This window comes from Cydia fagiglandana, chromosome 19 (genome assembly GCF_963556715.1).
Source record: "Cydia fagiglandana chromosome 19, ilCydFagi1.1, whole genome shotgun sequence".
Classification (NCBI taxonomy): domain Eukaryota; kingdom Metazoa; phylum Arthropoda; class Insecta; order Lepidoptera; family Tortricidae; genus Cydia; species Cydia fagiglandana.
Genome location: NC_085950.1, coordinates 8,874,224 through 9,371,783, shown reverse-complemented (window position 1 = coordinate 9,371,783; position 497,560 = coordinate 8,874,224). Strand labels below are relative to the sequence as shown.

General features: G+C 38.9%; 18 protein-coding genes and 2 long non-coding RNA genes across 23 annotated transcripts; 9 read left to right on the top strand and 11 right to left on the bottom strand.

The window, feature by feature from the left end:
* Positions 1-1,763: 1,763 nt before the first annotated feature.
* Positions 1,764-30,524, bottom strand: LOC134673743 (facilitated trehalose transporter Tret1-like). The gene is made up of 9 exons (XM_063531759.1): positions 30,440-30,524; positions 16,764-16,990; positions 15,596-15,662; positions 14,816-15,072; positions 14,032-14,164; positions 8,543-8,676; positions 6,762-6,857; positions 5,414-5,593; positions 1,764-3,034 (listed from the first exon to the last, which is right to left on the bottom strand). Exons 1-9 carry the CDS (start codon positions 30,510-30,512, stop codon positions 2,747-2,749), a joined length of 1,455 nt encoding a protein of 484 aa, XP_063387829.1. The 5' UTR covers positions 30,513-30,524; the 3' UTR covers positions 1,764-2,746.
* A 7,646-nt stretch (positions 30,525-38,170) lies between these two features.
* Positions 38,171-47,959, bottom strand: LOC134673751 (mannose-1-phosphate guanyltransferase alpha-A). Its single transcript, XM_063531769.1, has 9 exons — positions 47,792-47,959; positions 46,559-46,757; positions 45,312-45,480; positions 43,528-43,739; positions 43,238-43,334; positions 42,300-42,458; positions 40,397-40,517; positions 39,194-39,337; positions 38,171-38,739 (listed from the first exon to the last, which is right to left on the bottom strand). Exons 1-9 carry the CDS (start codon positions 47,859-47,861, stop codon positions 38,639-38,641), a joined length of 1,272 nt encoding a protein of 423 aa, XP_063387839.1. The 5' UTR covers positions 47,862-47,959; the 3' UTR covers positions 38,171-38,638.
* Positions 47,960-60,370: 12,411 nt separating this feature from the next.
* Positions 60,371-93,176, top strand: LOC134673794 (facilitated trehalose transporter Tret1-like). Its single transcript, XM_063531822.1, has 10 exons — positions 60,371-60,500; positions 66,669-66,812; positions 68,435-68,520; positions 81,493-81,662; positions 82,577-82,730; positions 84,440-84,572; positions 85,730-85,884; positions 87,343-87,417; positions 88,417-88,611; positions 92,000-93,176. The coding sequence occupies exons 1-10, from the start codon at positions 60,428-60,430 to the stop codon at positions 92,252-92,254; spliced, it is 1,440 nt and encodes a 479-aa protein (XP_063387892.1). The 5' UTR covers positions 60,371-60,427; the 3' UTR covers positions 92,255-93,176.
* Positions 93,177-105,125: 11,949 nt separating this feature from the next.
* LOC134674017 (uncharacterized) lies at positions 105,126-106,287 on the bottom strand. The gene is made up of 2 exons (XR_010099552.1): positions 105,634-106,287; positions 105,126-105,317 (listed from the first exon to the last, which is right to left on the bottom strand). It is a non-coding gene; the product is annotated as an uncharacterized LOC134674017 (long non-coding RNA).
* A 4,997-nt stretch (positions 106,288-111,284) lies between these two features.
* On the top strand, positions 111,285-172,589 carry LOC134673740 (solute carrier family 2, facilitated glucose transporter member 8-like). Its single transcript, XM_063531756.1, has 9 exons — positions 111,285-111,658; positions 127,799-127,924; positions 143,591-143,820; positions 152,993-153,109; positions 154,549-154,755; positions 164,114-164,246; positions 167,267-167,496; positions 169,058-169,252; positions 169,852-172,589. Exons 2-9 carry the CDS (start codon positions 127,846-127,848, stop codon positions 170,125-170,127), a joined length of 1,467 nt encoding a protein of 488 aa, XP_063387826.1. The 5' UTR covers positions 111,285-111,658; positions 127,799-127,845; the 3' UTR covers positions 170,128-172,589.
* A 501-nt stretch (positions 172,590-173,090) lies between these two features.
* On the top strand, positions 173,091-185,768 carry LOC134673750 (trypsin 3A1-like). Of its 2 annotated transcripts, XM_063531768.1 has the most exons (9): positions 173,091-173,219; positions 174,623-174,703; positions 174,746-174,937; positions 175,442-175,676; positions 177,260-177,441; positions 178,081-178,178; positions 178,740-178,907; positions 183,653-183,768; positions 185,586-185,768. In XM_063531768.1, the coding sequence occupies exons 1-9, from the start codon at positions 173,150-173,152 to the stop codon at positions 185,698-185,700; spliced, it is 1,257 nt and encodes a 418-aa protein (XP_063387838.1). In that variant the 5' UTR covers positions 173,091-173,149; the 3' UTR covers positions 185,701-185,768. The 2 variants fall into 2 exon arrangements, with proteins under 2 accessions (XP_063387838.1, XP_063387837.1); XM_063531767.1 differs by having other exon boundaries at positions 174,623-174,937.
* On the top strand, positions 179,461-181,631 carry LOC134674026 (uncharacterized). The gene is made up of 3 exons (XR_010099553.1): positions 179,461-180,108; positions 181,345-181,510; positions 181,596-181,631. It is a non-coding gene; the product is annotated as an uncharacterized LOC134674026 (long non-coding RNA).
* A 12,489-nt stretch (positions 185,769-198,257) lies between the features above and the next one.
* Positions 198,258-239,964, bottom strand: LOC134674218 (uncharacterized). The gene is made up of 11 exons (XM_063532276.1): positions 239,815-239,964; positions 239,474-239,622; positions 239,148-239,289; positions 214,032-214,132; positions 213,318-213,406; positions 212,320-212,382; positions 210,786-210,881; positions 204,557-204,613; positions 202,078-202,160; positions 200,426-200,483; positions 198,258-199,457 (listed from the first exon to the last, which is right to left on the bottom strand). The coding sequence occupies exons 1-10, from the start codon at positions 239,962-239,964 to the stop codon at positions 200,451-200,453; spliced, it is 963 nt and encodes a 320-aa protein (XP_063388346.1). The 3' UTR covers positions 198,258-199,457; positions 200,426-200,450.
* On the top strand, positions 224,334-230,096 carry LOC134673934 (uncharacterized). Its single transcript, XM_063531975.1, has 3 exons — positions 224,334-224,379; positions 229,009-229,354; positions 229,785-230,096. Exons 2-3 carry the CDS (start codon positions 229,021-229,023, stop codon positions 229,916-229,918), a joined length of 468 nt encoding a protein of 155 aa, XP_063388045.1. The 5' UTR covers positions 224,334-224,379; positions 229,009-229,020; the 3' UTR covers positions 229,919-230,096.
* A 7-nt stretch (positions 239,965-239,971) lies between the features above and the next one.
* On the bottom strand, positions 239,972-256,893 carry LOC134674217 (dystrobrevin beta-like). Its single transcript, XM_063532275.1, has 14 exons — positions 256,565-256,893; positions 255,877-256,053; positions 254,955-255,171; positions 252,994-253,079; positions 251,411-251,562; positions 250,075-250,183; positions 247,409-247,575; positions 246,047-246,174; positions 245,704-245,807; positions 244,680-244,771; positions 243,870-243,908; positions 242,812-242,924; positions 240,148-240,322; positions 239,972-240,091 (listed from the first exon to the last, which is right to left on the bottom strand). Exons 2-14 carry the CDS (start codon positions 256,043-256,045, stop codon positions 239,972-239,974), a joined length of 1,671 nt encoding a protein of 556 aa, XP_063388345.1. The 5' UTR covers positions 256,046-256,053; positions 256,565-256,893.
* A 2,901-nt stretch (positions 256,894-259,794) lies between these two features.
* On the bottom strand, positions 259,795-300,228 carry LOC134674103 (sodium-dependent noradrenaline transporter-like). Its single transcript, XM_063532159.1, has 20 exons — positions 300,164-300,228; positions 299,093-299,154; positions 297,731-297,829; positions 296,856-297,015; positions 287,091-287,138; positions 286,495-286,575; positions 284,612-284,734; positions 282,865-282,996; positions 280,127-280,189; positions 275,074-275,251; positions 274,247-274,380; positions 273,751-273,890; positions 272,675-272,778; positions 271,828-271,952; positions 271,037-271,149; positions 265,619-265,756; positions 262,207-262,306; positions 261,381-261,481; positions 260,800-260,967; positions 259,795-260,058 (listed from the first exon to the last, which is right to left on the bottom strand). The coding sequence occupies exons 1-20, from the start codon at positions 300,213-300,215 to the stop codon at positions 259,960-259,962; spliced, it is 2,220 nt and encodes a 739-aa protein (XP_063388229.1). The 5' UTR covers positions 300,216-300,228; the 3' UTR covers positions 259,795-259,959.
* Positions 300,229-358,471: 58,243 nt separating this feature from the next.
* LOC134674021 (cilia- and flagella-associated protein 144-like) lies at positions 358,472-363,489 on the top strand. The gene is made up of 4 exons (XM_063532067.1): positions 358,472-358,579; positions 360,474-360,602; positions 361,660-361,819; positions 363,325-363,489. The coding sequence occupies exons 2-4, from the start codon at positions 360,479-360,481 to the stop codon at positions 363,452-363,454; spliced, it is 414 nt and encodes a 137-aa protein (XP_063388137.1). The 5' UTR covers positions 358,472-358,579; positions 360,474-360,478; the 3' UTR covers positions 363,455-363,489.
* Positions 363,490-366,535: 3,046 nt separating this feature from the next.
* Positions 366,536-369,226, bottom strand: LOC134673778 (coiled-coil domain-containing protein 103). Its single transcript, XM_063531804.1, has 2 exons — positions 369,079-369,226; positions 366,536-366,663 (listed from the first exon to the last, which is right to left on the bottom strand). The coding sequence occupies exons 1-2, from the start codon at positions 369,219-369,221 to the stop codon at positions 366,552-366,554; spliced, it is 255 nt and encodes an 84-aa protein (XP_063387874.1). The 5' UTR covers positions 369,222-369,226; the 3' UTR covers positions 366,536-366,551.
* Positions 369,227-385,301: 16,075 nt separating this feature from the next.
* On the bottom strand, positions 385,302-386,520 carry LOC134673714 (uncharacterized). Its single transcript, XM_063531714.1, has one exon. It carries the CDS (start codon positions 386,480-386,482, stop codon positions 385,313-385,315), a length of 1,170 nt encoding a protein of 389 aa, XP_063387784.1. The 5' UTR covers positions 386,483-386,520; the 3' UTR covers positions 385,302-385,312.
* Positions 386,521-388,442: 1,922 nt separating this feature from the next.
* On the bottom strand, positions 388,443-390,971 carry LOC134674215 (uncharacterized). Its single transcript, XM_063532274.1, has 2 exons — positions 390,021-390,971; positions 388,443-388,664 (listed from the first exon to the last, which is right to left on the bottom strand). The coding sequence occupies exons 1-2, from the start codon at positions 390,969-390,971 to the stop codon at positions 388,443-388,445; spliced, it is 1,173 nt and encodes a 390-aa protein (XP_063388344.1).
* Positions 390,972-409,206: 18,235 nt separating this feature from the next.
* LOC134674214 (uncharacterized) lies at positions 409,207-414,931 on the top strand. The gene is made up of 5 exons (XM_063532273.1): positions 409,207-409,332; positions 412,257-412,448; positions 413,482-413,646; positions 414,196-414,335; positions 414,554-414,931. The coding sequence occupies exons 1-5, from the start codon at positions 409,207-409,209 to the stop codon at positions 414,678-414,680; spliced, it is 750 nt and encodes a 249-aa protein (XP_063388343.1). The 3' UTR covers positions 414,681-414,931.
* Positions 414,932-417,584: 2,653 nt separating this feature from the next.
* On the bottom strand, positions 417,585-419,242 carry LOC134673833 (protein SREK1IP1-like). The gene is made up of 3 exons (XM_063531862.1): positions 419,067-419,242; positions 418,249-418,424; positions 417,585-417,776 (listed from the first exon to the last, which is right to left on the bottom strand). Exons 1-3 carry the CDS (start codon positions 419,175-419,177, stop codon positions 417,620-417,622), a joined length of 444 nt encoding a protein of 147 aa, XP_063387932.1. The 5' UTR covers positions 419,178-419,242; the 3' UTR covers positions 417,585-417,619.
* Positions 419,243-419,609: 367 nt separating this feature from the next.
* Positions 419,610-435,571, top strand: LOC134673786 (uncharacterized). The gene is made up of 14 exons (XM_063531813.1): positions 419,610-419,783; positions 420,990-421,164; positions 423,004-423,123; positions 425,464-425,612; positions 426,875-426,965; positions 427,513-427,676; positions 428,234-428,379; positions 429,092-429,180; positions 429,482-429,560; positions 430,033-430,153; positions 432,165-432,946; positions 433,477-433,573; positions 434,758-434,857; positions 435,359-435,571. The coding sequence occupies exons 1-14, from the start codon at positions 419,610-419,612 to the stop codon at positions 435,493-435,495; spliced, it is 2,424 nt and encodes an 807-aa protein (XP_063387883.1). The 3' UTR covers positions 435,496-435,571.
* A 942-nt stretch (positions 435,572-436,513) lies between these two features.
* Positions 436,514-477,081, bottom strand: LOC134673733 (protein DEK). Of its 3 annotated transcripts, XR_010099507.1 has the most exons (17): positions 476,952-477,081; positions 475,118-475,286; positions 471,303-471,406; positions 470,236-470,334; positions 453,868-453,974; positions 449,164-449,299; positions 448,564-448,692; positions 447,217-447,379; positions 446,672-446,836; positions 445,948-446,033; positions 442,765-442,929; positions 441,671-441,787; positions 441,481-441,589; positions 440,897-441,072; positions 440,176-440,328; positions 439,335-439,486; positions 436,514-439,004 (listed from the first exon to the last, which is right to left on the bottom strand). XR_010099507.1 is itself a non-coding variant. In XM_063531744.1 (16 exons), exons 1-16 carry the CDS (start codon positions 476,991-476,993, stop codon positions 438,990-438,992), a joined length of 1,935 nt encoding a protein of 644 aa, XP_063387814.1. In that variant the 5' UTR covers positions 476,994-477,081; the 3' UTR covers positions 436,514-438,989. The 3 variants fall into 3 exon arrangements, 2 of the variants coding, with proteins under 2 accessions (XP_063387814.1, XP_063387815.1); XM_063531744.1 differs by lacking the exon at positions 439,335-439,486; XM_063531745.1 differs by lacking the exon at positions 439,335-439,486 and having other exon boundaries at positions 475,217-475,286.
* A 796-nt stretch (positions 477,082-477,877) lies between these two features.
* On the top strand, positions 477,878-497,237 carry LOC134673788 (far upstream element-binding protein 3). Its single transcript, XM_063531815.1, has 17 exons — positions 477,878-478,079; positions 478,421-478,539; positions 479,265-479,422; positions 481,787-481,925; positions 482,521-482,666; positions 482,903-483,027; positions 483,457-483,636; positions 484,188-484,318; positions 485,407-485,482; positions 488,227-488,377; positions 488,940-489,100; positions 490,030-490,191; positions 490,727-490,859; positions 490,997-491,023; positions 492,249-492,415; positions 493,032-493,210; positions 496,105-497,237. The coding sequence occupies exons 1-16, from the start codon at positions 477,996-477,998 to the stop codon at positions 493,206-493,208; spliced, it is 2,136 nt and encodes a 711-aa protein (XP_063387885.1). The 5' UTR covers positions 477,878-477,995; the 3' UTR covers positions 493,209-493,210; positions 496,105-497,237.
* Positions 497,238-497,560: the final 323 nt, after the last annotated feature.

Genomic DNA, 497,560 nt, shown 5'->3' with positions numbered 1-497,560 from the left:
TGAGCAGATGGCAAATGACTCAACCTATCTGCCGTTTTAATTTGGCAAACGATGTACCAAACACCCTGTATAACGTTTGAAGTAATGATACTATACGCCCCAAAAGTACGTAGGGTCATTGCGCTAGTTTTTGTCCATACTCTAGTTTTCGTCCTAGCTAGCTCATAGCTAATCATTTTCCGGGAAACGAACACCGAGAACAATTGAACATTCTAGTAAGACGTTACCCGAAAATGACTCATGCACGGAATATGATATAAAAGGTACATACCAAAACTAGATTACGTGGAATCAATTTAGAATAGCGGTTTTCCCGTAGGCCTTAAAATAATATCGCGAAGTACAATGATGAGTCACAGGGAATAGATTAATCGCAACTTGCAATGAATAAGCGAAAAGCAATTCGGTTTTCTGTGTCCAATTTTAATAGATAATTATCAGAATGTGGTCAGAATGGCCACAGAACAATTTATTTTCGTCTGTCTATCCATATGTCATTGCCATTTTGTATAAAAACTTCGACAAAACAAGGCAAGATATACGAAAATAATTGAGTTCTGACTATTCGATATGGATAAAGTAGGTACCAAAAATATGTACACACTACCTGCCTTAATATATGGACAGTAAGGTTAATTGAGTATACATATTTTTAGCATTTTGCTCGTGTCGATATTTAATACCTTACCTACAGCTGACTGATGACTGAGGCCAATACGGACGCCTGTACAAACCAGCTGCGCAATTGACTCTCCCATAGAAAATTTCAATGCTAGACCAGCAAAATGTATAAAAAAACCGGGCAAGTGCGAGTCGGACTCGTGCACGAAGGGTTCCGTACCATAATGCAAAAAAAAAACAAAAAAAAAGCAAAAAAAGAAAACGGTCACCCATCCAAGTACTGACCACTCCCGACGTTGCTTAACTTTGGTCAAAAATCACATTTGTTGTATGGGAGCCCTATTTAAAGCTTTATTTTATTCTGTTTTTAGTATTTGTTGTTATAGCGGCAACAGAAATACATCATCTGTGAAAATTTCAACTGTCTAGCTATCACGGTTCGTGAAATACAGCCTGGTGACAGACGGACGGACGGACGGACGGACCGACAGCGGAGTCTTAGTAATAGGGTCCCGTTTTACCCTTTGGGTACGGAACCCTAAAAAACATTTTTTTCCGCGTTTTCGGGGCCGGTGCCATAGTAAAAGTTGCTCAGTGTGATCCATTCATTAACGGGCTTGAGTAAATGGTTTTAGTAAGTTTACATACTGTATTATGTAACTGTAAATGTGAGCGAGATGTGTAGAAAGTAAGTTGCGCACACGCTAGCTAATATGGCAGAGGTTCGCTCGTAATAATGGCCTAAATAAAAACTCACTTTGTTCCTGGTTCAATCTTGCAATCCCTCGTTTTCTTGGCCTTCTGTGAAATAATTTACGGTGGTACCTATATGTAACTAATACCTACGTAATGGATGGAAGAAAAATCAACACACATTTTGAGTATTTTCTATTTTTAGCCAAACAACTTGTAACTATTTACAATGATGCTGCAATCGTTGATATAATCTACAGAACGTTGTATCTGTATACATAATTATATTCTAAACTTAACAAAATAGTTGAAATACCTACCTAGTAATTCGTCGCTCGAAATCTACATCTGACTGGTCGATTTTTCGCGATCATTGAGTTGATCTCATAGTACAATTTTTGAGTTACAGTTTAAATATTCAACTTGTAAAATATAGTTACTAAAATAAAAAGAAGACACTTTCCAGATAGATTTTCGTACATTGACCCTCCTGTAGCTATCTCTATTGCACGAGCATAATTACATTGCTGTCAAGCTCGCACAGTGACATTGACAACCGGCATCATGGGCGGGACAGCAATATAATTTAAAGAGATAGCAAGAGGCGGGTCAATGTACGAAAATCTATCTGGAAAGCGTCTCTGCTTTACTGTGGCTGAATACTGAAAATAATTACCGTATAGGTTGTTTTTGATTGATTTTACATCTCATATTATACAACTCTTCTTTCACTCGACTACAAACTGAAATCACATCTCATTCACTACAGATATATATTTCGGTAATTTAATTACCAAAGTCCACAACTACTTATCTAAACCAACAATAAATAATAACCTAAAACCTAAAAAAAAAACCTAAACCTAAAAAATAGTACATTATTGTCGAGGCTCGGAAGTAGCTACTTGCAGGCTGAGGATTCGTTTTAAACGGACGACCTTGGGAGTCCGTTTAATTGAATCCGAAGCCAGCAAGTAGCCTTCCAGCCGAGTCATATATAGTGCTTTTCTCAAAAATGGTGCAAGAAATATAAATATCATAGAAATATTTTACAAAAGCAACGTTGTTACATATATATTTTCACAGAAGAAAGCCCTTGCCGCCTTTTTGTTTTTTTAATAAAAAAATAGAAGTGTATTTTTCTGCCGAAAATACGCCAACCTATTTGAGACAACTAAATAGTCGCGGTACTAATCATCTGTTTGGCTGTTTAATGGGCCTGTGCCTTCAATTGATATGGCCATTTCAACTTTTAAAAAGTTTGGAACTCGACAAATAATGGGATTTGTATGCAACATTGCAGTCCCAAAATCGAGACTGCAATGTTTTTAACTTTTTAATTTTTGACTGACCATAAACTAAGCGCTTCGCGACTTATGTTTTAGACGGCAAAGTCGACTTTGCCGTCCATTTTTGAGAAAAAAAACTTAACCTACAACCGCGTTACGTCAGGCGCTTCGCATCCCCGCTTCGCGCCATCTTGCTTTCGGCCATCTTGAATTTTCCCGCCAATCCTAGCGTAGATCTCGTCGATGGTCTTCATCTTTGTCTCTGGCACGCAGATGACGATGTAGACGGTGCTGACGAGGCAAACGCCGGCGAATAGGAAGAAGACTGTGTGGAGACCTGCCAGCTCGGAGAGGGGGTGGAAGAAGCGAAGTTCGATCGAGACGAGAGCGCAGGCGAAGGCTATGACTAGGGATGTAACGGTGCCGCGGAGCTGGAAAATAATGGGAATTATGAGTTCAGTATTGGCAATGAAAGACTATATTAATGCGACCACAGACACATCAGACGAATCTGAGACACAAGGATGTCTCTGAGGCTTCTGATCCCCAGATTTAAGAAGTTTTTATAATGAAATAAAACTATTGAAACGGATTATATCGCGTATATTAAATTCATACTACATCTATCTATCTATCTCTATCTTATCTTTACTTGAAAATAGTAGTAATGTAGATCTAGCCTTATGAACCAATTATGCATGTATAACTGGCCTTAAAATTTATAATTTATGATGGTTCATTATTTTGTAAGTGGGTATAGTTCTTGCACAATGTAGTTTTTCCTCAGTCACCCGTTGACCACGAACGCTGTAAAGGGTTCGAAACGTCGGGATATAGTATGAATTCAATATGTTACGCGATATAATCCGTTTCAATAGTTTTATTTCATGAGTAACTATCGCGGTAACTGAAGACAATATTAAGTTTTGATAAAGTGACGTTTTAATAAAGCCTAAAAATTACACTGGAGTGTTGGTCGATATAAATGTCTCAACCACAAATTAGGCCCCATGCAGTGTCTTTAGAGGTACATTACAGGCTTAAAATTTTGACATCAAGTTGCTGTTTACTTGCTTACTTACTGTTAGCCGTCCGCTGCCGTCGATAGCGAAGCACGTGCCCAGGAGACACATGGTCACGCCGGAGACGCAAACCTCAAATTATTACGTTATAACCTATGATATTTTATATGTAGATAAGCCATAAACTAACATATCAAGCGAAAAAAATGATGCCAACCAATGCTGCCAACGACACGGCAGCATTAGTTACAATTTGTTTACAACTTCATACGCAAATCCGTAAAAGAGACGGCACAATTAAAATAATACCTAAGTAAAAAAGAGACGGCTAGTGTTTGTCACTTGCGCGTGAATTTAGTAAATCAGTGATACCACCATAACACGACGGCAAACAGTGAATATGGCGCGAAGCGTAAAACTTATTAAGAAAAAAAAATATCAAAGACTAAGATGTTTGACAGAAGGTGCAAATCATTTTAATGCAGTTTTATGTATAGATGGTCAAGCTAATCTTGTCAGTAGAAAAAGGCGCGAAATTTCAAATTTTCTATGAGACGATATCCCTTCGCGCCTACATTTTTCAAATTTGCCGCCTTTTTCTACTGACAAGATCTGCTTGACCAAGTATAGTAATGTACTCGCTACCGAAGTAAAAAGTTTTCATATTTAGTTATGTAAATAAAAGATATTATATTATAATCTTTATTCATAATTTTTCTTATACTATAGAAACATTTTGACAAAAAGCAAACTCAATAACAACAAAATCCTTTATTTTACTAACAATTTTATGTTATTAATAATTGTTACTGTGTGAGAAAATGAAATGCCTGACAATAAATACTAATTTTGTAGTAATCTTTGTATAAACAGCAATATACCTATTTACTTAATTGACGCGACCCGGACAATAATATGGCCAATAATAATCTTTAATTTGCCAATTGTTGTACTTAAATACAAGAAAAAATGCGTTCAAGTAAAAAACTTCAATATTAAAGTTGAAATTTAAGTATATTTCTTTTATTTGTACGACAAGCACCAAACAATGAATGCAACTTACCATGACGCGTCTGCTATGATAATCTATGTACGCAGTTGGTGCGTCCTTGTCATTCTCACTGATGAGAACATAAACTTATCTCGTTCTGTCAGCCGGCGAAAATGGCGGCTGGGTTTATTTAATTCAAGATTAAACCGAAGAAAAACGGGTTATTTCAGCTTTTACTTACCAATGATATGTGACGCCGTCAATTTTTTTGCGCTTCCGCGGATAATTTGAGCATTTCAAAATAACGCAGGTCGGCATTTTGTTGCTTATTACACGTTATTTGTGGAAAAGTATTAACCGGTGTACACTTCGCGCTTGCGTCAGGCAGACTGAGACAAACTCGTACACATGACACGAGGTGAGTGCTTCAATTTTGGAACGTGTATAACACATCTACATATAAAATATCATAGGTTATAACGTTGGAAGTCTTAATAACTTACTTGGAAGGAGAACATTTCGGTCATGACGACACAGCGCCGCCACGGGCAGCCAGCCGCCGCCGCCCGTAGCGAACCAGCCGGCCTAGCCAAGGTTACAATCGCTATCGCTTCGACAACGAAAACCATTATGTCTCTCTATCACACTTCCGTATTAGTGCGACAGTGACAGTTGCGTTTCGATCGCTACGGAGCGTAAGCGATCGGCATCTTGGCTACGCGGCCAGGCGCCCAGGAGACACATGGCCACGCCGGAGACGCAAACCTCAAGTTATTACGTTGGAAGTAATAACTTACTTGGAAGGAGAACATCTCTGTCATCACCACGAACGGCACAGGCTGCAGCCCGGCCGCGTCGCAGTAGATGCAGAGACACAGCGCCGCCACGGGCAGCCAGCCGCCGCCGCCCGTGGCGAACCAGGCGCCCAGGAGACACATGGCCACGCCGGAGACGAAACATGTCACGCCCAAGAGCGGCTGAGGATAAAGATGTATAGTAAAGTGTCATTCTATGGAACTTATTGCGCCCGGACGAGTTAAAGTCTCTCGAGATCAAAAAGATCCTGCAGCTGTTTGAAGTTGCAGGTTTGGATCGAGAGTTTTAGTAGGTGGCGATCACAATAGATCAGGGATGGTCGCAGTGATACATAGGCTTTGGAGCCTTATATAGCCCCTAACAAAAGTCACTAGTACATTCATTATTCAATTGACAATTTCAATATGGCGGTTTGTTTACATAGTTAGCATGTTCCATAGAATGACACTTTAAGTTTTATCATTCATTTGTTATTTTCTTCTCGGGGTTGTGGCGTAGGTTTTTTTTAAACCGTTTTTGATATTCATAAGTTCAGTGCCTGCTCACTGTTAAGCGATGTCTAAACAAGACAATCAAATTTAAAAAATATATCAGAAAAAAATTGGCGTCAATCTCATCTAGCGTCCACACAATTCAATCACCAATTTTAGATATATAGTCGGCTCGATTCGGGAAATGAATTAGAGATTAACTAGATACGATATAGTAGAGATATGTGACGTTCCACGGCAAAAGGTACCTTATGGCGGCTTACGTCGCATAGCGCCGCATCGCAATAATATTGCAGCGGCGTTAATAATAGCGTAAGCGCTAACCGCCATAACGTACCTGTACCCGTGGAACGTCACATATCTTTATTATATTGTATCTAGTTAATCTATAATTCATTTGCGGAATCGCGCCGAGTGACAGTCGAGCGGCCTTTTTGACTCTCGCATTTATCCGAGGACCCAATCATTCGGGAGGAAATGAGCAATTAAGAAGTTGTAAGTTGTTGTGATGTTAGTTGTTAGTTTAGGTTAAGACATTTGTAATTTTTGGATTTGTATTGTATTGTAGATTGTAAGATTTGTATTGTTTTGTATTTAAACTTTGACATCATAATAATTAAATAAAGTTACTACTTCTATTCCTACGCGGCGCTAGCAAGCGCAGCGTAGGACGTCCACCCACAAGATGGACGGACGACCTTGTTAAGGCCGCTGGAAGACCCTGGATGCGGGTCGCTTCCAACCGGTACGAATGGAGGTCCAAGGGGGAGGCCTATGTTCAGCAGTGGACGTCTTATGGCTGAGATGATGACTACCTCTATTGATTAAAAAGTATTACCTTCCTTCCAGTCCTCTCCACCAAGGTGGAAGCAGTGACGGAGCCGAACAGCTGCACGGCGCCCAGCACCGCCGCCTGCTGGTTGGCGGTCAGCACCTGCAACGGTAACAAGCGTCTCCGTGTAAGCTTGCAGCTTGGGCAAAAACCGGGCAAGTGCGAGTCGGACTCGCGCACGAAGGGTTCCGTACCATAATGCAAAAAAAGGCAAAAAAAAACCGGGGAAGTGCGAGTCGGACTCGCGCACGAAGGGTTCCGTACCATAAAGCAAAAAAAAACGGAAAAAAATGCAAAAAGAAAACGGTCACCCATCCAAGTACCGACCACGCCCGACGTTGCTTAACTTCGGTCAAAAATCACGTTTGTTGTATGGGAGCCCCACTTAAATCTTTATATTATTCTGTTTTTAGTATTTGTTGTTATAGCGGCAACAGAAATACATCATCTGTGGAAATTTCAACTGTCTAGCTATCACGGTTCGTGAGATACAGCCTGGTGACAGACGGACGGACGGACGGACGGATGGACTAGCTAGATGAACCCGTGCATGAACTATAGAACACACAGGAAAGCATTTTTAGGGTTCCGTACCCAAAGGGTAAAACGGGACCCTATTACTAAGACTTCGCTGTCCGTCCGTCCGTCCGTCCGTCCGTCTGTCACCAGGCTGTATCTCACGAACCGTGATAGCTAGACAGTTGAAATTTTCACAGATGATGTATTTCTGTTGCCGCTATAACAACAAATACTAAAAACAGAATAAAATAAAGATTTAAATGGGGCTCCCGTACAACAAACGTGATTTTTGATCAAAGTTAAGCAACGTCGGGAGGGGTCAGTACTTGGATGGGTGACCGTTTTCTTTTTGCTTTTTTTGTTTTTTTTTTTGCATTATGGTACGGAACCCTTCGTGCGCGAGTCCGACTCGCACTTGCCCGGTTTTTTAAATATAGTTGGTTTAGCAGATCTTGTCAGTAGAAAAAGGCGGCAAATTTGAAAAATGTAGGCGCGAAGGGGTATCATCTCAAACAAAATTTGAATTTCGCGCCTTGTTCTACTGACAAGATTTGCTTGTCCATCTATACATATCTTTCGTTAAATTTAAATAATCACCTACATCAAATTGTGTCAAAATATTTTCCAGGATTTCAATATCCAGGGAGGAATATGAAGAGTACGTTTTTATGAAGTAGTGATCGCCCCCTCCTCTTAAGTTTTTGGATTTTTAGGGTTCCGTACCCAAAAGGTAAAACGGGACCCTATTACTAAGACTTCGCTGTCCGTCCGTCCATCCGTCCGTCCGTCCGTCCGTCCGTCCGTCCGTCCGTCTGTCTGTCACCAGGCTGTATCTCACGAACCGTGATAGCTAGACAGTTGAAATTTTCACAGATGTTGTATTTCTGTTGCCGCTATAACAACAAATACTAAAAACAGAATAAAATAAAGATTTAAATGGGGCTCCCATACAATAAACGTGATTTTTGACCAAAGTTAAGCAACGTCGGGCGTGGTCAGTACTTGGATGGGTGACCGTTTTTTTTTTTGCTTTTTCCGTTTTTTTTTTCATTATGGTACGGAACCCTTCGTGCGCGAGTGCGACTCGCACTTGCCCGGTTTTTTTAAATAGGTTTATTGGACTTCTTGAAATCAGGTCAATGATGTGTCAAGGGTCTTGTGTGGGGTCAAATATGTCAGTAGATAGGTTAATAAGAGGGGTAATGTCGTATGAGGGCTCAGAGAGTGTAGAAGCAGAGGTAAGTACGTCTAAAGAGAGTGGTACACACCCAGCTGCCGCTGTGGTTGGCCTCGCTGAAGATCTTAGAGGCGAAGTGGAGGACGGCCAGGCACCCACAGAGTTCTCTGGCCAGGGTTATGGTGAGGACTATGCGGAAGGCGCGGAAGGCGATGCGGTCTGATGCTGCGAAAATAGAAGGATAACTATATTTAGCACATAATACATTATATGTATATATAGTAGATACCAGTGGCGGCGCTAACTCAACTCTGCTCAAACGTCCAAAAACAGGCAAGCCGGTGGGAATCGGCTTTTATGGACGCGCCGCCACTGAGTAGATAATATGTAGATACTTAAGTGCTGAATTGAGATGGTGAGTCACGCGGCTTTCAAACTCGTGCGCGTGTTTAAATTGTTCGAATTTCGTACCGAGGATGGCAAGAATTTTTTTGGAAAAAAATCCTTTGATATAACGAAGATAACGAAGTTCAAAATTCTCACTTAATCGACTCCACACATTCTGTTGTCAGCCGTTTAAAGCCTACGTTAAAACAATTCACATAACTACCGAAGGTATAAGCGTCAGGCGAATTCACACAAAGGGTTGTTTTTCGTGGCCTTCATGTAACACGGTCAATCGCTGCTCGTATCATTCGCTGTTACGACGAAAGGTAACAAGGTCATATATTCCGATTGACTACGATATAATTTCTCTAAGTCTCCAGAATAAGCTGATCTCAGGATCAGTAGCATATATGTATAATAGGAGAGCGTATTATACTGGTTACCGCTAAGAGTCATATCATATAGGTACCTGTGAATGTTACCAATTTAATGATAAACATTGTTATCACTAATTGTTTGCTCGATTCGCGGTGTCAATAGAAATTGGGATTTTGGTAGTCACGTGCTTTTGGTATTTATTTACTGTCAATAATGTTGATTTTGGCACTGGTGGATTTCGGAAATTACGTACGAAATATCGTTTCATATTTGGGTCAAGCAGTAAATTGTGTTACGTCTTTCCTGTAGACATACACAAGAGTTAAGGGCTATAAAGGTTAATTTTCTTATTTAACCCTTATCCACGTGCAAAGGTCCTCCTTTTATTTAGAGAACTATGATAAAATCATTACTTACATGCCCACAAGCTGCTAACTATTGCCCACAGGAGAGAAATGGGCAATAGTTAACAGCTTGTGGCATGTAAGTAATGCCCACAAGCTGTTAACTATTGCCCACAGGAGAGAAATGGGCAATAGTTAACAGCTTGTGGCATGTAAGTAATGCCCACAAGCTGTTAACTATTGCCCACAGGAGAGAAATGGGCAATAGTTAACAGCTTGTGGCATGTAAGTAATGCCCACAAGCTGTTAACTATTGCCCACAAGAGAGAAATGGGCAATAGTTAACAGCTTGTGGGCATGTAAGTAATGATTTTATCATAGTTCTCTAAATAAAAGGAGGACCTTTTCACGTGGATAAGGGTTAAATAAGAAAATTAACTTTTATAGCCCTTAACTCTTGTGTATGTATACAGGAAAGACGTAACACAGTTTTCTGTCTGACCCATTTACCAGTTGTTTTTCGGTGAAGGGAAACATCGTGAGGCAACCGGACTAATCCCAATATCCTTCCCCTCTGGTGGTAGTCGCTTTCATAAAAACTAGTGTCTACGTCAATTCTTGGGATTAGCTGTCAAGCGGACCCCAGGCCCCATGAGCCGTGGCAAAATGACGGGATAACGCGGGAAAGACGAAGAAGTTGATTTTGGTAATCGCACACGTGATCGTCACGTGTTTTGTTAAGTCCCTCAAGCAGTACCGTCTTTACCATAAGGGCACACGGGGCCCGTGCCCAGGGCCCCCATCCTCAGGGGGCCCCGAAGGACAGACAGTAACAGTATATTTGATTACCTATAATAAATAGAAGATCATAGTAGAAAAATGTTAGTTTAAATAATTCGCTTTCTTTACTTAAATTCGTATTGATTATTATTAGTGTTAAATAGATTCCATAATTATTATTTACTATGATGAAACTAACTAATTTAGCAATACGTGTAATATGTTTTGTAAGGTAACTTTAAGTATTTAGCTATTAAGGTTAACTTGCCATACCCTATGCAGGGTCCATGTTGTACAATTCAATTTAAAATACCATCTGTAAATACCATGGAATGCAATAAATGAATGAAATAAATACTTTCCAAAAGGGCCCCAAATTCTTATGTGCCCAGGGGCCCCAGCATAGTTTAAGACGTCCCTGCCTTCAAGGCTTCGGTGGCTCGATCAGCCACGTAGAGCAAATGGAAGGCTATAGGGCGATTAAAAGAGGTTTGAGGGAAAACCGACACGACAGTTCATCGCCAACTATATAGGCGGGCCGCCGCGTGGTGTGGAATGGCCTAACAGGGTGAAACGTCGGTGAGTTTAGTGGGTAGGGTCAAGCTCTCCCCCTTTCCCCAGGAGAGGGGAAAGGAGCGGCGAGTCCCACACAACCCCGCACGAAAAGCCTTGCCGCGGCTGCGGGGACGGTGCGTAAGTCCATTCCCACTCCGTCAAAATAAAGTACCTATACCTACCTATATTATGTTAAGCCCAATTTTTCATACTATTTGAAATGGGTATGTCAACTGTCTAAAACAAAATGTCTAACAGCCGCCAGGCGAGCGCCACTGTCGCATACTTACTCAGTCGTAGTAAGCTATTGGAAAAGTACCCCAAGTCAAGGACTCATTTCACTAAATAAATAAAATGTTGTTTGCAATTTCTAGTCTACGGAATATAATGGAAGGTTTTTGATTTGATTTGGACTGTAACCAGGAGACTGTGAAAAATATAAATTGAATGTAAACAATGAAATAAGAGGCATTTTATTACTTAAGCCTGTCTAACAGATCTTCGCCAGACATTGATATCGATTTTTTCTACTCGTCGACTGTAATTCTTGAATTAAGATTTGGTATACCAAACTGCAATTGGGTACTTTTTAATGTATGGCCTCCCAACTCAACTAAAATATCCATTTCGAAACAGTTTAGGCAACTATAATGAAATTGACCAATCACAGAGCTCGCCGCGGTCAAGAGGACGAAACAAAACCATACCTCAACTTAATTATTTATATTAGGTTGTAGTAGAAACAATTCTTCATAAGTTAAAAACGCGTATGTGACACCCTTAATATAGCAACATCCATAAAAAAAATGAAAATGAAAAAAAAAAATGAAAAAATATTTATTGGTTTTGTATAAGTATTGCTACAATATAGGTTGGGATCTTCTTTTAAGCAACAGATATGCTTGTGACAGAAAACCCCGCTCTTCCACAAATGCAGGGTTTAAACCAATATGTTTGTGTAGGTATATAAATCTAATACTTAGGACTTAAAACTAAAACTAACACTAAAACTAAATACTTCTTTTATACTAAAAAGTAGTACTAGCAGGATAATTACAATTTATAACTAATACTTATTAATTACTAACACTAAGAATTCCTAATTTTATATTTAGAGCCTGAGTGGTGCACGCAAGTGTGTGTGTGTGTGTGTGTGTGTGTGTGTGTGTGTGTGTGTGTGTGTCATTCATGTTATTAATAAGTTGTGGCCAGACTATGTGATGCAGGTAAGTAGCGCCTCAGTATTTGCATATGTTTGTGTTTTTAACCAGTCTATGGTTGCAGTTTTGCAATCAAATAGTTGTAGCGGATATATATTAATGAGTTTATTGATAGTATTGTATAAATAGGCAGATTGTGCAGCGAATTGTCTCTGAGCAAATTTAGATTTAGTTAGAGGTCTAGGGGCCACATTGTTTCGCCTCCGACGTCCCGCAGTGGTAGGGTTATAATTCAGAGTCTTGTGCACTTTTACAATAGCGCTAACTATATACAGTTTGCGCATTGAGAGAAGACCGCATTCTTTGTATAATTCAGCAGTAGGATGCCTGTACGGCTTCGAAAGCATGACTTTAATGAGACATCTTTGTGCTCTTTCGACTTCTATGAATTTAGTTTTAATGCTGCCCCCCCAAACTGGGATACAATAGCTCATTATGGATTGGGCCAATGCAGTGTAAATTTGCTTTAGTAGAGAAGGTGAGGCTATGTGTTTTAAGGTTTTAAAGATCCAGATGAGCTTGCGTATTCTACCATTTAGATATTCAATGTGAAAGTTCCAAGAGAGCCTTTGGTCCAGGATTATACCAAGGTATTTAACAGTAGGTACTTTTTCAATTGTAATACAATTACAATTTGCAGTTGTAGTTAGGTCACACTTGTGTATTATTAGTTTGAGGTGAGGTGGGGGCTGTGTGCTCTCATACTTTGAAAAACACATGTAATTGGTCTTGGCAGTATTTAGAGTAAGGAGGTTAAGTTGTAGCCATTGGTTAACCTTGAGTAGACCCTGTTGCGCCTTGTTATATACGGCCTCCCAAGAGCGATCTTTAAAGACAATTGCAGTGTCGTCCGCATATGAGAACACACGGCCTCCCTCGACGGGGAGATTAGTCAGGTCGTTGATATAGGTTAAAAAGAGCGTAGGCCCCAGAACGCTTCCTTGAGGGACCCCATAAGATATGGATCTTACACTGCTTATTTCGCTACCAATCCTAACGGATTGAGTGCGACCAGAAAGGTAGCTTGTCAATAACTCAAGAATCCATAGACTACGAAAACCACTTAGCATTGCTTGTTACTCTCCAATGTCTCCATAGGCTACGGTGGCCAAAAAAGTGAAAAAAACTGTCTAAAAATTGAATTTAGCAAGGAGCAAGTACCAGGGCCTCATGAGTATATCCATTCTGACTGATAAAAATGAGAACGCTATAGATCTTGCAACAAATTGCATACGATTTTTTCAATATAGGTACCTACATTACAGTTTAAGTTGGTGCAACGAATACGTCGATCGATCAAAGGCCGCAATGCAGCAAGTCCAAATTGTAGCAAGCCCTATGGAGCTCTTTACTTAGGATCCCAACAGGATTCCGTGCGTCAAGTAAAGAGTATCAAAGTGCCACGATCAAGATCAAGAGTGCGAACTCTGGTTTATAACCGCGAAAATCGAAGTTCGCAAATTGCGGGCTTCTTTCTCTGTTGCTCTAACTACGCCTTCATTGGAGTAAAAGAGAAGGTGCAATTTGCGAATGACGATTTTGGCGGTAGCCCCTCTGAGCGGAGTCAAGTAATAACAGACTCACCAAGAGTTTTGATGGCATATTTGAACTGATTGCTAGTTCTGTTCTAGAGCTCTGGCATCACCAGCCCAGCTCCCAAACTTACAGTAGAACTACAAAGAGTTTTGATGGCATATCTGAACTACCTACCAAGAGTTTTGGTGGCATATCTGAACTTGTTGGTCTTGTTCTGGTCTAGTTCTGTTCTAGAGCTCTGACACCACCAGCCCAGCTCCCAAACTTACAGTAGACCTACCAAGAGTTTTGACGGCGTATCTGAACTACCTACCAAGAGTTTAGATTGCATATCTGAACTACCTACCAAGAGTTTTGATTGCATATTCTGAACTACCTACCAAGAGTTTTGATGGCATATCTGAACTGGTTGGTCTTGTTCTGCTCTAGTTCTATGAGGAGCATCTTCAGCTCGCTGTCCACCGCCTCTGGGCTCTGGCGACAGCGCAACCATCCCAGGGCTTCTCTAGCTTCCTGCACAAATAATACGAGTGCTGTCAAAAATAAAACACGAGCATAATTAACCAACCAAATACAAAACCACCTGGATCTGTCACTGAACGACCTGACTTTAACCTTCATTATTTGACCATGTAGGTAATGTTTTCATGATTTTAATCTATCCTCAACTGGCTCAAGAAGCCATTTGAGGGTAGATTTTGTTTACTCTTTTTTTAATAACTAAAGATGTATCTTCTTCTAAGACTATAAGTATGACCTATTAACTTAAATTAACAGTAACACTCCTAATACGCCCATTGGTCGACTTTATATCTTTGGATAAGGTTTACAAATCGTTTGTTAATACCTAGTGTGTGTGTGATATTCATCGCGCACTAGATGGCTTAGGGGTCAAAAACTTCCTTTTTATAGAAAGCTAGCTAGCCGTAGTCTGCAAGGTAAATGTTCTAAACAATTTTTGCTATGGGGCTGAACCAATCCTAAAGTCCCAGAGAATGGCGAAATCTGATCAATCTAGACATACGAAACAGCTAATGTTTTGGCAGCTGGGATTCAGTTCATCTATTTTAGTCCACATTCTAGGCAGTTAGTTAGACTAATATCTCACTTGACCGTCAAAGTACTAAGACAAATATGTTTAATAATAATATCAAAACATCTCACCTCAACCTTCCCACACTTTAGCAAATACGATGGAGTTTCTGGCATCGTGGCAAACACCAACAAGTGCACCAGCGGCACCGCCAGGCAGATCCACAGGACCGCGTGGTAACTCAAATATTCCCCCATGATGTACACCAGCAGGTTGCCCAGGTTCTGACTGAGCACGACCAGGCTTCCGAGGGTCCCCCGGATGGAGTCTTCGCTGATTTCCTTGATGTAGAGTGGGGTGACCACGTAGGAGCCACTGACGCCCAGGCCTGTCAAAAATAGCAACAAACTGTTGGCAGCAGCCCTGCAGTTTGGCAGAAGAAAAACGTTTGTAAAATAGGGTTTATTTCATCTGTTTTTTTTTTTAATAAAGGTAAGAAAATTTGAAGGTGTTTGATGTTTCCCGCTTTGGAATTGCCCAAATCATTTTGAGAGATTTGCCGAGACATGTCAGAAACAAATGAGAATACCAGTTGAAGGAAGATTTAAGGGTGTAAGTAATAGGTATTATGTATGATGTTCCCTACCGCATTATGACTGTCCAAATCCTTTTGTGAGAAGCCTATGCCATAGTGCGACGAACATAAAATTTATCAGATGATAATGGTTTCAAAGTACCTACCTACCAAGTTATTGTACCAACGAGAAGTTTCCGAGCTAGTCAAATTTCTAAACAAAATTTAATTATTAAAATGTCTCTTCCTGTCTTATTAAAATGTCTCTTCCTGTCTTATTAAAATGTCTCTTCCTGTCTTATTAAAATGTAATAGGACAACAACAAACAGTAAGCACCTATAATAGCTCGCGCGGTGATGAGGGCCCATGTAGATGTGGAGTAGAGTTTCAGACCCCAACATGCCTGGAAAGATATTTAAAATTAAGTACATACAGCCATGATACGGGGAAAATGTTTGAAGTGGGGTCGTCAAGTCATCGGGTACAAAGAAGATACCTACAGAGAAACTTTCTTAGATTGAGAACTACTTGAGAACCATCAGTCCATCACCATCAGTAGAATTTAGATTAAAGAAGAAGACTATTAAAGTAAAGACTATTGTGGTAAAGGGTTAAAAAAAATGTATAAATGTAGTATATTTACATATGTAAGTACAATTAACCTAGTTTATAAGCAACAGACTAACAAATGTGGACTGTATTTGTCTGAATAAAGAAATTATTTATTATTATTATTTATTATTTATTAAGATGTACCCAATCACTTCCGTGTAGACACAGACACGGCCGCTTTTGACGACTTTCATCGTTGGTGAGCCGTGGATCCGTGGGTAACAGCCAGAATTTTTTTAAACTAAAGATAAGAAAATATGACATTTCAACTTTTGGAGCCCCGAGACTGTGTTTCGGTAGCTACTTTCTTCTTAATTTCGCACGATCATAACCATCCTGTATTTTGAGACGAGTACCTACCTTATAAACTATTTAATACACCTTCATTTAAACTACCACAGGGTTTTTCCTGGCAGGCGACTGAGATGTTTTCTTTCATGGTATAGGAGGCAAACGAGCAAGCGAATCGCCTGGTGGTAAGCCATTACCGTCCCCCATGGACGCCTGCATCACAAGAGGGTTACGAGTACTTGGAGTGTGTGGTTTATTTATTAGGTATATAAAAAATCAAATTTAAAAGGTATTTGTTAGTTTTCATGGCCTTCCGTTCTTCTGATTGTATTTGTTATGTAGAGAAAAATGAACCTTATCAGTAAACCTTTCAATCTGCATCATAAAATACGGCAAGTTATTTTTTGTCACATTTGACCGGTTCGAGTCCCGACTGAGGCAAGCGATTTTTCATAAATCCTTAAATGCAGAATTTATTGTTTTTAAAAACAAAGGAAAGTCTCCTTTACACAAAATGTGCTATTTACAATATTTAAGGTAGTTGCCATCCATGTGGCACTCGATTTTTCCACACTGTATATATGTCAGTGGAGATACTCACAGCCATAGAGAAAGAAGTGAACATGAGCGCCCTCTTCCTCCCATAGTTATCCACGATATATCCGAAGAGGAACACGGATGGCGTGCCCACCAGGTACACGACGGACGCCATCCACGACACCACGTCTGTGGACACGGACGCGGACAGGCTCGGGTCGTTGATGAGACGCGGACCCATCGGGGACAGCCAGCCGACCGCCATGCCGTACGAGAATACGGGGAGGACCACTGGAAAACAAATGAAGGTGAAAACCTACAACTGTGTGGACGCTCGAAGGCAAGGCCCCCAACAGGAAGAACGGCCCGGGACGGAACGGAACGGGAACGGGAACGGAAAGAGGTACCCCCAACTTGCATTTTATTGCCACTCAGAATCACGAACTCTTTCGATAGGAATACTAGAAAAAAAAGTGTCCTTGAAATTTCATAGTTTTTAGGGTTCCGTACCCAAAGGGTAAAACGGGACCCTATTACTAACCCAGCAAACATTTTTGGTCGATATTCCGAAAAAGGCACCTATTTTAGGTCGCACAATTTAGGAGACCAAAATGAGGCACGTCGAATCGACGTCGTGGGCACGTGCCGGCGACATAAATGGGGAAAAAACGCACGTGCCGGCGACGTATTTATTGACGGTAAATTAGTGATTACAACCATTAGGTCAACGCTAGGTCATGTTTCCGACGTGGATTCGACGTCGCTACGACGTGCCGCGTAGTTGAAATGTACTAATTTGGTAATCTTTACCACCTTTAGACGTGATGGTGACATATTTTTATCCATATAATTTGCGAGGCAATATTTAGATGAGACGCGATGAAGAGAAAAAGAGACACAAACATTACGCTTATATATTCTTTTCACTCAGAAACAAAATGTCTAACAAGAAAACAACTTTAAGTTGTGCAATGATAATGGCGGCCACTAAGTCATGTAAAATAATTTAGGCCGATTACGCAGATGCAGAACGGTGAAATCTAGTGCGCAGAAAATTTTTTCGTGCAGTACGTTAGGTTTACATACAAAACTATCGATGGGCTTTTGAAATATTAAAGTTTTCAGCATTGTCTAAAATCAAAATGCATATATTTGCTTGTAATTGAGTGTTGTAATTGAATATTTGTGTGTGTGAGTGTATTGACTCGATCAAAAATATTGTTTTATTTTGAATATTAGCACAATGAAGTACCGTGTGATGGCACCATACAAGATATAAAACAACTTAAATTATGCAATTTATATTTAGCATCTCGTTATAATGAAAGAAAATGGCGGCACAACCTTATGGTGTTGATAGTAATTTACAAGTGTTTTTAACTATATGGTCGCAATTTGTGGTCTATTTTAAGTAACATTTACCTAAAATTAGTAGCTAAATCGACACAAAATCGACGACCTAAAGGTCTCCGTATAAGAAATAATTACGTCGCAAATACACTTAAAATGTCTTATTAGTACATTTGACCTATTGTTCAAACTTTGAAGTTAATTTTACCTAATATTTTGACTTATTTTCAACCATTAAGTCCCTGACTTCATGGTACCCGTATAAGAAATAATTACGTCGCATATACACCTAAAATGCCTTATTAGTACATTTGACCTACTGGTCAGGGTTCGAAGTTAATTTTACCTAATATTTCGACCAATTTTCAACCAATAAGTCCCTGACTTTATGGTCTCCGTATAAGAAATAATTACGTCGCATATACACCTAAAATGCCTTATTAGTACATATGGCCTATTGGTCAGGGTTCGAAGTTAATTTTACCTAATAATTCGACTTATTTTCAACCATTAAGTCCGTGACTTTATAGTCCCCGTATAAGAAATAATTACGTCGCAAATACACCTAAAATGCCTTATTAGTAGATTTGACCTATTGGTCAGGGTTCAAGGTTAATTTTACCTGATATTTCACCTTATTTTCGACCCATAAGTCCCTGACTTCATGGTGTATTTATGAAGTGAAATTTACGTTTTATTGTCCCTATATTTTGACTTGAAAGTAAAAGTGTACAATACGTAAAATTATTGGTGACTTAGGACGTAATTTTTACTTAAATTGGTAAAATCTTCTTCGAGCCTAGGATTCTTAGGAAAAAATACTTAAAATGTTTGCTGGGAAGACTTCGCTGTCCGTCCGTCCGTCTGTCACCAGGCTGTATCTCACGAACCGTGATAGCTAGACAGTTGAAATTTTCACAGATGATGTATTTCTGTTGCCGCTATAACAACAAATACTAAAAACAGAATAAAATATAGATTTAAATGGGGCTCCCATACAACAAACGTGATTTTTGACCAAAGTTAAGCAATGTCGGGAGTGGTCAGTACCTACTTGGATGGGTGACCGTTTTTTTTTGCTTTTTTTTTGTTTTTTTTTTGCATTATGGTACGGAACCCTTCGTGTGCGAGTCCGACTCGCACTTGCCCGGTTTTTTTTGGTTAATCTGTTTTATCACGGTCTGAATAGGAATATTGAAAATGTAACCAAATAGACCGAAAAATAAGTAGGGGACATTTTTTTCTTGGTAGGGAAAATGATTGAAGCACTATAGTAAACATACCCAAATCCATTAACTCACATTTATATAGACGGGTTGATCGTTAGACCCTAACGCGAAATTTATTCAATTACCTTTATTTACCGACGTTTCGACACAGGTTTCACTGGTCGTGGTCGCGGATAACTGATGTCCCAGCAAAATGTCAAAACAGCCCATATTACCCAACCCAAATCTTTCATAGGTATAATATTTTTCACAGGAAAGACACCTGTTTTCAGAAACGTTTATGACCTGAATCGTGGTACGTATAACATTTCGACCGTCCAATTAAAATCCATCCTCAAGATCTTCCCAAAACTTGTTTACAAACAAATATTAATGTCAATAACAATAGACAAGCATCAATAACCATCAATTGCCTAACCTCATAAAAGCCACTTGTCTCCCTACGGGAAAACAACGTTAATTAAATCTGGTCGGGAACAAATTCCAATGCTACATTGTCCCATTCACAAAGTTTAATTATAGCAACGTGCGAGGAATCACTGATGAATGGAGGTTTAGGGCTAAGTGCTTGGACTATTAGGAATTCAATGAGCACAAGTTTTAAAAACCGGGCAAGTGCGAGTCGGACTCGCGCACGAAGGGTTCCGTACCATAATGCAAAAAAAAAAACGGTCACCCATCCAAGTACTGACCACTCCCGACGTTGCTTAACTTTGGTCAAAAATCACGTTTGTTGTATGGGAGCCCCATTTAAATCTTTATTTTATTCTGTTTTTAGTATTTGTTGTTATAGCGGCAACAGAAATACATCATCTGTAAAAATTTCAACTGTCTAGCTATCACGGTTCGTGAGATACAGCCTGGTGACAGACGGACGGACGGACGGACGGACGGACGGACAGCGAAGTCTTAGTAATAGGGTCCCGTTTTACCCTTTGGGTACGGAACCCTAAAAATGAAATAAAAGAAAAGGTTCAGGTCGTGTCATACCAGAAGGTTAAGGAGTTGGCAGAGGACCGGATGAGTTGGATATTGCTCCACCGACAAGAGCACAGCTCTTAAATATAAAGAAGAAGAAGAAGATGTTTTGAAAGTTTAGCAAAAAGATCCGATCCAAACTGAAATTGGCGTTGTATTTGAGAATGACTAAGATTACAAAACTCCTAACACTTCGACAAGTGTCGCATTGTGAAACGATGCCGTGCCGTTCCTACTTGGAGTTGAACATATCAACATGGACATAAGCATTTTCTTTTTTTGATGATAACTTTTTATTTAATTGTCCTAGCGAAAATCTATAAATTTTAGTAAGGATCTTGGGAATCTGTTCAGGATTATCCCTCCCAAGTTTTGCGATTCTTTGTAAACATAAAAAGACAGAACGTTCTCATGTCCAACCCCAAGTACTGTGGTCGTTCCATAGTGGACCGCCATGACCAGGGTGGCTTGCTTGAGGGATACGGCGTCAGCCGCGAAAGCTGAAAATGCGAGCTCAGACTTGAGCACTGTATGTCTTGGTTCCTTTTTCTTCCATTATATTTAATTAATTTGCCTTGTTGTACGCTTAGGGTTGCCAGATCGAAAGGCGCTATTATCGGGAAACAATATCAATTTTTCGGGATTTTGGGACTTCAGTCGGGAAAATAAATACATTCAAACTAAAGTAATTGTATTAAAAACAACAATATTTTACGTTATTGGCACTACGTCAGCTCGCTCGCTTGACGACAGTTCGGAACTTGAAATTATTGTTTTATAACGTGAAGCTGTTTTTCGGGACAGTTTACACTTTGTCGGGAATCGGGAACACATGCTAAAAATCGGGAGAATCCCGCCAAATCCCGACCATCTGGCAATACGCTACGCTAGGTACCAGCTTATCGGACCTTTAGAAGTTTCATTGACAGGAAAATAATCTTTGAAAAAATCGCTCATGTCAACCCTATTCCTGAACAACACGTGCATAAACAAACCAAGACCCACGTGACCCTTACGTTTAATAACTTATTAAGGAAGTAACGAAGGAGCTAGTTCAGTTTAGACTGGTTCTTTAATAGGCAGATCAATTGGGCAGTGCAAATGTTGCAAGCAACTTAATATCTGCAGTTGTTTCGCGGTTGCGTCGGTACATTTTGTGCCGAGCTGTTGTTTGGCGAGGTGTATTGGTTATGTTTGTGTATGCATGACGTTTTCTCGAAGGCTCGGCGGCTGGAATCAGGACATTTCTAGATGAATCAGAGTTAATATTCTCTTTCAGCGTCTCGTTAACCTCTAACGACTGCCACACTATAATTATTTCATTGATTTTAAAAACAAAACAATGACACTACTCGGTACTATAGTCTGTATCTTTTGGTATTAAGAGCCCTTCAACGTGCACACTAGCGCCACAGCTAAATAATCGTGATTATTTAAATTTAACGAAAGATATTGAAAAAAGGGGGCCGCTACGTACTGTATTGTGTATTTACGTACCTTTTGAATACATCAAACTAGTTTTTATGTTGCTGGTCTCGTCGATCTAGGAACTTAAAACAAAAACGGCCGTTTTAACTTTGGACGCATAGATTGACAAATCCAGCAACATAAAAACTAGTCTGATGTATTCAAAAGGTACTTAAACACACATTACAGTCCGGCCCCAGTAGCGGCCCCCTTTTTTCAATATCTTTCGTTAAATTTAAATAATCACGATTATTTAGCTGTGGCGCTAGTGTGCACGTTGAAGGGCTCTTAAAATAAAAGTAAACAAAATCTACCCTCAAATCTCCTTAAGCCAGTTGAAGGTAGATGGAAACATTACATTATCAACAGTGGCGGATTTGCCCTAAGGCACAGTAGGCCCAGGCCTAGGGCGGCAAGATATTTAGGGGCGGCAAATTGTGACAAAAAATTCGCTGATGGTAACAAGAAATAACTCGAAATGTAGTCAATATGATGGGCGCTGGGATAGGGGCGGCTACAGGGCCTGGGCCTAGGGTGGCAAAGACTGCGAATCCGCCACTGATTATCAAATAATTAAGGTTAAAGTCAGGTCGTTCAGTGACAGATCCTGGTGGGTTTGTGTTTGGTTGGTTAATCAATAAATTTTAGAATTACGAAAATGTACAAATTATTTGTTCTCTTTTATTTAAATACCTAAAGATATAGAGTAGGTATAGTCAACTTTTTTATTTAGTTATCTATTATACCTAATTACGAAATAATTGCTTGGGTACACTCGGTACATTCATATCAACGATTATAGTTCGTTTTTTTTAGCATTAGAAAGAACTTGAAAGAAGGTAAGCGATCTTGACAAGTCTTTTAATTGAAAAACGCTTTTTAAAAATCCATAACTATTACTTATGAAAGCAGAAGAATATAAATGATCGTATTAGATTCATAATTGTTACATATTTGCCGTAACTTATTTTTAAAATGTGTTTTTCAATTAAAAGACACATCAAGATTGTTTACCTAATTTCTAATGCTAAAAAAAAACGAAGTATAGGTACAGTCACCTGCAATAATATGTTCCACAATGAAGGCCGCAAAAATATCTGACACGATCTTATTTGTAGAGCTATAAGAGCGTGTCACATATTTTTGCGGCCTTCGAAGAGTAACATATTATTGCAGGTGACTGTACGTTTAAAATGGTGTATGAAGAAGGTGCAAATATTTGAAATATTCGTTGCAGACGGGTAGGTAGGTACTTAAATCTCGGTAGCTCAGTTTGTGGAGCGGCGGCCACAGGACAGCATATAACGAAATTTCTATTTCCAATTTCCAATGTCAAGAATATAAAGACGACATTTCCATAAACCTTCAAATCAAGAGTGAACAGGCACCTTCTGGGCGAGCTCGCTGCATCGTAGGCCACGTCTACGCCTCGGCTAGTCTGTGGCCATGAGTAAGCCCATTCATAATAAAAAAAAAAACATTGAGAAGGATATTAATATGTATGTGTTTTAATGTAAATGTGTGACTAACCTACCTCAATTACTCTTAGGCATATTATAACAGATGTTACACAATTAATTGGAAAATAATAAGACTAGAATATTAATTAATATTGTCTTCGGTTATAGAATATTAATTTCCAAATAGTCATATGCCTTATGGGAATATAGTTCAGAGCCGGAAACCGCTACCAACTTTTAGTATCTTGTTGGGCATGGCATTGGGTCTCCAAAACTGCCGGGAGACAGCGGCGCCGGCCATCTACTTCAGCGGAATGACGTCATCAAAATGACTCCCGTTTCGTTGCGAATATTGCATATTGTACCCAAACTATGCATGGCACATAATTGTGTGGGGTATTGAATGAAAGCCAGTTAAATATGCTATATTTCATTTATACAGTGTGTATCAAAATATTCAGCCGTTTAAGAGCCATTTGCAAAAGAATCAAAATTATGTAAAATAATATTCAATTATTTGGGTTTTACAACCAAACCAAAAGTCGGACGTTAAAGCAATGTACTACAAAATTAAAGACGACGTCTGACGCCATACGTTGATATCAATCAAGTCAAAATTGGGCCAAATTTGTGGAAATTATGCATCAAAATGTAGATATTTGCCCATACAAATGCATTAAAGTTAAAAAAATCCAAATTGGTCATTTTCAGGATAATCCGCGTAAGCTTCTAGTATGTTATTAGCAATATGACCTGGGTCCTAAAACTGCCGGGAGACCATCTTTATTGTCCCCCAGTCACGAATAATGACGTCATACAAATAATCACCGCCGAATTTCGTAAAATGTAAATTATAGCTATACTATGAGTCACACATACATGTGTATTACATGTAATGAAAGGTTATTAAATTTAGTATGATTCACCTAAACATTGTTTGTAAAAAAAATGTACAGTCAGCAGCAGATATACCTGAGCGGGCAAGGTGTCCAAGAAAACATATACACTTCAATCGTCACAAAAATAAGGACATCTAAGATGTCATTTTCACGTAGGCTTCCAGTTCGTCACAAATACCTAAACTTCTGAGTTTTTCTTTAACACATACACCCTTATTTAATCACAATGACAATAACGGTTAAAAAGTCAGTGGTAACTAAGCAATCAAATTCAAGCTGCTGTCATTAATACCTACACGCACTGCCAATCACGTACGTCAGCAGCCAGGGTGCCACCAGTTGCTAAGCAGTTGTTATTTCAATGGTAACTAAGCATCAACATTTTATCTCTTTAACTTTAAAATAAATACTGTAGCACTACGAATTGACACCTCCTTTCTTAAAGAAGTATTTTATCGTTAAGTGTCAAACTTATACCATAAATAAGTAGGTTCTACTAGAATGATCGGTTTTTTTATTTTAACTGTCATATGCAGCTGTTCTTCCAAACCGTTGATCATATTATATACCTATGTTAATATATTTATTTAGCCCACTTATTGTAGTAAAATATACTATACAGGATGGCCCATTTAGATCGGCCAGTATGGGAAAATCTGATACTATACGATATACACCGATCTCTTCTTAGGACTAAGTTAGGAATGATGTCATCGATTTTAGTAACACGAAAAACTGCATTCATACATTAGAAAAAATGTGTACTCAGCTCGGGAATCGAACCCCGAACGTTTTGAAAAATAAAACTAAGACTATTTCTATTTAGATATCGATTGTGTAGGTCTTAAGCAATAAATGTTACTATGAAACATGATGTCTGAAATTAATAAAATGCATTGTTTTCATATCCTTTAATTTAATTTAGTCAGTTTTCGAAGAGACCAGCATTTTTAGGGTTCCGTACCCAAAGGGTAAAACGGGACCCTATTACTAAGACTCTGCTGTCCGTCCGTCTGTCCATCGACATCCGTCCGTCCGTCCGTCTGTCACCAGGCTGTATCTCAGGAACCGTGATAGCTAGACAGTTCAAATTTTCACAAATGATGTATTTCTGTTGACGCTATTATAAGTAACAAGAAATACTAAAAACAGAATAAAATAAAGATTTAAGTGGGGCTCCCATACTTACAACAAACGTGATTTTTGAGTAGTAAATATCAAATGGCATTCCGCACAGGAGTAATCTAAGTAACGCCCACTGCGGGTTCAAACCTACAACGTCCTGATAGAAAGTCGTACATGTATACGCTACATGTGACATTATCTTCAAAAATTATATAAACTAATGCGAAATTAACATAAAACCAGAAGACACAAATTAATAATAGAAATGAAAAAAAAAAACAAAAAGCTGTAATCTCTAGGTGCGTACGACTGAGATTTGAACCCGCGGTCTCTGCTTTGAAAAGCAAACGCCTGTTACTGAGACCACGACGTGCCTTGACAATTGGCTCTAAATTCGGCATCAGTTAAGGTCGCCTCCAGAAACTCGCGAACTAAATTGACATGAGTTTGACAAATAAAATGATACCAGGAATAGCAAAGAAAAAATAGTCACGGGTATATGTCGATAAAATGATATCGATAAGTAGGTGATTGTACTTACTACCCATGTTATAATTATAAATGGGTCAGAAACGATTTCGATTTATATGAATGTGACGAGAAAAGTGGTTGATTGGATTGTAAGATTGTAACGTTGCCGATCAAATCAGGAGGTGCCGATGCGAAACTGACAAATTTCAATGTTAGTATGCAGGTTTGGGGGCAAGTTGTATATTTCAAGAGCTCGGTTGTCGCCATAAATCTAAAATTGGTGATTTAATTTTATACATGTGGCCGGTAGATGACACAAATTAAATGAGAAATTAATCACATTGTACGAAAAATTTCCCCGTTTGGACCGGCCTTTTCTTTGTAGGTATTTTGAGCCAAAATCACTGTTTCTATGTTATCACCTAACTTGTTACTCTAACTGTAAGTTTTCGTAACAAATAAAACAAAATAAAATATTTATTTAATTACAATATGTTTAAGTACATTACAATTACAAAATTGCACAATTTTCGAAATACCAAGTAACATTTGTAAAATAACTTAAACATACATTTTAACCGACCGCGCAACAGTATCGCCACTAGCGGTGAATTATCGCGATATTCTCTAATTCAAACTTTATGAAAATATCGATATGAACAGCACTGGCCAAACTGTGGTATCATTTGTGCACATTGACCTGTCAATTTAGTTCGCGAGATTCTGGAGGCAACTGTAGCTTTTGCTATGTGTCATTCGTCTTGACGATTCTGTTAAAAGAAATAGTTTGCAGTAAGTTGACCGAGAGGCTCCTGTCAAATGGTTGAAGGGCAAAACGTGAGATAGATGTATGTGATGACAAGACTGTACTGCTTTCGATGATTGTCAAAACGCTTTACCTGAAATTAGCATGGCTATCTTTTATTCAATATTCGACCATACTTGTATGCTTTAAAGTCTATTTTTCCATATTGTTCAGATATATTTGACACGTTGACCGCTTAGATACCATTGGTTTTTTGACAGCTAAGGTATCAATGACTTGTTGTAAGTGTAGAAATTAATGAATAGCGACTGTTAACATATTTGTGACACGTTGAGCGCTCACAAGTAAATACTACCATGACAGTCAACAACTTTTTGACAGTTTAAACGTTTACCTCTCTTTGAGCACCTGGAGTGTATAGCGACTTCTGCTGCTGACTGTACGGTTTAAGAGCTAGAAACAAAGAAATACCACTTTTTATGGAATAAGTAGATATGTATCAATTTTATAGCTAAACTAAAATCGTCAATAAAATGTTGCGTATAATATTTAAAAAACCAGTTATTCAACTATATATCACAATTTAAATTTTACATTTCCGACAAAAACTGTGGAAGTTCTGGAAAAAAAACTAAAGCGCCCCAACAATTCTACCTTAATGCGCTCATATTATGCAAAGAATAGTTCTAATCATCGAGTATTAAATGAATGAACGTTACATAAAATACATGAAAACGACATTTTCGAATGGAACCATAATTAAAAAATAATAATTTACTTGATAAGTAGAGTCTGGCTACTGAAATTTTACCTAAATTATTGGCGGGAAATTCAAAAAATCTTGGGCTGGTCACACTTTGTGTAGTAGGAATTATAGTTTTGATACTAGACAATATCTTTGATATTCTGTGCACAAATAAGGTACCTAAGGAAATAAGCTAAATAAACGTTTAAGTGCACTCAAAGTCAGCTCACATAATTTCTACCACTATTTAAAGTACAGTCAACGACAAACACACATGTTTACGTTCCAATATTTAGATTTTATAGATATTTTTCAGAACTTTTAATTTATCCGTTTCTTTATACACTTGTCCTATTTATGCGATTCAGGCATTAATAAATTCACGTACTTAATCAAAGTAATCGGCAAATGTTAGAACTAGTACTTAAAGTATCAAAATATTTATAGAGCACCAACCTCGTATTTTGTTTACATTTGGTTAGAAGTTGTAAACATTGCACTTTTTCATTATACAACGCTACACGTCGACTTCGCACATTGTCGTAATTATTTACGAGCTTAAATAATAGTTTGTGAACCTCACTCAGCATAGAAATTATTAATATTATTTAAAATAAACCCCATAAAAACCGCAAACAATTTGAATGAATGACATAAATCGACAACTGACTTTTAGCTTTTTTTCAAATCATAGACAATTGGTGATACAACAACGAAATATCTGTCAACAATTTTTGGCTAGCCAGACTCTAAGCAAAATACTGTTTCTTTAAGTACCTAATCTCCTCCTTTCAAAGTCGGTTAAAATGTGGCTTTTGTGACCTGGGCTACAAAGACAAATAAATTGACACCTCATTTATCAAAATCAGTTCAGTTGTTTCATGTAAAAAATACATAATTATATATTTAAGCCTCGATTAGCCTTATACATACATACATACGTACATCACTGGCTCAGTGACCCAAAGAGGATCTTGACCTCTGACACAAAAGAGCGTCACTCTGCCCTATTCTGCGCCACTTCGCGCCAGTTGGGTATTCTTATAAAAGTGGAATCTTGAGTGGTGCAAGGGTTTCAAGGCTGAGCTGAGAAGGCTGGCAGAATTTTCCCTCTGATCCTCCGAAATACAGGTCACCCCTCTGGTCTGCTAACATCTACGGCCTGAGGGTTTCATCGTTAGATGCCAAGCCACGCCAGGCCATAATAGTAAAGGTCTAATTATTGAATTTTAATTTTTTGTCCGACTACGGCAGAATTTGCTATCTATGCGTGCATGTGTAGGTACCGTTTGCATGAAACTACTGAACTGATTTTGATAAAATAGGTGTCAATTTATTTGTATTTGTAGCCCAGGTCACAAAAGCTACATTTTAACCGACTTTGAAAGGAGGAGATTAGGTACTTAAAGAAACAGTATTTTGCTTACTTATCTAGTAAATTATTATTTTTTTAATTATGGTTCCATTCGAAAATGTCGTTTTCATGTATTTTATGTAATGTTCATCCATTCAATACTCGATAATTAGAACTATTCTTTGCATAATATGAGCGCATTAAGGTAGAATTGTTGGGGCGCTTTAGTTTTTTTTCCAGAACTTCCACAGTTTTTGTCGGAAATGTAAAATTTAAATTGTGATATATAGTTGAATAACTGGTTTTTCAAATATTATACGCAAATTTTTTTTGACGATTTTAGTTTAGCTATAAAATTGATACATATCTACTTTTTCCATAAAAAGTGGTATTTCGTTGTTTCTAGCTCTGAAACCGTACATTTTTTTTACAAACAATGTTTAGGTGAATCATAATACATTTAATAACCTTTCATTACATGTAACACATGTGTATGTGAGACTCGTGGTATAGCTATAATTTACATTTTGCGAAATTCGGCAGTGATTATTTATATGACGTCATTATTTGTAACTGAGGAACAACAGAGATGGTCTCCCGGCAGTTTTAGAATCCAGGTCATATTGCTAATAACATACTAGAAGCTTATGCGGATTATCCTGAAAATGACCAATTTGGATTTTTTTAACTTTTATGCATTTGTATGGGCAAATATCTACATTTTGATGCATAATTTCCACATATTTGGTCCAATTTTGATTTTATTGATATCAGTGTATGGCTTGAGACGTCATCTTTAATGTTGTAGTACATTGCTTTATCGTCCGACTTTTGGTTTGGTTGTAAAACCCAAATAATCGAATATTTTTTTACGTAATTTTTATTTATTTGTAAATTTCTCTTAAACTGTTGCATATTTTGGTACACTTTGTATAAATAAAATAAAGTTTATTTAATTGGCTTTCATTTAATATCCCACACGTGTATGTGCTATGCATAGTTTGGGTGCAGTATCCAATATTCGCAACGAAGCGGGAGTCATTTTGATGACGTCATTCCGCTGAAGTAGATGGCCGGCGCCGCCGTCTCCCGGCAGTTTTGGAGACCCAATGCCATGCCCAACAACATACTAAAAGTTGGTAGCGGTTTCCGGCTCTGAACTATCTCTGAGACCGTTTCCCATAAGGCATGGCACTAAAAGCAGGTCATCTCGATTTCATTAATTTATTATTTACCTACCTACTAGATACCTATAGGTACATAAATTACAGCTTAAAAATGTGGTGTGTGTATTTTAAGCGGATGTAGCTGTAAACGTTCAGCCGTGCGAATTTCTACCCTGAGGTCGAGGGTTCAAATTTCTACCCTGAGGTCGAGGGTTCGAATTTCGACCCTGAGGTCGAGAGTTCAAATCCTGACTGGTAGGTACCAAAGACTAGGCTTTATTTTTCAGAAGTAAGGTACGAAAAATCGGAGCTAATCATTACAACGAACCCTTTTTTTTCTCAAGGAAAGGACTTGGTCATGGTAAATAGTTCTCGCAAAAATACCTTTGCTAAATCCTGGGATTAGAGAGCCCAGCAGACTCCAGGCTCTATAGGATGCAATTGGTGCGGGCCAAGATGAAAACACTCAAACCTTATTATAGGTTTCCGTACTCGAAGGGCGACAGTCTGAGATCTATTTCAAACCTTACGGTGTCCGTCTGTCTGCCTGCGGGCTATCTCAAGAACACTTACGAAGCTCGGGCGAAGCCGGTGCCAAGCGGACCCCGGGCTCCTATGAGCTGTGGCAAAAAGCCGGGATAACACGATGATGATTTCGTATTTCGGTGAACAATTGTATTTGCGATAATGTTTTTTTCCTAAAGTAAGAAGACAATATCAAAAAACTTACTTAAAGAAGCCATAATCACTTGATTAATCCTGCTCCCTTCAGAACAATATTTCTTCACCGTATACTTTAACATTTTAATTTTTTTATATACACTTAAATTTAATAACTTATAAGAACTGGCCGCACGCAAAACGCAAATTTAAAAAAAAATGTGTTCGAATTTCGAACAATTGCCGCGCGCGGCCGCTACTGGATTCCGTACGCGAGTGAGAGCGTTATGGCGGGACAAGCTTTTGCCACAATAAAGCTAAGCTAGAGTTAAAGGTAGTTACCTACATAATAAAATTTCAAAATAGATTTTGGAATATGCACAAAAAAATTTAGGTACGCAGTGACTTAGGAGGTTAAGTTGGGTCATTTAATTACTGTACTATCCAATAGTCCTACCTACTAAATCAATGTCTGATTTGCTTACATTATATTGTTAAACAGACAAACTGCCATATCCCTGTTATTACACGGTAAGTTCCTTTCTTACGACGGTGTTTACGTGTGTCGTTCTCACGCAAAAGGCACCAGTATCAGTTTAATATATTTTAGCTACTTGTGACTGTTTTTTAGGGTTCCGTATCCAAAGGGTAAAACGGGACCCTATTACTAAGACTTCGCTGTCCGTCCGTCCGTCTGTCCGTCTGTCTGTCACCAGGCTGTATCTCACGAACCGTGAACAGTTGAAATTTTCACAGATGATGTATTTCTGTTGCCGCTATAACAACAAATACTAAAAACAGAATAAAATAAAGATTTAAGTGGGGCTCCCATACAGCAAACGTGATTTTTGACCAAAGTTAAGCAACGTCGGGCGTGGTCAGTACTTGGATGAGTGACCGTTTTCTTTTTGCATTTTTTTCCGTTTTTTTTTGCTTTATGGTACGGAACCCTTCGTGCGCGAGTCCGACTCGCACTTGCCCGGTTTTTTACCCTGTATTTCACCCTCCAATGTTCTCACTGCTGAGGTGAAAAGTTGTATGCGCCACAAAATTCCGACCGGTCTGGCCTATAGTTCGTTTTTTTTAGCATTAGAAAGAACTCCACAGAAGGAAGCGTGCAATTTTTATCAGGCTCGTTAATTGTTAATAATTATTGAATTATCTAATGTAGCATGGTCAATACATATAATTTACTTCAAATAGTTACCGCTAAAAGTGCCAGATTTAAAACCACAAGCGAACTTCTGCGAAGTTCTTTCTAATGCTAAAAAAAACGGACTATAGTGGGTAGCGACTCTGCCTATGAAGCCGATGGTCCCGGTTTCGAATCCTATACAGATTTATTTGTTCCTAGAATCGAACGTTAAAAAATGGATCTTGAGCATTTGCAAATTTAGCAAGCCTAGGAAATTTGCATTTACACAGGACAACTCGGTTCCATCATTTACTATATTATTATATAGCGTATCCGTTATACGATTTACATAATACTTGGCTGAGATCGTCACATTACTCCTAGGAAACGATTAAGATACGGAACGTGAGGTATTATCGGAGGTACACAAATAGTACCTTTTGCATTCTAGTTGGCTATTACTATTAATAGATAGGGTAAATGACCCACGATCCCAGTTGTGAATGAATAAAGTACTTAGGTACGAGTAATGAATGAACAGACATCGTACATTTTCCAGCATTTTTGGTGCAGCGGTGTGTTAACGTAATTAACGCTAATTAATCATTGGGGTTGAAATTATTTATACCCAATTCCGTTAACACCACTCCGCTGTACCAAAAATGATGGAAAATGTACGATCATTGTTAATGAATAATATCATGAAAGAAAATTCTCGAAATCGGAATCTTCATGACATATATTCACGAAGATTTCCAAATTTCCGTTTTGGAAATTAAGTTTCATTCCCCATACAAATTAATGATAATTTTCCGAATTCCATGTGGAAATTTCGCAACTTTGGAGCCTCCCGACGCCACATCAATCAGTAATCAGGATCATTGAACACTAGCCTTTGATCATTGATCACTAGCGGTAGCCGCGCTAATAAGGCCTACCGCGAATATCGATTTTTCAAACACCACCAAAACTGGTGTGGGACGGATGTACTTTTAGCTACCTGTTGCAAAACAACGAAATCGCGGAGTGACGCCTGTCTGAACTGAATTTATTGTCGGGTTTGTTAAATAAAAGTTTAGAGTTATTGCACATATTTCATATATTTAACGGATTATAAAATAACACAACTTAGTTACAGTAGAAATTATTTGCATCAAATAATATATTATTGTAGTTTATTTTTGGATCCCTTAGCCATATTTTGCGAGGTGAATGTATCTATTAATTATGGGACCAATACCGAATTCGCGAAAGAAAATGGCTATTTCATATTTCTTGGCTGATCATGTCGCCGTTTTTTTGTGGAAGACCCAACATTTTTTCGCGATTTCTCGGATAGTCCCATAGTAAAAGTTGCTTTGTATAACTGTTATATTCCCTTCGTATAATTTGACTAAGACTTGAAAGAACACTCTATACAGTGAGCGTGCGTAACAGTAGGGGCAGCACAGAACAGTATTAGTGTGTAGCTTTCAAATAGAGCTCGACGACTAATCCTATTGTCTATTGTTAAGTAAAACTGCACGTGCTACTTACCTGCAAAAAAGGGTCTTCATTATTTTATGTGCCTAAAAAAACGCAAAGGCCTTGTTCTTTTAGATACACTTATCCTGATTGGTATAGCGCTGATGTTATTCGTGAAATAAAGTCTAAAGCGGCCCTTCATAAAAAATATAAAGTTGAAAAATCCTCTGAAACTTATAACGCGTTTGCAAAGTGTAGGGCACGGGTAAAATATTTGATTAAAATGGCTTACGTACAATATCAGGAACGGGTCCAAGCTCATCTGAAGGAGGACCCAAGGGCTTTTTGGAACTATGTGAAGTCTAAGACCACGCATGGTAGCACTCAGAAGATTTTTAAGGACGGAATGGCTCTCCACGAGAACGAGTGTGCTAAAGAATTTGCAGAGTTCTTTCAATCTGTGTATAGCACCGTTCCAGCGGAGCTGGACGTGAACGCAGCCGTCGCGGAGGCAGAATGCGTGTCAAGCTCCTTGCGAATACACTTTGAAATGCTGCATTTGGCTGATGTGATGAGAGCTCTGAAGAACCTTAAACCAAAGCGCTCGGCCGGACCTGATGGCATCCCGGCTTTTTTATTTAGAGACTGCCGGTTTGTGTTAAGTCAACCGCTTCTACATATTTATAACACTTGTTTGCGCGATGAAGTGTTCCCAGAGTTATGGAAAACAACTCGTGTAGTCCCGGTTCCTAAAGGGGGAGGTGGCACGGGGGTTGATGGATATAGGCCGGTTGCAGTGTTGTCCACGCCCGCAAAAGCTTTTGAGTCAGCGCTACAAAATATGATTTATAAACAGATACAGAGCCAGCTTTCGGACGCGCAACACGGGTTTCGGCCGGGTTGTAGTACAACTACTAACTTGCTCAGCTACGTGTCCCAGATTATGCCAGTGGTGGACAGTGGGGGCCAGGTTGACGCCGCCTATTTTGATTTTAAAAAAGCGTTCGACGTCGTCGATAATGACATCCTGCTAAGAAAGTTGGCTGGCGTAGGCTTGACTCCTCACTTATTGAAATTCTTTGCGAGTTACATGACTGACAGGCGGCAGTATGTGGAGTACGCCGGACACAGGTCGGATCCTTATGTTGTGAGGTCTGGAGTAAGTCAAGGAAGCAACCTTGGTCCTTTAGAATTTATTATAATGGTAAATGACTTGCCCCAGATTATCAGACATGCAGGATGCTTACTGTTTGCGGATGATTTAAAGTTATTTTTACCCATAAATAGTGCTGCAGATTGCGTCAAATTCCAGAGCGATATAGACAGGGTCGTTTTATGGAGTGAAAGTAACAAGTTATATTTTAACTCATCCAAGTGCGTGACTATTACTTTTTCTCGTGCGCACACCCCTATCTATCACGACTACTATATCCAAGCCGAAAATTTAAAAAAAGTGACAGAGGTTAAAGATTTAGGTTTAAAATTTACATCTGATTTGAGATTTCGGGATCATATTAAAAATATTTGTAAAAAAGCTTACAGGATGCTTGGTTTTGTACTGCGTCGGTCTCACAGCTTTACGAACATTGGAGCAGTTGCGGCTTTATATAATGCTCTCGTCCGCAGCAATCTCGAATGTAATGCAGTAATCTGGGCTCCGCATGAGGCGAAATACCAGTTAATGATCGAACGTATACAAAATAAATTTATTCGTTTTCTGTATTTACGACAATATGGAGTATATCCTTTTTACCCTCTTATGTATCCCACGTTGTTTGTCCTGGGCATGGTGGGATACAACGAGTTGCAGGTGCGCAGAGAGCTGTGGCTGGCGACATACTTGTTCCGATTGCTGCGGGGGAAAGCCTACAACAGTGTTGTGTTGAGCTGTGTGAGCCTGTACGTGCCCGACAGGTACGTGTGGCGGCGGCTCCGGCCGCGGCTGCTGGCCGAGCGGCGCGGGCGCACCAACCTGCTCGGGAAGGCGCCGCTGACGCGCGCGGTGCGGACCCTTAACCTAGTCGCCGAGAACATTGATTTGTTTTGGTGTTCTCTGACTGAATTCACTAAGTCCACATTGTTCATATTATGTTATATGCGACATAACATCAATTAGAGATATACATATGTTAGATAGATATATAATTATATATGTTAATAGTTGCACTATTGTCTTAGGTTTAGCACCTGTAAAGATAGTTGTAAGTGTGGAAATAAATAAATAAATAAATAAATTTATTTGGCACCTGAGCGCAGGCTAGTCCAACGCTCAAAAAACCAGTGTAGGTGCGCTCTCCGATAACGCGCCTTTGTTACGCATCTCGATGACACATTTTAGACTTGTTCTGTAGCGTTCGATTCGCCGGCACTCAGTAACCGAAGTACGTATTTTTTATGCAGGTGGTTGTGGCACGTGGCACTAACGGTTTAACTTAACAATAGACAATAGGATTAGCCGTCGAGCTCTATTTGAAAGCTACACACTATACCACGACTGCCATAGCAGTGTCAAACTGACATATTCGCTAACGTCTGCACCCCAAGCACATGACTGGCGCGACAGTATCTCGCTGCGAGGTAGACTACCCGTCTTTTACTAACTATGTTAACAAAAGAGGGACGGGTAGTCTATGTCGCCGCGAGATACTGTCGCGCCAATCATGTGCTAGCCCGGCTGCGTAACTTACTTTCTTTACATCTCGCTTGTACTAAAGGGGCCCACTGATTACCTGTTCTCCGGACAATATGAGCCTGTCAGTTAAAAGCAAAATTTGACATCTCCGAACAACTGCACCTCTAGCATAACTTACCGCGACAGGCGCGAGAAGAGACAATTCGGCGCGACTTGAGGCCTTGTCGCGTGTTGGCAGCCCAACTCACGCGCGAGAGCCGCGACAAACTCGCGATCCTGATAGGGTGATATCGTCCGGCGAACTGGTAATCTGTGGGCCCCTTAATATGCGAGTACGAGCGGGATTCATAGAAAGTATCTGGTGGTAGCTACTTAGAGGATATAACCAATGGAGACGCCATGTTTAAAATTTTCCGTACAAAATAGTCTGCCGTTTTTTGCGGGGGAGGGGCACATCAAATGTATAGGTACGTCATGTCAGATAAACGTCAGTCCATACATATGGTTGACATGAGGTTGACCATTGGCCGCCTATTTTCGACAGAGGGGAACTCCTGTTAATGGCGGCTCCATTGTTAATTACTCCGAGGGTAGCTACTTAGGTGGTAGGTACTTGTGTCAATATCATGTTTCCGAGTTAGGATACCCTATACCCATATCCCATATAGGTACAGGTATAGATTTTCGATTTATAAAAAAACAGACGCGCGATTCTTTTGCGTACGCCAAAGTCGTAGTTATAGTTTGTAGGTTTCTCATAGAGCCCGACGGCTAATCCTATTGTCTATTGTTAAGTAAAACCGCTCGTGCCACGTGCCACTACCACCTGCATAAAAAATACGTACTTCGGTTACTGAGTGCCGGCGAATCGAACACTACAGAACCAGTCTAAAATGTGTCATCGAGATGCGTAACAAAGGCGCGTTATCGGAGAGCGCACCTACACTGGTTTTTTGAGCGTTGGACTAGCCCGCGCTCAGGTGCCAAATAGAATAAATAAGACCCTTTTTTGCAGGTAAGTAGCACGTGCGGTTTTACTTAACAATAGACAATAGAATTAGCCGTCGGGCTCTATTAAAAACCTACAAACTATACCTACCTACCTATAGTTCGAAACTGAAAACATACGTTGAAAATAAACTACTACACGAATTATATAAAATTATATTTTACACAAATAAGTACACTTAAATATTCGTAATTTATCTAGGTAAGTATTTATATTTAAAGATATTTTTGTGCAAATAAATGTAAATAGTTATAAATATATGAGAAAGACTATCGTAACTAACATTGAACACTATGTGGAAAAAGTTTTGGAAATTGAATAATTATTAATTATGAATTTATTAAAATACAATAAGTTTCTTTACAGACGATAGATACACTTATATTAACTATCTAATTAAGGTAAATTCATATCTTTCAGTACTTTGTAAGTTTATTATACCTTTAAAAGGATTTTCTACATCAAGATATATACATAAAGAACTATATTAACCAATCAGTTGGCAAGTGAGAAATATACAAATATATCAATCAGTAGGTAGTGCAATCGAAAAATGTGATTTCTAATGGGGTTGGCTATAGTTCGTTTTTTTAGCATTAGAAAGAACTTGCAAGAAGGTAAGCGATCTTGACACGTCTTTTAATTGAAAAAGGCTTTTTTAAAATCAGTAACTATTACTTATGAAAGCAGAAGCATATAAATGATCGTATTACATTCATAATTGTAACATATTTGCCGTAACTTATTTTAAAATGTGTTTTTCAATTAAAAGACACATCAAGATTTTTCTACCTTATTTCTAATGCTAAAAAAAAACGAACTATAGTCGCAGAATTTTACAGCCTGGCAAAAAAGAGTAGAAATTAAAAAGTGGCAACACTGTAGTGTCGTCCCGCTCTCTTATATATATTGATTTGAAAGGGACGACACTACAGTGTTGCCACTTTTTAATTTCTACTCTTTTTTTGCCAGGCTGTACAGATTGCGCCAGCATAGGTTTTAGGAATATTGTCAAAGGCCTTTAAGAGCCCATCAACGTGCACACTAGCGCCACTGCTAAACAATCGTGATTATTTAAATTCTACGAAAGATATTTAAAAAAGGGGGCCGCCACGTACTCTATTGTGTAAATTACCTTTTGAATACATCAAACTAGTTTTTATGTTGCTGGTTTCGTCGATCTAGGAACTTAAAACAAAAACGGCCGTTTTAACTTTGGACGCATAGATTGACAAACTAGTCTGAGCCCCCCTTTGTTCAATATCTTTCGTCAAAAAATAATCACGATTCTGTATTTAAATACCTTTTGAATACATCAAACTAGTTTTTATGTTGCTGGATTAGTCAATCTATGCGTTCAAAGATAAAACGGCTGTTTTTGTTTTGCGTTCATAGATCTTAATTGTTGAAGTTTTCGATTCAGGTCAGGAGATGGCGGAGGTGGTCCTTATAAAAACAATGTTTAGAAGATGATCTGTGGACTATACCAGAGATATATATAACTCCGTATAAGATAAATAAAGTCTCAAGAAAAAAGCGTGCCTCAGTGAAAGAACATGGGTCAGTATGGAACAATAAAAATTAAATATAATTTATCCGTAAACATATTTTGATTAATTTATACATTTTCAATTTTATTTTAAGTTTTAATCGTGTGGCGATAGATGGCAGTAAATGTACCGTGATTACAAAATTTACTTTGGCAATAGCCCCAGTGGCGTAGCTAGGGGGGGCGGCGGGGGCGGTCCGCCCCGGGTGTCACCCATTTAGGGGTGACACCCGACCGTGAACATCACATCCAGTAGTGCTACCTACTATAAATATTCGTAAAATGAAAGCGATGGAGTAAATCCTGAGCTATTTAACAAACATTACAATTACTCTTTTTAAATATATTTTACAATTTTGATTGAATTTTAGGGTGACACCCACAATTTCCGCACCGGGTGCCACCCATGCTAGCTACGCCACTGATTAGCCCTCTATACTATCTATTCTCTTTGATTGTACTAACAGATGGGCGGCGTGTTTACAGGATGATTTCGTGCTTGAAGCTCCGGGTTAGATGCTTGTGGGGCAGCACTATCGTGTTCAAGAGGATCGTCTCCGCTGGCACCACCACGCTGGCACCTAGGGAAATACATAATAGTAAGTATTAGAAATAAATTAGAAGGTATACTTTATTAGTGGCAGTACTAATAAAGTATACCTAAGATAGTAATGGAGGGGTTGAGTCGTCTGTTCGCGTTGAAAAGGGCCTGATTCTCCATCTTGGCGAACGGCTTGTTGGGGTCTGGGTCTGAAGGGCCCTATCCGGGGTTTTGGGGCACTTACCTAAGATAGTAATGGAGGGGTTGAGCCGTCCGTCCGCGTTGAAAAGGGCCCGATTCTCCATCTTAGCGAATGGCTTGTTGTGGTCTGGGTCTGAAGGGCCCTCTCCGGGGGTTTGGGGCACTTACCTAAGATAGTAATGGAGGGGTTGAGTCGTCCGTCCGTGTTGAAAAGAGCCTGGTTCTCTATCTTGGCGAGCGGCTTGTTGGGGTCTGGGTCCGAAGGGCCCTCTCCGGGGTTTTGGGACACTTACCTAAGATAGTAATGGAGGGGTTGAGCCGTCCGTCCGCGTTGAAAAGGGCCTGGTTCTCCATCTTGGCGAACGGCTTGTTGGGATCCGGATCCGAAGGGGTCCCTTCTATTCGAGACCACTCGCCGACACTTGCGTTTTGACCCACTGCAAATAATAGGTACGTGTATAAAGAAACGAGGAAACGTGTAGGCATAGCTCATATTATATCTGGACCGGATTTACCGGATTTATTTTACCGGATTTTGGTAAATTTTGTAATATGATGACATATATTTCAGTTTATAATTTGGATGGAAATCATTTTGGACAATTTCTCTCAATTTTGATTCGGTTTTAAGCACTTATGATTTGATTAGAGAAGATAATAAAATTATACTGTTTCAATAATAACTAGGGTTGCCAACTTTTTTTTGGTGGAATATAGTATTTTCCAGAATAAGGCATCTAAAATATAGTACATTTAAAAAAATATAGTACTTTTAGATAAAATACTAAACATGAGTGTAATATATGTTTAATCGGATATATAGTATTTTAGTGTACTATATATTTTTCCAAAAATATATAGTACAGAGAGCCAAAATATAGTACAATACTATATAATATAGTACGGTTGGCAACCCTAATAATAACAGTGGCTCGCAGCCTTTTTGTTTCTATACCCTCTTGAAAAATATTTATCTGCTGGAGATTGTAAGTAAGTACGTCGGGTCTTAAAGACAGTAAAAGCATAGAATAATTAATAGTACTTGCCGTACAGAAAGGAAACTTCCTACAAAAACGAAGTTTGACAGCGGTTCAGGGTCGAATCATGATATCCCTTTCTAATATTATGGCACTATCCCTTTCGGCTATTTAGGGTTGTTAAAATTCAAACCATTATCTTATCTGTGGTCGTGTACGCAAAGGGACGTCAAGTTGTGCTAACCCTAATAATTGCTCGGAGCAATGCTGAGCCGAGCGGAGCCGAGTTTGGCCGAAGTCAGGAGTTTCGCACCCCTGGTAACATACATACATATAATCACGCCTATTTCCCGGAGGGATAGGCAGAGACCACGGATTTCCACTTGCTACGATTCTGACATACCTCTTTCGCTTCCTTCACATTCATAACATTCCTCATACACGCTCGCCGGTTTAGGGTGCTCTTGACCTGGCCTTTCTTCAGGGTTTCCCGATCTGGTAAAAGTGAGTAAAACTTACCGACAGAGTACATGACGAGCGAATGTTCGCTGATGGTCGCGTTGTTCAGTATAATTGACTCCTTGATCCTTACGCCCGCTTTTATGGTACACCCGGCTCCGATGGATACATTTGGCCCGATCTGTGATACAAAACATTTGAAACTATACTCTGAGAACACGAACCTACAGGGCCTTAACTATAGTCTGTATCTTTAGGTATTTAAATAAAAGTAAACAAAATATACCCTCAAATGGCTCATGGATTTGAGGGTAGATCAAAACATTACATGATCAAATAATGTAGGTTAAAGTCAGGTCGTTCAGTGACTGACCCAGGCGGTTTTGTATTTGGTTGGTTAATCAATAAATGTTATAACTACCCGAAAATGTACAAATTATTTGTTTACTTTTTTTTAAATACCTAAAGATACAGACTATAGTTAAGAGCCAACAGGAGTGGTCATTTCTCCATACAAACGTACTCCTCGTTTTCCTCCGTGGTTTTTGAAGCTTGAGCAATGATTTTTTCAACACAGATTAATATTGTCAATATCTGTGTCGGACCGTTTTGCTTTTTTTGATATTTTTGTTTTTTAAGGCGCTAGAGCCCTTCAAAAATGGCCAAAATGGCCTAATTGACTATGCCGCAATGAGAGGCGTGGTATTCAAAACTGATATCAATTAGCCAAAAAAGCAAAACGGTCCGCAAGGATAATTTCATAATCATTTAGATTTCCAAATTTGGTTACGATTGGTTAAGTTTTGGAGGAGGAAACAGAGGAGTACGAAACCTCGATTTTTGAGATTTTGACGCAGGATTTTTCGCCTTGTCCTTATCGCACTACTTTTAGGTGCCGCTTCCGTTAGCGAGACAGGTATATTTACCTAAAATATTTAAAACTCAGCTCCTGTTTCGTCTTAAGGCCCCGTAGGTTCGTGTTGTTCTCTCGCTCTCACTGAGCGTAAGCCTGAACGACGTGGCTGTGCGTGCTCCGGACCGCGGATTACATTTTTTTGAATTTTAATTTGTTGTAAGTTTTAACAAAAAAAAAATTGATAAGTCCCCTCAATAAATCCTCAAGATTGTTAATAACATTTTTGGCAACCGTATTGTGATCTAAAAAAGCGGTACGATTTATCAAAAACTCCGTCCTCTGAACCTATGGCACCTAGTATATTTATTATTTGAATTTTCATCGTTAGGAGAGGAATGCATGTCAGAATTCAGTAGCGAGGGATAAACTGTTATTCAGTCAGAGCCAAGTGAGTGTTTCAAGTAGAGATGCCACGAATATCCGGCAACTATTCGGTATTCGGCCTATTCGACAAGTTTGTCGAATATTCGGTATTCGGCCGAATGTTACCAACTATTCGGCCGAATACCGAATATCTCTTACACCTTCCTAAAATGATAAATTACACAATAAAAATATCCTAATTGTAGATCAATCCGCATACCACTAAATTTAATGTAAAAAATATTCTCTTGGAAAGTTTTTAAATACGAAGAGTATTTTTTTGAGCCTTTGTTGGTTACTAATAATTTTATTTTTAACACGGATTCGATTTTATTGACTCTAACTACATTCACTAGTTCTGAGCAATAAAAATTTACTAAAAATTTTTTAGTTTACATATAGGAAACTATAAGTCAATTACTAGAAGAATGTTACTCTATATACTTATCTGTTTTATAAGACTGTTTGTTTCTTAATTAAAAAAAAAATAAAAAATCTTGGCAAACGTGCTTTGTTGGCGTACAATTTTCATAATAAATATGACTTAAAATGTACTAAATGTTATGCCTCGAATAGTGGTTTTGGCCGAATACTGAATATTCGGCGCTTCGGCCGAGAGAGGGGCCGAATATTCGGTATTCGGCCAAAACCACTATTCGAGGCATCTCTAGTTTCAAGTATTACCACAGCAGAGTCGTCAACGCACGCGGTGGGATGCACAAACACATCCGGCAGTATGTTGTTGTTGTGTGTGTCACTCTGCGTTCTGTGGAGTTCCAGATAGTGACGGTTGGCGTATATGGCGGAACCGGGTGTTTTCACTTGCGACCACCAGTTTGTTATCTGAAAAGTAACAAAAATGATTTTAGAGAGAATATATCCTCCAAGCTCTATATTCGTTAAACTTTATTTTATTGACAATTCCATTGAAATTTTCTTGATGCGAACAATTACCCTAAATGCGTACTTTTACCCAAAAGCTTGCGGAATTTTACCCGCACGGTGGTGGAGTGAGTGCCAACCCTTTGCATTTCAATAAAATTTCACCACTGATAACGGGGTCTGATTTTTTAGAATAGCACCACCCCATCTCGTCCCGTGGGTGTCGTATAAGGCGACTAAGGGAAAACTGGCGACAGATATGCATATGAGCAAGGCTCGCCCGTATCCTTAGCGGGGTCCTTGCTCACAAGCGCTGTGCGCGCGCCACATCGAAAAAAAAAACCGGGCAAGTGCGAGTTGGACTCGCGCACGAAGGGTTCCGTACCATAATGCAAAAAAAAACAAAAAGAAGCAAAAAAAAAAACGGTCACCCATCCAAGTACTGACCCCTCCCGACGTTGCTTAACCTTTGGTCAAAAATCACGTTTGTTGTATGGGAGCCCCATTTAAATCATTATTTTATTCTTTTTTTAGTATTTGTTGTTATAGCGGCAACAGAAATACATCATCTGTGAAAATTTCAACTGTCTAGCTATCACGGTTCGTGAGATACAGCCTGGTGACAGACGGACGGACGGACGGACGGACGGACGGATGGACGGACAGCGAAGTCTTAGTAATAGGGTCCCGTTTTACCCTTTGGGTACGGAACCCTAAAAAAAGGGGTCTATCGTTATTACCTGCATGGCATAAAGCGTGTTGGTGCCAGCCAGCGGTGCCAGCACGTCCTGTTCCCATGACATGTAGCCAGGGTTTGGGGTGCTCTGATTGTTGCCACTGGAACAATACAATTACCATAAGCTTTCGTCAAAAAAAAAACTATGAAACGTAGGCAACATTTTTAACCGACTTTTACGTAGCAGCAGTTCTTTATCACCAAAAACCGTACTTGGGTACAAGTTTTACAATCGTTTTGTTTTTTCTGGTATTATTTTAGCTACGGAACTCTAAAAACTAAATAGGCACCAACCTATAGTAGTCTGCCTCTTTCCTTTCCAAAGCCTTCGCCATAGTCTGAAACACCCTCGGCGCGCAAACGTAAACGCCACAATTGATAAGTGCCGAAACGTACGAGGTAGGCTTCTCTACATAATGCGATACTGCTTTTGTACTGGACTCGCGTACCATGCAGCCATAGTGGATGGATTGCTGACGGGTCGCTTCTGTGCCCATGATTGTAACCTAGAACAAAAAAACATTAACATTGCCTGCCTCGTTGTACTTGACGACCTGGTTTACGTTCGGCCGTCTAAGAACTCCACGGAAAACAATTTTTCTCTTGCCCCAGTTTTCACAGTACCTAATGATAGCCAATGGACTGCTTTTGTACTCATAAATGTAATTAATTGGTAGATTTCGTGTCTGGAGTTTATGTACGTTTACGTACGTTATGTACCATTGACCGGGGTGACTTTCAAATGCAGGGGCGACTTTAAAATTCTAGTTTTTAAGCCATAATATATATTTATACGAGATTTATTACAGTAGGTGAATATGATTATACAGTAATCTAACTAGTTGCAGGGACATTTTCAGTAACTAAGGTCGCCTCCATAAACTCGCGAACTAAATTGACATGAGTTTGACAAATAAAATGATACCAGGAATAGCAAAGAAAAAATAGTCACGGGTATATGTCGATAAAATGATATCGATAAGTAAAATATTGCACTTACTACCCATGTCAAAATTATAAAGGGGTCACAAACGATTTCGATTAATAATATATGAATGTGACGAGAAAAGTGGTTAATTCGATTGTAAGATTGTGTCGTTACCAATCAAATCAGGAGGTGCGGATGAGAAACTGACAAATTTCAGTGTCATGTTATATTAGTGTGCAACAACTTGCCGTTCTTTATTTCAAGAGCTCGGTTGTCGCCATAAATCTAAAATTGGTGATTTAATTTTATACATGTGGCCGGTAGATGAGATTGATCCATAATTATTTATACTTGGTCAAGCAGATCTTGTCAGTAAAAAAGGCGGCATATTTGAAAAATAAAGGCGCGATGGGATATCGTCTCAAAGTAAATTTGAATTTCGCGCCTTTGTCTACTGACAAGATTTGCTTGATCTTGACCTAATTGTCAACTTAAACGTCCAGTTTAGGGACTGGTCTTCACAATCGAAGCCATAGGGATACCGAGGCGATTTAATTTTTGCGTCCACACCACTCGAATTAAATGAGAAATTAATCACATTATACGAAATATTTCCCCGTCTGGGCCGGCCTTTTTTGTATTTTGAGCCAAAATCACTTTTTCTATGTTATCACCTACAACTTAATTGTTACTCTAGCTGTAAGTTTTCCTAACAAATAAAACAAAATAAATATAATAAAATATTTATTTAATTACAATATGTTTATTCAATATCCTTGTCTCTATTAGGTACTATAAAATTACACATGGAAATACCGACATTCTCTAATTCAAACTTTTTTGAAAATATCGATATGAACAACACTGGCCAAACTGTGGTATCATTTGTGCACATTGTCCTGTCAATTTAGTTCGCGAGTTTCTGGAGGCAACTGTAATGGATAATGGTAATTCTATAGCCGTTTTAAATCTATCAAAGTAACCCTAAATTTTCCAAAGTCACCCTGGTCTACGGTACGGTACATAATGTTTTGTGATTTTATAGAATATAGATGAAGGCAGTTCTATGGTTTACTTAGTGTTATAGAAAGTTCCATGTACTGTGACCCACTTTCAACATATGTACTTACAACGTATTTTATCAACGTACCAGTGAGTTAGGCCTCTCCATATGGAACTCCCAGAGCTGTTTAAGCGGGAAGTCTGCGCACACATCCCCATTGAGTAGAAAGAAGGCTGCCGGGTTCCCCGCTCGGATCTGGTCACGGAAGTGATATAGCCCTCCACCAGTGCCTAGGGGAGTAAATTCTTGCAGGTATCTAGAAGAAAAGACAGTAAAACTATAGAAATATGCATGTGCCAGTAATGTTTACAGGCTTCCATTACCAGAACACATTTCTGATGAGAAAAAGCTTGAAAGCATCATGAAAGCTCAAATGACAAAAAGAAACTTGTAAATTGATGAATATATTTTTGTCTTGTTTATAGTTTATTAGTTAATTATTAGGACGGCCTATTAACCCTTAAATAGTAAGTAAAATTTAATGAAATAAGGTTCTAATGTACTATTACTTCCTTCACATTGCAGATACCTGACTGAGTAGCTGTAAACTGCAACATCAAACATCAACATTTATTCAGCAAATAGGCCACAAGGGCACTTTTACACGTCAACATTGAATTTACATAAAAGCAAAAATAATAACATCAACAATTTTTTAAAATAAACTAACAATTCAATCTAACGTATTACAATTACTAAGAGATGTATATGGTCTCTTAATGTCGAATTACATACAAAATACAGATAAAAAAAACACAAATCACTATAATATTTAGAGGTGTAAATGTCTCTAGGTGTCAGAACTATAGAATTATATAGTTTATCAAGTTATCCTTAGAGATGTATAGGGTCTCCAAGAGTCAATATCCTGTATAATTAATACATTCATTAAGAGAAAAGAAACATACGAGAGCAGAATGAGGCGTCTCACTGTAATTAATTAATAAAAATTAAGTTACTAAGTATAATAGCTCGTGTTAGCTTAAACAGACTAGTCTCCACAAACAGCACCCGTTCACGAGTATGACGCGTATCTCAGCCATCGCCTCCCTCAACCTTCATTCGGGAAAGTGGCGACCTGTATGTCTTATATTTAAACTAGATAAAGGAGCATTCCACGGGCTGTCCCGTACAAACGCATTTTATTTCCTGTGTTGCGACTTTTTTTCGGCATTTGAAGCAGGCGATTATTTTTCTGTGCATATTTTTGACCATTTGTTATAGAAAAGGAAACGCTTGTATACCTGCATCTCTTCAGAAAATTCGCATTTGTACGGGACAAACGGTAGACAATTTCATGGAATGCTCCCAAAGCACTTTTATTGAAAACCAACCTAATCGCAACAGAATATTCTCTATGCATGTCTCCCACAAACTGAGCCATGGTTGCAGCCGTGTAAGAGCCAATGATGAGGATCTCCCGGACTTGAGGAAGCTTTACACAGGCTGCGATGTGGTGCTGAATCAATGGTACTCCGGCTATTGGGAATAGGGGCTTTGGAGTGTCGAGAGACAGCGGCCGGAAGCGGGTACCTGAAATTATAAGCTTAGGTTAAGAATTGCTATCGGCTGATGCAGAACCACATTCAGAATGACATGGAAATCAATGAACAAGTCTGCCAGTGGACGAGGAATTGAGAAGAAAAGTTATACCTTAGGGTTTAATAATGGTTGATTGCCAATTCATTTTGATTTAAATATTATATGTATCAATTATAGTTCGTTTTTTTAGCATTATACTTCGTTTTTTTTAGCATTAGAAATAAGGTAAACGATCTTGATGTGTCTTTTTATTGAAATAAGATGTACAAATGGATGAGTGTACTCATTTATTTTGTTTTCTTGTTAGAAATAACTCAAATTAAACTCAAAACTATTTATTGCAAGCAAATCACATGAATATAGATACTACTACGGCAGTTTATACTATATTGGATCTGTGTGTAGCCACGTAAAATAGTTAAACAAAAGGCCTTTATATTTCAGAATACATAAGTTTGTTTAAATTACAATAATTAAGCGTTAATAGTTGAAGATTAAGGTTTCATCATAAAAACATATTAAACACATTAAAGTTACATCTTCAGTATCATTGCTGATTGATTTGATACTCGTACATGCTATTAGCATCATCTATTAGCCTATAATTTTAATCATCTTTGGCCTTTACGTCTATTGCAGACGATTTATGGTGTAACATACATTACACCGCCTGGGACGGAATTAAGGAAACGCAGGGATGCCCAGCACCTGCATTACCCTCTCGGCTTCACTGACTTATGCCACAGGAAAGGCGAGCCAATACGTGTGGAGACAGGTCAGCTGCAGGAATCTGCCGCATATTTCAGGTTGGACCCTACTCGCGCCTTACGGAAACTCCATTCCGGGTTTTATTTTGGAGTATCCTTCTCCTAGATGGATTGCAAAACAATGCTAAGAGGACCATCTCCCCTGTGACGAAATAGCTTCTTATTTCTTAACTTATAATTTTAATACCTCTTAAATATACCAGCTTTCATCCTTCTTATCAATTACAAGCCGGTGATAAAGTGATAATTTTTTTTTACCTTTTTGCGGTCCCCCTATAAGTATTACAGCTTTTAACATAGTAGAATTATCGTACAGCGGTTTATCCATTGTGATTTCACGATTAATGAATATTAGCAGGAAATATTATCGCGTTTCAATATTTTTTCAATGTTTACAATACACACGTCACACAAAAAAACGTCAATGTCAAATCGGATGAGTGTGTAGGTGGTGTGTAGTGTACGTTCGAAAACTACTTTTTATTTTTATTTTATGGCCTGGTTATGAGACCTTTAAGCATAGACATAATATATATATAGACGGTGTCTCAGCGAGCTGTCACTGTTGCCACTTTTGTTTAGTGTACGATTAACAATGAGGCCCACGTTGCTGTAGCCATGTCGATAAAGTCATATCGATAAACTATCGACATTTCTTGCAATTTTAATTTTACTTCAAAAGCTTAACGATACCTAAAATGACCAAAAACGCTTTTATTCATTATTGTGGTTATCAGATCACAATTTTATAGTCACGCCCCAGCAGGGAACCAAGGGAAAGTTCAGATATTTAATTAAAATACATAAATACCTCCTAAAATAGGTGTTCCGCAATAATTGAATTATATTATTATATTATAATATATTCATTATCCATTAGCATTTCAATTATGTTTATGTTTAACGAAGATATTGAAGCTTCAATTAATCGCTATTTCGTTCCGCTGTGTAGCGTTTATCGATATATAACATGATTAAAATCGACTTTTCACATCCCTAAAAGAGCACACATAATACGCTTTTACGCACACATAGACAGCCTGGGCGCATCAAGAAAGGCAACACTTGATTTGAAGTCCACCTTGTCAACAGTATAGTTGTCCTTTTTTGACAAACGGCATTTTAAAAGAGCGAGGAGAGAGAAATGATACTAGTTGCTGCGTCGTGAAAGAGAACAGAAAAGGTTGGGCCCTTGCCTTTAAGCCAAAGACTACTTAAACTACTGACTGTAAGTCAACTGTAAGTATAGTTGGTCAAGCAGATCTTGTCAGTAGAAAAAGGCGGCAAATTTGAAAAATGTAGGCGCGAAGGGATATCGTCCCATAGAAAATTTGAATTTCGCGCCTTCTTTTACTGACAAGATTTGCTTGACCAGCTATACCTTCTATGCGATTTTCAGAGGGGCTACCGCGAAAACCGAAATTCGCAAATTGCGGGGATCTTTCTCTTTTACTCCAATGAAGGCGTATTGAGAATTTGGCATAAAAGTGTAAATAAGGTTTACTCGGGTAATTCCGAATGTCTAAAACTGTCGGATAATTCCGAAAAGAGACTTTATCGCTTGGGCCCCTCCCTTCCGACGTGTCGGAAGCCGGTGTTGCTCAAAGATTACGATGGAATTAAGGGTGATTTTCTTCTGAATTTCGGAATTATCCGACATTCGGTATTACCCGAATACACCTTATAATGTTTTTTTATTTTTTCCATGCGTTTATGCCCTTTTTTGGTACAAATTTGTTGTTTTTATTTTTCTTCCATACAAACTTTCTCCTGCCCAGCTATAAATTCCATAGTAGCAAAATCGTAAAACTCAGCTGAACCCGGTGATCTGGTGTTCGAGGCAGGAGAGAGGATCGAGGTCATGCGGCGAGACGGCGATAGGTGGACCGGACGTATTGGCAACAGGTATCATATGCCGCGGCCATAAGGTTTTCTTTTACATAGCAGGCTTGGGAGACCGGACGTATTGGCAATAGGTACCTTATGTCGTGGCAGTAGTGTTGATTGTTACATAGCTGCGTCATATAACTCAGCTGAATCTGCTGACCTAATGTTCGGAGCAGGAGAGAAGATCGAAGTCATGCGGCGAGACGGCGACTGGTGGACCGGACGTATTGGCAACAGGTACAGTCAGCTGCAGAGAAAAGGTATGGCGCTTTACAGGGCCATTTACTTCAGCTCTCAACTTTGCAGCCACCATATATTCCTCTCTTCTTCTTCAACCTAGCGTTTTCCCGGCCTAACGCCAGGGTCCGCTTTCCTGCTCAATCTTCTCTAATTTGCGTCATCTTTGGTCTTCGGCATCCTTAGGTGTGAGATTGTTCTCTTCCATGTCCGCTGTCACGACGTCCAGCCAGCGCTTCTTCCTCTCTTCATTCCTTTAAAATATTATAGTATTATAGTATTTGTAGTATTATATTATAGTTTGCAATTGCTTACTAATTTTGGCATCGTTATTATTTCAGGACATACCCGGACCGGATATATGGACCCGGGTATGTCCTTAAACCACGTCCAAGACCACCGGTGGACGGGCAGCAGCGTCCCTCAAATTCGGTGTACTCGACTGCGATCGCCAACCCGCCTGCCAAGCGTGGCGATTATGGCATTCACCCCCCAAAAAAGGGGGAGGCCTATGTTCAGCAGTGGACGTCTTATGGCTGAGATGATGATGATGATTATTTCAGAACCGGTATCTTCCCGTCCAAGTACATGACAAAAGACGCTACGATGACCTCGGAGCCGATCGCGCCCATACTGGAGGCGGTGGAACCGGAACCGGAATCCGCGCCACCGCCTGCGGCGGTCACACCGGTGCTGCCTACCGAGCCCGTACAGATAGGGCTTTATAGTCCGTGTTTTTTAGCATTAGAAAGAACTTGGCAGAAGTAAGCTTGTGGTTCCAAATCCGGCACTTTTAGCGGTAATAATTTGAAGTAAATTATAATTATGTATTGCCCATGCTACATTAGATAATTTAATAATTATTAACAACTAGCTGACCCGGTGAACTTCGTATCACCTATCTATACTATGTCTCCTTTTGGCACGTCACGGATTAGCCTGGCCGCACACGCTCGGAATTTTATGTAGGTACTGATTGACATGGTGTGTAAGCGAGACAGCACCATGCATTTGTAGAGCGACGTCCCGTTCCCACCTGTCATTCCGTACGGAAACATAATGAACATTCCGAACGCCTGCAGCCAGGCCTGAAAAAAATTGTTATCGATTAGTCCCTCTACTATAGTCCGTTTTTTTTAGCATTAGAAAGAACTTCGCAGAAGTTCGCTTGTGGTTCTAAATCTGGCACTTTTAGCGGTAATAATTTGAAGTAAATTATATGTATTGACCATGCTACATTAGATAATTCAATAATTATTAACAGTTAACGAGCCTGATAAAAACTGCACGCTTGCTTCTGCGGAGTTCTTTCTAATGCTAAAAAAAACGAACTATATATAGGGTGACTTCAAATTGGTAATACAAAATGAATGTTTTACATATATCTTCCCTTCATTAAGCCCCTCAATTAAGTCTCATGCTTTTAAAATAATTAAAAGTATTTTTTTTTGTTTCATCCAATTTTTTTAGGCTTCACATGGTTATCCTAACATAATAATTAACGAAGAAGGTTAAATAATTTCAAATGAACAATTGAACACTTTCCTCTTTGGTTATCAATCACCTGTCACAGTATTTATGAAGTAAACGTGTTTTGATCAGTAATTGTCACTTGTCAATTGAATATTAGATTTTCCGCAAAATTTGATTTTACAATAAATTTTTAAATAAAACAATACCTGAGAAACGTGTTTTCTACAAAAGGTGCAGGAGCAAAATTTGGAGAACCTCCATTTCCAGCAAGATTGTGCACCAGCACAGTTAACTCTAAGTGTGCGATATTATTTAGACCAAGAGTTCCCTGGCAGATGGATTGGACGCAACGGCCCAGTCGCATAGCCGCCTCGAAGTCCCGATCTTCGCACGGGAATTAAAAAGCTAATTGAGGTGTTCAATTCTGTGAAACCAATGAATTTATTCTTGGCAGACTAAATAATCTCAAGAGTATTCATAAGAATCAGAGTTATGTGTCCAGAAAAGCGGTGGTCATTTTCAATACATATTAAAATACGTTTCGTTAAAGTAGGTGCACACTGATCTACTTATTGAAAGTGTTGAAACGTAGGTATTTTAAGATTGTGTTACATTCGGTAGATTACGTATATTAATAAATGATTTCATTTAAATTAATTCGCTTATTATTTACCATAAATTGTATCAGGGTACTTAAAACTAAACCGCTTAACTTAATGCCAGTCCAGACGGGAATAGTTTTACTCCAATCTGATTAAATTGTTTGATCAAATCAGGTGGTGTGGTGTGGTTGCAAACTCCATTTTGCTCGCTGATTCCCTTTTATTCGATTGTAAGATTATGACCGATAAAATGGAGGTGCTAACTTCAAAATCTGTTCTTATTTCTTGTACACATTACAAATGTAACCTGTAATGGTGTACTGATGTCAACTTTCTAGCATTAATTGTAGTTTCGGCTCTGCGTGATGATGATGAGTCAGTCAGTCAGTCATCCAGAAACGTAAATTTAACGCTGTTTTTTAGGGTTCCGTACCCGAAGGGTAAAAACGGGACCCTATTACTAAGACTTCGCTGTCCGTCTGTCTGTCTGTCACCTGGCTGTATCATCTCATGAACCGTGATAGCTAGACAGCTGAGATTTTCACAGATGATGTATTTCTGTTGCTGCTATGACAACAAACAGAATAACATAAATTATGTAAGTAAGGTCCTATACAACAAACGTGATTTTTTATGGTTTTTGCGTATTGGAACGGAACCCTTCGTGCGCGAGTCCGACTCGCACTTGGCTGGTTTTTTTTAATCCTGTTGGCACCTCAGACAGTGGCGAGACACTCCTGACTTCGGCCAAACTCGGCTCCGTTCGGCTCAGCATTGCTGCGAGCAGTTATAAGGGTTGCTACCATTTGACGTCCTTTTGCATGCACGACCACAGATAAGATAATGACTTGAATTTTGACAACCCTAAATAGCCGAACGGGATAGTACCATACATTAAAAAGGGATAGCAAGATTCATCCCTGAATCGCTGTCAAACTTCGGTTTTGTAGGAAGTGTCCATTATGGTACTTACGGTAGTACCAAAGAGTAAGGTACTATTATCACAGAATAAATAATAGTACTACCGTACAGAAAGGAAGCTTCCTACAAAACCGAAGTTTGACAGCGGTTCAGGGTCGAATCATGCTATCCCTTTCTAATACATGGCACTATCCCTTTCGGCTAATTAGGGTTGTCAAAATTCAAGTGATTATCTTATCTGTGGTCGTGCACGCAAAAGGAAGTCAAGTGGTGCCAACCCTAATAATTGCTCGGAGCAATGCTGAGCCGAGCGGAGCCGAGTTTGGCCGAAGTCAGGAGCTTCGCACCCCTGCTATTATTTAGTATGTATGTATTTGTTGGTTGTCATTTTGTTTATGGGTGCGTTCAAAACTGTTTGCATATTGCTGGCTTTAACAGACTACCGCACCGGACCGCGAACTTTGTGTGTCCCGGCGTACTTTCAATCGTGTGTCAGAGGGCCTAGAGTCTGTGCGGAAAGAGAAGAGTCGTGGGATTTGAGGGCGCGCCAGTGCTATTTTATGGTTTTTGCTATGCTGACAACACTGGTCACGTGATTATAATACGACACTAAAGGTCATGGTACTTGAATCCCTTTTGTTCCGGTTTTTTACCACGGCTTACTAAACGGAGCCTGATGGTGGTGTCGGCTCGTCAACTCAATCCTCTGATTTAGCGCAGGCACTAGTTTTCTTTTTAAAACACACTTGTTTTTATGTCTCAGATAAGTACTAAAAAGTGACTGCGATTGACAAAACTGCTAAAACTAGTTAAGAATCTGCCCAATACAACTGTAATTTTAGTACCAAACAAGATAGAGTCTCATTTATGTACTGCCTAATCTGTGCAGTCCAACAGTTATTAAAACCGGGTAGATCGGGTAGAAATTGGGCAATAGAACTGTAATTTTATCTGGGATATATTTCACCCATTGTAAACTTGACTTGTAATGTATGTGTACTTTATTAATAATAAATATGAATATGAATAAAAATAGTGCATAAGAAGGTACGCCTTATTGGGATATGTCCGGTTCTCTCATCTCACGATATTTTACTTCGCCGAAAAGTCACTGCTAAATATGAAATATAACTTCGTAACTAACAGAACCTACAAATAAAGAAATATTTTATTAGAAAAAGTTTCATTCTTTGTAATCGAAGTCTGAATTAAAATATTCAATGTCACTTATGTTTGAGCTAGCTTCAAAACAACCAGGGACACTCATAGAACTATCTTCATCTCAACTGGATGTGCTTGAATCCGGCACGTAGATTACGAATTCTTGCATTATCACCTACTTAGCGGTCTTTTATTCGAGATACCGTAGGTACTTTTACACAATCCAGAAAAAGAAATTCCATATAAATATGCATAAAATGGCAAGTATCAAGACTATTTGTCAGTTATTTTAAAGATCATGAATGACCTGCATATTTATGAAAATTAATATATTTTGAATGAATATACTTACCAATTATGTACCGGAGACAAGTCACTTAGGGGGCTTATTAAATAGGTAATTATTTAATATTAAATACAACATCAATACCCGTGAATAGCGGAAACACGTTCCGCGACTTTTTGTAAGTCGATAGTCGGCTTTTAGCCGTTTTCTTCCCGCTGAAAAAACCGAACAATGTTAAATATAATTTTTCTTGTGGTTTTATGTACGGTTTCATCGTGTTTTGAAAATATTTTATACATAAAACTTGCGGTTTTTGTTAATAAAAATATACAATGACAGAAGTTTGTTTACTTTTTACAAGACAGGTGTCAAAGGTTTGATTGCCATATAAAATTTAAAATGTTAGTTCCCGTTTCTGCCACGACTCTTCTCTTTCCGCACAGACTCTACCGCGAACAACGTAGTTCGCAAATTTTACTCCTATTCGCGTTAGACCCGCAGTACGTTCGTTAAAACCATACCGCCGGGCGCGGTGCGGTAGTCTGTTACGGCTTCATGACATCGGGCAGTTATATTCTGTTTCTGAACGCATCTATAAAGCTTGACAACCAACAATGACAATCTTTTGTGACAGGGACACTATTTGGTGTCATTTATGTGTCATTGCTCGCAATAATGTGGACATGACTCCAAATTTGATTAAATAATTAATCATTTAATTATTTTTTTACCTGAGATTTGATTTTGTTCTCTAGTCAATAAATAGCACTGAAATATATTTTTGATATAAAAAAATGAGTACCTACAAAAAATTTGAAAAACATACTGATATTTTAAAAATAAATTTGCATTATAAGAAATCTTTGTGTTATTTATTGATTAAAAATCAAAATTAAACCTCAGGTAAGAAATTAATTAAATGATTAATTATTTAATCAAGTTTGGAGTCATGTCCAAATTATGCTAGCAATGACGCCAATCTGTCCGATTTCTGTTATTTATTGCTTGCATTGTTAAAATCTAAATACGCGATAATTCGAATGTTGTGGATCTATGTTATCGACTCAAAACCCTTGATTTAATATAATCTTCAATTTGCGGAACTCCAGTGTACCGTACCGACAGGACAGCTATCATGTTTGACAGGTACGTTGGTAGGAACATTTTGTATGGGAATGATCATTCTTTCATTATTTTGTTTTCGTAAATTTTTTCAATGTTTTTAATAGTTATTCTGCTATTCTAGGCCGAGACTAATCCAACAAATCAAAAACCATGAAAATCGGTCCAGCCGTTCTCGAGTTATGGATGCTGGAACAAACACGACTTTGTTTTATATATATAGATTAATAGATTAAAGAGCCTGATAAAAACTGCACGCTTGCTTCTGTGGAGTTCTTTCTAATGCTAAAAAAACCGGGCAAGTGCGAGTCGGACTCGCGCACGAAGGGTTCCGTACCATAATGCAAAAAAAAGCAAAAAAAAAACGGTCACCCATCCGGTATCGTCTAGGGTCGTCCCATTCGTTTTTTGCCACGTTCTTAAATTAGTCCTATTCTGCTTTCGTCACCCATTCTACATTCGTCACGTTCGTCGGTGGGCTTTATCATCTTTGGTCATATTTGTTGTTTGCCTTTCTCTTATTCCGACCCATTCCGGTATTCGTCATTATCTTGTTTGGGCATGTTCGATGTTAGTCTATCTCGTTTTCAGTCTCATTCATTATTCGTTATTTTTTCATCGACACGTTCGTTGTTGGTCCCATTCGGTTATTGACAAGTTCTTAATTTGTCTTATTCTGTATTCTGTCATATTCTTCATTCGTCACTTTCGCTGGTAGTCTTTGTCATCTTTGGCCATATTTGTTGATTGTCTTTTTCCCAGTGTGGTTATCAATTTCATCATCCCTTCCCTCTCGTGAGTGTCATAGAAGTCACCCTGAAGAAGGTTGATAGCAGTTACCAACGCTTTAATCAGTCTGAAACTATCTAAGTAGCCATACTACTGTGCCCTGGTTTAAGACCAGGCACGGCACGACGGAGTAAGCCCCGTGTCCCCGTTTTGGACTAATCCCCCCTACATGTGTATTGTTTAGGATACATTTAATTAATATTTTAAGTATAAGGATTATTGTTTATGGAATCAAAACAAAAAACGAGACAAATAGTGAATGGAACGAATATCGAATGGGACGAATATCCAACGGGACGAATATTTAACGGGACAAATGGAGAATGTGTCCAAATTTCAAAAGAGCCTAAATAAGAAAAATACGAAATTAGAATAAGTCCAAAGACGATAGGACGAATAACGAATGAGACTTAAAAAAGAAATTGACTAACATCGAACATGCCCAAAGAAGATGATGACGAACACCGGAATAAGCCGAAATAAGAAAAAGGCAAACAACCAAATATAACCAAATATGAAAAAGACCACCGATGAACTTGACGAATATAGAATGGGTGACGAAAGCAGAATAGGACTAATTTAAGAACGTGGCAAAAAACGAATGGGACGACCCTAGACGATACCACCCATCCAAGTACTGACCACTCCCGACGTTGCTTAACTTTGGTCAAAAATCACGTTTGTTGTATGGGAGCCCCATTTAAATCTTTATTTTATTCTGTTTTTAGTATTTGTTGTTACTTATAGCGGCAACAGAAATACATCATCTGTGAAAATTTCAACTGTCTAGCTATCACGGTTCGTGAGATACAGCCTGGTGACAGACGGACAGACGGACGGACGGACGGACGGACGGACAGCGAAGTCTTAGTAATAGGGTCCCGTTTTACCCTTTGGGTACGGAACCCTAAAAAACGAACTATAGATACCCACCCAACTACCATACATACATATAATCACGCCTATTTCCTGGAGGGGTGGGCAGAGACCACGGATTTCCACTTGCTACTATCCTGACATACCTCTTTCGCTTCCTTCTTTCTTGACATTCTTTATACATGCCCGGTTTAGGGTGCTTTTGACCTGGCCTTTCTTTGGATTTCCCCGATCTGATCAAACAATGTCCGCCGAGCCTACCCCTTCCACAATAACAAGTTATACCAAAATATACTGAGACACACATAAGTACTAGTGGCTCTGTGAGCTGTAGACCTCACGATGTAGACCGCATGGCTCCGCCATTTTGAATATTTACGGAAAACCGAATTGACAAAAATCTAACCCTCATTCATAAAACTTTACGAACCTGATTTATCCCTTTCGAGCTTTCTTACAAATACATACAGTAAAGGGCCAAAAAGAATGCACATCGGCAATCATCGCATTTCCGAATACAAACGAATGCTCATTTCCATGTACATCAATTATTAGGTTAGTCGTTTATCAGAATTTGAATTTAGAACTAAGTACTTTATTGTTGTTTTGTTTTGATTTCACGTGAAATATATAGAGCTGTAAAACACGATGTAACTATTTTTAATTATTGCTATATTCTTGTTAGGGAAAAATAATCTTCATTAATATATATTTTATATAAGATCGACAAAAAGTGTAATATTGTAATGACAAATCTCTGTTGAACCTTCTTAAAATAATTACTTACATTAACATCCTCATGTTTTTTAAATTGGTTGGCTTCAGATAAAAAATATTTATAAACATTGTGGATAATTTCGCGTGACTGGTAGAGTAACGGCTTACCTTTTTTCCCTATAGATGACATAGTACAAATTTAATTTTATAGGGGTTTTAGCAGCTCTATATATATATTGACTTAGGTAGGCGACTGCACTCTCTCGCATTTGAACCATGACTGACAAAACAAACGTCATGGTGTGTGCGACACAGATATCGCTATACGAAGTCGAAATTAGCCGATTGCCTCTTTCTAAAGCTCGATGTGCATTCTTTTTGGCCCTTTACTGTAAGTTAAAATGACAGATAGGTAATGGCAGGGGCACGAAAATTTTGTCGGCGGCGGCGGCGCGCCGGCGCGGCGCTCATATCTGATGTCAATGAGAGCCTTTTCTCGGAAACGTACGAACGTGTCTTGCTATTTCATTCAGTCTCGGTACAAAAAGTACTGAGGTTGACTGAACTAGCATGACAAATACGAACGTTTCCGAGAAAGTACGAAGGAAAACAATGGAACTCGCATCGTCTATATGAGCCGTTATATTTATTGTTCCCGCGGGAATTAAAGATTGTAAATGAACCTATAACTCACTAAGGAGTTCTAACTCCGGGGGTAAGAATATTGCAAACTCGAGTCTTTAATTCACTCCAGGCTAACTTAACCCCTTTGTTGAACAATGTACTATTGTTTGTTTGTATTGTTTGTCTATATTTAAAGAAATTACTTCGTGTTTAGTAAAGCTTGGTTGATTCATAACAATACTTCATTTAACATTATCAAGTCAAGTGACAAAATACATGTAAGTAAACAATATTGCTCAGGCTACTAGGTACAACCAAGAATCAGCTAAGCAAACAAGTTGGTATGTAAAGGTGTTAACATATTATATTATCTTCACATCTACAATCATTGACTTGGTATTACTTCGTAGAGTACTCATGTTAGACCGGGCCGGAGCTTCCGGAGCTTACTTTTCTATGACATGACATGACAGGTGATCACGTGATGCTTTCCATAGAAAACGATGCGCCGGAAGCTCCGGCCTGGACTCGGCCCGGTCTAACGTGAGTCATCCTTAAGAATGGTGCCAGTATGTATATACATCGGTGTTACGCACGAATTCGAGCCAATCGTGTAGTCGAACGCAACTAGTTGCGACTTGCGACCAATCGCGCATCATATCGACCAATCGTATGGGGTTAGACTGCACGATTGGCTCGAATTCGTGCGTGACACCGCTGTACTGGCACCATTCTTAGTGCCCGTAAGCAGGCGTGTCTCACTCCGCGATTTCGTCGCTTTGCTACAGGTAGCTAAAAGTACATCTGTTCGGCCCCAATTTTGGGGTTTGCCATAAGCCGCGCGTGGCGCTGTCGCCACCTAGCGGCCATATCTGTGCTGATCGTAACAGACGCGTTTTGTTAGAGAGTGAGTCTTCTGTACGTAGTACTATTATTTATTCTGTGCCGTAAGGCCCGTCCTTACGAAGTAATATATAAGTCAATACCCACAATATTTTTTTAAATTGCTTCAGAGTGAAGTCCCCATTTTCCTCCCTGATATTAGCATTATGGAAAATATTTTGACACAATTTATTAATTTATAAACCATAGATATAATGCCCCTTATAATAATTATTTGATCTCTTTCCTATCACGGAACAATGGTGTAACGGACCTTTGGGAATGGTGCGCGGAGCCGAAGCCAACACATAGAGGCGTTTTTGACACTTTAATGAAATGTAAGGGGTACACTAGGGTTGCCAACCGTACTATATTATATAGTATTGTACTATATTTTGGCTCTCTGTACTATATATTTTTGGAAAAGTATATAGTACGCTAAAATAATATATTTTCGATTAAACGTAAATTACACCCATGTAATAATGTTTTCCTCGGGGAAATAGGCGTGATTATATGTATGTATCTATGTTACACCCATGTTTAGTATTTTATCTAAAAGTACTGTATTTTTTTGAAATGTACTATATTTTTGATGCCTTATTCTGGAAAATACTATATTCCACCAAAAAAAGTTGGCAACCCTAGGGTACACCGAGCGGGTCATGGGATGCATGCATAGGCAGCATCCGCCAAGGTATAAGGACTATTGTGAGTTGATGGAATCTAAAATGAACTAGGGTATTGTGTGAAAGCGATGGTTTAAGTAAAGCTATGAGATAAAAAACCGGACGCCTGCCTAATAAAACGGTATCCAATTTTATTTCCGGCAGACGGTGACTCGCTCACAAGATGGGCCCCCACAAAAAGCGACATCTAGGATGGCTCAAGGGCAACACCGGTGTGAGAATTAAATTGTTGTAAGAATTAAGAGCGAAAAACTAATTCCATACAAATGTTTAAAAGCTCTTATAATAAGAATAAAAAAAACAAACTACCCCTTCGTTTGATTTTTTTCTTGATGTAATTTATATACATGTGTAAAAAATCTAGGTACAATGTTAATATCCGGAGGGGAAAATGTGGACTACGTTTGTATGGAGACCTCTAAACCATTTTCCAGGACCATCTGTAGGTAAGTCTAAAGTGTAAACGCTATCTAAAAGACGCTTAGTGTAAACTCGCTCTTATAAGTCGTAAAAAAAATTCGCATCGAATGCCGAATGCAGTGAGGTATCTTCCAATAGTCTGTGTTATTCAGCCAGAACGCACGCGCCTCCGCAGTGTTTTAAATTGAAAAAAAAAACAAAAATAACAATGATCATAGTGCGGAGGTTTTTCGCTTGGAGAAATGGATCGAGGTTCAATCAGTACTTGATGGCTGTTATATGTAAGTTTTTTTTGGCTAAATGCGTATCTACCGTCGTTTAGAACAACTAGTGGTTTAGTGCAGTGGTGGGCAAACTTTCTTCATGGGGGGCCAGAAAGTTTAGGAAATTTAAGTGGAGGGCCAGAATTGTAGCCAAATTTTGTTTTGATTTGTGATAATCGTGGGCCAATGCCATATAGCCCATATACTAATTATTTCATAGGACCGGCGGCAGGCCGGATAAAATCCATTCGCGGGCCGCAGATGGCCCGCGGGCCGTACTTTGCCCACCACTGGTTTAGTGGGTAGGGAAAAATAAGTAAAAAATAACATAACTATCTATTGTAAATATGGGCCACAGTCTTACGAATTACTTAGGGGCACTTGCACCATCCCACTAACCTGTGGTTAAGCGGTTAAACCATTAACCTAGTGTCAAATTGTACTGGTAACCATGGTAACTCCAGGTTTAACCGGTTTACCCCGGGTTAGTGGAATAGTGCAAGTGGGCCTTAGTGGGCAATTGAATTATAGATACTGGAGATTTTGTATATGTATGACATAATAAGTTTTTTGAATTATTAAGATTAATGACGGACCGGTAATACCGGTATGGAATATGTTTACCCAATTAATACTCGTATTTACAAATATTATCCTGCTCGTTTTTTTGGTGTCTGTAATCAACATGGAACCTTAAAAAAATCGCTGTATTCGTCTGTCTGTCAGAGGCCTATTTTATAAAGCTACAAGTTACAATTTACAAGCGGAAGTCTCTTTCTAACTCTATGTGTTAGAACGAGACTTCCGCTTGTAAATTGTAACTTGTAGCTTTATAAAATAGGCCACAGGCTGAGACACATATGTGTTACATTTTATTGAAAGTTAGGGCCGATTTATACAATGATTAGTGTTAAATGCGTGTTTATACATTGTGTATGTATGTTTGTATGTATGTTGTTATTTCAGCGATAATTGTGATTAAATGTGAACCGATTTCAACATTTATTTTTATTTGAAAGAAGGTGTTTTAAGCGAAATCTCAAAAATATTTGAGGAATTATAAACATATAAACCACGAAAAAGAGGTTAAATTACGAACAATTTGGATTTTTTTTTATAAAAAGAAATATTATCATTTGTGATTATATTTTTCCTATAAGCAATAGTATTTTTATTTTTCTTCATAAATAAAGTTTTTTCACTGTACATACCTATTCCAACTTTCAAATAGATAGGGTGTGTACCAAATTCCTAGAGGTATTTTATTTAGCGATGTGAGAGATAAACGAGCAGAGTTGGCATAAGTCCCACCACCATTCAGTAATTCGATCCATTATTTTTTTTTACGTTTCTGGTACGAAACCCTAAAAACCGGGCAAGTGCGAGTCGGACTCGCGCACGAAGGGTTCCGTACCATAAAGCAAAAAAAAACGGAAAAAAATGCAAAAAGAAAACGGTCACCCATCCAAGTACTGACCACGCCCTACGTTGCTTAACTTTGGTCAAAAATCACGTTTGCTGTATGGGAGCCCCACTTAAATCTTTATTTTATTCTGTTTTTAGTATTTGTTGTTATAGCGGCAACAAAAATACATCACCTGTGAAAATTTCAACTGTATCACGGTTCGTGAGATACAGCCTGGTGTCAGACAGACGGACAGACGGACGGACAGCGAAGTCTAGTAATAGGGTCCCGTTTTACCCTTTGGGTACGGAACCCTAAAAACAGGTCCTGTATGCATTAGGCACATTTTTATATTGTTGTCCTTAATAAAGTTTCTCATCAAGAAATTTTGTGGGCCGATTCGAGATTGTTTTTTTTTGTCGATTTACTTTTTGTGTTTATGAGGGTATGCGAGGACTACATTACTTATTTAGTTTTTTATCCGCTCACTTGGTTGACATGTAGTACAAGTATACCTTATTGGAATATTTTATCTTATTTATATTATTCGCATTCGCTCGTGTTTTAAGATATTGACGTTCGTTTGGAAATTTTGGAATGTCGTCTACCAAAAATTAATTGTAGGTTATAGGAATAAAAAGTGTAGTCTAAAATAAATTGACAGCTGAAGTAAATGGCACCGTCCGCATTATGTATGGAGCTCCACAGCGCCATCTAGTAGTCAAATTCGAAGCTCGAACTTGACTTTAAAGATCTTATACAATCAACGAATCTTTATTTAGGTACCGCATTATATTGTCGAAAAACTAAGGTATTTAAAAAAAATGCATTTATTTCAGATAAACATATAAAATGCATTTATTTCAGATAAACATTTGAAAATGTCATTCTAGACGGTTCCACAAGTGAAAACATATGTTGACGTTTGTGCTAATAAATTATTTAAAACTAAATTCCTCGCTAAATTTAGAGGAACCGGAAAGTAAACATGCGTTACAACACATACATAATATTAACAAACTGTAGATTATCAGATATATCTATAGCCAATTGCATGTTGACTAACTACTGTAGATGACTCACCCTACCTAAATACCTAACTACCTAGTGGCTCTGTGAACTGAGAACCTCCGCCATTTTGGAAAATTTCCAAAAACTGAATCGGCAAATGAAACATCGAACCTGCTTTCGCGGAAATTTCGCGGAAATCAGTTAAGAATTGCGACTTCTAGAGGAGAACATCCGGACATATATGAAGGTATTTTTGCCCAAGCTGAAAAGCAGATCTTTGCTAACGCTCGGTCAAATATTGTGATTTACTCGGGGTCCGCCATTATTTTTACCGTAGATGATTTTGATGAATGATATGTTTTTAGGGTTCCGTACCTCAAAAGGAAAAAACGAAAACCTTATAGGATCACTCGTGCGTCTGTCTTTCTGTCCGACCATTCCCTCCCCCCCCCCCTTATCTCTGAAACTACTGGGCCTAAAATTATGAAAAAAATACACAAAATAGTACTTTACCTATAGTCAGATGTAGGGTTGCCAGATCGAAATGCGCTATTATCGGGAAAAAATATCAATTTTTCGGGATTTTGGGACTTAAGTCGGGAAATAAAAACCGGCCAAGTGCGAGTCGGACTCGCGTTCCCAGGATTCCGTACATTACACAATTTTTAAAAATGTATTTTTTTATGTGAAACGTGAGTGAAATCTCTTAAAAAAATCCGTAGGGGTCGGATCAAAAACTAAGTAATTAAGTCCGACTCACGCTTGACTATACATTTCTAATAGGTTTTCCTGTCATCTAAAGGTTTACCTACACGACGTACTTTTTTCAGAATTTTAGACCCAGTAGTTTCGGAGATAAAGGGGGGGGGGGGGGGAATGGTAATTCATTTGCCTATTCTCTTGAATTACTTCTAAACTGTTTATTCAAAAATTATAAAAAATATATATATTTGAGATCCTTACAATAGCTCTTTCATTTGATATGTAACATGATATAGTTTGAAAAGCTTTATTTTTTAATTTTCTCATTTACCCCCCAAAAGTGGCCCTCATGTTTAAAATTCATTTGTTTACGTTACATGTCCGTATTTGGGTCACAAACTTACATATGTGTACCAAATCTCAACTTAATTGGTCCAGTAGTTCCGGAGAAAATCGGATGTGACAGACGGACAGACAGACAGACAGACAGACAGACGCACGAGTGATCCTATAAGGGTTCCGTTTTTTCCTTTTGAGGTACGGAACCCTAAAAAACATTCAAATTAAAGTAATTGTATTAAAAACAACGATATTTTACATTACAGGCCGCGTAGCCAAGATGCCAATCGCTCACGCTCCGTAGCGATCGAAACGCAACTGTCACTGTCGCGTTAATATGGAAAAGTGATAGAGAGACATAAAGCTTTTCGCTGTCGAAGCGATAGCGACTGTAACCCTGGCTAGGCCGGCTGGTATAACGCTCGACGCGGGTCATTCGCTCGTGCGACGACAGTTCGGGACTTGAAATTATTGTTTTATAACGTGAAGCTGTTTTTCGGGACAATTTTCAGTTGGTTGGGAATCGGGAACACATGCTAAAAACCGCCAAATCCCGACCATCTGGCAACCCTAGTCAGATGACAGGAAAACCTATTACAAATGTGCAGTCAAGCGTGAGTCGGACTTATGTACGGAATCCTTAGAATGCGAGTCCGACTCGCACTTGACCGGTTTTTTTTATGTGGCCTGCATATTACAAACAAACACACATTGCAAGTTAATTAAATTATTTGAAAGTGTTACAGTTATTTTGACAATGTACATTTTAACACTTACCAGCGTTCTTGTCTTGACGAGTTGGGCGAAACTTATGATGCCTATACTTAAGTTTTATACGTAACAAATATAAAAGCCTCGGTAGAGAGTACCATTTTGTACCATTTGGAGTTGAAACTCTAGGTCCATGGGGTCCCAGCGCGCGTAAGTTGTTCGCAGAAATCGCGAAGCGTCTGGTTGACGTAACTGGTTACCGAAGAGCTGGCGGCTACCTCGCACAACGTATCAGTATTGCGATACAGCGGGGAAATGCCGCCAGCATCCTTGGTACAATGCCTCAGGGGCCTATTTTAGATTTAAGCTAGTTATTAATTTCGTTTAGTTGTACCACTGTATATATATTGTTTGTAAATAAATGATTTTAGAAGTTTTACTTTAGTGGTTATACCTAAGTTATAAATATAGCATGTCTATAATGGAATATCTAATTACTAGCAAAACGGTCTGTAAACGATACCGGATACTATTATAACTCAATGGGTGCATTAACTTAATCTGTCATTACTGTTAATTTGATTATTCCGTGTGTGTATTCATTATTAGGCTTATACGACTTCAAAAAAAATTCAAACCGTGGAGCATAGCAACTGTAGTACCTATACATCACATTGCGTAAAATGACTATCCAGAGACGAAAATTTATACTGTAGTATGTAGAATTGTAGAAGCAGTCATCCATTTTCCTCAAACTAAACCCATTAGGCTATGAATTTAGGAGATACATAACATAAGTATATAATATATTCAAGTGTCCTAGACCCATAACCTAATAGGTTTTATGTAAATCAAATGAGTACATGGAATTCATAATAGAATTATATATAACTGGTTTGTGATTGCGGTTATTTTATACCTTTACACTTAGTAAAAGCATAATCTATCCAATGATATTATCGACCGAGCGAAGCGATGTTCTCAACTTTACAGGTCGCATTAGTTCTCAACCGCTTTTCGTGAAAATTTCAAACCAGCGGGCGCAGCATGGTTCAATTTTTATCGCCTGTCACTTTCGCACTTACATACTTGTTAGAACGTGACAGGCATGGTGACATCGTATGTTTCTTTTCTCTTAATGAATGTATTAATTATACAGTATATTGACTCTTGGAGACCCTATTCATCTCTAAGGATAACTTGATAAACTATATAATCTTATAGTTCTGACACCTAGAGACATTTACACCTCTAAATATTATAGATTTTTATTGTGTGTTTTTTTAATCTGTATTTTGTATGTACTTCAACATTAAGAGACCATATACATCTCTTAGTAATTGTAATACGTTAGATTGAATTGTTAGTTTTATTTAATAAAATTGTTGATGTTATTATTTTTGCTTTTATGTAAATTCAATGTTGACGTGTAAAAGTGCCCTTGCAGCCTTGTGGCCTATTTGCTGAATAAATGTTGATGTTTGATGTGATGTTTGACATGCAATAAAAATGCGACCGTGCTAACCCTGCAGACCACTTACTACATCTACTCTTTGGAGCGGACCCCGTAGACGACATGCCGATTCGATTTCGAAGCGCAAGCGATTGTCACCTTACCTTTGCTGCCAGGTTCGGACCAAGAAAAGTCTGCAGCGGATTTGATAGCCCACGCAGTGTAAGTGTTATTTATACGAGTACGTCATAATTTCATAGAAGTTTGACGTTCAAAATAACACGTGCACTGCGTGGGCTATCAAATCCGCTGCAGACTTTTCTTGGTCTGACTCTAGCAACATTCATGAAAAATGTTTCTAATTGACTTAAGGGGCCCACTGATTAACAGTCCGCCGGACGGTATCAGCCTGTCAGTTGTTCGGAACTGTCAAAATTTTGTTCTAACTGACAGGCCGTTAACGTCCGGCCTCGGAGCGTCCGGCGGACTGTTAATCAGTGGGCCCCTTTAACTATAAATTATGTTACTTACTTATAAAATTCAACTTGTCCATTTCGTTTTCCAGTATCGATCCCTCTCCTTTGCTTCGGCATGATCCAGGGTTGGCTGTCTCCGATGAGGAGGATCCTAGAGTCTTCAGAGAACCCGATAGACCACCCGTATACCAAGGATGAGTATTCCTGGGCGGCATCCGTTACGTATATCACAGGTAAACCATCATTCTTTATTCTTTAAGTAAATACAGGTATAAGTTTACAGCTCTAGATATGCTAAACATCCCTCCTCCTATTAGGAACCTGCAAAGCATTCACAGTTTTAAATCAACTTTAAAAAAGTTTATGCTCGAACACCAATTAAACGAAGAGTGCCTCAAACTTGAGACTAGCTACATTTAAGCACCCTTGACGCATTCCTAGTATTACTGCTTTCCGTCTCTTCTACAACCGCCACTCATTTTAACTGTCATATTAACTATAATTTTAGTTTTATTATATAATATTGTAGTCATAATGTGTTCTCTTATAATTTAGACGTAATAGTCCATGGCCCCGACGGAAGACCAGCGCTAACCTTTAGGCTAGCACCTGCTGAGTCGGGACCATTTCGTGACCATGGTAGTATTACCTGTTGTTTTATCTATAAGTTTTGTCACGAATAAAAACATTCTATTCTATTCTATTCTAAAACACTTCTACTCTTAATACATAGTCATAGTCAAGAAGCTAACGGCTAAGCTTCAGTCTTTGGCCCATCGGCGGAAAGTCGCCAGCCTGTCGGTATTCTACAGGTTGCACTTCGGGGAGTGTGCCCAAGAGCTACACGAGCTTATTCCACCGTCCCCATTCTACCATCGGACTTTTAGACGCACGGCCGGTCCTTACTTGGTAGATATTCCACCAATTCGCACGAAGCGCTTTGCTTCTACTTTCCTTATGCGCACTGCCAAGGAATGGAATTCCTTGCCGGCGTCTATATTTCCGTGTTCTTATAACCCGGCAACCTTCAAATCAAGAGTGAACAGGCACCTTCTGGGCGAGCTCGCTCCATCGTAGGCCACGTCTACGCCTCGGCTAGTCTGTGGCCATGTAGGTCTCTAGGTCTCCATTTTCAAGCACTTACTGTACAGCTTATGCTGACCGAGCTTACCAATCGGGGGTGATCTTGCGTTGTCTTTGTATGCCCGGAGTATGGGGGGTAAACTTAGTTTTTTTTTTGCTTTTTTAATGTATCATCCCTGATGTCTCGATAATGGCTGGACTAATTCCTACCAAGGAAAGGGTTCTAATTGGGTTCCATTGTCATTCGTGTGATCTCTTCACAACTTTAAGGCTAGATTCACACGGGATAATTTTTTCCCGTATACAGTATACGGGATTTTATCGCATACCGTAGTAACAGCAAAATTTGTATAGAGACGTTCAAAATCGTTCAGACGGCTAGACGGCTTTCCCGTATAGACGCCATGTGAACGACTTTGACCGTTCCCTTACAAATTTGGCTGTCACTATGGTATTCGATAAAATCCCGTATACGGTATACGGGAAAAAATTACACCGTCTGAACCTAGCCTAATTATTTGAATATTTTTTATCGCAAAGCATCATTTCATAAAGGATGACTCACGTTAGACCGGACCGGAGCTTCCGGGGCATCGTTTTCTATGGAAAGCATCACGTGACCGCCTGTCATGTCATAGAAAAGTAAGCGCCGGAAGCCGGCCCGGACACAGTCCGGTCTAACCTGAGTCATCCTTAACCTAATAAAAAAAATGAAAACTTATAGGTACCTATATTCTTCCGTATAAAAAAGTAAATGTTTCATTTCCAACAGCAATCATACTCGGACTTCCCCTGGGTTACTTCATGGACAGATTTGGTCGAAAATTCATGAGTCTGGTCACTATATCGACAATAATGGTAAGTAATCTGACCAAGTCACTCGGTATATATGTCGGCGGCCGATCGTAAGATCAGGCATATCATGAAATTCTTAGGCGTATCGTGAAACGTGAAAATGTTTGACTCGATCCCTGAGTCGACGGAGCCCCGCTACGCGGGGCTCCTATTTCCTGGCAGTTTGCCCTTCGGGCATCTGAAGCAACCTAACGAACCTATCCTACCTATATATCTATCGGTTTAATGTGACTATCGTCAAAACATTACATCGGCCGCCGACATAGAAATTACGTTAGGTTCATTCTAATCTCATTCCCCTGGCTATAGGTACATATTCGAAAATTCCGAAGAGATACTTAGGTCATACTGAAAATTCCTCGACTGGCCACTTAGAAAAAATAAGAGTTCTCATACATCAGAATCAAATGGACCCGGGTATGTCCTTAAACTGCGTCCAGGACCCGGGTATGTCCTTAAACCACGTCCAAGACCACCGGTGGACGGGCAGCAGCGTCCCTCAAATTCGGTGTACTCGACTGCGATCGCCAACGCGCCTGCCAAGCGTGGCGATTATGGCATTCATCCCCCAAAAAAGGGGGAGGCCTATGTTCAGCAGTGGACGTCTTATGGCTGAGATGATGATGATGATGATGATACATCAGAATCCAGAAATTTTCGGTATGCCCCACGTACTAATAAAGCGGAATTTCTTGGGAATTTGCGAATAGGTATGACTAGGAGAAAATGATTTTTGTAGAATGACCCTTTAATTGATTACATAATCTTAAGTAGGTAAACATTTTCATTTAAATTATAAATATTATAATAAATAGGTAATTCAAGTATATACAGGGTATCGAGGTATTAAGCATACTTTTTTTTTCTTGATCGAGGGGCTTATTTAAACCCTAAATTTTTCGCCTTAATATTTATTATGTGTTACTTTTAATTGGAATATCCTTCAATCCCCTAATCAAATAATTAGTATTTTTTAACACACCAGAGTTATTTACGATACAAGTGCGAAAAAACAGGAAATTCGCAACGCGTGGTGATAAATTAAAACACGACCGAAGGGAGTATTTTTAATCGACACAAGTTGCAAATTACCTATTCGCACGCGTATAGCACTACGTATTACAGTACATGGCCCTGTGAATTTCTGACGTAAGCACGGAAAGTGATTATTCCAGCACTAGTGCGGGAAAGTAGCACCATAATGTATACCTACTTACTGTAAATATACAGGCAAGGGCCACTTGCACCATTCCACTAACCCGGGGTTAACCGCTTAAACCTGGAGTTACAGTGGTTACCAGTACCTACAATTTGACACTGGGTAAATGGTTTAACCGCTTAACCCCGGGTTAGTGGGATGGTGCAAGTGGGCCTGTGTTCTGTAAAAAAACACATTTCGACGTCTTCGAAACCTTCCTTACAACATACACTCGCTGACGAATTGTAATTTGAATAATATGTATTTAAACTTAAATACTGCTTTTGTTTTAATGATTAAATTTCACGGAAACCGAAGATAATAACAGATTATAACAACAAAAAGTTTTTTTACACCGACTGTTACGGCTTTTAGACACGGTAGATGAATGAAAGAAACGTGCATACAATGACGTCTATAATAGACATTAGTTGACACTGACGTTTAGGTAGATCCTGCGTAAACTATCTAAAGGATGACTCACGCTAGACCGGGCTGTGCCCGGGCCGACGTGGTGCTTTCCATAGAAAATAAAGCTCCTGAAGCTCCGGCCCTGGCCCGGCCCGGTCTAGCGTGAGTCATCCTTAACTCACCCTTCATCTCCCTCGTACTGACAATGGTGCAAGTGTAGAAATGTGAGAAAGTTATTACCTATAAGTACATAAATTAAAATATGTTTCTAAACTAAATTATGTCGAAATCTGACACTACTCTCCAGATACTTACTCTTAACAAAAATAACAATACAAATTGCGTTTTTTTTAATACATTCAAAGATCTCACGTGAGATTTGGGGCAGGTATATCTCACGACATCTTCCCGATGGGAAGGGGCTTAAAAAATCCCCAAAAACACCTCACATAATTAATGAAAAACACAACCCTCCTAACTCGGAACTCGGGTAAAAACAGCTTACTATCACCAACAACGGAAAAGGCCATTGGCCTAAGTTTCCGTACGTTTTTAGTGTTTTTACTAACATCAGCGCAAAACAAGATAAAAACAGTTCCTCGTTTTTACATCACAATAGCGAAGTCACCCGTAAAGATGGTAACAATGGCTATTAGACTCGATATAGCATTTCTTTAGTTAGTTTTAATTAAGTTTCTTAGTTTTTCCGGATCACACTATACGGTAAGGTAAACGTATTACTGCTCGTCACGGTCCCAGTACATGTCATCTTTAAACTTAAGTCATTGTCAATAGAGGCGATAGCAGCATGTCGAGCACTAGTACGTTTATCTTAGGTACTTAAAAGTTTTATTTAGACATTTTGTTTGACTCATAAAAAGCGCCTAGCTGCCTAACCGGGTAGCCTAAGTGGCAAGAACGTGCGCCTTTAAGCCGGAGTAGGTCGCATTTGATATTTACCAGCAGTTTTTCGGTAAAGGAAAACATCGCAAGGAAACCGGACTAATAAGGCCTGTAATATAAGGTCTTTTTTTATAAATTTTTTACCAAAAAAATAAAACAATATTTAGTACCTTAATCTAATGTTTCTCCAAATTGTCCAACAGTTTGTTGGCGGTGCGCTGTAAAATAATCTGAAGCTAAATAGGCACAGGTACATTAATAATTAGGTAACAAGTTAAATTAGCATTAAATTTAAACACACAAAAAGCACATATAAATTTACTTATACATGTATCTTGGGTTGGAATTCGTATTAACTAGTGTCTACGCCAATTCTTGGGATTAGTTGCCAAGCGGGGACCCTAGGCTCCCATGAGCCGCGGCAATAGCCGGGATAACGCGAGGAAGATGATTTTGTTTCACTCTAGTGTCTATACTGTCAAGTAATTTATTATTGGAAATTAAACGAACTTACCTGTAAGTGAAGTTCTATTTCAATTATATTAGCTGCACAAACTTCGAAATGATAAATATTAACTGTGTAGTACGCGCTTATCATTCAACCTATTCCACATGAAAGTTACAGAGGTAAAACCAAAATTAAAAATATGTATGATTTATGAACGCAACTCCAACGCTGAACGGTTCCCGCGCCGTCATCTGTCACGTCATTTAGTTTAGAGTAACAAGCCAAGACATAACACTTTCACTGCCAGTAGCCCGCTAGAGTTCTCTATTCTTAGGTACTTATCGCTACAAAGCGGAAAAAAAACATATGGTATCCGCTATACTTGTAGCTCACGCTGGCAGTGAATATGCCAATAGATGGAACAACTTGGCCTCCAATTCAGCAAAGCCAATATTACCATAACTTTGACAGGGATTATAGGTACACGAATCCCTGGTTGTCTCAGGACAACGTGGGTACTGGGTGGGATGGGTTATCATTTCGAAGTTTGTGCAGCTAATATAATTGAAATAGAACTTCACTTACAGGTAAGTTCGTTTAATTTCCAATTATTATTACGCTGCACAAACTTCTTCAATGATAAATATTAACTGTGTAGATGTTTAGAGATAAGTACTTATTCAAAGTTTTTTTTTTGGCTTTGTATTGCAACAATGAAATCATTGATTAACAATGATTATGATTTCATTTTAAATTAGGTACCTTTTTAGTTATCATTAACTATTTTCAAAATATATGTATATTTAGTTTATAACATTATTTAGAGATCTAGTGATATCATTTCATCAACTGTCTATCGTCAGTATAGATAGTTGAAACAAAAATAATTTAATCCTTATTAATAGATGTATTTCATTTATACCACCAAATACCACATATAAACTTAATTATTATAGGAATATCAAAGAAATCAAAGGATAGCATGAGATGCAATTATTAACGAATACAACAACTACAGTAAGCAACTCTTGACAGTGTGTTGCAGGTTACAACTTTTAGTAACAGTTATTTTCTCATTTATCATAGTAAGGATTTACTAAAATTATTGGATAGAACCATGACTATGAAATTGAGAAAATCGTTATAATTAAGAATCACTCCACCTTGATGTTTTTCTTCCACCAATATTAACTCCTAAACGATTTACAGTTGACACCAACACAAAACAGGCTAAATAGGTGGTGAAAATAAAAATATACTTATCAATACAAGTCTTTAAGAGTTGACTTAGTCCCTCTACAAATCATTAGGGAAGTGATTTTTTCATGATTTTGAGGGCAATAAATAATCACTAACAAGTTAATAACTACCATCACGAATATTATTGTTTGTTATTTATATAGGTACAGGTAATCAATGTTTTACACCTCATCCAATTTAAAATTAGTGTTTTCCCTGAAAAAATAATAATAATACTATGGATAGCAAGGGTTGCTGAAATTTATCAATCAGAATAACAGTAAAGTTTGATATTTTTTCAAGGACAGGGTTTGCACGTTGTGTACAATCACAACAGCTAATAAAAGTGATTTAATCCTGTAATGAATGATTTTCATTAGTTGGTGACATTATTAATAAATAATTTAAGACCGATTAAGGGTACCTAGGTCACACTTTAAGGTTGAGTTTGGTGTAATCGAAAAAACGTTCTTCATAAAATGTTCAATTCTGTCATTTTGAGGAGAGCTTATTCCCCAATAAAAGCACACGAGCAGATTTACAATTATTTACACATCTATACCTAGCTCCCTCATTACATAAGTAATGCTATTAAAACGGCAAGCACTTCTGGAACAGATGCCATAAAGTAATGAATGTAATTATTTTTACATAACATACACTAGTATTTCAAGTGTGTGTATGTGTGTGTGCTTGACGGTGTTGGGCGCAAGGGATTACACCGCACTGTACTCCTTTCTCCCCTTCCTCTTCTCCTTCAGTGATGGCTGATGGCACTTCCTGGATAACACTGGGGTAACCAGGATAATACGCTGTTGAAACTTGAAACCAGTTAATAAAATATGTTATTATAAATGAGAGCTGGGGCGCAAATCTATACAATTATATGTACATATGCATATAAATATTTTGTAAACTGGGCAATTCCAATGACCGTGCCTAGATGCTTTCTACTTTTCCTAAAACTTTAAGACCTTAGATTTCGTTTCAATTGGAAGGAAAACATAGATAAAATATTTTATGCAAAAGCATCTACTTATGTAGAAAAAACATCTGGGTTACTTCACCAGGATATTTGTATAATAACCAATAACTCGGTAGGTACTATATAGATTTCTAAAATGTTGTAAGAAATTTCAAATTTAATTTGGGTTAAATCTGAAATCTTACACTATTTTCATTCAATCAGCTTATGACACAGCACATATATCATTTAAGTAAAATATTGTAATGTTTCTTTTCACACCACTGCTTAATGTTCCTAGACATAAAAATACTGTATTTCATTTCACCAGTTTTTAAATAAACTATGTATGAAATGTAATTGCGATAGCTGTGTTGGCTTCTCTCAGATGTATCTCAGTCTGGTAAACCGGAAATGAGGGTCTTCAAACATAAACAAGACCACCATAAGCTGAACAAAATTAATGTAATGCATTCTATTAGGCTCATTTCATAATTTCCACACGGGTGTAAGTATTACTCAAAGTGATTAACATTCTGCAAAAAAATTTATATTTATAACCCTTTATTTTAATTAGCCACCAAATTATGTCACACTAGGTGATATATTGGAATTGTATTTCTTTAAAATATACGATATTCAGTATAGGTAAGTACTTTTATCTTTTCAGCTCTTTAAATACACACATAATCATATTCATTAGCCAAACTTGTAGGTATCGGTACAAACAACCCATTTATATGAGCAGAGTTCATTAAAAATAATGACAATGAGACCAATAAGTATATAAAGGACTTGTTCTGTTTTATTTAAGTTTGTATTTTTTCTTATCGGCTAAAGAAATAATTCTAGTATTACCCAGCTCTCTAAGGTAAGTACTAAGGAACTAGTTTCATTTGATTATAGCTCCATATAGGTAATGGTATCAAGACTAATTAAGTGTATCTTGTATAGGTATGCACCTACATTGTATGAAAACATTTAATAATGAGCTTCAACAATTGATATATAATCTAAACAATTGCTCATTGTGTTACCTCTAGATCTTAGACACTTCATGGAAGGTCTGACACATATAGACACCTAGTCTAATAAATGGACTTATGTCATTAGGTACTTCATTAGTTTCATAACAGTTCCAATTCCCTGTTGACTTAAATTGCTTAGTTGCAATAAATTTACTTGTCTTAAATATATAGGTACCTGTATTTATTTCTCTTAGGATTTGGTACAGAAAATATTTAAGTCAATATTAAACTGTATAAAGTTTACCTACATTATTATATAAGAACATCATAGGCATATACACACAGTATATATCACAGTCACCTAGTTTTCTAGTATTTGACTATCAATTTCACAGAAGTGATCATATTTCGGGATACCTGCAGGTATTGGCACAGACAAAAAAATTAATTTTGTATGACGAAATCCTTGTAAATATGATGTCACTGCAATTAAAGAAGTGTATTTAAATAAACCACAGCTTATGAGAATTTGTTCTAAATGGACACAGGCTGTTGTAATGTCACTTGAGTGCGACCACATTACGACTGCAGAGAAGAAAGTGCTGCTTTTTGACCAGGGTTTTTGTCTGTTGTAATGTTAAATTAATACTTAATTATATGAAACAAATACAAGTAACAGCAAAACATACATTGAAAAATATGATTGATAATTGAGGCCTTGAAGTTGAAGTACCGGGCCCTAAGCCATTAGTTTTTCTGTTAGATTTTCTTATATCACTTGTTGACAGCATATTTTAAAAAATCTCTAATGCCATTTATTGTGCTTTAGTATTTAAAGGACTGCTGCCTTAGCAAAGATTCTCAAAGAAAAGAAAGTCAGTCACTTGAAAGCGACACCAGGTTGTCATAGCCGGTTGCAGCACAAAATTGATTGAGAGCTAAATCATCACAGTTAGCAACCAGGAAACTTTATTTTGTTTCATTTCAATACTTAGCCTTGTTCCTTACTGACAAGAATCTCACCAGCGGCAGTTTAAGTTGGTGGGTTCATCTTCAGAGCACCAATAAAATTTTACAGCGCAGATTATTTTTGCATAATCTTGTTTAGGTCATACTTGTTTTGTAATGTTTTTAATTATACATCTGAAAACAAACAACGAGGTTGTCCTATTAGGATTTTTCCATATCCAAATTTCTGGTGCCTCCGTCCCACGATGTCAAGATTTACTCGCTTAATTCTTTGCTTGCTGAAATAAGAATAAATGTTTTAATTCACCTACTTGAGGATGAGTATATATGAAGAGATGGCCTATTTGGCATACCACATTGATTAACTCATGGGGTTAAGAGCTGTGTCTAGTCTAACACGCCACAAAACCCAGTTCTAGCAAGACTTGTGGCCTTAAGTCCACTGCCATTGGCAGGTAGGACATGAGCAATATCTCAGTGCTGTTAGTAAGGAATATGACAACACCACAATGTCCCAAGGATACTGGCAGTGAACGCACCTAGTATTAGTATGTGAAGAATTGCCAAGTGCAAATATCATCAGAGATACCTAGGTTAGTACTCCAAAAAACTTAGCATAGCCATTTTGCAAACAGATGCACCTAAATTAGTGCTCCAAAATGCAGTGCACAGCTCAGTCACCAAGTGCAGTTAGCAGACAGACACACCTAGTATAGTGGCCCAGAATGCACAGTGCACGGCACAACCACCGTGTGCAGTTAGCAGACAGATGCACCTATCATAGTGCTCCAGAATGCAGTGCACAGCTCAGTCACCATGTGCAGTTAGCAGACAGACACACCTAATATAGTGGCCCAGAATGCACAACTGGCACGGCCCAACCACCGTTTGCAGTTAGCAGACAGATGCACCTAGCTAGAATAGTCGAAAATCATGAACGAATAAGCACTTGATATTTCTCCACTATATTTCTTACCTTTTTCTTTCCCTTTCAGAATTTTAGATATGTATTAAACATTCGGTCGCTGGCGAGCGAGGAGGGCATAGATTGCTTTTTATACGCCACGCGAAAAATCGCTTTTTTCTCTACGCCGCTGGCGGAGATGGAGATGATAATGCAGACCTAAAATAAAAAGTAGGTACGTCCATGGCCTGCTAGATTCTTATTTTGATATCCGGGCATGGATGGCTATCCATGCTATATGAATTATATGATGCTATCCACGAAACGACGCCGCCTTTGACCTTGATCGCGAAAGTAGCATTTCCTTCTTCAATCTTCTTGTATTTTCTTCCAATTTTGTAATTGGTCGGACTGTCGTACACTAACATTTAATTTTTTCACATGTTAATTATGTATTTACTATTATTTTCTGATAAATATGTTATATTTTATCAAGCTCTAATGGTTTAGGTTGACATGAATAAACACAATGACGTGACAGATGACGGCGCGGGAACCGTTCAGCGTTGGAGTTGCGTTCATAAATCATACATATTTTTAATTTTGGTTTTACCTCTGTAACTTTCATGTGGAATAGGTTGAATGATAAGCGCGTACTACACAGTTAATATTTATCATTGAAGAAGTTTGTGCAGCGTAATAATAATGTGTGTAGATTGTACACAACTTACAAGAGGAGTTTTACCTAAGTTTTTTATCTAAAGCGTTTGGAATTTTTTGTGTTCATAGGTAATATTCTCGTGACCACTCGTGACAACGATAACTCACTAGACTAGTACATACACATAGACAATCATTACTTATTTAATGAAAGCCATGTTAAAAATCAAGGTTTCCTACGACGGACGGCTGTTATTCATTGCTGAAAACCTTTTGTTCCTTATATTCTTCCTTTTGTACTTTTTAGGGTTCCGTACCCAAAAGGTAAAACGGGACCCTATTACTAAGACTTCGCTGTCCGTCCGTCCGTCCGTCCGTCCGTCCGTCTGTCTGTCACCAGGCTGTATCTCACGAACCGTGATAGCTAGACAGTTGAAATTTTCACAGATGATGTAGTTCCGCTATAACAACAAATACTAAAAACAGGATAAAATAAAGATTTAAATGGGGCTCCCATACAACAAACGTGATTTTTGACCAAAGTTAAGCAACGTCGGGCGTGGTCAGTACTTGGATGGGTGACCGTTTTCTTTTTGCATTTTTTTCCTTTTTTATTTTTTGCTTTATGGTACGGAACCCTTCGTGCGCGAGTCCGAAAACTTATCGTACAAAAAGCGGACTGCGAAAAGCATTACTTATCTATTCTTGTAATAAATCCCTCTTATGTACAATAGAAGGTGATTAAACTATGAATATTTAAAGTGATTCATCATTAGTATTTTGTTCTTAATAGTTTTATCTCTTAAATATTTAAATGAATCCCCTTTGACAGGCATATTAACCAGGAGGGCTATGATGGTTATGTCACCATATCATTAATCATTTAATGCATGATATGACATCTGATAAATGACATAATTCGGACGTATTGCAATACAACTTACTTAATATCTTACTAATAATTGCCTGTTTAACCGTTTATAACGACAAAATATAAAAACCGGTTGATTATCTTGACATCACAATCGAATAAGTTGCAAATGGAGTATATAATTAACATACTTATTTTAAATGTTTTGTGCGATCGCTATTCAGCGCTTTTATACTTTAACTACATGATTAGTCCACTGCAACAATACGATTTTCACATCACCTATTCGAAAATAGTAGTTTGTGTTACAAGGGATCAAAATGATATATTTCCGTCAAGGGCGTACATTGAATCCTGAATGAAGCGATGGATTCTACAATAGAATCCCGAACGTAGTGAGGGAATCTAAAGTAGAATCCTGAGCGTAATGAGGGATTCAAGTGTTAATGCCCAAGACGAAATAATTTTGATACCGTGTGACACATACTGCTTTTCACATCAACTATGAGGAAAATAAATAAATCTTAGTGTTGACACTACAGTGTTGCCACTTTTTAAATTCTACTCTTTTTTGCCAGCCTGTACATACGATGTTCATAGTTAATTATATTAATATTTTATACTGGCAATGAAAAGTCGTTGAACAGAAAAGTGCCACTTTGATCCCTCCTAGCAGGGACGAAAAATCCATTTTCCGATTAGGTGATGTGAAAGGGCTTTTTCTTCCCCGCTAGGAGGGATCAAAGTGGCACTTTTATTCCCTGCTAGGAGGGATCAAAGTTGTACTTTTCTGTTCTAGGACACGATTTTTTCTTTCTTGCATACTATTTTTTTTTGTTAAATAATACATATTTTGGAACATAACAATTTCCTCATAGTTGATGTGAAAAGCAGTATGTGTCACACGGTATATAAATTATTTCGTCTGGGGCGTTAACACTTGAATCCCTCATTACGCTCAGGATTCTATTATAGAATCCATCGCTTCATTCAGGATTCAATGTACGCCCTTGACGGAAATATATCATTTTGATCCCTTGTAACACAAACTACTATTTCATCACACTCACTCAGTAAATGTGGAATTGCACGCAAGTTTAGCGGGAGTTATAGAAAAAGCGTTCTCCCTAGGGAGTTATGAAGTTTCTAGTGCCATAATTATTATTTTTTGTCTTTATACTTATTTTTTGTATCGCAAGTGTGATGAAAAACATTGTGTGTAACTCGGGGCGTAATAATATTGCAAACTCGAGTCTATAAATCGCTCCGGCAAGCCGTCGCGATTTAACTTACTCTCGTTTGCAATATTCAACTTACGCCCCATGTTGCACAATGTACTAATTGTAGTCCCAAAGAGACCTTAAGGGCGTCCGCTGGCTGGTGCAGGCGGCGTAGCACGGTGGCGTTTTTATCCTTTGTCACCATATCTGTCACGTTCTAACAAGTATGTAAGTGCGAAAGGGACGCACATAGTGATAGTCGATAAAAATGGAACCGTGCTGCGCCCGCAGGTGCACCGGAGCAGGCGCATGCGCGCCGGTGCCATTCTATGATTCTAGGTAAAGAATTAAGAGCCCGATTCGGATTTTGAAATAGACATCTATTAGACATCACCAAGATACGTTAACGATATGTTTAAGATCTAACCGGTCACATTTGACATTTGCGCGATTCTGGAGATACTGTTGAACGATTTCCACAGGATATGACTTAGAGATCCAATTCACATCTTATAGATATCTTACCTTCATACTTATCTAACGTAAAAGTGACATTGGTTGCCCGAATTGCGCTGCAAAAGAGAACTAGTTGATATCTAAACTATAACGTATCTAGAATGGATCTAGTACCTACGTGTCGTCTCTTGTGAATAGCAATGCACGCACGAGAACTTTCCAAAGTTGCGAAACTTTCCACATGAGAAATTCTCGGTAACTTCTGAGAATGTTCTCGAGAACGAGAATTTATTTATTTATCGTTGTTTATACCATGAATATTCACGATAGTTTAGGTGTAGTCCTTACCCCCAGAAAATTCCGACTTTTGGTCGTCCGCTTCCGGTCAGAAAAATGTATGACGGCCCGGCCAAACGGTCAGACTTAGCTGGGGGGTGCTCGACCAAATGTCATAGAGGGACCCTGGCAGTTTTTGACGCTGCCATTTTTTTTCAATATGGCCGACATTTTTTTTAAACTTTTTTAATTTTGTCCTAGCGCGCTGAAATTTTGGTCACGGAATCTCGGGGTCCCCTAGACACCTATGAAATTTTTTTTTTTGAAAAATGCTACAATTGTGGGAAAACAGGCCACTTTTATTTTGTATGGCAACTTTTAAACGGTGCGTGATAGGTGGGGGGTGCTCGACCAAATGTCATAGAGGGCCCCGAGACAAAACAATCTGCATTAAAAAAAAATCAAAATGGCCGACTATTTTTTAATTTTTTTCAAGTTGGTCCGAGCGCGCTGAGATTTGGCATGGCGGGAGATAGAGGCCTCTAGATTCTAATTAAACAAAAAAAAATTTTTGGAAAATATTGTCGAAAGTCGAAATGTTCTCTGATATACAGTGAGAATTTAAGCAACTTATTGGTAAATTTATCACATGAACAAAATAGCTAACTGTAATAGACAATAATATATGCATAAGAACATTTAGTTTTAAGTTATGCCTATTTAAACTTTATTTCAAGTATATTCTCTTGTTTAAACAATAATTTCCATGTTGCAGGAATGTTCTGAGAACATTCTCAAGAACGTTTCCGCTTTTTGGGAATGTTCTGCAATTTGTACATTGCTACTTGTGAATATCTTGAAGTTCGAATACGGCAGTAAATGTCCAAACAAAACAAATCCACCGCACGCGGCCGCGTCAGCTAGGGTGGTATTCCATCTATCCAATATCATTGCGTCTCACTCTCTCATTAAGAAAAATGTGAGACAAAATACACATTGGACAAAGAAATTGGACACCCATCCTTAGCGTTGCTTATACTATTTTTCGTTAACCCGCTCACCCGCTCCGTGCACCCGCGCCAGCTAGCGGATGCCCTAAATGCAGTTGTTTTTAGGCTGCGGACTGGACGCACTCCGTGCGAAAATTAGATTAGGCCAGATATATTGACTTTGACTGTTGACTTTGGGTGTCCACAGGAGAGACGTCAATCTATACTCTGTATCTTTAGGTATTTAAATAAATGTAAACAAAATCTACCCTCAAATGGCTCTTAAGCCATTTGAGGGTAGTATAGATGAAAACATTACACGATCAAATAATGAGTCAGGTCGTTCAGTGACTGAATCAGGCGGTTTTGTATTTGTTGGTTAACCAATAAATGTTATAACTACCCGAAAATGTACAAATTGTTTGTTTACTTTTATTTAAATACCTAAAGATACAGACTATAGTTGCTGTATATTATCCATTCACATTCTCGATTTCAGGCATATTGGCTGATAAAAATAATAAGCCTAGAGCCTTCGTCGTTCATAATCGCCCGCGCCGTGGCAGGATTCCCCTGCTCGGCCGTCTACATCATCATGCCTTGCTACATCAAGGAGATCAGCGACATTGACCTTCGGAGTGCCTTTGGCTCACTCTACATACTGATCAGGTACGTGTTAAATATGGGTCTCTATTATTTCCCAAAGAGTTTTAAGTCATAATGTATTGTTTGTCCGAATTTTCGTTAGTCATATTTGGTTTTTCTCAGAAACGCGTAACTTTTCAGGATTGCCATAAAACCACAGAGTGCATAAAACAAACCCAACCTAACCTATCTATAGAATAACCTTATGAAAATCCTGAAATGTTAACGGTTTCAGTTTTATGACTAACTATAATATGACAAACAATACATTATGACTTAAAACTTTATCGGAAACAAAGGGACCCCGTTAAATATGGCCATATCCCCTATCCTACTTTTTATCCTCTTTTCCTGTTCCTTTTCCCTCTCTTTGTTTGCCTTGGGTTGGATTATGTTACGAGGGCCTGCCAGTTAAGTTTGTATACTAAAAGCAGCAAAAATATAGCTACCAGAGCTGATCTTGATCTACTCTGCATTTGCAACGATAATCCATGGTTCAATGGGAAAGGCCACGTCATCATTGTATTCATAGGCCCGCAGTTGCCCCATGGATCACTTTCCCAACTGAATCAGGCGTAGCTCACTCCGCGATTTCGTCGCTTTGCAACAAGTACATCCGTCCCACACCAATTTTGGTGGTTAGCCATAAGGACCACCCCACATTTAGCGTCTTTCGAGCGTTGGCGTCTACAACTCTGTGGCCGCTGCTCGACGCAATGTCGACGCAACTGCGCAGCGACGTCATTTTCCATAGCGCTGATCAGACGCCGACGCTCGAAAGACGCTAAATGTGGGGTAGCCCTAAGCCGCACGTGGTGCTGTCGCCACCTAGCGGTCATATCTGTCCTAATCATAACATACGCGTTTTGTTAGAGAGTGAATCAGTATCTAGTACAATTATTTATTCTGTGACTGAATGTTAAATCTTCCCATTCCAGAAACGTCGGTTACCTGACAAGCTACGTGCTCGCAGATCTGCTGAGCGTTTACGCCATGCTGTGGGTAGGCTTCGGAGTGGCAGCTGTTATATTTCTACTGTTCCTATTGCTGCCAGAGACGCCTGAATATCTTATCAAGACGGGGAAGGTTGACGTAAGAGAATTTATACCCTTTACGCTGCGTCTTACGTAAGCGAACTACTCGCGAACGCGACTTGGCGCGGCGCGGCGCGACGGGCCCAAGGCGTTCGCGTTCGCAACGAGTTCGCCCACGTAGGACACTTCTATAGGTATCAACAGATTGATTCACCCCGCGCCGCATCGCTTCGCTTCGCGGTCGCGTATTGTTCGCCTACGTAGTACCTACGCTGCGTTACACTTAGCTCATGCTCCTGTCGCTGCCGGAATATTTCCGAGAATGTAGCTGAAAAGTCATGCCACGGTTGCATGACATAGTGAGTATTTACACAATACAATGCAATGCAATGCAACGTAATGCAATACAATGCAATGCAACGTAATGCAATGCAATACAATTCAATGCAACGTAATGCAATGCAATACAATTCAATGCAACGTAATGCAATGCCATGCAATGCAACGTAATGCAATGCAATGCAATGCAATGCAACGTAATGCAATGCAATACAATTCAATGCAACGTAATGCAATGCAATGCAATGCAATGCAACGCAATGCAATGCAATGCAATGCAACGTAATGCAATGCAATACAATTCAATGCAACGTAATGCAATGCAATACAATTCAATGCAACGTAATGCAACGTAATGCAATGCAATGCAATGCAATACAATGCAATGCAACGTAATTAGGGAATGCAATACCGGGATACCAGGATCCCGAAATACCGGGATCCCGCATGCAATTTGCGGGATTAATCCCGCACGTAAATTAAGCGGGATCCCGCGGGATTTGCGGGATCGAAGAGCGTTCTTACGTGGTGGTAGTGGTTTTTACGTGTTACTACAAGGAACACAGGCTCGGGCACGTGCCTACTGGCGAAAATTCTTCACGGAGCCTAAATGCATCTATGGTGGAAAGGGGTAATGACATGGAAGAGCATTTTGCCCGAATTTGTCTATTTATTTCATCACACTTGCTCGTAAAAGGTGTTATTTTACGTAGGCGACGCGGTAGGTTAAATCTTAAATTTGTACCCAGGGAATTTTGTTATGTAGGTACGTCCGAAATTAGGCATTTTTTTTATTGTTTTCCCTCTTTTTTCCTCACAGCTGTGATGAAAAACATTGTATGTGCCACGAGTGGTACAGGACTTACGAAATCGCGTTAATTAAGCCTTTACACACGTTCTTAAATTCTTGATTACTGTCATTATACCGTATTCTTTTAATACAAAATGTACTATTTCTAATTTTAGTTTACTTTTTGTTTTCAACCTTCAAATTTAGTACTAATTCGTAAAATTGTATACTAATTTGCGGGATCCCGCAAATACCGGGATCCCGCGGGACTTAAAATGCAATCCCGCGGAATACCGGGATTGAGTTCCTCATGCGGGATTGCATTCCCTAAACGTAATGCAATGCAATGCAATGCAATGCAACGTAATGCAATGCAATACAATTCAATGCAACGTAATGCAATGCAACGTAATGCAATGCAATGCAATGCAATGCAATGCAACGTAATGCAATGCAATACAATTCAATGCAACGTAATGCAATGCAATGCAACGTAATGCAATGCAATACAATTCAATGCAACGTAAGGCAATGCAATGCAATGCAATGCAACGTAATGCAATGCAAAACTGCCACGAGAATTCCGTCCTCCGATAATATCTAGGTACCTGTCGTTCTAAATTGAACTCTATTCGCAGGAGGCTAAGGAAGTGATGGCCTGGCTCCGCGGCGTCAGCGTGACGGACGACCGGCTGGTCCGCGATATTGACACAATCGTCTACCGGGACAAGCAGACCACTATGGAAGCCAAGTCTACGTGGGGCACTATTTGTAAGTTTCTGGCGTAAATAAAGTTGAACCCGGGACCCGGACATCTCGAGACATATAATATTTAAAACTTAATAATATTTAGTTAAAAAACCGGGCAAGTGCGAGTCGGACTCGCGCACGAAGGGTTCCGTACCATAATGCAAAAAAGGCAAAAAAACACGGTCACCCATCCAAGTACTGACTCCGCCCGACGTTGCTTTTTAGTATTTGTTGTTATAGCGGTAACAGAAATACATCATCTGTAAAAAAATTTCAACTGTCTAGCTATCACGGTTCGTGAGATACAGCCTGGTGACAGACGGACGGACGGACGGACGGACGGACAGCAGAGTCTTCGTAATAGGGCCCCTTTTACCCTTTGGGTACGGAACCCTAAAAAAGTACTTATATACCTACCAATAATATGAACAATTTATTACCTAATCAGATGGCATGTACAAGTTTAGATGAAGTTTTTACACACACATATTTCTTGCACAAGAAAATGATTGGTTGCACGAAAATGTCGAGTTCTTGTCACTGGTCTGACTGCCTCAACTTTTTTTTACATAAGATTAAGTAGGTACCTTTCATATAGGGTCGCCACTTTCCCGAATGAAGGTTGAGGGAGGCGATGGCTGAGATACGCGTCATACTCGTGAACGGGTGCTGTTTGTGGAGACTGGTCTGTTAAGCTAACACGAGCTATTATACTTAGTAACTTTTATTAATTAATTACAGTGAGACGCCTCATTCTGTTCTCGTATGTTTCTTTTCTTTTAATGAATGTATTAATTATACAGGATATTGACTCTTGGAGACCCTATACATCTCTAAGGATAACTTGATAAACTATATAATCTTATAGTTCTGACACTTCTGACACCTAGAGACATTTATATACACCTCTAAATATTATAGATTTTTTGTGTGTGTTTTTTTATCTGTATTTTGTATGTAATTCGACATTAAGAGACCATATACATACATCTCTTAGTAATTGTAATACGTTAGATTGAATTGTTAGTTTTAATTTATAAAATTGTTGATGTTATTATTTTTGCTTTTATGTAAATTCAATGTTGACGTGTAAAAGTGCCCTTGTGGCCTATTTGCTGAATAAATGTTGATATTTGATATTTGATATTTGATATAATGTTTCAACTTATTTCTTTCAGTCCACGATGCGACCACCAGAAAAGCGTTCATAATATCGTGGGTCATCAAAGTGGCGCAGCAGTTCGACGGGTACCTGATCGTGCTCATCTACGCCAGCTCCATCTTCGACGTGGCGGCAGACTCCGTCAACTTCAAGCTGTCTGCCAATCAACAGGTTATTTATTTATTTTTTGAGTAAACGAATGCTTATTGATAAAATCGTGGGTCATCAAAGTGGCCCAGCAGTTCGACGGCTACCTGATCGTGCTCATCTACGCCAGCTCCATCTTCGACGTGGCGGCAGACTCCGTCAACTTCAAGCTGTCTGCCAATCAGCAGGTTATTTACTTATTTTTTGAGTAGGTAAACTGCATACAATGCTTTGTCCAGAAAACAATTCACAATAACCTTGCCAAATTGTGACGTTTTCAAGATGTGTTCATAAAAATGCAACTCAAGTTAACCCAAACCCATTACAAGCTTTTATTTAGCTTCACCTGTCCGTTGTCTGTCTGTCTGTAATCAAATCTTGCAAGTTAAATTTGAGATCCATTTCCCGGTTTCCGATTGAGCTGAAAATTTGAATGCAATGTATAAATCGGATGACAATGCAATATCATGGTACCATCGAGCTGATCTGATGATGGAGACAGGAGGTGGCCATAGGAACTCTGTGATGAAACAACGCAACCTAATAGTGCTAGGGGTTTTTAGAATTGTCTCGATAAGTATTAGTTGTCTGTCGTAAGAAAAGTACAGTCAGCTATAAAAGCTTGTACCAAAAATGAAATTTTTGACAAAAACTTATTTTACTAATAACATGTTTTTCATGGTAAGTATAGGAGTACCTGACTCCTCGAGAACAGCATATCTAGATCTACTCGTACCTACCATTGGTGATCTTGATTACTTGTGTTTTGTCACGTTTTGAGTTTAAACTTGTACACTGTGCCACTTCAACATTGAGTTGTTGTTGTTAAAAAAAACCGGACAAATGCGAGTCGGACTCGCCCACCGAGGGTTCCGTACTTTTTAGTATTTGTTGTTATAGCGGCAACAGAAATACATCATCTGTGAAAATTTCAACTGTCTAGCTATCACGGTTCGTGAGATACAGCCTGGTGACAGACAGACGGACGGACGGACAGACGGTCAGTGGAGTCATAGTAATAGGTTCCCGTTTTTACACTTTGGGTACGGAACCTAAAAAGGAGCTTCTCATAATCTGTTATATGTGTGTGGTGGTAAAAATTTGTGGGTATTAAAACATCGCTGTGCTATTCAAACAATCGTTCTCGTAAAAATGCAAAAAGATGACAAAAAATTCGAGCAGGGGGGACTTTGAATTCCCACCACTAGAATTCGTGTATTTCGTTAAATAATATCTCCACTACCAGGCATTTAAATTCTACCTATATAATTGAAATCGAGTGGTCAATAACACTAGATTCCAAATTTCGATCGCTCGTACTTCAAAAATTAGCATTTCGGCGTTTTGTCACCGATTTTCGAGTGACGAAATCGAGCGATCGGAATCCAAAAATCGGCCCCCAGGATCCTTATCATAAACCAGCAATTGGTACTCATTTTATTCGAGATTTTTGCCGCTATAACATGTTGACATTGTTTATAGGTTATGGTGGTGGGGGCAGTTCAGCTGGTGGGCTCCATGTCTGCCACGGCGCTCGTCGAGAAAACAGGGACGAAGGTAAAAACTAGCTAACGTGTTAGGGTATCTCCAGTACGACTAAGGTCACAAGCGTGAACGGCGAATTGTTATCTCCCTGAAATTTGGAGAAATACGTTATTTAGAAGATCAGGAGCCTTGATAACATAGATAATTAAACGCATTTGCACCATTCCACTAACCTGGGGTTAACTGGTTAAACCTGGAGTTACCATGATTACCAGTACAATTTGACACTGGGTTAACGGTTTAACCGCTTAGCCTCGGGTTATTGAGATGGTGTAAGTGGGCCTTACTCTGTACTCGTATGTTCCGATGGTAATCTGTAATGCGAGGCGCAATCCTAAAAGTCAGAATTTTGAACTATGACAAAATAAAAAATATCACTTTTTGTCAAAAATTCGGTTATAAAAATATGTTTGGTTTCCGATGAAGATATTCCGAAGTTACTTATCTGAATCGAAGGAAAATAAAGTAGGTACAGTTTAGTTTTATTCGGTTCTATGGTTGACTGGTAGATAGGCTTTACGTCCTAATATTTGTACTAATGATTTGTCCAATATAGTTTAAAACCGGGACCGGAACCGGTTTTTTGCAAAATTCGAATCGAATTATTTTACACTCGAAATGTACAACAAAAAACAAGACAACTGTACTCAGTTATGTATTTAGGCAGGCGTGGCTCACTCCGCGATTTCGTCGCTTTGCTACAGGTAGCTAAAAGTACATCTGTTCCACCCCAATTTTGGGGAAAGCCATAAGCCACGCGCGGCGCTGTCGCCACCTAGCGGCCATATCTGTGTTGATCGTAACAGACGCGTTTTGTTAGAGAGTGAGTCTTCTGTACCTAGTACTATTATTTATTCTGTGATTTAGGTAACGACTTCGTATTAGATTGCCCAATTAGAAATGAAATAATTAACAAAGACCGAAAAAATACCGTTTTCATTCCCATACAAAAATTACCGGTATCCGATCCCTGGTTTAAAATAAATAACACTTTTAAATCGTATATTTCAGAAACTGCTAGTCGGCACATCATTCACAATGGGCGTGGGCATGGGCATACTATCCATCTGGTTCTACCTGACGGCATCAGGCTGGAGCCTGCCTGGCTGGATCCCGGTGCTGGCTCTGTGTCTCGCCATCGTCTCTGACGCGGCTGGCTTCCAGCCCGTCTCCTACATTGTTATCACTGACATGTTTACTTTCCATGTAAGTGTTGGGGTAACATATTCCATAAACTGCTAGTCGGTACGTCATTCACAATGGGTGTGGGCATGGGCATACTATCCATCTGGTTCTACTTCTACCTGACGGCATCAGGCTGGAGCCTGCCTGGCTGGATCCCGGTGCTGGCGCTGTGTCTCGCCATCGTCTCTGACGCGGCTGGCTTCCAGCCCGTCTCCTACATTGTTATCACTGACATGTTCACCTTCCATGTAAGTATTTAGCATCAGGCTGGAGCCTGCCTGGCTGGATCCCGGTGCTGGCGCTGTGTCTCGCCATCATCTCTGACGCGGCTGGCTTCCAGCCCGTCTCCTACATTGTTATCACTGACATGTTCTCCTTCCATGTAAGTATTTAGCATCAGGCTGGAGCCTGCCTGGCTGGATCCCGGTGCTGGCGCTGTGTCTCGCCATCATCTCTGACGCGGCTGGCTTCCAGCCCGTCTCCTACATTGTTATCACTGACATGTTTACCTTCCATGTAAGTATTTAGCATCAGGCTGGAGCCTGCCTGGCTGGATCCCGGTGCTGGCGCTGTGTCTCGCCATCATCTCTGACGCGGCTGGCTTCCAGCCCGTCTCCTACATTGTTATCACTGACATGTTTACCTTCCATGTAAGTATTTAGCATCAGGCTGGAGCCTGCCTAGCTGGATCCTGGTGCTGGCGCTGTGTCTCGCCATCATCTCTGACGCGGCTGGCTTCCAGCCCGTCTCCTACATTGTTATCACTGACATGTTTACCTTCCATGTAAGTATTTAGCATCAGGCTGGAGCCTGCCTGGCTGGATCCCGGTGCTGGCGCTGTGTCTCGCCATCATCTCTGACGCGGCTGGCTTCCAGCCCGTCTCCTACATTGTTATCACTGACATGTTTACCTTCCATGTAAGTATTTAGCATCAGGCTGGAGCCTGCCTGGCTGGATCCTGGTGCTGGCGCTGTGTCTCGCCATCATCTCTGACGCGGCTGGCTTCCAGCCCGTCTCCTACATTGTTATCATAGACATTATGTTTACCTTCCATGTAAGTATTTAGCATCAGGCTGGAGCCTGCCTGGCTGGATCCCGGTGCTGGCGCTGTGTCTCGCCATCATCTCTGACGCGGCTGGCTTCCAGCCCGTCTCCTACATTGTTATCACTGACATGTTCACCTTCCATGTAAGTATTTAGCATCAGGCTGGAGCCTGCCTGGCTGGATCCCGGTGCTGGCGCTGTGTCTCGCCATCATCTCTGACGCGGCTGGCTTCCAGCCCGTCTCCTACATTGTTATCACTGACATGTTCACCTTCCATGTAAGTATTTAGCCTCAGACTGGAGCCTGCCTGGCTGGATCCCGGTGCTGGCACTGTGTCTCGCCATCATCTCTGACGCGGCTGGCTTCCAGCCCGTCTCCTACATTGTTATCACTGACATGTTCACCTTCCATGTAAGTATTTAGCCTCAGGCTGGAGCCTGCCTGGCTGGATCCCGGTGCTGGCACTGTGTCTCGCCATCGTCTCTGACGCGGCTGGCTTCCAGCCCGTCTCCTACATTGTTATCACTGACATGTTCACCTTCCATGTAAGTATTTAGCCTCAGGCTGGAGCCTGCCTGGCTGGATCCCGGTGCTGGCACTGTGTCTCGCCATCGTCTCTGACGCGGCTGGCTTCCAGCCCGTCTCCTACATTGTTATCACTGACATGTTCATCTTCCATGTAAGTATTTAGCCTCAGGCTGGAGCCTGCCTGGCTGGATCCCGGTGCTGGCACTGTGTCTCGCCATCGTCTCTGACGTGGCTGGCTTCCAGCCCGTCTCCTACATTGTTATCACTGACATGTTCACCTTCCATGTAAGTATTTAGCCTCAGGCTGGAGCCTGCCTGGCTGGATCCCGGTGCTGGCACTGTGTCTCGCCATCGTCTCTGACGCGGCTGGCTTCCAGCCCGTCTCCTACATTGTTATCACTGACATGTTCACCTTCCATGTAAGTATTTAGCCTCAGGCTGGAGCCTGCTTGGCTGGATCCCGGTGCTGGCCCTGTGTCTCGCCATCGTCTCTGACGTGGCTGGCTTCCAGCCCGTCTCCTACATTGTTATCACTGACATGTTCACCTTCCATGTAAGTATTTAGCCTCAGGCTGGAGCCTGCTTGGCTGGATCCCGGTGCTGGCCCTGTGTCTCGCCATCGTCTCTGACGTGGCTGGCTTCCAGCCCGTCTCCTACATTGTTATCACTGACATGTTCACCTTCCATGTAAGTATTTAGCCTCAGGCTGGAGCCTGCTTGGCTGGATCCCGGTGCTGGCCCTGTGTCTCGCCATCGTCTCTGACGTGGCTGGCTTCCAGCCCGTCTCCTACATTGTTATCACTGACATGTTCACCTTCCATGTAAGTATTTAGCCTCAGGCTGGAGCCTGCTTGGCTGGATCCCGGTGCTGGCCCTGTGTCTCGCCATCGTCTCTGACGTGGCTGGCTTCCAGCCCGTCTCCTACATTGTTATCACTGACATGTTCACCTTCCATGTAAGTATTTAGCCTCAGGCTGGAGCCTGCCTGGCTGGATCCCGGTGCTGGCTCTGTGTCTCGCCATCGTCTCTGACGCGGCTGGCTTCCAGCCCGTCTCCTACATTGTTATCACTGACATGTTTACTTTCCATGTAAGTATTAAGGTTTCTGGAATGAGCCCAAAATTACATTTAGCATTTAGATTAGAGAGATTTTTAAATTAGAATATGGTCAACCATTTTAACCATCAATTTAGCTACGACCCTAAGGGCCACTTGCACCATTCACTAACCCGGGGTTAACCGGTTAAATCGTCGAATTACCATGGTTACCAGTACAATTGGACACTGGGTTAACGGTTTAACCGATTAACTCCAGGTTAGTGGAATGGTGGAAGTGGGCCTAACTGGTGTAACAATCGCGGAGCGTGATCGTACATAGATATAGCAAGACAACGGCGTATTTGTTATTAATATTTCATTATAAACGCATGTAAATAAAGTGGTCATGCAATTTTGTAGCTCGGTTCACAACTTAACACCCATTTACAACACAAGCAAAACACCCTCAAAATAATTTTGCCAGTATTTACTAAGGCCCACTTGCGCCATCCCACTAACCCGGGGTTATGCGGTTAAACTGTTTACTCAGTGTCAAATTGTACTGGTAACCATGGTAACTCCAGGTTTAACTGGTTAACCCCGGGTTAGTGGAATGGTGCAAGTGGGCCTTAGGCGCTTATTATGTACTGTAGACTGTAGACAAGTTTACATAACTCTTAAGTACCTAATATCTGAGAGAGATGGCTAAAAGTGCTCTCGATTGCAACGTGTCAAATTCTAATATAAAAACTACAATTTTGCGTGAGCCACCTCTTAAACATTGTCTTTTTGTCCAGCTCCGTGGTCAAGTCTCCTCCTTCATCAACGTGTGCGGGAAAGGCGCCAACTTCATCCAAATCAAGGGCTTCCACGCCCTCAACCAAGCCATAGGCATCCAGTTCACCTTCCTAATCTTCGCGCTCATCTGCTTCGGATCCTGTCTGTTCTCCATCATCTTCTTCCCTGAGACCAGGGGACGGTCCATCGATGAGATATATAAGGAGCTTGCTGGGAAACATAAGAAGGACGATAGTCAAAATCAACAAGTCTGAGCATAGACTAGGAATCCTCTAGGCTGAGTTTAGAGCAATTATTTCATGAAACCGATGATGCCAAAAATACGGAGGTGAGCGAAGGTGAGCGAAGTTCCGTGCCGTGATTTGTCCGTTCAAAGACACGGACGTCACACAAAGACACTTTCGAATCGAACATGGAGTAAATTTACCGTATGCGTGGCAGAGGGGGTAGCGCGACTATGCTCAGTCTGGAGGATGTTTTGTCTGTGGGTCTGAGTTTAACTCAGGGCTCGGAAACCGTTTTATTTTTCAAACCGGTTTCGTTCATTCACCCGGGAACGGAAAGGATTTCGTTTCCGTTTGCGGTTACCGGTTGAAGAACAGTTCTCATGAGATACTGATTTATGCCAAATTCGCTCGCCTTCCGTTTTTGTGGAACGAAATTAACCGGTTAATTGAAAATATCGAAGCGAGATAGAACGAGGAAGTATTGCTATCTCTTTAACGAATAACAACGAGTTTAACCGAGAGTCTTCAAAAGCCAAGAGTAACTGGTATTATGTCGTTCTCTGCGAACCATAAAATTCCGTTCTCTCTTGTTACCGGTTAGGAGAGGATGTAATTTTTTAGTTCGCGTTCCGTCAACTAACCGGTTTTTCTATGAAATAATGAAACGGTTTTGGAACGTTATTAACAGGTATTTTAATACCGGTTCCGAGCCCTGGTTTAGCTAGTCTAAAAATAAGTCGATTTTGCTGAGTGTACCAAGGAGTGACAAGCTACTTAGATGTGTGGTACTATATTTCCTAAACTAGTAAACCAAAGAGGAAATGTTGATTTAAGAGCATTGCAATACATTGAGCATAAATGAACCCTTTTCAAGGCCGCAACAATCTACAGTCGCCATCAGATATATCGGAGCGGCCAAGGTGTTCACAAATATCTGAACACGCCTCTATCGTCAAGGCGTTAGAGTGCGCGTTCAGATATTGTGAACACCTTGGCCGCTCCGATATATCTGATGGCGACTGTACAAGGTTTTCCGAAAAAATCCAAATATATTCCAATGAATCAAGCTTTGATAACTCTTTTGAAGATAAGTCGTATTTTTAGGTTCAAATCTAATTTGAGCCTTAATTCGGATTGCTAAGGTTGAAATTCTATTGGCGTGTATGTGGTCGATAAATCTACTATGCCTAGAAAAGGGTTAGACATATGGGGCATTATCTATGAAAAGGGACCTTATTGTCGATGGTGCTTACGCCGCACAGCGTCGCGCGGCATTGTATTTATATCGGAGCATCATTAATAATGGCGTAAGCACCATCGACAATAAGGTCCCTTTTCATAGATAATGTCACATATGGAGGTAATCACAGCTCTATACGTAAGGGCTGAGTACAAACTAATCTGTAAATCACGACACAGAACTGTTTAGTCATATTAGGCGAATAGAAGAAATACCCTGTAGGGCTAGTAGGTAGTTACCTAAGTTGTACGCTACGCAAAAGAACCGACCAGGGGGCCAATTTTTGAATTTCGATCGCTCGATTTCGTCCCTCGAAAATCGGTGGAAAACGGCGAAATGCTAATTTTTGAAATACGAGCGATCGAAATTTGGAATCTAGTGGTATTGACCACTCGATTTCAATTCTATTAGTAGAATTTAAACGCCTGGTAGTGGAGATATCATTTAACGAAATACACAAAATAGAGTGGTAGAATTTCAAAAATCGGCCCCCAGTATGAAATGAGTAGGTTACTGAGTAACCATAATAATTGTATTGGAAAATAATTTATTGCGGCTATTTTACGTTTAAGGATACTGTGTAATACAAAAATATGTGATTTACCCGGCCAATATTCTATTGAAACTAGTGATCCAAAGGACTCGAGCCTTTTAGCTCTTTTTTTAGGGCTCGCCTCATCTCTTGACGCCTAAAAGGCTAAAAGTCTATTTAGCTCTTTAGCCCCCGAGCCTAGTTCTATTTAAGATCCTAGACTCTTGGGGCTAATAACCTTATTAAGCCCCAAGAGTCTAGGCTTTTAAATAGAACTAGGCTCGGGGGCTAAAGAGCTAAATAGGCTTTGTTTTAGGGACTTAATAAGGTTATTAGCCCTAAGAGTCGAATCTAGGCTCTTAAATATAACTAGGCTCGGGGGATAAAGAGCTTAATAGGCTTTTAGCCTTTTAGGCGTCAAGAGATGAGGCGAGCCCTAAAAAAAGAGCTCTAAAGGCTCGAGTCTTTTGGATCACTAATTGAAACATGGCTGCATAGAACTTACGAGTGTTTAACTCTACATAAAAATAGGAACTTCTTTTTTTTTCATTTTAAATAGGATGTGTGCTTGACAATGATGCTGCTTGGGCAACAATAATTATATTCAACAAAGTCTTTGGAATTCTCATTTTCTGTGTAACTATTTTTCAAAATATTACAATTTACCTCATTTAAGGGGGAGCAGTGTACAGTTAGAAGTTTGAAAAGATTTCCAAATTATAGGAAGAGCTTTTTGGACACTTACTTTTTAGTAAACGTGGGAAAACGTTTCACCTTAGAATGAGATCTAATTATTTATTATTATTTCGTATTGGATAAAGTCAATTAATTTAAAATCCATAATTTAATTTCTGGTTTTCACCTTACCCCTATTGTATCCGAATAGTCAGTATTTCAGTGATATACATAATCAATCAATTTGATTATAAAAAATAGTTTTCTTATTTTTAATTGAATCCGTGTTGGAGAAAATTGGCATGAATTTAGTATGTTTGAGAAAACAATTAAACTAAAGAAATGCTTCTTTATTTATTTTATGAAAGATTCTAATTGAAGCGTAATGTACTTTGTAATGCACTTCAGGCCTTACGAGAATAGTAAAAATGTACCCAATTAAATAATATCATCAGTTTATAATGATATTCATCCAAGTGATAGTTACATTATACGTTACAATAAATATAAATATATTTTAGTGCCTTAAGAATTTCTATTAGCAAGACGTTTGTAAAGGTATTGGCACCGAACTCAACAGTGGTAAGATAGTCTGTACATAATAATATATGTATGTATGTATTTATTTTTGTATGTACATATTATGTTTGTGTCAAATATTCCACCGTAGCATCGAAACAACGGCGCCGATTGTGATGGTGCATGCGTTTTAACCGACTTCCAAAACATACTCCACACGACAGAAATCCATATTTTGGATTTGTTTTTTTAAAGTTTTATCTCGTAAACAAATTTATATTATTTCGCGTTAAACATTTTTGGCGCCTTCTTGATGATGTAAGGCAAAAGCCATAAGCATAACAAAAATGTTATCTGATTATGATTATATTATTTTACAAGACTAAATGAGTTGCTTCACGGTGCTGTCACAAATCAAACAATGAATTCGTTATTATATCTCAATAATATGTTATATGATTGTAAAGTGAACAAATATGCGGTTTTGCACACTTCAAACAGATGAACCGAACCGAATGTCGAGTCGATTTACTTAGGGTGTCGTTCCTAATAAAAAAGTTGTTTTCATTCTCTTAATTACTCAAATTCTGACGAAAAAGTTGTATTTTACTCACAAGAGTGGCAAAGGAACTTGATGCATATTTCGAGTTGTTTTCTTATGTTGGCTGGTAGAATTGACTTTTAAATTGAATGATGGTTTTGAATGATAATTAAATATTTAATCACGTCTATTTGGAATTGATTTTGATTGATTACAGCTAGTATTTTCCTCGCGTTAGTGTGGTGAAAAATGTTGTGTTTTATTCGCTCTTGCGGATAAAATGCAACTTTGTCATTAGTTTTTGAAGAATAAAGAGAGGCTTTTTTACGACTTGCTGTGGTTATAATAATGATATTCTGCAATCAACAAAAAATACAAGAAATCTAAGTTCATACCGTTACATAAAATGCTCCACGTACGTATGTAAATTAAATATCGATTTTCCCATATTATTTTATGAAATTAAATGAATTCAAATATTATTTATTTGATGTGCTTATTATATGTCATAGATATGTATTGATTTAGGTATAAATAAGTAAATTGAAAAAGTGATCTAAGTATCTGATCAACATTACTATAATAAAGGATAGATCCTAGTGTTAGTCCCCTAAAAAGTTTGTGGTCAAAAAATTTTTGGTTAAATTATATTTTGGTAGACAGAGAAGCATGGCGTTCCTTAGTGTCAGAGGCCAAGATCCACTTCGGGTCGCTGCGCCACGGCAGTAAGCAAGTAAGTAAGTATATTTTGGTATAAATAAGTACCTAATAATCATTGGAACTATGTGATAAAAAAATGTAAATACTATTATAATTAAGATCTATAAGTATGCCATTTTAAGATTTTTCGTATAAGGCCAATAATACGAATATTTATGTGTAGAAATGCCATAGTTATTAAAGTAAATAAATTAAATTATATCAAATTGGGATATTTTATTAGGTACATTGTAACCCTTATGTTTCCGGTGTAACCTGCTTGTTGTTTTGCTTTTGTGATTATTAGGGTTCCGTACCTCAAAAGGAAAAAACGGAACCCTTATAGAATCGCTCGTGCGTCTGTCTGTCTCTCCGTCTGTCAAAGCCTATTTTATTTTCTCGGAAACTACTGGACCAATTAAGTTGAAATTTGGTACACATATATAAATTAGTGACCCAAAGATGGACATATTTTTTTTAATAGATTTATTCAGTATGATTTAACGTATTTATGATTTTAATATGCATATTTACGTGTCTCTCATTGAAAGAAATATTTTCAACTCCATTTTAACTCCCTTTTGTGGGGTGAATTTTTGAAAACGCATTATTTTTCTAAATAGTTTGAAGTTACTCAATCGAAAAAAAAAATCGTACTCGATAAAAACATTCACTTCTTTTTAACCTCTTTGGGAATACTTAAAAAATCCGGTCAAGTGCGAGTATGATTCGCAATTCAAGGGTTCCGTATATCATATAATTAAAAAAAACCGGCCAAGTGCGAGTAGGACTCGCGTTTCTAGGGTTCCGTACATAAGTCCGACTCACGCTTGTCTGCACATTTCTAATAGGTTTTACTGCCATCTATAGGTACTTAAAGAACTATTTTGAGTATTTTTTTCAAAATTTTAGACCCAGTAGTTTCGGAGGTAAAGGGGGGGGGGGGGTGGTAATTTTTTGGCGATTTTCTTAAATAACTTCGAACCTATGTCTTTTAAAATTATAAAAAAATATGTCCATCTTTGGGTCACTAATTTACATATGTGTACCAAATTTCAACTTAATTGGTCCAGTAGTTTCCGAGAAAATAGGCTGCGATAGACGGACAGACAGACAGACAGACGCACGAGTGATCCTATAAGGGTTCCGTTATTTTCCTTTTGAGGTACGGAACTCTAAAAATTGTGTGTGTGTTGGAAAACCCGAATAGGTCGTATCAAAAACCAGATGTAAAGGAAATGTTTGCTCATGCTGAAACGGAGACCTTCCTCCTGACTGTACCTTAATGATTACATGATTAACTTACATTACTAAGGTTAATACCTCATCATAGGCCTTTTCGTTTATATCAGACGATTTATGGTGTAACAGCGTTTTTGATGGCCGAATAGACCGATGCGAGATCGACATGGTCTACCACAGGTCTGAGTCTGACAAGAGCAGTTTGCGGAAACCGGTACTGAGACACCTTGTCGTCGTCTTTGCCTCTTGTCAGCAAGTGCGGCGAACAGGGGGCCGATTTTTGAATTTGGGTCGCTCGATTTCGTCACTCGAAAATCTGTGGAAAACGACGAGATGCTGATTTTTGAAATACGAGCGATCAAAATTTGGAATCTATTGGTATTGACCACTCGATTTCAATTCTATTAGTAGAATTTAAATGCCTAGTGGTGGAGATATTATTTAACAAAATACACGAAATCGAGTGGTCGAATTTCAAAAATCGGCCTCCAGGTCTCATCACAAAACTTGCGACCCTCCACACGTTTGCGCCATTCCGTCCGCTGCTCTGCGAGCCTCTCCCAGTCTTGGTGGTCGATATGGAAGACAATCATGTCCCTCTTTGCGCAATCTTTAATGGCTTCTCTACACGATGGGCCAGCGCCGGCCACTCGAAGGGATGCAGCTATGCGGTAGAATGAGATAGCAACATCACTTGCTCCCTCTAACGCATCAATGCGGCCCTTGGAGTGGCCGGCGCTGGCCCATCGTGTACAGGAGCCATAAAGCGAAGCAATGGCCTCTCAACGTTACGTTTTGCATTCGCAACCGCACCAAGAAGAACAGCCGGCCTAGCCAAGGTTACAATCGCTATCGCTTCGACAACGAAAAGCATTATGTCTCTCTATCACTCTTCCATATTAGTGTGACAGTGACAGTTGCGTTTCGATCGCTACGAAGCGTAAGCGATTGGCATCTTGGCTACGCGGCCAGGACGAGGTAGTCGAGAGGGTTCCATCCTGTGCACATGCCATGGTTAATACCTACGGCAATTAATTGCTATGCAATTCACGATCCTTGCGTGGGTAGTTCCTAAATTATTGAAGTGCGATATGTTAATTATACAGTAGTTATACAATTATGATCTGTGAAAAATAAATAAAGATTATGTTGAGTTTTTTATTTATTTGCTATAGGTATTTGTCTATACCGCGACTTTGAAAATCATGTCTCGCTTAACCGCTGGAGGGTTATACGCTGTAATCGTACTTATGCTTAAATAAAGAAACTTAATGTCATCATCATCATCATCATTTCAGCCTAAGTATATACGTCCCACTGCTGAGCACAGACCTCCTCTCGTGCGCGAGACTTAATGTCCATCCATTAAATTAAAAGAAAAGTGTAGGTACGTTTAAATAATATATACCTACGTAAAATAAATAAAATATACGTTTTTGCACTAAAACATTTTACTTTCCAAGTAAGATTTTTTTACGATAATCAATTTAAATATGATTTTAAATGGATTTTTATAGAATTTTCATTTTGATATTTAACTCCTCATTCCACAAAAAACAATAGTTTTACCTAAATTGAATTCCTTATGGCATTAAGTCCGCCTTTTGTACTATAAGATTTTTCTTTTGTGCAATAAAGATTAAATAAATAAATAATAAAATAAATAAATTGTTAATTGAAGGTACCCTCAAGAAACACTATAAAAATTATGCATTTAAATTTCCTCATAATACTCGAAATGAAAAGTACCTAAATCCTATTTTTTATTCCGTAGATCAAAATGACATTTCCTAGTATGAACATAAAATTTCATTTTATAGTATGAAATGTCATTTTAGTCTACCGAATAAAAAAATAGACTTTAGAGTGTTTAATTCGAGTGAAAGGCATCATTTCATCCCTTGGTTATAACAGTCTACTATTTAATCTCCTGTTGAGCTCAAACACGGAAAATCCCAAAATAATAAATCATCGAATCTAGTCACGTCAGGTAAATAATATAAAACTTTATTTACCTTCAAAAGCCAGAAGCATAAGATTGGTTTGGTTTGTTCATATTTTATGAGATCAGTCAATAGTTTGAACAAATTTTATTTATGAGCAATAAAACTCTTTTAAAATTACTGCAGTTTGTTAAAAAACCGGGCCAGTGCGAGTCGGACTCGCGCACGAAGGGTTCCGTACCATAATGCAAAAAAAAGCAGAAAAAAAACGGTCACCCATCCAAGTACTCACCACTCCCGACGTTGCTTAACTTTGGTCAAAAATCACGTTTGTTGTATGGGAGCCCCATTTAAATCTTTATTTTATTATGTTTTTAGTATTTGTTGTTATAGCGGCAACAGATATACATCATCTGTGAAAATTTCAACTGTCTAGCTATCACGGTTCGTGAGATACAGCCTGGTGACAGACGGACGGACGGACGGACGGACGGACGGACGGACGGACGGACGGACGGACGGACAGCGAAGTCTTAGTAATAGGGTCCCGTTTTACCCTTTGGGTACGGAACCCTAAAAATGTGTGTTTTCGTAAATATTGCAATCTAAATGATTTTCGCTAGGGGTTATTAATCTACACACATGTAAAGTCTCCGATTGCAAGTAAGTCCCAAGGAAAATAAATCATGGCCGTAGATCTATTAGGTACTTCCATTACTGATTTTGTGAAATTGTCTTGTCTTGTTTGGTTTCCTCTCATTCGATATGAAAAGTAGAGTGTTTAACTCGGGTGAAGGCACCATTTCTGTCTCGGACGCAGTGAGAGCGCCAAACTACCTCGACAGAAATGGGTGCCTTTCAACCCTTGGTTAACAATCTACTATTTTTTTACTAGGTGTTAAGATATTAGGTTTCATTGAGCTGTCGAGTGAATTTGATAGTCTACTGCAGCGGTTGGCAACAGGCGGCCCGTCTCACTTGCGGCCCGCGAGCCTCCCTGGTTAATATTTAATGTCAGATAGCCATTAAATATTAACAAAGTGCGGCCCGCATCAACTTCGTTAACTACTATGTGGCCCTTGGCTGCTAAAAGGGCGCCGACCGCTAGTACTGGATAGAGAGCTTGTCAGTCCAGTACCGTGTTCAGGCCACAAAACTTGCTGAGTGGCCTAATGAAGGTACGAAATTGAAAAGCTCGATTATATCACTAATGTATACAATACTTTTTCTACGAGTCATCTAGAATAATATTTTTTCTACTTTAAAAACTAAATAATTAAGAGCCCACCAACGTGCACACTAGCGCCACAGCTAAATAATCCTGAAAAAATGTATACATAGGTATTTATGAACTCGACTGTAGCTACCAAGGTTGACACTTACATACTGATGAAGTCAGTGTTTTTCAAAGTGTGGGTCGCGACCCCCAGGGGAGTCGCGGCACATGTCCAGAGGGGTCGCGAAACTCAGTCCTGAAAGAAACTTATGGAAAGCAGATTTCATTTTTTTAACTTAAAAATAATCCAATCCTTTAAAATTTAACGGTCGTTAACGTACAGTATAACGTATCAATAAAACAAAACATTATTAGATAGGTAAACTTTATTTTTTAAACAGTTAAATAAGTTAAGATCTGTTAGACCAGTCAAATTAGATTTTTTCCAGGAATTAATTACCAGCAAGCTGGAAATCGTCTAAATACCTTCATTTGGTTCTAAATTAGTGTAATCCGAGTTTGCTCCATTCCAGGAGTTGCGGAGAAATTTCTGCTCTTTTTTCAGTTTTTTGCTTGTAGTTCGAAAATCGTACGTCCGACGGAAAATTGGCTCTAATTGTGGTAAAAATCGATATCTGAAATCGTGAATTAGTACCTAGTTAAACATTGTAAAAAGTGGTTGCCACTTTGAATTTGTTTTTTTTTTGGTAAAATCTTGTTAAATCCGAAATATTTTACCAGTGTCTGATCTCCAACAACCTTGCTGTTAGTTTGCTGTTAGTGACATTAATTTTGACGGTGGGTTCCTCTATTTCGAGTGGTTTTGTCAATCCAAGGTAAAATGTCAAGGCTTTCAAAATTTATCCACACCTCCTGGGATGGAGCAAACTTAGATTATTCGCATTTAGGACCAAATGAAGGTATTAAAATGATGTGGAGCTTGCTGGGAATTAATTTCACAAAACGCTTTTTTGGATCTCATGAACCGTGATAGATGATTTTCACAGATGATGAATTTTGATTTTTTTGCCAGTCCGACTCGCACTTGGCCGGTTTTTTTTTATTTTGATATCGACCATTGATGGACTGTGAGAAAAGAGGTCGTAGAATGTATGGGACCCCATACATTTCATTTCATTGATTTTTGAATTTCATGGAAAACGGCGAAATATACTGGGTCAAGCAAATCTTGTCAGTAGCAAACGGCGGCAAATTTGAAAAATCGCGGGTTAGCAACACTGTGTTCTAATAATTCGAAAATCGCGTGTCATCTGTGTTTTATCTGTGGAATGTGGATCGCGAATGACAGCCATCATCTTGTTTGTTTACAAATGGTTTACAATGTTTACATTCTGAATCGATTCTATTTCAAGAGATATTTCTGCTGTCACACCATTAAATACCAATATATTAAATAAGACTGTGCTTAATTAAAGCTAAGGTGCCTACAATGCCTACAGTGCCAACTGAGAAATCTAATAAAATATGAAAATCCAGTATGACATCTACCTGCTGAAGCAATGCTTTTATTCATACATTCTTGTTTAACGGCATAGTCCACTTACAATTTTATTTTGAGATCTTCAAATTAGTTAATCATTTTTATCAACATCACACACTGCTTTTAAATCGTCCGTCCATACGTATTAATAACAATTTCAAACATTTTCAATAGAGAATCCGCGAGTGACAATTTGAATTGACGTACGTGACAAGGCGCGCTCAGCGGAAAAAAAGTTTTGTTTCGATGTACATTGTACATTGCTGCTTTTCTTAGGGCAATACTACTCTTTGAGTGTTGCCCTACTTTAGTTTGCTTTACATTGCTACTGACAAGATTTGCTTGACGCATAATAATTATATAATTTTTAAAATATGAGCGATAGAAATTGGGAATCTAGTGGTATTGGCCACTCTTTTTCAATTCTATTAGTAGAATTTAAATGCCTAGTAGTGGAAATATTATTGCGCGAAATACACGAAATCGAGCGGTCGAATTTCAAAAATCGGCCCCGTGTTTTCTTTCCGCACAGACTCTATATAGATATAAAAACGTAGGTCATAAAGGGCCGTGACACCATATAGTTTGAAAAACACTGGATTAAGTCAATATGACTAGAGGGTATTACTGCGATGTTCTTTTTTTTAAATATTTTTTTTAATATTAATAAATATACTTGGTCAAGCAGATCTTGTCAGTAGAAAAAGGCGGCAAATTTGAAAAATGTAGGCGCGAAGGGATATCGTCCCATAGAAAATTTGAATTTCGCGCCTTTTTTTACTGACAAGATTTGCTTGACCAGCTATAAATAAATATTATTTATAGGACATTCTTACACAGATTGACCAAGCCCCACAGTAAGCTCAAGAAGGCTTGTGTTGTGGGTACTCAGACAAAGATATATATAATATATAAATACTTAAATACATATAGAAAACAACCATGACTCAGGAACAAATATCTGTGTCATCACACAAATAAATGCCCTTACTGGGATTCGAACCCAGGACCATCGGCTTTACAGGCAGGGTCACTACCCACTAGGCCGGCCAGACCGGTCGTCAAAATGTTCTGCCGCCAGAGTGCAGCACTAGCGCCTCTAGTAAACCATTTTTCGGCAAGTTTAAACAGACAATAAAAAAATATGACATTGATGCATCAAGGCGGTTTGTTAACAAGAGCCTACCGGAAACGCAAAATCAAATCTTAGTTATCTGCCCCTTTATTGCTCGAATATGCAAGAGTGATAGAGAGGTTTGATAACGATATTTCGATTTTCCTGTTTCGCGGTAGACCCCCGATTGGGATGGATTATGATTGTGGCGCCCCCTACGCAGAGTTTCGCGTAATATTCCCTATTATCTCCATGTCTATGTATGACGCAAATTTGTAATTATTTAATAACATTTTCCAAGAAATTGATGGAATGCCACATGACATTCTCTGGGGAAAATGGAATGTCTTGACACATGACATCCTTTGTGGAAAAACCCGCTGCACCTCTAGCACAACTGGCCGCGACAGGCGTGAGAAGTGACAGATCGGCGCGACTTGGCGGCTTGTCGCGTGTTGGCAGCACAACTCACGCGCGAGAGCCGCGACAAACTCGCGATCAGGTGTCACTGTCAGAAAATGACAACGATCGCGACTTTGAACTAAAATCCGTAGCACAACTGGCTATTTTGAGACAAAATATTCTCTCGTCTTTATGTCAATCCGCGAGTCGAAGTCTACGCGACTTTATAACGCGACTCGCTCTCGCGGGTGGTTTGCTTGTACTTTTGTAACTAAACTCATGATAATTATAACTTAAAACAAGTTTCATATATTATGTAATAATATAATTTGTATAATTACTTATTGCCCTAAGGAATAAGGAAGTATGGAACAATCACTAAATGCGCTTTACGCACTCTTATATTGATTATGCACGGTGATACCTACAAGTACCACAACACACCCATCATGTTTACAACTTTAATTTCAAACAGCTAGTTTGTAGGTACTCAATTAAGTAATTAGGTACATATGTAGGATTTTTAAATTTCAATTCAGGTTCGTAAGTTTGTAAAAGTAATCCTAAGACTTCCTTACACAAAACTTTCATCAACCTAACAACGGAGCCCGCTTGCTTGTACATAAATGAAGCCGATGAGGTGGGTAGGTACAAATGTTCAAAACAAACTATCCAACTTATTAAGTAAGCCATAGTCTTAGTAGTAATATTTAGGATCACGGTTAGATGTCTAATTTCAACAATCTCTTACTATTTAGGTACCGTTTGGAACCTTCCTCGACTTCAACAAAACATACCTACATGTGGCCTGTGCCCGCTGCATCGTACTGTAACAGAATGATGTAATACGTGGCTATAACAGGATCATGTCCGGCTCAAAATCATGCTTTGTATGAAATATTATCAGTCATCACCCACTAAACCATTCCGTCCCCTGCCATCACCATACCGTGACGTGACTGGACCGAGCCGACCAACAACATTTTGAAGGAGTTATTACGCTCATGTCATAGTCTGCGTAGGTAGCATAGGTACGGTTATCATATGGTCTACCATATTGAAACTCCTCTAGATCAAACCCGTGTTCTAGATGTTTCACTTCATGTTTGACAGGGCCTGATACGATCATGCTATGATACGTTGCTGTCAGCATTAGGTATGAAGTGGGCCTTGGGGAGCTAATTAATCATGGCTTCTAGGAGTTCTAGGTACTTACCTACCTACTTTATTTTTGTTTCTTTTCAGGTAAAAATACAGGAGAGAAAAAAAAACAATATTTAAATTAATAGTATATTGCTTTGCCTTATATATTCTTGCAATATTCGACTTCTTATTATTAAACCTAATATATATTAACATCTAGAACCACTATAGAGAAATTGTAAGAATCTTCTTTATTACCCTTGAAAAGTATTTTCTCTCTTCCTTTTTCTTCGACATGCGGCGTAGGACAATTAAATATCACCCTGGAAAGAAAATTGGTTTATAAACAAGACAGTAAAATATGGTCATGACTTCATCGAGGACTATGAAATAAGCTTCTCATATCAATTTGTCAAATCATAAACAGTTAGGTACACAGTACACACACATGCCATCCATTATTGGCACAAGAAAAACTATATGAAACTTATTTGAGAGTTACTGTGGCAGCTTAGTGTACGCCATAACCAATAGGGTTATTATTAATAGTTCACTTCGTCGGTGGTGTTCTTAAAGCTAAAGCGCTTCTCACATCTTAGTTAATTTAGAAAAGGGGACAGCTCCGCGTTTGAAACCTACAAGCTTGCCTAGTGTGTTTATTTTCCTGAATCTCCACTTCGGGTCCCGTTGGCACGTTCCTGTTAATAATATTTTCCTTTGGGTGCTGGGATATCAATCGTGTCTAGGATAATGCTGAACTAATTCTGAAAAAAAAAACACAATTTACAACAGGAATATGAGAACAAACCCAATAATAGCAATTCCATTATTATAGTTAAGTACTTACAAAAATATTTTATTTAAAAGGTTTATTAAACAGAAATTTTTAAACAATATATATTTTAAGGAATATTATCAATATTAATTATATAAGGCTCTATTACTTACATTTTTTCATATTTTTCCCGTAATTAAATGTTGACAAAATTTGAAAGTTCCTTGACTTTGACAAGAAAAACTTAACCATCGACAAAAAACTAGATTTTTTACCACCAAAGAACGAATGATTTAGCGCATCCCTGGTTTCCGATTCAGTGTTGCCACTTGCAAATATCGATTTGTTTAGACTTTGATTTCGCCGGGTAACACTGACGAGTCGCGCCGCGACTTTGAGTTCTCTACGCGGCTGTTGCAGTCGCGGGTACAAGTTATGCTACGGAAATCGACAGATTTGACAGCCGCGGGAATGGCGACTCGAGTCGCGGTCTAAGTCGCGGATGCAAGATGTGCTAGAGGTGCAGGTAAGATATCTCGTCACATAAAATCCGACTGCGTAGGGGCAGGAAAATTTAGCACTTTCATTCCTAATTGGTACCTGATGGGCATTTCCCTGTGGTTTGTAAATTTTAGAGTAGGGACCTACTTTAGAGAATAGTGAAATAAGTAGAGGATAGAGTACCATTAGACTTAAAGCAGACCACTGACGAGCCTTCCAAATGGATGCCGTTACAATGGATTCATCCAAATGGACGGCATCCTAATATTAAACATTGTACGTTTTTGACATTCACGGACCGATTTCGGATTGCAGCCACGCTATTTGGACTGTTGGAAGGCTCGTCAGTGGCCACCTTTAGGGCATAGAGAAACAAGTAAGGATAGAGTACTAACTCCATACATTAGTTTTCTTACCAAAACCAGTGGGGAGACACTCCTGACTTCGGTCGAACTCGGCTCCGTTCGGCTCAGCATTGCTCCGAGCAATTATTAGGGTTGCCACCACTTGACTTCCTTTTGCGTGCACGACCACAGATACGAAAATCACTTGAATTTTGACAACCCTAAATAGCCGAAAGGGATATTGCCATATATTAGAAAGGGATAGCATGATTCGACCCTGAACTGCTGTCAAACTTCGGGTTTGTAGGAAGTGTCCTTTCTGTACGGTAGTACTATTATTTCTTCTCTGCCAAAACGCGGGTTACTTCGTAGTCGACATATAGTTTCAAGTAGTGGGCTTATCAGTAGGTATCTTCCGCTCATGACATCAGATGACCCAAGTCAAATCCTGGGGCCTTACCATGATGTTCTTATTGCGATTCTGTTTAGGACCTAAACTGAATTGGTAAGGGATGGAGTTATGCGATTTATATAGCTCCGTCCTTTAGCAATTCAGCTTAGGTCCTAAACAGATTCGCAATAAGGACATCATGGTTAGGGCCCCTGAACTTTAATTACATCCCAAGCGAACTAGAACTTGGCACCCATATAGATCAAAATTTTTTTTTTCACGTCACCAATTCGAAAAAGGGCTTTTCCTTCCCTGCTAGGAGGGATCAAAGTGGCACTTTTCTTCCCTGCTAGGAGGGATCAAAGTAACACTTTTCTGTTCTAGCACACTATTGTAACATTATTTTTTACATTATTTTTTTAGCTTAAATAATCTGTTTAAGCATCATAATTCCCTCATGGGAGATGTGAAAAGCAATACGTGTCACACTTGAATCCCTCCTCATTAGGGCCCCCCCACATCTGGCGTCTTTCGAGCGTCGGCGTCTACAATTCTATGGCCGACGTCGACGCAACGTCGACGCAGCGTCGACGCAACTGCGCAGCGACGTCATTTTCCATAGCGCTGGACCGACGCCGACAGACGCCGACGCTCGAAAGACGCCAGATGTGGGGGGGCCCTTACGATCAGGATTCTACTTTAGAATCCATTTGACGAAAATATATGTGACGTCCCACGGGTAAAGGTACCTTATGGCGGTTGGTGCTTACGCTATTATTAACGCCGCTCCAATATTATTGCGGCGCTATGTGACGTAAGCGCCAGCCGCCATAAGGTACCTTTTTCCGTGGAACGTCACATATCATTTTGATCCCTTGTAACACAAACTACTATTCCGGTGAAGTCAACAACGACGCATATTCTTAAGACGAAACAGGAGCTGAGTTTTAAATATTTTAGGTAAATATACCCGTCTCGCTAACGGAAGCGGCACCTAAAAGTAGTGCGATAAGGACAAGGCGAAAAATCCTGCGTAAAAATCTCAAAAATCGAGGTTTCGTACTCCTCTGTTTCCTCCTCCAAAACTTAACCAATCGTAACCAAATTTGGAAATCTAAATGATTATGAAATTATCTGTGTCGGACCGTTTTGCTTTTTTGGCTAATTGATATCAGTATTTAATGCCACGCCTCTCATTGCGGCATAGTCAATTAGGCCATTTTCGCCATTTTTGAGGGGCTCTAGCGCCTTAAAAAACAAAAATATCAAAATAAGCAAAACGGTCCGACACAGAAATTGACAATATTAATCTGTGTTGAAAAAATCATTGCTCTAGCTTCAAAAACCACGGAGGAAAACGAGGAGTACGTTTGTATGGAGAAATGACCACTCCTGCACCTCTAGCACAACTGGCCGCGACAGGCGTGAGAAGTGACAGATCGGCGCGACTTGGCGGCTTGTCGCGTGTTGGCAGCACAACTCACGCGCGAGAGCCGCGACAAACTCGCGATCAGGTGTCACTGTCAGAAAATGACAACGATCGCGACTTTGAACTAAAATCCGTAGCACAACTGCCTATTTTGAGACAAAATATTCTCTCGTCTTTATGTCAATCCGCGAGTCGAAGTCTACGCGACTTTATAACGCGACTCGCTCTCGCGGGTGGTTTGCTTGTACTTTTTTAACTAAACTCATGATAATTATAACTTAAAAACAAGTTTCATATATTATGTAATAATATAATTTGTATAATTACTTATTACCCTAAGGAATAAGGAAGTATGGAACAATCACTAAATGCGTTTTACGCACTCTTATATTGATTATGCACGGTGATACCTACAAGTACCACAACACACCCATCATGTTTACAACTTTAATTTCAAACAGCTAGTTTGTAGGTACTCAATTAAGTAATTAGGTACATATGTAGGATTTTTAAATTTCAATTCAGGTTCGTAAGTTTGTAAAAGTAATCCTAAGACTTCCTTACACAAAACTTTCATCAACCTAACAACGGAGCCCGCTTGCTTGTACATAAATGAAGCCGATGAGGTGGGTTGGTACAAATGTCCAAAACAAACTATCCAACTTATTAAGTAAGCCATAGTCTTAGTAGTAATATTTAGGATCACGGTTAGATGTCTAATTTCAACAATCTCTTACTATTTAGGTACCGTTTGGAACCTTCCTCGACTTCAACAAAACATACCTACATGTGGCCTGTGCCCGCTGCATCGTACTGTAACAGAATGATGTATTACGTGGCTATAACAGGATCATGTCCGGCTCAAAATCATGCATTCATCATTTGTATGAAATATTATCAGTCAACACCCACTAAACCATTCCGTCCCCTGCCAACACCATACTGTGACGTGACTGGACCAAGCCGACCAACAATATTTTGAAGGAGTCGTTACGCTCATGTCATAGTCTGCGTAGGTAGCATAGGTACGGTTATCATATGGTCTACCATATTGAAACTCCTCTTCCCGTGTTCTAGATGTTTCACTTCATGTTTGACAGGGCCTGATACGATCATGCTATGATACGTTGCTGTCAGCATTAGGTATGAAGTGGGCCTTGGGGAGCTAATTAATCATGGCTTCTAGGAGTTCTAGGTACTTACCTACCTACTTTATTTTTGTTTCTTTTCAGGTAAAAATACAGGAGAGAAAAAAAAACAATATTTAAATTAATAGTATATTGCTTTGCCTTATATATTCTTGCAATATTCGACTTCTTATTATTAAACCTAATATATATTTAACATCTAGAACCACTATAGAGAAATTGTAAGAATTTTCTTTATTACCCTTGAAAAGTATTTTCTCTCTTCCTTTTTCTTCGACATGCGGCGTAGGACAATTAAATATCACCCTGGAAAGAAAATTGATTTATAAACAAGACAATAAAATATGGTCATGACTTCATCGAGGACTATGAAATAAGCTTCTCATATCAATTTGTCAAATCATAAACAGTTAGATACACAGTACACACACATGCCATCCATTATTGGCACAAAAACTATATGAAACTTATTTGAGAGTGGCAGCTTAGATAGGTACGCCATAACCATTAGGGTTATTATTAATAGTTCACTTCGTCGTCGGTGGTGTTCTTAAAGCTAAAGCGCTTCTCACATCTTAGTTAATTTAGAAAAGGGGACAGCTCCGCGTTTGAAACCTACAAGCTTGCCTAGTGTGTTTCTTTTCCTGAATCTCTACTTCGGGTCCCGTTGGCACGTTCCTGTTAATAATATTTTCCTTTGGGTGCTGGGATATCAATCGTGTCTAGGATAATGCTGAACTTATTCTGAAAAAAAAAACACTATTTACAACAGGAATATGAGAACAAACCCAATAATAGCAATTCCATTATTATAGTTTTTAAACAATATATATTTTAAGGAATATTATCAATATTAATTATATAAAGCTCTATTACTTACATTTTTTCATATTTTTTCCCGTAATTAAATGTTGACAAAATTTGAAAGTTCCTTGACTTTGACAGGAAAAACTTAACCATCGACAAAAAACTAGATTTTTTACCACCAAAGAACGAATGATTTAGCGCATCCCTGGTTTCCGATTCAGTGTTGCCACTTGCAAATACATCGATTTGTTTAGACTTTGATTTCGCCGGGTAACACTGACGAATCGCGCCGCGACTTTGAGTTCTCTACGCGGCTGTTGCAGTCGCGGGTACAAGTTATGCTACGGAAATCGACAGATTTGACAGCCGCGGGAATGGCGACTCGAGTCGCGGTCTAAGTCGCGGATGCAAGATGTGCTAGAGGTGCTGTTGGCTCTTAATATTGAACTTGGCTCTCATTGCACATTAATAAATAAATAATTAAATATTATACATGATTTCACAAATTGACTAAGCCCCACGCTAAGCTCAAGAAGGCTTGTGTTGTGGGTACTCAGACAACGATATATATAATATATAAATATAAATACTTAAATACATAGAAAACAACCATGACTCGGGAACAAATATCTGTATCATCATACAAATAAATGCCCTTACCAGGATTCGAACCCGGGACCATCGGCTACATAGGCAGGGTCACTACCCACTAGGCCAGACCGGTCGTCAAGTTCATTCATACATTCAATCATACATTCATGTTCTTGATGGGATTATTCTTTCTTCGATCGAACAAAAGAGCGTGTACGCACAGCTGTTGCGTTCAACCGCGAACTGTTTTTTTTCTTAAGCGCCGCGCGCGCAGTTAGTGAATGGACGTCGCTCGGCGCAAGCGCACGACCGTTTTCTTCATTCTCGAATTTGACGCGCGATCTTCGTTACGAGTAACGATCTATTTCGCTAATTTAAAAGTATTTTTTGACTCACTTTATTGTAAAATTTTAAAGTGCATTTTTTTTGTAAAACTGTATATCAATACAGTTAAAATTATTAAGTTATTTAATACGATTTTAATTATAAAAACTATAAGTGAAATACTGTGATATAACTGTGATAAGTGCAATTGTGACACAAATTAGTAAAAGTGCAATATATACTGTGCATTCGTTTAGTTTTTATTATTGGTCATTAAAAACCGGTAACGGAATAATCATAACAAATCGACCAGTTCGCTAAATTCTGCGCTTATACGACGAAACCTGTTGAAAAGTAAGTTTTTTTTTATATTAATTGTCAATTCCGTGTATGAATGCTGGAAAAAACAGTGTCAGGAGCGAATGGAAAAAGGGCCTTTGCCCAGCTGTGGGACATTAAAATAAGATTACCTATAGGTTAACAAAAATATGTGTGTGAGCAATTTTATTGAACATTATTTTAAAGCCCATAAATAGTAGGTAGGTAATTGGTTACCTAGCAGAAAATATTGGATATTAATTGAAATGGCATTAAAAATTAATTAGCATACAACAGGTATGCTAATAACAATTTTAGTACCTACCTAGTAGGTAGGTCTGACTAATGATTAGCTCTTAGATAAGACTTAGTTTAATAATAACCCGCCAAATGCGTATCAGTCAGATCGTGGGGTTTCGTTGTCCAGTGGACATTTTTTCGACTTTCGGAGCGATGATTTCAGAAAATATTTACTCAATATTTTTGTGTTCAACTGTCGTTTTGTTATCTGCATTACGAAAACAGATATGTACGAGTATTATACCCGAACACTATTAAATTACAACCAATTTTGAAGATTTCAAGTTTTGAATAAATGTAAATGTTCTATCACATTTTACTAACATGATTATTATAGTACATTACCCATTATACAGGGTGGCCAACTTGGAGGTATACAACTTTTTTTTGCCGCCATTTTGTTTTGGCGGCAAATATGACAGTTGTTGCATGAAAATTACTTTGTGTAGATACGGCAAATTTGTTATGGAGCGTTTACAAGACGGGGACACGTGTCACGCGCCACGAGCCACAATAGAAATATTAAAAATAACGTTTCCCGGTCGATTAATTTCGTGAAACGGTGACATTGACTGGCCCCCAAGATCGCCTGATTTAACAGCTCCGGACTTTTTTCTGTGGGGCTATCTAAAGGGACGTGTCTATGCTAATAGGCCAACGAACCTTCAGCAATTAAAACAAAATATTCGAAACACTGTCGCTGAAATAACGCCAGAAATGTGTGAAAAAGTGATAAAAAACGCGATGAAAAGGGTTCGCATCTGCCATGCTGCTAGAGGTGAACATTTGTCTGACATTATTTTCCATGTGTAATTGCTGACCCTACATATTATATTTAACAAGGAATACTTAATATTTTTTATGTTTTATAGAATAAAATTTCAAAAATAAAGTGTATACCTCTTATTTGGCCACCCTATATAAACGGCTTATAAATTTATTAAATTCAAATTTAAATAGGTAAGTACCATAAAATAAGGGTTATATTAATATTAATATAACCCTTATAAAAAATATATATATAGTTAGATTGTATGTTACGTACTTAATTTGCAGTGCCCTCACAAGGTTTTAGCTTTTCACCATTCTAATGTAGGTACCTTAGACCTAATTGTACCTATGAAAGCAATTAATTACTGATTACTGATTAATAGTGATAGCGGTACAACCTGAAATTTGGAAATTAGCTGCAAATGGTGCTAAAGTTATGAAAATCGGCACGATTAATCTTTAGGATATTTGAATCAAAAAGTGTTGTCCAGGGGAACGTAACCATGGCAACGGGTGACACTAAACAGTTGATTCACCCGTGGACGTATCCGGTGCAATGGATGTGACGTCAGCACTCAATTTTGAAGTGCGTTAAATAGTTATTGTATAGGCCACTTTAATCATGATCAGCATTAATAATAATGTTGAAGTACTTTGTTTTAGAAATTATGTGTATTCAACTTTTCAATAGGAATTGAGAAAGTGGTTGATAGTCCACAACGTGACCCATAAGAGGCAAATGTGACAAAGAAATATCCACTTAGAATTAGATAGGAAACATCTAATAAGTACCCACTAAGAAATATTATAGTAGTTAGGTGCAACTCACTGTTGTTTTTTTGGTATCACATCGGTGGTAAACAAGCATACAGCCCCCCTTTTTCAATCGTCGACGTCGACTACGAAAAATACGAAAATAATAGGTAGTCGTTTTGGTAGGCAACAAAACTGATGTATACTGCCGTATTCGAACTTCAAGATATTCACAAGAGACGACACGTAATACTAGATCCATTCTAGATACGTTATAGTTTAGATAACAACTAGTTCTTTTTTGCAGCGCAATTCGGGCAACCAATGTCACTTTTACGTTAGATAGAGATCTATTAGATATGAATTGGATCTCTAAATTCTCTAAGTCATATCCTGTGGAAATCGCGCAAATATCAAATTTGACAGGTTAGAACTTAAACATATCGTTATCGTATCTTGGTGATGTCTAAAAGATGTCTATTTCAAAATCCGCATCGGGCCCATAGAGTAAGCACTCCAAGCTTAAATATTTCTCTATGGTCATGGGATGTGCACAGCTGATAATAATGTATATTTATTTATAAGAAGCACCAAAAACATTCAAGATGGCGTTTTGCGCAACCGTCTTATTTACACACATGGTTTCACAAAATACCGGTTTTGCATTTATAGCAACATAATGAGATGAACCGTAACCCGATGTTAACCCCTCGTGAACTAAATTGAGATTGCGGACTTTGAACTGTTTATATTAAGTAATGAAATAAACTTTAAGGATTAAAATAGACTTAAAAGGGGTCCTGATTAAAAGTCCGCCGGACGGTAACGGCCTGCCAGTTGTTCGGAACTGTCAAAATTTTGTTCTAACTGACAGGCCGATACCTCCGGCGGACTGTTAATCAGTGGGCCCCCTTATAGACGCAACGGGTGACCGGAAGGCTGGAGCTTACCTCGCATCGGCGTTGCCGTACAGCGTGGTAACGCCACCAGCCTTCTGGGCACCCTACCGGAGGGCACGGACCTGGGGCCATTTTTTTATTTATAGGTTTTCTACTTTTTAGGTAGTTTTAGTTAATTAGTTTAATTATTTTTTTTTGTCTATATTATTTTGCTTATATTTATATTTAAGTTTAGTTTTTAATCAGTTTTATGTTTAGATTATGTAGTGTATTTTTAACGGTTTGCCTAATAAATTACCATTTTAAATAGACAGCGAATCCCAGCATGAATTAATATAAAAACTTATTTACAAATCTGTATCAATATTCATCGACCTTATTTTATTTCCGTAAATTAATTTATATAACATAAATACTTAGAGTCGGACCAAAAGAAGCCTGCAGCGGATTTGATAGCCCACGCAGTGCAAGTGTCATTCATACCGCATAATTTCATAGAAGTTTGACGTTTAAAATGAACACTTGCACTGCGTGGGCTATCAAATCCGCTGCAGACTATTCTTGGTCTGACTCTATAAACTACATTATTTACTAAAACTACAAATAAAAACAGCCCAATACATTAATTAGTCATACATTAATTAGCAATAAATAGTTAAGACCCAAAAATTCTCAAATATTCCAAATTTCATTTTTTTACTTAGAAAAAAAAAGGATTATTATAGCAATTATTTAGAATACCTATGCCCTATTGATGGTTCAAATAGGGGCTAGCTTAAATAGGGTCTTTATTGTGTCGTAATTGGCTTTGCGTAAAAGGATGGTACTGCCCCGTGCTTCATACGTCAATGTCTAATAAAATTTTATTAGTATTGTGTTATAAATTTATTATACCGAGTGTCGCCTGTAACACGAGCAAATAATTAAAACATATATTGTACTCCTCAAACGATGACACCTATGTTCAAGAATTTAAAAAATATATATTTTAATTATTTAGAGTCTCTATTTTTCATACAAAATAAATATTATCTTCAAATACGCCATCGCCACACCATATCATTGTGATTTACGTTGCTTGTCACGCCTTAAACATAACAAAATTCGCAATACATTGTGTCTTAGAATAAACTTTGAAGTTTATTAAAAATCAAACCAAAAGTAATTTTTAAAAGTTGCTATTGTTCAGTATGAGGAGTACAGCCTACAGTAAAATTTTTTGCTCGTATTACAGGCCACATACTGCATAATACGTTAGTAATTATTCAATGACTCAGTGCTGCTGTACCTACTTGATGTTTTACAATAGTTCATTAATTATTGGTGTATTACTTAATTACTTATAACCTTAACATATGTATATGTACATGTCACTAGCTTATAAATCAAATAACGTTTATTAGAGTACCTATCTCTAACTTATACACGGTTGCCAAAAAATTGCTGCACACCCGTTGCGAGGGGGATTTTGGGATTATACTGAGTAACTTTTACTATGACACCAATCCCGAAATCGCGAAAAAGAAATTGACTGTTTCTGTTTCATACATTTTGGCTGGTCCATTTTCTATGGGAGAGTAAATGTTTTTTCTCGATTTCTGGGTTTATCCGGTAGTAAAAGTTGCTCAGTATAAATTATAATCCCAAATCCTCCCTGGCAACGGGAATGCACTTATTTTTTGCCACCCGGTATACTAAACTCGCTCTTACATATTCGAGCGATAGAGGCAGATAACGATTTTCGATTTTTCAATGTTCGCGGTAGGTCCTCAGCGGGCGCAGCATGGTTACATTTTATCGCTTGTCACTATGCCCGTCACTTTCGCACTCACATACTTATTAGAACGTGACAGGCATGGCGACAAGCGATAAAAATGCGATCTCTTATAGGTGGTCTTTTAAATTTACTATATATAAATACCTACTTCTAAAATCAAAGCTTTCGGATTTGCCAGAATCAGGTAAAAAGAAAGCTTGAGACATCGGTAAACAAATAAATCCTTTCGTTATGTTCCTTTTACCCTTCATTATGGACCGACATTCCAGAACACAGATCACTTAACTAACAGATGGTATATGTTATCCTATTATTCATAAAAATTAGCGAACCTTTTTTAAATATTGTCTCTTTCTAATAAACACAAATGTTTAAATAACAGATAAGGGCAAATTATTAAGGGTTTGTTAAACTTGATAGGCGCTTATGAATAACACCATAAGTCTTGTCTTAGTCATGGTCACACATTTGCCCTCCTACATTAGTTTAGTACCTAAGTATGACAGTGCATATACTAGTACTATACTAAACTATACTTACAGTTTCACTCTGACATCTCGAATTATGCTGTCCCTCCTTAACGTATGACATGGCATGTTCTCCGTCTCTCTTAAACAATTCCTGTAGTCGTGAAGCGATTGAGATACCCATTAAATATGCGGACGCAAAAGCTCATTTTAGTTGCATCTGAAAAATAGAATCGAATACGAGTTAGATTATAGTAAATAAGAAACATGAGTTGTTGTACGATACCCATAAGATAAGTAGATATAAGAATGGTGGTGGGAGGATACAATATTTACTCTAACAGCGTTACACAAACCTATAAATGAGTAAATTTGATTGTATGGCGGCGATTAGTTTCGTGTGACTCTTAATATACGGAATCTGTGTGGAAAATAATCTATGTTTCACAAGAAACGTTAAGTGTAGCAAACTTGGATATATAACTTGTTTCTAACGACCATAGACCACATTCCAAAGATTCCGCACTATCCAACGCTTACAACAGAGATTGTGATTTGCAGTTACCACGCATAGAAGTTCGGTTACTTGTAAAGCAGGCAAGAGATATCCAAACGCGCATTGTAACTTATCTAATGCGTTCTTCATAATGCCTTTCGAGGGAAGTTTTTGAAAATATAGCGTTCGGTTAAATTAAATACAAAATTCATTTCAAACATGGGTCTTAAGTTGACTTTTTAGTGGCGGGCTATTTAATTTAATGCTAAAGTTGGTATGTACGGAGTTACTGACGTACGTGCATACATATTCTGTCTGAGAGCTTTACCTCGAACATCGGAAATCTAAATTCTGATTATCATTGTTCTTATATATTCGAGCGATAGAGAGAAAGATAGGGTTCGTCTAAGCTAACTATGCACCGATTTGAATAGAACAAAGTGAGGGAGTGTCATTATTAAATATTTTCATAGAAATTAGACATTAATAAAGATACTACCACACTTTGTCATTCGCAAATCGCAAATGCCGCGGACTTAAGGTGACAGTCCATTTCCAACGACAGCTGCACTAATGTTCATTTTACTATGGAAATTGACAATGACAGCGACGCGTTCAGCACCGGGAGTGCAGCTGCGGTTAGAAATGGAATGTCACCATTACGCTACGTCTTACGTAGGCGAACAACACGCGAAAGCGGCGCGGCGCGGCGCGGTGCGGCTAAATCAATCCTTTGATGCCCATAGAAGTGTCCTACGTAAGCGATCTCGTTGCGAACACGGCGCGGCGAGATTTGCACGCGAATGTCGAGCGGCGCGGCGCGGCGCGGCGCGGCGGCGGCGCGGCGAGACGCGGCGAGACGCGGCACGGAAAAAACAAACCGTTGTTGCATATGGAAGTGTCCTAGGTGAGCGATTTTAACGCGATGGCGAAGCGGCGCGGCGGCGGCGCGGCGCGGCGCGGATCTGGCGCGATCAATCCATTTGATTTTTAGACGCGAGTATGACGCGGCTAGAGGCGTGGCGTATATAGAATTTACGGCTTTGATTTGATTAATCAACTCCCGTTTGATTTCTTTATAGGTTTTTCCTGTATTCTATAGGCACAAAACTAAAAAATATTCAAATTCGCGGAAATTGGCATAAAAGACTTAACTCCAGTAGCGTCTATGGCACTTACGACTATTCTGAGTTCGCTGTAATAGAGATTCGGCAAAGTAATTATTTTAATTTTTTTTAAGCTAATTGCGAAGTCTACAGCTCACAGAAAAGAGCAACTACTTTTGTTTTTAACCGCCTTAAAAAAAGGAGGTTCTCAGTTTGACCTGTATGTATGTATGTTTGTCCGTGTTTTTGATGCGGTTTTCAGTGGGATTTAGAGTGGGAGAGGGAGTGGGAGTGCGAGTGCGAGTGGGTGGGAGTGGGAGTGTGTCCCTATATTACGTGCGCGCAGCAAGATCAACCGATCGTCACAATGAAACAAAAATAAATAAAACGAAATAAAAAAGTAAAAAAATAAATAAATGAATTTAAATAAACAAACATAAAAGCAAAATAACTTAATATAATTTCTTTAAAAAAACCGGCTAACTGCGAGTCAGACTCGCGTTTCTAGGGTTCCGTACATAATTCCGACTCATGCTTGACTTCACATTTTTAATAGGTTTTCCTGACATCTATAGGTAAAGAACTATTTTGTATATTTTTTTTTTCAAAATTTAGACCTAGTAGTTTTGGAGATAAAGAGGGGGAATGGTCATTATTTGGCTATTATCTTAAATATCTTCGAACCTATGTATTTTAAAATTATAAAAAACATGTCTATCTTTAGGTTACTAATGTACATATGTGTACCAAATTTCAACTTAATTGGTCCAGTAGTTTCCGACAAAATAGGCTGTGACAGATGGACAGACAGACAGACGCACGAGTGATCCTATAAGGGTTCCGTTTTTCCTTTTGAGGTACTTTCAAAAACCCAACCCGCTGAAAAGCACAAAATATTTTTTTATATACCCAGATCCCACCCCTATCCTTTTCCAGTCCCTATCCCGTCGTAAAGCCAATTTCTGCCAAAACGTAATTAATACCTAATAATAAGCAAATTAATAACCACCGGGGTAATTGTGCACTTAGTTTTTGAAGGCGGTGCCAAATCAAAATGCCAGTAAACCAAAATTTCAGACAACGAAGAACGCTGCACTTACTTGCATAAAAAGACATAGTTTACTCATAATTTAAATACGAATTTTCTAATAAACCGTGTCTGTGTGCGGCCAAGGCGGTCGGGAGTGTCTCCCTAGCCGGACAAGGCCGCCGCGCCGCGCCGCTTCGCTGTGCGAGTAGGACACACCTATACGTATCAACGTTTTGTTTCTTCCTCACCGCGCCGCGCCGCGCCGCTTCGCTGTGTGAGTAGGACACACCTATACGTATCAACTTTTGTTTCTTCCTCGCCTCGCCGCGCCGCGCCGCGCCGCTTCGCTGTGTGAATAGGACACACCTATACGTATCAACGTTTTGTTTCTTCCTCGCCGCGCCGCGCCGCGCCGCGCCGCGCCGCCGCCGCGCCGCACCGCGCCGCGTTCGCGCGTTGTTCGCCTACGTAAGACGCTGCGTTAATTTGATTCGAGTCTAGACGAGCGAACAAAGTGTTTCGTGGTTTTGATGGGTAAGTGATCTGTAGTAATGCTAATCACTTCTAGAGAAACAGGCCCAGTAAGTGTCGGTGCCCTTGTAGGGTTCCGCACTCAATGAGGGCTACCGTTTTTGTGCACCAGTTGGCGCCACTGTTGATTAAAGTCCTAAGTACAACTCTGTCAAAGTCGTTATTGTTATTATGGGCGCGATAAAAATTTTAATAACAATCATATTTAATACATAATATAATACTTAGGTACCGTAAAAAACCGGGCAAGTGCGAGTCGGACTCGCGCACGAAGGGTTCCGTACCATAATGCAAAAAAAAAACAAAAAAAGCAAAAAGAAAATGGTCACCCATCCAAGTACTGACCCCTCCCGACGTTGCTTAACTTTGGTCAAAAATCACGTTTGTTGTATGGGAGCCCCATTTAAATCTTTATTTTATTCTGTTTTTAGTATTTGTTGTTATAGCGGCAACAGAAATACATCATCTGTGAAAATTTCAACTGTCTAGCTATCACGGTTCGTGAGATACAGCCTGGTGACAGACGGACGGACGGACGGACGGACGGACGGACGGGTTTTAGGGTTCCGGACCCTTTGGGTACGGAACCCTAAAAAACTAACCTAAGTTGCTCCTTCGACCCCATTCGTTTTTTAGGGTTCCGTACCCAAAGGGTAAAACGGGACCCTATTACTAAGACTTCGCTGTCCGTCAAATTTTCACAGATGATGTATTTCTGTTGCCGCTATAAGAACAAATACTAAAAACAGAATAAAATAAAGATTTAAATGGGGCTCCCATACAACAAACGTGATTTTTGACCAAAGTTAAGCAACGTCGGGAGTGATCAGTAGTTGGATGGGTGACCGTTTTTTTTTTTGCTTTTTTGTTTTTTTTTTGCATTATGGTACGGAACCCTTCGTGCGCGAGTCCGACTCGCACTTGCCCGGTTTTTGTTATTATGGGCGCGATTAAATTTTTAATTACATGAAGGCCTAGCGGTGAGAGCGTGCGACTTGCAATCTGGAGGTCGCGGGTTCAAACCCCGCCTCGTACCAAGGAGTTTTTCGGAACTATAATGTACGAAATATCATTTGATATTTACCAGTCGCTTTTCGGTGAAGGAAAACATCGTGAGGAAACCGGACGAATCCCAATAAGGCCTAGTTTACCCTCTGGGTTGGAAGGTCAGATGGCAGTCGCTTTCGTAAAAACTAGTGCCTACGTCAAACCATAGGATTAGTTGTCAAGCGGACCCCAGGCTCTCATGAGCCGTGGCGAAATGCCGGGATAACGCGAGGAAGAAGAAGAATATAATACTTAGGTACCGTAAAAAAACTAACCTTAATACTTAAGTTGCTCCTTCGACCCCATTCGTTTTTTTTACTTTTAAAGTACCTACTGACACTTATTGAGTTGTATGTTATAGAGAATACCATTTATACCCAGACGCTTATGAAGAAGGAAAACAACGAGGAATAGTCCAATTACGCACTGTGTATGGGATCTGGTCTTGATATACATATTGATATAGTGTATTAGCTTCCGGATCAACTTTCCTTTTTATTGGTACCACTGCCTTCGAGCTATGTGGCTCGAATGCCGGTCACTGGTCCAGTCTGTCATAAATAAACAATGTGTCAACTTATGAGTAGCCTAAAGGTTCCACCACATTATGTTGACGCGGAATCGGCAAAATCCGATAGGAAAAAGCTTTATGTCCGCTCAATAAGATCGAGAAAGTCGTTCGGCTCGGCTCGCATCGGCCGGCGCCTGGCATGGCTTATCGGATTTTGCCAAATGCGCGTCAATATATCTGGGGAGATGTTAAAATGAAAAATATCGCAATTTACAAGCGACACAAACTTATTGACTGTATGAGTGACATTCCATTTCCAACTGCAGCTGCAATACTGTTCATTTTACTATGGAAACGCGTCGCTGTCATTGTCAATTTCCATAGAAAATGAACAGTATTGCAGCTGCAGTTGGAAATGGAATGTCACTTTAAGTCATTTACTAGCCATGACCGCTCCGTTCCGGCTGCCGCCGCGGTTTGATTGCCCGTGTCATCGCATGATACACTTCGATTCCGCTCGAGACACTAAATCAATTGATGCACAATGGATTGTTGTGAGTCTGTTGTTGTCTTTTTAAAACGCAATGACTTTGTTGACTGCAAGTAGGGTTTGCACGACGGATCCGAAATGTATGGGAAGATCCGCGGATCCGGATCCAGATGCGGATAATTTCATACATTTCGGATCCGGATTGCAAACCCTAACTGCAAGTGTTGCGTCTAGACTAGCAATGCACCGAGGAGAAGTTTCTCAAGTTGCGAAACCTCTATGAAGAATATTCTCTGGAACTTAAATTTAATAAACAATCTAATAGTGTCAAGACCGACGTAGACACGTGCCATTTTAAATATTTCGCCTGCCCGCTTTACTGTTATGTGGCGTGTAATATATTACACAAAACGTTAAAGTTCTCAAGGGAACATTCTCACAGAGAACTTTCTAAGTTTCTTTCATGTAATTTCTCTGAAATTTCCGAGAACATTTTTGTACATTGCTAGTCTAGACATAACGAGAGACCGAAGCCCTCTTACGCGTACCTAAACGCATAACGCATCTGGCCAACTCTGTTTTCTATAACACCTGCAGAAGAGTTTTTAAGACCAAGTTCAGCCTGGCGAGCCTCATAACTACCCTGGCCCATTAACAGGCGTAATCCGTAATTGCTGAGGTCGCCGTCATAGAAATCGATGAGGACTCTCGTTCACCGAACAAAGACAAAATGTGACGTCCCACAGGTAAAGGTACCTTATGGCGGTTGGCGCTTATGCTATTATTAACGCCGCTCCAATACTATTGCGGCGCTATGCGACGTAAGTGCCAGCCGCCATAAGGTACCTTTTGCCGTGGAACGTCACAAATAATAGTGAACTTTACAAGCACACTGAAAACTGAAAAGGATCATTACGGCTACCCATCAGTTTGGCATTGACAAAAACGCTATCGTGAACATAATTTACTTTCTATATCTCTTTCGCACTAATATGTCAGTACGAGCGAGATGCATTATAGAAAGTAAATCTTTAAGCGTATGTCACGCACTGCTGCGGCGAGGCCATCGAGAGGAACGGTGAAGCGCTTGCTGTTTCACTGGACATCTCGAAGGCCTTTGACAGGGTTTGGCACGCAAGTCTCCTTAGCAAGCTTCCTGCTTACGGCATCCCTGCTGATTTTTGTAGCTGGCTATCTGATTTCTTGAGTGAACGGTCGATCAGAGTAGTTATTGATGGCTGCTCTTCGGACCTCATGGCCATTGACGCCGGTGTTCCTCAGGGGTCTGTTCTCTCCGCAACCCTTTTCCTGCTCCACATTAACGACATGCTGCAACCCAGCATTGTAGGTTATGCAGATGACAGTACGGTTGTTTAGCGATGTGACGAGTCCACTTTTTTTCGATTCGAATCATTCGAATCGATTCGGCCACTGATCCGAGTCGAAATTCGAACTGACTCGACTCGACGGTTTGCGACTGCGTGGTTCGCGACAAGGTCACGGGCCGCGGAGCCGCAAACGAGTCAAGCGGCAGTTGTTGCAAACAGAACCTTCAGGACACCGAATTAAGGTTTATTTTTCAATGGCCATACTACCAGTGAACTCGACTCGGGATGGCGAATCAAGCGGCAGTTGTTGTAAAAAGAACCTTCGGGCTACTGAATTAAGGTTTATTTTTGAATGGTCATAGTACCAGTCAACTCGGATTGAAACGCCGAATCAAGCGGCAGTTGTTGTAAAAAGAATCTTCGGGCTATCGAATTAAGGTTTATTTTTGAATGGCCTTAGCGTAGCGTTGACTCGGCTCGGAGAGTTGGTGAATTGGCGATTCATTCGCCGAGTCAGCGGATCGGATACCAAGTTACCAGTCAGTTTAGTGGCCGAGTTGATTCGGATTGCCAATAGTCTTGATTCGAATCAACTCATCTGTAGGTTGATTCGGATTATTCGAATCAGATAACTCGACTCGCCCATCGCTACGGTTGTTGAGAGATATTTGGCTAGTGCAGGGGACAGCAGGGAGGATATACGTTCACAGAGAGAGGTCATGGTTGAGCGAATGAACTTGACCCTTAGTCTCGTTTCCCAGTGGGGTGATGACAATCTGGTCACGTTCAATGCCTCCAAAACGCAGGCGTGTCTATTTTCCGCTAAACGGAGTCCATTCGACCTGACTCCTTCTTTCCGGGGTGCATCTGTACCTATTACCGACAGCCTGGAACTCCTCGGCATGGAGCTGAGTTCAGTCCTCGGCTTCGCCAGCTTCATTGAGTCTAAAGCACAAACTGCGGCCAGAAAGCTGGGCGTCCTAAATAAGGTGAAGCGATACTTCACACCCGGACAGCTTCTAACACTTTACAAAGCTCAAGTCCGGTCGTGTATGGAGTATTGCAGCCACCTGTGGGATGGCTCAGCTAAATACCAACTCGCCGCTTTGGACTCAGTGGAGCGCAGAGCCAGGAGGATGATTGGCGACAAGAAGCTAACGGCTAAGCTTCAGTCTTTGGCCCATCGGCGGAAAGTCGCCAGCCTGTCGGTATTCTACAGGTTGCACTTCGGGGAGTGTGCCCAAGAGCTACACGAGCTCATTCCACCGTCCCCATTCTACCATCGGACTTTTAGACGCACGGCCGGTTTCCATCCTTACTTGGTAGATATTCCGCCAATTCGCACTAAGCGCTTTGCTTCTACTTTCCTTATGCGCACTGCCAAGGAATGGAATTCCTTGCCGGCGTCTATATTTCCGTGCTCTTATAACCCGGCAACCTTCAAATCAAGAGTGAACAGGCACCTTCTGGGCGAGCTCGCTCCATCGTAGGCCACGTCTACGCCTCGGCTAGTCTGTGGCCATGAGTAAACCCATGCATAATAAAAAAAAAAAAATGACGTTCACGATTGCGTTTATGTCAATGCCAAACTGATGGTAGCCGTACATATATGTACCTACAAATGTAATATATACAATACAAATCCTCTTTATTGCATCTCCTAAAAAATAATTTTCAAGGATTCGTAAGTAATACATAGAGACAGAGGTAAACGACAGGCAGCCTTATCGCTAAAGAGCAATTCTTCCAGACAATCTTTAAGTAGTGGAGAAATGAAACTAATAAGGAGTTGTTAAAACTATATTGAAAACTAAAAAGCTGTGAAGAAAATCATATAACATACAATACATACTACTTACATACCTATACAACATACATATAAACATCTACCTATACATACAATACTATAATTGTTGCCAAAAGTGATATATGTTATATTATCCAATAACGCGAACAGTCACTCAGGAAGTTCATCATATAATCATCATATCTATAAATTTTAAATCGACTGAACAGTCAAATGGCCGTCATATTAAACGTCAGATATGGTCATATACTCTAATCTTATATATAAATAGAACCTAATACATGCACGTTATACAATCTATTGCATGCAATATTCATGTTTAATTGATGACATTGCTGTAATTGACCTATTTATGATAATCTTTTAAATACGTATCTCAGAACCTGTATATCTTATCTGCCATGGTTATATGACCATAATTGTGTTCATCTTAAATAGCACATGTGACAAATCGTTTCTGATATATAGTCATTACTAGCAATATCCTATATGCAATTGACTTTGATGTTCCTAAACAGATGATTTGTTATGACGTCAATATAGGTACATTACCATAATATTGCATAATACTTTAGACAGAACCGTAATCATTATATAATGAGTACCGTAAAACGGCGTGAGTAGGTTTCGCGGGTTGGGTTATGAATGGGGAGAGAAGGTTTGAGAGGGGGGTGAGAAGGGATTTAAGGCTACTGCTACAAAAATAATGTATTCGAATTTAAAATGGAGCTATAGTAATACGCATAATAAAAAAATCGATCCAACAATCTTCCAAAATCACCTTTGCATGAAAAACCCTCTCATCCCAAATACGAGGCACTACGGGGTGAGGTGGGTTTTCCTCTTTATCGTCAAAGTTATGAAATAGAACTACCCAAAATAAAATACAAACTAAAATACAAACGTCCGACCCACTTATTTATATACACGGTGTAACATGAGGAAACCGAATAATTTTAACCACGCATTTCTGAGGTCAAAAGAAGTAAAAAATGTAATATGAGTTTAGGTCAATTTCGCCAAAAAAAAATTTTTTTTTTGTTTTGTTTTTTCGAGTTTTTGAATGTATTTGTACATAAAAAATAAATGTTATTGGTAAACTTGTCACTTAAAATTGATTTTTACATTTTTTTTTGTAGAACCTACTTTTTGCAAAGTGTTACTTGTCACTTTTTGACATCTATCAATAAGGATATTTAGACTACGTCCCATAGCAGCAACATCACTATCAAAAAGGCCTTTTACACTATGTAACAATAAAAACTTGTTTTTTTTTTAATAAATAATTATATCTGAAACTAGGCGGATTTCAAAAAAGTTTATAGGACATTTTTGTCTCTAAATATGATCAGGAATACGCTGTTAAAATTATTCGGTTTTCTCATGTTACACCGTGTATACACCATTCAGTTTTCACATGTAAAAATAAAATTTTATCGTGGTTTGAAAGTCAAATTTCACCCAACTCACCCCATTTTACGGTACTTACTTACAATAACTAACTCATTGTCGTCATTCAATAAAGAATGATAGATCTATCGACTTACGTATGACTCGCGCTAAAACACGACAGACACGCGCCGTGTCCGTCTGATTCTCTGAAATATAATTTAACTAAATTAGTACATATCTGTTAATCATATAATCATCGGACCTATTACATAACCATTAATTTGACTTTCTTATTAGGTTTTTACGAGCTGCGGTTAGCGGTAGCTACATATAAATCATAATCATAGGTCAGATCATCGTAAAACTAACGCAATAGTTCTAACTTCTAACTTAGTAACTTTTAGTACCTAATTACATACATAATTTGGTATGGCGTAGCGCACTTAAAACACACTTAAAATTTCGCAGACACTAAATATGGACCACTAAATAAACCACTCCATAAAAAAACTACCGCCAAAATATACGCTAATCGAATACAAATAATACACTAACCGTATACAATCGATTGAAAAATCAATCAGTAATAGTAGTAAAATAAGTGGGACCTCCGATCATACATAATTATTACGAACCCAGGGGTCTAGTTATGCTAGACGCAATTTTACGATCGCCGTGACATACTATATACCTACTAGCGGCCCGCCGCGGCTTCGCACGGGTTACACAAAACCTTAACAAATATACACAAACCTTTCTCAAAAATCACTCTATTGATAGGTGAAAACCGCATGAAAATACGTTCAGTAGTTTTTGAGTTTATCGTGAACAAACATACATACAGACAGACGCGGTGGGGGACTTTGTTTTATGATGTAGTCATAGAGATGATTGTAGGTAGGTATATTATATTAGGTACTTATTGTAGTCATGGAAAAGAGAACTAACCTTCCACTTTATATCTCAGACGGCTGGTAAAGAAGTTGCGTTGCGCTGTGATTTTCCAGTAGCTATAGCATAACTGCAGCTTAAAAGCTCCATAGATGTCACCGATAATTGCATGCTATTTGCAATACATTACCGGCTGTGATCGATCAAATGCCGCCATGAAGTCGTAGAGGCCCTTAGGCAGGCGTGGCTCACACAGTACATCCGTTCCTCACCAATTTTGGTAGCTAGCCATAAGCCGCGCGTGGCGCTGTCGCCACCTAGCGGCCATATCTGTCCATCGTAACAGACGCGATGCAGACGCGTTTTGTTAAAGTGACATTCCATTTCCAACTGCAGCTGCAATACTGTTCAGTTTCTATGGAAATTGACAATGACAGCGACGCGTTTCCATAGTAAAATGAATAGTATTGCAGCTGCAGTTGGAAATGGAATGTCACTCTTAGAGAGCGTGTCTTCAGTACCTAGTACTATTATTTATTCTGTGCCTTAGCCCAACTAATGATATGATTTATTATTTCAGGTACGATGTGCCATTGAGACTGGCAAACGGAACCGGAAGCGAGCGCCATGCTTGCCGTACTGCCGCGCTGGATAGCGCGGCTCCAAGATGGAGGTCTCCTGAATCAGCTGCTTATGGCTGTGATGGGTATGGTGCATTTTAAACTTATTTTTACATCTATTGTAGACCAATATCTTTAAATTGTCTTTCTACTAGGTGCCTTCGGGGCACATACGACTCATACTTATGCGTTAGATCGGACAGAAGATGAGAAAAATATAGTCACAATTCCTGTTTCATTTTGGCTACCTTTTTAATCACTAAAGGGCTAGAATATAAGTATAGGTACATATAGGTAAATATAATATACGTAGTATTAACGAATTTTACTTTTTAGGTCCCCCCCACATCTGGCGTCTTTCGAGCGTCGGCGTCTACAATTCTATGGCCGACGTCGGCGCAACGTCGACGCAACTGCGCAGCGACGTCATTTTCCATAGCGCTGGACCGATGCCGACAGACGCCGACGCTCGAAAGACGCCAGATGTGGGGGAGGCCTAAAAGGCGATCGAATACAAGAAATCAAGTGTGTAGCGGGCATTGCCCATTGGGGGATTGTCAGTTACATAATTATGGGCTTGTGACAATGCCCATTGCGTTCTTGCTTTCATAACCACAATGTTATTGCCTTTGCTTATTAAGCAATCGCCTCAATTTAGCTGTCCCGGCAATTTGCCATAGCTTTCTAAGGGCTAAAAAACTTAACCTCCTGAGACCCAATGACAGTTGTTTTGGTTTTAACCGACATCCAAATCTCAAAAGGAGGAGGTTATCAATTCGATTGTGTTCTTTTTTTTATTGTTGTTACTCCATATCTCCGTCATTACTGGACCGATTTTGAAAAATCTTTTTTTGATTGTATGTGTATGCATACAGATTGGTCTCGTTTTTGTCAAAACCCAGATCTGATGATGGGATCCATGAGGAATCGAGAGAACTCCCCAAATCTTAAAGGCAAATCTTAAATCTTAAAGTTATTTTTGTGTTTTTATCAACAAATGAAGCATATATGTACATTCAAAAAAGTGACACTTGATGAAGTGGAACTGCTGATGATGATCAAAACGGAACTCTTCAACAACGCATTTTAACATAGGAAACGAATGCATTTTTGTCCAAGTTGAAACCGAAACGCGGCACTCACCGGCTCACGGTTGATCAATAAGGGGCTGTTCATAAATGAAGTCATCTATTTTTGACGATTTTTGCCCCCCCCCCCCTTAAAATCATCCAGAAATCATGCTTCGAATGACCCCGTTTCCTCCTACGTCATGGTACCTACTGTCATCCGATGTCCCCCCCTTAAGTAATTTGTGAATAGCACCTAAGGATAAATTTTTCAAACACAAAGACGGAATCTCTTACAATGTAACATGTAAATGTAAAGCATGGTAGAGCATTCTGGTACCTTTCTTGTGTTAGCTTAAGGTCAACCCATAGACCACCTTCCAATAGACTCTTCATTGTAAAGCGTACCTAACCTACCTATACGAAGAGAGGACTTACAGTAATCAAAGGCGCTCTTTTATTTGTAAAATTCTATGCCGTTGTTCTGTAGTATACCTATACACCATTTTTATACTACAACTGTTCATGTTTATTCGTATTGCTTAACTATAGTCAGACCGTAAAAAGTCTGCAGCGATTTTGATAGCCCACGCAGTGCAAGTGTCATTTTAAACGTCAAACTTCTATGAAATTATGACGTATACGTAATAACACTTTTACACTGCGTGGGCTATCAAATCCGCTGCAGACATTGTTTGGTGCGACTATACGTACTAATTAAATCGCTCTTGATATGCATACTGTACTTATGACTGTGTTTTGTTGTCTTGATGACGATGTGACGAAACGTCACTTTATGACACTGCTCGACCGTGTTTTATCCCTTCATTATCACTTCGATAACCATAATATATATACATATCTAATCCTACACTTGATACGTAATCTACCATAATGTGAGCTTCCACTTTCATAGAAAAATCGCTGTAAATATAAAAAAAAACCGACCTCACAAAATTTCATGCGAATCGGTTGAGATTTTCGGCTTAAATAACTATAGGAATAACTCCGTCTTACTTACTTATTCCTCTGGCGCAGCGACCCAAAGTGTGTCTTGGCCTCCAACACGACTGCTCGCTACTGATCCCGGTCCTGTGCCGTGTCTCGCCAGTTCTCAACCCGGAGCTCGCGCAGATCAGCGTCCACCACATCCGCCCATCGATACCTAGGTCGACCGACCGGGCGGCGTCCTATCGGTTTTCCCTCAAACGCTCTTTTCACCGCCCGATCACCTCCCATTCGCTCAAGATGGCCGAGCCACCGAAGCCTTTGCGCCTTTGTTACACCAATGATGTTTGGTTCAGCAGCTAGTTCCTCACTCCGTCTAATAGGTAGAAATCTGTGGCCTTTCTTCCTCGGTGCTAGCGTAAGGTCAACACTTGCCATGCAATTACATTTTACTGCATATGAAAACAGTATGAATGACCTTATGCTAACTAACACTGGCACAGCGAAAGCTCATACCAGAGCCTTGTCTTAAGACGGGATAAATCCACAGAGGTAATATCACTAGAGTTAGACCAAGAAAAGTCTGCAGCGATTTTGATAGCCCACGCAGTGAAACAAACTTCTATGAAATTATGACGTATAAATAGCACTTGCACTGCGTCAAAATCGCTGCAGACTTTTCTTGGTCTAACTCTATTTACGTACAGAAGTCTCACTGTCTGACAAAACAGAATTTGATGAAGACAGACAAACAGAATTTCTCTCCCCCCTCTGTCTCGCTCACTAAACTGTGTCGCGTGGTTCATTAACAAAGCAAAATCAGAGTGTAATTTTACTTTACATTAGTATAAAAATAACCGGCCAATTGCGAGTCGGACTCGTACACGAAGGGTTCTGTATCATTACGCACAAACGGCAAATAATCACGTTTGTTGTATGGGAGCCCCACTTTAATATTTATTTTATTCTATTTTTTGTATTTGTTGTTATATCGGCAACAGAAATACATATGAAACTTTCAACTGCCTAGCTATCACGGTTCCTGAGATTACAGCCTGGGGGCTACCGTGAAAACCGAAATTCGCAAATTGCGGGGATCTTTCTCTTTTACTCCAATGAAGGCGTAATAAGTGTGACAGAAAAATGCCCGCAATTTGCGAACTTCGATTTTCGCGGTTATAGCCCTGGTGACAGACAGACGGCCAGCGGAGTCGTAGTAATAGGGCATTTAGTGATTGGTGAAGTCGAGGTACTGTTGCTCATGTTTTCTGTGGTGAAGCTAACAGTAAAGTGCAGTTACTGCGCTCAGGTTTCCTAGGTTAACTAGGCATTCAGTTTTCCACATTGTTTAGCTTGACTAGATCAAGCTATTAAGTTAACGACAGACTTTGAAGGGACAAACTGTGAACGTGCCACTGGAGGAATTAAAACTAGAGATGCAACGGATAGTTGTTTGGCCGGATACCGGATACCGGATATTCGGCCTGACCATCGGCCTCCTTCTATGAAATTGAAGACGGTTCAAAACCGGGCATGTGGGTGTCGGGCATTTTGCCATTTTGGCTACGGAACCCTAATAACGAACTGTCGCATGGCCAACCATCATATACATAGTTTTTTGACAAAATGACGTTATAAATGAGTCGATCAACTATTTCTTGTTGTTATTCTGTCCCATCAGCCAGGAGACAATAGTAGCATAGTTTGTAAGAAGACCTGCTGTACCATGTTCTACAAACGTGCTTAGTAGATGTCCCATTATGGAAAGGCCTTAAACTACCAAAAAAATCATGTTTGGATCATTTAAATACGAAAAAAATAGTATTTAAGAGTGACCCAGGAGACCGTAACCACCGTAACCATGGCAACTAGTGACAAGAAAAAGTTGATTCACTCAATAATGCGTTGTCTGGTCGGTAATCTGTGATTGTAATGAAGTGTTATCCTACATTTCACCGTTTCCTGAGTTTACAAACATGCACGACGTTTCCTACGACGCTTTTAATTGCAAAATGACGCAACCGCCATCATTTTCATAGCGACATACACTCTTTTAACAACATGACATCTAACATAACAGGAAATTGTACCAAGGCCTGGTGAATAGCTTATAGTTCGTTTTTTTTAGCATTAGAAAGAACTCCACAGAGGTAAGCGTACAGTTTTTATCAGGCTCTTTTATTGTTAATTATTATTGAATTATCTAATGTAGCACGGTCAATACATATAATTTACTTCAAATTATTACTGCTAAAAGTGCCGGATTTGGAACCACAAGCTTACTTCTGCGAAGTTCTTTCTAATGCTAAAAAAAACGAACTATAGAGACGGACCGAGCTAACTTTGCATGGTATTTGCAATGATAGAGTCTGTGCGGAAACTGCGGAAAGAGAATAAGAGTCGTGGAATGTATTAAGCCCCATACATTCCACGACTCTTCTCTTTCCGCACAGACTAGAGTGTGGAGATGTCATCATTAATGTCAAAATTCTAGATAATTACACTCCCACACTTCGTTTATATTACGTTAAAGATCCACATAGTTAGATCGTAGGAGTCTTAAACAAACCTCACGTTAGACCGGGCCATGTCCGGGCCGGAGCTTACTTTTCTATGACATGACAGGCGATCACGCGATGCTTTCCATAGAAAACGATGCGCCGGAAGCTCCGGCTCGGACACGGCCCGGTCTAACGTGTGTCATCCTTAATAGGGCAAAGCACGACACGACAGGTCGTTGAGAAGATCCATTGTCCAGCAGTGGATAATACCTTCCAGCCCGCCATACTCAGTTTAAGCCATTGAGATTTAAACCAAATTATTCGGAGAGTTGATTTTCCTTTGGATCACGTTTTACTTAAAATAATTTTTTCGCAAAAATTCAATTTTTGGTACAAGCTTTTATCGCTGACTGTACTTTTCTTACGACAGACAACTAATAGGTAAGGTTTACTCGGGTAATTCCGAATGTCGAAAACTGTCGGTTAGTTCCGAAAAGAGACTTTTATTATGATGGAATTTAGGGTGATTTTCATCTGAATTTCGGAATTATCCGACATTCGGTATTACCCGAATACACCTTACTCATCGAGACAATTCTAAAAACCCCAAACACAATTAGGTTGCGTTGTTTCATCACAGAGTTCCTATGGCCACCTCCTGTCTCCATCATCAGATCAGCTCGGTGGTACCATAATATTGCATTGTCATCCAATTTATACATGCATGCAAAATTTCAGCTCAATCGGAAACCGGGAAGTGGATCAAATTTAACTTGCAAGATTTGATTACACACAGACAGACAGACAAACAACGGTCGGGAGGCCGATTTTTGAATTTCGACCGCTTTCGCGATTTCGTTCAATAATATCTCCACTACTAGGCATTTAAATTCTACTAATAGAATTGAAAACGAGTGGTCAATACTACTAGATTCCGAAGTTCTATCGCTCGTATTTAAAAAAATTGCATTTCTCCGTTTTCCACCGATTTACGAGTGCCGAAATCGAGCGATCGGAATTCAAAAATCGGCCCCCAGGTGAAACTAAATAAAAGCTTGTAAAAAAAAAGAATTTTCAGTGTAACCTCAACCTATCCAGGCGTTTTAAGGCTCCTCTTCACGTTGGGCCAACGCCAACGCCAACGAGGGACGCATTTATGCGTTAGAGGGAGCAAGTGATATTGCTATCTCATTCTACCGCATGGTTGCGTCCCTCGTTGGCGTTGGCGTTGGCCCAACGTGAAGAGGAGCCTTTATTCATAACTTGCTAAAAATGGAATATGTCCAATAAAAATCACATTGGGCATGACAAGGCTGTGCTGTGTTTCTTTGCTCGTCGTTATAATCATTAGTCCTTTACAAAACCTTGCCCTCTCCGTCCGATGACTCATCGCAATGTTACTTAATTCACACTTGCATTAGACCAGTCAATGCAGTTTGTGACCACATACTTGCACACAGTGGCGTAGCTAGCATGGGTGGCACCCGGTGCGGAAATTGTGGGTGTCACCCCAAAATTCAATCCACACTTTAGGTACCTACATAATTTTATATAGTAAGTTTAAAGAAATAAAAGTAGGTAGGTATATTTAAAATACGACAAAATAACATTCTCAACCACAGAATAAATAATACTCGTAGTATTAGTTGGTACTCTCTATTAACAAAAGGCGTCTGTTACGATCAGCAAAGATATGGCCGCTAGGTGGCGACAGCGCCACGCGCGGCTTATGGTAGTGATGGGCCAAATCGAAAAATTTTCAAACCGAATAAGTCGACTCCGATTTAAACCCAAATCGGTTTGCAAACCGATTTGGCGAAGTCGATTTAACTTCTACTTTTTAAGTATCAGTAGTTCAAACCGCTCCCGTAGTCTTTGGGTTGATGAAATTGAATTGTCAATTTTACGCTTTGTTCGATCCGATCGACAGCAAAAATTTTGACTTATAAGTTTTGTAATATTTTTTTAGTTTTGTTGCGCGGTAAATCCCAATTTTATAATTTCTAAAGCTAAAACGGGAAAGCACTATACGAGCAAGCAGGAAAGAGCGTGCGGTCTCGTGGGATTTCGTGTCATTGCCGCGAATCGTTGTGTTAGCAAATCGACGCGGCGCAAAACTGCCAAACCGATCCAAGTATACCGCCAAATCAATCGCTTTAAGCCCATGCGAAATTGAACCTTACAACATAAACAATAAGTTTCATTTTACTTTACCTGTAGATACCAAGTTTCGACTCGACTCAATAATGGCGGCAATGTGCATGGCAACATTTTTCTTCGTGGTTTGAAATCGATTTGCGTACATTTTAATCCTCAATATGTCAAATGAAAGTGACGCACCAAAAAATATGAAAGGATGCGTTTAGAGCGGGTGAACGTATCTTAAGTCGATTTACGGAACACTCACGTCGATTTAGTCGACTTCAGACCTAAATCGGTTTGAACCGATTTGTGAAGTCGAATCGTAACATCACTAGCTTATGGCTTTCCCCAAAATTGGGGCGGAACGAAGTACTTTTAGCTACCTGTAGCAAAGCGACGAAATCGCGGAGTGAGCCACTCCGCTTTTTTTTAGGTACCTCATTTCTTGTATACTCTACCTATTCATAATTCTGGATAAAAATATTACAGTTAAAGATACTATGTTGATCGGGATAAATGAAGTTGGTATGAGTCAGAGACGAGAAATGCAAAGATTACAGGCAGGTATACAAGAGGAATGATACACAAAACGTGCCAAGCACGAGCTGTGCACTCGTGTCAGGTTACGTCACATTTACGTGGGAATGCTCTGCATTACTTAGGCCCACTTGCACCATTCTACTAACCCGAGGTTAACTGGTTAAACCTAGAGTTACCATGGTTACCAGTACAATTTGACACTAGGTTAACGGTTTAATCGCTTAACCCCGGGTTAGTGAGATGGTGCAAGTGGGCCTTATATAATCCGATGAACGGGACATGAGCATAACGTTACCAAGTAGGTTAGTAGTGCCTAAGCCCACTTGCACCATCCCACTAACTCGGGGTTAACCCGGTAAACCGCTAACCCATTGTCAAATTGTACTAGTAACCATGGTAACTCCAGGTTTAACCGGTTAACCCCGGGTTAGTCGGATGGTGCAAGTGGCGCTTATAAATAAAAACAAAAATTTACTCAGTGCGGGGTATTGTGTGGGAGTACTTCACTTTGGGGCCTTTTTACACATTGAGTCTATTTCCAATCAATACATTTGCCACTAAACGCAGGTAAGAACTCGCAATAAATACTAATCAATGTGTCAACAGGTCCCAAAGTGAAGGCCATTAGCCACACTTACCCGGATTGACCTTACGGAAAGCAAAGATTAAGAAGCCTAATATCTTTCGGTGCCGCGACATAGACTTCCTGTTCTAGCTTTTGTACCCCAGGTCCGATAGGTATTACCCATATGAGCCATATTGAAAAAAACATAGCCACAACCGAATACAAAACCTCCTCCTTCTATGAAATTGAAGTCGGTTAAAAATTGTCAGTGTGCGAACGAGATATAATTGATGATATAAATTGGTAATAATTTTGTTCAAAATTGTAGAAAAATTAGGTTTCTTAGAGCGAAAAATTAATCTACGGGACCCTTAGGTAATAATTTTGTTCAAAATTGTAGAAAAATTAGGTTTCTTAGAGCGAAAAATTAATCTACGGGACCCTAAGAAGCGGTTAGAAACGCGGTCAGGCAACAAACACCACCTGACACGTACCCCAGGGCGCCTTACATCCTGTACCTGCATCCTCAGTATGCATATATATCCACACAAACTGTTGACTCACTCGTACTGTAACACTGCGATGGTAATGAGTAAAATCCAAATGGTGAGGGAACACCATCTTAGAAACTACGATTGCGGTTTTGCAGATTAATAATACCAACCTAATAGTTACCAACATAACAACACATGGATACCTACAAAAAAAGCCATTAGGTAAGTACTGTGAAGGCTTGCAACCTTTACAGCCTTTTTAGGGTTCCGTACCCAAAGGGTAAAACGGGACCCTATTACTAAGACTTCGCTGTCCGTCCCATCGTCCGTCCGTCCGTCCGTCCGTCCGTCCGTCCGTCCGTCTGTCACCAGGTTGTATCTTACGAACCGTGATAGCTAGACAGTTGAAATTTTCACAGATGATGTATTCCTGTTGCCGCTATAACAACAAATAGTAAAAACAGAATAAAATAAAGATTTAAATGGGGCTCCCATACAACAAACGTGATTTTTAGGGTTCCGTACCCAAAGGGTAAAACGGGACCCTATTACTAAGACTTCGCTGTCCGTCCGTCCGTCCGTCCGTCCGTCCGTCCGTCCGTCTGTCACCAGGCTGTATCTCACGAACCGTGATAGCTAGACAGTTGAAATTTTCACAGATGATGTATTTCTGTTGCCGCTATAACAACAAATACTAAAAACAGAATAAAATAAAGATTTAAATGGGGCTCCCATACAACAAACGTGATTTTTGACCAAAGTTAAGCAATGTCGGGAGGGGTCAGTACTTGGATGGGTGACCGTTTTCTTTTTGCTTTTTTTCGTTTTTTTTTTGCATTATGGTACGGAACCCTTCGTGCGCGAGTCCGACTCGCACTTGCCCGGTTTTTTGACCAAAGTTAAGCAACGTCGGGAGTGGTTAGTACTTGGATGGGTGACCGTTTTTTTTGCTTTTTTTTTTGTTTTTTTTTTTGCATTATGGTACGGAACCCTTCGTGCGCGAGTCCGACTCGCACTTGCCCGGTTTTTTATCGGTGACTGGCTATAAGTAGTCACTGTTTGAATTTAGAATCTGATCTCGTTGTTAGGCTAAAGAGGCAGCCTTCAAGAGTAGTTGACTACGTGACGTATTAGCTAAATCACAATATATATGTGATTTAGCTAATACGGTTGAAAAAAATATGCATAAGACCTTATTGATGGATATTTATGCCTTCCACATCCTGCCTGATAGGCCGTACCTCTTTACAGTACACAATAATCATCCTGTAACCATATGATGGTGGCACTTTGTGTTGTGACCATGTTAGGCCCGCTTAGGGTTACCAGATGACAGGAATTTTCCTGACATGTCAGGAATTTTGGCCTTTTGTCAGGAATGGGGACGGAACACGAAAATGTCAGGATTTTTTTGAATTGATAGACTTTTTATAAAGTACCTTTTTAGTCACTTAAATGAATCCAAAAACGTAAAAAAATAATGAATGAATGAATTAACAAATCTTTACTCAAGCATACATACAACATAAATGTTTTAGGAATCGAAATCATGTCTACTAACGGCTAGACACTCCAACCCAACCCGTTCCCCCCCCCCACTTGAGCGTCGTCAAAATATGAATGTCAGGAAAAATAATTGCAAATCAGGAATTTTGTCAGGAAATTCTCAATTTGTATCTGGAAACCTTAGGCCCGCTGGCCTTGTTCTCTTGAGAGGACGGTCCGTTATTACTTTGACAAATTGTATGTTTGACAAATTACAGCTCCCAAAACTAATTTTCCTCTTCTCAAACGTGTGTAGTTATGTAATTTTGTGTTTATAATGTACCCATGTCATTATATCATTATCATTACCATTGTTCGTAACAAAAACAAAGATTTGAGTGCACATATTTTCCCCCTTAGTACCATCTAGGCTATCTAGTAGTTAGTGTCAGCGATTATTCTAGAAAAAAAAACTTTAACATTTTATAATTTTCAATCCTAACTTTTAAAGCAACTGTTTAAAAGTTTTCCGACCCTCTATACACGGGACTATGTTACTTTTATTCAGTATAATCCCAAAACCTCCCTGGCAACGGGAATGCACTTATTTTTTGGCCAGCCTGTAAGTATATTGCACTTATTTTTTGGCCATCCTGTATATTTCTATATGGTTAATCTCTATTCAAAATGTATTACTTGGTAGCTTGGTCGGACTCGAAGTCATTTTAAAGCATTAAATGTGAAAGTATCAAAGTCGGAGATATGTAGGTACCTTGGGGAAATCCCAAGTTAAGGCTTCTCGATCAACTTAATATCTCGTTTTGCATATTTTTCAACCCGGTAAAATTATAAGGAAAATACACCTTTTAAACGATTGCAATCTGATATTGGATTATCGTTAAATGATAATATATGGGGTCATTTTTGGACCGTTAGCAAAGCGTTAGCGTTAGAAAGAATGTTATAGGAATGAATAATGTTGATGGACGGAGAGCGTATGGTAGACCCAAAAAAACGATGGATGGAATGTGTGAAAGAGGATAATATGAGAAAGAAAGGAGTGAGTGCTGAGGACACGAAAGACAGGAGAATGGAAGAGAAAAACATGTTATGCCTACCCCACATAACGTGGGATAAGGTGTGACATTTAACGTCACATGTAGATAGAGATAGATAGGTTAGAAATGTAAGTTCAATTTAGAAAAGGAATTTAATATTAATTAAAAATTACAAGACGTTAGCTAGGGTCGTGAGTCCGTAAAACTGAGCTGACACAGAAATAGAAATATAGAAACAAGTCCTTAAAAGGCGGCACTTTCCTGAGGCTCTACATCGTAGGCGGGCCGTTGTAGATGGCTCCGCGGTACAGTTCAGGAGTCCCAGTTGGTCCTGAGTAGACTAGGATGGCTTCCCGCTGTGGTTCAGGATCCTCAGCTCGGAACGGAAACCTTCCGGGATACAGAGCTTGCGCATAGCGCAACCCGGGGTAGTGCAGGATAGAGGGTTTTCAGGCAGGGTGCAGGCAATTTCAACCCAAGACTTGATCCCTAGTAATATTGGGCATATTAGAACATGCACTCAATAATGACTGCTACATCCGGCCCACAAGGAAAGAAATATCAGGAAAGTTAACCTTTCAGCATTATTTTAGTGTTCACGGATGAAGCAGTCAGAAAATAACAAATTAGTTAACAGCATGTTAACAGTATAAAAGAATACAACGTAAAAATATTCCTAGTAGTAACTTAAATGAAATATTCACAACACTTACCCGATCCGGGGAAATGTACACAGCATAATACCAATAAGGCACGATCTAGATAGATTAAGTTAGGTAAGTTATATTATTTTAGAGATATTTAGTATCTTATTTGCAAGAAATTGTCGTAAATGTTCATCAATTTTCTTCAAGTGACAGATCCCAGAAAACTATTTAAAAATGTTTTTAATTTTTTTTTACAACCGGCCAGTACAAAACGCTTAGCTCAAACGAGGTTTTAAGCAAACCGTTACAAAGGGCAGAGGAAAGAAGAAGGAGATCCGAGCCATATTGTGCGAGGTGATTAGGTAGGCCGTACTGAACAACTTTTTCTATGGGACCAACTCTGAAATCACAAAAATTACTTATAAATAATGTATGAAAATGATCATGTTTTCGTTCACAGTGCCAACCCAATTTTTTATTGCCGTTTGTCGCACGATTGTCATCTTGGCTACCGGGTGGTTATGGTTATTAAGGCGTTGTCACGACACGACACGACCATGTACGTTACGCACGAGGTAGTGCGTGCTTCGTTTACTAAACGCTGTGATGTAACACTATTACCAAATCCATATCATTGAAGTCTCAAGAGATTTATAAACAAAAAATGCATTGCGGCATTAATATGAGGCATCATCTATGAAAAGGGACCTTATTGTCGATGGCGCTTACGCCACACAGCGTCGCGTGGCATTGTATTTATATCGGAGCATCGTTTATAATGGCGTAAGCGCCATCGACAATAAGGTCCCTTTTCATATATAACGCCAAATAACTGCGAACTCTTAACTTAAAGGTAATGTTTCGAATTTCAAAGTTCTACCTTTAACGAGGCCCACAGATTATCAGTTCGCCGGACGATATCGGCCTGTCAGTTAAACGCAAAAGGTGACAGTTCCGAACAACTTAAGGGGCCCACTGATTAACAGTCCGCCGGACGGTATCAGCCTGAGAGTTAGAACAAAATTTTGACAGTTCCGACGGATGATATAGACCTGTTAGTTAAACGCAAAATTTGACAGCTCCGAACAACTGACAGGCCGATACCGTCCGGCGGGCTGTTAATCAGTGGGCCTCTTAAGACTGTGCGTTGTCTATCACTATCAGTAATGAATGTAAGACGGAACTATTTACTATATATTATGTTATAAAAGATATAAAACAAGGCAATTAATCAGTTCTTTATCTCGGAAGCTGTATCTGTAGGTATCTGTTATCAGTTAAACCTTGATACACATAATTACTCATGCGCACACATAATCTCGGCTTATCTCCACCGTTCATGACTGTCGCTCGTGCTTGACATTTCTACACCATTTCACACAATAACGTTACTTGTGGAATGTTATTGTTACATTACTACATTCCGCCCTGCGGGCCCTGCGGCTTTTATGGGGCCCACTGATTAATTGTCCGCCGGACGGCATCGGCCTGTCAGAACAAAATTTTGACAGTTCCGAACAACTGACAGGTGGATACCGCCTGGCGGACTGTTAATCAGTGGGCTCCACTCCACACTAGTGTCCGACCGAAATCGAATCCACCAAAACCGAAACCCAAATCGAACCGAAATCTAAAGCTCCAAATTCGGGCCGAAACTGACCCTTTAGTTAGACCAAAAATAACATTTCGGCGCGGCCGAAAGATTCAGCAGTTTTTTGACCAAAACTGAACCTGCGGCCGAAACAGTATGAGTTTTATACCGAAACCGAAACCGAAAATTCATTCCGATACAGGGAAAAGAAAACCCATTTCTAACTAACTATACTTATTAATTAATTATATCTACACGGTGTAACATGAGGAAACCGAATAATTTTAACCACGCATTTCTGAGGTCAAAAGAAGGAAAAAATGTAATATGAGTTTAGGTCAATTTCGCCAAAAAAAAATTTTTTTTGTTTTGTTTTTTCAATTTTTTGAATGTATTTGTTCATAAAAAATAAATGTTATTAGTAAACTTGTTACTTAAAATTGATTTTTACAGTTTTTTTTCGTAAAACCTTCTTTTTGCAAAGTGTTACTTGTCACTTTTTGACATCTATCAATAAGGATATTTAGACTACGTCCCATAGCAGCAACATCACCATCAAAAAAGCCTTTTACATTATGTAACAACAAAAACTTGTTTAGTTTTAAATTAATATTATCTCTGAAACTAGGCGTTTTTTTTTAAAGTTTATACGACATTTTTGTCTCTAAATATGATCAGGAATACGCGGTTAAAATTATTCGGTTTACTCATGTTACACCGTGTATAAGCTTTATAATTATGGTTGCTAATGCCATACTACTACGATGATGTATGAAAATGATCAAGTTCCGTTGATCAAGTAATTCAAACATATTGCGCTAGTTATAGGCTAACCCCCTATACATTAAACGTTTACTAAAGTTGACAAGCCGATAATAATCGTTTGTCCCTTTCCTATGGTATGATGAAAAGGGACAAACGATTATTATCAGCTTGTCAATTTTAGTAAACATTTAAGAATAAGGGGGTAAAAAACCGGGCAAGTGCGAGTCGGACTCGCGCACGAAGGGTTCCGTACCATAATGCAAAAAAAAAACAAAAAAGCAAAAAAGAACGGTCACCCATCCAAGTACTGACCACTCCCGACGTTGCTTAACTTTGGTCAAAAATCACGTTTGTAGTATGGGAGCCCCATTTAAATCTATATTTTATTCTGTTTTTAGTATTTGTTGTTATAGCGGCAACAGAAATACATCATCTGTGAAAATTTCAACTGTCTAGCTATCACGGTTCGTGAGATACAGCCTGGTGACAGACGGACGGACGGACGGACGGACGGACGGACAGCGAAGTCTTAGTAATAGGGTCCCGTTTTACCCTTTGGGTACGGAACCCTAAAAAGACACGAAATGCTAAATAAAGGATCCTGAATGGTGTTTTAACGCATGATGAACTAAAATTAAAAACAAATGTAATAAAAAGCGCCAGAAACATTAAACCAACCACTAAACTTTCTAAATTCCAAAACAAATGCAAACAAATATACAGTATCGATTAAATCTCAATAGCATATCAGACAAGGAATTCATTAAACGTATTGTATAATTACTACCTACATGCGTTTGCGCAGTTCTATTTTAATGGCAAATTTGCCCGCAACGAACCAGCATAGTGTGATCTCTTATATCGTATAGTTCTTATGAAAGTCGAGGTCAGGATATACTATACCTATTACGATTTTTCTTGTTAATTGTAGCTGATAAGCGAATGAAATTAGGTACGTATGTGTGCTTTAATGGAAGTTTAAAATGTCTCGAGTGACGCTTTAAACACTGCTTTTAGCCCTTTTTGAGAAAGTTTTACAGAAATCTGTCTCAGTAATTGAGTAGGTACATGGTAGGGGAGACCGAGGTGAGTTTTGACAGAGGAGAGTTGGAACGTTGTCGATTTTTTGGAATCTATTAATTAGAAACTAGGTCGCAACAGTGTGCGTTTGTTACCTAGCTCGTAACTTGAACTAACAAACGCGCGCTATTTGCGATCTAGTTTCTAGTTAATAGATTCCAAAAAATCAACGATGTTCCAACTCTCCTCTGTCACAACTCAACTCGGTCTCCCCTACCTCTACATAGTCTACACGGTACTAATTAATATTTAAAATATGAAAAAATAACCTTAAGAGCCAACATCAGGAGTGGTCATTCCTCCATACAAACGTACTCCTCGTTTTCCTCCGTGGTATTTGAAGCTAGAGCAATGATTTTTTCAACACAGATTAATATTGTCAATATCTGTGTCGGACCGTTTTGCTTTTTTTGATATTTTTGTTTTTTAAGGCACTAGAGCCCTTCAAAAATGGCCAAAATGGCCTAATTGACTATGGCGCAATGAAATATGACTTTTGGCTATTTAGGGTTGTCAAAATTCAAGCTATTATCTTATTTGTGGTCGTGCACGCAATAGGGACGTCAACTAGTGTCAACCCTAATAATTGCTCGGAGCAATGCTGAGCCGAGTTTGGCCGAAGTCTGGAGTTTCGCACCCCTGCTTAAACCTGTTTTAAATCTAATTTACTATAATAGTAACAAAATAATAGTATATGTTATGTATTACCACTAGCGCCATCTGTGTAAGATATGTAGTAACGTTTTTAAATAAAACGTCAGTTCATTTGCAACCCAACTTGAAGTTTCATTAGGTTATGGGCCCAGCACGCTTCCACTGCGCCACTCTGCTCAATAATTAATAACTTCTAACCTCACTATCTTTTCCAGTGACCATCCCAGTCCTCAACTTCGGCATGCTAATGGGCTGGCAGTCGCCCATGACGCCGCTCCTCCAGTCACCCGACGGTCCGGCGCCGGAACCGATATCGGACGACACCATATCGTGGATGGCGTCCGTCACATTCCTACCGCCAGTGTTCTGTGGGTGCCTGGTGGGGGATCTGGCCGACAGGTGGGGGAGGAAGGTTACTACTATGATGACGTCACTCATGCTTGTGGTGAGTACCTTTTTTTAAAGAGTTACTTTACTATAGTGGTGTCATCAGCGCGGTGCTTTTCGGGAATATGTCAGATGAACGTTGCTCCTAGAGTCAGACCATGAAAAGTCTGCAGCGGATTTGATAGCCCACGCAGTGTAAGTGTTATTTATACGTCATAATTTCATAGAAGTTTGACGTTTAAAATGACACTTGCATTGCGTGGGCTATCATTGCTATCAAAATCGCTGCAGACTTTTAACGGTCTGACTCTATAGATAATTTATTATGATGCTATTCTCAAATTTATGTTCTTTTTTGTGTTCCATACCCAAAGGGTAAAAACGCGACCCTATTACTAAGACTCCGCTGTTTGTCTGTACGTCTGTCTGTTTGTCTGTCACTCATGATCCGTGATAACCAGACAGTGGAAATTTTTACAGATGATGTATTTCTCTTGCGGCTAATACTAAAAACCGGGCAAGTGCGAGTCGGACTCGCGCACGAAGGGTTCCGTACCATAATGCAAAAAAGAAAAAAAAAAGAAAAAGAAAAACGGTCACCCATCCAAGTACTGACCACTCCCGACGTTGCTTAACTTTGGTCAAAAATCACGTTTGTTGTATGGGAGCCCCATTTAAATCTTTATTTTATTCTGTTTTTAGTATTTGTTGTTATAGCGGCAACAGAAATACATCATCTGTGAAAATTTCAACTGTCTAGCTATCACGGTTCGTGAGATACAGCCTGGTGACAGACGGACGGACGGACGGACGGACAGCGAAGTCTTAGTAATAGGGTCCCGTTTTACCCTTTGGGTACGGAACCCTAAAAACGAAATAAAATAAATATATAAGGTGTGCTTCCATACAACAAACGTGATTTTTGTGCCTTTTTTGCGCTATTGTAGTCGGACTCGCACTTGACCTATAATACCTATATAAAACGTTTTTATAAAACTAATATAATGGTACCTACGTACCTATGTAGGTAGGTACAGTAAAGTATGTACTTTTGACGCGTAGTTTCATCTGCTACTATAGATGTTGACTGTACGTTAAATTGTTCTTTTTTGTGAGACCCAAACGACACTGTCTCATATAGGTATAGATTAAGTATTAAACGTGTCATAAAATAAGACAAAAGACTTTGTTAACACAAAAACACGTTCAAATAGATTGATAGAGTGTCAATGTTATTGTGACATGTGTACAGTTCCTAATGACATCATCATAACTTCATAGTTGTCATTTTTGACGCATTCCCCAATTGTTATTCGACAGCGTGTGACATATATCATGTAGCCGCCCCATTAAAATACAATGAATACACATATAAATGATGACTCTCGTTAAACCGGGCCGTGTCCAGGCCGGACCTTCCGGGGCTTACTATTCTATGACATGACAGGTGATCACGTGATGCTTTCCATAGAAAACGATGCGCCAGAAGCTCCGGCCCGAACACGGCCCGGTCTAACGTGAGTCATCCTTAATGGGCCATTTATTAAAAAAAAATACTACACTTTTTTTACAAATTTACGATTTTTTATGTTATTGTACTCGGAATCACGAGTTCCTTCGGTCCTAATAGGTAAAAAGTGATCCTAATCCATAACTCCATGCAGCTGGGTAATCAATTCATGAATTCTTTGCCTAATCTGTCCACGACATTTAAATTAAAATCGATAATTTTGCTTAAAAATTATAATGTATGTACATATACCATATTACTTTTATGTCATTTCATGTTATAAGTTAAAATCAAAATTAAGCTCGCAGCATTTCCATGTTGTATTACTATTTACAACTGGACAGCCTTTGCACCAATTTCTAGCGCAATTACAAGCATTAATTTATGCTCTCTGCTCTTATAGACCTAAAATTTAAACAAATATTAAATAGTAAATGTGATTTCTTGGTAACTTCAGAGACATTTTTGGTAACGCCAGAGACGTGACAAGTGTCTTTCTAAGATATTTGTGTCAAAATATTGCAATTACATATTTACACTCCATATTCTTTATGATTCCACATACGCTATCTAACATATAAGTTTATTTTATTCATGGCAATAATGAGATCTAAGTACTTAATTCATTACAAACAGTTATTTTTAGATAGGGCACGATTTTGTCACATCAATATGAACGTCATTTGTTTTATCTTAATTTAGTTTATCAGTTGAGCAACTGTTTCAAATGTTTGCTCGTGTGTGCATGTATAGTAGCCGGTTGTATCTCGAATACAACCGTCTAGAAAGATCCCGTTTTATATACCGGGTGTGGCCTGTAACACGAGCAAATAATTAAAACATAGATTGTACTCCTCAAACGGTGACACTTTTGTTCAACAACTTTTAAAAATTATGAAGTATTTAGACTCCCTATTTTTCATACAAAATGAATATTATCTTGAATGGACGCCATCGCCACGCCATATCATTGTGATTGACGTTGCTTGTCACGCCTTAAACATTTACATTGCGTCTTAGAATTAACTTTAGAGTGTATTAAAAATCAAAACACAAGTTATTTTTAAAAGTCGCTGAACAAATGTTGGTCAGTATGAGGAGTACAGCCTACAGTTAAATTTTTTGCTCATATTACAGGCAACACCCGGTATATGTTACTGTAAAAGCCCGAAGTACGGCAAAACCTAGGATTTACCGGTAAAATCTAGATTTTACCGATGCCGATCGGATAAAGCCCGAAATGTTAAGAAATCTTACTAGTTTACTTCGGGCTTTTACCAACACCGATATGGTAAATATACAACGGGTGTTTGTTGGGATTCGATAACTTCAAGGAGAAATTAGTGCCTAAAAACTCTAGAAGGGACAGACACTGACTGTGAATGACCTTTTTGGTCATTGGATCTCACCTAGATTATTGTTAGAGTTAGACCAAGAAAAGTCTGCAGCGATTTTGATAGCCCACGCATTGCAAGTGTTATTCATTCGTCATAATTGCATAGATGTTTGACGTTTCAAATAACACTTGCTCTGCGTGGGCTATCTAAGTCGCTGCAGACTTTTCTTGGTCTAACTCTAGCCCTATTTCCTTTAACCCTTGTGACGACAACTATGAATATCCACATTTTTGTACTATGGCAAGCTTGACTTGATTAATTTTTCGTAAGTATTACTAGATTCTTATAACAAACATTTTTACAAGCTTTTATTTACTTTCACCTGACCGTTGTCTGTCTGTCTGTCTGTCTGTAATCAAATCTTGCAAGTTAAATTTGATCCACTTCCCGGTTTTCGATTGAGCTGAAATTTTGCATGCCATCGAGTTGATCTGATGATGGAGACAGTAGGTGGCCATAGGAACTCTGTGATAAAACAAGGAAACCTAATTGTGTTTGGGGTTCTTAGAATTGTCTCGATGAGTATTAGTTGCCTGTGGAAAAAAAAGTACAGTCGGCGATAAAAGCTTGTACCAAAAATTTTTTTTTTGCCAAAAACTTATTTGTACCCAATTTAATCTCCAGGAAATAAAACTCCAATTGCGTTAATTATTGACGTGATAACGTCTTAACACCGGTAGCATGCACGAAAAAGTGTCACGTTGTGGACGGATCTCCATGGTAACGGCGTGGACAGATCTCCATGGTAACGTTACGGCCACGTTTTCTTATATGACGTTGTCACGCAAAATTATCGTCCGTAAACTGACTTTACAGACAATTATATTTTTTTATACTTGTAGATTTGCCCACACGCAGTATACGCATATTCCTAGTAACTGTCAAACCAACGTAAACCAGTTAAAGATAAGACACTAGGAAATCCAGACACGTGATTCATAGTTACGAGTATACGATAGCCTATTGACATTTGTAGGAGATTATCGTTATAATGGGACCTTTTCACGCCAAACTGGCATGCTGTTTAGGTACTCGTACCTCGTGGTGAGTTGAAATTGAAATAGAAGTTGAAGTAGAATCTCTGTTTAGGGTTCCGTAGCCTAATGGCAAAAAACGGAATCCTTATGGATTCGTCATGTCTGTCTGTCCGTCCGTATGTCACAGCCACTTTTTTCCGAAACTATAAGAAGTATACTGTTGAAACTTAGTAAGTAGGTGTATTCTGTGAACCGCATTAAGATTTTCACACAAAAATAGAAAAAAAAAAATTTTTGAGGGTTCCCCATACTGAAACTGAAACTAAAACTCAAAATTTTTTTTCATCAAACCGATACGTGTGGGGTAGTATCTATGGATAGGACTTCAAAAATGATATTGAGGTTTCTATATCATTTTTTTCTAAACTGAATAGTTTGCGCGAAGACACTTCCAAATTGGTAAAATGTGTGTAGATTACTAGTACCTATAGCTACACATGTCTTCAAGATTATCTCTTCTGTTATTACAATAAATGTATATCAATTCATGATAACTTAAATTATTTCGTGGCAATTCTTGAAGTCCTCTCTTTTAAGACTCGAGAGTCAGTTCAGACTTTAGTCATTTCAGTACTTACACATCATTACAAAATGTCTTATTTCAGTTATTTCCTTCGTGTTCATATATGTAGATAAAGTCTACAACATTTCTGACGAAGTCTTTATCCGAAGGCTTGTAGCGCTTAAATGACTCAATATTAGATTCGATACGAGACATAAAAGACTCGGAAGTTTTGTGCAGTCACGTAAAAATGAGTCCAGTTGTTCAAAATTTAGACTCAAAAAACTCAACATTCTACCCACATTATCAACCCTCCCTTCTTCCTCGCGTTATCCCGGCATTCTGCCACGGCTCATGGGAGCCTGGGGTCCGCTTGACAACTAATCCCACGACTTGACGTAGGCACTAGTTTTACGAAAGCGACTGCCATTTGACTTTCCAACCCAGAGGGTAAACTAGGCCTTATTGGGATTAGTCCGGTTTCCTCACGATGTTTTCCTTCACCGAAAAGCGACTGGTAAATATCAAATGATATTTCGTACATAAGTTCCGAAAAACTCATTGGTATAATACGAGCCGGGGTTTGAACCCGCGACCTCACGCGATTGCAAGTCGCACGCTCTTACCGCTAGGCCACCAGCGCTTTTTTTACCAACACACACCAACCTCACCTACATTTAAAATTGTGAAAAGATACGAGACTGTATAATAATGAAAATCAACATCAAATCCATCACTAACATGGCCCACTCCGCCCGGACACGCAACGTTGGATAATAATGGTCACTGCCAATAATTGTACTATTGTCCGGGTTGATTAGCTACCAGTAATTACTCTCGGCACCGGTCATGAGATTGAGCGGAAATTAAAGTTATTAAGGCAAACTGTTATTTGTGATTATGAACAATACGCATTTCCCTATTGACAGTATTTACCTATACCACAGATTATATAATAGTTCTTACGAACAGATACTTTTCTCTCAAACAAAACGCAAATAGTAGGTTTTGCGTTTTGATACCTACACAAAAATACAATGGAGTGACCTTCAACGCGCCGCTCCCCGCACCGCGCGCACCGGCACAACGCTAGGGTTGCTGACGCTTAGAAATGATAAATAAATACCTACTTAAACAGCGGAGTGAAATCAAAAGGAAAGCTAAATCTTAAATTATACCTAATATTCCGATTATGCGTGTTTGCGAAATAGTCATTTTAAAAGGTCATATGTCCCTGCAGTAACCGCAGTGTTTACGCCGTTTTATAAACCGCGCAATAATCCCAGCAAGAATTATTTTAAAACTTCGTGTAATTTAAAACCAGATAGAGATTAATGTTACACAATAAAGAAAAATAATATAAACCAGAGCAAAAATGAGTAGGCACTTTCCGGTGTAAAGTTAACTTACTGTCGTTAAACTAAACATTTACCAAAATAAATTAAAAATATGCTACCTATTTCAAATAGATAGATATCTAAAACTATACATTTGTCATACATAATAAACATTACATTTTTAATTAAAGAAATTCAATAGTAGGTAGGTACCTACTACGTAGCTTGTAACTATCGTAAAAAATGACAGTGCGGCGCGCGGTGACGTGCGTACGTGAGCGCGTGTGGCAACTGGCTTGCTTTTCTACCGTGAACGGGAGCGGATTCGTAGGTATTAAACCGAGATCGCGCGGAGAGTTCCATAGGCCTGCCTATACCTACACTAGGTAAGCTATTATCTAGGTAATTTAATTATCGTAAGTAATACTAACACTAAGGCTATAGGCGCGTACTCGCAGCTATAGTTAACGGATAGTCATGGACTGCTAGTGCTTAAAAATGGAGACCTACTCGTATGCTCTCCGAAACATGTTGCGCGAGTGACTAAAATACGTGAATTAAACCGTATAATTTAACCGTTTAAATTTTAAATTCGATTATACTGAGGTACTTGTACAAGGTTAGTAAAAAGTGAGATTTAATTATGTAAATGTGCCACTGTTTTTGCTAATAACGTTACAAATACTATGTATTTAAACAATTATCCTCAAACTATCCGTCATTATAAAAATATCGTTTAAAAAACATATAGTGTCTGTAGGTACCTATATATTTACTTACCTATTTTCCTGTTCTTACAAAAACGGAAGTTTATATAATATTGAGTTGGATGCCTAGGTTTTATTCTGTTATTACCTGTTAAACCTGAGTGTATTTTTTATCTCAAGATTATAACAAAAAAGTTATGTTTAACCTTTAAGTATGTTGAAAGTGTTAACCAAAGTCGACAGGTCAATATACCAAGTTCTAAGAAATACATTTTTTTGAAATGACGCTTATCCGTGACAGCTTTTATATTTTAATAAACTTTATTGATTTTCAAAAAAACTGTTGTAATTTTGAAAATAAGTAACTAGTTAAATATTTACTTTCAGAAAACACCATTTGGTGAAATAAAACTGTAGGTAGTAATGGACACCATTAACTTCCTGAGGCCCAAGGTCCTACCTATAGTACTTATTCGGTTCGATGAAATTTAAATCATATTCAATTGGAACAGAGTCGCATTTGTTTTGTTTCGTTCAATTTTCAAACAAAACCAAAATCAACTCTAAGATTCGCTGCTTGTGTGTAATTCAAATTTTAGTGGAAAATTCTGGATTTTTCATTTGTACATATATATGGCTGGGGCCTTAGGAGGTTAAAAAAACTGGCCAAGTGCGAGTCGGACTCACGCTTCTACGTTCCGTACATAAGTCTTGACTGCACATTTCTAATAGGTTTTCCTGTCATCTATAGGTAAAGAACTAATTTGAGTATTTTTTTCAAAATTTTAGACCCAGTAGTTTCAAAGATAAAGGGGGGGGGGGCATGGTAATTTTTTGGATATTTTCTTGAATAACTTCGATCTTATGTATTTTAATATTATAAAAAAAACATGTCCATCTTTGGGTCACTAATTTACATATACTGTGTACCAAATTTCAACTTAATTGGTTCAGTAGTTTCCGAGAAAATAGGCTGTCTGTGACAGACGGATGAGTGATCCTAATAAGGGTTCCGTTTTTTCCTTTTGAGGTACGGAACCCTAAAAAGTATTTTTTTTAAATATTAAGTACTTATTGATTCCTCTGTACGTTTCTGACTTGAGCCCTTATTTCCCTACGCAAATAGCAGCTGCGTACCATCGATTGTTTATCTGCTGAAGTGGTACAGTCACCTACAATAATATGTTACACGACGAAGGCCGCATAAATATCTGACACGATCTTATTTGTAGAGCCATACTGCCGTATTCGAACTTCAAGATATTCACAAGAGACGACACGTACTAGATCCATTCAAGATACGTTATAGTTTAGATATCAACTAGTTCTCTTTTGCAGGGCCATTCGGGCAACCAATGTCACTTTTACGTTAGATAGAGTATGATATCTATTAGACGTGAATTGGATCTCTAAGTCATATCCTGTGGAAATCGTTCAAGAGTATCTCCAGAATCGCGCAAATGTCTGACAGGTTAGATCTTAAACATATCGTTAATAGATGTCTATTTCATAATCCGAATCGGGCCCGAAGGCCGCGAAAATATCTGACACGATCTTATTTGTAGAGCCATAAGAGAGTGTCACATATTATTGCGGCCTTCGAAGAGTAACATATTATAGACTACGACTACCGCTCTAGGTCACCGTTTTAGGCTTTCTTAGAACTAATATAATATACATACATGCATAGTAGTTTGTTGCAGACCTAGTATTTAATATGTACATAATATACCTATAAGATAATATCTTACATTTAAAAAACACTTGAAAATGTAATCCACTACTTATCACGAATCTGAAACATTATTTTTTGTTACATACTCGTATTTTTATACGCATGTACAGTTTTATAGCTTTTAAGTTAAATAATAAAACTGTACTAATCAACCATAATAAGATACTAACCTAACTACCCAAGATTAGTAGTACCGATGGGTAAATTCTAGTTCACTCTCGATTATCTCGGTTTATTGGCACTAATTATGGTGTAGCTATCAATTAAGGAGTTGGATTGATGTGGATAGCATTAGAATTATCTGCTTTTGATATCAACAAGGATTTTTATTTATGAACATATTAGCCTCTGATCGGGACTTCGCGTATAAGTCGTTAAACTGTTATGTCGGCTATAAACACTAGTCGAAAGCTCCTCGTCGGTAAAAAACCGACACAATCTGGGCCACCCCACACTTTATCTCAGGTTAGATAACTACCAAAACAATTATATATAATTATATACCTATTCAATTCTCAATCGCCGATTCATCAGGCGAATAAACATTTATAATTATAGCAATGTCATTATGTTAGATATAGTTTGAATTTATTTTATTATAATTAATAGTACCTAAATATGTATGTAGACACTTCAAGGTTTTCCTAATGAATGAGCTAAAAACTGTCTGTAAATTGAGATTAGGTAGGTTAAAAGCGCTAGGCTAAAATGTTTGTTTTAAGCCACTTTTGATCACGTGTTTTAGGCATTTTTATTGCCTAACTACATAGTAACATTTACGACTGTTTTCTGTAATTGGTCGCGGGTGTTTTAATTACTCCCCGGCAGTTGTTTTGATTACATAATATTAGTTTGAGGAAAACTATGTATAGGTTATTGGTAAAACTAAAACTTCATTTATAAAATAACAAAACGAATTTTCCCGAGTCCCTCATATTTTTAAATGTAAGTATGTAATAATAATCTTTCAGAACACAATTTAACACAAAATGTCTGTTGTTTCAGATCAGCTGGGCCATAACTATGTTCTCTCTAGCCCCTTGGGCGTTAATAACGTCGCGCGCCGTCGCCGGCCTGGCCTGCGCTGGATGCTATGTGGTCACGCCACTGTACCTGAAAGAGGTTAGTATTATATTATACCAGTGGGCGGACACTCCTGACTTCGGGCAAACTCGGTTCCGTTCGGCTCAGCATTGCTCCGAGCAATTATTAGGGTTGACACAACTTGACGTCCCTTTGCGTGCACGACCACAGATAAGATAATTACTTGAATTTTGACAACCCTAAATAGTCGAAAGGGATAGTGCTAGTTAGAAAGGGATATCATGATTCGATCCTGAATCGCTGTCAAACTTCGGTTTTGTAGGAAGTGTACTTTCTGTACGGTAGTACTATTACTTATTCTGTTATTATACTAGCGACTCTGAGAGCTGTAGAGCTCACGGGCCCCCCATGGTTTTGCCATTCGAGAAGTAAGACCTGTGGACAAGAATGGCCTGAATAGGTACCTAATGAAAGCTGAACCTGAAAAAACGCGTCAATTTCAAAAACTCGGTAGCAGGCGGCTGTTTGATTACAAGGATTGCATATTTTTTATGATTTCTATAATATTAAAATCATAAAGAGTGTAATAATTATTACCAGTTGCCAGTATCACACTGCTAAAGGTAAGTCTAGCCGATATCAGATCAAGTCAGGCTGCGAAATTCTTAACGGCTTCAAAACATTCATATTATCAACAATACATGGTTATGGAAACGTCGGCATACTGTGTCAAACACGTGAATTATGTAATAGAATTCTAAACATTCCTTCCAATCGATATGTTATGCATTACAGACGTCTGATAGGTATAATATTGTAAGTCTTGTCTTGGGACATTTATACTCAATAAACGTTGTACATATTGCCAACATAAAGACACTAATACGTAGTTCATTTAAACTTTTAGATTTTCGAACATTAAAGAATTAACTTATGTACAACATACAGGGACTTAGTTACTTTACTGATGTTTTGAATGTGATGATATTTTCTTGGTGGCAGGAAGTCCAACTTAATAAATAAATAAATATTATAAGACAATTTTACACATATCGGCCTAGTCCCACGGTAAGCTCAATGTGTGTTGTGGTTACTAGACGACGATATATATAATATACACATATATATAAATACGTTATATTATATAGATAGAAAACATCCATAACTCAGGAAGAAATATTTGTGATGAATAAACAAATTAATAACATAATAAGTATTAAACTTAATATTGAACTTTTGCTCTCATTTCACATTTATGACGGGATATTTAAATAAAAAAATAAAAATTAAAAAGATATTTATTTACCGACACAAAATAAAAATACAACGATTTGCAAGTACAATAAAAAAACAGGTAGAATTTACAAAAATTTGTGCAGTAAAATGGATGAGACTCAGCGAGACCGCTGATTTTCAGTCCCCAACCAGAAAAAACCTAAAGCTAATTCTTAACTAAGTTCTTAAATCTAACCTAACTAACTTACTAACTAACCAGACGAATATTTCTTGCTCAACAGATCGCATCAGACAATGTCCGCGGCGCTCTCGGCTCCCTCTTCATCCTATCCCAAAACCTGGGCTACCTGGTGGTCTACGTGGCCGGGGACCTCCTGTCCTTCGGCAGCGTGCTGTGGCTGTGCACGGCAGTTCCAGTGCTGCATCTGGTCGCGTTCCTGGCGATGCCCGAGACGCCTGTGTTCCTGGTGAAACAGGGGAAGATTCAGGTCAGTCTATGTCCCAAATCCTGAGCTACCTGGTGGTCTACGTGGCCGGGGACCTCCTGTCCTTTGGCAGCGTGCTGTGGTTGTGCACGGCAGTTCCTGTGCTGCATCTGGTCGCGTTCCTGGCGATGCCAGAAACTCCTGTGTTCTTGGTGAAACAGGGGAAGATACAGGTCAGTTTATCTCCCAAAACCTGTGAAACCTGGTGGTCTACGTGCCCGGAGAACTCCTGACCTTCGGCAGCGTGCTGTGGCTGTGCACAGCAGTGCCGGTGCTGCATCTAGTAGCGTTCCTGGTGATGCCCGAGACGCCTGTGTTCCTGGTCAAACAATGGAAGATTCAGGTCAGTTTATGTCCCAAAACGTGGGCTACCTGGTGGTCTACGTGTCCGGGGACCTCTTGTCCTTCGGCAGCGTGCTGTGGCTGTGCACGGCAGTTCCAGTGCTGCATCTGGTAGCGTTCTTAGCGTCCCGAGACGCCTGTGTTCCTGGTCAAACAGGGAAAGATTCAGGTCAGTTTATGTCCCAAAACCTGGGCTACCTGGTGGTCTACGTGGCCGGGGACCTCCCGTCCTTCGGCAGCATGCTGTGGCTGTGCACGGCAGTTCCTGTGCTGCATCTGGTCGCGTTCCTGGCGATGCCAGAAACTCCTGTGTTCCTGGTGAAACAGGGGAAGATTCAGGTCAGTGTATGTCCCAAAACCTGGGCTATCTGGTCTTTTATTATATTTATTACTGACAGCAGCACATATCACGATCCATATCACGATCAACAGATACAATTATGTCTTCTCCAAGACCACGAGGACAACGCCGTCCTCGAAACGTCGGAGGTAAATCTTAAAAATTTTGTACCCGATTAAGTCCCGTTGTGCAATTTAACAAGGTTCAATTATGGACATGCATATTCATATTATAAAACCCTTAATACTTGGCATTAGGCACTATTATTTGATATCTATTAAAAATAATAGGTTGTCTGGACGGGATCGCTTTAAGAATGACTCACGCTAGAATAGTCCGGGTCCGGGCGGAGGCGTCCAACAGTTTTGTTTTCTATAGAAAGCATCACGTGACCACCGAGGCTTTCTATGAACTTTCAACTTATTAATTAAATTTTAATGAAGGTGAACTTTCAAGACTAAAGTAAATTAAAGCGATGACAGGTGAAAGTCACAAAAAATAATCTCCTTGTAAAAGAGCTGCTTGTGTACATAAATATATGTGAATAAGAAATTCTTTGCGATAAGATAAGTTTTCTAAACAAGTAGAGACGGTGATCATTTGACAAAATCTCATAGTATGTTTAAGATAATAAAATTGTCTAGACAAAATTATACATTGGTAACAATTGCCAACTGAATTGTTTTCTTTTGTGTGTCGACCTCTTGTCTTTCTCTGTCTCTTTCTATCTCTGTGTGTGTGTGTGTGTGTGTGTGTGTGTGTGTGTGTGTGTGTGTGTGTGGTGTGTGTGTGTGTGTGTGTGTGTGTGTGTGTGTGTGTGTGTGTGTGTGTGTTTCCTCTGGTGACATTTGGATGTCAACGGCACATCTGCAACTGCATTAAAGTATTAGTAGTAGTATTATTTTAAGTAGTAGTATTAGTTGCCTGAAATAAAGATTTTCATTTCATTTCATTTCATTATTACTGTCGCGAGAGTACGACGCGGCCTTGATGCCTAAAAATATTTCTTTAAATTTGAACTTTAATGGCTGTTAATACAGTTCAATATTGCCTATAACTGCCATCTATGGTAAAGGGTTCAGTGCTAGTCCTAGAATCCGGACACCTAGAATCTAAGTCTAGAGTCCGTCTACCTTCGCATCAATTCAATTCAATATCTTTAATGTCAAAAACACATGTCAAAACATCGACAACAAAGTGTCATTATTAAGTGTCATATTTTCATAGAATGCAGTATACGAGTATGTATGCAGAGTTTGCTACGTCCAACGGCCCAACTCTATCTGGTCTTGACGTTTCGTAAATATTAGCGTAAGTAATTAGTATTAGGAAGCGCTGGTGGCCTAGCGGTAAGAGCGTGCGACTTGCAATCTGGAGGTCGCGGGTTCAAACCCCGGCTCGTACCAATGAGTTTTTCGGAACTTATGTACGAAATATCATTTGATATTTGCCAGTCGCTTTTCGGTGAAGGAAAACATCGTGAGGAAACCGGCCTAATCCCAATAAGGCCTAGTTTACCCTCTGGGTTGGAAGGTCAGATGGCAGTCGCTTTCGTAAAACTAGTGCCTACGTCAAATCATGGGATTAGTTGTCAAGCGGACCCCAGGCTCCCATGAGCCGTGGCAGAATGCCGGGATAACGCGGGGAAGAAGAAGCGTAAGTAATTAGTATTATTAGTATAGTGACTTGTTAGTAAAACAGCCTATAGTTCAGTTACACCTTAATCGTCTACCGGCGCGTTTCGGGAAATGAATTAGAGATGCACTAGATATGAAATAGTAAAGATATGTGACGTTCCACGGGAAAAGGTACCTTGTGGCGGTTGCCGCTTACGCTATTATTAACGCCGCTACAATATTCAGCCGGGGCAATGGTACCTTTTGTCGTGGAACGTCACATATCTTTACTATTTCATATCTAGTGAATGTTTTATTCATTTCCCGAATCGCGCCGTACGTCAAGATCAGTTAAAGCATGCGCATACGCAAGACGAAAGTGGTTTTAGCGAAGGACTCGACAGTAATGTATGGCTTGTAAATGTGTGATGTTTATTTATGCCTTTTATGGTAATATGACAACACATGTAGAAATCTGCGATCGCGGAATTAATTTGATAGAAATTAAAAGGCAGCTAATTTATTTTTGTTATATAGGTAGCTATATTTATAATTTATAGTTAAAATAGGCATTAATTTTTATTTATATTGGTCGGTTTACAGGTTATTTTAGGAAAACCGTTATACTTTCGGAAATATATTTTTTGTCAGATTTTTCCTTTACTTTGCTTAGTAGTCAGATGACTCATTTAAAATTATGTAGATATCTTAGTTAACTATTTTTCGTCTTTAGCAGCAATAAGTTACAATTGTCATCGTAATCATTAAAATCGTTTGTCAGAACCGATTTTCAAAATGATAATACATTAATAGAGGATAAAATAATGCCAAACCGATTAAACTAAATAAACAAAACATACGTATTATACACATCGTACAAAATAACTCTTAACCTTATCATCGCTAGACTCTAGACTTAAATATATAGTGAAATCGGAAACCGCACATTTAACTCAAGCCTTACTTCTATGTTGCAAAGCTTTAATAACCCTAACGGCTCTGGTTGAGCTAAAATTAGAATCTAACTATACTGGTTAGCTTAATTAAAGTACTAGCTAGGTACGATATGAACGCACGTCCAAATGCATGAATGAAATGGACCCAAGAACTTAGCAAAATGACAATCGTAGAAAACGCCAATCGGAACTGGAATTATATGGAAACGGTCACGTGACTTCCGTTGGGATTTGTTATATCGATACATTTTTAGGGTTCCGTGCCTCAAAAGGATAAAACGGATCTCTTAATAGGATTACTCGTGCGTCTGTCACAGCTTATTTGCTCCGAAACTACTGGATTAATTAAGTTGAAATTTGGTACACCTTATGTAATTTTGTAACCCAATGACAGACGTAATAAAATAAATGAATTTATAGGTACATAGGGGCCACTTTTGGGGAGTAAACAAGACAATTTAAGAACAAAGTTTAACAAACTATATCGTGTTATAATATATCAAATTTAAGGGTTCATTGTGAGAACCTTGAGTAAGATAAAAGTGTAAAAGTTATTAATAAAAATAATTTATCATGAATTTACTGACTCTAAAAGTACCATTTGTGCCAATTATTGTTCTACTTCGTTGTGCAAAATATTAGGTAAGTAGGTACAATTGACTAGATGTATAAACGATGATCTCAAGTTACAAAGTATTCAAAACTCGACTAAACGAAATGCGAATAGAAATAAGCAACAGCACCCATTGATAGTTTTTTAGCGTTATCTATTGAGGTGGCAAACTATGAGGAAGCAATTAGTATGCGCCCAAAGTATACGGAAATTGGGGGACAACTCACGGATAGGTTTTTTGTATGACTTGTCGACTACGACGAAGTGAAATAGGGTAATGTGGTAACCCTTTAATGTTAAAATTGACAGTTGATAATAGACTTTGCACCCATGTGATTAATTACTTAATAAGTATCTCACACACCAGACCTGCTAGCATGAGTTGCGTTCTCGCGCGCGACTCCATAGGTACATCAAACGCGTCTTCAAGTATGGACTCGCGCGCGAGAACGCAACTTATGCTAGACCTCCAGATCTACAATATAATAGATTGCCTGTCAAGTATAGCCTGTCCACTTTTCTAAAATCAAGTTCGCCATAGTAAGACGTTGTGTTTTGGACTGTATGGTGTCCGTATATCCATCTTCCGTCTCTCGTCAAAGTAGAAGTAGAAATTCAAAACACAGTGGCAATGCCTTTTTTATAGGTCGGCTAGAAAATATATAATGTAAAAGAGCGCCATCTAAGTACATAGGTATTTTTTAACCCGTGGAGCGTCCTAGCGAGTATCACCCGTATGATACTAACTCAATTTGGGTCGAAGCGACTCAGTATCAGACGTACGTCAAACGTGGGTCCTTTGCATCAATTAGTTATATGATGGTCGTTAAACAGGTTAATATTAGCTTTTGCCGAATTAAATGATGTGTGAAGTATGCTCTATGCAAACATACCTTCTTTCAGAAGTCTAACCTCGTTGCCATGGTAGCAACATCCTCATGAAAAAATAACATTCGTGTCAAAGATTTGAATATACTTCAAACAACATATGCATTGTACTAAGACGTAATAATTAAATATAATTAATTAAAAATGCTTCAGCTTTCTTGTTCTTCTAAACGTGACTTCTTCTCATAAATCTTGAGAACTTCACATGGTAGCAGAGGTGAAACTGTAAGTACGAGTACCAAGTCGAAATGTCGAACATAAAAATTGATCCACTCACAAAGGATAATTACGACACTTGGGTAATTCAAGCCGAAGCCGTCCTAGTACGACATAAATTATTTAAATATGTTGAAACAGCCTTGGCTGTTGATGCAACTGCCGACACAAAAGAAAAGGATCGATTAGCGAAATGTGAACTCGTCCTGATTATCGCTCCATCCGAGCTTAAACAAATTAAAAACTGCGGCACTGCGAAAGAAGTATGGGACAAATTAAAGAACACATATGCCAGTAAGGGACCTGCGCGTAAAGCCACCCTACTTAAACAGCTGATCCTAACTAAATTAGACAATCAAGATGTACGAGCACACTTGAACAAATTTATGGACACAGTTGACAAGCTGGCTGATATGGATGTTACTATAAACGAAGACTTGTTAACCATCATGATGTTATACAGTCTCTCTCCCGAATATGAGAATTTCAGGGTTGCAATTGAAACGCGGGACACTCTACCTAAGCCTGATGAGCTTAAAACGAAAATTCTGGAAGAGTTTGAAGCCCGGCATAACAATAACGTGACCAATGATGACGTACCTGGATCCTCATATGAAGAAGAAGCATTATACGCGTCCTGTAAAATTTGCAAAAGAAAAGGCAACATTTTTAAACGCAGAACGCACAAAATTTGTACAAGCTGCTGGAATAAAAAGAATGAGAAACCAGAACAACAAAAACAAAAATCTACATCTCATCGAAACCACATCGCTTCGCAGCAATGTCTTCTAACAAAAAATAAGAAGCTCGAAGACAGTAAATGGATTGTGGACAGCGGCTGTACCTCTCACATGACGTTTCAAAGAGACCTGTTTAAGAAAATTGAAAAAACTTCCAGTCAACTAAACTTCGCAACTGAAGACTTTACTGCAGAAATTGAAGGGAAAGGTACAGTGTCTTTTATTACAAAAAATGGCAGCGGTGATGCACTCACACACCTGAAAGACACACTATATGTACCTAGCCTATGCACCAACCTAATGTCTGTCAGTAAGATAACGGACGCTGGGTGTACAGTTCTATTCACAAAAAAACAAGGCAATAGTAAACAATCCAAAAGATAAGATTATTCTCACTGCCTACAAAGAAAACGGTCTCTATTATATTAAACCAAGCAAGCATGAGTGCTACAACCTGGCCACTGATGATGATGAAACACCTACAATTACCACAAAAATTGAATCATCTAGCATCGAAGATTGTCATAAGAAATTGGGACACATGAACACCAAAGACATGAAATTAGCACTTCAAAATCAAAACATAATTGGCTTGCAATTTAATCCTAAAGAGACATTACCGGAATGTGAAGCGTGCATTCAAGCAAAAATGCATCGAGTACCGGCTCCTCGCGAGAAAACAACTCAAAGAACGACTGAACGCTTACAAATAGTTCACTCTGACGTTTGTGGACCTATACGAACTCCCACAATAAGCGGTAACAAGTACTTCGTCACATTCATCGACGATTACTCCCGATACAGCCGAGTTTACCTGCTGAAATGCAAGAGCGAAGTCTTAGAAAAATTTAAAGAGTTCAAAGAGTTAACAGAAACGCACACGGGGAACAAACTCAAGGTATTACAATCCGATAATGGCACCGAATATATCAACAGGGACTTCGACGCTTATCTGAAACGCTGCGGGATACAGAGAAGACTTAGTGCCCCGCACACACTGCACCAAAATGGATTAGCAGAAAGAAAAAACCGTACCCTGATTGAAAAAGCTAGAGCCTTAATGATCGACGCAAACGCGCCACTAAAATGCTGGGGTGAAGCAATCATGACAGCGAACTATTTGTCTAACAGGAACTTAAACAGTGCTATAGAAAACAAAACACCATTTGAACTATGGGTTGGTAGAAAACCAATTATTCACCACCTGTATATATTTGGCTCTAAAACTTTTGTTCTCATTAAAGGCACCAATGGTCACAAATTTGCACCAAAAGCAATTCCTGGCATGTTCGTTGGCTACTCTGAAACATCAAAAGCATTCAAGATTCTTCTACCATCCAAAAACAAAGTGGTAATATCGAAGGACATCCGTGTGATGAAATCCATGTTTTACGACGACACAAACAAAAACGACATCACCAATATCTTCAACAATGATTGTTCCTTCGAATCTCCAGAACCTTCAAAACCGTCAAGATTACCACGTAAGCAAGTAACAATACAGCTTGACGACAATGAAGATGGAGACGTCACACCTGTAAACGACTCGGAAGACGAAGATCTCGATGATACGTTGCAACCAAACTCGGTCAACAGCACTGAAGAAGTTCAACAATTGGAACCACAAAACTATGAAAGCGAGTACGAATCTCTTTCCGGTTCTCACAACTTCATCGATGATGACGAACCTTCTGATATTGAGGATGTAGAAGATCTAAATGAAACATTTGATCCACATGCTTCAACTTCAACTCCACCTCGAACTTTGAGAGACAGGTCTACCATCGCAGCTCCAAAAAGGTACGACGATTTTATTTTGGCAGCAGCTGAAGAAGTTGAAAATCTTCATAAACCGAAGGAACCTGAAACTTTCAAAGAGGCTATGGAATCGCCAGACAGCGAAAAATGGCAAGAAGCAATGAAGAGTGAAATTCTCTCATTGAAAGAAAACCAAACTTGGGATCTGGTCGAGCTACCCAAAGGACGCAAAGCCCTGCCATGCAAATGGGTATTTAAGTTAAAAATGAACCCCGATGGTTCCGTCGAGAGGTACAAGGCCAGAATGGTCATCAAAGGCTATTCCCAGATACCTGGAGTGGACTACGACAGAACGTTCAGCCCAGTGGTTCGTCTGAGCACTGTGCGTTCACTGCTTGCTGTCGCTACTCGTGAAAACCTGAAACTGACACAGTTCGACGTGACGACCGCCTTCCTAAACGGCGAAGTTAAGGAAGAACTATATATGAAACAGCCCGAAGGTTATCGTGATGGAACTAAAAGAGTCTGTAAATTAAAACGCAGCCTTTACGGATTGAAGCAAGCGCCACGCTGCTGGAATACCTGCATAGCAGAGTTTTTACTGAAAACTGGATTCAAGCAGAGTGAAGCGGATCCATGCCTATTCACGCGAACCAAAGGCCAATCCAAAGTCGCTATAGCTCTTTACGTGGATGACGGACTTGTAGCGCACAACTCAACGACAGCAGGTGACGAGTTTTTGAAGGAACTAAAATCTAGATTCAAAATCACGACAAAACCTGCGTCTTACTTCCTCGGAATGGAAATAAACGTGCAAAAAGACTCCATATCTCTATGCCAAAAGTCATATATCAAGAAAATCCTAGAAAAATATGGAATGTCACATTGCAAGTCAGCACCGTCACCCTTGATCAAAGATAATGATGCGGGAGCGGATGAAAACGTGAAGTCAAACTTCCCTTATAGGCAAGCCGTAGGCGCCTTAGCATATCTGTCCGTAGGTACAAGGCCTGATATCTCCTACGCTGTTGGAGTCGCCTCAAGACATCTAGAAGCACCTAAAAAGGAAGATGTGATGCTAGTGAAGCGCATCTTCAGATATCTGAAAGGGACCCAAGAAAAGGGCCTAATATTTACGAAAAAGTCAACGCCGCACTTGGTCTGCTACAGCGACGCAGATCATGGAGGAGACCAGTCTACTGGACGATCGACTTCCGGTATGGTATGCCTATTCTCCGGCGCCGCTATAAGCTGGAGAAGCCAAAAGCAAACCACAGTTTCTATTTCTTCAACGGAGGCTGAAGTCATAGCGGCGAGCGAAGCGGCTCAAGAAATACTATGGTTGAATAGATTGTTTAATGATCTAACAAAAACGGAAAAGCCAGTCTTAAATTTAGACAACAAGTCAGCAGTCTACTTAGCGCACAACCCCAAATACGAATATCACAAGCGCACCAAACATATCAAACTAAAACACTTCTTTGTTAGAGAATGTGTAAGCAATGAAGAGTTCAATGTCCAACAAGTTCCTGGGGAAGTCCAACTCGCTGACATATTTACCAAGCCGCTATTCGGGCCCAGACTACAGGATTTGAGTTCCAGAATGGGACTTAAGAATTTAACCTAAAATTCTTAAAGCTTCCGAGGGTGTGAAGTATGCTCTATGCAAACATACCTTCTTTCAGAAGTCTAACCTCGTTGCCATGGTAGCAACATCCTCATGAAAAAATAACATTCGTGTCAAAGATTTGAATATACTTCAAAATAACATATTAGTTGTACTAAGACGTATTAAATAAATAATAATTAAAAATGCTTCAGCTTTCTTGTTCTTCTAAACGTGAGTACTTCTCATAAATCTTGAGAACTTCACATGATGTCTTTTATTCCAGGAGGCACGTGAGGCTCTAGCTTGGCTGCGTAACACCAGCACAGACAACAAGGACCTGGAAGAAGTCATCCAACAGCTGGACAGAGAGGAGCAGCTGGCCAGGTCCATGCAGAAGGCCACCTGGATGAGCATAGGTTAGTTCACCGATCCGATACAGACAGCTGCACTCATGACTAAATTACCTACTGAGGTACCATGAGGTTGATACTTCACGTTTACGCTAGCGACTGCGTGAACTCGATCGCAGTCTATCTCGCTCGCATTGATGTGTTGGTGCGGTCGAGTTCACGCAGTCGCTAGCGTAAATGTCAAATGCCAACTCATGGTAGCCGTGCTGGAAACTGCAGCTGGAGGAACAGCTGACCAGGTCCATGCAGAAGGCCACCTTGATGAGCATAAATGGGTTTGTTACAATCTAACACTAATTAAAACCTGTGCCGACGACGAAGACCTGAGGCCCGTTTCTCAAAAGCTTGTAACTTGTAATACAAGCGGATATCTCTTTTTGACAGCTTTTCTTAGAAAGGGACTTCCACAGGGAACAGAAAAAGGGCACTGGTTGTAGCCAAGACACCCTATATTATAAATATCTGAAAGCATATATTTTAATAGTCAGTAAAAACTATTGACGTCAGAATGTTCCAAAAAATACTAATAAATAACAATATGCTCATTTCGTGACATTTCGTCTTAGTTCGACTAAAGACCTATTAAATAATTAATTTAAATTTTAAATTTAGGATTCTATTCTAACTCTTTGCATTCATAATCGACTCTCAAACATCTAAATAAATGTAAAAATAGACAAGTTTATTTTTATACCCTGAAAATTAAAACGTGACTGGTAAAGGTCAAATTATCAAATCTAAACTATCATCTTCAATAATTAAGTCTTCCTACTACGATCTAACCTACAGTGGTGTGCAAATTGTTCAAAATTAAGTTTTTAGTAAACTGACGGCATTCAACCGACGACCGGTCTGGCCTAGTGGGTAGTGACCCTGCCTGCGAAGCCGATGGTCCTGGGTTCGAATCCCAGTAAGGGCATTTATTTGTATGATGATACAGATATTTGTTCCTGAGTCATGGATGTTTTCTATGTATTTAAGTATTTGTATATTATATACATATATCGTTGTCTGAGTACCCACAATACAAGCCTTCTTGAGCTTACTGTGGGACTTAGTCAATATGTGTAAGAATGTCCTATAATATTTATTTATTTATTTATTTTATTTATTCAATATTTTTTTTACTGCTTCGGGGGTTTTAAATAAAACTCTTTTCTATCGTGCAATGAAAATTTACCAGACTACGGCGTGACTAAAGGCCGGTTGCACCAAACTGTTTTTTAAATTGTATTGTATGGAAAGTTTTATAATAAACCATGGCAGGCCGAGTGACATTGATCAGTCTGCCAAGTGCCAACTACAGCACTAAGTTAAGCGGTTATTAAATAGAAGATCTGCCGAAGATTTTTAATAGAAACAAGATAAAGACCGGAAATCAATACCCATAAAATATGTGAGTTACATAAATAGCTCAGATATTGCAAACAACACGAAAGTGAAACCGCTTTAGGCTGATTACATGAGAGAAACATAGGCAGCAGTTATTTTTAAGCACTATTTCTATTTAATATATCGGATTGAAATATGAAAAGTAGGTGAGTTGACTGTGACGTCACTACATTCGTTTTCATATAAATTCCATATTAGCAAATCGTTTTGACTGTTCTAAAAAAGAACCTGATTTGACTAGTAGGAATGTAGCCTATTATGGATGGCTTTATCCACGTGATAAAATAATCGTCTCTATTTAACACCGCGGGATAGAAAGTGACTAACACCGTTTTATCACGCTGTCACGTAGACAAAAACTACCATCATATCCGTACACGTATCCCGTTTGACGGTATATTTTATTTTATATTATTCTGTATTTTATTTAAAAACCATAAACACAATTAGGTAGGTACCGTAAAACGGGGTGAGTAGGTTTCGCGGGGAGAGTTGGGTTATGAATGGAGATAAGGTTTGAGAGGGGGGTGAGAAGGGATTTTAAGGCTACTGCTACAAAAATAATGTATTCCAATTTAAAATGGGGCTATAGTAATACGCATAATAATAAAAAATCGATCCAACAATCTTCCAAAATCACCTTTGTATGAAAAACCCTCTCACCCCAAATACGAGGCACTACGGGGTGAGGTGGGTTTCCCCTTTATCGTCAAAATTATGAAATGGAACTACCGAAAATAAAATACAAACTAAAATACGAACGTCTGAACCACTTATTATATACACCATTCCGTTTTCACATGTAAAAATAAAATTTTATCGAGGTTTAAAAGTCAAATTTCACCCACTCACCTTTTACGGTAACCTTTAAAGCTTAACCTTTTAACCTTTAAACTACGGTTACCTTTAATCATATGAACGATTGCAAAAAACTAATCGTGTGCGTACAAGAAAAGCAGCTTTTTGGCATTTTCTGTGTTTCAATTTAGGTACTCATTAAATATCTTGTTTCTAAAGAGGCTACTATCAGGCAATCTTGACAAATGAGCTAGGCCTAGGGCCTAAAGCTGTCTACTCTGTCTAGTAGATAAATCGACGGGCCACTTAGATACTCGTATGTGGCTAAACAGGATTTACAGTTCTAGAATCTATTTAGAATGTTATCGGCCAATGTTATGGCTAAGTAAGTGGTATAAGGGAATAACTAGTAGCTACATAGAGTCAGCTATAAAAATAACTCAATACTAACTTTAGTTATTGTAGTAATCTATAAATACAAAGTCAAATACAGTTACCACACAATATTTTTAACTAGCATTTCGCTATTGGGTTATAACAGTATATTCAAAAGTTAACAATGTTAGTGATACAATGTCCAAAATTTTGATAAATTTCAAGCTGATGACGGGAATTATTACCGTTATAGGTATATATAATTTACATACAATTTCAAGCTACCTATGACGGAAATTAATACCGTCATAGGTATATTATTTATTTTACAAGGCATATTATTTTACAACTAAAATTCTCTCAATCTCGAGAACAAGAGAACAACTTTATTCTGCGTCTTTAAGAACTTGCTAAGAGCTCTCCATGCATATCACTTTTTAAAAACATCTTTCAATTTCCAGTGCGCGACAAAACGACCTTCAAAGCATTCCGGATATCCCTCAACGTGATGCTGTCCCAAGAGACCTGTGGGTACCTGGTGGTCCTCATGTACGCTGGCTCCATCTTCGAGCAGGCCTCGGAGTCCATCAGCTTGAAGCTCAGTCCTAACAAGCAGACGATTGTAGTGGGGGGTATTCAGCTGCTTGGGTCTATAGTGGCCAGCTGTATTGTTGAGAAGACAGGACGAAAGGTAAGAAGAGACGGACGCATTCAGGTTTATGCTAGGGGCTATGCTATCTCAAGACAGGCTTGGTGATCGTGTATGCTAGTTCAATTTTAGAGCCGGCCTCTGAGTTTACCAGCTTAAAGATCAGGCCTAACAAGGAGACGATTGTGGTGGGGGGTATTGAGCTGCTTGGGTCTATAGTGGCCAGCTGTATTGTTGAGAAGACAGGACGAAAGGTAAGAAGAGACGGACGCATTCAGGTTTATGCTAGGGGCTATGCTATCTCAAGACAGGCTTGGTGATCGTGTATGCTAGTTCCATTTTAGAGCCGGCCTCTGAGTCTACCAGCTTAAAGATCAGGCCTAACAAGCAGACGATTGTGGTGGGGGGTATTGAACTGCTTGGGTCTATAGTGGCCAGCTGTTTTGTTGAGAAGACAGGGCGAAATGTAGGATAGAGACGGACGCAATCAGGTTTATGCTAGGAGCCATGCTATCTCAAGACAGGCTTGGTGATCGTGTATGATGATTGAAAAGGTGTTTAATTAACTGACTATCATTTGGTTCTAATCTTTCTACTCTAATCTTAGTGTAACTAACTAAAACTATAACTGAATTATAACTGTTTTACCTAAACATGCCCCTGCTATGCGCAAGCGCAAATCGCATTCACTCGCAATTGTATTAAACACCGTAAGGAAAAACCTAAACAAATGTACAGGATAGGTACTACGAGTACGTTGCTCTGAATGACAATAACTCAAACTTAGGGAAGTTTATTTCCCCCTACGGTCTACTGATTCATCTTTTGAAGGTGATTCTAACAGGTGACAATAGCCTGTAAGTTAAGGAATTCCCTTGACAAGATAAATACGTCAATTGTGGTAGTATTGTGATATGTTTCGATGAAATTGAGTCAGTCCAGTTTGAAACTTGCACAATATTTTGTTATTAATGCCAATGTGTCAGAAAAATCATAAAATTAACAATTAATCATTTCTATCCTTTCTGTGGGTTATTCGCGGATGGTCGACTACGACGCAAAAGGACTACTGTAATATTTTGTCTATAAGAATAAGAATAAGAATAAGAATAAGAGATGTTTATTAGCACAAATAATAATGACACAAAACTAAAATTCAATTACATAAATATTTGTGCCAAAAGGAATATGAATAGTACCTGACACGTTGTACGCTTACCAAAGCTGGGCGCTTTCGGCGCCCTCATACTGAAAGCGTCGGGCGTAGCCCGACGTACGTGGCGCGCTGTACGCTTACCAAACTCGGGCGCCGTCGTCGGCGTCCTCATACTCATATCGCTATTAGTCTATCGCAAATGGTCTAGAACGCAAAATGCCCACATTATTTTTTCCGTTTTATCTTAACTTTATAGCGATTTATTATTTAAAAGCATTAGAGCTCATTTAGACGATGCAAGAACTCGCATGCGGATTTCTTTACATTGCGGTTTTTGATCGGTAGGTTAAATTGGACGTAACCAACAGTATTATCATCCGCAATGTAACTGAAATCGCATGCGAGTTCGCGCGCCGTCTATATCAGCCCTTAATCTTGTCTTTCCAGTGGCTCCTCGCCGGAACCTCGTTCGCAACCGGCGTCTCCATGCTGGCTCTGGGCGCCTGGTTCTACATCACCAGCGTCGGTTTCTGGTTGCCGGGCTGGTTGCCCGTACTGGCCATGTGTCTGTGCATCTTTGCTGATGCAGCAGGATACCAGCCTGTGCCTTATGTCATCACTTCAGAGCTGTTCTCGTTCCAAGTAAGTAAAGTTTATTGGCGTAAGTTATTCAAAGATGCACAAAATTAAGGTTCGAGCTGTATTCTCTTCGGGAACGATTCTCAACTCCAGAAGAAACTCAGAAGAAGATCAGCCATTTTTGAAAGAAATTATTGAGTTATTGAAGCATTTCACGAGTTATCCCATGCAATTGCTATGATATTACAAAAGTAAACTATAAAACCATACCGCACCTTATCTTTAACGTTCCTTTTTTAGCATTAGAAAAAAGGTAAACAATCTTGATTTTAATTACATACACGGCAAATATGTAACAATTATGAATCTAATACGATCATTTATGTTCTTCTGTTTTCATAAGTAATTAAAAACCGTTTAAAAAGCGTTTTTTTCAATTAAAGGACATTTCAAGATCGCTTATTTTCTTTGTGCTTCTTTCTAATGCGAAAAAAACGAACTATAACTCTTTTTACAAGCTTTTATTTAGTTTCACCTGACCGTTGTCTGTGTGTAATCAAATCTTGCAAGTTAAATTTGATCCACTTCCCGGTTTCCGATTGAGCTGAACTTTTTGCCAAAAATTTATTGTAACCACAATAACACATTAATCTTCTTCCCAGCACCGAGGCATGGTAACCTCCTTCGTAAGCAGCGTCGACGCACTCAGCGACTTCCTCCAAACGAAGGCCTACGATCCTCTCCTCAAACTCCTCGGCATCCACTGGGTGTTCGTCATGTTCTCAATAGTCTGCTTCCTCGGCACACTGTACACAGTATTATGGGTCCCTGAGACTAAGGACCGCAGCGTAGAAGAGATCTACGCTATTCTAGAGGATTCTAGAAAGAAGGAAAAGAGGAAAGATGTGGAGACGGGGAAGGAGGTGTGTCGGTTATGATTTTTTGAGTAGATTGTTGTGTGGTTTTCTGAGGTTCTAAATTTAATTTTTTTTGAGCTGACTCACTATTATGTCTTGTAAATCTATGTAATACTACCCTGTGATCTGTGCGATTATTAGATGGAGCATTCAGACTTGAGGTAACCACACATTGGCGCTTCCTTACTGATTAAGCAAGTGCGCACTCACTCATTTAATATTAGTAGCGGCAATGTTTATGAATACTTATATAAATTAAATATATTTCTAATCTACAAAAACAACATAGAGTCAGACCGTAAAAAGTCTGTAGCGATTTTGATAGCCCACGCAGTGCAACGGTCATTTTAAACGTCAAACTTCTATGAAATTATGACGTATAAATAACACTTCCACTGCGTTGGCTATCAAATCCGCTGCAGACTTTTATTGGTCCGACTATAATAAAACAGTAGACTTTTGTAGTATAATACAGTGAACCTATTTATAGGACCTATAATTTTAATAAACGCACCATCTGAGTGGTACGTTTATTCAATTGCTTTATTCGGCATATGCCGCTCTTAGCGGATTGGCGCCCCGGGCCATAGCCCGACTGACCCTAGGGTCAATACCCTATACCCTATTTACCCTAGGGTAAATAGGGTATAGGGTAGGGTAGGGTAGGGTATAGGGGTTTATTTTGTATTTACCCTAGGGTAAATAGGCCCCTATTTACTTTAGGCGCAAGTCAAGTAGGCCAAGTCTGTGCAGAGTTAGCGTAGGCGAACTCTAGGTACCTACGAATATTGTATTTCTTTGCAATATTTACGAAATATCAGATAAAATTATAAATGTATGGTTCCAATTCTCTGAGAACCAAACAAAGGTCTTCTACTTAATTTTTCTTTGCATTTGACAGACCTATCTTAATAAAGATGTTTTTTTTTAATGATTGCAGCGCCATCTGCCTTAAGTTTTGCATGACTTTATCCTCATTGTGTTTACAGCCGTTTTAACCTTGTAACAACCAGGACAATTTTTGTATTTTTGAATTTGGAACTTTTTATGTCTTTTGAGAGTTCAAAACTCGAATTGAATTTGTTGAAAAAATACGCTGGGACTAACGAGGTTAACTTAGAAAATCACACACGGCCCAATTCTAACTTTAAGATACGTCAATTAATAGATCTAGTAACGATATGGATTAGATATGTAACGTTTTTTAAAACAAACACGTCACTTTTGACACTGACACATCTAATTCATAGGTATACCTAGTTTCTAGATCTATTATTTTGACGTATCTTAAAGTTAGGATTGGGTAGACAGAATCTTGTCGCAATAACATTTTGCTCAATCCACTCGTGCCTTAATACGTATGACGTAATGTTTATATGACAGGGTTCTTAGTTATAAATGACTACTTTGTACATAGATGATATCCTGCGAGATAGAGCATATAAGATGGCTTGTTGGCTACACTTATCGGCGCAGTTGTACTGTTTATAAAGTTATTATATTAGACAACGCGTACAAAAAAATTAAAATGTAAGACTAAAACGGGCATTTTTGTGTTTTGAGTCGATGTACTTATATAGTTATTAGTATGTAAATGAACGAAAAGCAATTACTCAAACCCGTTAATGTTTAGGTCATCCTAAGCAACTTTTACTATGGGACCAACCCCGAAATCGCGAAAAAAATATTGTCTCTCCCATAGGTTTCAACATCAGACCAGCAAAATGTATGAAACATTTTTGTTCCGCATTTTCGGAGTTGGTACCGTAGTAAAAGTTGGTCAGAGTGCCCTAAACATTAAACGGTTTGAGTACCTAATTGCTTTTCGTTCAGTTACATACTATATGTACTTACATTCAAGGATTTTAATGTCATGTACCACTTTGTACCTTGTCATAGTGACAAGCAATTGGAAAACCACTGATTACATTAATAATTTTGTCACATCCACACACTCGAGTGGCACACAAGTGGCATTGAAATAAAATTTCTTGACCGTACCTACCTACATCAATGGTGCCTTCACATGCTTGATAATCTTTGGAAAACCTTCAACTACGATAAAAACTTAGGTACGTTAGAATTAGATGAAGGTCTGCCTTGTCGAACATTTGAACGCACCTTAATAATTAAGGCTTATTTTGTTTTTTTTTGTTATTATTAAGCTATGTATTGATAAGCTGTACTTAATTAGAATTTTAACATATTTGAAAACACGCTGATCAGAATGGGATGAGAGCGCGTCTTATATGCACTATTTAGTGGGAGGTCATCTATGACTGAGCAATAAAAATGAATTACTTTGAAAGAACCAGGTGACCCATTTTTATTGCTTATGAGGGTAGTTTGATCGAATGTATTATAGAACTCGCTTCGCCTAATGATAACGATTGTGATATTATTGACGAATATTAATGTTTAATGTTGGTATTTTTATTTGTAAGTCTATTTTTATGACAATAAAAGTATTTTATTTATAACGATATATATATGATGTTTATTATTTCTAAATCCTACGTACCTACCTTAAGTAACTTACTAGACCAGCGGTCGGTAACCTTTGAACTTTTAGCCAGTCTTAAATACCTATATAAATACATATATCTATCATCATCATCACTATTTAAGAGCTATGCTCTTGTCGGTGGAGTAATCGCCACTCTTCTTTTTGCTGGGCCAGCCTTTAACTCCCTCGTACGGCACGACGGAAACTTTTTCTTTTATACCGATATTTGTATACTTTTTCTTTTTTTTATATATCTATATCCCTTGGTAAATTTCTGTAAGATTGTTCAACATTTATTTAACTAGCACGAGTGCACCGCGACAGGGACTCGCTGCGAGTAATACCATCCATCTATCCAACTGCGAGCTGTCGCGGCGCAATCGTACTAAGCCAGCCAGCTTATATTTTTACTTTTAGTTCAAATCTAATACAATTCAGTATTCGTACTCTATAAGGCCATCACTTTTTACGACTTTCAACACGGCTTGCCCAATATGTATTTACAATAGGTCTCATTCTACAGGTAGACGTTGTGAAATGATGAGATTATGTGGCTTGGTGTGTCTTTTATTCGTCTTTGGGAGTATAGATGGCGCCGAGGAAAATAGTAAGTACCTACATATATAGGTTATTATCACATATTATCACTATAGTTCGTTTTTTTAGCATTAGAAAGAACTTGCAAGAAGGTAAGCGATCTTGATATGTCTTTTAATTGAAAAACGCTTTTTAAAAATCAGTAACTATTACTTATGAAAGCAGAAGAATATAAATGATCGTATTAAATTCATAATTGTTACATATTTGCCGTAACTTATTTTTAAAATGTGTTTTTCAATTAAAAGACATCAAGATTGTTTACCTTATTTGTAATGCTAAAAAAAACTAACTATAATAACTATATACGCGCCACTTGCACTATTCCACAAACCCGGCGTTAACCGGTTAAACCTGGACCATGGTTACCAGTATAATTTGACACTGGGTTAACAGGTAATCGCTTAACCTTGGGTTAGTGGAATAGAGCGGCCTTACAAAACCAAGTCCCCCAACGCGTCTGCACCTGCAGCAAGTTGAGAGTTGAACATAGGTAAGTTCCGAATAAACTCGAAAACTTCTGACCAGAAATTCTTCAATAAAATTATATTACCTATCATATTTTTAGGGTTCCGTACCGAAAGGGTAAAACGGGACCCTATGACTAAGACTCTGCTGTCCGTCCGTCCGTCTGTCACCAGGCTGTATCTCACGAACCGTGATAGCTAGACAGTTGAAATTTCACACATAAGTAATAAGTGATTTTTGATGACGGAGACACCTTAAAAACTGTGTAAGTACCGTATGTAGAATAAAATGTTAACTAAAAAACAAGCCTTTGAATACTATATAGTCCGTCTACAGTGAGGCAGTCTTCACATTGGACTCAGATTCGCACGCTGCTCCGGTGTGTGAGCGAGACGTCGCAATCGGCTATAATAGTCTTCCCTCCTAATTTAACGTTCATAAGTATGACGCGTAAATAGTTAATACCTAGTGCCAGATCGGTGGCTTGGTCTGAGTCTACTACTAATATAATAAGTGTAAGTACCTACCTATTTTATAGTGATTATTAGAGATACACCGGATATTCGGCTACTATCCGGTATCCGGCCTATCCGGCCAGTATTTTAATATCCGGCCGGATACCGGATAGTAACATTGCTTGATTTCGGAGTAAACAAATTGGATTTAAGAAACAGTCACGGTCATAATCGTACTTGTTTATTATTTTAAAACAATTTAAACATTCCACTGACTTGCACGCGCACTCATTTCGAACCTAGAAATGTGTCCGCGCGAACGTTCACTAGGAAACAGGTCAAAACTGCAGAATGCGCTCCTGAAAAACCGAAATGTAAGTATAGCTCCGCTGGCCGAATATTCGGCGGCCAAACAACTATCCGTTGCATCTCTAGTGATTATATATCTCTTTCACAGCCCTAATAACGTTACCTTACCTTCCATAACCAGTTGAAGTTTCGGGCCCCATAACGGTTGCCGTGCCAGTCGATCTACGCCGACACCGACAAGACAACTCACAGCTACCGAATGTCGCACAACGCGCCATACTCGACGCACAACGCCCCATACTCGACGCACAGCGCCCCGAACTCGACGCACAGCGCCCTCAACCCGACGCACAGCGACCCAAACCCGACGCACAGCGCCCCAAATCCGACGGAAAGCCCGGGTTGAGGAGTCCCAAAATATCGTTGAAACCTCACAAGTCCAACTCGAAGCGTCACCAAGTTAACTTACAGCGTTACCAAAATATGTTGAAGCGGGGTACGTATTGTAATATTAGACGTATTTGCAAAAAAAAATACTTAAACACAATAAGTATAACTTTAGGCATACTTACGTAAGTATACGGTGTTTTCTGTAACAGGAGCAATAAATTAAACTGTAGGCTGCACTTCTCAAACTGACCAACATTCGTTCAGCAACTTTTGAAAATAACTCATGATTTTTTAATTTCGATCGCTCTATTTCGTCACTCGAATATCGGTGAAAAACTGCGAAATGCTAATTTTTGAAATACGAGCAGTCGAAATTTGGAATCTATTGGTACTGACCACTCGATTTCAATTCTATTAGTAAAATTTAAATGCCTAGTAGTGGAGATATTATTTAAAGAAATACACGAAATCGAGTGGTCGAAATTCAAAAATCGGCCCCCAGAGATGGAATAAATAATGAATTAGATTAATCCCTAGGGCGTGCCTTAGCAGGCCGTTCAAGTCAATCAAAATTGAACCTTAATATATTGACTCAAAGTCCTCAACACAGCTCACCCCCCACGCGATATCGGCCGCCATCGCCCATCGAAGAAGGACGTCGGTCGCATCCGAAACGCCCACGACGTGAAATATGTCGTTGACCACGAGTACGTCCGCAGCGGAAACCTGACGGACACGCTTAACTACCCGTACATGGCGGCCGTGATGATCAACGGGAGGCTGTGGTGCGCGGGGGCCATAGTCGATGTCGGCTGGGTGCTCACGGCGGCTCATTGTCTTAACTAGTAAGCTTTGACTTAGAAAGATCCCACATTAACGTCCCTGTCGCTTTTAGCAGCAAGATTACAATCACATTGCAATTTCATGTAGGGCCAAGGAGGGAACAGTGGCTCGGTAGAAAAAGCTGGAGGCTGATTTTTGAATTTCGATCGCTCGATTTCGTCACTTGAAAATCGGTGCAAAATGTTCAACTGCTAATTTTTGAAATACGAGCGATCGAAATTTGGAATCTATTGGTATTGACCACTCGATTTCAATTCTATTAGTAGAATTTAAATGCCTAGTAGTAGAGATATTTTTTACGGAAATACCTACACGAAATCGAGTGGTCGAATTTCAAAAATCGGCACTCTAGGCACAATGGCTCACTCAACCTAAATTCAACACGAGTGCGATATTTGGGCCACTGAGCCACTGTTAGTTAGATCTGAGCCACTGTTTCCGCCTTGACCCTACCTATTTTCTCATATGTGACGTCCCACGGGTAGAGGTACCTTATGGCGGTTGGCGCGTACTCTATTATTAACGCCGCTCCAATATTATCGCCGCGCTATGCGACGTAGGCGCCAGCCTCCATAAGGCACCTTTTGCCGTGGAACGTCACATATGTTCATTCACTCACAAACTTAGGGCTCATTTAGACGGTGCGAGAACAAGCATGCGAGTTTCAATTGCGTTATTTGATTGGTCGGCTGATTTGATGTAACCTCAATGGTCCGCAATGTAACTAAAATCGCATGCGAGTTCGCGCGCCGTCTAAATCAGCCCTTAGGCCCCCCCACATCTGGCGTCTTTCGAGCGTCGGCGTCTACAATTCTATGGCCGACGACGACGCAACGTCGACGCAGCGTCGACGCAACTGCGCACAGCGACGTCATTTTCCATAGCGCTGGACTGACGCCGACAGACGCCGACGCTCGAAAGACGCCAGATGTGGGGGGGCCCTAAGACGAAACAGGAGCTGAGTTTGAAACATTTTAGGTAAATATATCTACCCGTCTCGCTAACGGAAGCGGCTCCTAAAACTAGTGCGATAAGGACAAGGTGAAAAATCCTGCGTAAAAATCTCAAAAATTGAGGTTTCGTACTCGACTGTTTCCTCCTCCAAAACTTAACCAATCGTAACCAAATTTGGAAATCTAAATGATTATGAAATTATCTGTGTCGGACCGTTTTGCTTTTTTGGCTAATTGATATCAGTTTTGAATACTATACGCCTCTCATTGCGGCATAGTCAATGAGGCCATTTTTTCAATTTTTGAAGAGCTCTATCAGCGCCTTAAAAAACAAAAATAGATATTGACAATATTAATCTGTGTTGAAAAAATCATTGCTCTAGCATTAAAACCCACGGAGGAAACAGTCGAGTACGTTTGTATGGAGAAATGACCACTCCTGTTGGCTTACCTACCATTGATTATGTCACTCACTGATGATCAGCAGATTTACACTCCGAACAATCTCAAGGGGCTCACTGATTAACAGTCCGCCGGACGGTATGGGCCTTAAAACAAAATTTTGACAGTTCCGAACAACTGACAGGCCGATACCGTCCGGCGGACAGTAGTTAACCAGTGGGCCCCTTCAGTGTGTTATCAGTGCTCTCCGTGAAGCAACTCAACCGCTACGTGAAGGTCCGCGTCGGCAGTGTAAAGCCCCATGAGGGGGGGGAGCTGGTGGACGTCACTGGTGCCGTGAGGCATCCCAAGTATGAGGAGGAACCGGTGCCTCATGCTGACGTGGCGCTGCTGAAGCTACAGGACAACCTTCGTAAGGATATCTATGGTTATATGTAGTTGAGTTAAACACTCTCTGCACTGGAATACGTAGTGTGCTCTGTCACAGGCGTCCTAGGTATATTTTTTACTTTGGGGTCATCCATTAATTAGGTCACACGTTTAGGGGGTGGGAGGGGGTCAAGAAATGTGACATGTTGTGACATGGGAGAGTCACAAACATTGTGACGTCATTTTAACTTCATCACTATTCATCAGTAACCGAAAATTAATTTATATTTTTTTATTCGCTGTAGTTTTAAATAATGAGGTTTTGGAAGTAGGTAATTTTCGTTCCTAATTGGTTTTGTGTTATAAAATTACTAATATTACTTTTACCAATAATAATTTTATGTTAAAAAAATAATGCCGAGTTAGTATTGCCGATTTCGTTGAAAACAAAATTGCCTAAAATGTGACGTCACACCAGGTGGGGAGGGATTTGCAAAATGTGACCAAGTGTGATAAGAAGGGGGGGAAGGGTCAAAAAACCTAGAAATTCGTGTGACGTAATTAATGGATGATCCCTTTCTTCGCGTGCAGCAATTATTTAACTTAACTATAATGCAGAAGTGCCAAGCTTTGCTCTCAGTATAATCGATTGTAAGAATTCAAATGGGTTAATATGTTTCAGAATTCTCGAAATACATAAACTTGATTCGGATCTATGACGGGTCCCGCGAGCCGTATGCGCAGAGCTTCATCACCGTGGCAGGATGGGGGGCCACCTCAGTGAGTACCTACCCACTTTATTCACTATTAGGTAATCTTTTTGCAAACACAAATATTATGTATACCTATACCAGAATCACCTAGCAGGCCACCTAAAAACCCAGCAGGGCCGCAGGTTGAGTATCGCTAAACTTGCTTGAACTGATTAACAAGTTTTGGAAAACAAAGAGGGTGGATCCATCCACAGCTAAAAGCCAAAATCACTCGATCACGAGACTAATTATATGAGGTGGACGGGTGGGATGACAAAAGCCGTCGAAATGTGGATACATAGGTTCAAGGTCAGGCTTTTGGTTTTCCCTGATGCCTTGTCCTTTGATCGCCTATTGCCGATGCATTTACGGTCAAAGTCAAGAATTCGTTACCGTCTTTGGCAATTTAAAACGATATGTTTACTATATAATCTTCAATCTTGTATGTATAAACCGGTCTACAAGTAGGTAGGTTAGGATCTACTCGAAGGTTAGCTGGAAAAGATCCCTTCCATGGATAAGTTTCTGTAAATATTATGTAAACCTGTGTTGTGTACAATAAAATGATTACTACTACCTTCACCACCAGGGTTCAGAAACAGCGTTCCGCGAGCAGTCGTCCAACTTGCTCGTGGCCCGGCTGAAGGTCCGCACCCGCCATTACTGCGAGGATGCCTACCAGCTGGTGAACGGCTTCCAATTCGGTGACGACATGTTCTGCGCGTCTCTCAGGAACGGGACCAGGGATGCTTGTCTGGTAATATTAACAGTTTCAGTGCCGAAAACCCGACTATCGGGTATTTTATTATTTCGTTACCATCCGACAGGACAGGCAGGCAGGGTCCGGGCAGGGCGGACGACCCGATAGTCGGAGCGTGGTACTACTGCTTTATATTTTTATATGATGAAATTGTTGTGGCCTGGCGCGGACGTCTTGTTTGGCTGGGTGGCAATGAGGACCAATGAGACCGCTATTTCGTATTGCCGAATATAACGAAGTTAATGTTTTCCTGCCCTCCGACCCGTGCGCACCACTTTTGGCTCGCTGCGCTTAACGAAGTGGCCGTTTTTCGGCTCCGTCGAACAGAAAAATAATATGCACATAAATGAGCAAACCCCCGATCACATATATAAATGTGCCGAAGCGAAAGCTCCCTGTGATCTGAGACATTTATCTTACTTTACTGCCCGCTAAAAGGGCTTGAAACGTGAATATGTACTCTATACAGTGCATACACATTACAAGCGACGTTAAGTTTGAATTTCTTTATATATAAACGCGAGCGGCTCTGACGGAAAAACCAAAAGAAATTATGCTCAATCGAAAGAGCTTGAAAAAATATCACTTTTGAATCGAGAACATGTATCCGCAAAATTCGTATTGTCGAGTATTTTGCATTTAAAAGTGAAAAAATTTCGACAAAGAATGCAAATGTTCAATTTGTTGTTTGACATTTGACAGCTCTATGGTTTCGTTCAGAAATTGTAAATATTTTTACGTCCGTCATGCATGTTGGACAGATTGCTGGTGAGAGTGTGGGTAAGCCTATTTAAAAAAAACGACTACTGTCAGTGTAAGATGACACTGGTGACAGATGACACACAAACATGTTACATGTATTGTGCATTGATTGACGGGTAAAACCATGGTAAAACCAAAACTTTGTGCTTTACCAGTCTGAAATTAAGTTTAATTTTCAGTAAAGGGTCTAAATGTTTGTGACTAACCTAAGCCCTCCTACGTGTACACGCTCGACGCAGCTAGCCAACTTTATTGTCACGCGTGCAATAGAGTACCTATTAAAGGCCAAGTTCGGCCTGGCCAGCCAGGGTTCACGCTAGACAACGTCAACGATTTATTTGGGGTCGCCGTCATCGAAAACGATGAGGAGGAGGAGGACTATACTTACTAACGATGACACGGCACCGCCGCGTAAAACAAACCTATGCCGAAAATCGTGAGTATCTTTAACCGACATAATTGTTTCAATCTTTTATTATTGTTGTCATGTTGTTGACAAATAATTTTGTTACCTGAACAAACCTTGCCACAAACGCTGAAAAACAATGCAACGAAGGGCGGTTCGTAAAGATTTATTTACTGTATGTAACTATTGTCACGGTAAAATATTTGCCAGGTACCATCAGCAAAAATTAGCTTAGCATTCTGCATACAAATGTATATACAGGGGTACCATACCAAGCTAATAGCTTTGCCGACTGTACACAAAGTACTTGCAAATATAATATGCAGTAGATGCATACATATAATGTGATATAAATATAAGTCATACAAATCTTGGTAAGTGCTTTTCCTAAGATTAAAACTAAATTGAACTTTAATGTGCTGTGTCCACACACATGTATCCATGAATAATTATTATTATTTTATGTAGCTACTTAATATGTATAAACTATTTCTATCACCCAAAAAAAATGTGAAATTATTCCTTGCACCATTTCACTATCCCGGGTTAGGCCGGGTTGAGCGGTTAAACCTGGAGTTAAGTTACCATGGTTACCAGTACAGTTTGACACTGTTAGGCTCAGTTGCACCATTCCACTAACCTGGGGTTAACCGGTTAAATCTGGAGTTACCATGATTACCAGTACAATTTGACATTGGGTTAACGGTTTGACCGCTTAGCCCCGGGATATTGAGATGGTACAAGTGGGCCTTCACGACAGAATAAATAATAGTACTAGATGCAGAAGACTCACTCTCTAACAAAACGTGTCTGTTACGATCAGCACAGATATGGCCGCTAGGTGGCGACAGCGCCACGCACGGCTTATGGCTTTCCCCAAAATTAGGGCGGAACGGATGTACTTTTAGCTACCTGTAGCAAAGCGACGAAATCACGGAGTGAGCCACGCCTGCCTTCACGGTTTAAATGCTTAACCCCGGGTTAGTGGGATGGTGCAAGTGGCTCTAATCCTCCCTTCCAGTTCCAGTTATACTTTTAAAATCTGTATTTATATACCCATACAATATTCATTTTTTGCAGATAGTTTCAAGTATTTTGAAGTAGCAAAGCGACGAAATCACGGAGTGAGCCACGCCTGCCTTCACAGTTTAAATGCTTAACCCCGGGTTAGTGGGATGGTGCAAGTGGCTCTAATCCTCCCTTCCAGTTCCAGTTATACTTTTAAAATCTGTATTTATATACCCATACAATATTCATTTTTTGCAGATAGTTTCAAGTATTTTGAATGCTGTAGCCAGAAGACTGCCAGACAAATGTGGATTAATAAGGTTGTGGAGATAAAAAAAGATACATCCACACTACAGCATCCGAAATCTCAAAATCATTTGCTTCTATATCGAATAGCTCTCTGGATTTTTTTGATGACTTTCCGGTATGTATAATGATAATTATATGCACAAAGTTTTGTTTCTTATGGACATGTATTTATTACATTAGGTATTTTATTTTTATTTAAGGTCACTTATCTTGACATAAATGCTGAAGGAATGAATTATGAAAATAATCACTTTAAAAGGAGACGAAGAGCAGGACGGTATTATAAAACAAAGTTAAACATCACGGCCCGAAGACCACCCAAATGATAAAATGTATTAACTAGGTTCAGTTCTTTTCAAATTTGTATTAAGGGGAGAAAATCCAAAATTAAAATTCAGATAAAAACTTTAATGTTTTAAGAAATTGTAAGTCATTTCAAGTTTTAGACATTTTGAAACAAAAAAATGTTTTGAGAAGAATGTGTTTGACAGATGGTAAAGCTGCGGTTTCTTCTGGGATGTGGGGATGCATAGCGAGGAATGTGTTTGTAAGAACCAATACAAATTGTCCTCCAGGACTGCGCTGAGTGAGGATAGGTAATTGAAGTAATTCTAATATTCACTCTAAAGAAACAAATCTACCTCTCTACGCATCCTTGCACATCTCTGATGGAATCATGGTCCTTGCTAATCTTTGGTGGAATACCTCATAGCCTTATTATACTTGGTTTTGTGAAAGGCTAACTTTATATGATATACTTAGTTTAATTCGTTTATTTATATGTATTTAATTGCAAAAGACTGATTGTTGTAGTAAATTGTACTATTTTTATATAAGATATATTTTTTGTAAATTCAAGTAAAAATAAATAAAAATAACGTCAGCATGTCTTTTTATAAATCGTCAGGTGAATTGAGATGAAATTGTACTCACAACTTCCATACTGACATTTTAATGCCATGATGGGTGCATGAAATTTGGGTTCCCTCCTTTGAGATGGAAAAGTGGGTTAGTCCGTTAGGGGCTATTCATAAATTTCGTCATTTCAAATAAGGGGGAGGGGGTCTGGACATCGGATGATGCTAGCATGACGTAGGAGGAAACGGGGTCATTCGAAGCATGATTTTTGGATGATGTTAGGGGGAGGGGGGGTCAAAAATTCAAAAATGGTCAAATACGATGACGTAATTTATGGACAGCCCCTTAGGTGAGAGGTACAGAACCGAAATGCAACAAGTAAGCAGGTTAGGTTAGAACTGCTGCCTTTACAGAACAGAACTACGTACGACCAGAAAAGTGGGTTAGGTTAGGTTTGAACTGCAATCCTTGAAGAACTGAACTGCTACCATAAAAATGGTTTAGGTTAGGTTAGAACTTCGTAGTTCTAACCTAACCTAAACCATTTTTATGGTAGGTATATAGGTATGGTAAGGATCGTTCCTTACAGAACCGAACTGCTACCAGAAAAGGGGGTTAGGTTAGGTTGGAACTGCGATCCTTATAGAACCAAACTACTAACAGAAAAATTTAAAAGTGGGTTAGGCCGTTAGGGGCTATTCATAAATTACGTCATTTCAAATTAGGGGGGGGGGTCGGGACATCGGATGATGGTAGCATGACGTAGGAGGAAACGGGGTCATTCGAAGAATTTTCGAATTTTTGGATGATTTTAGGGGGGGGGGGGGTCAAAAATTGACAAAAAACGATTACGTTAAGTCCGGTTAGGTTAGGTCCGGTTATTTCAATATCAGTTACTATAATCACTATAGAGGTTACTATAGCCACTATAGAAATGCAAAAATAAACATTTTTTAAAATCATTTTCGAACTAAACCTGCAATAAACCGGGCTCTTGAAAATGTTGGCAATGATTGTTCGGGCAAACATTATTAAGGTCAACTAATTACCCTCCTTTGCGTCGCGCAGTCGGGTAAAAAGGGGAAAGATCGAGGTTTTAATAAACGCATAAGTATAAAGTTTTCGGAGATGGGATAGCTAACCGCCGCCTTGATAAACGTTTAGTCTAAAATGAAATAATTATTTAATCCAAAATGAGTATTATCTTTTATTATACCCGAGCGAAGCCGGGTTCTTATCTAGTATTAGGTATAAAGCCTGAGCGGGAATATATGATCACTAGCCATGTTGCGGAATTTCACTGAAACTAATTTTTTCATACTATATTGAATTGTCACCCTATACAATGAGAATATAAGCGCCCTCTTGACAATGATCAGCAATTGCCATTTGTTGCTAGTTTGATGCAGGCGCCCCGGCAGTACAACACAACGCTCTTATGGGCATCATGAGCTTCGGGCCTGAGCGCTGTGGAGGCATGCAGCCTGCGGTCTTCATCAAGGCTTTATACTTCAGGTATTGTTGACTCCAGCTTACAGCAGTTCAATACAACTGATTGACGCCATATAAGCTTCGGACTATACTTCACACACTACATACTTAGCGGTCAAACACAGGGTATATAGGTCTTATGGGCATCATGAGCTTTGGACCTGAGCGCTGTGGAGGCATGCAGCCTGCGACCTTCTTCAGGGCTTTATACTTCAGGTACCTACTAATAGTTTCCCAGCAGTTCTACACAGTTGGCTACATAAGCTTCGGACTATACTTCACACCCTATACTTAGCGGTCAAACACAGGGTAGGTCTTATGGGCATCATGAGCTTCGGCCCTGAGCGCTGTGGAGGCATGCAGCCTGCGGTCTTCATCAGGGCTTTATACTTCAGGTACTTACTAATAGTTTCCCAGCAGTTCTACACAATTGGCATCATAAGCTTCGGACTATAATACTTCACACACTATACTTAGCGGTCAAACACAGGGTAGGTCTTATGGGCATCATGAGCTTCGACACTGAGCGCTGTGCAGGCATGCAGCCTGCGGTCTTCATCAAGGCTTTATACTTCAGGTATTGACTCCAGCTTACAGCAGTTCAACACAACTGATTGGCGCCATAAGCTTCGGACTATACTTCACACACTACTTAGCGGTCAACCACAGGGTAGGTCTTATGGGCATCATGAGCTTCGGGCCTGAGCGCTGTGGAGGCATGCAGCCTGCGGTCTTCATCAAGGCGTTATTCTTCAAGTACCTACTGATAGTTTCCCAGCAGTTCTACACAATTGGCATCATAAGCTTCGGACTATACTTCACACACTATACTTAGCGGTCAAACACAGGGTATATAGGTCTTATGGGCATCATGAGCTTGGGACCTGAGCGCTGTGGAGGCATATATGCAGCCCGCGGTCTTCATCAAGGCTTTATACTTCAGGTACCTACTAATAGTTTCCCAGCAGTTCTACACAATTGGCATCATTAGCTTCGGACTATACATCACACAAACATATAAAGCTTAAGCCCCCATTCGCATGACAGCTTTTTCAACGCACGTTAAAAAAGCGTTCGAATGGCACAAATGGATACTTACATGTGTTTTTATTCACACGATGGCCGTGGCGCTTTTTATTAAGCGTTGTTGGATTTTCGACTTTAAGCCTTGGTCGTTAAATCGAATTTAGAGTGCGGAAAGATTCAAGCGCTTTTTTAACGCGCGTTGAAAAAGCTGTCGTGCGAATGGGGGCTAACTGTAACTGTAAAGGGGCCCACTGATTAACAGTCCGCCGGACGGTATCGGCCTGTCAGTTAGAACAAAATTTTGACAGTTCCGAACAACAGACAGGCCGATACCGTCCGGCGGACTGTTAATCAGTGGGCCCCTTAACACAGGGTAACTGATAACTTCAGGTATTGACTGCATCAATTTCAACAGGTCAACACCATGCTCTGCTCTGATGGGCATTTTGAGATTTTTGAGCTTCAACTCCAAGTGCTGTAAGACCGGGGTCACACTGGCGATTTTCGAGAGTTGGAAAAGCGAGGCAAGCGCGCAGCGAGTTCGCCGCGAGTGCGCAACGATCTCGCGGCGCTCTCGCCTTGCTTTCAACTTACTCGCAAATCACTAGTGCAGCCCCGCTCTTAAGTACGAACTGGTGCGGTGAAAGTTTATTTTTTATTTGTGACGTTATCTATGAAAAGGGACCTTATTGTCGATGGCGCTTACGCCATTATTAACGATGCTCCGATGTAAACAAAATGCCGCGTGACGCTGTGCAGCGTAAGCGCCATCGACCATAAGGTCCCTTTTCATAGATAATGCCCCATTTTTCCAGGGAATTCGTGAAATACACCATAGTACAGTACAAGTCAACCAGCGATATCATCGAGGCCATGAAAGAAGCGGAAAGCGCTCCGATTCCGCCCGTAATGGACATTCCAAGGACATAGCGGACTACTCTCGTTTGAATGTTATATGCGATATTGAAATAATAAACCGGAGTGGAGTTTACTATGGAGTGGAAAGATTTTTTTACAAGCTTTTATTTACTTTCACCTGACCGTTGTCTGTCTGTAATCAAATCTTGCAAGTCAAATTTGATCCACTTCCCGGTTTCCGATTGAGCTGAAATTTTGCATGCATGTATAAATCGGATGACAATGCAATATTATGGTACCATCGAGCTGATCTGATGATGGAGACAGGAGGTGGCCATAGGGACTCTGTGATGAAACAACGCAACCTAATTAGGTTAGGTTAGGCTAATTAGGTAAGGTTTAATCGAAAAAAATCTAAAAATCCCTAACGCAATTGCGTTATGTTGTGTTGCGTATGAGTATTAGTTGTCTGTCGTAAGAAAATTACAGTCAGCGATAAAAGCTTGTACCAAAAATGTTTTTTTTGATAAAAACTTTTTTCCATGCTACAATCGCCATTAAATACCTATATCAGTTGCATTAAAATCACCAAATATCACCAAGGGGGAGAGGGGGCCGCGGACTGCTTAGGACCCCGTTGACTACCCCGCCGGTCGCGTGCGTCCAGACCACAGCCTTATGCAACCGATAGATCTTTGCTTGTATACTTTACGTTTACTTTCTGATCAGTTTCTGGTAAATTAAAAAATATGTAAAGGTCGATTTTTGCTGGCAAATTTAGATTCCTGGGTCTCAATGAGATAAAATTGTGAAGTAGGTAGTACCTACAGTGGCGTAGCTAAGGGGGGCGGCGGGGGCGGTCCGCCCCGGGTGTCACCCATTTAGGGGTGACACCCGACCGTGAACATCAGTAGTGCCACCTATAAAAATTCGTAAAAAGAAAGCGATGGAGTAAATGCTGAGCTATTTAACAAAAATTACAATTATTCTTTTTAAATGTATTTTACAATTTTGATTGAATTTTGGGGTGAGACCCACAATTTCCGCACCGGGTGCCACCCATGTTAGCTACGCCACTGGGTACCTATGTCCTAGATTGTAGGCAAAATGACGTATTCCCTGCAGTCTTACCGAGTAGTCTTACCAGTTGGACTACTGGGAATTTCCTTCCCAATAGACTCACTAGTAAGACCATTGGGAATTTTGTGCCCTGTAGACTTACCAGTAAAACAAAACTCCCAATAGTCCTACTCTTACATAAGAGTCTACATAGACTTAGGTTATTGATAGACAACCTACACAGTGAACTTGAATCTATGACCCAAGATAAAACATTTGCTTACTAGACATCTTGTCACATAATTATCAAACTACAAACGAGTACCTAGGTAATAGAAGAATACGTGTAAATTATTTTAAATTTAGTGAAATGTGTGACATAAATGTAATAAAAAGGGGATTTTGAGGGAAAACCTTCTAGATTAGTGGGGCCTGAGGCCGGGGAAAATTTATTTAATAAAAATAGATTTACATTTAAATAGTTTATGAACTCGACTGTACTTGTCTTTGAGTTTGTTATTGTCTATCATTAGAAAAAAAAGCATTTAATTTATTTTTCTTCTTAGATTTAATAAAGCTACTGTCTATCAAATATGAGGTCTATGATTTATACATTTTAAAAGAGTAAAACTAATGGGATGAAAATGACATCTGCGAAGTCTTACGACCAGTAAGTCTATTGGGAAGGAGATTCCCAGTAGTCCAACTGGTAAGACTACGCGGTAAGACTGCAGGGAATACGTCGGCAAAATGCTAATAATAAGATATGAGGAAAAATAAAACACAATTCACAAGCAATGGAATGTTTATAAATTGCAATGATAAAGTTATTACAATATCAATATGTAAGTACATGCCTGCCTCGCGCAGCGTTGCCTTCGCGTACCTCGGTCAGTAACTGTCCCTCATAGTCAATATTATTTAGAAATCCAAATAACAAACTTGTATTGGTATAATGATTCCATAATGAAACCGCGAGTGTATCAAGCAGCAGAAGTGAAAACATGAGCATAGCGAGGGCTTTTCGGCACAGTATGCAAAGATTATTTCGAGCAGATTGCATTTTTCTGCAAATAATACTGAAAGGATTATAGGTAGACAAATTGATCTATGAGGGATTTTACGCCTTTCCCGACACAATATATACATTTTTATCATAATATATAACTCTGAGGGGTCATTCGTTGGGGTCACAACCGTACTATTAATAGGAACAAACAAATATAGGCCTCAGGGTAGATACCTACATTCATTATATATTTATGAGCTTTTTAGATTTACAAACAGCGTGGTGGAAAATACTGGGTTTTGCAAATATTGGAGATAAAATGCGACGTTCCACGGAAAAGGTACCTTATGGCGGCTGGCGCTTACGTCGCATAGCGCCGCAATAATATTGGAGCGGCGTTAATAATAGCGTAAGCGCCAACCGCCATAAGGTACTTTACCCGTGGGACGTCACAAATTATTTTGTACTAGTATTTAGACGAAAATATCGTCATATTTTAAAATTTATACACAGTATAGGGTTTGAAAAACATATTTATAATAGCTATATCACAACTAGAGATAGATAAAGAAAAGTATATGGGCGAGATGACTATGTACTTAGGACAAAAGACCCCAAAGGGGTTAATAATATGTGACAATCCACGGAAAAGGTACCTTATGGCGGCTGGCGCTTACGTCGCATAGCGCCGCAATAATATTGGAGTGGCGTTAATAATAGCGTAAGCGCCAACCGCCATAAGGTACCTTTACCCATGGGACGTGACATATAATTTGAACCATACTTTAATTATTTCGCTATAAACAAATACACTCAAGTGCCAAGAAATCAGGTCATTTGGAATAGAAGTTACCAACATAATGACCGATTTTGAAAGCTCTTCAGTGTATATTGGTCATACATTTAAACATTCAAAACGCGCCACAACGCTGCGAGGCTTCCCATAAGGTACGTCCACACCGCAGTCCTTTAAATTCCAACTTACTTTTTTTAATCATATGTGACAATCGATATATAATTAGTGTCCGACCGAAGGTTCGGTTTCGGTTTCGGTTTCGGCCAGTTTCGGCCAAAAAATCATGTTTCGGCTGTAGTTTCGGTTTCGGCCAAAAAACGGCCGAACCTTTCGGCCGGGCCGAAACTTACGAAATGGTACTTCGGAATAACCAAAAGTTGGGGAATAAGTAGGACTACAATATTAATACCTACATATTATACTGATTCATGTATAGGTACAGAAATTAATTGGTTTATTATAAAACACAATTCCACTAATGAGGGCGCCACTGGACGGTCGACGCAGTCTTAAGAGGCTGTCAATACCTATAACGCGCACAGTGTCTAATTTTTTCGGAGTGAATGAGTGATTTTATCTCAATTTACTATTGGTTTGTGTTCCACATGTCCTCTACATCAGCTTAGCCTTTGGCCTCGCTGCGCCATGCTCGGCCTGCGGTGTCGCTTTTTAATACAATGGACATTGGATGGAGTCTGTGCTCAATTACTTGTCCTAAAGGAAGCACGGCTTTGACTTCGCATGAAAGTTCGCCTCGCTGAGGCACTTCGGACTTTTAGGCCCAGGTGAAGATTGGTACCCGCCTTGCGATATTGTCAACAAAAAATTTCGCGCTCGCGTTTTTGGTTGGTTTTTTGGTTGACCCTTCATCTACATGTTAACTTGACTGGTGAATGAATAGAGTTAGACCAAGAAAATTCTGCAATGATTTTGATAGCATACGCAGTGCAACTAGTGCAAATGTTATTTATACGTCATAATTTCATAGAAGCTTTGACGTTTAAAATAACACTTGCACTGCGTGTGTTATCAAAATCGTTGCAGAATTATCTTGGTCTAACTCTAGTAATTTTCTTAAAAAACTGCTTAAGTCACATCAATTTCAAGGATATTGGGTGTTGACAGCCCCATAATATGTGTATGAAAGGGGTTTTATGCCATTTTTTCACGATTTTAACATGTCTAAAAAAGTTTCGGTTTCGGTTTCGGTTTCGGCCGAAACTAGAGCCAAAGCCGAACATTCGGTTTCGGTTTCGGTTTCGGCAAAAAAACATGTTTCGGTCGGACACTATATATAATACCATACACTGCAACCGTAACTATATAGTAGATTTAAGGAGCCCACTGATTACCAGTTCGCTGGACGATAACAGACGTTTTTTGGAGCTGTTTAACACATTCATTACCACTAAGTGCTACGGGTTACGCTCGTAGCACGTAGCCACGGTTTCGCCGTATGTAGCGCGTAGTCGCTACGAACAGTGTACCCGACAGTCGGGTTCTTGCGACAGGCTGATATCGTCCGACGAACTGGTAATCAGTGGGCCCCTTAAGACGTGTTGGTACAGTTTTAAAAATTCAGCTTAAAAAGTTCGCAAAGCGTCTTAAACTCAAAATCGTAAAATAGCAATAAAAGTGCACGGTGTGGACGCCCCTATACATAAATACAAAACTGTATGAGGGTTACAATTACACATAATATACATATCGATGTACATGTTGCCTACACGTATACAACACGATTATATAAAACGTATTTATATAAAAAACGACGATACCATATATAGAAACTCGAGTGCCTTGAATTTTGTGCTTTCTTACACATAAGTATATATTATGGTTACTTATAGACATATAACTATGACTATATCTATCAAAATCTATTTCGAATGGTACAAAAGGTTAGTTTCATACTTATATAGTAACTTGTGATGAATATAATACAGTTTAATACATTGTGGTATAAATATATGTAGGTACTTGTCCTTTATTTTCTTTAAAAAAGTTATCACGGTGTTATACACGGTGTAACATGAGTAAACCGAATAATTTTAACAGCGTATTCCTGATCATATTTAGAGACAAAAATGTCCTATAAACTTTTTTTTAAAAACGCCTAGTTTCAGAGATAATATTAATTTAAAAATAAACAAGTTTTTGTTGTTACATAATGTAAAAGGCCTTTTTGGTGGTAATGTTGCTGCTATGGGACGTAGTCTAAATATCCTTATTGATAGATGTCAAAAAGTGTCAAGCAACACTTTGCAAAAAGAAGGTTTTACGAGAAAAAAATGTAAAAATCAATTTTAAGTAACAAGTTTACCAATACCATTTTCTGTTTATGTACAAATACATTCAAAAAATTGAAAAAACAAAACAAAAAAAAAATTTTTTCTTGGCGAAATTGACCTAAACTCATATTACATTTTTTCCTTCTTTTGACCTCAGAAATGCGTGGTTAAAGTTATTCGGTTTCCTCATGTTACACCGTGTATGTTCCTGTTTAAGACAATATTATTTAGATAACGATTTACACACTGAAAAATATACCTTAAAACTATCACGTAAGGTACAATTTTCAAAGCGTTGTAGGTTTTCGAAATAATGCCGTCGATTCTAAAAAAATACACAGTTTAGGAAATTATGTATTTTTTCGAATTAGGTTTTTTTTATGGTGGTGTGTGTGTGTTGTATAACGTAATGGTGTGATTTAAGTAAAAACCATAAAATTAAGTAAACTGCTAAAATACATTTATTATATAAAAAAATCATTTAAAAGCAATTTTCAAACTCTGAGATATTTTATACTTTTTTTGACAGAAAATATTGATATATAAATATTATAATGAGTACCTATAAATTGTAAAAGAGCTCTCAAATAATACAAAATTATATGTCATTCTCAGAATTTTCTTGGTAGTAATAGGATAAGCAAAACTAAAACTAACTAAATAAGTATAAAACAAATAATAAGTATATAAAACAGTATACCGTGTACGCGTTTGGTAAGCGAGCTGGGTAAGCACAAGGTGTTGCAAAATCTTAACAATCTTAACATATAGAACTTAAGGTTAGTTTTACTAGGTCTTGTAAGGGTAACATTAAAATTAAACCCACTGCGGCGCACGGCTAAGTTACGCCCGTTGAGGCGGGATTCCACCAATCATTCAGTACAAAAATGCTTGTGCCGCACAGTGCCGCATACTGGTGAAATACCCAAATTTTTTGCAACTTTATCATCTGTAAACATCACGGCAACCACCACTTTGATATCGAAATATTCGCTAGCGTGTGCGTAACTTCCTTTCTATGCATCTCCCTCGTACTCGCATTAGTGCGAGCGTGATGTATAGGATGTAAGTTACACAAACGTTAGCGAATATGTCAGTTTGACACTGCTAAGCATAAGGCCTGAGTGGACGCTCGAAGCGGAGCGTTCGGCGGGGCGTGCAGCGTGGCGTCGGGCTCACAAGTGATTTGAGCAGCGTGCACTAAGGCCGCTCCTATACGTTTGCATTTAACATGCACGCCGCACGCCCCGCCCCGCTGTACGCTCAACTCGAGCGTCCACTCAGGCCTTACACTAAGGCAGTCGTGGTAAGGCTACAGTAGACTTCATCGAAAGACTCATCATGGCAATCAACGCATTAAAAAATACGGTAATGTCAATTGTACTTGTCTTATTAACCTATGATTATGCTTTGGGTACAGGCTACAAAATAGCCTAACTTAAACTTAACGCGTAAACCATCACATTGTCTTGGCAAGACCAATCGTAACAATATTGCACTTTATACTCGTAACGCCCAAAGGGTTATAAAAAGGACATTTTTAATTCAACTGAATTTTAAGTAGATAAAGAAGTTGCTTAGTTTAATTTGAAACTTTACTTTGTGTTTGAATTGAAACTGTCATGAGTAATACTAATATTAAGCCAATTTTACGATATAATTACTCGCGCCACAGAATAAGTAATAGTACTACCGTACAGAAAGGAAACTTCGTACAAAACCGAAGTTTGACAGCGGTTTAGGTTCGAATCACGCTGTCTCTTTCTAATATATGGCACTATCCCTTTCGGCTATTTAGGGTAGTCAAAATTCAAGCCATTATCTTATCTGTGGTCGTGCACGCAAAGGGACATCAAGTTCTGTCAACCCTAATAATTGCTTGGAGTAATTCTGAGCCGAAAGGAGCCGAGTTTGCCCGAAGGGAGGACTTTCGCACCCCTGCTCGCGCGACATTGTAGCATGTATGCCCACCTACAACGACAGTGCAAGTGCAGTGCGTCCAGTGCGCTGCGCGACGAGCGACAATACGCGGCGCGCGGGTATCGGAAACGCATGCACCGTTAGGGCTTGAAAATGGAGACCTTGGCTTTCCAAAATATGTCGCGTGACTAAAAATAAGTGGCTTAATTTTTATTTTCATTTCATTTAATTAATTTTTATTTAATTTTAATTTTCATTCATGAAGCGAGCGTTACGAGTCTATACTTATATAGCACAAAGCTAAAACAGAAAAATACAAAAAAAAAGAAAAAATCTAAATATTTTCGAAATGAGTCATTTTTCGATTTTAACTTATGCTTTGAATAACGTTATTTAAAAATAATTTTATTAAATGTTAAAAAAAAGTCATGCATATTGACGTTAATAAGTAATACAATTTTTTTTAATTACCGTGTTTGAACGTATTAACAGGTTGCACGGTAGTGTGCCAAGCCAAGTTTTGTATTTATATTTTACAGAACAACTAACAAAATGGTATTTTAGGTGATCATTTACGCTTACATGGTCAGTTACTCCTTATTATTTAAATCAAGCTGCCGAGTAGAAATAATTAATGAGATTATTAAAAATAAGAACTACAATAAAAATAAGTGCATTTTTGGACAGTTCAAATCAGTACAAAACACAGGTATAGACAAGAATACAACAAATATACATAAGTACACGTCAATGAATAATCGACCTTCGTACATCTAATTAAGGTACTTTATTCTGATGACTATACCCAACTAAAATTAACGTTTTGGTTCATAACAATTTGGCATTTCCACAAGATCGGTGGTCGACATCAGTCTTAGCTACCGCGTAATGAGCAATATCAAGGGAATCCGCAAAGTGCATTAACTAAAAATTAAAACCAAATATTCATTCATTGTAAAGATATGTAGTCTATGATAGTCATTCTTCGAATTTCAGCGCTAATGTACACACAGCTGCAAAAGTGCATACTCGCTTTATGAATTGAATTTATTCGTAATGTGGATAAGCATTTTTGCAGGTCGCTGTACATGGCACTGCATGGCGTACATTATGCGAAAATTCTGGTTGCCAGAATTTGACATATGACGCGGTAACAGCTTTTCAGCTGTCCAACTCGACGGCACAATTTTTTCTTAGACTTTTCACATCTAGTACAATCAATGTATATTTGCTAAAACTAAACGTGTTAATACTGCTTACTAAAATGCTAAGCAGAAAACACTGGAATGTTTCGAAGAAATTAGTATAATGATGAGAATTAAGGATATGCTTAGAGCTATTAGTATCATTATAGAATTTATCAATTAGCTTGGGCAACGGTAATAACAAAGAGAATTTGAAATGGACGCGGGTTGTCAAAGTAAATGCAGCGACAGTAAATTTACTGCAATCTTTCGACAAAAGATTAAAACTTGTAGAATGCCATTTGACTTTGATCCTTATTTTTTCACTGATATGTGTAAACTTGGTAAATATTGATATTAACGCCATCTACTCGACTGTAGGCCGAAGGTTATGGCGCCATCGTTCGAAAAGATTGCACCATGGCTTTGGCCTACTGTCGAGTAGATGGCGTTAATATTAATATTTAACAAGTTAACACATATCAGTTAAAGAATAAGGATCAAAGTCAAATGGCGTGCTAAAGATGGCAGTAAATGTACTGTGGTTACATAATTTACCATGACAGTAACTATCTATACACTCTCTTCTATTTAGAATAGAATAGAATAGATTTATTCGTAAGCACAAACAATCGGAACAGTACATATGTAGTATAAAAGAAAACACAAAATAAGATTAAAGTGCCACGAAATGGCCCCATCTCAGCATGTTGCTGGTGGCTTCCAGCGCTGATCTTCCGATGATTTGGTAATAAATAGCTATCAATGCCATCATCTACTGAGATGATAAACCGGGTGTGGTCTGTAACATGAGCAAATAATTAAAACATAGATCGTACTCCTCAAACGGTGACACTTTTGTTCAGCAAGTTTTAAAAAGTATGAAGTATTTAGACTCCCTATTTTTCATATAAAATAAATATTATCTTCAATGGATGCCATCGCCACGCCATATCATTGTGATTGACGTTGCTTGTCACGTCTTAAACATAATAAAATTCGCAATACATTGCGTCTTAGAATAAACTTTAAAATTGTATTAAAATTCAAACCACTAGTTATTTTTCAAAGTCGCTGAACAAATGTTGCTCAGTATGAGGAGTACAACCTACAGTTTAATTTTTTGCTCGTATTACAGATCACACCCAGTATATCTTCGTTTTTGGGTTATAAATTGTATAGATATGACATCTGTAACCGTACTCGAGCTATATGAAAAATACTATAATAAATCTCGCGATTTAATAATATTTCTTCTCACTTTCTACTTTTAGCTCTAACCAAACCTTGTGAGAGGAAGTATAAATTGACTTATTTGTACATTTTGGAAGGAATTGACGAATGGAAGACAAAAAACGAATATGTTTAAGATAATAGACATAGGACAATAGATATAAAGGACCGAAACGGGCGGTGACTTGGCCCGTGTTTTACAGTCTAAATTATTTAACGCAATAGCTTGGGGACTAGACACAATAAGCAAAAAAGGTATATTACAAACTAATACTTAAATTTAATTTAATCGTAGACTAAGAAATAAAAAGACTCATAATGTAATGCAAATTGTGGGCGTATTTTTTTTACTAGATGCCACTTTCAGTAAGTCATAAGGTTTGTGATAACTAGATGATAAAACCTTAATCTTGCACAGCGCCATCTACTTTAGCTATTAACCCCTTACTGCATGTAATGAAGAATATTCGTTTAAATTTGAACTTTAATAGCTGTCAATAGAGTTGAATATAGCTTCGTATGCGGTAAAGGGTTAAAAGCAGGGGCTAAAATATTTTGGACGACTTTGTGAGTCTTCTTATTTCTTTATTTTAATTAATTTTAGAATATCGTTTTTAAAACAATAATGTCGTATTTCCTTTTCCGAGAAGGGACATTAGATTTTTTCAAATACGTAGTTTTCTCACAGAACCGACTACGGCGAATATTGGAGGGTAACATTATGCGTGTCTTACTTTAAATCATTTTCGTTGAAACTACGCTATAGAATGCCTGTCCAATTTGTTTAGGTTTTTTAACTTAAGTATCCAACACTGTCTATGCTCGTAAGACCCACCATAGAAAGTTTTACAATTTTTAATTTGAGCCTTGTTCTACATGTAAATTGGAACGAATTTCGTTTGTTTTAAAAAAGCAATGAAACAAAAGAAATGTTACTTTATTTGGTTCATGAAGGCTTCAAATTAGATTGCATGAATATGTACATTTAGTCTCAGGAGTCTATATACAGGGTGATCAATCCAAATGGGTCAGTAGGGAGAAGTCAGAAACTATGAAAGATCGCTATCTCTCATAGTTTCTGACTCTGACTCTGAGAGTTAAAAAAAAGTTTGAATGCCATTATTATTAAATCTAAAATCGACGCCATGGTTCCTAAGAACAGATTTCGCTATCTCTCATAGTTTCTGACTTCTCCCTACTGATCCATTTGGATTGATCACCCTGTATTTCATTATCCATTTATAGTTCAGTGCTAGAGATTGCTGTCATTTCAGTACAGTCGGCCAATAGATTTTTATCGATATCACGACTCCTATAAGTTAGACTTGATTTTAAAAAATCGTAATACACAATAGGACTCCTATAAGTTAGACTTAATTAAAAAAAAACGGAAACACACAATAGTGTGCATTATTTTGGTAATTCTTGAATTAGCTATCTATTTTTGAAAGTATTCAATAGCGTAGTTTCATCACAGATTTTTTTATTATTGCAATACAAGGAACAGGACTTATTAGACGCTTCCATACACAAAGAAATATACAAAGACGCGTAAAGTAGAACAATTTTCGAAATACAGATGGCGCTCCAAAGCCGTTACCGGTATAACTAAAATTCAAAATATCTCATAGCTTACCATTATTTCTTTGTTATTATAGTATTTATAGTTCGTTTTTTTTAGCATTAGAAATTAGGTAAACAATCTTGATGTGTCTTTTAATTGACAAACACATTTTAAAAATAAGTTAAAACAAATATGTAACAATTATGAATTTTATACGATCATTTATATTCTTCTGCTTTCATAAGTAATAGTTTTTGAATTATATAAAGCGTTTTTCAATTAAAAGACATGTCAAGATCGCTTACCTTCTTGCAAGTTCTTTCTAATGCTAAAAAAACGAACTATAGGTAAGGATAATGATTGATCAGATTAGCTAAATTAAGTGCAAAAATATACATAAACAACCAATATACCGACATTGAATACCGGTTAATTTTTATGAAAAATATACCGGTATTCAATCCCTGCTCTAAAGTGGTATGACTCGTGTTAACTAGATAACCATCACCATCTACTTCAGCTGTCTTTGCGGCTACAATACAGTGTGGAAAGATAAGTCGGGCCCTGGAGGAAAACTACCTTAAATCCTTAAGCTGGCTCATTTTACTTAAAGGAGACATTCCTTTATTTTTAAAAAGAAACAAAACTACATTCACAGAATTGTTCTTTTTTTCTTCAATTTGGCTTGTCTAAAAAAATCTTGAGTACTAAATATTAGATTTTATGGATATTTTGTACTACAGACGAGTGTAAGACCTCATGTTTCTTGGAGAAATGTTATCATTAACATTAACTGTATCGACTAGTAGAATAAAATTGTGAGTTTTTATTTTTTGGAATTTTTAGTCAGTTCGAGTCCCGGTCGAGGCAAGCGTGTTTTAGAAAATCTTTGAATGCATTTTTGTTTCTTTTTAAAAATAAAGGAATGTCTCCTTTAAGTAAAATGAGCCAGTTTAAGGATTTAAGGTAGTTTCCCTCCAGGGCCCGACTTATCTTTCCACACTGTATATTGCACAACTTTACTCGTCTCACTATTACTTTGTCTATGCTTTAATCATTCGGACATTTAAGTACATAGACAATATATATCTAAAACATTAATTTTAACACGCCCGTAACAAATAGGGGGCACCTTTAAATACTCATACGAATAAGTTCATATTAAAATTGCTTTGATTTCAACCTGTTTGACAATCACGAAGCTAAAGTAACTAGCGGCACATTTGTCACGTTCCCAGGTATGTGTGTAGCTTTCAAATAGAGCTCGACGGCGAATCTTATTGTCTATTGTTAAGTAAAACCGCTCGTGCCACGTGCCACATCCACCTGCATAAAAAATACGTACTTCGGTTACTGAGTGCCGGCGAGTCGAACGCTACAGAACCAGTCTAAAATGTGTCATCGAGATGCGTAACAAAGGCGCGTTATCGGAGAGCGCACCTACACTGGTTTTTTGAGCGATGGACTAGCCCGCGCTCAGGTGCCAAATAGAATAATGAAGACCCTTTTTTGCAGGTAAGTAGCACGTGCGGTTTTACTTAATAGTAGACAATAGGATTAGCCGTCGAGCTCTATTTGAAGCTACACACTATAAAAGGACCGTCCTGTAACACATAGTTCTAAAATACCAGGCGCTGAATTGGTCTAACACATCCACTGCCAGCGACCCGCTAGGCGGGTTCTCTCCAAGGCTCGGAACCGGTTTTTACTTCATACAAAAAATACCGGTTTTACTTACTGTTCTTTTTCGTTATTTGGTTTATTATTTCGTTTTTGATGGATCAATCTAATAATACGATGTCGTTACCTAAATACACGATCCAGTCCTACGTACAGAGCATAAAATTATTAAAAATATTGGGCTATATTGAGATTTATAAAAAAGCCGGTTCCGAGCCCTGGTTCTCTCTCTGTTCGTAGGCGTTTTTCGTTACATACGGGTTTTCCTGTGATATCGGCCACGCTCGTAGCGCGTAGCTCGCGCTGGCGCTGAATGTGTTAAAATCTGGTTGTTTTAAATTACAAGAAATAATAGTTATTAGAAATTCATGTCACAGATTGTAGCTTTTTGTGACTATCAATTGATATGAGAGTCCCGTATATTCTATGATTAGTATTCTACGTAACTTTTTCTTAATGCTGGGAGGTAAAGTCAGCGGTAATTTTTCCACTCGTAACCACATTTTCGACAGTATCTGTGAGTCCAAGAGCTTAATGACAAAATCTAGTTTGTGTGTTGGTACTTTATTTGCTACTTTTTAAGTTCACATATTAACTAGACTGGAGTACAAATGAATAGGCTTAAAAGAGCTGTAATGAGGATGCGCAAAAATATAATACAATATAAAATTGTTTCAATTTATTTCAATTAATAGAAAATACATCTATGTAGTTTTAAATGTGGCTTTCCTCCACAGAGGGTCCTTATGCCGCATGTGCATAAGGACCCTTATCTATGGAAAGCCACATTTTTTTTTTTACGTGTCCAGGCCGAATTTGAACTCGGTCCCAATTTCAATAACGCACTGTCGAAAAACCTGAAATCGGATCGTAAACCCTACATCGATCGCGATCCGAAAAGAGCCACAGGCAAGAGGGATAAACCGATATTTTTGAAATTTTTCTCCAAAATAAAAACCAGATAAGAGTCAAAAAGCTCGAGTACTGTTCAAGGTTTGGTTTTAAAAGTCAACGTTAATGCTAAATGTAATTAGTTACACTATGTCCTTGGGAAGTAGTGGCCAGTACGCGCCGGGAGTGGTGGAGGGGTGTCCTGCAATAATATTATATACTTGGTCAAGCAGATCTTGTCAGTAGAAAAAGGCGGCAAATTTGAAAAATGTAGGCGCGAAGGGAGGTCGTCCCATGGAAAATTTGAATTTCGCTCCTTTTTTTACTGACAAGATTTGCTTGACCAGCTATAGAATGGTTTAGAAATATTTGATGTTTCGGACAAAGATAAATAAATTAATATTATAGCGACATTTTTACACAAATTGACTAATCCTACGGTAAGCTCAAGAAAGCTTATGTTGTGGGTACTCAGATACGATATATATAACAAATACTTAAATACATAGAAAACATCCATGACTCAGGAACAAATATCTGTGTTTATCACACACGCCCTTATCGGGATTCGAACCCAGGATCATTGGTTTCATAGGCAGGGTCACTACCGACTAGGCCAGACCGGTCGTCAAAAAGATGCACCTGTCCATTCAAACCTTCCGGATTCAAGAGGGGCTATAATCAACTTTTTTATGTATAGTAGTCAAGGCTCGGAACCGGTTTTAATAATAGTGGTAAATACCGGTTTATTTCGGGTTTACTCCGAACGTTCATAAGAAGGCGAACATTACATGAACTTTATTGTAACCTAAATAAACCGGTTTACTCGACGAGCGACGAGACGACCAGCCGGCCTGGTGGTGTGCCGTGTAATCAAAGACACCGATATAAGAAGACACCGGCGTTTAGTGTTCTAAACCGATTAACATGACAAGAACTTTATGGAAATGTACTCTTAAAACCGGTTTAATGAACGAAACCAAAATTAAAAGGTTTTACGCAAAGTACATCATAACGGTATGTAAATTTAACCGGTTTCCGAGCCTTGATAGTAGTTTTTGTTTGAAAACAGGTAAGCTTTAAAATTGTGTCAATACATCCATAAAATAGCAGTTTGTTTGACCAAAAAAGTAAAAAAAAGATACAAAGCAAAATAAAATAAAAACAAACCTGATCTAGACTGGCAAAAAAAAACTTAAGATTGTGTCTCTACACTAGCTGCCATGCTCTGAAAACGAAACAATAAAACAAAATCCAATAAAACACACAAAAACAACTAAATCACAACACAATAAATACAAAAAAAAACGTCGCTCGACTAATAAAATATACACCGTGTTTTTATTGAATTCCGTTAACTTCGGGGTATCGTTAAGTACGTTTAAGATAACTAAATGGCATAGTTAATTTTCGAAAAAAATATTTTTTTTTGTTTTTTTTTTTTGTTTAAAAAGTAATTAAATGTAGCATATAGCGTTGTTGTAACACGGGCATTACATTTAACTCAACCAAACAATTGAAATCTGTGACATATGAATGTCATTTCATACATCAGTCGACCGAGATTGTACTTAAGTTTAGTAGCAAATGTATGAACTCATTCTAAACACTAATCAATATGTAAACCGGCCCTAAGGCAAGTGTAGACGCTTGTAGAGGTATTATAGGAAAAAAATAAATTATTGATTATCTCCGAAATGGACTTAATTAGAACATCGGTGTCTTTGTGAAAGTTACTTGATATAAGCTCAGGAATGCACCCTTGAAATTAACGGAAATCAAAAGAAACACGGTGTATAGAAATACAATATATTACTTTGTTACTAGTTACAAATATTGGTCAGACACCTAGGTTGCAGTGGCGGAGCGTCCATAGAACTCGATTCCCATCGGCTAGTCTGATATTCAGGCTCTTGGGCTATTTTCTTTAAACTTATGAAGAAAAGGAAGGGCAACTCAGCTACGGACTTGCCTACGAACAATCTAGACGCACCGCCACTGCTAGGTTGTGCATAACTGATTACGCAAACTATATTACCTCATAGTAAACAACTTTTCTAAGGGACCTACCTCGTAATCGCAAAATAAATGTCGCCGAGTTTGTTGCCGGTCCCATATTGGGATACCCTCCTCCATTTGAGGGGGGATTTAAATCTTCTCGGGGCAGAGGTGTACGGTTGGAGCCGGTAAAGGTTTATTTGACGTTCATAAGCGAATTGTAATATGCCTACTTGAATAAACTATTTTTTATCTTTTTTTTTATCTTTCATAGATTGTAGTCAATTATTTAACGTGATTTCGAGGTAACTCTCATACTAAAACTCATCCAGTATGAGTAACATAGAGTCAGACCAAAAAAAGCCTGCAGCGGATTTGATAGCCCACGCAGTGCACGTGTTATTTTAAACGCCAAACTTCTATGAAATTATGACGTATAAATAACACTGACACTGCGTGAGCTATCAAATCCGCTGCAGACTTTTCTTGGTCTGACTCTATTCATCTTGCAAAATATTATAAACTACCCTGTATATGTCGGTGGCCGATCGTAAAATCAGGCATATCGTGAAATTCCTAGGCATATTGTGAAACGTGAAAATCTTTGACTCGTTCCCTGAGTTGACGAAGCCCCGCTACGAGGGGCTCCTATTTCTGGGCAGTTTGCCCTTCGGGCATCTGAAGCAACCTAACGAACCTACCCTACCTATATATTGGATTAATGTGACAATCGTTAAAACATTACACAGGAACATTACGATCTGCCTGATCTTACGATCGGCCGCCGACATATATACAGGGTGTTAACAAATATGTTATTTTACTTGGACATTGTTGTCGTGGAGGTAGTGACGGGGCGGCTGCGGCCGCGGCATCGGTTCGTCGCTATCGTCGTCCTCTTCGAAATCTGGAAAAAATAATACGTCTAGTAAATTAGAAAGGCAAACAGAATGCTAGCCGGCTTACCACGAGTTTGACACAGACATATTCGCTAACGTCTGCGCAATATACTTTCTATACCAGCGGTTCTCAAACTTTTTTGGTGACGGAACCCTTTTGGAAAGCGAAATATTTGGCGGAACCTCAAATTAAATATTTTCGTTTATCACTGTCGACCAGATATACCTATTGTTTTTTTCTTATTATTAGAAGTATTTTCGCGGAACCCCAACAGAGGCTTTGCGGAATACACTTTGAGAATGGCTGTTCTATACCCTCCTAATGCCCAAGGCACAGAATAAATAATAGTAACAGGTACAGAAGAGTCACTCTCTAACAAAACGCGTCTGTTACGATCAGCACAGATATGGCCGCTAGGTGGCGACAGCGCCACGCGCGGCTTATGGTAAACCCCAAAATTGGGGTCGAACGGATGGACTTTTAGCTACCTGTAGCAAAGCGACGAAATCGCGGAGTGACCCACGCCTGGTTGAGGGTAAATGAAAACATTACATGATCAAATAATGTAGGTTTCAGTCAAGTCGTTCAGTGACTGATCCAGGCGGTTTTGTATTTGGTTTATAACTACTATACCCGAAAATTTCCAAATTGTATGTTTACTTTTATTTAAATACCTAAAGATACGGACTATAGTTGTAGATTATGTTTTACATGAGACAAATTTAAAATTAATTGTCATTTCATACAAAAAGCTTCACCAGGTCTCATTTTTTGGGGACAAAAAACATGACAACGTAAATAATTTTGACCCTTCTACGGAAGCAATGATATTCCATTTATTTCATGCACATCAAATAGTGGAAATATTAAAATATGCTGCATTATAAAACAGTAAAACTGTGCAATGTACATGCAACAATACCATGCACTGATTTGGAATGAAAATCGCATACGAAACTCCGTTTTATTGCAAAGCATTATGGTTTATTTTCAAGTATCAGAGTAAGAGATATTTCAATTAAATTATGTAAGTATACATTTTCAAGTCTTGCAGAATTTCAAAACTGGTAAATCTTTTCACAAAATATATTTGATTCCAACTATTTTCCGTCTTTATATAATGTAAATAAAACATGTAAAGTCGCCCTCAGATATATCGGAGCTGCCGTGGTGCTCATAAATATTCGAACATGCACCCTAACGCCTTGACAATAGAGGCGTGTTCAGATATCTGTGAGCACCTTGGCCGCTCCGATGTATCTAATAGATACAGAATTTATCACATTGACCGATCATCGATTTCTTGTGGATGTTCAGTTTAAAATATCGATATAGAATAGACTACAGATGTACCTGGTGCATATTTGTTTTCCATCGTGTTTTCTCGGAAACGTTCGTATTTGTATTTGTCATGCTACTTCAGTCAACCTCAGTACTTTTGTTCCGAGACTGACTGAAATAGCAACTAAACTGCAAAACGTAATTCAAGACCAAAAAAAGTAAGAAATGTTGCCACTTTTTTACTAGCGCGTATTTATGTAAAAATAAGTAAATAATAGTACATTATTGTCGAGGCTCGGAAGTAGCTACTTGCAGGCTGAGGATTCGTTTTAAACGGACGACCTTGGGAGTCCGTTTAATTGCATCCGAAGCCAGCAAGTAGCCTTCCAGCCGAGTCATATATAGTGCTTTTCTCAAAAATGGTGCAAGAAATATAAATACAATAGAAATATTTTACAAAACCAACGTTCTTACGTATATATTTTCACAGAAAAAAGCCCTTGCCGCCTTTTTATTTTTTTAATAAAAAAATAGAAGTGTGTTTTTCTGCCGAAAATACGCCAACCTATTTGAGACAACTAAATAGTCGCGGTACTAATCATCTGTTTGGCTGTTTAATGGGCCTGTGCCTTCATTTAATATGGCCATATCAAATTTTAAAAAGTTTGGAACTCGACAAATAATGGAATTTGTATGCAACATTGCAGTCCCAAAAGCGAGACTGCAATGTTTTTAACTTTTTAATTTTTGAGTGACCATAAACTACGCGCTTCGCGACCTATTTTTTAGACGGCAAAGTCGACCTTGCCGTCCATTTTTGAGAAAAAGTACTTTTTTAAATTGTAGGAGTAAAATTACTAATAAATAAATTCTCTTAGCGTGATTATTTATCAAAAGGAATTTACTATTTTACAAACAAATTATTGCAGTGGCAACATTGTCTTACTTTTTTTGGTCTTGAATTACGTTTTGCAGTATACAGCAAGACAAGTTCGTACGTTTCCGTGAAAATACAACGAAAATATAATTGTGCTTTAAACTGTATAGGCTTTTTTTATCCGTACTCGCAATCGTAAAGGAAATTAAACCGTAATGCCATACAATAAGGTTGTAAGTACTTGCCTCTCTGCTTTCTCGGTCCCACGGCCCCCTTCATAGTCTCTTCAGTATCGGAGCCCTCTGCAAAACATTTATAACATAAAACAACTAAATACATGTAGAATGAAAGTGAAACATTACAGAATTTGTTGGAAAAATGTTAAGCGGGCTGTACAGTCGATCTCAAAGATATGTTTACACTTTTCGCCTTATTACAAAGGAGGTGCAATAGTTATTTGTACAACAAGAGATCAAAGTTTGATATTTCTTCGAGTGCTTATTTTGAGTCCCGTGCAAGCTAAAGATTCTATAATAAATTCACGAGCGTAGCGAGTGAATCTAATTTAGCATCTTGAGCGTAGTAAGGGATTCAAAAGCGCACGAGCTGTAAATAACTTTGATCTCGTGTAGTACACAAAATTTTTCACCCTAAGCAGTGAGAACATACCTAGAGGGACAGAGATAATAGAACCCAAGTATATCTAACTTGTATTAGACCCCGCATGTTGAAATGACATTTGACTATAAAAGTCACTTGAATGACATTTTGTCTCACTCAGTGAGCAAAATGCGATTTTGCTCACTCATACTGTCTCACTAAGTGAGCAAAATGCCATTTTGCTCACTGAGTGAGACAAAATGACTCAGTGAGCAAAATCGCATTTTGCTCACTGTTTTTAAGAAGCAAAGTGCTCTTGTTCGAGCTTCTGAGGTGAAAAAGTGTAAACATATCTTTGACGTGGACTGTACACACTCGTCGAGAGCCTCTCGCCTAGGGTTACCAGATACAAATTTTGAATTTCCTGACAAAATTCCTGATTTCCGAATATTTTTCCTGACATTCATATTTTTTACGACGAGGACGGGGGGAGGGGAGAAGGGGAGTATCTAGCAGTTAGCGATGGCCACCCGATTGATAGCCGCGTTTTATTAATGTAAGTTTTATTTCAATTTAAGTAAATAAAGGCCTTTTCCCAGCAGTGGGACACTACTTACAACAGGCTAATAAAAATAAAGTAAATAAAAAGGTACTTTATAAAAAAGTCTATCAATTCAAAAAAAATCCTGACATTTACCAGATGACAGGAAAATTCCTGTCATCTGGTAACCCTACTCTCGCCGAGAGTCTCGGCAAGGGCTCGGAACCGGTATTTTTAACACACTCCGAAATAGCCCAATATTTTGAATTATTTTATGCTCTTTACGTAGGACTGAACCAAGTATTTAGCTAACGACTTTGTATTATTGCATTGTCCCATTAAGGTGGTTCTCTTTTCTCGGCTCGATTTTCATACAAACTTTCTTGGCACCCTAGCTCCTATTATATAGGGTTTCTTCACTTGTATATGTAATGTTTGGGTAGTATATATATTTCTGTCTTCGCTTAACGTAAAAAAATACTAGATTTTGATTAAAATTATTAAGAAAAAAGCGTTTGAATATTGGTAAAATTTTGCCTCATTGCTTGTTTGTGTGAGTGATGCTTATAGTATCGGTGTAATTCTAACATGGCGACTTCATTTGACAAGCAATCATTTTTAATTTGTCAAAGGTGTAACAGATGGCACTTTAAAACCGCAACACAGATTACCTGTGTATTTTGTTTTATTTTCACTCAATAGAGGGAGGTATATTTAATGCACAAAGCATGTTACGAGTATACCTACTCATTTAAGAATCTCCTTTCTGATATAATTTCATTCCCAGATTTAATATAACTTAATAATTATTATGATTATTACACAATAAAATACATTTATATATTTATAGAAAGGTCAGTCCAAACAATCATTCGCGTTACGGTCGTCCACCGAAAACCCTTGTGAATTCTGCTTTCGTTTCGGTAAATATTCTCTGGAAAAGCCTATATTTATTGTAACAATGATTTTTAAACTAAAATACCTAGCTATATTTTTCTCAAAAATATATAGGTATGTGGAGAAAAATGTCATCTTCTTGTAAATAAACAAGATTCTATAATATCTTCTACTTGTGCATAACAATAACATTAGTAGATGATATTTTTAGGGTTCCGTACCCAAAGGGTAAGACGGGACCCTATTACTAAGACTTCGCTGTCCGTCCGTCTGTCCGTCTGTCTGTCACCAGGCTGTATCTCACGAACCGTGATAGCTAGACAGTTGAAATTTTCACAGATGATGTATTTCTGTTGCCGCTACAACAACAAATACTAAAAACAGAATAAAATAAAGATTTAAGTGGGGCTCCCATACAACAAACGTGATTTTTGACCAAAGTTAACATATCAATAAGGATATTTAGACTAAATCCCATAGTAACAACATCGCCATCAAAAAGGCGTTTTGAACTATGTAACAATACAAACTTGTTTTTTTTTAATTGGTATTAACTCTGAAACTAGCCGCATTTCAAAAAAGTTTATAGGACATTTTTGTCGCTAAATGTGATCAGGAATACGCTGCTAAAATTATTCGGTTTCCTCGTGTTCAACCGTGTATAATAAGGAGTTTCGAACCCTAAGTAAAAACTATGTTATTTCGAATTTTGACAAGCTAATACATGAATTAGGTGCATCATATAAAAAAAATGAATATGACCTTTTTTATTAAGAATTTATTAAGGATTATTTCTTTCATTGACACTTTTTTCCTAAAATATATACTTTCCTCAAAAAATGTAAAAAACTGTGAACCGGGACATATTTCATGCAAAAAGGGGGGGTTGCGTCAGGGGGAGGGGAAGGGACGCTAGTGTGCGTAAATGTGCGCACCATACCCTAAGGTATCATACTACATTCATAAAAGGCTGGCTATAATTAGTTTGTCTTCCCCATACATTAGAACACAATTTAACCGAATCATGAGAAATGAAACGGATATTTCTTGTTTTCTTTGCATTAGCATTTTTCTCTCGATAATTTAATCAATTTGCAACATAAGTAGAAGAATCCTCATATATCCATAAATATCAAAATATAAAAGGACATACATTTTCAGAAGATTTCCCCGTGCGACGTTGCCAAATGGTTTAAAGTACAACATGCTCGCAACGTTTGAATGTCAATAAGTCGACAATGAAAAATTATATTTCAAATCAATTCAAACTTGATATTTTTGACAGTAATGGGTTACTTAAATAAGAAGGCATTTTTCGCCCGGGTCTGCTATGGTCAAATGGTCTAGTGGCTTTTAGCTATTGAGTATAAGTCTAACAAGTTGAACAGCATGACAGGGTTCAAACCACGAACAAAGACTCATTTCTTTTTGTATTTATTTATTTATTTTATTTCATCCTTTTGGTAATTTTATATGCCTTATTTTAAAAGTTATTTTAAGTAAATGTGTTGTATTTGATTATTTCATGTAGGTATATCATTTCAATAAAATTTTGGAAACTTTTATTTTATACCTGGTCAAGCAAATCTTGTCAGTAAAAAAGGCGCGAAATCCAAATGTTCTATGAACGATATCCCTTCGCGCCTACATTTTTCAAATTTGCCGCCTTTTTCTACTGACAAGATCTGCTTGACCAGCTATACTTCGTCGATAGTTGACTTCTTATGTACCTATTCTGCGATCCTAATTAGCCTCATGCATGACTTTTTTTAAATTATTTTAATCATTATTTATATCCTTTGAAAACCGGACAATAAAAATACTTTTATAAATCTTCCCATAATATTATTAAAAAATAATTAAAATACTGAAAATGTTTTACTCACGTAAGTTTAGTTTCGAAGAATAACATACGCTTAAAATAATTCAAAAGAGAATGCACAAATTATAAAATAAAAAAAAATTGGCATTGTCGGGGTTTGAACCATGTATCTTAGCTACAATCTGATTTTTTTCAAAATAGAGGCTACGGGTGCCACGAGCACATGACAGTTGATGGTCGAAAACATTAGTTGCTTCTGAATGCCTTGTAATTCTTAATCGTTGCTCAAACAAGAATATATTATTTAATTTCCAATCTTTTTTCAACAATAAACATTTCATCCGCTGCGCCCTCTAGGTTACTTTACTGTAACATTACGAATCTGCTGACATTTGACACTGACTTTAAGGTGACTTTAAGTACGTAAGTGTGCGTGAATGCAAGAAATTGCAATATTTTGCAGTTGGATTCCGATAATAACGAAATTAGACAATGTTGAGTTGAACATGTCTCGATTTGGATGTAGTATTTTTTATAGTTTTCGCACATATCAACACATCTTATGAAACTTTGTATTTTGGGAGAAATAGTGAAAATCCACAATTCGTGCACAGTGACGAAACACTGTCTTTTGGCTGATAATCGGCATCCCATCCCTAGACATCCACCTTAAAAGTGAAATAATAAACCAAAGAACGAAAATTATTTCGTTACTAACCGGTATTTTTGTATAGAGCAAATACCGGTTTCCGACCCCTGGTCTCGGCACCCCTCCGATCCAATCGGAGAGGCGCGAGACGAGAAGGGAGGAGTACGTACACACTCGTTCTCGGCCAGTCTCGGGATGTCTCGGCGAGTGTGTACAGTCGGCATTAGACATTTGCAATTTTTATCGACAATACGCAAGTTTAACACAGATAAATTTATTTTACAACATGAAACTATTTTTACAGATATACTCGGAAGAAACAAGCTTAAACATGTATTTTCGCTTTTAATGATTTACGCAGGGATATATATTTCCCACATATGGCACCTCAAACATGTGTTCTATTTTCGATAAGACTGAGATTCGATTGTCATTTTTGCTGAAATGTCAGATTCAGATTCAGATTCATATTTATTTGCAGAAAAAGGGTTAGTTACAGGTCTTAACTTTAGGTTAGTAATGATCCACCTTAATCCGCTATCTCATGACAGCATGCAAATTATTCTTAAAACTATGTCAAGGCGGTAAAGGGTTAAATCGGTAAGTAGTGACGTCACTCTCACTAGTCTTACTAAATTCATAGGAACAAATCGTTTTCATGTTTCATAAAGAATACTTTATTGAGGGATTTTAAAACTTTGGGATCATTTTTGGTAAAACGTATAAAGACTAAAATAATTTAAAGATTAATAGAGTCAGACCAAGACAAGTCTGCAATGATTTTGATAGCCCGCGCAGTGTAAGTGTTATTTATACGTCATAATTTCATAGAAGTTTGACGTTTAAAATGACACTTGCACTGCGTGGGCTATCAAAATCGCTGCAGACTTTTAACGGTCTGACTCTATAGTCCTTGTGTTACGGCTCATCTCGTAGGTATATATTCTTAACATTACTTAAATAGGTATATAAAAAGAGAAAGCAAGAATCAGTGACGTAATAAAAATTTAAAAACAAGTACTTTATCTTCGCATACCAGAAGTTAAGGTAAAAAGGACAAGCGAAACTAGAATATAATCCTCCTAGGACCCAAATTGTTACTAAATTTGGTTGTTTTGAACCCTTAGTTTAATTGTTGAAAGTTCACTGCCAATTTGATATTTGTTCCAAATATGGAACACTGGGCCGTACGAGGTAGATAGTGTGCAAAAACTACTATCATAGGTGTTTAAGTATTCAAAAAAATCTACTAAGAATTTATCAAAATCCTAACGAAACCCTATAATTTTTATTAAATATCATTTATTTAATGTATAAAATGTAAATGGGTCAAATATGAAAACACACAAACATTGAAACAAGCTGACCGAAAACACACAAAATTCAGATTAAAAAAAAAACTTAACACTATTAATAGTTAGACCAAGAAAAGTCTGCAGCGATTTTGATAGCCCACGCAGTGCAAATGTTATTCATACGTCATAATTTCATAGAAGTTTGAGGTTTAAAATGACACTTGCACTGCGTGAGCTATCAAAATCGCTGCAGATTTTTCTCGGTCTGACTCTATACAATTGTGTTATACTTATTACCGGCAGGGGCTACATTCGACACGCATTAAAGTCATCAGCTGTTTTAGATCCAAAATTAAAAGCCGCAAGCGTTGATGTAAGGCCTGTGAACATCGGTTGCGTGTGCGTAAACGTTCACGTGCGCGTTGTAATATACAGAACCTTATAAGAGACGGCACACCACTTGCGTGACGTGTGCGTGCACGGCTCCAACATTTTAACGCCAGGTCACACCAGCTGCGTGTGCGTAGACGTGAACATGCGCTAAAATTTAGTAACCGCGCACGCACACGTCACGCAAGCGGTGTGCCGTCTCTCATAAGGAGCTGTATATTACAGCGCGCACGCACACGCAGCCGGTGTGCCCTGGCCTGTAGTATAAGATACAACTGACCGGAGTTGAGTTCACGAACGAGCGTCGACATAGCGTTAGTGACTGAGTCCGCCGCGTACAGTAGGTCGCTCCGCAGGCTTCGGTTGTCTATGCCCACTGAAAAAAGAAACTATTAATAGTGACGACGCTGACGATGTGGTGGAATATCTTTGCAAGAAGAGCCGTTACGAGCTGAAAGTGTTCCAGCTGCGATCGCGCCATTACGTGCACAGCTCTTTCGTGGTGCGCGTGCCGCGGCCGCTGCTGGAAACCATCGCGAGCGCGGACTTCTGGCCGAAGGGTGTGGTGTTTCGGCGGTTCCGTGGGAATCTGCCAAATCCTACACCAGAACATGCGACACAACTAAAAACCACCGTGTCGCCTAAATAATTTTTTAGCTTGTAAGATTTTACTATTGTATGTATGTTAGTTTGTAAGGTATGTATCTATGGGCCTTAGTTGCCTGATAATAAATGATATTTGATTTGATTTGATTTGATAGTCAAAAGTAGTAGTTTCATGAAAGTTTACGAAATATCATTTGAACCCAAAACCAAGCAACTCACCACCACCCATCAACCTAATCCACCCATCGCTTTTCGGTGGTGGAAAACGTTGTGGTCTGTTTAAGCCAGTGGTTCCTAACCTGGGGGTATTTACCCCCCTGGGGGTAAACCTGGTATTTTGCGGGGGTAATAAGCTAACCTAATATAACAATACAACGAACGTACACGATTTATTTTATATTACCATTGGGAGGAGGGGTAAAATCAGGTTCCCTAGTTAGTCATAGGGGTGACCGGACTGAAAAGGTTAGGAACCACTGGTTTAAGCTAACATGAGCTAGTATACTTAGGCCCACTTGCATCATTCCACTAATCCGGGGTTAACCGGTTAAATCTGGAGTTACCATGGTTACCAGTACAATTTGACACTCGGTTGACGGTCAAACCGCTTAACCCCGGGTTAGTAGAATGGTGCAAGTGGGTCTTAGTAACTTTATTTTTGAGCAATGTTCTGCCCCCAGAGTGCAGCACTAATTTGTTTAGTAAACCATAGAGTACCTTATACATACTAGGCCTTAAACAGTTTTATGACAAGTTTTCACTATAACATTGATGCATTAAGGCGGTTTGTTTACAGATGGCCTACCGCGAAACGCGAAAATCTAAATTTCATTATCTGCCTCTCTATCGATCGAATAAGCAAGAGTGAGAGGCAGAAACCGAAACTTTTGACTGTCGTGTTTCACGGTAGGCCATGTGATTGGCCTAGTGACGCCCTCTACGCAGAGTTTTGCGTAATATTCCCTATTCACTTTACATTTGTAATAAGAGAATTTTCGTCATCATTTCACGAAATCATACTTTAAATATCTGACAGCAGAATGAAATGAGTCGCTTAACTTCAAACTCTGGTAAATCCATCTGTCAGATTATGCGATTTTGGTATCAAGAAAAGGTAATTTAATAGGGTAGATATTTGCTGAGAGGGTCGAATGGATTTACCCGAGTTTGAAGCTAAGCGACACAAATGTAGGTACAATTGCACTTACTGGTAGTTGGTCTTTGGTTTTGATGAAAGTTCCTGCCGTCGCCTCCCATACTTTCCATGCCTCCTGTGAACAATAAATACATACTCAAATACGAATGTAACTAATATCTTTAAATAATTTATTTACATACAATATGTATACAGTGGTACAGTCATCAGCAATAGTATCTTACACAACTAGGGCCGCAAAAATATATGACGCGCTCTTATTGCGCTCCAAATAAGAACGTGTCACATATTTTTGCGGCCCTAGTTGTACTAGATACTATTGCTGATGACTGTACTACTAAACGAAATTAATAACTAGCTTAAATCGAAAATAGTCCCCTGAGGCATTGTACCAAGGATGCTGGCGGCATTTCCCCGCTGTATCGCAATGCTGATACGTTGTGCGAGGTAGCCGCCAGCTCTTCGGTCACCAGTTACGTCAACCAGACCAAGATTAGTTACCAAAAACGTGCACGTCACGCGTGATTTTGGATTACATGATTTTAATTTCTAGCTTTTCAGTCCAATAGGCTCATAGGCTCGCTACCCATTTAACTACACACACAAAATACTGTCTTCGGTTACCACGATAGTTACTCATGAAATAAAACTATTGAAACGGATTATATCGCGTATATTGAATACTACATCCCGACGTTTCGAACCCTTTACAGCGTCCGTGCTGATCAAGGAAAAACTACACTGTGCAAAAACTACACTTTATATAATGTAGTGCAGTTGTGCACATATGTTCCGCGGCCGGCTCCCTGACACTGCGGGGTTGCGAACTGCATCGCAGCCATAATTGTGTTTTTAGTTTTAAGATATATTTTGTATTAATATGTATGCTAGTTTTAAGGTATTTATCTATGGGCCAATAGTTGCCTGAAAATAAATGTTTTCATTGTTTTCATTCATTCATATGTTTCCTTTACAGGCCACAAGATGGCAGACCCTCCAACGCGCACGGTCCCTATATGAATCATGGCTATAGTATGGAACGGATCTTACCAAGGCTGTGCGTCATGTCAATGCGTTCTCGCTCACCGAGAGATGGCGTTTGCGGCGCGCTGCGCACCGTCCCACGGGTGCTCGTCTCCCTGATAAAAAAAATGATGAGGAAAATATAATATCGATCCACAATAAAACATCCTCCACTCTGAACATAGTCGCGCTACCCCCTCTGCCACGCATACGGTAATTTTACTCCATGTTCGAGTCGAAAGTGTCTTTGTGTGACGTCCGTGTCTTTGAACGGACCAATCACGGCACGGGACTTCGCTCACCTCGTCCCGCGCACCCCCGCATTTTTGGCATCATCGGTTGCATGAAATAATTGCTCTAAACTCGGTCTAGAGAGATCTTACACAAGTCGTCCTGATTTCACAGTAAGGGCTGATTTAGACGGTACGCTAACTCGCATGCGATTTTAGTTACATTGCGGACTGTTGGTTGCATCCTATTCAACCGGCCGATCAAAACCCGCAATGTAATGAAACTCGCATGCGAGTTCTCGCATCATCTAAACTCTTAGGGTCGGTTGAACCAAACTGTTCGTATCATTAAAGAGTTCGCTAAATTTTTATGTATGGAATGTTTCACAGTAAGCGCCGGGGCGCGCCGGCTGACGTTGATCAGTCTGTCAAATGTGGTTGGTGCAACTGGCCCATATTCTGTGCCCTTAGTTAACCATAAGAACTCGCTTCACTGGGTCGGTAACTGTACCTTTCCGGTGCTGTAGGCTGAGGCTGGGAGCCCGGCAGCGGTGGGCTCTTGGTAGAGCGGGGTGAAGAGTTGGGGGTCGAGCGGGGCGAGGACTGCTGCGTCTGTTGGCAAAATTACCTGGGTCAGACATTTTAGTCATTTACTGCGTTACTATTTAGTAGCCAGGAAAAAATCACAATAGTACTTAGTCTATGAAATAAGTTTTTTTGTCAAAAATTTCATTTTTAGGGTTCCGTACCCAAAGGGTAAAAAAGGGGCCCTGCTACTAAGACTCCACTGTCCGTCCGTCTGTCTGTCACCAGGCTGTATCTCATGAACCGTGATAGCTAGACACTTGAAATTTTCACAGATGATGTATTTGTTGCCGCTATAACAACAAATACTAAAAAGTACGGAACCCTCGATGGGCGAGTCCGGCTCGCACTTGTCCTGTTTTTAATACACGCTCTTATCGCGGACTGACTACTTTTCTTTCAATACTTAGAAATAAATGAAAAGTTGACTGACTCCGCTATCGCGGGCGAGACTCGGACTCGCTTAGCTCGTTGCTCAGTTGGTCGAGCGTCGAGCGGCGGACTGGTATCCGTCTGGAGTCGCGAGTTCGAGTCTCGCCCGAGATGTCCCATGAGTACAGTTTACACTTCCACACCGTGTGTTGTTGTCGCTTGTACACGGTGTAACATGAGGAAACCGAATAATTTTAACAGCGTATTCCTGATCATATTTAGAGACAAAATTGTCCTATAAACTTTTTTGAAATTCGCCTAGTTTCAGAGATAATATTAATTAAAAAAAAAACAAGATTTTATTGTTACAAAGTGTAAGAGGCCTTTTTGATGGTGATGTTGCTGCTATGGGACGTAGTCTTAATAGCCTTATTGGTAGATGTCAAAAAGTGACAAGTAACACTTTTCAAAAAGTAGGTTTTACGAAAAAAAAAAGTAAAAATCAATCAAGTGATAAGTTTAGCAATAACATTTATTTATTATGTACAAATACATTTAAAAAATTTATAAACAAAACAAAAAAAAATTTTTTTGGCGATATTGACCTAAACCCATATTAAATTTTTTCCTTCTTTTGACCTCAGAAATGCGTGGTTAAAATTATTCGGTTTTCTCATGTTACGCCATGTATTTACCACGCACATCGTACTAACTAATACCATTTAAATAATCTATCATATCTGTGTAAATAGTAGAGATGCCCCGAATAGTGAATATGGCCGAATACCGAATACCGAATATTCGGCCCCACCTCTCGGCCGAATACCGAATATTCGGCATGAAATGCGAACATTTTGAGTCACAATTATTATGAAAACTGTCCGCCGACAAATCACAACGTTTGCTAACATATATTTTTATGTTGAACAGAATCAATTACAGTGAAACCTGGTTAATTGGCACCTGGATAAATGGAAAACCTCAATAATTGCAACCAAAAGTCCGGTCCCGGTCCCTTGAGACCAAAAGGCCTCTATAATTGAAATTTTGGAACCTCTATAATTGCAATTCAGATTTTAGTGCTTTTCATAATTTTGCCTCTATAATTGACCACATCGCAACTTAAGACCTCTATAATTGACACTGTGCTAAAAAAATCCGTTATTTTTGCTCTTGTTTTTACCTCTATTATTGAAACGAGTCTTGCTTATTACCTCTGTAATTAAAATAATGTAGTTAGACAGCAGAAACAATATTTTAATAGCAATTATCATTTTATTTATATCTCCATCCAGAATTTTATTTATTTATTGGGTATCTATCACAGCCTGTAGTAGGTGAAATAGTTTTGATCAATAAAAAACAAAGTATGCTTTTTACATTCTAATAAAATTTTCTTCTACAATTCAAGAGAATTTTTTAAACCCAAATGATAAGAAAATAAAGTGTACTGTAATTAATGTTAATGTACCTCCCCCAAGCCGGCTGGTCCCCGTGGGGGAAAACGACCAACACCCTCCATTTAAGAAAAAGAAATAAACAACAACAACATATAAAACAACAAGAACAACAACAACAACATAAAGATTGGAGGAGGCCTTTGCCACCTGGCAAACGGACACAAAAAAAAAGGAATTAGGGAAATATATGAACAAGAAATGTATTGTCCGAGTAAAAAGTCTAAATAAAAAAAATAATTAATGTAGTGCAAAAGTGCAAGTATAGACAGAAGCAATATATAAACCACAGTGAACGCATATATTTAGTATGGAAACCGCCTTTAGGAACATTACCGTTCAAATTATCGGGCCAAATTAGCACACATACAAAATTACGCCTACATTTAAATAAGACGACGAGTTTACAGAGCCTGTAATCAAAGCTGGTATACAAAATAATAGTCATCTTTATTACACTAATGGTACATAGCTAAGTGTAGATGAAATGCTTATAATGTCAATAACTACCAATCAGCGACATTAATCCGCTAATAACCTTCTTGCTGTACGTACTGGCCGCTGAGAGTTTGCGGTTCATATTTGATTAGAATATGACTTGGACAGGGATAGGTTTATGCCATACATTGAAGAACCAGTCAAATAATTCACGTATAATAATTTAATGAAGATTAAAAGATAACTAGTTAAAATGTTGTTATGAAATGACAGACTAACTCAATATAAGTAAATATATCATTGTTGTATAAATGTATTCCGCTATAATAAGTATTTTGTATATTTTATTATTAATTTGTATGGCACTGCGAAGTCACGTTCAGGTATAGTCTGTCCGTTTTTCTAAGATCAAGTACGCCATTGTAAATGTATCGTAAACTTGATCTTAGAATTCGGACTGGCTATACACGAATCGGGTCAAAAATATTTGAATAGGCGGAGTCACAATAAATCCCCACTTTCAGTTCCAATGGAATTATTTTATATGTATAAAGCCGGTCAAGCAAGTTTGTCAGTAGAAAAAGGTGCAAAATTAAAATTTTGTATGGGACCACACCCGTTCGCGCGCTTACATTTTCTAAATTTGCTGCTCTTTTCTACTGACAGAAATGGCTTGAGAGAGAACCTACATATATGTGACGGTAGAGGGTGGATTCAAATGATCAAAATTTTCAGATAATGTCTGTACCTATTTGTTAAATTAATTCAGTGGAAGTGTATCTACATATAGGAGACCGGGTATATGATTATCTCACGAGTTATATCTCATGAATAGAACATATTCTAGATATCTTTCCAGGCATCCACTTAATTTCATGTCTCTCTAATTGGACAGCTTTTTTCCATAGTTCTCTGCGAATAGCATCTTGTGGGAATCTGAATGGAAAGTCATGTAAAATCATAATATCAAATTTGATTATTAATTTGAAATAATTAGGTAGTTTTTTTACAGCTCCATCTCATGAAATAAAAAGGAAAATCCAAATCTGTATGAAAGAATTCATTACTACATTTATAATTATATAGAAAATACCTAAACCAAGCACAAGTTAATAAAATAGTTACTTCATTTGGCATAACACCATCCCTATTATCCTCGCAATTTAAAAAGTCATATGTTGTTATGAAAGTCGTATGCAGTTGTTACGTTTTAGCTTAGCACGGTAGTATTGAAAACAAATCGTCATGTTTATTCCAAATTTTACTGAAGTTATCTGTTTACTAGAAGTGAAAAGTGATTCCACTATCCTTGGTATGAACTAAAATAACTTTTGCACCACTTCACGACACATGAAGACATTTTTAATTACAAAAAACGTTGTTTTTATAAATCAATTTAGCCATCCGTCACTGACTGTCATCTCGGACGAACTGAAGTTGCGAATCGAATAGTTTGTAAGCACCGCCTACAATCGAATAGTTTACGTTGGGTCATAACTGAGCGGACAGAATACTTCCATGTATAACAGTTCGCTGATAAACCAGAAACCCAGAACGTAAGCGTGTAAATCAGTTTAAATGGTTATTTGCACCTCCATAAAAGAAATTTGTCAGAACGCAACCTCTATTAATGAAAACCTCTATAATTGACACAACGAGTTTTTGTACCTCGTTAATTGAAACGACCTGCTTAAATGAAAAACCTGGTTAATTGACAAAAACTGGCCGGTCCCTTGAGATTGCAATTATCCAGGTTCCACTGTAATGTAGTTAGAGTCAATCAAATCAGACCCATGATAAAAATAAAATATTCTGTAATCAACAAATGCTCAAAATGTACTAGTACCATGGTACTAACTAACTACTACTAACTATAGTTCGTTTTTTTTAGCATTACAAAGAACTCCACAGAAGCAAGCGTGCAGTTTTTATCAGGCTCTTTAATTGTTAATAATTATTGAATTATCTAATGTAGCATGGTCAATACATATAATTTACTTCAAATTATTACCGCTAAAAGTGCCGGTTTTGGAACCACAAGCTTACTTCTGCGAAGTTCTTTCTAATGCTAAAAAAAACGAACTATAACTAACTAACTTTCCAAGAATACAATACTTACCTAGTTTTTGGTTATTTTTTTGTGTAATTTTTCTTTTTAAGTGCAACAGGTATTCGGTATTCGGCCGAATAGCAGGAATACCGAATATTCGGCAAAGTGGCCGAATAGGCCGAATACCGAATAGTTGCCGAATATTCGTGGCATCCCTAGTAAATAGGCCAGATAGTGGTAGTAGCAGCCGGCGCTTCGTGAAGCGAAGATTTCCTTTGGCAGGATTGGTCCTTAGTCCTTAGGAGCCAAGGATGGATAGAACTGGAGCCATTAATTTTTTTGATGTAAATTGTAATCGGGGTTGCTTAATATCCAAGAAAGAAAATCGGGACCACATTTGTATAAAAAGGCGATTTAGCGCGGCCGTCCACTTCCGTCTTAAAGCCGAGTGGAGACAGTGGGGAGACACTCCTGACTTCGGGCAAACTCGGCTCCGTTCGGCTCTGCTTTGCACCGAGCAAATATTAGGGTTGACACAACTTGATGACCCTTTGCGTGCACGACCACAGATAAGATAATTACTTGAATTTTGACAACCCTAAATATCCGAAAGGGACAGTGCCATAAGTTAGAAAGGGATATTATAATTCGACCCTGAATTGCTGTCAAACTTCGGTTTCGTAGGAAGTGTCCTTTCTGTACGGTAGTACAGTCGACGCCAAATATATGTTTACACTTTTCGCCTTATTACAAAGGAGTCAGGTGCAAAAGTGTAAGCATATCTTTGACGTCGACTATATCCTCTAGCCGCCCATACGTCAAACCTTGCCAAGCAAAATGAAATTTTATTCTGTCAACACAAAGTTCAAATTAGAATGGAACAGGAGACTTTTTATAGGTCTCTGGGCGGCTAGAGGATACTATTACTTATTCTGTGGTGGAGATCACTGAATAGTGACGATTAATAATAAGTCGCTTCTTTACGTGTCATGTTTCTTGAATAAAGCTTCTTCTATTCTATTCAATACAGAGAGGCTACCGCCAAAACCGAAATTCGCAAATTGCGAGGATCTTTCTCGTTTACTCCAATGAAGGCGTAATTAGAGTGACAGAGAAAAATGCCCGCAACTTGCGAACTTCGATTTTCGCGGTTATAGCCCAGACTTCCTGTAGGACGCTGGTGCGACAGAGAGCGCAACATACGACGTACTGTTCCCACATTTTATGACCTGACGTGGTCCAAAATGATTATATTTATGGCCCATTGTTCGCAGGAAGAGGGCGTCATTCGACATCGTTTGGTATCGTTTCGCGACATAGTGTCATGAATTTGGTTAATCATAATCACTTAAGACGAATTACAGCTTGGGGGCTGCCCATAAATTACGTCATCTATTTTTGACGATTTTTGACCCCCCCCCCTAAAATCATTCTTCGAATGACCCCGTTTCCTCCTACGTCATGCTATCGTCATCCGATGTCCAGAATTTCGTAATTTATGAATAGCCCCTTGGCAAAAAGAGTAGAAATTAAAAAGTGGCAACACTATACTGCCCTGCTAAGCCGAAAAGCGCTATCTCAAAAACCGGGCAAGTGCGAGTCGGACTCGCGCACGAAGGGTTCCGTACCATAATGCCAAAAAAAAAACGCAAAAAAAGCAAAAAAGAAACGGTCACCCATCCAAGTACTGACCCCTCCCGACGTTGCTTAACTTTGGTCAAAAATCACGTTTGTTGTATGGGAGCCCCATTTAAATCTTTATTTTATTCTGTTTTTAGTATTTGTTGTTATAGCGGCAACAGAAATACATCATCTGTGAAAATGCCAACTGTCTAGCTATCACGGTTCGTGAGATACAGCCTGGTGACAGACGGACGGACGGACGGACGGACAGCGAAGTCTTAGTAATAGGGTCCCGTTTTACCCTTTGGGTACGGAACCCTAAAAGTGGCAACACTATACTGCCCTGTTAAGCCGAAAAGCGCTATCTCAAAAACAAATGATTTTGAAAATGGAATTCTCAGTTATAGAAACTAAAGTATAAATTAGCAATGGATTTTCTTTTGAGATAGCGCCACTCGGCTTGGCAGGGCAACAGCGCCGTCCCTTTCAAACCAATATACAGTGTGGAAAGACAAGTCGGGCCCTGGAGGGAAACTACCTTAAATCTTTCAGCTAGCTCTTTTTACTGAAAGGAGACATTCCTTTATTTTTTTTAAATAAACAAAACTGCATTTAAAGATTTTTCTTTTTTTCTTAAATTTGGCTTGTCTAAAAAAATCTTGATTACTAAATATTAGATTTTATGGATATTTTATACGACAGACGAGTGTAAGACCTAATGTTTCTCGGAGAAATGTTATCATACACATAAACTGTATCGACTAGTAGAATAAAATTGCGAGTGTTTATTTTTTCGAAATTTTAGTCGGTTCGAGTCCCGGGCGAAGCAACCGAGTTTTAGAAAATCTTTGAATGCAGTTGTTTCTTTTTAAAAATAAAGGAATGTCTCCTTTAAGTAACATTAGCCAGCTTAAGGATTTAAGGTAGTTTCGCTCCAGGGCCCGACTTATCTTTCCACACTGTATATAAGAAAACGGGACGACACTACAGTGTTGCCGCTTATTAATTTCTACTCTTTTTTGCCAAGCTGTAGGTTCCGTAGATTTCTTTACGATAAATTAGGTTCAGTAGATCTAAAATTGCTATACTTTATTTGTATTACATAGGACAATTATGAATATGATAGGATTACCGGGCGCACACACAGACGCGATTTCCGGGCGGGGCGTGTGCGGGGCGCGCCGCTTTAACATATAAAACCGGGCAAGTGCGAGTCGGACTCGCGCACGAAGGGTTCCGTACCATAATGCAAAAAAACAAAAAAAAGCAAAAAAAAAACGGTCACCCATCCAAGTACTGACCACTCCCGACGTTGCTTAACTTTGGTCAAAAATCACGTTTGCTGTATGGGAGCACCATTTAAATCTTTATTTTATTCTGTTTTTAGTATTTGTTGTTATAGCGGCAACAGAAATACATCATCTCTGAAAATTTCAACTGTCTAGCTATCACGGTTCGTGAGATACAGCCTGGTGACAGACGGACGGACGGACGGACGGACGGACGGACGGACGGACGGACGGACAGCGAAGTCTTAGTAATAGGGTCCCGTTTTACCCTTTGGGTACGGAACCCTAAAAACGCTCACTCCCCGCCCGGAAAACGCGCCTGTGTGACGGAACCATAATATTCCTTGAATCGAATAAATCAATTTTGCGTTTTTCCTTGTTTGATAGACAAAAACCTGTACCTGATGGTTCTCGAAATTTGTAGAGAGATGAAAAAATGTATGATGAACGAATGAAATTACACACACCGGTAAAAGTTGCATGGAAATAAGAATTCCAAAGTAAGTATTAAGTCCTTAGAGTCAGGCCGAGAAAAGTCTGCAGTGATTTTGATAGCCCACGCAGTGCAAGTGTCATTTTAAAAGTCAAACTTCTATGAAATTATGACGTATAAATAACACTTGCACTGTGTGGCCTATCAAAATCGCTGCAGACTATTCTTGGTCTAACTCTACCTATCTGCTGTGTGATGACTTAATAATTTTTCACAACAGTCGTCATGTCATCAGTTACCGTTAAAACAAGTCGAATCAGCACTTAGTTCCCGATAACGTTGTTTAAAGTAACCCGAGCCAACAACTGTTGGCAGTTATAGTATCGTCAATAGCACTATCTCTTTTAAACTTGCTAAGACCAGAAAAGAGTAAAAGGGATGACAGTATTGCTGTTATAAACTGTTCCCAGAAGTAGGTTCTCCATTTTTATGGAAGAGTTTGAACTCTATTGCTTAAGAGTTCTATAACAACTGGCGACTGAGATCATAATGCTATCTCAGTTACTCTTGTTCAGATTAAACAAGAGTGAAAGAGATGGTATTATGACCTCAGTCGCTAATGCCAATGCGGTAAGTATAGTTGAAAGGACAGACGGGAAATAACCGGTGCTGTGTTGCCATATATCCGGATTAATCTGATTTTTCGAAGTTTTTTAGGTAGCTTTCAGCACTGGGCAACTAGGAATTGAAATTAGGTTATTTTGTATTGAATTTTCCATAAAAAGTGTTATTTATTTTTATTGCTTTGTAATCTTTGACGTATATATTTGGGGACGGGCCTTACGGGCACTAAAAATGGTACTAGTTCAGCGGTGTTACTCACGAATAGAGATGCACCGGATATCCGGTTACTATCCGGTATCCGGCCTATCCGGCCATTATTTTACTATCCGGCCGGATACCGGATAGTGACCTTCTATCCGGCCGGATACCGGATAGTAACATTGCTTGATTTCGGAGTAAACAAATTGGATTTAAGAAACAGACACGGTCATAATCGTACTTGTTTATTATTTTAAAACAATTTAATCTATCCACTGACTTGCACGCGCACTCATTTCGAATTTAGAAATGAGTGCGTGCGAACGTTTACTAGGAAACAGGTCAAACCTGCAGAATGCGCACCTGAAAAACCGAAATGTAGGTATAGTTCCGTCGGCTGAATATCCGGCGGCCGGATACCGGATATTCGGCCAGTGTCCAGGCCGGATATCCGGTATCCGGCCAAACAACTATCCGTTGCATCTCTACTCACGAATTCCAGCCAATAAACTACAAATAACGAAACTAGTTGCGACCAATCGCGCGCGTGATGCGAACTCATCAACCAATCGCGTTGCAGCGGTGTCACACCGCTGTACAGAGGGCCTACCGCGAACCACATTCGACGTGTCGCCTCCCTCTCACACTTACGTACGAATTTACAAGTGCGACAGAGAGGCAACACGTCGAACGTGGTTCGCGGTAAGCCCTCTGGCCCCTGTTATTGCCCGTGGGGCCGATCCCTAGATATGTATGAAAATGTTTGTAATGTAGATTTTGGTTCCTATTAGTTACTGTTCTTAAATTTTAAATAGTGTTTAGTTGCACCTACTGTCTTGCAAAGCTCTGCAAGTCATAAATTCGGTGTATTTTCTTAAAATGAATTATTTAAGGTTTTGGGACAAAAAGGTGACATTCATTTTTCACACATCATACATTACCGAGCTTCGAGATAGCCTATGGTATTTTTAAAACAGCTTGGACACGGTGACATGTGTCATCTTTATACAATTTACCGCCGACCTTTTAAAAAAGATAAAGATAAAAAATAATTTATTCAAGTAGGCATATTACAATGCGCTTATGAACGTCAAATAAACCTAAACCAACCGTACACCGGCTCCAACCGTACACCTCTGCCCCGAGAAGATTTAAAAACCTGTACACTCCTTTTTAGGGTTCCGTACCCAAAGGGTAAAACGGGACCCTATTACTAAGACTTCGCTGTCCGTCCGTCCGTCCGTCCGTCCGTCCGTCCGTCCGTCCGTCCGTCTGTCACCAGGCTGTATCTCACGAACCGTGATAGCTAGACAGTTGAAATTTTCACAGATGATGTATTTCTGTTGCCGCTATAACAACAAATACTAAAAACAGAATAAAATAATGATTTAAATGGGGCTCCCATACAACAAACGTGATTTTTGACCAAAGTTAAGCAACGTCGGGAGGGGTCAGTACTTGGATGGGTGACCGTTTTTTTTTTTTGCTTTTCTTTTTGTTTTTTTTTTGCATTATGGTACGGAACCCTTCGTGCGCGAGTCCAACTCGCACTTGCCCGGTTTTTTTGAAGTACCCCCTACTGTATAGACCCTCGGGAAAACCTCGGAAGGGAACTTAAAAATGACTCTGGCAAGAATATACTATAATGTGGATTAGGGACTTCACACACTCGTCAAACGATGTTTGCACACTGCACTGCAGACATTTTGAAAGCGTACGGCAACACCGTTCTTTATTAGCTAAAGGTTATCGTCGCGTGTAGACGCTTGTGTGACTTAAATTAATCAACGGTAAGTTATTAGAAATTTAAATACTTATTTTTAACTAAATTAAATAAGGGATGTAAATGTAGCTGCATAAAGGTTTTAATTGGTAACAATTTTCGATAATTCTATTGTTATTTAATAATTTAACCGCCAGAAGTAGGACGGATCGCCTTATCTTTTGGATTTCTGTACGTAAATAAGGAGAAACTTTTTAGCTGCATTAGATTTTTTTTACCTATATATTTGAATCCTGAATCCGCCGAATGGTCTTTTTTTACTAGAACCTTAAACACAAATAAATACATATCGTCCATTTTACACATATCGACCTAATCCCACGGTAAGCTCAATAAGGCTTGTGTTGTGGGTACTAGACGACGATATACTTAAATAATATATAGTTATATATAAATACTTATAAACATAGAAAACATACATAACTTAGGAACAAATATTTGTGATAAACAAACAAATAAATGCCCTTACCAGGATTCGAACCCGGGACCTCCTGCTTTGTAGGCAGGGCTACCGACTAGGCCAGGAGGCTATGGTACTCATTGTTTTTTTTCTTTATATTTCCTATAGATAATCGGAAAAGGACCGATGTTGACTGATTCATGTCATTCATTAAATTATACTACCCTATTGTTACTAGGTACCTCTATAGCAAAGACATATGTAACTTCGTATAAGATGAATAAAGTCTAAGGAAAAAACGTGCCTCGGAAAACAAGACAAAGTCATTCTCGGATAAATGGCGCACACACCTTTGCAATATGCTCGGCTAGATAGCGTGACGACACCGTTTCATATTTAACAATTTTAACACATAGATATCAGTGAACGAACATGACCACCAAAATGACCAAAATGATGAATGATGGACCAAAATGATATAAAGACAATAAAATCATTTATCTATATATATATGCATTTTCTTGATAATTTAATACGTTTTCATTTTGAGTTTTAGTCGTGTGTCGATAGATGGCAGTAAATTTACTGTGACTACAAAATTTACTATGAAAGGACCCCTACACACAGGACTACATATCTATCCTTTTTGTCTATAGAAAACGTGTACGAATTCTTATTGCAAACTTAGAACGTCCAAGTGATTAATTATATTTTGTCACTCATTTCGAAGCTAGAAATGAGTCCGCGTGCACTAGGAAACAGGTCAAAACCTGCACAATGCGCACTTGAAATCCCCGAAATGTAAGTAAAGTTCCGCCGGCCGAATCTTAGCGGCCGGATACCGAATATTCGGCCGACGGTCAGGTAGAATATCCGCTATCCAGTATCCGGCCAAACAACTGTCCGTTGCATCTCTAGTTTTATCATGTTGTCCCTGCCATATAATGTTTTATAACGTTATACAGCACCCAGTGTGGGAGCACCATACCTATTCGATCTGTTTCATAGACTAGGAATCCTCTAGACGGAGTTTAGAGCAATTATTTCATGCAACCGATGCTGCCAAAAATGCGGGGGTGCGCGGGACGAGGTGAGCGAATTCCCGTGCCGTGATTGGTCCGTTCAAACGACGAACGAGTTCACGGACGTCACACAAACACACTTTCGACTCGAACATGGAGTAAAATTACCGTATGCGTGGCAGCGGGGGTAGCGCGACTATGCTCAGTCTAGAGGATGTTTTGTCTGTGATCTGTTTCTTTTACAACAAAAATAAGTGTTGGACTTCCCAAGACGCAAACTGTAACCGGATACTCATAACATTAAACATGCAACAAAGTGTATTGAGAAAAGAAACCGTTCACTGTAGCTTTATTCACAGTAGGCTCAGCCATTTTGAAAACTTTCTAATTACTAAATCGGCAAAAAATTAATAGGGAAGACTGGGATGAGGGTCCATATTGGGTCGCATAATAATTGTTTGTCCTAATGTAATGTTATGCATAAAACTCATTTCGCATAATTGTTATTGTACTGAAAATATTAATATTTCTGAAAAATTGTAACAAAAACCTAACCTAACCTTTATTCTACACAACCTATGCAAAATATTTTCGAAAATACTTTCTGTTTCAGCTAGAGAAAAAAATATGCGAAAAAAGTTTTATGCGTAACATTACATTATGACAATCAATTATTATGCGACGAGATAGGATACCCTGGGATGACTTGGATCCTGAGGGAGACTTGTCCCCTAAATTATAATGTTACCTATATTAAATTTAAATAAAATAGATCCAAAATAGAAATTTTACCTCTACTACTTTGTCAAAATCAGAACATTACAGCAATTGGTTCCTTTTAGGACAGTAAGGGTAATTCGCCAGTAACTGGCCACTTTTAGTAACTGGCCGCCCTAAACTAAAAATGAATTTTATTCACCTATAAACAGAATTAATTTTAGTATAAGGTTTCAGTAACTGGCCACCTTATACTAAAATGAATTCTATTTATAGGTGAATAGAATTTATGTTTGGTTTGGGGTGGCCAGTTACTAAAAGTGGCCAGTTACTGGCGAATTACCCTATTTTTCATTTATTGGCAATTAATTATGGTTTTATAATTTAAGTGACCAAGTCTCCCATAGGATCAAGCCTTTCCTACATATTTAAAAATTTCGCAAAAAGCTGTTGAGAAAATGATATCAGTAGAGGAGAACAGCCTTAAAGTCGGACATGTATGTAAGCATTTCCAAAGTTGAAACGAGGTCGCCTCGCCTGCGCTTCACACTAGTTCGGTCAATAAACGTAACCGTTTGAACGCCAAACGGCGCATCCATTTGCCGTGCCACTGACGCCGCGGGGGTAAAATTTAGTTTTGTGAATAAATAATGCCAACCTAAAAGTGGGGTGTTTTTCAGTAGATTTTCATCAAAAAACGATCGACGTCAAATGCAGTCTTTCGCGTCGTTGTCACGATTTTGCGTTGACGTCAATTGCCGTCCGTTCAAAAGGTTAAAATGCAATTCAACAACAATTCATAACACCAGACATGTAATAGCAACCACTGTTGTGGAAAAGTCAAAACAATCGATGTTAATGTCGTCTCTCAATTGGTATTGACAACGTATTGTTCCATAATAAGCGATCGCTTACACATATTCAAATGTGTTAGTGTAAGGCCTGAGTGGACGCTCGAAGCGGAGCGTTCGGCGGGGCGTGCAGCGTAGCGTCGGGCTCACAAGTGATTTGAGCAGCGTGCACTAAGGCCGCTCCTATACGTTTGCATTTGTTTAACATGCACGCCCCACGCCCCGCCCCGCTGCACGCCCAACTCGAGCGTCCACTCAGGCCTTACACTTAGATTACAGCGGCTGCGGTCGGCAACAGGCGGTCGGCAACAGGCGGCCCGCGGACCTCTCACTTGCGGCCCGCGAACCCCCCTGGTTATTATGGATGTAATATTGTCAAACAACAATGTCTGACAAGGTCACACAAAGTGCGGCCCGCGTCAACTGCCTTAACTACTATGTGCCCTTGGCTGCTAAAAGGTTGCCGACCGCTGCAGAGCGTGGCATAATGTTAAAATAATCGGACAAGTGCGAGGGTTCCGTACTTTTTATTTATATAGTATTTTTTGTTATAGCGGCAACAGAAATACATCATCTGTGAAAATTTCAACTGTCTAACTATCACGGTTCATGAGTTATAGCCTGGTGACAGACAGACGGACAGTGGAGTCTTAGTAATAGAGTCCCGTTTTTACCCTTTGGGTACGGAACCCTAAAAAGAAGATTGAATTTGTCTCGGCTGATCTTTGACAGCTGATAGTCGGGCTCGCCATAATTATTTTCCATCATATTTTCACGGAAACGTACGAGCGTGGCTTGCTGTTTCAGTCAGTCTCGGTACAAAAAGTACTGAGGTTGACTGAAGTGACTAATACGAACGCTTCCGAGAAAATACGATGGAAAACAATTATGCATTACATCTGTATTATGTTGGCTGTCATAAGTTGACATTTGACAGTTCGGCGACCACAGCTCGGCTGTTAATCGGCACTATTAATACTAGCAAAGAGAATAGATAGTATAGAGGGCTATTGCCAAAGTAAATTTTGTAGTCACGGTATATTTACTGCCATCTATCGACACACGATTAAAACTTAAAATAAAATTGAAAATGTATAAATTAATCAAAATATGTTTACGGATAAATGATTTTTAATTTTTATTGTTCCATATGACCCATGTTCTTTCACTGATATGTGTCAGAATTGTTAAATATTAAACGATGTCGTCAACGCCATCTAGCCGAGAATAGGCCAAAAGTAATGGCGCCATCTATTCGAGAATGACTTTTTCTTGATTTCCGAGGCACGTTTTTTTCTTAGACTTTATTTATCTTATACGGAGTTACATATTTATATCTCTGATACTAGTAAAGCCTAGTACAGTCACCTGCAATAATATGTTACACAACGAAGGTCGCAAAAATATCTGACACGATTTTATTTGTAGCGCAATAAGAGCGTGTCACATATTTTTGCGGCCTTCGGAGAGTAACATATTAATGCAGGTGACTGTACGATTTTTACTAGGCTTTATACATCTTCTGAAGTTAGAGTCAGACCAAGAATAGTCTGCAGCGGATTTCATAGCCCACGCAGTGCAAGTGTTACAGACATTTTTTGGCCCGACTCTAACAACTTTTGTTAAAGAGATACTTTTTCTTTCAGATAATTTACAATATGAAGTTCATCACATCTGCCGCGATCATATTTGGTGCGATAGCCATAATTGAGGCCTCAATAGTCCCGAGCAAAAAAGATATATATGTTATGGACAACCCAACATCAAATAACATATATATATCCCTACTACCAATAGACAACCCTAGCAAAAATACTGAAAAAGAACCCAAAGAGTTGAACATTTTACGTCAAGAAATGAAAGAGATTTTGAAGAGGATGTGCGGGAAAGATGTCAAGTCGGGAGAAATGGAATCGGACATGTATACCTGTGCTATTAAGACCGTCACTTCGTTCATTGGGTGTATGCATATGGATACAGATGGTTTGAAAGGTAGGAACTAGCAATAATTTATTTGTTTTACATGTGGACAAAGTTGTTAACTCCTCGTGCTATTGATACCCGAGCAAGCGAAAGGTTCAAAAATTTAACCACGACCGTAGCGAGTGATACGAAATGTGGGATCTTGAGCGTTGCGAGGGTTTCAAGGCATGAACTACGCGACCACGAAGCTGAAAATTTACATACATATGTAAGTCGGGTGACAATGCAATATTATGGTACCATCGAGCTGATCTGATGATGGAGACAGGAGGTGGCCATAGGAACTCTGTGATAAAACAACGCAAATTAATTGTGTTTCGGGTTTTTAGAGTTGTCTCGATGAGTATTAGTTGTCTGTGGAAAGAAAAATACAGTCAGCGATAAATGCTTGTACCAAAAATGTTTTTTTTTTTGCCAATAACTTATTTTTTCTTTTCAGAAACAATCGAAGCCGACCCTTTCATGAAATGTCTCAGCCAAGCCGTGAGCGTGTTTGTGAAATGCCTAATATCAAAACCATCGGCCGCAGTACTTGATAATTACGCTCCTGATGTAGCTATGCATATGAAATAATTGTTTCTTTATTAAACATTTGCTAAGTAATGTTATTTGAAATTTATACGAACTGAAATAAATGTCATATACAAAGAAAAAGTAACCAACCTGCCGCGATAGCAGAGGACGCTGGTTCAATTCCAGCCTGGGGCACTAGAGGCCATGGTCACTTTTTCTTAAAAACAAATTAATAATATTTGCTGAAAATAATTTAATTTGTTATAATACTTACAAGTTACAATTTCACTGTTTACCTCTCTTTCTAACAACCGTATTTATTAGAAAGAGAAAGAACGAACTTTGTACCTTAATAAAACGTGACCCAGTTGAGGGTATCCCTTTGGTTCACAAAAGAACAGGAGCCACCTAAAAACCTAACCTTTGGCTCACAAAAAACACAAACTCATTTTATAAATGCGAAAGTACCTATACAGGGTGATTCATGAGACGTGAGCGGGACTAATCCTGCACACTCAGTAGCTGATAATTAATTGATCACCGTCGTATTTAGGTGAAACAACCACACTTTTTCCTATTTTTTAACTTTTTGGCGAGGGCAAATTTAATTCTCTACAATCATGGTCACCCTACAAGACTTAATTAATAAACATAAAACCTCTTTAACCGTAATGACAGCATTATGATTACGAAGAAAATAAACTGTCAAACTTGAGTGAGATACGAGTTTTCAAAAGTAACCCGACCGTGATGACATTCAATTTGACACAGAATATCGGTAGTTTAGTATTCTAATTGTAGGGTGACCATGCATGTTGTAAATAAATTAATTTTTTTTTTCAACACGACCAGAAAATTAACGTTAACCTCACTAATACTGATACGAAACAGTTGCTTATAATTTACGAAATGCGCAGTGTTAGTCCTGCTCACGTCTCCTGAATCACCCTGTTTATCTGTCCGTTATAGCTCAATAGTGGGACCGGATTTTTGCACTAAAAGTTTTGATAATTCTAAAGTTGAAAAAGTGATACTTATCTGATATAGGACATATTTTTAAGCATATATGCTATATATGATGAAAAGTTAGAACGAGCGTTAGATATAAATTAGGTATTTATATATTTTTAGTTATGATTTTTTAATATTGAATTAAAGTGCAATGTTTAAGTTCCATTGTTTATAATATGTATGACGCTTTATAATGTAAAATTATTAGAAATTTTTTTAACGCGCTTCTTTGTCAAACTACAATTAGCTTATTATTTTGTCGATATTGAATTAAAGTTTAATAAATCCACAACAACATATCTAAATTTATAAGTTAATAGGCAAGCTAAAAAGCTAGAAGAATAAGATATATGCTTTAGAATTAATATGCGTTTTTTGTCCTATAAGATCTAATATTGAATTAGAGTCTGTAAAAATAAGTCTATTACTATAAAATAATATACGCAGCCATATTATGGAAAGTAAGAAATTTCTGTGTGTAGCTTGCATTGTAATAGTAAAATCTAGTTAAAAAGGCGCGAAATTCATACATACGCCGCGCTGGTCCGTCAGTCGCCGGCGCGGCGCTCGAGGGCCTATCATAGCCTACCTATACCTCGCCCCTCGCCCCACCTCCCGCTCAGTAACACTGTCTGTCTTTTCTTATCATTCATTTGTTTGTTTACCGTGCACATATATAAATTAGATGCGGACATTACGTGAAATTAAAATATCTTATTAAGTAAAAATACCTACAGCTGGTCAATAAATAAATAAAAATAAAAAAATAAAAAGTCATTTATTGTCGCAACAAATCGAACAAAGAGAAAACAAAAAAGGTTACAGCTTACATTATAAGGTTACATTGTAAGGTCAATCAGATCTTGTCAGTAGAAAGAGGCGGCAAATTTGAAAAATGTAGGCGCGAAGGGATATCGTTCCATAGAAAATTTGAATTTCGCGCCTTTTTTTAGTGACAAGATTTGCTTAACCAGCTATATTTCATTATCTTGACTAATATTGTAATAAAAATGTACAAGATATTCACAACTATTTTTTACTATACATAGTTTGTCAAAGGACTGTTTCATTTCAAACATAGACAGGGAGAATCATCATACTATCTTTGACGTACACTAGTACTAGCACCCAAAAGAAAAGGATGAATATAGTTTTTTGTTTTTATTTACTGACAAATTGGTTTGACCAACTATACCTATTTCTGGTTCCTATTATCATGTCCTGTCTCCTGTCCTATTCAACGTCAATATCATAATATGTATATTATAAACCAACTGCTCAATATTACACGGTATACATCCTGAATATACAATAAGGTAAGTGGCCTCACTTACCTTATTGTATATTCCGTGTGGGCCGTATATGCCTATATACAGCCCACCTTAAATTAAAATGGTTTTTTTTAAAAAAAACAGGATATGAAGTATGAAAAACTCACTCAAATAGGTTTCTCATTTATTTAAGTTTCTTCATTATACCAAAATAGTTATAAAAATATTACGATACTCTTGGAAAATATACCTTTTATAAAAGTCCTATTATGGGCCTTATTGAACACTACCAGTGTATTACTTAATCTCGCAAAAAATAATCATTTTGACATGTGACAGTTTTTAACTTAAGAGTTATACATATACAAATAACAATATTTGATACTTCATAACAGGAGGATTTATTTATAATAAGTAAAAATAATTATTTTGGGTCTTAATAACTAAAGATATAAAAATTGTCTAGTTTACGCGAAAATAGTAGGTAACTAAACATAAATCTTTATTAGTTACAGTAGTCTCATCTTTTAACATCTGGGGGCACGGCAGTGCCCCCGCCAAGACGAGAAAAGCGCAAGGGCACTATCTACCTTTTCTCGAAGCGCTTCGTCGTTTTTTGGAACCCTCATAACTTGGGGTTGGATTATACCAGATAAACAAAGTTCTCGGACTTATTAAGCATATCAATTGCATAGCTCTTATACTTTAGGTTTTATTCATATCTAAAAACTTCGATTTCGTCACTGACTCACTCACTTGATTATCATCAATACCAGGTACTTCCTGAAGTCCTCTAAGAAGCTGAAATTTGGTATGTAAGATAGTTTTAGTACACAAACAACAAATAAATTCAAAAAAAATTTATCCCTAAGGGGATGAAGATGGGGTTTCATTTTGTATGGGGAATCAATAATCGCTGAACCGATTTAGTTGAAATTTGGTATGTAGATAGGTATTGTTATGGGGAAGGATATAGAATAGATTTCAACCTCAAAGTTTACCCTTACGGGGTGAAGGCAGATTTCAACCCCAAAGTTTACCCTTACGGGGTGAAGGGTTTATATGGGGAATCAGTAAGAAGTACATTGTGTAACAGATGCCCCCAGATACTTATTTCAGGATTTTTAATAGTAAATCACCCCCAACCCTTTAAATTAGGGGATGGAAGATTGTCATAAACAACTTACAAAAAGAAGTGAAATCCCATCAAAAACATTTTGATGTAAAATGTTGCCCAAACGAAACCATAAGGCTCGCACTGTCAAAAAGTTATCAGATCTCTTGCCAAGCTTCTAACTCTACAAGCCCTCTAACTTTACTAGCTCTACACCAAAAGTGTGTGGCTTGGCCGTTTCGTTTCTACAAGAACTATTGTATGTAAGTCTAATACAAAAACCGCCCAAATGCGAGTCGCACTCGCGTTCCAAGGGTTCTGTACATTACACAATTTTTAACAATATATTTTTTTTAGAGAAAAGTGAGTAAAATGTCTTTAAAAAAACCCGTAGGGATCGGAAAACTAGGTACTTAAGTCCGACTCACGCTTGACTGCACATTTCTAATAGGTTTTCCTGTCATCTATAGGAAAAGAGCTAATATGTGTATTTTTTTCATAATTTTAGACCCAGTAGTTTCGGAGATAAGGGGGGAGGAGAATTGTCATTTTTGCGTATTTTCTTAAATAACTTCTGAACTATTTATTTTAAAATTATGAAAAAATATATCTGAGATTCTTACAATGAGCCCCTTCATTTGATATATATGATATATATATATATATATATATATATATATATATATTTTTAATTTATTGAACAATAAGCTAAATAAAGTACATTATTATTACAAGACCCATCGTGGGCAAAACCTTGAGGAGGTTTGTATGCCGATGGGGAGTTCGAGAAAATAACATGACAATATACATATCTATCTTATACTAATTAAAATTCTAACAAAATTCTCTTATATTAATTCTTATTCTAATTCTCTTATATTAATTATAACAAGATATAGTTTTTTTTTCTTCTATTTATCATTCATCTCAAAAGTAACCCCTTTATTTGAATTTCTATTATTTACTTTACATGTATGTCCTTGGGCTATAGACTTACATGTGTATACCAAATTTCAACTTATTGGTGCAGTAGTTGCGGAGCGAATAGGCTGTGACAGACGGACAGCCAGACACACGAGTGATCCTATAAGGGTTCAGTATTTTTCCTTTTGAGGTACGGAACCCTAAAAATAATGAATTTAATAAATTTTTCACCTTATGCCCATGTGGCGGTAGCAAAACAGCCAAGCCACATATTTTGACTAAGGTGTAGAGTTAGTGAAGTTAGGGCTTGTAGAGTTTGAAGCTTGGCTCGACAAGAGATCTGACAACTTTTTGACAGTGCGAGTCTTATGGTTTCGTCTTAGCAATAAAATTTACATGAAAATGTGTTTGGTGGGATATTTTTTTACAGTATAAATATTTATTCGTAACAGTAAGTATTATCAGTACATCTGGTGCTACATTACGACACTGGTGCTATAATAAGCACGTTAAAACACTCCCTTTGACCGTGTTTTAAAATTCGTCACTCGTTGCAAAATATCTATTTTTCGCAATTCTATCGTAAAAGAAAAGAAAACTAACGAAGAGGTTTTACGCATACGAGGGCCACACTGAAAGTTTTGCGTAACTTTTGAATAAAACCATTTATAACCATAATAATACATTTATTGCTTCTCAAAATGTTTCCCTTTACATTCTATGCACATATTCACTCGCTCGGACCATTTTTGGAAGCATGAGGCCCAATCACTTGACTGCATGTTTTCGACGTGGTGATGAAACGTAGTAACTGCCTTATCCGGGGTCTTAAATGTCAAACCCCAAATTAAATCCTTAATTTTGGGAAATAGATAGAAGTCACAGGGTGCAATGTCTGGATTATAATCCGTATAAGAGACATTTTCCACGTTTTCGTAATTAAAAAATGTTTTTGCCTTTATTGCGGTATCGGTGGACGCATTATTATGACGCAGGAGGATGCGGCTTTTCGGTCGTCTCTCGCGGTCTTTTTCAATGACTACTAGCCACGTCAAATTAAGCCGAATTTGGGCAAGCTGCGGAAATAATTCGTGTAGTTTTGAAAATTGGTACAGGCATACCTTGTGGTGTCTAGATAAACATACTAAAAGTCCTCGAGGGTAGGGGGTGTGCTGGGGGTGTAGAGGGGGGTTGAAGGTACCTTTTTTCATATTTTTGCTCATATCTCGAAAATGTGTACGAATTGCATTATAATTACTTCGGACAAAAGTTTTAACATAAAATTTACTACAAATTTGGTTATGTTTATTTTTACTCTGCGATCAATACTTTAGGGGCTACAGGCTGTTAAAGTTAAATAAGCAATAAAAAATAGACGGTTTAAGAAAACGTCGTTTTTTTGTAATTGTTCATCACAAATAAAAAAATTAGCTTAGAGTAAGCAAGCTAAGTAACCTGCTGATAAAATATAAAAAATAGGCCATATGCATGTCGGGCCATGCTCAGTGTAGGGTTCCGTAGTTACCCGTCTGTCAAAATAGACTATTTGCCATAACTCAAAAACAGCTTTACCGATTAGGTTCGCTATATTTTTCCTTGAAAGTATTTACTAAGTTATGTTTTCACGATTTTTTTCATATTTTTTGGACCCATGGTTCAAAAGTTAGGGGAACTAAGGGGTAAATCACAACTTTTTTTCTTTCAGATCGATTATTTCTGAACGTTCTTTTATTATTTAAAAGTACGGTACAAAAATGTCGCGTTTAAAAAAAACAGACGATCAAAATGTTTGGCAACGCTTTTGGCTTGTTGAACTTCTATATGGGCCTCCTGTCACCTTCGAAAGACCCATTGACTGGACTAATGCCTTTTTTCCGGATCGTAGCAGTAAATCCAGGTTTCATCTCCTTTAACGATGTTATATACAGCATTTGAACTTCCTTGCTTATACTTACGCAGCATTTCTCGGCACCAGTCAAGAAGTACCTGTTTTTGGACTGAAGTTAATTCGTGAGGAATCCAAAGACAACAAGGCTTCCCGACTTTTAAATATTCTTGTAAAATCTTTTGTATTTGTCTCATACCTATCCCTAATTGTCCTCAAATTTCGTCATAGGTGATTCGTGGGTTTTCTTCAATGAGTCGTCTCACAGTAGCCACATTTCCTTGAATGATCGCCGTGGACGGTCGACCTTCACGAAAATCATTATCTAGAATAATACTGTCTCTACTAAATTCATCATACCAACGCCTCACGATGTTCAGATGTGGTGCTTCAATCCCAAAAGCATTTTGAAGAGAAGCACTACACTCTTGCGGAGTAAGCGAACTTTTAAAATCATAACAAAATCATAGCTCTAAAAATATTTTCGCGTTAAAGCCACGTTCAACGCACTGACTTACTTTGACAAGCCATTAAAAACAAAAGACGATCGATTTGTCGCCAACATTTGTCACATTCCATAATCAAAAGCCTGTATTTTTTTTAAATATACAATTCATAATTTAAATGTTTACCAGTGGCCAGTAGTGCAAAACATTCAGTGTGGCCTATGTAGTAGGAGAGAGGAGGAGTTTGTTAAGAACTATAGACAATAGAAGAGGAAGGATGCTTGGGCACCTGATACGACACGACGAATTTATCAAAAATATCATAGAAGGGAAAGTTGAAGCAAACAGGAAGAGGGGAAGACCAAGGAGAGCGTACATGGATCAAATAAAGGAAAAGATCAACGTCGTGTCGTATCGGGCTGTCAAAGAGAAGGCGCAGGACCGCCAAACATGGAAATTGCTCCACCGACAAGAGTCATACTCTTAAATATATGATGATGATCGTAAATACCTACCTATGTATTAACAAAAAAAGTCACTTGTAATTAGTTACTGCCTTTAAAAAGTATAAGTGCCTCAATGTTATTAGACTTTTTGTTTCTTTAAAACGTCTTTAGGTCAATAAAGCAAGTGAAAAAATATTAGAGTTAGACCAAGAAAAGTCTGCAGCAATTTTGACAGCCCACGCAGTGCAAGTGTTATTTATAAGTCATAATTTTATAGAAGTTTCTTCAAATCGACCTTATTAATAAGAGATTAAAAAATATTGAAAATTATCTTAAAATATTTTAATCTAATATTTCATCTCATACGTTCAATAAGGCCCGGGACTAGACCTTTTTACCTGCACTGACAGTGGGCCTTCTTAGCAACAAGTACAAATTCAGAATAATTGGGAATAATAGGGAGCAACTGCTATTTTTGAATGCTGGGCCTTGTTACCCGCCGGGCCTCATATGCCTGCACCTCACCTACCTTATTTATTTGTTTTACAAGGGGAAAAGTTGTTGATTAACCGCTCGTGCTAATATTGGTACCCAAACAAGCGAAACATTTTTTTTTATTAAATAGGAGGCAAACGAGCAGACGGATCACCTGGTGGTTAGCGATTACCGCCGCCCATGGACACCCGCAACACCAGAAGGGTTGCAAGCGCGTTGCCGACCTTTAAGATGGGGGTCTTTGAAGGTTTGAAGGTCGTATCGGGCAGTTTGGCTGTGCGAGGCAGGAAGCACATTCACAAATTCAAACATTCTAAAATTGAACCACGAGCGTAGCGAGTGGTTCGTAAAGTTGAACCTTGAGCGTAGTGAAGGTTTCAAGGGACGAAGGTTAAATAAAATGTTCACCACATCAGCTCGTAAAGGCCCTCTTGATTGTTCGAAACGGATAAGAAAAGTGGCATTTAATTTGATGCAAATTTTGAGTTGTTACCGTAGGTAAATTGGATCAGTTGGTTGGTAATATTGACTTTAAAATGATAAATATTGAATAACGTTAGTTTGAAATTGATTTTATGATAAAGTAAATATTATCGGAGATGATCGCTCTTAAAAAATATATGTCGCAAGTCATTTATAACCTAAAAGCGCCAAATTAGGCAAAATTATATTGAAATGACACCTGTGTATTGAATTTGAAGAATACTTTAACAAGGGTAGTTATCTGTATGACAATGCACCTAAAATAATTTTCAAATGTATCTATTATTTCTATACTTAACACGATAACGAATTCTACGTAAACGAAACCGCGGGCAATCCCTAGTACATATAGAAATAAATAAGGGAAGGTAAGTTTCCATTAGTGTACTGTGTAAAATAACTATTTACCATTGATAATAATTTTATAAACGCTTTGCGTATTTTTAAGGGCACCGCGCTAACCGCTAGCCCGCGACCGTCGATCGCTGCCTCCTGCCACGGCGCACAGCGCGGCGCGCGCAAACGCCACGCGTTTGAAATGTAACTTAATATAAGCTCGGAATGCATACTTACGTATCAGTATTTAGTGTCGCCGTGATTTTATATTTCTAATCTTTTGTGTGAGAAGTAAGATCTTTATTATGACCGTGTAATATTAACTCTACAAACTTTAATTCAATATTGGCTATACTGCTTAACGAGAAATCAATATCTAGACAAGCACATTGTCTACATTTCTAACTTTTTACATGTATACTAAGTTGATAGATAATATCGTAATTTTGCAATATCAGCTACTCTAATTCTGTATTTACATAATAATTCCTGTTTTTACGTTCACCAGAAAGCAGCTGTTCCAGATTTCTAAAAACCGAATATTGTGAATAAATTAAAGTGTTATTGAATATGTTAAAGTTTTTTGTAACTTTAATTTTATATTTACATAGTTAATTAGCAAAAATTGAAAATTTAAATATGGCCGAACGCTCCACCTAAAATTTTCTAACTTTTTACATGAATGTTATTTAACATGCTTACAATAACATATCAAAAAAGAAAAAACTTTAATGTTATCAAAACCCATTTTTGTTCCACCGCTGGTCTATTACCCTTAAAACTTAAACAAAAACCGATTTTTAGTTTATTTTTTATATCCAACTTCCATAGTACTTGAACTCCACCCCACTAATTCATTAATTATTCGACTCGCCTACCTTGAGCATTCTCATGAGCCCCTCGAGCTGCTGCATGAGGTGTTCCCTGGACTCCTGCAGCGAGGACAGGTGACCCTCGAGCTCATCTTTCCTCTGCCGCAGGGCTCTCAGCTCCGACACCAATGGGGGGGAGCCGGAGACACTGGTTCATTATTTGACTAGCCCACCTTGAGCATCCTCATGAGCCCCTCGAGCTGCTGCGTGAGATGTTCCCTGGACTCCTGCAGCGAGGACAGATGACCCTCGAGCTCATCTTTCCTCTGCCGCAGGGCTCTCGGCTCCGACGCCAATGGAGGGGAGCCGGAGACACTGATTCATTATTTGACTAGCCCACCTTGAGCATCCTCATGAGCCCCTCGAGCTGCTGCATGAGGTGTTTCCTGGACTCCTGCAGCGAGGACAGATGACCCTCGAGCTCATCTTTCCTCTGCCGCAGGGCTCTCAGCTCCGACACCAATGGAGGGAGCCGGAGACACTGATTCATTATTTGACTAGCTTACCTTGAGCGTCCTCATGAGCCCCTCGAGCTGCTGCATGAGGTGTTTCCTGGACTCCTGCAGCGCGGACGGATGACCCTCGAGCTCATCTTTCCTCTGCCGCAGGGCTCTCGGCTCCGACGCCAATGGAGGGGAGCCGGAGACACTGATTCATTATTTGACTAGCCCACCTTGAGCATCTTCATGAGCCCCTCGAGCTGCTGCATGAGGTGTTTCCTGGACTCCTGCAGCGAGGACAGATGACCCTCGAGCTCATCTTTCCTCTGCCGCAGGGCTCTCAGCTCCGACACCAATGGAGGGAGCCGGAGACACTGATTCATTATTTGACTAGCTTACCTTGAGCGTCCTCATGAGCCCCTCGAGCTGCTGCATGAGGTGTTTCCTGGACTCCTGCAGCGCGGACGGATGACCCTCGAGCTCATCTTTCCTCTGCCGCAGGGCTCTCAGCTCCGACACCAATGGGGGGGAGCCGGAGACACTGGTTCATTATTTGACTAGCCTACCTTGAGCATCCTCATGAGTCCCTCGAGCTGCTGCATGAGGTGTTTCCTGGACTCCTGCAGCGAGGACAGATGACCCTCGAGCTCATCTTTCCTCTGCCGAAGGGCTCGAAGTTCGGAAACCAGTGGAGGGGCGGAACCTGATCCACTTGCTGACGCTTCCGCTTCCTGTTGACGTCTGTTGAAAAAAAGTTCAGTTATGATTAGGCATCAAACAGATGTAGTGCATAATTGTTTTCCATCGTATTTTCTCGGAATCGTTCGTATTTGTCATGCTACTTCAGACAACGGTATTACTTTTAGTACCGAGACTGACTGAAATAGCAAGACACGGTACAACCGCGTTTAAGTGAAAATACGATGGAAAATAATTAATGCACTACATCCGTAGTATCCGCAGGCAGTTGTATTGTATACTGTTCTTTTTAGGGTTCCGTACCCAAAGGGTAAAACGGGACCCTATTCAGTAGCGTGCCTAGGGTTTTGGAGTAGGGCAAGCCGAAAGATATGTTTTCGTAATAACTGTCCAATCTTCACTCTTCGGGGTCAAATGCATCTGCTAGCGTGACGAGGCGAGCTAATCATAGCGCACGTCTGCTACGGAATGAATAATGTCATTTTGTATTTTGTTAGACAAATAGCTCGAGCTTGGTTTGTCGCTTTGAACATGTTTTTCTAGAACGCCGTCATATTTTGATAGCAACGATACAAGTTCCAAAAAATTGCCCCTATTTAATGAAGTGAACTCATCGTGTCCTCTAAAAGGAAGTTCTTGCTGTGCTAAATGGCACACAATATCGACTAACCTCTGAAAAACACTACGATTGTTGTCAACACGCATGTTATGTTTTGATATTTCTTCTGATAATTGTCGCGACAAAGAGGCCTCGATCCTTTGTTTCCCAAAATTGCTAAAAGAAATCACTGCACACATATGTTTACCGGAATTCATGTGCCTCTTTATTGCTCCAGATAAATTATTTAAATCGTTATAGCCAGAAGTATTCCAAACGTTAATATCGAAAAAAATATGCAACACCAGCAATACATCTTATTTGTATGGGAACAACCAACAATCCAATGAGTTTTGTAGACGGCCCTACAGAAATTTCTCTTACGCGACTGACTTGACTGAGAAATACACAAGTCGGGTGTTGGTTTTGCCGCGGAAATTAGGTCCCGTTTTTCGACAAAGGTCAAAGACTTTACCTTGTTTTGGTTGACTAAAACGTGGACGCATTTCAAACCGTCACAAGGAACCACTTCTTGATCCATTGTTAACACTTATTAAACTAAGCGCCACAACAATTAACAAATTCACATTCACTATTTAATCAAATTCACTTAAACAAACTTTCGTTACTTTCGACTCGACCACTGACTCGGCTCAACTAAATAATAATACACTTGAAGTAAACGCGAACGCGCGCTGTGCGAACTTATGCAGCTAACTTCACACAAAATCCAAGCATAAATCGTCTTATAAAATTGCTATACATAATTACATACCAACAAATAGTTACATCGTTCTTTGACGGTTTGTAGGCTGATAGTGCCCAGAGCGGGACGAAAAAGCAAGCACGGTTGCAAGCCAACGAGTGCGAGTTCGAGCAGGATAGCTAGAACATCCTCCGCCTGATTTAGTTCGCGCGGACGAGGCGCCACGCCGCGGCATAATTTTGCAACACGCTCGTGCCGCGGTTCGAGGCCGCTGTGGCTTGAATTTAATAATACGGGTTCGTTTGGCGCGCGATTTTCAAAATAATCTTTATTGATCTTATCACTACGTAATTTCGGTAAGGCAATTAGTTGCCTTAGGGCAAGCCCGGCTTTTGGGCTTGTATGGAAGTCCCGCCACTGACCCTATTACTAAGACTTCGCTGTCCGTCCATCCGTCCGTCCGTCCGTCCGTCCGTCCGTCCGTCCGTCCGTCCGTCCGTCCGTCCGTCCGTCCGTCTGTCTGTCACCAGGCTGTATCTCACGAACCGTGATAGCTAGACAGTTGAAATTTTCACAGATGATGTATTTCTGTTGCCGCTATAACAACAAATACTAAAAACAGAATAAAATAAAGATTTAAGTGGGGCTCCCATACAGCAAACATGATTTTTGATCAAAGTTAAGCAACGTCGGGCGTGGACGGCGTGGTCAGTACTTGGATGGGTGACCGTTTACTTTTTGCATTTTTTTCCGTTTTTTTTTTTGCTTTATGGTACGGAACCCTTCGTGCGCGAGTCCGACTCGCACTTGCCCGGTTTTTTTAATCTGTGTCGTTGAACTTCTTTTACATACGACACTTGCTTTTGGTCCCATTCGCATAATGTTATATAGTTCGTTTTTTTTAGCATTAGAAATAAGGTAACACATTTTAAAAATAAGTTACGGCAAATATGTAACAATTATGAATCTAATACGTTCATTTATATTCTTTTGCTTTATAAATAATTGTTTTTGATTTTTAAAAAGCGTTTTTCAATTAAAAGACATGTCAATATCGCTTACCTTCTTGCAAGTTCTTTCTAATGCTAAAAAAACGAACTATACTCAGAAAATGTTACTCATTTCACGAATAATCAATTTTACATAACGTTTCTCGATAGGGCCATTAAGGGCTTTTAAAACTTTATGACACAATTAAAATATATCACACGAACAGCGTATTTATACCTGAGCCTCGCAATCTCCCTCATGATCTCCCTATTCTTGGCTTCGAGTTGCGAGATCAGTTCGCGTTGTTGCCGCGCCGCGTCAACCTCTGATCCCTCTGATGATGATCGACCCTGGAAAACGAATGCTATTGTAGTTCGTTTTTTTAGCATTAGAAAGAAGGTAAGCGATCTTGACATGTCTTTTAATTGAAAAACGCTTTTTACAAATAACAGTAACGATTACTTATGAAAGCAGAAGAATATAAATGATCGTATTACATTCATAATTGTTACATATTTGTCGTAACTTATTTTTAATAATAAATATGTTTTTCAATTAAAAGACACATCCAGAATGCTAAAAAACGAACTACTTATAGGAAATGGTATTGAGTTGAGTACAATCAAACCCCCTTATTCATAAAACTTCACGGGCCTAATTTAGTTAAATTATGTTTTACCTATCACTTTCTCACAAATACATCAGTCAAACTGACAGATAAAGACAAACGGTTCATAACTAATTCAGGCCAGTAACGCGTTTATGACATCGGTCACACGCTAATTCTGGCGTCAGTTCAGTCCATCAGTCTGGTTAGACTAACGGGAGAATTATCGCATAACACGCGGACTGATGGATTGATGGGCTGGACTGATGAAAATTTAAATTTTTTGATAAATTTCATCAGTCCGTTTTGAATTACAGAAAACTGATAGGAGACTGATCGTGTAACCTCTTTGTGTCATTCTCGCGTCAGTCACCGTCCATGCAACAATGAAATGATAGACTGAACTGACGCCAGATTTAACGTGTAACCGATTTCTACTGTCGTAATTTTATCAGTCTGTTGTCAGTCTGGACTGATCGTCTAACCATGTCCATTTTCGATCATTCTGGCATCAGTCAAAACTCGAATGGACTGATGGACTGAACTGACGCCAGAATTAGCGTGTAACCGATGTCTATGAATAACGCCATTTGTCAGTAAAGGTGTCATCTATTGGGCATGGTTGTTAGTTAAATCACTGTATTCATTGTAATTAAAATAGGAGCATGTAAAATGAGTAATAACTTACAAGTTCTGGAGTAAGCGACGCTGACCGTCCTGCTCGCGGCTGAAAAAAGGACATTTTTCAATAATTGGACGCCTTATGCTAAAATGAATTATGTTTATAGGTGAATAGAATTCATTTTTAGTTTAGGGTGGCCAGTTACTAACAGGTGGCCAGTTATTGACCAATCCCTACTTTGTATTAGCAATATATTCACTGATAACACATTTTTAATAGTACATTATTATCGAGGGTCGGAAGTAGCTACTCGCAGGCTGAGAATTCGTATTAAACGGACGACCTTGGGAGTCCGTTTAATTGAATCCGAAGCCAGCAAGTAGCCTTCCAGCCGAGTCATATATAGTGCTTTTCTCAAAAATGGCGCAAGAAATATAAATATAATAGGAATATTTTACAGAAGCAACGTTCTTACGTATATATTTTCACAGAAAAAAGTAAAAACAATTGAAAAAGCTTGCTTTACCGCCTTTTTATTTTTTAAATTTTAAAATAGGAGTGTATTTTTCTGCCGAAAATACGCCAACCTATTTGAGACAGCTAAATAGTCGCGGTACCAAAATTATAATAATAAGCACTAATCATCTGTTTGGCTGTTTAATGGGCCTGTGCCTCATTTGATATGGCCATTTAAACTTTTAAAAAATTTGGAACTCGACAAATAATGGAATTTGTATGCAACATTGCAGTCCCAAAATCGAGACTGCAATGTTTTTAACTTTTTAATTTTTAACTGACCATAAACTCCGCACTTCGCGACCTATTTTTTATACGGCAAAGTCGATTTTGTCGTCCATTTTGAGGAAAGTTACTTACCATAGTGCGGTTTTCATGGGCCAATCGCGCAGCGTATCGCGCGATGAGTCTGTGCTCGTCGTCCACCCCACGCGATAAATGCTCCGCTATGCCTGAATATCAATTAAAATGTTTAAACAAAATAAAGACATGTTATAACAACATATTATGTACGTTTAGTACAAATTAAATTATTTACTGAAAATATTTTAATTTGTTTTTATTTAAAGGATATAAATTGTAAACTGAAATAAATGTCATATATGTACTAAGAAAAAGTGACCAAGGCCTCCGGTTCCCCAGGCTGGAATCGAACCAGCGTCCTCTGCTATCGCACATAGGCACCTGCCGCGATAGCAGAGGACGCTGGTTCGATTCCAGCCTGGAGCACTGGAGGCCTTGGTCACTTTTTCTTAGCATATGACATTTATTTCTTAACATATTATGGTAAAATAAGGAATGAGTATGAAAACTTTGTATGCCACCTGTTTTGTACCCTTATTTATGCTATTAAATATTTTGATTGATAAACTAATAATCTCTAATTCTCTAGCATACCACGGTCCTGGTATCCTGGTCGCTTGGCGGGGAACAGAACCCTATGGTGGGTGGGACCTGGTCTTCAACAGAAGGATATGATGTCACGATCCTCAGTATTGAGGGACCGACTGAAGAAGAAGACCGGAAGGGTAAAAACGGAACCCTATTACTAAGACTCCTCTATCTGTCACCAGGCTGTATCTCATGAACCGTGATAGCTAGACAATTGAAATTTTAACAGATGATGTATTTCTGTTGCCGCTATAACAACAAATACTAGAAACAGAAGCTCATAGCCCAGCCACAGACAAAACATCCTCTAGACTGTCTTTGTGTGACGTCCGTGAACTCGTTCGTCGTTTGAACGGACCAATCACGGCACGGGACTTCGCTCACCTCGTCCCGCGCACCCCCGCATTTTTGGCAGCATCAGTTGCATGAAATAATTGCTCTAAACTCCATCTAGAGGATTCCTAGTCTATGTAATAATATGCGATATACTCACTGCGATGAGTAGACCTGGACGATCGGGAGTCCAATGAGCCAGTGTTGACGTATCCCGGCGCATATTCGGGAAAACCGTTGTGGGCGGGTACGGGAGAGGGGGGTCTGAAATAAACATGTTTCATATTAATTTTTTTTTTTTTAATGAAATGATAATCTTTATTTTCTTTATTATTGGCCCGTAGATAAATTGGACTCAAAGGACTCGAGTCCTAACCAAAACTAACAGGAACCTAATACTCTCAGAGCCCTGGGTTCGAGCCCGTTCCGGTACACACCGGAATGACTTAACAGTTCATGACCTTTATTTCAACTACGTAAGGCCTATAATAGTTAGTACTTACACGATATGACTGAGGTTGAGTGTGCGCTCAGGGCGGTCAGGATAGCGCGGGACCTGGGTCCGAGCCCGTTCCGGTACACATCGGAATGACTTGCGCAGCGTTGCCCCGATTTGCTTCGATGGAGATTTCTGGAACAAATACATATGATTATTAAGTAATATTAAAATAACGAGAATTAGCGCTCAAAGATGGCGTTACAGTGAACAGGGGGCTTAGACAAGATTGCAATATTTGATAGAAAATGCCAATCGAAACTTAAATAACGTATGGAAATGTCATGTGACTTTTTGTTGCATCTTCGATACATTTTTTCTCGTGGTCTTACTAATATTTATTTATTTTTATAAGTGTACTATTCCAATGCGCCAAAAGTCACACTAGTCAAAACAATAAACTCGAACTAGTCGAAAATATGGGATCGAAGAGTCGAAATTGATTAATTAATTTCACAACGAAAAAATAAACAAACATAATGAAATGAAACTTACTGAGTACTTACAAAAATCTATAGATAAATGCGCGATCGAATATGTTTGAGAAGATTTGATTTGGTTTTGTTTGAGATTTTGTTGGATTTGTTTGTTTGAGAAGGCTTTGATTCTACTAGTTCAATTTGACTTTCGAACAAATTCGATCCTGCATTGATCTATACCCGAATCCGAATAGTCGAAAATGCGGGATCGAAGTTGTCGATATTAAGTCAAATTAAAAAACATAAAGACAAATTTTATCAATCAAACTGAAATGTATATATTATAAATTCGAAAGTGTGTCTGTTTGTCTGTCTGTCTGTTACCTCTTCACGCTTAAACCGATGAACGTTTTTAGTTTAAATTTGGCATAGAGTTAGTTTAAGTCCCAGGAAGGACATAGGATAGTTTGTATTGTATGTCAGAAGTCATCTGTAAAGAGGGTGAAAAGGGGGTGGAAATGAGAAAATTAAAGTGCTTGTTAATTGGTGTAAACATTATGCTCGAATTGCGATTAGATTTTATCCAGGCGCTGTATTTACTCTAGCTGCTGGTACTAATTCCACCCAGACGAAGTCGCGGGCAAAAGCTAGTATATACATATAAAATAAATAATAAATAAATAAATATTATAGGACATTTTTTACACAAATTGACTAAGCCCCACGGTAAGCTCAAGAAGGCTTGTGTTGTGGGTACTCAGACAACGATATACATATATAATATATAAATACTTAAATACATAGAAAACACCCATGACTCAGGAACAAATATCTGTATCACCATACAAATAAATGCCCTTACCAGGATTCAAACCCGGGACCATCGGCTTCATAGGCAGGGTCACTACTCACTAGGCCAGACCGGTCGTCAAATATAAATATAAACTTACATAGTGCGAGTATTCCTTGACCTCGTGCTCGTTGGTGTGGCCCTGGGAGACTCTGCCGCGCCAGAAGCAGTCCTGACAAAGTGTGTAGTTGGCACAACGCGCGCAGCGGTAGCGGAAACCAGTTAGCGAGCTTAGGCGGCAAGCGGAGCAGGCTAGCGGGTGGACCACTGGAACAATAGGGGGTTACATTAATACATAACATAAGGCCAATAGGGAGTATTACTGCAATGTTCTGCCGCCAGAGTGCAGCACTAATTTGTTCAGTAAACCATAGAGAACAGACAAAACATCCTCCAGACTGAGCATAGTCGCGCTACCCCCTCTGCCACGCATACGGTAATTTTTTTTTCTTTTAATCTTTATTTTGTAAAAAGGGTTTTTTCACAATTGAAAATGTCACCCTTATTGTGACATATACGGTAATTTTACTCCATGTTCGAGTCGAAAGTGTCTTTGTGTGACGTCCGTGTCTTTGAACAGACCAATCACGGCACGGGACTTCGCTCACCTCGTCCCGCGCACCCCCGCATTTTTGGAATCATCGGTTGCATGAAATAATTGCTCAAAACTCGGTCCAGAGGATTCCTAGTCTATGCCATAGAGTAACTTATACATACTAGGACTTAAACAATTTTTTGACAAGTTTTCACTATGACATTGATGCATCAAGGCGGTTTGTTTACAGGTGGCCTACCGCGAAACGTGAAAATCTAAATTTCATTATCTGCCTCTCTATCGATCGAATAAGCAAGAGTGATAGAGAGGCTGAAACCGAACTCTCGACTGTCGTGTTTCACGGTAGGCCATGTGATTGACCTAGTGACGCATGATGTGTCATTGATGATGTCAATGAGGTTTGTTTACTGTATGTGCTAGAGGTGCCACCTACGCAGAGCTTTGCCTAATATTCTCTATTGAGCCAAGTGATCAAATCTACCTACTCGGCCTCCTAAGTCCCAGAGTCATCTCTGCAGTTTTGAATTCGGAACCTTCTTTTATTGCATTATAGTTCAAAATTCGATTTGAATTTGTCCTTTAGGCCGGGGACACACTAAATTTACCTCTTAGATTTTTTTTAAATAGAAGAGTTGTAAATTTCTGAGTCAATCAAATCTCAAATTTTACTATACGAAGTAACATTTTGTGACGATGTGTTTTGCTTCTATAGTTCGTTTTTTTAGGGTTCCGTACCCAAAGGGTAAAACGGGACCCTATTAGGGTTCCGTACCCAAAGGGTAAAACGGGACCCTATTACTAAGACTTCGCTGTCCGTCCGTCCGTCCGTCCGTCCGTCCGTCTGTCACCAGGCTGTATCTCACGAACCGTGATAGGTAGACAGTTGAAATTTTCACAGATGATGTATTTCTGTTGCCGCTATAACAACAAATACTAAAAACAGAATAAAATAAAGATTTAAATGGGGCTCCCATACAACAAACGTGATTTTTGACCAAAGTTAAGCAACGTCGGGAGGGGTCAGTACTTGGATGGGTGATCGTTTTTTTTTTTGCTTTTTTTGTTTTTTTTTTGCATTACGGTACGGAACCCTTCGTGCGCGAGTCCGACTCGCACTTGCCCGGTTTTTTTAGCATTAGAAAGAACTCCGCAGAAGCAAGCGTGTAGTTTTTATGAGGCTCTTTAATTGTTAATAATTATTGAATTATCTAATGTAGCACGGTCAATACATATAATTTACTTCAAATTATTACCGCTAAAAGTGCCGGATTTGGAACCACAAGCATACTTCTGCCAAGTTCTTTCTAATGCTAAAAAACACGGACTATACATATGAGTCGCTTAACTTGAAACTCGGGTAAATCCGTCTGTCAGATTATATGCGACTTTGGTATTAAGAAAAGGTAATAGGGTAGATATTTGCTGAGAGGGTCGAATGGATTTACCCGAGTTTGAAGTTAAGGTACACATGTTCGGACGACAACGGTTTCACTCACTTGAATTTTTAGTCGCTATTGGCGACATGTTTCGGGCCCTTCCGGGGTCCTTCCTCAGGCTCGAGTGCTCGCGGCGGCTGCACTTCGTGCACTGAGGAAGGACCCCCGAAGGGCCCGAACCATGTCGCCAATAGCGACTAAAAATTCAAGTGCGTGAAACCGTTGTCGTCTGAACATTTTATAATATGTCTCACGAAAGTTTAATTTCGATAAGGCCCACTTGCATCATCCCACTAACCCGGGGTTAAGCGGTTAAACCGTTAACCCAGTATCAAATTGTACTGGTAACCATGGTAACTCCAGGTTTAACCGGTTAACCCGGGTTAGTGGAATGGTGCAAGTGGCGATAAGTGACACATATTTGTATTTACTTACCATTTTCAACAGTAAGCGCTGGTAGCCTAGTGGTGAGAGCGTGCGACTTGCAATCTGAAGGTCGCGGGTTCAAACCCCGGCTCGTACCAATGAGTTTTTCGGAACTTATGTACGAAATATCACTTGATATTTACCAGTCGCTTTTCGGTGAAGGAAAACATCGTGAGGAAACCGGACTAATCCCAATAAGGCCTAGTTTACCCTCTGGGTTGGAAGGTCAGATGGCAGTCGCTTTCGTAAAAACTAGTGCCTACGTCAAATCATGGGATTAGTTGTCAAGCGGACCCCAGGCTCTCATGAGCCGTGGCGAAATGCCGGGATAACGCGAGGAAGACTTACCATTTTCAACACTAGCAAGCCGATGCAGTAAAGGCAGCCACACGAGACACGGCGGACCGGGATCCGACATCAAAGTGTCCAGGAAATCGTTCACTGTTATCTTGCCGTTCTGTTGACAAACAACACATATTAAGACCCACTTGCACCATTCCACTAACCCGGGGTTAACCGGTTAAGCCTGGAGTTACCAGTACAATTTGACACTAGGTTAACGGTTTAACTGCTTAGGGGTCATCCATTAATTACGTCACACGAATTTCTAGGTTTTTTGACCCCTCCCCCCTCCTTGTCACATTTGGCAAACCCCTCCCCCCTAGTGTGACGTCACATTTTTTCTACGAAATCGCCAAATCGAATTAAGTAAGTACCTAAGTATTATTAATATTTTATCAAAATATTTTTGACGATATAAATATTAGTAATTTTATAACACAAAACTGCTTAGGAAAGAAAATAAAAGAATAAAAACGATTATCGTTTTAAAAACTTTTTATTTAAATGTACAGCGAATAAAATAATTTAAAAAAAATTTCGGTTACTGATGAAGTTAAAGTGACGTCACAAAGTTTGTGTCTCCCCCCTGCCCCATGTCACAATATGTCACATTTTCTTGACCCCTCCCTCCCCCTAAACGTGTGATGTAATTAATGGATGACCCCTTAACCCCGCGCTAGTGGGATGGTGCAAGTGGGCCTAAGGCACATTGAAACCATATCAGACTGATTGATGAATATCAGACTGAAATATCTTCGAAATCGTTTCCGTCAGATAGTTAACAAATGGACAGCGCCAATGAGTCGGACCGTAGGCGTCAGATTGCTGTAAACACAGACAGCACCCACAATTCGTCGGAGCCGAGTGACGGAGACTCTTATACGTGTTATTTTCTTCTTTTATTTTGACTTGAATCATCATCATCATCATTTCAGCCTATATACGTCCCACTGCTGAGCACAGGCCTCCTCTCATGCGCGAAAGGGCTTGGGCTATAGTCCCCACGCTAGCCCAATGCGGATTGGGGACTTCACATACACCTTTGAATTTCTTCGCAGATGTTTGCAGGTTTCCTCACGATGTTTTCCTTCACCGAAAAGCTAGTGGTAAATATCAAATGATATTTCGTACATAAGTTCCGAAAAACTCATTGGTACGAGCCAGGATTTGAACCCGCGACCTACGGATTGAAAGTCAGACGTCATATCCACTCGGCCACCACTGCTTTTTTTGACTTGAATAAACGCTCTCTATTCTATGGCTGCCAGCGGAGCCAGCACCTCTCAGGTCAGATAACTTTATTAGCGGACTGTCGCCGTCAGATATCTGTCAGATTTATTACCTGATTGAATATAGACAGCGCCAACGAATCGTCATAACTGAACGACGGGGATTCGTACACGGCTGCCGGTAAAGCCAGCACTTCTCTTAGGTAGTCAGATAGCCTCTTCATCAATAGGTGGCCGTTGCCGTCAGATAGTTGCGAGAAGATATCTAAAAAAAACAATGTTTTTAATTGAGTTTGTCCTTTATCTGTGCACTAAAAAAATCACTTGAATAGGTTCGATTTAGCTGAATTTTAGTTCACTAGGTCCAATTCCGATAAAAATGTAATACCGTGTCATAAAGATGGTTTTATCATGTAGCCAGTACCAGACCGTGCCCGTTTGATCATCGTATTAACAGAAATACTTACATCATCTGTGAAAATTTCAACCGCCTAGCTATCACGGTTCATGACAGACAGACAGAGACACACAGACAGACAGAGGAACACACACAGACAAAGGGTACAGACAGTGGAGTCTTAGTAATAGGGTCCCGTTGTTACCCTTTGGGTACCGAACCCTACAAAATTGTGTAACTTATGTATCATGTATCATTGTAGCACTTGAGAATAAAAAATTAAAAATAGCCTCTTTAAGAATAATTTTTAATTCATTCAATACATTTTATCATCAAAAGATATATGAGGAATTTTATTAGCACGCAAATGTGTTGGCAGCACGCCAAATTGATTGTTTGGCGTATCAGTCAGCTTAAGACAGTAATGTGCAACATTACTGCCATAATAAAGTATGATTTGTTTATGATATGACGGTTTTATGAAAAAACCGCCACTTTGGACAAGAGCCAAAATGAATAAATATTTTTATAGTACATAAATAATGTATCTTTATTTATAACACATCTGGCCCCTGTTTCACCAACGTGACAGGTGCGACGAATTGTAAAATCACTGTTGCTGACGTCACAGGCATCCATGGGCTACGATTACCGCTTACCATCGGGCGGGCCGTATTCCTGTTTGCCACCATCATTGTATTATTAAAAAAAACTTTAGGATATCGGAAAAAAACAGATATTTCTCTTGCTAAGTTTATGACAATTGTCACAAGAAACACTACAATTGTCACGAAATTCCGACATATAACTCATTACCTGTCAAGAATTACCTACAATTCTTCTAAATCTTTGACAATTGTCAAAAACTTCGCAGGAGAAATATCTGTTTTTTTCCGATATAATAAAGTTTTTTTAAATAATACAATGATGGTGGCAAACAGGAATACGGCCCGCCCGATGGTAAGTGGTAATCGTAGCCCATGGATGCCTGTGACGTCAGCAACAGTGATTTTACAATTCGTCGCACCTGTCACCGATGTGAAATTGGGGCGATCTAATTGTAAAATTTAAGATTTTCATATTATTGCAAAGGTGTACTTTGCAATATAATAGGCCAACACTATAAACCAGCGGTCGGCAACCAGCGGCCCAGCAGCGGCTATAGCATGGTCAATACATATAATTTACTTCAAATTATTACCGCTAAAAGTGCCGGATTTGGAACCACAAGCTTACTTCTGCGAAGTTCTTTCTAATGCTAAAAAAACGAACTATAACAAGCTAAATAAAAACACTTACATCGTAATTTATCCATTAACTTTCCTGCACACATAGTAGCCAATGCGACTTTTATTGAGAACACCCTTATTTTGCCGACATTCTCACTGAAAAAGAAGCAAAATATGTTATTTGTTATTCAAAAATAAAAACATTCCAAAACTACACGCGTAAACAACAAGTAGAGCACCTCCTTTAGAAAAAAAAAAGTTTGAATGAAATGATATTAAAATTGTAATCGCGTAATCACATTCTCACTGAAAAAGAAGCAAAATATGTTATTTGTTATTCAAAAATAAAAACATTCCAAAACTACACGCGTAAACAACAAGTAGAGCACCTCCTTTAGAAAAAAAAAAGTTTGAATGAAATGATATTAAAATTGTAATCGCGTAATCACATTCTCACTGAAAAAGAAGCAAAATATGTTATTTGTTATTCAAAAATAAAAACATTCCAAAACTACACGCGTAAACAACAAGTAGAGCACCTCCTTTAGAAAAAAAAAAGTTTGAATGAAATGATATTAAAATTGTAATCGCGTAATCAGTAACTGGAAAAATCATTTATTTACATACAACATACATACAGTGGTATTACTAAACGAAATTAATAACTAGCTTAAATCTAAAATAGACCCCTGAGGCATTGTACCAAGGATACTGGCGGTATTTCCTCGCTGTATCGCAATTCTGATACGTTGTGCGAGGTAGCCGCCAGCTCTTTGGACATCAGTTACGTCAACCAGAAGGGTCTGGTATCGACAGGGTTGCCATACGTCCCGTATATACGGGACTGTCACCGTATTTAAGTATCACGTCCCGTATTTTTACTGGTCCCGTTTTTGTCCCGTATTTTGTCGACCGGTCCCATAACACAAGCATTCTTGAGCTTACCGTGGGGCTTAGTCAAATAATAGCGCTCTCGAAGAGAGGGCTCTCCAAAGTCCAGTTCCAAACAGCAGCAACCAGATACACCAACTGCTCTAGAATACCACTGTCCCTTATCAGTTCCGACTAATTATGGCAACCCTAGGTATCGATGGTGACATCGATTCGATAAGGGTATCGATGTCTGAGAACAACTTATGCGCGCTGGGACCTCGTGGACCTAGTGTTTCAACTCCAAATGGTACAGAATGGTACTCTCTACCGAGGCTCTTATATTTATTACGTTTTAATCAATAACTTGAAATTATTCCATTGAAGGCCCCCCCCCCCCCCCTACATCTAGCGTCTTTCGAGCGTCGGGGTCTGTCGGCGTCTGGTCAGCGCTATGGAAAATGACGTCGCTGCGCAGTTGCGTCGACGCTGCGTCGACGTTGCATCGAGCAGCGGCCATAGAATTGTAGACGCCGACGCTCGAAAGACGCCAGATGTGGGGGGGGGCCGAAATCAGCCCTTTCAATAGCTCAGTCGTTTTGAGGCTGTGTGGAATACACGACACGTGACGATTCAAACAATAATGCAAACCAACCCAATATGAATCACAAACTGTAGTAAAGTTATCTATTAATAACACATTAGATAGATATAGAAAATAGTATGTATTTATAGTAATACGGTGTCAATTTCAGCCGACGAGGTTGAACGGATCTGATAACTATAGTTGTGGTCTGCAGTGATATATTGTTATTTAAGTCTCATAGCAGATTTACACCAGGATTTAAATCTGGGACCTCCTGCTTCGTAGGCAGGGTCACTACCCACCATAGCCTCCTAAGGCCAGCCATACAAATGAAAAATCCAAAATTTGCCACTGAAATTTGAACCTATAATGCAGGGAATAGAGTTTGAGTTTGTTTTGTTCGAAAATTGAACAAAACAAAACAATTGCAACTCTATTCCTATTTCAATATGGTTTAAATTTCATTGAAATAATTAAGTATTTCAGGTAGGACCTTGGGCCTTAGGAGGATAGGATAGGGGCCGGGACCAGGATAGGAGGTCGTCAACATTCTTTAACAATTTTAAATAACTCACCCAGTGCTGTAAGCAGACAGCAACCAATTCAGCAGCAACGCTGAACATGCTTCCACCGACACCTGATGCGCTGGCGGCAACCGCTTGTTCAAATTATGGTACAGAGAGGACACCAGCGTCTCCAGCCGAGTGACGTTCACACAGGCGTTGGGCTCCAAGGTGTTCAGAGCGTTCTCTCTGAACGCTTCTATTACGTTCCATATGTCTATTACGTGTACTGTAAAGATAATAATTGGTTAGTAAAGCCTATGGCTATAGGATACAGAATGAGCTGTACTGTTGCTTACTTTAAAGAAGTTTTTGGTGTAAATGTGTAAATGTTATTTTATTTACAAGCAGGATTAAATTTCAGGACTCACTGTAAGTTATTACAGTTCAGGAAAGCAGTTTCAAGGACTTCTTATCATAAAAAGAGAGCTATATGTAAAGGCTAAATCTAGAATCACATGGAAATAACTTCCTAATAAAAAGAAAAAACAAGAACAGAAATAAAAAACAACGGGTTGCACTCTGGGAGTGCCGGCAGAAGTGAAAACTCAATGACGCACTATGTATAATTGAGGTTAACGCCATCTACCATTATTTCGTTGCATTACTTGAAACCCGTAAGCACATCACTGTTAGTACTCAAGTTATATTAATACCAGTTAGAGGGAAACTCACTAGATGGCATTTAAATCAATAAAGAAAAACTCATTGTAACAGTTTTTCGATCAGGTCACGTGTCCGTCTTACGGTCACGTGACACCTGTTACGAGTTTAACATTTTTTCCCCATCACAAAAAGTGCACAGCTCCGCTAAAGAAGTTATCACTTCAAAAAAAGGGGAGAATGTTGTCTGGTAGTGTGCAATAAAGAGTATTGTATTGTAAAAGAAATACCTTGACAAAAGAAAGATAAGTAAAATCGGTACATCACTCACAGTTACACTTCTTCTGGACATAACGGAGTTTGCAAGCGGTTCGGTACGATGCAAATCTGATGAGATCAAAGTTCTGCTCCCTCATCTCCTGGTGCAGCTGAGATCGGGGGTCAGAGGCCCCCACACCAGCGTTGGGCATTACGCCCATACTGTCACGCTCGAGGGACATTGTGACTCCTAAAAGTTTAATATAGTAAGTAGAGATGCAATGGATAGTTGTTTGGCGGGATACTGGATAGTAACCGAATATCCTGTGCATTTCTAATAGTAAGTATAAGTACCTATTGGAAAACTTTATGGTAAAAATATTTAGCGGTCACCCAAACATCCAACCTCGAACACCCAACACACAAATACTTATATTAACATAGGACAAAGCAACACAACTCTTATCACTCTCTCCATGGGCTTTGTACCTTCGGAATGCTAATGAAATGGTACATCTTCAACACTCACCATCAGGAGAGATTAGGGTTAAACGTAAACCCATTACAAATTATTTTTTCTACCAAAATAATCATGTAGGTATGCGAGAGTTAGCTTTATTTACGTATTTTTATCAACGAAGGTCGTTGCCATTTACGGTAAAACTTGCAACAATCTGATTACAAACATTACATTTAAAAGCGACCTCTTGCCCCGAAAATTAGCGTTAGTTACAACTGTTACCGACAAGCATTGCACATACCTGCTCTTAGCGGTTAACTCATAATTTTGTTGACATAGCGATAATGAATTCGCGGTGCGGCGAATAATATTTTCGTAGTTATATCGATTCTAAGATACTTTAGCGCAGCGATATTTTTCTTATATTTATTCCGCGGTTAAACACTGTAAGTCCACTTTCACTCACAATCACATGTATTTATTCAATTAGTACAAACGTAATAAGTGTTTATCCGGTGCCTAATGTAATCAATGCGTAATAAAACACATTACTTTGGCTAATAAATTAAGAAATCTTGGAATCAACATGACAAGTCTGCCATTGAGGGTACGTTCCAAATCCTGCCGTCTATTTTTAACGTATAATCAATGAACATCCTATAAGTAACTATATGGTAAAATTTAATTTATTATTTTAATTTCGAGGATAAATATTTCTCAACTGACATAAAAATATTTTTTATAAATTGACGTTATTTTTATATGCATAATTTGTATATTCATGGGTATTAAGTAAATGCGTGAAATGTAACGTAATTTAGCTAGGTGTTGCTATATGTCTAAATACCGTCCGGGGTCTACCGCGAAAACCGAAATTCACAAATTGCGGGGATCTTTCTCTTTTACTCCAATGAAGGCAAAACAGAGAAAGATCACCGTAATTTGCGAACTTCGATTTTCCCGATTATAGCCCAGGTTAGCCCGACCAAGGTCAGCGTGACCTTGGACCGTCGAAAGCTTGGTTGCCAGATGGTTGCCAGCCATGTACCTAAAGTTTAGACCAAGAAAAGTCTGCAGAGATTTTGATAGATCACGCAGTGTAAGTGCTATTTTAAACTAGTTTTAAACGTCAAACTTTAATGAAATTATGATGTCCGTATAAATAGCACTTGCACTGCGTGGGCTATCAAAATCGCTGCAGTTTTTTTGGTCTAACTATAGTACGGGCTTTATTCAGGGCTTCAAATTGAACCACTGCTTTATTTTGTAACCCTTATATATAGATTGTTTCGCAATGTCTGTATGTCTGTCTGTCTGTCCGAGGCTTTGCTTCGTGATCGTTAAAGCCAGAAACCTGCAATTTGGCATAGATATGCAACAAAATGGTTAAATAAAATTAAAATAAGGGTACTTCCCCTTTACGTCATTTTTTTCGCCTTAGTAACTATTATACTTACTTTACTCTTTGTTAGTAACCTTAGGTGTGAGGTGTCGTTAAATAGATTTTTTAAAACGAATATAATGTAGTATCCTTTTAACCCTACACTGAGCATGGCTCGACATGCTCTTGGCCGGTTTTCAATTTCAAAGAGTAATAAAACCAACAAACATACAGTTATCTAAGACATTTATTTATAAATGAATGAACACAGTTTTACATTTAATTCTGCGGAAACCTCTAAAATATATAATTATTTACAATATCTAATATTATATTGCACAACATTAATATTCAATATATAGATTTGTTTTAACTCTCCCGGAGCATTGCTATTCCATACACGAATTAAATACAATAAAACATTACAACATTGCCCTCGCAATTGTAACTTTGCCCACAGAAAAAAATATTTTTCTAAAGTACTACACGCTTCATTTTGTAGAAAAATAGAGTTCGAGAGTATAATACGTTTTTAAATTGTTAAGATGACGCGTAAAATATGAAATTTTATTTAATTGGAGTAAAGTTACAATAGGTGACAATGTTGAAATATTTCACTGGAAGTAACATTATAAATATATATTTATTTAAACATTTTTTGTTACTATTAGGCATATATTTTTCTACTTAAATGTTTAATTTTGTATTTATTACAATATATCTATCAAAAATTAAGGCTACAGAACACAAAGTAACAAGTTTTACAAGATGCGAATAAAGCGCTATTAGGTATATTAAGTTTAGGCCGATACTTAGACCTTCTTTAAACCGACAAACATTTTGAAAATGAAAAAATCTTGGTACCCAAGCCAAAGGATAGATACTAGAATAAAAATAAATAACTAATAATACAAAATGACTTCTTACCTTTTACAAATAAAAAATACCAAAGTATTAATTTAACATTCATTAGGTACCCGGTACGTAACAAACTTTGCACTATGAAGTATATTATCATATTTCTTAAAATTAAACACTGCATCACGTCAACTACGCAGAAAAATTTTATTTTGTCTTTTCAATTAAGTATCTACTTTATCCATGCAAAAGTTTGAATAAAAAACGTATCAGAAATATTATAAAAATATTTGTAAGCATAGAAATTGCAAAATATAAGTATATAATTTGATTAAACATGTGTTTATTCAGGTAAATATTATATACAAAATTATTGTGTACGTCACAGATTTGTTAGCGATATTGGTCCAGTACGGGACGAGTATTTGGTTCCAATAATATATAGGAGTATATTGTTGTATTTCATATTTACAATATTTAACATTAATGATTGAATATATGTACGGTTTATTATTATAGTAATATGTTCCTACTTTGCCCTTCTCTTAACATTGCCCACCGATTAAAGCTAGTTTCGTTTTATTAATGAGTTTATGCAATTAAATAAATATTAGGTTGGGTATAGATCGTTATTTAGGTATTAACGTACGCAGTTACATAGAAAGAATTGTAAAACGTATTAATATCAAAATAATATACTTAGTTAAAATATAATATGAAGAAAAGGATGACCTTACAATGTTAGTATCTTCTACTTTACGATCTTAAAAATATTTAAGCCTCTTTATTATTACGAGTTTTAGTAAATCGCTGAGGGCATTTATATAAAACTTAATTTTAATAAATTAATGATAATAAATTAAGAGAATAGTGTTTTAAATAAAAAAATCTATACACACATTGTATTTATAACTATTTATAATATAAATACATTTTATGAATGTTTTAATTACTAACAAGATACTTGAAGTATCTAAAACTTTTCGTAACTAAGTACTTTATACTTATACTAACGTTTTGACCTGTGGTTTTGACCATCAACTACTACTTACGAGTAGACATGTTTTTAATTACTCTACATCTACAATTTAAAATATATACAATTTCTTAAATATCATAGTCACTATCTACACCTCAAGCTGTAAAATAGATAGTGAAGAAAATTACAATCATTAAATTAGTTACATTTTCTCAATCTCTTACTCTTACCACTGGATTGCTAAAATCTAAATCGCTCTCCCTAACGCTCATGTAGAACCATTAATCGAGATAATAAGAGCACGCAAAGATATTCAACTTTACCCTGGAACGTAACATTGCCCATCAATCCAATATAAATATCAGTGCGGATACAACATTGCCCCCCAATCCGATATATCAGTGAGGGAACAAACTGTAATGTTTGCATTAATTTGTCAAATAGTCATGTACCGTATTTAGTTCGGGGTTGATATAATTTATACATAGAGCCAATGCCGCCAAGAGAAACGGGAGACTGGAGCCCCAGCTCGAATGGCTTCGTGTTCCGATTCAGGAGATATACAGCAGGCAACGCGCTGTAAACAAAAAAAAAAACGTTAAATGTCAGTATGATGTCAGCTACCTATTTGTGCTTGAAATATTTTTGCAGGTGATGCGCAACTAAGTATTTAGGACTAAAGTAGAATACTAGTATTAATATACACACATGACACCTTGTAATACCATGGTTGGCATTCAATAAATGATATGATATGATATGATATAATAGTAAGACTATTAATTGTGCAGCGAACACAATACTCGCTTGTAAACTTTACACGGTTGTTTTAATGAATGTGTTTATATTACGCAAAACTCTGCGTAGGGGGCGCCACTACCATAAACTGTAAATAAACCGGTTTTATGCATCAATGTCATATTTATTCGTAACAAATAATCTGTAAAAACTTATCAAAATATTGTTTAAGGCATAGTATATATAAGTTACTATTTAGTTTAAGGTTTGTGCCAGTACCAGTGCTGCCTCTGGCGGCAGAGCGTTGCAGTATTACTCTCTGTTACCACAGAATAAATAATAGTACTAGGTACAAAAAAACTCACTCTCTAACAAAGCGCGTCCGTTACGATCAGGATAGATATGGCCGCTAGGTGGCGACAGTGCCACGCGCGGCTTATGGCTAGCCACCAAAATTGGTGTGGAACGGATGTACTTTTAGCTACCTGTTGCAAAGCGACGAAATCGCGGAGTCAGCCACGCCTGCTGTTACTCAAGATCCCATTGGATCATAAATATCTTAAATAATAAGATAACATACCTGTCGCAGCGTCCCCGGAGTGCTGAGCAGCTTATAGATGGCCACGATGGGTATCATCAGGATGGAGGAGCAGGCCAGACCCCATCCCAGCACCTCTGCCCACTGAGGGTACATGTACTGCTGGTATTGCAGGGGCTGCTGGTACAGGAGACCGAAAACTACAACACCCTGTAGGAATTAGAGATTTTTAGTTAGTAAGTTATAAACATGTAGGTTAGGTTAATAATAACATCTGTAAATTATAATCATGCTTATTTATTTTAATCAGGCTAATATTTGAGTTGAATATATTATTTTGGAACAAATATAATATCGAAAATTTGGTATTAAGCATACATATGTAATTAAAAGTATAAATTCAATGGATTGAATTTGGCTAAAGTGATTGTCTTTCAGTATGTACCTACCTACAGTAGAATGGCTCCACTTATAATTAGGTCTCATGATACATTCAATCTTAGTATTTCGAACAAAAGGTCTAATTTAACTTCACTAGAAGCAGTACATTTCTTTTATCACACAGAGTAGGTACTTGGTCTTTACAAAAAATGTCAAATAGTAATTTATTTTATTACACTCACTATAATAAATATTGGACTGACGAATTTCCAACATATCCTCCAGTATAATCCGGGTCTGAAGCCAAGCATTTCTTCCACATCATCAGAGAACCTCTTCAACCCTATAAATATAACAGCATTAAAATATATTGTAAATAAAAAAATGCAGTTGGCATTTTACATCAATTTACAGTAGCATCACTCAGTGGCGGATTTGCAGTCCTTGCCGCCCTAGGCCCCAAGCCCTGTAGCCGCCCCTTTCTCATCACCCATCATATATTGACTACATTTTTAGTTATTTCTTATTACCATCAGCAAATTTTTGGTCACAATTTGCCGCCCCTAAATATCTTGCCGCCCTAGGCCCGGGCCTACTTGGCCTTGGGGCAAGTCTGCCACTGGCATCACTTATTTTATAGTGTTTGGTTTTATTTTAATGTTATATGTTAGTACCGTAAACTAGTTCAACATTGCCCATCATGCCACACATTTCCTGGCTTGATAAAAAGTTCCCCCTTATTCATAAACATCTACTAAAGTTGACAAGCCGATAATAATCGTTTGTCCCTTTCCGACATATTGGTATGATGGAAAGGGACAAACGATTATTATCGGTTTGTCAAATTTAGTAGACGTTTATGAATAAGGGGGTTATTCTCTATTTCTACCACAGAGGTTGTCTATATCTAATAAATTAATGATAATGGTCGCCTTGGAATAATAAAAAAATCTTTTTTATTCACCTACCTAAGTAATGTCAGGCAAGTATTGATATTTAATTATACATTTTAAACTTGTACAAATCCTACAATTTTGTAAAGGAACAACTCCTACACTGGTTTCTTACCGTAGAACCACGAAACTGCCACGGCCTCAAATAGTGCAGAACAAAGAAGCGATATGCCGGCAGCGTACGTATCCAGAAGATGAAACATGTAGATTCCACCCTGACAAACAAAAAATACATTTTAACGCAAAGTTTTAATAAGGAGGTACTTAGTAAAAATAATTCGCCAACTGGGCAAAGTTGGAGACTAAAGGCAAAGTTGGGGACTAATGGCAAAGTTGTAGTTTATTTTATGGTTTCATTCATCTTAAAATGGTATGATAATAAGTAGATTTAATCCTGCCAAATAAATGACGAAATATTAGAGCGGGTAGTATCTTTTATATTAAAATTTAAAAGGACCTGGGCAAAGTTACACAAGCAAAAGTTTACTTATTTAGGTACCGTAAAATCAGGTAACTATAGTCCTTAAGTACAATTATGGTCCAGTTTTTAACGTTGATTCTTTAACTAGCCCTTATGATTTGTACTCGTTAAGTTGTATCCAGACTTAACGAGTACAAATCATAACCACTTTTTCGCCAATCTGATGAAATTTTCCGATCGAACAGGACCGTCCGGACGCAAATACCAATTTGATTCCCCGATCACATCAGCAGGTGCGGACACAAAAATGCCAATTTTCATAGTAGAATGCAAATTGGTGATTTAATTTGTGTACGTGTGGACGCTAGATGAGATTGACCAATTATTCTCCTGAACAAATCTACTGATTTCGTCAGTCCCGTCTGGATACCTCTTTACATTTATTTTAAGCCCCCTCCAGACTATGCGCGTGAATCGCGGGCGAAGCCGCGAACGCGAGTGTGTAGTCGATTTCGCTGTCCGCGAAAATCGACGCCACACTCGCGTTCGCGGCTTCGCGCCGCGATTCGCGCACGAGTGTGGAGGAGGCTTTAGACCTTAGATACACCAGAGATACATATAACTCTGGATACACTAATGCTCTTTCTATATTATATACTCAACATAATTTGAAAAATAGTTAGGGGAGAAGGGGGCAGCTATCACTGGAGGCAGCTTAGAACAAATGCGTTTAAAAATGTATTTTTGATACGATAATGATTTAAATCTATATTTTGAGCTTGCAACATCGACCCACACAATTGTCACCTGACATATTTGAAGTTTGACAGAACATGAACGAACCAGTAGCTTATTTTGTTTTCGATACTACCCGCTAGCGGTATTTGTGCAGATTTGTAAGGTGTCTCAGGCTATATTTGAAGGAAGTGGTTTGTGAAACTTAATTTATTAGATAGAACAATCTATTATGTTTAATGACGAAAGATGAATAATCAAAATATGCAATGTTTCTACAAAATAACGACGTTTATTTTTTTAAGTAGGTGTTGGGGTAGTTATGAAAAATAAATAGGAGGCAGTTTTGATTAGCAGTCTGTTCAAAACTACCCCGGCCATAAGAAATGTTCATATCTGCCCCGATATTGATTATTGACTGGCATTTAGGTATGTAAATTGAAACCCTAATAATATTTTAGTTATTTTAGTAAATGCTAATATGCAAATGAACTAAGTGCTTCAGTACTTACTACGTTTAGTCATGTTTAACATAATATTTATTAGAATTTTGTATTTAGGTTTAATATTACAAAATATGAAATTAGTATTCTATATATATTAAAAACATTGCAATTTATTGATTAATTTGTTAACAGGTAAAAATGGTAAGAAATTATTTTAAAAAAGTATTAGATTTATTAGGACAGTTTTGAAAAATGGTAGTAGTAGTAAAACACTTTATTGTACAAAAATCAAAACAAAACAGGAAAAAGAACATTCGTCATTAGTACAAAGGCGAACTTATACCTGGTAAAAGTTATCCTGGTTATCCTGGTGGTGGCTTAAATAGTATGTGCAAAACTGCCTCAAGGGCAAAGGGCTTTAGTAAGATTTCAATACTTTTCAAAGGTACCCCCCTGAGGCACCTTTGAACACTCCAAAAAACATGAATGTACAAAACTACCCCATCTTTGTTGTAATTGCAAATTATACGAGTAAACTGTTAACATGATTATTTCTAGTGACAAATTGTACAAAGTACAGGTAAAAACAACGCGTAAATCTCGATATTATTGCCGTTACAGACCATTTTTCAAATCTGCCCCATGTAAGTTCAAAGCTACCCACTCTTGGGGCAGTATCGAACATTATTCATTGAGTTGCAAAAATCTAATTTGTACTATTATCTTTAGCTTTATATATGTACAAATGAAGTAATTACACAGGTTAATAACGTAGGTTATTGTGTAGAGGCTTAAAACTGGTTTCAATAGGTAATATTTTGAACTATGACAATTAATGTAAAAAGTGTACCAGGCTGCCCCCCTCTCCCCTATACATATTTTACTGGAACTTGAATTTGGACCATAGTTGTAAGTTGTGGACTAAATTAAGTTACCTGATTTTACAGGACCTTGGTTGACCCTATAGTTGTTGACCAGGCACCGGTAGTTGACCAGTAGATAGAAAAATGCATACTAAAAATGTTCTATCTTTGTCACACTCATATGGTCAACCATTGACCTTTACTGGTCAACTACTGCTGCATCCACCCTATTTTAAATGCTGTATTCGAAATATCACGGCTGTGATGATGATGATCCTTCCGGCCGATATCTACCAAGGCCACCACTTTCGACTCCTAGTTAGCTCGGCGCTCGTGCGCCCGAATATGGCTGACGTAGCCGACCTTTGAGGTGAACCTCCGCGCATATTGAGGGCACGTGAGAACACCAGCCACATAGTGGTAGTGAATGGCAGCAGGCTGGTGTAGCAATGCACCGAGGAGAAGTTTCTTAAGTTGCGAAACTTCTATGAAGAATATTCGCTGGAACTTAAAAATAAACAATCTAATCGTATCAAGTCCGACGTAGACACGTGCCATTTTAAATATTTCGCCTGCCCGCTTTACAGTTATGTGGCGTGTAATATTATATATTACACAAAACGTTAAAGTTCTCATGGGAACATTCTCACAGAGAACTTTCTAAGTTTCTTTCATGTAATTTCTCTGACATTTCCGAGAACATTTCTGCAATTTGTACATTGCTAGGCTGGCGTGCCTTCAGCTGGTCGCGTTTAGCGTCGTGGTCAACTTTGCGTTGCTCCTCAAAATCGCGCACTTTGTCGTGCACCAGCCTGCGCCACTCAGGACGCTGCGCTGCCAAACCTTCCCACTGAGAGGGCTCCATGTTGCTTCTTTTCATGTAGTCGGCTGTACTTACTGGAGTAATATTGATGCACGCCACACAGAACGAGACGCAGACCACGATCAGAGTGAAGTGCTCCCGGCGCAGCCAATGCGCGCCGCTCTGCCGCGTCAGGTCTAGGAGGCCCGTTGTCACACATTCTAGGCCTCCCATCTGAAGATAAATACCACTGTACTTACTGGAGTAATATTGATGCACGCCACACAGAACGAGACGCAGACAACAATCAGAGTGAAGTGCTCCCGGCGCAGCCAATGCGCGCCGCTCTGCCGCGTCAGGTCTAGGAGGCCCGTTATCACACATTCGAGGCCTCCCATCTGAAGATTTATAAATATTTTTGAACAGTTAGTAAAGTATACGATAAAAAAACCGGACAAGTGCGAGTCGGACTCGCGTTTCAAGGGTTGCGTACATTACCCAATAACAATGAATTTTTAACAATGAGTTTTTAACAATCAATTTTTTATGTGGAATCAATGAAGTCCGACTCACGCTTGACTGCACATTTCTACATTTCCCATAAGGTTTTCCTGTCATCTATAGGTAAAATCTACATGGACAGACAGACAGACGCACGAGTGACACTATAAGACGTTTTTTTCCTTTTGAGGTACGGAACCCCAATAAGTAGATAATAATGAACAATATGCATTTTTCAGCTTATTTATGTGGAATAGAAAAGACGCTTAACCTCAAGGATTCCGTACAATTACTCGCCTGTTGCTGTCTCTATTACAAGCGTATAGGTAATTATATTGCTCTCACGCTCGCACCATGCCATTGACAGCCGGAAACATGGTCGGAACAGCAATACGATTCGAAATCAAATTCCCTTTGAGGGACGTTCGGATCCTACCGACTGCGCCAAGTAAAATAAAATATACCATTCACTCAATTATATACCTTAAACACTACAAAATACAGTTGAATTTCCTACATCCCAGGGACTACGAATCTCGTAGCAGTTCGTAACAGCGCAGCATGAAATTTTTTTTTAAATATATATGTCGACGCGCAGGCGATATTAATTGGTAAATTCAAATAATGAGCGCTTACATGACATACTTACGATTGATCAAAAACACTTGTAAGCGACGTGGGTAATAAAGATGTCCCTTCAAGAGGCTTGAGATCGTATTAGAGGCGTCAGGGGTTTTTGTAACGTCTGAATGTGTTCTCGGAAATTGCTTTGTTTAATAATTAATTAGCTCTTGGTTTTTGTGGACTGAAGTGAGTGGGAAGGCCAGGCTGCAGGCTGGCGTCACTCTGGGATTGAACCCCATTCTGATCGGACAATAGCAATAGAGACTGCATTACGCCTCGCGTACTTGTTCTCGCGTTAACTATCTACGCCCTACGGATGTACTACCTAGTGCATCTAGCCATTCCTGAATACCTAAACCTATATTAAGCCCCGACATCAGATCGTGGGATCGTAACGCGAAAGTACTGCGGGGTACTGTACAGTAAAAATTCGATGCATTTTGAATGTTGTGATTTGTGATACTTACTTACTTACTTACTTAAAGATATATGCGGTGAAACTGGTGGTTTCCTGTAAATCCTGTTTGGAGTGTCCTGGACATCAAATCGGGTCAGTTCGTTCCATTATGATTTATGATTGTTACCTTGATGATTTATCATTCATGTCGCTAATTTGCCTGCATGAGGTTGAAAGTGAATTGTTCCGTTTTACGTATAAGCGGAGATGTTATTCTTGATTATTTATTGTGAAATTGAATCGAGTACTTCATCTCTACTTAAAAACGTTGTGGCATTTGTTTTTATAATTATGGTGATTAATGGAGAAAACATATGAGTGAACCTGAAATTAAATTTGAAATCATTTGCGATAGAGATTTAACATAACGACTGAAGAGTAATTATCTTCGTTTGCCATTTCCCTGTCTGAATTCGTTTGCCTGGAGAAGATCGGCGTTTGGCAATAAGTCCGCCTGTTGTTACGTACTACCTACCGTAGGTACCTACCGGTTTCTATTTGCCCTCGATTCTGTTCCATATTTTGAAGTGAACGATGGAATATTTTTATTGATTTTATTAAAAACTCGAATTTGAGCTAACATTATTAAGATAATATGAGATTCCTGATTAGCTAAATATTTTGTCTATTTCTAGACTGGAGGTTTTGAATGAGGTATTTAAATTGCGTATTTGCAAATAACGAAATTGTTGCTTTTTATAGCCTGTTGTGGAATCCGCTTTTAGTTTAAGTACCTACTTTAAAAACTAAAAGAAACATTGAAGTTAGTTTGTCGTTTAATCCGTTAATTCATAATGCAATGCTTAATTTTAAGCGAGTGATACTACGTTATAAAGAGACATTTCGTAGCAAACTAAAGAATGATTAAGTTGTTGTTTAAATTAACGGATATTGGTTGAAAATTGATTTTTAAATGAACTAGAGCTTACTTAGTTTGATATTGTTTTGAATGTTTCCACTGAACAGTTGATTGTCCACCCATCCATCATTTTATGGACTTTACGAGTAGCTCGCATAGTTATCGATAAAAAGAGTTTGGTCCATTCTTAAAAGTATCTGACTGGTATTTTGGTTTTGATAAACTCGAATAATACGGAAGCATGATGCTAGAGCAATGAGATCTTGTAATATCAATGTATGGATTGAAGTTATTCGATTAGTAACTTTTTGTAAGGTAATTGTTTTTATGGCGACTGAAGAATTCATAAATAATAATCTGCTACTTAGTCACCTGGTTTTCAATTAAAGATGTAAGTACGTAAATTGAGATTGAAGCCTTCAATCTGATTATTTTGGTATAGGCATGTGTTACAACACATTACTTATCGACGTATAGTCAAAGTATTACAACCGATAAATTACAAGATTTACGCCTATTTCTGTGAAGAATACAAGTCTTATTATCGATTAAAATAGAGTCTAAAGTATTTTGGCGATGAATAAGCGAAATACGTACAGCGTTGAACTCCGGGAGTGATGTTAAATGGAGTGGGACCATTGCGGGTGCCTACCTGCTGATTTTTTTTTGTTTATGGCCGAATGTTGCACAACTTGCACAAGTGTTGTTGTTTGTCTTTTGAAGTACCCAATGATTTGGGTCGAGTTTTTTTTTGGTCGTCAAGACTCAAGATGACACCAATTGACGTTGTTGATAAGGTTGTTTGGCAATAAAAAAATACTGTACGCTTTTGGAGAGACGCCTAAAACATGATAAAAAAAACGGTTAGTTTCAGATCATTAATCAATAACGTTGTTAGTATAAAAATCTTAAAAATATTATTCGTGATAGGTACATTTAATCAATACCTAACTATAAAAAAAACCTTTGTGAATTTTAACAACGAATGAAATGCCGTGATATTTCTTTGTTTAGGTTCTAAAACTTCTAAATCGGCACCTTCCAATAATATGATTTTCTGTTTATTTTTTTGGCGTTTTCTGATTACATTTTTAATGGTCAGGAAATAAAGTTTCCGAGACATTGAAAATGCTAATCTAGAGTGAATATCACAGGTTCGATTCCTGGTTTGAGCTGCTAGTAAATGCTCTATTTTTTTTTGCTGAGACCAAGTAACAAAGAATAGTCAGTTATAGCCGTTGTCGACGCATAAGAATGTTAATTCTTTGAATAATTTGGATGGCTAAATATTGGAACTGAAATTCAGTTGGTTTATGTGACTTCAATGCAAAGTTATTTTAGAGAGTGAGAACTAAGAGTCGGTTGAGTATCGATGACTTTAGTGACTTAAGTAGGTAGGTGCATCACTTTGTGTCTAGCTTGTCGGTCGATCGTAGGTCACATACCCGAATCAGATATATTCTCACGCATATTTAGTGAAAATGTGTTTGGTAAAGGAGGCTGCGCGGCGACCACAGGTGATGATACATAGTGTTAGGGATGATGATGACACCCGTGGTGGTGTTGATGCCTTGTGTGGCATGGTTTGGGTTCCTGTGTGGAACCGTTGGAGTGAACGGTGTATCACTTTGGAAGTGGCCTGGGTGCTGCTGGATGTGATGGTGGTCAGTGGACCATATGTGTTGTGATGTGACAATGTGTGTCACGTGTGTTGTGGCCGGTGTGTCACAGGTATTAAGACTATGTATTGAGAGTTGAGATGTGATAGTTGAGACATGACATCTTTGTGACTTATGATGGACGTGGTCGGTGTACCACACGTGTTGTGACGTGACAAGGTGTGTCACATATGTTGTGGCCGTGGTGCCACAGGTACTGAGACAGTGAGATATGACAGCTTTGTGACAGACGTGGTCAGTGGACCATGTGGCTACGGCACGTGTGCCGTGTGACAATGACTATGAAGGACAGTGACATTAAGTACAAGCCTTGGTGCCTGTAGACTTGCAGTGGTGGTGCCCAGATGTGGTGTGGGCCATAGTGCTATTTGAGAAGTCACATAAATGATTTAACAACGAGGTGTTGTTTTGATCAACGTAATTTAAATGTTATTGATGATGTTCTTATAAGAAAATATAGATACTGTTCTTTGTTGCTTGTTGCTTGTATTTGTGCAAGAGTTCATTCGATTCGAGCATTTTATTGATTATTTATGTTTGTACTCTTAACGATATTCATGGCAGAATAACCTTCGTTAGTTAGGTCGAATCTTCGCCGATCGTTCGTCGAAAGTTAGGCAGAATCCGTAGTGATATTAATTGCCGAATGTATGATACGAGTACATAGTGATCTGTAGTGATATTAATAGACAAATGGATCTTAGTGATCTGCAGTAATTTTAATAGCAGAATAGATCTTAGTGATCGGTAGTGATATTAGTGGCAGAATAGCCGAACGGTAAAGTTGAATTAAAATTTGCTGAGTAGTCATGATGACTATTAAATGGCTCATTGCACACGAGGACGTGTGACAGTCAGGATCGCCGTGTCGACGCGCAGGCGATATTAATTGGTAAATTCAAATAATGAGCGCTTACATGACATACTTACGATTGATCAAAAACACTTGTAAGCGACGTGGGTAATAAAGATGTCTCTTCAAGAGGCTTGAGATCGTATTAGAGGCGTCAGGGGTTTTTGTAACGTCTGAATGTGTTCTCGGAAATTGCTTTGTTTAATAATTAATTAGCTCTTGGTTTTTGTGGACTGAAGTGAGTGGGAAGGCCAGGCTGCAGGCTGGCGTCACTCTGGGATTGAACCCCATTCTGATCGGACAATAGCAATAGAGACTGCATTACGCCTCGCGTACTTGTTCTCGCGTTAACTATCTACGCCCTACGGATGTACTACCTAGTGCATCTAGCCATTCCTGAATACCTAAACCTATATTAAGCCCCGACATATATATACAGGGTGTTTGGTACACCGTTTGCCAAATTAAAACGGCAGATAGATTGAGTCTTTTGCTATCTTCTCAGGCCTAGAAATTTTTAATTTGGTGCAAAAATTTTTTTTACTTCTATGACAGTTTTTCGTAAATTTAAAATTTTTACTTGCGTAGTAGTAAAAAAAACCATTCCCAATTTTTTTTCTAGGCATGAGAAGATAGCATATGACTCAAGCTATCTGCCGTTTTAATTTGGCAAACGATGTACCAAACACCCTGTATACAACATACCCCTGAATCCAAGCCAAGCATGATCAGCATGAAGAAGAACAGCATGGCCCAGAGACTTGCTCCTGGTAACGTCGCCACGGCTTCCGGGTACACTTGGAACACTAGCCCTGGCCCTGAAATAAGTAAATAAAGGTCGATCATCTATTTCTTGTTTTTATTCTGTCCCATCAGCCAGAAGACAATAGTAGCATAGTTTGTTAGAGGAGCTGCTGTACCATGTTCTAAAAACGTGTTTAGTAGATGTCCCATTACGGAAAGGCCTTATAACTACCGAAAAATTCAAGTTTGGTTCATTTAAATACAAAAAAATAGGGATTTTAAGAGTTAAAAGTTGATTGGGTGAATTTACTTAGTTAAAAACCGGACATGTGCGAGGCGGACTCGTCCACCGAGGGTTCCGTACTTTTTAGTATTTGTTGAAATAGCGGCAACAGATATATACATCATCTGTCAAAATTTCAACTGTTTTCGGTTTCTGAGATACAGCCTGCTGACAGACAGGCGGACGGACGGACAGACGGTCGACGGACAGACGGACAGACGGACGGTCGTATACTCATAATTTATAGTTTTTTCAAACAATTACTCTAAGCTGCAGAGTTAACTGACCCCCACCTGCAGCTTACTCTGATTATCTCTGTACACAGTATATTCGTAAAATTGTATACTTAACTAAACTCGAGAACTACGAGCAACTTTGTATATTGTAGGTATACTATACTATATAGTAGGTGTACTATATTTAAATACATAGTAGGTAACCCATTTTAACAGCTTCTGAGTACACTAACCTTCGGTAGCCACGGAGGATATGGGGACGCCCTGCTTATGAGACATGAAGCCGAGATACGTGAAGATGACGAATCCGGAGAAGAACGAAGTGAAGCAGTTCACTAAAGTCGTCACAAGACAGTCTCTGAAAACGTAAAGGAAATAATAAAATAAGTTTTTGGCAAAATAATCATTTTTGGTAGGTTACTTTGACCCAATTGAGGGTAACTTTGACCCACATGAAAACGTAATTTAATAAAAAACATCATGGCATGTTTCAATAATTATAGTGCAATAAACCTGGACCGAGTAAATCCAATGGCCAATGAGTAAATGGCCAATGTTACCCTCCGGGGCTAGAGTAACCAGACTTTACGGTACAAGCTTTTATCGCTGACTGTACTTTCTTTCCACAGGTAACTAAATACTCATAGAAACAATTCTAACAACACCAAACAAAATTAGTTTGTGTTGTGTTATCATTAGGTATTTATCACAGAGTTCTCATGGCCACCTCCTGTCTCCTGTGTCCTGGTACTCATCGAAACAATTCTAACAACACCAAACAAAATTAGTTTGTGTTGTGTTATCATTAGGTATTTATCACAGAGTTCTCATGGCCACTCCTGTCTCCGTCATCAGATCTTACGTATTACAAGTATGTGTGCAATTTTTCAACTTCATTGGATGTCGGGAAGTGGGTCAAACTTAACTTGTAAGATTTGACCCTTCAAGTTAATAAAAAGCTTGTAAAAACACCAAATCTCGCAAAATTGTCATGAAATTACAGCTTTCATCCTACCCACCGAATTTGAAAAATATTTAAAGGAGTTAAAGAAAAATACCGTGTATACTAATGATAAATACCTATAGCAGTTGTTGTGAAAGGTGTTATAGCTGGCATAGGACAAGTGGACTCCAAAACCAGCTCCCACCGAGTAGAATATCTGAACTGCTGCGTCCACCCACACCTGGAAATATTTTATTAATATGTTAGATTTTAAGGGTAATAATGCCAACAGAAAAATAATTCAATTAGGTAGGTACTTAATCCTTTCCTTGGCAATGTAACTTACAAGATAGAATTTTAAGTCAGACTGAGAACAGTCTGCAGCGATTTTGATAGCCCACGTGTCATTTTAAACTTCAAACATCTATGAAATTACGACGTATATAATAACACATCCACTGCGTGGGCTATCAAAATCGCTGCAGACTTTTCTTGGTCTAACTCTACATAATTTTACACCCTCTTTATGTGTTTTTTTCTAAGAGCATTTTTTTTGCTCTATCAGGCGCAAGCGAGGCGAGAACTTACGATTTTTTTTTATTTGTCAAGAAAAGGGTTAATTTGATTTCAGAATGATGAGTATCACCCCGGCTACTCACGTAACGATAAATCGTTGCGATAAAACTGTGCAGTCCGACTGTGCAGATAAATCGAACCGTGTGTATGTCGATTATCGTAACGATTTGTCATACACACGGTTCGATTTATCTGCACAGTCGGACTGCACAGTTTTATGGCAACGATTTATCGTTACGTGAGTAGCCGGGGTTATACGTCCATAACCGCCACATAGCAAATGTGGTAGCTTTTTGGTTGGCAGACTTAACAATAAGGAAAAAACGACTAAAAAGAAGTGAGATTAGTGTTAGTATTTAAAGTATGGAGGGTAGAGGTAAGGAGTAATCTTTTATATGAGAACTGTTGTAAATAATAGTTCGAAAGCTCTCCGGTGGCGCTAGGCAGCACAAGGACATGGCATGAACTTAGACTGAACTCAGACGGAGTGAAGTGGGCTGTCAGTGATTTGAATTTTTAAGTCAGAAATGTGTGCGCGATGTATTGTGGTGCCACCTATTTATGGTTTATTGATGGACACTTTATAGACTCAATAGATTGTTCTCCTTACCTCTACCCTTCATAATTTATAGGCTACCTGTGTGTCTTTGAGCCTCGTGAGCTCCGGTTGCAGGTAGTAGGCGATGCCTCGGGTAGCCCCGGGTAGCAGTAGACCTCGTACCAGCAATATGGACAGCACCACGTAAGGCATGGTTGCTGTCATCCATACTACTTTACCTAGGATTAGTGGGTTAGGAGTTAGTAATTAAATAAGGGAAAATATTAGTAAAGACAAAGTTAAAAGATGCATGCAGTCGGATTTACAGTCAGCCAAGAAAGTGGTTTACCACTTTTCGACTCTATCAGTCAGATAATAGAGTCGAAAAGTGGTAAACCAATTTCTCGGTTGAATGTATCTACATTAAGCTGTCGTATATGAAGCAAGAATTTTTATAAAGATTCCGTCACACAGGCGCGTTTTCCGGGCGGCGCGTGAGCGAGTCGCGCCGCTTTTACATATAAAACACTCACGCCTTTAAGTATTGATAGAAGGAGATTACTATTAGGTATTCAGTAAAGTCACAAAGTCTTACCAGAGCTCTTAACACCCTTGAAGAGTGAGAGGTACAGGGTGACGTAGACCAGACCCAGGCATAGAGCGAGTTGCCATTTCGGGAAGCCCAGGTCGTTCAGGCCTTCGGAATGCTGCATCTCTAGCACCGCTCGGCTGAAATAAAATAATAATTAGTTAATCGATCCTAAGTATTTTTGTCTAAGTGTTTAAGTAAGTGTGTTGTGTAAGTGTCTAAGAGTTTTTGTGTTGTACTTTAATATACCATTCCCCGGCTCGTACCAATGAGTTTTTCGGAACTTATGTACGAAATATAATTTGATATTTACCAGTCGCTTTTCGGTGAAGGAAAACATCGTGAGGAAACCTGCATACATCTGTGAAGAAATTCAAAGTTGTATGTGAAGTCCCCAATCCGCGTTGGGCTAGCGTGGGGACTATTAGCCCCAGCCCTCTCGCGCTCGAGAGGAGGCCTGTGCCCAGCAGTGGGACGTATATCGGCTGAATTATTATTACTTTAATATAAATTAAATTTTAAATCAGGTATCGCAAAGGATGGCAAGATGTAAAATAATATTGGCATCATCGTCAGTTCAAGAGTTTGTGGCTCCAAAACGAAGTTACCATTTAACAGGTTCACAGGCGTCAATCCGTCGAGAGCCGTGAATGGAAAGCTTTGTTATGTGGCACCGCCTGATGTGACATTGTATGGAACTTCCTAAGGAGAAGCCGAAGTAAATTGTGAGAACGACCTCTCATAAGAAACCTTTGCCTTTCACGTAGCATCGTGCTGCGATGCATTGTTTGGAGTTCCATGAATCATTTCATAAAGCTGCATGGTACACTTACTGGAAGAATTCTGAAGCCGGAGTGAAGTGTGAGAGCGGTCCCTGATATGGAACTTCTGTCTTGTTCGTTGTGTTATGTCGCGCCGCGTCCCAGCATTGTTCCGTGTTCCACGAATTGTCACAATGTAACCAAGGTAACTCAGAGCGCGCCGAGGACACAAGGAAGTAGAACGCCCAGCCTGGTATGAACAATGTGTTTTTTTTATAATTCATTGCAGATACTAAACACAATGATGGACTTAGGATGCTTCTATAAAGACATAGCCACACGTCTTATAATCCTAGGCCTAGCCAAGATGACAATCGTTGATAAAAAACGCAAAATGAAACTTAAATAATATATGGTAATCGTCATGTCTTCATTTATTAACAACTTATTAACAATTTATTTATTAAAAACTTTACACAAAAGTTAAAACTACATATAGGTACTAATATAGGTACATATTTACACACATATTCAATTACACAAACGGGTCTACCGCGATATAATTTCATTGTTATGTAATTGTATTGTTGTGTAATTGAATATGTGTACAAAACGCGAGAGTTTAAAGTGTTATATATTTACACACAATTTGTCGCCAATGTTTTCCCATTTTAACACCCCCGTAATTTTCATTTGGCACTCGCCAGCTATTAAAACAGGAGTCCCCCGAGCCCGAACGCGCAGCCGTGACTAAATGACGTGACGCTTAAAATATTACCTGCGTAAGTGCGTAATAACTATTACTAAGTGGCTCTACTATGAGTTCCGTGAATGACAGTCGATAGTGAGAAAGTTAAGGAAAATGTATGGAGTAATTGTACAGTGCCTCTACCGGTCACGTAAAGAACTAAAAATTTCAATTTGTACCATGAGTTACAAACGTTTTTACGCGAGTTTTCCATACTTGCCTAACTTCACACCTAAAACGCTCTCTTTCTAATTATATAATGAAAACTGAGCCAGAATTATTCTGCGTAAATACTTTACGCGAGTAAACGTGACAGATGTTATGGAAAAATACGTGCGTTTCCAACGTGACATTTCTGTCAACTTGTAAACACAACAAATACGCAGATTTTTCACGAATAACTATTAATGCAATTTTCAACGTAATAGGTATGTATAAATTTATAACAGTATGTGAACTTCAAGCAAAACTTTAAGGGATAAATCAATTAATAGTTCGATAAAAGGCTGATTTAGTACAAAGGTAATGAGTTATACTTGACATCATATTTTCCTATTTCTATTGCTACATTTGCGAAAATCACATTGCTTACGAGCAGTTTTTGGTTTTAGGCAAGAAGCTGATTGAAAACAACATTTCCATGAAAACCCGGATTGCATCATGTATGCATGCGTATGCATGTAGAAGTTACATATGTATTAAGAATTAAGGCTCAATACAAGGAGCGGTACATAGACATGTTGCTGTTTTTGTTGTGGGTGCACATAACACATAGTAAGAACATACCGCAAGACCTATTATAATATTTACACAAGAATTGCTACGTATTTTATTAAGCATTATTATCTTAAATAAAATAAAACATACAAATGTTCTGTGAGTTTATTTATTTTTCTTTAAGTACTAAGTAAGTATTGTTTTATTTTCCGTTGTTCAAATTATTGTGTTTGGTACCTAGGAAATCGTTTTTCATGTAAACTTGGTAACAGGAAATATAAAACTTTCTTCAAAAACTTTTGCTGGTGGTTCAGAATCTGAAAATTTAAATAAGATTTAAACACATTTATTGTCAAAAACCCGCTGCGTGGGTTCATTTTGTATTGGAAATGGGGCGCTTGGCACTGAAATATACTCGAGATCATATAGGTACTATAAAATTAAGATCGCTAGTAAGGTCATACGTAGGGTCTGTGCGGAAAGAGAAGAGTCGTAGGTAGTTATAATGTATGGGCTCCCCTAAATTTCACGACTCTTCTCTTTCCGCACACTCTATTAGATAATGTTACTTAGCAGTAGGAGACGGCCGCTGTCATGATGCGGACTGAAGCGGACCATTATAATACATACCTATTTTAATAATTTTAAGATTTCTTCTCATGTGTGTACTATTTTCGTCATAGGTAATAAATATGTAGCCAAAAGTAGCCTGTATAATCGCGCCGTATACTTTGCTTCCTATTTTTTAACACGCAAAGTCATAATTTTAACTCGATTATTAATGATGTTTACGTAATTATCATATTTTGCAATTTTTGTCTTGAATACAATATATTTTAATTTATACATTGTTTACTAACATTGATGTGTTTATTATTTTCGTAACTATGGCAACGTCAAATCTTTAAAAAATTGTAGAATGAAGGTTATGACAGTAACATAGTGACAAAATTGGTCTTAGAGCATTTAATAACTGGAGTGGCCATTGAGTGCTTACTGTTAGGATTTAGGATTGAAGGAAAAGCTTGTTTTAACACCATATAGGTAATGTTTATTAATCTCAAGCAAGACTACATAGTAATGGCGTCTCATACGAGAAGAAAGAACACCTACATTTGTTTTATATTGACAACCGAATAAATCAAATATCATAGTCGTAGTAGTCTCGAAGGTATACCCTTTATTTTTTTGTTGACTTATTACTTACCCCTCTGCCGAAAAACTTGCACAATTGTGCAAACTTTTGTATAGACTGATATGGCTATTTGTACGTTACGTACAAATCATGTAGAAACAGCAATACATTTGACGTCCCCTCCCCCGCAAAAATCGGCAGACTGTTTTGTAAAGAAAATGACAGCGATGACATCTCCCTTCTAAATGCTCTTAGTGGATGGTAGAGGTAAGGAATACTCCATGTAATTAATAATGAAAAAGTGTCCGTCAAAAACCTTAAGAGGGAAGTATACTACGTAATCGTCCATACAAAAAGAGAAAACGTTTTTCCACTTGTAAATACGAGTATCTTCCATTCTCCATGATTTTTAGTACGGTATTGATACAATGAAAAACTAGGTTTATGGGTTTTCTTTTTTTCGCTACTCTGGAGAGATTTAGAAAAATTATAATAGCTGACAGCGTGCCCAGTTTTTGCAAATATTCTCCCATTAAGGAGTTTTCTCATAAAGTCATAAAGGATTCTCCTTACCTCTACCCTCTATATTCACGGCTACCATCAGTATATGTAACATTACTTTCTGTGCATCTCACTTGCACTAATATGCGAGAGCGAGATGCATAGATAGTAAATTACGTAGACGTGAGAAAATGTGTCAATTTTGTTATTTAGTTCTTTAGGTGAATCCTAGAGGCGCTGTATAAAACTCCGATATAACTCTTGCTCTGTTTTTTAGTATACTTAGAAAGGGACAGCATCGATTGGAGTGGAGTGAAGTTAGGTACATAAGACCGTAAAGAAACGTAAAACGTGACTCACGGCACGTTTATTCACTGAAAGTAAGTGAAAAATACTCTGCCAACTGATGGTAGAGGCACGCTTATGACACTGTCTAAAATTACGTTTTAACGCATTCACTGCTAACGCAACGTTTTTGTAGCACTATGCCCGTAGCCGATCTTAGCGTTGATGATGATGAATTTGCACGCTTGCATGGAAGCTAGGTACAAGATCTGTAACACCATATATTGTAACATCCCCATACTGTAACAATGCAAATAAATAATTCCTGATTCTGATTCGTTTTCCCGCTTTTTAGAGGAAAGCGACTACGAATACAGAACCCTGAATGGACAGCACTCAATATGTTAGGCTAAGCGCGCATCACGATTTTAATTTTTGCGACACGTTTTAGTATCGTGTTGTAAATTCACTGTGCAGAAAATTCACTGCGCGCACTGCGATGAAAAAGTCGACGATTTGTTCATTCTCAACATGGATTTTGTACCAGTCGTTAGTCATGAAACGTGTCTTTAATATGCGATCGCTGTATGACTTTGAGTATTTAGGTATATCACAAAGGTGATCTCCTTCTATTTCCGTAATTAAATGGTCAACATCTAGCGTCTCATCTTGAGACTCCATCCGTTCCGACATGTTGAGGCTTGGAGAGCGAAATGCCGACTGAGGTCCGGGGTGCGATTTTATTATCGCAGTGCGCGCAGGGCCATACAACTCCGTATGCTGCAATTCACTTTGCGACAATCGCGTCGCGAGCAGTCGCGGAAAAATGTGACAAATCACAATTTTAAAATCGCTGCGATTTTTTTGTCGCATATGCGCGCACTGCCTTATAAACACATAGGTACGTTACATTTCTGCGACAAAATTATCGTGCGACAAAAAGTCGTGGTGCGCGCTTGGCCTTATGTCTCGCGAACCCTCCTCTAAAAAGCCGCTCCCATACATATAGGGTCTACTTTTTGGACTTTAAACGGCACTTGCACCATCCCTCTAACCCGGGGTTAAGCGGTTAAACCGTTAACCCAGTGTCAAATTGTACTAGTAGCAATGGTAACTCCAGATTTAACCGGTTAACCCGGGTTAGGTTAGTGCAAGAGGCGCTAATAGTCAGACGTTAGGTATTGTTAATCTAGTTCGTTGCCCGACCCAACCATCACGATATATACAGTGTGGAAAGATAAGTCGGGCCCTGGAGGGAAACTATCTTAAATCCTTAAGCTGGCTCATTTTACTTAAAGGCTACTCCTTGATTATTAAAAAGAAACAAAACTGCATTCAAAGAATTTCTAAAACTCGCTTGCCTCGCCCGGGACTCGAACCGACTAAAAATTACAAAAAATAAAAAGTCTCAATTTTATTCTACTAGTAGATACAGTTAATGTTAATGATAACATTTCTCCAAGAAACATTAGGTCTTACACTCACCTGTTGTACAAAAGATCCATAAAATCTAACATTTAGTAGGTACTCAAGATTTTTTTAGACAAGCCAAATTGAAGAAAAAAAGAAAAACACTATAAATGCAGTTTTGTTTCTTTTTAAAAATAAAGTAATGTCTCCTTTAAGTAAAATGAGCCAGCTTAAGGATTTAAGGTAGTTTCCCTCCAGGGCCCGAATTATCTTTCCACCCTGTATATCGTATTCACATTATGTATATTTAAATCAAGTTAAATATTTACCAATAATCACATTGTAGTAGAAGGACACGTAGAACGCCACCATCACAGCGCAAAACCCTACACCTGAAACATATGTAACATTTAACCTTTTAACCGCCATATAATTTATCATGCTCGTGTCGCCGGCGGCACGAAGTTGCACGATTTTTTGTCTTATTTATCAGACCGCGGCGAAATGAGCCCGATATTGTATGTCTTATATATCAGTCTACAGCGGTTAAAAGGTTAATCAGTCAATTTAATCCCTCGACGCAAAAAGAGGGGTGTTACGTTTGACGCCAATGTCAGTATGTCTGTTACCTATCTACGTTTAAACTGCTGAACCGATTTAGGTGACATTTGGTATGGAGATAGTCTAAGGCCCAAGAAACGATATAGGATAGCTTTTATCAATCAATTATCATCGTCACTCCGTGCAAACGAAGTCGCAGGCACAAGGTAAGTGTTGTTATACCTAAAATCAGTCAATTTTATACCTATGTATGTACATAAAATTGACTGATTGAATGACTAAGCGAACATACAAACTCGTAGGTACAAAGACACTGAATAGCTTAGAATTCAATTAGATCTGTGTAGATATTAAAATGCAGTTTAGTTCCAAGTTTCAGTTTGTCAAAGCTAAAGTTAGTCACAGTACGTGCAATCTAGACTCTGCGGACGACATTTTCTAATAAGAGTTCACAAAGTAGTGAAGAAAACGAAGATCGTAATATAAAACGAAATATTATTCACTGCTGATCGTTATTCGTTCGAAGAACTTCCCAAGAAAGTATTTTGGACGGCAACTAATTTAATATTTGAAAAGAGATTACGTGTGGTTATAGTTCGTTTTTTTTTAGCATTAGAAATAAGGTAACCAATCTTGATGTGTCTTTTAATAGAAAAACACATTTTAAAAATAAGTTACGGCAAATATGTAACAATGATTGAATCTAATACGATCATTTATATTCTTCTGCTTTCATAAGTAATAGTTTTTGATTTTTAAAAAGCGTTTTCAATTAAAAGACATGTCAAGATCGCTTACCTTCTTGCAAGTTCTTTCTAATGCTAAAAAAAACGAACTCTTGCGAGTCCTCAGGGCCCTCAATACGAAAAAGGGAGAGAAGTGGCCAATATAACATACCTATATGTACTATAATAAGTAGCTTATCCATTGATGTCGCAAAAGTAGCTATCGAGTTGAATAGATCTCATAGTCTATGTGTCGGCGGCCGATCGTAAGATCAGGCAGACCGTAATGTTCCTGTGTAATGTTTTGACGATAGTCACATTAAACCAATATATCGTTAGGTTGTTTCAGATGCCCGAAGGGCAAACTGCCCAGAAATAGGAGCCCCGCGTAGCGGGGCTCCGTCGACTCTGGGAACGAGTCAAACATTTTCACGTTTCACGATATGCCTAGGAATTTCACGATATATTCAATTACACAAACGGGTCTACCGCCCCGGGGGGTCTAGACCCGTTTGTGTAATTGAATATGTGTACAAAACGCGAGAGTTTAAAGTGTTATATTTCACGATATGCCTGATCTTACGATCGGCCGCCGACATATATATTATAAAGCATGTACCATAGTACACGTCCACAGTACCTATTAACTGAAAACTCGTAAAGCTTATTGCAAATACATTAGGCTCACCGACGGTCAGTTAAGGTGTCACAACGAGTGTACTCACAAATATATGGTACACACATACAAACACTTTGACATTTCCTTAGCTCGAAATTCTTCAGATTCAGAGCACGAACTATTAGATATGTACCGTTTTTAGGGTTCCGTACCCAAAGGGTAAAACGGGACCCTATTACTAAGACTTCGCTGTCCGTCCGTCCGTCCGTCCGTCCGTCCGTCTGTCTGTCACCAGGCTGTATCTCACGAACCGTGATAGCTAGACAGTTGAAAGTTCACAGATGATGTATTTCTATTGCCGCTATAACAACAAATACTAAAAACAGAATAAAATAAAGATTTAAATGGAGCTCCCATACAACAAACGTCATTTTTGACCAAAGTTAAGCAACGTCGGGAGTGGTCAGTACTTGGATGGGTGACCGTTTTTTTTTGCTTTTTTTTGTTTTTTTTTGCATTTTGGTACGGAACCCTTCGTGCGCGAGTCCGACTCGCACTTGCCCGGTTTTTTTGCTTACTTCTTTGTACCTTCATCATCAATAACAGTTATTTTCTTGTCGGTGGAGTATCCTCCCTTTCCCTATCTTGCTATTTGTCTTTTTGTTGATACGACACGACCCATATAGGCCTATTTGGATTTCGAGATAATCACAAGATCTGAAGACGATTTAGAGATCAACTAAATCTACAGTAGATATCGACTAGATGTGACTTGGATATCTAAGTCATAACTTGTCAAAATCGTTCAAGAGGACCTCCAGAATCGCGGAAACGTCAAATTTGACACATATCTATCTTATAAATATCTTTAGGAGCATTCCACGGGCTGTCCCGTACAAAGGCATTTTATTTCCTGGGTTGCGACTTTTTTTTCGGCATTTAAAGTAGCCAATTCTTTTTCTGCGCATAATTTTGACCATTTGTCATAGAAAAGGAAACTCTTGTATCTGCAAATCTTCAGAAAATCGCGTTTGTACGGGACAAATGGTAGACAATTTCATGGAATGCTCCTTTAAATTATCTATATCGTAACTTGTTGAAGTCTATTAGAAATCTAATTCATTTTCTGAATCGAGCCGCTCGTTTTTTGTACCTTACCTACCTTTAAACAGTGGGCATATTTTCCATAACGTTATCGGTCCTTGGCGGTTGTACTGGCCCAATATCAACTCCATGTAAAACAGGGGGACGGCGCCGAAGATCAGCATTAATGTGTAGGGTATTAAGAAGGCTCCTGAAATACAATAAATAAATATTATAGGACAATTTTACACAGATAGATCTAGTCCCACAGTAAGCTCAATAAGGCTTGTGTTGTGGGTACCAGACGACGATATATACTAAATACTTATATGTATACATACTCGTAGAAAACATATATACATAGAAAACATCCATAACTCAGGAACAAATATTTGTTATACATACAAACAAATAAATGTCCTTACCAGGATTCGAACTCGGGACCTCCTGCTTCGTAGGCAGTGTCACTACCGACTAAGCTAGGAGGCCGTTGAATACAATAATATTTATGTAACAGTACATAAAAATTGCAAACAATTTAAAATGGTGGCTGAACTGAACTGAACATTTATGGACTATATCTAGAAATATCTGGTGGCCTAGCGGTAAGAGCGTGCGCCTTTCAATCCGGAGATCGCGGGTTCAAACCCCGGCTCGTACCAATGAGTTTTTCGGAACTTATGTACGAAATATTAGTCCCCACATATCTGGAATATCATCGATTTAAAAAATTCTGTACGGATATATGATGGTCGTCATTTTGTCTACATCAGCCATTCTCAAAGTGTGTTCCGCGGAACCCTAGGGTTCCGCAAAGCTTCTGTTGGGGTTCCGCGAAAATATACTTGTAATAATAAGAAAAAAACCAGCTCTTCTATAGGTATATCTGGTCCACAGTGATGAACGAAAATTAATAATTAATTTAATTTGGGGTTCCGTCAAATATTTCGCTTGCCGAAAGGGTTCCGTCACCAAAAAAGTTTGAGAACCGCTGGTCTACATGACAGCGTGATAAAACGGAATGCGACACTTTCAATCGTCGCTTTAAAAGTGACGCATATTTTGTCTCGTGGATAAAGCCATCCATAATAGGCCTCCTGATTAATAAACTATGTGTCCTTGTATTGTGTATATAAAGATGAACTTTCCAAATAGCCGTACAACGTGTAACACCTAGTGAGAATGATACCCGACAAACAACAAAATAGTGAGACTGATACCCAACTCAACACTCAAACTAAATGTAGTTTTGTTGAGCTTTGTTCATAACAAAAAAAAAAACTTATTGTTGTAATAAATAACTAAATATCCTAAATACAGACCGGATATTTATCCACCATGATTAAAGATTATCTAAATAATAAATAAATACATAATTACATGACGTAACTAGTCAAACCCGTTCTTTATCGCTTCCGGGCAAAAGTGCCCATAATGCACACGGCACCCCGCTAGATGGCTATGGACAGCTCTGCACCAGGAACGATTCGGAGCAGGGATTCTCTCCCTTTTGCCTAAAGGCCTGTGCACACCGGCTGCGTGTGCGTGCGGCGTTGTAGTATAAAGATTCTTATAAGAGACAGCACACCGCTTGCGTGACGTGTGCGTATTCGGCTCCAACATTTTAGCGCACGCGCACGCACACGTCACGCACACGCAAGCCGATCTGCACAGGCCTTAAGTCGACGGCCTATGTCACGCACAAATTGTTTCGCGTCAGCACCCCAGCAGCCCGCCGGTTCCACCGCAAAAATATACCCCGAATACAACTAAATAAATAAATAAGTAATAATGAAGTAAGTAGTTAATGGTACTGATGTACTTACCACCACCGTTTCTGTAGCAGAGGTAAGGGAATCGCCACACGTTGGCCAGGTCAACGGCAAACCCGATGATGGAGAGCAGGAAATCCGCCCCCGTTCCCCACGTTTCTCGTCCGTCGTCCGGCTCTGAAAGACCATGGTAGAGATTAAACCATTTTTAAATTGCGTCTCTCTCCGAACATGCTATGATATACAGTGTGGAAAGATAAGTCGGGCCCTGGAGGGAAACTACCTTAAATCCTTAAGCTGGCTCATTTTACTTAAAGGAGACATTCCTTTATTTTTAACAAAACCGCATGAAAGATTTTTTTAAATTCGCTTGTCTCGACCGGGAATCGAACCGAGTAAAACTTCCAAAAAATAAACACTCATTATTTTTTTCTACTAGTCGATACAGTTAATGTTAATGATAACATTTCTCCAAGAAACATTAGGTCTTACACTCGTCTGTCGTACAAAATGTCCATAAAATAGAATATTTAGTACCCAAGAATATTTTTAGACAAGCGAAATTGAAGGAAAAACTAAAAATTTTTGAATGCGGTATTGTTTGTTTTTAAAAATAAAGGAATATCTCCTTTAAGTAAAATGAGCCAACTTAAGGATTTTAGGTACTTTCCCTCCAAGGCCCGAGTTATCTTTCCACACTGTATATTATTTTTTTTATTCCACATTTCCACCTCCTCCTATACCAGAGAGATTTTTCATAATTTGAGTTTTAATTAGTATAAATACCTACCTACGTTAATCAGAGCTTAATTAGGTGCCGACCTACTTATGTCGGGTTCATGAAGAAAATGCTTATATTTTTACATTTTAGCGGAAGCAGTTATAAAGTTGACCCAAATTTTTTTTATTAAGCTATGAGCTTCATCAGTTTCATCACATATGTTCCTTGAGTAATTCTAAGCATTTCAAGCCTGGGAGGCAATAAGAAATGTGTGTCTACTCGGATTTGTAATGGATTCAAACTTTCAACCCCTTTTTAACCCTGTTAGGGGATGAATTTTACAAAACGCTGAAATTACTTTTCCTGTCTTTTAATAATATCCCCAAATACAAAGATTCAAGTCCCGCGTTCGAAGAATTTTTTGATATCCATACAAACTTTCAACCCCTTTTTCACCACCTTAGGGGATGAATTTTCAAAAACGCTGAAATTAGTTTTCTTTTATTTTAATAATATATCGTTTTACGAAGTTTCAAATTCCTAGCTTAAAATAAAACTTGAACCCCATACAAACTTTCATCCCCTTTTTAACCCTCTTAGGGGTTGAATATCTCAAAATCGCTTCTTATCTCTTGTACACTTTATAAATGTAATCTAGTGTGCAAATTTCAACTTTCTATCTTTTGTAGTTTCGGCTCCGCGTAGCAAAAATCTCCAACCAAATTTTTCACCTTTTTACGTTTTTCTTGTAAAATTACTATGAAACTGAAAAAAACAAATATCAGCAATGAATTCTACGTCTTTGGTTTATACGAAAATGATACCAAACTTGCCCTAGTACCCACCAGGATCAGAATAGATTTTTTTTAAAGATGACGGGTGGCGGCCGTCTTTGTACCCCAAACAGGCTAGAAATGCTTAGAATTACTCAAATATCAGATGTGATGAAGCTCATAGCTTAATAAAAAAAAATTGGGTCATGTATGGGAGCGTTACATAACTGATTCCAGTATTTAAGAATTTTTAGGTGTAAGATCAATGATCATTTAACATGCCACTCACTGTCTCTTGTAGAAATAAACGTGATATTTTGTGATACTACCTACCGTAATAATATTGATTAGAACATTAAATTAGAATAACATTTTACTGACAATAAGCTAAAATTTTAATTAGAAGATTCGTTTGATGGCTTTTTTTTAAATTATAAATTTACCTGGTTTAATGCTGCTCGCTCTAATTCTTTTCGATGCATCGTTGTAGTATGTTTCTTCCTCTATAAGAACTTTAGGCTCTTCTGCAAGAAATAAAACAAATTATTGTTCAAACCAGCGAGATAATTGTCATTCGTAGTTTGCAGTGCGTTTTATTAAGTGACTTCAAAAAGTTGGGGTTTGTTTTTATTATATGCATGTTTATTGATAATTTTGAGTACCTTATTAGTTGGTCTGGCTGGCACTGATTATAAACATATCAATGGGTATAATGGTAAGAGTAATTAATTAAAGGTTTTGGTTATAAATTCTTTATTGCTATAAGGCTATGCGGTATGGATGTGACTCGACTACGTGCAATGGCGTAGCGCTACGCTACAATTTCATAGCAATGGCATAAAGATTATACCTAATATTTACCTGCAAGCCGATTCGAGCATACAAATTGAAACCTCATTTTTATTTTACATTATTCTTTGGTACTTATAATATTCCTATTAGTGCAAGCAAGATGCGCTGAGTGTTATACACTTGGGATGAAATCAGGGTGATCGGATTCTTAAGAACTTTCATGTTAAAATCAAATTTATTTACTTACTTTTGTAACATGATAGGGTGACCACGGATCCTTTTGTCGATTTGTGATCTGTGAATACAAAAAGCAATTTTAGTAAATATTTATTTTGATTATGTCAGATTATATTATTATGATATTTATTTATTTTATTTAAAGTAAGTACGAATCGCCTAGCGTGGTAGGCATATGATACGGAGGGATGAGAGTCATGTGACGAGAACAGTATAGGCCAAGCAATAAGAAGTTATAGAGGGAAATGCTAGGAACACAATTTTTGACTCCGTAACTTTGTTTGGACTAGTTAGGAGCTGAACATATCAAAAGTCCCCGGCCGTAGCCCCGGTGCTGGGGGGTAGAGGGGGGAAAGAAGGTCTCATTTTTCGGTTTTTCACTTATATCTTGGAAACTTTGCGTCTTAGCGACATGACTACTAAGACAAACCAAAAGCTGATAAAATTTGTTACAAGTTTTATTCAGTCAAGTTTTTCGATATCTTGAATAGTTTTTGAGATATCCGCTCTTCATTTCCTGACCTATGTGGAGGGAAGGAACGAAAAAGGAAGAGGTGGATGGACTGTGTGAGAGATGATATGAAATGAACGATGAGATGACGGGCGAGAGAGAAGTATGGATGAAAAAGACATGCTGCGCCGACCCCAAATGAATGGGATGATGCAACCAGCTAGTGATGATGATTTATATTTTATTTTATAGTATTACAACTGGCTATGTTTTCATAATTAATATACTATATTTGTGATTTTTACGCAGAAAGGCCACCTTTTTAACCTAAATATCAAAATTTCTGTGTACAGACATAGGTATTAAATGCCCTACTGACAAGTACAAATAACAACTAACTACTACGGAACCCTAAAAACTCCTTCAAACACCGATACCGCTCAATTCCCAACGGCCGCGTGCCTCCACGACATTAGCGCTCCATTTTTGAATTCCAATAGAGGTGAGGAATTATTGGTGAATTTTTCCGCATCGGAATCCCTTTATTGCTGGCTCTATTAAGAGGGCGGTATGCGAGGAATAAGACAAAATGGACTTAAGGGTATGCTGGGTGAAATGGGAGACGTGATAGACTTTTTTTTTAATTTTATCGTGATTTATATGACTTTTTAAACGTGAATTTATCAGATAATGCATCGGGATTCATTTTAAACGGTATGCGAGAACCAGACTAGAATATTCCACGGAGCCTAGTCGTTTTCTCGCTTAACCCGTCAAACGTCCACCATACAAATTTATGCAAAGCAATTTGACCCATATTGATCTGTAGTAACACACGTCTGATACTAAGTCGCTACGACCCAAATTGAGTTAACATCACACGTGTCTTGCTAGGGCGCTCCACGGGTCAAATGGTGTTTAGTTTTAGAGCAAGAAAAAGTTGCTCAGTATAATCCCAAAAACTGGCAACGGGAATGCACTTATTTTTTAGCCACCCTTGTCATTCTATAGAACTTGCTAACTATGTAAACAAACCGTCATATTGAAACTGTCAAAAACGATGAATTTACTAGGGACTTTTGTTTAGGTACATAGTTAGCAAGTTCCATAAAATGACACTTTATATAAAAATATGAATTTCAGTACTGCTTCAGAATGTCAATATACTTATAAACTTTTTAAATATCGATTAAATTCTACCGAAGTTCACAACCGCTTAAGCTTGATGCAAGTACCGTGCTCAAGCGGCTGGCTGTACCAGAGACAGATAATTAATAGAGATAACTAACTACTCTGTAGGCCTAGCACATGATTGGCCCGACAGTATCTCGCGGCGACATAGACTACCCGTCTTTTACTATGTAAACAAAAGAAGGACGGGTAGTCTATCTCGCCGCGAGATACTGTCGGGCCAATCATGTGCTAGCCCGGCTAGTGCGTGTGGCGATAATATGCGTATGGTATGGATGATGTTAAGCGAAGGAGCGGAAATTTTCTGTTCCTTATTCATGTCAGAACGGAGAGCGTAGATATGTGTTTACGATAAAAGCATGTATGTATGTGTTTTTGTTTATTTGTGTGCACAAATAATTTTACGGTATTACTGTAAAACGAATGGACAAATTAATAAAATCATTAAATCAGACATCTTTACGGAAATCCGTATTTATGAAATGTTAAATATATTAAATAATTTTACATTCATTTAATATAGGTAGAGTTAGACCAAGAAAAGTCCGCTGCGTTTTTGACAGCTCTCGCAGTGCCAGTGTTATTTTAAACGTCAAACTTCTACGAAATTATGACGTATAAAATAACACTTGCACTGCGTGGGCATCAAAATCGCTGCAGACTTTTCTTGGTCTAACTCTATGTATCTATAGGTGTCAGATGAGTTATTAACTAACGAGAAGGTTTTAATTCTTGTTGAGAGGTTTCCAATGTTAAAATTCATAGTTTTTGTCCCCAACCACCACGACCAGTGAAACCTGTGTCGAAACGTCGGTAAATAAAGGTAATTGAATATAATTCGCGTTAGACCCGTCTATAATGTGAGTTAATATGTTTTGTCCCCAACCTTGACAGTCGTTACTATCACTTGTAGTAGTAGTAGTAAACACTTTATTGCACAAAACAAGTACATAACACAGAGAGAATACAATAAATGTGTACAAAGGCGAACTTATCCCGTTAAGGGATCTCTTCCAGCTAACCTTTAAGTAACTGAGAGATACATATGAAATGGTAGTCAAACTAAGATAAAATGTACATGACGGCGAGACTTAAAAGAAGTAGCTAACCCTAGGAACATAACTTAATACAATGTGATGCATTAGGTGCAAAGGCATATACATATAAAGATATACGAAACAATTACATGTCCATAAAAATATTAATACTTACTTCTAAATAAATACATATATATAAATACATACATATATATAAATATATATAACCGCACAATCCTACCTACGTGTCCTTCAATTGACTTGTCTTTGGCACACCAAGTTTCCACGGTCACCGCTTAGTAATGCAGCCCGTTGCATACTTTCCGATAAGTGGGAGCCATGTTTTGACAAGTTAGAGCCTCTGGAAAGTTTTAAACTGTATATTCGCCGTCAGATATATCGGAGCGGCCGAGGTGCTCTAAAATATCTGAACACGCCTTTATTGCCATGGCGTCAGAACTGCCGTATTCGAACTTCAAGATATTCACAAGAGACGACACGTACTAGATCCATTCTAGATACGTTATAGTTTAGATATCAACTAGTTCTCTTTTGCAGCGCAATTCGGGCAACCAATGTCACTTTTACGTTAGATAGAGTAAGATATCTATTAGATGTGAATTGGATCTCTAAGTCATATCCTGTGGAAATCGTTCATGAGTATCTCCAGAATCGCGCAAATGTAAAATTTGACAGATTAGATCTTAATCATATCGTTATCGTATCTTGGTGATGTCTCAAAAATATCTAGTTAGTTAAGTCCCTTTCAAACCAATTTATATAAGAAAACGGGACAACACTTTTGACAAGCTGTATATTAAGGAGTTGGTGTCTAAGCACTTTTATCATGTATTTCTGTTACGGTCGCCAACCACATCATAAGTCTTTAAAAATCATCTGCCTATTCCTCAAAACTCGATAATCAAGGTTACCCCACGAATCAAAGCAACCCCACTATTCAAAGTAGCCCCAGTTTACGGTAACGGGTCAAAGTAACCCCAGTTTACGGTAATAGACTTGTGCAGCCAATAAACAAGAAGAGGCAATAATACGAAGAAGGGGAAAGAGCTCTATTTGTCCAACTAGACAGGGCCAGATCTAGGCGTCACTACATTTATATTTATTTATATAATTAGTTTAAACTTTATTGCACAAGTTTACACAAAAAGAGTACAAATGGCGGACTTAACGCATTGAAGCATTCATCATCATCATCATCTCAGCCATAAGACGTCCACTGCTGAACATAGGCCTCCCCCTTGGACCTCCATTCGTACCGGTTGGAAGCGACCCGCATCCAGGGTCTTCCGGCGGCCTTAACAAGGTCGTCCGTCCATCTTGTGGGTGGACGTCCTACGCTGCGCTTGCTAGTCCGTGGTCTCCACTCGAGCACTTTTCGACCCCATCGGCCATCTTCTCTGCGCGCAATGCCCACATTACCATTAGACATTATCAACCACTTAACTGTTAACGACCATTTTAATTTTAACTTTATTTTTTTACTTGAGATTTTACGGTTACATAGGCAAAACAGAACGTCCATCCGTCCGTTTGTCTGTGTCAGCTCGGTGTACTCGGAAACTATAAGATATATTTTTATGAAATTTAGAACGTAGGTTTATATTGCAACTTGTAAGCCGCTACGTAATACTTATAGAAGTAAACATTTACGAAAATTTATGGAAATAATCAATCTAAAAGTCTTAAATAAATTGAACCGAGTGTGCAAAAAAAGTATTTAAAAAACTAACTTGGCTTTAGTATTATAACGGCATTTATAAGGCCTCATTAACAACGGCAAAAATAAAAACTTAGTTACTTACTTTGTTGGCGCGGTGACCCAAAATGAGTCTTGGCCTCCAACACAAGAGCACGCCACTTTGATCGGAAAAACTTTTTGAAAAATAAAAAAGTCTTAGATTTTTCTGTAATAAATGGAAGTCCGGCCCTGGATTTATTATCCAGTTGTTTACGCTACAATACCCATTTTATTACTTATCTAACTCGAGCCCATTGACTATCATAAACAGATTCCGCACAGAAGCATTAACAAATACTGCGTCGTCATAATCACTAACACCTTATGAAACAAAGCGGTCTCTATTATTTCCCAAATAGTTTTAAGTCGTAATGTATTATTTGTCCGAATTTTCGTTAGTCATAATTGTTTTTTCTCAGAAACGCGTAACTTTTCAGGATTGCCACAAAATAAACCTAACCTAACCTAACCTATCGATAGCATAACCTTAGGAAAATCCTGAAAAGTTAACGGTTTCAGTTTTATGACTAATGATAATATGTCAAACAATACATTATGACTTAAAACTTTATGGGAAACAAAGGGACCCCAAAACAAAGTCCCCGCCGCGTCTGTCTGTTCGTGTGTTTGTTCGCGAACTCAAAAACTACTGAACGGATTTTCATGCGGTTTTCACCTGTCAATATAGTGATTCTTGAGGAAGGTTTAAGTGTATAATTTGTTAAACCTTTGTCAAATAATTCGAAAATTAACTTCTACTAATAATGTACTATTTTTACAATTCGACTGTACTTAAATATTATATTTTTTTATTGAAGTTAAGGTGCAAATTAGTATAAAACAGTGAAACGATGTGTATACCAATTCATCAAATGGACCCTCATTTTAGTACCTAAGTATTCTTGAAGTTAGCACTTATTAACAGACACCATTTTGTACTAAAATAGCTCATAATATTTACCTCTACGTAACACTGTTTTTTGTTAATATTTTAAGTATCAAAACTAGTTGCACTCAACTAAAAAGAGCGGTCTCGTTTTACTCTTCGTTTCTCTTCTTCTTCTCGTTTTACTCGTCACACTCTATATTAAATCGTGTTATATGCGTCATCTAGTTGGGTAGTAATCTGTGTTAAGCCTGCAGCATTAAAGTAATATTGTTGGAATAACATTTTTAAAACTAATATAGACTAGATAATAACTGTATTCAAGCTAGTATCCGGATTGTACGGTTAAGAAATTGAATTTCAGTGGGTAGGGTAATTCTCCAGTAACTGGCCACTGCTAGTACATTCTTCTTCTTCCTCGCGTTATCCCGGCATTTCGCCACGGCTCATGAGAGCCTGGGGTCCGCTTGACAACTAATCCCATGATTTGACGTAGGCACTAGTTTTTACGAAAGCGACTGCCATCTGACCTTCCAACCCAGAGGGTAAACTAGGCATTATTGGGATTAGTCCGGTTTTCTCACGATGTTTTCCTTCACCGAAAAGCGACTAGTAAATATCAAATCAAATGATATTTCGTACATAAGTTCCGAAAAACTCATTGGTACGAGCCGGGGTTTGAACCCGCGACTTCCAGATTGCAAGTCGCACGCTCTCACCGCTAGGCCACCAGCGCTTCATGCCACTGTTATGACTGTTTATGGCCACTGTTAGTACATTGCCACCCCTAAACTAAAAATAAGTTTTTGGCAAAAATGTTATTTTTGGTACAAGCTTTTATCGCTGACTGTACTTTTCTTACGACAGACAACTAATACTCATCGAGACAATTCTAAAAACCCCTAACACAATTAGGTTGCGTTGTTTCATCACAGAGTTCCTATGGCCACCTCCTGTCTCCATCATCAGATCAGTTCGACAGTACCATATTATTGTATTGTCATCAGAACTACATACAGCTGTACATTTTCATGACGCTACGATCCTTGGAAGATGGTTAAATTAGTTACCTTAGATTCCATTAGGTACATAGTTAGTTACATACAGGTCGACCTAATAAAAGCTTGTTAATGAATTATATTCACCTATAAACCGAATTCATTTTGTCTCTGGGTTGGAAGGTCATATGGCAGTCATTTTTGTAAAAACTAGTGCCTACGTCACTTCTCGGGATTAATTGTCAAGCAGACTCAAGGCTCCCATGAGCCGTAGCAAAAATGCCGCGATAACGCGAGGAAAATAATGAAAATGGTGTAAAATATGGGACACTCTATAGTTCGTTTCTTTTACCATTAGGAAGAAGGTAAGCGATCTTGACATGTCTTTTAATTGAAAAACGCTTTTTTAAAATCAGTAACTATTACTCGTACTTATGAAAGCAGAATAATATAAATGATCGTATTAGATTCATAATTGCTACATATTTGCCGTGACTTATTTTTAAAACGTGTTTATCAATAAAAAAACATATCAAGATTGTTTACCTTATTTCTAATGCTAAAAAAAGAACTATAACTATAAGACCGCCTGTTGTTACCTCTATTGTCTTTGTTTATGTTATTGTTCATTTATTGTAAACTTTGTGTATGTGAGGTGTGCAATAAAGAGTATTGTATTGTATTGTATTGTATAAATGCAATCTTACCCTCCCTACGTATCCCTAAAATCCCTAATTGATGTCTTCAGTAACGTTTCGTTTTCGCGTTTCGCGGCGAGGCAGTTTTCGTTCGATGCAATCGGAATATCCGTTCAACCGTGCCGTTTGCTCCGATACTCTAATATATGAGGAATAATTTCACGTAAAAATCTCAACCGTTTTACAATACATTAAAATTTAAATCGATAAAAAATAAAATTAATAATTACAACTAATAACATAAAACTTACAAATAACAATCTAAACTATATATTATTACAACTAAAATTAAATACCAAAATACTTCATAATTAACTTATGTTATAACACCCCCGCTCAGAAAAAGAACACCCCATCCAACAGGTCAGCCTGCGGCATGGACCCCATTACACTGGCGGCGTTACCTGTACCGCTAAGGCGATACACCCGTACCGTACCGTTTTACAGGCCAAATTGAATGCAGACTGACATCAGAATGACATTTTGCTCGTACTTATCCGTGCATGTATTGGCAAGAGCGAGACGCACGCTAACTAAATGACGCCATCCTAATGTCAGTGCAGTTTTTGGTGACATTGCACATTGTGTGATATTCTCCTATACATATATTAGCTTAGTTAGATTTATAATAATTTAGGTAGTGCTAATGTCACTATAGCCTCGATTGACGGTACTGAAATAAACAATATTTTTTATAAATTGGATTTAGATTATTATATTCGACCTTAACAGACGTATTACAAACAAACATTGCAAGTTAAATAAAAAGCTTGTAAGAAACACGTTAAAAAAGTGTAAAACTTCGTAGTTAATTTGTTTCATAGCCGGCCTTCGTTTTTTTTAATGTATTATTTAACAGGACGTAAACTATTGTACATTACGTACATATCAGCCTTATCAAATCCACTTCTTATAGCTTCAGAAATTATTTTGACAATAACATTCATATAAGACTAAGTGAATATTTAAAAATAATGAAAATGTATAAAAAAATCTTTTACAAGTACCTAATCTTAAAAACAAATTATGATATACAAAAATAAATTAAACTAAGAAAGAGACTAAACTAAAACTACCTAAAAAAATATAAACCTTCAAATAGAAAATTAGAATCCATCTACTAAGCATAAATAATTTCAGCCAATCTACAGTATGTGTCTGACAATGGGGCTTTAATTCCAGGGCTTGATTTTACTCGGTAAACTGAGCTACTTTTACAATGGGACCAACCCTAAAATCGGGGATTTTTTTGGCTTTTCTATAGAAAACGTCGACATCTGATCAGCCAAAATGTATGAAAAAGTAAAAAAAAAATTTCGGGTTTTCAGGGTTGGTGCCATAATAAAAGTAGCTCAGTTTAGCGAGGAGAATCGAGCCCTGGATTTAAAGCCCGATGGTCAGTAACACCCTGTATACACCATTAAATTTGTCTATCCGTAGGGTTACTAAGAATACATGTGTAAGGCCTTCATTGATTGGTGTATAATATGAATGATTTTAGATTTCTGCCGACCTGTCAGACCGCTCCCCCGGGATCTCGTCGAGTTTTCAATCTTCGAGATGTTTTCATAAATTACGATTAGAGATTAATAAGAATTTGTTTTTTATCGTTTTCAGGGTTCCGTACCCAAAAGGTAAAAACGGGAACCGATTAGTCCGATTACTAAGGGATCCCCCACATAATATATGTCGACGCGGAATTGGCAAAATCCGATAGGAAAAAGCTTTATGTCCGCGCAATAAGAGCGAAAAAGTCGTTATTCGGCTCGACTTGTATCGGCCGGCGCCTGCCGACGACGCATCGAGGGTTTTTTCGCTCTTATTATGCAGACAAAGCTTTTTCCTATCGGCTTTTGCCAAATGCGTGTCGATATATCTGAGGAGACCCTAAGACTTCTCTGTCCGTCTGTCTGTCTGTAGACAGTTGAAATTTTCACAGATGATGTGTTTCTGTTGTCGCTATAAAACAAAAACTAAAAAGTCGGTAGGCGAGTCCGACTCGCACTTGTCCGGCTTTTTTATGAGAATTGAGTGATTGTAGAATGATTGATAATAGTTAATCAGATGTCGGGGATTTAGTCAATTTTGTAACTTTCAAAAATGTAGGTACATCGAAAACTTTTTTATTGATCGCGTAGCTTGTTCTCTATTATTATTGTTAATTATTTATAAATACACAGTACAGAGTTTAAATCTAGACAGGTCCCTACAAAACTGTATTACAGTTTGTCTGCATGGTAGCTCTACACAGACAACTCACCCAAGGCCAGCTAGTGCGCTTCCAGCAGAGAAGTACCCGTCATCACGTACTCTATCTCCTGGTGTGGCGCTGGCTAGACTTAGCAGAGCAGGGCTAGCGCGCTCCTCGTTATACGATGCTCTACATATGACTCTACGCTGAATAATACTCGGTCTAAAGCAAAGAAAACTTACCCAGAGCCCGTGGTGTGCTTCCAGCCGAGCAGTAGCCGTCATCTCGCACACTCCTGCCCCCTGGCGTGCCACTGGCTCGACTTAGCAGTGCAGGCCTAGCGCGTTGCTCTACATATGACTCTACGCTGAATAATGCTTGATATAAAGATAAGAAAACTTACCCAGTGCCCGTGGTGTGCTCCCAGCCGAGCAGTAGCCGTCATCTCGCACACTCCTGCCCCCTGGCGTGCCACTGGCTCGACTTAGCAGTGCAGGCCTAGCGCGTTGCTCTACATATGACTCTACGCTGAATAATGCTTGATATAAAGATAAGAAAACTTACCCAGTGCCCGTGGTGTGCTCCCAGCCGAGCAGTAGCCGTCATCTCGCACACTCCTGCCCCCTGGCGTGCCACTGGCTCGACTTAGTAAAGCGGGGCTCGCCCGCTGCTCCTCGTACGATGGGGCGGTGTGCGTGATTATCCCGCTGCCGCTGAGCGTGGCCTGGTCAAAAGATTATATTCTCCACAATAATTCCCTGTATCTATTCATTTACCCAAAAATCGGAGAAAATAAGTCTGTAGCTTCGTCTAATCGAATAGCCTTTATATATGTTATATCATACCTAGATTAGGGTTTAATGTAATGTACCTCATACAGAAATAGAAACTTATGAAATAATAATAAAAAATATATCTCTCGATCGATGGTAAGGAGCAGAAGGGAATTGTTATCATAGTGCGATGATAGTTAGGTATGCCTGCTACACCAATGTTTTTATACACTTACTTACCTAAATTATAGATTATTCATATCTACCCGACGCAGCGCGCCGTCTGTGCAACACAAGGTCGCATTTGCATGGCCATCATGTTGTGATATAGGAAGGAGGGAATCAATTGTTCAGTATGAGCCAGAAAATAAACCCGTTTAACCCTTTAGACCGGGCCGTGTGCGGGCCGGAGCTTCCGGCGCTTACTTTTCTATGACATGACAGGTGATCACGTGATGCTTTCACGATGCGCCGGAAGCTCCGGCCCGGACACGGCCAGCCTTCAACCCGATCCGATCCGATCCGATCCGATCCGATCCGATCCGATTCGATTCGATTGTATGTATGGGACCTACATATAAATTGTAGGTATATACGCCATGAGAGGTAGTGTGATGGTTTGCAGCGAACACTAAGAGATGCTCCTACTAAAAGGTAAAGACTTACCATGGTAGGAATCTTGGCATTATGGAAGTCGCGGTCGTACTGTCTTGGGGGAGGCGAGCTGATGAGGTCCGGATCCCGGTCTCCATCGCCATCGGCCTCCTGTAGGAAAAAAAACAAGTAGGTACTATAGACCGACCGCTTAAATGTGTCCTCGCCTGCGCGGTACGGGGGCGACGGGGTAGGACGACTAAGGGCGGCGGGGAAGGTGCGGGCGGCAGGCGTACGTCGAGGACTCATTTAAGACGAAACATGAGCTGAGTTTTAAATATTTTAGATAAATATACCCGTCTCGCTAACGGAAGCGGCACCTAAAAGTAGTGCGATAAGGACAAGGCGAAAAATCTCAAAAATCGAGGTGTCGTACTCCTCTGTTTCCTCCTCCAAAACTTAACCAATCGTAATCAAATTTGAAAATCTAAATGATTATGAAATTATCTGTGTCGGACCGTTTTGCTTTTTTGGCTAATTGATATCAGTTTTGAATGCCACGCCTCTCATTGCGGCATAGTCAATTAGGCCATTTTGGCCATTTTTGAAGGGCTCTAGCACCTGAAAAAACAACAATATCAAAAACGCAAAACGGTCCGACACAGATATTGACAATATTAATCTGTGTTGAAAAAATCATTGCTCTAGCTTTAAAAACCACGGAGGAAAACGAGGAGTACGTTTGTATGGTGAAATGACCACTCCTGTTGGCTCTTAAGCGGTCTGACTATAACAATTTGGCTATAGTTAGCAAGGGTTATTTTAGTAGGAGTTGTTCCCGGGTGCATTGTACAGTCACCGCGCGGTATTGTTAAGTCATTTAGGGTTCTTGCTAAGTTAGAAATTCTATAACGTAAGTATTGAACAACCAATTTTGCTAGGACCCTAAGAGTGACATTCCATTTCCAACTGCAGCTGCAATACTGTTCATTTTACTATGGAAACGCGTCGCTGTCATTGTCAATTTCCATAGAAAATGAACAGTATTGCAGCTGCAGTTGGAAATGGAATGTCACTTTAAATGGCGCAATAATCGCGGAGCTTCATGGTACATGCGGGTGTTTCCGAACTTTTCAATACGTCGGTTCATCATCATCATATCAGCCAGAGGACGTCCACTGCTGGACATAGACCTCCCCCAAAGAGTGCCACAATGACCGGTCTTAACCCGCATCCAGCAGACTGCCGCGACATTTACCAGGTCGTCAGTCCACCTTGGGTCTACCCACGCTGCACCTTCCGGTACGTGGTCGCCACTCGAGAACCTTTCCGCCCCAATGGCCATCGTTTCTACGGGCAATGTGCGCCGCCAACTGCCACTTAAGTTTAGCGATTCGGAGGGCTACGTCGGTTAGTTACAAGTTGTGAGCAAACCTGAGCCGGTTGAGGCGACGAGCCTCGGCGAGACCCACTACTGGATGACCTGTTACTGGTATCTGAAACAATAAGGACCAAAATTAGGTACCTCTAAGGGCGTTCGCTAGATGGCGCGTATCAGTATGTAATATTATGACGAAACAAACATATTTACATGTTCAATTAACTAAAAATCCTGGATGCGGGCATTTGATCAAGCATTATTTGCTTAGGACCTCACCTCAACGGCACACGACTTACTATCGCAACCTCGTGTCTTATCAATCCCCATTACTACAATATCAATCTTATTACTAATGAAATACAATTGGTTTTCGACTGGGTAATAAAATAAAGATATGGCGTTGAAAGAGGTTTTATTATTTGATTTACAGGAAAGGTCGAGAGATGTCAGTTGAAGAGAATCGCTTTTCGAATCACGTGTAATGTTATATAAAAGTGTTATTTACTACGACGCCGACGTATGTATACCTAAACAATTTTAGTCATAATTACAATAATTACCTAAAATGTTGCGAGGTTTCATAGTGATAAAAAGTTTGGTTGATAAGAAGTAAAAAGGCGAACTTATCCCTTTGAGGGATCTCTTCCAGTTAACCTTTGAAATGAGAGAAGAGAGTGAGAAACGGAAACTCGGAAACGTTCGTACCTAATTTTTCATGCTACTTCAGTCAACCTCATTACTTTTTGTACCGAAACTGACTGATATGTGCAGGTCTCCAACGCTGTTACCCAGCACTGGCATGCCCGCCATGCCGCCTGCTACTCGCCTCTCGCCCTCATTCTACACCTGGATTATACGCCTAAGGCTGAATATTGCTTACCTCTCGGGTGCAGGTCCCCGACGCTGTTACCCCGCACTGGCATGCCCGCCATGCCGCCTGCTATTCGCCTCTCGCTCTCATTCTACACCTGGATTATACGCCTAAAGCTGAATATTGCTTACCTCTCGCGTGCAGGTCCCCGACGCTGTTACCCAGCACTGGCATGCCCGCCATGCCGCCTGCTAATCGCCTCTCGCCCTCATTCTACACCTGAGTTATACGCCTACAGCTGGATATTGCTTACCTCTCGGGTGCAGGTCTCCGACGCTGTTACCCAGCACTGGCATGCCCGCCATGCCGCCTGCTACTCGCCTCTCGCCCTCATTCTGCACCTGGAAAAAATGCTATATTCAACTTCACATGGCCAAACCAGGAGGTCGATTTTAACTTCATAAATTGTTATGGTTTTGATACGATCTCGACGATCGTCTTGGTGATTGGCAAGCGTCATTTCGCATGCTCCAATCAGCGCGAGCGACCTTCAAGGCCATATCAAAATAAGTTGTACATTTTATGGTTGACCCGCTAGGGTTCTTTGCTTACCGGTGCTTTCGCTACATACGATTTTTCCCTTGTTATCGGCTACACGTAGCTTATAATAAGAACACCCCTTCTAAAATCTCCGCCTGCGGCATTGAACCTATAACGCTGGCTGCATTACCTCTCTGTGTTGCCAGCGATATGCACCGGGAGAGGTAAGCGCCAGCCAAACTTAAATATGTACTTTGATTCAGAATTGTTTGAATTAAAGCCAGTTTGGCTGGCAGTTCTTGAGAACTTGAAGAAGATTTTCGTTACATTGCAGTACTTGGTCGATCAACTGAATTCACTGTATAAGTTCTTAAACCTGTAAAGATGTTCAGAAACGACACATGAAAAGATGCAACATCGAGCCCTCTCAGTGGGAAGGTTTGGCAGCACAGCGTCCTGAGTGGCGCAGGCTGGTGCATGACAAAGTGCGCGATTTCGAGAAGCAACGTAAAGTTGATCTTGACGCTAAAAAGAGCTGAAAGCACGCCCGCCTGCTGCCATTCACTACCACTATGTGGCTGGTGTTCTCACGTCCCCTCAATGTGCGCGGGGGTTCACCTCAAACATCGGCTACGTCAGCCATATTCGGGTGCACGAGCGCCGAGCTAATAATTAGGTGTAAAAGTGGTAGCCATGGCCGAAATCGGCCGAAAGGATCATCATCATCAAGTTCTTAAACCGTCTAAATTGGGCTTAACGGTACTGTTTCATTTATAATAGAAGATAAAACGGGTCACTGTTTCATTGAGAAGATAACAAAGCTAACCAAAGTTTCTTTTATCTCCCGCAGGATCTCCAAACCGCACAATGAGATCGTGAAAGTCAACAACAGCGATGAAATAACTTTAAAAGGTTTCCCAATACCTTTATTAAATTAAACTTTTGTTAGGTTTTTCTTTTAATTTTGTTAAACGATAACTAATAAGGATAAGTAATAGGTAGGAAGGTATTGAACAATTTTGAACTTAAAGAGTAGATGATTAAGATCGTTCTATTTTTAACATGTAATTGTATTTTCTCAAACATGCAATGAAATATTGATGTTATGTTCCTTATAATAGGCTGCGAAGTATGAAGTTTCAGGTTCGGCTAGGACAAGAGGTATTTAATGGAATTTCGTACAAATCTTGCAGGCCTAGGCCGGCAAAGTCCTCTTTTTTAATTTCCATTTCACAGATATTTGTGACACAGCATCGTGGCATTCAGCCATTAAAAAAAACTAGAGGCAGTATTTGCTTTATGGTTCGTAATGACACTCTGCCACTACGCCTATAAAAAAAAACAATGTTTGCTACAATTTGCAGTTTTATTTGTATAAAATCAACATGAACTTAATAAATAATACATTATTAACCAAATTCTGTAATTTAAAATTATAAATTTAACTACACAAATAAATACATTTAAAATATTTCATCTAAACGTTAGCGGTAAAAAGGTCTACTCAAACACGCGTAGTTATTTTTTTAAATTGTTATGGAGGCAAAGTTGAAAAATTTTCATTCTGTATTTCTGTTTTATTGGATTTATGGTGCGTTGTTGATTTTTTTTACTTTAATATGAGTCCCGACAAAATAATGAAATTAATTTTAATTGTAATCGTAGGAGTTGGAATTGGCAGCGTAACCAGAATTGATTTTAAATAACTTGCTGCCTCTGCCGCCAAGTCGAAGACGAAGTATCTATATGGTTGCTTATGGCAATTTTATTATTTTAGAATCTAAGAAAAATGGCTTACAGTTTATTAGAAACAGTTTTGTGGCATATTTTAAAGAAATGAAAGTAACTACAAAATCGTGAACACTGTGGAAATTATACTTATTTTATCCATGCATAAAGCAACGATGTATGTGAAACATGATATCAACATGAAAGACTATGTAAACTTATGTGACGGAAACAAGACAAGGCGAAAAAATCAAAGATACATGAAAATATACGGGTAGTAAAAATACACGACTCGTGTAAAACATACGCGTGATAAAGATATAGGTACGTGTTTAGTTATATTTTGGGTGTAGTTTACTTTTAGTTTTTTCTATAAATAAAACTTGGGTTTCGTGGATTTTTTATTTTATTTATTTCATTGCATGTTTGAGAAAAGCACTATACATACCTCGGCGGGAAATGGGGTTGCCCGCGCTCAGACCTATCCGACCTCGCTTCGCTCGGCCGTCTATATGTCTTCGGCCGGCAACCCCTTTTGTCCCGGCCTCTGTAGTAATGTACTATTTTGAAAATTATTCTTTAAAATGAACTTGTTCTGCATTTTACGAGAGTCCTTGACTTTTATAATGCTACTTGTTATTGTGATAAAAAAGTCTTAATTTAATTTAATTTGTTATTGTTTTTGGTTTTTGTTTGTTTTGGTATAACTTGCGATGCTCACTGATTTACTCTTATTAACCGACTTCCAAATCTCAAAGAAGGAGGTTATCAATTCGGTTGTATGTTTTTTTTTATTTTTTTTATTTTTATTTTTTATTTTTTTTTATGTTTGTTACTCCATAACTCCGTCATTACTGGACCGATTTTGAAAATTCTTTTTTTTATTGAATGTATATGCATACAGATTGGTCCCGTTTTTGTCAAAATCCAGTTCTGATGATGGGATCCATGAGGAATCGAGGGAACTCCTCAAATCTTAAAGGCATACACATAGTGATTTTTGGTTTTTTATCAATGAATCAAGCATATACATCCAAAAAAGTGACATTTGATGAAGTGGAACTGCTGATGATGATCAGAACGGAACTCTTCAACGACGCATAGTTCACGGTTGGCGATTTGTCCTCTTCGTTATGTTTGTTAAGCAAGTTAAATTTTTAAGCCACATTTTTGTCAAGCTCGAGTTCTGATGATGGGATCCACGAGGAATCAAGGGAACTCCTCAAATCTTAAAGGCATGCGTATAGAGATTTTTGTATTTACATCAAAAAATCAAGCATTTTCATTAAAAACTGTTGCATTTGATGAAGTGGAACTGCTGATGATGATCAGAACAGAACTCTTCAACGACGCATAGTTCACGGTTGGCGATTTGTCCTTGTCGTTATGTTTGTTAAGCAAGATAAGTTTTTAAGCCACATTTTTGTCAAGCTCGAGTTCTGATGATGGGATCCATGAGGAATCAAGGGAACTCCTCAAATCTTAAAGGCATGCGTATAGAGATTTTTGTATTTACATCAGAAAATCAAGCATTTTCATTAAAAACTGTTGCATTAGATGAAGTGGAACTGCTGATGATGATCAGAACAGAACTCTTAAACGACGCATAGTTCACGTTTGGCGATTTTTCCTTTTCGTTATGTTCGTTAAGCAAGTTAAGTTTTTAAGCCACAATTTTGTCAAGCTCGAGTTCGAGTTAGAGGGAGCAAGTGATAGTGCATGGCTGCGTCCCTTGGAGTGGCCGGCGTTGGCCCATCCTGTAGAGGAGCCATTATACACAAGCGAAATGCTAGTAAAAAAGTGGGTGGTTTTACCTCCTTTTCTACATAGTGTACCATCTACAATAATCTTTCATCGGCCCCCATGGAAGTCGGTTTTTTTTTCTTAAAAATTATTTTAGATAGGTATATATTCTCATGAAGTGAAATGTACAATTTCTTTTGAGAAAATAAAGTTCTTTAAACATATCATGGGACGATATTATTATGAGTTATGAGTAAATGTAATTGGTGTATGGTGGATTTGTGATTTCACTTTCACGATTTATATATCTACTTTAAAATTTGTAAATTGACTCAATCTTCAGTTTCAGAATTGGTTAAATACCGGGTGTGGCCTGTAATATGAGCAAAAAATTTAACTGTAGGCTGTATTCCTCATACTAATCAACATTTGTTCAGCGACTTTTAAAAATAACTTGTAGTTTGATTTTAATACACTTTAAAAGTTATTCAAAGACGCAATGTATTGCGAATATTGTTATGTTTAAGGCTTGACAAGCAACATCAATCACAATGATATGGCGTGGCGATGGCGTCCATTGAAGATAATATTTATTTTGTATGAAAAATAGGGAGTCTAAATACTTACTTAATAATTTTTTAAAGTTGTTGAACAAAAGTGTTACCGTTTGAGGAGTACAATCTATGTTTTAATTATTTGCTCGTGTTACAGGCCACACCCGGTATACTGTAGCCTATGTAACCCGAGCTATAATAATATAATAATGAATTGACAGACGTGCATTGATAGAGATAGACCAAGATAAACTCTGTAACGATTTTGATAGCACACTACACGTAGTGCAAGTAACAAGTCGTCTTTTTCCCGTAGCTGGATAAAAAGATTAACTTAGTCGTCGATCATAAAACGCGTGTAATTTTGTAGAAAGATAACTGGCCGCGTAGCCAAGATGCCGATCGCTTACGCTCCGTAGCGATCGAAACGCAACTGTCACTGTCGCTCTAATATGGAAGTGTGATAGAGAGACATAATGGTTTTCGTTGTCGAAGCGATAGCGATTGTAACCTTGGCTAGGCCGGCTGAGCCGCTGATTTCATAGCAAGTAAGACCGAACATACCTATATGGCTTTATCTGAGAGTGTAATTCTTAGGCGCACGCCGAGCATAGGCTAGCACAACACAAACTAGGAAAAGTTTCGATGCTGCCAAATTTTTAAAGAATAATTTCTCAGGAATTTTATTTTATATCAAGCAAAAAATCAAAACATGTCAAGATTTTACAGATACAGATTTTTTTGGGTAGTCTTTCTGCCTTGTGCATGTCTGTGTCTGATATATGTATCATTAATATAGCCGGTGAAACTACTTTGTCAGTAGAAAAAGGCGCGAATATCGAATTTTCTATGGTACGACAATCCTTCTACATTTTTTTAATTTGCCGCTTTGTTCTACTGGCAAAACGGCTTGACAGACTATAATACTTATTTGAAAAAAAAATATAACAATCTTTCCGTATGGAAACTTGCTTTAAATTCTCGCGTAAGTTTCCTGAGCCATCCAAGAATATTCCGGCAATATTATGTGCCTATTCTGCTTTCGTCACTCATTCTACATTCGTCACAATCATCATTGGCTTTCAATGTAAAATGAGTGACGAAAGCAGAATAGGACCAATTTAAGAACTTGACGAAAAACGAATGGGACGACCCAAGACGATACCTATTCTGTAACTTGCTCATTGCTATTTACAGAGGCGAAGGTAGGGATTTTCTAGGTCTCCAGTACGGCTACCACCAGTTTGACACTGCTAAACTAATTTGCTAAACTCTGCATATCTTACTTTCTATCAACTCGCTCGCACTAATCTGACAGTATTGATAGTAAATTGTGCACACTCTAGAGAGAGAATATGCCAGTGTCAAACTCGTGGTAGGGCTACAGATGGAAGGGCACCCTCACACTAGTTAGCTACGCACTCGCGTAACCGTTAAGAACACCGGCGGGCGCAAGACGGCTAATTTGACAGGGCTGTTCATTACCGGACAAACGCCCGCTAAGCGCCGACCTAAGGGCCACCATTCACGGTACGCAGGTGACTTGGCTACAGTCAATAAATTTGGTTTTTGTGTCACTTCGTACCTTGTAGGTAGAGTCAGACCAAGAATAGTCTGCAGTGGATTCAGTGAGTGTTATTTTAAACGTCAAACTTCTATGAAATTATGTCGTAGGTACGACACTTGCACTGCGTGGGCTATCAAATCTGCTGCAGACTTTTTTTGGTCCGACTCAGTTATAGATGGGACGAAATTAAAAACACGTTTTAACATTCCTGACAGCATAGGTACCAAAAATAACCTAAGTAAAAATAATACGTCTACCGTTTTGAGGAGACATTGGGACTTTTTAGAAATAAATAGAAATAAAAAAACTAAATCTACAAAACGTATTAAAATGATTCTAAGAATTATTTCAATATATTCACCATAAAGTACGCGTGCACCAAAAAAGTAAATTCTCAGACAAAACATGTTTTGTTTAAAAAAATTTAGACTAGTAATATAATCCAGTAACTTTGTCGAATTTTGTAACCTGGCTCTTTTGCGTCAAATCCGGTAGTTCTGATTTTTTGCAGACTTATTTATGATGTTGGCCCAATGAATAAGTTTGCGACCTCGAGCGCTGAACGCAACTTTTAGGTCAGTAAATGAATGCTCAAAAAACGTTGTAGAGGGAAATGCTAGGAACACAATTTTTGACTCCGTAACTTTGTTTAGACTAGTTAGGAGGTGAACATATCAAAAGTCCCCGGCTGTAGCCACGGTGCTGCGGGGAAGAGGGGGGTAAGAAGGTCGAATTTTTCGGTTTTTCATTGATATCTTGGAAACTTTGCATCTTAGCGACATGACTACTAAGACAAACCAAAAGCTCATAAAATTAGTTACAAGTTTTATCTAGTCAAGTTTTTCGATATCTTGAATAGTTTTTGAGATACCCGCTCTTGAAAGTTTATTTAGGGATTTTAATTTTATCTTGATATCTACATCAGTGATGCTGTTAGGCCATGTTTGGTATCATTTTCGTATAAATCGGGGGTGCTGAATTCATTAATGGTATCACATTGACACTATTCCGAAGTAAAACCAAAATTAAAAAAAAATATTTTTAAAAATCCCTCTTCACGCTTAAACCGCTGAACCAATTTCGTTGAAATTTTGTATAGAAATAGTTTCAGTCTCGATACAGGACATAGGATGGTTTTTATAACCAAAAGCATCTTTTGAGGATGTGAAAAGTGGGGTGGAAGTTTGTATGAGGAGTCAATAACCGCTGAACCGGTTTAGGTGAAATTTAGGATGGTATACATCTGTGATTTAGATGAAAATGATACCTAACATGACTTCAAACTTTACCTTAAGCAGTATTTACCTCAGGAATTCAGTTTCGTCGACGAAGTTGAATTCCCCCCATACTCCATTTCACAACTTTAAAGGATGATTATTGAGATAAAAAGTATCTTATGTCCTGTCTTGGGACTCGAAATATCTGTATACCAGATTACAATTAAATCGGTTGAGCGGTTTAAGCGTGAAGAGGAATTTGAAAAAAAAGGTATTTGTTTAAAGTTTATATGTTTTTTCTAAGGAATGGTGTCAATGTGATACCAAAAATGAATTCAGCACCCCCGATATATACGAAAATGATACCAAACACGGCCTAGCAGCTTCACTAATGTAGATATCAAGATAAAATTGTAAGCCCTAAATAAACTTTCAGGAGCGGATATCTCAAAAACTATTCAAGATATCGAAAAACTTGACTGAATAAAACTTGTAACAAATTTTATCAGCTTTTGGTTTGTCTCAGTAGTCATGTCGCTAAGACGCAAAGTTTCCAAGATATTAGTGAAAAACCGAAAAATGAGACCTTCTTTCCCCCCTCTCCCCCCCAGCACCGGGGCTACGGCCGGGGACTTTTGATATGTTCACCTCCTAACTAGTCCAAACAAAGTTACGGAGTCAAAAATTGTGTTCCTAGCATTTCCCTCTATAACTTCTTATTTCTTGGCCAAAAATTTAAAAACCCGTGAAAATTTCGGTTTTCTTTAGATTTGGGCGATTATAAAACCTAAAAAATAATTTTTGATAGTACCTTTTCAGGGCGTTTTTAAATTGGACTAAATTGGCTACAGTGCCTACAGTACGACAGTAGAATTGTCTCTGTACATCTAATACTTTCCGAGATAAAACCTTTCAAAGTTTATAATTTTTTATTTAGAAACTTTTGATTTAGAAACGTCGTAAAAAGCACGACTTCATAAACATCTTGTTCTATTTTCGAATTACAACTGTTTTGCGATGATCTGTCCGAGTTCAAGCTATGCTCGTGAACACTTGAACAGCCGCCTTAGCCCCGTCAGCCGTGGTTAATGTAGCATGGCCCTAACTTACGGCCGTTATCACACTGCACCCCTTAGGTCCACTTCGAACCGTGGTTACGATGTAGATAGGTGTACAAATATACGACGTTGTAGATATAAATAGGTGTAGGTACAAATGTATGCGTAGGTAATATCTTAATTGCTAAAGAAGTGCAGTGAGGTGAATAAGATTAAGGGTCGGTTGCACCAAACTGTTCGTATCGTTAAAGAGTTCGCAAAATTTTTATGTATGGAAAGTTTCATAGTAAAGCGCTGGGGCGCCGGCTGACTTTGATCAGTCTGTCAAATATGGTTGGTGCAACTGGCCCTAAGACTTTTTATTATTTAGTCTTTCATTTTCTACATTTGTGTATATTTGTATCCCTTATTTAGTCAAATGCCTCAATAATAGAACACACATAATAACATTAAAAAGTTGCAGAAAAATTTGGTACATGAATTGAATATTTCTCAATACTTTGACTTCCTAAATTAAACCTATATAAATATATACTAACCTACATAATATACCAACATACTAACATGCAAGTTTAATAAAATCTGTAAAATTAAAGACATTTTAAAGTCAATAAAACATCAAAGTTAATTAACTGATTTAACTGAAATCGTGAACATTTCGTTAAAAAATCGTATTTTAAATATCTACTCGTCCCAGAAATTACATAAAAGTGTCATGTCCAATTAAAATTATTTGAAAGATATCGAGAAAAATAAAGTCATTTAATCCCTTTTGTTGACTATCAAGATCACATTGTGCGGTCTGAGATCCAGAGAGAGATAAGCGAAACGTTATTGGTTCGATTTATTTTATTAAATACCGTAAAATGGGGTGAGTAGGGACATAACTGACATTCATATCTGGATAGAACTTTATTTTTACATGTGGCAAACAGATTTTTATACATAATAAATGTTCCGGTCTGAATTTAAGTTTTTTTTTTAATGATTTTGTGTAGTTCCATTTCATAACTTTAAAGATAAATACGAAATAGCAGGAAATCCCAGCTTACCCCGTAGTAGGGGTGAGGCGAGATTTCCTACTAAGATAAGTTTTGAAAATTATTGGCTTGCCGATCGACACTTTGGGATTATGAACATTATAATAGCTGGATTTGTTATTAGAATATATAATTTACGTTGCAGTAGCCTGTAAAAACCAACTCACCCCTCTGTCATCCCTTCTCACCCCATTCATAACCCAACTGCCCTCGTAATTCCTACTCACCCCATTTTACGGTATTATGTGAATGTGTATTAGATTAAAAGAACCTAGGTACTAATATAATACAAATAGGTAACTATTTACCCCCTTATTCATAAACGTTTACTAAAGTTGACAAGCCGATAATAATCGTTTGTCCCTTTCCGACGTATCGGTATGATAGAAAGGGTTAATCGGTAAACTGTTTTATTTATTACCTAACTAATTACGTACAACGTACAAACAGCGACACTCCTTTGCCGTGTTGCCAGATCTACTGATTAAGCAGTAGATCTATCTGATTTTAAAAATATCTACTGATCTACTGCTTTTTGCTGCTGAGCTACTGATTTTTCGAAAACGAATGATTATTTGTCGTGATCGGATCATGTAGTTACTTTATACCGTCGTATCGTGTCGTCTAGTGAACAGTGCTCGATAAAAAAGCGCCGCGCTTAAAAACCGCCTTCGTGTGAATACATATACTTGGTCAAGCAGATATTGTCAGTAGAAAAATGCGGCAAATTTGAAAAATGTAGGCGCGAAGGGATATCTTGCCAGAGAAAATTTGAATTTCGCGACTTTTTTTACTGACAAGATTTGCTTGACGAGCTATACATGATTATCCATTTGTGTCATTCAAACGCTTTTTTAACGCGCGGTGAAAAAGCTCCCGTGCGAAATTGGGGCCTAAAAAGGAAAAAAAAACAATTTTTTTATGCGAGGTTGGTGTCTGGTCAGAGCATAAATTTTTTTTGTTCAATTTTACCTATTGCAAACATAACTTTTTAAATCTACTGCTTTTTTCCCCTATCTACTGCTAAACCGATTTTTTTTCCACTGAATATTTCAGATTTCATCTGGCAACACTGCTCCTTTGTACAAAGGTGGACCTTATTACAAAAGGCATAAGGTCCACCGGTGTACTGTTAACAGATGGTACTTATCAGAATGTGGGGACCATATTGGTTAGAGGCAATCACAATAATACCTAATGCCAGGCGTGTCTCGCTCCGCGATTTCGTCGCTTTGCTACAGGTAGCTAAAAGTCCATCTGTTCGGCCCCAATTTTGGGGTTTGCCATGCGCATGGCGCTGTCGCCACCTAGCGGCCATATCTGTGCTGATCGTAACAGACGCGTTTTGTTAGAGAGTGAGTCTTCTGTACTTAGTACTATTATTTATTCTGTGCTAATGCGAATAGTTTTTTTTTTTATTATGAATGGGCTTACTCATGGCCACAGACTAGCCGAGGCGTAGACGTGGCCTACGATGTAGCGAGCTCGCCCAGAAGGTGCCTGGCCGCCTAGCCAATCGCTATCGCTTCGACAACGAAAAGCATTATGTATCTCTATCACTCTTCCACATGAGTGTGACAGTGACAGTTGCGTTTCGATCGCTACGGAGCTTTAGCGATTGGCATCTTGGCTACGCGGCCTGTTCACTCTTGATTTGAAGGTTGCCGGGTTATAAGAACACGGAAATATAGACGCCGGCAAGGAATTCCATTCCTTGGCAGTGCGCATAAGGAAAGTGGAAGCAAAGCGCTTCGTGCGAATTGGTGGAATATCTACCAAGTAAGGATGGAAACCGGCCGTTATTGGACATATCGATGTCACGGACATTTTATAACCTCTCTTTGCTTTCATGTTGTGGCCAGCTGTCATCGGAATGGGCCATTATTGTTTACTACCCTCACAGGCCAGCGGATTAATATTCTAACCTTAACCCACTCGGCGCTAATCACGACATGTTTTCTCTTCTACAAAACACTTTCGCTGCATACCGGGAAGTGGATTCTAATTAAATAATTTGTTAGGGTTTTGAACGAACTGGAAAGTCGTGCGTGAGATGCCGCCGACGCCAACCATCATCATCAAGACCAGCGGTCAGCAGCGGCTCGCGAACCTCTCACTTGCGGCCCGCGAGCCGCCCTGGCTATTTTGTATGTAGGTAATATTGACAAACGACAATGTCTGCTAAATTCACAAATATTGCCAAAGCGCGGTCCGCGTCAACTTCGTTAACTACTATGGCCCTTGGCTGTTAAAAGGTTGCCGATCGGTGATCAAGACGACCATCAAAGTCGCATCAAAACCAGTTCAAAATCATAATAAGTGACTTTTGAATCGGTCTCCCGGGCTCATTCTAACGTGTAAAACATCACGTGAAACCTTGTAATTAAGTAAATATCCGTATATTCTACTCAGCAGTGGTGGCCGAGTGGATATGACGTCTGACTTTCAATCCGGAGGTCGCGGGTTCAAATCCTGGCTCGTACCAATGAGTTTTTCGGAACTTATGTACTAAATATCATTTGATATTTACCACTAGCTTTCGGTGAAGGAAAACATCGTGAGGAAACCTGCATACATCTGCGAAGAAATTCAAAGGTGTATGTGAAGTCCCCAATCCGCATTGGGCTAGCGTGGGGACTATAGCCCAAGCCCTCTCGCGCATGAGAGGAGGCCTGTGCTCAGCAGTGGGACGTATATAGGCTGAAATGATGATGAATGATGATATTCTACTCTACTCGTATTTTCCACCGGATCGTAATTTTCATAATAAAATGAAGCCCTGTCACCAATTAGTTTCCACCTTAATTTGTTTTTAATTCGCCCACTAGTTGATTCATACTAACTACACTAGTCCTCGGGGAATCCGTGACGTCATTGTCATATTTAGGTTATAATGTACCGTAAAACGGGGTGAGTAGGTTTCGCGGGGAGAGGTGAGTATGAATGGGGAGAGAAGGTTTGATATTGTGAGAAGGGATTTTAAGGCTACTGCTACAAAAATAATGTATTCCAATTTAAAATGGAGCTATAGTAATACGCATAATAAATAAAAATCGATTCAACAATCTTCCAAAGTCACCTTTGTATGAAAACCCCTCTCACCCCAAATACGAGGCACTACGGGGTGAGGTGGGTTTTCCCAAATGGAACTACCCAAAATAAAATAAAAACTAAAATACAAACGTCCGGAACACTTATTATAACACCATTCAGTTTTCATATGTAAAAATAAAATGTTATCGAGGTTTGAATTTCAGTTTTGACCCTACTCACCCCATTTTACGGCACTAGCTTTATACTTACAGCGAGTTTTTTTGATAAGACCACATATTCTAAGGTGTAGTTATAGTTCGTAGATTCGTAACAGAGCCCGGCGGCTAATCCTATTGTCTATTGTTAAGTAAAACCGCACGTGCTACTTACCTGCAAAAAATGGTCATCCTTATTCTATTTGGCACCTGAGCGCGGGCTAGGCCAACGCTCAAAAAACCAGTGTAGTTGCGCTCTCCGATAACGCGCCTTTGTTACGCATCTCGATGACACATTTTAGACTGGTTCTGTAGCGTTCGACTCGCCGGCACTCAGTAACCGAAGTACGCAGGTTTTTATGCAGGTGGTGGTGGCACGTGGCACGAGCGGTTTTACTTAACAATAGACAATAGGATTAGCTCGGGCTCAGTTACGAACCTACGAACTATACTAAGGTATCTATAGTTACTATACTACCCTAATGAACAAACTACCACGTGTTTTATTAAAGAAATACGACGTTTCTTTTCTTATAAAAAATATATCACGCAATGTATTTATTTTTATTAAAAACTTCTCATTTACTGACGCTACATCATAACTGTCACAAGGTCACAAATGGTAATAATGTACGCAATAGGTACCTTGCCGCTCGAATTTTTTTCTAAAATGAATTACGCTCTGGTGGTTTTAAATTAATTATCTGTAAAAGTAGTCGTTAAATTCATTACATTTAGTTTTCTAGGAAAGAAAGATGGTTTTCTGGAAGATTTGAAGGTCGTATCGGTCCGAAAATACCGCGGACAGTTCATTCCACAGTTTAGCTGAGCGAGGCAGGCAGCCAGGCACAGCTCTGCCTGTACTTGAGTGCCGAGCACTGGCGAGTGACAAGTCCACCCCCCCCCCACCATGAACCATGTCCACGTGAACGCCATACTGTTATATTGATTAGAGATGCAACGGATAGTTGTTTGGCCGGATACCGTATACCGGATATTCGGCCTGACCATCAGCCGAATATCTGGTATCCGGCCGCCGAATATTCGGCCAGCCGAACTATACCTACATTTCGATTTTTTAGGTGCGCATTCTGCAGGTTTGACCTGTTTCCTAGTGAACCTTCGCTCGGACTCATTTCTACGAGTAGGTTCGAAATGAGTGCGCGTGCAAGTCAGTGGAATGACTAATTGTTTTAAAATAAAAAACAAATACTAATATGACCGTGTCTGTTTCTTACATCCAATTTGTTTATTCCGAAATCATACAATGTTACTATCCGGTATCCGGCTGGATAGTAGGTCACTATCTGGTATCCGGCCGGATAGTAAAATAATGGCCGGATACCGGATAGTAACCGAATATTCGGTGCATATCTACTATTGATGTTACCTACTAGCACAGAATAAATAATAGTACTAGGTACAAAAGACTCACTCTCTAACAAAACGCGTATGTTAGCATCAGGACAGATATGGCCGCTAGGTCGCGACAGCGCCACGCGCGGCTTATGGCAAACCCCAAAATTGGGGTCGAACGGATGTATTTTTAGCTACCTGTAGCAAAGCGACGAAATCGCTGAGTGAGACACGCCTGCCACTAGCTAATTACACTCTGTACAGTCAGCTGCCATAATATGTTACTCTTCGAATAACTTATGGCTCTACCAATAAGATCGTGTCAGATATTTTTGCGGCCTTCGTTGTGTGACATATTATTGCAGGTTGATACCTCTATATGTCTTCTATGTCTATATGCGTTCGGCCGGCAACCCCTTTCGTCCCGGCCTCTGTAGTAATGTTCTATTAAAACTAAACATTACAAATCACATTATGGCTGCGATGCATTACGCAACCCCGCAGTGTCAGTCCCTTAATATTTATTTAAACCTAAAAATATATCATGTCATCGAAAGGTTAAAAACCGGGCAAGTGCGAGTCGGACTCGCGCACGAAGGGTTCCGTACCATAACGCAAAAAAAAAAAAAAAAACGGTCACCCATCCAAGTACTGACCACTCCCGACGTTGCTTATTAACTTTGGTCAAAAATCACGTTTGTTGTATTTAAATTTATTTACATATTTAAGCCCCATTTAAATCTTTACTTTATTCTGTTTTTAGTATTTGTTGTTATAGCGGCAACAGAAATACATCATCTGTGAAAATTTCAACTGTCTAGCTATCACGGTTCGTGAGATACAGCCTGGTGACAGACGGACGGACGGACGGACGGACGGACGGACAGCGAAGTCTTAGTAATAGGGTCCCGTTTTACCCTTTGGGTACGGAACCCTAAAAACCACATTATCCCCCAACGTCTGCCACAGAACCCTTTGACTCTAAATCAATGGATAAATCCCTTCCGATGTCAAACGCGAACTAGCGCGAAATGCGAAAAAGCCGCGAAACTCGAAAGGGCCGGAAATTATACATCGCCCTCATCGGAAGTATTGAGCGTTAGATTGGGAAATAAATACTTTGAGGCGAAATCGATTGACTTGTGGTCATGATAATACCTATATATAAAGTTAAAAGTAAATAAGGTATACTTACTACAGTCCGTTTTTTTAGCATTAGAAAGAACTTCGCAGAAGTAAGCTTGTGGTTCCAAATCCGGCACTTATAGCAGTAATAATTTGAAGTAAATTATATGTATTGACATGGTATTGACCATGTTATATTAGATATTATGAAACTGCACAACGGGACTTAATCGCGTAATTAAGTTTTAAGATTTACCTCCGACGTTTCGAGGACAGCGTTGTCCCCGTGGTCTCGGAGAAGACCCATATATGCATCATATAGACATGTCCACATGACATGACATGACATGTGTGACATGTGGAGTCATATAGACTCATGTGCAGTTTCATAATGTTAAATAATCGTGAAAGTTTAAATCAGTGTTCTACATTAACTAGATAATTCAATAATTATTAACAATTAAAGAGCCTGATAAAAACTGCACGCTTGCTTCTGTGGAGTTCTTTCTAATGCTAAAAAAACGAACTATAGTGCTCGTCAAGGTCCCAGTACATGTCATCTTTAAACTTAAGTCATTGTCAATAGAGGTGACAGCAGGGTGTCATCTATTACGCATTAGCATGTCGAGCACTAGTACGTTTACCTTAGGTAAATACGAGAACAATCTGAAGAAGTATATATTTATTTTTTTATTTTATTTATTTAGATATCTGAAGAAGATTAAGTATCTGAAGAAGGTTGACGGGTAGAGAATGCTTTTTGGCATTATAGTTCGTTTTTTTTTAGCATTAGAAAGAACTTGCAAGAAGGTAAGCGATCTTGACATGTCTTTTAATTGAAAAACGCTTTTTAAAAATCAAAAACTATTACTTATGAAAGCAGAAGAATATAAATGATCGTATTAGATTCATAATTGTTACATATTTGCCGTAACTTATTTTTAAAATGTGTTTTTCAATTAAAAGACACATCAAGATTGTTTACCTTATTTCTAATGCTAAAAAAACGAACTATAGGTCTCCGCCTTTGGTACAGTCACCAGCAATAATATGTTACTCTTCGAAGGCCGCAAAAATATGTGACACGCTCTTATGGCTCTACAAATAAGATCGTGTCAGATATTTTTGCGGCCTTCGTTGTGGATCATATTATTGCAGGGGACTGTACGATAAGTTTTCTTTTGTGCAATAAAGTTTAAATAAATAAATATGTATACAGAAGGCTCAAAAATACGTTGACAACATACGAGTATTTTCTACTCTTATTAAGATTGGAAACACTCGTCGCGATTGTCGTGATTCTGACAAGGAAAAGTACCCAACTGTCCGACTCAGATTTGATTTATTTTTATATATGAGACACGTGTTTCTTTTGGCTGCCCAAACTCAACTTATTGGGAGAAATGGTACTCCAAAGTACTAAAAAGTGACCAAACCCTCTAACTTCTGTAGAGAGTTCTATCAAGCAAATTGCTTAAATGATCAGCCGTTTTTAAAATTGCAATTAAATCATTTGGACAGCGTACAAATATATTTTGTTGGCATAAAATAAAAATCGAGCTACAACTCATGTTCAGCAAATAATTCACAAACGGTCAACATTATAACCAATATCGGTCTGCTTCTGTTATAATTTATCAGCTTAACAAATACTTGAGATGCAAAATTATTATTTGATCAGCAAGATTAAAATTATTATTTGATCAGCAAAATAATGTAATAAATACTTAGCTTAAGAAATACAATAAATATTTGCATGCTGTTTGTGGACGGTTGAATTAGGAGAAACTTTATGTATTATACACCGTGTTTTTTTTGTTTTTCGGTAATTTCAAGGGTGCATTCCTGAGCTTAAATCAAGTAACTTTCTCAAAGACACCGATATTCTAATTAACTCCATTTCGGAGATGATCAATATTTATTTTCCTATAAGGCCTCTACAAGCATGTACACTTTCCTTAGGGCCGGTTTACATATTGATTAGTGTTTAGAATGGGTTCATACATTTGCTACTAAAGTTAAGTACAATCTCGGTCGATCGATGTTCGAAATGACATTGATAGGTATGTCACAGATTTCAATTGTTTGTATGAGTTAAATGTAATGCCCGTCTTACAACAACGCTACATGCTACATTTAATTACTTTTTAAACTTTTTTTGTAAAGAAAAGCAAAAAAACATTTTTGTGTACACGGTGTTTACACCGTGTTTTTATTGAATTCCGTTAACTTCGGGGTGGGTACATTTTTGAAGAGGGTGTTTTTTCGACATTTGTATGGCAATTTTTTATTTTTGAATAATCTGATTTATAATCATCGTTTTAGGAAGGGTTCTTAACAACAAAAAATATAATGTAGGAGGCACCTCTGTACTTTTTATAGTTAGCTAGATATGGACGTTTAAAGATCGACATTTGTATGACACTATTTAGCCATTTGTAAGGCGCTTTTGACATTTATACGGCATTTTTTCTACATTATATGGCAGTATCAACATGTATATGCCACTATTTATTATTTTTGTTGCATTTATAAGACCCTGACGACATATGTATAACACCTTCTCGACATCTGTATGGCACTATGTCGACATTTGTATGCCACAATCGACATTTATACGGTCAAAATAGCCGTATAAATGTCGCCATACAAATGTCGCGACATGTCGCCAATAATATTTTTTAGCGATATTTCCTACACAATACAACAGATTCACTTATTTATTTTACTATATATTTTAACACTATATTTGCAACTATTATTATAAAAGAAACATTTTTATTCCAACTATGTACCAACGTATTCAGAGTCCATACAAATGTCGTTGTAGTCGTACCAAAATATATCGAAAGAGATTTTTATCTGTTTTTAAATAAATTAAACTGTTTCCGGGTTTACATTTGATGTCAATCGATGCCCAACTAACCGCACTATTGCGTTGTAAATTTAATCTAACCGTTATTCAATAGACAAAGAAGATTAAAGGGGGTATATTTAAGTCATAACAAAACAGGTGCCGCGCGGGACAGCGATAAAAAGGCTTCCCTTGTTTTATTAAATAACGCATTAATTTATCAATATGATTAAATCAATTCTCTAGAAAATGCTCTTTATAGAAATACAAAGTTGTTTATAATACGTTGCTTACATCCAAAGTTATGATTTTTTTTATTGCGCGGTGCCGCCACTGGGACACGCGAAAAACGGCAAATTTCGCCATTTTTGGAACTTCAAATGCGATTTTGTCAGGACCAAATAATATTTTTGGTACAGTTGTGCATGATTTTTACAGCTTATAATACACTGAATGAAAATATATACATACCCAGTCTTTTAGTCCTATGGACTTCGAGTTTTGGCCGTGGGACAGCAAAAATTGCCTATTTGAAAATTGACCCGGGTATGGTTAAGTACGTTTAAGAGACCTTAATAGCACAGTTAATTTTCAAAAAAATATTTTTTTTTTGTTTTGTGTTTTGGATTTTTTTTTTGTTTGAAAAGTAATTAAATGTAGATGAATGGGAGGCGAACTCTTTAACACGTTGACTGCCATAAGCATCGCCGGTGGTATCAAAAGCTCACAAGAATTTTATTGGGTGTGGGAGCAATACCGTGGGTCTAGTATATGGTGGGCAGCCAACGTGTTCAGTATGCTAGAGAAATCTGTTTAGGTATATACTGTTGAATGTAAAACTAAGTTATCAGACGTTATCGAGATTGGTGAACATGAAAAACCGGGCAAGTGCGAGTCGGACTCGCGCACGAAAAGTTCCGTACCATAATGCAAAAAAAAACCAAAAAAAATGCAAAAAAAAACGGTCACCCATCCAAGTACTGACCACGCCCGACGTTGCTTAACTTTGGTCAAAAATCACGTTTGTTGTATGGGAACCCCATTTAAATCTTTATTTTATTCTGTTTTTAGTATTTGTTGTTATAGCGGCAACAGAAATACATCATCTGTGAAAATTTCAACTGTCTATCTATCACGGTTCGTGAGATACAGCCTAGTGTCAGACAGACGGACGGACGGACGGACGGACAGCGAAGTCTTAGTAATAGGGTCCCCTTTTACCCTTTGGGTACGGAACCCTAAAAAGTAATGGACACGTGTTTTGTTATTTCGGCTCAAACTCATATTTGGGTCGATCAACTATTTCTTGTTGTTATTCTGTCCCATCGGCCAGGAGACAATAGTACCATAGTTTTTAAAGGGGCCCACTGATGAACAGTCCGCCGGACGGTATCGGCCTGTCAGTTGTTCGGAACTGTCAAAATTTCGTTCTAACTGACAGGCCGATACCGTCCGGCGGACTGTTAATCAGTGGGCCCCTTTAGACTTGTTTCGGTCGTTGGAACATCTAATTGTGAAGTAGGAGTACTGATAATTCCGCTACTCGATGCTAGATGTCGACTACAAAAATAATAGTCGTTTTTTGTACTAAAATTGATGTATGGAGTGAGCACTCTATGTATTATTGCTCTATGGTATAGCCTATAAAGGTCATTGCAGACAATCAAATCTTGCTGTCCCCAGGTACACTCCGCAATCCACCGATACAAACACATTTACCGCAATCAGACGAGAGAAAGCTCTTAAGAAAATAAAAGCAATCTAGACCTGAACAAGGTGAATTATCTGATGGCTCCTCTACACGATGGGCCAACGCCAGCCACTCCAAGGGACGCATCCATGCGCTAGAATGAGATAGCAATATCACTTGCTCTCTCTAACGCATAAAGTATTGAGCCATGAAGTATTAGGTACAGACGGTACCGTCAACATTAGTATGTTACTCTTCGATGGCCGCAAAAATATCTGACACGATCTTATTTGTAGAGCCATAAGCTGCCGCTGCAGGGGACCATCGAGTGCGCCGACTTCTGGCCGAAAGGTGTTGTGTTTCGGGAGAATTCCACGGGCTGTCCCGTACAAACGCATTTTATTTCCTGTATTGCGACTTTTTTTCGGCATAAAAACAGGCAATTATTTTTCTGTGCATATTTTTGACCATTTGTCATAGAAAAGAAAACTTTTATAACTACAAATCTTCAGTAAATTCGCGTTTGTACGGGACAAACGGTAGACAATTTCATGGAATGCTCCTTCGGAGGTTCCGGGGCAAACTGCCGAATCCGACACAAGAGCAGCCGATGCAACGGAGCCACGCCGTTTTGTTGACTAGATAGGTTTAGTTTTAAGTTTATAAAATACAGTTGTATGTTAGTCTGTAAGGTACCTATTTGTAATAAGGGGCTTGTTGCCTGAATTAAATTTCTAAATATATAAATAATAGCGTGTCACATATTTTTGCCGCCTTCGAAGAGTAACATATTATTGCAGGTCAATATCAATAGTAGCGGGTAAAACAACGCGCTAAGTTTCTGCCACCCTTGATAACATTACCAAAATTTGCGTTCAAAAGTATGAAATTATTTGTGCGCTCTAAGGGCCAGTTGCACCAACCACATTTGACAGACTGATCAACGTCAGCCGGCGCACCCCGGCGCTTTACTATGAAACTTTCCATACATACAAATTTAGCGGACTCTAACGATACAAACAGTTTGGTGCAACCGACCCTAATTGTTTTACATATGTATTTTTAAAACTGCAAGTTCATATTAAAAATAAGGAAATAAAAATAGCGATAAGCCACTTAGGCCGTTGAAAAGAGTTTATGCGATAAACAGTCATGGACAGGTGGTCGTTTGACCCTTGAGGCATAAAGAAGTAACCATGAATGCCGACGGTTCTTTGAGAGCGGATGCCACAACCTTCCCTAATAGGGTTTCCGTCACAGACATATAATAAAGTAGACCACGCGAATATGTCACTCTTTAGTTTGCGTAACCTACTGCTGCAAATTTTGCGTCGTCGGTGTCTAAGTGACGTTAGAATTAGACCAAGAAAAGTCTGCAGCGATTTTGATAGCCCACGCAGTGCAAGTATTATTTATACGTCATAATTTCATAGTTTGATGTTTAAAATAACACTTGCACGGACTATCAAAATCGCTGCAGGCTTTTCTTGGTCTAACTCTAACGTCACTTAAACACCGATGCCGCTAAGCACTGACTTGGCAATGACAATTCATACATATCCCATAGGGACGCCATATTTGACTTGGCACTTGGCATGAACATAGCGTGGGTCGACGATATTTATCATCAGTCTGACTTATACATCTGTTATTAAAATTCCAGGATAATTTATATATTAAAACCAAAATATTACTTTGCTAATCCGCGTAAAAAGATAAGGTGCTAGTCAATCAGTGCCAACCCGTTATACTTACTTGCGTATTTTTTGCATGCAATTAATTTTCCCACCCTCCTACCGCAAAAATAAATACGCAAATAAATATAACAAACCACCACCAAAAGAATAATACTCGACATGTGTTTCGCCTCTCTACGAGGCATCCTCAGGAGTTGTTGACGGTCTGACGTCAACAGCTCCTGAATTTATATATTTCTATATGTACCAATTACCTATTTATTTCCTTATATTAGTGACCACAACGGTATGCAAACATAAATAAATAAATACTATAGGAAACATAGTTACTCGCATTTCGATCCCGTATCCCGATTGCTTTAAAGCCTGACCAGTCATATATGATCATTGTCAAGAGGGCGCTGTTATTCTCATGTACAAGATGACAGCTCAATATAGTATGAAAAAATTAGTTCCAGTGAAATTCCGCAACATGGCGCGTGATCATATATTCCTAGTCAGGCTTTACACCGGAGTTGAACGCGTGAAATGACTTGTTGATTTGAATTTTTATACATAAATTTATGTATATTTTTATCAGAGTTTATGTTTTTACCAGTATTGGGTAGACCAGTGGGCAAAGTACCTACGGCCCGCGGGCCAGCTCCGGCCCGCGAATGGATTTTATCCGGCCCGCAGCCGGTCGTATGAAATAATTAGTATATGGGCTATATGGCATTGACCCACGATTATCACAAATCAAAATAAATTTTGGCTACAATTCTGGCCCTCCACTCCACTTAAATTTCCTAAGCTTTCTGGCCCCCCATGAAGAAAGTTTGCCCACCACTGGGGTAGACCTAAATGTGTACGGGTAAACGCCAAACACATATAATTTTTTATTTCATATTCGGACTTTACCCGAAAGGCTTGGTTAATTTAATACTAGTTACCCGGATATACCCGGATAAAGAAGATATGCCCGGGTAAACTTAAGTTTAATCAATCTTCTAACGATACCCGTAACATATTTTTTTTTTCTTAGCCTATTTGTGTGTCCCACTGCTGGGCAAAGGCCTCTCCCCTGGTTCTCCATGACTCCCGATTTAGCGCTATACTCCGCCCCTAACATTTAACATGATTTAACATGATTTAGCGCCGTAACATATATACTCCATAATTATAATTATTCTCCATATCATTGTATTTTGATCAATCGAATTGAAATTTTACTTTTCCACAATCCACTAAACTATATGTCTGCGGTTTCCGCTACAGAAGCATCTGAAGGATATAATTTGACGATGCGGGCGATTCGGTTTTTAACCTTGACACTTTCGCTGGTCCGATTTACCCTTATAATATTTACGTTACCCGCCACGTGTAGAGGACAGGTCAAATAATACTACCAAACCCGGCCAAGTGCGAGTTGGACTCGCGCACGAAGGATTCCATACTTCCTTCTTCTTCGCGTTGTCCCGGCATTTTGCCACGGCTCATGGGAGCCTAAGAATTGGCGTAGGCACTAGTTTTTACGAAAGCGACTGCCATCTGACCTTCCAACCCAGAGGGTAAACTAGGCCTTATTGGGATTAGTCCGGTTTCCTCACGATGTTTTCCTCGATGTTTGTTTTGCACGAATGATTCCGGACATACTATTACGCAAAAAACGGCAAAATCATGTTTGTTGTATGGGAGCCCCATTAAAATATTTATTAAATATATTACGTTTTTAGTATTTGCCTGTTATAGCGGAAATACATCTGTGAAAATTATAACTGCCCAGCTATCATGCCTCGGTTCATGAGATACAGCCTGGTGACAGACAGACGGACAGCGGAGTCTTAGTAATAGGGTCCCGTTTTTACCCTTTGGGTACGGAACCCAAAGATCTCTTTTTTTCCCTTTTTTTGTTAATAACTTTTGAAATTCGTTTATGTGGGAAACGCTTAGAATACATTTTTCTAGACATGATTCCGAAGCCAATGAGGTATCACACGTATTTTTAGGAGTAATATTTATCTCTATTTTTCACCACTTTGAACTCGCAGACTAGACTAATAAATTCATACATTTGTCGTAAACCTGTCGATTTCCAAAGTGGCAGAGACAAATAGTATTTGTGAAAAATTACACTGGGTCTACGGATTGTTGGTTTCGCATTTGATGTATAAGGAATTTTCGAGTTCCGTTCAAATAAATGGTTTAATACACTCGCAAAAAAACATACAACCGAATTCGTAACCTCCTCCTTTTGAGATTTGGAGGTCGCTTAATAAAAATGGGTTAGGGTGATCGCCTTACGCTGTCTCGAGTTTATCATTTTTTCCCCACCTCAAAAAGTGCCCAGCGCGCTAAAGAAGTTTTCACTTCAAAAACTTTCATCCCCTCAAAATCGCTTCTTATCTCTAGTACACATTATAAGGTTTAATATAGAGTAATAAGCAGTGGTGGCCGAGTGGATATGACGTCTGACTTTCAATCCGGAGGTCGCGGGTTCAAATCCTGGCTCGTACCAATGAGTTTTTCTTGGAACTTATGTACGAAATATCATTTGATATTTACCACTAGCTTTTCAGTGAAGGAAAACATCGTGAGGAAACCTGCATACATCTGCGAAGAAATTCAAAGGTGTATGTGAAGTCCCCAATCCGCATTGGGCTAGCGTGGGGACTATAGCCCAAGCCCTCTCGCGCATGAGAGGAGGCCTGTGCTCAGCAGTGGAACGTATTTAGGCTGAAATGATGATGATGATGATAGAGTAATCAAAAAAATGTGGATAAATTTCACCAACCGTAAATATGTGAAAATTATTTACAGAATGAAAACCTCAAATCCCATTATTTGTGTCCAAACAGAGATGATTAATGGACCTTTGATGTAGCAAAGCAAATAAAACCCGAACGAATGAAACACATTAGTACTAAGTTAAAATATACTGGAGGTATATTCTAATACAACATTTTGTTACTGGTTTGATTTAATTTTGATACGAAGATACTAGAAGATCGCTTACGCTAATTTGATTATACTTAAAATAAATTATTTTACACCATCCATGAAACAAAGCACAAGAAGATTAATAGAGAAACGTAGACAGCAGTTATTTTTAGACACAATTTCTTTTTTAAAACCCGTAAAACCTTTAAAGAGTATGTAATTTGATTGTAACGTCACATACTAGTGTTTCATATAAATTCCATAGTAGCAAAATCGTTTTGATAGTTCGTAAAAAGAAACTGATTTGACTAGTAGACTAAGTATATATATAACCCTATTGCACAGACAATGATTCCTAGTCTATGCCCTATTGGTGCATGCCAAATCGGTTTTGTATAGATGGTCAAGCAAATCTTGTCAGTAGAAAAAGGCGCGAAATTCAAATTTTCTATGGGACGATATCCTTTCGCACCTACATTTTTCAAATTTGCCGCCTTTTTCTACTGACAAGATCTGCTTGACGCAGTATAGTAGACTTTTTCCAATAATTTAATGTTTATTTTAGTTAATAAATAACATTTTTTTAATTTTAATTTAATTTAGTTAATAATTCGCTATTTTATAATAATAAGTTATTTTCATGCGTTTATCCTATATATATATATATATATATCTATTTTTTATATTTAACATCAGCTAGTATTTAAATTAATCTAATAAATACCAACGAATTCGTAAAACATTTCAATTCAAAAATTTTACGAAGAATTTTAAAACATTACAAGAAAACTTGAATAAAGTTCTGTGTTACTTTTTTAGCGTTCCGTAGTCAACAGGGAAAAACCCAAGAAGAAATCGGCTAACTAAACATTGTCTCAAAGAGATCGCTTTTTAGAGATAAGACCGCATATTCTTCACCTCTAGACGGAAGCCAGTAAATTTATAGTTTTGTTCCAAGAAAGGTCTGTATTTGATAGCACACGCAGTGCAAGTGTTGTTTTTAAATGTCCATATTCTATGAAAATATGCCTTATAAATAACACTTGCACTGCATATGCTATCAAAATCGTTGCAGACTTATCTTGATCTAACTCTAGTAAACAAACTAAAAGCCCTGATTTAAACTTTCACAATTACTATACCTACATTATTCTGCCCTCCTAAGGCCCACTTGCACTATTCCACTAACCCGTGGTTAACCGGTTAAACCTGTTACCATGGTTACCAGTAATTTGACACTAGGTTAATATTTTAACCGCTTAACCACGGGTTAGGGGGATGGTGCAAGAGGCCCCGAATAGCGGCATCTCAAAAACATATGAAGTTGAAAATGGAATTTTCAGATAATGTTTGCATTAATTTTTTATATGAGATACCGCTAATTGGCTTAGCAGTACACTCCCTCTTCCACATTGAAATTGCAATGTTTCTTTCTTTCAATGGCTTCCCGCACTTTAGAACTACTGTAGAAATGGCGATCCTCCGCCAATGGCCAATGGCCGTCCTCGTCGGAGGTAAATCTTAAAACTTAAATACGCGATTAAGTCCCGTTGTGCAATGTAATAAAACTAAAAGCCGTAAATACATGTAGGTTTTAGGGCTAAAATTAGCCAATGCCAAGGGCACTTAATCGCCATTAGAAACGGATGCACGAAGGCTAAGGCCGACAGTCGGTGCATACTAATCAGATGCAAGTGCAATGCAATGCAGGGCGAACCAGAGCGACATAGTAAATACCTACGGAAATCATTTAAGTACCTATGTGTACGGGACATACCTGTATGTGTATACAGGGTGTTTGGTACATCGTTTGCCAAATTTTGCGTTATTTGCCATCTTCTCATGCCTAGAAAAACAAAATTGGCCATGGTTTTTTTTTACTACTACGCAAGTAAAAATTTGAAATTTACTAAAAACTGTCATCGAAGTAGAAAATAATGCACCAAATTTAAAATTTCTAGGCCTTAAAAGATAGCAAATGACTCAACCTATCTGCCGTTTTAATTTGGCAAACGATGTACAGTCACCTGCAATACTATGTAACACAACGAAGGCCTCAATAATATCTGACACAATCTTATTTGTAGAGCCTTAAGAGTGTGTCACATAATTTTGCGGCCTTCAAAGTGTAACATATTATTGCAGGTGACTGTACCAAACACCCTGTATGTAGACATTAATATAATATACTTAATATAGTCTGTATCTTCAGGTATTAAAATAAAAGTAAACAAACTCTACCCTTAAATAGCTTCTTAAGCCAGTTGAGGGTAGATGAAAACATTACACGATCAAATAATGGTAGGTTTAAGTCAGGTCGTTCAGTGACAGATCCAGGCGCTTTTGTATTTGGTTGGTTAACCAATAAATGTTATAACTACCGGAAAATGTATTGGGGTTATCCGCAGATGGTCTAGAACGCAAAATGACTAGTGTGTTGTTTTTCCTAAATCGCAATTAGTGTACATCGCAAACGGTCTAGAAGGCAAAATGCCCACTTTTTATATCACCATATTTTACATAGGTAGGTTAGGTTCGTTAGGTATCTTCAGATGTCCAAAGGCCAAACAGCACAGAATAGAAGCCCCGCGGAAGCGGGACTCCGTCGACATCGCTATAAAGTTGAGATATTAAAACGGAAAAAATAATGTGGGCATTTTGCGTTCTAGACCGTTTGCGATGTAGACTAATTGCGATTTAGGCAAAACAACACACTAGTAATTTTGCGTTCGAGACCATTTGCGGATAACCCCAAATTGTTTGTTTACTTTTATTTAATATAAAGATACAGAGTATAGCGACCCGCCCCGGCTTCGCACGGGTTATCAAATTATACACCTAAATCTCAAGAATCACTCTATTAAATAGGAGAAAAGCGCATGAAAATCCGTTCAGTAGTTTTAGAGTTTATCGAGAACATACAAACAGACAGACGCGGCGGGGTAATTTCTTTTATAAGGTGTAGTGATGTGTGTACGAGTATGCTTAGGGAAGTAAGGGCCCGATTTTGAAATAGACATCTATTAGATATCTTTTAGACATCACCAAGATACGATAACGATATGTTTAAGATCTAACCTGTCAAAATTGACATTTGCGCAATTCTGGAGATACTCCTGAACGATTTCCTCAGGATATGACTTAGAGATCCAATTCACATCTAATAGATATCTTACGCTATCTAACGTAAAAGTGACATTTGTTGCCCGAATTGCGCTGCAAAAGAGAACTAGTTGATATCTAAACTATAACGTATGGATCTAGTACGTGTCATCTCTTGTGTCCCTATATGTGCCTAAGTATATATGTATTTGAAAATATTTCGACTCTACCATGTCATTTGTCACATAGCGCCAGCTAGTGGTTTAGGTGGAACTTCGTTGGTTTTGATTATTTCTGTTAGTGTTAATTTCTTTTTAGAAATATTGAACAGGATTTAATTTAATTATAGTTTAGGTACAAATATAAATATTTGTATTTCACCTTTTTTCTTGATATTGTGTCGTTAGTTAATTAAACCTACATGTTTAAAGGGTAGCACGATATGACTGGCAACGTGCTGTTCGTATTGTAAAGAGCACTAAATTTGAAATGGAAGGAAAATAGAATAAGAAGAAAAGACGGCATTGATTAGTGTCAGAACATAATATTGTTTGTTACAAAAATTAGAATATATTAATATAAAACTCAGCGTGGAAATCCATTGTCGCTGTATATAGTTCCAGAAATAAATATTGATATATATTATTGGATACTGGGGTTTAATAGATCGAGGCAAATGTTGCTGAGGAGAGAGGTGTGTGCCCATGAGCGTGGCAAGCTGATGTAAGAGACGGGTCTTCTCAAGATCGGGACGCCTTTCATGGCCATTGTCACAAGTTCCGACCCAAATGCTATTCTTGACCGCTGCAGACTTTTCTGTAAGTGTTACGATTCGGTTCAGTGTTCAGGTGTCTGTCAGCAGTTGTGCACAAGCTAAATCTCATGATATTTATTATATTTTAGATCGTCAGTCTCGTTCGTCTGGCGGAATGCAGAGGAGTTAACTTAATATCATAACTAAGGCTTACTGTGATCTAATGGACAGTGTTACTTGCCAAATTTAATGCTCAGGTGTAACTTTCGTATTATAATTATCTGAATAAGATTTAATTAAACAACTAGTTTGTTGGTGGTTAATCCTAAGTGTAAGAATACAGATATTATTGAACCAACAGCTCTACCGTTAGCAGTCTGAGCTAGAAGTTGTAATTTTAGGGTATGTAGGAGAAGAAATAAATCGACTATCAAGTGGATTCTTGTGTTTTCTTTATTTTATACATCCCTAAGTATTATGTAACCAGCCGGGTACATTTTCGTAGGTTTACAGGTTACACATTAAAAGCAGGTAGGTACCGAAACGGTTATGGATGACTCTCGCTAGACCGCACCGGGCCCGGGCCGAGGCGTCCGACATGTCTTTTTGTAAAGTGGATGAAATAGTTATTTGTACAACAAGAGATCAAAGTTTGATATTTCTTCGAGTGCTTATTTTGAGTCCCCTGCAAGCGAAAGATTCTATAATAATTTAGAATCTTGAGCGTAGTAAGGGATTCAAAAGCGCACGAGATGTAAATAACTTTGATCTCGTGTAGTACACAAAATTTTTCACCCTAAGCAGTGAGAACATACCTAAAGGGACAGAGGTAATATGTAGAACTTGTATTAGACCCCGCACGTTGAAATGTAATTTGACTATAAAGGTCACTTGAATGACATTTTGTCTCACTCGGTGAGCAAAATGCGATTTTGCTCACTCATTTTGTCCCACTCAGTGAGCAAAATGCGATTTTGCTAACTGAGTGAGACAAAATGATTGAGCAAAATCGCATTTTGCTCACTGTTTTTAAGAAGCAAAGTACCCTTGTTCGAGCTTCTGAGGTGAAAATACTTTTATTTTTTATACGCATTTCTATCTAAAAAAGCGCTGGTGGCCTAGCGGTAAGAGCGTGCGACTTGCAATCCGGAGGTCGCGGGTTCAAACCCCGGCTCGTACCAATGAGTTTTTCGGAACTTATGTACGAAATATCATTTGATATTTACTAGTCGCTTTTTGGTGAAGGAAAACATCGTGAGGAAACCGGACTATTCCCAATAAGGTCTAGTTTCCCCTCTGGGTTGGAAGGTCAGATGGCAGTCGCTTTCGTAAAAACTAGTGCCTACGTCAAATCATGGGATTAGTTGTCAAGCGGATCCCAGGCTCCTATGTGAGCCGTGGCAAAAATGCCGGGATAACGCGAGGAAGAAGACGCATTTCTATCTAACGAATTTCCCACATACGTATATTATGTATCGCTAAAAAGTTTCGAAGGTACCCGAGGAATGTCAACGGGAATCTATCAAAGCTTCTGAAATCCGTCGGGAAGGCGTTTATCTATCATCGGGCTGTATCTTATGAATCATAATAAGGTGTATTGGGATAACTTTGAAAGCGAAGTAATTTTGTAAATGGCAAATAAAGCCGGTTAAACTACTTTGTCAGTAGAAAAAGGCGCGAAACTCGAATTTTCTATGGGACGATAACCCCCCGTGGCTTAATTTTTTTTATGTGCCGCTCTTTTGACGGTAATGGTTTGACGGACTGTGTCTATAAAACCGGAAGCATTTTATACTCTAGGAGCATGTAGGTATACTAAGTACTACAGGGCTTATTACTAATGCAAAAATAAACTAATAATTCAATATATATTTTCATGTATTCGAGCATATGAATTACCATTAATAGGTATAATGATTGACCGATTTGACAGGAATAATAGGAAATGATTTTCTAAAGCATGACATTACATGCACACATTTCCTTACTTTATATGTATTAATGAATTACAAGGGTAATTATTAATAACTTTGAAACTCGCAGACAACTTAAAGCTTAAATTTAATTACAAATAAGTTTTCTCACAACGGGAGTCGTGGAATCAAGAGAGGCCTTTGCCCAGCAGTGGGACATTAACAGGCTATTAAAAAAAAGTTTTCTCAAAGTTTTCTTAACCTTATGGAGTGAACGCTTTATGCTCACTTATTAATCTATGCCAGCCATTCTCAAAGTGTGTTCCGCGGAACCCTAGGGTTCCGCAAAGCCTCTGTTGGGGTTCCGCGAAAATATACTTGTAATAATAAGAAAAAAAACAGCTCTTCTATAGGTATATCTGGTCCACAGTGATGAACGAAAATTTTTAATTTGGGGTTCCGTCAAATATTTCGCTTGCCGAAAGGGTTCCGTCACCAAAAAAGTTTGAGAACCGCTGATCTATGCCTTAAATCTGCCACTACCTAGCAATGAGCGATAGATAATTTTCATAAATTGCATGAAAATGTTCTCGGTATTTTTTTCTGTACATTTATTGTCAAAGTTTCAATTTCTAAGTATGATAATTTAAATATACGCCAATAAGCGACGTAAATGTTAAATGAAATGAAACAGTCGTCAATAGTTAGAGTTAGACCAAGAAAAGTCTGTAGCGATTTTGATAGCCCGCGCAGTGTAAGTGTTATTTTTAATGTCAAACTTCTATGAAATTATGACATATAAATAACAGTTGCACTGAGTGGGCTCTCAAAATCGCTGCAGACTTTTCTTCGACTAACTATATAAGAACACTGAATTAATAATCTCAACGAGAACTTTCTATGGTTCGTTTTTTTAGCATTAGAAATAAGGTAAACAATCTTGATGTGTCTTTTAATTGAAAAACACAGTTTAAAAATAAGTTACGGCAAATTTGTAACAATGATGACTCTAATGCGGTCATTTATATTCTTCTGCTTTCATAAGTAATATAATAGTTACTGATTTTTAAAAAGCGTTTTTCAATTATAAGACATGTCAAGATCGCTTACCTTCTTTCAAGTTGTTTCTAATGCCAAAAAACGAACTATAAGTGGAAACATGCACGAGAATCTCATGAAAATTTCCAGAAATTTCCTAATATTTTGAGATTTTTCTACAACTTGCACGTAGCTACACTAAACTAACCTGCCATGGACAGAAACTCGTTCGCAAAGTTGTCGGATTCAGTGGAGAGCGGTCGTACGGCCGGCACGGGGCATCGCGTGCGACTGACGCGTGGGAGGTGCAAGAGATACGCGGTACGCAACAGTGCGGTGAGCTTAGAACTGATGAAGGAATGGGATATTTTGATTTGAAAATTTAAATAGTATACCTTTGAAAATAATTCGAAAAAATATGTCGTCTAATATCGCACCTAACTTAACTTAAGGTTCAAGTATTTAAAAGTGCGTAATCAGATACTGAATTTACAGTCTAGAACTCTAGATGATATAGATCCTGCAGAAATCCGTGTTATATAGGAATTTAAAGCCAAGTTATCAAACGTGATTATGCCAATTTCAGCTTATCAGCTAAAGAAGAAGTGTTAAAAAAAAACCCACGTACCTACCTACAGTCAAGTGTATAAATATGGGTGTAGACAACTTACTCATAAATATGTCTCTTAGGGCCCGATTCGGATTTTGAAATAGACATCTATTAGATATCTTTTAGACATCACCAAGATACGATAACGATATGTTTAAGATCTAACTTGTCAAATTTGACATTTGCTCGATTCTGGAGATACTCTTGAACGATTTCCACAGGATATGACTTAGAGATCCAATTCACATCTAATAGATATCTTACTCTATCTAACGTAAAAGTGACATTGGTTGCCCGAATTGCGCTGCAAAAGAGAACTAGTTGATATCTAAACTATAACGTATCTAGAATGGATCTAGTACGTGTCGTCTCTTGTGACTATCTTGAAGTTCGAATACGGCAGTATGTCTCTTAGTTCTTAATTCGCTGATATAAGAGCTATGGGACATATTTTTGAGATGATTTGTGCACCCATATTATTACACTTGACTGTACCTGACACTTTTCTGAAATGCTTCTGTTGAAGACTCCAATTTTCCAGGTCCTTTTTGACCCAAATAGGAAATTATGAAACATTAAAAAAACGCTCAAACGTGGTGCTGGTAAAAAAAAAGAAATGAGTTATACTCTTATTGAATGTTTGTTTAAAACGCGGAACGTTTACACAAATTGTCAAAACGACCGAAAACAAAATTTCACTGCCGTTTTCTTAATTTAAAAAATAGGTAAGTACAGCGAGCAGCCGCCAGTATCCTTGGTACAGTCACCAGCAATAATATATTACACAACGAAGGCCGCTAAAATATCTGACTCGATCTTATTTGTAGAGCCATAAGAGCGCGTCACATATTTTTGGGGCCTTCGAAGAGTAACATATTTTTGCAGGTGACTGTACAATCCCTCAGGGGCCCATTTTAGATTTAAGCTAGTTATTAATTTCGTTTAGTTGTACCACTGTATATATATTGTATGTATTTAAATAATAACTTTAGAAAAAATTAGTTTTTTTTATTATGTACATTATGGTGATTAAAATAAAGAAACATCTTAAATCTTCAAAGATGATTTCAATTAATCACCAACTCAGGCGACAATTGCTCAAAAGTTATGAGGTAACATTAGCTAAGCCCGTTTTCAGCTTTTCAGCTTTATTCATGGTCTTCCTTTTATTTCTGACACTATGTTATTAAGCAAAAAATAATCCTTATGATGAAGCCTTTCGATCAGGGGCCGATTTTTGAATTTCGACCGCTCGATTTCGTGTATTTCGTTCAATAATATCTCTACTACTAAGCATTTAAATTCTACTTAATAGAATTGAAAACGAGTGGTCAATACAACTCGATTCCAAATTTCTATCGCTCGTATTTCAAATATTAGCAATTCGCCGTTTTCCACCGATTGTCGAGTGACGAAATCGAGTAACCGAAATTAAAAAATCGGCCCCCACTATGATAAAGCTACAGAGTAATTTTTTTTCTCGTGTAACGGGTTCGATTCCCGGTTCAACCATGTAATTATTTAAAAATCTATGAATGCGGTTTAAATTGTTTTTTAAATTACAATTTTTATTTTATTTATTAGGCACACAAAACAGATAACATTTATTACATGGAATAATTCTTTTCAGAGCAGGTTTTTGGTTGGGAATGCCATCCAAAGCATGTATGCACATCATGAAACAAATATTCGAGCGAAAACTACAAAAACTACTACTAAAATAATGTCTTATTTCAGTAAAATGTTCCATCTACTCGTACAATATTCAGAATACTTTCCCTCCATGTGGCATAGCCGTGGGACGCCCTGTATAGGTATATTAATTATTAATAATAATACTATCTTTAAACGAGCAATTCATGGTATTTATATATATATATATATATTTCGGGGATCTCGGAAACGGCTTAAACGATTTCTTGCTAGGCACTGCACCGGGGTCTCCTGGTTAGGCACTATCAACTACCCACTAGACTACGAGGCAATTAAAATATAAATATGCATGTTTCAATATTTGCTTATACCTACCACAGAATAAATAATAATACTCGGTACCTACAGAAGATTCACTCTCTAACAAAACGCGTCTGTTACAATTAGGACAGATATGACCGCTAGGTGGCGCAAGCGCCACGCTCGGCTTATGGCTAGCCACCAAAATTGGTGTGGAACGGACGTACTTGTTACGACGAAATCGCGGAGTGAGCCACGCCTGCTTATACGGAATATTACGCGAAACTCTGCATAGGGGGCGCCACTTCCACAATCCATCACAATATGGGGGTCTACCGCGAAACACGAAAAACTAAATTTTGCTATCTAACCTCTCCATCACTCTTGCATATTCGAGTGATAAAGAGGCAACTAAATTTCGATTTTCGCGTTTCCCGATGTTAACAAACCGCCTTAATGCATCAATGTCATATTTTAATGTCATTGAAAACTTTCCGTTTCCGCGATTCTGGAGGTCCTCTTGAACGGTTTCGACAAGTTATGACTTAGATATCCAAGTCACATCTAGTCGATATCTAATGTAGATCTAGTTGATCTCTAAATCGTCTCTAGATCTTGTGATTATCTCGAAATCCGAATAGGCCTGTAAGGCACTGTATGTATAAGTTAATCGAGGGTTTACTAGCTAGCTTAGTGCTGCACTCTGGCGGCAGGTTGCAGTAATACCCCGTATTCAACAGGTTTCACCCTGTAGAAATGCATCTGCTTTATTAAACCAATCAAAACAATCGCATACCTGGCTTCTAAAGTCCAACAAGTAAACATGCCACCATTCACTCAATTGTATACCTTAAATACTAGAACACACAGTTGAATTTCCAACATCCAAGGGACTACGAGTTTCGTAGCAGCGTAGCAGCGTAGCACGTCTACGGCGAAGTTGGTAACTTGTTTGTTGAAATGTTTGGCAAACAACATGGAGTTTCATTATGACGATCTTGAGAGTCTGAGGTCCTTTGAGAACTATCTGGAAACTATATTGTTATTGAGGTTGTTATATAATAAAGGATGATTCACGCTAGACTGGGCCGGTCTTTTTACGCTGAATTTTTACGCTGCACTTACAGGTAGGATATTTTTTTTTTCAGTACAATAGCTGCAGAGATAAACTTGTTTGCGGGGAGGGGCAGTTAATTTTATTTTATTGCCCACAGAAGTGACCTCCTTTTTCACAGTGACCGGGACTCAAGATATCTCTACCAAGTTCTCTAACAGACAGAGTGTATTAGTTTATTTTATACCTTCAAACGAGCAACTATTCATTACATATAATACGGCTCTAATGATTTTAATGAAATTTGCTATTACTCGGTCGTAGAAGTAGTGGTGGCCGAGTGGATATGACGCCTGACTTTCAATCCGGAGGTCGCGGGTTCAAATCCTAGCTCGTACCAATGAGTTTTTTCGGAACTTATGTACGAAATATCATTTGATATTTACCACTAGCTGTTCGGTGAAGGAAAACATCGTGAGGAAACCTGCATACATCTGCGAAGAAATTCATAGGTGTATGTGAAGTCCCCAATCCGCATTGGGCTAGCGTGGGGACTATAGCCCAAACCCTCTCGCGCATGAGAGGAGGCCTGTGCTCAGCAGTGGGACGTATATAGGCTGAAATGATGATGATGATGATGATTGCTCGGTCTCCCAGATATTAATAACATTAAGTAGGGATATAATATGAAATTGAAGTTACCCTTGCTAAGAAAGCAGAGTTTCACGCATGAGTTCCACATTACCCTTTATCCGCGTACAGCTGACCGCGCGGAAAATAACAAGATATTGCCCGGCACGGCCGCGACATGCAAAATTAATATAGGGGAGGACGGGGATAGGAAGGATCGTGCCACAAAAAGATCTATAGTCAGACCGTAAAAAGTCGGCAGCGATTTTGATAGCCCACGCAGTACAAGTGTCATTTTAAAAGTCAAACGTCTATGAAATTATGACGTATGTACATAACACTTACACTGCATGGGCTATCAAATCCGCTGCAGACTTTGTTTGGTGCAACTATAAGCACTTTGGTGGTGGCGGGACACGTATAGCATGGCTACCTGCAGAAATCTGACCTGCTAGCATGAGTTGCGTTCTCGCGCGACTCCATACATCTAGCGCGACTTCAAGCATAGATTCGCGCGCGAAACGCAACTTATGCTATACCGCCTGGTATTTTTTATTTATTTATTTAGTTATTTATTATACAAGAAGTTACAACTTTTTTGTTAAAGACAATGCTCCACAAAACTACACTTTGCTTGACTGTCGAGTCTTGGAACAAATGGACTAAAGTATTGAGTTGAGATGAGACTACTTTTTCTGTTTTTCAAAGTATTCTCTTAGCATAATGACGCATTTTCCATTGATCCAAACCAAGTATAAAATTAGTTATTCCATTCCAAAGTAGTAGTCTCCAAAATGGCGTTTTTGAAGATATCGACTGTTTCTTCCGGCGACTGGCATTATTGACCGCGTGACTTTTCTAAAATTTTTGGGATCGTATAAAAATCATTAGGACTTAGGCCGGGGCTGTATAGCGGATGGTCCATATCTTCAATGTTATTATGCGTTAAATACTCCTTTGTTTGATGAGCGGTGTGCGGGCTGGCGTTGTCATGGTGGAGGATGACCCGACGCGGTTAGTTTTATTTTCTAAGTATGCCAACGATTTCAGGCGGGCAAACCGGTGTATACCAATCTACATTAACTGCCCAGCGATCCTGAAGTGCAACAGTCACAATATGACCGGACTTCGACACAAAAATAGCCACGATCTTTTTCGCCGTGCTTCAAGAGCGAACAACCTGGGTTGGCTTCAGCTCGTTCTCATATTATTCTTTATTCTTTATTCTTCCATAATTGCATACATGTAGTAGGTACAAAAGATATTAAATATTATATTAGGATCTTACATGCTACCCGATTCGGGTGTTGCAATATTTACACTAATTACTTATTCTAACATTATACACATAAAATATACATATTTACAACTTATACTAAATTTAACTACAACTATCCGCTACAAATTCATCGACAGAATAAAAACATTTTTCTATTAGGTACTTTTTAAGTTTCTTGATAAATATTATTATACTTTCCTCGGACTTAATATAGGCAGGGATTCTATTATATAAAGTAGCCGCAGCATAATTTGGGCTGCTTCGAAACAATTGGGTACTAGATGCTTGTATTACTAGATTAAGTTCTCTTCGGCGACTTTGAATTCGTCTGAATATGTGTGAATTTTTGCGCACGAAAGTTGCTAGTTCTAGAATGTACATGCTAGATAATGTTAGGATTTCATATTCTTTGAAATATGGCCTACAGCTGGCTGGGCACCTAATTTTAGCCAGTATACGGATGCATTTTTTTTGCATAAGAAACAGTTCATTTGCATCAGTGCTGTTCCCCCACATTATGATTCCGTAGCGCAAACAAGAATGCGCGTAGGCGTAGTAGGCTGACATAGCCGTCTTAAAACTTGTTGTTTTTCGTAAAGTATTTAATACAAAAAGAAATTTTGCCATTTTAGTTTTAATTATTGCAATATGATCTTTCCAGTTAAGACAACTGTCTAAAGTTAATCCTAATAACATACATTTATCCACTTCTTCTATTTTCTCATTATACATGGCTAACTCTATATTTAAAGGCGTTCTCTGACGAGGGTGAAATTGAATTAACTTGGTTTTGCTACTGTTTATTATGAGGTTATGGTCCAACATCCAACTGTTTATTTCATTAAGCGTATCCTCTAGTCGAGCGTTATAGTCATCTTTAGCATCAAACTTAAACAAAAGGGAAACATCATCAGCGAATAGAACGCTCGTAGTATTTATAATATTGGGCCATATTAGCCAAACACGTGACTGGTTTTTATTTTCAGGTTCGTGTACATGTGTCTACGTTGCATCACCCAATACGATAATAAAAACTGCGTTTGAAGTTCCATTGTTGAACATTCTCGATTTTTTTCGCCACCAAAATGACCCAAGCCGTCTTTGGTTCTTCGGAAAGTAAGTGCGGGATCCAACGGGAAAATATTTTTCATACGCAAAGTTCTGTTTGCAAGGTTGTTTGGATTTCACTCATTAGAATCCCCAAACATGACTGAATTTGACGATATGGGACATGTCGAACTATCTCAATCAGGTACCGCACTGCGTCGACGTACCTATTCTTGCGTGACCGCAGATTTTGACCGACCTTCACGCAGATCATCACTAATAGTATTCACACGACCAAGTTGAAATTCGCAAAACCAGCGAGAAATAGTCGTCTTTGATGTACCTTCCTCGCCAAATACAGAAGTCATCAGATCTAAGCTTTAGTTTTACGATAAACCACTATAGAAACCGTAGAATTTTATCGCTCTTAAATTTTCCCGCGTTTGTTCCATTTTGTCAACGGCCACTCCGCTTTAAAAACAAATTTAAAAAAAATGTGTAGTTTATTTTATCAAACTGCCAGTTGAGTTGAGTTAACAGACCTCTATGATTATAAAAAGGATGAATTTGAATCATAATTGTATATTTAAATATGCAATTCCCGAAACTTTCAGTGCAAGCAATTACTGCTTAATTAAATTTAAATTTATAATAGGTTTACATTAGGAGTTAAAATAGGTAGGTATATCATACACTGTAGGGTAACACATCCCCTATAGAGTATTCAGGAGATACCTTTTTAGACTGTATTTAAATCTATTTTTGGTACTATATACATATACATATGAATCTAAAGCTAAGTTATCAAACGTATTCATGCCAAATACCGGCTACTTAGCTTTATCAGAAGTATAATAAATAAAAACCGGGCAAGTGCGAGTCGGACTCGCGCACGAAGGGTTCCGTACCATAAAACAAAAAAAAACAAAAAAAAAGCAAAACAAAAAACGGTCACCCATCCAAGTACTGACCACTCCCGACGTTGCTTAACTTTGGTCAAAAATCACGTTTGTTGTATGGGAGCCCCATTTAAATCTTTATTTTATTCTGTTTTTAGTATTTGTTGTTATAGCGGCAACAGAAATACATCATCTGTGAAAATTTCAACTGTCTAGCTATCACGGTTCGTGAGATACAGCCTGGTGACAGACGGACGGACGGACGGACGGACGGACGGACGGACGGACGGACGGACGGACAGACGGACGGACGGACAGCGAAGTCTTAGTAATAGGGTCCCGTTTTACCTTTTGGGTACGGAACCCTAAAAAAAACAAAAACAAAAAAAAGCAAAAAAAAACCGGGCAAGTGCGAGTCGGACTCGCGCACGAAGGGTTCCGTACCATAATGCAAAAAAAAAACAAAAAAAAGCAAAAAGAAAACGGTCACCCATCCCAGCCCCTCCCGACGTTGCTTAACTTTGGTCAAAAATCACGTTTGTTGTATGGGAGCCCCATTTAAATCTTTATTTTATTCTGTTTTTAGTATTTGTTGTTATAGCGGCAACAGAAATACATCATCTGAACATCATCACGTTCGTGAGATACAGCCTGGTGACAGACGGACGGACGGACCGACGGACAGCGAAGTCTTAGTAATAGGGTCCCGTTTTACCCTTTGGGTACGGAGCCCTAAAAAGTATCATGTATAATATATGTCTGCGGTCGCGTCTGATTGCCACGACTCGTATCATACATTTTGTATGATAATATATGGGTCGCGACAATCAGACCGCATACATATTTTTTGAGAATGACCCGTTAATATTTTTTGAGAGTCAAGTGTTGGTTAATTATCAGTTTTACGATATTGATCAAATTTATTTCTTATTCCTTGAGATCAGTTATTTTTATATTACCTACCACATGAGTTCCGCCAATTATCTCTTTTAGTGCAGTGGGACGTGTTCTGCATAAGTATAATTATTTATAAATACGCAATTCGGTATGCCAGAAATAGATCTTTTTGCTACTTCCCTGAACAAAAAACGTCATATATATGTTTCTTGGTCAGTGGCGGATTTGCAGTCTTTGCCGCCCTAGGCCCCAAGCCTTGTAGCCGCCCCTTTCTCAGCATCAGCACCAATCATATTGACTACATTTAGATCAGGCAACGAAAAGATATATTATAGAGGGAAATGCTTGGCACACATTTTTTACTTAGTAACTTTTTTGGACTTGTTAGGAGGTGAACATATCATAAGTCCCCTTGAGCGGGGTTTGGTTTGAAGGTCACATTTTTCGGGTTTTCGCTTATTATATCTCAGAAACTATACGTCCTTGTGACATGATCATAGGAAAAAAATAAGCAAATACTTATTCATTTTAAGTGACAGTTTTTCCAATAACATTGACTTTTTATGTACCTACAAAAACATTCAAAAAAACTAAAAAGGAAACAAGAAATTTTTTCTTTAATAACTGTTAAACTATTTATCCTAAAATTATAAAAAACTATATTTGAGATTCTTAAAATGAACTCTTTAATTTGTTATGTAACACGATATAGTTTGAAAAACTTTATTTTTAATTTTTCTCATTTACCCCCCAAAAAGGCCTCCATATTTAAAATTCATTTATTTACGTCACACGTTACACGTCCATCTTTGGGTCACAAACTTACATATGTGTGCCAAATTTCAACTTAATTGGTCCAGCAGTTTCGCCGAAAATAGGCTGTGACAGACGGACAGCCAGACGCACGAGTATAAGGGTTCCGTTTTTTCCTTTTGGGGTACGGAACCTTATAAACGGGGAACAAGGCGCGAAGGCGTCAACAATATGCGAAATCGACGCCACACTCGCGTTCGCGGCTTCGCGCCGCGATTCGCGCACAAGTGTGGAGGCCGGGCCCTCCAGATATCGTAAAAATTGTAGCTTGTAGCAAATTTAACCAACTTTCATTTTGTATAATGATCATGACGCTTAGAACGCATAGTTTCCGAGATATAAGCGAAAAACTGAAAAATGTGACCTTCAAACCTCTCTCTTCCCCGGGCTCAAGGGCTACGGCCGAGACTTTTGATATGTTCACCTCCTAGATAGTCCAAATAAAGTTAGGTACAAAGTCAAAAATTGTGTTTCAAGCATTTCCCTCTTTAGGTACCTTTTTTGAGAATTCGTTGTCTGGCCTACAATTTTGAGTTATATTTTGTTATCATCAGCGAATTTTTTGTCACAATTTGCCGCCCCTAATATCTCGCCGCCCTAGGCCCGGGCCTACTCAGCCTTATGGGAAATCCGCCACTGTTCTTGGTACAGGGATTCACACGCACTTACCATAAACGCCTTTACCATTCCATGGAACAAATATTACTTTTACGCGTTCCCTCCTTTTTCGATGATTTTAAAGACGATAAGAAAAATCATAAGAGACAACGCTACTGGTATAATGGTAGTTCCCTTTTGGCCAACTCAGCCGTGGTTCCCCCTATTTAAGCAACTGCTTGCCACAGAGCCCTTATATTTTGAACCTAGTAGCGACTTGATCATATCTAATTCCAGCGATCGCAGTGTACACCGCCGCCCTGGTTGCCGGAATCTTATCCGGGAGTCGCTACTAAAACATGGGATCCCTCCGTCATCCATCGATATAATGGTTGCATCTCTATCTGATAATTCCATAAAGCAGTATGATTCCTGCCTAAAGAAATGGCCCAGTTTCTGTACTACTAATAAATTATTTATTATTATTAGTATGTGGTCCGTTTAACCCGGACCCTCGCGGCCCGCTGCGCTCCACGGATTTAATAAAACACGGTAAGAGCTCAGGTATCATGATGAGTACTGCATTTATTGTTTTTATTAAAAGTCTACAGGCTACAGGCCTATAAAAAATAAAAATAAGTATTCATAGTTGGTCAAGTAGATCTTGTCTGTAGAAAATGGTGGCAAATTTGAAAAATGTAGGTGTACTGTGTAATGTACTGACAAGATTTGCTTGGCCATCTATATTTATTTATTTCAAGAGGCTCATAATTGGTTGTCAACAGTTACAAATATGTCATTCCTAAAATACTGTACAAAAAAAATAAGTATCAAAAATAATCATTTAAAATTCCTCTTGATTAATACATTAATATTATACAATATACATAAAAAACCGGGCAAGTGCGAGTCGGACTCGCGCACGAAGGGTTCCGTACCATAAAGCAAAAAAAAAATACGGAAAAAATGCAAAAAGAAAACGGTCACCCATCCAAGTACTGACCACGCCCGACGTTGCTTAACTTTGGTCAAAAATCACGTTTGCTGTATGGGAGCCCCACTTAAATCTTTATTTTATTCTGTTTTTAGTATTTGTTGTTATAGCGGCAACAGAAATACATCATCTGTGAAAATTTCAACTGTCTAGCTATCACGGTTCGTGAGATACAGCCTGGTGACAGACAGACGGACGGACGGACGGACAGCGAAGTCTTAGTAATAGGGTCCCGTTTTACCCTTTGGGTACGGAACCCTAAAAATAAAATTGAAATTAAAATATTAAAATTGGTATGAATGTTACAATTTACTTAATCCCTATCCTAACCCAGTAGTTAGTTCCCGGATACACATGCCATATATGTATAGTAAACATTTACTTTGAAAGCCGCTGGACTTTGAAAGCAGATGTTTAAACCATTGTCATTACTTATAAGTAACTTTAAGACCATTTTTTTGACCTAATTGAATTGCGATATGGTTCAATTGCAAGACCAATAAAATGTTCCGCTTGAGAGTTGCAATGCCATAAATATACAAACACATATGTATATATATTTGTTGATAGCTAGGTAATCTGCCGCTAAACATATAAACAGCAGACAAGCCTTTTGCATGGGGGAAGTAACCTTTTTCAACCTTAGCGCACGGATTTAAAGTTCAAATCTGATTGAACTATGAATTACCAGTCTTATCTTGAAATTAATTACCGAAACTGACTATTTTGCATATATCTTTTGTCTTTCGTAAAACCGTCTGAAAAGGGTTAGAAATAGGGTCTTTCCATCGTTATCGCCACTCGGTAATAGGTCAATTTATTAAAATGACGATTTTAAAAGCTTGCAAAGATTAATTGCTGTAATATAAATCTGTCTTTTTTAAGCATTTGCCATCGCTGTGTGAAGCTGGGTACAAAAGGCAATTTTAGTTGCATTTGCCATAAAGGGACTGAATTTAAAATGCTAATAATATAATAACTATTTAACAAATAACAATTAAATGCCCTACGCTTTATGCCAAAAAAAATCCATTTCATATCCAAAAATAACATCATTTTGGAAAAGAGCTGATACTTTTCAAACTGTTGGATCGATTTCTATGAAACATAGCTAAGAACCACCGCAAGAAAACTCGCTTTCACGTAAAAGACCGCATTGAAGTCGGCCCATCCGTTGGAGAGCTACGATGCCACAGACAGACAGACATACATTAGAGTCGAATATAAAACACACCTCTAGCTTTTTGCGTCGGTGGTTTTAAGTAGTCGGTGATTGTTATTTTTTAGGGAGTATTACTACAATGTTCTGCCGCCAGAGTGCAGCACTAAACCATAGAGTAAGGTAAACGGCCCCAAGTTCGTGTTAGTACGTTATTTCGTTAGTTTTTTTTCTGGCGCAAATAATAAGGAATTCAAATATCTTTTATTCAAATTATACATATGAAAAAAATCTGTATTATTTAATCTCTTCAATAAAATGATAACCAATATTTTAGTGATTAAACTAAGAGTAATACGACGGTCGAAACTGTTAGACGGCCGCGAATAGCTGTGTTGTATGCGTGCACTTTTTTTAGGCGTAAGGTGCGCGCTCTCACTTGTTAAGCTTATAGGAAGGAAAAGCTAAACCCATTCGAATAAAAGTTTTTGGGAGTGTTTCTGTGGGTTCCTTAGTAATTGATTTGATAAGAAAAAAAGATTGAATATATGCATAGAAATAACTTAAAATTGCAATAAATCGACTCACGAAATAGCGGTCATTTTATCTTACGTGTGTCTCCTATTTCGTGCCACTAACGAATCAAGGATTTTCTAGATACATTTTGAGTGCTTGTTTTTAAATATAACAACAAAGATAATTAAAAAAATAAATTAGAAAACAATTAATGTATTTCATGAAGTTTCGTATGAGCGAAATTCGGTATATGTTTTTTTTTCACTAGAATTCTCATAAAACGAGTTTGAATGTGACCCGAGTTAAAAATTTTAAGAGCCCTTATTCCTTAGAGCGTTCGCCGATTTTGCGAAATAACACTCGATAGATGGCGCTGGCGCTTGATACGCGAGCGCCGGCAAAGCTATGCGCGTTTCAACGCAGACGAGAATAATATTGATACTTTTCAATTTAATTTGCAAGTAAATTTATTTTAACGTTATATTGGCACTCTTTTATAAGCATGATAGTAGTGAATAGAGTGTATGTGTTGAGAAAATATATAACCAACGACGAATAAATAATAATGATTGTTTACCTATGTCATGGAATTATTGCGACAAGTTCATCCATGAAGTCAAGGAACTATTCAAGTCAGTTCACCAAGGAAGTTGAATAATTAAATGTTTGAAAGATAAGATTATACTAAATTATAGTATATATACATAATGTGTTGCTTATTTCGTCGAAATTGAAATTTTCTATGTCTCACCCCCTTAAATTGTTCTCTTTCACTAAAAAACAAATGTGTATTTTTTTCAGAATTTTCAATTATGTTTTAGGGGTCGCTACCGAATTTTGAAAATTTGCACCCTCCATACAAGATTATTTTTTTTAGTCTTTTTTCTTGTTTTTTTTTTATATGAATCAACGGGTCAGGATCAGGGTGTATTAATGTGCAGTTTAACATAAAATAATACCACTATTTTTTTAAAGCTTATTATGCGTGTTTTAGGCGTTCTAAATATTCATTCAGCAGTGCGCACTCCTAAAATAGGAATCAAAATTAAAATATATTGACTATACCTAGTATTGAATTACATGTAAATAGCTTCCATATACTTTGACTCACTGTCTCACTAATTAAAAACTAAAAATTTAAAAAAAATCATAATGTATGAAGGATTCAAATTTTCTAAATTCGGTAGCGACCCCTAAAACGAAATAAAAAATTCTAATTGTTTTTTAGTGAAAGAGAACAATTTAAGGGGGTGAGACATAGAAAATTTCAATTTCGACGAAATAAGCAACACCCTAATATATACCTGTATGCATATACAGGGTACCCAAATATAAGGGCATTCCCGTTGCCAGGGAGCTTTAGTGATTATACTGAGCAACTTTTAGTATGTGACCTACACCGAAATCGCAAAAAAAAAATTACTGTTTCATAGATTTTGGCTAGTCCATTTTCTATGGGAGGGTAAATTTTTTAGCAACCATTTTCTTGCTAGCAACGGAAAAGCACTTATTTTTTGGCCACCCTGTATAAAAACAATAAATTTGAGAGTACTAACAATGTAACAACTCTCTGAAGTTCGATTCTATGTCTAAAACAGAAGTAATAGCGGATGGTGCTGGGCCTAACATACGGCGTTGCATGAACAAGAGATTTCCTTTGGCAGGATTGGTCCTTAGGATCCAAGGATGGATTCAAGAAGTGGAGCCACCCAGATTTTTGATGTAAATTTTTAGGGGGCGGAGGGGGGGGGGGGAGGGGGGGCGATGCTCACAACTTGATCTTGATATCTGTATCATTTAAGCCACTAGGCCAAGTTTGATATCGTTTTCGTATAAATCGGGGGTGCCGAATTCATTGTCATCATCATCATCATCATCATCAGGTGTCATCATAATGACACCATTCCGAAGTAAAAACACATAAAATATGAAGAAAAAAAATACTTTTTTTAATTCCACTTCACACTTAAACTGCTGAACCAATTTAGTTAAACCCACATTATAGACGACTAACGCGGGTATGTGAGTTAATATGTGTTCAAAACGCGAAAGTTTAAAATATTCAATTTAGTTCATATTTGGTAGGTACAGAGATAGTTTGAGTCCCAGGGAATAACATAGCAAACTTTTAATCTCAAAAATTATCCCTTAAGGATGTGAAAAGGGAGGAAGCAAATGAAGCTTTATTTGTAAGTATATAAAATAAAATAATATTAATAATCTATCAACCGCATCTAGATTGATAGTGCTCGTCAAGGCAAATCTATTGAGCCCAAATACGATGGAGTTATGATGAGTAGATTCGGAGTTCTGGTGACCAACTCCTGACTCCATCATGAGAACCTGGGCTTCATCTAGATCGATGGTGCTTGTCGGGGCAAATCTATTGATCCCAAACACGATGGAGTTATGATGAGTAGATTAGGACTTCTGGCGACCAACTCCTAACTCCATCTCATTAATGGAGTCAGGAGTTGGTCACCAGAAGAGGCTCGTGACTCTGGACATCATCTAGATAGATGGTGCTCGTCAGGGCAAATCTAATGAGCCCAAACACCATGGAGTTATAATGAGTAGATGAGGATTTCTGGTGACCAACTCCTGACTCCATCATGAGAACCTGGACTTCATCTAGATCAATGGTGCTCGTCGGGGCAAATCTATTGAGCCCAAACACGATGGACTTATGATGAGTAGATTAGGACTTCTGGTGACCATCTCATCATGGAGTCAGGAGTTGGTCACCAGAAGGGTCTCATGACCCTGGACCTCATCTAGATAGATGATGCTCGTCAGGGCAAATCTAATGAACCCAAACACGATGGAGTGATAATAAGTAGATTAGGAATTCTGGTGACCAACTCCTGAGTCCATCATGAGAACCTGGACCTCATCTAGATCCGTGGTGTTCGTCAAGGCAAATCCATGGAGCCCAAACACGATGGAGTTAAGATGAGTAGATTAGGAGTTCGGTGGCCAATTCCTGACTCCATCAAGAGAACCTGGACATCATCCAGGTCGTCCGGGTATAATTAAAATGCAAACCCTAACCAGAATTCAAGTAACACTGAAAATCTATCACATAAGCGAGAGTCGGTTGTTAAAATTTAATATGGTGTGAAAAATGTACTCTTCCTTGGATCAAGATTTTCTAATCATAGTATACAACAGTTCTCGGAACTCGCTCAATGTTTACGAAGCAATGAGCGCCTGACGATCGAGCGCAGGTCCGTTCCCTAAGCGCGCTCGGCGGAGAATGAGCGCGCGGCGTCGCTGCAGCGTGATTTATAGGTCTTTAAAAAAAAAATATATTTACGGCAAGGTAGGTCCTATAGTTATGATTTTTTTTTAATGAGTAAACATAAAGTTACAGTTTGTTAAAATATTTTTTTTGTGGCAAAATATAAGTCCAATTAGCGATAAAAAAATGTAATGTAACCCTGTTTTCACCAAAAAAATGAAGAAAACTCGGAAGGTATTTTATCATGTTTTTTAAATGAAAGTTCGATTTTCAAGCATGTAAGCCCCTCGTACAACATATGATGAGTTGAATTGTAATCATTCATATACCAAATGATTCTTGTTTACTGCAAAATTGAGAGCCGAAACGACCCTTCTCACTGCAAATTTTCAAAAAGACTTCTAAGAAAACTCATTTATTTTAGGTTCAAATAGAGAAAATGAAAATTAGAACGTTTGCAGCCCCTAGTTTAAGAAATGATTATTTAAGTACGTTATCAGTTTTTGAATAAATACTAATAGTTACGTCGTAATCTTGAATGAAAAAGGAAGCATTTTGCAAAATACGCTCGTCTGTAGGAGTAAGGACTCTTAAGGTATGTTCCACGTATATTCTCATATTAACTACTAGCACAATTTTATTTATTATTGAAATTTGATTTATTTTTGTGTAAGTATGTTTATTTTTAACGTATAAGATAGTAAATTATTTTTTGTAAATAATTATTATTTTTAATTATTTTATATTTTTTTAATTCTATTTTTTTATTTTTTATTAAATTAAATAGTTTGACTTTTAATCAAGTATTAAAGTACCCATATGGTTTACCTAAGTCTTAATTCAACCATTAAAGTCGACGAGTACAAAAAACTTTAAGCTAGCTCTCAATTTAACCTTTTTTTTAATTATTATTTTTAATTTGACCTTACAATTATTCGTAAGTAGGTAAGACCGTTAAATATTTAAAATGATTATGAGCAAATTATCAATTTATCACCAATTACTCTAAGAAAACTTTATGCCGAAACAGGGGACACGAATTCACGAATTTAGGAGCTGACCTAAATTTGTATCACGAAATGAGAGCCAAATAAGAGGTTCACGAAAAAATTCATATAAAAAAAAGTTTCAACTAAAACCCTACAGTTTATACATTAAATTATTGACAAAGAACTAATATAACATATTCAAAAGCTTTCAAGGTATTGATTTGCTTAGTAATATGTAGCGATGCTACATATTTGCCTAGGATAAATACATGTTTTTCCATACAAGATAACCGGTACAACATGACTGTCGCATTTCCAACAAAATAACATACACCAGAGTATGACACTTATGTAAAACTATAATGTACCTTCTCAGCTGTAGGTTGACTAGCATATCCTGCCTCCTGGTTAGCTGGTTTCGAAGAAACAAGTCTAAAGAGTATGCCACTTGAACGGAACTTGTCACCCAAATTGCGCGGAGGTTGTTGAACCAAACCTGGCTTCATGCATATCAAAATGATCCTCCTAGTCTACCTAAACTGCTCAAATAGGTCACTTCCTAATTTAATTAGTATTTTAGAATCATTTTCGGAATTTTTATGAAACATAAATAAGGTTGAAATTTTGACAGGAGAACTGTCAGAGAGTAGACTATGCGTTTAGTTACCGCATCGGAAAGAAGGTATTCTGAATGAAACAAGGTAGAAAACGTACGATAAAAATATAATTATTAGTAATTATTATTAACCACTTAAAATATTACAAGTATTAATGAGCATTGATATTTTTTCGAGAGTCATATGATTTGGAAAAGGTTTAAGTTGGTTTGACGTTTGATGCGTCGATATGGATCGAAACGGAGGGCTGGGGATTTTTCTAGAATCGACAATGGATGAGGGTTGGTACTGGGGCACGCTAGCATTTATACAGTTCCTAATTGATTATCGAAATAAACCGCCTCGCCCCCTTCCGCCGCCTGCCCTGGCCGGTGGAAGATTGGGATATATGTAAAGTGCGCCGTGTGTGTGTGTGTTGTGCGCGAAAAGGGCGTAGCCCACCGAGTGCTTTCCGTGCCGCCGGCGAGCGCAAGCATGGCCGACGGTCGTGTTGCTCCGAGCGCCGTTGCGCGCTCCCTGATGTGCTGAGCGTCGTGGGGACGCTGGTTTTCACCGCAGGGCGCAGTTTCCAAGGCCTGTGGACTGCGTGCCGCCTGGCGATCCCGAGGTGCTTCACACAGGCCTCCCCTTCACTTGCGTGGCCTATCGGCTCCGAGGCGCATCACGTTGGCGTCACCATCAAGCCTTAGGGCACGGCCTTGACCCGCGAGCCGTGTGTCGGACAGCCTTGCCGCGGTCCGACGACCCCAAGGTCTCATCGCGCGGGTCCTTCTTGTGGAACTCCTGAGCGCCGCGGGTTGTTCTCGCCCGGGCTTGCCAAAGCCGGAGCTTGAGGAACGCCCGCCGCCCACCATCAGCGATCCGCCTGCTGCGTTAAATACCAGCGGGCCTGTGGATGATAGCTACGTTCGGTACCCGTGAGTGCACTAGACTTTTATCCCAGGTTTTGGCCAAAACCCCGCGTCCCGTTCGTCTCGCGATCGTAGATTAAGGTTTACTATAGTGTCACCCCATAACCGCCGACAGTTTAGAGAAACCGATTGTATTCTGAGCAGCGCCCGCCCTAAAGCGGAGTGCATTGTAGTAGTTAGCGAATTGTATTAAATTGCATGTCATATATTTGGTCTTATCTTTTCAATATCCTATCAAGTTCCCATTAACCAGGTTAGAGTAACAAGAGGACCCTTGCACTCCAAAGGTGAAATGTTTTACTGCGGATCTTATCCGGGGCATCACTTCCATTAATCATTTAGACATCTTAAAAACCTTATTATTTCTACACAACAACAACATTATTTTTTATATACGACAATGCTATTTTTATATACGACAATGGCGCCCGAAAAAAAGTTTTAAATATCAACCTGGTTGCTGTGAGCTTGGGAGAGCGATAAGATAAATATATAAAATTACTATCAGTTAAAAATTAATTAAAATGCAATTATTGGTCTTAAAAAATACAATATCATTTAATTTGTAACTTTACTTGTGACAGAGTAGCAAATTTATTATTTATTGTAATTATTATTAGGCTACACTATGAATAGTTAGCATAGCGCTTAGCCACAAATTATTTTTTCTACCACGCTCCAGTCGAGAGCATAGTGGTAGTTTACTTCAATACTTCATATATCTACCGAAGTGTTATTAGCTTATAATACTTAGGTGCACACCCTGACACAAGTAAAGCAGCAATCTTACCGACATGTCGGAGGAGGAAGGGGACGAATTCCATGACACAGGTGCGAGGGAAGTCAAACCCCCCACCACTACTCGTGAATTAACAGGATTCAATCCTTCGTATGTCAATACACGACCGCGGGGTGCTGCTGCAGACGCCCACCCACCCGGCCCATCCACGCCAAAACCACTAGAGTCTATTTTACCATATTTGGGGGCTCCGGGCCTTGTCCGTCAAACCAACTCAACCTTAACAGGGGCAGTCACTACAACCCCTACGACGGGGACCACAGGCAGTACAGAACGCATCGTGCATGTATTGCGCGAGGACCATTTGCGGTCGTGGAATTTGAAATTTTCAGGTGACTCAGATGTCACCGACTTCTTCCTTAGGATTGATGACTACAGACGTAGCCGAGACACTCCGGAGCGCAAAGTGCTTAAATGTTTTGCAGATTTACTAAGCGGTAAAGCCTTAGATTACTATAGGCACATACGCGACGGAGTCTCCTCGTTGTCGGAATTGCAAGATCTTTTCAGATCGTTTTTTACATCAATAGACAATGATTATACTTTAGAAAAAACTATTCGAGAACACCGACAATCACCAGGCCAGTCATTACATTTTTACATATTGGAGATGCAAACTATGAAGGCGCGGCTGACAACAAAATTATCAGAAACAACCTTACTGCAGATAATTAAACATAACATTTTGCCATCATATGGGCACCTGTTGGCTGTCGACGACTCGAATAGCATCCAAAATCTTATTGCTATAGGCAAACGTTTTGAAGCTTATTCAGGCTTACCTGGGCCTACAAATAATTCCAAAACCACAAAACAAATAAAACAAATTAACGAAATTAAAACTTATAATCAGAGAAATTTCAAGAGCAATAATACACAAAGACAGGTAAATGATAAAAACAACCAACTTACTTGTAAAAAATGTAAAAAATCGGGACATTCATACCAACAATGCCGCACTATTCCAGGCATTGTTTGCTTTCAGTGCGGTCAGAAAAATGTGCTTACAAGCACTTGCCACAAATGTAATCCTGCCAAGGGCAGACCAGCGCCGGAAGCAGACAATGTCCAAAAAAACTAGATAGACCAGGAGCCATCAAAACAATATCAAACACTCTATATTTAGGTGCGGTGACTCCTGGTGTAAAGGCGGTTGAAGGAGATAACCGAATTTACATTGATTTTGAGGTACAAGAACGAATATATACAGGTCTAATGGACTCAGGAGCAAATTTAAGTATAATAGGGAACAATTACCATAAACATTTCTTAAACTTAGGATTTAATTTAATAAATTACACTACAACTGCGACTTGTGCAAACCGTTCTGTCGTTGAGGTCATAGGTAAAATCCTATTACCAATCAATTTCAGAGGGATGCTTTATAATATCATGTTTATGGTAATCCCAGAAGTATCTGATGACTTCATTTTTGGCATGGATTCTATATTAACACTAGAATTAATAGATATTTTTAAATTAAAAGATATTCACCTTCTAAAAAGGAAAACATCACTTAGGCCGGAGTCACTAAAAACATTATGTGCCATAGTGCCAAAACATGATCTCTCCCCTCTCGAATCAATTCAACTGGACAAAGTAATAAATGAATTTAAGTCAATCAGTACAGAGGAGCGAGGTCTGGGTAAAACATCTCTAGTAGAGCACAAGATCACAACAACGGGGCCACCAATAAAACAACGATATTATCCGCTTTCACCGGTTAAACTGAAGGCTTTAAATGACGAAGTAGACCGGATGCTTCAGCTGGGCGTGATAGCACCATCTAAATCACCATGGTCTAACCCCGTTGTTATGACTCCAAAAAAAGACGGTTCTTGGAGATTTTGTTTAGACGCCAGGAAACTTAACGACGTCACAGTCAAGGACTCATATCCTGTACCATACATTAATTCAATTTTAGATAATTTACGTGGCACACGTTATTTAAGCTCAATCGACTTGTCGGCGGCTTACTGGCAAATTTCTTTATGTGACTCCGACAACGTCGACGGCTCCGGCACGTCATGTCAAAAATGTGCATTTGTGGTACCAAACCGCGGACTATTTGAATTTAAACGCGTCCCGTTCGGTATCTCGAACGCGGGCTGTGAATTACAACGTTTGGTAGACTCTCTTTTTCACCATAAATACGGCGAGAAGATATTCGCATATTGTGACGACCTTCTCATAGCCACCAATTCGTTTGAAGAGCATATCGTTATTTTAAATGACGTTTTTCAAGCTTTAAGCAAGGCAGGTCTAACTATAAATTTTAGTAAGTGCGAATTTTGTAAATCAGAGCTTAGGTACCTTGGATACATAGTCGGTTCACAAGGTCTATTAACAGATCCACAAAAGCTAGATAGCATTAAAAATTTCCCGCGCCCAACAACCGCTAAGCAACTACGCGCATTTATAGGGCTCTGTTCTTATTACCGACGATTCGTGGCAAATTTTTCAACTATCATAGCCCCGATGACAGCTTTAATTGGCAAGAAAAAGGGTAGAGACACCGTAGACTGGACAGTGGAAGCAGAGAGGTCATTCCTAGCGCTTAAAGAAGCCCTCACCCAGGCTCCGGTGCTCGCCTGCCCTGATTTTTCCAAACCATTCCAGATCCATTCAGATGCATCAAGCGTCGGCATCGGGAGCGTACTTATTCAGGAATTGAGCGGTATAGAACACCCTGTAGCTTTTTATTCTAGGTTGCTTACGAAAACCGAACGAAATTACAGCACAACCGAACGTGAACTCCTAGCATTAGTGGACTCAATAAATCATTTTAGACCGTACATAGAAGGTAGCCGCTTTGTGGTGGTCACCGACCATATGTCGCTAAAATGGCTCAAAACGCTAAACAACCCTTCAGGTCGTTTGGCGCGATGGGCAATGCAGTTATCTTGTTTTGACTTTGAAATTAGACATAAAAAAGGCTCCATGCACGTAGTACCAGACGTTTTGTCACGTATTGAGGCAGTAATATTCGAAGGAGGTTGCAGTTCTAAAGATAATTGGTATAATAAATTATTTAAAAATGTAGAAACAAACCCAGTATTTCATAAAAACTATCAAATAAAAAATAAAGTACTATTTAGATATTCAAAACCAATATCAAATTTACAGACCGAAAATAATTGGAAAATAGTTTTGCCTAGAGAATTAATACCAGAATGCATTAAAGAAAATCATGAAAAACTAACAGTACATCCTGGCACATTTAAAACTTTATCAAAAATTAAAGAAAACTATTTTTGGAAAGGCATGTATGCAGACGTGAAAAATTATGTGGCCACGTGTGAGAAGTGTAAAGCATACAAACACTCAAATCAGCCTCCACATGGGCACATGACAAACCAGAAAAAGGTTAATAAACCTATACACACTCTATCTATCGACCTAATAGGTCCTTTAGTACAATCATATTCTGGTCACGTCTACATACTATCTATAGTTGATGTATTTACAAAATATTGTTGGATTCACCCACTTAGAACTGCAACAACTAAAACAGTAACTACATTTATAGAATCAGAAATTTTAAATAAAGAGGGAATCCCATGTGTTTTAATCTGCGACAACGCAACAATATTCCAAAGTAAACAATTTAAAGATTTTTGTGCCACACACTCAATACCAAGGATATTTTATAACGCATATTACGCACCTCAATCTAATACAGTAGAACGCTTTTATCAAACTATTGAGACCTGCCTAGCTATTTTAGTAGGACAAGACCAAAGGAACTGGTCCAAGTACCTACCGCAAATCCAGCTATCTTTGAATAGCACTATTAATATTGTAACGGGGCATACACCATTCTTGTTGGCGAAGGGGCGAGAGATGATGACGGATGGCATGCTGCATTCCATTAGGGGCGGTATTCCAAATTCGTTAGACGACCTCCAAATTTCCAACCGGTCCGACAGAGCAACTGCTCTCAACGAGATGGCAGATATCTTCCAGCGCGTCACTGATGCTTTGACCAAAGCGTACAAACAAAACGCGGTACGATATAACCTGCGCCGTAAGGAACTGCGGCTAAGCGTAGGCGATATCGTATGGAGGCGTAATTTTGTACAGTCAAATGCAGCACACTTCTTCTCCGCAAAATTGGCACCGCGCTTCCTGAAATGCAAAGTCATTAAGAAGCATTCGGATGTCGTATATGATCTTCAGGAGATAGACACGGGTAAAATTGGAAAGTATCATGTCAAGGACATAATTAAAGTCCCACAAGGTGTATGTCACACGTAACAATTTATTTTATATTATTAGGGCATACTAAGATTTAGCCCATTCTTTTTTTTTCAAGCATACATGCTTCTTTGACCCAACTGGTCAACATTTGTTCCAAGCATTTCCTAGGAAATCAAATTTTATAAGTAACTACATACCCTAAGGGCCCAGGGTGACTCAATTATGGTGGATATAATACACTAAGTAGGACATGGAAAAGAAAACCAAGTTTTTTCTTTTTCAATTAATGCAAGCCCATTGGCTGCATATTGGAGTTTGATTTAAGTGCAGGTTACAAGTAACTTCCACTATTGCTAGTATAAGTAATAAATAAAAACTACCAACTAGTAACCACATTATATTAGGGTACTAGTGGCTTTGTATTTGTAGGAATATAGGCATAGCAGAGCATGCTATAGTAAAACATAACTATTAGTATATCAATAGGTAGCATTACATTAGGAATAGAAATACATGTAATATACTAATTAGTTAGAATAAATTAGCCTAATCAAAGATAACTAATATTTTTGTTAGCATTAAAAGATATCAATTAGCCTCAAAATGAGAGTTAGCTCATTATTAACTATAGCGACTACATTATACAACTTAAGACTATTTCAAAGGAAATCTAGGTTATATTTTTTAGTTGAGTAGCAGAAACCACAGTGTGGTGGCCACACGCTGTGATTTCTAATGTGAAACACGTGATAGTCATGATCTGACCACAGCATAGTGTTAAGAGGTATACGTCTACGTTATAGTTCTAGAACATAATATAGGTAAATTAAAGATAAATATTAAGTAGCATACTAAATAAATAAATATAGGTTTAGTGTCAAACGATAATAAATATGGAGCGCATGTATATGTCCGCATGTATAGTTAACGTCCTACTGGACCAGATGATTTTTTGGGAAAAGATTTTTTTTTTTCTCCGGTTACCCCGGCTGCCTCGGTTAAGCGGCGCTTAACCTCTTTGCCGAGAGAGGGGATATTGTAGCGATGCTACATATTTGCCTAGGATAAATACATGTTTTTCCATACAAGATAACCGGTACAACATGACTGTCGCATTTCCAACAAAATAACATACACCAGAGTATGACACTTATGTAAAACTATAATGTACCTTCTCAGCTGTAGGTTGACTAGCATATCCTGCCTCCTGGTTAGCTGGTTTCGAAGAAACAAGTCTAAAGAGTATGCCACTTGAACGGAACTTGTCACCCAAATTGCGCGGAGGTTGTTGAACCAAACCTGGCTTCATGCATATCAAAATGATCCTCCTAGTCTACCTAAACTGCTCAAATAGGTCACTTCCTAATTTAATTAGTATTTTAGAATCATTTTCGGAATTTTTATGAAACATAAATAAGGTTGAAATTTTGACAGGAGAACTGTCAGAGAGTAGACTATGCGTTTAGTTACCGCATCGGAAAGAAGGTATTCTGAATGAAACAAGGTAGAAAACGTACGATAAAAATATAATTATTAGTAATTATTATTAACCACTTAAAATATTACAAGTATTAATGAGCATTGATATTTTTTCGAGAGTCATATGATTTGGAAAAGGTTTAAGTTGGTTTGACGTTTGATGCGTCGATATGGATCGAAACGGAGGGCTGGGGATTTTTCTAGAATCGACAATGGATGAGGGTTGGTACTGGGGCACGCTAGCATTTATACAGTTCCTAATTGATTATCGAAATAAACCGCCTCGCCCCCTTCCGCCGCCTGCCCTGGCCGGTGGAAGATTGGGATATATGTAAAGTGCGCCGTGTGTGTGTGTGTTGTGCGCGAAAAGGGCGTAGCCCACCGAGTGCTTTCCGTGCCGCCGGCGAGCGCAAGCATGGCCGACGGTCGTGTTGCTCCGAGCGCCGTTGCGCGCTCCCTGATGTGCTGAGCGTCGTGGGGACGCTGGTTTTCACCGCAGGGCGCAGTTTCCAAGGCCTGTGGACTGCGTGCCGCCTGGCGATCCCGAGGTGCTTCACACAGGCCTCCCCTTCACTTGCGTGGCCTATCGGCTCCGAGGCGCATCACGTTGGCGCCACCATCAAGCCTTAGGGCACGGCCTTGACCCGCGAGCCGTGTGTCGGACAGCCTTGCCGCGGTCCGACGACCCCAAGGTCTCATCGCGCGGGTCCTTCTTGTGGAACTCCTGAGCGCCGCGGGTTGTTCTCGCCCGGGCTTGCCAAAGCCGGAGCTTGAGGAACGCCCGCCGCCCACCATCAGCGATCCGCCTGCTGCGTTAAATACCAGCGGGCCTGTGGATGATAGCTACGTTCGGTACCCGTGAGTGCACTAGACTTTTATCCCAGGTTTTGGCCAAAACCCCGCGTCCCGTTCGTCTCGCGATCGTAGATTAAGGTTTACTATAGTGTCACCCCATAACCGCCGACAGTTTAGAGAAACCGATTGTATTCTGAGCAGCGCCCGCCCTAAAGCGGAGTGCATTGTAGTAGTTAGCGAATTGTATTAAATTGCATGTCATATATTTGGTCTTATCTTTTCAATATCCTATCAAGTTCCCATTAACCAGGTTAGAGTAACAAGAGGACCCTTGCACTCCAAAGGTGAAATGTTTTACTGCGGATCTTATCCGGGGCATCACTTCCATTAATCATTTAGACATCTTAAAAACCTTATTATTTCTTATACACAACAATATCATTTTTTATATACGACAAATATTTAAAAAAAATACACAAACTCTCAACTCACTCTCAAGAGCCTTAACCTGCCGAAACAGGGGCCCTTTACCTTAACTTATACATTTTGACAAGTTTTCACTATGTAATTGATGCCTCAAGGCCGTTTGTTTACAGGTGGCCTACCGCGAAACGCGAAAATCGAATTTTCTTTATCTGCCTCTCTATCGATCGAATAGGCAAGAGTGATAGAGAGGCAGAAACCGAACTTTCGATTGTCGTGTTTCACGGTAGGCCATGTGATTGGCCTAGTGACGCCCTCTACGCAGAGTTTTGCCTAATATTCCCTATAAAAAGCGGTGAGTTGTCCTGATTCAATCACTAAGTATTCATTCATTCACTATAACGCCATCTGTTTTTAGTTTTGCGCTTTTTAACCGACTTCCAAATCCCAAAGGAGGAGGTTATCAATTCGGTTTTTTTTTTATGCTTGTTACTCCATATCTCCGTCATTACTAGACCGATTTTGAAAATTCTTTTTTTGTTTGTATGTATATGTATAAAGATTGGTCCCGTTTTTGTCAAAATCCAGTTCTGATGATGGGATCCATGAGGAATCGACGGAACTCCTCAAATCTTAAAGGCATACATATAGTAATTTTTGTGTTTTTATCAACAAATCAAGCATATACATTTAAAAACGTGACATTTGATGAAGTGGAACTGCTGATGATGATCAGAACGGAACTCTTCAACGACGCATAGTTCACGTTTGACGATTTGTCCTCTTCGTTAAGTAAGTTAAGTTTTTAAGCCACATTTTTGTCAAACTTGAGTTCTGATGTTGGGATCCATGAGGAATCGAGGGAACACCTCAAATCTTAAAGGCATGCGTATAGAGATTTTTGTATTTTTATCAGAAAATCAAGCATTTTCATTAAAAACTGTCGCATTTGATGAAGTGGAACTGCTGATGATGATCAGAACAGAACTCTTCAACGACGCATAGTTCACGTTTGGTGATTTCGAATTTCGATTTTGACTTGGACTGGGACCCGGACTCGTACCCGGATCCGGTTTGGACCCGGACCTGGACTTGGACTCGGACTCGGACCCGGACTCGAACCTGGACTCGGACCCGGACTCGGACTCAGAGACCCGGACCTTGACCCGGAAAACCACTATGATACCTAAACTAAATAAACCGCTATGATTACCTACCATAAAATGTATAAAGTATGATGATGCCAAACCCCTCCCGCTCAAACCCCCGTACACCGCACCGCATGCGCCGTTAAGTGGGTTAGGTTAGGTTTGAACTGCGATCCTCACAGAACTGAACTGCTATCAGAGAAGTGGGTTAGGTTAGGCTAGAACTACGACCCTTACGGAAACGAAATGCTAATAGAAAGTACTGGTTTTACTTCCTTTTCTACATAGTGCACCATTTACCATAATCTTTCACCGGGCCCCATAGAAGTCGGTTTTTTTTTTCTTAAAAATTATAACCTATTATATTTGGTTTAACCTACCGTTTTGTGCTTATGATACAGGGCCCGCCTGTTATTCAATATGTATATTTTTGACTTTTGTCAATGTCATTCAAACATAAACACAAACATTTAGGCAAGAAATTATTTATCCAACATTATTTATACATTATTTACACAGATAATTATCATCAAAAGGTAAGGTTAATAACTTTTGTCGATATAATTATGTATTCTATTTATTGTAACGAAAAAACTAGAGAGCTTGGGATATTATACTACATTACTATATACCTAAGTGTGAGATACGGGAGTGTTTTAAAATGGTTTTAAATCGGCACGAGTTGCAATTACCCAATTTTCGCACATGTATCGTCATGTGTTGTCGTCGTATGTAGTGAGTAAGTTGTATGCACCCATATTTTTACACTTGACTGTACCTACCACAGACAAAACATCTTCCAGACTTAGCATAATCGCGCATACGGTAATTTTACTCCATGTTCGAGTCGATAAGTGTCTTTGTTTGAGGTCCGTGTCTTTGAACGGACCAATCACGGCAAGGGACTTCGCTCACCTCGTCCCGCGCACCCCCGCATTTTTGGCATCATCGGTTGCATGAAATAATTGCTCTAAACTCGGTCTAGAGGATTCCTAGTCTATGGTACCTACATATATTGAGAACTATGTGAAGTGTGCAATAAATAGTATCGTATTTTATTGTAATGCATATTATTATATACCTAATATACACGGTGTAACATGAGTAAACCGAATAATTTTAACAGCGTATTCCTGATCATATTTAGAGACAAAAATGTCCTATAAACTTTTTTTAAAAACGCCTAGTTTCAGAGATAATATTAATTTAAAAATAAACAAGTGTTTGTTGTTACATAATGTAAAAGGCTTTTTTGATGGTAATGTTGCTGCTATGGGACGTAGTTTAAATATCCTTATTGATAGATGTCAAAAAGTGACAAGTACCACTTTGCAAAAAGAAGGTATTGCGAAAAAAAAATGTAAAAATCAATTTTAAGTAACAAGTTCACCAATAACATTTATTTTTTTATGTACAAATACATTCAAAAAATTGAAAAAAAAACAAAACAAAATAAATTTTTTTTTGGCGAAAATGACCTAAACTCATATTACATTTTTTCCTTCTTTTGACCTCAGACATGCGTGGTTATAATTATTCGGTTTCCTCATGTTACACCGTGTATTATTACATATGCTTATAACCCCATAGGTACTTGATGAAATACTTGGCATGAAAACTTAACGAGATCCAACTCTATCACACAATAACTTTGAATACGGCGATATTCCTATACCCGCAGGGTAAGCGATGCAATTTTGGGTGTCAGTCGGCGCGATTCGGGAAATGAATTAGAGATTCACTAGATATGAAATAGTAAAGATATGAGACGTTCCACGGCAAAAGGTACTATTGCCCCGGCTGAGTAATGGAGCGGCGTTAATAATAGCGTAAGTGCCAGCCGCCATAAGGTACCCTTTGCCGTGGAACGTCACATATCTTTACTATTTCATATCTAGTGAATCTCTAATTCATTTCCCGAATCGCGCCTAGTGTCAGCCTTAGAAGATAGGTATCAAAGAGAATATAATCACTTGATTGGTATAGCCAAATGGAGACGCCTTAGGGCTTGTGCACAAATCACGCGAGGTCATCGGACTCCCCCTCCCCCCATCGGAGTCACGAAACTTCGCGATAGATCACGTTGGGGGAGGGGGGTATAAAGGAAACCTTACGTGTATTTTTCTACAGTGAACGAAACTAAGAAAAAAAAACCTATCACATAAGTAGATACTTTTTCTCGGTTTCTTTAAACATAGATCTTCACTCTGCACTTCAAAATAGCGAGTCTATTTAATAACGAAAATATAAAAATAAACACGATTTGCTATATATATATACAAGACTATTTAGGTATCTTAAAATTAGGTCAAATGAAAAAATTCAAAAAAATACACGACACCAAATATCACCAAGGGGGAAGGGGGGTCAGAAAGTATCAGAACCCCTTTTCTGTAATTTTCAGTACAAAACATCTGCCGTATTTTTCAGCAAATATGGGTGACGGGAAATGCACGTTCGGGACTCGTCCCCCAGTCGATCTGCAGATGCTCAACGAGAAGATCAACCGGGAGGTGAAGCACTTTAGGAACTACAAGACTTACCGGCCCAACTTTGGATGTTAGTTAAGATAAGATAAGATGAGATGAGATAAGATAAGATAAATGGGGAAAATGCCGATGACCGGATCGAGTGGAGAAAACGAGGGGAGACCTTTGCCCAGCAGTGGGACACCAAAGTAGTAGGCTTTAAAAAAGTTAAGATAAGATAGTTCTTTATTGTAGTTATGTGTAGGGTCGTTTTTAAATAGTTAATACTGAATAGTAGAAGATACAGGGTGCCGGCATCTACTGGGACATTTTCTGCAGAGAAGGAAGGAAAAAGTGTTGCGGAAGGGGTCGCACTCGCTTTGTTGTTGTCTCGTTCGCCGCTAGGCCTTATAGCTTTGCTCTAATGTACAGTCAGCAGCAATATTTGCTAAGCGGGCGAGGTGTTCACAATGATCTTGACTCGACTTTATTATTAAGAGAATAAGCGCGTAAAGGTAATTTCGAACACCTTGCCCGCTTAACAACTTCTGCTGCTCACTGTAAATTGTATCGATTTAGCAGTAGCGGATAATGATATTTAGAAAATGGCAGCCATTTTGATCAATGTCAGGCACGTAGGATCAACCACACAAAAAAATAAAGAACCGACAAAGTTCACTTGCTAGTGTTGGTAGGAATTCGCGTCTCTGAATTTGAAGAACTCGTCTCGTTCTTACCAAAAATCGTCAGGCTCTAGACTCAGAGTCGATTCCTTTAATGAGTTTCTCCTCTATCTAGCTACTACTATATCTAGCCTCCGAATAAAGACTCCGTCAACAATTTTGTAGAACTTAACTACTTCCATATTAGTGCGAATGAGACAGAGCGTTTCGTTTCGTTTCTCTGCGAACGATTATCATCTTGGCTAGGCCCCCAGAGAAATATAGTAAGAATAGAGTGCTCATTCCATTCATCAGCTTTGATACCAAAACGACTATTATTTTCGCAGTCGACGTCTAGCATCGAGTAGCAGAATTATCAGTAGCGCTACTCTTAAAATGTATGGAGTGAGCACTCTATGTATTTTTTCCAGATTTTTTCTCTATGACTCAAAGGACTCGCGTCTTAACCAACACTATTCTTCACAGCTCTGCCTGTCGCCACAAAGTTCTACGCGCGGCACGATCAGCTCAAGGACGAATCAGAAGAGCAGATAAAAAAGATCGCCGGCTATGCCTACAACGTGGCCCAGACGAGGGCCAAGGGACCACACAGCAAGTACCCTGCACCCGTCATCGAGAGCCATGTGTAAGACTCTTCTTTAATACACTTAGCGCCACTTGCACCATCCCACTAACCCGAGATTAAGCGGTTTAACCGTTAACACAGTGTCAAATTGTACTGGTGACTATGGTAACTCCAGGTTTAACCGGTTATCCCCGGATTAGTGAATGGTGCAAGTGGCCCTTTAGGGAGTTTAGGGTCGGCTGCACCAAATCGTCTGTCACCGTAAAAGCGTTCGCTAAATTCTAGTGTATGGCAAGCAGAGATGTGAAAAATACTTTATAAAAAGTATTTAAATACAAAATACAAATACTTCCTTGATAATACTATTTCAAATGCAAAATACAAAATAGTTTTTGAATTTGTATTTAAATACAAAATACGAAATAGGTATTTTCAAAATACTTGTTAAAATACAAATACTTTGCGATAAAAGGTACTCTGAGTAGTGAATACCTAGTCTGAATTCAAAAGTATTACTCCGAATTTCCGAGTTGAAAAGACTCTCTTTATTCTTTGAAATCAATCCTCTATCTGAAGTGCAAATTTCTAGATGTTTGCTCATATTAACCGGTAGGATGTAGGTATGGATGATGGTTTTTAACGGCCAACTTTTAAAGCATTAATTTGTAATGTTTTACAGCTAGTATAATGCCTCTCGTTAGTGTGATGAAAACGTCTCGTTTGTGTTTCACCAGGGCAGAAAAGTTTGTTCTCCTCTCGTGCCTTGAAACCCTCGCAACACTCAAGATTCCACTTTTTTAACCACTCGCTACGCTTGTGGTCATGTGCGACGCTACTAAACAGATTCAACAGTTCCATGTTAAAAGAATGAGAGAGTTGCCAGAATTGTAATATCAGAAGAGATTGTAACTCCTACCTACATTACCTACCTACTATAAAGTATTTTGTATTTTGAAAATAGAAAATAGGTCCCAAAAACTATTTCAAATAAAATACAAAATAGTTTTCTTCAAAAGGTATTTAAATACAAAATAGGTATTTTGCATTTTGTATTTGCATTTTAAATACAAGTATTTCAAATAAGTCACATCTCTGATGGCAAGTTTCATAGAACTCTGCTGCGTAACGTTGATCATTTGTTGCAACTTACCCTTAGTGCCACTTGCACCACCCCACTAACCCGGGTTAACCGGTTAAACAATTTGACAATCGGTTAACGGTTTAACTGCTTAACCCCGGGTTAGTGAAATGGTGCACGTGGCGCTTATGTAGTAACTTCTGCCCGATACTTTGTCTGCGTGGGATGTTGATGATTGATAAAATCGGACAAGTGCGAGTCGGACTCGCCCACCGGGGGTTCCGTACTTTTTAGTATTTGTTGTTATAGCGGCAATAGAAATACATCGTCTGGGAAAATTTCAAATGTCTATCACGGTTCATGAGATACAGTCTGGTGACAAACAGACGGACAGTCAGTCAAACAGTGGAGTCTTAGTAATAGGGTCACCTTTTTACCCTTTGGGTACGGAACCCTAAAAATGAACTTGTTTTTTTATTTCCTATAGATACGGCTGGTATACAAACCCTCTTGTGCCCATGGACCGTAACGACACGCGTTTCTACCACCCGAAGAAGGAGAGCACCCACACCAAGATAGAGGTCATCATTCGCATGTGCAACCCCAAGAAGGGTTAACACCACAGACTACACACACACCGCGTTATGAAGAGTTTACAAACAGTTAACGACGTCACCTTAACCTTTTGGACGCCAATGACCGATATATCAGCACCGCAGGTTCAACGCCAGACTGATTAATCGGTCACAGACCACAGAGCAACATAGACCTACGTGCATATGCATAAAGTTCAATTTCAGTTTTGACACTTGGGTGACGTGGCGTCCGAGTGGCTGCTTTTATGTTTGACACGGCGTCGAAAAGGTTAAATATGAGCAATTTCACTTGTGAAAGCTTAGAGAATATAAAAACGGAGTAGCCATTAACAGGCGTCCCCTCTGTCGAAAATAGGCGGCCAATGGTCATACACATTGCATGGACTGACGTTTATCTAACATGGCTATTTTTACGTTACATATTGACGTGCCCCTCCCCGCAAATCTCGGCGGACTATTTTGTACCGAAAATTACAGACATGGCGTCTCCGTTTGGTTATGTCCTCTATGTGTGAAATACTGCAATTCGAGCAACAAAACACTGTTTTATATACTATAGCAACCCAGGTACGCTCCAATAGCAAAAATTTTGTAAATCTTTTTAATTTACACGAGTACTAGTCTTAACTTTATTATGGGCGCAACTGAAATAAATAAGTGATCGCGCTCCCGTACAACATTTGTAAGGGCGCTTAGGTGTTGACTTAGATTCTCTTGTGTTCTATCTACTAGTTGAGATCTGTGATTAACACACACAAGGGTGACAGGAAATTAAAAATGTAATATTGTACGCTTTAAAAATATAAGTACCTATTTTTTTATGTCATTAGACTTTTCTTTCTTAGAATTTTGAATTAATGTAAAGTATCGCAGAAGATTAATAAACATAGTTACTTACAATATGATTGAACTAAAGTTCCTTTTCATTTTCTTTTGACTGCTAGAGTTGAACAAGAAAAGTCTGCAACGATTTTGATAGCACACGTAGTGCAAGTGTTATTTTAAACCTCAAACTTCTGTGAATTTATGACGTATAAATAATACTACTTTTGATAGCACACGTAGTGTAACGTGTGCTATCAAAATCGTTACAGATTTATCTTGCTCTAACCCTATTACACATCCTTGCGAGTATGTGCTACAGGATCGAAAGCATTAGTGTAAGGCCTGGCCGCTTAGCCAAGACGCCAATCGCTTAAGCTCCGTAGCGATCGAAACGCAACTGTCACTGTCACACTAATATGGAAGAGTGATAGAGAGACATCATGCTTTTCGTTGTCGAAGCGATAGCGATTGTAACCTTGGCTAGGCCGGCTGATTGGACGCTCGAGTTGAGCGTGCAGCGGGGCGGGGCGTGCGGCGTGCATGTTAAACAAATGCAAACGTATAGGAGCGACCTTATTGCACGCTGCTCATATCACTTGTGAGCCCGACGCCACGCTGCACGCCCCGCCGAACGCTCCGCTTCGAGCGTCCACTCAGGCCTTACACTTAAGCCTCCTCCACACTCGTGCGCGAATCGCGGCGCGAAGCCGCGAACGCGAGTGTGGCGTCGATTTTCGCGGACAGCGAAATCGACTCCACACTCGCGTTCGCGGCTTCGCCCGCGATTCACGCGCATAGTCTGGAGGGGGCTTTAGAATTGATTTAGACGACGCGCGAACTCGCATGCGATTTTAGTTACATTGCGGACTGTTGGTTACGTCCAATTCAACCGACCGATCAAAAACCGCAATGTAATGAAACTCGCACGTGACTTCTCGCACCGTCTACATGAGCCCTTACAGAAAACACTAAAAAATTAAGATTTTAAGAATATTTGTTAATATTTTTTTTCTCTCGTTTATTATAACCTAATCAACATAATTTAAGCTATTTCTATTTCGTTTCGAGCCGGCCGCGACTTGGTTCCATCCTCGCGGTCTCTTTTGCTTGTAGTCGGTCTTTCCTAGAGGCCTCGAGTGCGCTGCGGTCCCTCGAGTCCTGGAACAATTTAACAATTTGATAAGTTTTATCTCAAGCTTTTATGCAGGGCTCGGAACCTGTGTTTTTTTTAAATCCCAAAATTTTTAGTTATTGTACGCTCTTTACATGACACGACTGACGGCGCGATTCGGGAAATGAATTAGACATTCACTAGATATGAAATAGTAACGATATGTGACGTTCTGCGACAAAGAGTACCCTATGGTGGTTGGCGCTTACGCTATTATTAAGGCCGCTCCATCAATATTATTGCGGCCATAAGGTACCTTTTTCCGTGGAACGTCACATATCGTTACTATTTCATATCTAGTGAATGTCGAATTGTGAATGGACAGGTTAGATCTTAAACATATCGTTATCGTATGTTGGTGATGTCTAAAAGATGTCTAATGGATGTCTATATCATGGATTTAGGTAACAATTTCGTATTAATAAATCGTCCCATTAAAAATGAAATAATAAACCAAAGAAAGAAAAATAATACCAGTATTTTTTGTATGAAGAAAAAGCCGGTTCCGAGCCTTGCTTTTATGGCTAACTATACTTTTTAACCGACTTCCAAATCTCAAAATAAGATTCATTTCTATTTCTGTCTAGCTATCACGATCACGAGATACAGCCTGGTGACAGACAGACGGACAGTGGAGTCTTAGTGATAGCAGGCGTCTCACTCCGCGATTTCGTTGCTTTGCTACAGGTACATCCGTTCGGCCCCAATTTTGGGGTTTGCCATAAGCCGCGCGTGGCGCTGTCGCCACCTAGCGACCATATCTGTGTTGATCGTAACAGACGCGTTTTGGTAAAGAGTGAATCTTCTGTACTTAGTACTATTATTTATTCTGTGGTAATAGGTCCTTTGGGTACGGAACCCTAAAAACTGATAATAATACGACCCACCTAATGATTTTGTATGAGAACAATAAGAAAGTGAGATTTTAGAATAAAATATTTTTTTTTTCCTTTTATTATGATAGATATCAACATATACTTGGTCAAGCAAGTCTTGTCAGTAGAAAAAGGCACGAAATTCAAATTTTCTATGAGACGATATCCCTTCGCGCCTACATTTTTCAAATTTGCCGCCTTTTTTTACTGACAAGATCTGCTTGACCAGATATAATTTAAGCCATTTCTATTCCGTTTCACGCTTCGGCCCGGCAGCGAACTGGTTCCATCCTCTCGGCCTCTTCTGCTTGTAGTCGGCCTTCTCTAGAGGCCTCAAGTGGGCTGCGGCCACGCGGTCCCTGAAACAAATTAGGTAAGTACTTGAGCGGCTACCGCGAAAACCGAAATTCGCAAATTGCGGGGATCTTTCTCTTTTACTCCAACGAAGGCGTAATTAGAGTGACAGAGAAAAATCCCCGCAATTTGCGAACTTCTATTTTCGCGGTTATAGCCTTGATATTACTCTGGCACGGCTATTTTGTCAGTAGAAAAAGGCAGAAAATTAAAAAAAACCGGACAAGTGCGAGTCGGACTTGCCCGCCGAGGGTTCCGTACTTTTTAGTAGGGATTTGTTGTTATAGCGGCAACAGAAATACATTATCTGTGAAAATTTCAACTGTTCCGTGATAGCTTCACATGAGATACAGTGTGGTGACCACCTGGTGACAGATAGACAGTGAAGTCTTAGTAATAGGGTCCAGTTTTTACCCTTTGGGTGCGGAGCCCTAAAACTGTAGGCGAGGACACCATAGAACATTACAATTGCGCCACTTTTTCTACTGTCAAGTTGGGTGTGACTGAGTATGTATAACTTAGCATTAACCTCTAGCCGCCCATACGTCAAACCTTGCCAAGCAAAATTAAATTTTATTTTGTCAACACAAAGTTCAAATTAGAATGGAACATTAGACCTTTTTATAGGTCTCTGGGTGGCTAGAGGTTAAAATCATTTAATTTGTCTCTAAAAGAGTTTATTCGAAGCTGCAAGCGTGAGCTCCGATGAATCAGCGAGTGGTTTTCGTGGCCCTCTACTACGTATAGTAAGACAGTTTATGTTTTTCAGAGAGAGAAATTGAGACTATCACGCGTATTCGGGAAACGAGATAATCACAAGATCTAGAAACGATATAGAGATCAACTAGATTTACATTAGATATCGACTAGATGTGACTTGGATATCTAAGTCATAACTTGTCGAAATCGTTCAAGAGGGCCTCCAGAATCGCGGAAACGTCAAATTTGACACATTTATCTTACAAATATCTTTAAATTATCCATATCGTAACTTGTTGAGGTCTAGTAGAGATCTAATACATTTTCAGAATCGAGCCGTATATATAAAGAAGTTGTGTTTGTTAACACTCGTGGCTCTGTGAACTAAACCTAGCGATTAACTTAAAAATGTGAAACAACTTACTTCATTGAGTTATTCTCACAGCGAACTTACAATAGTTTTGAGTGCCATAGCCTTCTAAGGCCCAGCCATACAAATGAAAAATCCAGAATTTGCCACTGAAATTTGAACCTTTAGTGCAGGGAATAGAGTTGATTTTGGTTTTGTTTGAAAATTGAACGAAACAAAACAAATGCGACTCTGTTCCGATTGAATATGATTCAAATTTCATCGAACTGAATAAGTACTATAAGTAGGACCTTGGGCGTTAGGAGGATAGACCTTACTGGCGCTAAGTCCATTATGCCAATTTCCGCTATTTTGTACTTTTCTCAAAAAACGAAAGACAGAAAAATCTATTTAGCTACCGAACTTTTTTATAAAATTTCACGGGGATCGGTTGAAAATTTGGTAGATGTATTTTATAAAATTGTTGATTGTATATTGTTATTATTTTTGTTTGTATGTAAATTCAATGTTGTAAAAGTGAAAACTTGTAAAAGTGCCCTTGTGGCCTATTTGCTGAATAAATGTTGAACTTTTGAAGTTTTGTCACAATGAGGAAGCGTGTAATATCATGCCTATTTAAAGTTTATTGCAATTTTGCTTTCAACAAATTTGCAATGTTATAAGTTCAGGCGACAAAAGACTGGTTTGCCAGACTATAGTTTTGCTACAACGGTGAAACACACTATTAAATCATAACCATCTTCGTCGTAGTCGAGTAAAACAGCAGACTCTGAATTGTATTACAGCTTTTTAAGCTACATAAAAGCACAAAAGATACTTTACACGAAGCATAAGCGCCTTCTTTGTGAAACTAATGGCTGTAGTCTCCGAGATGTGCTCGAGATTCTATTCGAGATGCGCTGTGATATGACTGCTTGCGGCTTTTTTGTTCGAAATTAATACTAGCTCTTATAGTTTGTTTAATTGAAAGGGTTAGTGACAAAAGTGTGAAACGAAAGATATTAAATTAATATTGAAGATTGATTAAGACCATGAAAGGACGCAAGTGCCACGAAGATTGTAGGTACCTTTTTTACCCTACAACCGCAAGGAGGTTTACCATGCCAGTATTCTGTCGGCCTCTCATAGGCCTCTGTGAAATACTTACCTAAACTCCTCGTTAATCATAGACGTCATAGTAGTGTGTAAGGCATCGCATTTAACATAGTTACCGTGTCGGCCTCACGTAGGCCCCCGGTCAAAACCTACCCAAACTCCTCTTAAACCTAAACAGTGTGCTTGCCGTCACATTTCACGTCATTGCTCAAGCAGTATTCTGTCGGCCTCGCGTAGGCCTCCGTTTAAAACTTACGCAAACTCCTCATAGGTCTTGGCGGTATGTATAGCGTCGCATTTCACATCGTTGACTTGCCAGTAGTGCCTGTCGGCCTCCACACACCCCCGAAGCTGGCCCTCCATAGCAGCGAAGTCATCAACTCCCAAAGGCTTGTCCATCCTTTTAATTAAATAGAGAAATAAGGGGCTGTCCATAAATTACGTCATCGATTTTTGACGATTTTTTACCCCTCCCCCCCTTATAATCATCCAAAAATCATGCTTCAAATGACCCCATTTCCTCCTACTTCATGCTACCGTCATCCGATGCCCAGACCCCCCCCCCCCCTAAATTGAAATGACGTAATTTATGAATAGCCCCTAAGTACTACATATTATCATTTTGCTAAATTATTTATTTACATGAAGCTAGGTAATTAATTTATTCATAAACATTACTGGTTGGTTTTTATTATTGGTTTATTATCATTTTGAAATTAATACTAAGTTAAGTATAATACGACATAGTATAAACTGTAAGGCCAAGCGCGCACCACAATTTTAATTTTTGCGACACGATTTTAGAATCGCGCTGTAATATATCGCAGAAAATCCACTACGCGCACTGCGATGAAAAAGTCGACGATTTGTTCATTCGTACCAGTCACTTGTCGTGAAACGTGTGTTCTTATACACCGTGTTTTTTTTGATTTCCGTTATTTTCAAAGGTGCATTCCTGAGCTTAAATCAAGTAACTTTCTCAAAGACATCGATATTATAATTAACTCCATTTCGGAGATAATCAATAATTTATTTTTTTCTTATAAGGCCTCTACAAGCGTGTACACTTGTCTTAGGGCCGGTTTACATATTGATTAGTGTTTAGAATGAGCTCAAACATTTGCTACTAAACTTAAGTACAATCTCGGTCGATTAATGTTCGAAATGACATTGATATGTCATAGATTTCAATTGTTTGGTTGAGTTAAATGTAATGCCCGTGTTACAACAACGCTATATGCTAAATTTAATTACTTTTTAAAGTTATTTTTTTTGAAAAAAAAAAAACAAAAAAAAATTTTTTTTTTTTCAAACTTATCTATGCCATTTAGTTATCTTAAACGTACTTAACCATACACCGAAGTTAACGGAATTCAATAAAAACACGGTGTATACAACAAAGGTGATCTCTTTCTATTTCCATAATTAAACGGTCAACATCTAGCGTCTCATCTTGTGGTTCCATTGGAGAAGCAGAAGGCCTACCGCGAACCACGTTCGACGTGTTGCCTCTCTGTCGCACTTGTAAATTCCTACGTAAGTGTGACGGGGAGGCAACACTTCGAACGTGGTTCGCGGTAGGCCTTCAGGTTCCGATATGTTGACGCTTGGAGAGCGAAATGCCGACTGAGGTCCGGGGTGCAATTTTATTATCGCAGTGCGCGCGGGGCCATACAACTCCGTATGCTGCAATTCACTTTGCGACAATCGCCTCGCGAGCAGTCGCGGAAAAATGTGACAAATCACAATTTTAAAATCGCTGCGATTTTTTTGTCGCATATGCGCGCACTGCCTAAGTTTATACTGACCCCCACACTAGGCATAAGCCTGTCCCGTGAGGGAAAACATTAAGTACGATTTACTTAACGGTAGGTATTACATAAGCTACTATTGCACCATGTTGAACAGAAAAATAAAGTAGAATAAGGAAATTAATTTATAAGAGAAACATATAAATTAATTTCCTTATTCTACTTTATTTTTCTGTTCAACATGGTGCAATAGTAGCTTATGTATAAGAGAATCATATAAATTAATGTATTTGTGTGTATAAGAGAATCATATAAATTAATTTCCTTATTCTACTTTATTTTTCTGTTCAACACGGTGCAATGTGTATATAGGCTTAATGCTTGTTATGTAGTGGACGTGACTGCTAAAGATGGCGCCCGGGCGCGCCCCCATGGCCTGACTACAGAGGGGCTACCGCGAAAACCGAAATGCTCACATTGCGGGGATCTTTCTCTTTTACTCCAATGAAGGCGTAATTAGAGTGACAGAGAAAATGTCCTGCAATTTGCTAACTTCGATTTTCGCGGTTATAGCCCACGGATGCGGTAGTACTATTAGTTATTCTGTGACGGATGTAGGATCCTACATCCGTCGGATCTATCATCATCTATCGGATCGGACAATGTAGAAACGCTCTTAGGTACATTTTTAAATCGCACTCTGTATGTTTATTTAGCTGCCTTATATGTTTACTTTTAATTTCCGACGTATCAACTCAACGCGGGTCATGGCCTCAGGGCCACGAAAGGAGGGTAAATAGATATCGTATTTGCTTGAGGCGTATTCAGAAATTGATATCGAATTGGTATAATGTTTTAAGGACGGCGAGGCAGACTGTTTTTCACGTTGTCTCGACTTTTTATTTATTTATACTAGCGACCCGCCCCAGCTTCGCACGGGTTAGCAAATTATACACCTAAACCTTCCTCAAGAATCACTCTATTGATAGGTGAAAACCGCATGAAAATCCGTTCAGTAGTTTTTGAGTTTATCGTGAACAAACACACAAACGGACGCGGCGGAGGACTTTGTTTTATAAGGTGTTGTGATTATTCATATTTTTTATTGCACAATAAAAATAAGTTCAAATGGCGGACTTAAATTCCTTAAGGGCATTCGCTACTAGTCAACCATAGGGCAAAACAGACATTCTCTAATCTACTTTTAAAATCCTAATACCTAAGAATAAACTGACCAAGTACGTGACAGACTCGCGCCTCCAAAGTTCCAATGTAAATGAGTACAAAATTATACTACCTCGCGAACATAGCTTAAAACTAAATAAATGTATGGTTGACTCCGCCATTTTAAAAAAGTCTAGAAAGTAGAAACTGAATCAACAAAAAAAACTATTTAATTGTTGAACCTGCTCACAGAAGTTCACGAAAATCGGTTGAGAATTGCGACCTGTATAGAGAAAATCCGGACACACGAATGCATTTTTGACCAAGCTGAAACGGAGATCATCGGTAGCGATCGGTCAAAAAACAAACATTAGGTTCTCATATGATATTATCAGCCATAAACATAGGTAATTTTATAGCATTTTCGGTGCAGCGAAATGGTGTTTTCGAAATTGGTATAGGTAAACAATTTCAACCCAAATGATTAATTAGCGTTAATTACGTTAATAATAACTTTAATTTCCCATTTCAGTTGGAATTATCTATACCAATTACCGTTAACACCACTCCGCTACATCAAAAAAGCTATAAAAATTACGATGTCTGGATATCAGCGAAATGATATACATGGAAGTATTCTGTCCGCTCAATTATGACCCAACGCAAACTACCCCGCGATAGGCGGTACTTACAAACTGCTCGATTGGCAATCTCAGTACGCGACCGAGATGACAGTCAGTGACAAATGGCTAAATTGATTTATAAAAACAACGTTTTTGTAATAAAATTATATTCATGTGTCGTGAAGTGGTGCAGAAGTTATTTTAGTTCATACCAAGGACAATGGAATCACTTTTCACTTGTAGTAAACAGATAGCTTCAGTAAAATTTGGAAAAAACATGACGATTTGTTTTCAATACTACCGTGCTAAGCTAAAACGTAACAACTGCATACGACTTTCATAACAACATACGACTTTTTAAATTGCGAGGATAATAGGGATGGTGTTATGCCAAATGAAGTAGACTATTTTATTAACTTTATTTTATTGGTTTAGGTATTTTCTATATAATTATAAATAAATTCCTTCTTACAGATTTGTATTTTACTTTTTTATTTCATGAGATGGAGCTATAAAAAAACTACTTAGTTATTTCAAATTAATAATCAAATTTGGTATTGCCATTTTACATTACTTTCCATTCAGATTCCCACAAGATGCTATTCGCAGAGAACTATGGAAAAAAGCGTCCAATTAGAGAGACATGAAATTGAGTGGATGCCTGGCAAGATATCTAGAATGGTGTACTTTCGTTTGGGCCAAATACATTTCGCCAAATTTCACTTCCCAACAAACTTATCGCAATAGTTTCATTTCCCAAAGAAACCTTTAGCAAAGTTACACTTCGCATATAATTTATTTGGTCAAATTATCATTTGGCATGATTTTACTTTGTCAAATGTTATTAGGACAAAAACTTATTTAGCAAACGTTTTTTATTGTCTAATATTATATTCCAAAAAGACATGCTGCGCCGACCCCAAGTGAATGGAACAAGGGCAAGAGAATGATGATTATATTACAATGAAGTATTTGAACAAATTAAATTATAATTATAATTATTTATTATTTTTCAGTTGATGATTATATTCCAAAAAGATGTTTGGTCAAAATTGTCACTTCGCAAATTTGACAAATAAGCATATCTATTTAAAGTAATTTTTGTTATGTTAATATAGGTACGTTAAATTCTACGTAATTTGGGTGGGTTGGGTTAGGTTTGAACTGCGATCCTCACAAAACGGAACCACTATCAGAAAAGTGGGTTAGATTAGTAGAACTGTGACCCTCACAAAATCGAAATGCTATTAGAAATGTGGGTTAGGTTAGAACTGCCGTCCATACAGAAACGAAATACTGTGTACTAGAAAAAGGTCATCGAAGTGGATTAATTAATTTAATAGAATAACGAGATGTAAAAAAAAATGCATGTCATTTTAGACTAAAATGTACATATACAACATAGTTTGGGATGTGATACTTTGGGAAACGTTTTTGGGCCATTCGTTAGTAAACCATCTAGAATATGTTCTATTCATGAGATATAACCCGTGAGATAATCATACCCGGTCTCCTATATGTGGATACATTTTTCCTATCATGCTTTCACTGAATTAATTTAACAAATGCACACAGAAAAGAGCGGCAAATTTAGAAAAAGTAAGCGCGCGAACGGCTGTGGTCCCATATAAAATTTTCATTTTGCACCTTTTTCTACTGACAAACTTGCTTGACCGGCTATATACATATAAAATATTCTGAACTGAAAGTGGGGATTTATTGTGACTCCGCCTGTTCAAATATTTTTGACCCGATTCTTGTACCCATGTAAATTTTGCAGACTGTATAGCCAGTCCGATTTCTAAGATCAAGTTCGCCATACATTTACTGTGGCGTACTTGATCTTAGAAAAACGGACAGACTATACCTGAACGTGACTTCGCACTGCCATACAGATAGATAATAAAATATACAAAATACTTATTATAGCGGAATACATTTATACAACAATGATATATATTTACTTATGTTGAGTTTCTGTCATGTCATAACAACATTTTAACTAGTTATCTTTTAATCTGCATTAAATTATTATACGTGAATTATTTGACTGGTTCTTCACTGTATGGCATAAACCTATCCCTGTCCAAGTCATATTCTAATCAAATATGAACCGCGAACTCTAAGCGGCCAGTACGTACAGCAAGAAGGTTATTAGCGGATTAATGTCGCTGATTGGTAGTTATTGACATTATATGCATTTCATCTACACTTAGCTATGTACCATTAGAGTAATAAAGATGACTCTTATTTTGTTAACCAGCTTTGATTACAGGCTCTGTAAACGCGTCGTCCTATTTGAATGTAGGCGTAATTGTGTGTGTGTGCTAATTTCGCCGTGTGCCTGCTACACTGCCACATCTCAAAAAACCGTTTTTTCGAGAAATCGCGTCTCAAAGTTGGGAGAGTATAGTTCAGGGTGTTTAATAGGATCTTACTCCTTTAGTTTTAGGTCTATGAATTTAAAATTTAGCTTTTTTTACTCGGAATGATATAACCCTCCTTATGACCACGCCACGTTTTAAAAGAAATGTATATTTTTTAAGACACAAGGCCCGAAAGACAGGTATTTAGAGTTGTAGCCGTATTGCAGAAACGTTTTTTAAAGATTTTGAGATGCGGCCAAATTTAAACACAAAATTATTGGATAAAGGTTACCATGCAAATATAAATAAAAACACCAAAATAGTTTAAATCCCTTTATTTTTACCCGACTACGGCAACGCAAAAGGAGGATTATGATTTTGATCGGTATATATGTGGGTATGTATGTATGTATGTATGTTCATTTGTTCCCTCATAACTTCTAAAGTACACATTATAATTTGACAAACGATATGTCACTCGAATTATCTTAATCGTCCGCTGGTTATAGGCTATATTAAGTCACAAAAAAATGAACAAGGCGCCCTCTAGAGGTCATAAAATCACGAACGAAAAAAATAAAAATAAGTAATGATTACGTGATGTATATCATTTGAAAGAGCTCAATTAGCACATTTCAAATATATAAATATTGTTAGCTTTTGCAACCGGCTTTGCTTGCATGCACCCGATGAAACATTAATGTATCGGGTAGGTAATTCGAACTAGGTACGAATCTACAAGCGCTCTGGATTCTATCCGCGTAGTACCCGACTACGGCGATACAAGAAGGTATTTGCAAAATAAATTTGTTTGGCCGCTATAAACATAGTGTTTTTTTAATGACCTGCAATATTTTATAACGTGAATAGGTATAGAAGTCCAGATCAGCCAAAATGTATGAAACAGCCGTACAAGAGACGTACGGGCACGCTGTACGTGTTCCAAAGCCGGGCGTCTTCGGCGCCCTCATACACAAAGCGGCGCTCTTATACTAAAAGAATCGGGCGTAGCCCGACGTACGAAGCTCGCCGTACGCGTTCCAGAGCCGGGCGCCGAAGGCGCCCTCATACCAAAAGAGTCGGGCGTAGCCCGACGTACGAAGCTCGCTGTACGCGTTCCAAAGCCGGGCGCCTTCGGCGCCCTCATACTAGAAGAGTCGGGCGTAGCCCGACGTACGCGGTGCGCTGCAAGCGGTCCAAAGCCAGGCGACTTCGACTTTCTCATACTAAAAGTGTCGACATACGTGGCACGCTGGACGCTTACCAAATCCGGGCAAATGCATGAAACAGCCGTACAAGAGACGTACGGGCACGCTGTATGTGTTCCAATGCCGGGCGCCTTCGGCGCCCTCATACTCAACGCGTCGGGCGCAGCCCGTCGTCGTACGAGGCGCGCTGTAAGCGTTCAAAGCCGGGCGCCTTGGGCGCTATTATACTAAAAGAGTCGGGCGTAGCCCGACGTACAAAGCTCGCTGTACGCGTTCCAAAGCCGGGCGCCTTTGGCGCCCCCATACTAAAAGAGTCAGGTGTAGCCCGACGTACAAGACACGCTCTACGCGTTCCAAAGCCGGGCGCCTTTGGCGCCCTCACCCTCATACTAAAAGAGTCAGGCGTAGCCCGACGTACAATACACGCTCTAGGCGTTCCAAAGCCGGGCGCCTTCGGCGCCCTCATATTAATAGAGTCGGGCGTAGCCCGACGTAGGAGGCGCACTGTACACGTTCCAAAGCTGGGCGCCGAAAGCGCCTCCATGCCAAAGGATGGCGCAGCCCGATATATGTGGCGCTCTGCGTGCATTTCTGTACTGGGGATGCCCTCGAAAAAGTAATATAAAGTGACTTCGAATAGTTAGTAACGAATTCATGACCCCAAAATTAATTAAATAAAAAATAAGTTCGAAAACTAAAACCCGACTACTACAAATCGCGCTCTAAAAGTATGAAACAAGATAGAATTCTTATCTGAAGTTATCAAACAGGAAATATTATAAATGTTATAATTTTTTTAATAAAAAAATACAACGTAATATAATTTACTACATTATTTATATTTTTACAGAGATTCAGAGGATAGCTGTGGTCGTATGCCACTTTACCTTAAAGTTTATAATCGTGGCATACGACCATGCACGGCGATCCTTTGAATATCTCTGTAAATATATCAAAAATGTAGTAAATTTTATTACGTTGTATTTTTTTATTAAAAAAATTGTAACATTTATAATATTTCCTGTTTGATAACTTCAGATAAGAATTCTATCTTGTTTCATACTTTTTAGAGCGCGATTTGCAGTAGTCGGGTTTTAGTTTTTGAACTTATATCAACTTTGATAGGAACAAGATCACTGTACGCGATAATAATAATATGTGTAACTCAGCTAATTATTATTTTCTAGGACGCAACTCAAAAGCTTCATTTAAAACGTGTGCTATATAGCCACAACTCAAAAGTGGCTGTATTGCAGGGAATTGTCTGACAATTTATGGTCAAATTCATAAGGCCACTTGTGAGAAAAAGGCTCTTAAAGACCTTTTTTGCTATGGCTCTCGAAATAAGGTCGTAAATTGAACAATTTTGAATACGAATCTGCAATAATCCAGAAAATCAAAAATTTTGAATTGTGGCCGTATAGCAGGCACACGGCGATTTGGCCCGAGAATTTGAACGGTAATGTTCCTAAAGGCGGTTTCCATCCTAAATATATGCGTTCACTGCTGGATATCACATCATATGTCACCATTATGTTATGTTATGTTATGTTATGTTATGTCATACGATATACATAGTTTACGTTTGTAAACTGTTTACGCCATGACCTTTGATCGCGAGTGACGCCCGATGTTTGTAATGACCTATCAATAACATAAATCTAAACTATTCTGGTACGCAATTTTCTTAGATTTGCTTACGTAATAGTACAATATCTGGGAGACCGAGATTTGCTCGGAAAACATAATATAAAAACTCAAAAGTGCGCGTTTTCCCAGAGTTAAGACCTAGCTAGATCGATTTATCGTCCCCTAAAACTCCCATATAGCAACTTTCATCGAAATCGTTGGAGCCATTTCCGAGATCCCCGAAATATATTATATAAATAAATAAGAATTGCTCGTTTAAAGATTAGACTACGATACAAGTGCGAAAAATAGGAAATTCGAAACTAGTGGCGATAAAAAGCACGACTAAAAAGGGAGTGTTATAAATCGACACGAGTCCCGAGTTAACTATTCGCACATGTATCGTACAACGTTTTACAGTACAGATGGCCCTATAATTTTCGACATAGTTGCGTAATGTACTAATTATTGCACTAGTGTGGTAAAGTATTACCAACATATGTACTGTAAAATACAAAAGATAATTAAAGTGTGCTAAAGGGAAGTCATCACGTACAGTCAAGGAATTTAAATTCCGACCCATTTCGTACTTTGTCACAGTGACAATCAATATGAAATCCGCTAGAGACCTCATACGGTTGTCACTGTGACAAAGTACGAAATGGGTCGGAATTTAAATTCCTTGACTGTACGTGTACTTATATGAACATTTCTTGAGTGCAGAATTTTAAGATTAGCCGACTGAAAAATACGAGAAGCTGTATTCAGGTTGGGTGATTATATCTTGTAATATAGTGTTATAAAAACAAATAATTTACGCGCGTGAAATAATGAACCTCATGCAGTTTTATCTCTTACGACACCCACGTTCTTTGAGGGGTTAGTCGTCGTACTAAATGTATGGAAGGTATTGAAGTTAATGTTTGGAATATTTATGCTTTTATTAAAAAAAGTTATTAATGTAATTTTACTCCTTGGGTAACGCACTTTCGATATCAATTTGTAGTTTTCTGATATCTGTTATATTTACGGAATTATCGCCTGGCTACACTTAACGATTACACCCTGTATAGACCAAGAAGAAACCTTCATCTAAGATTCTAATGTTACTAACTATTACTACCATGGACCTAGTATATATAGAAATACCTCATGATTACTACTATGTATTTACTATGGGATCCTATCTCATCGCATAATAATTGATTGTCATAAATCATAATGTAATGTTACGCATAAATCTCTTTTCGCATATTTTTCTCCAGCTGAAACAGAAAGTATTTTCGAAAATATATTGCATAGGTTGTGTGTTATAATTTTTCAGAAATATTACTATTTCCAGCACAATAACAATTATGCGAAATGAGTTTTATGCGTAACATTACATTAGGACAATCAATTATTATGCGACCCAATATGGACCCATTTACTATTATTACTATGTATTTTACTTACGTTTGATTTTGAACTCGATAACTGGAACTCGATAATTCGGTACAGATATATAAATATTATTTTTTCAATTAAATAAGCAAAGAAGAAACAGCTAAATACAACAGAACACAGCTCCAATTCCTCCATCCAATGACATTGAATAAAACAAGTTAAGTTACCATAGCAACGGTTGTTGATGGACTTAACTTAATGCAAGTATACTATAGACTATAGGCTATAGAGTTGCCACATGCGTGCGAATAGTCTGCAGCTGATAGCCCACGCAGTGCAAGTGTTATTTTAAACGCCAAACTTCTATGAAATTATCACGTAGAAAAGACACTTGCACTGCGTGGGCTATCAAATCCGCTGCAGACGTTTTTTGCTCCGACTACACGCTCGATGTCTTAATTGATGGTTGATACTGAGCGATAAATGTCATTTTTTTTTTCTTTTTAAGTGGTTACACGGTTTGGTCGACACAGTGACCAGCGACTGCTTTTTGTGTGAAGAGATTGGTGTCGTGGCCGAGTAAATGTCGTACGTGTCGCCATCATCAAGAAGACTTAAGATACCAACATCCCCCGTTATTCTTTTCAATAAACCCAGTATTTAGCATAAACAGTCAATACGCGGCTAAATTAAAATGCTCAGGCCGGCGCGCGCGGCACCTTAAACATTCCAATCGACGATATTGCGGACAACTATTTCATAAGACCGGATAATTGGAATTGCCGCTAACACCTCAAGCGCGTTAGGGCGGCGGCGCGCCGGCGGTCGGGACGCTAGCGACGGACGTTTCAACCGTGACTCTTAGAACATTTCTGTTTTCCTTTCCTTTTCGTCTTTGGTGGTGACATGGCCCTTTCGACCACGACACCAATCTTTTCACAAAAAAGGCAGGTCATTATGTCGACCAAACTGTGTAATTATTATGAAAAAAAAAGTAACTGGACACGTCATGGCTGTCACTTTCTGTACGAAACTATGGAGTGTAGAAGTATCTCTACCTTCCATATACGAAACAGTCTACTGATTTTTGCGGGGGAGGGGTCGCCAAATCTATCGCTATTTCTACATGATTTTTATGTAACGTACAAATAGCCATGTCAGGCCATACAAAAGTTTGCACAATTGTGCAAGTTTTCGGCAGAGGGATAAGCTCTTAAAGGCTACTCCAGTTATTAAATGCTCTAAGCCGCGCGACTTAAGATGCGCCGCAAAATTCTTGTTTTTCCTGCCCTAAAGGTGAAACATATTTTATGTTTACACTAACACATGTAATCTTTACCCTTTTTCTGCGAATAAATTTTTGTTTGTTTCGTTTTGTTACCCTTATCCTACATTATGTCGGGTCGGCACAACAGAGGCACAACATGTTTTTCTCTTCTATTCTCGTCTCTCTTTCGTCACCTCAGCACTCACTCCTTTTTTTCATGTACCACGCTAACCTACTACTCCTCATCTTCTCCGTTACCGATGCTTACTTTCATACTCAAACTTGTATGGAATTATGACGTATAAAATATCACTTGCACTTCGTGTGCTATCAAAATCGAGACTTATCTTTATGGAAGGTAGAGGTACTTCTACACTCCATACTTATCTTGGTCTAACTGCCGTTTCCGTAAGGCCGTTTACAGAGTTGCGTTTTAAACGCGCATAAGTTCGTTTATGAAAGCGCGTGTATGCGCGTATAGACGCACCTCTTGGCAAACTTAGCGAAATTGAGCGCGCGTGTAAGCGCAGAAAAAAAACGTTAATGTGTAACCGGTCTTCGAGAATCTTTTATTCCGAAGACGCGAACTTGAGATTAAAATTCTGCAATCATATTTAATTATGATTTAGCTTATTAAAAGTTCCGTCCACTTATTTGTGACCGAGATATTGCGAACTATTCTAGATGACGGGTTGCATAATAACTAAGTATATTTCCGTAAATATTCGAAATGAAAATGGCATGAGTCATACTAACATTTGATGAATCTTACAGTTTAATTCAAGTACTTAATTTATTCATTCACGCAACATGTTTTGGAGAGCGAAAGTATATTTGCAGAGTAATTGAGATAATAGGTAATATATAGTTACCCTCGTGATGGCGCGGCGCGCCATATATTTTGTTTCCTCCTAATTTCCTGCCATTTCGCCCCCTCTTATTATTGTAAACTGTATAGAACTTCATGAAAAAGGAGCTTTCCCTAACGTTTTTACCTTTTATAATACTTACTCAAGGAAATCGTAATAAACCACCTCTGCGGGTGGCCTGCGAACGTCACGGATTCCTTTAACGCGACCGGACAGTTCCCATTGCTTTACGAGCGCCGGCGATGTAACTTTAAGAAGACCCTTAGGGCCAATACAGACGGACCGCAACGCGACTGCGATGCAGTTTCCATACAAGTTGCAGTTGGGTTGCGTAGTGCGTACGTCTGTGTACTGGCCCTTAACCTCTATCAGACTATCAGAGTTTTGATCAGAGTCTAGTAATTAAAAAACCGGGCAAGTGCGAGTCGAACTCGCGCACGAAGGGTTCCGTACATAATGCAAAAAAAACAAAAACAAAAAAAAGCAAACAAAAAACGGTCACCCATCCAAGTATACTGACCACTCCCGACGTTGCTTAACTTTTGTCAAAAATCACGTTTGTTGTATGGGTGCCCCATTTAAATCTTTATTTTATTCTGTTTTTAGTATTTGTTGTTATAGCGGCAACAGAAATACATCATCTGTGAAAATTTCAACTGTCTAGCTATCACGGTTCGTGAGATACAGCCTGGTGACAGACGGACGGACGGACGGACGGACAGCGAAGTCTTAGTAATAGGGTCCCGTTTTACCCTTTGCGTACGGAACCCTAAAAAGACTGGACACCCAATACAACGCCGCAAGAGTCGTAAATATTGTTACAAGCTTTTATACAGGATGATTCATGAGACGTGAGCAGGACTAATCCTGCACACTCAGTAACTGATAATTGATCGATCACCGTCGTATTTAGGTGAAACAACCACACTTTTTCCTATTTTTTAACTTTTTGGTGAGGGCAAATTTAATTCTCTACAATCATAGTCACCCTACAATACCTAATTACTTAATAAACATAAAACCTCTAACTGTAATGACAGCATTTTGATTACGAAGAAAATAAACTGTCAAACTTGAGTGAGATACGAGTTTTCAAAAGTAATCAGACCGTGATGACAGTGATGACATTCATTTTGACACAGAATATCGGTAGTTTAGTATTCTAATTTTAGGGTGACCATGCATGTCGTAAATAAATTAACAACTTTTTTTTTTCAACACGACTAGAAAATTAACGTTAACCTCACTAATACTGATACGAAACAGTTGCTTATATTTTACGAAATGCGCAGTGTTAGTCCTGCTCACGTCTCCTGAATCACCCTGTATACATACTTTCACCTGACCGTTGTCTGTCTGTCTGTCTGTAATCAAATCTTGCAAGTTAAATTTGATCCACTTCCCGGTGGTGACCATGCAATATTATGGTGTCATCGAACTGATCTGATGATGGAGACCGGAGGTGGCCATAGGAACTCTGTGATAAAACAACGAAACCTAATTGTGTTTGGGGTTTTTAGAGTTGTCTAGATGAATATTAGTTGCCTGTGGAAAGAAAAGTACAGTCGGCGATAAAAGCTTGTACCAAAAATGAAATTTTTGCCAAAACTTATTTTTACATTTTAGTTACATATTTACGTAGGAAAACTGCCTCTTTACTGCTATATTTTAATTATTATAATTTTATTTAAATTTGTTATTAAAATTTGTGGTTAAGGGCATATTAATTAAGGGTTGAAAAACAACCAATATCGCTCGGGTTCGGTACGCATTGGGAACAGCCTAAATCTAAGATGGCGTCATGGTCAGGTGCAATCGCTATTTATTCAAAGCTTCAGTCACTGAGTTACACCGTGCAGTCGAGGTACTTTATTATTTACTTGGTTGGCGCAATGACGCAAAAATTACAAAATGAGTTTTGGCCTCCGACACACACGCCATTTTGCTAGGTCCCAGCTTTCGCCAACGCCGAGCTCCAACCATTGAGGCCATTGATACTGTTGTGACAGGTTAAATAAAAGACATAAATTCGCAAAATATAACGCCAAAATTGTGGTACGAGCGAGGAGTCAACGCAGCAGGGTGTGAATTTTTGGAAATGTAATTCTACCGTACGTTACATAAGTATAGGTGCAGCGCATGACTTGGACTCGCTACCGTCCATTGTTTTTATGTAGCTTTAATTAGAATGGTTTACACTAGATGGCATTACAAGTACCAAAGTTAACCAAAAGCAATAAAAAATAATAAGAGGTCATCCATTAATTACATCACACGGGGGTCAAGAAAATGTGACATATTGTGACATGGGGGAGGGGGAGACACAAACTTTGTGACGTCACTTTAACTTCATCAGTAACCGAAAATTTATATAAATTATTTTATTCGCTGTACATTTAAATAACAAGTTTTTAAAACGATAATCGTTTTTATTCGATTTATTTTCTTTCCTAAGCATTTTTGGGTAATAAAATTACTAATATTTATATCGTCAAAAATATTTTGATAAAATATTAATAATACTTAGGTACTTACTTAATTCGATTTGGCAATTTCGTAGAAAAAATGTGACGTCACACTAGGGGGGAGGGGTTTGCCAAATGTGACCAAGTGTGACAAGGAGGGGGAGGGGTCAAAAAACCTAGAAATTCGTGTGACGTAATTAATGGATGACCCCTAAACCTAAAGTACAGTTCACATAAAATATATGCGTCGCCTACAGATACCTATCTACTTAGGATGACCTGAACCTCTAGCGTAAACTCCATTCCATTAGATAGCGTGACGAGCGTTCGCATTTGTTTTAAGTCTTATGTCTATTTTTGTATGGAATTTTGAACAACGTGCCAAGCGGGACGTTTTGGAAACTCAAATCCCATACAAAATGAGACTTAACGCAAACGCGTACCTACTTCACATCACGCTATCGAATGAAATTTACATTAGGGGTACTGGGACGTCTTCCATTCGTTCGACCGAAATATCTTTTGACTAGCAATGCACTGAGGAGAAGTTTCTTAAGTTGCGTAACTTCTATGAAGAATATTCTCTGGAACTTAAATTTAATAAACAATCTAATCGTGTCAAGACCGACGTAGACACATGCCATTTTAAATATTTCGCGGGCGCTTTACTGTTATGTGGCGTGTAATATTATATATTACACAAAACGTTACAGTTCTCATGGGAACATTCTCACAGAGAACTTTCTAAGTTTCTTTCATGTAATTTCTTTGAAATTTCCGAGAACAATTCTGCAATTTCTGTAATTTGTACATTGCTACTTTTGACTGAGCGATCAGGGGCCAAATTCGACACGTACAACTGTCAGATTTCGCATCCACGTCAAATCAACCGTTGATTTTATTGCATACTGAGTGTTGATTCCATCAACGGTGGATAATATCATTTGGTACAAGCAAAACTCAACTCTAAACTAAGGGTGGTTCGGTTTGGTTTGCTTGTCACCCTAACTGTGGATTGTTAATGTCAAATTTTGACATTGTACGTATTCGAGAAGTTATGATTTTTCCCACATCAACGGGAGATCAACACAATACGTCAAACGTCGCTTGTCGAATAGGGGTCCTTCTTTCTTTCCTTCCCTCCTTGGTAGAGTCTGCTCGGAAAGAGAAGAATCGTGGAATGTATTGGGCCCCTACATTCCACGAATCTTCTCTTTCCGCACAGACTCTTCTTTTGTCAAAAATGGACCACAAGATTGACTTTGCCGATTTAGCATTAGGAACCGAAGTGCATTAATTGTTTAAAGTCAGACAAAAATTCAAAAGTTATAAAGACAAGAATAGAATAGAAGATTATACAAAAAAGAAAACATAGAAATGAAAAAGTACAACGGAATGGTCTCATATCCGCGTGATGTTGACGATTACCAGCGCTGATCTTTCGATGAGACCATCAGGTGAAAAATCACTGCAGTTAACAAAAATAATCAGCAATAAAGAAGAAATTTAATATAAAATTAACAAAAATAAACTTATATATAATGAATTATTAAATAAATGTAAAACTACCTGCTGAAAAAAATAAGCAACTTACATATCAAAGGATAGTTGAAGGTATATAATAACATTAAAATTACATTATTAAGGGAGTCAGAACCCACGTTGGCCTTGCAACCTTAGTTTGCGCAGACCGTCTTTCTAATAATAAAATAAATCAGTTTATCGACATGGTACGAGCTAGGCCATCCCTAAAGTCGGCGTTTCACAGCAGTCCCCACTCCACGTAGTTATTAAGTATACCATTAAAACGCTCTTTAAAAAGCGCGCTACCCTCCACCGCAACCGCGGTTGCATCTGGGTCCTTATCAAAAGCCGGGGCATTCTCTTTATCCACCAACACCACAGGCAAACACGCCACACCTATAGTTAACCCTAACATTGCACATTTTTCCAGCCGCGATTTGTACTTACTCTCCGGGTATACCTGCTCTGGGTCGACGCGTAGTCTAAGCAAGGATGCCTTCAGCTTCTCATAGTAAAGATCCAGTAATTCATGGTAGTGGACACGGCGGAATGATTCGTCCGTAGCAGTAAAAATGAAGTACATAAGATCAGCCACAGCATCTGCATCGTGAACATTCTGAAAGTCAACGACGCATAATTCTAATTTCCCATTTCTACGTCTATGCATTATGTTGCTTGGCTTGAAATCCCCGTGAATCAATACTTTGTCGTTACCTCTTCGGTAGCAATCCATGATAAGTTGAAGAAGTCTCTTCGGTGTTTTAAAGTACTTTTTAAGTTTGTATCTATGTTTTTCTGCCGAGGAGAACGCATTGGCCAGCAGTTTAGTCGACATGCTTCCAATCCAGATAACTAGTTTAGATTCGTCCAACGTTAAATATTCGTTGGCTTGTTTAAAACCCTCTGGATCGTAATGGGAGTAGGCTAGCGAAAGAGCATGAAACTGCGCCATCAATGCAATACCCGCAGACATGTATTCGAAATCCGCAGGTGTTTGTCTTTCATATTCCTCGTAACCTTGTGCAATCAAGTCTTGTATTACCAGAGTTTCGTTCAAATATTCGACGCTGCTGCCATAAAGCGTTGGCTTACGGAATCTATGCTCCATTGGAACGTTCCACATATCTTCTAGCTTCTCATATTGCTTCCATAATGTCCTGTAGAAATACAGTTCGATAGTAAATGGACAAGGAATGATTGGGCTATTCAGTCGTAATTTTTCGATCCACGCGGCAGTTTTTGCGAAAAGCTTCATTTCGGTCTTCCCTTTTGCACGAAATGTCACGTAGGAGAGAGAAGACATAATGCTGGACCCATCGCCGTCCCTTTCCGTGACCACAAAGTCGTCAAACTCATGTTCTTCTGTTATTTTCTTTAACAAGTCCTGTTTTGATAGTCTCACTTGCATTGTTGAAATTGCGACTGTGTTTTAATTTAGGTCACACTGCTATTATACTGCCATTTAGATTAATCAATCAGTCAATAAGATCAATTAATTAATCATAAATTACATCACTCTCATTTCCATTGACCTATTTATTTACGCTAACAGAAGATAATGTGGAATAGGTAGTTTATTGTTTATTAATCAAAATTAACGAACAAAGGATGCGTCCCACCATTTTATGCAATCCTTGAGCACACTTTGACCAAAGACTATTTATATGATAGACAAATATTATTAGACATAGACATATATATTTCTCGTTATATCTATCTACACAGATTTTCCATTCTTAAAAGGAGGTCGAAGGTCTTCTTTCCAGCTTGGGAAAAAATTCTTCGCATTTCTCAAACGATTCTCGTGAAATTTTGTAGGCAGGTTTCGTTTTTTGAAAAATCGCGTGGGTCTATACAGGTCACTGAGCCACTAGTTTTTTGAAGTGAAAACTTCTTTAGCGGCGCTGTGCACGTTTTGTGATGGGGAAAAATGTCATTGAGTTTTCACTGCTGCCGGCACTCCCGGAGTGCAACCCATTGTTTTTTTAAGTGGTATGTTACATAGGTACATCTAGCCAGTTACAGAGGTAGGGCACAAGAAAGTCGGCTAAACCTTTTTTTTTTAAACAGAATGAAAACATTAAATCAACATTATCCACAGAACTGTCTTAGGTACTTTAACATTTCGTTACATCATTACATCAATTACGATTGGTAGTTACTTGTCCACCGTTCTTTCATGATAACCCTATTTATTGCGCATTCGCATGCGCATATATTACACATTACATTATATAACACCATCGCGGACGTAAGTGACGTCATGAAGCCAAAGGAAACAAAAGACTACGAGGCCGCTATAGCATTCGTGACCCCAAAAGTGAAAGTAGCTGTACCATGAGTTGACACTTGACGTTTATGTTAGCGACTGCGTAAACTCGATCGCAGTCCATCTCGCTCGCACTGATGGATCGGTGCGACGGAGAGGGAATTAGATATACCCCTAACCGATTGACACAGCACCACAGAATAAATAATAGTACTACCGTACAGAAAGGAAACTTCCTACAAAACCGAAGTTTGACAGCGGTTCAGGGTCGAATCATGCACTTCTAATATATGGCACTATCCCTTTCGGCTATTTAGGGTTGTCAAAATTCAAGCCATTATCTGTGGTCGTGCATGCAAAGGGACGTCAAGTTGAGTAAACCCTAATAATTGCTCGTAGCAATGCTGAGCCGAACGGAGCCGAGTTTGCCCGAAGAGAGGAATTTCACACTGACAGCACGGTGTAAATGTCGAGTATAATGGCCAGATGGTAAATAAGACCGATGTTTAATTGATTCCTCATTATCGCTCGCAAATTGCGGGCTATTTGTTCAATACTTTCAATGGTGCAAAGATTCATTTAGTCAACAACAACTTGTACAACTTGTTTAATAATACAACAAGTCAAACTACATAAAACAAGGCAGCTTACAAATGAATAAAAAAAAATACCATTTCGAAATGGGTAAAATAAAATTTCATCCCTTTTATATGCGCTAGCAACTGATATGTTTGAAGTCGGTGCCAAGCCAATTATTTTATTTCCAAAATAAATACGCTGACGCCGTCGTTTGAAAAAAATTAAGAAATGCTTCTGAAAATATTATAGAGAGAAAAGTCGGCACCGATTTTGATAGCCCATGCAGTGTTATTTATACGTCATAATTTCATAGAAGTTTGACGTTTAAAATAACACTTGCACTGCGTGGGCTATCAATATCTCTGCAGACTTTTCTTGGTCTAACTCTAGTATCGACGATTTTTTTCTGTTGAAGTCAGTTGCTTGAAAATGTTGCTGGATATAGTTGGATAGTATCTAAGTAGATATCTCATGACGGAAAGAATTGTCGACAACAGCTCCATAGTTATGTTAACGCTCCTCACAACAGTCCCCACTCTACATAGTTATTAAGTATACCATTAAAACGCTCTTTAAAAAGAGCGTTGCCCTCCACCGCAAAATCGTCCATATCCGCATCCTCATCAAAAGCAGGGGTTTTGTCTTCATCCACCAACACCATAGGCAGTAACGCCACGCCTATAGCTAGACCCAACATTGCACTCTCTTCCACACGCAATCTATAAGTATTCTTCGAATATACCTGAAAGAAGAAACAAAATTTCCTTTAGTACCGTTTGATAACCAAGATTTCGTAACCAGCTACAGAATGGGAATCAAGATTCCCAGTTTGTAGCCGGTTACGTATTGGGCCAGCGTGTTACCGTTTGGTAACTAAATTTGGTAACTAGCTACAAAATGGGAATCTAAAATTCCCTGTATGTAGCCAGTTACGAATTGGGCCAGAGTGGTACCGTCTGGTAACTAAATTTTGTAACCGGCTACAAAATGGGAATCCAAAATTACCTGTTTGTAGCCGGTTACGTATTGGGACGGAGTTACTCGGAGGTTATTCTACCAATTCGAGGCTAGAACGGTGTACATACGAAAGCACTTCAGACTTATTGTCATTGCATACGTTTATTTTAAGTTTTACTGATAATTTCTCGCTGACTGTACATTTTATCAAAACTTGTAAATGCCAATTGTCACCACTTAAAAAGTTAGAGATGGTTTCCCAAGACCATTTTCGAGTGACAGCAAGCTGCCTTCACTGCCCCATCTTAACTTTCCACCCTGTATACAACTTAATGAGCCACTTCAAAAGTTCCATTTTGTAACCAGTTACAACGCGGGATATTTTTTCCCGTTTGGAAGCTGGTTAACTAACCGTGGCTACGAATCGGTAATTCAAAAGTCCCATTTTGTAACCAGTTACAACCCGGGATTTATTTTTCCCGTTTCGAAGCCAGTTACCAAACGTGGTTACAAATCGGTAATAGAAAAGTCCCAATTTGAAGCCAGTTACGAATTGGCATTTCTTTCCCGTTTCGAAGCTGGTTACCAATTTTTAGTTACCAAACGGTACTAAAGGCAAAATTTGAATGAAAATTAAAATAATTTAAAGTACACACCGCCATCTATCGGCGCATCGGCTAATATATGTGACCTCATGTCATGCAATCTGCATGCTAATCTGCCATGGAAGGACGCCGTATTGACCTCCAACCGCGAGAAATGGCGAGAAATTGTACAGAGCAACATCTGTCCCTGTTATTAGTAGTTGACTACTGCATTCTGCAAAGACTATAGTTCATTTTTTTGCATTAGAAAGAAGGTAAGCGATCTTGACATCTCTTTTAATTGAAAAACGCTTTTTAAAAATCAGTAACTATCACTTATGAAAGCAGAATAATATAAATGATCGTATTAGATTCATAATTGTTATATATATATTTGCCGTGACTTTTAAAACGTGTTTTTCAATTAAAAGACACTACAAGATATACCTTATTTCTAATGCTAAAAAAACGAACTATATAACGATAAAGAAGAAGAATGTTTTTCAGGGATAATTCTTTATCAGGTAAACCGATTTCAACAATTTAACATTTTATACCTGCTCTGGGTCGACGCGAAGTCTAATCAAGGATTCCTTCAGCTTCTCATAGTAAAGATCCAATAATTCATGGTAGTGAACACGACGGAATGATTCATCGGTAGCAGTAAAAATAAAGTACATAAGATCAACCACAGCGTTTGCATCGTGAACCAACTGAAAGTCAACGACACATAACTCTAATTTCCCATTTCTACGTCTATGCATCAAGTTGCTTGGCTTGAAATCCCCGTGAATCAAAACGTTGTCATTCCTCCTTCGGTAATACCCCATGAATAGTTGATGGAATCTCTTCGGTGTCTGAAAGTAGTTTTCAAGTTTTTCTCTATGTTTTTCTGCGGCCGAGAACGCATTGGCCAGCATTTTAGGTGAAACGCTTGCCAACCACATTTCTAGTTTAGATTCGTCCATGCTCAAATATTCGCTGGTTTTCTTAAAAGCTTCAGGGTCATACTGGGAGTAAGCCAAGGAAAGTGCATGAAACTGCGCAATCAAAGCGATACCCGTTGACATGTATTCAAAATCCGCAGATTTCTGTCTATCGGAATCTTCATAACCTTTTGCAACCAAGTCTTCTATTACTAGAGTTTCGTTCAGATATTCGTAGCTGGTTCCGTATAGTTTCGGTTTACGGAATCTATGCTCCTTTGGGACACTGCATATTTCTTCTAGCCTCTCGTATTGCTTCCACAATGTTTCGTAAAAGTACAGTTCGATGCTATATGGACAAAGAACAGGGTTATTCAATCGGATTTTTGCACTCCAAGCGGCAGATTTCGCAAAGAGCTTCATGTCTGTTTTCCCTTTTGCGCGGAGTGTCACGAAGGAGAGAGAGGACATGATGCTGGAGCCATCGCCGTCCCTTTCCGTGACCAGGTAGTCGTCATACTCCTGTTCTTCTGTTATCTTCTTGAACAAGTCCTGCTGAGATGCTTTCACTTTCCTTGACATTTTGATTGTGCTTTCATTTTGTTTCCACGGCTATGTACCTACAGTATGTATTTACTGCAATTTTGATATCACTAATGAATGTTTATGTTATTAATGTTATCGGTAACAGAAGAATTATGTGGATAAGCTAAATGGCTTGGCACCGACTTTAAACATATCACAATTTTATTTTAATCTTTTTGAAGTACGTTGTTTTTTTAGGATTTTATAATTCCGTTTTTAGGTTTAAGTTAATATTATGAGTTTTTGGTTGACAATAATAGTTGATGTTGGTAAATTAAATTACCTACCACAAAATATATAGCCGTACAGCGCCATCTTCTTCAGCTGTCAAAATCGGGGGCACAATTTTTCGTAAAAAAGTCTACATTTTATACAATCAAATCAATGAATCTTTGAGTAAAATGAAAATCTGTATATAGGTAGTACCTATTTTAAAATTTAAGCATAACTACTTATTCACTTGTGAATAGCAATAAATCTACGTTTGTAAAGAAAAACTCGCGACATTATTATCTCGAAATACTTTTTATCGGACATTGAATTTGAATCCTATCCACATAAAACTTTCGTCTCTTAATTGCAAATATCACTGTTCATTGAATTCATGATAACTCTTGACTGTAGTCTCAACATAGGTACAAAAAAGGTACATTTTTGTGAGAATAAGACAATAAAAAGACAAATAAATCACTTATGAACTAAATATGATATATGAATAAAACTAAATTAGAGAATTTTTGTAAGTACTTATATATATATATATACTACTTAATGACTTAATACCAATACCCACTGTGAATTTTATACGAATAGGTATATATATTTAATATATTTTTGTACTTTTAGCTATTAGGTACCTACCCATTTATATGTATATTTATTTATTCTGCAATCTGCATACTGTCAGCAGCAGAAGTTGCTAAGCGGGCGAGGTGTTCAAAATTACCATGACGCGCTCTTATTCTCTTAACAATAAAGTCGCGTCAAGATCATTTTGAATACTTCACCCGCTTAGCAACTATTGCTGCTGACTGTACATATATTATTTATGTAGGTAGGAATACCTATACTCGTATATGTACAATATTAAACAATTTTGTGATTTTTTTAAATTCTACTTTATCTGTATGACCCTACATCAACTAATCTTTCGGTTTAGTCCACGGTTGAGAGGTAGACGACTTGTACCTACATAACAGCAAAGAGAATATTTAATCACTACGTAACAGCGTGAGAGAGTGTCACTATAGTATTTTCAAAGAAATTTGACATCAATTATGACATTGCCAACTTTGTCATTGAAAACGCCATGCCAGAGTTAGGTTGGTCCGACTCTATTCTGTACAATAAAAAGTTAATAATAATAATAATGGCGCGGATAGTCCGCCGGTTCCTCTCTCTGCGGCCCTGACCACCGGCAGCTTGGGCCCTGCCCCGCTGCTGGCGGCACCCTAGGTTAGGTTTTTTATAATGTGTTTATACTTATTTTTTGTTGTTTTTTATGTGTTTTTGTATTTTACTTTTATATTCATGTTATAAATGACCTAGCCTAAGAAGAAAAATAAATAAATGGAAATAATAATGTATGATGTATCACATTGTGCGTTTGGGGATGGTATCCGCCACGTGTATCCCTTGCTTTTAGATTAAAGTGTCTTAAAGGGCCTCTGCGCTGTTGGCTTCGGCCCCACGTACGCCTCCCAAAGGTCCAGGACCCCATGGTCCCGAGATATGGAAAAGACATACAAATAATAATGACATTAAAGCTCTCCAAGGGGCCTCTACGTGTTGGATCTATATCCCCACGCAAGCCTATCAAAAGACCGGGATTTATAAGCCCGAGAAATCCAAAAGGAGACACAAAAATAATAATAAATGTTTTGTTATAACCCTAGCCTAAGACCCTATTTGAATAAAGGATATATATAATAATAACTTTTATATATATTCATATTATAAAAACCCCAGCCTAAGAACAATGATGAATAAAGAATATAATAATAAAGTGCTTTATTGCACACTACAAAAGAAATGGTACAAAAGTATGAACAGGTACAAATATACATTTACCTACATTTGACCTCTTCCCCCGATCTTGCCCTTGCCACAAGACACCCTGTAAGAGGTATAATCAAGCGGTTAATTGTAACGGGTCGGTTAACGTAACGAGGTTGTCGCGGCAGATTACGGCGAGATTGGAGTGAGATTACAACTCACTATACAGGGTGCTATATGATTTTATTGCGTGGTTGCGTTGTTAGGGTTCTGTTCCTCAAAAGGAAGAAACGGAACCCTTATAGGATCACTCGTGCATCTGTCTGTGTCTGTCTGTCAGTCTATTTTCAGGGAAACGACTGGACTAGTTAAGTTCATATTTGGTACACATCCATAAATTAGTGACCCAAAGACATGTAACGTAAACGAATGAATTTTAAACATGGGGGCCACTTTTGGGGGGTTAATGAGAAAGTATTTTTTTATAAAATCACGGTCAAAATCCTTACGCCTGTAGCCCCCTCCAGACTATGCGCGTGAATCGCGGGCGAAGCCGCGAACGCGAGTGTGGAGTCGATTTTCGCAGACAGCGAACTTCGCCCGCGATTCACGCGCATAGTCTGGAGGGGGCTTGTCACTTTTTAGGAGTGACGTATTCCGTTTCACGCAGCTTACCTATTACTAATAAATATTATCTAGACACGCGGCAGCGTGTCAAGCCAAGTTCAAGCAAAGGAACTGGCTAGCCAGCGCCGAGTGTAATATTACACGAACCACTTGGTGCCACTTTTGACCCTTCTATAACTCAAAACATCTTTGACGTAAACACATAAAACTACGTGTGTTTAATTATATCCATAAGGATATCTAGAAGCCCAAATTTCATGAAGCTAGCTCAAACGGTTATAAAGGTATGAAGGTCAAAAAGTCGTAAATTTTAAGACTGACTTATGACTTATAGTACCTAAACCTAACCTACTTCCAGATGACCTAGAAGGATGAAATTTGGAATGCAGCTTGGTTATTGTGTGTAACCATAGGAAAAAATCTAAAAATAAAATAAAGTTAAAAAATAGGGGGGGTCCCCATACAAAAAAACCACTTTTTATTGGGACTGACATATAAGTACCTAAACCTAACCTACTTCCAGATGACCTAGAAGGATGAAATTTGGAATCCAGCTCGGTTATTGTGTGTAACCGTAGGAAAAAATCTAAAAATATAATAAAGTTTAAAAATAGGGCGGGTCCCCATACAAAAATCCATTTTTTATTGGGACTGATATAAGTACCTAAACCTAACCTACTTCCAGATGACCTAGAAGGATGAAATTTGGAATCCAGCTCGGTTATTGTGTGTAACCGTAGGAAAAAATCTAAAAATATAATAGGTCGTTTCTCAAAAAGTTGGCACCGCCACCTGTAAATAGGTTTATGTTAGAACTTTTTTTTCGTTATGTACTATTTTTATATATAAAAAATTAATACATATTTAGAGAGACTTTTTACACAGAGGCCTAATACTTTGAAAAAAATTTAATAAATATTGATTACAAAAAAAAATATTGTAACTACGTTTATCCGTTAACCTGCCGTGTCCCAACGCGAGGTACTGATGTTCCGAGCTATGAAAACCACACAAAATATTAACTTAATTTAACGGCATTACCGTATTTTATTAACATATATCCTTAAGTTTTAAAGTATTACTATCGCATAACAATATTTTACTTATATTTTAAGTTATTCGGCTTCAAAGTTTGTCCAAGGCAATTCTTAACAGTCACCTGGCGCGTCACATTCACGACGATTGTATAACCCCCACCGCACCTTTCCCGTCTCACTCCGCACGAGCTGAAGCCGTCACTCATCAGCTATCACCTGGTAGGACGAAGACGTGGTTATTGTGCTTCGCAAATAAAACACAAACGACAAAGTATCGGAAATTGGAGTTTGTAATGGGTAAGTACTCTTTATCCTGGAGTCGATATCTTGCTAATTATGTAACCTATCGCATTACTATCAAGATATGTAACGTAAACAATAGTTTAGTATTATATGCCTAAGTATGGAGTTCATCAAGCTAATACATTTTGTGTATTCGCGATATAACTGCCATTTTCCCCATCACCTGCATATCGTCCACCTGGCTAAAACTGCCAGGTGGATGAGATTTTGCGGCAGGTTAATGTCACTGATACCACAACTAATACTCGTAACTATATAATTATATAGCGGTTATATCGCTTTTGTGTGTTAATTTAGGAATAAAAACTATCCTGTCTGTTAAAACTGCATATTATTGAAATTTTTGTACTTTTGTCTTAAGTCTCGTTAACCTGTCCAAAAAAGTCAGGTGAATGATGCAATGGCAGGTGAACGAAGCGTCCTTCACCTGCCATATGACAGGTGATCGATAATTATTTAAAATCCACGTCACATATACTCAAACTAGATTTGTGACGTCCCACGGGAAAAGGTACCTTATGAGGGTTTTTAGTTTTAGACATATATTAAAATGTTTTGTAAAAAGTATAAGTATATGCAGATTAGTCCCGTTCTTGTCAAAACCCAGTTCTGATGATGGGATCTATGAAGAATCGAGGGAACACCTCAAATCTTAAAGGCATACATATAGTGATTTCTGTGTTTTTATTTACAAATCAAGCATATACATTCACAAAAGTGACATTGGATGAAGTGGAACTGCTGATGAAGATCAGAACTAAACTCTTCAACGACGCATAGTTCACGTTTGGCGATTTGTCCTCTTCGTTATGTTTGTTAAGCAAGATAAGTTTATAAGCTGCATTTTTGTCAATCTCGAGTTCTGATGATGGGATCCATGAGGAATCGAGGGAACTCCTCAAATCTTAAAGGCATACATATAGTGATTTTTGTGTTTTTATTTACAAATCAAGCATATACATTCACAAAAGTGACATTGGATGAAGTGGAACTGCTGATGAAGATCAGAACGGAACTCTTCAACGATGCATAGTTCACGTTTGGCGATTTGTCCTCTTCGTTATGTTTGTTAAGCAAGATAAGTTTATAAGCTGCATTTTTGTCAATCTCGAGTTCTGATGATGGGATCCATGAGGAATCGAGGGAACTCCTCAAACCTTAAAGGCATGCGTATAGTGACTTTTGGATTTACATCAGAAAATCAAGCATTTTCATTAAAAACTGTCGCATTTGATGAAGTGGAACTGCTGATGATGATTAGAACAGAACTCTTCAACGATGCATAGTACACGTTTGGCGATTTAGATTTTGACTTGAATTGGGACTGGGGCTGGGACCCGGACCCAGACTCGGGCCCGGACTCGACCCCGGACTGTGACTCGGACCCGGACCTAGACTCAAACCCGGAGTCGGACCTGGACCTGGATCCCGGCTCTTATCTGAACCTGAACCCGGACCTAACCTGACCTGACTTTGCACCAAACCTGAGTTCCACTAGGTACTGCGAGGGTTCAACATCAGCTCTATCTTGGGTACTGCGCTCCCAAGTGCTCATCAAGACGTGTCGAATGACCAAAACAGCATGTGTCTATGTTGCATCAAACCTGAGTTCCAGTAGGTACTGCGAGGGTTCAGCATCAGCTCTATCTTGGGTACTGCTTTCCCAAGTGCTCATCAAGACGTGTCGAATGGCCAAAACAGCGTGTGTCTATGTTGCACCAAACCTGAGTTCCACTAGGTACTGCGAGGGTTCAGCATCAGCTCTATCTTAGTAACCACTTTTCCAAGTGTTCATCAAGACGTGTTGGATGACCAAAACAGCGTGTGTCTATGTTGCACCAAACCTGAGTTCCACTAGGTACTGCGAGGGTTCAGCATCAGCTGTATCTTGGGTACTGCCCTCCCAAGTCCTCATCAAGACGTGTCGAATGACCAGAACAGCGTGTCTATGTTGCACCAAAACTGAGTTCCACTAGGTACTGCGAGGGTTCAGCATCAGCTCTATCTGGGGTACTGCTCTCTCAAGTGCTCATCAAGACGTGTTGGATGACCAAAACAGTGTGTGTCTATGTTGCACCAAACCTGAGTTCCACTAGGTGCTGCGAGGGTTCAGCATCAGCTCTATCTTGGGTACTGCTCTTCCAAGTGCTCATCAAGACGTGTTGGATGACCAAAACAGCATGTGTCTATGTTGCACCAAACCTGAGTTCCACTAGGTGCTGCGAGGGTTCAGCATCAGCTCTATCTTGGGTACTGCCCTCCCAAGTCCTCATCAAAACGTGTCGAATGACCAATACAGCGTGTGTCTATGTTGCACCAAACCTGAGTTCCACTAGTTACTGCGAGGGTTCAGCATCAGCTCTATCTTGGGTACTGCTCTTCCAAGTGCTCATCAAGACGTGTTGGATGACCAAAACAGCGTGTGTCTATGTTGCACCAAACCTGAGTTCCACTAGGTGCTGCGAGGGTTCAGCATCAGCTCGATCTTGGGTACTGCCCTCCCAAGTCCTCATCAAAACGTGTCGAATGACCAAAACAGCGTGTGTCTATGTTGCACCAAACCTGAGTTCCACTAGGTGCTGCGAGGGTTCAGCATCAGCTGTATCTTGGGTACTGCCCTCCCAAGTCCTCATCAAGACGTGTCGAATGACCAAAACAGCGTGTGTCTATGTTGCACCAAACCTGAGTTCCACTAGGTACTGCGAGGGTTCAGCATCAGCTCTATCTTGGGTACTGCCCTCCCAAGTCCTCATGAAGACGTGTCGAATGACCAAAACAGCGTGTGTCTATGTTGCATCAAACCTGAGTTCCACTAGGTACTGCGATGGTCCAGCATCAGCTCTATCTTGAGTTCTGCTCTCCCAAGTGCTCACCAAGACGAGTTGGATGACCAAAACTGCATGTGCCTATGTTGCACCAAACCTGAGTTCCACTAGGTACTGTGAGGTGGGTCAGAATCCAAAATTTTAATCATCATGGTGGACAATAAGGTCCCTTTTTACAGAAGATGACACATTTTTCGATTATTTTTAGAAGGCATTGAAAATGATGTGGTGGACAGGTGGATGACACTCATTACAGGTGAACGATGACAAGAAACCAGGTTAACGGCAACGGACACAGGTTAATGACGCCTCTCGATAACCTGTCAATATTTTCATTGGAATTTGTACTTATTTCTCGATAACCTGCTTCTACTATCGATAACCTGGAGACAAAATATCTTTCACCTGTCCTTGATATCATTAACCTGAATTTCAAACGCCTATATCTCCTAAACTAATTGAAGGAATTGCTTCCCTTCCACATTTTCTAATAGTTAAAGTTGCCTTTTAACAATCCCAATAAAAAAAAATGCGAAAATGCAACATTTTTGAAAAACGTTAACGTTAACCTGGCGGTGCCAACTTTTTGAGAAACGACCAATAAAGTTTAAAAATAGGGCGGGTCCCCATACAAAAATCCATTTTTTATTGGGACTGATATAAGTACCTAAACCTAACCTACTTCCAGATGACCTAGAAGGATGAAATTTGGAATCCAGCTCGGTTATTGTGTGTAAGCGTAGGAAAAAATCTAAAAATAAAAAAAAAGTTAAAAAATAGGGGGGGTCCCCATACAAAAAAATATTTTTTTATTGTAGCGTTGGAACCGTTACAAGCAGATATTTGAAACTACCCCAATATATGTATTATTATATTTGCTATATTAAAATAAAGTTTAGTCAAAAAATAAGTGGTGCCCCATACAAAAAACTTTTAATACGCTCTAAACAACCGGCCAACGGTGTGTCGGCGGCGGCGCGCGGTACCACATAATTATACAAAGAACAGAAGTAAAAACCATACAGCGGAAACACAAGAAAAAACATTAAATCTCAATACCTGCCTAGTTTTCTTTACAAAAAGTATTGATATCCCACCAAAAACATAAATGTAAAAAAGGAGAGCCAAGTTCAATACAAAAATTATGCTTGGCTGTGGGGCTCGCCGCAAAAAGAATGGAGATCTAAATGAGTGCCACTGCCAAGTTCTATGCAAAATCCAAATATGTATTTATAGGAACAAAATAACATTATAAACAAGTATTAAACTCTATTTCTTTGCTTTATTGGATACCTATAACAATTGCTGTTATTTAAAAAAATGTGAGATCTTAAAGTAGGTTAGATTTGGCTTGGCCAGGTTTTATCAGAATTACAATATATATAAAATGATTGATATAATGAAAACTGGCCAAGTCAAATCTAACCTACTTTAAGATCTCACATTTTTTTAAATAACAGCAATTGTTATAGGTATCCAATAAAGCAAAGAAATAGAGTTTAATACTTGTTTATAATGTTATTTTGTTCCTATAAATACATATTTGGATTTTGCATAGAACTTGGCAGTGGCACTCATTTAGATCTCCATTCTTTTTGCGGCGAGCCCCACAGCCAAGCATAATTTTTGTATTGAACTTGGCTCTCCTTTTTTACATTTATGTTTTTGGTGGGATTTATATATAACAGACTATCTACGTGCAAAACCATTTTTTCCTAAAATTTACACTTTTTAAATAACTATTAAATTAATTAAAAATTAAAAACCCTATGCTTGCCCTACGCTAGCTATAGGTACCTATGCCAATAAAATCCATTTCATTCCAAAAATGCCTTACATCATTTTGGAAAAGAGCTGATACTCTTAAAACTGCTGGAATTCTTTCTATGAAACATAGCTAAAAACCACAGCAAGGAAACTCGCTATCGCAGATAGACAGACAGACATTGACGTCAAACATAAGTATAACACCCCTTTTTTGCGTCGGGGGTTAAAAAATTATTCTTGAAGACCCCTATTTCCTTCCAAAGAGCTAAGATCCAACGACATTACACAGAATAAGGTTAACTCGAAAAAAAAAATCATCACCACTTTACGTATAAATAAATAAATAAATATTGGGGACATCTTACACAGATCAACCTAGCCCCAAACTAAGCATAGCTTGTACTATGGGTACTAGGCGACGATATACATACTTATATACATAGAAAACACCCATGACTCGGGAACAAATATTAGTGTTCATCACACAAATAAATGCCCTTACTGGGATTCGAACCCAGGACCATCGGCTTAGCAGGTAGGGTCACTACCCACTAGGCCAGACCGGCCGTCCGTATCTCTAGGTACCCTAATTCTTTTTGGTTGTTTTATCGCTTTGTCGGCGTGATTGATTTATTATCCATGCCAAATTACAGCTTTCTAGCACTAACGATCACGGAGCCAAGACGGACAGACAAACAGACAGACACGGCGATACTTTAAGCGTTCATAATTAACTACGAAACCCTAAAAACGCTTAGGAAACGAGATATACATTCCATTTCAGTTTTATTCAGCATATTACGCTTTCCTGAGCGGTAATGATTTCAAGTTAAGCGCATGAATGCAGGGCGTTATCGCTTGTTGACCAAACAACACTCTCAGAACAATTGGCTATAATTTGACACATTGAGGTTGAACACTAATGCCACAGAACTAGTAATTTCTGCGACTTCTTTTTCGCTTAGTCTTTTCCCATACCATTTGGAATCGACTCTCCTCATCATTCTTCGCCAGGCGTACCTGCCGGCCTAGCCAAGGTTACAATCGCTATCGCTTCGACAACGAAACGCTTTTGTGTCTCTCTATCACTCTTCCATACTCGGAGTAATTAACAATGGAGCCGCCATTAACAGGCGTTCCCCTCTGTCGAAAATAGGCGGCCAATGGTCAACCAAATGTCAACCATATGTATGGACTGACGTTTATCTGACATGACGTACCTATACATTTGATGTGCCCCTCCCCCGCAAAAACGGCAGACTATTTTGTACCGAAAATTTTAGACATGGCGTCTCCATTGTTAATTACTCCGAGCTTCCATATTATATAGTATGACAGTGACAGTTGCGTTTCGATCGCTACGGAGCGTAAGCGATTGGCATCTTTGCTAAGCAGCATGTTCTGGGTCGTCGAGACATCTATGGGTTTTCTTAAGGTCTTTGTTTATGACGGACATCCAGGTCGTAGGGGCCGTAGGGGGTCTACCTCTGCCCGATCTTTTGGGACCGATGTTGATGTTAGGACTCTTTAATATTTTCTGTGACTAATCCTAAAGCTCCCTCCAGACTATGCGCGTGAATCGCGGGCGAAGCCGCGAACGCGAGTGTGGAGTCGATTTCGCTGTCTGCGAAAATCGACGCCACACTCACGTTCGCGGCTTCGCGCCGCGATTCGCGCACGAGTGTGGAGGAGGCTTAACACTGTACCATAGCCCACACTGTTACATCGATAACGGTACTAGAATAAAAACAACAGGTAGGTACAGTACAGGATACAAACCGCGGAGAATCGGGGGTCGCGTCGAAGGTTGAAAAACAACTGCAAGTACCTAATTGATAAAAGTGATTAAGAAGAGTAATGGACTAGATAATTAATGTAATTATTGTTATTACAACTTAACGAAGTGAAGAGGACCGATCGTATCCGAAATATCACGCTGCGCGCAAAAACCCGTATTGCTGAAGTCGGCGAGAAGACTGCTAGGCTCAAATGGGACTGGGCCGGTCACGTGTGCCGCATGAATCCAGACAGATAGGCTAGGTGTAGCTACCAGTAACTGGCCTGAGCAGGCGCTGTCGGGAGTCGTGGAAGATAAGGGGAGAGGCCTTTGGCCACGCCCAGTAGTGGGACACCATTATGTTATAGGCTAGCAAAAAAAAAATTCAGTATTCAGCAAAACAATTTTCGTACTAAATTACTTTTTTAAACAAAGAAATCAAGAATAAAAACCGGCCTAGTATTAAGGTACATGCTGGACCACGCATATGGATAGGTTCCATGCCTGCATAGGATACGAAAGTAAAAAGAAAACAAATATATTAAAAGCTTAACAAGCAAAAACTACCAATAGCGGTGTGCACAAATGTGTCGTGTTACAAGCGCGCGTGCCCGTGTCGCGCCGCGTCGGATTTCAGACTTTCAGTAAACGGCCAGACATGCTTGTATGTAAGTTTAAATTTACTTACCCTGTTAGTGGTTATGTTAGTTAAAGAGTTTCATATTCGCAACGTAAGGTAGAAGTACTAGTGCTCGACGCTGCACTAGTATTCGACATGGGCACTTTATGTCAAAGTAATATAGGTTATATTTGAACGGCGAAGATTTTTTCTGTATTCAAATTTAATCCTTGTCACTTTGACATAAAGTGCCCATGTCGAATACTAGTGCAGCGTCGAGCACTAGTACCTATACTAATAGTATAGTAGAGTCAGCGTCAAAATAGAGTGAAAGTGGCTAAATAATATCCGAACACATCTTTATTTCTATGGTAACCAACTCGGAGTAATTAACAATGGAGACGCCATGTCTAAAATTTTTGGTACAAAATAGTCTGCCGTTTTTTGCGGGGGAGGGGCACATCAAATGTATAGGTACGTCATGTCAGATAAACGTCAGTCCATACATATGGTTGACATGTGGTTGACCATTGGCCGCCTATTTTCGACAGAGGGGAACGCCTGTTAATGGCGGCTCCATTGTTAATTACTCCGAGGTAACCAAGGTGTTGTACCTATGGTTAAAGGTATGATATATATAAAGGGTGTGTGGCCTGTAATATGAGCAAAAATTTAAACTGTAGGCTGTACCTACTCCTCATACTGACCAACATTTGTTCAGCGACTTTTAAAAATTTAAAAATAACTTGTGGCGTTTAGACGGACTGTTGCCTATTCAACGCCACTTGCACCATCCCACTAACCCAGAGTTAACAAGTTAAACCGTTAACCCAGTGTGAAATTGTACTGGTTACCATGGTAACTCCAGGTTTAACCGGTTAACCCCGGGTTAGCGGTTGGTGCAAGTGGCCCTGACGGACTGTAGCCTATTGATTACTTAATAGATTTCTATCTTTAGATCTCGCAATATTCATCTCCAAGCTGTGCTGCTGCGAGAGCGTGACATCGATCGAAATATTCGATCTGTTTGACGATAACATCGATCTGGAGATGCCAACTGATGCCGTCGGCAAAGACTTCATGGCTGGCAAAGACTTCATGGCTCCCAAAGAGGTTGAGGGAATCGAAAATGCTACGGTAAGTTATGAAGCTGCTCTTAACACTTTCAACGCCAATAACTCTAAGGCGCACGAGCGCTTTTTCAACGCGCGTTAAAAAAGCGTTTTAATAATGATGGGTACATGTGTATTTAATTTTATTCACACGATGGCGGTGGCGCTTTTTATCAAGCGTTGTTGGATTTTCGACTTTCAGCGTTGGACGTTACATCGAATTTAGCGTTCAAGGGCTTGTTTAATGCGTGTTTAAAAAGCGCCTGTGATTAAGGGGCCTTAATTAAGCTAATTAGCTGTCAAACCGGCAGTAATTATTAAGATTAGAGGCGCGTTATTATGTTTTTGGAAGCTATGGAGACTACCTTATGGAAATAAACACATATAAATTAAACGAATGTTTTAAAGTAAAATGTACAACACATATTGATATGAAAAGTTAGAAGTCTGACACGACTGTTAGCAAAAATAAGAACATTGTTGCCTAGCAACCATCATTATGAAGAATGAGGTTTTAATACTTTCCCTCAACAATGTGTAAGGCCGATTCTTTTCTTCAGTAGGACAAGCCTTGGTCTTGGCATTGGCTTTGTGAACATGTCTGCCAATTGGTCCATTGTGGATATCCTTTCCACAGTCAACTGTCCATCGAGAACCTTTTCTCTTACGAAGAAGTGTCTAATCCGAATGTGTTTAGTTCTTTTGTGGAACTCAGGATTATAGGCAAGACGAACTGCAGCCTCGTTATCAACGAAAAGAGTCGGAATCTCCTTGATCTCTGTTAGTTGGCTGAATATTCTCTGAAGCCAAATTAATTCCTTTGTAGCCTCACTGGCCGCAACGATCTCGGCTTCAGTAGTGGAGATTGAGACCGATGGCTGTCTTTGGCTTAGCCACGAAACAGCTCCTCCTGCGTATAAACAGGTGACACCAGTAGTCGATCTTCCTGTTGCCTCATCTCCTCCGTGGTCAGCATCACTATACCCACTGATAAAGTCTTTGGGATGGTCTGATTTGTACTTTATACCGAAGCTGCTTGTTCCCTTCAAGTATCTGAAAATCTTCTTGACCATGAGCCAATCCGATTCGTCAGGGTTCTCAAGTTTTCTAGATGCGATCCCAACCGCATATGCTATATCTGGACGAGTTCCTACCATCAGGTACGTCAGAGCACCTACTGCTTCTCGATATGGAAAGTCCTTTTTTCGTTCTACTACTTTCCCTGTTTCAGTAGTAAGTGTCACTGATTCCTTTTGAATGGGAGTTGATAGGGGATTACAGTCAGCCATATGAAATCTCTCTAGAATTTTCTTAGTGTAAAATTCCTGTTTTATGCTGACAGATCCATCGTCATCTTGTATGATTTCCAAACCTAAGTAGTAGGATGCAGGTTTTTTAGTTATCTTCAACCTTTTTTGCAAGTCTTTTAGAAATTCCTTAGTAACTTCTGCATCCGTAGCAGCAACTAGCCCATCATCCACATACAATGTTATAAGAAGCTTCTTTCCATTAATCTTCTTAACAAATAGGCAACTGTCTGCATCACTCTGTGTGAAGCCTAAGTCTAAAAGGATTTCAGCGAAGCATGAGTTCCAACAGCGTGGTGCTTGTTTCAGACCATATAAACTTCGTTTTAGCTTCCAAACTTTCTTTGAGCCATCATTGAAGCCATCTGGCTGATCCATGTATATGTCTTCTTGAAGTTTTCCATACAGGAATGCTGTTGAGACGTCGAATTGCGTGAGTACCAGTCTTTCCTTAGCCGCAACGCTTATGAGCGCTCTTATTGTTGCCATCCTTGCGACAGGACTGAAAGTTTGGTCATAATCAACACCTTTTCGCTGCTTAAAGCCTTTTACCACAAGGCGCGCTTTAAATTTATCTACAGAGCCATCAGGGTTTCTCTTGATTCTATATACCCATTTTGAAGAGAGCGCCTTTCTATCTGGTGGTAGTTCACTGAGCGTCCACACGTCGTTTTCTTTTAAAGATGCTAACTCCTTTTTCATGGCATCCTCCCATTTTTCTCTCAGAGAGCTCTTTATAGCCTCTCTGTAGGACTGAGGATCTGTAAAAGTATCAACATTACATACATAGTCGTCTAATTTCTGTGGATGTCGAAGAGTCGACCTTGGTCTTAATTCGTATCTGGGCGGTACCGTATCGGAGTTTACGGTGTCAAAAAATGCTTCTTCCACTGGTTCTTCTTCAATAGGAACTGACCCAGACGCTATTGGATTCATGTCATCAGCTGATGCCTCGTCGTCAGCTGTCATGGATCCTTCTGCTCTTTCCTCAGAAAGCACTCGATGTTCACCAGCGCTTAGCGAATCTTCGACTTCTTGTCTTTCATCGGTAAGAAATGGAATTTCACCGACGCTTATCGAATCTTCGACTTCATTTTCCTCCCTAAATTCGAACGGCGATGTATTTTCTTGGCGATATATTGGTAAGTCGTTTGGTACCGGTACGCCAAAGTTTAATGTTGGACAGCTTTCTGGTGATACTATTTTTATCTCCAGTTCATTGGGTTTCAAATCTTTATATTTCGGAGGAACTTTAATCTCCGAGTTTTCTCTGTTGAGCGGCTTTTCATCAAATATGACATCACGAGATCGTATAAGTCTATATCTGTCGTTTTCTATTGCTGCCCATATACGGTAACCGTCATCATTATCGTATCCGACGAGTCTTCCTTTAAGTGCTTTCTTCGATAGTTTCTGTCTCTTTTGTTTTGGAATATGAGCATAACACGTGCTGCCAATTATCTTTAAGTGGGATATTTTTGGCTTCTTACCATTCCAAATTTCAAACGGTGACTTATTTTCGACCTTTCTAACAGGGACCCGTTCTATTAATGACATATGTCACCGTGTTCACGATCTCTGCCCAAAGCGCTTGAGGGAAACCTTCGCCGCTGTACATAATCGTTCTAGCTGCTTCGACTAAAGTACGATGGTCGCGCTCGCAGCAAGCGTTTTGCTCCGGCGTGTATGGCATTGTCAGCCTCTGTTTTATTCCATTCTTAGCAAGAATCTCTCTGACATCTTTATTGTCATATTCACCGCCATTGTCACTTAAAAGCGTCTTTATTGAGTGACCCGCATTGCGTGCTTCTAAAATCATTTGTTCTAGTTTCTGTTTTACTTCAGACTTGGCTTTCATAAAGTATATTAGACGATATCCAGAGTAATCGTCACGAAACAGAACGAAATAACGTAAATTTGTGATAGAGTTGGGAAATGGTCCGCACACGTCGCTATGAATTAGCTCACCTGGCTGTGATGCTCTAGTTCTCGTACCAAATTTCTGTCTGTGCGATTTACCAAATATGCAGCTTTCACATAATGAATCATCTATGGGAAGCTCTATCCCTAACTCTCGTTTCACAAACGTTCTAATATGCCGCTTATTCTGGTGGGCAAATCTCTCATGGTAAAGTTGAGTCTCTGTTGTTAGATAGGCCACCATCTTCTTTGGTATGACATTTTTGACATCTAATTTATAGAGACCACCACATTTTTGACGTCTTCCAATAGCCTTGACATTTCCATTGATAGATATACTGCAATTTTGAGTTGTAGATATAAACTTGCTATCGGGATTCTTATCGTGAGCCGCTAGGACCGAGAATAGGTTTTTCTGGATACCTGGAACATACCATACATCTTCTAAAGTGACAGTTGAAAGTTTTTCATTGACATTTGCTTCTAAGACTACCGATCCTTTTCCTTTGGCATTTAGAACATGACCATTGGCTGTTGTAACGGTATGCGTGTCTTCAAAATTATGAAAAGTTGTAAACAAGTCACCTCTATTAGTAATATGGCTGGTGGCACCATTATCTACGTACCAATTGTCCTTGTCGTGCTCAACGGCTAATACTTCTTCCTGCACCAGCATAACTGTCATGTTTACTACTGACGCTTGCGAAGTAGATGGCGTATTGTCGCCCTTCTGTGCATTGCTGTTCTTCGGAGGTTTGCCATCTCGTATCCATTTTTGACAGTTCTTGACACGATGACCAATTTTTGAACAGTAATTGCATTTAATCTTCTTATCTTTGTTCTTCTTATCGATTACTCGTACATCATTCGAGTGAGCAACTAATGCTTCTTGATCAGGTACGGAATTACCTTTGATTGATCTTTCGTAAGCACAAAGATGATTTGTTAAACTCTCTATTGTTCTATCTGCTTTCGGAACTAAGAGCCAGCTACTTTTAAATGATGAATATTCCTCGCTTAGTGTGTCAAGAATTTTACAGATCAAGAGGAGTTCGGGTAACTCATTTTTATCTTTTTTCAAATCTTGATTAAGTTCGGACCAAATATTCTTCAATTTACTCATATGCGTCGCTATGTCATCTTCTGAGTTCCGTTTGAATCCGAAGAAGCTCATGCATAAGTTATAGCTTTTATCTTCATTAGTCCCGTCAAACAATCTGTGGAGTTCTAACCAGACTTCTCGAGCAGTGTTGTACCGCATGACTTTTTGAAGAGTATCATCAGTCATGTTGCTTGTCAAGAGGAGCAAAGCACTACAGTCAGCCTTCGTATAGGTAGCAAGCTGGTCTCCTGCCCCCGCTGCCACTGCTGCTCCCTCTGCAAGAGCGGGCTTCGTTAATTTGCCTTCGACAACATCCAACGCATTTGGAATGCTCCTTAAGGCGATGCATATTTTATATTTCCATGTTGACCAATTACTTTTACCTTCGAGATTTCCGATCAACAATTTTGTAGTCGTTAAATTATGATCCATCATGCTTGGCACATCACCTATTAAGATTAGAGGCGCGTTATTATGTTTTTGGAAGCTATGGAGACTACCTTATGGAAATAAACACATATAAATTAAACGAATGTTTTAAAGTAAAATGTACAACACATATTGATATGAAAAGTTAGAAGTCTGACACGACTGTTAGCAAAAATAAGAACATTGTTGCCTAGCAACCATCATTATGAAGAATGAGGTTTTAATAGTAATCTAATGATTCTTAGAGATGCAACGGATAGTTGTTTGGCCGGATACCGGATACCGGATATCCGGCCTGGACACTGGCCGAATATCCTGTATCCGGCCGCCGGATATTCGGCCGGCGGAACTATACCTACATTTCGGTTTTTCAGGTGCGCATTCTGCAGGTTTTACCTGTTTCCTAGTAAATGTTCGCGCGGACTCATTTTTAGGTTCGAAATGAGTGCGCGTCCAAGTCAGTGGAATGATTAAAATGTTTTAAAATAATAAACAAGTACGATTATGACCGTGTCTGTTTCTTAAATACAATTTGTTTACTCCGAAATCAGGCAATGTTACTATCCGGTATCCGGCCGGATAGAAGGTCACTATCGGGTATCCGGCCGGATAGTAAAATAATGGCCAGATAGGCCGGATACCGGATAGTAACCGGATATCCGGTGCATCTCTAGATATTATAACTCCAGATAAATTACAGGCGTTCCAAAATTTAAGCGTTTCACCAAATTGTACAAGTTGCCTTTAGTTTAGACGCGCCTAGGCAAGCGAAAAATGTGCACGTGCTAACGAGCTGTAAACCTACCGAAAGAAAGAGATAAAGCTTATGTTTAACAACGAGTGTAACAAAGATGAATGCTGGTATGCGAAAATTAATCAACAAAATCAAATTAAGTAATTCGTAGGTAAAGAAATAAATAATTAAATATGGAAGTATCTTCTGTGCTCCTTACATATATGCCTATTTACGAGTGTAAGCTAAAGCACAGAATAAATAATAGTACTAGGTACAGAAGACTCACTCTCTAACAAAACGCGTCTGTCACGATCAGCACAGATATGGCCGCTAGGTGGCGACAGCGCCACGCGCGGCTTATGGCAAACCCCAAAATTGGGGTCGAACGGATGTACTTTTAGTCACCTGTAGCAAAGCGACGAAATCGCGTAGTGAGCCACGCCAGGCTAAAGGCGAATTCCACCAGTGTGCAGCACAAGTATTTTCAAACATACTTGTGCCGCACACTGGTGGAATCCCCCCTTTATGTTGTTAAAGTAAACTTTAAGTATGCTTTTTGCAGTGTATGGGGAACGCAGAGTGTGTTGCAAGATCCGTTCAGACTGACCCTGACCCACACATTAATGACAATAAAACTAGAAAAGCCTTTACAGCAACCTCCGAAAATACAACTGTTATGCCTAACAATGAAACTACAGATGGAAACATAACCTTACTTCGGCAATCGGGTAATGGAGAATACCAAAATACGATTAATAATTCATTACTTGCAACTCCAAACAGAACAACGGAGTTGAATGAGGTAATTAGTTTTATCTACACACATATCATAAACTGTCTATGATGCCTTCAAAATTCGTAAATAATGGCCCACATTACGATAAACTATTTTGTTACAGCAAATTTCTTATCTGTGAAAATGTGGTAATAGCTTCATTACTATATCAAAATCGATTTGGTAATGCATTTCAAATTTCGAACATCTCTGAAAAAAAAGCAATTTGATTTGACCCCTATTCTAATATCAGTTGAGATGACGTTTTATTCGAAATCAAATGACAATTGCATACGATATTGACAAATCTCGCATGTAAGTTGGTATCGGACGATATGGTAATCGACCCCGACTCTAGTTTGTCTCTGAATTAAAAAAAACTACGGTTGTGTGACGTGCGTGAAAAAAGTTTTCATTTACCGCCATTTGACGTACAGTTTATCTTTTAATTAGTTTATAAGTAAAAAATAATTTGTTTTGTTGTTTTTAAAGGAACTATAACAAATGTTTCGTGTAAAATATGCGATAAAGATATTTCGGAGACGCCATCTCATATCCGCGAGTTCCGCCAGAGAGCAAAGTCTGCTGTAATATGAAGTTGGTGAATATATCATAGAAAGTTTATAATATGTGTGTAGATAAAGCAGTGTATGTAACTGTACATAATTAGGCATTAAAACACTCGTGTGATACTATTATGAAACTCATTTCATTCGTTTCATAAACCCACACTCGTATTTTAATGCCTTTCATTATGTAGCAGTCACATAAACTACTATTAAAAAGACCATTATCAAAGAGCTGGCAAAGCGCCTCGTGGAGGCGACGGATGACAGGAGGGCTGGCTCTTACCTCGCGCAACTCGGGGTGCGAAACTCCTGACTTCGGCCATTCTCGGCTCCGCTCGGCTCAGCATTGCTCCGAGCAATTATTAGGGCTGACACAACTTCCCGTCCCTTTGCATGCACGCCCATAAATAAGATATATAATGGTTTGAATTTTGACAACCCTAAATAGCCGAAAGGGATAGAGGGACAGCATGATTCAACCCTGAACCGCTGTCAAACTTCGGTTTTGTAGGAAGTTTTGTTTCTGTACGGCAGTACTATTATTTATTCTGTGGCGCAACGCAGAGGCATTTGATTGTCATCCACCGTGGTAATGCCGCCAGCCTTTTTGCACCTAGTTGCCACAAGGCATCGAGCTGGAGCCAGTTTTAAGGATGACTCACGTTAGACCGGGCCGGAGAGCTACCGGCGGCGCATCGTTTTCTATGGAAAGCATCTCGTGATCGCCTGTCATGTCATACCTAAGTAGAATAATTTTAGAAAAGTAAGCGCCAAAAACTGCGGCCCGGTTTAACGTGAGTCATTCTTAGCAATGTACAAATTGCAGAAATGTTCTCGGAAATTTCAGAGAAATTACATGAAAGAAACTTAGAAAGTTCTCTGTGAGAATGTTCTCATGAGAACTTTAACGTTTTGTGTAATTGATTCGGTTAAATTATGTTCTAATGTATGGGCAAGAAAAACAAATTATAGCCAGCATTCAATGAATGTAGTATGATACCTTTGGGTATGGTGCTTTACGCACACTAGCGTCCCTCCCCCTCTCCCTGACGCAACCCCCCCTTTTAGCTTGAAATATGTCCCAATTTACGGTTTTTTTTTTGTTTTTGAGAAAAGTATTAGAGTTAGGAAAAAAGTGTCAAGGTAAGAAATAATCCTTAATAAATTTTAAACAAAAAAGGTTATATACAACTATTTGGTAAGACTCACCATATTCATGTATTAACTTGTTGAATTTCAATATAAGTTAGTACGTGATAGTACTGAAATAAAACTAATACGGAGAATAAGCTTGCAAGCTTATTCTTCGTGAAGATTTCTTTCAGTACTGTCACGTACTATGTTATATTGAACTTCAACAAGTTTTTCAACGGTAAAATTTTGTCGAAGTTCATCTAGCTAAAACATCAATATGGTGCGTCGTATCAAAAAAATGAATATAACCTTTTTTGTTAAGAATTTAATAGGGAACATTTCTTTCATTGACACTTTTTTCCTATATTGTATACTTTCCCCAAAAAACAAAAAACACTCTCAACCGGGACATATTTCAAGCTAAAAGGGGGGGTTGCGTCAGGGGGAGGGGGAGGGACGCTAGTGTGCGTAAAGCACCATACCCAAAGGTATCATACTACATTCATAGAATGCTGGCTATAATTAGTTTTTCAAAAAACACAATTTGACCGAATCATAATATATAATATTACACGCTACATAACAGTAAAGCGGGCAGGCGAAATATTTAAAATGGCATATGTCTACGTCGGTCTTGACACGATTAGATTGTTTATTAAATTTAAGTTTCAGAGAATATTCTTCATAGAAGTTTCGCAACTTAAGAAACTTCTCCTCGGTGCATTGCTAGTCATTCTTTACATGTAGTTTTAGTTTTAATATTTCCCCTTTTTTAGTTTTATGTAGTATTTAATTTTAGTATGTAATTTTTACTTTAAAGCTTTATTTATTGTTGTTTATAGGTACCTATTACTCGTCTAAAAGAATAACATATAGTACTTTATGTGATATTTCACAATAAAATAAATCGCTACTTCAGTAGATCTTATTTTTTATCAATTAAATACCTATTCGCATAGTCCTACTCCTTCCGTTTTTTACAAAATCTTCTAAAGGCCCAGCACACAATGGCCCAGCGTGGGCCAGTCTGGGGCATGCATTTATGCGTTAGAGAGAGCAAGTGATATTGCTATCCCATTCTACCGCATGGCTGCGTCTCTTGGACTGGCCGGCGCTGCCCCCGAGGGCCTCCCGCGAACCACGTTCGGTATGTTATTACCTTGTCACACTTACGTACAAATTTACAAGTGCGACAGAGAGGCAACATGTCGAAAGTGGTTCACGGTAGGCCCTGTGTTTTCCTTCCAGAGCGTTACACTACCATCGTACACAATCCCGCCAGTTCCATTCTCATGCCGTGAAGAAGAGACACCAGCCAATATTGGGCCCTACGAAGTGCCTACGCAAAAAGATGTGGTACTTCATATACGGGACCATCTCTTAGCCATGTACCGTGGTTTCCATGCTAAGGCCTTGTATTTTCTTAAAGATGTAAAAGAGGTAAGGTCTAAAAAATAGATAGGAGGAAATAAGTAGGTGTACCTTGATTATCAACAGAGCCCGGAATTCTCGTAGAATTTTTGAGCTGTCATAGGGACTTCTCGTTTTTCGACTTTTGATTATAATACATAAATTGTGTACTTATATCGATAAAATACAAAATACAATATGTATACAATATGATTACGAGTAGAAGTAAACAACATGCAGTCTTATCGCGAATGAGCGATCTCTTCGATACCAACTTTTAGGAAATTATAGATAAAAATTGAAAAATAATAATATTTTATTGTTTCTTATTAATAGGTATAGCGCCTGGATAATGCTAATAGCAATCATTCAATTCGCGCATCGCATTACATACTTCAATTAATATAATAGGCAATTCATTAACTCTTTCAATTCCACACCCCTTCTTCAGGGATGATTTCCGACATAAACACTATCTTATGTCCTGTCCCGGGACTCAAACTATATCTATCCAAATTTCAACTAAATCGGTTCAGCGGCGTGAAGAGGTAACAGACAGACCGACAGACATATTTTCCGCTTTATAATATTAGTATGTCTTCTATCTAATCACGGTTCAAACGCACCCACGTACCGAGCAATAGAATTACTAAATAACTTCATAGCTACAGTCCAAAACGCAGACATATTCGCAGACAAGACAAGTGGCCGTCTCTACAACGTAGTATCTGGATTTTTTAAAACTCTACCTATGTTACTACCTGATCTCTATGTAACTTAGTAATACCTACATAATATGTATGTTTAATTCTAAAGATTAAGTTTTTGAAATTTAATTCGAAAAGTGTGTAATACAATAAGTGTAGGTACCTACTAATTTTATGATACTGGCAACATATGTATACCTATCAACAGTATAAATGCCTTGGCTGGAGCTGTAAACTTGTACTTGTACCTAAAGAATAAATAAATAAATAAATCTATACTCGTTACACAAAACGACGCTTTACTCTCTTCTTTGCTTTGCATGAGCTAGACAAAATACAAATGGTTCATTTCATAGGCAACACGCGCATCCTGGTCTCGCAAGATGCTCTGCCGCGGTCCCACCGAGCTGATGCACTACAGACGCTGTGTCCGCTGGGTCGCAGACCTGAGCGTGCTCACCACCAAGAGCCTGGTCACCGCTTTGGAGACCGCACGGCATCACATCAGCACCCTCATGCAGGTATAACCCCCAGGGGTAACAAATGTAGGTTTTTTTACCATTTGTTCCACTATGATTGTCTGCCTCTCGTATTTAGGTATATATATATATACCTATAGTTGGTCAAACCAATTGTCAGTCAGTAAGAACCAACCGTCCTTACCATAAGGGCACTTGAGGCCCGTGCCAAGGGCCCCCATCCTCAGAGAGCCCCGAGCCCCGAAGGACAGACAGTAACAGTATATTTTACTCATAATAAATAGAAAATCATAGCAGAAAAATGTTACTTTAATTCGCTTTCTTTACTTACCAAAAGGGCCCCAAATTCTTATGTGCCCCAGGGCCCCAGCATAGTTTAAAACGGCCCTGCCTACAAGTATACTCTGGCAGGCCACTAATTTAGGATAGGATCGTACTTCCATACAAATATATATTGATTTTCGCTCCTTTTTCTACTGACAAAGTTGACTTGCCTGCAGTGTAGATATTATGTAGGTATAGTTCAAATCTACATCATGTGCTCCTCGCAAAATGCCCCATGTAATGAAATGTCTAACATAATCTTCACAGGGAAAAATCTGCAATATTTCGGCCCTGAGGATCGACCCGATCCACCTGATTAGGATTCTAGCCGCGGAGAAGGTCTCCCTGGAATTTGCGCTGCCCGACTTTCTCAGGCAACTGGATGCTTGCTCAAGGCATTGTCCGGGGTACGTTCAGCCATTTTAATATCTCAGTTGAAGGTGAAAATTTAAATTAAAGCATGACTCTAATACAATAAAATAAAAGTACTCCACTCCAGAAAATACGTTCCAGCAACACGATAATGATTTGAATTTTGGAATTAATAAGGTTGGGTCCAATGGGTCACATCACAGGCATTTTTGTAGTATTGCTATTCATTTAAAAAAATTGACTTTTTTTTCAGGACCCGACTGAAGATTCCGTATGGATATCTAAGCAATGCGCAGTTAACGGATGAAAACTTCGTAATAAGACATTATTTAACACAACAGAATTTTAATCAACAGCTCAAACAACAATACAACATTTAAATTAAATTTAAAATGAACGCGTCCGTTTTGAACGCACCTCTAACTATGAATCGAGCTTTCACAGATAGTACGCATTCCGCAAACTAGATGGCGCCACTATGTATGAACTTTTGACGTGAACTTGACTGAAAGTTTTTAGAATAACTTAACCAAAATACTTAGCTAAGCTTTTAGCGGAATGTGCATAGTGTTTGTCGTGGGAAGTGAACAAAAACTATAATTAAATTATAATACAATGCATGAGAAGTGTTTATGTTTAGACCTATAGTTTACAAAAAACCTTCCTTGTGAATAACATGATCCTAAGCTGCCAAAAGAATTTCGTTTTACCAAGGTAAGTGATTCGTGTTGTTTTTTTTACTTAGATTTAGTTTTTTTCCCTTATTTTGTTTAGATATTGATCAAATATTAATAAAACGGCATTTATGTAAAGACAACGTGTAGATAATGTTTGAAAGTAGTCCAACTTTCTATTTTCGTCTGTAGTTATTTGTAAACACGTTTAATTTTTCCCATAGCCCACTTTATACCTATTAATTTAACATAAATAATCGTAGTGCTGTTTACAACTACGAAAAAGATATATTTATTCAATTTTGAGTATCAACTGTCTTGTCATACAAGAAATAAGAAGAAATACTGACTGATGCTTCACCTACTAAATTTCACTAGTTAAAGATAAGTCAAAATTACTTAAAATTTTATTACTTCAGAAAAGCTATTGAATAAGCTAATTGTATATGTTAGATGTATTTTCCTAACTGCCAATAATTCTCTCCTGGTATTAACACTTTCAGTGCTAAAAACCCGACTATTGGATATTATTTCGTTCCCAGGCCGGACAACCCAATCGTCGGGATTGTGGTACTACTGCTTTATATGACGAAATTGTTGTGGCCTGGCGCGGATGTCTTGTTTGGCTGGGTGGCAATGAATGTGTTAAAATTAAGAATATAAGGGGATATTCACTTTCCTCTGAAAGTGAACAACTATTTCTTCAAACAAACATAGTCCCCATTTTCTGAGAAGTTAAACCAGCTCCACCTCAGTAGTTTTACTTTTTAGCTTTTTACAAATGCAAACAGGTATTAAAAGATTTTATTACTCTGAGACCTTATGGGCTATCAATTTCATTGCAGTGGGTTGTCAATTTTAACACTTTGACTACCGAGAACCCGCCTGGTAGGCACTCGTAATGTTTGCTCAGATGCCGGACAACCCGCCCAGCGGGTTGTTTTGTACGCAGATATAGACGACCGGTTTCTGGGGTAGTGCGCCGTTTATTGGCCGGTTGCGAAAGTGTTAATATTGCTCATTTAATATAGAATAGCCAACATACATGCCAATACTATATAGCCAGCTTGGGGTTGACCTATGTTTGTGTAGCCACTTTTAGATCTTGCAAATTTTATACAATTTCATGTGTAAAAATTTTTTTACTGAAATTTTGTAATTATGAAGTGTTGTATATTACTTGTAAATTGCGTCAAGGTTTGCAGCAAGTTATGAATGTATACAAAGTTCCAAATTTTATATTAAAGGAAAAAATGGAAAAATTACACTTCCAGCAGGACTTGAACCTGCAACCTCCGCAAGCCAATGGAAGCCATTCCCATTCCATCCATTCCATTTTTTTCCTTTAATATAAAATTTGGAATATCGCTCGCAGACGTATCTGCATGTTTAAAAAATTTATATACAAAGTTATACAAATCAAACCAAGTCTGAAATCGTGAATATTATAAAACGGTGCACAATCAGTCCAAAGTGCCTTAGGGAGGTATTCCACCTATCCAATTTTTCACCCTAACACATGCAGGTTCATGTATTTGCACATCAATGTCAATGTCAGGCATAATCAGTTATACAGGGTGGATTTTTTAAATGGGCACTAACTGAGGGCGGACCAGATCCCGTACAGCTATGCCAAAATGATCCTAGGAGACTTTCCCTAATTTTTTAAAAGTAAACACATGTATTACTTAAATACAATTTATTTAATTATGACACAATTATCAATATACTTAAATACTAGAATCTTAAAATACAAAATATTAAATTCAGCCTTCAATTACAATGATCTATTACAAATCTGTATAACACTAGTAAAAAAATTGATACAAAGTCCCATATAACTTGTCATTAAACTTTCAGATACCCTCTTGTACAAGAGCCATACTAGCTAGAGAAGTGTTCTTGTTAGGGCTTGTGCACAAATCACGCGAGGTTCGATAAGTGGAGCGATCACGAAAAAATCACGATAGATCACGTTGGGGGAGAGGGGGTATAAGGAAACCTCACATGTATTTTTCTACAGTGCACGAAACTAAGAAAAACAACCTACCACATGAGCAGATACTTTTTCTCGGTTTTGTTAAACATAAATTTTCACTCTGCACTTCAAAATAGTGAGTCTATTTAACGAAAATAGAAAAATATACAAGATTTTCTATAAACAATACTATTTATCTTAAAATTCATCATCATTCATCATTTCAGCCTATATAGGTCCCACTGCTGAGCACAGGCCTCTTCTCATGCGCGAGAGGGCTTGGGCTATAGTCCCCACGCTAGCCCAATGCGGATTGGAGATCTTAAAATTAGGTCGATTATATTTCAAAAAAATACACGTGATGTTGGGTGGGGGGAGGGGGGTAGCCAAAAACCTCACCAAATATCACCAAGGGGGGCTCAAAAAGTAGCAGAAAACACCTCGCGTGATTTGTGCACAACCCCTTAAATAGTCTTCAATTAACTATAGAGGTAATTTAATTTATATAGAAAACAGCAGCAGATCTTTTTGTCTAATTCCTACACAAAATACAGGGGGTATTTTCAGAATCCTTTTTTGGAATTACTCAACATTTACGCTGCTTAGGCTATCAAAATTGCTGCAGAGTTTGTCATAATTTCATTATACTACACATTAAAAAGTAATATCATTTCCTACTCTTCTTCTTTTCTTTATGTGACTTCTTAGATTTGCTCTTTTTGGATTTCTTCTTTTTCTTTTTCCTCTTTTCTTCTTCAGAGTCACTGCTCTCTGAATTTGATGATGATGATGATGAGCTACTTGACGCTGATGAACTTGATGATCTAAAATAAATAATGAAACATATTAAAAAATAATGATTTAATGCCGACTGTATTTTTCTCTATAACAGTTACTCATTTGAGGCAGTTACTGAGTTTTCATTCAATTTACATATTTCTGTAGTATGTAGTTATTTTGGCAGAAAATGCCTTATAGAAGAAGATGAATGTGACAAGTCTACTGAAAAAACTATATACAACTATATTAAAGGGGGCCTAGGCTTAGAAGGTAGGTTTTAGGGAGTTAGGTTTAGTTTTAGTTGTTTTATAAGTAGATCATAATTTATCCTATTTTATTTATGTACATATATAATTCTACTCAATTTCTTATCTGTATAAATGTTATTACTATATAATTAAATGTTACTAGTGTGTCAGCTTTTTAGAGCCCTTTACTCATTGGCTTTTAAGAAAGGATATGAACTAGATATACCATAGATATACTAGATAGATTCTCAAGGGGTTAAATACTAACCTAGATCTTTTCTTTTTACTCTTCTTGCTCTTCTTCTCCCGAGCTCTCTTTAGCTTCTCTTCCAGTTTCTTACGTAACTCTATCTCACGGAGGCTTTGCAGCGGAGTGGCATAGTCTTGCTCACTGTCACTACTTGTGCTGCTTACGTCTAGGACTATCTCTTTGTTTGGGTCTACCTGTTAATCAAATAATAATGGTTTTCAATTGAGTCGCTTAACTTCAAACTCGGGTAAATCCATCTGTCAGATTATGTGAATTTGTTATTAAGAAAAGGTAGAATGGTATTAGAATATTTGCTGAGGGTCGAATGGATTTACCCGAGTTTGAAGTTTATCAACACAATTATATGTATGTACTGTTTAAAAAAGGATATGTAGCTTGTATATTTGTTTATCAGAGGGAATTATTAAAAATACTTAATCTCCAGCTAAATACCAAAGAGAGACAGCTTGCAGGATTGAAATGGAATAAAAAAAAACCGGGCAAGTGCGAGTCGGACTCGCCCACCGAGGGTACTATTTAGTATTTGTTATTATAGCGGCAACAGAAATACATCATCTGTGAAAATTTCAACTGTGTAGCTATCACGGTTCGTGAGATACAGCCTGGTGACAGACGGACGGACAGCGGAGCCTTAGTAATAGGGTCCCGTTTTACCCTTTGGGTACGGAACCCTAAAAAGAGGGAATGATTGATTGAACAGTGGTTTATCTAATGAGTCTGCGCCAGTCATAACATGTCCAGTCAAATTTCACTATAGCCTATCAGCGGCATTATCATAATAAGAGAAAAATTAAGCTCAAATAACGAATACTCACTTTAATAAAGTTTCTACACTGAAAAGTTAAGTGGCCAGCATAACCACACTTTTTACACGCCGCCCTCGATGAGTCTTTACCGATTTTACCAAAATCTGGGTAATTCGACATTTTTCCATACAACAAGCGGTCGAAAATAATAAAAAGTAAGTTCAATTTCACAACCAAAGTTAACCTAACCTCATACGTCAATCAACGTCGAAAATAAAAACGTCAACAACGTTTGGTTTGCGTTTCGTTCGATGCTTTCAGGATCAATTAGTTTTTTTAAGTCGGTTTTTTGGGAAAAATTATGTGTTTTTTTATTACAATATAATTATTTATTCACATTATATATTATGCGTTTATTTTCATAAATAAATTTTTCTTTTCAACACTACATTTGAAATATTACGCTATTGATTTTACGCTTTCTCGGCAGCGTTAACAAAACGCATAAACGCCGCGTTCCGTTCCACGCATTCTTCATTTACATTTTTTTAACAAACAAAAATTAAAACAGCTTTTATGTTACAGCTAGCCAATCAAGAGAAATGTTACGAAATGGCGGAGTTCCTGCCTCTCTGCGACGTGCTGTTCAACGTGATCTCGCTGGCCGGTTACTTCTGCGACGTCGTGTTCGACGTTGTGATGAGCTACGCGCTGCTCGAACGCGGCTATAAGGCTACGTTCGCGGCCGCCATATCTATAGTCGTCACGTCGCTTCTTATAACGCAGGTGAGTGTACAATAAACCCTTGATAAACACACAGACACGTTGGAACTGGAGTTGACTGTCCTATCTAAGCTAACACTGCACCGACGTGGCAGCATTAAAGTGTGGCGGTGCCACCATAAGCGTCACACAAAGGCGCGAAATTCAAAATGTATATATAGGTTGGCATGCCATTTCCGTTAGTAGAAAAAGACGTTACGACAAATATTCAAAAATGTAGGCTCGAAAAGTAGACCTCCCATAGAAAATTTGAACTTCGCGCCTTTTTCTACTGATAAAGTGGGTTTGCCAGAGTATAGTATAGGATATCATATCAGCCATTCGCGCCTACTATTTATACTAAGAATGTTTTTTAACACACACTTTTTTTTTCTGAGTAGAAAACGGCGGTAGGTACATTTTAAAAATGTGAGTCTATACAGGGTGATTCAGGAGACGTGAGCAGGACTAACACTGCGCATTTCGTAAAATATAAGCAACTGTTTCGTATCAGTATTAGTTAGGTTAACGTTAATTTTCTAGTCGTGTTGAAAAAAAAAAGTTGTTAATTTATTTACGACATGCATGGTCACCCTAAAATTAGAATACTAAACTACCGATATTCTGTGTCAAATTGAATGTCATCACTGTCATCACGGTCTGATTACTTTTGAAAACTCGTATCTCACTCAAGTTTGACAGTTTATTTTCTTCGTAATCAAAATGCTGTCATTACAGTTAGAGGTTTTATGTTTATTAAGTAATTAGGTATTGTAGAGTGACTATGATTGTAGAGAATTAAATTTGCCCTCACCAAAAAGTTAAAAAATAGGAAAAAGTGTGGTTGTTTTACCTAAATACGACGGTGATCGATCAATTATCAGTTACTGAGTGTGCAGAATTAGTACTGCTCACGTCTCATGAATCATCCTGTATATATTATATCTTGCTTGAACTTCGCGACCTTTTTCTACTGACAATTGGTCTGCCGACTATAATTAAGTTTATTTTCACCACACCAGCTCGCAAAGGCTTACTTTGCACTTCAAAGACTGATAGCAAAGTTGCATTTTATTCACATGTGAGGCAAAGTAATCAAATGCAAATTTTAAGTGGTTTTCTTATGTTTGCTGGTAGTATTGACTTTTAAATGATGATTTTGGATGATAAGTAATAAAAACATTCATTTGGATTTGATTTTATTTGGTTTTAACAAATAACTATTTCCAGGTGCTATCCCTCCGCTGGTACGTGTCCGTGTGGGGCGCGGACGGGCGCACGCAGCGCCCCTGGGCGGTGGCGGCGCTGCACTGCCTGCAGCTCGGCGTGCTGTGGCGGTACGCGCGCCTGCTCGCCCCCGTCGACACCAGCACGCCGCGCGTCAAACACCAAGTGCGGGATCTGTGTGAGTACTGCCAGGTCCAGGTGCTATCCCTCCGCTGGTACGTGTCCGTGTGGGGCGCGGACGGGCGCACGCAGCGCCCCTGGGCGGTGGCGGCGCTGCACTGCCTGCAGCTCGGCGTGCTGTGGCGGTACGCGCGCCTGCTCGCCCCCGTCGACACCAGCACGCCGCGCGTCAAACACCAAGTGCGGGATCTGTGTGAGTACTGCCAGGTCCAGGTGCTATCCCTCCGCTGGTACGTGTCCGTGTGGGGCGCGGACGGGCGCACGCAGCGCCCCTGGGCGGTGGCGGCGCTGCACTGCCTGCAGCTCGGCGTGCTGTGGCGGTACGCGCGCCTGCTCGCCCCCGTCGACACCAGCACGCCGCGCGTCAAACACCAAGTGCGGGATCTGTGTGAGTACTGCCAGGTCCAGGTGCTATCCCTCCGCTGGTACGTGTCCGTGTGGGGCGCGGACGGGCGCACGCAGCGCCCCTGGGCGGTGGCGGCGCTGCACTGCCTGCAGCTCGGCGTGCTGTGGCGGTACGCGCGCCAGCTCGCCCCCGTCGACACCAGCACGCCGCGCGTCAAACACCAAGTGCGGGATCTGTGTGAGTACTGCCAGGTCCAGGTGCTATCCCTCCGCTGGTACGTGTCCGTGTGGGGCGCGGACGGGCGCACGCAGCGCCCCTGGGCGGTGGCGGCGCTGCACTGCCTGCAGCTCGGCGTGCTGTGGCGGTACGCGCGCCTGCTCGCCCCCGTCGACACCAGCACGCCGCGCGTCAAACACCAAGTGCGGGATCTGTGTAAGTCACAGACAAAACAACCTCCAGACCGTGCATACGATAATTTTACTCCATGTTCGAGTCGAAAGTGTCTTTGTGTGACGTCCGTGTCTTTAAACGGACCAATCACGGCACGGGATTTCGCTCACCCCGTACCGCGCACCCCCGCATTTTTGGCATCGTCGTTTGCATGAAATAATTGCTCTAAACTCGGTCTAGAGGATTCCTAGTCTATGGTGTAAGTACTGCCAGGCGTGGCTCACTCAGCGATTTCGTCGCGTCAAGTACCCTAAACTGGAGTTAGGTACTTTGATTTGAGGGTCGACTTTGATAACACCTTCCATCCGCTACTAAAGTGCTTGTTTTAACGAGTTGAAAAATACCTTAGTAGTTATTTTTACTTTATTGGCAACACTGATAGTTGCTTCACCGCGTAGTAACGGCTTGCTAGGGTAATATTATTATTTCGTCTAAAAAAAATAAAGCTCACTCTGCAATTTCGTTGCATCGCTACGAGTACATGCGGCCCACACCAATTTTGGTGTCTAGCAGTAGTAGTTGCCGCGCACTACGAAGCGGACGCCTGCTCGCGCTTGCGCCACCTTGCGGTCATATCTGTCGTAATAGACGCGTTTTGTTAGAGAGTGAACCTTCTGTACCTAGTATTATATTTTGATTTATTAGGATTTATAAACTGAAATAAATGTCATAGGTCCGAACCATACTGTTCTACCTTAGGGATGGCCAGGGGGCGCCATAAGCCTTTAGTAAGAATTGCATATACTTAGAAAAATTTGACCTATGCCGCAGTGGCCCGGTGGCCGAATGGCACAGGCATGCGATAGCAGAGGACGCTGGTTCGATTCCAGCCTGAGGCACTGGAAGCCTTGGTCACCTTTTCTTAGTGACATTTATTACTACTGCTTAAAGTACTGATAATTCCGCTACTCGATGCTAGATGTCGACTATGAAAGTTGCTATGGAAATACAAATATTTCTGGGACCAAAACTGATTATGGAGTGAGTACTATTGTCTTACTTACTCTATGAGCATGGTTGAACATAGTGCATTATTCGCAGGCATGCTGCGGCTGGTGCACGCGTTCTGCGAGGCGGCCCCGATGCTCCTGCTTCAGTTGCACGTGCTCTTACGAGAGGAGCCCGAGCCTGAGCCGCTGGAGTCTCCGGGGATTTCACCTGGTAATGGGATCTATTATTATGGCTCATCTACACCACACTACAAGAACAGTAGTGAATCTTCATAGAAATGTGCCGCTGCCGGCTTGAATGTGTGCGTGCGCGCCGGACGCCGTGTACGCACGCGCTGCCACGCACACATTAGCAAAAAATACGGGGGAATACTGTGGCGGCAGTGTGGGCTGTACCGCGACTTTGATCGCGTGCATTCGAGTACGCTGCCACCCGCTCGCATTTGTCTGCTCTCGGTAGGCCTCAGTACAGCTCGCCGCGGTCGTGTTGTATTGTAGGAACAATTGCATCATAAGTCAGAAACGCACATGTGACACCCTTAATATAGGAACATCCATTGCCTACGAATACCGCTTAGCGTTACTTGTTAGTCTCCATAGGTGGCTAAAATGGAGAAAAAACTCTTTAAAAATTGAATTTAGCGCTACACAAGTACCAGGGCCTCATGAGTTACGAGAAGGTGTCGTTGACCCGCCGTGGGGCGCGGGGCGCGGCGGCCGGGTCGCGTATCAGTATGAAGGTACAATAAAAGTGACAACCCTAAGCGCCAATGCAAGAGTAGGCAAATAACTTGCCGAGCGGCCTTAGATTCACTACTGTTCTTAGTGTACTGTGTCTACACGATGGGCCAGCGTCGGCCACTCCAAAGGAAACAGCCATGCGGTAGAATGAGATAGCAATATCACTTGCTCCCTCTAACGCATAGATGCGTCCCTTGGATTGGCCGGCGTTGGCCCATCGTGTAGAGGAGCCCTTATATTCAACCCCAGACCAGGCGTGGCTCACTCCGCGATTTCGTCGCTTTGCTACAGGTAGCTAAAAGTACATCTGTTCCACACCAATTTTGGTGGCTAGCCATAAGCCCTGGCGCTGTCGCCACCTAGCGGCCATATCTGTCCTGATCGTAACAGACGCGCTTTGTTAGAGAGTGAGTCTTCTGTACCTAGTAACTACTATTTATTCTGTGCCCAGACGCAAAAAGGGGGGTTATATGGGTATTTTCACTTAAAAGTGTACCGTTTACTTTTTTCGAAAATTTATCAACTTTTGGGTCATTTCTACTCAGGATCACAAGGACTATCGATTTAAAAAAAATGAAAAATTGTTACAAAAATTTTGGTTAAAAATTGCTTTGTCACATACATTTTGTATGGACCGTTACAAAGCTGACACCCAAAATTTGTATGAAAAACTGGGGACACTTTTTTTCTTCGTCTCAATAGTACTCGCTATACTGAGTCTAAATAATCCAAAACTTGATACGTGTAGTTTATCGAGAAAAAAAAATGGTTCCATTTTTTGACGCTTCCCACTGTTTGACGCTAATAATGTCTGTCTATCTGTCTGTGGATGTCTGTCCACATTGGGTGCGAATTCGCACGTCGCTCCAGTGTGTGAGCGAGACAGAGACACACTAAATATTTCAGAGTTAGACCAAGACAAGTCTGCAGCGATTTTGATGGCCCAAACTGTGCGTTATTTATACGTCATAATTTCATAGAAGTTTGACGTTTAAAACAATACTTGCACAGTCTGGGCTATCAAAATCTCTCTGCAGGAGTCTGCAGATAAGTATATCTATACTCTGTATCTTTAGGTATTTAAATAAAAGTAAACACGTAATTTGTACATTTTCGGGTAGTTACATTTATTGGTTAACCAACCAAATACAAATCCGCCTGGATCAGTCACTTAACGACCCGACTTTAACCTACATAATTTGATCGTGTAATGTTTTCATCTACCCTCAACTAGCTTAAGGAGCCATTTGATGATTTTGTTTACATTTATTTAAATGCCTAAAGATACAGACTATACACGGTGTAACATGAGGAAACCGAAAATTTTTAACCACGCATTTCTGAGGTCAAAAGAAGGAAAAAATTTAATATGAGTTTATGGAAATTTCGGCAAAAAAAAATTGTTTGTTGTATTTTCAATTTTTTGAATGTACATAAAAAATAAATGTTATTGGTAAACTTGTCACTTAAAATTATTTTTAAATTTTTTTCCTGAAACCTACTTTTAGAAAAGTGTTACTTGTCACTTTTTGACATCTATCAATAAGGATATTTAGACTACGTCCCATAGCAGCAACATCATCATCAAAAAGGCCTTTTACACTATGTAACAATAAAAACTTGTTTTTTTTTATATAATATTATCTCTGAAACTAGGCGAGTTTGAAAAAAGTTTATAGGACATCTTTGTCTCTAAATATGATCAGGAATACGCTGTTAAAATTATTCGGTTTCCTCATGTTACACCGTGTATAGGTCTAACTCTTCCTTGTTTTGTATCCATTTCTATTAACAAATATTATTTGTACAGCCGGCAACGCAGCATTCGCAGAGTTGAACGTGATATCGGCGTCTCTCTCGCTCTTCTCCGTGTGCTGGGCGCTAGCCAGCTTCAGCAAAAACGTGCGTCTGCGCAACGTGCACCGACTGGTGTTGACCTGGCTTGGTGTTATTGTTCAGGTATGATTCATGTCAAAATACTTACTCTTACTCCGCTGGCGCAGCGACCCAAAGTGTGTTTTGGCCTCCAACACGACTGCTCGCCACTGATCCCGGTCCTGTGCCGTGCCTCGCCAGTTCTCAACCCGGAGCTCGCGCAGATCAGCGTCCACCACATCCGCCCATCATACCTAGGTCGACCGACCGGGCGGCGTCAAAATAATGCTGCATATATTGTTGGTGTCTTTAGCCTATACCACATTATTATGTGGCCTCCAAGACGCCACGGGAGAGCGTGTGCCCGTGACTGACGGACGATACGGGTCCAGGAGAGCCCTTATTTCTGATGCCAATGCCAATTGAAAGATGTACATATCTGTACGCGTCTAGAGTCGGTCCCAACGAACTCTGCAGCGTGTTTGATAGGGCAGACTGTGTGAGTGTTATTTTAAACGTCATAATTCCACAGACATTTGACGTTTATAATAATACTTCCACACTCTGTGCTATCAAGCCGGCAACACGGCATTTTGCCACGGCTCATGGGAGCCTGCAATGGGGTCCGCTTGGCAACTAATCCCAAGAATAGGCACTACTTTTTACGATAGCGACTGCTATCTGACCTTCCAAATCAGAGGGTTTCCTCACGATGTTTTCCTTCACCGAAAAGCGACTGGTAAATATCAAATGATATTTCGTACGTAAGTTCCGAAAATTTCATTGGTACGAGCCGGGGTTTGAACCCGCGACCTCCGGATTGAAAGTCGCACGCTCTTAGCGTTAGGCTACCAGTACTTTCATTCATTGCCTTATGGCATAGAGAAATATAAGGCAAGAGTGCTCCCTCCATACATCACAGGTGCTACATCTATTGTCACTTACTGCTACTTAGCAGTGCTGATAATTCCGCTACTCGATGTTAGATGTTGATTATGAAAATATTAGTCTTTTTGGTACCAAATGTATGGAGTGAGCAATCTATAGTTCGTTTTTTTTATCATTATAAATAAGGTAAACATCAATTTGATGTGTCTTTTAATTGAAAAACACATTTTAAAAATAAGTTACGGCATTGTAACAATTATAATTTTAATACGATTTTTAAAAGCGTTTTTCAATTAAAAGACATGTCAAGATCGCTTACCTTCTTGCAAGTTCTTTCTAATGCTAAAAAAACGAACTACATACCTATGTATATGTATTTTTTCCCCTGTGCTTATGGCTAAGTTTGTGCAAAGCGTGGTCAAAGTCAAGTAACTAATGTGTTTGTCTTGTTTGCCCAGTTCCTCTGGCGGTTGGGGACGATCTCAGCGCGTATATGCGCGCTCACCGCGTACGCTCTAGTCTACGAATACTGGGTCTTCTTAGTTATAGGTAAGATAACCTGCCTAACTACTCAAAAACTATTTGCACTTGTATACAGTGAAGGATTCAAAATGCGCTTATATATTATATATTATGTGGTCACCTTTACCTTCTGTGGTTTTTAGGTAGTAGTCTATGATTTTACATGAAAAGAAATGAATACAATGCTCCGCGCGATTTCCTTTCAGGTTTACACTGGTATTGTCGACCGCCATACTGAAGAACAGTTGTCTCACTTTTTGTAAATCGATTTTCAGGATAGGAAATTAATAAGTATTAACTCGTATAAGTTAATTGCACACAGTACACACTAGTGTATCATATCATGTGTGCGGGTGTGTGTGTATTCGCACTAACAAAACGACAGTGAATGACACTGCTAGAGTTAGACCAAGAAAAGTCTGCAGCGATTTTGATAGCCCACGCAGTGTAAGTGTTATTTATGACATAATTTTGACGTTTAAAATGACACTTGCACTGCATGGGCTATCAAAATCGCTGCAGACCTTTCTTGGTCTAACTCTAACAGTATAGTAAACCTGTTAACCTGCTCCAGGTCTCCACTGGGTCTCAATGTTCCTGTGGCTCATTTCGCCTAAGAACGTGTTTGACGGCGAGCGCGTCGGTCGCGGCCGGAAAGCTCTGCTAGCCGCCCTGATAGCTGCCGTATACGTGCTAGCTTACGTAAATCTGCAAGAGCATAGGCATAAGCAGAAGATGGTAAGTTATTTCATATATTGTGAACGTCAGAAATACGTATGTGGGCATTTTCACTTGTACCAATAACGGCCGGTTAGCAATCGTCACAAACTGACGGTCGATGTCAAATCCCATACATTTCGTCAGGAATGTAACGGTTAGACGTTACTGAAACACGAATTAAGTCGCCCTTTAAAGTAGTTTAAAATACAAGTTAAAATGAAAATGCACAAATGTGCCCCATATATGAATGCCATAGTGGCATAAGAAATCTGCATAACCATTGTAACCCTCGCTCCGCCCATTGTCACTGTACAGTTAGCAACCCTGCATACAGTCAACAGCAGAAGTTACTAAGCGGGCCATGTGTTCAAAATGATCTTGACGCGACTTTGTTGTTAAGAGAACAAGAGCGTGTCAAGGTAATTTTAAACACCTCGCCCGCTTAGCAACTTCGGATGCTGACTACATATTTGTATGCTATCACTAATGGACCAATTACTGCTTCCACAATAATTAGTCTCTAATAATAATACATAAATGATATCAGATCTACAATAAATGTACTATTGTTGTAGGTGGCGTTCTACATCGTTATGTTCGTAGAGAACGCTCTGCTGCTGGTGGCGTGGTGGTGGGCCGCGCCGCGAGCCAACATGTCCGTCGTAGGCTTCTCCGCCGCCGCTTATGTCTCAGGCCTGGCCTGCATGCTGCTCTACTACAGGTATGTTACACTAATACCAGTGGGGAGACACTGACACGGGCAAACTGGGCTCGGTTCTACATCGTCATGTTAGAGAACGCTCTGCTGCTGGTGGCGTGGTGGTGGGCCGCGCCGCGAGCCAACATGTCCGTCGTAGGCTTCTCCGCCGCCGCTTATGTCTCAGGCCTGGCCTGCATGCTGCTCTACTACAGGTATGTTACACCAACACCAGTGGGGAGACACTGACACGGGCAAACTGGGCTCGGTTCTACATCGTCATGTTAGAGAACGCTCTGCTGCTGGTGGCGTGGTGGTGGGCCGCGCCGCGAGCCAACATGTCTGTCGTAGGCTTCTCCGCCGCCGCTTATGTCTCGGGCCTGGCCTGCATGCTGCTCTACTACAGGTCTGTTACACCAACACCAGTGGGGAGACACTGACACGGGCAAACTAGGCTCGGTTATACATCGTCATGAATGTATAATATTGCAAAATTTACGAGTAGGTATTGGTTCTAGTGATGTGCCGATGAGAACGTTCTATCTTTTCTGAGAATTCCTTTCCGAAGAAATTTCTGGAAAATCGCCGCGATATAGACTACCCGTCTTTTTCTAACTGTATTAATTACAGGGACGGGTAGTCTATCTCGCGGCGAGATACTGTTGCACCAATCATGTGCTAGCCCGGCTTTTCAGCAAATTGTGTCGTATTAAAACTAAAATTCTTGTTGTTTCAGATATTTCCACGTGCGAAGATTGGGCTATATGTTAGGAGAAAATCAACAGGGCACGAATAGTACAAATGCATCGTCGCAAAATAAAAACGGTAATACTTTAACTACAGTAATATGTACATATCGTCGGGTGACAAGCAAAAGTCACTAACTAACACCATTGAAATTATTGGACAATAAACCGTGTTACAAGTGTAATAAAGTGCATTCTTACTTTAATTTTTTGGTAGTACTTAGTGACTTTTGCTTGTCACCCCACGATATGTGTAAATTAATGTGTATATAAAACCCATATAATATTTTTTTAATTTTAAAATCAATCTTAATCATTATTTTATTTTCTACTATCAATTTTTCTGCTCTTTACATAAGTATTGTTTGTTTATTTTCTAGGGAAACAAGCCAACAATGCGGATAATCCTGTTATTCCGGGCGTGTTCAACTGTCGCTTCACAAATCCAGTCAATAGCAGGTACTTCTCATTTAAATTATTACATTTTCTTTATCGAAATTCGAATTATAGTAAAAAATTACAATCGCAGGATGCTTCAATTGAATTCTATGCATTTCTTTTTAATTGAAATTTGCTGACATTCTAATTTATGATTCCTACCTCAAATGTAGACGTTTTAGAAACGAAGAAAGATGAAAAACAGGATCTGAGAATCTCAGGTCCTGTTTTTCACGGGGCTCGGAACCGGTATTTTTTTAAAACCCCGAATCCCCGAGCCTAATATTTCGAATTATTTTATGCTCTTTACGTAGGACTGAATCATGTATTTAGATAACAACTTTGTATTATTAGGTTGTCCCATTAAAAATGGAATAATAAACCAAAGAACGAAAACGAACGTAATAATACCGGTATTTTTGTATGGAGCAAATACCGGTTTCCGACCCCTGCCTGAGAAAGAGTCCAGGTAATGACAATGTTTGTGTTATAGCGCGGCACTTCGCAAGAAAAAAAAGCCGACATCGTTTGTCCCGCCCCCCGCCGCGCCCGCGCCCGCGCCCGCCGCGCCGCACGCTGCCTTCTGGCGCCGCCCGCTGCCGCACAACCACCATGTAAGCAGTGGGGAGACACTCCTGACTTCGGGCAAGCTCGGCCCCGTTCGGCTCAGCATTGCTCCGAGCAATTGGGTTGACACAACTTGACGTCCCTTTGCGTGCACGACCACAGATAAGATAATTACTTGAATTGTGACAACCCTAAATACTCGAAAGGGATAGTGCCATAAGTTAGAAAGGGATACCATAATTCAACCCTGAGTCGCTGTCAAACTTCGGTTTTGTAGGAAGTGTCCTTTCTGTACGGTCGTACTATTACTTATTCTGTAATGTAAGTGCAAGTTCTAATTACTACCGATAGTTTGAATTATATAATTCCCGTCTAATTAAATTGTATTCGTTTTTGTCTCGAAAAAAATATCTGTGGGGTACAAATGCCAAAAGAAATCGTATTAAAACATTTTTTCCTTCTACTTTTTCCTATTTAGAATAGAACATACAGTACCGAATATCTTAAACAGATCCCCACAACTTTTTACACCTTATAGTCGGAATTTTTAGGGTTCCGTACCCAAAGGGTAAAACGGGACCCTATTACTAAGACTTCGCTGTCCGTCCGTCCGTCTGTCACCAGGCTGTATCTCACGAACCGTGATAGCTAGACAGTTGAAATTTTCACAGATGATGTATTTCTGTTGCCGCTATAACAACAAATACTAAAAACAGAATAAAATAAATATTTAAATGGGGCTCCCATACAACAAACGTGATTTTTGACCAAAGTTAAGCAACGTCGGGAGTGGTCAGTACTTGGATGGGTGACCGTTTTTTTTTTTGCTTTTTTTTGTTGTTTTTTTTGCATTATGGTACGGAACCCTTCGTGCGCGAGTCCGACTCGCACTTGCCCGGTTTTTTTATTATTTTATCTATGGAACTCCCAACTAAACTATAATGAATTCAAAATACAACGTTTTAGTGAACTATAACAAATTTGATCAATTACATTTCAATGCGGACATAACACAGTAAAACAAAAGACATCGACGAGCCTATAGCTCAACGGACCCGCACTTCATTTCAGCTATATTTAAATACTAGTAAAGAGAATAGATAGTATAGAGGGCTATTGCCAAAGTAAATTAAATTGCAAAGTAAATTGTAGTCGCGGTACATTTACTGCCATCTATCGACACACGATTAAAACTTAAAAATAAAATTGAAAATGTATAAATTAATCAAAATATGTTTACGGATAAATGATTTTTAATTTTTATTGTTCCATACTGACCCGTGTTCTTTCACTGATATGTGTTAAAATTGTTAAATATCAATCGGTGTCAACGCCATCTAGCCGAGAATAGGCCAAAGGTATGGCGCCATCTATTTGAGAATTACTTTTTCTGGATTTCCGAGGCACGTTTTTTTCTTAGACTTTATTTACCTATCTTATACGGAGTTATATATATCTCTGATACTAGTAATCGCGGCTAACCACGACCAGTGAAACCGGTGTCGAAGCGTTGGTACTCGTAAAGGTAATAGTTATTTGTACAACAAGAGATCAAAGTTTGATATTTCTTCGAGTGCTTATTTTGAGTCCCGTGCAAGCGAAAGATGCGAGTGAATCTAATTTAGAATCTTGAGCGTAGTAAGGGATTCAAAAGCGCACGAGATGTAAATAACTTTGATCTCGTGTAGTACACAAAATTTTTCACCCTAAGCAGTGAGAACATAGATAATAATAGAACCCAAGTATATCAAACTTGTATTAGACCCCGCATGTTGAAATGACATTTGACTATAAAAGTCACTTGAATGACATTTTGTCTCACTCAGTGAGCAAAATGCGATTTTGCTCACTGTTTTTAAGAAGCAAAGTACTCTTGTTCGAGCTGCTGAGGTGAAAAATAAATTCCCGATAGACCCGTCTTATAAATGTGAGTCAACGTTTCCCAGTACAAAATGTCAAAAATATGCCCCAATTTAATAACCCCATAGATTTTCTTTAGAACTTAAAACAACAGAATTCCTTTATATTCCTTAGAATTAACAATAATTATTATTTTAGGGAGGCTCTTCAGAAAACGAAGGCTCCAGCGTCGGTTCCCGCGTCAACATCCAACAGAAACTACAGGAAAAGAAGCAAAAACAGCTCGCCGAGCTCCGAGTCATAGAAGAAGAGATCAAACAGGGCAAACTGGCCAAAACCACCCCCGTCGCCGCCGAAGAAATATACAGCAGCCTGCAAAGACAACCCATACCTAGGGCCAAAACCCACGCTGAACCCGCCTGGCCTAGTATAGAAATGACACACTCATACCAAAACTACCCTGTACCCCACACATGCAACATATACCCAACATACACAGAAATCAAAAACTACCAACCCTTCCAAAACAATAACACAGATCTCAAAATCCATAGACGATACGACATCTACGAAAACCCTAACATTTCTAGACCTATGCATTCGCCTAATTATCTAGCTTTATCAGAGAATAGGAGCTACGAAACTAACCAGAGCCCTAGAACTATAAACAATAGCCCTAGGAATTACATCGCGGAAAACAATTACGAATTAGATAAATCTAGGATACCTAATAACATATATAGCGACGCGCCTGAGTATTCCGGGTTCGAAAATCAACCTTATAATAAGGATGAGTACGTGTCAAATTTGCTTAACCAAAGCATAGACGCGAGATACGAGTGTTACGAGCAGAACTGCGACCGGTTTCCGTATATGAAGAAGGAGGAAGGGAGACGGAAGATGCAGCGGTGTCGGACGCCGGAGATCCTGCTCGCACCTCACTATCTAGAGGGGTGTTGTCATTGGGGCGCGCCGTATCCGTAAGTATTTTTTACAAGATTCTATTAATTATAATCTGTTTTACGTTTACCGTCCTTTCGAAATAGTTAAGAAATTATTCTAAAGGTTCCATCACACAGGATCGTTTTCCGGGCGGAACGTGAGAGGCGCGTGAGCGTTTTATATGCCCCGCCCGGAATATGCGCCATGTGTGACAAAGCCTTAAAACAGTCACGTCTGAAAATATCGATAAGTACGGACGAAGTGCCACAAATATGTATACAAGAGCGTATTGTTCATTTATAGTATTATCGCTGGCACTGAATGTTGTGAGTCTAATCGTCCTTTAATCGCTGTCACTGAATGTTGTGAGTCTAATCGTCCTTTACTTACCGTACACAGGAATAAGAATAATTTATTTCTAAAAACTGTTACAATCATAGTTACCAGGGGCACCCGCACTAGGTTACACCTGTATCGCGGGGAACCAATTACACTTGTATAACAGAGTTTCGTTATCGTGTGCAGGTCATACGATTAACATCACATAATAACATTTAAACTTACTTAGGAATAGGAAGAAGGAAGAGGGCCTGGTGGCAGCCAGTAGCGGCGACGAGTCCGCTGCAAGGGACACCCCGCGAGCGCCCTCTGACATCGACAGCCAGGTGAGTTAATACTAGTTTATGTGACTGCTACATAATGAAAGGCATTAAAACTCGAGTGTGGGTTTCTGAAACTCACTGCGTTCGTTTCATAATAGAATTACACTAGTGTTTTAATTCCTAATTATGTACAGTACACTACACTACACTGTTGCGAACGCAACTCTTTATATGTATAGAATTCTAATGCAGTAGCTAAACGCAGCCGTCGGGCTCGGCAAGTATTTGGAAGCTTTTTCTAAAGCACCAATAGGAGCGCTCCACATATCATGTATCGCGGCCAATTAGAGGCATCTAAATCTTAACCACCATTTTCGGACCTTCAAATTATGCAAATCACTCTTTCATCAGCCTCCATACAATCACCACACCACTTTTACATTTAACCGTTTTAGTCAAAGCCCTTGTAACCAGTACTATTGAAATTATAACAGTTTACTTCAAATCGAAGCTTTTTATTTAAGTCTTCGAGATCCTGACCTGCACGGCGGCTAGATACACTGCTTTATCTACACACCCATTATAAACCTTCCATGATATATTCACTAACCTCCTATTACAGCCGGCATTGGGGCACTTTGCTCAATACGGTATTACCCAATATAGTTCACGAACTACAATTACTACAAACATCCAGTATCCTTAGCTACTTGGAACAGAAGAATCACCTTTAGATTTTTGCTGTCTAATTATCCGCGGACACAGACAAAACATCCTCCAGACTGAGCATAGTCGCGCTACCCCCTCTGTCACGCATACAGTAATTTTACTCCATGTTCGAGTCGTAAGTGTCTTTGTGTGACGTCCGTGTCTTTGAACGGACCAATCACGGCACGGGACTTCGCTCATCTCGTCCCGCGCACCCCCGCATTTTTGGCATCATCGGTTGCATGAAATAATTGCTCTAAACTCGGTCTAGAGGATTCCTAGTTTATGTCCGCGGAGCAGTGTTTACAGTCCGTTTTTTTTAGGATTAGAAAGAACTTCGCAGAAGTAAGCTTGTGGTTCCAAATCCGGCACTTTTAGCGGTAATAATTTGAAGTAAATTATATGTATTGACCATGCTACATTAGATAATTCAATAATTATTAACAATTAAAGAGCCTGATAAAAACTGCACGCTTACTTCTGTGGAGTTCTTTCTAATGCTAAAAAAAACGAACTATAATGGTGTATTTTGTGTGCAGATCTCTTTGCCGCGTTCATACACGTTACCTCGCGAGTTCCGCTACTGGCGCCGGCGGCCGCGCCTCCGCGACCACGTGCCCAGCAACAACAGTAGCGACGGTAAGCAAGCATAATCCTATAGGGGCTATTAATAAATTATGTCAATTCAAATTAGGCTAGGGGGGGGGGGGGTGTCTGGCCATCGGATGATGGTAGCATGACGTAGGAGGAAACGGGGTCATTCGAAGCATGATTTTAGGGGGGAAGGGGGGGGGGGGGGTAAAAATGGATGACGTAATTTATGGACAGTCCCTTATCCATATAAAGTCGCTGTTTATAGAAAAACACCGAAGTTGGTGTAGTAAACCTTACCCTTTCTAAATTGTTGTGTCATGGTCATGCTATACAGTATTTGTACAGCATGACTGCGGAAGCTTTTGTTCGAATTTAAACTATAAGTCTTACTAATATTAGGTACTTACATGTTCAGGCGCTAAGTGTCATGAACCAAGACATTAGAAGAGCCCCAATTTTATTTTTACTAAAACCACACCCGTGGTTTGCCGATCCCTGACCTTTTATGATACACGAAACTTATCAATCTTATCATCTCATCCACAGGTGACGTAGACAGCGGCGACAACGACAGCGACCGCCGTTCCAACTGCTCAGCGCGACAACCTTACTGCGCGCCGCTAGCGCTCGACGACCATCGCCGGCGGCGGAAACCCATGCCCAAGCCGGAGACCAAGCTGTAGCGAGTCAAATAGCGACCGCTCCAACTTTTCAGGCGACGGTACTGCGCTACACTAGTGCTCGACGACCATCGCCAGCGACCAAGCTGTAGCGAGTCAAGTAGCGACCGCTCCAACTTTTCAGGCGGCGGTACTGCGCTACACTAGCGCTCGACGACCATCGCCGGCGACGGAAACCCATGCCCAAGCCGTAGACCAAGCTGTAGCGAGTCAAATAGCGATCGCTCCAACTTATCAGGCGGCGGTACTGCGCTACACTACCGCTCGACGACGGAAACCCATGCCCAAGCCGGAGACCAAGTTGTAGCGAGTCTTACAGCGACCGCACCAACTACAAGTAAACAGCGCTACTGAGCGTCACTAGCGCTTGATAATCGTGACGGAGACTGTTTTTTTATTATTATGATTGGGCTTACTCATGGCCACAGACTGTAGTCTTACAATCGCTCCAAGTAGGTACTCAGGTAGCGCTACAACGCCCTTATTGCACATGAAGCATAAGGACCCTTTTCTAGTGGAAAGCCACATGCTGAGTGACCGAGTCGACAAACTAAATCATACTCTTATGTCATATAGACTACTAACGCATTCCTTCGTAATTCTATGCCAAATTCGTGTAGAATTTAAATTAGATGTTATTTTACAGTATTGTACTTGACTTACCTCTGAATAATTTCAATGCCAAAAGGCATAATTGTACAGAAAGAATACCAATCAATATTAGATGGATTATTTTTGATGTAATGTAAACTTTGTACTTATGTATTTAGTAAGAATGGCAAAGCTCAAGTCACAAAACGCCTTGTAGTTTTAAGTTTAATTTACGTTACTTGTCTAATCTCAATTAAATAAATATATTTATGTACTTATTAATTTGTACCTCGGCATCCGTCCGTGTTAACTTTATGTAGCCATTTATGTATACAAATAGATAAGCTATGTAAATTATATCAAACAATTTGTAAGATATTGTATATTTTATACAGCAGGAGAGGTCAAGGATGAAAATAAAACAGACATATCAAACTTTTTATTTACTTTATTATCTATAATCCAATTGTAAAAGGGAACCAGTCGCTCGCTCACACCGTGCCACTACTGCGCTACAGATCAGCCATTTACACAAAAAAAACGTCAACCAAATAAGGTTAAAAATTCACAGTTACACATTTAATGTCGAGAACTAGCTTAATTATAAAGGTGCGAGCGCGCCGGGAGGCAGAGAAAATAACAGAATTGGGATCAATCTAGATGCGGGATCCAAATACATCGTGATATAGAGGATACCTGGCGATCTAGCATAAGTTGCGTTCTCGCGAGTCCATACTTGAAGTCGCGCTAGATGTATTGAATCGCGTGCGAGAACGCGACTCATGCTAAATAGACAGATATGAGACCCTATATATCGCGATATAGGCGTCCCGGAGCGTCCGCACCTGCTACACCCGCGGAGCGACGTCGGCCACACACATCTACTGCTGGAGCACCCAACATAACACGAAGCGAGACTGCAGTACACCGTGGTACTTGTAGGCGATTACATAACATCCAGCGAACGCCGGGGACGCGACGACAACGCTCAAACTAGTCCTCACTTTACAAAACTTCATGTCTGTGTACGACCACAGAATAAATAATAGTACTAGGTACAGAAGACTCACTCTCTAACAAAACGCGTCTGTTACGATCAGGACAGGTATGGCCGCTAGGTGGCGACAGCGCCACGCGCGGCTTATGGCTAGCCACCAAAGTTGGTGTGGAACGGATGTACGTTTAGCTACCTGTAGCAAAGCGACGAAATCGCGGAGTGAGCCATGCCTGGTACGACATTGAAGGGCGCTCGCAACTTTATAAACTGAGGACCATATTGTACATTTATTAATGCTGCGCCGAGTCCCCGGTAAAAAACGTTCATTTTACAAGTTTCTACTTATAACATTATTGTACTAATTATTTGACAAACTTAAATAAATCATACCGCGTTCGATTTCAAAATGCATGTCAACACTATTTTCCATAGTGAACAGAGATTAGTTATGTCAGTGTTATATTCACGGTGTAAATACACGGAGACGGCGACGGGACTCGAAAGCATAAACTCATTCTTAGATATCTTATGTATTGCTATAATTTCCGTCTAGAGTCTAGACCGTAGGATTTCAGGTAAAGTCAAGGCCAAAATATTTGAGACTTCAATCCAATATAGCAAGTTCTTAGATATGACATTACTACATTCAGATTACATAATATATTTAATCACACGTCCCAAACCATTGTGTATATTTACACATTTTAAAAGTACACTTAAATCAATTCTTAGCCGAAATAGTTTTACTTTTGCGATAGTGTGAGACTGCGAGAAATTTCGACATTAAATCTACGTTCGTATTAAAAAAATAAACTTACGTTCCGAGACATTTTTTTTTTTCATAAAAACCAATAACAACTTTTAACTTAAAGACACATTGGGATATCTGAACTTTGTACAATGTTTGCGATGTTAAAAATAAACAGTACTTAAATGAGTGACTTAGATATCTCGCGCGTTAAGGTCATAACTTAAAATGGTCCCAAAATGCTATTTTTCTTCTGGATGTGGTTAAAAAAGTACTGGATATCTATTTTTGTAGAACTTAACGCCGACAGGCAGTTTCACTTATAATAATCAACAAAACAGCGAACGGCGTAAACGAAACACCACAATAATAATTACAAGTCAGTGAAAACAAGATGTAAAAACTTAAGAGCTGCTTATTTCGTTATACTTATTTCTAGTGGAAATTATTCCTAGAACATAAAATTACATAGGCCCGCGCCGCGACGCTGCCCGGCCGAGCGAGGGGTATTCGACCAATCGACGAACTAATATGGCCTGATTTAAATATAGAAAAAACAATCTTCATTGTTTTAGGCATGTATACTTCATTCACATTTTATAGTTCGTCCATTTTATCTACCTACAATACAGTAGATAAGCAAATTGATTGACATAGAATTATCTTAACGTTTGCCTCAAAAAATGTCATGGCTCAAAAAGAGCCCAAAATAATAAAATAAAAAATATCCTGGCCAGCAAGGAAAACTGATGACTTCTCTGGGGTCAAATTGAAAACCAGTTTTCGTCAAGGTAAAGGACCCATTTATAAGCACACTTTAGCACTAATGTGATTGAGCATGTATAGGAAAGGTGTATATGATTTAACCCAGCGGTCGGCAACCTTTTAGCAGCCAAGGGCCACATAGTAATTAACGAAGTTGACGCGGGCCGCACTTTGTTAATATGTGTGACTTTATCAGACATTGTCGTTTGACAATATTACATACAAAATAGCCAGGGAGGCTCGCGGGGCGCAAGTGAGAGGTTCAGGAGACAGTAATTGTATGAATGTTAGAATAGCCCCGGTAAGAGTGCGGACGGGGCCGCGGCGCGGCATTAGTCTAGGTTTAAGTGGTGTACCTTACTTCTATGAATGTGTTTGCGGCCGAGTACTCACTGCTCACGAAGAGATGAGCTGAAATACAAATTAAATAAATAAGTATTGACATTAAAATGGACGTAGTTTAGCGAATCCATCAATGCTCTAAAACGTGTCATTCCAATGAAGGACTATTGTATTTGATAGAAAGTTTTAATAACAGATTTCTTTGGGTTGGATCCTTTTCCCTAAATCACGTGCATATACTCGTATTAATCATAAACTGCAATAATATCAACTGAATCAACACAAAAACATGTTAATGAAGTAAATAATCATTGTAAAGTATTCATTTTTTAAAGTATATAAATAAGAAAATATTGATAGGTATATAACATGAAAATATAAAAAAAAAACAAAGTCTACCTTTTATAAAGCGGGTGTTCCACTGCCTCGGATATTATTTATTTCTCATAATATATTATTATTGTAATAATATATAATATGTCCTTTTATAAACTATAGGTATACTATGAAGACATCTACACTCCGCCTTAACTCCTAACATCTTAAATACACTGCAACAAAACAGAAAAAAAAAACAGTCAAATAAAAATAGAAAACAAAAACTTCATTACTACTATAACTTATTGTCTTAAAAGCAAAAAGTGGTACAATGACATTAAAGCTTGAAAATATATACACTAAAGGCCATTTGCACCAACCACAGTAGGTGAACTGATCAACATCACTCAGCAGTAGTATGAAACGTCCCATCAGCGGCGGAGCGTCCATAGTACTCGATTCCCATCTGCTTGCAAGTCTGATATTCAGACTCTTGGTCCATTATCTTTAAACTTATGAAGAAAAGGAAGGGCAACTTGCTTGCCTACGAACAATCTAGTCGCGCCGCCACTGCTTCCCATACAATAAAATTTAGCGAACGCTTTAATGGTGACAGACAGATCGGTGCAACTGACCCTTAATGAGCCCCATATCTTTCTAAGCTTCGATCTTCATCGTCAAGATTTGATGGTACCCCATAACAGAACATTGCATGGGTATCATATTGTTATAAAGCTTACAAATACATTCTAAATTTATTAGGGCTCATTTAGACGATGCGAGAACTCGCATGCGAGTTTCAGTACATTACGGGTTTGATCAGTTGAATTGGGACGTAACCAACAGTCCGCAATGTAACTAAATCAGCCCTTATTCTTAGGTCGCTATGGTAGGCGGTTTATAAAGAGTGTAATAGACTGACCGACTTGACTGTGGCCTTGATGAAGTCCTTCTTGTGCGCCAGATCGAAGTCGGGGTAGTGGCTGTACACCTGCTTGCACACGGTCTTCATCGTGATCTGCTCGAGGTTGGCGCCCTCCAGGATCTGCTTCACGTACTTCTTGATCTCGTCGTCCTGTCACGATATAATAATTAATATTGTTTATGGCAACAGGAAACGCTCCAGAACTCGGGTGATTTTAAACGGTCTCCCAAGATCGGCCGTTAAAATTAATAAAGCTATTAGGGCCGCTGCGCTTAAATTTTAATGCATGGTAAAAATAAGTACAAATGGCAGACTAATAGCCTAAGGCATTCTTCAATACGTCCATACATACCGTGGGCGGGGGCTTCTTCTTGTCGGCGGGCGCGTCGCTGCCTCCCGCGCTCTCCTCGCTACCTTCCTCCTCCTCCTCCTCACTTCCTTCTCCAGACTCCTCTTCAGAAAACGCAGGCTCCTTGTTTGGCTAGACATACCAGCAGTGGCCTACAAGTTGACTACGATACTCTATGGTACATACCGTGGGCGGGCGCTTCTTCTTGTCGGCGGGCGCGTCGCTGTCTCCCGCGCTCTCCTCCTCGCTACCTTCCTCCTCCTCCTCACTTCCTTCTCCAGACTCCTCTTTAGAAAACGCAGCCTCCTTGTTTGGCTGGACATACCAGCAGTGGCCTACAAGTAGACTACGATACTCTATGGTACATACCGTGGGCGGGCGCTTCTTCTTGTCGGCGGGCGCGTCGCTGTCTCCCGCGCTCTCCTCCTCGCTACCCTCCTCCTCCTCCTCACTTCCCTCCCCGGACTCCTCTTCGGATGACGCGGCCTTCTTGTTTGGCTTCTTGGCCGGTCGACCCGCCGCCTTGCCCGCTGGCTTCTTCTTGGCTGAGGGAATCATTAGAACGTTAGAAGTATTCCTTACAGGTTATATAGCACGGAGTTGACAGATAAACAAAGGTAGGATCGCTCAAGACACTAATTTGACTTCATGACATGCTGATTTCACCCACATACTCACTTTTGGTGTCATTCACATTCACCGCTCAGCCTTCGAATGATATTGTCAATAACTGGGTCCACACAGAGCGAGCATACGCCCGAGGCACGTCTGCACTGGCCGTTTTGTGCGCGAGGAAATTGTTTCAGGCGTATGCTCGCTGTGTGGACCCAGCTAATGAGTGCATATACACGTAAACACGAGATAATAGGTGTTTAAAATCAGTTTCGTCTCAGCAACTCTTATCTCTACCTACCTTTCACATCTGTGGTTTTTGTGACAAATTTTGAAATTACCTGGTGGCGTAGGCGCTTTTCGTTTAACCGGCGTCGCCTTGGCGTTCTTAGCGACGACTCCCTTACGGCCCTTGGCTGCCGCAGGTCGGCCGCGCTTGGATTTTGGCTCCTGTGGAACATAGTTTATCGTAAATGGAAACTTACGCAAATGAGAAATAATAGTACACATCTATAAGGGAAAGCGACTCACATCGGATTCCTCTCCGTCGCTGCCGCCGCCAGACTCGGACTCGTTTTCACTCTCCGACTTTTCGCTCTCCTCCTCGCTTTCCGACCGCGCTCTCTTTGCCGCGCGACCCTTCTTGCCCTAGTAACAAAATGATTAGTCATTTAAATGCTTCGAATATGAAGTAGATTAGTCGAGGATGGATTAACTGACCATTGGCATTAGGCCACGGCCAAAGAGAATTTAAATAGGACGTATTGTCAAAGTAAATTTTTTTAGTCACAGTAAATTTACTGCCATCTTTTGACACAGGGTTAAAACTTTTTCACCACACTAACTGGTAAAGGCTCTCTTGATTGTTCAAACACCGATAGCAAAGTTGTATTTTATTCACATGTGAGGCAAAGTAACCAATGCAAATTTTGAGTTGTTTTCTTGTGTTTGCTGTTTTAAATGATGATTTTGAATGGTAATTAATTAATTACATTAATTTGGTTTTGATTGGTTTTTGTTTGATATAGTTAATATTTTCTTCAGGTTGGTGTGGTGAAAATTGTGTGTTTCACTCGGGGACATAATTTTGTTTAACCCTCGTGCTTTTATAATAATATTAAAAGCACGACCGGTTGCCCCTTTGTAAAACAAATAACTATTAGAATGCCACTTGAATTTGATCCTTATTCTTTCACTGATGTGTTTAATTTGTTAAATATCAAAAAGTGTCGCCATCTACTCGTGTCTCGCGACAGTGTGTGGAAAGATAGTAGTAAATTTACTGTAACTACAAAATTTACTTTCAAAATACACCTGAAGGGCCGCCATACACGGACTGCCTTGAGCAGTCAGTGCCAACAGTTTCAAGCGGGCGCAGTGAGGTGATCTGCAGTTTCAATACAAAATCTTCTTTGGCAATACACGAACCGCTCAAGCAGTTGCAACTGCTTCGGGCGGTTGGCTGCGCGGTGAAATTTCATCATGCGGTCAAACTGCAAACGCAGTCCGTGTATGTTGATCACTGGGTTACTGCTCGAGCAGTCCGTGTATGGCGGCTCTAATACAAAATTATTTTTGCCACGGCAATGAAACAGGGGTCACCAAGCTATTGTGCGAAGTGTTACCTTGGTGGGCTTGCCGCGCTGCCGCTTGCCGCGCTTGCCGGGCTTGCCGCCGGAGCGGCGCCGGCCGCTGCTCTTGCGCTTGCGCGTGGCGCCGCCCGCGCTCTCGCCGCCCTCGGGGTCGAAGTCCGAGTCCGCCTCCTCCGACCCGCTAGGGTTGAACGAGCCCTACGAACAAACGTTATTCTATAATATGCCTGGGCGATCTAATTTAAATATGTATACTAATCTATGTATATGTATACTCTTCACGCTTAAGGGCCACCCCACACTAGCGTCTATTGACGTCCAGTCAACCAGCCAACCAGGCAGCTACTTCACGCGACGTTGGCGCGACTACGCAGCGACGCCATTTTCCATAGCGCCGACTAGACGCCGACACTCAGAAGACGCTAGTATGAGGTGGCCCTATCACCGCTGATTGTGTTTGATGCGTCTTGAACAAGTGAAATGCGAGCTCTATTTTCTTCCCCTTGGGAGTCTACAGGGCGTCCCACGGCGATGCCACATGGAGGGAAAGTACCTTAAATATCGTAGATAGAATATTTTGCTGAAAGAAGACTTCATTTTATTTTTAAAACTTAGTTAAATTGCATTCATACTTTTTTTTAAATAAATTTTATGGAAAAAAAAATATCGCGTCATTGAAGGAAAAGTACCTTAATTGTTGTAAATGAACATCTTACTGAAAGAAGACATTATTTCGATTTAAAAAAATAAGTTGAATTGCATTTTAAATAATTTCATGGTTAAACCGGGAATCGAACCAGCTACACGAGAAAAAAAAATACCCTGTAGCTTTGTCATATCGATCGAAGGGCTTCAATGTGAGAATTACTTTTTTGCTAAATAACGAAATAAAAATAAAGGCCATGCATTTTAATATTTTTAATACAAAATTAAAACAATTTATCAAATACTCAAAATGTTTTCCATCCTGTTCAATACAAAGTCTCACTCTTTTCATTATTTCACTCCCTGTCGATTTTTTAATTATGGTGTGGTGGATATTTAAAATAATACGTCTAAGTTCTGCTTGTAGCTCGTGGACATTTTCATACTGGTTCTTGTAAACTACATTTTTTACATAACCCCATAAAAAAAAATCTAACGGGGTTAGATCTGGGGATCTCGGCGGCCATCTAGTTTCTCCATTTGTTCCGATCCAGGAAGTAAAGTGTTCATTGAGATAATCCCTTGTTCTGTGACTGTTATGAGCCGGAGCCCCATCTTGCTGAAAAATAATGTTTTGTTGTTCTGCCAACGGAAGATTATTTATCTCAATTCTTAAAATCTCAAGTATTTCTAAATACCTATCCGTATTTAGATGCCCTTCGTAAAAATGTACTAAGAGGACCCGGTTGTTTACAATACCACACCAACAGTTGAAGGAAAAACGCACTTGATTGTTAGTCTCGCGGATACGTAAGGGAGTCTCCCTGCTCCAGATGCGGTTATTAATTTATTTTATTTTAATAATTATTATGTCTGTTGTACATACCATTATTGCTGAAGTTTGTCCGTCAGACCAGATAATATTATTAAGAAAATCTTGATTCTCTAGAATGAGCCTCTCGATTTCTCGGCAGAAAATCAATCGTCTACCAGGATCACCCGGTTGCAATTTTTGTACTAATCGCCCTTTAACGTAACTTTTAAATTTGTATTTTTTCAGTACACGGTGTATTTTGCTTTTCGAAAATCCGGTTTCTGCTACACCTTCCCTCACTGAACATTTAGGATTTGCCTCAAAGTATATCAAAATGTCGAGCTCATCGTCAGTGTTTAACATTTGGTGCCGTGGTTGTGGTAATCGATGATCGAAACGTCCCAAATTTGTCAGATTATCCACCAACCGTTTCATAATAAATCGAGATGGTGTATTTCTATCAGGATATCTTTCACGGTGCCAATTTAAGGCTAATGTTATGTTTTTGTGGTTCAAAAAGTATGCTTCCATTAAATCAACATTATTTTGATACGCCATGATTATTTAATACAATACCGTCGTAACAAAATCCTCGTAAAGCGAAATAACTAAATAAAATAGTCAATTCCCGCCAACAAACTTTTTAAACTTTTTTTTTTACTTTCAACACCTGATCATAGTTTAAGATACTTGTTTTTCTGCCTAGTCAGTAATTTTAAAACATGTTTAAACAATAATTGACACTTATTTTAACAGATTTATTTAATTTAATGACACGAAACACGGAATTTAAACACATTATAGCAAGAATTAAAATACGCTCGTTGTCGTTTACGCATACGGCAGAACATTATGCACACAAACTCAATTGATTGCATACAAACAGGTACGTTCCTACTTATTACTTATCTCTTTATCATTTTATCATGCACTACAATTATAATAAGGAAATGATGCGTAAGTACTTCTCAAGTGGGTACTGATTCATTAGTAATAGGTACTTTAAAATGAAAGATTAGTTGTATGCCCATACGGGAATGTCATTATTCTAATCAAAATTTCACATCAAATGAAAAAAATAATGGTCTTCCTTTTGTTTCCAACACTATGTTATTTGGCAAAAAAATAATTCTCACATTGAAGCCTTTCGATCGGTATGACAAAGCTACAAGGTATTTTTTTTTCTCGTGTAGCGGGTTCGATTCCCGGTTTAACCATGAAATTATTTAAAATGCAATTCAACTTGTTTTTTTAAATCGAAATAATGTCTTCTTTCAGTAAGATGTTCATTTACAATAATTAAGGTACTTTTCCTCCAATGACGCGATAATTTTTTTCCATACATCTTTTTTTCAAAAAAAATTAAAAAAGTATGAATGCAACTTTACTAAGTTTTAAAAATAAAATGAAGTCTTCTTTCAGCAAAATATGCTATCTATGATATTTAAGGTACTTTCCCTCCATGTGGCATCGCCGTGGGACGCCCTGTATATTGTATAAAACTCAGTCTGATACACTGTGTGTATATTGTTACATATTTTTATTTTTCAAGTTCCAACAAATATTTGTAAAATGCATAAAAATATAAATTAATTAGTAATAATTAAATTGAATTACTTATTACCTATATTGTAAAATTACCGGTAAAATACTTAAATTTTATTAATAAATATCAGAATCTGAACAGCTCATATAAAAAAAACTTAATTGTACTCCTCTCTTAAGAAAAAAAAAATTCAATTTTCAATGATACTTACATCTGAATCTTCCGAGCCATCCTTTGCCGGTTTGGGACCCTTGACCTTCGTCTCTGGGTCTGTCTCATACTCCTCATCGGAATAGCCTAGACAAAATATTTAATTAGTAGATATTTCACTAAAAATACAGCATGGTCATGGTATAATAATATACTCCGCCTGGTACTCTCTTCCCGTCTTTTCTAGGTCACCTGACTGACACAAGCCTACGTCATCATGCGACAGCGCTATATGATAATATGCCATAGAGCTATATATAGCGTCCATGTTATTGTGACGTAGGCTTGTGTCACTCTGGGAAGAGAAGACCATGTTTTATTAGATGATTTATGAGCATGGTCAATACAAATCGAAACGCTTCTAACAAAATGGCAATACATTGTGACGTCACCATGTAACGTTTCGAGGTATGGAAAACAAGGAAATTGCGATTTTGTTGGTGAATATTGTGTTTATGTATATTGTTGGTATACAATATCTTTTTAAATAAAATGTAAGTAATCGAATGGTACCATTGTTCTTTTCCAAATTTTTTTTTTACTTTTAGGTCTTGTATTTTTTTATTATTCCCATAATATTATATAAGTTTCCAATTTATTGTGATAATTGCTCATTTTCTATCTATTTAACTATACTCAATTTAGTTATATAATTCAACATGTGTCAACAACCCTATAACGTACTATTTGATCTAGTCGGGTAGGGAATAGTGCAGTGTTTTTACCTCGGTTGTGCACCTTGACGGCGGCGGAGCGGCGGGGCCGGCCGCCCGGCGCGGCGGCGGCGGCGGCGGCGGGCGGCGGCCGCGCCCCGCCGCGCGCGTGCACGGAGTTGGCCACCGGCTGCTGCAGGAACCCCACCAGCCGCGCCGCCAGGTCCGCCTGCGACCCTGCGCGAGACAATCCACGTGTGTTCAAGGAAAATAATCTAAAAACTGGACAAGTGCGAGTCGGACTCGCCCGCCGAGCTGCGGATCAGCTCGCTCTACGGATACCGAGTGCTGGCGAGTCGAACCAGTCTAAAATGTGTCATCGAGATGCGTAACAAAGGCGCGTTATCGGAGAGCGCACCTACACTGATATTTAGAGCGGAGTTGGACTAGACCACGCTCAGGTGCCGATTAGAATAATAAAGACCCTTTTTTGCAGGAAAGTAGCAAGTGCGGTTTTACTTAACAATAGACAAAGGATTAGCAGTTTGGGGCCAGTTACAAATCGACAGACTATACCACCGCAAACCCTAATTTAAATATGAATATATAACTAATACCTTTCTTGTCCAAGTCCAACATCTCGCACATGGTGCGGACTTGCTTCGGCTCCATCTTCGTAGTCTCCTCGAGCTTGGCCTTGTACTCGGCGGACCCTATCGCCCACTCGTAGCCACGGAACTTCTTGATATTACGCTTCACGTTGCGGTCGAGGCATAGTTGCTGCAGAATAACAAAGTCCATGAATACATTATATTTAATTACACAAACGGGTCTACCGCGATATAATTTCATTGTTTTTACCTTTAATTCGGACGTTAATAAATAACGACGTGATTAAATATGTGTACAAAACGCGAGAGTTTAAAATGTTATATTAAAAAATAAATAAATATTATAGGACATTCTTACACAGATTGACTAAGTCCCACAGTAAGCTCAAGAAGGCTTGTGTTGTGGGTACTCAGACAGCGATATATATAATATACAAATACATACTTAAATACATAGAAAACACCCATGACTCAGGAACAAACATCTGTATCATCATACAAATAAATGCCCTTACTGGGATTCGAACCCAGGACCATCGGCTTCGCAGGCAGGGTCACTATCCACTAGGCCAGACCGGTCGTCAAATTGCATGAATACATTGTTATAGTATGAGTTATTTCAAATGATTTTTACGCCTAAGACCCTAATCTGTTAAACAAGCCATTATTTATTTTATGACGAGTCCACGTTTCCAACTTAGACGCGTGCCAAAGCAACAATGCCGTTTAAAAAGCAACTGTATCGCAATAGTACTAAAGTTCACAATTCTTTATTGCAACCATGGTACAGTATGGATGTCAAGTATAATATATGTACAATGTACCATGGACCCTGTAAGGGCAAGTTCAAATACGGGCGCTGTGTATTCTCGCCTTCATTAGGGTGGTAGGGTTACCAGATACAAATTTAGAATTTCCTGACAAAATGCCTGATTTCCGAATATTTTTCCTAACATTCATCTTTTGACGACGACGACGGGGTCTAGCTGTCAACGCGGTACGATTCAATTCGATTTCTAAAACATCTATGTATGTATGCTTGAGTATCGATTTGTTAATTAATAATTACGAACTTATCAAGTTGAGTGGATCTCATTTATAATTTTTTTACAATGTTCAAAAAAATTCCTGACTTTTTCGTGTTCCGTCCCCATTCCTGACAAAAGGCTAAAATTCCTGACAAAAGGCTAAAATTCCTGACACATCAGGAAAATTCCTGTCATCTGGTAACCCTATAGGGTGGTCGACCAAACTAAATTACCAAAATATGTCATCTCGAATGAGTTGTCACATAGAGTTGAACTTATTGTCTGGCAGACTTAGACCACTGAAAGTTGAGAGGTTAAGACTTACCCCGTATAGGAACTGGTGCAGAATCTTCTGATCCTGGGTCTTGAAGCGCGACAGTGAGATCTCGACGTTGCTGATGTGGCCGAGCGGGATGCCCTTGCCCGCCGGCAGCGGCACGGGCGGTTCCGTGGGCTAAACATACAAATACAAGGTTGAAACTTGAATCACCAACCTGAATAGAGTTAGACCAGGATATTTTGACAGCACAGACTGTGCGAGTGATATTTATAAGTACGTCATGATTTCATAGAATTTTGACGTTTAAAATAACACTGGCACAGTCTGAGCTGTCAAAATCGCTGCAGGCTTATCTTGGTCTTACTCTAGATTCTTGAAAAAGTAGGAGAAGTCGAACTAGAGATTCGTATCTCCTTTTGATTAAGGGAGCAACGTCATTAAACAATTATTGGCAGCATTACAAATAGAGCAATACATTAACTTGTGTCAAATCTGTAACTAGTGCGAGTGGGACACCATTCTCTGATTTGATCCTCTCTTTCGGACTATTTTCTCTGGTCTCCTAGGGATTTCTCTCTAAGCATCTTACTAATTGACATTGTCAATTCACTCCAATAAAAAAAACAAATGTATGCAAAATCTTACCTCTTTCTTGGGCTTAGGTTTGGGCGCCTCCTCTTCCTCCTCCTCCTCTTCTTCCTCCTCCTCTCCCTCTTCGTCGCCTTCCTCCTCGTCGCCCTCATCGTCGCCATCTTTGGCTTTCTTTGCTGGTTTCTTTACCCTGATGAATAAGAAATATTTTTACCATGCTTGCTCATTAAAGGTGTTAATGTAACGTTAAAATAAATCGAGCAGGTGGCGTAGCACGGTAGCGTTTTTATCCCTTGTCACCATACCTGTCACGTTCTAACAATTATGTAAGTGCGAAAGGGACGCGCATAGTGATAGTCGATAAAAATGGAACCGTGCTGCGCCCGCAGGCCTCGGATCACACCAAGGACCAAGGCCATGGTTCGATACATACAAATGTACGGAGAGTCAAGTGTAAAAATATGAGTGCATATACACTTAGGTGCAAAACTGTCCCAATAGTAGCATCTTAGTAGAATGTGGAGAAGTGGATGTCGATCGAGGAGAGGGGCACATGATTAATACATACCAGTACTATTTAAAATTTCCTACAAATCAGCCTTACATACGATATACTTAGAATTTACGGTTATTTTGTAATTTAGAATCGAAAAGTAGAAAAAAACACATTTTTATTTTTTCGAATATTTCTAGTTCCTCTTATGGAAACTCCAAATAGGGAACCATACATAATTAAGAAATTCTGCCTCTATAAAATCATCATGCAATTGCTTTAATGGGGCATATTTTTCAAGTTACTTTTAGGTGGCTTATAGTTCGGTGCAAAAGTGTACCATTAAAAACAGCCATAGAAAGTGTTTGTTAGTTCAATGTTCAAGACGACTTTTACTCTGCCATAACTACAAAACTATGTTTGTGATTTAAACAGTTGATACCTTATTTTATAGAGGCTGAATTTCTTAATTATGTATGGTTCCCTATTTGGAGTTTCCATAAGAGGAACTAGAAATATTCGAAAAAATAAAAATGTGTTTTTTTCTACTTTTCGATTCTAAATTACAAAATAACCGTAAATTCTAAGTATATCATATGTAAGGCTGATTTGTAGGAAATTTTAAATAGTACTGGTATGTATTAATCATGTGCCCCTCTCCTCGATCGACATCCACTTCTCCACATTCTACTAAGATGCTACTATTGGGACAGTTTTGCACCTAAGTGTAACTTACTCAAAAATATGTCCCATGGTTCTTAATTCGCTGACATAAGAGCTATGGGACATATTTTTATGTACAGTCAGCAGCAGAAGTCGCTATACACTCCAGGTGCTCAAAGAGAGGTCAATGTTTAAACTGTCAAAAAGTTGTTGACTGTCATGGTAGCATTTACTTGTGAGCGCTCAACATGTCACAAATATCTTAACAGTCGCTATTCATAAATTTATACACTTACAACAAATCATTGATACCTTAGCTGTCAAAAAACCACTGGTATCTAAGCGGTCAACGTGTCAAATATATCTGAACCAAGGCCTGTTCACTTCCTAAGAAAGTTATGTCCCCAAATAATTGCGCATGTGTGCGCCTTAAGCTTCTATGTGTGCGTTGGCCTCCGGGAAAAAGTTGCGAGTAATAAAAATAAAAACATTTTTCTACAGCAACATTGCTCCCAACTCTGATTTAAATTATCACGAATTTTATACAATATTAATCATAAAACGGGACTTAAAACGCTTAAAACTTAATTACATGCGATTAAGTTTTATAATGAATATTTGCTTCTAACTGTCTTTATCAATGTTCATAAAATATATGGAGGGTAGGTACGTCTACCCACCATAATAAAAAATATATTTGTCAATGACTCTGTCCAACTGCTGTGGTTAAAGTTCATAACGAAAATTTTATTTATTAACTCTTTAAATAATACATACAACGTGTACCGCTACGTACCACTTAAGACTGTAAGTCTGTACCTACATGGATTACAGCAATGCACATAGATAATGTGCTAAATGCGGAGCAACGGCTGTTGAAGCAGCCAGAGTGAAATTTACAACTTTAGTGGGTTCAGAAGGAACCGAGTCATAACGCATCTGGAAAGCGTATTAATTAACCGTGAAGAAATGTATGAATACAAGTTGGAAATCTGTGTAAAATGCCGTGTGTAAAGTGTAGTGTATCTGTGTGTAAAGTTTAATAGGTAGGCATGCCTAATGTTATTTGTATAAAAGGTACTGAAAACTTTGTGAATGCGCTTTATTAATGTCTATTTTTTTATTAAGTTGCCAGTTGCCAGTTTTCAGTGTATATTTTTATATGTAAAACATTTTTTAATAAATAATATATATAATGTTATAAACATAAACATGCCTTTTATTTAAATCAATTGATAATACCACAAACAAGGGGTAATATTTGCATCTTGCATATATTTCGTGATATGAAGATAACAAATATGTTTATCAACAGAATTACTACCTACCAATACCCGCCAGGCTAAACAGGTTGTCAACTTTAGTTCCATTGGTACACAAAGACGGCGCCACTAGTATAAACGTATAAACGGTTGGGGACATTTTTTTGTATGGAGTTACCGTTCTTCTCCTAGTGAGTATTATATTCTTTGATCTGAACAATATGGAAAAATCGACGTTTAAAGCATACATGCATGGTCGTATATTGAATGAATAATAGCTGTGCTAATTTCAGGTAAAGCGTTTTGACAATCATCGAAAGCAGTACAGTCTTGTCATCACATACATCTATCTCACGTTTTGCCCTTCAACCATTGACAGGGGCCTGTCAGTCAACTTACTGCAAACTATTTCTTTTATTGAATAGAATCATCAAAACGAATGAGTGACACATAGCGAAAGCTAACTGAAGCCGAATTTAGAGCCAATTGTCAAGGCACGTTGTGGTCTTGTTACTAAGGCGTTTGCTTTTCAAAGCAGAGACCGCGGGTTCAAATCTCAGTCGGACGCACCCTAGAGATTACAGCTTTTTTTTTTTGGGTTTCATTTCTATTATTAATTTGTAGTTTTATATTAATTTCGCATACATTTATATGTTTTTTGGAGGTATGTCACATGTAGCGTATGTACGACTTTCTAACAGGACGTTGTAGGTTTGAAACCGCAGTGGGCGTTCCTTAGATTACTCCTGTGCGGAATGCCATTTGATGTTTACTGCTAGGTTATACTAACAATAAGTTCAAAGATATACAGTACATATCAGAACGAAAGGCCAAGAAAGAGACCCATTAATGTTTAGGTCATACTGAACCACTTTTACTATGGGACCAACCCCGAAAACGCGGAAAAATAATTGGAAGTTTCATACATTTTGCTGGTCTGATGTTGAAATTTTCTAAGGGAGAGTAAATTTTTTTCCGGGGTTTCGGGGTTCGTCCCATAGTAAAAGTTGCTCAGTATGACCTAAACATTAATGGGTCTCTTTCTTGGCCTTTTGTTCCGATAGATACTGTATATACCTCCGTATACTCTATCCTCTCTGCTAAGTTGTAAAAACAAAATTCGTCATTCCTATGGTCAACAGTTAGCATATTACGTAGGTATATGCATGGCAGTGATGGTTTTATTGCATGGGTACATCTATAGAAGAGGAGGCACCCTTCTTCCGGATCATGAGTCCAACCAACAAAATACAGAGAGGAGTCATAGTTGGATATGCTTAACACCTTTACTGCCCGTGCTCCTCACGTGGGGCTACGGCTAGCCTCTATTACAAAGCCATAAGGTTTACATGTCAGATTGGGACAGTGAACGTGTTAAGTTTCAATTTTATTATTTTTCCTTCGTTCTTTGATCGATTCGGAGCATCGTATTTTAGTACTATAGTATATTTTAGTATTTTTAGTACAATAACCGGGCTGAATAAATATATTATTAACATATAATATGCTCTACGGTTTGGAAGAATGGCGGCCTATGACAGTTAAAATAAAAAACCGATCATTATCGTAGAACCTACTTATTTATTGTCTTAGTTTGACACTTGATGATAAAATACTTCTTTAAGAAAGGAGGTGTCAATTTGTAGTTGCTACAGTATTTTTTTAAATTTAAACTGATAAAATGTTGATGCTTAGTTACCATTGAAATAATAACTGCCTAGCAACTGGTGGCACCCTGGCTGCTGACGTACTTGATTGATTGGCAGTGCGTGTAGGGATTAATGACAGCAGCTTGAATTTGAGTGCTTAGTTACCACTGGCTTTCTAACCGTTATTGTCATTGTGATTAAATAAGGGTGTAGGTGTTAAAGAAAAACTCAGAAGTTAAGATATATGTGACGAACTGAAAGCCTACGCTAAAATGACAACTTAGATGTCCTTATTTTTGTGACGATTGAAGTGTATATGTTTTCTTGGACACCTTGCCCGCTCAGGTATATCTGCTGCTGACTGTATGATGTGTGCACTGTGCACTAATATTTTTACTGTATCTATATTCCACCCAGGTGTGAAGTGCATAAGAGCCGATATTGCCTACTCCAAGAGTTTTTGTAAGTGAAATCTACAAATAAATCTGTATATAATTTATAGTAAAAAAAAAAGTTCTTTGAAATATTTATCCAATGGTGGTATTATGATTGAAATTGTTCAGGAGTTATGGAGCTAAGGAGGTAGCTATACAAACTAATTGGGTTGTTAGTGTTCTTAGCTTCACAATTGGTGATATCTAAAAAAACATAAAACTATACATGCTTAGATAAAATTAAATAATAGACTTACTTTTCTTTGGGCTTCTTCTCGTCCTCGTCTCCCTCCTCGTCGCCCTCCTCTCCCTCCTCGTCCTCCTCCTCCTCGTCCTCCTCATCCTCGTCTTCTTCTTCTGTATCCTGTAGTCATTATAAATATATTAAATTAAGTCCAATCACAGACATTATTGTTATGTGTGCAAGTATTAAAATTCTCGAATCTGTTAACCCCTTACTAAAAAATATTTGTTGAAATTTTAATTTTAATAGCTGTCAATAGAGTTAAATATCATATCCGCCATATATGGCTTCATATGCGGTAAGGGGTTAAATCCGGTTACTTAAAAGCTGTGGGGATAAAGATCTATCTGGTAGACCCTGAAAGATGAATAAATATTATAGAGACATTATTACACAAATTGACTAAGGGCCGGTTGCACCAAACTGTTACGAACGTTAAAGAGTTCGCTAAATTTTTATGTATGGAAAGTTTCATAGTAAAGCGCCGGGGCGCGCCGGCTGACGATGATCAGTCTGTCAAATGTGGTTGGTGCAACTGGCACTAAGTCTCACGGTAAGCTAAAGAAGGCTCGTGTTGTGGGTACCCAGACAACGATATATGTAATATACAAATACTCAAATACGAAGAAAACATCCATGACTCAGGAACAAATATCTGTGCTCATCACACAAATACATAAATGCCTTTACCGGGATTTGAACCCAGGACCATCGGCATCACTGGCAGGATCACTAACCACTAGGCCAGAGGCCAGACCGGTCATCAAATGGAATGAGAACTGAAAGATTAAAGATATATGTGGTATTATCTATGAAAAGGGACCTTATTGTCGATGGCGCTTACGACTATAACTTCGATGAATAAAATACGTAGTAGGTTTAAATTGAACATTCTGGCTCATTTCGGTTCGCTCGGTCCCAATTTAGCAATTAAGTTTCTGTGAATACTGGAACATTCAATTTTCTTGTCTATCCATTGTGGAGGTCAATTCTGTACCTCCAGTGTAAAAGGGTTAAACTCAAAATATTAAATTTTGCAGTATGGCCGAAAAACGTTTCCAATCGTGTTTTCTCTGCATTGTTTCTAAAAAAATTAGGTTTTTGTTTTTGGTTTAGACAGTTTAAGTCATGAATTATAATTTGTCATTTAAATTAACCTGACTTATGTGAAAGTAACGGAAATATTGGCTTTCAAAAACAACTTATATCCCTTTTCACAAAAATAATGTGTGAAAAGGTTAAACTGCACTTTCTCTATTGTTGCTAAAATCTTTTTGAACTTTTGTATTGTGTAAAGGAACCATTTTGCGAACTAAATATTGTTTTTATTTAGATTGATGGTAAAAAAAAACAAAACAAAAAGAATAATATTAATGTAATTAAAGAGTGACTTAATATATTTAATTTATTTGTTGAAATTGTGAATGGTTACTGAACCATTCACAATTTCAACAGAGTAATGTTGTACTGTTGTAATGTTGTACTGTACTTAGTAGTGTTGTACTGACAACAGGGCAGTTGTACTTGTTTTTCTTAGTTCCCCATCTATGTTTTTTTTGTTTTTGTTGCACAATTATTTCATATCAGCCTTTTAGATGTCTTTTATTCTACAGGACTTTCTTTTTGATATTTGACTTCCACCGTTTTGCACAACATTAACCAACTAAAAAAAATTATATGGAAAGGAATCTAAGTGCACATTAACCATAATCGTTAACTCAATTTAGCGAAACTAGATGGTAAAAACGGTCAAAGTAAATTATTTATACCCCTTTACACATCATGACGTCCTATAAATTGTTTGTGAAAAATAAAAAAAACTTAAGTTTTACCGTCATTCACGTACTAGGCTAGGTAGTTGAAATAGATGTAAGTGAATTTTGATTTCTTTACACCGAATGTTTCTTGAAATGTAGTTTATTCACTAAGATTAAACTTTACTTTAACCATCGTTCCCCAACTAACATTAGGCGCTAAATTTAAGGGTTAGAAGAGATTTTTATAAGCGCCTATTTACTCTTTAGGTGTTGTTAGTACTCTAAAAATAGGAGTTATAGCCGGCTATAACCCCGTTTTAACCCCGGATTGGGCACAAATTTTATCACCATAAGATTTATAACAGTGCTACAGTAGGGTTAGCGGATAAAAAAAGAGACATAAGAGCGGTATAGTGGAGCTACAATAGTGTTAATTAATTCTTTAGGAGCTATATGGGTTGCATATAGGTGACTACAAACTGTTGTAGTAGAAGAGCGCTAAAGTAGTGCTGTAATAGCGTTGATTAACTTAGGATTTAAAAGGGTGCCAAATAAGCGAATACTAACTGTTTGGGTAGTAGTGTAGAGCTATATAGATGATACTTTCAGCTTTAGATGGTATATTAGCATTTAAAGTCAATATTTGTTACACTCAAGAAGGTAATTGCACATTTTTTCCTTAGCCCTGACTGCTTTGATTGCAGATGTTTCCATTTTGTATTATTATTTGTAAGCTTGCACTGTGACAGCTTGAAGTGAAATGTAATGGCGGATAAATAAAAGCAAATAATTATTTTAGTTCACTGATGCCGGTGTTATCTGCGGATTTATGATGTCGAAATTAATTACACTGTCAATAACTATATGTATTACTAACAAAATTTTAAAGGGCCTCTGATCCTTTGCATATTTATCTGAATATAATATTTTTTAAATTGTGGTCCACCGTATTTAATTTTCGCAAAATTACACAATATAGGTGAAGTCCGGTTTTAAATACAACAATACTAACATTATGTCTATATTGAGTAAAAGTATCGATTTTTATTAAGTATTTACGTTCTAATTAACAGTTTTTGTTTTGCTTATTGATTCATCGGTCATATTAACATGGCGCTATAGGCTTAGGTTGTAAGTAAGACTCTAATAACACTAGAAGATGTACTAAGGTATTGAATAACGGCCGTCTGCGACTACATGATCTATAAAAGTGACTCATAACTTCTCTTTTCGACTGTAAGTGAGACAAGGGAGTTAAGAAGCGATTGCGAGTAATGGAGCTATACAACAATTTTTATCGCCTGTTTAGAACCTTAAGTGAAAATTGCAGCTGCTTATTACTCATATAGATGTTAAGGTGGTAGAATTCACTTTGAGCTATAACACTAGCTGCTTAAGATCCATTATAGCGGCCAAAACGGCTACTGTGGATCTTAAAGCCTCTTATGGACCTCTTAAAGACCTTGATGTCACTAGAGCCTGTAAGCTTAGAGTATATAGCTATTCTACAGCCGTTATATGTCTTTAGGTGATAAAATAAGTGCTAAGTGTCGCCTAATTGTTTGTTGGGTCGTAACACGATTCTTAAGTACCAATTTTTTCACCGAGATTATATAAAAATAAATCGTTTTGAACATAATGGTTAAGATTTTTGGCAAACTTTAACCCTTTTGCACAATCGATATCTCAGCAATTAGAAGTCGTAGGGCCGTGGGTGTCAGCCCAAAAGGTGTAATTTCATGAAATAAACCTTGTACTGGCAAAATTTGTAATTTGGACAAACTCGAGTTTAACCCTTTTACACTGGAGGCACAGAATTTATGTTATGTAAGGCTGATGAACTGATCAGTCATCGAGTTTAAAGGTCCCTTTTTATTGTTTTTTTTAATAACTCGTAAACGGTAGCCTGTAGCAAAAAATGTTCTGATACATAAGTAATCTACATACAATTTTCTACATTAAACATTCTATAAACTTTTTCGCTACCTTCAATATTTAAGGGAGAAAGTAAATTATACTCAATACATAAATAAATATTATAGGACATTTTAACAGAAATTGACTACTAAATATTCCTGCAAGGAGTAATAAGGTCTGTTTAATAAATAACATTTTAGCCTTTTTGTGAATTCATTTGAATTATTGAACTGCTTAATTTAATTAAATTATTTATATCAGAAATTAAATTTCCGTAATATATTAGTAGCTTATTATTACTCTTAACCTATGTTAGTGACTACCTATGTTATGTACTTTATTTAGATTTAATAGACATGTAGGCTACTCCAGTACTCTCAGAAAGCGCCATCTATCCTGTCTGCTACAGTGGCTAGGAGACTGTTGGCGCTGCCGCGTACGCGCCGCACCAGCGGCGCCACCCGCTTGCGCATGATGGCGTGGAAGCCGTCGGTGCGCGTCTCCGCGAACATACCGCTAGCGCTGCAATAGCGCGGCAGCCCCAACAGCATCCTAAAAGCGTTATTATATTGGACGCGTAGGGCGCTGTAAGTTTTTTGAGTAAAGTTGATCCATAGGCCGCAGGTGGAAAATGACTGGCAGTACGCTTTAAAAAGGGTGATTTTATTGCTAGTGCACCTTGCGAACCTACGAATCAACATATTACTTCTTACTGTCAGCACCCTACGCTCCCTTTCCCATCTACGTCATCTTTTAGCGATGCGGTTACCCAGTGTCCCAAGTACTTAAATTCTCTTACTACTTTAAGAGGAGTGCCATTCAGTCTCACTGGAGGTAACATTTGGTCGTTTAATTGGACTATTCTTCCTCTGAAAACTAGCAGCTCGATTTTAGAGACATTGTACTTGAGACCCGGGGCCTCCGCATACCGCTCACAAACACCTACTAGCGTTCTAAGGGCGTCGATCGATGGGCTTAGCAACACCATGTCGTCCGCGTAACTGATGTTATTTACGAACGTTCCATCTATTGAACATCCGACCATAGTGTTGCTAAGCTCCTCGATCAGCCGATTGACATATAGGCTGAAGAGTCTGGGCGACGCAAGCCCCCCCTGCCTGACCCCGCAATCCAACCTATACTCATCGGATAGCGAACCCGCCCACTTAACGACATTGGTTTGGTGGCCGTACCAAAACCTGAACAATTCCACCAATTCCCCGGGTAAAGACGTCTCCTCGTACAGTTTTTGCCAAAGTCTGTTATAGGACACCAGATCGAAGGCTTTCGAGAGATCAAGAAAACACGCCAAAACTGGTTTTTTCCTGTCTGAGTAGTATCGGACAGTGTGCTTAAGACAAAGGACTGCCGTCTCGGTGGATAAGCCCGGCCGAAATCCAAATTGTGCGTCATAAAGCACCGTGTGTTTTTCCAACTGTTTGTCAAGCACACTGTCCAACACCTTTGCTACAATCGTAGCCAACGAAATGGGCCTATAATTTTTAATGTCCGAGGTGTCTCCTGTACGGTTTTTAATAATTGGTACTACCACGGTTCGGTTCTCATCATGTCGCTCGGTATATAAGTATGGCTGACACAGAAGCTGAAGAACATGGCGAGTACTCTAGGTAAGTGTACCCCTGCATGCTGCAGGTGCTCAATGCTAAGGGAGTGGTGTCCTGGCGACTTCCCTCGCGTCATGTTCTTCACCACCGATGCCACCTCCTTAGCTGTAATTCTCACCAGAGGCCCCGAAGGCACACACCTCGTTGGAGGTGGGCCCCCGCAGGGCCCCAAGGGAGACTCAACCTTGAAATGCTTCTGAAACAAATCAGCTATCTCCTTAGGCTCGCTAACACCCTCTACACTCACAGGGAGGCCCGCCCTCGGTCTCAATTTATTAATTTGCTTCCAGAAATTTTTAAAGTCATTAATCAAATAAATTTTTAATGTCATTACTAAAAAAATATAGATGTTGGTTCCATTGTACTCAATACTTTTAAAATGTATACAGGGTTACTTTTTTACCGGTACAATAAATTTTACCACATCATTGGTATCGATAATAGATCACATTGCACAAATAAAAAAGATTTTGTTTTTTATTTCGCATCAATTAATTTATCCTTCACCAATTTAGTAACTTCTGGTTGCACTAATTACAAGGTGTCAACGGTATGAAATCGCGCGCGGTATGACGTAAACAAACAGTTGCCAGTTCGTGCGTTTGCTAATTGATGCGTAAGGCATCCACATTTTCTAGTACTTTAGCGGATAAGTTCGGGCATTGGTATTTTTGTTTTTTTGTTCCCAAATAGTAGTAACAAAGAATGCTGGTATTTTTTATTTTTGGCAACAATTACGTATGTTGATTTATTGTACTGGTAAAAAAGTAACCCTGTATAATTATTTGATTGCCTACATGTACCCTACCTTATTCTTACAGGGTCAACTTGGGAATAACTCCTTACTCCTCCAAAGGTCACTCTCTTTATCCAAATTTTAATTGGCAATTTTAGAAATAAAATTGATAGTATAAAACTTGTCGAAGTCAGGGGTGCGAAATCTTGACTTCGGTCAAACTCGGCTCCGCTTGGCTTAGAATTGCTCCGAGCAATTATTAGGGTTGGCAGTTGGCACAACTTGACTTCCTTTTGCGTGCACAACCACAGATAAGATAATCACTTGATTTTTGACAACCCTAAATAGACCAGCGGTGGAACAAAAATGGGTTTTGATAACATTAAAGTTTTTTCTTTTTTGATATGTTATTGTAAGCATGTTAAATAACATTCATGTAAAAAGTTAGAAAATTTTAGGTGGAGCGTTCGGCCATATTTAAATTTTTAATTTTTGCTAAATAACTATGTAAATATAAAATTAAAGTTACAAAAAACTTTAACATATTCAATAACACTTTAATTTATTCACACTATTCGGTTTTTAGAAATCTGGAACAGCTGCTTTCTGGTGAACGTAAAAACAGGAATTATTATGAAAATACAGAATTAGAGTAGCTGATATTGCAAAATTACGATATTATCTATCAACTTAGTATACATGTAAAAAGTTAGAAATGTAGACAATGTGCTTGTCTAGATATTGATTTCTCGTTAAGCAGTATAGCCAATATTGAATTAAAGTTTGTAGAGTTAATATTACACGGTCATAATAAAGATCTTACTTCTCACACAAAAGATTAGAAATATAAAATCACGGCGACACTAAATACTGATACGTAAGTATGCATTCCGAGCTTATATTAAGTTACATTTCAAACGCGCGGCGTTTGCGCGCGCCGCGCTGTGCGCCGTGGCAGGAGGCAGCGATCGACGGTCGCGGGCTAGCGGTTAGCGCGGTGCCCTTAAAAATACGCAAAGCGTTTATAAAATTATTATCAATGGTAAATAGTTATTTTACACAGTACACTAATGGAAACTTACCTTCCCTTATTTATTTCTATATGTACTAGGGATTGCCCGCGGTTTCGTTTACGTAGAATTCGTTATCGTGTTAAGTACAGAAATAATAGATACATTTGAAAATTATTTTAGGTGCATTGTCATACAGATAACTACCCTTGTTAAAGTATTCTTCAAATTCAATACACAGGTGTCATTTCAATATAATTTTGCGTAATTTGGCGCTTTTAGGTTATAAATGACTAGCGACATATATTTTTTAAGAGCGATCATCTCCGATAATATTTACTTTATCATAAAATCAATTTCAAACTGACGTTATTCAATATTTATCATTTTAAAGTCAATATTACCAACCAACTGATCCAATTTACCTACGGTAACAACTCAAAATTTGCATCAAATTAAATGCCACTTTTCTTATCCGTTACGAACAATCAAGAGGGCCTTTACGAGCTGATGTGGTGAAAATTTTATTTAACCTTCGTCCCTTGAAACCTTCACTACGCTCAAGGTTCAACTTTACGAACCACTAACTACGCTCGTGGTTCAATTTTAGAATGTTTGAATTTGTGAATGCCTCGAACAGCCAAACTGTGGAATGAACTGTCCGATACGACCTTCAAACCTTCAAAGACCCCCATCTTAAAGGTCGGCAACGCGCTTGCAACCCTTCTGGTGTTGCGGGTGTCCATGGGCGGCGGTAATCGCTAACCACCAGATGATCCGTCTGCTCGTTTGCCTCCTATTTAATAAAAAAAAATGTTTCGCTTGTTTGGGTATCAATATTAGCACGAGCGGTTAATCAACAACTTTTCCCCTTGTAAAACAAATAAATAAGGTAGATGAGGTGCAGGCATATGAGGCCCGGCGGGTAACAAGGCCCAGCATTCAAAAATAGCAGTTGCTCCCTATTATTCCCAATTATTCTGAATTTGTACTTGTTGCTAAGAAGGCCCACTGTCAGTGCAGGTAAAAAGGTCTAGTCCCGGGCCTTATTGAACGTATGAGATGAAATATTAGATTAAAATATTTTAAGATAATTTTCAATATTTTTAATCTCTTATTAATAAGGTCGATTTGAAGAAACTTCTATGAAATTATGACTTATAAATAACACTTGCACTGCGTGGGCTGTCAAAATTGCTGCAGACTTTTCTTGGTCTAACTCTAATAATTTTTCACTTGCTTTATTGACCTAAAGACGTTTTAAAGAATCAAAAAGTCTAATAACATTGAGGCACTTATACTTTTTAAAGGCAGTAACTAATTACAAGTGACTTTTTTTTGTTAATACATAGGTAGGTATTTACGATCATCATCATATATTTAAGAGTATGACTCTTATCGGTGGAGCAAATTCCATGTTTGGCGGTCCTCCGCCTTCTCTTTGACAGCCCGATACGACACGACTTTGATCTTTTCCTTTATTTGATCCATGTACGCTCTCCTTGGTCTTCCCCTCTTCCTGTTTGCTTCAACTTTCCCTTCTATGATATTTTTGATAAATTCGTCGTGTCGTATCAGGTGCCCAAGCATCCTTCCTCTTCTATTGTCTATAGTTCTTAACAAACTCCTCCTCTCTCCTACTACATAGGCCACACTGAATGTTTTGCACTACTGGCCACTGGTAAACATTTAAATTATGAATTGTATATTTAAAAAAAATACAGGCTTTTGATTATGGAATGTGACAAATGTTGGCGACAAATCGATCGTCTTTTGTTTTTAATGGCTTGTCAAAGTAAGTCAGTGCGTTGAACGTGGCTTTAACGCGAAAATATTTTTAGAGCTATGATTTTGTTATGATTTTAAAAGTTCGCTTACTCCGCAAGAGTGTAGTGCTTGCCTTCAAAATGCTTTTGGGATTGAAGCACCACATCTGAGCATCGTGAGGCGTTGGTATGGTGAATTTAGTAGAGACAGTATTATTCTAGATAATGATTTTCGTGAAGGTCGACCGTCCACGGCGATCATTCAAGGAAACGTGGCTACTGTGAGACGACTCATTGAAGAAAACCCACGAATCACCTATGACGAAATTTGAGGACAATTAGGGATAGGTATGAGACAAATACAAAAGATTTTACAAGAATATTTAAAAGTCGGGAAGCCTTGTTGTCTTTGGATTCCTCACGAATTAACTTCAGTCCAAAAACAGGTACTTTTTGACTGGTGCCGAGAAATGCTGCGTAAGTACAAGCAAGAAAGTTCAAATGCTGTATATAACATCGTTAGAGGAGATGAAATCTGGATTTACTGCTACGATCCGGAAAAGAGGCATTAGTCCAGTCAATGGGTCTTTCGAAGGTGACAGGAGGCCCATAGAAGTTCAACAAGCCAAAAGCGTTGCCAAACATTTTGATCGTCTGTTTTTTTTAAACGCGACTTTTTTGTACCGTACTTTTAAATAATAAAAGAACGTTAAATACTGAGTAGTACACTACCATTTGTGTGCCCGCAGTCATTGAAAAAGACCGCGAGAGACGACCGAGAAGCCGCATCCTCCTGCGTCATAATAATGCGTCCACCGATACCGCAATAAAGGCAAAAACATTTTTTAATTACGAAAACGTGGAAAATGTCTCTTATACGGATTATAATCCAGACATTGCACCCTGTGACTTCTATCTATTTCCCAAAATTAAGGATTTAATTTGGGGTTTGACATTTAAGACCCCGGATAAGGCAGTTACTACGTTTCATCACCACGTCGAAAACATGCAGTCAAGTGATTGGGCCTCATGCTTCCAAAAATGGTCTGAGCGAGTGAATATGTGCATAGAATGTAAAGGGAAACATTTTGAGAAGCAATAAATGTATTATTATGGTTATAAATGATTTTATTCAAAAGTTACGCAAAACTTTCAGTGCGGCCCTCGTATGCGTAAAACCTCTTCGTTAGTTTTCTTTTCTTTTACGATAGAATTGCGAAAAATAGATATTTTTCAACGAGTGACGAATTTTAAAACACGATCAAAGGGAGTGTTTTAACGTGCTTATTATAGCACCGGTCGTAATGTAGCACCAGATGTACTGTAAAAATTATGTTATAAAGATAATACTTACTGTTACGAATAAATATTTTTACTGTAAAAAAATATCCCACCAAACACATTTTCATGTAAATTTTGTTGCTAAGACGAAACCATAAGACTCGCACTGTCAAAAAGTTGTCAGATCTCTTGTCGAGCCAAGCTTCAAACTCTACAAGCCCTAACTTCACTAACTCTACACCTTAGTCAAAATATGTGGCTTGGCTGTTTCGCTACCGCCACATGGGCATAAGGTGAAAAATTTATTAAATTCATTATTTTTAGGGTTCCGTACCTCAAAAGGAAAAATACTGAACCCTTATAGGATCACTCGTGTGTCTGGCTGTCCGTCTGTCACAGCCTATTTGCTCCGCAACTACTGCACCAATAAGTTGAAATTTGGTATACACATGTAAGTCTCTAGCCCAAGGACATACACGTAAAGTAAATAATAGAAATTCAAATAAAGGGGTCACTTTTGAGATGAATGATAAATAGAAGAAAAAAAAATATATCTTGTTATAATTAATATAAGAGAATTTTGTTAGAATTTTAATTAGTATAAGATAGATATGTATATTGTCATGTTATTTTCTCGAACTCCCCATCGGCATACAAACCTCCTCAAGGTTTTGCCCACGATGGGTCTTGTAATAATAATGTACTTTATTTAGCTTATTGTTCAATAAATTAAAAAAAAATATATATATATATATATATCAAACGAAGGGGCTCATTGTAAGAATCTCAGATATATTTTTTCATAATTTTAAAATAAATAGTTTAGAAGTTATTTAAGAAAATACGCAAAAAATGACCATTCCCCCCTCCCCCCTTATCTACGAAACTACTGGGTCTAAAATTATGAAAAAAATACACATATTAGCTCTCTTCCTATAGATGACAGGAAAACCTATTAGAAATGTGCAGTCAAGCGTGAGTCGGACTTAAGTACCTAGTTTTCCGATACCTACGGGTTTTTTAAAGACTACTCACTTTTCTCTTAAAAAAATATATTGTTAAAAATTGTGTAATGTACAGAACCCTTGGAACGCGAGTGCGACTCGCATTTGGGCGGTTTTTGTATTATACTTACATACAATAGTTCTTGTAGAAACGAAACGGCCAAGCCACACACTTTTGGTGTAGAGCTAGTAAAGTTAGAGGGCTTGTAGAGTTAGAAGCTTGGCAAGAGATCTGATAACTTTTTGACAGTGCGAGCCTTATGGTTTCGTTTGGGCAACATTGTACATCAAAATGTTTTTGATGGGATTTCACTTCTTTTTGTAAGTTGTTTATGACAATCTTCCATCCCCTAATTTAAAGGGTTGGGGTGATTTACTATTAAAAATCCTGAAATAAGTATCTGGAGGCATCTGTTACACAATGTACTTCTTACTGATTCCCCATATAACCCTTCACCCCGTAAGGGTAAACTTTGGGGTTGAAATCTGCCTTCACCCCGTAAGGGTAAACTTTGAGGTTGAAATCTATTCTATATCCTTCCCCATGACAATACCTATCTACATACCAAATTTCAACTAAATCGGTTCAGCGATTATTGATTTCCCATACAAAATTAAACCCCATCTTCATCCCCTTAGGGATAAATTTTTTTTGAATTTATTTGTTGTTTGTGTACTAAAACTATCTTACATACCAAATTTCAGCTTCTTAGAGGACTTCAGGAAGTACCCGGTATTGATGATCATCAAGTGAGTGAGTCAGTGACGAAATCGAAGTTTTTAGATATGAATAAAATCTAAAGTATAAGAGCTATGCAATTGATATGCTTAATAAGTCCGAGAACTTTGTTTATCTGGTATAATCCAACCCCAAGTTATGAGGGTTCCAAAAAACGACGAAGCGCTTCGAGAAAAGGTAGATAGTGCCCTTGCGCTTTTCTCGTCTTGGCGGGGGCACTGCCGTGCCCCCAGATGTTAAAAGATGAGTCTACTGTAACTAATAAAGATTTATGTTTAGTTACCTACTATTTTCGCGTAAACTAGACAATTTTTATATCTTTAGTTATTAAGACCCAAAATAATTATTTTCACTTATTATAAATAAATCCTCCTGTTATGAAGTATCAAATATTGTTATTTGTATATGTATAAGTCTTAAGTTAAAAACAATAAAATCTGTTATTACCTACTGTCAAAATGATTATTTTTTGCGGGATTAAGTAATACACTGGTAGTGTTCAATAAGGCCCATAATAGGACTTTTATAAAAGGTATATTTTCCAAGAGTATCGTAATATTTTTATAACTATTTTGGTATAATGAAGAAACTTAAATAAATGAGAAACCTATTTGAGTGAGTTTTTCATACTTCATATCCTGTTTATTAAAAAAAAACCATTTTAATTTAAGGTGGGCTGTATATAGGCATATACGGCCCACACGGAATATACAATAAGGTAAGTGAGGCCACTTACGTTATTGTATATTCAGGATGTATACCGTGTAATATTGATCAGTTGGTTTATAATATACATATTATGATATTGACGTTGAATAGGACAGGACATGACAATAGGAACCAGAAATAGGTATAGTTGGTCAAACCAATTTGTCAGTAAATAAAAACAAAAAACTATATTCATCCTTTTCTTTTGGGTGCTAGTACTAGTGTAAGTCAAAGATAGTATGATGATTCTCCCTGTCTATGTTTGAAATGAGACAGTCCTTTGACAAACTATGTATAGTAAAAAATAGTTGTGAATATCTTGTACATTTTTATTACAATATTAGTCAAGATAATGAAATATAGCTGGTCAAGCAAATCTTGTCACTACAAAAAGGCGCGAAATTCAAATTTTCTATGGAACGATATCCCTTCGCGCCTACATTTTTCAAATTTGCCGCCTCTTTCTACTGACAAGATCTGATTGACCAGCTGTAGGTATTTTTACTTAATAAGATATTTTAATTTCACGTAATGTCCGCATCTAATTTATATATGTATGTGCACGGTAAACAAACAAATGAATGATAAGAAAAGACAGACAGTGTTACTGAGCGGGAGGTGGGGCGAGGGGCGAAGTATAGGTAGGCTATGATAGGCTCTCGAGCGCCGCGCCGGCGACTGACGGACCAGCGCGGCGTATGTATGAATTTCGCGCCTTTTTAACTAGATTTTACTATTACAATGCAAGCTACACACAGAAATTTCTTACTTTCCATAATATGGCTGCGTATATTATTTTATAGTAATAGACTTATTTTTACAGACTCTAATTCAATATTAGATCTTATAGGACAAAAAACGTATATTAATTCTAAAGCATATATCTTATTCTTCTAGCTTTTTAGCTTGCCTATTAACTTATAAATTTAGATATGTTGTTGTGGATTTATTAAACTTTAATTCAATATCGACAAAATAATAAGCTAATTGTAGTTTGACAAAGAAGCACGTTAAAAAAATTTCTAATAATTTTACATTATAAAGCGTCATACATATTATAAACAATGGAACTTAAACATTGCACTTTAATTCAATATTAAAAAATCATTACTAAAAATATATAAATACCTAATTTATATCTAACGCTCGTTCTAACTTTTCATCATATATAGCATATATGCTTAAAAATATGTCCTATATCAGATAAGTATCACTTTTTCAACTTTAGAATTATCAAAACTTTTAGTGCAAAAATCCGGTCCCACTATTGAGCTATAAATAGCCGAAACAGATAGTGCCATATATTAGAAAGAGACAGCATCATTCGACCCTGAACCGCTGTCAAACTTCGTTTTTGTAGGAAGTTTCCTTTATGTACGGTAGTACTATTAATTATTCTGTGTCGAAGTCTGCGTGCGCCTGTTCATACTTTATACGCTGCTAGCGGGAGGCCGAGCGCGCACGCAGGCGCATGCGCAGGCGCCGGTCACGCGCACGCACGCGCTACTCAACTCCCTGCTCAACTCGCAGCCACAGTGCGATTTTGTGATTGCGATGGGGCGAGTGACAAATTGACAATGGAATGCAAGAGGATATTAGAAAGAGAGATGCCTAAGAATACCATGCCATAATGAATACCTGTGTTTTAGCTGTATATTGTGTTATTGCTTTATAGTGTTAATGCATTATGATGTTAATGTGTTCCAATTTGTGCCGCTTTGGCATTAGCTATAAGGTGCAATTTGTTTTGTTGTAATAATAATAATAAATAAATATGTCAGTGTCTCACGGAAGTTTTGTTATAAAAGGGACCCACTTCCAGCTGACCTACAAACTTTATATTTGGTGGCAAATGTATATAGAGGAAAAAATCTGAGCAAGTGAAGGTCAATGACAATGTAATGGGAACTCTTGGGTTTGCTAATTTAATTTAAATAAGCACCACTAGCACAAACTGAGCGCTTAGCCCAAAACACGACAATATCGTTACCTGCCTCTATCACTCTTTCATATTTGAACAAATAACAAAATTTAAATTTTCGCGTATCGAGGTAGGCTCTCTGTAAACAAACAGCCTTTATGAATAAATGTCATAGACGTAATAGTGAAAAACTGTTAACAGTACATCAGGTGCTACATTACGACATCCGGATATAATAAGCACATTGGGTGATGATAATAATAACAAACTAGATAACTACGTCAAAAATTTAAAGGGCCATATGTACTGTAAAACGTAATGTATCGTAATACATAGTACATTACTATATAGGCCTGGAAACGAAGGGTTGTAGGCCATGTAGATATACACCGAAAACACCGTTTCTCGCCGATATTTGTATAGTGCGTTTCTCAAACTTGCAATGAAATATCTATAAGCTACGGTGAGGTGACCAAAATTGAGAAAAAATTGTCTAAAAATTTAATTTAGAAAGGAGCAAGTACCAGGGCCTCATGAGTTACGAGGTATCGTTGACCAACCCGCCGGGCCCCAGCGGCCGGGGCGCGTACGAGTAATCGTGGGCCGCGGCTGCTGTTAGAAACAAAAGAAGGTTGCTTTTGCTTTTTTTTTTGCATTATGGTACGGAACCCTTCGTACGCGAGTCCGACTCGCACTTGCCTGGTGTTTTCTTTAACCTTGGCCATAGTCCCATTTGTATGGGATCTACTACCGCCGTGCGAATGTATGAACGACTAGTTTTTCAATGTATTTGAAATAGGTATTTGAGTATTTATGGGTATGAAAAAGTAAAACGATTATTTCAAAATGAATTCCTTGTCCTTGGTTTATACGAAAATGATACCAAACTTGACCTGACAGCTACAGGTAGGTAGAAACAGACCGCATTGTACCGCCGGAATCGCATTTCCCCTCTCCCTTTTTGGGTGGAAGCAAAGAGTTAATATCCTTAAGACATTAAACATATCAATAAAGTATGATCCAAGGAACAATCGTGCCAAGCGGCATCGCCTGGGATAAAACGGCCAACTCAGTGCACTTCTCCATTTACATTTTCCCTTAAATATTTTTTTAAATATTGATCCTAACAAAAAAGTATATAGAATATTTAATGTAGTAAATTTTATGTAGATTACTTATGTATAAGATTTTTTTGTACAAGCCACCATTTACGAGTTATTTACAAAAAATATTAACAATTGATTTACTTTCTCCTTTAAATATTGATCCTAGTGAAAAACTGTATACAATATTTAATAAAGAAAACTTTATGTAGATTACTTATGTAAAATATTTTTATAATATAAATATTAACAATTCAAAATATTAATAATTAACTTTCTCCCTTAAATATTTTTTTTTAAATATTGATCCTAGCGAAAAAGTGTATAGAATATTTAACGTAGAGAATTTTATGTAGATTACTTATGTATAAGAACATTTTTTGCTACAGGCCACGGTTTACGAGTTATTTATAAAAAACTATAAAAAGGGACCTTTGAACCCGATTTGTTTTCAAACACAACATGACTGATCAGTTCATCAGCGTCACATAACATAAATTGACCTGCGCAGTGGATAGACAGCTAAATTTAATGTTCCAGTATTCACAAAATCTTGATTGCTAAATTGGGACCGAGCGAACCGAAATGGGCCAGAATGTCCAATTTCAACCTACTACGTATTTTATTCATCGAAGTCTTTGTCGTAAGCGCCATCGACAATAAGGTCCCTTTTCATAGATAATACCACATATCATCATCATATCAGCCAGAGGACGTCCACTGCTGGACATAGGCCTCCGGGGCAGAGTGCCACAACACAATGACCGGTCTTGGACCTAAAAAGATATATGAATGCATATATTTAAATCCATACCTCTTTCTTAGCCTTCTTCTTGGGTGGCGGTTTTTTAGTGCTCTTGTTTTCTTTCACGTCATCCTTTTCATCGTCATCGTGTGTTTCACCATTCTCTTCCTGCGATACAAATTCTATCGTCAACTCTACAGAGACTTATCCCTTATTCATAAACGTCTACGAAAGTTGACAAGCCGATAATAACCATTTGTCTTTTTCAGACGTATTGGTATGATGGAAAGGGACAAACGATTATTGTCAACTTTAGCAGACGTTCATGAATAAGAGGGTCAGACTACAGAGCCATATCAAAAATATGAAAGGAGTCACTCACATTTCTTTAAGTTGAACATTACTCGAGATATTAGCTGACAAGCAAGCATTTTTTAGCATTAGAAAGAACTTGCAAGAAGGTAAGCGATCTTGACATGTCTTTTAATTGAAAAACGCTTTTTAAAAATCAAAAACTATTACTTATGAAAGCAGAAGAATATAAATTATCGTATTAGATTCATAATTGTTACATATTTGCCGTAAATTATTATTAAAATGTGTTTTTCAATTAAAAGACGCATCAAGATTGTTTACCTTATTTCTAATGCTAAAAAAAACGAACTATAGATAGGTTAGCCAAAGCGAATGCTCTCGTTATAGAGAAATTTACGACTTACAAAAACGGTGACCGGCCAGTTTTAAAACATATTGAGTAAGGTGGGAAAGAGAGTGCAACATTCAATTCGGAGTTCGAGGCAATTCGAGGGTTTAAGTTCAAACCCCGGCTCGTACCAATGAATTTTTCGGAACTTATGTGTGATATATCATGTGGTATTTACCAGTTGCTTTTCGGTGAAGGAAAACATAGTGAGGAAACCGGACTAATCCCAGTAAGGTCTAGTTTCCCCTCTGGGTTGAAAGGTCAGATAGCAGTCGCTTTCGTAAAAACTAGTGTCTACGCCAATTATCGGATAGTTGCCAAGCGGACCCCAGGCTCCCATGAGCCGTGGCAATAAGCGGGAACAAAGGCTAGAAAGAAGTAAGCTATAAACGTATACGTGTCTATGAAATAAATAAATAAAATATTATAATACCTTTTTTACATCGCCCTCTGCTTTCGCGTCTCTCTTCTCGTCTTTGGAGTCATCTCCGCCCGCGTCATCCTCCTTCCCATTGGCCGTTGTGCTTTTGGCGTCGCCTGTACCGAAGGAAAACGTTATAAAGACAGATGTCAATACCCTACATTAGGGATAATCCACTAATTACGTGACACGAATTTCTAGGTTTTTTGACCCCTCTCCCTAGTCACACTTGGTCACATTTTGCAAATCCCTCCCCACCTGGTGTGACGTCACATTTTAAGCAATTTTGTTTTCAATGAAATCGGCAATACTAACTCGGCATTATTTTTTAATAAAAAAATATTTTTGATAAAAGAAATATTAGTAATTTTATAACACAAAACCAAGTAGGAACGAAAATTACCTACTTCCAAAACCTCATTATTTAAATGTACAGCGAATAAAAAAATATAAATTAATTTTCGGTTACTGATGAATAAGTGATGCTGATGAAGTTAAAATGACGTCACAATGTTTGTGACTCCCCCCTCCCCCATGTCACAACATGTCACATTTTCTTGACCCCTTCCCACCCCCTAAATGTGTGACGTAATTAATGAAGCGCGGTTGTACGGAGCGGGTGAGCGCGTTAAAGATAACTGTGCAAATTTTCGTTAAGGGTCCGTCACACAGGCGCGTATTCCGGGCGTAGCGTGAACGTTTTATATGAAAAGCAGCGCCCCCGCTCACGCGCCGCCCGCAATACGCGCCTGTGTGACGGAGCCTTTAGGAGTCATATTGAGACAGCCTACCAACCATATCAATGTCCATAATAAACAACTTACGATATTTTCAAAACGTTTAACAGGATTCGCGTATTTGTCCTAGTTCAGTTTTAGTATTTACCCTAGCTTGTTCGATAATTTTTGTAAGCCGTACATATCGATTAAAACCGAGGAACCTCAGGCATTATGGTAGAATATCTAAACCTAGTGAATGATGAGGTGACGGGCGAGAGAGGTAAGAAAATGACATGCTGCGTCGAGCCCAAATGAATGGGATAAGGGCAAGCGAATGATGATGATCTAACTAAACCTAAGAACAAAGTGTCCCAATTTTTTTTTAAATTGACATCACGTCTACATTTAGAACTAACGAAATAATAGAGCTATCTATGTAAAATAGAAACCGATCGGCATATTAAATAACCTCATAAATATTCTTCTCAAACGGACCTTGAATTTAAGTCATAAAACGAAACCGGTAGTACTTCGCGCACTAGTAACCTAGTGGTTGGAAACGAGATTCGTATCCAGGGCTATAACCGCGAAAATCGAAGTTCGCAAATTGCGGGATTTTCCTCTGTCACTCTAATTACGCCTTCGTTGGAGTAAAAGAGAAAGATCCTCGCAATTTGCGAATTTCGATTTTCGCGGTTATAGCCCAGTTCGGGGCCTACTTTTCGATAATGATTCTTCTATTAACAACTGTCAATAGTGTATTAGCAGCGGTTGGCAACCAGCGGCCCGGGCCCGCGCACCTCTCGTTTGCGGCCCGCGAGCCTCCCTGGCTATTTTGTATGTGATATTGACAAACGCCAATGTCTGCTAAAGTCAAAAATATTACCAAAGTGGGGCCCGAGACAACTTCGGTAACTAATACTATGTGGCCCTTGGCTGCTAAAAGGTTGCCGACCGCTGGCCTAGATCATAAAGGTGCGCCCAGATTGAACGCGCACAGCGCTCTGCCCGCACGCTGCAGATATGTAAGTACTTTACTCCGATATGCGCGCGAACGGTGTGTTCCTTTCGCAAATGGTTCGCGAATTAGCCCGGCTACACACGTGCCGTTACGATCGTAACGATTTGTCATACACACGGCAGATAAAACTGCGCAGTTCGGACTGCACAGTTTTATCGCTACGATTTATCGTTACGTGTGTAGCCGGGGTTATGTGCAGGCGTATACGCCACATCTGGACAGTGGACACACATCATGACGTCAGTTGCATGACAGCACGTCTAGTTGGTACACCTTGTGCAAATCATTTCTTCATGTGCAGGTACACCTTGTGCAAATCATTTCTTCATATAGCCTCTTTTCTAGATCTCACTGGGCGAGTGAATCAGGTAGGTACCCCATCTTCCATCCCCTTATTATTTTACTGTACGAAAGAGACGGAAGATGATATCTCGCGGTCGACAAGATAGGCATCAGATCGAACATGTTTACAGTACTCGTATTATGTAAAAGTATTGTGTTTGTATACTATCTCATGTAACTTATCTCTGTGCGTACTCTTATCGTACCTTAGATTAATTTTGTTGCAAAATTATTGAGTAATTGATATGGTGCTACTGATTCTAATTGACATTTTGGTCAGTTACAGGCTGATCTCATGTATGATGAAATGAAATAGAGTCAGACCAAGAATAGTCTGCAGCAGATTAGTTAGCCCACGCAGTGAAAGTGTTATTTTAAACGCGAAACTTCTATGAAATTATGACGTGTAAATGACACTTGCCCTGCGTGGGCTATCAAATCCGCTGCAGACTATTTTTGATCCGATTTTTATTCACGGTGACAGAGTCCATTTTTGGGAAAAAATTTAATTTTGGTACAAGCTTTTATTGCTGAGTGTAAGTTTTTTTGTGTAATGGTACGGAACCCTTCGTGCGAGTCCAACTCGCACTTGGCCGGTTTTTTATGTTTTTTTAAGACATGCTTTTTTTATAAGTTTTTCAGGCTTTCATTTCATTTCATTTCATTTATTTTGTTGTAAAGTCATGTACATAAGTAAATCCAGATGTTATATTTTTTTTACACGACTGCCCAAAGAGTGTAGGTAGTGTTTTCAGCGTTCATGTTTCAATGTCTGTAAGCTTTTTCATACTTTAAACTAAAAACTAACACTTCCCATTTTGCACTTGGTTAAAACTTTTTTTTCAAACTAGGTACTCTAGGTAGTAACAATTATTTTTAATGAGGTGTAAAGTGTTTCAAGTATAATGATAGTATGAGTAATGATGATCAATTTCATGACGCAAATGATGATAATGAGAGGACCGACATTCTCTGATGATGACTTTCAAAAATGTTATCCCTTAGAACAAACACAAACATAATGAGTATAGGGTGATTTTCATTTGTCTTACTAGTGAAAATCCAGTCCAATTTTGTATAAGACAGAGACGTCAGTTATAAAAAAAAATATACTGCTTCCGGCCTGACTTCAACCCAGAATGAACTCTCAACTCACAAATAGGGAGTTGTGAGTTCAAATCTCATCTGAGGCAGTGATAATTTCCTATATTTCAAACATTCTAAAAACCTGTATCTGAGAACTGAGATTTATACTTTTGATATACAGGGTGTCCCAGAACTACCACGTCAGTGACACCGGAGGTAGGTCAACTCAAGAGGAACCTAACCAGCCTAACATGACCCCAGTAAAAGTTGCACCTTGTAACATTTTTAGTACAATACTAAATATAGTACGGTAATAACTCGAAAACCGTGCAATTTTTACTGGAGTCATGTTATGCTGGTTAGGTTCCTCTTGAGTTGACCTACCTCCGGTGTCATTGTGACGTGGTAGTTCTGGGACATCCTGTATATTTTGATTTTGGACAACAATACGTATAAAAATACTTTTTGAAAATGACCACATTATTCATCCTTACTATTTTCTTGAAACCATGTGCCAAGCTATAAATTTGTTTTTTTTTTATAAGTCTAGTAATTTAGCCTACTAATTTAGGTCGAATGAAAACCACCCGTAGTTAGTGCCCCACACAGGTTAAGTGCAATGTAGATGAACAGGCCGACCCAACACATACAACTCTGACCTTCAATAGTATCTTTATTGGGCGCGTCGCTTGGTTGATCTACATCGGTGTTACCTGCGGCCTGGTCGGGGACCGATTCACCCTTGGAGTCCGACTCACCCTTGGAGTCTTGAGAAGACTCGTCTTCTGTTGTATGCCCGTCGCCGGCTGTGGACTTCTTGTCTTCATCCTGTATTGAAAAATGTTAGAATAAGCAGACATATTATTTATAAGCGTGGAATAGGGCACGTCTACGCCTCGCCTAGTCTGTGGCCATGAGGAAGCCCATTCATAATTAAAAAAAAAAAATGAATGGGACATGTATTAAGAAACTATAAGATATTTCTGAAAATTACATGTTTCTTTATGATCCACGATTGTTGCGCCATTTAGGATTCTAGCTAAATTGGTTGTTCAATAATTACGCTATAGAATTTCCAATTTAGCAAGAACCCTAAATGGCCTAACAATCCCGTGTGGTGACTGCACATTTGTAAGTTGCAATATTTTGTGTTTCGTATTTTTTATCTAACATGGGATGTTAATGTGCAGTTAAAGCAGTGATTTGTAGTATGTAATTTGGTAATAATACTTATAATATGATTAGATTGACTTATTTGACCACAATCATAGTAGCTAGAAATTGGAAATTAGCCTTTTTGTTATTAAATGACATATTCCTTATTCATAGATTGTTATTGTGGTATTGAAAATATCAATCTACTGGTATTGTGAGTTGCTAATAGGTAATTTCACATTTCCTGTACAGTATTATTACTTTACAAGGAAAAATTTTACACTTGATACTTTATTTAACACACATTTATATAATTATTTTAAAATATCACCAGTTCATGCATAAATTTTATGGTATTTAGTTAGAACATTTTGCATACAAAATATGAATTTCTCATATAGTTTTTATAAGAAAACAGTTCTGGGTATAAAAATACAACTTCTCCTTGCAATATTTCACTTATTGAACCAAATAAACATTAAAACGCTATTTCCAATTCATATGTAAAATTACAATTCAGAAATTTCAGTCGGCAAATCTGCAACTGAAGTTCCAAGCGTCAGTTCGAATTCCCGCCATTTGAATTTGAACCTTACCGCATAAGCGTAAGGTTCATATTACGTTACAGACTGACAATCTTACCGCTATACATAACCAAATATACAAGCTGTGTACATATAACGACTAGGTATAAGAATTATATCTAGTCTTACATTTTAGGGTCACTCGACCTCCGTCATATTGCTGTAAAGTACGATATTAAAATACAACTAAGGCACGATCGGAAGCTAAACAGTACGAAAATTGACCGAGGTCAGCAATAAAAGCCCGAAAGAAAGCATGTTTATTTACATCGACGGCCTAGCTCCGCGACGAAATAGCGAAGCGCCAAGCGGCGGGGCATTGGAACGACAACAATATCACTCTACGTCTAAAAAATAATCGCAAAAACCAAATACCAAGGTCATGCGGATTTCCTATCAATGTCATTATGTACATATATCGTGGTACATTAACAAAGGCCTGCACCTAAATGTAAAGGGGCGGGGGTGGCTAAAATATGCGAAATCTGGAAAATAATCCCATTAGCATCAGTTTCGATAACCGATCACGATGGCATTCACAGTTTTTCTTGCGAAATATTGACTAATATCACAACCCTCCGTGGCGCAGTTCCCGCGTTTAGCGGGAAGCAAACGTTCTGTCAGCCATGTTGAGACGCAGACAAACATTAGTGATATAACACGGAAATAACATCACTTCACCACTAAAAATACTCTCAATAGACGCGCACCACTGCATAGAAATATAATACAAAAACATATTTCACAACTATACCTGATTGTCATTGATTTTCGCTTTATCGGTATCACCCGACATTTTTCCTACGAAGAAATTGAAAGCGAATTCAAAGCGTCTTCAAACACCGGACAACACAAATGCACGCACCCATTAAAAAAAGTTTTGGCGTTTAGTTATCAATATAGCTCTCATTCTACTTCGTATTGGCGGCATTTCTTAAATGTTTTTAAATTAAATGGAATTATATTCTAAAAATATTCCAAATTTATATTAGATTAAACAGTTACTTAGAATAATCCCGGATTTAAAACCTTAGGTTATAAGAACATTGAATAACAAACGCAAAGGAATATCTTACTCTGTATTAAAATATAAATTAAAAAAATATTAATATAAACACGGACAAATTTGTAGTTTTGCGAAAGAAAACTAAAGGCTAATTTTCAGGAGGAATTAACATTAAAAAATAAACTGAAAAATGTATAAAATTTCTGTTAAAGCCATTTTACGTGACAGCGAAGAATAAAATGCTTAGTAACATACTTTATAAAAAGATGCAATTGAAGTTTAATGACTTCATACAGTTTGTTAATTCATATTTGTGATACAGTGGTGAAATTATTATTATTTTTTGTTTAGTATTCAACCTTCGTACTTATCAATATTACAAGGAATTCAATTCAGCTACGCAAAAACTAAACGCAAATTGAAAAATGCCATAGACAAGCATTTTAGGTTATTTATAGGCGCTACTCGAGCCAATTTAAATTATATAGCAATTTGAAATAAAATAAAAAATATATATAAAACATGAAACATAGGAACTTAGTATTGTTTTAGAATAAGTGGAAAATATTAGTAATAAAACCATAAAACGTTACATATCTTTCAGTAAGTATTGCAAAATATTTCGAAATGTGCACACAACCATAAAATACTCTTGCCTAGAGTTTTCGTGTCCGTGGTACGCCGCGTCTTTTCTCGCGACGCGAGTTGCGACAACCGAATAAATTTATTTTGGGTTATTTGATCCTTTTTAATGGCTGCCGTATAACGACTGAATGTGTACTTAAATCAAACATGAGTGATTATTCTTCTATGGCTACGCTTCAAAACAATAGCCAACCGGCGGGATTTGCGGCTGCTCTACAACGTGCTAAATTGGTAAGACAAACTGCATTTTGTACCTATTTATTGGTGTATTGGTAACGTCCGTATAGTTAATGCATAAATGTCTGTTTACCTCCTTTATTCGCAACTTGTAACGTATCTCCCTGACATAATCCACCCTCTTTTCATTGGCGGGTGACTTTAGTAGCCGCTGAAAAACGTTAAATTCACTATAACCTACTTAAATTATGAACTTTCTCGTGGTGTTTTTACTTCCTTTAAAACAATAAGAGGTATTCAAACGTCTAATTAACACAAATTAGTGTCAATTTTGTTGAAGTCGATTGAAACGTCAAATTTAAAAGGAAAATTCACGTAAATTGGGTTGATTTTAGGTTGCTGCTAAAATCGAGGGTGGTGGTAGCAAGAGACCTTTGGAAGACGGACCAGAGCCGAGCGCAAAGAAATTGGCTTCGATTGACCCGGCATATCAACAACAACACGCAGCAATGAGGTAAGGATCAGTTACAATGAAAAACAAATTTTCTTCACTTTTCGAAACACCTAAATGTAGAATTCAATCTAAAGCAAATAAAATCACCTACTTACATTTCTCTAAAGTCTCCTGAGAACCAGAAACAGTTGTTTTGTTTTTGAATTTGGAACTCTTGGTTACACAATAATAGTTCAAAGTAGATTATGGAAAATATACAAAAATTTGTATGCGGGGTCTTAGCAGGATATAGATAACACCATATAACATTGAACTTAACATACAGTTATTCTTTGCCTAATTTAACTAGGACAGCTACCTTTGAACTCTTTGTTAACCTGCCGAAAATCCAACAGAACGTATTAATGCAAAGCAATTTGACCCATATTGGTCTGTAGTAACACACATCTGATACTAAGTTGCTACAACCCAAATTGAGTTAACATTACACATGTGATACTAGGGCGCTCCACAGGTTATTAACCTACATTTATCTACAAAAGTAGTGTAGGTTGTAACCAAGCATAGATAGACAGATGTAGTGAATAATCCTCTACCATTCACTGAAACAATGTGTTACGCTATTTCAGTCAATCTCAGTATGAAAAGAAGAAGCATGACAAATAGGTACGAATATTTCCAAGAAAATACAACCGTAAAGGATTGTACGGTACATCTGTAGCGCTGCACGCAGCATAATATTTAATGTGTCTGTTTATTCTACATAATATTTTTTCAATCGCTAGTTCATCATCGGCGGCGGCGGCTGCTGCAGCGGCAGCGGCGGCTGCGGCGCGCATCGCCGCGGCAAACCCCACACCACCAGCCCAGGCCCCACCCGGCCTGATGCAGGACCAGACTCTCAATGAGTACATCCGGGTGCCGGACAAGATGGTTGGCTTGAGTGAGTATCATACATACTACAGACACAGGAGGCAATTCCAGTCTCAGCTCTGTCTGGTGGAGAACCTGACCCTTATGACCGCCAAAGACGTCACTTGACACACAGCTACAGCCCCATATCAACCTTCGTGCATTCCAGCAACGTTCACGATGACGCGGCGCGCTCGATACGCGCGGCGTACAAAAGGTTAATGAGTACATCTGGTTACCAGACAAGATGGTTGGCCAGAGTAAGTGATCATGCTACAGATATCTTCTTTGCCATGAGGATACATGGCTCGGGTATGTGACGACTGTGGACTTAACCAGGCGCTGTAGCATAAGTTGCATTCTCGCGCGCGAGTCCATACTTGAAGTCGCGCTAGATGTATGAAGTCGCGCGAGAACGCAACTCATGCTAGACCGACAGTCTATCCAAGCTGCTCTATCTTGGGCCCTGGTTATGTGGCTTTTGTCACTGACGACATTATACAGAAGGCAACCTGCCTATTTGCTCATCACCAGACACTCAATAAGTTCATCTGTGTTCCGGACAACAAATTTGGCCTGAGTGAGTGAACATAAACATATTACAGTACATACTAGAGATGGGCCGAATATTCGGTAATTATTCGGTATTCGGCAAGTTTTTCAATGTTCGTATTCGGCCGAATAATTCGGTTATAGTGCCGAATATTCGGCAAATACTTTTTAATATGTTTGTATTGGTGCATAACTGTAAAATGTAAACTCTTCCAGAACTTTTCAGGTAGTTTATTGTCTTCCAGATTATGTATTCCCTTTGTAATTAAAACACATGATGAGACATGTTGAATCCCTTTACTTTTGACCTCTTTGTTTCCTAAGAAGGGGGAGGATTTTAGCTGCTAATGTAGGTAATTGAAGGGTTTTCGAATGGTTAATTAAAATGTCACAGCTGAACCGAATAATTTGGCCGAATATTCGGTTCGGTAAGATCTGAACCGACCATTCGGCAGAATATTCGCGTTCGGCAAACTTTATATTCGGCCCATCTCTACTACAGACATACAGGCTGCTCTGCCTGGCCCGATGCAAGACCAAATCCTCAATGAGTACATCCGAGTTCCGGACAAGATGATGGGCCTAAGTGAGTGATTAATTGATTATACACATATCTTAGACATACAGGAGGCCACCCCACACCAGCCCGGGCCCTGTCTGGTCTGATGCATGACCCAGCTCAACATGACAGTCAGAGAGTTGACACCCCTGCAATTAAATTTCTATGCAGTGGGTATAGCCATCTCTGAAGCTGACTGTACATCCGGGTACCCGACAAGATTTGATGTTTACACGTATGATGATGATGATGAACAGGACAGGGGGGCAGCGGTACTCGCCGTCGCCTTCATCCAGAACAGATTAATTCAAGTCTATACATTTTGATAGGATTCTATGTCACCCTTCCGGTATGGATGCCTAAAACTATGAACGCAACAATGGAAGCCTAAAAACGTAAGTACAATCGCCTGCGCTCGCGGTGTTCCAGTAAGAAAAAAATGCCTTAATGCTTACTACCTGCTACCTGCAAGGCGTTCGGTGCAACACCGCGAGCGCAGGCGATTGTACGTATAGGCAGGTAGTCGCCGGAGAAATTGATTTATTTCACACAGATGTCTTGAGCACGTTTTCACAACACCTGGCGTTTTGCCATACTACATAGTCTAGTGCTAAATGTCACTCAATGCTTCAAATATTCACTAATTTCCCTTGACTAATGGCATGAATTACTAATGAGATTGGGAATGTCATTACTCATTAGATATTCATCAAATTAAATGGCCCCCATCATTTAGCAGGCGGCTCATTTTGTGAGGGACTTACGAAAAGGGGGACATTTGATGTTTTGCTGAAGGAGCAGGTAATCGCAGAAGTGGTGATGCAGTGCGCATTTGTGTAGAGACAGGAAAAGTGGAGTCAAATCCCAACAGACTGGTATCCAAGAGGCTGCAAACGGCGCCAGAGAAGACCTCTCAAGATGGGAGGATGAACTTAAACTAACGGCGGGCCCGAAATGGAATAGAATGGGCATTCTGTTGTCGATTTTTGTTTCGTCAGATTTTCGTTGGGTTACAAAATACCCATGTTTTCGTAAATGAGGGGAAGATATTTTAGGAAATAGGTGAAAATGCGCTTAATTTGTTCAGAATATGAGATCTATCTATCTAGATTCCCCAAAATATATCTAAGTCTGCGGAAAAAAAGTAGAACAAAATGAAAGTCAGCTTGAATAACACAAAAAGAAAATGTTCACTAAGACATGAGTCTTGATAAAAGATATTGAAACTCATTCATTATCCATCCACCCATATAAACCTATCTTAACAATATAACTTGTTCGCAGTTATCGGTCGCGGCGGTGAGCAGATCACCCGATTGCAAGCGGAGTCCGGTTGCAAGATCCAAATGGCTCCCGGCTCCGGCGGTCAGCCGGACCGCGTGTGCACTCTCACTGGCTCCAGGGAAGCCATCGCTCGTGCCAGGTTAGTGGCATTTACACAAGTACAGGCTCCTGCGTAAGATATTGCAACAAGGACACAACACAACACTTACATACCATATGTTATGTTTAGGGTTAGAAATAGGGTATATCCCAATTATTTATTAATGGTATAAGGCGATCAGGTTTGTTTTGGATCAAGATGTCTGTGCGAGACCCATTGTCTTAAAGCAATACAAAAGTCACAAATGATGGTCAAAGTCTGGCACTCGCACTACTAACGAAACGCTTCTAGCAAAATGGCTATACATCGTGACGTCAGCATGTAATGTTAGTAGCCGTTCCGATATATGGAAAACAAGGAAATATTTTGTCGGTGAAATATTGCGTTTGAATATAGTGTCTACACAATATTTTTTAAAATAAAATGTAAGGTACCATTATTATTTTTTCCTATTTGGAAGAAAAAAAAACTTTGAGGTCATGTATTTTTTGTTATACCCATATATGATTTAAGTTTCCAATTTATTGGGATAAATTGCTCATCTATCTATTTAACTAGTTTTAGTTATAAAATTGAGCATGTGCCAACAACCCTATTGTATAATATGCTGGCCGCTAACAAGATTTTTCTACAGGGAACTTGTGAACCAAATAGTGAACCACCGCGGGCGAGAGAACGCGCCTCAACACGACGGGCCCGGCATGGGCATGGGCATGGGCGGGGGTGACATGGGCAGCCCGCCCATGCAGAGGGGCGGCGGCGGCGGCGGTGGCGGCGGCGGTGGTGGCGGCGGCCTCGCTATCACTGTAAGTGTTGTTCATAATCACCTTACGACAATCGCCAGGCCACAGGTACAGCTGTTGAATTAAGCCATGTCAGGCGTGGCTCATTGACCACCTTTTCGATGCGTTTTCTGTCTGAAAGTTACGTTTTTTTTTTGTTAGATAAAGACTACATTAATTTCAAGCGGCGGAAACTTGTATGTATTTTAATCTTCAATTTTGTTGAACAGGAAGAAGTGATGCTACCCGGTCCCAAAGTGGGTCTGATCATCGGCAAGAACGGCAAGACCATCAAACAGCTGCAGGAACAGTCTGGCGCCAAGATGGTCGTCATCCAGGACGGACCCAACACGGAATATGTAAGTTTATAACCAAAATTAAGCGTAGAGTTGTCGGCTAAAAAAGAATTACAATACAAAATACAAAAAAAATATAATTAGTAATATTGGAGTAGAATAAAGTATCAATAATTTCGAATAGAGTATTTTCCTACTAGTCAAATCAGTTACTTTTTTAGAACTGTAAAAACGATTTGCTAATATGGAATTTATATGAAACATTACATCGTGACGTCACGGTTAACTCACCTACTTCTTATATTTCTATCCGATTTATTAAATAGAACTTCTGTTTAAAAATAACTGATATCTGTGTTTTTCTAATAATTATCTGGTGCTTTATTTCATGCATGGTGTAAAATAATTTATTTTAAATACATATACAATAGGGTATTATACTAGGTAATACCCTATTGAACTCTAAAAAAATCCATCCATTTGTTTTCGTAGGAGAAGCCCCTACGTATCTCAGGCGACCCGAGCAAGGTGGAGCACGCTAAGCAGCTTGTGTTCGAGCTGTTAGCTGACAAGGATGCCGGTGGCGGCGGCGGCGGCGGCGGCGGCCGACAGTACGACGACGTGTATTCACCCCAAGACCAGGGCAACCACATGGGCGGCAACCAAACTGAGGTCAGTCTACCAAGAGTGTAGTATACAGCTTGTGTTCGAGCTGTTAGCTGACAAGGATGCTGGTGGCGGCGGCGGCGGCGGCGGCCGACAGTACGACGACGTGTATTCACCCCAAGACCAGGGCAACCACATGGGCGGCAACCAAATTGAGTTTAGTGCACGAACAATGCTCTGTAGCATACGAAGCACAAGTGTTCTTACTGCATGATGCTGGGTGTGACTTCCCCATTGTCCCCAAATTGAGAAAACTTATTTTAATGATACACGATTTTATAAAAGGTACAATGCAGTAGGTACACAGAGGGATGTGTACCTTTTTGTTGAAAAGTCCACCCACCTCATCACACCACCCACCCACGTCATCTTGACGCTCATGACGTGCTGACATCACTTGCTGATTTCTCTGACTATGGAGACCGGAAGCATAGTTTACGATTTATAGAATGTTTAGATAACTTGTTGTTGACAGTCTTAAGTATAGTATACCTAAAATATATCATTTTGATGAAACTAGAAAGTCCTGTAGTTTAAATTTGCTTACTTTTGTCTAGGTATTAGTACCAAAAATAGCCGTGGGCGTTGTGATCGGGCGCGGCGGAGACATGATCAAGAAAATCCAGGCGGAAACCGGATGCCGAGTGCAATTCCACCAAGAGAGAGACGACGGGCCTGGAGATAAGAGGTCAGTCCACCAAATAATGTATACAATATACTTAGTGTTATACAAGTTATACAATAGCATATTTTTGTATTTTTGAATGTAACTGTGAGATCCTCGTATTTCAGCCCGTACAAGATTAGAACATTGAGCTTTATTGCTTAATATAAAAGTCCAGTTTTAAATAATTGACCTGATTATGATACGTTATGACTGAAGTTCTTTGGTGAATAACATTGTCCGTGACACATGACGTCAGCGTTACGTTACGCGTTACGCTGACACGAGTTTATCATTTTTTTCCCCACCTCAAAAAGTGCTCAGCGCTGCTAAAGAAGTTTTCATTTCAACAAGAAAGGTGCGAGTTCCGACGCGGTAACACTGTAACTGATTACTGTTTACCACTTCCCAATGTCCGAATTAGAAATAGTTTGTTTTTTTAGCATTGGAAAGAACTTGAAAGAAGATAAGCGATCTTGACATGTCGTTTAATTGAAAAACGCGTTTTAAAAATCAATAACTATTACTTAGGCACTGGTCCCACCGCGAGCTAGTAAGCTATGAGCTATCGGCTATAAACACGAACAAAAGATAAGCACTCCCGTGTAAATAAAAGAGACACGGCGATATTTATAGCTCACCGCTGGGCGAGTAACTATAAATATCGCCATGTCTCTTTTATTTACACGGAAGTGCTTATCTTTTGTTCGTGTTTATAGTCGATAGCTCATAGCTTACTAGCTCGCGGTGGGACCAGTGCCTCATGAAAGCAGAAGAATATAAATTATCGTATTAGATTCATAATTGTTACATATTTGCCGTAACTTATTTTTAAAATGTGTTTTTCAATTAAGAGACACATCATGATTGTTTACCTTATTTATAATGCTAAAAAACGAACTATAGGATAGCGGTGTCGTCATATAGCGGCCGTCTCCATACAAATACTACGACATCCATATTTAGCCGTATTATTAATATGGAGACGGCCGCTATATGGGCACCGCTATTCTAGGAAAACCGATCTTTGTTTCGGGATGTAAGATTTCTTAATGAGCACATGACAGAAAGAAAGAAGTCGAAAATGAAATTTTGTCAACTTGTTCCTTTAGATGTTACCTACAAGGCAAACCTCACCAAGTGGACCAAGCGCGTCAAATGATTGAAGATTTAATCGCCAGCGTCAACGTAAGTACACTTTTTACTATTGCTTTACATAATGTAATGTTATATGGGAGAGCTATTATAGCTTTGTGCCTGTGTGTACCTATAAAGTCTAATTTTACGGATCCCTTTGTTTGACATAATTATTGAAAGTCATGTTTGTCAGATTATCATTAGTCGTAGTAAGCCGTTAACTTTTCAGGACTTTCGTAAGGTTATCCTATAGATATTGTTTTATGGCAATCCTGAAATGTTACTCGTTTCTGAGTAAAACCATATTATGTTATGACAAACGAAAATGCGGACAAACAATACATTATGACTTTCAATAATGATGGGGACCCCTAATTTTACGTTTCGGAGTTATGAATAATCGCAAAATGTCAGTTGTCATAAGCACAAAGCTGAAATGCAAACATAACGCCACTTAGGGCCCCCCACATCTGGCGTCTTTCGAGCGTCGGCGTCTGTCGGCGTCTGTCCAGCGCTATGGAAAATGACGTCGCTGCGCAGTTGCGTCGACGTCGGCCATAGAATTGTAGACGCCGACGCTCGAAAGCCGCCAGATGTGGGGGGGGGGGGGGGGGGGCTTACAGGTGTTGTAACGCCATTTATTGAGGTTGAAACTTGACCTTGATTGATCTAGTATTCTTATGAGTTACTAAAGTAAATAAAAATAATAAAAGTAATAATTGTGTGCAGGTCTCGCACCAACGCGAATCGCAAGTGAGAATTGTTTTTGTCCACCACTTGTGTTGTGCATGCACTGTATTTAGTCTGTGGTCTGACGCGCATTGTTGAAATAACGAATTTTTAGGGAAAAGCCTCTAATGATATATGTTAAAAAGAACTTTCTCTTTTTGTTTAATGTTAAAAGGTGTCATGAAACCGATCCTGAATCGCGGTTACTTATACTTTAAACAAATCTTTTTAACCTTTTCAATCTGTGCCATTATATCATTGCTTGACTGAAATCCTTCATGAAAAGTGCATTAGTTCCAAATACGAATTATATTTAGCCTGCCATTTTATTTAGCCATATTTTTCGAGAAAATTATAAAAGCCAGAAAGCTTACATTTGTTGTCAAGCCAATGTCCCTAAGGACTAAAAAGGTGTTAGATGTAGACATCCAAAGTAGCAACTCCAAAATTCAGTCGTTATTCCTTCATAGTCGCACTGACCTTTGGGTTCTTATCTCTTATCAAACTGGGTTCTATTACATTAAATTACTGTCTGAGACATAACTTGGGATATTAAAAGACTTCTAAATAAACAATCCGTATTTATTTTTAGTTTAATTTTAGTTTTTTTTTAACTTGAATTTCTTTTCCGTTTCGTAGTTGGGTTAACAGACAAATAATACATTTAATCGCCTTTATTTATTCCTTATGCTTTGCAAACGTGTATGTTTCTCTCTATTGGGATAAATAATTTTCGGTGCTCTTAATTTAGTTAGCACCTGCTGTTAGCAGACTAAGGCCCACTTGCACCATCCTACTAACCCGGGGTTAACCGGTTAAACCGGGACTTACCATGGTTACCAGTATAATTTGACACTGGGTTGACGGTTAAACCGCTTAACCCCCGGTTAGTGGGATGGTGCAAGTGGGTCTAAGTATCCGTTGTCCTTTTGGTAATTCTGGGAATATTATATCACGAAAACATCGGAATAGGTATTTGTTATATTTTTTCAGTGAAGTTGTGAAAACCACGAGCTGTTATTTAGTTAACACAGAATTACTGTTTGTTAATGTTTAACGGGTTTTCTTTTACGCTCCAACAGCACGGTACCGTTTACGCATTATACAGGGTGGCTAAAAAATAACTACATTCCCGTTGCCAGGGAGGTGTTGGGATTATAAATCGCGAAAAAAATTTGGCTATTTCATAAATTTTGGCTTGTCCGTTTTCTATGGGAGAGTAAATCTTTTTTTTTTCGCGATTTCGGGGTTGGTCCCGTAGTAAACGTTGGTCAGTGTAATCCCAAAACCTCCCTGGCAACGGGAATGCATTAATTTTTTAGCCACCGTGTATAATGCCTGACACATGTTGTAATTATGGAGTGCTCCCGGTACTGATTTTCTATACACATGCAGTACCGGAACCGGGAATTCCCGGTACCGGTATTAAACTCAGTCCCGGGAGCATTCCCTAGTTGTAATGCCTGAGAGGATGATTTCTAAAGTATTCTCTGGTGGTAAACGCTTAAACGGTACCGTACTAAAACTGCAGACTCACAGACACGTGGCGAAGCTACGCTTGTATAAGATCGACATGCGAAATCTGAGCAGACGAGAAGGAATGAGCCCTTCTCATATAGTCGCACCAAACAAAGTCTGCAGCGGATTTGATGGCCCACGCAGTGTAAGTGTTATGTATACGTCATAATTTCATAGAAGTTTGACGTTTAAAATGACACATGCACTGCGTGGGCTATCAAAATCGGTGCAGACTTTTTACAGGCTGACTTTAGGACCTTTTTCGTCCACGCACAATACAAAGTTTATTGTTTTTGGGCAAATGCCTGTGTCTGTGCGTTTACATTAGTGTGGATTCGCAGTAACGCTTACCGCCTGTCGTATACATATATTGCTCCTAAATAAACCGATTAGAATCTGTTCGGAAAGAAAGGAGTCTTGGAATGTTGGCTCCATATATTCCACGAATCTTCTCTCTCCGAACAGACTTTAACGGTAAGCCTTACTGCAAAACCACCCTGGGGTCACGTCATGTCTATAAACACATATTAAAAACGCATGTTACACAGAGGCGGGATCAAGAAGTGAGATCCGGGCGCGGTCGCGGCGGCTCCGGGCAGCGTAACGGCGACCGTGGGGACTTCCAGCAGTGGCAGGACCAGGAGATACGCGTCACCTTCACCGTGTCTAACCTGAAGTGTGGACTCATCATCGGCAGAGGTGAGGAGACCCTTAGACATGTTCTTACTGAAGTGGGGTCGAGAAGTGCGATCCGGGCGCGGTCGCGGCGGCTCCGGGCAGCGCAACGGCGACAGTGGGGACTTCCAGCAGTGGCAGGACCAGGAGATACGCGTCACCTTCACTGTGTCTAACCTGAAGTGCGGACTCATCATCGGTAGAGGTGAGGAAACCCCTTTAAAAACGTGATTCTAGTTGGGGTCAAAGAGCGCGATCAGGGTAGCGCAATGGCGACCTCGGCGATTTTCAGCAGTGGCAGGACCAGAAGATACGAGTAACCCTGTGTGTTTGTGGGTCACCACGTGTCTAATCTGAAATGTGGTCTCATCATCGGCAGAGGTGAGAGAACCTCTTTGGAAATGCCTTTAAACATGTCCCAACAAAGAAAAGTCTCGGACACTTAAAATCAGCTGTATACAATTCAAAGTCTAAAACTAACGTTGGTAGCCATCTCTGCTTACTTCTAAAAATTCTGTAGTTTACGTTAAAACTCATTCATATAATTTGTTCTTATTCTATTCACTTAGCTATGATTTATTTGCAGGCGGCGAAGTAATAAAACAGATTAACGCGCAATCGGGCGCGCACTGCGAGCTAGACCGACGCGCACAGGGCGCGGATCGCAACAACCGCACCTTCTACATCCGCGGACACCCAGACGCGGTTGAACACTGCAAACGGATCATCATGGAGAAAGTTGGCATGGTGAGTGTTTGTATGTTTAGTATGAAGCTGGCAGGGTCGCCATGTGAGGCGGGGAGTAGTAATAACACAGATGAACTGGATAGATAGGGGTGAAGCTCGTAATAAACGCACCTTCTACATGCGCGGACACCCAGACGCGGTTGAACACTGCAAACGGATCATCATGGAGAAAGTTGGCATGGTGAGTCTTTGTATGTTTAGTTTGAAGCTGGCAGGGTCGCCATGTGAGGCGGGGAGTAGTAATAACACAGATGAACTGGATAGATAGGGGTGAAGCTCGTAATAAACGCACCTTCTACATCCGCGGACACCCAGACGCGGTTGAACACTGCAAACGGATCATCATGGAGAAAGTTGGCATGGTGAGTCTTTGTATGTTTAGTTTGAAGCTGGCAGGGCCGCCTTGTGAGGCGGGGAGTAGTAATAAAACAGATGAACTAGATAGGGGCGAGGATCGTAATAATCGCACCTTGTACAAATGTACATCCACAGACAACCGGGTCATCATGGAGAAAGATGGCATAGAGAGTCTTTGTTCACTCTTTGTTCATCAAGCTGTTGCTGGCAGAGTCGCCATGTGAGGCGGGAAAAACTAATAAAGCAGTGCTAGATAGATGTTCAGGCCCCGTAGCCAAGATGACGATCCCTTACGCTCCGTAGCGATCGAAACGCAACTGTCACTGTCGCACTAATATGGAAGAGTGATAGAGTTACATAATGATTTTCGTTGTCGAAGCGATAGCGATTGTAACCTTGGCTAGGCCGGCTGTTCCTCGTAACGCTCGCATGGAGTGAGAGATGACGTCAGTAATTAAATGGGTGCCCTTCATCACTTGGTTAACTATTTACTACTTACATTATCATCGACCGTCTTCGGAATGTTCCGCACAGGCACTTTCATCCAATGATATTTAAATTGTCTTGTCCAGCCGGTGAACTTCATCCAAGAGGGCGGCAATGGCGGCGGCGGCGGCGGCAGCAACAACGGCAACGGAAATGGCGGTGGCGACTACTACGGCGGCGGAGGCCCGCAGGGCGCCGCCTGGGGCTACAACCCGCACTGGCACCAACCCAACAACCAGCCGCCACAGGTATTATGGTTTATGGTTTAAGATATTTATAGGTAGACTCGTACTTACAATAATGCCCATGGTAATATAACTAACAAGTAGTAGGCCACCAAATCTTTAGAAATTAGTTAATTAACAGAAGAAAGGTTACGTCGTGTGTACCAAAAACACGACGCGTCAAAGACCGAACCTTAGAGTTCTTTGATATTGTCTAGGTCTCAAGGGGTTAAAATTCTTTAAAAAATCTGTCATTAGACTGGTTCACACAGAACGAAATAAATCGGCGTCAAAATATGGCGCGAAACTCAGTCTAGAAAGAAGTGCCTCGCCCGAAGCTCGAACCAGGTGCTGTGCGCGGCAATTTCCTCAGGAGGTGCCTCGTTCTGTGTCGACCCGATCATTACTATTTAAAGTCGCTTATTACAACCCATCCTATTCGGTCTTATTATTATTTTTTCCTCGTCATGTATACAGTAGTAGTCACGAGTGGAATAGACTTGCCCCTGTCACTTTCTCGCGAATTGTCAAGAAACAACTAACAGTTTTATTTTTTCAGCAGCAACAAGTGAACATCAACCCGAGTACAGGCCAGCCCGACTACTCGCAACAATGGATCGACTACTACCGCTCGCTGGGGCTCATGAGAGAAGCGGAGGCGATAGAGCAGCAGGCGAAACAACAGCAGCAAGGTGATTATTGTTGATGTAACCATGTTGTCAGCAGCAACAGGTGAACATCAACCCGAGTACAGGCCAGCCCGACTACTCGCAACAATGGATCGACTACTACCGCTCGCTGGGGCTCATGAGAGAAGCGGAGGCGATAGAGCAGCAGGCGAAACAACAGCAGCAAGGTGATTATTGTTGATGTAACCATGTTGTCAGCAGCAACAGGTGAACATCAACCCGAATACAGGCCAGCCCGACTACTCGCAACAATGGATCGACTACTACCGCTCGCTGGGGCTCATGAGAGAAGCGGAGGCGATAGAGCAGCAGGCGAAACAACAGCAGCAAGGTGATTATTATTATTTAAAAAAATCTTTCCAGAAAGTTTTTTTTTATTGCTGATAATCGTGCCAATTACTTGCTGCACTATCAAACATCCTTATTATGTGTGTTCTTTACTATATAGATGTGTTTTTCTCACCGTACTTGTAATCAATTTCTATAAAAGAAGGTCTGTTGTTCAGGTCACGGTTTGGTAATCATATATAGTGCGTCAGAAGTAGTGGAAAGTCACTTTGACGTTCAGTTATTTTGAGTAATTAAGTAATCGCCTCTTGGCTTATAAAGGTTAGTATATATTTCCAACATAAGGCACTTCAAACATGTGTTCTATTTTCGATGCGTAAGGGCCAGGTGCACTAACCACATTAACAGACTGATCAACGTCAGCCAGCTCGCCCCGGTGCTTTACTATGAAACTTTCCATACATAATAATTTTTCATCTCTCCTGTTCGGAAAGTTCACCTTTCATAGGCTGATAACCGGGTGGAAAATTGCATTTCCCACCCTAGGGTGGAAAATTGCATTTCCCACCCTAGGGTGGAAAGTAATTTTCTTTTAATTTTTTTCGAGCAACGGCTAACAGCAATATTATTTATGCCATATTATTCGGTCAAAAGCTCATATTAGCTTCCGCATGACTGAAATTGGCGCCGTTTATATTTTCAAGTGATTCGAGTGACTTATGCGGTTTACCTATGTAATGTTAATAATTTGTTCTAAAGAAATATACGTACCAATAATAAACCTACATTTTTCGTGTTTGACTTTCCTCATAGTCGAAATGAAAAGTAGAGTGTTTAACTCGGGTAAAAGTAATCATCTCACCCTCGAACTATCTCGGGTGAAAATGTCTTGGGTGAAATGGTTCACTTTCCACCCTTGGTTAACTACTATAGCGACCTCTTTAACGATACGAACAGTTTGGTGCAACCGACCCTTAGTATGGAGAAGGCCGCTATATGCCGGCACCGCTATCGTAGGAAAACCGATATGTACGCTGCGTCCGCCCTTCGATCGCTGATCCTTTGAATCGGAGACCGGCGTCTAAAATAGGTATCTGTGTACAGGAGGAGCCGGCAACGGCGCGGGCGGGCCGCCCGGCGCCGCGCCCGGGCCCGCGCCCTCGCCGGCCCCGGCCGCCGGCGCCGACTACAGCGCGCAGTGGGCCGAGTACTACCGCAGCATCGGCAAGCTCAAGGAGGCCGAGGCCATCGAGCAGCAGATCAAGATGAAGGTATTCTAACCTTTCTATTTTATCTCGTTGCCTTCTAGAATAGTTCCGTTGTTACTGACCTGAAAATAAAAATTTACACAGGGGACATACCTCAAACTACGAATCGAAATTTGCAAAATCGCTATGATATGCGGGTGCGATAGAAAAGCGAATAGACGAACAAATGAATAGTGTTTCTCGGTTATAACCTAGGTGTCCTCCACAGGTTTATTTAAGTCTACATTTTGATCCGTCTTTCAAGCCCGGCACCGCATGTGTTATTCCGCGGCCTAAAGATCAAACGATTCATAAGTTCCACGAAACCACCTTATAGTTCCGCAAAGCATTCTAGCTGGTCCCTGGCAAAGTTGGACATTTATGCGATCCACGATACAATTCGAAACACTAAAATAGATGTAAATCAAGGGAATTAAGGTGTCTAGATTGAACATTTTAAAATTTGGAATATAGACTTCTGTGCATAGTAATTTTTTATACATATGCATAATCATTTTATGTCGTTTCCATCAAATAAATCGAAAGCGTAGAATTGCTAACTGAATTGCTCGAACAAACAACAAACGAAGACATTTCGTACATTCGGAAGGCGTTTCTAAAATAAAATATAATCCGTCAGCAAGGGCAGGCGGCGCCGGGCGGAGCGGCCGCGCCGTCCGCGCCCGCGCCGGCCGCCACCCCGCCCGCGGCGGGCGGCGTCATGCCGCAGCAGTACCAGTACCCCGGCTACCCCGTGCAGGCCTACCCGCCTTACCAGCCCTACCAGTTCCAGCAGCAGCCCGACCACCAGCAGTGAACGTGAGTATACACTTGCCTCATATGTTGGGATGTTGTCGGCTCCATTTTTAGGAAGCCATTTTCCAGTGTACAGACGTATTGCATAATCCTTTAGGCCTTCAACGCGCGTTAAAAAAGCGCTTGAATCCGTCTACACGCCAAATTTGATTTAACGACCAACACTTAAAGTCGAAATTCCAACAACGCGCCCCGGCCATCGTGTGAATAAATACACAGTATCCATTTGTATCATTCAAACTCTTTTTTAACGCGCGTTGTAAAAACGCTCGTGCGAGTAAGGTCTTACCATCGTATTTTCACGGATAATAAATGCTATTTCAGTCAGTCTCAGTACAAAAAGTAATGAGGTTCGTATTTGTCAAGTAGAATGATAAACACGAACGTTTCCGAGAAAATACGATGGTTAAGGATTATGCCCTATATCTCCCTAGTGTACATTTCATTCGATGGTGTGACGCACGCGTTTGCGTTAAGTGTCATTTTGTATGGGATTTTGAGTTTCCTAAACGCTGTTAAGAATCCCATACAAAAGTAGACATAACGCGAACGCTCGTCACGCCATCGAATGAAATTTACACTATGGGTTCTGTAGTTCGACTGAATTATTCGCACCAAAAAGACAGTCTTACTATTGCAACAAATCTATTTGTTTATTCATATGCTACAAAATATTATCTAATCGCCGATAAACCTAAATTTGGCTCTTAAAAGTTCAGACGAATAATATTTTTAGAGATAATACAATAAGCAAAACGTCTCGTGTACAAAGATATCACATACGATGTTTACTTCACATACAATATTTACTTTACTTCGGACAAATTTGTCAATATACTCAATCAAATACGATACTTATTTATTGATTAACTGATTTTATACTTAGCAGTGGATTGATAGATACTTAGGGCCAGTTGCACCAACCACATTTGACAGACTGATCAACGTCAGCCGGCGGCGCGCCACTATGAAACTTTCCATACATAAAAAATTAGCGAACTCTTTAACGATACGAACAGTTTGGTGCAACCGACCCTTACTTGTGTGGATTCTCACAGCAAAAAAGAATTTACTTCTAAAGCAATATTCTACTTTTCCTTTTTGCTGTAATTTGCTTTAGCCTGTTCAACAACATTCAAGGTTTCACAGCTTATCATATATTGTACCCTGAGAGCACATATTCTATTTAAATGTGTCATATGTGTATTATATTAGCATAATTGTTCATGATCTAGTTTTAAAGCATGTGTAGATATTAGTGAAAGTGTATAATATCCCTCACTCGTCGATATACCTATGAAATTGTGTTTTTTTTAAATTAACAAATAAGTATACGGTAAATTAAGGACATCAGCACCATTTTTCCTAAGAACCAACTGTCCTAAGAAAACCACGCAAAATACGTCAAAACGAAATCTCAAATATTAAACAGATGGATTTCTGTTTCTATAACGTCAAACGTTATTTATATCTTTAGACAATTAAAAACTAAACCTTAACATTGGCAGTTAGGTAATAATTGGCATATCTATGTATTTATTTATTTAAAAATGGTTGGTTTAAAAGTAACTAAAACATGTACAGTGTAAACTCTTTATAACGTCTCTCGATTTAACGACAAACTCCTTAAAACGTCGAATTTGCTTGACTTTGGTTGGTTTACCTTGATTTCTATACAGTAATACACTCTATATAGCGTCACGCTCACTCTATTTAACAACAACAATACGGCATAATACATCATTAAGAAGTACTTTCTAAGTTGCCGAAATTGATAAAAACTGCAGCTGGGTACGTTTTTTTGTTTGCTGTTTTGTTGTTTTATTATCTAGCACGTGTTTACTTCGACTGACGTACCGGAGATTCTAAGAAAATTCTTCTTTTGGTTTTGTATGATCAACTTGCACATGTTTACCTCGGTCATTTGACAAGATGTTACACGCTATAAATTAATAGGAGTGTTATTTCTATGAAATGAATGTTCTTCTTGTGCAAAATGTGTCCTAAGTATATTATAAACAGATATATTTAGAATAGTAAGATGACCTTTTTATTTCCCTCCATTTAACAACCACTCTCTATAACGTCGAAAAATGCACAGTCCCTTCAGTGTCGTTATATAGAGTTTACACTGTATATTAATACGATACAGTGTTCTAATCATTTTACTTTATACACATGTCAACTATTTTGCTTCATATTTACGCATGATATGTATTTAAATTTCTATGTTATACCCATTTAATTCGGTCGCTAGAATGTCTATAGATGTATTGAATTTTAAGAATAGCTGCAATATGTTTATTTTACAGGAATTTGATATACAATTAACAGTTATTTGCTAAAAGCATGTGTTAATTTTGTCTACATCTTTTTCAGTTTACGCATGAAATATGTTTGATACATTATAGATATAAGCTGTTAATTAAGTTTGGGTATTATGAACTTGGGTCATGTACATATATATCTTCTATTTTGTCTTCCTTCTTTCCGTTAGTTAAGGATATGAGCAAATAATACAAATTAAAAAAATAAATAGAGATTTAAAAACCATTGCAAGTTGCTGAGGAATTAAAAACTTGCTTAATATCGTTAGGAAACCTGCATAGATATGTTTATAAATACGTAAATCAAATTGTGAAGTCCCTAACCCTTTTTTGGATAGCTAGATGACAGCCCAAATCGTTTGTACGGTTGGAATTGCTCCGGGTCCGCTGATAGTGTGGTAATGTGTAGTTATATGCGATTTCCTTAACTATCGGACAGACTTCAAGACAGAGTTACGGCCTTGTAAGACTATGAACTGTTCAGTGTGTGTAGTGTTGCAGATAGGCTCGGCGGGCTTCGGGAGTTCCTCTTAGTATGTCGTTTGCCATGTTTTTTGTTTGTGATTGCAGAGGGCGCGGCGCACCGATCACCGACGAGAGGACACTTCATTCTAGACTGTAAGGCCTGTCCACACTAAGCGACTAAAGTCACAACGCCACAGATAATATTACAGGGATCGCGTAAATCTGAGTCCAAACTAGAGACACAATTACTAATTGCTATGTAATCAAGCCAAGTTTTAAAGAAAAATGGCGTCGCTTTTGCCGCTCAGCTAGGATAATCGGCCAATAACCTTAAGCCAAACCTCGACGACTAATTCAGAATGCCCACAACAAATAAAACGGCACAGTAAATAACACGTCTAAGACATATCAAGCATTTATTTCTTGTGGGTCAACCTATGTTAAATCATGAGATTACCGGTATTATTTAACTGTGTACATTTCGGCTGTGTGGTCTATAACGTGAACGTTCTAGAAGTGTATTTGTATGTTGACTGATGTGCCAGTTTGTCCAGGATAGACCCACACTGCCTTTTATATGAGACAACAGCTGGAGCTATAAGAGAAAGCAAAGCGTAGAGAACCGCCAGCCTCGCGCCGCTGCGGATATCGAGGTAACAGTTTGAATAGTATGTCTATCTCATGTCTTTTACGTGTTATATATTAATATGTACATTCTAGATTCAAATCAATTTAAATCTACGCTCCGTTCAAGCGTTACATAGTTTAGGTCAATCGGAAAATCTCCTTTCGATTTCATAATTATGTCTTAGCAAGTAAGTTACGATTGTGAATTAATGCTCCTTCTCGATTTAGGGCTCACGTCGTCGGATTAAAAATAAACATACATATTTTATGTATTTATTTCGATTAAAAAATTAGCTTTGAATAATGGAGATTCGGTGTTAGTGTAAAGAAGGTAATGTAAGTTGAACTACATTCCTTTATAAAATTGTTCAATTCTATACTTGCGTGAGCTGCGCTCCGTTCGTTCCGTAAAAAGCGTTCTATAGCAAACTCACTATTGGTAGAATCAAATACATGAATTTAATATGTGAATGGATTAAACCCAGTATAATAGTTTGCTATACAACGCTCTGTATGGTCAGCAAAAGGAGCTATACTCCGGCGCGATCGCTTCACGGGATAACCCCGAGTCAATGTATTAATATTTAAGATATAAAGTGTATGTTGATTGATATGCGTGTGCATTTTATTTATAATCATGATTTCTCTCCACAGTACCTCGGAGGTAAGTCCCCCCTGTGACAGATCTCTCCATCTTTATCGATCCAAATCTCTGCACTATTCGATATGTCCTGACGTGTTCCGATTTGATATTATCGATTTTATTTTGATGATATTTGTGTGCATTTATATGAACTGACGTGTTGTTTAGGGCCGATACATCTTATGCTCGGTTAATTTTATATGTCCATGCCACTTATTATTTACGCTGTGTACGATACGATGTGGTCTTTATTTTATCTATGGCTTGTTGATATTTGCCTCTTTCCATTTC

Coding starts and splice junctions, on each gene's coding strand:
- LOC134673740 (XM_063531756.1), top strand. CDS start 127,846: ATGCTTGCCGTACTGCCGCGCTGGATAGCGCGGCTCCAAGATGGAGGT. Junction 153,110..154,548: donor CGCCACTGTACCTGAAAGAG/GTTAGTATTATA, acceptor CTTGCTCAACAG/ATCGCATCAGACAATGTCCG. Junction 164,247..167,266: donor GGCCACCTGGATGAGCATAG/GTTAGTTCACCG, acceptor TTCAATTTCCAG/TGCGCGACAAAACGACCTTC.
- LOC134673786 (XM_063531813.1), top strand. CDS start 419,610: ATGGCGGAGTTCCTGCCTCTCTGCGACGTGCTGTTCAACGTGATCTCG. Junction 429,561..430,032: donor ACAAATCCAGTCAATAGCAG/GTACTTCTCATT, acceptor TTTGTGTTATAG/CGCGGCACTTCGCAAGAAAA. Junction 434,858..435,358: donor CAGCAACAACAGTAGCGACG/GTAAGCAAGCAT, acceptor TCTCATCCACAG/GTGACGTAGACAGCGGCGAC.
- LOC134674217 (XM_063532275.1), bottom strand. CDS start 256,045: ATGTCCCTCGAGCGTGACAGTATGGGCGTAATGCCCAACGCTGGTGTG. Junction 242,925..243,869: donor CGTCGCTTACTCCAGAACTT/GTAAGTTATTAC, acceptor TTCGTTTTCCAG/GGTCGATCATCATCAGAGGG. Junction 240,092..240,147: donor GACTCATGAGGATGCTCAAG/GTAGGCTAGTCA, acceptor TTGGTGTCGGAG/CTGAGAGCCCTGCGGCAGAG.
- LOC134673751 (XM_063531769.1), bottom strand. CDS start 47,861: ATGGATAAACCGCTGTACGATAATTCTACTATGTTAAAAGCTGTAATA. Junction 43,335..43,527: donor AAAGAGGCAGACTACTATAG/GTTGGTGCCTAT, acceptor GTATTGTTCCAG/TGGCAACAATCAGAGCACCC. Junction 38,740..39,193: donor CCCCTCCATTACTATCTTAG/GTAAGTGTCCCA, acceptor GTATTTCCCTAG/GTGCCAGCGTGGTGGTGCCA.
- LOC134673794 (XM_063531822.1), top strand. CDS start 60,428: ATGATCATAGTGCGGAGGTTTTTCGCTTGGAGAAATGGATCGAGGTTC. Junction 60,501..66,668: donor GTACTTGATGGCTGTTATAT/GTAAGTTTTTTT, acceptor TTCGTTTTCCAG/TATCGATCCCTCTCCTTTGC. Junction 68,521..81,492: donor TCACTATATCGACAATAATG/GTAAGTAATCTG, acceptor TCTCGATTTCAG/GCATATTGGCTGATAAAAAT.
- LOC134673743 (XM_063531759.1), bottom strand. CDS start 30,512: ATGTTAAAGTATACGGTGAAGAAATATTGTTCTGAAGGGAGCAGGATT. Junction 14,165..14,815: donor TAAAGTGTGGGAAGGTTGAG/GTGAGATGTTTT, acceptor TTATTTGTGCAG/GAAGCTAGAGAAGCCCTGGG. Junction 3,035..5,413: donor CAGAGATGTTCTCCTTCCAA/GTAAGTTATTAC, acceptor ATTATTTTCCAG/CTCCGCGGCACCGTTACATC.
- LOC134673833 (XM_063531862.1), bottom strand. CDS start 419,177: ATGTCGAATTACCCAGATTTTGGTAAAATCGGTAAAGACTCATCGAGG. Junction 418,425..419,066: donor AGTGTAGAAACTTTATTAAA/GTGAGTATTCGT, acceptor TTTGATTAACAG/GTAGACCCAAACAAAGAGAT. Junction 417,777..418,248: donor AGTAAAAAGAAAAGATCTAG/GTTAGTATTTAA, acceptor TATTTATTTTAG/ATCATCAAGTTCATCAGCGT.
- LOC134674021 (XM_063532067.1), top strand. CDS start 360,479: ATGGGTGACGGGAAATGCACGTTCGGGACTCGTCCCCCAGTCGATCTG. Junction 360,603..361,659: donor TTACCGGCCCAACTTTGGAT/GTTAGTTAAGAT, acceptor TATTCTTCACAG/CTCTGCCTGTCGCCACAAAG. Junction 361,820..363,324: donor CCCGTCATCGAGAGCCATGT/GTAAGACTCTTC, acceptor TATTTCCTATAG/ATACGGCTGGTATACAAACC.
- LOC134673714 (XM_063531714.1), bottom strand. CDS start 386,482: ATGCAAGTGAGACTATCAAAACAGGACTTGTTAAAGAAAATAACAGAA.
- LOC134674218 (XM_063532276.1), bottom strand. CDS start 239,964: ATGAATCAGTGTCTCCGGCTCCCTCCATTGGTGTCGGAGCTGAGAGCC. Junction 239,623..239,814: donor GGCTCATGAAGATGCTCAAG/GTGGGCTAGTCA, acceptor ATAATGAATCAG/TGTCTCCGGCTCCCTCCATT. Junction 213,407..214,031: donor CAGCCTACAGCACCGGAAAG/GTACAGTTACCG, acceptor TTTTTTTATCAG/GGAGACGAGCACCCGTGGGA.
- LOC134673934 (XM_063531975.1), top strand. CDS start 229,021: ATGAAGTTCATCACATCTGCCGCGATCATATTTGGTGCGATAGCCATA. Junction 229,355..229,784: donor GGATACAGATGGTTTGAAAG/GTAGGAACTAGC, acceptor TTTTCTTTTCAG/AAACAATCGAAGCCGACCCT.
- LOC134674214 (XM_063532273.1), top strand. CDS start 409,207: ATGCCTAACAATGAAACTACAGATGGAAACATAACCTTACTTCGGCAA. Junction 412,449..413,481: donor TTCTTAAAGATGTAAAAGAG/GTAAGGTCTAAA, acceptor TTCATTTCATAG/GCAACACGCGCATCCTGGTC. Junction 414,336..414,553: donor TGCTCAAGGCATTGTCCGGG/GTACGTTCAGCC, acceptor CTTTTTTTTCAG/GACCCGACTGAAGATTCCGT.
- LOC134673778 (XM_063531804.1), bottom strand. CDS start 369,221: ATGGACAAGCCTTTGGGAGTTGATGACTTCGCTGCTATGGAGGGCCAG. Junction 366,664..369,078: donor AAGACCTATGAGGAGTTTGC/GTAAGTTTTAAA, acceptor AATTTGTTTCAG/GGACCGCGTGGCCGCAGCCC.
- LOC134673750 (XM_063531767.1), top strand. CDS start 173,150: ATGATGAGATTATGTGGCTTGGTGTGTCTTTTATTCGTCTTTGGGAGT. Junction 173,220..174,622: donor AGATGGCGCCGAGGAAAATA/GTAAGTACCTAC, acceptor TTCCATAACCAG/TTGAAGTTTCGGGCCCCATA. Junction 177,442..178,080: donor GAAGCTACAGGACAACCTTC/GTAAGGATATCT, acceptor AATATGTTTCAG/AATTCTCGAAATACATAAAC.
- LOC134674215 (XM_063532274.1), bottom strand. CDS start 390,971: ATGTCAAGGAAAGTGAAAGCATCTCAGCAGGACTTGTTCAAGAAGATA. Junction 388,665..390,020: donor TTCGCGTCGACCCAGAGCAG/GTATAAAATGTT, acceptor TTCTTCTTTCAG/GTATATTCGAAGAATACTTA.
- LOC134673788 (XM_063531815.1), top strand. CDS start 477,996: ATGAGTGATTATTCTTCTATGGCTACGCTTCAAAACAATAGCCAACCG. Junction 478,080..478,420: donor CTCTACAACGTGCTAAATTG/GTAAGACAAACT, acceptor GGTTGATTTTAG/GTTGCTGCTAAAATCGAGGG. Junction 479,423..481,786: donor GGACAAGATGGTTGGCTTGA/GTGAGTATCATA, acceptor ACTTGTTCGCAG/TTATCGGTCGCGGCGGTGAG.
- LOC134674103 (XM_063532159.1), bottom strand. CDS start 300,215: ATGGCGGGCATGCCAGTGCTGGGTAACAGCGTCGGAGACCTGCACCCG. Junction 272,779..273,750: donor CGAGGCTCAAAGACACACAG/GTAGCCTATAAA, acceptor AAATATTTCCAG/GTGTGGGTGGACGCAGCAGT. Junction 262,307..265,618: donor CGTGCATCAATATTACTCCA/GTAAGTACAGTG, acceptor TTTGTTTGTCAG/GGTGGAATCTACATGTTTCA.
- LOC134673733 (XM_063531744.1), bottom strand. CDS start 476,993: ATGTCGGGTGATACCGATAAAGCGAAAATCAATGACAATCAG. Junction 471,407..475,117: donor CAATAAAGATACTATTGAAG/GTCAGAGTTGTA, acceptor CCTTCGGTACAG/GCGACGCCAAAAGCACAACG. Junction 442,930..445,947: donor ATGGCTCGGAAGATTCAGAT/GTAAGTATCATT, acceptor GTTTGTTCGTAG/GGCTCGTTCAACCCTAGCGG.